The sequence below is a fragment of the Camelus bactrianus genome, chromosome X (assembly GCF_048773025.1).
Source record: "Camelus bactrianus isolate YW-2024 breed Bactrian camel chromosome X, ASM4877302v1, whole genome shotgun sequence".
Classification (NCBI taxonomy): domain Eukaryota; kingdom Metazoa; phylum Chordata; class Mammalia; order Artiodactyla; family Camelidae; genus Camelus; species Camelus bactrianus.
The window spans coordinates 88,096,826-88,673,541 of record NC_133575.1 but is presented as its reverse complement, the minus strand read 5'-3'; the positions used below and the strand labels follow the sequence as shown (position 1 = coordinate 88,673,541).

The 576,716-nt window shown below is 39.1% G+C and overlaps 3 protein-coding genes, 1 long non-coding RNA gene and 1 pseudogene across 18 annotated transcripts; 3 read left to right on the top strand and 2 right to left on the bottom strand.

Moving 5' to 3' along the window:
• Positions 1-66,378: 66,378 nt before the first annotated feature.
• LOC123612086 (U6 spliceosomal RNA) lies at positions 66,379-66,477 on the bottom strand (annotated as a pseudogene).
• A 57,648-nt stretch (positions 66,478-124,125) lies between these two features.
• On the top strand, positions 124,126-185,530 carry AMOT (angiomotin). 5 transcript variants are annotated; one of them, XM_074360020.1, is made up of 14 exons: positions 124,127-124,561; positions 132,709-132,786; positions 139,214-139,362; positions 141,343-142,276; positions 148,527-149,049; positions 153,474-153,618; positions 154,229-154,321; positions 156,842-156,987; positions 170,006-170,155; positions 170,909-171,099; positions 178,434-178,556; positions 179,324-179,556; positions 180,698-181,426; positions 181,753-185,530. In XM_074360020.1, the coding sequence occupies exons 4-14, from the start codon at positions 141,405-141,407 to the stop codon at positions 181,848-181,850; spliced, it is 3,303 nt and encodes a 1,100-aa protein (XP_074216121.1). In that variant the 5' UTR covers positions 124,127-124,561; positions 132,709-132,786; positions 139,214-139,362; positions 141,343-141,404; the 3' UTR covers positions 181,851-185,530. The 5 variants fall into 5 exon arrangements, with proteins under 5 accessions (XP_074216123.1, XP_074216121.1, XP_074216122.1 ...); XM_074360021.1 differs by lacking the exon at positions 124,127-124,561 and adding an exon at positions 124,684-124,703; XM_074360022.1 differs by lacking the exon at positions 139,214-139,362 and having other exon boundaries at positions 124,126-124,561.
• A 47,212-nt stretch (positions 185,531-232,742) lies between these two features.
• Positions 232,743-255,683, top strand: LOC123612083 (uncharacterized). 4 transcript variants are annotated; one of them, XR_006719249.2, is made up of 5 exons: positions 232,746-233,167; positions 237,110-239,742; positions 240,482-240,657; positions 251,972-252,108; positions 254,234-255,683. It is a non-coding gene; the product is annotated as an uncharacterized LOC123612083 (long non-coding RNA). The 4 variants fall into 4 exon arrangements; XR_006719250.2 differs by having other exon boundaries at positions 232,747-233,167; positions 237,110-239,496; XR_012504630.1 differs by having other exon boundaries at positions 232,743-233,167; positions 237,110-240,657.
• A 10,371-nt stretch (positions 255,684-266,054) lies between these two features.
• Positions 266,055-431,516, top strand: LHFPL1 (LHFPL tetraspan subfamily member 1). 4 transcript variants are annotated; one of them, XR_006719251.2, is made up of 7 exons: positions 266,055-266,459; positions 273,986-274,381; positions 284,136-284,234; positions 326,590-326,669; positions 350,359-350,501; positions 352,655-352,773; positions 427,190-431,512. XR_006719251.2 is itself a non-coding variant. In XM_010967781.3 (4 exons), the coding sequence occupies exons 2-4, from the start codon at positions 274,000-274,002 to the stop codon at positions 315,538-315,540; spliced, it is 663 nt and encodes a 220-aa protein (XP_010966083.1). In that variant the 5' UTR covers positions 266,070-266,459; positions 273,986-273,999; the 3' UTR covers positions 315,541-316,254. The 4 variants fall into 4 exon arrangements, 2 of the variants coding, with proteins under 2 accessions (XP_010966083.1, XP_045360855.1); XR_836224.3 differs by lacking the exons at positions 266,055-266,459; positions 273,986-274,381; positions 284,136-284,234 and adding an exon at positions 324,009-324,309 and having other exon boundaries at positions 427,190-431,516; XM_010967781.3 differs by lacking the exons at positions 326,590-326,669; positions 350,359-350,501; positions 352,655-352,773; positions 427,190-431,512 and adding an exon at positions 315,359-316,254 and having other exon boundaries at positions 266,070-266,459.
• On the bottom strand, positions 380,954-573,070 carry RTL4 (retrotransposon Gag like 4). 5 transcript variants are annotated; one of them, XM_074359159.1, is made up of 7 exons: positions 572,868-573,070; positions 401,715-401,964; positions 399,622-399,798; positions 396,813-399,100; positions 383,767-383,820; positions 383,118-383,192; positions 380,954-381,371 (listed from the first exon to the last, which is right to left on the bottom strand). In XM_074359159.1, exon 4 carries the CDS (start codon positions 398,869-398,871, stop codon positions 397,939-397,941), a length of 933 nt encoding a protein of 310 aa, XP_074215260.1. In that variant the 5' UTR covers positions 398,872-399,100; positions 399,622-399,798; positions 401,715-401,964; positions 572,868-573,070; the 3' UTR covers positions 380,954-381,371; positions 383,118-383,192; positions 383,767-383,820; positions 396,813-397,938. The 5 variants fall into 5 exon arrangements, 4 of the variants coding, with proteins under 4 accessions (XP_074215260.1, XP_074215258.1, XP_074215261.1 ...); XM_074359157.1 differs by having other exon boundaries at positions 380,954-383,192; XM_074359160.1 differs by lacking the exon at positions 383,118-383,192.
• Between the last annotated feature and the right edge of the window lie 3,646 nt (positions 573,071-576,716).

Here is a 576,716-nt window from a genome sequence, read left to right as displayed (position 1 = left end):
TCAAAATGTTCTGAAATGTCCTACAATAATCTGATTTAAATTGTTTACATTGTTTAATGCAATATTTCTCAACCTTATTTTACTACAGAAATTTTTTTAATGGACTAGTTATTAAACATCATCCTGTAGAAGACTAGCATTCCAGCTTGTGAAAATCTTCATTAGGAATACCAAGAGAGCTGGCTGGAAAAAATGACCAATCCCAGTGTAAATCTGCAGCTACCTGTGCCTTGCTGTTATCTTCAAGATTGTGCCCTCAAGAAAAGCGTCATGACTCCCTACCTCCAGATATTGTAGCTTGACGATCAGACAGTCTTTGTATTGCCTGCCTGCGTTATAAATAATGCAGGGGTCCTCAGGAATAAAATGGTGAAAGCAATCTGCGATAGTTATAAACCTACTCTTTCCATTTATGTAACAATACATAGCACGATTCTGAAATTTGGCTTTCCAGGGAGTCTTCTAGTTTTGTGTATTTTTTTATGTTCCCATGAACATGGGGTCTAAATGAGTGGAATATAATTTCTATATGGATCAAAACTCTTGGCTACTAATAAGCAAAACCTGAAAATTGTGTTAATATTTTATAATATATCACTTGTTTTTATAGTTTATCATCCTAGTTTCCAATCTTAAGGAATTTTGACCATTGCCTTTCTTTGCTAGAGCTTTGAATGAGATTGGTCAGATTATCTTTGTGGGTTAATCAAGGAATTTAATAATTTTTACAACATTTCTACCATTGGAAAATGCATTTGGCACTTCATGAGAGGCAGTGTATGTGATAATAAGGAGTTTGACCTCTAGAAACAGACATACCTGGGTCCAAACTCTGGATTACCTCATGTAATACATGAGATTACATGTAAGGAAGGTACTGCTGTTTTTACCACTTAATAGAGAAATTTATTGCCAGTAGGTTCAAAAACTGGAATTTTCTTCTAGGGAAGTCTGCATCCAAAGTTCATTGCCTTTTCTCCGCATCTCTGCATTCCAAAGCACTACCTGAAGGTGATCATGGTTATTGATGCTAACAGTGAAACCAATCACAAAAATGAGGACTGTATGTGTAAACAACACAAGTATATACTCTTAAGTTATAAAACAGAGCTTGGGGCCTCTACTGAGTCAAAGACTCAGCAACTTGGTTCACTCTGATGGTGATCTGGCAGGTACATGATACATACCAATAGGGACAATTGAGGAGAAAGTAGAGAAAAAGGAAGTTGAATGTAGTTTTTCCTCTATATTCTTACTTTTTTAAATGTTGCAGTTTTTATTTTAAAATATAGAACAAATGACAATTATTTTAAAAAAGCTATTATAATATTTTTTTTAATTTCAGAAATTACAGAAAGTGAGTAGAGAAACTTCTCTTTATCATCAATTCCAGCCTCTCCAGTGAATTTTTTTAAATTTCAATTACTGTATTTTTCTGTTCTAAATTTTTAATTAGTTCTTTTTTATAGCTTGTATTTCTTGGATGAGAACTTCTATCCTTCCATTCATTTCAAGAGTATCTACCCTTACCACGCGGAGCACTAGAAAATAACTGTTTTAAAAAGTCTTTGTCTAATAATTCCAATATCTGGATTATCTCAGGTTTAGCATCTGTTTATTGTCTATTAACTTAAAAAATTTATCTTGGACATTATGAATATTATATTTTTATTATACTTTTACTTCAGATCCTTTTAAGGTCTTCTGGCAAATGATGAGTCTGTTTGGTTGGTTGGTTGACTGGCTGGATTAGTTGGCAACTTATTTAGGTTCAAATTGCAATGGCTCTAATATCAGTTCAGTTTTCCAAATCATTGCTATGCTGTTAGGGTCTACCCTGCATTTGCACCACTGAGGACTTTGCTCTTGGGCAGTAGTTTATATCATATTTCAGTTTTCAAAACTTTTTCTGTGCTCCTTTGTGACTATTCCCTGCATGCACAGCTTGGGTATAAGCCCAGAACTTGTGTCAGTTTAAACTCAGAATTAGGGAAACCCCTTCTTCAGTCCTTTACTATCTGGGATTTCCCCAGCCTCTGGCTCCAAGAGGACTATTTTCCTCTGCCTAGAATACAGGGGTTTCTCTCACAGTTTTAGATTTGTGTGATGTTTTGAAGTTTCATGCAACTGGGACCAAAATTAGAGTGAAGCAAGAAAAGAGAGAGAGAAAAATAATCAGGATTCCTCACACACACTTCAGTCCACCAAGGCCACTTTCCTTGGTTCCTCTAGAAAGAAATAAGGAAATGTTTTGCCTCAGGGTTTTAGGTGAGTGCCTCGTCATTACAGCACTGCAGATCTGTAACTAGTGATGGTTTCGGGCAAGGCCTGGAGAGTAAAAAGAAAGAAACAAAAGATAAGGATTTCCCTTACATTCTCCAGACCAATCTCTCAGTTCTCTGGCTGGAAAGAAGGAATTACTCAAAGAGTTTTTGCTATTCATGCCCACTGCATAGTTCTGGGACATTCACCACCCTTGACTCAAAGCCAAACAAAACAAAAGAAATAGTAAATTCATCAGTTTACTGGTCATTCTTCAAGTTTTTACTTCTCTATCCAATCTACCTGCTATTGTTTACTCTTTAAAGTCTTCAATGAGTTGCATTGGGTGTTCTGGCCACAGTTTTTAGCTATAATTAATGAGGGAAATAGGCTGTAGTGTGCTTACTGTGTTTTTTCCATCACTGAAAGTCCCAGGCAATGTCTTTTGGTGGAGGAAAAAATAAACATAGAGAAATTACACATATCAGATGTACCTGGCTACCATCTCATGTATCTCCTTCCCAAGGATATAACACCACCAAATAAAAGAAGGAGCAATTACATAGATAAAAATAAAATAGATCAAAAGACTAAATATTAATATCAAGGTACAATTTAAGAAAAAAGAGCATTATTTGATACAGAAGGTAATTTGTTTTTATTGGAATGTATAATTTACAATGAGGACATACCAGTAATGAACCATTACCAAATAATGTAATGTCTCTACCACTGCATCTACTATATAAGCAAAAATCTGCTATAAATTCAAAGAGAAATTGAGAGAATCATAATTGCAGTGAGAGACTGAAGTATCATATTACCCAATTTTTTATAGCAAAAAGTAGAAAAAACAATACTAGAGAAAATTTTTAAATATAATTTATGCATTTGAATTATTAGCTATTTATCTAATAAAAATATCCAAAAAAAGAGACTACACATTCTTCTCCAAAGCTTATAAGCATCTCCAAAAATTGATCATAATCTAGACCAGAGGATCTATAAACTTTTTCTTTAAAGAGCCAGAGAGTAAATATTTTAGGCTTCATGAAGTCTTTTGGTCTCTGTCATTGTAATGCAAAAGAAACCATGAACAATACATAAACAGACAGGCATGGCTCTGTTCCAATGAAACTCTGTTTACCAAAGTAAGTGGTGAGCAAGATTTGACCTACAGTTTGCTGACCTCTGATCTAAACTAATCAAAGGAACTGGAAGCTCTGAAGACTGGTTCAGTAGGAAGCTGCGAGAAGGCCAAATAACAGAGATGCATTTTAAATCAGGTACAAACTCAAATATTCCCAGATGTCTTGACAGATGAAGAGTAAAGCAGCCTGATACAGGAATGAGGCAAGGGTATTCTGATCTTGATAAATGAGAACGCTGAGAATAGAGGAGTCATGGCACTATTAGGAAAATTATATCTGATTCTCAATCCAAAAGATTTCATGAAAAATGTTGAAAAGTGTATTCTACTAATTCCTAGAGGAAACAAAAGCTAACTTTAATAAAATTTGTTAGTGGTTAGAATTTACTAAAGTGACTAATTATGTTTATATAGATGCAGACTGGTGTTGATGGAAAGCCAAAGATGAAGAATGGATTTAATTGGGGAATCTGTCACTATTTAGCTGCATGTCCTTAGGCAAGACATTTAGTCTCTTTTGGCCTTAATCTCTTCAACAGGTAATACCGAGTTTGTAGTAAATAGATACTTGTATGTATTACAGTTTGAAAATTCTATGCTTCTATTTAAACCTTAGTATTATCACTTTAAAATTTATTAATAATACTTGTCAGTGTTTATGGTTTACTTAGCTCTTTTTATGAATTACTTATCATCCTTAAAGGATAAGTACCTGGAAAAGTGATCTATCCATTAAACAAGTCATCAACCAATTCACTTCAATTGTGAACAAAGTAATGGAAATAAAATAAATGGCTTCTTGAGGACCTATCTTAAAATCCCGTATCTGAAAAGTAACCGTAAATATCACACAGGATAAAAGCAAAGGAGTGAAGAAGGTAAAGAAAGAAAAATGGGTAACTGGATACAATAGGAAATGATAGAAAATATATTAGCAATTGTAGCAGTAAAAGTTATCTAGAGAACTATGGAGTGCTGATTACAGATAGTAATTATGTTTTTGAAGGAATAAATTCACAACACATGCAAAAATTAAACACTGAGTATGTTTTTTAAAGGATAAAATAAATTTTATTTTTTCTAATACTTTTTGCATTTATTGTTTTCTCTATGGCAACTAGTTATAAGCATTATACTTTGAATTCTTACTATAAACTTATGAAATAGGTATTAGTCTTTTCCCCTTTTACAGACGAAGAAACAGAGGCATATAGAGAATAAGAAATTTGCCCAAAGTCACACAGCTAAGTAGCAAAGCAATAATTTGAACTCAGGTGTTTTCTAACAACAAATGTTTCAAAATTACACTATATTGCTTCTTAAGTCTAAGATTCTTCTCAAAATAATTGCATCAAAAAATAAAGTACTTGCAGAGTATCTTCTGTGTAACTAACATTGCTGGATTCAGAGGTAGGTCCAAAAATAAGTTTACAATCTATTGGGGCAAATAATGGAATATTTTGAATTAAAAGAATTACCATTAAAAATATTTCTTTGCAGAATATAGGAGGATATGAAAATCACTGCATTATATTGGATTTTTACATTTTAAATTTTTGTGAGCTTTATTGAGGTATAATTTATATACAATAAAATTCTAAAATGTCAATGACAAATGTATCCAGTCATGTAACCACCACCAACACAATCATATAGAACATTTCCATCACTCCAGAGTGCTCCCTTTTATACCTTGGTACTCAATATCCTCCCCCTACCTCACACCCTGGCAACTACTAATCTGCTTTCTGTCATGTAGTTTTGCCTTTTCTTGAATGTCATATAAATTAAACTGCACAGTTTGCACTCTTCAGTATCTGGTTTCTTTCACTTAGCGTAATACTTGAGAATCAGCCATCTTGTGTGTATTGGTAGTTTGCTCATTTTTTTTTCTGAGTAGTTTTCCATTTTATGATTGTACCACAATTTGTTTATCTATTCACCTATTAAAGGACATGGGTTGAATCTAGGTTTTGACTATTGTTAGTAAATTCCTATAAACATTCAACTACAGGTCTTTGTATAGATAAATGCTTTCAATTCATCATGCAAAAGTTTACACTATACACCAGACATTAATATAGGAGGACACCTAAAGGTAGAATGAGGTCCATAGGAGAGAAGCTCCTCCATATAAAAGAAATTAGAATATGTTAGTCAACACATGTACTTATGCCTTAAGTACATATGCCTTAGAGAGTCACATGCCTTAGAGGAGGACTAAAGAGAACAAAAATTGGAAGAGTCATTATGTGAAACTATTATCAGAACATTGGAACTTTGGGGAAAGAATTTCAGTACAGTTGTGAGATTAGAAGCCAGATTTTTAGGAGTGTAAAGAAGCAGTAAGAAATAAAAAGTACGAGTATAGGCTACCCTTTTAAAAGTACTGGTAGGAAAGAGTGTGGAAGAGAAATGAAATAGCAGTTTTAAGAGATATCTAATTTCAAAGAAGACTGTGGAAGATTCTAGTGGAAGCTGATCTCATTTGCGAGAAGAGAAGAGAGATTGACATTGCAGAGAGGGGATCATTGATGCGGCAAGGTTCCAGAGAAGTGTGGAAAGGATAGGAATAAGAGGTACCTTGCCTTGAAAAAGTGTCTCTTATGGGACAAAGACAGGATGTTAGATTAGATATTGGTAGAGAGGAGGGCTTGGCAATAAAAATCTACTTAGAAGGAAACCAGAGAAAGTCAAGGAGTCATGTTGAATGACCTCAATCTTACCCAAGGAGTTAAGTAACCATATTTAGAGCTGAGATATTAGAACCTATATAAAGTTTGGGCATCTACCATAGAGAATGATCAAAAAAGTTCAAGAAGCAATGCAGGAACTAACAAAGTGCAAAATACAGCTGAAGTTCAGTAGCCCATTTGTTGTGAACCTGGTCATCAATTGTTTTGTGACTTTTCTCAGAAATCAAGGTCTAAGAGAATAATCAGATGACCTGAATAACAAGACATTTCTTTCCTGGGTTGAGAATAGGCTTTGCAGACTCAACAAAATAAGAAATGAGGGATTATGTGAGTCAATAATGAGATATGTTAAAATCATGGGTCCGAGCATAAGTAAACAAGCAAGTAAAAAAAAATAAAATAAATGAAAAATTTATCATTAGAGCTAAAGAGACGAGATTATTTGTGGGCTGCGAGTAAAAGGAGTGAGGTCTGTAGGTGTAAGTAAAGGAGTACAGATATAGAAGGAAATATTACTGTGGTCAGAGAGTAGTGATAGCTCGTCCTTAGAACTGACTTACTGAAGAAACAGTTAAATGGGCCAAATAAAGAATATGTTGGGCAGCAATTTACAGGAAATAGAATTGCTACAGATCCCTTTTAAAAGACAAACTACTGTAAGACACAGTGAAAGAAGAAATGTGGTGATAAACTAAAGATCTATTAAGATAGTTTTATCTTTTTCTGCAACAACACAGATTGCCTCCAGAAAGACTGAGGCTCTATCACTAGCACCACATCAACTCGAAGAGCAAAAACAAGCAGTTACTGGTTCTTTCATTGTGTACTGTTTTTCTTTACAATCCATTTATCAGTTTTAGTGCATACTGCTGCCACACTTACCCTTTCAACTGCTACCACAGTCATAAAACTGTTGCTGTATAGCACATTTCAACTATGTGTTGTATCCCTGAAATGTACGCTGGCAACTTAAATATAAAAGGTTTGATTTTGGTAAACTCAAAGATTTGATTTTTGGTAATACCCTTATTACAAACAACACCAATATACACTTGCTGAACATGGCAGAGACAAAAACATGAGGATACAAAAATAAAAGCACCCAGTTACAAAACTGGAGGTCCAGAATGGGAGCTTGCAGCCAGAGCTAAATACAAAGTTCAGCTGTATGAATCTAGGACTTATAAGGTCCAACCCAGAACCATGGCAGCCATTGTTAAGATTTGGTTGGTACAAAGAAAAGAACATGGATACACTAAATTACTCACAGAGGTTATCTCTGGAGAGTGGAACAGAGAGGAGGAGGAGAAAGAGACTTTCACTTTAACTCTACACTTTTGTAGTGTTTAGGTTTCTAATGCCAATTATGTATAAATTTTTGAACATTTTTTAAGACCAAAAAAAGAAAAAGGAAGGGAAAGATGAAGGAAAGAAGAGATTTACCACCTGTCTAAATTTGGGCAATATATTTAAGCTATCTGAACATCAATTTCTTCACTTATAAAATGAGAATATCAAGAACTATGTTGCCTGTTTGTTTAATCAGTCAACAAGTATTTATTGAGTTTGTCTTTGCTGCTGTGAGTTGGCAATAATCAGTGTTAGGAACTGAATGAAATGATTCAGATAATGTGTCTGGCACAGAAAAAGTGCTCAATATATGCCATTATCTTCCATTTCTCTGTGTAAAAGCAGAACTAGTCTCAGAACTTGAAGTAAATTAAAAGAGTCTAAGTTGCAGGGATTGGTTCACCAGAAAGCAGAACACTGGGCAGATGCTGTGTATGTGTCTAACTCCATGTCGCCCGGGGGAGAGGACTCCTGAGAAGCCTGAAGTCCCAGAGTCCTTGCATCTACTTTGAGTCCATTCTTGCACCAATAAGATCAAGCAGCGAGCCTGAATTCTTCCTTTCATCCTTAAAAACTTGCCTTTTGGAGTAGATTAATCTTTATTTCAGCCCATCAAAAGCTGCACCTTACAAGTACATTTATAGTTTCTGGAAGTATCTCACTTACTTGTTGGATGAAGGCTCTTCACATCTTGGCTGTTCATTTCTAATCTTAAAGATTAAGTGGTAGTAAAAAGCTAAAGTGTGATATTAAAGAATACAAATGTCTCTAAAAATTGAATGCTGGGGATGAAGGAAAAAAAGAGCACAATTTTTCTTCAAGGTTGATCTCCCGTGGAATGTCTTTAGGGAGGAAAGGGGTAGTGATGATGAGGGAAGTTAACTCATGATCTATCAATCTCCTCATTAAATAAGGTTGTTGTGAGGAATCAATTGAAATGATTTGGGTAATGTGTCTGGCACAGAGTAATTATGTCTGGCAGGCTGATTATTGTTAAGCTGCCAGATTCAATCAGCTAAATCCATTCTTCTCATCAATTACCTTATGATTCTGTAATAAAAGGGCATTAAAAGCCACTTCTTTGCAATCTCATGGAAGCATCTACTCATGACTACATTTTCAAAAATAACCAACCCTATCGACTTATACACATTACAATGAGACCCCACTATCCTGATTTTCAAGGCATCAGAGAGGACAAAACTCTGAGCTGGAAATCTTTACATGTAGAAACAATTTAGTATGAGGATTAGATCTGAGCTTGAGATAGATATAGTTGAGAGGAGATCTTTTACATAAAAATTTTATAAGAGAATCAAAGTCTTAAACAGTCTTAGACACTTCCACTGGAAAAATTCAAATTACTGTAGATTAAGCCATATGAAATTATGATATCCAATCCATTCGGCCTATTAAAAGAACAATTTCATGTAGTTCAACCTATTATTTGAAATCTGACATAATTCTATGATTCAAGATCTGGGAGACCTAACTCTAATAGAGCACCTGATAAATACTGATTCTTTCTCTCTTCCCACCATCCCGAGAAGTTCCATCCCAAATCTAGAGAGGCAACTGTGGTGTAACAAAAAGAACTCTACACTGAGGGTCAAATAGACAACTTTTAAAACGTTATTGAGGCCTAAGTGAAATAAAACAAATTACACATAATTAACCTGTGAAATTTGGTTAATTTTGACATATGTATACAACTATGAAAACACACCACAATCAAGATAACAAACATTTCAAACATCCTAAAGAGATCACTAGTGTACCTTTCCATCCTTCCCTGCACCTCCATTCCCAGGCAACTACTGACCTACTTTCTATCACTATAGATTGGTTTGCATTTTTAGGATTTTATGTAAATGGAATCATACAGTATATACTCTTTGATGTCTAGCTTATTTCAGTCACCACACTTATTTTAAATCCATTCGTATTGTTTTGAGTATTAGTACTGAAAAATTTCAAAAGTCATTCAGTCATTGTTCTTTGTTATTGATCCTTCATATTAGTACGGACTCATGGATATTTATTTTATATGTTGTGTTATAACCTATTTTATTTATTTTGTTACTCAAATTGTTTCAGCTTTGGCCACTGGGACTTCTTCTTTCAGTTGGGTCATGTGTCCCTTTGATATATCCCCATCATTGAGGATTGTTTGGTTTGTTTGTTTGTTTGTTTGCTTGCTTGCATGTTTCCTTGCTTTCTGGTGGTACAAAATGTTCCAGGCCCATATTGTCCATTTCCTTCCTTGGCCCTACAATCAGCCATTCCTCCAAGAGCCCTCATTCCTTTTATTGGACAATGGTATTAGTAACCAATATATGGGCACTGCATATACTCATTTTTTTTTTTTGCACTCATTGTTCAATTTTTGAAAAGAATGGTTTTTTTTTCCATTTAATTACATTTGGAACCTTGTCAAAATTCAATTTTCCAAAATGAAGGAAATTCTGACACATGCTACAACATGGATGAAACTTAAGGACATTACGCTAAGTGAAATGAACCAGTCACAAAGAGACAAATATTGTATAATTCCACTTATCTATAGTAGTCAAATTCACAGAAACAGAAAATGGAAAGGTGGTTTCCAGGGGCTGGATCAGGGGGAAATGGGGAGCTGTTGTTTAATGGGTACAGAATTTCAGTTTTAGAAGATGAAAAGTTCTGGAGATTAGTTGCATGACAATATGAATATACTTAACACCACTAAACTGTATACTTGGACATTTTAAGTTTTGTGTCATGCATTTTTACTACAATAAAAATATTTTTAAATGTATGAAATAAATAAAGGAGACATAACTACAAAAATCAATTTTTCATATTTTTTGGGTCTATTTCCGTACTCTAGATTCTGTACCAATAATCTGTGTGTCTGTCCTTTAACCAGTATCACCATGTCTTGGTTACTGTAGCTTTATAGAAAGGCTTGAAATTAGCTGGTGTGAGTCCTCCAACTTTTTCTTCTTTTTCAGAGTTGTCTTGGCTATATTAGTTTCTTTGCATTTCCACATACATTTTGAATCAACTTTTCTGTATTAACAAATATCCTGCTATGATTTTGATTATGATTAAGTGGAATCTATAGATCAATTTGAAGAAAACTGAGATTTAACCATATTGAGTCTTTTTACCAGTTTACTAATTTTCAGCAGACACGTACATTTTGTTAAATTTATGCTTAAATGTTTCACATTGTTTCATATTGTAAATGGATTAGATTTTTAAATTTTGTTTTCAATGATTCATTGTCAGCATTTGGAAATATAATTGATTTTTGTATATTGACCTTGTATCATAAATTGCTAATCTCATTTACTAGTTCTAGGAATTATTTTTGTAGATTCCTTAGGATTTTCTATTTAGAAAATTTAACATCTGTGAATAAGGACAGATTTATTTCTTCTTATCCAATTAGTATGCATTTTCTTTCTTTTCCTTGCCTCATTTCACTCAAGAAGATCTAAAGTATAAAGTTGAATAAGAGGGGTGAAAGTGGAAATCCCTTCTTGATTCCCACTGTAGGTAAGAAGTATTCAGTCTTTCACCATGAAGTATATTGTTACCTGAGGGATTTTGTTTCATTTTCTTTTGGTTTTAGGTGTTTGTTTTTGTAAATTCTCTTTATCAGATTGAGTAACTCCCCCTTCAAGTCCTTGTTTGTTGATGATTTTTAAAATCATGAATTGATGTTGATTTTTGTCAAATTCTTTTCCCTGCATCTTTTGATATGATCATATATTTTTTTCTTCTTTCAACTGTTAGTATGGTGGATTAAATCGACTTCCAGTGATGAACCATCCCTACATTCCTGAGGGAAACCCCATGTGGTCCTGATGTGTTATCATTTTCAGATATTATTGATTTTTATTTGCTAATATCTTGTTCAGGGTTTTGTATCTATGTTCATGATGGATATTGGGCTTCTAGTTTTCTTTGATGTTTTTATCTGATTTTGATATCAGGGTGATGTTGTCCTCTTTTTTCTGGAAGAGACTGTATAGATTTAGGAGTATTCCTTCCTTAAATATTTGATAGGATTCTCAAGTGGAGCCATCTGGACCTGGAGTTTTGTTTTGGAAATTTATTTAACTATGAAATCAGATTATTTAATAGATATAGGACTATCCAGTTACTTATTTCCTCCTGAGGAAGCTTTGGTAGTTTGTAACTTTCAAGAACTGGTCCAGTTTAACTAAGTTTTCAGATGTATGCACATACAATTGTCCTCAGTATTCCTTTATTATTCTTTTATATCTATAGGTTCTGTAGTGCCCCTCTTTCATTCCTGGTATTGGCAATTTGTATCTTCAATCTTATCTTTGTTAATGTTCCTAGAGATTTATCAATTTTATTGAAATTTTTAAGAATGCAAGCTCTTGAATTCATTGATTTTTTCAATTGTTTTTCTGCTTTCACTTTCATTGATTTCTGCTCTTATCTTTACTATTTCCTTCCTTCTATTTTCCTTGAATTTAATTTGCTCATCTTTACCACTTTCTTCAAGTAGATCAGGTAGATGTTTATTTTGAAAGCTTTTTCATTTCTAAGAGATATATTTAGTGCTACATATTTCCCTCAAAGAACTTCATTAGACCCGTCTCATAAATGTTGGAATTTAAATTTAATTCAAAATATGTTATAATTTCCCTTGGCTCTTCCTCTTTTATTCATTGGTTATTTAATAATGTTTTCCAAATATTTGAGGGTTTTTGAGACATGTTATATCTCTGTTACTAATTTCTAGTTTAACTTCATTATGGTCAGCAAACATACATTGTATGATTTCTATTCTTTTACAGTATTGGTTTGTTTTATGGCCCAGAATATGTTCCATGTGCACTTGATAAGAACTCAGGTTGGTGCTAGTGTTGTTCAGGTCTTCTATATCCACATTCATCTCCTCTCTAAGTTTTTCTAACAATTACTGAGATAGCTGTTGAAGTCACTGTATACAATTGTGGATTTGCTTATTTTCTCTTTCAGTTCTATTTTTGTCAGATGTATTTTGAAGATCTGCTGTTAGCTGCCTATATATTTGGGATTGATAGGTCTTTTTGGTGAACTTACTCTTTTATAATTATGCAATTCTCTCCTTGCCGCGGTAATATATCTTGCTCTGAAGTTTACTTTTCAGATACTAATATAGCCACTATAGCATTTTTTGATTAGTATTTTCATGGTATATCTTTTTCCATAATTTTACTTTTAACCTATATATAATCTTTATATTTAAAGTACATTTCATATAGACAGCATATAATTAGGTCTTCCTTTTATTATTCAATTTTCAATTTATGTCTTTTAATTAGTGTGTTTAGATTATTTACATTCAACATACTTGGTGGCATGATTTGATTTAGATATGACATTATTTTGTTTCTGCTTGTCCCCTCCATATTTGTTCTTGTTTCTGCTTTTTTTAGATTAGCTAAATATTTTTTCTACTCTATTTCAATTTATATATTTGGCTTTTTTGAAATTTTTCTTTGAATTATAGTTTTAATAATTTCTCTAGAATAATTAATAATTAATAATGTCTCTACAACTAACCTTTCACAAACTATTTAGAGTTAATATTTTGTAACATCAAGTAAAATATAAAAGTATATAACCAAATAGATCCCTGTACCTTTTATGTAATATTTTTTATAAATATAATATCTACTTACACTGAAAACACCACAAGACAGTATTACACATTTGATTCAATAATAATACATATTTTAAAGGCCTTAGGAGAAAAGACTCTTTTATATTTACCTATATATTCACCATCTCTGATGCTCTTTCTCAATTTCTTAGGATTTCAGCTTCCCTCTGATATAATTTTCCTCTATCTTGAAGAATTTTCTTTAGCATTTCTTTTAGAACGTGTCTGCTGTTGACACATTCTCTTAGTTTTCCTTTTTCAATAATGTCTTTATTTCACCTTCAGTCACAAAGCATATTTTCACTGGATATAGAATTTGGGGTTAAGAGTTCTTTGTTTTCAGCACTTTAAAGATGTTGTCCCACTGTCTTTGGCATTCATCATGTATGATGAGAAATCCACAGATATTTGAGTCATTGTTCCCATATATATAAATGTATGATATTTTCTTTGGCTGCTGTAAAGATTTTTACAATTTATCTTTGGTTTTCATAAGTTTGATTATGATACGGTTGGGCATGGTTTTCTGAGTTATTCTGTTCGGGTTCACTGAACTTCTTGAATCTGTAAATTTATGTTTTACCAAATGTAAGAAGTTTTCAGTTAATATTCCTTAAAATACTTTTTTGCACATCAATCTCTTTCTTCCCACCTTCTGGAGCTCTAATAATAAGAATGCTAGACTTTTTAATATTGCTTCACAGGTCCCTCACAAGCTCTGTTCATTTTGTTCATCTTCTAATTTTCTTTATCTTGGTGTTGGATAATATTTATTGACCTATTTTGTTTTATTTCCAGTTTACTGAGGTATTATTGATAAATAAAAATTGTATACATTTAAGGCATATGTGATAGTTTGATAAGCATATATATTATGAATGATAACTGGAATCAGGCAAATTAACACATCCATCACCTCATATAGTTACCTTTTTTTTTTTTGGTGTATTAAGAACACTTAAGATCTACTCTCTCAGCAAATTTCAAGTATACAATACAGTGTTATTAACTACAGTCACCAGGCTGTACAAATAGATCCTCAAAACTTACTCTTCTTATGATTGAAAGTTTGTACCTTCTGATTAAACTCTCCCCATTTTCCCTACCCCTCATCCCCTGGTAACCAACATTGTATTATCTGGTTCTACAAGTTCAACTTTTTTAGAGTCCACAAATAAGTGAAATCATACAGTATTTGTTTTATTGACCTATTTTCTAGTTACTGACTCTGTCCTCTGTCATCTCTGGTCTACTATTGAGACTATCTGATAAATTTTTCATTTCAAATGTTGTATTTTTCAATTCTAAATATTCCATTTGTTTTTTATACTTTCTATTTCTCTGCTGAAAACATCTATCTATTCATTCATTTCAAGTGTTTTTTCCTTAACCTCATAGATATAAATATAATTGCTATTTTAAAGACTTTGATAATTTCAACATCTGGGTTTTCTCAATGTTTGCATCTGTTGACTGTCTTCTCCCTTGAGAATTGGTCATATTCTCCCGGCTCTTGGTATGTCCAGTTTAGATCGTGTCTCAGACATTTTGACTGCAATATTGTTTAGACTCTGGGTCTGAGATTTCTGGTCTTTTGGAGAATGTTGATGCTTTTGTTTTATCAGGCAATCATTCTGTTAGATGTAGTCCATAAATTCTGTCTTGCCTTAAATGGGTGGCAGTTCAAATCTTAGTTTAAAATATGGAATAGCCATACAATGGAATACTTTTCATCCTTAAAAAAGAACAAAATACTCATATATGTTACAATATGGATGGACTTCAAAACCATAATGCTATGTGAAATAAGGCAGATGCAAAAGACTACATATTGTATGATTCCATTCATATGAAACGGCCAGAAAACGCAACTCTATATAGAGAAAAAGTTGATTAGCAGTTTCCAGGGGTGAGAACAGAGGTTAACTATAAACAGAAACAAGTGGGCTGATGGAAATGGTCAAAACAGAACTGCAATGATATTTGTACACCTCAGTAAATTTCCCCCAGAACATTCAATTATAAACTTAAAACAGACAAATTTTATAGTAAGTAAAGTATACCTCAGTAAAGTTGCTAAAATATTAAACCTTATTTTATTTCTCAAAGAATTCGCTCTGCTTATTTGGATCTGTCTCATGCAAGTATTATTCAAGGTTAATCTGAAACTTGTGGGGATGATTCTAATCTCACTTCAGTTGTAAAAGCCCTTGCTCTACTCATTAGGGCCTATCCTATAAATGTATAGCTCACGGGTTCACCTGAGACTTGTGCAGAATTGGAGGACCCCTTCTCCAGCTTTCTCCCCTCTGTGATCCTTCCCATAGTATCCAGCATTGTGGCTCTTTTTTCCCTTGCTCTCCTGGCCAGAAAGTTGACGAATTTTCTTTCAGAGTTTTAGCCTCCAACATCACCATGCTGCTATGTGACTGGGACCTATTCTAGACACAAAGCAGCACAAAGGAAAAAATGGGAGACTCATCCCCATGCAGGTCACTTCTCCAAGTTTTGACTTCTTTCCATAGTATTACTGTTTTTGTTAACTTTTCAGAGTCCTTAAGTAGCATTTTTTGTATTTTTCCAAATTTTTCAGTTCTGGTCAGACAGAACGATGGGCTGTAGCCGTCTGACATAGCCATAATGGAACTACAACTACGACGCTTCTGGTTTTAAATCCGAGCTCTGCCACTCACTAGCTGTATGACATTGAATTAATCACCTAAATTTTCTGAGTCTCTTTTACTTTTGTCTATAAACTGAAATCCATTTTTATTACTCAAAAAAATGATAGAAAAATGGACAAGGGCAGACCTCCTAAAAATAATACATTATCATTGCCTACCAGAGAGGATAGACCCTCCTTGTCTAAAACGCATTACTTAATTGTAATTTTTTGTTTAATTGTCTGTCTTCTCTACTAGAACAGAAGTTCTTTGAAGTCAGGAACTGTGTTCTCTTCATGTATGGCTATATCTCTGCAGTACTTTCCACAGAATAGGCACTGGCTATTCATTCAATAAATAAAGATCCCTATAAACAGTGAGTCCACTCGGCACCCTACATTTCTAGCACTTAAACCTCTAACTCCTGTGACATTCATCTCCACTTCATTCCACCCACTCATGGCCATTGAGTCCTCCAGATCTTTCCATCCCCCGGGGTTGCTCTACATCGGAAAGCCTTAACTGCAATACCCCATCCACTCTCTGGCCTCAAATCTTTATGCTTACAGTAACCCTTTACCCTTCCACCTTCAGTCTTAATATATATACTCTTGACTCATGACAACTTGTTCTTTTTCTCCTAGTCTTTTAGTAAAAGGCTTGTGGCACCTTTGAGGCTATAAAACATAGTTGGAGAAATCTCGCAGGTTGCTTCTCTCTGTTTCTTTTGGGCTCCATTTGATGAACCGTGTGGGTTCAAGGACACATCTTTAGAGTGTAACTTTAGGTATTAGGGATACGTAATGTAATTAGAGAGACATGAATGTAATCCATTTTGATAATTCACCTCTCAGCTTGAAGCCCTGTATGCTCAGTGTGCTACATAATGTGCCAAGCTCTGAAAAGCCATGTTAGGTTATCGTTACCTGACAAAACTACACTTCTTCAAAAATAGTTCTCATTATGGAAGATCTCTTATACCACACATATTATCTCTATATTGATTTGTACATTGAAATTATTTCTGTTTTCATGAAAAGCATAATTGAGTAATAATATAGGTTTTTTGCTTTTCTAAAAAATGCATGGTGGGGAGAAGATGTTTTTGAATAAGTAATTTTTTGCTCATTCATTGGAAACAAATATTTTTATGAAACTAAACAAATCAATATAATCTGTCTTTTAATTCTGGTTTGGTGTTTGGGTAATAAATTTCTCATCGGTCTTTTTGATTCTTTAATATCATTAACCTAGGGCACTGGCAGATTTGCAAGTGATTTATATTACTTGGGATACATTTACACGTCTTTCTAGTTTCATATGTTAGAAAATTTTTACATGTTTTTGATAAAATAGACAAGTCTCTGTGCTTAAGAGTAGCAATTTTTTATGATGACTTTGAATCATGAATTGGAATTGATGATAAATTCCTCTTTTGAGAGGGTGGGTCCCTGGGGTGTAGGGAGGTGAATTAAGGGGAGAGAAATAATGAGGAAAGAGACCTATTTCTGCTTATTGGTAAGGCCAGTGCTAGCCCTGTTTTACCGAAGTCTCAATTTATTCCTGAACTAAAAATTCTCTCTTTAGTTTCTCTTTCCTTTATCATCCTTAGCCTGCTGGCAAGTATTGAATTTTGTTTATCCTAACCTAGAACCATTTGGTTTCTCGGGGAATAGTTCACAAATGTCATGTACCCAAGACAGAAGCTGCATATATTTAGCCACCCGGAAAAGGAACCAGCTCTGACTAATAAGACATCACATACTCAGAATTCACGTCATATACACACTGCCACACTACCAACTTAGGCTGAAGTATGTGATTTAAAAGCCATAAAATAACTCTGAGAGCAGACAGAGATAATATAATCTAACCCCTCATCTATTTTATAGATGGGGAAACTGAGCACCTGAGAGGTTAACTGACATGCCCGAGGTCACACCCAAGCTGTATCATTCTTTTAAATTGCACACTCACTCTGTGACAGTAGAATATTTAGTAATGTTACATGTTACAATAACTATTGCCATTGTAATCACACAATGATGCATTTTCTTTTTCCATCCCCCTGTTATAAAATATAAAAATAATCAGGAATATCAGTTCGTTGTCAGAACACTTGGTCTGCTGTTTTAGATCATAAGCATGAAATTGCTTCCATTTGGCGTCTTGCTTTTCATAGCTGCAAAATGCAATTTCATTAAATACCATTGATTCGTTTTTTTCAGCAAGCATTTGAAACTATGTTCTTGAGGCTAGAGGCCAAAGGTGATACAGGAAGGGTGTTACAAACAAAGTAAGAGTTGCATTTTTCACTGCCATGGAAGAGCTTTGGAACTAGCTGGAGGAGGGAGCTAAATATATAGAAAATGACTTAAGGACAATGCAAAGCTATATACCTGCAGGTGCAGAGGATTATGCAAACAATTATGTGAGTGCTGAGATGACCCCGAATAATGGTGTGACCTAAGTCAAATGGGGTTAATTAAGCAATTTCCTGGAAAAGGTGAGTTTTGTGCAAGATTATGAAAGAAATGAAAACGTTGTGGCATTGAAGAGTAAAGAGCACTCTCTGTGGGGTAATGACAACAGTGAAAGCATGGAACTGAGAAGCTGAATAGTGTATAGGGGCAGAAAGGAAATTAGTTTGGCTGTAACAGAGGGATCAATCCTAACTAGACCAAACCAATAGTGTTGGTGCTTGGGATAAATACAGCAGCAATTCTTGAATGGTAATGTCAAGGATTTACATGGTACCTTCCAAGCACTAGCTATCTATCCATTCATTATATCAGTATTTATTGAATACCTGTGTACTGTGCCTGGCACTATGATAAGAGCTTTAAACATTGTCTCATTTATCCTTCACAACAATACTCTCGGTTTTAATGCATTCCCTTGCTTTGTTTATAAGGAAACAGCCTCAGAGGAAATGAATGACATTTCCAAAGTCGAAGAGCTAGCAAAAGGGAGAGACTCAGAGCCAGAACTTCTGTCTCTAGAGCTCCCACTTATAACCACTAAAGCTAATATGGATTCTTTATAGAATTTTGAGCAAGAGAAGAATATAATGAAAACACTATTTATAAGAGATTATGCCAATCGTTCTGTGAAGGATAAACATAAAAGCAAAGTTCATAATTTTTAAATGGCTCATATGAAATATTAACCATGAATTTAGTCACAACTAATCTTAAAGTACATACGACTTCCCCGCTGAATTTTTTAAAAATCGTATATATGAAAGTTCTGAGGTGAAAGAAGAAAGGTTAAGACTTAATACAACCTGTTTCCTATTCCCAGCTGTGCTGAACAATGAGAACAATACACCCAAATTTCATTCTCTTCCCTGGCAGGCTAGCATTCAAGGAGATTTATTTATGTACATTTATGCATTTATTTAATTTTGGTAGGAAATAAAATCCCAGCAAAGAATTATTTTTTCTTTTTATGTATCTAGCCAAAATTATCTAGAAGTCAATTATCCCTTGTGCAGCAGTTTCATGATAAAAATAAAAACTACCAAAATAAATTGTTCAAATTAGTTTCTGCCTCAAAGAAGAGTTATAGGCTTGGGTCAGAGAACATTTAGACTTAATATTACAAAGTTACTTCTACCAGTCGTGAAACATCTAGATTAGAAACATGAAAAAATAAATAAAAATCTATGGTGAGCATCACTGCCTGTGGCCACTGACCATGTATATGTTGAGGACCTGCAATGAGCCAGGCACTGAGCAAGCTGCCTTTGTTTAATCGGTTTGCTTCTTTCCACAGAGATGCCCAAGATATGTTAGAATTTGTTTAAGATTAAAGAAAAAGATATGCTAGGAAATGTTATTTCTAGGATCTCAAGTACTAGACCAATTCTGCGTCCTTTAGTTGAAATCCCATATAAATTGTTGCTAATTTTTCATTATCTGCACTCATTTTGGTATTTTAATAGCCAACTCCCTTTCCCTGGAGAGACTGATCCACAGTAAATATAAACTTTGACCCGAGGCCTCAGCTGCTTCATTTGACAAATGAGCTATGATGGGTCTTGGAGATAACTAGTCTAAGTCCCTAAGAGTGCAGGACAACTGCTAAGGAACTGCTAAAGTCCCTTCAAGCTCCAACAGTCTCTAACCCACAGAATGTCAGTGGGATTGTATTATTTTCTCTTCCTGTGGTCATTCTTCGGGCCAATATATGACCATCTCTATTTACTTTTGTGCTAAAAATGCAGCCTGGAAGAAACTCCAAAAGAAGGAAGTTTGAAGGTATTTCCTTTTAAGAAAATACTTTTAACCCCAAAGAAGTTGTAACATAGAGCATTAACAAAGTTACAAAGAAAATGAGCATCTCTTAGATTAATGTCTAACCTATTCATAAAGCCAATCCAGGAAGGAAATTCCTAAATTCTCATGGGTAATCTTCTTGAGAAGCTAACAAATAGTGCCAAATATTTACATTCTTGCTTGAAACTGACTAAACCTTGGCTTCTTGAAAATGTTACCTGTCTTCACTATCCCTACAGTTTTTCATGCTGTACCATGTCCATGGTGAGAGCTCTTTACACCTATTTTTAGATGTTGACTGAGACTGTTGTTCAGTATAAGGCTCTGGTGACCTGGGAAACCAAAGCTCTTGCAATTGAACTTGAAAAAAGTTTATAGTTTGCATGTGATTGATCTAGTTCATTTTCATTCTTGTCAACATGTAGCTTCTCGAAAATATTCTTAGCTTACAGGATATGACCAGAACAGTTTAAACACTCACTTCAAATTCTAGAATAGAAACATTTTTAAGCTGCTCATTTTCCAAGGTCTGGCTAGTTTAGGGAATTGGATCATCAGAGCAATGAGATCATTGTCCAGTGTTCAAACATTTTAAGCTAAAATTGAATCTGAACCTTTTAATTTTTCAAAAATCTCTGACACAAATTTACATACTCTGTAAATTCAAATGTAAATTTGTATAAATGTGAAATAGAATGTAAATCTGTAAATTTTGTACGTATAATAAATAAATGCATATTCAATGGTATATGTGCAAATTGCATATATATCTATGCTTATAAATATACACACAGGTAGAAAAGGAATCTCAGATCATTTATTTTAAATATGTTTTCCTTCCGAAATAGTAGTGGGACCTCAGTGCTTTGATATTTCTTCTCCTTTCTCCTTCCCACTCTCAAAAGTTATGAAGATACTACTGATAATAGCAGTGATTTCTAGAACAGATTTGATAAGCATGAGAATATTCATTTATATAGAATAATTTTTCTACATAACAAGAGCTTAAAGAGTAAAAAGAAAATCTACCAGTCATTGGCCCAGATCTAGCCTACATAGATCTAGTCTGTTTTAATTGATTCAACATTTAAAAAACAAGAGATATCACTTTTTAAAAAATCTAGATTTCTGACTTCTCTTGAAAAATCCAAAGATTTGGCAACACCAGGCATACATTGCAGTGTGACCACAATCAACAGGAACCAAGTAGCTGCTTCTGTCTTCAGATAGGGCTGTACTTTTCAGTATGTAACAGCCAAACAGGTCATCTCAATTATTTGTTACATGCTTGGCCCTTCTACTCAACTAAGTTTGCAACCACTGATTGGTCCAACCTTCTCACATAATAGAGGTTGACTAGTTCAGAAGTTAAGTGACTATCCTGAAGTCATTCCAGGGGAGAACACAATGAGTATATATAGTCTTTGCCCTCAAAAAGTTTATAATCTGCTGCAGGAGAATACACATTTATAATAAAGTACAGAATATGATAATAACCATAATAGAAGCATATACAAAATGCAGAGAAAGTTGCAAGAAGAGATCACATCTTGCTGGGCACATCAAGAAAGGCTTCATGAAGGAAGTATCATTTCTAAGCAGAAGATATCATCAGAAACCGGTTTGTCAGGTTTCTCAGCACAAATTCTAGCTCTGATGTTTAGCAGCATTGTGACTGCTGCTAAATTACTTAGTCTCTCAGGGCCTCAGTTTTCTTATCTGTAAAATGGAGACAATAATAGAATGCCCTGAACAGGACTGTTGTGAGACCTGAATGGGAAAATAGAGGTAACAAACTTTGCACATAGTAAACAACTAACAAAATATTCTTCTTCTTCTTATTTTTATGGAAAAAGTAGAGTATTTATAGATGGAAAAGAAACAGGTGATTCCACCCTGCAGAGTGAGCATCTATTTGGAAAAAAATATAGTCAAGGAACAGCAAATACAAAATAGGGATGAATTATAAATAAAGGTGGCAGCCAGGAGCCTCCCCAAAGCCAGAGGAACTCCCTCCCAGGGAGAGGGTGAGAACACGAAGGGAAAGCAAAAGCTGGTCAGTCCATCCAGCTGACATAGCTCCTTTCATCCTGCCACCTCTCTGGCTGACTGGGAGCTCCCACCCTCCCCAGCCACACACCCATGTGATAATCATAATAAAGAGATGCACAGTAGAATATGAGAATGTTAGAGAATGTTCAAGTCCAGGAAGTCATAAATGTCTTTTCTAAAGGAAAATAAGCTAAGATCTGAATGATGAGTCAACCAGAGAAAATGGGGAAAGTGCATTCCTAGCTAAGAAAAGAGCATGTTCAAAGGTCCTGTGGCAAGAAGGAGCATAGAGAGAATAAGAATTAAAGGAAGGCTAGTGCAGGGTGAGATGACACTGGAGAGAGTGAGAACGGGTCAAATCACTCAGAGCTTTGTAGGTCTTGTTAAGACTTTTAAACTTTCCTCAAGATCAGCAGCAAGGAGAATTATGTGTTCATATCTATATTTTGAAATGGCTGCACCATGGAAATGGAATTGAAGATTGCTTAGAAGATTTTTGAAGTAGTCTAGGTGATAAAGAGCAAACTGCACTAGACTAATGGTGGTGGAACTAGAGAAGAAACAAAACAGATATTTAGGAGGAGGAATGAAGAGAGTTAGTGATGGACTGGATGTGGCAAGGAAAGAAGAAAGCAGCGTCAATGATGATTTTGACTTGCACACTAGAATACGTGGTGGCCTTTGTGGAAGAGATCATTACTTGGAGAGGTAAATTGTAATTTTATTTTTGAACATGGTAAGCATGAATGCCTTTAGAGTAAAAAGATATATCATGCGGGCAAGCTCTAAGAGCCTGGAACTAGAGGAATAACCTATGCTAGAGATAAAATGTTGAGTCACCTAAATGCGGTGGTAATTAATTCAAATGTTGGACATGAATGAGATCTCCTAAGGAAAGAGTACAGATTGAGAAAATAAGAGTTCCTAACACCAGCTGGGTAATATAAGATGAAACTGTACACAAGAGAGGAAGAAGGAAGCCAAAGATGTAGGTGGAAACCTCAAGGGATTTGTTCAGGAAGACTAAGACAATAGAGTATTTCAAAGAGTCAATGGTTTAAACTACAGAATGCTGGCAATCATAGTAAAAACAAAATTGGCATAGTTTTCCTTTTTGCTGTTACATCATGCAAGCTCATTTCTAAATGTTGCATCAAGTTCCCTTCTTGTATCTTGTTGGCTTTACAACAGTGAAAGTTTTAGTATGGAAACTCCTTCACTGCTCCTTCGTTATATAAAGAAGAGAATTCTGAGATACAGGAGAAAAAGGTAGGAACCAAAAAAAAAACCAAAAGGTACTACAAGCTCCTCCATGTCCACTTGAACATGGGTTTCTATTTCCAAGTTTTCTATGAAAAGAAAAGGAAAAAAAAAAAAAACCTTAAGAAGCTGTATTCTTCTGCAGGTTCTTGGGAGCATTTTCAATTCTATTTCTGTAATTGTGATTGCTTCTCTTCAAAGTGGACCCAACTAATCGAATGGGTGCATCTTAGAAAAAGTAAAAGCTGCTGTGCACACAACAATAATCACCAATTAATGCTAACCCCAGTTTTGTGACTGGTTAGTGTTCTCCCTTCTCCTCTTTTAAATCACCATCTATTATTTGGCAAAGTTAGTGTGACTTCTAGTTATGCCATTGCATCCTGAAAGAAGAAAACAACTGCTATGGGATAGCTCCAGATTTTGCATTTGTTATTAAATAAATTTAAAGTAGCAATAATGAAAAATGGACTTCAGGTTAAAAAGAAATAAACCTCAGGCTCTGCCAACAATCCACACTTCATAATTCTTGTTTTGTAGGCTATCAGTTTTCGCAAATGTAACTATTGGTTCCCCAGACCATACCAGTCACAGGAAGTAATTAAGGGCCCAGATTACATTTAAGGCATAGTGGGCTCAAATTTTCCATTCAATTTTCATTCTACTGTTGACTATTTTTTTAATTCTGTTTTTTATTGAGGTCAATTCTTTCTAACTGAGCATCTACTATGTGCCAGGCACTCCTCTGGGTGGTAACAGTAACCAGTGAAGCAGACGTAAATCCTTGCCTTAATGGAGCTTATCTATGGCTTTACTTTGACTTTGTGAGGCTTTCACAAAGGCCCCCTTGCTAACTAGTTTACCTGTTTACTTATATGAGATTTGGAAAAAGAAAATTCCTCAAAGATCCTCCCCTTTCTCTTTTTCTGTATTGCTCCTGCTGCCAGGAAATATATCTTGAGTTCCTTAGGAATTGTGACAGAAAATGATCTGGTCTGGCTCTCTGCATTTCTGCACTTTCCTCCCTCTTCCTCTGCCCTTACTCCGTAGTGGAGATCAGTATACTTGTCTTTTAGTTCTCCACCATGACAAAGTGGATGCCTCTACTTCCCAAAGGGTTTTGTTCTTTTAGCACTTTTAGATTTTTCTGTTGTGGTGGGGGCAAGGCAGACTTCATCTCCCTTTCTTTATTTGGAAGTCGTCAACCCATCGGTCCCACAACTCTCTTCAGTCTTCTCTAAGCCTATGGTGGCGTGTCCTCGCGCAGATAGGACCCCTGATAACCAGACCTGACATCCCAGCACTCCCCAGCTGAACCCTTTACTCCACTATGAAAAAACAAAGTATCGGTAATAACAACAACCAAAATGCAGAGTAAGAAAAATTTCCCCCTTTGGAACTGTGCTTAGTGTTCTCAACTCCGAACAGCTGTTATGCGTTGATAGTAAGAGAACAGAAAAACAAAAAAGCATAATAAGGAACATGCTTCCCCCTTCTCTGCCAAGCCAAGGAGGAAACAGAATTGTGGTATTAAAGGGTATACACATTTTTTTAAATGTTGGTATTGCCAAACTGCCTTCAAAAATTATGTAAAGTCACACACCAATAGTGTGTGAATGGCAAGATATTAATTTTCCATCTTTGCCAACTTGACGGGTTAAAAATAAATATTTTATCATGTATTTTTGTTACTAATGAGATAGAACTTCTTTGTTTCCTGACCCTTTGTATCTCTTTGTTTTGTGAATTGTGCGCTAATATTCTTTTCTTTGATTTCACTTTCCACCCACTGGCAGACACCTTAGATGCCTCATCCAACACTCCACTCAAACTGCTCTCCACAAGGTCACCCTCAACCTCATTGTTACTAAATCTAATGGACACTCCTCAGTGCTATCTTACACAACCTCTCAGCAACATTTGATACAGTTAACCATCTCTTTTTTCTTGAACGTTATCTAGCCTTAGTTTCCATGGCATGACACTACCTTGGTTTTCCTCTTACCCACCTCTAGGCCCTTCCTTCTCATCTTGGGGAATTTTCTTCCTCAGTACATGGCAGAGTTCTGTCTCAGGGTTCTGTCCTAATCTTCTCTTCTCTTCTTACAGTACCCCCTGTCTCTGGACGACCTCATGATAGAGATTACCATCTATATACTGATGATTCCCAAATCTCTATGTCCACAAGTTCTTTCTTCTGAGTTCCAGACCTCTACAACTGTGTCTTCCAGAAATTTCCATTTTTATGTCCTTTAGACACCTACAATTCAACATGTCCAGAACAGCATTCACCATCTTACTCTTCAAAGCTATTCCTACTTCTTTAAACAACCACTCCTGCCATATCCTATCAGTCATCAAGGTCTGGCATTTCTACTTCCTAAATACACTTCAAATCCATCCACTTTACTCCCACTCATGTCCTCTTTATCCACCATCATCTTTCTTCTAGGTTACAGAAAAATCCTCTTAAATGGACTTCTTGCCCACTCCAGTCCATTCTGCACACTGCAGTCATACTCACTAAAGCCCAAATGTAATCATACTATTGCTTCCCTCCTTAGAACATTTTGATTGCTTCCTCAAGAAAAGCCAAAGTTTTAAACATAGTTTGCAGGGCTTGCATGTCTAACTTCTCCCCTTATACCCTGTGCTTCAGACATACTTAAATGTTTTCATTTCCCACAAATTCCAGGCCTTTATGTATGTTATGTATGTTATTCACGATGACTAGACTACTCACGGACCCCTTCATCCTCAGCCCTCTTCTATCTGTGTCTGTCTACATTCTACCCATTTTTCACCTTTAAAATTAGAAGTTGCTTCCTCAGGAAGCTTCCTTTTGCTCCCCAACTATGAATTAGGTGCCTCTCCCATATATTCTAATCATAGCTTCATCACACTAAATTGCAATTACTCTCATTACTTATCTGCATCTCCCACTAGATTGCAAGCTTTGTAAGGGCACACGTGTATTGGTGTCACTATTTTGTAAACATAGTAAGTGTCCAATAAATATTTATATTAATTTTTGCCCATTTTTCTAGTCAGGTGTTCATCTTCTCTCATTAAATTATAAAAGCTCTTTATATATGGAGGATTTCTCTCCTGTGACATTTTGTTGTAAATATTTTCCTACCAAAGAAACAATATAGTTCTTATGTTTCCTGAACAAAGTATTCCTTTTGCTAACTCCTTTCCTCTGTGTGTGCTGTTTTCTCTGTTAACAATGTACTCATTCCCTATGTATCATTTAATACCTACTCAAACGGCATTTCATCCCTGAAGTCCTACCTGACTCTCTGTGAAAGAATAATTCACTCCTACCTCTGTATTCCCATAGGAACTTGTGTATGTGTCAACTTCAAGAACTTAATGTTTTTATTTCTAGTGTAATTATATTTTTGCATGACTTTATGCTCTATTAAACAGTCAACTTAAAACCAAGGATTTTCTTATTCTTTTTTATTTCTTATTCTACTATTTCTTATCTACTATTCCCTAAACATAGTAGTATCTTTAAAATATTTTTGCTAAAAGCATTAATTTGGGCTCACAAATGGACAATGATTAATAATAAAAAATACAAAGACAAAATATTTTCTGTGAATAATTATAAATTCAGAACTTCAGGAAAGTCCTGTCTGACTACTAACAGCTCAGTTAATAGAAGCCTTAATGTGGAAAGTCATAACTGGCAACTCAGGATAAATCAAGGAAAGACTCTAAGTATATATACCATTTGTACTTGCAGGTGAAGCATTCAGATAAAAGAAAAAGTGTTGATATTAGTTAAGGACCATAATTCAGAAATTGATAGGTCATGTACATTAACTGTAAACCCGGGTTGCATGCTAAGCAAAGATAATCCATATATCCAATAGCTTTACCCGTAGTCCACTAATACTTATAGAGTTTACTGCTTTTAACTTCTGTGGTTTAGAACAAATGGAGAAAAATAACTGACAGAGATTTATCATTGGTTACTAAATTGTACAAGGCAAAAACGTGAGATTTAAATTGTTTTGCTAATTATCTTAAAAAGCACTTTCTAATTGTCCTTTTTAAATAAATTGTGTTTGTGGTTGTTTTGGGGTCCTTTTAGAATCACCTCTAGTCTCCTACATTTCTAATTAGACTTTACTATTCAAACCCTGCCATTTCTAAGTGACTTTAGAAACTTTTCAGTTATGTAACTCTTAAGAAGAATTTAGTTTTTGCTCTAAGTTTTTTGTTTGTTTGTTTTTCCCATTTAGTTAAAGCCAAAGAGAATTTAAACCTGGCATTTTAGAACCAGAATGCAGAGCTAGATAAGGCCAGTTACAATTTAGCTTGTTCAATTGCTTTATATTTAATATGAGAAAAACAGATTGGAAGGGATGCTAAGTGTCTTGATCAAGGTCAAACAGCAAGTAGCGCAATCAGCGCTAGAACCAGATTTTCTGCCTCGTATTTTCCGCTAAATAAAAAAATACATATTTTAAAGTTTGGTATGCTGTTTAGCCATGATTCTGTCATCAGTAAAGACTGATTTATGGTTCAACAAATATATACTGAATGCTTACAATGTGCCAGGTACTGTACGAAGAGCATGCGTTAATTTTTTTTTTTTTTTTAACTTTGCAACTGCTCTTGTTGCATGCATGGAGGATACAGTGGGGGAATAAGAGAGACAAGATCCCTGGCCTAAAAGTCTGATGGAGACGCAGGTGTATCTTCTTCATCCCCCACCCCAGCACTATCTCTCACTTTCAATAACTCTCCCTTCACTGACACATTTAGTTCTACCCACGGAAGGAGGAATGATTAGCCTGATCGGATTCAGTCACTCACTAAGTCATGTTATCCTACTGGCTGAGGTTCCTTTGCCTCTGAAAACAGGAAAGAGGCTCTGCTTTGTCTCTTCCACAGTCTGCCTCACCCACAGGTAAGAAAGTCAACATCATCACCAATTCTGGACTCCACTGTGTCAACAGACTCTGCTCTCCTTTCCTGCTCCTCACCAGGGTGGGTAGATTGGCTAGATTGGTACTAGGGCCTAACAACCTTCAATCCAGGGAGCAAGGGAGTAGAAGGCCTATTTTAACCTCAGGCTTAATCCTTGGAGTTACTGACCACTACTCTCCACCTGCCATGTGCGTGTTCAACTGGTTAGAACCCAGAAGGGAAGGCAGTGAATGATGAGCATCCCCCCAAGCCAGTCTGGTAGGAAAGACAGAATCCAACTAATAACTAAAAAATAATTAGCTACACTTACACTAAGTGCTACAAAAGACAAGTTCAAAATGCTACGAAGGCATATATATCAGAGAAGACTCTCTGAGGTAGTGACATTTAACTAGGACCTAAAGGATAATTAGGAGTTTAGGTAAGCAAAGGGCAAGGGGAGGAGGCAGAACAGTCCAAGAAGAAGGATGAGCATGTGTGAAGGCTCTGAGGCATAAAATAGCAGGGTACATTCACTATTAAATATATAACACTTTGTTATTACTACTTCTTAACAATACATAATCTTGAGTTTTACTAATATACTTGCACACACATAAATGAAAATAGAGACACATTACACTAGTAGGGGTGCCCATATGTCAGGAGGCTTTGCTGCGTAGATGAGTTCATAATACTCAATGAAAACAACAGTAACAAATCCAGCTAACCAAAATGCCCTTCTCTTCAACCAAGCCAGCCTACCGAGGTATGAGTATAAGGTATCTGTAAAATACCCAAGGAAGACCTACTGATTTCCCTATCACAAAGCGAGAGTTACTAAAAGCCCTCCCGGTAGCTCCCTGTTGATCCAGCCCCATCTTCAAACATGAGAATCAATGTGCAATTTATCAATCAAGATTTGTTTTTGCCAGCCACTGTTTTTTCTTTCTTCAACAAGACAAACAGAAATATCTAAAATAATATATTGTTTTTCTCACTCATTAACCCTTGGAAACAGTATCAGTATGCAATTCCTTTTGCTTAGCAATATGAGCTTCTCAGAGGCCTAGTAACAGCCTACCAGTTTGACTGCACTGGCCAGCCCTTATCCCTGAAGTATTTGCTGAATTTCAATTTTTATCAGCAGCTTCTGTTCATTTAGAAGCACCATCATCACTCAGCTTCTGTTTATCTGAAGCAACCTGCATTATGGTAGAATGTTAAATTAAGCCAATGCTCAGGTATCCACTTGTTTATCTGTACTGTTTGCCCCCCCCATGCCATTTTCTTTCTTTTAGAAGTTTAAGTTTTCACACAGGACTCTCTTAATATATCTTCAGTGTTCCAGATAGTTGAGAAAGCTGGGGAAAGGGAAAATATACTTTTTGTTTCATTCCCCACAGCAACAAAGCACAGATTCATAGAATTTATTGCTGAATGGTGCCTTGGTGAGTAGACCTTCTCATCTGAACCCCAATTCTCCTTCCTACCCCTACATTCTTGCTCTCAAGAAATGATCTATTATCTTAAAGTGAAATCATCCTAAAATGTTCTCCCTGATCTACTCTTTTCACGTATCATGTTTATTTCTATAGTTATTCTTTCTCTCTTCCTATAAATCTCAAAGCAATGGGCACCACCACTTTACTTTTTCTATTGCTGAAGTACCTCTGATTTTGAATTTTACTTCTTTCCATCTTTCTTTGGTTGTTAATTGTGATGATAATGACAGTGATAAGGAGGATTATAACTAACATTTATTAAATACTTTCTCTGTGCCCAGCATCATCTTATTTTATTCCCACACCAACCATATGCTATAAGCACCATTATAATTCCCACTTTACAAATGTGCAGACCCTAATACTCATAAAAAATATGTGGATTTTAGGTGATTCATACTTTCTTCTTTGTATTCTCCATACTATTTGGATTATTTACAATGAACTACATATAACTTTTAATATAAAACACAACAGATACAACATTTTTTTTTATAGAGAGAGTAAATGGAGCCACCAGGGCAGTTTACTGCCAGTCTTTGTTTCTTTTTTCCAACACAACCACAAATGGGCCATTCCATTCATCAAAAATTATTTGAGTGATTAAGAGGTAAAGACTAGCATATATAAAATACGCTACAAGGATATATTGTATACCACAGGAAATACAGATATTTTATAACTTTAAGTGGAGTATAATCTATAAAAATATTGAATCACTATGTTGTACACCTGAAATATAATATTTTAAATCAACTATACTTCAATTTTTTTAATTGAAAAAAATAAAATTAGGATTCTAAGGAATAAACTTTATTTATGTATTTGCTCATACATTCAACAAACTTATTGAGTACTGACCAAGATGGCCTTAATGTTCCCCTCAGCTTAACTAGATTTTAGACAAGCTTCTTCCTGACTCCAGGACCTTGAACTTCCTTTACTTAGAGACTTTACTTCAGAAAACCTGCAATTATAAATTATTTCTCTAACCCTCTGAGATGTAATTTTTAAGGCCTTTTGCTAACTTTACAACCCAGGACTGTCTTTCTCAAGGACCTACAAGCCATCCCTTTGAAATGTAATCATCAAGCGAAATAGAATCCGTATTTCCCACTTTCTGTGGGAAGGTTTGAAAAAAGGAAAAAACTGACTGCCTGTCATATGGAAAATACTGTGAGGGAGACAAAGCAACATAAGCAGCAGTTGAAGATAGTTTCTCTCTAAAAGAGTGGTGTTCATGCCGCCGAGAGTTTAGAGGAAAGGAAATTCACTGTGACCAGAAGATGAGTAGGACTGCAGATTTAATCTAAGCTAATCCTAAACTAGGCCTTAAATGTGGGGGGTTCTCAGATATCAGGGAAGAGGGAGCAATCCTCAGGAAGAAAGGAAGGCACGTCCCTACCCTGAGTGCTACCACCCTCTCGTCTCTCTCTCCCCATGATACTTTGCTCTCCTGATTGACAAAACAATACGAAAAACTAACACTGGGCTATGAACATAATTAGGAGGATGTCTGAGCTCTGGCTTGATTATTTTTCCACTGCTGGCTTTCCTCACAGTTTCTAAGTCATGAAACTAAACGTTGTGATATTTCACTTCAAGCAAACTTCTAGCTCAATTTCAGATTTGCCTTTATTCACCTGCTTTAGGTTCAACTTAGAGAAGAAACTTTGAAGACACATATACAAGAATACATAACAGGAGATATCAAGTGGCATCTCCCTCAATCTTATCTCCTCCAATTGCAAACTGTATTTAGCACAACTGCAAGCACAGTGCTGGGCACATTAAAGACATTTAATCACTTGTAAGGTGATTGTTTACTAATGTCTATACTTTAATTACCTTTGTTCCAACATTTCACAATAAATTACCGATTCCCCCAAGAGCAGGGTTTCACGAAACTCAGGCGGTTTATTTCCGTTAAGTTTTAGAGATTAAAAAAATAACATTCAAGCCCTTTTCAGTACCAAAATAAATTTCAAACTGTACATAAAGCCCATCAAGAAGCTGAGAACTTCACTATACTCACCCCTTGAAATATACTGCTACACAATCTAGATCAATTTCATAGATCAGAACATAAAAGTTTATTCTCTTCTTTCACCAACTATATAAATTCTATGGTGTTAGTTGCCATAGCAAAAGACATCTCAGAAATCCTTAAAGTTAGAAGTTGCTTCAATTCCATCATATCCAGAGACCAAAAGGCGGCTTCACTCATTCTTCAGTATTGATCTTCCCTCTCATTTTTCGCCCTCAAAACTGGCATTCTCTTCTATTTTGGAATGAGCTTTCCTGGAATGTCAACATCTGACAGTATCTTTCACATTAGGTAAGTTCATTTTCATCACAAAGACCATAATTACAGGAGAGAACAGTAAAATTTGTTCTTATAAGAAGATCTTTATAAAAAATAAAAAGGCATGCGATCAATCTTTACACCAGCCATAAAATTTGCTTTTATTTTTAGGCCTCAGATGAATGCAAGTCTGAAAGGAAAGTGGCTCTAGTTTGAACATATCGATTTATTTATTGAAGAGTTTTGAAGAAAAGATGTGTCATGCACAGGATTAGGAGCCTGACATTGCAAAATTATTATTAATTTGGACAAAGTCATTTTTCCCACATTGGAAAATAAAGACTGCCATAGAAGGCTTTTCCAGGTTGTGTAATAGAGTTAGTAAGTCGAGAGATGTATAGTGAAATTTAAAAGACTCAAGGAATGGGCCGTATCCAAAGAAGATTCATCCACACAGACTGAAATTATTCTTTCCTCATTCTCCATTGATTTTAGGCACAAGACGTGATCGGATCACAGCAGCACAAGCCCAAGGGGAGCATGAGGAATAAACACCAGGGTGGGTGTGGGTACCTCATACTGAGTTCCAACTGGCTTCATCAGCCAGGAAACTAAATCTCCTGTGTGAAGCATAGCAGCAGGAAGTTCTAATCAAGCAGTACTTCAAACCAGGAAGGCAGAAAACGCTATAGTCTAGGGTGAGTGATTTCATTCAGATCTCTTCAGCCAGCAAAATGTGGGTCTAAGGAACAGGATTCGATGCTTTGTGGGAAGAGACTAGCAGGGACCGTCCACTGCCAGGCAGAGCATCAGAGCCTCAATATAATATAGTTTCGATGTGGAGCACAGACCCAGGACTAGTAGGAACCGAAGTGCCTCAAGACAGAGGCTCAATTTTGTTGATTAGGGGAGGTTATAATTCAGCAGGTATACCAAGGTGGATATGCCTCTCTGAGCTTCAGTTTTCCTCATCTGTAAAAGGGGGATAATAAAGTTTCTTGTTTCGAGCAGTAAGGGCAGAGGAAAATACCTCTCTCTCTACTGGAGTACATGCAGTTACAAAGACAGTTATATAACAGAGAAGCAAGAGGTGGAGGGGAGAGAACATAAGAGCAATAAATTTTCAATGATAATCAAAAGGAATGGGGATCCCTAGTATACCACACAAGCAGTATCACTGAGAACTGAAGTCAGGTCCATATCCACACGATTCAGGTGTTTGTTAATTACATGTTCTTATATTGATGTCTGTAATAGCTACCATTTAGTGAGTGCTTATTGCGAGTCAGGCACTGTACCTGAATTAATCTAATTTCACCAATGTGCTGTGAGCTAGGTACAGTAATCATTCTCATTTTACCAATGGGTAAACTAAGGCTAACGTAGGGTAAACTAAAGTAAGGGAAATATAGATCAAACTAACAGTATTAGATTAATTAATATTGAATAGCATAGGTGAGAAAAATTTCATGGAATATGTCTTTGTTCCCTGAAAACTAAATTGATTGGGACACAAATTATAAATTGAATCTAGCTCAAGATGGCACTGCAATGGGAGAATGCCAAGTATCAAGAAATTAAGCATAACTATGGCCACTCAAAGGCAGCAAAGTGCCTAAAGAATGGATATAAGGTTGCTAATTTAAGAGGAGCAGCCCAGCTGGCCAGAAGGCCAGAGGGGAGGAGAGAGCCTGTTTTGAGCATTGTACTCCAACAAGAGTTCTCATTTTCCACACAGATAGCACAACAAGGTTAGGGCCGCAGGAAAGTACTGGAAAAGCAAGAAGACTGAGCCTTTCCTATATGTCATGCTCTTTGCTAGCTTTACATATATTTTCCCAGATGATCTACCCAACAATAAAAGACAATAAATGAAAGATAATTCTCCGTGTTTTACTAAAAAGGACACTGAGGATTAAAGAAAGTGATCCCTATTCCTATGTTACAGAGCTAGTAAACGTCAGGGTCGAGACAAACTCAGGTCTGCACAACTTCCCTCCAAGAGGGGCGACAGGAATTGATGCAAAAGAAGTAAACAGAAAAAAGCAGTCAAAAAACTCTAACACTGAATCCGAGAATAGACACTGCAAGGCTGTCATACTGAAGTGGCATGAAGGAGGTACAGGACCTGAAGCTCATGCCCAAGATACAATGTAACAGTAATGATAATCACAGCTAACATTTACTGAACACTTTCTATGTGCCAGGCATTGTTCAAAGCATTTTATATGTTTAATTCACTGAATCCTCACAACCACTCTATAAGATAGATATTATTATCTCCATTTTAACAGTTCAGTAAACAGCGAGGTTAAATACTTTCTCCAAGGTAGTAAATGGTTGTGCTAGTATGGGATACTGGAATTCAAGATACGGTTCAAGGAAACTCTCAAAAAGACAATTCAAACTATACAATTGTAAATTATACTGATGTAGCAGAAAAAAATACAAATGAATACCTAAATAAACCAGAGAGCTGCCCAGGGTACTAGATAACATGAGAAAAGTTAGACTCCTTTAAATCCTATTTTGTTTCTGTCTTCCCTGTCAAAGAGAATTATTTTCAGGCTGAAAAGTGTAAAAAGAAAATAACCATTGCCAAGAAATAACTTAAGCCTAAGATGGTTGAAGAGATTGTAAAATGCACACACACACACACACACACACACACAGGCAAAATCCTAGTGTTTTAGCATTTTAAATGCCTTTTGATCTCCTGGCATGTATGAAATAAATCCAAGAATGTATACAATTGGTCAAGCTATATTCATTATCTTGGAGGAATCATGGAGAAAAGACAAAATCATGGGTGAGTACTGGAGATGAACTCTTTTTTTTTTTTCTATTTTTTTAGAAGGAAGGTAGATTTCACAATTAAATGTAGGCAATTTGTCTCCATTCCATTCTTGCTCCTTAAAAATTCATTCTCTGCACACAGCAATTCGATTTTTTAAATAATGTAGACCCTGAAACCCTGATGTGTCTTATAACCCTCCTTGCACTTAGAACGAATCCTACACTATTACTGCCATCCTATAGTCTTCATTGCACTTAAAACAGTCTACACTCTTCACCATTGCTACTACTGTATTGCTTCCATCTTAAATGCCATTACTTATTATTGCTCCATTGTTCATTATGCTTCAGTCACATTAATCTTCTGTTCCTTGAACACTCCAAGATTATTCCTGCCCCAGGACCTTTCACTGCTACTATCTTTGCCTAGAGGATTCTTCCTCTACATATTTGCAGACTAAATCCTTGTCAACCAGATCTCAGCTAAAATACCATTCTCTAATACATGTCTTCCTCGACCTATCTAGTGTTACTGCCATGCCCTTACTCCAGTCACTTTCTATCCCATTTCTTTATTTTATTTTCCTCAGAACATTCACCATTACTTTAAATTATCTTACCTGTTTATTTCCTGACTCCCTCACTAGTACATAATCTTCATAGATTATGAGCAAAGATCTTGTCTGTCTTGCTTTCTGTTTTAGCCCCAGTACTTAGAATACTTCCTGACACATTCAGGAGCTAAATAAGAACTTGTTGAATGAATGATTGACTACTTGAGTCATGGGAAGGATTCTAGGGCAGATTATTAAAATAATTGTTCACGAGCACTAAAAATGTAAGTGATGGTTAGCTGAGATTAACTTAATTTCATTCTCTGACATGGCCAACAGCCTTGAAAATCAGAGATGCATAATATGCAGACTTTACATAGATAAAGGCATTTAACAAAGTTTTTTCATGACACCCAGGCATTGAAGCAGGATAACCATTGGCTGGAAACCATTCAAGTAGTTTTCCTTTTCTTTTATTTTATTTTAGATTAAATGACGTTAGCCAGAATATTCTGATGTTATTCTAGTAAATGAATTCCTATTTTCTTTGGACTATGCACAGCTTTCAGAATATGATGAAAGCTATGAAGCTTTGTCCCAGAAAAAAATACATATATGCACACATTTTGTATAAAATTCATCAAGCTCCTATTGATTCGTGGATCTCACATTAAGAACTGCTATACTAGAATATTTCCGATAGAAAACTTCCTGGTTCTTTCATTTTCAGTTTTTCTTTTCCTCCCTCCCTCCCTCCCTTCCTTCCTTCCTCTTTCTTCCTTCCTTCCTTCCTTCCTTTCTTCCTTTCTTTTGCTTTAAACAACAGAAGTTTATCCTCACATGGTTCAGGAGCAGGGAAATATGAAATCATGGTATCAGCAGGATTCATTATTTCTGGAGACCTGGTTCTTTCATGTTCAACAATTTTATCAATTATTTAGATGAAGAGAGAGAAGGCTGATCTGTCATGTTTGGAGGTGGCAGAATATGGGAGATATATAAGACACATTAGAAAGCATGACCAATAAATCTTAGCAATGTTCTCCCAAGGAAGTCTACCGAGGCAACAGACATAAAAGCAAAAATAAACAAATGTTACCTAATTAAACTAGAAGCTTTTACACAACAAAGGAAACCATAAAAAAAATGAAAAAACAACCTATGGAATGGGAGAAAATATTTGCAAACGATGCAAGTGACAAAGGCTTAATTTCCAGAATATACAAACAGCTCATACTACTCAGTAACTAAAAACAAAGTACCCAATCCAAAAATGGGCAGAAGATCTAAACAAACATTTCTCCAATGAAGACATACAAATGGCCAATAGGTACATGAAAAAATGTTCAATATAGCTGATTATCAGAGAAATGCAAATCAAACTGTAATGAGGTATCAGCTCATACCAGTCAGAATGGCCATCATTCAAGCATCCACAAAGAATAAACACTGGAGAGGGTGTGAAGAAAAGGGAGCCCTCCTACACAGTTAGTGGGTATGTAGTTTGGTGCAGCCACTATGGAGAACAACATGGAGATTCCTTAAAAAACTGAAAATAGACTTACCATATGATCCAGCAATCCCAGTCTTGGACATAAATCCAGAGGGAACCTTAATTAAAAAAGATACATGCACTCCAATGTTCATAGCAGCACTATTTACAATAGCTAAGACACAGAAACAACCTAAACGTCCGTTGACAAATAACTGGATAAAGAAATTGTGGAATACTACTTCGCCATAAAAAAGAATGAAATAATGCCATTTGCAGAAACATGGATGGACCTAGAGATCGTCATACTAAGTGAAGTAAGCCAGAAAGAGAAAGATAATACAATATGATATCATTCACATGTGGAATCTAAAAAAATGACACAAGTGAACTTATTTACAAAACAGAAACAGACTCACAGACATAGAAAGCAAATTTATGGTTACCAGGAAGAGAAGGGGGTGAGAAGGGATAAATTCAGAGTTCGAGATTAGCAGATACTAACTACTATATATAAAATAGATAAACAACAAGTTTCTATTGTATGGTACAGGGAATTATGTTCAGTATCTTATAGTAGCCTGTAATGAAAAGAACATGAAAAAGAATATACATCTACATATGTATAACTGAATCACTGTGCTGTACACCAGAAATTAACACAGCATTATAAAGCGACTATACTTCAATTAAAAAAAAAAGAAAGAAAGCATGACCAAAATTTTAAAAAGAACATGAAGGACTGGTTTTGATGGATGGCATATAATAGGAAATTTAGTTTTAATCAATTGTAAATTTGATATTGGATAACATTGTGATGTGTCCACAAAAAGCAGCTAATCTGATTTTAGGTTGCATTAATAGAACAAGATAGGTGATAGCATGGACTATTCTGCCTGGGTTGCAGCACAGTGAGTACACATAGCATTCTAGGTGCTACCCTTTAAGAAGTATATGGGCAAGTATATTCAGAGGCACTTGACATGGGTGGTAAAGAAACATGAAATCAGTAAGATGCAGGCAACCATTGACTGAAACGGAAATGTTACACTGAAAGTAAAGAAGATTCTGGTGGGGGAGAGACTTTGACAAATGTTAGTTGGTCCCAAACATTTGAAAAAAAGTGATGACTTATTTTATATGGCTATAAGTCATAAATCTGGGACCAAAGATGATAAAAAGATATTTTAGTTTAATATTAGCAAGCCCTCTCTAAAGAGTAGAAGCAATCCAAGGATGAAATGTGCTGCTGCAAGCAGTATAAGGTGTTCATCACATCACTGAATCTGGTAAAGCAGAGGTTCCATTATTAATTGGCAACAATGCTACAGAGGGGACTGAAGCATAAGACAGAAGTTGGAAACCAGATGACTGTTCTACTTCCTTCTCATTCTAGGTACCAAGCAAGTTAGGGGACTATGAAGAATAATGCCCCAAAGTCATCTATGTGAATGGCACAACCAACCTACCCAGGAGTAATGAGAATCTAATAATAACTGTAGTTTAAAATACTACAGAAACGCTTTCTCTTCAATCCTATTAAGCTCCTTAGCTTAAGATTTTTTTTTTTACCCAAACATAGTATATTGGAAATGACCTTTTCTTTTAAACATGTAAAAATGTTCAGATATCTTCATAGCACAAACAGAAGAATTGTGTATGATAACACCAGGGGAAAAAAACATACAGCAAAACAATGTCTAGGGTTTTTTTCCCCAAAAGGCAGGCTGCTGACAGTTTGATAAGTTTGGGGAGAAAGGGAGTGCAAGAATGAATTTAATCCTACCACAGCTGCAAGAGTTTTGTTAGGTAAAATTCTGATTACAAATTGCAAAACTGCTTCATGTTTCATGTCTATGACAGGATTATTTAAATATGTCACCCAGCAATAGCAAGCAGAGCCAATCAGTTGTGGACACTGCAGCAGTCTGGTGCATTTGCTGCTATGAGGACAGAACTCACACAAAGTTGTTTTCTAAATGTCATCCATTTAATAAACAAAGACATCAAGCTTCACAAGACATCCACCACTTCTGTAAACCCAGCAGGTCTCCAGCTGGACAGAAGGAAGGATTAGTCAGGATGCAAAAGGAAGAAGGTAAGAAAGAAATGGAAGGAGAGGAAAAGATGAACATGGAGTGATTAGCTGCTAGTTCTATGCTCAGTGATTTCACATTTACTATTAACTCTTCCCCACAAACTTGAAACAGAAATAATCATCCTCAAATTTTAAGGCAAAGCAGCATACTTAAAGCAGTTAAATAATTTGCCCAATTTGCAGGTACCGACTACTATATATAAAAGAGATAAACAACAAAGTCCTACTGTATAGCACAGGGAACTATATTCAACATCTTGTAGGAACCTATAAAGAAAAAGAATATGAAAAGGAGTAGTTTGAAGATATAGTATTAAGTAACTTTCCCTGACTTTTAACCAATTTCAGCATACAAAGCCCTTGCCCCTGCTTACTTCTCCAGATTCTTCTTTCACTCATCCCCTTCAAACTCTACAGGCCAGACAGACTGAATGCCCAGTGGGAACCCAGACTGTGTCAGGCTATCTCAGCCTCCTTGTCTTTGTACATTCTGTTCTTTCTGATTTCTTCCTTCACCTACTGCCTAGCTCCTCCTTTTCTTTCAAGATTAACTCAAGCCTAACCTTTCCAGAAAGCCATTCTTATCCATCTCAAATAGATAACGGCCATTCCATAGTACCTTGAGAATTTTTATATCATCCTTTTTAAGATTCTATTGTTTTTATTTATCCCTCTTTACACACTAGACTGCAGCCTCTCCAAAGCAAGAACCTGGACTTGTTTTCACACTATATTTCTAACATCTAGAATAGTGCTTAGAATGTAGTAAGCACTTAAAAGTACTGAAGGAATGAATGAATGAACAGCAACAACAACAAAATGAAAAATGAGGTAAGCAGGTCCAATGTAGTAATAGGTAGACAGACTGAATGTGATCCCAAGTAAAAGACCTCCAATGAACAATTTCACAATAAATCAAGGAACATTCCATTAAATCAGGAGTCACCATTTTCCCTTTGGTAAAAGAACAGCCATATCCTCCAACTAGATTTGGATGTTTTCCAAGTTGTCCTTCTTTCTTAGTACCAAGGTTAGTTCACTTAATAAGGAGTGGTTCACTCCCTTTAGAGTCGGCATCCATACCTACCAGGCTCTGAGAAATTTAGAAGCAGAGATCCTGATAGCTACAACTTTGGTCCATCTCTCTATTGAGAGAGGCAGATATAATTGCCTGTTTTCCCTCCAACAGTGAGCAGATGTTTGTTTGCTTTCTCTAATTTATGTGCCCTCTGCTCCATGGAAGCAATTGGATTGCCTTCTCTTGCTTCCAACTATTCTCCTAGCTTCCTTTGCCTCTTGATCCAGAGACAGAAAACAGAAAGGAACAAAGAAATAAGCCACATACATCATTTTTCAATTTTCTTGTGTGAAACCCTGTGACTGCCTCATTTCAATCAGAAGGAAATTAGTTCTATGCCCTTTGAAGTGAGCTGAGTCACTAATAATTTGAAAACAATGCAACTGTGGAGAGACAGAGTAGTGCCTAGAAAGGAATGCATGTAAGATGACCTGGGTTCTTTCTAGTCCTAGCTGTACCACTAGCCAACTATGTGACCTTGGACAAGCCACTTAACCTCACCAGGCTTCGGTTTCTTCATCTGTAAAATTAGGAGATCAGGCTACATGATCCCTGAAGTCCCTTTTTGCTCTTAAATTATGTCCTGAACACACAAGCATGGATGTGAAGCGCTTTCACCATGGTACAGAATCCGACATTTTCAAGTACTACTGACGCACTCTACAAAAAAACCTGAAGTCTGTTTCCACTCTTCGATCGGTCTGTTTTTCTCGCTGAAGGCATGCCTGGTACATGCAATTCACATTCAGTATGATCTTTCTAGCCTGCCAAAAGGACACTGCTGGAGCCTGCGGCTACTCTGGTCTCAATGCCTCAGGCTGGCTTCTGGAGACCCTGATTTCTTTGATAGATGCCACTGTGTTGATCCTCTGAGACAGGCCACATCCATCATTCACCTGACCCCATGCCCACTTCCTAACTCACTTGACTGGGATTTTGTCAACACTGGGAAACCATGCATTATGGAGAAAGGGTGGGGAACTGGAACTAAGGATTTTCACAAGATGTGAGACTCCTAGTCTAAAACAACTAATGGATTAAAGGTAGTAGGAGGCAATGAATCATAAGTGAGGAATTTATAGTTATCAGTAGAGAGCAGTGGGCCAGAAACTAGGTAGACATGGAAATAAAAGCCTGAAGAGCACGTATGCCAATTCTCAAGGAAAGAAAATGGAGAGCCAATGTCTGAGCAAGTGACAAAAACCTGACATGGTCAAATTCCAAAGGACAGGTTAGCTGGTAAAGCTCTGGGCCAGTGGTTTGGGCCTAAGAGATCCACCAGAATCAAAAGCATAGGACAAGGTGGACAGGAAACAGATAAGAGTTTTTGGCTATCAAAGAGATCTTAATTCTGACCTAAGTAGATACTTGCTGCTAGAAAAAGAATTATTCCAAAGCACACTCAGGCAAGTAGGCATGTGAAGCCATCTGACCAGCCTAAGGAGTTAAAGTCAACTGGCAGTTAAAGGTAGAGACTGACTACCCACCTAGCTCATGGAAGGTTGTGGCACCCTGGTATTAGAAGTCAGTTTCACAATACAGCGAGCCTCAGACAAAAAGGACAGTATGACCACATTCCCAGGTAACTTTCAAGGGGTGATCTCATCAATTAACAGAAAAATAAGTATACCAGTCTCAAAGGCCAGATTCTCCTCAAAGTCTTCCCAAATTTGATGGGGAAAAAATCGACCCTCATGAGTGAACTTTGTCAAACATCAATGAGGGATCTGAGTAGGCAAGATAGGACTGAGCTGGAAGGACTGAGCCTAAGACATAATAGCAACTCCCAGCCCAGGAATGACAATCAGTTGGCCAATTTGCACCCACTTCTTACTCTCAGGTTTATGGCACACATTGCTCCCTAATCTCAATACTCCTCCCAGATGAGTCTAGGAGTCCTTCTCAACACAAAGCTCTTACAGCCACTATTATTTGATAGATCAACGTTTGGTATATGGGATTTAAGTATATTTTCTATCTTGCAATTAACGGTTAGAGCAATTATAGCCCCAGACTTCATGAAGCCTCAAAGGACTTTAACTGTGTTGACTTTACCACCTCAATCCTCAGTGTCACTCTATAGTCCACAGATGTTACTTGGGGCCCTGGGATTAAGGACAAAATCATCTTACTCCTGTAAGCCTGCTACATAGATTCACAGTGATTGACAGAGACTACCCAACCATGCTTCTGCCTAGCATTTTGTGGTTAACCCCTCATGACCCGTAACAATGACCTTAACGTAATGTAACACGCAGCCAGCACCACTGCCCCAGTGACCTAGGTACATTGGCTAGAGTCTTAGGTTTTAATTTTGCAGGACCAGTCCACATGCCATTCATAATATTTTCCATTTTTCTAAAGTGATTCAATTTCCTGGGGAAATCATTCTTGACAAAGTTACTACCTTCTTAGTAATTCTTCAGGTAAAATAGTTTCAGAGGCTATTTGCAATGGTACCTTTCCAACTGAATATATAAATCAGAAGGTTTGCCTCACTTTAAAAGATTTCTTCCTAAATAAAACTCTTCCTTTGGAGAAGATTTGCTTCTGATCTCCTGGCCTCATTTACAAGCAATGTAAATGGACTAGAATATACTCCCTTTCTCATTTGAGGATTCTTGAACAAATGAAAACAGCTTGTTAAATAGAGCAGTGATAAAGCCATTTTGCATGACTGCTCTGAAGAAAATCCATTAGTGATAAAGCAGTCTTATGTTTTCTGATAAGTTTAAGGCACAAGAAGAATCTATTCTTCCTACCTTTAATTTAGATGAAATCTGATAATATTTTTTTAGTTTAAAACTAAGCCAAAAGCAGACAGCTTCTCAGAAAGATAGATTTTTTTTAATCTAGGGAAAAAAAGATTAAGAATTTTGGTATTTGAAAGCAAGTTTTAAGGAGAAATAATTTTATTAAGAACTATTTGCATCTATAAATGTAAGCAGTTTTACTTTAGGGAAATGAAACTGCTGCTTCAAAGAATAAGAGTGTGTTTCATTTTGTTGTTTTGCTTTAAGCCCTACTACTTATCAAATATATCCTGAGTGCTACAAGACTATCTTCAAGATTTAATGGTCCTTACAGATTTAACTCTGTACTTGCTTGAGTATGATTCAAATATTTTCTAAGCAAGTGTATCAAACATTAACTGAAGCCTATTCAGTTATAAAAGAATTTATATGTTGTTTTAAATTTCTAGAGTGACTGTAACAAAAATTTAAAAAATACCATCTGACAATCAAGAACTTACATAAATTTTTAAATTAAGACTTTATGCAGGAGTTTACTTCTGGGTTTTCTATTCTGTTCCATTGGTCTATGTGTCTAGTTTTATGCCAGTGCCATACTGTATCGATTAATATAGCTTTGTAGTATAGTTTGAAATAAGGATGTGTGATGCCTCCAGCTTTGTTCTTATTTTTCAGGTTTGCTTTGGCTATTCTGGGTCTTTTGTGGTTCCACACACATTTTAGAATTGCTTTCTCTTTCTGTGAAAAAATGCCATTGAATCTTGATAGAAATTGCATTGAATCTATAGATTCAGTTAAGTAATATTTGACAAGGGAGCCTAGAATACTCAATGGGAAAAGGATAATCTCTTCAATAATAGTGTTGGAAAAACTGGCTAATCACATGTAAAAGAATTAAGTGGGACCTATATCCTATGCCTCTCACAAAAAATTAACTCAAAATGGATTACAAACTTAAACATACAATATTAAAACATAAAACTCCTAGAAGAAAACAAAAAGAAAAAGCTCCTTGGCATTGATCTTGGCAATGATTTTTTTTTATATGACACCAAAAGCACAAGCAACAAAAGCAAAACAAACAAATGAGAGAGTATCAAACAGAAAATTTTCTGCAGAGCAAAAGAAACAATCAGCAAAATGAAAATGTAACTTACAGAATGAGTGAAAATATTTGCAAATTATTTATCTGATATGGATTTTATATACAAAATATATATAAAACTCATACAATTCAATAACAAAAAATCCAATTAAAAAATGAGCAGAGGAACTGAATAGATCTTTCTCCAAAGAAGACCTACAAATGCCCAACAAGAAAACATTTTCAATGTCACTAATTGCTAGGGAAATGCAAATCAAGTCCAAAATGAGATATCACCTGACACCCATTAAAGTGGCTATCACCTAGAAGACTAAAGATACCAAGTATTGGTAATGATGTGGAGAAAAGGAAACCGTTGTACATTGTTGATGTGAATTTAAATTGGTACAGCCACTATGGAAAACAGTATGGAGATTCCTCTAAAAGTTAAAAATAGAACGACCAACAATTCCACTTCTGGGTATACATCCAAAGAAAATGGAAATAGGGTATCTAAAAATACCAGCATACTCATTTTTTTGCAGCATTATTCACAATAACCAAGATATAGAAACAACCTAAGTGCTTGGCAGTGAATGAAAGGATAAAAAGAGATGTGAAATGTATTCCACAAAATGGAATATTATTCAGTCATGAGAAAGAAGGAAATCTCACCATTTGTAATAACATGGATGGACCTTGAGGATACTATGCTAGGTGTGATGGTGAGAAAGAAAAAGAGAAATACTGTATGATCTCATTTGTATGTGTAATCTTAAAAAGCCAAAATCATAGAAACAGAGAGTAGAATGGAGGTTATCAGGGACTGAAAGTGGGGGGTTGGGGAGATGTTGGTCAAAGAGTACAAGCTTGCAGTTAGATGATGGATAAGTTCTGGTGATCTAATGCACAGCATTGTGATTATGGTCAGTAATATGGTATTAAAAACTTCAAAGTTGTTAACAGACTAGATCTTAAATTCTCTAACCACAAAATGAAATAATTATTATGTGAGCGATGGAGGTATTGGCTAACACTAAGGTGGTAATCATATTGCAATATATAAATGTGTCAAATCAACACTTTGTACACCTTAAACTTACACAGTGTTATATGGCAATTGTATCTCAATTTAAAAGAAAATACTTTACTGTTTCAAAGTACTTTTAGGTTCACAGCAAAACTGAGAGGAAGGCACACAAAAAAAGATTATCCTTGTACTCCCTGCCCCTTCACATGCATAGCGTCCTCCAATAACATCACCCCCTCACCAGAGTGGTACATTTGTTACAACTGATGAACCTACACTGACACATCCTTATCACTCAAAGTCCATATACATTAGGGTTCACTCTTGGTGCTATATAATCTATGAGTTTGGACAAATGTATAATGACATCTTTCCGTCATTATGGTATCATACCTAGTATTTTCACTGCCCTAAATCACCCAAAAATTGCCTGTGCTCTAGCTATTCATCCCTCTTCCCCATCTCCCAACCTCTGGCAACTACTGATCTTTTAACTGTCTCTGTAGTTTTGCCTTTTCCAGAATGCCGTATACTTGGAATCGTATAGAGTGTAACCTTTTCAGATTGGCTTCTTTCATTTAGTAATAATCCTTCATGTCTTTTCATGGCTTGAAAGCTCATTTCTTTGTAGCACTGAATAATATTGTCAGGGTCTGTATATACCACAGCTTATTTATCCATTCACCTACTGAAGGTCATCTTGGTTGCTTTTGAGTTTTAGCAATTATGAATAAAGCTGATATAAACGTCCATGTGCATGTTTCTGTGTGGACATAAGTTTACAGAACTTACATATTTTAAAAATGGAAAATAGTTGAAAGACTATATTATTTAACATACAAATATTTGGAATACATCAGCTGCATTGCTATTATATGCTTATTGCAACAGTTAAATTTAAAAGTGCCACAACTTAGACTTTTCCAAGTTAAATGCCCTCAACTAAGCTTTCTATTCCAGAAATAAAACAGAGTTGAGGTTTTATAGATTTAGATGTCTAGGAATCTCAGCTATTCAACGCAAATAAGAATCCCCAAATAAGAGAAATTATGAAAATAGCTAAGAAGTAAAAGTGCATAGTTTATGGGTCATATTAATGCTTTCACTGGCCAGAGAAAAGGAGTAAAATTTTACACAACACACTCCCCACCTTGCCCAGGGAAAAGGGACAGGTGATGGATTAGCTTAGATAGCAAAATCCTGTCTCATTTCAGCAAAACAGAGAAGAATAGGAAAGGAGGAAAGAGATCAGTGAAAAACAATGGAAAGAGAAAAGCAGAAGGGAAAGATGATCCGTGTTATAAAAAACAAGAACAGTCAGCAGCAGACCTCTGACATCTGTGATCAGAGAGCAGATCATAAGGAATGAGACAAGAAGCACGTACTAGTGGTCTGGGGACTTACCGCCAAAGGGGAAGCTAAGCTCTCACTAACAATTGAGAGAATCACTGAGTTGGGACGGAAGGAAGAAAAGAAGGAAGGAAGGGAGGGAGGTAAATCACTATAGGTTTATACCATACTCTAAACCTTAATAGTTTCCATAGGTTTAGTTTCCAAAGTAAAAGAGTTGACATTTATAAAAACCTTGAACCATTCATATTCAAGGAAACTTTATAAAGGCAGAGAAGCTTACAATGTATTTTACTAAGATTTCCACTATAAATGAATTTTTTAAAAAAAATGCTTGAGGGACAGCTCTTCAGTTCTCTGAAAAAAAAATCACAAACTCAAGATACTTTTTTTTTGAGTAAAAGTAGATTTATTTCGAGAGATACATACTGCATAGAGTATAAGGCAAGAGAAAGGCAAGGAAAGAGGTGTGGGGGTTGGGTGCTCAGGTTAAAGTAAAAGTAGGTACACAATCCATAGACAGAACGTGGGCCATCTCCAAAGAAGAGAGAGTGAAAAAGGGCCATAGACTCAAGACACTTAACACTCAGATCATGTAAGACAACTGAATAATTATTCTACATAGAAAATCCCCAAATTGTCGAATATTCTTTGAAGTAATGTTGATGGGTGAATATGGAAGGCACTTTGGGGAGTTATCGACTGACATATTAGAGACAGTACACCAAAGTGTTTAAGCATGAGAGTTCTGGAGCCAGACTGTCTGGGTCAGACTCTGTCTCTGCCACTCACTCAGCTCTTCTTTGGTGACTTCATATTAAGTAACAAGAAAAGTGTTTAAATTGCTCTGTGCCTCGGTTTCTTCACCTGTAAAATGCAGACAACAAATATTACCTACCTCATAGAGTGGCTGAAGGAATTAAATGAGATGAGACAGAAAAAGGATGAGCACAGTGCCCAGCACACAGTAAACACTCAATAAATGTTAGCAATTATTATCATAACATACATCATTTGGGCATATCAAATAATCTGCCCACCTTTAATTTCTCCTGATACCAATTCCTGCTACCTGCTACCATCATACCAATTACCTTAAAAACTAATCTGCTAAAAAAAAGTTTGATGACTCTAAATATCTTCCCTGGGCAGGGAGAAGTCTCCTAGTGTCCTCTTTGGTTAAGACAGAAGACTCAAGAAAACGAGTGGGGCTGTCCTATCCTCTGCTCTGGAAGACAGTCTTTCCCATGTCTCCTCAAGTTAAAAAAAATAAAGTTTGATGACTCCCTTTTGTGTAACAAATAGGTCTAAATTTCTTGTCTTGAAATTTAGGACAATTAATGTCCTCTTCCTACAAGTTGGTATCTTCCTCCAATAATTAATACTAATTATGTATTAGTATTATCATACCCATTTTATAGACTAGGAAGCTGAGACTTATTTAGTTAAGAAAAATATTGCCCTGTGAAAGTTTTCCATCTTTATTTCTGGCTTAGCAACCTGTAATAAACCTCAAAATTAAATGTAGCCAGTAACTCTGTTTTTGTCCGCAGATACTACTGCTTCTTCTCAGTCTACAGTAACTTCAAGCCATGGGGATGAACGTAGAAAAAAAAAAAAGGCTACAGTAGAGACCCAAATCTGTATTTTCCATTATCTCTATGTTCTTGGTGGGAATGGGGAAAGACTTTTCAAATCCTTCATAACCAGCTTCATGCTTCTATAGATTTAATAAGATAAAGGAGGAGAACTATTTGAGGTAAAGAGAGAGCACATGGAGAAGAAGTGGAAAGGGAGACAAAATAAAAACAAAAAGAAAAAGGAGGAAGGAGAAAGGGATGGGCCAAAGATGCTACAATCGCTGTCTGATATACATTTGCTCTTGTTTTCTGTGAAGAAATAGGCAAAATCGATACAAGTATGGACCCATAACATATCCTTCACAAGAGGGCACTGGTACACAGGATGACAGGATGAATATGAATGAACGTACCTCAGAGTAACAGAAAGAAGGTAATCCCTTCCCTGCTTGGTGCCTGCTATTGAGCAATTCTCTTTATGCTCCAGGGCACTTGGAGAGTAAAAAGCTTCATCTGTCACTATATCGAGATGAAGACCAGGCCTTTTTAGCCCCAAATAGAAAATAAAACAAAAAAAATCATAAATACTGCCTTGCCAAAGAAAACTGGCCACCATAAACTGTTATGTGAAATGGCTGATATTTTGGAACAATTTTACAAAACCCTTTCCTTTATCTCTATTTTTTTCTATTAGACAAAAGCTTCTCAGACACCTAACCAAACCCACAAAATTTGTACTCACTGCTAGACCTATCTGAGGCCCTTTCTGAGCATTTTAACATAAATCAATTCAATAGGCCTGTAAAAGAAATAGGAGTGGTTGTTTTCTTAACTCAGACTCGAAGGCCCCTGGAGAGGCCATCAATCAGGTTTGAGTGAGATACTAAACTGGAAATCAACTCGGATGGGAAACAAACACCACACCTAAATTGGGAAATTCTCAAAAACATAATTCTTCCCATGAAACTGCAAGTTATCCTAATAGAAAGGAGGGAAGTTTGTGGTGCCTAAGTGAACCAATACATCCCAAAAGTAGCTTTCTGATGAATTATTTTAGAAGGATATTTTTTAAATGGGGAGACGGGGAGGCCACTATAGAATACTTATATATTTGAAGCATAAACAGCATTCTATAAAGTGTAGTTTTCTCTCGTAAGTACCGTCTCGTTGCAGATTTCTAGTTAGTAATATGTATCCAGGAATTCACTAAGCAAAGAAAAGGGTAATGTTTGTCTCATCTAAACTAGAAATAATGAGGAACAATGTATATAGCATTTAACAATTTGCATAGAACTTTTATTTCTATTATATAATTTTATCCACATGAGAAGCCTTAAGGAAGAAATTATTAATTTCTACATTTTATAGAAGAGAAAATGGAAGGTTAAAAAAAATGACCTGAGTCACAGTGCTAATAGGTAGTGGCCCAGGGACCAGGAGCCATGGCTTCTTACTCCAAAGCTCATGCTTCGTACTCTTTACTGACTCTTTTTAGAATGAATGTATGGCCATGTAGTTGAGAAAAGAGAGCCAGATCTTATTGATGTATTTCACAAAAATTGACATATTTAAAATATGTAACTATTAAAACTCTGTTCATTCTAAGACATAAAAGGTTATAACTACCATTTTGTATCATTTCTACTTTAACAACAGTGGCAAGGAATTCTGCTTATTTTCCATTAGTATGAAAAGTATAATTTTCTAAATAATCAACTCATTGGAAGCTTTAATTATATAGAAGACTTCATCACTTTTAACCCAAGTTGAAAGAGCTCTTTTTAAGACAGATTTTTTTTAAATAGGTTTTTTTTTCTATTCATAGAACTCATATATTATTACTGTATAAAATTGGAAAAGATAGAATTTTAGTGTTTTAAAAACATATTTTCAGTCATGCCTAAGTAATCATATTGACATTTTGGGTTTACAAAATTGTGACCATGTTTTATTATATAACATTATAACAATTTTTGTTAATCATATATCACTCTCATTACCCAGATTGTATAAAATATTATTTGAAAATATGTCTTTTTATGTTTGTAAATTATTCATCAAATAATGTATCTTAATTTATTTAACCAAATCCTCCTTTTTGGAGATGGATTTTTTCAGGGTTTCATATTTTAAATTATGGTACTCTAAACATGCCTGTGTATAAATATTTATGTAGAAAGGGAACTTTATTTGGAGCCGTTGGAATTGCTGAATCCCCTCAAAGAGAGCAATGCCATTGCTCTTTTGAAGTTAAGTAAAGAAAAATGCATTATTTTAGATTGTCTACCTACTACTAACAGAATCTACTTTGGGGGGTGATTTTTTAAATTAGACTTTTTATTTTGAGATAATTATAGATTGCACATGTAGTTGCAAGAAATAGTACAGAAAGATCCTATGTATAACTTAACCAGTTTCTCCCAGTGGTAGCCCTACCAAAGCAATAGCACAATATCACAACCAGGATGTCGTCGGTGATGCAGTCAAGATACAGAACAGTTTCAGGGGGTGGGAAGGGAAAGACTGGGATTTCAAAATGTAGAATAGATAAACAAGATTATACTGTATAGCACAGGGAAATATATACAAGATCTTGTGGTAGCTCACAGTGAAAAAAATGTTACAATGAATATATGTATGTTCATGTATAACTGAAAAATTGTGCTCTACACTGGAATTTGACACAACATTGCAAAATGACTAGAACTCAATAAAAATGTTAAAAAAATTTTTAAAAAAGATACAGAACAGTTTCATCACCATGAGGATTCTCCATGTCACCATTTTATATAGCCAAACCCATTTCCCTTTCTTCCAATTCCCTTCTTAAATACTGGCAACCACTACTGTGTTTTCCATTTCCACAATTTTGCCATTTCAAAAATATATAAATGGAATCATGTTTTATAAGCTTTTGAAATTGGTGTTTTTCATTCACCATAATCTTCTGGAGATTCATGCAGATTGTTGTATGTATCAGTAGTTCATTCATTTTTCTTGCTGAGTAGTATTCCATGGTGTGGGTGTGGATGTACCACTGTTTGTTTAACTATTTACTCATTAAGGGATTATTGTTTCCAGTTTTTGGCTCTTATACATTAACCTGCTGTAAGCATTCATGGATGTGTTTCTGAATGAAGCTAAGTTTTCATTTCCCTGGGATAAATGCCAGGAGTGCAACTGCTGGGTCATGTTGTGGTCACATATTTGGTTTTATAAGAAGCTGCTAAACTATTTTCTAGAGTAGCTGTACGATTTTACATTCCCATTAGCAATGCATGTGTGATCCAGTTTCTCTGTGTACTTACCAGCAGTTAGTGTTGCCACTTTTTCTTTTTAATATTCCGATATGTGTTTCATGATAGCTCATTATGTTTTCATTTGAATTTCTTTAATGGGTAATGATGTTGAACATCTTTTCATGTGCTTATTTGTCATCTGTATATCCTCTTTGGTGAAATGTCTTTTCATGTCTTTTGCTCATTTTCTAGTTGGTTTTTTTTTTTTTTACTATTGAGTTTTGAAGGTTCTTTATATATTATAGATATAAGTCCTTTGCAAATATGTTATGTGTAAATATTTTTGTAGAGTCTATAAATTTCCTTTGCATACATTTATCAGGTTCTTCTGCAAAACAAAAGTTTTAAATTTTGATCAAGTCCAATTAATCAATACTTCTTTCTATGGACTGTGCTTTTGGTGTTAATTCTGTCTATCCCTAGATACAAAGAGTCTCCTTTATTTTTTTTTCTAAAAGTTTTAAAGTTTACATTTTATATTTAAGTCCATGACCCACTGACTTAATTTTTTAAAAAGGTGTTAGACTTAGGTTAAGGTTTCTTTTTTTGCCTATGAATGTCCAATTGCTCCAGCACCATTTGTTGAAAAGGCTACATTTTCTCCACTTAATTTTCTCTGCATCATTGTCAAACGTCAGTTGGGCATATTTATGTGGGTCTATTTCTTGGTTCTCTACTCTTTTCCACTGATCTATGCATCTATCCCCTCACCAATACTACACAGTTTTATATGATAGCTATATAATGTCTTAAGATTGGGTAGATTTGATTTTTCTCACTTTATTTTCTTTTCATAATTGTTTTAGTTATTGTAGTTCCTTTCCTTTTCCATGTACACTTTTCTGTATCTGTGGAAAATCTTGCTAGAATTTTTGTTAGAATCGAGTTAAACCTGAATATTAATTTGGAAAGAATGGACATCTTTATACATTATGTTTCAATCCATGAAAAAGAAATGTTTCCCTATTTAGATCTTCTTTGATTTCTTTCATCATTGTTTTGTAGTTTTCAGCATATAAGTGCTATATATGTTTTGTTAGATTTCACTTAAGTATTTCATTTCCTGAGCAATTGTAAATGTTAGATTCTTAATTTGGTTTCCATGTGTTTGTTGCTAGCGTATAGAAATATAATTAACTTTTGTATAGTTATCTTGTATCCTGAGCCTTTGCTGACCTCACTTATTAATTCTAGAAGTTCTTTTGTGGATTCCTTGAGGTTTCTAACATAGATAAACATGTTGTCTTCAACTAGGGAAAGTTTTATTTCTTCATCATTTCTGATCTGTATGACTTTCATTTCCTTGGCTTGACTTATTACTCTGGCTACAAATTCCAGAACAATGTTGAATAAGCATGGAGAGAGTGACCATCCTAGTTTTGTTTCTGATCTTAGAATACAAGCACTCAGTCTTTCACCATTAAGTATAATGTTAGCTGTAGGATTTTTTTAGATGTTCTTCATAAAGTTGAGGAAGTGTCCCTCTGTTCCTATTTTTCTGAGAGTTTTTATCATGAATAGGTGTTGAATTTTATCAAACACTTTTTCTGTGTCAATTGAGAGGGTCATGCCATTTTTTCCTTTATTCCATTAATATGGTTTATTATATTGATTACTTTCTGTATATTGAACACACTTCATTCCTGGAATGAAACCCATTTGATCATTGTGTATAGTCCTTTTTATATATTGCTAGATTTGGTTTCTAGTATTTTCTTGAGGACTTTTGCATCTATATTCAAGGCGATATTGGTCTCTGGTTTTCTTGCAATGTCTTGGTCAAGTTTGGTATCAGGGAAATACTAACTTCATCTCATGAATGGGGAAGTGTTCTGTCCTCTGTTTTCTATAAAAGATAGTATAGAATTGGTCTCAATCCTTTAAGTATTTAATAGAATTCTCCAGTGAAACCATCTAGAACTGGAGCTTTACTTTTGTAGAGGTTAATTTTTTTTTTTTACCATTAATATACTATCTTTAAAGGTTGTAGCACATCTGTTTTATCTTGGTTGAGATTTTGTAACTTGTGGTTTTCAAGGAATGGGTCTATTTTTTAACTTGTCAAATTTATGAGCACAACGTTGTTCATAGAACTCTATTAAATAATAATTATCCTTTGAATAGGTGCAGAATCTTTAGTGATATCCCCAGTTCATTTCTGATATTGATGATTTATGTATTTTCTCTTTTTATTTTTGTCAGTCTTGCTAGATATATCAATTGTTTTGATTTTTTTCAAAGAACAAGCTTTTCACTTTATTTTTTATTATTTTTCTATTTTCAATTTATTGATTTCTGCTTTTATCTTTACAATTTCTTCCCTCTTCTTGTTTTAGGTTTATTTTGCTCTTCCACTTTAATGAAGTAGGAATCCAGATTATTAATTTGAAATCTTTCCTTTTTTCATTTAGCTTTATACCTTTTAAAAATTCCATTTGAGATTTCCTCTATGATCCATGACTTATTTATATTTGTGCTGCTTAATTTTAAAGTGTTTACTGATTTTCTTTGCCTTTCTGTTATTGATTTCTTGTTCAAGTTTCTTGTGACCAGAGAACATAGTCTGTATAATTACAATTCTTTCATTTTTTGAGACTTGTTTTATGGCCCAGAACATAGTGCATCTTGGCCAATGTTCCAAGGGTGCTTGAAAGGAATGTATATTCTGCTGTTTTGAGGTGGAATGTTCTATATATGTCAGTTAGATACTTTTGGTTGATTGTTTTGTTTAGAGCTTCTATACCCTTGCTGATTTTGTTTAGTATTTCTATTAGTTGTTGAGACTCGGGTTTTGAATATCCCCACTACAACTGTGGATCTGTCTGTGTCTCCTTCAAGCTCTATCAGCTATTGTGTCATGTACTTTGAAGTTCTGTTGTTTGGTTCATACACATCTAGGATCATTATATCTTCCTGGCATAGTGATCTTCTTATTATGATGCAATGTCCTTTTTTCTTAATATGTAATTTCCCAAGGTTTCAGCTGATCTTAGCAAGAGGAATAGGGAAAAGTATGTTTATCCATTGTCCTTGAAACAGAAGTCTCAGAACTCATTTTTAAACATGAATAGGTTGAATTAACTTAAATTATAGCTTATCTCAAAAAAACAGTAACTGTTTAATTTCCACTGGTTGTTTTCAAGAAATGGGTGAAAGAAATACACGACTACAAAAAGCAGTGCAACAACCTATACACAAAAGTAAACTGAAAATGGGTTAAAGACCTAAATGTAAGACCAGATACTACAAAACCCCTAGAGGAAAACATAGGCAGAACATTCCTTGACATAAATTGCAGCAATGTTTTTTTGGATCCATCTCCTAGAGTAATGGAAACAAAAGCAAAAATAAATAAATGGGACCTAATTAAACTTAAAAGATTTTACACAGCAAAGGAAATCATAAACAAAACAAAAAGACAATCTACAGAATGGGAGAAAATATTTGCAAATGATGCAACCAACCAGGGATTAATTTCCAAAATATACAAAGATCTCATACAGCTCAGTATCAACAAAGCAAACAACACAATCAAAAAATGTGCAGAAGATCTAAATAGACATTTCTCCAAAGAAGACATATGGATGGCCAACAGGCACACGAAAAGATGCTCAATGTCGCTAATTATTAGAGAAATGCAAATCAAAACTACAACAAGGTATCACCTCATATGAATCAGAATGGCCATCATTAATATGTTTATAAGTAATAAATGCTGGAGAGGGCTTAGAGAAAAAAAGGATCCTCCTAACACTATTGGTGGGAATGTAAATTGGTGCAGCCACTATGGAGAACAGTATGGAGATTTCTCTAAAAACTTATCCTATTCCTGGGTATATATCTGGAAAAAAGAAAACTTTAATCCAAAATGATACATGCACCCCAATATTTACAGCAGTATTATTTACAACAGCTAAGACATGGAAACAACCCAAATGTCCATCAACAGATGACTAGATAAACAAGATGTGGCATATATATACAGCGGAATACTACTCAGCCATAAAAAGAATGAAATAATGCCATTTGCAGCAACATAGATGGACCTAGAGATTATCATATTGAGTGAAGTAAATCAGACAGAGAAAGACAAATATCATATGATATTACTTATATGTGGAATCTAAAAAAAAAAGATACAAATTCTATTTACAAAACAAAAACAGACTCATGGACATGGAAAAAAGAGCTATGGTTCACCAAAGGAGAAAGGCAGGGAGGGATAAATTAGAGGTTGAGGATTAACAGACACACATTACTATATATAAAATAGATAAACAACAAGGACCTACTGTATAACACAGGGAACTATATTCAATTATTCAATTTCTTATAATAACATATAGTGGGAAAGAAATCTGAAAAGAAAAAATATATATATGTATATGAATAAGTGAATCACTTTGCTCTACACCTGAAACTAGCATTGTAAATCAACTACACTTCAATAAAAAAATTTTTAAAAAGAGAAACTCAAAAAAAGAGCAAATAATCCAATCAAAAAGAGTGGAAGACCTAAATAGACATTTCTCTGGGCCAACAGGCACATGAAGAAATATTCAACATTATTAATTATTAGAGAAATGAAAATCAAAACTATAATGAGGTAGCACCTCACATAGGTCAGAATGACCATCAGCTAATTATTCTAGAAATAATAAATGCTGGAAAGGGTGTGGAGAAAAAGGAACTCTCCTAACACAGTTGGTGGGGATGTAAATTGGTGCAGCTACTATGGAGAACAGTATGGAGGTTTCTTAAAACACTTATCCCATTCCTGGGCATGTATCTGGATAAGATGAAAACTCTAATCCAAGAAGATACATGCAACCCAATGTTCACAGCAGAACTATTTATAATAGTAAGACATGGAAGCAACCTAAATGTCCATTGATAGATGTAGTAATAAAGAAGATGTGAAATATTATTCAGCCACAAAAAAGAATGAAATAATGCCATTTGCAGCAACACAGATAGGTCTAGAGAGTATCATATTAAGTAAAGTAAGTCAGACAGAGAAAGATGAACATCCTATGATATCACTTATATGTGGAATCTAAAAAATGATACAAATGAACTTATTTACAAAACAGAAATAGACTCACAGACATAGAGCACAAACTTATGGTTACAAAAAGGGAAGAGGAAGAGCAATAAATTGGGAGTTTGCGATTAACAGATACATACTACCATATATAAAATAGACAAACAACAAGGACCCACTGTATAGCATAGGGAACTATACTCAATATCTTATAAAAACCTATAATGGAAAATAATCTAAAAAAGAATATACACACACACACACACACACACACATATACACACACACACACACATATATGTATATCTGAATCACTTAGCTGTATACCTGAAACTAACACAACATTGTAAATCAATTGTACTTCAATATCAAAAACAAAAACAGTGCTACAATAATATTCCCAAAGTGCAGAAATAGGTATGTCCAAGGTTGTCATGCACACAGTGTTGTAAACTTCCACAAAATGGTAAATAATCTAAATGTCCATCAGTAAAGGATTGATTAAATAGTTTATGGCACATTCATGGTTGATATTTAGCCAGCATCCACAAATGCAGATAAAATCCTTGGTGAAATATTAAAATTATTCCCGAACAGCTTGTTAATAGTGTTTACTTTGACTCCCATAGCAAGTACACTCTTCCAGCACTCTGGCCATCTTGGTCCTATCCCCAGGACAGCTTGAAGCTCCACACAATCTAACAGCTAAAAGGTTAACACTTGCATAGCAGGGGGCTTCAGCGCCATGCTTTAACACTATGACTGGTGCCTAATCTGATTGTTTGGGTCCCATGTCCTACCAAATATTAAATATTTTGTTTATTACTCTCTGGCCCGTACAGATCACAGAATACCATACAGCTATAAAAAATGAGTAAGGGGAGCTCCAGGTAAGCATGGCAGATTTAACAAATATGTTTATCTTCATTCACTTTTGAAACCTCACTAAAATGACAGCAAAGAATTTTAAAAGTCATAAAACCCAAAAGGACAAAGAGAACATGAGGAGAGATGACAGCAGAAGAGAAATGTCAACACAGGTTTTGTAAGCTGGAAAGCAGATGGACAGGTGGTAACTGACTTAGCAGAGTAGATAATACTGCAACCTAAGCCTGAAACTGGGGAGAAGCCAAAAAACAAAACAAAACAGGACAATCCATGCTCAGAAAGCCTTAGAATTTGGAGGCACCGAGGACCTCTAGAGGCAGGGGTGTGGGTAGGACTGAAAGCAGAAAGATAGTTTGGCAGTTGGCATAAGGAGTATACAGTCCCTCCTCCTAAATTCACTCGTGCACTCCATGGAGTAATTTCCCTTTGACAATGCATGCAGAAGACTAGAGGCTTTCTTCTTTCTGGAAAAGTGTATATAGCTAAAAACTAGAGTGAGCTGCCACACTGAAAGCAAGGAGGTAGAGTCTGCATGTTAAATAGTGCAACCTTCCATCTCCAGCCACTCCTTTCGTATATCCCAGAATATCAACAGCCAGGCTTATGTTATAACACTTTATAAAAAATCATAATATTCTTTTCTGTAGAAACTAAATTGTCCAATACAAAACACCTAAAAATACTGAATTTTTGAAAACCCTAGTGAAAAGCTGAGTTGCAGCCTTCTCAACTTAAAGGGAAATGTACCACATAACAGTGCCCATTCATATACCAAGAACTTCTAATCAGCTTCTTAGTCTCTTGCTATTGTATATACATGAGCCATCAAGAACAAGACATCAAGGAAAGAGGGACAGAGAAAATAGAACCAAAAAAAAGTGAGCTTGTTGGAAATAGAGACAATGCAAGGAATAGAAGAAAACTTTAAAAATACTTATCTTTCAGAGATATGAGGATATACAGCATTCATTAACAATTGGCTATTTTAAAAAGAACATTCAGAGAACAAGAACAATGTTTTCGAAATTAAAAATAAAATATAGAAGTTCTGGAATATAAATTGGAGGAAATCTCCTAGAAACTAGGAAAAAAAATAGGGAGAGGAGATGATTTGGGGTTCAATCTAGGATGTCCAACATATGGATAATGATATTTAAAGAAAGAATAGAGAAATGGAGAAAAGGAAAGTATCCAAGATAAAGCAGTAAAGTTTCCTAAAACCGAAGGATATGGGTTTCCCAACTGAAGCAGCCCAACAAGTATCTAGTATAATGAATAAAAATAGATCACACAAAGGCTCATCATAGTGAAATTTCCAAGCACCATGGAATGAAAGTGGCATTGTTGACTCAACAGCAGCACTGGAATATGAAAAGCAGTAAAACAATGCTTCAAGAGTTTGAGGGAAAATTATTTGCAACCTAGAATTCTATACCCTGCCAAACTTAATGGTAGAATAATGGGATTTCCAGGCATGAAAGTTCTTAATGAACATTTTCTTTCTCAAAGAGCCATGCACAGAAAGTTCTTGGCATTGTGTCCAATCAAAATAAAGGAGTAAACCAAAAAAGAGGGAGAATGTGTGAAAAACAGTATTTAGAAGGATTTTCAGGGCTTTCCCCAAGAAGCTTTAGAACCTGTACAAAGTTCCCTCCCACTGGTGGTTCAACCAGGTAAAAACTATTTTAAAGACAACATTTGGTGGGAAAGGTTGAATAGGGTTGCCTTGAGTAAAGGGTAAAGCACCAAGAATGTTAGACAACAGGAGTTTTCCAAGGAAAACTTTTCCAAAAATGGCAAGAAGACACCTAAGGAAATTGTAAAAGGAGGAAGGTGTTACAGAATTGTATTTTTGCCACCCCATAGAGAATATCCCATCCAGGGTGGTCTTGAAAGTTATGCTGGTGGATGGATAGCAGAGTGGCAACCAGGAAGTCTAACCTTATCTAGAAGTCACAGGTAAAGGCTGACTTTCAGGAAAATGGGGAATAGGTAAAGTTGGTGTAAGCAATCTGCTATTCTTTTTCATGCCCACACTCAGATGCCTTATGCCAGCATGCTTCCCTTGCCTAGTTAAATCTTATCATTACTTTAGGCAGACTTGTCCTGCACTTAGACCAATATTGAATCTTGCAGACCTGGCACTCACCTTTACCAATATCAAATATTGGTCTTGTCAGTCTCTTAATTATCAAAGGTGTGCTAAATAAATCTGTGCTAAGTTATTAATAACAGATAATAGATTCATAGGCTACCCATCCAGAGGCATTTGTATTTCAATAGAATACTCAGAGTCCAAAGACCTTCTAATTTCAAATGACCTCATGAGGTGAATATTTTTTAAAGGTAGGAGTCCTCAAATCTCAGAACATACACAGCTACCTCATTCACCTATGGGCAAAACTAGCTGGAAATCTGATATATCAATGTATTTTCTGGGACCTAATTATTCACATAGTCATGATGAGCCATAAATTGCCCCCTAAAATAATAAACAGATCAAAAAAGTAGAATCATTTTTCAGATTATCACATGGTTGTTCTGGATTGGGGTGAGGGAAGCCTTGAAATAATTTTAAACATGATCCAAGAGATGTTAGAGGTTAATGAATTTGCCACTAAAGCATGCCCCAAATTTAAAATCCAATATGTTTAGGATTAAAGTACTGAGAGATGATCAAGTCCACTTAAAACTGCTTTATAATCAGGATGCTATATTGTATCTGAGACAATAAAATGTCTGAAAAGAAATATAATCTTATTACAACAGAAGCTACAAAGGAATTGGATGCAATCAACTCATTTATATTAGTAACCCAAATCACTTTAAAACATGTAGACCAAAGTAATTGGCAACAGAATCATGCCCAGAATAACACTTGAGTCATATCAGGTCATTCTGAGCAAACATACTGGACAATTCCATAACTTTGAAATCTAAGGAAAGTGATAGGGGACTGAGGGATTTCAGTAAACGCAGCAAGTACATATCTCATGTTTGGAGCTATCAAATTCGCATTGTGAACTTTAGCACAAATCTCACTGCAACTCAGGGGGCATGTTCTAATTCTGGTAATAGCATTTACCGAGTGTTCTAAGGACTTCAGCTAAATCATACCAAAGTCAAGTGTAAAACCTAAATTAGGTCATAAGGAAAAACATGGAAATAAATACATTTGGATATATAAGGTAGGGATATTATGTAAATACGCTGCAATGTATTATGAGGCCAGGAACTCACTTTGGTATGCTGGGTACAGTGGCAAGGGCCCAACAGTCAGTGCCACATTCTCTAAGGGGCAGGAGGCAACGATGCCATAACATTCCACAAATGTCCTTTCACACGGTAAAAATATTTCTGACAGTCACTCTGCCCAAACCTTCCTATTCATAACACTGTCAGCTGGCATGTCACTCAGAGTGACAGGAAAGGAGACAGGGAAAGATGATTGTGGTAAGAAGATGGTAGGAGTTAAATTACTGCGTGATGAACAAGCAAGATGCACCTGAACTGCTTATTGTCATGTGGATGGCTGACATGCTCCTGACTCAAAGGGATAAGGGTGAAAATATTTCCCTTGCCTCCGGGAAATCAGTAGTCCCAATATTCAATGATTGTAACTAGAAAGAAAGGCATGAAATCCAATTGACTCTAATGCGTCAAAAAATGGTACATTCCTGAAGGGATCTTGGTGAAAGGGTACTTCAGTGATTTTTTTTTTCTTGGCCATGGTAGCCCAGCTTCAAATTGAAACATACACAGAAGTTCAGTATGTTAAACAAGTCAAAAAGACCTATTTTGATTTGGGGGGGGTAGTCCAGAACCCCCTTCCCATTCCCCATAACCACTATTGTCATCTTTAAGACATCTCCAAGGAATTTCAGGACTCTTTCCCATACCCTTGCATAATGACACCTCCAAGTCCCCAGTTATTCTGCCCAGGGTTTCCTGTGGTGAGTTAGTGTCGAGCCAGACTTTTTCCCAAGTATCCTGACTCCAAAGCCTATGCAAAATTCCTAGCAATACATCACCTGCCTCATGTCATGTGACCCTCCTTAGTTTCCTCAAAAGAGCACTTGGTGTTGCTATCTCTAATTCACTGAGCAGATTTAGCAAATCAGCAAAGCTTTACTATAATAAAATATTTAGGAATATAGATTATGCGTAAGTGCAAGTGATGTTTATTTCACAATGTTAGAAACCAACTATAGTCAGTGTTGTATAAGACATTTGCTACAGTATTCATTTTTATATCTTGGCTAAATTGGTTACCTGACCCAATGCAAGCTCTCAAAAATCAAAATATTTTTGCTTTTTTTCTGATTAGCACATAAATTGACATTTTGTGGCATTTTCAGAAAGTATCCTTGCTGTGCAAACTGAAACACTGCCTTTTTAGGTATGTATAAAATAGATGTTTTTTAGGAACTTAATTGTCTTTGTAGAAAAAATACTACCAAAATATTTGTTACATATTTGGTCATACTAAGCTCTGAATCGTGTAAAAGTGTAAGTGTGACTAGCTGTGAAGTTTATAGACTTTATTTATAGCAAACCCCAGAGTCTTGCATTTAATAACTTTTATTTCAAGAGGAAAAAAAATTGAATAGGTTTGCCTTAGGGCATCTTAATGACCAAAACAATCTCATTGTTTCATTTCAGACTCTGTTCATAAAAGAGAGATTTTTCTCCCCTTACCATGACCATGTAATAATGGTCTCTCAAGACACAGAATCAATTTGACTGATTTTGCCTTTGCCTCTACTCTCATGTGTTCCTTCCAAATGACCTTCGCTTAGCCTGTGATCTGGAGTTTCAAAGCTACAGGAATTACTTTTCTCTAGAAGCTGACTTTTCTTTGTTCGGGCTTTGTTTTTAGGCAGCCCAAGAGGAGTTTGTGGCCCCTCTGCTCTGGATTCTTTTCTTTCATTTTTCTGAAGCAGCCTTGATTTTCTGCTTTAGGTCTATTTGGTTTTGAATCAAGGTGACCAAATGACCCAGGAGGGTAGACACTTCACATTCACAGTTGTCTGAGAATTTTTGCTACTTCTGTGACCTCCACCTGTCCCAGCTCCACTACATCCTCGATGGTTTCTGCCACTGGTACAGGCCACATGGAGTGCTTAGTTCTCTTCACATCTATCCTCCTGATACGTGGAAAGTCCTTTTAATTTTGACTCAGTCAAGATAAGGTTGACTCGTGGTAACCAGAGCCTTTATAAAGAAAACTAAAGGAAATAGAGCAAAATCAGAAACAGAGCAAGATATAATCCCCCAAGAGCAAGCTTGTTATTCTAACTTAAAATCAACCTCAGCTTAGTCTGGCTAGTGTAATTTCAACAACAACAACAAAAATCTCACTTTCCTTCACCTCACTCTTTCTAGGGAAAAACGAGTGTGTTGGAATAACCTATTCAGACTTTTAATGTGGAGTAGATTTGAGCTGACACCACTGTCAAACAGGATCCTTGGTTTCTCTTAGAAATTATTTCCCACTCCCTTCTGGACAGTGGTCCTCTCATCCTCTCTGACCCTTGCTCATGCTAGAATTCCACTTGGCAGATGTCCTAACTCTCTTGACACCTGCTTCACTCAGGCCTCACTTAGTTCTTGGTGCTCTTCAAAGGAAGGCTGAATTCAAAAATTTCTTCTTCAGCTGAAGGTTGTCAATCATTGATCTTACAGTTACCTCTTTCACAGAACTCCCTAGAGATTTGACTATAGTTTTCTGATTCATTTCTCTCATTGTTCACTTCATTTAAAACAGATTCATCCACTACACTTCTGCTCTTAATGTTCCAGTCATAGTAGCCTCCTTCAAATTATCAGAGACTATTTACCTTTTATTTTTTTGGATGGAGCTCTGTGCTCTTTTCAGGAATACCCAGCAAGTTCCATTTGTCCTCAACTCATTTGTGGAGTAGAGATCACTGGAATGTCCTCGGCCCAGTGGATGGTCAGGACATTCCAGGTTACCTGGTTTCTCCATGTCACCAGGGGGCAATCTTCCAGAAACTATGACCACAATTTTATGATGCCAAAAATTCTTTCCACACTCATTAAATAGAACAACTTCTAACAAAGCTAATATTTCTTCATGACTACCTTTTTCATTCTACTGAAATTATAAGAAGTCACCTAAGCATTTGTTCATTCAAATTGTTTTGTTAACACATAAATAGCTGGATTGCAAAAAGAAGCTGGTGGAGAAAATTCACCAAGAGAGAGTTGGCTGGTGCAGTTGGATCTCATAGAAATTCCTTCTCAATTCTTTGATCCCTCCTTTTCTTAAATAAGCTCTACAGAACTAAATCCACAGTGAACTGCTTTCTTAAAAATGTAATGATACCCCTCATTACTTATTTACAAATATGCATAACCAAAATACAATATACGAACTTAGTCTTCAAAATAAAAGCTAGATAAGAAATGCAACTTCTTTCAGTAGAGTATTATGTTTAACATATTTCACAGGCAAAAATAAGAAGCATGTTGTCACAGTTCATTAGCTTGTGTATAAATATAAAAACACATACATAAATTCTTTAAAGGGAATGACTATGGGCATAGTGTAAGTATAACAAAACATGTAGTTTGACATCTTTTTTTTTTTTTTGCCTTTCAAGGGTTAAATTGGTTATTTAGGCATACTTCTCACAAGCCAGAAATTATTAGCCAAGTTCTCCCAATATCCATTCTTTCCCAACTCCATCCATTGTTCACACTATAGTCAAAATGACCATTTAAAAATAGAAATCTTATCATATTTCTCTGCTGATTAAGAACCTTTAATGGCTTTCCTTTGCATTTACAATAAAATGCAAATTCTCTAATACACAGTCTGGTTCCTGCTTACCATTCCCACCTGATCTGCTACTGTCAGCTATCTCTCCAAGCTTCAGTCACACTGACCGTTCAGTTACTTCAGCATGCTTTACACCTGCCTAGGGATGTTCTTTCCTCGTGGAACCCTCTTCCACCCACCTTCTCCATGTCTGGCTCCTTCTCATTCTCTCATTCTTCGATCTCAGCTTAAATATTGCCTCTTCAGAGAGCCTCCCTTATGCTCTCTGGAGCTAAACAACAAAATTTAAGTATGTAACTCTAACTATTTTCTCTCTTTGTGTACTGTGTTTCTGTCATAGAATTTATTAACATTTGTAAGTATATATCTATTTAGACATTTAAATGTTTATAGTCTGTCTCCCCTAGACTGAAATCTTCATGAGGGCAGAGAATGTGTCTATTTTGTTGTAACAAATGTAGTATCTTATATAAAACCTGACACATAGTAGGCAATCAATAAATATTTTTCCATTAAGTAGATGATAAACAGATAATTTATTGCCAAATTTATAGTTTCCTTTATATAGATAAAATCGGGCAAAACTATCCAGCATGAAGTAAGGAACTGATTCATCCACAGTTACAAACTTGAGTGCAACTATAGAATGTTTTTGAAAGGAACCAATATAATTTTAGGTAGCATCAACATCAAATATTTCTTGATACGTTTGATTTACAAAAAGAAATATAATGCAAGGTTTTAAAATGCTTTCTCTTAAATTGAGTGCTTGTTGGTTGAAAACAACTGCCTTTTCTATACAGACATAATTCCGTATGTTGTTAATGAATTATTTTTCAAAAGCACATATTTGGTTCTATACACATTATAGATTAAAGCAAAAGGATCTGAAATTTGGGTCCATTTGTCTCCTTTACTTTTAAAAGAAAGCCTGCCAAAAGGTGACTAAGATGCTACATTAACAGATGTGCTAATTGGGGTAACTACCTCCAAGGAAATAGAATCTTAAAATTACATTTTAAAAGATTATTTAGATCAAAGGGTAGTAATGTAAAATACTTCTATTTTAACCTGAAGCATACAAAAAAATCCAGAGGTAGTGCTAACTTTCTAAGTATTTAAGGCTGTCTGCCAAAATAAGCAATTCAACCCTTGTTGCATATACATTCACTAAAGAAGGAGAAGGAAGCATTAGAAGAAATCCTTGACCATGAAAACTATGCTCGCTAACTTTCCCTAGGAGCTTACAGACTGTCAAGGACTCTGACTTCTGGCAGTGTTCCTTTCAAAATAATCCAGGAGCCCAGCATGAAAGCAACAGCTGCCACGACACAAATCCTTTTATCACTGTGCTAACACAGGTCCAAAATGGTACATACCTGAACTTGTGATGAAATATAGTAAGCTTTATTTCACTATTTAGGGGCTCTATAGTCTGTTACATTTATGTGTTGTTTTAAAAAAAAAATCCATGTATCAGTACCATACTGTTTTAGCTACTGTAGTTTTTGAACCAGTTTCTATTACTTATTAGAACAAGTCCCCCTCATTAGTCTTCTTTTTCAAAATATACAGTTGAACCTTGAACAGAGGGCATTAGGGACACCCACCTTCCTCACAGTTAAAAATTTGTGTATAATTTATAGTTGGCTCTCTTGTATCCAGGGTTCCTCTGTATCCGCTGTTCTGCCTCCTCACGTTCAACCAACTGTGGATCATGTAGTACAGTAGTATTTACTATTGAAAAAAATCTGCTTATAAGTGGATGCATGCAGTTCAAACCAGTATCATTCAAGGCTCAACTGTACTTGTTATTCTTGATAATATATTCTTTAGGATGGAGTTTAGAGTCACTTCATCAAGGCATGAAAATAATCTCTGGGATTTTTATTGTAAATTTTATTAAATCCATGCGTTCATTTGAGAGGATTTAACAACCTGAAATTTTCTGTATTCTCATCCATTTTCAAGCATTTTTTTTTTGGTAATCTTTTGTAGTTTTCTCCACATACAACCTATATATTTATTGTTGAGATTATACCTAGATATTTTCTAATTCTGGTGTTATAGCAAATCGACTCTCTACTGTGTTTTATAACTGGTTACTGAAATGTTTAGGAAAACTGGTAAACTCTCATTCTAAATATATTTCAGTTAGATTCTCTGTGGTTAGGGTCTCATCTCATTTGCAGATATTAATCGTGTTCCTTGATTTCCAGTAGTGACATCTCTTATTTCTGTTTCCTGCTTTATTGCATTGGCTAGGAAATTAAAAATTTCAATCATAATGGTGATAGCAGTTCTTTTTATCTTGTTTCTGATTGTAATAGGAATATATTTAGTGTTTTACCATTGCATATGATATTAGCTGTCGATTTAGGATAGATATTTACTATCCCAGTAAGGAAAATACACGATATTCTTTGTGAATTGACATGTCATCCTTCCTCTTCTAATCTTCTCCATATTGTTCCAAATTTAGCACATGTGCTGCAGAAGAGAGAACTGCATTATTCTTTAAATAAAACTGGCCTGTCATATTTAAATGTCTTTTAAAACATTTTGAGGTGAAAGGCCAAAGCATGGTTTAAAAGCAGTCTGCATTAAACGTGGGACTAGTGAAGGTCTATAGCAGATTGTGAAATATTAAACCTGAAGCATTATGATAATGAACCCTCTTATTATGGATATAAGCCATTCATCCAGAAGAAAGGGAAGTCAATTGAATGAGTTGGTAACTTGGTTTCCACAAGGAGCTTTTTGCTGATTAGAGGCAAGGCATTTAAGAGGAAAATAAACACAAATGAGAGAGAACCAGAAAACCTTTTCTGCCATGAATATTAAAGAAAAGAAAGCAAAGAACTGCCATTGCCCTCCAAATCTAATTAGCAGCACTAAAAAAGTGAGTTGTTTCCAGAAAGGATAGAAAAGATAGCTGACAGCTTTTGACACCTGTAGGAGGGAGAGTGAGGCACAGCTTGGAGATTTGACCATTGTTAGTTTGAAGATTGTTAGTTAGAGTAGTAGCTTAAGAAAACTGCCAGCCCTTGTCAGGATGCTGCAAAAATACAGTGTCCGACCTTTTCAATGCCTGGAAGCATTGTAGCTGAGAATCATGAATGTTTCCTTGAATATACACAGAATGACCAAGGTTTTTTTTAACAGCAGCTGAGCTTGGTGAAAAAAGAGGTAGTGGTAAGTAGTTGCAGCATTTCTTTTTATTTCATATATGTTATATACTTAGGCTTATACCTACTTGATACACTGAGGGTTAAATGTTTACCCTGCTTCTTTTCTTTCTTGTGTACAAGATCTTTAGTCATTCTAACTTAAGATATCATAATTCCATACCACATTGGGGAATTTAGAAGCATTCTCTCACTCTATATATGAACTATTCTCACTGATAAAAGAAATAAGTATTTAAAAATATCTAACTTTAAAAGTTTAAGAACAATTATTAACATTGCCTACATTTTTGTATTATTTGAATTATCATGAGGGTATTATTTTTTAATTAAAAATGGTCCATTTAAAAAATATTCTACAAATAATATATATTCATTGTGACAAATTCAAAAGTAGAAAAGTGTATAAAGTGAAATTTAAAAGTAGCTGCCATAACTTATCCCACCACCCTACGTAACACTGCTAAGGTTTTGCTGTGTATTATTTAAGAATTGCTCTTATGCATATGCAAACATACAAACATTTTTGTTTATTTTTAATCTAACCATATTACACAGATTTTGTGCAATTTGCTTTTTTCCCCATGTAACTGGTATCTTTCCATCTCTAAACAATAATTTCAGAAACAGTCATGTTTTTGTAGAAACAGCAAAGAAACCTAAGTTCCTACTTTTTTTGTTTTAAGTTAGCTCTGTCTGGATAAAATTCACAATTATACCAAACCTGTAAACTTAATCTACCACCATCACAGCTACTGGAATAGTTAGCTAAAGTCTTAAACTAGTGTTTCTCAAAGTTTAGCATACATCAGGTTGTACCGTGTAATTGTCTTCCCATTCAGTCCTGAGAGGAAGATTTATAAGTTTCTTGAGAGCAGTGCTATGAAACTGACAGAATAGACTCTTTCTCTTCTGAGGACTGCTGTATCTCCCAATTATACACAACAAATTGCCTGTCAACAATTTACTAACACAATACAGTTGTCCTCACAAGCAGACTAGGGAGAGAACACATAGGCCCTTGTCCCAAGGATAGCTCAGACCAGTGGTTCTCAAACTGCAGTGTGTACCAAAAGGCACCTGGAGGGCTTGTTAAAATAGACTGCAGGGCTCCACACTCTTGATTCTTAGACCGAAGCCCAAGAATTTGCATTTCTAACAAGTTCCCAGATGATGTTGCTCTTTCTGGTTCCAGGATCACATTTTGAGAACCACTGTCTCAAAGGAAATAATCAACTTCTGTAGTGAGCACCCATTTTTCAACATATTTAACTTAAAACAGACTTCACAGAACAGAATTCACCCAAAGTCAGAAAAACAGACCCAGACTAGAATTTAACTACAAAGTGCTCCTCACTCTCCAGCTGTTAAAACCTAACTGCAGTAAGACATGCTAAAGCCCTGGTCTTTATTCAGTGGGTTGAAAATACAGCTTTTCTTTTTTTTTTTTTCCACACATTGTTACTTCAAACTTACCTAGGTCCCCAATTAAGGTTGAATGTATTCTATCTAAGAGCTATCACTTTTTTGGACCCTACTGTAACCCTACAGTGAACAACAAGAGTGTAAGAATTATTAATAGGATATTTTTGTTTAGCCAAATTAGAAGATCCTGGTAAGCAATTGAGACTTTCAAGGGAAATCCTACCTCACTCCCAACATTAACCCAGGCTCTACTTCTTCCCTATTGCCCAACATTCATCTGAGGAAGTGGAATGAAGGGGTAAAAAGTACTGGGTCCCAGTCACAGCTTCACACTTCTTGCCTGTGTCATCTGACCTCTCTATCTTCAGTTTTTTCATCTATGAAATGGATATAATAATAACACCTACCTGAAAGGCTGTAAGGATTCAATGAAACAATATATGTAAATCACTTAGCCTACTACCTGGCACACAATCAATGTTCAATGAATAGATATTACTATTAATACTGCTACTTCATAGGAAATAACTGGAATAGAGAATTGAGTTCCTGGCAATATCTCTTTCTTTCATCACAAATGTAACTAACAATGTGCCATTAAAATTATTTTAGCTGGAGTGCTACATGATGAAATTAGCTTGTTAAATGATCTGTGTGATTGCCGTATGGAGAATGAACTGTAGGTACACAAAGATGAAAAGTGTGAAACTAGCTAGGAGACTACTGCAATAATCAAGGTGAGAGATGTTGGTGGCTTGGACTAGAGTGATGGCAATGTAGGGGGATAGGAAATTAACATGAGAGATTTTGGACATAAAAACTGACTTGGAAATGGAGTAGACATTAGGAAGATGGAAGACTCTAAGGTAGCTCTTAGTTTTCTACCACAGTCAAGGAAGGGGATGGTGGTATTGTTAACAGAAATGAGAAAAAAGCAAAGGCTAGGAGGCGTGGGAATAGAAGCTGAATGATGGGAATTGAGGACAATCTGCCATGGGCCCAAGCACCCCTGCAGGTATTGCCCAGCATGCCAAACTGGAAGTCCTAATCATCCTCTGACCCTGAGCCTTTTCTGTAACTAGTCACATAAATGATGAAGTAGGTCAAGGCATGACTACTATGCAACTGCTTTCTCCCTAGAGTGAGATACTGGCTTGTTTACTGCTTGCTACAAAAGGTGCTGAGCCCTTAGTCCCAGGTTCTTCCAGTTGCAGTGCAGCTCACTACATGCATAGCCCCCAGCTGGGCCCATTGAGGCACTACATGGACCTTAGGACAGGGGAACAAGCACCACATGTGAACACTCCTTCTTTTTGTTGTGCTATAATTGTCTTGCTCTGGCCCAGGAATCAGAACACCATTCCTGTAAAGGGCCAGATGGTAAATATTTTATGCATTACAAATCATCTATAGCAATTACTCAATTCCATCATTGTCACATGGAAGCAGCCACAAACAACATGTCAACAAATGAGTGTGGCTGTGTTACATAAGACTTTATTATGGACACTGAAAGTTGCCTATCATATAATTTTCATGTGTCATGTAATATTATTCTTTTTATTCTTTTTATAATTTTTATTATTCTTTTTTAACCATTTAAATATGTACAAACATTCTTAACATATAATAATTGATCAAGGGCTGGATTTTACCAGGAAATGTAGTTTGCCAAACCCCTCTCTGAGAAACTGACTCAAGTTGTCTACTTTTGACACATATGATGCTATGGCAAACAAATATGTTTGCTGGCTGAGTCACCTCTTTTGGAGTTTTGTTATTCCTTTGTTATTCCTCTATGAGACTGGGATTCTTTCTTAACAATGGGATACACTTTGAACATGTTTAGTTTGAGGTGCCTGTAGGAGTATAAGCCATCCAAGTGGAGATGCACATCCCTGCCCTTAGGAAAGAAATTATATATATATATATATATATATGATACATATATATATTTGAAAGATACTAGTCTAAAAGTGCTGGTTAAAACAAAGAGAATGGCTGAGTTTACTCAAAAACAGTATGAATAATGAGAAAGGAAGAGAGCTCAAGGGTATGAGATCCTGAGAAACAAGTACGTGTTGAGCAGTTGTTTTCGAGTAGGGGTGATTTTGCCTCCCAGAGATATTTGGAAATGTCTGGTGACATTTTTGGTTGTCACAACTGGGGGAGTGCTATTGGCATCTAATGACTAGGGACTAGGAATGCTGCTAAACATCCTACAAAGCATATGACAACCATCCACAACAAAAAGATTTCAGGCTCAAATGTTAATAGTGCAGAAGTTCAGGAAATCTTGATTTAAAGGGAAGGAAGAGAAAAATGAGACAGAAAATAAACCCAGGTTGTACACCCAGTGCCCAGATTTTGGGTTCTATTACCATTTTTAATGGTAATAGAATGGCTTAAAGAAATGGCTTATTTTAGGCCTGGGACAGAAAATATACAAGTGAGCCTGAAGCATCTTCTGGTGCCAGGAAGTAAGTACAAAGTGCATGCGCACACACACACACACACACGCACACAGATCAGGTATGCCAAAGGGACACAGGAGCCAAATGAAAGAACTCTTAATGGCAAAACCTAAAACATTTGGGCAACAGAATAAATACATTGTGTTGGATTATAACCCAAGAATAAAATACATATCCATGGGTCCACACTGATATAAATGAATGATTAAATAAATAAATAAATGAAGAAGAGGAGACAAATCTCACATGCACAAGAATTAGAACAATGTTGAAAAGGAGTGGTGAAAAGGGGTTCCTTTTATATTCATGCTGACAATCTCTTTTATCTGGTGTGTTTAGATCATTGACATTTAAAGTAATTATTGGTATTTTGGAATAATATCTACCATATTTGTTACTTTTTCTATTTGTTGCCTTTGTTCTTTGTTCCTATTTTTTCTTCTACTTTTTCTGCCTTTTGTGGTTTTAATTTAGCATAATAAATGATTCTGTTTTCTTTCCTTTCTCTGTGTATCAGTTATGCTTTTTTTCTATTTTTAGTGGCTGCTCTAGAATTTCTAATATATATGTACAACTAATTCAAGACCACATTCAAACAACACAATGCCACTTCACAAACAGAATGAGTATCTTATAATAACAAAATAGGCCTAATTCCTCCATCCTGTTTCTTGAGTCATTGCTGTCATTCATAAGCATACATAAGATATATATGTGTATATATATAAGCATACATAATTGGATATGTTGTTGCTATTATTATTTTGAACTACTGTCATCTCTCAGATCAATTAAACATATGAAAAATAAAAGTTTCTATTTTACCTTCACTTATTCCTTTTCTAATACTCTTCATTTCACTATGTAGATCTGAGTTTCTTACCTATATCATTTTTCTTTTCTCTAAATAACTTCTTTTTGTATTCCTTGCAAGGCAGGTTCAACTGGCAAGAAACTCCCTCAATTTGTTTGTTTGAGAAAGTATTTCTCCATCACTTCTGAAGAATAGTTTCATAGGGTACATAATTCTAGGTTAGTGTTTTTTAAATCTCAATACTTTAAATATTTCACTTCACTATCTTCTTGCTTGCGTTCTTTCTAAGGAGTCAGATGTAGTTCTTATCTTTGCTCTTCTATAGATAAGGATTTTTTGTTTTTGTCCTCTGGCTGCTTTCAAGATTTCTTCTTTATCTTTGATTTTCTGCAGTTTGAATATAAATAAGCCTAGGTGTAAGGGGTTTTTTTATTGTTATTATTTATCCCGCTTAATGATCTTTGACCTTCCTAGATCTTTGGTTTAGTGTCTGTCATTAACTTGAAGAAATTCTCAGTTATTATGGATTCAGATATTTTTCCCCTTCTTTCTTCTTTTTGTAGTGTTCACTTTACACATACATTACACCTTTTATAGTTGCCCCACAGTTCTTGGATATCTTGCTCTGCTTTTTTAATTTTTTCTTCAATCTTTCAGTCTTTTTTCTCCTTGCTTTTCCATTTTGGAAGTTTCTACTGAGATATATTCTGGGTCAGTGATTCCTTCCTCAGCCATGTCTAGTCTATTAATATGCCCATAAAAGGCATTCTTCATTTCAGTTACCATTTTTTACCTCTAGCATTTCTTTTTAATCCTTTCTTAGAATTCCATTTCTCTCTGTACATTGCCCTTCTGTTCTTGCATGCTGCCTACTTCATCCATTAGAGCCTCTAACATACTAATTCTAGTTGTTTTAAATTCTCAACATGACAAATCCAACATCCTTGCCATATCTGTCTTGTTCTGCTACCTTTAGATTTTCTTTAATAGCTGGACATGATGTACTGAACAAAAGGAACTGCTGTAAATAGGCCTTTGGTAATGTGGTGGTAAGTCACTGGGGTGGGGATACTGAAAACATCCCATAGTCTTATGATTAGATGTCAGTTTTTCAGTGAGCCTGTGCCTCTGGACTGTGAACTTCACAAGGGTTTCTCCATTTTTTTTTACCCCACTATGTGGCACAAGATGGGTACAGAGGGTTGGAGTTGGGTACTTCCCTCTTCTCATATAGAAGGCTACGGAGGGCTGGAGTTGCATATTTCCCTTCCCTGTTTGGTTAGCCTCTGGGAAAAAAAACGCCAATATTTTAAGCTCTAGTAAAATAACCTCTCTTGAGGGCATGCCATATTAAGAAGAAAAAATGCTCTGGCTTATTTCAAAATGGTTACATTTCCCCTAACCCTACCAATAGCACTAGGAAATTTTTCTTTGACATTTAGTGTTACAACTATGTCAAGCTCCAGGTTATCAAGAGATAACACTCACAAAAATGTGGAGAACTCCTTATGACTGGGTCTTCCTAGAGTTCTTAACTCTTCAACTTGTCCACACTGAGCATCCAGAAATTTGTCAATTATAATTCAGGTGTTTCTACCCCATCACTGATTCTTGAAGAGGTTTCTACTTATGGATTTCTTCTCTGGTAAGCTGATTCTCTGTATTCACCTATCTCTCCAATTTTGGAGGTAGCAGGTTTCATTTATTTACAGGAATGTCAACAGGACACCTCAACGCTGAACAGCGGACTTAGTCTCATGAGAAAAGATACAAATCTCATGAGAAATGGCACTTCACTTCACTAACGTATCTAAGAAGAATTGTTGATTTTTCAGTTTGTTTTGCATTTTACCCGTTAGGGGGGCAACTTCCAAGCTCCTTACATGCTGGACTGGAAACCAGATGTCTTAGTTCTTTGGGGCTGCTATAAATAAAAAACCATAGACTGGGTAGCTAAGCAAAACATTTATTTCTCACAGTTCTGAAAGCTGGAAAGTCTAAGATCAAGGTGTCTACAGATTCAGTGTCTAATGAGAGCTCACTTCCTGGTTCATAGATGGCCATCTTCTCACTGTGTCCTCACGTGGTGAAAGGGACAAGGAATCTCTCTGGAGACACTTTTATAAGGGCATTAGTCTTGTTCATGAGGGCTCTCCCTCATGACCCAGTCACCTCCCAATACCATCATATTGGAAACTAAGTTTCAACATTTGAGTTTTGGAGGATAAAACATTCAGTTAATAGCACCCTGAACTTTTAATCACACTGTCAATAGGCCTCAAAAATAAATGGTATTCCAATTTAGAAAGCATGTTACTTTTTCCTCACACTGTTACTGAGAGAGCAATAGTTTGGCAAAGGATGTGTCCACACATGACATCAGCATCCATGGGAAAACAATGTCATCACTAATTCCATCATTCAAGAAAGACAAATCACTTAAAAGTAAAATATCCTACAATTGCATGACAAACTCAACATTCATCAAGTGCAGGTTCCCCAACACCTTCCCTGAAGCAGAGATCTTTTTTGCTTATGGTTTGTGTTGTTTTGTTATTTTGTTAATAGACACCATTGCTAAAGTTTTTTCCACTGCTAGGCAGGTCATATGTGAAACGTCTCAAACCCAGAGGCAGAGGGCAAGAGCTCAGGGGCCTTTCCCCACTACTGAGCAGTGGAAAGGCAGGATCCCTTTGCAAACTGAAAAAGACTACTTCTGAATGGGCCCATTTGGACTGGTAAAAGGCCTAACAACTTCTTATGTCTAAGTCTTTATGGAAACTGTTCTACTTTCGATTATTTCAGTTGCTTAGTTTTCATTAAACTTGCCATGCCAAGGGAGATGATTGCTTTAGAGGCAGTCCCAGAAAATAAGTAACCCTCCGTGTCATGCTACCTTCATTCCCAGAACTGCGTCAGATGCCTCACAGAAGACATGTCTTTTTTCCAGCTGTCTGAGGGAAGCACTTCCTTTTGAGCCAGATGCTGTATTATTAATTTCTTGGAAGACATACTATTATTAGCAAGACTGGCCTTAAACAAAGATGGAGTAGGCAGCCTCTTGTTATTTCAGGGACAACAGGAAGGTGCCCTTTGCCAAAAATATCCCTCCAGCCTGTTTTCTGAGGCTTAACATCACTTAATGAGGACTTCACATTCTCTTTTAGAATTAGAGATAAAGATGATAAATCAGATACTCTTGGGAGAAAGAACTGGGTTCCCACAGCATTTGGCTCATATCTTGGCAACAGCATTTAACTATGTTACTTTATAATTCATCTGTTTGCATGTCTGTCTACCCCCACGAGGTTGTGAACTCCTTGAGGGCAGTGAATATGCCTCATTCATCTCTGATTCCTCAGGATTCTTACCAGTGTCTGATAGAAATCACTCAGTAAACAAAATGACAAAGGAATGAATAAACAATTTTATATTTACCATTATGTCTAAAGGACTGAAAAGAAACCATTTCTGGGAATAGGGGTGGAGGAGAAAACAAAAACATTATCAGGGCCCCAAAAGAGGTATAGGGAGAGAATAATGAGTCATGACTATAGAATGCCCATTGTTAAAGAGACTGTTATCTTTTCTTAATTCAGGGTTGCTTCATCCATTTATTTTTCAAGGCACTACATCTGTGCTGTTTGATTTAAGAAAAGAGTTAAACCATTGTCTAAATGTTTCATTTTTTAAGAAGCCGGAAAGACCTGGCTGAGTTTGCCCCCAAGAATTGAGCTTTGCTTAGAAAATTAGCTTTAGAAAATTAGCTCTCACTGCAGGAAGTGATTTGTGAGCAGCTGGAGAGAAGACTAACATTAAAGTCAAACCCTATATGAAATGAAAGCTTATCCAAAGTCCAGGTCTGTGATGGGAAAATTAAAAATCCCAGCCTAGCTGGTTCATTTTTATGTTCTAACTGTCTTTAAAACAAGATGTTCAAATGATTCAGTTGTAAAAATCAGGTAGGTTCATGATATTTTTATAGAAACAAAATAAAAAGAAAGAAAACCCTAACCATTACATTGTCAACTCTTAAAATTTACCAAATAAGTCATTCATTTGGCAAGCATTTATTGAGCACTTACCACGTGATAGGTTTTGTTCTAAGTGCTGGACATATAATAGTGAACAAGACCGATAAGGTTGTGTCCAGCCTCAGACCATCTCGCCGCATTTCTGACTCCCAATCCATGTATGAGTTTGATCCCTGTGAGCCTGGGTGAGAAGGATGAGTAGTGGATGGAATAAGTGCCAGGTGTGTCTGTGTCATACATTGCTTGTTAAGAAAACACAGTGTTTTTAACTCTGTTCCTTCAAAATTGCTGCTGCAAACTAGCTGTGTCATTAGAAATCAGCCTTGGTCAAGAAGAGCATAGAGGTCTCTGAGAGACTTTAATCCAGGCAGAAGAACCTCTGGCTCTGTGCTGGTGGCCTAGATTTTAGCCCTGCCTCTATCATTACCTTCCTGGGAGATGTAAGACAAATAAATTAAACTCTGTGTACCCATTCCTTCAAAGGCAAGGTATGAATCATCTTCACTTCTATTTCTATATCATTAGATGGTTTTGATGACAATATTTATATCAATAAATAACAATAATAGTAGTGAACATTTGGACAAACTTAACATGTGCCAGACAAGTGCTAAGCCCTTTGATACAGCCTCATTTAATGCTATCAACTCCATGAGATTACTGCTACTATTTTCAATTTGTTTACAGGTGGATAACTCGGAACACAGAGACTATATAAGTTGCTAATGATCACACACTCAATGAGAGATGAAATTTGAGCTCAAATCTTGTCTGATTCTAAAGTCTGACCTAAATGTGAAAGTCTATGTATGACTAGGCTATTTAACACATTAGACTGGAGTTACATATTAACACCTTAGCATAAACTAATTTATTATCTCCTGAGCTCTGGAACCTGAAGGGAAAAAATTAATTATATTCTATTTGGTGTTCTGGACCTTTCCCTCATCCTTTAACTTACCCTCATCCTTTAACTTAAGTTATCACTGGAAAATATCTGATCACATAATTCACACTGACACTACTGCCTAAGAGTTTACTGTGTTATCCTTCTAAGGGTCATTGAACTATAACAGGAGAAATGAGCCACAGGAATTGTGAAGAAGGTATTTTTAGACTCGGGAGTCTCTTTTAACACTCCATGTATTACAATCATAGGCAACCACCTACTTGGCCTTTACATATAACCAACATTACAAGTCTTCACTATAAATATTTGTATAAGCTGGGCCAAAGATTACAAATCAGAATCAAAGAGCATGGTTAGATGTCTGCTGTTCTAGTGCCATGCCTAATCTGCTTATATAGGAAACACTTCTTAATCATCTACTATGTGTAAGGCATTTTTACAAGCAGCATTTCACTTGATGCACACAGCCACCCTGTGAGATAGGGATTATTATGCCCATTTTGCAGATACATTAACTGAGAATCAGAAAGAGTCATTAACTTGTCCAAGATAACATAACTAATAAATGCACAAATCAAAATCATAAAAACGCTGGTATATGAGGTTGGTTTCCTAGCCAACAGTAATTGCTCACTCTCTCCTAACAGATGCCCAGTATTGTTCCGGTAGCAATACATCTAGACCTAGGGGCTCAATCCTAAATGATTTAAGCCAGCAAATCCTATTGCTCTTTGACAGCAGCCAAAAACTGTCTAGGGCTTCTGAAAAAGGCATGGAAGGAGGAAATTCTTTTGGTGCCACGATTGCCCTGCTGCATCCTGCTTTAGACACTCTAAAGTAAGATGTAATACTTGCAACTATAGCAGCCATTTTTAAACCATGAGGGAAGACATCACTGACTCACTGAGGAAAGCAGAGTGAAAGGATTAAAGCAGCCTGGCTCCCAAATGACATTTTTAAGATGCCAGATCAACTCTAGGGCTTCCTTCTTCTTGACTGTCCTGTGGTTCAGCTGCTATTAACCAAGCACTCTATTATTTGCAGCCCAAAGCATTTTTAACAATTACTGTAGAGTATATGATAAGAGTTAAAGGAATGATACGCCAATTAAATGCTAGTTGAGAGCAAGAAGAGGTCCTTTAGGCTGAGTTTATCAGGGAGAGGTACATATCATAGGACAACTTGGAGCTGGGTCTTGAAGGATGGTGGATAGTTTTAAAGATAAAGAGGAAGAAAAAAAAAGTATTTCAAACCAGAACGACACTTGTCTTATTCACCACCATAATTCCAGTTCCTAGCATAGTTCACAGCACATAACAGGTGCTCAATAAATATTTTTGAAATGACATCAATAATGAGCAAAGACACAGGGGCAAGAAAGCACGGAACATTTTAGACAGATAAAGAACAAAGAAAAGAGTACATGAGATGGGAAATAGTGGAAGCTAATGTAGCTTGCAGGCAGAGGATGGAGGGTTGAGGCTGTCTTAGATTTGCCCCTTTCCTTAACCATCCCTTACCTCCCCAATCCTACAATCATAACAAAATCAAACAGAAGATTTGACATGGTGACCTACAGTCTATCAAGTGTACACTTGAGTGACAAAACAAATTAAAAGTCATGAGTCAGAAACATTACTGTGTGGCCTGAGAAACCCAAATATCACAGACAACATTAAAATAATAAATTCAGCACCTGGAAAGTGACTAATTCTGCCTCTCAGCCTAGATACCATACCCCAAACCTCCACCCCAACAACTTTTTCTGAAGACAAGAAATATGCCAGCCTTGAGAAAGGCTCACTTTCTGCTAAGTGATTGCTTCTCTTCTGTTAACAATTTCTTGGAAAATGAGCTCTGACATCTTTAAAAATATTCTTTTGCAGTTGGCATATCAAGTGCTCTGTTCTGAGACAAAACAGCTTACCAGGAGCCATTACTTGCACAAATATTAGAATTAGCATATTAAGAATATTTTCTTCAGTGCAGTCAAAAGAGGTAATTTTATAATGTAAAATCACATACAGATGTAGTATAGTAAGCATCATCTGGAATGAGATTTTTCCACACTGGAGAAAAGAAAAAGTTAAGATTGAATTGGAATGCATGAGACAGATCTAATCCTCAGAAAGTAAATTTTGCCCCTCACCGTTTTCTAATCCCCAATTCTACTCCGCACCCTACACTGTCTTAATCTCTCTCCCTACAATTCTAGCTCAGGAAAGAGTCTGAAACTAGTCCATAGCAAGAAATCAATGACTGATAATACTGACAGCTGCCATTTATTGAATGCTTTTTCATGTGCCAGGTACTATTCTGAGTGCTTTACGCACATTATCTTATTTAATACCCACAACCCTATCAGATAGGTGTAATTAAAATCTCACATTTTATAGCTGAGCAAAGAGAGGCTGAGAAAGGCAAAGCAACTTAGCCAGCATCCTGCAGTAAGTGGCAGGGCTTATATTTGAACACAGGCTTTCCAACTGGAGATTTAGCTTGTCTACCATCCTATGCTACCCCACTTCTACATTTGTTTTGCTTTTTAAAAAAAAACTTTATTGAAGTATAGTCAGTTTACAATGTTCTGTTAATTTCTGGTGTACAGCATAATGTTTCAGTCATACATATACATATGTATATTCCTTTTCATAATCTTTCCCATTATAGGCTATTACAAGATATTGAATATAGTTCCCCATGCTACACAGTAGAGCCTTGCTGTTCATCTATTTTATATATAGAAGTTAGTATCTGCAAATCCCAAACTTCCATTTTATCCCTCCACCCTCCCCTTCCCCCACCCCCAATATCCATAGGTTTGTTTTCTATGTCTGTGAGTCTGTTTCTGTTTTGTAAATAAGTTCTTTTTTTTCTTTTTTTTTAGATTCCACATATGAGTGATATCATATGGTATTTTTCTTTCTCTTTCTGGCTTACTTCACTTAGAATGATGATCCATCCATATTGCTGCAAATGGCATTATTTTAGTCTTTTTTAATGGCTAATGAGTTGTTGTTGTTGTTTTTAAATGTCAGAGATAGAATCTTTTTTTTTTGGTGGGGCAGGGTGAGGCAATTTTTAGAGGTGGCACTGGGGATTGAACCCAGGACCTTGCTGTTGCTCAGCATGCACTCTACCACTTGAGCTATACCTTCCCCCACGACAAAATCTTTTAATGGAATTTCCAGTATCAGGTGTTGAGGAGGGTGTAACTGACTTGGTACTCTATCACCTTTCAGTTCACGTTGAGTATGTATTAACTAAAAATCCCCAGACTGAGCCCACTCTTACAGTTTTTTGTTGAGTTATTTTTTTTCAAAAAGATCACTTGGCTCTTGAAATCAAGCACATAATTTGATTGGTGTTGCTGTGAACCATCTTGTCACAAAAACCTATCAAATTGCTCATGTGTTGACTTGGGTTTGAGTTCATGCTGATTTAATAGGTGGTCTTCATTATCTGAGTCTCCATTATCCATGTTCCCAAAATTAAGAGGCTATGAGTGAAAACAAACACAAATTATTCACTAACAAACTGACCATCTATAAAATCGTCTCTACTCAAGCATCTCTTTCCACTTAGAATGAGCCTATGTTGATCATTATGTGGTATATTTTCTAATATTGTCAGATATTACAATGCCAAATCAATTTCAAAGTGAAACTGCAAATCTTGCAAAACATCCAGGATTGTATGCAGTCGATGAAAGTGATGATGAAGAACCACTCTCATCACATGCAACACCACTGACAACTAAAGGTCTGGCAGAGTAAGACCAGTTAACAAGTGAAGAAAAGAAAACTAACAAGGATGATACCAAGGGAGACACATCAAAATAAAATGATTTGAATATCAAAGTTTTAAGAGAAGTCCCTGGAAATTTTGTCCTTGACTATTTCAGTCTTTTAAGCTTTTTGTTCTAAAAACAGTACAAAATTACAAGTTTTGCCCATGTTTTGGTATATTTTGGTGAAAATAAACTTTATTTTCATATTTCTATTTCCATTTTTTTGAAAACTGGAATATATTGTCACTATCAAGGTTTGACTTGTATAGCCATCATTTTCAGTCAAGCAGAGCAGTCCTTTATTCTGCTTGGAAAATTAGCCAAACACATTGCATCTTCTAAGCCATTATGGGAAAGAATGGTTGAATTTGGAGGCTTCTTTGTTTATTTCAGTTTGCAAATATCCTAGACATCTGCAGGTGCCAAATATCTAAGCTCTAAATAAGCAGGTCTGCATTCTATTTCATTTATCTCCCTTTCCAGATGTAATACCTGGCATAATACTGAGCAGTTAGTCAGGGCCAAAAAAAAAAAAAAAAAAGATTAACTTAATTTAAGCCCCTTCCCTGAAGATTACAATCAAGAAACTTAGCCACTTTGATTTCCCCAGCTTGAAAAACAAGTCCCAATACACGTACAACTGGATACTTGTTCAAAAAAGAACTGCTATGCTCTCTCTCAAGATGCAGTCATTCTGAGGACTTTGTGGTGCTACAACCTATGAGGATAGAATGAGTGATTCCTGAACAATATAACACTTTGAGTATGTAAGTGGGGATACTCTTTAGTTTCCTTTGATATATTCATAAAGGGCCAAAGCATGTAATTTGTTAATTAAAATTAACATTATGTAGACATGATCTGAATTGGAAAGAACAAAAGGGTTATAACTTCCTTTCTATCTTTTCAGAATAGTCATGTTTTTACAAATATATGGTATTTAGATGTACTAAATAAATTATTTAGTATCATTTGTGAAGTACAAAAAATTTATTGATGTGTTTTAAAAATGAAACATTTAAATTTATTTTACTATTCTTGATGAAATGTCTGCAAGGACAGTTTTTATCCACAAACTTAGCACAGGGATTCATGACAACCATATTTACTTAAAAATTTCCCCCTCTGAGGAGGTATTTCATCCATGATACAGAAGGTGAAGGGGAATTCTGAAACCACTGCTACTCCTAGAAGTATAATTTCCTCCATAGATAAGTTTTGAAAAGCACAATCAAGGCAATTAAAGAGGTTTAGACAATGATTAAGTTACCTTCCTTTTTCTTCTCAACTTCTCTGTTTATACCTTCTCAACTGCTCTGACCGAACATTCAGTGGGATTACCAATAGTAAACATGGTACCTGTCCAAGAGGGGAACCAGACAAAATAAGTCGTACATTTTTACTCATCACTGGTGAAAAGAAATTATGAGGGAAGAGAACTTTATGACAAAAGGAAATAAGGATCAAAATTACTTATACTTTCGACGGACAATTGATGGCTCCCTTTATTAAATACGTGGCATCTTAAGGGATGTCGATATCTATGCCAGAAAGTTCTATTATATATAACGCTTCTCAAATTTTCTCCTTCTTCAATAACAAGCAAGCAAAACAAAGCAAAACAATTCAAGCAAAAACAAACTCTCACTATCTATACTCACACCCATGTGCTTCTGCAGCCTCTTCAATCCATCTATATTTCCAGTCATGTAGCTGGCATCATTTAATGAGCAGTTTACTACTGCCATTTTAAACTGGGATTTTGAGATGGTTTAAAGATAAGTCAGTGTCCAAAAAATTTCAGGCTAAGATATTCAAAACTCTTATGATATCCAGAAAGTTCTTAGAGGTAATTCTTTCACAGGAGACGTTTCCTAATGCCTGTTATTTTAGTTCATGTTTCACTTACTCAGAAGACATTCAAAGTAAATGCTAATTTGAAAAAAAAAAGCATTAGACTCATACCTCTTTTTGGCTTTGCTGTAAAAAAAATATAATCCTGAGAGGAATATGTGCTCAGTGTACCACATGTTGAAGAAAGGGAACATTCATTAAGTTTATTTCCTGCAGAGTAAATCCTCCCACACCATTCAGTCCAGCCACAACATCTGGATAATTGGCCCCAGCCTGGTGGAAGCCCCCCACCACAGGATTTCTGGATAATTCTTGATCATTAGGCATGCAAACTCTCCTCAGTGCTCACCTTGAATGTCTTTTCACCCTTCTGTCTCATCTACTCTCTGTAGCTTCAGCTGCTCACCAACTAACAAACCATTTGAAGAAACTTAGGATAATGCTGTTTGAAACAAGCCCTCTTTAAGAAAAACAGCAATATCCAGAAGCGATCTAAAAGTGTCTTTTCCTCATGGTGAGGGAGATGAGACTCTCTCCTTCCTAGGCACTACTCTTATGGATATGGTTAACTCAACTCTTCCTGTATAGCTCTTTGGGGCTCCAGAATGGAGAAAAAAATCCTAAATCCTTTTCCTACTGATATTATAAAAATGAAAACCCAATGCTTATAATTTTTAGATTGTCCAAATCATTAGGACCATACTTTTCCATCAGCCTGGAGAATTTTATCTTTCTATATTTAAGAGAAAATTTAAGGTGTTTTCCAATCCTTACATAATTATGGAACTAGCTTATAAATTCCTTTAGCTCATAGGGCTTATTATAGCCAGTACTTTACACAGTGTGTGACAATAATAGGCTTGCAATAAATATTTACTAAATGAATGAGTGAAAGACTGACTTTATGTTTATAAAATTCTTTAGGATTCATCTGGTGGAAAGGTTATAGCCAAGGCTGATATTCAGCTGATATGCACAGTTACAGTCTTAAAAGTTTTTAGGACTTGCAGTCACCTTTGACTGTTGGTGTTCATTGTGTTCTGGTTGTTAAATATTTGAATATCTCTCTTAGCAACAGAATGCCATAGCACGGAGAACTGTAACTTTTTTTTTTTAGCTCCAGACATGTTTTCATTGAGTGTTTAGGACCCAGGCCCTTCCTTCTGAGTAACAGTGACTGTTTATCAAAGTTTGGAAGTGGTCAGGGATCACTGGAGAAGTGAAACTACCAGGGGAAGAAGGGCAGATGGTGGGGGTGGGGGTGAAATTCTCATATCATGCCTGGGTATTAAAAAAATGGAGATAAGAATGCAGAGTTATAGTTTTCCAGAGGTGAAAGTGTCAGGGACACAGGAACTCAGAGTTATATTACTATTTATAGGTCAAAAACAAGGGAGGTCAGATAGTTCTTTGAAATCCTGTTTTCATTTCCTTTGGGTATATACACAGAAGTGGAATTGTTCCATCGTATGGTAGATCTATTTTTAATTTTTTGTGACACCTCCATACTGTTTTGCACAGTGGCTGCACCAACTTATATTCCCACCAACAGTGCATAAGGGTTCCCTTTTCTCCACATCCTTGCCTGTACCTGCTGTCTCTTGTTTTCTTGATGACAGTCCTGATAACAGGCTTGAGGTAATAGCTCCGTGTGGTTTTGATTTGCATTTCCCTGATGATTAGTGATATTGAGCATCTTTTCATGTACCTGTTGGCCATTTTGATGTCCTTTTTGGAAAAATATCTATTTAGTTCTTAAGCCCGTTTTTTAATCAGGTTGTTGTATGCCCATCCACTGATGAATGGCTAAAAAAGATGTGGTAAATATACACAGTAGAATATAATTAAGACATGAAAAAGGGGGATATCCTACCATTTGCGACAACATGGATGGACGTTGAGCACATTATGCTAAGCGAGATAAGTCAGAGAGAGGCAAGTATTGTAAAATACCACATGTGAAATCTAAAAATTTAAACCCTTAAAAAACAGAATCTAATGGTGGTCACCGGAGGGTGGGAGATAAGATTGATGTTGTTTAATGATACAAACTTGTAATGAGTAGTAAATAGACCATAGAGATCTAATGCACAGCATAGTGAATATAGACAGCAATACTGAACATTGAACTATAATCACATAATGTAATAAACATTGTTACAATGGCAATCATATGACAGTATATAAATGTATCAAAGTAACCCATTGTACACTTTCAATTTACACAGCTATATGTCAAATGTATTTAATTTTAAAAAAAGAACAAGGGAGGTCAGAAGTACAAGCTAAAACTGTCCCCAGCAGAATGTTTAGCTCTGCCAACCCTAAGCACCCACTCTTTATCAGTCTAGGTCAGGTTAACCACTTGTTGCCCCATCAGCCTATTCCCCCACTTTGGACCTTATTAACATCTCAAATCTAGACTGCCAGATAAATAGAAAGTTTCAGCTTTTATCCTTCAGGGCCTACTAAATTTTCCTCTTCCAGGAAGCTAGGTGACATTTCCTACAATTTGTGTGTTGGAGGAAAGGGATGACACTCTGGTTAGTACAGTTTCTTTGCATGCTCAGTGAAGTCAAACTTGCCGAGATACTCTATTTTACTTTGAAATAGAGTTTTTAAATGCTAGGAAGACTCATGCAGCATCCTTGACCACTGGTAGACCCCAAATATATGCCATTTTAATATCTCTCACCTTACTAATTTTAGCTGAGGTCAATATATTGTGTAAAATTCTTGAAGTACTAAAGAAGCCTATTTCCACCCTGAGTTCAGAAACGTAAATATCAAAACCTTAAACAACATCTCTCAGTGCTTACAACCCCAAGTTGCATCATCAGATTCAATATTGCTTGATGATTCCTTAAATAATATTCTGCAGAATCACCTTGTATATGGAAGCCATAGTGAAACTTTGGACTAGATTCAATTTGACATTTTTAATGGCCCAGAAAAGGGTTCTAGACGGTGAAACAGTATTGCTAAATGTCTCCTAAATCAAAAGGGATTTTGATTAATTAATACCAATATTAATCCTGCTCAAAATATGCAGACAGAGAGTTCTGACCAAGTGAATCAACAGAACACAGGTGGCGCCTACCCCCAAAAATCTACAAGTCATTTCAGATACACTAACTTTCGCTCTGGAGGATTATATTAATACTGTGCTTACTGATTCAAGATTATAGAGTGCAGATCCTCAAAGAGGATGAAACATTCTTGGAGTTCGCCCTTCAAAATCCATTTTTAAAATGTCCTAGCACTAATACAACATTGTAAATCAACTCTACTTCAATAAAAGTTTAAAAAAAAGCCTTAGTGGTATCACATAATCTCATATTACCATACTTTAGGTAAGCATTTATGCGTCAAGGGGACAAAAGAATTAGTAGCATATTCAAGCATATTCAGAGTTGACAGCAAGACACCTCTGAAAATTGTAATACTTGCAGCAGTACTAAGCAGTGGCCATGATTATAAGATGCTGTGGCCCTAACTTGTTAAGACACTTTCCACAATTCCGTTTCAAACCACCACTCTCTAAGACTAATGACCCTTCAGTAAAATAATAATAGAGTTGATGTGGCTGGAAACTTCCCAGACATATGTAGTGTGGCTCATCCAGAGATGCTTGCACCTGTGACAGTAATGGGGTGGTACAGAAACCTCTTAGGAAGTGAGTAGGAAAACATTAAAATCCTTAGACATGCTGGTTATAGGAAGTGCTAACAAATTTCCTAAAGTGTCGCCCAGAAAACTGGAAGGTTATAGGAAGTCCCTGATATAGACACCTTTTGTATGTATTTACTTATCACCCATCTCCTTCCGCCAAGGATGTGAAGTCATATGCATGTATAAAAGGAAAAAAAATTGTTTAAAGAAACTGGGGAAATGGAAAATAACAAAAACAAGGAGGAAGATCAGCCACCAGAAAGGTATACCTGTGGATATATGAAGTTTTTGAAAGTCAGTTTCAAATTATGTGTTAAGCTACCTACTGGCTAAAGTGAAGAAGGAAACTTGGTCAGTTATAAAATTCACTGTGGGCAGGATATAACTATCTGATTGCAGCCTTTGCACCTACGTGCTTGAAAGTTAAAATTGTATCTTTACATGAATAAAATGTGATCGTGTCTGAGCTTCAGGAACTCATACCCAAAGGGTTATAATAATAGTGTCCATCCTAAATTTACTGAACACAAAGGACAAATATGTGAAAAAGTAATTTAAAATCCATAAAAATAAGCTTGACACTTGATGAATGAATTCTCAAAAATCAAAATGTCTTGCCTTACAAAAACAAAAAGCAAAAAACCTTGAAAATCTCAGCAATAGAAGTTCAGATTTTAAACCACACATTGAAGATTTTATAAAGAATTCCATTGCTGCCAAAGAGCAGAATGTAAGGGAGAAATCATGAGGAACTACAAGGAAAAAAAAAATAGCTTTTGTTACAAACTGGCCAATACAAAAGCTACAGGCTAGCCCAGAGTCAAAGGAAGAACTGAGTATTAAATTTGATATGGGGGGAGGGTATAGCTCAGTGGTAGAGTGCACGCTTATGCATGCACGAGGTCCTGGGTTCAATCCCCAGTATCTTAGGTAGGTAGGTAGGTAGGTAGGTAGGTAGGTAGGTAGGTAGGTAGGTAGGTAGATAGGTAGGTAGATAGATAGATAGATAGATAGATAGATAGATAGATAGATAGATAGATAGATTTCATCCAGACCTAAAATGGTGAGGTTCAAAAATTGCTCCAAATGGACGAGAAGTAAAAGGAAAGAGATGAAATCTGAGGATGAAATCTAGATGTTAACAGCCATTTAATTTTCTATTATACTTCCTGAAAATCCTCTCATGCCACAAAGAATAGAAAGCAGTACTTCTCATGTGGCTACTACAGCTGCAGAAGAAACACCTAGAAATTCTAAGCAACCTCTTCCAAGAAACATCCTCATACTAGGGTACTCATTCTCCTCACCCACTCCCACAACACACACACTCTTGATGATTACAAAATAGTGTTGTTGGGGGTGGCATGAGGGTTGTATATTTTAGAAGCCTAGTATAATTTACTCGTGTGCTGGAGGAAATGGGGACTACATGATCACGTGGTTCTTAGCTGGAGTAGAATTCAATTACTGAAATCAGTTCAGCTTCTTCCTATTATAAAAATCCCCAAACTGTAAGGAAAATGGACCAAATCAAGTTGAAACTTTTGGCTCAGATTCAGTCCAGTTGCTTCCATGCAGACATAGAGTGAAAACTTCCCTTCTCAAAAAAAAAAAAAAAAGGCAAAAAAGTGAAAGTACAAATCCAAAAAAAACCAAAAACAAAACCTTACTAAACAGCTGTTTAACAAAGGCTGATTATACTCAAACCCTGGAATCCACAGGGCTACAAATGTGATAGTTACTTTTGCAAGGTGTGTGGCTATAAAACAGTAATTTACTCATTTGAATTATTGTGTTGAAAACACTAAACCATCTCTTTGCTAGATTTAAAATGTTATTGCCTTAGTGTTGAGAGAGTAAATGAAATAAAATTAATTACACTCTGCCAAAATGGCTACTGACAATAACAAACATTCTTTGAACTTGACATGATGGTACACCAATTTTTAAAAGTGCTGCTTGGTTATTAAAAGACTTATCTATATTTCCTCCAGTTTTGGTATTAATGGCTTAAATTCTTACAAGTATACAAATTTTCTTAGAAAATAATTTCAGAACTCCAGGAATACATGAAACCCTTAACCAAAGGCTAAGGCCAAGTGGCCTACTCTTCCACACCACAGATGAAAGATGGAATGTTCTATAAAGTTGTTCTTAATCTTTCCTGTTCAAATCCTCAGCCCCATCCATCCTCTCCAACACCAAGGATACTTAAACCACCTGAAGTGAGATCTCTCATGTCCCCTTTTCTATCTTCAAACTTCACCTTTGCCACACTTCCCTCCCACTCAGAGGATGAAGTGTCTCACTTGGACTCTCTTCTTCCCATCTTGTTTCTACATCCATCCGTGTTCCACCATTCGCTCCTTCTCCTAGTGCAGATTCAATCTCTTTTCTCTATCTTCTCTCTACATAAAAACATGCCTTGTCCCATCACCTCCACATTTTCTTAAAGGCGTTTTGTTTATCCAGTGACTTCTTTCAGTTATCAACCTAATTCTCCCACTTGTATTATAACCATGTTCTCAACTGGCACCTCCCATCCTCTCATCATCCAATTTACTCTTTACCTTTTGCAATCTGTTTTCTGTCATGGAAACTCCTCTTTCCAATGTCCTTTTCACTCACTTCTTTAATGGCTTACATTGACCTCCTACCATGAGTCTGGCAGTATGCTAGGAAAATGAATGTAAATATTGATAAAACTCAATCCTTGCTACCAAAAAGCAATCTCACAAAAATGAATAGACTTCTCAATCTAATCATCCTTGATTTCTCTGCAGAAGTATTTGAAACACTTGACCCTTCTAAAAGCTATTTTCTCCCTTGAGTTTTGTGGAGGTATTCTAGTTCTACTTTTACGAGCTTTGGTACATCCTTCTCTGGCTCCATAAATGTGGGTCTTCTCCAAGGTTGAGGCCTGACGTCCTTTCCTCTTTCTATACTTTCCCCCGAGGTATTCTCTTTTCTCTTTTAGCTTCATATCTCATGTCTGTACAGCTTTCTCCTTAGTCTCTCTCTCTCAACAATTCAATTACTGATACCACTGTACGTTTAAAACAAATTGCTGGATGGCACTAGAGAGTATTTTACCAGCATATTAAACTCAGCCTGCCAAAAACAGACCTACCATCTTTCCTGACAAACAAGCAGCTCTTCTTTGAGACTTCTATCTATCTGCTAATAAAAATCTTTATAATAATAATAATGGAAAAAATAATAACAGGAAACATTTATCAAGCACCTTCTGTGTGCCAAGCCCTATTATAAAATGACTTACATTTAACATCATACATGCCTCATAATAACTTTACAGAATAGAGACTGTCATTATAATTTTACAGAGAAGGAAACCAAGATATTAAAGATTAAATAACTTGCACAAAGTTAATGGTTAAGTAACTAAGGAAGGCAGACTACAAAGCCAAACATACCAGGCTAAACTATGAAGGACCAGTAATCCAAGCAGCAAGAATTTGGATTTTTTTAAAAAATTAATGCTCTGAAATGATTCATTTTCAAACAGTCCAAGGACATTATGACCCAGCAGCTGGGATTATAAGAAGCTGACTGGAGAAAGGAAGGTTATGATACTGTTTTCTTTCTTTAATGGGTACCAGTGAGACATTTAAATATATCCTTTATTGTATAATTGCCTCTGAGTTCATCTATTCATTCATTCATTTACTACACATTTGTTAAATAGCTCCGGTGAGCCTAAATTAAACTAGAATATGAAGTCAATTTGCAATTTGCCATGAAAACACAGAGAAACAAACAATTGAGGGGGTGGGAGACTCTTTTATGAACAGGGTGCTTTTGAATTTTCATGACCAATAAATACTTTGGCACGGTAACTAAGTGACTCTGTTTGTGCCCTTTGATCATAAAGGCATTAAAGACTCTCTTTTTATGTCAATATAAGCAGTGACATATGAGCCTAACAAGAAATGTCTTCACATTAGTCCTTTTCATATGGGGAAGAGAAGAAATACATTGAGATTTATCAAATCTATGTATATATCCCACACCCATTCTGGATTCACAAAAGCCCCAAGGGAATGGATCAGAAAGAACAAACGTATCTTGACTCAACTAAGGTGCACAATGATGATAATAATTCATATTTACATTGACACTCCAAACTTCAAAGTAAGTTCACAAAGGGACATCATCTCATTTTATACCAAAGAAAACACAAAGTTTGCCTTCAGCAAAATAATAAGCTCCACTAAGTCTACCTTTTAGGCATCTGTCCAGGCCCCACCAAGTTATGCCCTCAAATTCAATCCCCACATCCTTCTGCCATATTCTTCTCATTCTACATATCCTCTGGATTTTTTTTCTGTCCCTATGGACAATCACTCAACTCAGAAGTATAGGTCTTTAAGAGAACTTATTTTAATAAATTCATTCCTTCAACAAACATTTATCAAATTCCTACTTTGTGCCAGGTACTATGCTAGATGTTAGAAATAAAATTGTTTGCAGAAACATACATTGTCTTCCTTACTTGGGGCTTGCTCTATCACCAACACAGAACACTACAAACTTGAGTATTAAATGTTAAGTGTCCTGGCTTCTCTTTATCAATTCTTTTATCAGATTTGTCCCTTCCAAGTCTGATTTTTGTTTGCTTTTGCTCAGACTTAGAGACACAGTGTCTTGACTTGGTATCAGAGCTTGGCTTATCAGCAACTCTACTTTTACACAACATCCAGTCTTTGACATCCTGTATCCTGTCTATAGTATTCATAGAATCTACCAATCTCACTGTGCTATTCCTACCTCAGCAGTAAGAGTTCAACTGGTCTGCAAGCCCATTACTGAAACTAAGTTCAAATCTCTGCCTCCTTTCTTTGAATTCCTGCTCTTCCATCTCTCTTTTGTTTTATTATCCTCTCATCCATATTGGTCTCATTTCCCCCTTCCATCCCTCTTGCTTCACCCTCCTTGTTCTCTGGCCTGCACCGTTTTAAAGCCCTGGTAATCTCCCAAGTCACTCTATGAAAAGGCCTGAAAAGCCATAACACACTTCTTAATGGACTGTGCATATTTTTCAGACTTCCTGGATCCCAAAGCTGGAGTAGCTATGATGGAATCCAGCCTGCCCAAACAAAGAAACCTACTTCAGTGAGGTCATCAGAGTCTCTCAAAGCCAACTGATTTTCTCTAGATTGTAGGAATATTCTGTAATCAGCTTTCTTAAAAACATCATCTGGGTCATTTGCTCTTTGTGCTCACCATTGTCACTGGGCAAATATCCAAGCTTCCTGCATTGGTACAAGTAATGCTTTGAATTGTGGTCTTTCCCAAGAAGTTCTGAAAACCTCCCAGATTTCATGGCATAAGAAATGCCTGTACTGCCTCTATGAAAGGTCGGGGACCCTAGCACTCAAACATCTCTTGGAAACAAAGTAATATAGTAGAATGAACACAGATTGGATGTCAGAAAATCTGGGCTCTCCTCCTAGCTATGTCAGTGATTTACATAGAGGCTTTGGACAAGTTCTTTACTGCAGGCTTCTGGTAACTCATATGCAGAATGTAGAGGCCATTCTAGGTCATGTTTCCAGCTCATCCTATCCACAAATCTATTTCTGTAGCCTCTGTAACCAATAACAACAAATTTCTGTAGCCTTTTTATTCTATGTGAAAAGCCCCATCATGTTTATGGTTTCCTAGACTGTTGTGGCTGTGCTGGGTAGAGCTACATAAACCAAACAAATAAACAAAACACAACAGTCCCGATAAAACTCTGGCTGCAGGTGCTTCTGTTTTACATTCAGACGCAACCGAATTTCAGAATAGCAGGGTTCACAGTGGTCAGTGTCATGGAAACTGCTGCCTGGAAGTGTAATAAGAATCATCAGAAAACCGGAAGCACTGTTGCTGGCTGACAAGCTAGAAGTGGAGAAGCCTCTGTGCAGAGGAGTTTCTCCTTTTAATTGACACCCTCCGGTAGCAGGAACCAAACTGAAACTCCCTTAGACATTTAAATGACTTTCATAGTTTCGCACTTGAACATCAGCTCTGTGAATACCTAAAATGGGACTAAGTGAAAATTGGATAACATTTGCCTGACATTGTCATCGGCCTTTCTCTAATGTCAAAGATGGATTTGCATAATTATGCTGGAAGCTAGGAAACTGCACACAGCAGGAGGTTTCCTGGCTGGTGTTAGGTTTAGTCATGCTCCAGCTGTGACTCTCAAGATGAAGAAAATCTCCTTTCAGAAATGAACAGACACAGTGCACACTTTCTCAGACAGTATAGTAACAACTTAACGATAATTTAACTTGCATACTGATTTCCAAGGTATAATTAAGATAGGTCTGATAAGCAACTGATTGACTGAACAACCTTTTGCTTGGGCTTCAGAGAGGAGAGTTTGAGCAATGTTACAGCGTAACCCTCTTTCTCAATTAAAATTCTTTTAAGTTGGCCAGATGCCTGATAGAAGCAAACTTCTGAGGACTGCTCTGTAACAGGTGTGTGCAATTGTGCAATCCTGTCTTTCCAAGGTCACAGCAATCATAAAATGTCTCTTTTGAATGTCTAGAAGGGGGAAAATGGTGAAGTAGGTGAGGCCTCTTTAGTGTCCAAGCTTCACCCCTTCTGTGGGGCTCTTAGTAACCCCAGGCTCTTTCCCCAAATTTTTTTTCATGATCCAACCCTGCTCCACTGACACAGAGATTTGCAGGCCCTTAGCCCAGAAGGATCACTTCTCTTAGGCTGTCAGAAGATCATCTTTTTTTTTCTTAACACATTCAGTTGTAAATAACAGTTCTGTTTTGTATAATCTTGAATAAGACACAAATACTTGCAGTACATGAATAAGAAAAATTATGAGAAGAGTAAAATTCATAATGTCCTGGAAAGAAGCTCTGACTAAAAGGGAACCTGCAGATTGTGGTCAACTAGTGGAAAGTCACATTTCTGAGGGCAGCAGGCTCACTTGGCACCTGGAAAATCATAGCATTTGGGTCAGCAGTAAAATCTGCTTTCCAAGGAAATATTTTCATGCAGATCTAACAATATATTGCATACTGAGATTCATGGGTTACAAAGCCTTATATGTTTTTTATATAATAGAACACAATCTATGTTTTTCATTATCTCTTTGAAAGGATTTCTATACGACACCTGGGCTTCACTACAGAATTGACAAGTATCTGGGATTATTTCATGGGGAAAAGCAAAGGTGACAGGTAACCCTTTTTCATTCACTCAAACTCCTTATTAAGTTCAAAACGTGATGGTTTCTTTGTTCGCTTTTCCTGCATACGGGGCATGTTGGACAGAAGCTGCATGTGTAGTTCAGCTCTGACCATGTTCTCCTGTCCTGTACAGAAAGAACTTTTACCAGACTTCAAAGGCCACAGAGAACACCTTCCAACTTATTTCTGGTTTGAACTGGAGGTTACAGCTTGTGCAATTTGCTAAACAGCAATTCGCCTTGGAACAACCTCATAAACACAGAGTAGGCAGATAAACTGATTCAGAATTTCTGATTTTTTTAAAGGGCAAGAAGGCAAATGCCTAGCTTCTCTAAGGCAAAAACAAAGCAGCAGAAACAAAAGCCACATCCATTTTTTTAATAGATTACTATTATTATTATGATATTACTATTAAAACATTGTACTTTTACAACAGTGTGATTTACAAAGCCCTTTGACAACCATTATCTCATTTGACACTCACAGCAATCCTGTGGGACAGGTATTTGACAGATTAAGAAATTCAGGCAGAAAAGGTTAAATGACTCACCCAAGGTTGCACTGTGAGTTGGTATGCATAAGAATCATTCGCCTTTTGTGCAAGGTAAATGAGGAATGGAGGTATCAGAAGAACTCACAACTCTATCTCCTGTGAGTCCTGATTGTGAAGAAATCTCACAGCAGTATGTGGCATGCTCATCTTTACTTTGACTAGACGAGTGTTTTCAGGATGTTAAACATCGTGCAGAAGCAGCAGTGTAGTTCGCTCAGTGAAATTGACATGATGCAGATGTGATAGCTTATGTTCAATAATGAGCTAGTGCTCAACATCATATGACAAATAATCAATGTGCAGTATGACCTGAACACCACAAAACACCCTGATTAAGGTGTGACTTCGTTTGGATTTCATGATTGTTTATTTTCTGATAAAGTTCGTAAATTAAAATCTACCCCTCAAGCAAGTCACGGAGTAATTTTCTTAGGGTTTGATTTTTACTAACCCTCAGCCACCTCACCTAAGAAATGTCAAACATTAGCCTATTGTTGAACAGTCACCATGAGAGACACATCTCAAAACCAAGAGATTCTGCGAGATCTATTGGGATTAATTTCCAGCACCTAAAATAGCCATGTTCCCCAATCTCTCTGGAGTCTAGTAGATGTCAATTAACAAAAATATGGGGATACCTTCTGCTCCTCTTCCTGTTCAATTTTTTTTCCAAAAAGGAAAAAAAGAAAAGAAATGGAGATTCTAGCATATTCTAGGAAGGCAGGCTTTCAAAAATAAGAAATGGGGAAGTTTGTAGCATTTGTAGCAAACTTCGCTCTCCTTAGAGATGGTTTTAAGATAACTTGATATTCTGTATTTTAAGGGCTATTTCTACAAGGGAAAATAAGGTTTATTTACCAAATTTTACTGTTGAAAAGTCGCTACTAAACCTGCTAGATGAAATGTGTTTATGTGAAAAGCTGCACTTTAAAGAAGGCAATTACTACTTTTATATGTTTCTATCGTCACTGCTCAATTCTCAAAGTTTAAAAAGAAAAACAGGTTTAAATAATGCAGTGCTTATTAGCGTATGAATATGGACCTGATTGTCCCTTTTTGACTCTCAGAAGTAATTAGCAACGTCTTCTGTGTAAGTGGGTTAAGGAATGTGCTACATATGCAATTATAACTAAAAACTTTCATTTGGAAAATTGTAACCTTATCTTGTCTTTCAGTAACACAATAGCTGCCTGTCACTCTGCACTTTCCTTAGGAGATCTGTTATAAGAATATTTGTAGAACTGTGAAAACAAGTATACCCAGTGTTTTGAATTATAGCAGAGTCGATCAGTGCCCTGTAGCAATCTGTATGTAATACCTCACATACTCTGGTTGCATCAAAGCCAAAAGGATAGTTGAAAAATAAGAGCAAAATGGTTATTTAGCATGAAGCAGACCTTGAGATAACCCCCAGTTTTGTTTTGTTTGGATTCAGTTTCTTTTTCAACTGGACATACTGATTCAGGAAGTGGCATAGCCTGAATGTTCTAGAAGTTTCTCAGAAATCTTTTCAGTGACCTTTTCTAAGACTCAACGAAAAACGTTTCCGCCTAACAGTGCAAGTTTCTTTTTCCTACCAGCTTAGAAAATGCCTGTCACATTTCAAAACATGTGCTAGAAATTGGTGAGATTGTAGTTAAATTTGCTTGAGGATTATAAACATTCATTTTTAAAACATTAAGTTCATTTTTTATATATGATTGCTCAACTTGTGAAAATGAAAATTTCTCTCAAATAACCAGATCTTTTTGGTTGCATATTGCCAAATATTAGTTTGACTGTGTTTGGTTGGTTGGTTGGATTTTTATCCAGAATGACCAATCACATTGCAATTTCATAGACTCCCATATATGTGAATTTCAAAATATCTTTGCTATGCACACTGCATCCCATGAAGCCAGTTTTCAGTATATTTGTTTTATGTTATACTGACATCTATGGACTCCATAAAAGAAATTCAGCTTTTTAGAAAAATTCTGCTGGCTGCTTGTAAGCAACTTAAGATGTGACTCAAGTATGTAGAATAAGGGTCTCCAAATCCACTGTGAGTAAGCTACTGGTTGATCTTTGAACCTTATCATTTAGATCAAATTCATTACAAAGCTCTTCTACCTACCTACAACTAAAACTTAAGGGAGAAGCACTCAGGCTCCATTAGTAAAGAATTCACATCTCCTCTTTAATTAAGAGTGATCCTTACTAGTGAGACAATAAAGGGGATCCTGTCAGTGCATATATATTTGTTTATTATACTCTTGCAATAATGTCTATGATTGTAATTATTAACATTGCACTAAACACTAGTAATACAATAATGAATAACTAGACACTGGCCCTGACCTCAAGGAACTCACAGTCTTAATGGAGGAGATAGATATAAAATAAAACAGGCAATTTACAATGGAGTATAATAAGTACTGTGATAGGGTGAATTTGTCGGGATAGGCTAAATGCTGCAACAAACCTCAAGATATTAGTAGCTTAACTCAGTAAAGCTTTTTTGTTGTTGTTCATTCAAGTTCAAGTCCAATGTGGTCAGAAAGAGGCAGAGGAGCCTCTACTCCAACAAGTCATTCAGTGACCCAAACTCCTTCAATCTTATAATACCACCATTTTCATCACATGGTCTCTGAGTCATCACGGAGGGGAAAGAAAGTGTGGAGAAAACATCCACTCTTACCTACTTCTGCCCAGATGAAACACATCACTTCTGCTCGCATTGCAGAGGGGAAAACCAATCAGGTGGCTCCACTTAGACAAAGCTGGACTGGAAAAGATAGTTCAGCTGTGTCCCTAAGAAAAGTAAACAAGCCTAGTGAACAAATATTGATAAGTAGATGTAACTTGTGGTAACTTGGTAACTAGAGGTAACTAGAAATAACTAGATGAAGCCAAGAAACTAAAAATAAAAAAAGCTTCTCAAATCTAATTTCTTATTTCTTGTTAAAATAAGTGAGAACTAGTAGAAAACTAGAAAAATAGAGGAGAAAGTTAACCAGTAACTAGCTGACTAGAATAACTGGGTAAGCCAAGAGGCTCAGAATGATACTTTATCTTCTCAACTCTAAATTCTTATTTCTTGTTGGAGTTGGTAACTAGACATAATTAGTCTTGATTAGAGCTAAGTAGAGTAACTAGAGTAAAATAAGAAGCTAAATACCTCATTCCTCTCCAATCTAACTTTTTTTTCTTATCAGAACAGTGAATGAGAATTATAGAAAACTAGAAAGAATAAATTATATAATTAACTAGTAACAAGCTAACTAATAGCTACATACTACAGATGACCAGAATAACTGGAGTGAGCCAAGAGGATCCAAAATATACATTCCACTCAATTCTAACATCTCCTTTCTTATTTGAATAACTATGGGTTACTAGATATAACTAGGGTAACTAGGTAAATAGCTAACTAGAGATAACTAGAATAACTAGAGGGCACAAAAAAACTGAAAATTACATTTGTCTCAACTTTAACTTCTAATGTTCATGTTCTGAGCATTGTCCACCTCTGAATTTCCTCATTATTGTAATATGTTCCCTATTAGGATGCCCCATTGTTTCATTGCAAACACTATCTGCTCCTACTTCACATGACCCTGATGTTGAAGAGCAATTTCTTGACTAGATGGCTACTTTCAAAATGTCTGCTCCATTACCAACGGAGTCTAATACTGCTGAATTGGTGCTCAGTGGTAGTGGCCACAGAGAGCCAGGTATGAAATGAGGTCCTGTTTATATAAAAGGAGAAGGAGCTGCTGGAACACAGAACATATCTGAGGTATGGAGAGAGCCAGGCAACCAGATAGACAATGGAAGTTATGAGAAAGTACATTTGCAAATGACATAATCCCAAATCAAAGTCACTTGAAGAGAAAAAGGGAAATATTGGCTCATATAACTGGAAATCTTAGGTAGATCTAGAATAACCGGACCAGAGCTTCAAATGATGCTATCAGGAATATCTCTGTCCATATTTTGGTTTTGGTACCCTTTCTTTGTTGGCCTCATTCTCTTCTAATGAGGTAGGTTTTTCCTTATGGCAGGGATGATAACTGCTTGTAGCTCCCTTTCTTCTTCTAGATTTTTGACCTAAAAAGCAAGACCAGTTTTCTCTAGCTCAAAATTGAAAACCCTAAGGAAACACTTGAACTGGCTAAGTTGGTCACATGCTCAACCCATAACAATCAGTGTGGTTAGAGGAATGGAGTTTTGTTTGCTAAGGCCTGGCTCAGAAGCCAACCTTGTGGCCAGTGAGAGCACTATGCCTAGCAGCTCTCTCTCAAGAATCACATGATTGGAGAGGAGGAGGAGCAGTTCCTCAATAGAAGAGAGGGTGCTAGGCAGAAAAACCAAGATAGAACCACTACAAGGTCTAAGCACTTACAATCTAATGTTCTGAGCATAAGAATCCAGATTCAGACCTCTATTCAGAGTTTCTCCAGGAATTTGACACAAATTGAACTAAGTTTGTTCTGAAGAATATTTGTGCTGTTAGAACCTTTGTCAGATATTCATGTCTAATGATCAGCAGCGGGCCTGGTTGGAATTGGAAGATACAAAGATGAAAACCACACTTGGTGTAGAATGGAGTATTCTTGATATATATGTAATCAATAAAATACGTAATCTTACAAGAAGTCCAATGAGGGTAGTAAGGCAACCTTACTATCTAGCATATTTTGCTATAACAGGTATAGACATGGAGTCATTGCTCAAAGATATGGGGATAATGTACAGAAGAGAAGTGTAATATAGTGAGTAAGTAGTCAAAGATGATCCCTCCAGATCCAGGAGGTGAATTTGGGTCACAATTGGAGATTTAATAGTCAAGGAAAGATAGGGAGCAGGACGTTGGCATACATTTGTGGATATTTTTGAGAATCCAGTTTCAAAACAATGAATGCCATCACAGCTCCAAAGTTGTGACACATCCATGATCAAATCCAGAATTATGAAGGCCCATGCACAAGATGGTGTTGGATACATTACTTTATACAATGTATATAAAGTACTTAGTACAATGAGCCAATATTAAGTAGTCATTCAATACTTCTATCATTATTATTATTATTACTATGTGTATGGCATTATGCCAGGTATTTTACATACATTATGTGAAAATAACCCTATTTAGATAGGTATTGTTACAGTATTTTAATAACTGGCTAAGATAACAGAAGTATTCATTTTCAGAGTCAGAATTTAAATCTAGTTTATCCAACTCCAAGGTTTGTGTTCTTATCATTATGCCACAGGCTTCCCACGGAATGCTGGCCATATCCCACGAAACCTGGAAAGACTAGGCAATCTATGGTATATTTTTGATGTTTACAGCATGATGTGGACCTTGGTCATTAGCATCTTTATTCCTTATAGTATGATAAACCTTATGTTTAGAAGACTGAATTTATATTTCTGGAGGTTTTTTTTTTTTTAACATAGAATTTATGCTGTCATTAGGTCTGTCCAGAATGGGGTGTTCTAGTCACTCAAGCAAGGACATTAGAGTACATCACATTTTTTGCTAAAGTGGACTGATAATCCCATGCTGTTCTAGTCCACAATGGAATTCAATGTTCATAAATTTCTGGGGACTTCTGTTATACAGAGGAGAGTGAACTGCTATTCACATTGCCTGTATTCAGTTGGAAGGTGGTTTTCTCCTCATCTTCCTTCCAAATTCATATCAATTTGTATGTCTTTCAGAGACCTACATAAGAGAAAATGTAGCCTAGGAAGTCACAGATTATTGAAGCGTCAGTAATAGTTATGCAACTGGAGTGGGAAGTAGGAAGTGGTAGGCTGGCTCTGCATAAGAGGTTTAAAAACCTGGAACTTATGGAATTGAAATTTAGTTAAACCTTTTGGAAGAAACCGTCACCCCAGGCATTTTGGAGATAGTCTAATCACACTCGAAGCTGAGGATATCTCCTTAACTTTTTGCTTATTGAGCTCAGTTTTGAAGCGTATGTATCTGGGATACTGCCTCAGAGCAACCTCTCTCAACTCCTGGATGGCTGAGATAGCCTAGTCAAGGTGCTACCTACTTAAACTGCATTTCTGGGCTCCACAGAATATTAGGGTCCCATCACTTATACATCGATATCGCTAGGGAAAAAAGAAAAAAGTATTGTGGCCAAAATGTTTGGGCAATAGTGATTTAAATGTTTAACAGGTTTCTTACTTATTATAGGACTTCCCAGAGGTTTTAATAAGCTCATATGTGCTATGACTTTTTAGGAGAAGCATCTAGTATAAATTTTCCAAATGTATTTGACCTGGGTTTTTTGTGGTTTTTTATTTGTTTCTTTTTGATAACTACGTATTAATTTAACATCTTAGAGAAAACTAGTGTTTCCATGAAATATAGTTTAAAGAATGCTAGTCTAGGCTAATGTAGCAATAGGTATGACATATATTAATTGGTATCTCTACTGGAGGACCAAGATACTTTCAGAAGTTTCTTGCAGCCATCCTAGAAGTTCTTAAGTCAACCCAAAGAAAGCTTGATAAGAACATCAACCCCACCAGGGAGCATGTCTGACAAGTCCTTCAAGCTCAGGAACCAGTGTGTCTGAGGAGGGTCCTGGCAACTCCAAGGCCACCTGGGCTAATAACCTCCTTCTGCCTTGCTCTGCCCTGGTCAGTGCTGAAGGCTGGGCTTCCTTGGTTCCTGGAGTATATTCCAGCTCTCTCACAGGCACACAAGCTCTTCTCTACATTCTAGTCTTTACAGCAGTAACCCTGACTGCTTGCCTACTTATTGTCAGATCCCTCTCCCTGGGGACTGTAGATGAGTAAATGATAAAGTATGATCAGTAAACGAAATCACATATGTCCTAAGAGGCAAATAAAATTATGTATGTAAAGCACTCAACACCATGTCATACGGCATATACTTAGCAAATGTTAGTTTCCAAATGGGCTTCATTGAAAATCTCCTTAACAAAATCTACCATCCATTCCTTGTTTGTACTTTTCATTTTGCACATTTTGGTATTATTCGGAATTTTCTTAAACCACAAACATGAATTTCCTTATTTTAAAATTAAAATAACTAAATAGGCCAGTTACAAAAGGACAAATAGTCTATGATTCCACTTACATGAGATACCTAGAGAAGTCCAATTTGTAGAGACAGAATGTAGAATGGTGGTTGCCACGGAGTTATTGTTTAATGGGTAAGGAGTTTCAGTTTGGAAAGATGAAAAATTTCTGGAGATCAAGTGTTGACAGTTGCACAACCACATAAATGTACTTAATGTCACTGAACTGTATACTTAAAAATGGTTAAGGTGGTAAATTTTGTGTTAGGTATATTTTTACCACAGTTTTAAAAGATTTTAATTAAAATTAAAAAAATAAAATAACTAAATGAAAATATTTCTCTCCTTTCCTCTTGTCCTTCTTAAAAGATCTGTCTCCTTTTATTTCCCATTCAACCTATTTCCCATCCTGTCACTAGAATGGTGACTCTGACCACAACACTCCTCATTAACCACTATAGGATAAAATGCAGTTTCCAGCCTGACATGCAAGGCTCTTCACCTAAAGCCCCTGCCCAGCCCCACCTCCTAGCCCTGCACTATTTTGTATCTGTGGGCAAACCATACCAAGTTGCTCTTACTTTTCCAAACATGTGGTTTTTCATGACTTCTTGTCTCTGCCCCAAATGCCTCAGAGTCCCTTATCTGCCTGATGAACACCTCATCCTTCAAGACTAGGCCTAGTGTGTCCCTGTGGAGCCTTCTTTGACAACCTCCCCCACCCCTCAGACCAACCAGAACACTGCCTCTTTTGTACCCCAATCTACCTAGTATAGCACTCTACCACAGCAGGTAGCACACTGCATTGCAATGGTTTGTTTACATGTCTGTGTCCCTCACTAGACTGGGGGAGACCTCAAGGGCTCATTCATGTTTGTACCCCTAGAATTTAGATTGAATTAGAATGCTGCATAGGAACTGATTAATGCATTGCTGAGTGAGTGAATGAATACAGAGAAGTGGAAGCACAGATATGTTCATTTTTATCCCAGTTTCTACCATTACTATCAGTAAAAATCCTAAAAAAAATAAAATAAAATTCTTAAAGAGGCTGTGTTGTCAGGGCATCAGGCAGTCCAATACCTGCTGATGGAAAAGAAAAGGGGTAGCGAGCCTAAAATGCCTAAGAATCTCTCCCTCGCTTCTTTCCTGCCTCTAAAGAAAGCACATCAGTCTTGAAGCCAAAGGTGTTTCCCCTTCACATGGCCTGACTGATAAAGGACTCAGAGTTGGGGTAGGGGCGGTGCTAGAGGAGAGTCACTGAAAAGAAGGAAAATTTATCCCGGTCTTCTCATGTTGGAACTGAACTTGTTTTTTTTTTCTCCATAGAAATGTCATTATATGTGATATACATACTTTACTTCAACACTCTATGGGTTAAATAGCCTTGGGTGGACTGATTTTGGAATATGCCCGTAATTTGTAACATTGTTTTTATGGGAAAATTGTTTCTGAGTTCAAAAAAACAAACCTTTGGAACCTAACTTGGGGACTTCCTGAGTTCTTTTTGTAAGTACAGTAAGTGTATCAATGGGAATTTAGAGATCTATGAAAACGAAGAGTTTTAATCAAGGGAAAAGTGATCGTGGCCCTATTTAACTGTAACATTATAGGTATTATGACTAGATTATGCCAATCCTACTCTGCAATTCTTGAAATACCCATTATCACAACTGGTAGTATATCCTATAACAAAGTAATTGAAATAAAGTTGAAAAATGTTAGTTTCTATTTTAACCTAGTCTCATAAAGGTCCACCATCCAATATAATCTAATTGTCATACATGACGCCTGCAACTTTACTTCAGGATACAAGCCGCCTGTGAAAGTGACGTACCCTCTCTCAAGCACTTTTACAGCAAAATGTCAGACCATGAAAATGACTCACTGACTTACAGTTTGTCATCAGGGTAAAATATTCCCTGAAATAAAACAGTCTTCTGTAGGGACCCTCTGTGCGTAAACAGATGCATTTGAAAGCCCGTCTGACCTAAATGGTTATTTCTGGTCATTCCCCTTCCCACAACCAAATGTTTGTGATACATGACTACGCGGTCGAAGGCTGAGAGGCAATATGCATGATTTGAGAGGAAACAGTTCATCTACTGACACTACACAGAAAAGTTGAAGAAAGAGGCTTTCTTCTTTAAAAAAAAAATAGACGCAAGAATCTAAGACTGCTTTTAAAAATCACCATTTTCCTGTTAGAAAAAACAATCATGGATATCTGTCAAATACTAATGACAGTCTGTCAATCACACCCCGATCCCGCCCCTCCCTGTTTTCAAGAGCTTGTCTTCTTATTGTAAAACTAGCTTTTAACTATTTCCAAAGCAACAGAATTATATTGCTGCTATGTGTGACTGAAATGTGTGACAGGTTGTTTGGATTGTAACTCCAAGGCCTCAGTTATGACCCTACCAGCGAACACACTCTCCTCATTCAATAGAGCCTTGTGTCTACATAATGTCAAACAAATGGTAGGGCACTAAACAAATAATGAGCTGATTCAGTAACCTGTGGAGCGTCTCAGGTCATGCCTACACCATAGGCTGGCAACTTGAAATTATTCTGAGAAGCACAGTCAAGCCTGCCCTACGGCAACACTGTGAAGTTGAGGAACCGTCTGGGCCAGCCTCCCACATTTCGTCTTGATACACCGTCCTGAACACGCAGAACACATTCATTTGCTAAATACTTAAATGAATGAACCTTAAGGAAAAATTCTTGGGTCGTTCTGAAATGGACTCAAGTTGCCCATATAGTATTTTCTTAAATGTTCCCCATAAAGACATCTTCAGCTAACGCAAATTAAGGGGACTTCTCTGGTTGTCTAGTGACTCAGGGCACGGCTATATTTAAAGGGAGTGATATACAAAGGGTGGGGCCCATGGAGGGTAGAAGCAAGCAGTGGGCTGAAGGGTTCAGGGAAGGTGACAGAGATGATATAGGCCTTGGGCCCTGCTTTTTAACAGGTAAACTTCTCTTCTCTACCGCTAGCTCTATCTATGAATTCATCTTTCCATCCTTCCTACCAATCTCAAAATAAGATGTGCACCCAATCATTGTTCAAGCTCAGGACTCCTGCCTTTCCTGTGATCATTTCAAGCACTTATTGCCACATTTGGTATGGACAGCTCTACTGACTGGATTATCATCTACCTGGAAGAAGGGACTTTGACTTCTACCCCCCAGGACAGCTAAACAATGCTGGACATGTCCTCTCTTCCTGCTCCAGCTAGATGTTTTAACTTGCTCTTCTTTGCTTACTTACGGGCACAGGACCTTCTGACTGGTAAAAACAAAAACAAAACCATGACTCTGCCTTCCCTAAGCTTTTATCACCAATCTGCTTCTCTTCTTACTGTCTGCTTTTCCCTCTGTGACATCATCCACTCTCAGAATTTCAACTCTCAGTTATGAAGATGGTTTCTAAGAGGCTATCTCCAGCTCTGATTTTGCCTGAGTTCCAGTCCTACCTCTTAAAAGTGACTGGTGACTTTGATAACTTACTGCCATCTCCTATTTGGCCTAGGAACAAAATCCCCTTCTTCCTCCCAAACTGACTTTTCTTCCCTGATTTCTGCTAATGAAGTGGGAGTCTCTAAATTATGCTATTAAGTTCAGTTTATTTCAACAAACATTAATTGGGTGCTTACCATGAAGGAGACATTGAGCCTAGAAATCATGCTGGTGTCTTTAAATCTTCCTTCTCATTCTGTCTTCCGTCTATCCCGAAGCTCAGTAAGTTCTTCCTTTGTAATGTAACCCATATCCAAACCTTCCTTTCTATTTGCTTTGTCACGCACTCCAGCAGCCCCAGAATTCATAATTTTAAGCTTTCGTTATAACAACCTTCTAGCTGGTCTCCACGCTCGTTATCTCTCCCGCCTGCACTGCAGTAGTTCTCAAACTTTGCTGCATATTAAGAGTATCTGGAGATCTTTTTGAAATCGTAAGGCCCAAGCTATATCCCACACTGCATGGAAAATGGAGTTAGTCAGGCTCCCTCGCGGGACACCAGTGCCCAATGACTCAGCTATATTATCCCGCATGCGCAGTACCCGTGCGTTGTTACGTAATGACCTGCGCTACGCAAGCGCACTGGTTAGCCCATAGGTCGCAGTTCGATGCCGCTTTGTTTGCCTTGCTATAGAAGGCGGTCGGGACTTGTCGCCGCCGCCGCCGCCACGGAAACCTGTGTATGCCTCCCGCAATAAAGGCACGTCAGCGATACCTACAGCTCGGCGAGTGTTCGGTCTGCCCGAATCCCTGAACCTGCCAGGCCTCGAGTGCCTGCAGTACACATACCATTAAATTTGAATCTCGGTGTTAGGACCGAGGCATCAGTATTTCATAAAGCCACCTGTTGTTTTTAATATACGTCCAAGGTTGCGGATCAGTGCTTATTCCGTTCTACTCACTATTGCCAGGACTTCTACAAGCACTGCTTTCGTTATGCAACTTACCAGCTCAAAATTAGCCTCCATTAACCAACATCAAGGCTCCTTAAATCTGACTCGAAACCTAGGGTTTCTCACCTTCATGACCGTATGCTGGAATTCCTTCCTTCTGCCTATCCAAATCTTACTCACCCTTTAAGGTCCAGTTTATCTAAGAATCTTTCCCTAAGGAATTCATGCCGCAGTAATTATCTACCCTCAAGGCACCTGTAGCACTTTTGGCCTATATAGTCATCATCTAAGCATTGCCCCATATTGTAGCAATATTTTGTTTCGATGTCTCATTTTCCTAATTAGTGTCTTAAGTCCTGAGGCCATAGTCTGCTTACCATACATCTCCACTGTACTTAGTTCAGTGCTATGAATATTGCAGACATACAATAAATACGTTGATTGGTTTATGTTCATCTTATCACAAAGGGTGCTTCAATCAACTTGTAACTAACTTTATATGTTTGTGCCATGTTGTAATATTATAAAACTAAGCAGTATGTTTAATCTCTACTCTTGTCAGTAGACAGACTAACAGAAAACAGGACAGCATTACTTTCAGGTGGGACTGCTTGTCTTGAGTTACATCCTGGGTATAGCTAAGGCATGTAGATACACTATACATGATAAACCCTAGCGAGGCTATTAACAATTCAACATTTCCTGCTCGTGTGAGAATGCTAATTCCATTTATCAAACAAGGACAGAAACATTGTTCCTTTAGACTGATCCTCCCTTTTTGGCTCCTCAGGACTCAAGGCTATAATCACTAGCAGCCAGAAAGGGGAGAAAACCCTCCCACTGACCTTCTGACCACTGAGTCGGAAAGTCAGGCTGATAATAGTTAAAGATGTCTGTGTTCAGAAATGTTGAAATGGACCACTTGTAATTGGAAGTAGTTGTGACGTAGGGTTAAAAGTACTAAACTTGGGGTCAGAGAAGCTGGCTTCAAACCCCAGCTCTGTCACATAATTGTCCTGAACTTTAAGCAAATCACTGGGCCTCTACTGATCTCAGTTTCTTCATCAATAAAATGGGATTAAAAATAAATAGCATAGAAGACATACAAATGGCCAATAGGCACATGAAAAAATGCCCGATATCACTAATTATCAAAGAAATGCAAATCAAAACTACAATAAGATATCATCTCACACCAGTCAGAATGGCCATCATTCAAAAGTCCATAAATGATAAATGCTGGGGAAGATGTGGAGAAAAGGGAACCCTCCTACACTGTTGGTGGGAATGTAATTTGGCACAGCCATTACAGAAAACAGTATGGAGATTCCTCAAAAAACTAAAAGTAGACTTACCATACGATTCAGCAATCCCACTCCTGGGCATATATCCAGAGGGAACTCTAATTCAAAAAGGTACATACACCCCAATATTCCTAGCAGCACTATATACAATAGCCAAGACATGGAAACAACCTTAATGTCCATTGACAGATGACTGGATAAAGAAGATGTAGTGTATATATATCCACTATATATATATATATATATATATATATATATATATATATATATATATATATATATATATATATATATATATATATAGTGGAATACTACTCAGCCATAAAAAAGAATGAAATAATGCCATTTGTAGCAACATGGATGGACCTGGAGATCGTCATTCTAAGTGAAGTAAGCCAGAAAGAGAAAGAAAAATACCATATGATATCACTCATATGTCGAATCTACAAAAAGAAAAAGAAGACACTAACAAACTTATCTACAAAACAGAAACAGACTCACAGACGTAGTAAACAAACTTATGGTTCCCAGGGGGGAAAGAGGGTGGGAAGGGATAAATTGGGAGTTTGGGATTGGCAAATATTAACTACTATATGTAAAATAGATAAAAACAAATTTCTAATGTATAGCACAGGGAATTATATTCAATATTTTGTGGTAATCTCTAATGAGAAAGAATATGAAAATGACTATTTCCACAGCTGTTCTTTGTCTTTTATGACATTGGATGCTCCATAAATTTTAAATTTTAATATATGTATGTATATACATATATGTGTGTGTGTGTGTGTGTGTATATATACTGAAGCATTATGCTGTACACCAGAAATTAACACTTTGTAAGCTGACTATACTTCAATTAAAAAGATACTAATAAATAAATAAATAAATAAATAGCATAGTGTTTGGAGGAATCATTAAATAAGACAATATATGTAACTGTTCCTAGCACATAGTAGGTACTCAATAAATGTTAGCATCTTTGAATAATAAAGTTAAAACATGTAATTTGTTTGTTTAGCATAAAATGCAAATATCTTAACAAAGGGTAGCCATCTAGTTCCCCAATGAATGTTCTACACATTTAAAACAATAGCTTTTTATTTGGAAATAGTTTCAAACTTAGAAAAATTGTGAGACTAAAATGGCACAAAGAATATCCACACACCCTGTATCCAGATGCACTTATTGTTAGCATATTCCCCTATTTTATCTGCCTGTCTATATAATCTGTATTCCTGAACCATTTGAGAGTAAGTTGCATACATCATGACCCTTTGCCCCTAAATGCTTTGGTGTATATTTCCTAGGTATAAGGATATTCTCTTATATACCACAATACAGTTAATAACTTCAGTGATATTGACATTGGTACAATATTTTATCCAATCTACCGTCTGTTTTCTAGTTTTGTCAGTTGGCCCAATAATGTCCTCTATAGCATACTGTCCTCCTTGAATACAAGACTCAGTCTAGCATGGGGATTTAAATTAGCTGTTTTTTCTTTTTAACCTATTTCGATAGCTGTTCTTTATCTTTTATGACATTGGATGCTCCATAAGTTTTAAATTTTAAACAGGGTTCTTTCATAAAGTATAGCAGTTAGGAGCATAAGCTCTGAAGACAGGGTGGCTGAAATGGAGTCTTTGGAACTGCCCTCCAGAAAACAACAACAACAACAACAACAACAACAACAACAACAACAACAACAACAACAACAACACTGTAATGGGTTCAATGGTGGCTCCCTAAGAGATACGTTCATGTCCTAATCCTCAGAACCTGTGAATGTGAATTTAACTTGAAAAAGAGTCTTTGTAGATAAAATTAAATTAAGGATTTTGAGATAAGGAGGTTATCCTGGATTATACAGGTGGGCCCTAAATCCAGTAACAAGTGTCCTTATAAGAAATGCACAGAGGAGACAGAAGAGGAGGAAGCAATGTCAAGATGGAGGTAGAGATGTGGCTAAAAGTCAGGGAATGCTGGCAGCCACCAGAAACTGGAAGAGGCAAGGAATGGAATCTCCCCTAGAGCCTCTGAAAGGGAGCACAGCCCTGCTGACACCGTGGTTTTGGACTCCTGGCCCCCGGAACAATGAGAGAATAAACTTCTGTTGCTTCAAGTCATTTAGTTCATGGAAATTTGTTACATCAGCCACAAGAAACTAATAGAAACACATGTAGTTATTCAAAGTCTTGTGGATTTCAGTTAGTTTGTGAACCCCAGATTGAGAAACACTGATCTTATCCTACTTTTTCATTTCCTGATCAGGAACCAGGGATTCAGGACCCAAAGCTACATAATGAACTAAGAGGAGGGAGGGGTGATTATGGCAACCAAAAGGCCCTGATATGGGATAGGATATGGAAGAATCTACGGGAACACAGGCATCCTACCTGGGCCTAGCAAATCAAAGGGTAGGACTGGAACTTTTCCCATGTACTTCGTCAACAGCTCAGTACTTCCTGCTTCCTGAAGAGTCCTCCTTTCCCCATTCCAATATTTGCAAACTAGAGAAAATAAACACACTGTCACGCTGAAAGAATTTGAACAAAGAGAACTCAAAAAAAAGAAAGTAAGCAATGGGGATGGGCAGACCATTTGACCAAGTAAATTGAGATATTAAAAACATGGCCATTCAAAAAAGATTATACATATTTTTTCCCCTTAAAAATGTTAGGGAGTGAAAATGAGAGCTTGACTGTGGTAGAGATCAAGCTTGAACATAGGTTCAGAGGAAGTTTATGCTTTCCAAACTTAATAACCAGGAAATGCTATCAGCCACCTGGGTTAATTTGGGCCCTATTGTGGCTTGAATTATGTTCCCTAAAAAATATATTGGAGTCCTAACCTCAAGTACTTGTGAATACGACCTTAGAAATAAGGTCTTTACAGATATAATCAAGTGACCATGAGGTCATTAGGGTGGGCCCTAATCCAACCCAACTGGTATTTTTATAAGAGGAGGAGAAGAGATGGAGAGAGACACAGAGAGGAGAATACTATGTGGTGACTCAGTGCCACACAGAAGGAAGATGGTCACGTGAAGACAGAGGCAGAGGTTGGAGTTGAGCTGTCAAAAGTGAAGGAATGCCATAAGCTAGAAGAGACAAGAAAAGATCCTCCCCTAAAAGCTTCAGAGGGAGTGTGGCCCTGTCAACACCTTGACTTTGGACTTCTGGCCTCAAGAACTGCAAGAGAATCAATTTCTGCTCTTTTAAGCCACCTCATTTGTGGCACTTTGCTATGGCAGCCCTAGGAAACTAAAACAGTTACTGAACCTCCTATGTGCCTGGCACTCTGGTAGGAACAGGGGAAACACAAAGAGAAGACAGGGCCTATTGCTTTAAAGCAGCCTTCAGTTTTCTGTGATGGATTAGTACGTTTCCAGGGCCTCACAGATGCCTTTCAGATGCCCCATCTTATTTTTGTCTTATTTGCTCATATATGTAGAACATGTAGGTGCACTAAAGACCAGATTTCTCCTGGCATCTCTGCCTATTCCATTTACTCAATGACAGGGTCATTCATGTAGCTCTCTGTCCCTCTGAGGTGCTCATGGAAGGAGAGTGGGGAAGGGGAAAGGAGGAAGGTTCTAAGACAGCTTTCATTTTGTTTCCTTCCTGTATCTTTTCCAGTGAATCCATGTTCCCAATGACATACCTCCTGCTCTAAAATGAAGAGTTCCTCTCACATTTTATGAAACACTATGCAGGGACCACAATGTGGTACTGTTTTCATTCCCAAAATTTAATAAAAATACACAATTCAGTTAATGTCACAATATAAACCTCAGGGTTTATGATGTGGTGCCGGGGGGTGGGGGAGACTGTAAATCTAAGGCCAATTACATGTCAACCTCAGTAATAAAGCCCAGGCTGGACCTTGCTGATGCCATGATAAGCCTTTCGCAAATTGATGAAGGAGGCAGTATTTGTTTTTATTCCACTCCCATATTCATAGCTAGAGACCTCATTTTCTATCATGCTCCACCTTCTCCCATCTGCCTACCCCCAGTTAGGTGCCCTTACTCATGTCCCTGTCACATTCTTATTTTGGCTGGCTATCGTAACCTTGCCTACTAAGTTACTAACTGATAACAAGATATCAGCTTGAGGTATGACCCCCTCAGAGAAATTATTTTATTTTTAAAGGGGGCTATTTTAGAGATCATAAAGCCCTCAAAATCAAAAAGAATATAGCTCTAGTGATGGACTGACACACGGTGGATGAATCCTTTGGGGCAGGGGTTCTTTAATCTCCCATATTCATTTATTCAGTTCCAACTGACATGTATTGAGCATGTACTCTTTGCCACACATTTTCTTTCACTTACTCAGCTCATTGTGTTCTTCACAACAATCTTGTGAAGTAGATATTGACATCTTCATTTTAAAGAAAAAGAAACAGAGACAGAGAAGTGAAGTGACTTCCCATGGTCAGACAGCAAGAATTTGTAAAAGTTAGAACTAGTTCCCAATGTCTCTCTGACTCCCAGTCCAATATTCTTTCTTCTCTACTACACTGCTTTGGTAAACATGCTATAAATCTAAGGAATACCTCCTTATGTACAAGACTCTGCCTTGTGCTTTATGGGATAATGTAGAAATGAGTAGAGCATCTACATGACCTCTAAGAATTTAAAATCTATTTCCTTCAAATTATATCATGTAGTCAGTGCCTCAAGGCTAGTCCTGCATCCCTCGAATATCACACTGATGGTTTTAGACACAGGTCTAAGGCACTTGTTTTCCGGAGAGTCACTCAGGGTTGGGGGCAAAGGGGGAGATAGTTGATGATACTTTCATTCGGATGCTTTCTTGAGACCAAAAATCTGAAAGTCTTCATCCTTGTCTAAGCACTGCCTACTTCTGCCTGAGGAAGCAGTAGCCTTCTGTTTACACCCAGCATCCTGCTAACCTCCTAACTCTTTCCCTGTTGTAACAGAAATGCTTCTATTGTCAAGGCTGGCCCTCTCCAATGATGGGCAGTTTCCATGGAACCTTCAATAGGACTTTTTCTCTGCTCATAGCATCCCCTAATACTCCACATACCAACATCCCCAACCCCATATTTTCAACCCTCTGTCACCATGATTTCCCTGCTCTCTACCTATCAAACCTATTTTGCAGAGGGATCAGGTATTGAACCTTTACATATCACTGTGAATATGTTCAAATTCACTTATTCACCCATTCCAGTATTCCATTCCAAACAAATACTTTGAAGAATGTACTAGATGAAGACATCATTAATGGAAAAAATTCATGGCACTTTCTTTCATCTTATAGTGGGAAAGATAAACAGACCATTACAGTATAGTAGAATGTCATTAGCTTTATACTCAAAGTATAACCAGAGTACCGTAGAGGCCACAGAGGAACATCTAACCCACGCTCGGAGAACTGAAATAGCATTTCTCAAAAAGGTAATGGCTAAGCTTAGTCTCAAAGGATAAGTATTAAATAAACAAGCAAAGAAAAGGTAAGGATTTCTGGAGAGAGAGAGAGATTGATTTCTGTAGGTCAGTGATTCTGGCTTGGGTAAGTAGGCAATAAGGTAGATGGTGATGTCATTCAGGGAGGTGGATGATACAGGAAGAGGCAGGTGAGAATTATGGGTAGGGATGCAGGCAGATGATATGTTTGGCTTCGTACATGTGAATTTTGAGATACCTTTGAAACATTCAGGGGATTTCAGCAGGCAGTTTGATACAGGGATCTTATAAGAGATATGACAAGTGGTATTGATTTTGGAGTCAATCAACATGTCCCCTTGTTGTTCTGTTAGATCATGAAAAGTCATTGGCTTCTGAATTCTCAACAGCAGGTGGAAGAAACATTGTTAAGGGGGAACAAAGTTCCAGGTATCTTCAAAATGCTTTCATGACCTTGGCCGCTGGCTGGCCTTGGCCCCCTCCTCCCCAGCTCAGTCTAGATGCTCTTGACCCAAGATAGGTGTGTGGACTTTGGTTGTGAAATATGATGTATGCAGTGGTTAATGTATTCTTCGAGGGGTGGTAGTAGACCCAAGAAAGTCATACTTGGTACCTGTCAGTCTTGGTCCCTCACTAAATGGCATTTATGCATCAAGGAGAACTGGACAGAATGAACAAGAGGTTGTATACTCCTGGTTTTGGCCTTCTTTGTTCTTAATGCTTTGTAAAGTCTTCCTGGCCTCCAGTTTTACATCCTCTAAACCATTCTGTACCACCACAAGGTTACTCTTCATGAAACACCACTTTCATCAGTCTCCCAAACCTCCAAAAGAACAAGTTTCAGGGGGAAGGGTGTAGCTCAGTGGTAGAGTACACGCATAGCATGCACAAGGGCCTGGTTCAATCTCTAGTAACTCCATTAAAATAAAATAGTAAATAAGTAAATCTAATTTACGTCCTCCCAAAATAAAAACAAACAATAAATAATATAAAATATTTTTAAAAAGTTCCAGTTGTTCTAGTTGGCATTCAAGTTCCTATAGGATCCAGTCCTCTCTTACATATCTGAAGTGTTTCTAGCCTCTGTATAAACTGTTAACTCACTTGTGCTGAAGACAAACCAGTGTTTTTCAGGTTGTGAACTCTCACTAAGGCAAAAGTTAAAGAGTTATTCTACGAGCTTGAAATGTCCTCTACTAACTTCTCTACCTACAGTCATTTAAGGAATCTTAATTGAACACATACCATGCACCTTTTTTTTTTTTTTTTTTGCCAGTTGAAGTTCATACAGCTCCCTCCCTTCTCTTTCCTATTATATAGCAAGCCTGGTTACAGCAATCATATATTCAGGTTAAAATAACAGTTTGACAAATATATGTGTGTTATGGGAAAATCAGGAGAGATTATTTAAAAATTGAGGATATTTGCTCATCTGAATTGTATCAGAGAATCCCTTACATACTTATTTTTAGCATTTTGTCTTTCTAGCTACTCTGGAGTTTTTGGAGGCTGAGCCCAAGTTTAGACTTCTTGGTACCCAACATGGCACCAATCACGTGCTAGGTATCTGCTAGTTGTTCAGTAAATATTTGTGTTTGGACTAACTGTTGATGTCCTTCGTTTGAGTTTGGTAACATTCTTTAGGTGTGGCCCACCCTCAGTAACTAGGAAGGTAGTGCACAAGGAAAACTAATGAAAGATTAAATTCAGCAGAAAATACATTTTAACAGAGGAGATTAGCCTTTCTGCTGAGTAAGCTAAGCCCTAGTAAACTGATCCTGTCTTCTTCCAAAGAGCAATGGAAATAAATCACCTTGTGGGTGAAACAGAGTTAGTCTCCATTTGCAGGGGGATTTTAAGTGTCTCCAAGGTTTAGTCCTCCACAAAAATCTCCCCATATTTAACATCTGCTCTGTCTTCAAATTACCTTGGGCATTTTTCTAAGACTCTGTGAAAATGAGCAAGGAGCTCTCACTTTCCAAAGTGTCCACCAAAGCCAAAGGAATATTAATTAGAGGCAAGAGGGGAGGGAGCAGGGAGCTGATCTCACCAAAGGAAGTTAGTTTATTCCCTGGGAAAGAACTGAAATGTGAGTTCAGGAGGTAGGACAGGAACCTTTTAAACTCTTCACGGCTAGACTAGAAATTGAATGGAAGAGATAGATGGGATGGTAAAATGTGGCAATAAATAAGTCAGAAATTTCCTGTAACCTTGGAAAAGAAGGTGATAGGGTCAAAACTGCTTCAAACTGTTTTTGGATATAGAGGAAAACTCTAATAAGAGTCAGCAAACTTTTTGTAAAAGTTGTAAGAAATACTTACCAGTTAGTAAGTATTTCAGGCTTTGCAAGCTACAAACCTATAGTCTCAGTCACACATTCTCCTTTGTTTCTTTTGACAACTCTTTAAAAATGCTTAAAGAAATTATTAGCAGCAGTTTGTCCACCCTTGGTCTAGAAGGTGGTGTGTGTGTAAATTTCCATTCTATTTCAACTTGAAGAATATTGATGGTGAAGAGGATTCTGAATGAGGGAAAGACTAAACCCAAGGCTAACTAAACAGGGATCCTCAGCCTGCTAGTAGGGCAACACTCCTAGCACGAAGCACTAGCTGGAGGAGGGGGCCAGATTCGAGTGAATCTAACGGTCTGTGCAAAAGCTATTCAAAATGGAAAAAAAATCAGTGAGTGCGATTTGAGCAGGACACTGAGCATCTGGCCAAATTAAAGCCGAAAAACTCCCCCAGGAGCTTTCAGAGCAGACCCAAACGCAGTCTGGAAGCTGGGGTCAAGGAGAGAGGCAAACGCTCAGGGTGTTTTTTGACCACAAAGGCAGGGGAAGTCCTGGGCTTTGTAATTACCAAGCAGCTGAGACTGCACTTTGGGAATAAGTGAAATCTCTGCAAAATGTAACTTACCTGCCTGGGATCAGTCTAAAATACCTTATGGGCTAGACCCTGATGGATGTAAAGAAATTATGCCTGAAAAATTGGAGTCTGGGGACCCTGGGAGTTCTGGTGCAGGAGAGGAAGAGGTTAGAAATGTTCCCTTTCCCCTTCCCCCACAGGAACAACTTTTCACTAGGGAGGACAAAGCAGGCCTGAAGGTAGAAACTACAGAGTATCTAAAGAGCACCTGACAAATACGCTTTTGAGAAACCAAGGGAGGGGCTCCCCCCAGATGTTGACTGAAAAGACCTGAGGGCAACAAGTCTTAGGCTGAGATCAACTTGTCAGGAAGATAGGAAGAACAATGCCTCCCCCACCCAGCTACAACCTGGGGCTAGAGCATTTAAGACTACATAAATGCTTGGTGCCTAATTGGAGGGAGGAAGGGTTAGTGGGGGTTAGTGTGGGTGGTAACCACACTAACCACAGGTGTCCTGAAAATAACGATATATTTCAGTTTCCAAGGTGTTTTCACAACCATTGTTTGATCTGAAGCTCACAGCAAACCAGTGTGGTCCTAAGACATGACAGAAATCATTCTCCTAGTTTTTACAGATGAAACGATTGAGGTTCAGAGGGGTTGAGCTACTTGCCCAAGTTTGCACAGCTTGTAAATAGCAGCGCCACACTCAGATCTCTCAAGAGTTCATATCCAATGCTACTTCTACACCGCTGCCAGTGTCCTTAGTGAGAAAACGCCACGGTGAGAAATGGCTGGCAAAGAAGTACATCCACTGGGAGACGTGACCCACTTGGGAGCTGGAGAAGGTAGGACAGAAATGAACAATTAGAAGGTGAGAACAGGAGAACTGTGGAGAAAACTTAAGGCTTTCAGAAGGCTGGGAATTGAAAAGGCTTTTAAACTGAAATTGTTCTGAATCCAGAGTCTGCTTTCCAAGGAAACAGGGAAATGAGTTTCAAAAATATTGAGAGTAGCCCAGGAAAGCCACCAAGATGGGGTTGGGATGGCTTTGACGGGTTTTTACATGAGGCAGAGGGGTACACCAGAGCAATGACTTTGCCTGCTCTGTTCATCCCAGATACTGAGAAAAATAGCTTTTATTTTGGATTTAAATACAAAGTAAGATGAGGAATTGAAAAGGATTATAAGTGACTCATTTACACAAAAACCTGTGTCATGAAATAGATGTTTCCTTCACCCAACAAATATTTCCTGGGTTCCCACTATGTGCCAGATTTAGTGTGTGCTAGGTGTTGGGGATACAGCAATGAATAGGACACTGTCCATGACCTCGGGGGAACCTAAAGTCTAGTTGGGAATTCAGAGAATAAATAGCCATGAGACAATGTGATAAGTAATCTGATAGAGAGAGGAACTAGGATGAGAACTGGAGCCCAGGGAAAGAGGGAGGGAGCTAGGGACTACGGGTGCTGCGAGCCCACAGCACACCACACACCAAGCTTCCCCAACACCCTGACTTGATGCCTGCCCCTCTCCCCAGGGAGGCGAGCAGTAATTGAAATGCTGGAAACATGATAGTACATGAAACATGACACTTCGTGAAATGAACTACATAAATTGTGAAACTAAGTCGTGGTTCTATTGTTCTGCAACTAGGTAAAAATTGCATTTTTAAAATCAAGCTAGAAACCATGAACCATGAAAAACTAGGAGCAGCATTTCCTTTTTTCCCCTTCTGACACGATGCTTCTGGAAAGGGGGCTATGGGACTAGAGGGATGGGACACTGAACTTACTTTAAAAGTTTGGTTAGTAATGTTACCTAGGGGAAGAGCGTGTAGGAGAACGTCATGATCCCAGGTTTATACTCTTTGATCTCCTGGAGATAATGAAGGAGGAAAGTTTATCCAAATGAATATTAAACCTATGGCTTAGGGCCACCCTGGGTTTAATCTTGCCATGGATGGAGCTATTACTAAATAGTAGGGGAAAAAATATTGCCACTTAGGATGGAAAAACTCATACAGACCACCTGTTATTACAAATTGCAAGAATCTCAAGTACTTTGTTCAAGCCATCTATTACCTCTCATAGAGAAATTACCTGGCTTTGCCTGGGTTTTTTTTCTTTGTTTCTTTTTAACAACCCTTTGTATAGAAATTTGAGTTTGTATAGACCTGGCTTCACAGATGTTGACAGCTTTACTAAAAATACGATACCAATACTACTACTTACCACCACTGCTACTATTTATGGAATACCTACTATGCTCCAGGACTATGTGAACAACATTGTGAATCCTCACGTATCTTTAAATGTCTACTCACCATTCCCACCTCCTGGGAGTCCCTCTTGTCGCTCATCATCTGCCAAAACACTTTGATAATCTTGGAGGGGGTAGGAAGTCCAACTGCCTGGAACTGAGGCATCTACAGCTCCTCGAGCACTACCCCAAATTCCTTAGCCAAAACCAGGAAGCCAGAAACACCTAGCTGTTGTTGCTTAAGGATTTTCAACACTCTTGCTAAAACCATTCATTTGTTTAGATTAGAATTGCTTGGTATAAGAGCAAACTCTAGTCAGCCCACAGCACAAAATATTACAAATAACAACATCAGCTAATATTTGCATGTGGCTGTCATTTCATCCTCCCCATCCCACCCCCCACAAAATCCGTGCTGTTGTTACTCTTTTACAAGTGAGGAAACAGGCTCCAAAAGTGCCCAAAGTCACATAGCTAGAATGATAGAACAGAGACTATGACACGAGGTCTTTTTGGTGATAAAGCCCGCATGCTTAGCACCACACTGCCCTGCTGAGCAGGGTTAGTAGGGAAAAGTGATTACAGAGACTTAATCGCTCTAGGCTACTAAGTGAACCCATTGTCCTACACCCTGGAATTCCGTAAGAAGATTGAACTGGGGCCGGGGGGGGGGGCATAAAGAAATAAACTGTGTTAAATGACTATTAAAGCCAGGCATCATGATAAGGTCTCTAAATATGTTATTTCATTTAATCCTCTGGGCAACCCCCTCTTGGTGGAGAAATTATTAGTCCCACTTTACAGACGAGGGAACTGTGGATCTGCGTGGTGAAGTAATTTACCCCTTTGGTTAAGTATGTGAGCTGTGACTGAAATCCAGGCCCCAGTGACTCCAAAAGTCTACACCCTTCCCAGGAGAGCATACCAAAGATGGCTTAATATTTAACCCTTCCTGGGTTACATATTTACACTTTAACAGGGGTCTTTCCTGTGTGAATCTCACAGGACCGTGGAGAACGTGAAGAGAAGGCTAATTGGGGACTGCAAGGTGGGCCTGCCTTAAATCACACCGGAATGGCATTGACCTACCCTCACCCTGTGGTTCCTGAAGCAGGGCAGCGGGCCAGAGAAGATAAATCTCTACTCCAGTCACAGCCTTCTTCTCCAACTGGGATAACAACTCTCAGACACTCCGGCAACTCCAAAAACAGAGAAAGTACCGAATCAATCAAGAGTTTATTTGCAAAGTGTAATCTCAGAGGATGGACTTCCTTTAAATCCTGCTAACTTTGTACATTTAAAGAGCTTACTGGCTCAGGAATGTGATTTCCCTCTAACTCACTTTCAGCGATTTGTTTTTTTTTTTTTTTCTGGGCATATATATATAGTCAGTTTACAATGCTGTGTCAATTTCTGGTGTACAGCATAATAGTTCAGTCATGCATATACGTACATATACTCCTTTTCATGTTCTTTTTCATTATCGGTTACAGTGATTTGTTTTTTATCAGTGACCAAATCGTCTTCTTCCTCTCATCCCACCACCTTTTAGAGTGTAGACTTTGATGTGCGTTCTTTTGTCTCCTTACCCCCACCCTAGCACCAGCTAATGTACGACTTTGCAAACAAACCCTACTGAGAAGTATGGACAGTCTGGGCCTTTCCAGAAACTTACGCTGCTGAAGGAGATATGATATTTAGTTAAGCTGAAGTGAAACCCTCCATCAATCATAAAGAGGCAAACCCAGGTTACTCAAACAGGACCCTAGGAGGTGCTTGGGGAATAGACTTGCAGGCAGCTTTATTTTTCTACAGCTGATTCACTTCCAACATGCTGGGGCCCACAAGTACCCCAGGAATAACTTGGCTCCCAAATGCTGGAGCAGGTCTTGGCCTTCGAACACAGTTCTGGTGGTGTTTCCTGAATTCCCACATTGCTGTTTTCCACACATTGATCAGGCTTCAAACTTTCTGTGTCTGGACCACGTGTGTGTGTGTGCACGCACATGTGTGTGTGCATGCATGTGCATGTGTTTATATGCTTGGGAAGGGTGGAAAGGGGACTGGAGGGGGACCCAAAAGGAAGCCATTTAACCCAACGCTCGTATTGTATGGGTCCCCTTGATCCTTTCCTGTGCAGATAAAGCCTCTCTTTTCTAATCAGCTGGCTCTGTATGGGCAAGGGCTAGTATCCTTGTGAGTAAAGAGGAGACTGACTTTAAGAGATATCCCGGAGAAGGCTGCTTTTCAGAGTTTGTTGAAGGTATGCGTAAGGTGTTTTTCTTCTGGGGTGGAGGGGAGAGAGAGAGTTTATGTGGAGCCATAAATCCTTAGGATTTATTTTCCCTGGTGTATGTGCTTGCCTCTTCTTTTGTTTCCAAATACATTGAAGTGATTGAGTTGTTCACCAGGCAATTAGAGGAAGATGTGCTCATTTCACACTCCCAGTTGACTTGGTGAGGGGGGAGAATGTCACTCAATAAAAAGCACTATGGTTTTGTGGCCTTTCCTTCTAGAAGAACCTAACCAGGGATCGAGGAATGGACTATCAGCCGTGTTCTCCTTCCTACTTTTCCTGTACACTGAGGAAAATAGTGCGTGCAAAGGGAAGACTTTTTAAAATTAAAATGATTATTAGTGGCCAAAATGAAAAACTGGAAGGTTTTACACTAAAACATTTGACTTCTGGTTTCTCTTCAAAAATCAAAAATCCTGGGCACATTGGGCCTGCATTTCCCATGGTGTCGACCAAGCTGCCTGCTTTAGAGGGGTCCTGCCTTCTTCTTGGCAGCCTCCATCACTGGTCTTGTCTCCTGACACTGAGCCTAAGGGCTGATATCTTAAACATTCTTTTTATTTTGGTAAAATAGACATAACATAAAATCTATCATTTTTTCCATTTGTAAGTGTACAGTTCAGTGGCATTAAATACATTCAAAATGTTGTTCAACCATCACCACTATCTAGTTCCAGAACTTTCTCATCGTCCCAAACAGAAACTGTGCTCATTAAACAATAGCTCCCATTCCTCCCTCCCTCTAGGCCCTGATAAGCACCATGCTACTTTCTGTCTCTGAGAATGTGCTTATTCTAGGTGCCTTAGATAAGTGAATCATATAATATTTGTCCTTTTGTGTCTGGTTTCTTTCAGTTAGCATAATGTTTTTAAGGGAGACACTGATTTTTTAATGCCTTTTTTAGGGCATAGACTGATTTCTATTGCATATTAGAGGGGGAATTGCATTTTATTGAAAAAAACTCAAACAGGACAGGTAATTCGGGATGGAGACTCTCAACTTCTACACTTAAAATAATCATTATAGCCATTCTCGATATATGGTGCTTCTTAATGTACTTAGGCAACCCAGTGTCTTGACACAGGTGTTTTACAGTTAGTGATTAATGCTCCTGGTCTCCCCCAGAGGCTTCCCCATATTTTACAGTCAGGATACGAAGACACAGGGATGCTCTGGGGATTAGTTAAATGTGTGTGGCATACTTCTCTGTATAAACTCACTCTCTGGAACTAGTTTTCGCTCCCTGCTCTCAACTTCCACAGCTTTTACTGTCAATGCCATTCATTTAGCACTTAGCATACGCTTGTTAGTTGTCTTTTTCTGTACATACCCTTGGAGGCAGGAGCCAAGCCTCATCCTTCTTTGTTTTTTCAGCCTTGCTCATAATAGCAGCTCCATCAATGTTTGTTGATGTTGGCCCTCCTCCCCCTTCCTTTTAAGTAGAGCTGGTAAAGCATAGCTTTACATTCAAACTCAGTTTAAACAAACTGAAGGGTTTTCAGGGTAAAAACAGAAAGAAGTCTTGCATGGCAGGAGAGAAGGAACACCTAAGATGCTCAGAAGACCTGGGGAAAGACAAAATAGTGAAAACCTGGGGTTTGCCACAGGCTAAGAAAGGGAATAACACGCGGCCTGATGCATCATTAATTTCAGAGCTGTGCTCTGCTCTACTGCATCAGAATTCAAAATCGGAAAACAGTAATGCCCAAGGCAGGATTTGAGGCGGGGTGGGGGGGGAGTATTAAAACAATTAAGTGTTTTAGAGGTTTCCATTGTATGAAGTCCCCAGTAGCTGTGGGGAAGGCAGGTTTAGAAAAGTCTTTTGAGGCAGCTTCAAGGCTGGGGGCAGGCATTCTGCAAACACACCTGCTAGGACTTCGCTATTAGAATTTGTTACCCAGCCTCTTCTAAAATGACAAGAGATGGAAAATGGCCTACATCACCTCTCAAAAGGGGGACGAGTAAAAGAATTTTGGCACATCTAGGCAATGGAACATGAGCTAGGGTGAAAAAGAATGAGGAAAAGGAAGTTATCCTGATATGGAAGGATATTTAAATGACACTGTTGAGCAAAGAAATGCAAAGTGTGTGTATGTGTGTGCGCAAATAATATATTTTGAAGATTATACACAGGCATGGAGAGAAAGCAGAAAAGGGACTATGAGAGTGTGGAGAGGAATTCTTTATGGTACTACTTTCTGTACTGTTTTAATTTTACCATGAGTGTATTTTACTTTTCCCATTTTAATGGCATTATTCATTTTAACAAGTATTCTATTGCCATTCTGATCAGTAGTGGACTGCAGCACATACTCACCCTACCCAGCTCTGCTGTCCACCCCCGCCAAACAACAAGGCTGGAATAATCTTCCTTTCCTTCCCAAACCAGGTGTCTCCATGTCTTTAGTACTCAAAATCAATCATCTTCCTCATGAAAAATCACCCAAATAACTTCACCTCGCACATAAACTGAATCACACCAAGAATCCATCGCTGCCCATGCTCTTGCTTCTGAATCTTTCAGCAGCTCCAGCAAAGCACTCTGTACATAGAGGCTACCCCACAACATGTCACTAGCCCACTAGCCCATAGTTTTCCTGCACCTGGTTATATCCTGGGGCCTAGTTCATGGTGAGACGGCATTTCCTTTGAGAACACTTTCTCTTGCATACCTTGGTCCATGGCCCCTCAGAAGGCCCTCGTTAGGCAAGCTTGAATTGGATGTCACTTTCTCATTGGCATGAGTTCAGTATAATAGTTCTGCCTTGTCAAGGCCTTACATTTAGACTCGCTTCCTCCTCGTAGTGTTTTCTAGGAAATATGGATCTGTAGAGAATGGTGGTTTCCATGGTAAATGTTCCCTCCTATTTGTTTTCTCAAGTTCTCTTTGGAGACACACGGCATGATTTCTGCTTTCAGTACCAGCACCACAATAGATTCAGGTCGTGGCGCCACTGCAGAGCAGTTGAAAAAAGAAATCTCACCTACCCCGGTTAGAAAAAGAGTAATTTATTATTCTAACTGCAGGGAGCCACCTTCATATCCACCCCTAAAACGGTAGGAAAAGAGTTGACTTTTTAAAATAAAGTCACAAAACCTACACACCTTGGCTGAGAATGCTTAAAACAGATGAGCAGAATTTTTGATTCTCAAATACATGTGAGAATCTCCACCATGTGACCGACACAATGAGGAACACATACATGTGTGGAGTGCTTTGTGGTTTACAGAGATTTCACACACAATTCATTTTATTTCCATAAACCAGTGCCATTAAGTTAATAGGGCATGTCTTACAGCCTTAATTTACAGACAGGAAGTTAAGCGACTTAACCGAAGTCACACACACACAACTAGCTAGTAAGTGCTTGAGTGCGCCCAAAATGAGTTCTTCCTTTAGTTCCAAATTCCATGTTATTCTGCTATTTGTGTGTGTGTGTGTGCTTTCGTTTCCCGGTCATAAAATGGTCGAGTTTCATTGTCCCAGATGCCGTTCTCAACCCTCTGTGTTCTTCAAGCAATATCAGTTTTTCACAGCCAGGAACTATGAACACCATATTGACACTCATGAACTTTTTTCCTCCCTATTGGCCTAATGAATTGAGGAGGAAGAAAAGTTACCTATTCCCAGAGGGCCGTTCAGTGCCATAAAGGTGTAGTGGAGCCGGCCGGCACACTGTCGCACTCTCTTAGGGGACTGAGAAACCAAGCGTCGCATCTTTCTTTTCTCAGCTGGGGGAGAACCGAGAGCTAGACAATAGCCTCCTGTTTAGTTTTATTAATTTTGAGGGTGGGACAAAAGGATCGGATCGACGACGCAAGTGACCAATCGCAAGCGAACCCTAGGCCAGGAATCGCCAACCGGCGGCTGCCAAAGAAAGGTGGGCGGGATTTACTCCTCGGGACCGGCTCCGCCCAGGCCGGCCCTCCCAGCCCGCCCAAGAGGCGGAGGCTCCGCAGAGCCCCGCCCACGCCGCCCCGGCCGCCAGCGCGGCCCGCCGCCGGAGGCGGGGCGGGGACGCAGGGTTGCGGAGGGGAGGAAGGGGTTGGCTAGGGAGAGCGGTGGAAGAAAGGACGGTGTCTCGCAGTGTTGCGACCTGGGTGGGGGCCTGCTGGTCATAGGAAGCAAGAGGGGAAGGAAAACGCAGGAGCGCTGCTCCTTCCTGCATTATTTTCAGCAAGCTTTGCAAGAAGCTGCTTTTCAGCATTTCTATTTGTTTTTCTTCCTCCTGCTGTGGGGCGGGGAGCTGCACTGGATCTCCCACGCGACTCCGCTCCGCTGTTGCCGTACATTATTATTGGAGTCTTTGCAAAACCCTTTCCTTCCTCTCAGCCAATCCTTGCGTAGACTCTCAGGGATAGTGTACCCGATTCGTGCCACGTTAGTGAGAGAACGAGAGTGCGGGCCCCAGCTTTCGCGGGAGCGACCGGACCCCGCCGTTCAATTGTTTGAAACTTCCCCGCCCCCTGACCCCGCCTCTCTTCCGCCCCCACCCCACCCCGGGGTCCTGGCCGGCTCCCTCCCTTCTTTCCCCGCCCTTTACTCCGCCCCACTCTCTAGTTCACCGCCCCACCCCCACCCCCCCGCTCCTGGGCGGTCCTAGCCGCTCACCGCAAGAAGAAAAGCCACCCATTCGTCCCCCTCCCCTACCTCCCATCCTTTGCCCAGGAGCTGCCTTCATCGCAGTCACGCCCCTTCCTTCCGAGGAGCTTTCTGGCTGCCCAAGCTGGTAGACCCCTGATTTATTCCTCCATCTCCGCTCTCTTTCGCCTCATCTTCTCTTAGTGCTCACCGCCCCCTCTACCCCCACCTCCAGTCTGTCTCGCCTCCGACCATCCGCTGCTCCACCCTCCGGCCCGGTATCCTGCCTGTCCACTGCCACCAAGGAGAGCCCGGACGGAGCAGCAAGGAGGGGAGCAGCCGGGAGTTGGGGCTTCCCTCCTGCCCATCCCTGGCCTCCGGCCCGGGACCGAAGCCACTTGAGAGAGCAGAGTCGTCACCTTCTTCGTTGCCTTCGGGGGTAGGAGACGCATGGTTACTTTTCCTGGGGAACTGGGGCAGGTATCCATGGTGGCATGAACTTGATCGTGCCCTCGGCGTGAGTGAATCGATCTAGATGCGTGTGGGGATGCCTGTGCGTTCTACTTTCTCTACAGCTGGCCGTGAGTTTTCCGGGATGTGCAGCAAGTTAAATAGGTTAAAGAGTATGCGCTCCTTTCTCGTCCTACGGAGATGCTAGTGGGTACCACTACTCGAGGGTACTTTTACTTTCTTGCCTCCTGGGGTCCTTGTAGGTCTCTAGGTAATGAAGCACAAAAGGAATTAAAGACCGGAGGGAACTTGAGGTCTAGTTTAGCTCATCAGGAATGTCCGTGCTTCTCTCATTGTTAGATGCGTTAACTCCTAAATGCTTCGGGTTGGGGTGGGGGTTCATACTACCCTCCCCCGGAGGCCGTGAGTTCTTGAAGTCTTAGTCTGGAGTAATCTACCACGTTACACTCTTTTAGGCGTGTGTGTGTGTGTGTGTGTGTGTGTGTGTTCGTGAGGAAGGGGTTGCCCCTTATCTGCTTTATGGATGTTAGTAGCTAGCTTTGCCGATCATACAGGTGTCCTGAGGGTCCTGAGCCTGGGTCACTGTACGTTGGTGCTTCAACAGCAGGATGGACTTACCAGTGTAGGAAAATGAAGAGAAGGAAAAGTGAGGGGGAAAGTGACAGTCTTTGTAGACTGTGAGCAGTCCCTGGTCAATTGCTACTACTAGTAATACAATAATAATTTGCAGCAAGGGACTGAATAGAATTAAATGAGAGAGGAAGGGGACAATTTGTGAGAAACACCATTTCCAATCTCTAGCGTGTATTTTAGGAAGAATTTTCTGACACCTTGGAGTGTCTAATTTAGTTTTCCTTCCTCCTCCCTCTTCTCCCCTACCCCTATGAAGAGTGGAAGTTGGGAGGCAGATTAAAACTTTTTAAAATATAACCCTCTTCTCCCATTCAGAGAGGAAGATAATTAGTCACCATAATCTTCAATAATAGAGGGCTAAGGGTATTTAAGTCTCCTTGAACTAAGCTTTGTGAAAAGTCTTTTCTCAGGCCAGTCTTTGTGAAGCTTTCTCAGTTAGACCTTTCAGTACCCTCATTTACTTGCTAAGAATAGCTTGAAATACCATTTTGGATGCAGGATAAATCTTCACCCATCTCCCACCTATCTCCAGTTGGGCAAGCATGACAAACTTAGAAGAATGGTCGTGTTCAAAGACCTATTAAGATATTCCCAACCCGTTGCTTATTTGGAAACAAATTATTTACTTATATTTTTTACCTAATTTCATTGGTTGATTTTAATGGGGGAAAAGAAAGCAGGAAGGAGAGAAGGAACGTTACAGGGTGACAATTTTAAAGGCTATCATATTTCAGATCAGCTGGGAAGGAAAAGTTGGCCCGACCAAACTACATTTTATAACTGGCCTGGGACATTTTAATAGCCAGGTGGTTGTAGAGTAGTTGCATCTATTTACAGATGATAACTCAGGTTCCAGCTATTCTGTATGGGTTTATCCGGTGTCATTTACAGACACTTTCTGGCACTACATCATACTTCATTTTAAGATACTTCTTTCTTTGGAAAAGTCTGTGGCTCTGTAAAATTGAAAATGCTTTTTCTTACTTCATAGTCTAGATATGAAGTAAACCTCTGACCATGGTTATATGTAGAGTAACTTTTACATGAACGTTGTAGATCTGTTTACCTATTTGAAAGATTTTAGAAGGGAATTTTAAAATTCATATTCAATACTGTTTTGGATTTGGAAATTGAAATCTCATTTCTGGTTTATGAAGTAGGATTTATAAGACTAATGCATTACCAAGGCATTTTGTGGAGTTGCTTTTTCTGAAGTCTTGTAAAGAACGAATGTCTCTTTCTTGAATGCCTTGAGAACAGTCTATTCAGAAAGCAGAGGGATGGATGCTATGACCTTGAGGTCCCGTTGAGTGCCAGAATTCTAAGTGGGTACATCTGCTTCTGTGCCTCTCCTAAAAGCCCTCTCCCAGGGCCTGCGCCTTCTTTAAAAGGGTGTCTTTGTAATTAAGCAGCCCTTCTCCCCCATCCCCCTTTCTTCCTTTGATCCAGCTTTTTAAGGCCTTTTTTCCATTTGGAGACAAGAGGAGTTTCTCACACTCTCCTACTCCCCTCTTAAGGTTTTCTTTTCTTTCGCCCCAAAAATGTGCCCCAAAGTTCTCCGGATGGTTAGAAATTGTTTTGTTTTGTTGGGGTGGGGGGTATTACCAATGAGGAGGTGTAGAGGATATATTCCGTCTTGAGAAATGTTTGTGTCCAGGTAGCCTCCTCCATGGAGACTGAGCATTTGGAATGCATGAGAACAGTCTATTCTTAGGGACTGTCTGGAAGAAATTGTCCTTTGCACCCATTAAGCCCAGCTTAAACCCACTGAAAGGAGTGGAGAGAGGTGTGTGTGGTCGTGGCTGAGCCTTTTCGGATGGTAAATGGGTAAATGTTCCCAAATCTCCTATTACATCACCTCTTTCCCCCATGGATTCAGTGGGTTTGGAGATCTGCTTGACAAGTTAATTAGCTTGGGACTAAACCAATTTGTTTAGAATTGTGCTCCATTGATTTCCTGTCCCCAGGAATTTTTGTTGGTGGTTTACTATGATGTGTTGTCTTTAGTCTTGCTTACTTCTTCGTTCCTTGCTGCCTTTTGTGGACTTTGGTCCAAAATCTAGGGTCCCACCCCCGAGTCAAAGGTTAGAATTTGGTCCCAGGAACTAAGGGGGTATTAAACAAGCTGCCCCTACTGCATTACTCTTATCCATGGTGGGCTCCTGACCCCTTTTAACACAGAGAAAAGAGGGAAGTCTCCCCTTCTACATACAACACACAAAATCTGAACTAGAAAAAAAAGGAAAAAGAAGGAAAATAGGAGGTCATTTGCTTTAAAAAAGAATCCACTACAGGTTTCTTTGAAAGAACTAGCTTTCCTGGTTAGTGCCTTTGAACTATGACTTGATATATAAAAACTGACTATAAATGGGACTACTCAGAAATATATTTATTGCATAAAGGAAGTCATTAGAATTTTGCTGTAATGATTATTGCTTGAATTAAGTGAGGCCATTATTTGGCCTTTGAAATCTTTTTGTTACATGGCATGGAGTTAATTGTCTAAATCATTCTGGATTGTGATAATGCTGGCCACGTTTAGCCCCAGCCTACATCCTCTTGTAGAAGAGAGCTAGTATGACTTTCTGCAAATAAATCAGACTTCATGGATTTTGATAAGTCAAAGGATAGGACTCTATCCCATAGAGGTAAATGGTTTAAATTCCAGTTATTGTATTTGAATAACCCAAGGATCCAGATTTTTTTTTTCTGGTGTTCTGTTCATGTATCTAGCAAGGCTATTGAAAATGATAGCAATTGATGTCATTTTTAATCAAAGATACCACAATACACTTTCCTAGTGAGCCTGTTGGTGAGAGGAACCTGGGCTCTGGGCACAACTCTAACTCAGTTTATCACCCTTAGCAAGTTTCCTCCTCTGTAAATTGTTGAGGGGTTGGACAGGGTGATTTTGAGAAACAGCTCTCCAAAATTTATAGTTCTTTTCCTTGGCCTCGGTTTCTGGTGTGAATGTGAATGATTCCTACTAGAATGAGGTGCAACAGCTGTTAGGAATACAATCATGTAGTCACCTGGATGTAAAAAAAAAAAAAAACCAACAAACCTGTAAGTACATATCAATGTAAGTGCATTGTGTTTTGTATTTTAACAACATATCAAATTAAAAAGCTAAGACCCTGCCCAAAACTTCATCCAGAATCCCATCATCCTAACAGATCACCTGCTTTCATTTTTCCTAGTTCCTTTCAAGTCCTTGTTTCTGTACTTATATGAATTTTACGGAGTGATGGTCACAGAAATGTAACATGTTGCTTTTAAATTAAAAAAAAAAAAAACATAGAGCTCACCTAAGACTCAGCTTTGTAAACCTAGGCGGAAGAATGAAGTCAGAACCTGACTGAGTATGCATGAGGAATCACATACATTTGTTCCTCCACTGCCAGGGGAAACAAACAGATTTAATAAGTAATCCCTAAGCCATTTCTGTAATTTAGGGGTGTTCATGTGTCCAGCAAGGCTGTTAATTCTACTCCTTTGACCTCCTGTTACCCTTCCCCATTCTTTTTAAGTAAAAAGAAAACTAGGGTTCACTGTTTCCTTTGTTTAAATCATCAGCAATGATTCTTAAATCACTGTATTACGATATCCCATCAAGAAAGAACAAATTTGGGTAGACTATGAAATCTCCTGAACAGGAAAGAAAAAGGAAAGCACAGATTTTTTTTTTATAGCTTTGAAAATAATGTGTTTAAATTAGAATTTTAAAATTGTAAGGGAACTAAGGACTTTAGACAATTAAATAAAAGACATGTAGGTGTAGCAGAATGACCTCTTCATCTGAGGCTTTATCATATAGTGGAAGTTCAGTTACACGGTCCTTTAATTTTCCTTTGCTAGCGAAGGTATAATATACATATGAGCTCTCTCTCTCTTCTTTTTTTTTTTAACATTTTTTATTGAGTAATAGTCATTTTACAATGTTGTGTCAAATTCCAGTGTAGAGCACAATTTTTCAGTTATACATGAACATACATATATTCATTGTCACTTTTTTTTTTATATTTCCCTGTGCTATACAGTATAATCCTGTTTATCTATTCTACATTTTGAAATCCCAGTCTGTCCCTTCCCACACACCCCCGGCCCCCTTGACAACCACAAGTTTGTATTCTATAATATACATATGATCTCTGATTTTGGAAGGAGTCATTCCTGAAAACCTATGGCTCTTCATAAGTTAGATTAAATTTTGTTATCGAGGATAGGAAAGTGAAGTACGGGTTTTTAGTACCTAGAGGGTACCAAGTTAAGTACAGGGACTTGTTTGTTTGTTTTTGAGGGGAGGTACTTAGGTATTATTATTATTATTTAACAGAGGTACTGAGGATCGAACCCATGACCTCATGCATGCTAAGCGTGCCCTCTACCATGGAGCTATACTCTCCTCCAACCAGGAACTTTTTTTTATGATATGTGTTCATGGGGAAAATGCAGATAGATTTGCTAACATCTCCTAAGGTAATTTTTCAAAAAATGTTTACTTTTTAAAAAAACTCTATAAGCTGCCCTTGACGTTTGTTCTGTCACTTCACTATTGCCCCGACTTCATGAAATATCATTAGACTGCGAGACTTGAAGCCAAGCTCTGGGTTTCTCTGCCCAACCCTTTCTGACTTGCCATGTGACCAAGGGTAAATGAATTAGCTGCTCTGAGCTTCAGTTACCCTTCTGGGAAGCAAGGATATTAATATTTCACAGAGGTGTTTAGGCATGCTTCATATTGGGCGCATGCTTTGAGGTCATTGGATGAAAGGTGTCTGCATGATGGCCGAGAAAACTTATTATAGGGTCCTGAGCAGGTGCTCACTCTTAATGAGCTTTGCTCTCATAACATACAGTGCCCTTTGGTGCCTCATTGCCTTACTATAATTGATTGTCCCAACATTTATATTATTGACCCTCTTTGAATAAAAAAAAATTAAACATTTTCATTCTATGTAGTAAGCTGAAATTCTAATAAAAGGACTCTAGCATCTGCTGCAGTGATGAAAAATAGCTTCAAAAAGAGGCATTAGTTGGAATGTACCATAGAGATCAGTGAGTTTTTCAAAGCTCTTCCAAAAGATTAAAAAGAGTAAAGAATATTTCTGCTTGTGTGTGTGTGTGTGTGTGTGTGTGTGTGTGTGTGTGTGTGTTTTAAGGGAGAAAGTTTTGAGTAATATTTGCTTGTGACACATACTGATGATAGCCAGTAACTGAAACCCAGCCATTGTAGTGTTTTATACACAGCTGGTTTTTATTAATGATGGAATATTTATGCTTGCTGTACAATTCATGGCTCATTTCCATGTGTATGTCAGAACTTAAATACCCCCCAAAGCAACATTAAGATAACATTAAATATAAATGTGGCCAAGCTAGAAAGGGTGGACTGGGGAGTGGGGGAGGTCTCCTTTATTCTGATTGGTGTTGCTTCAGATCACAATAACTGCCCCCCTCCCACTTTAGGCATTGATGCTGATCTTTTTTTTTCCCCTTTATATATCCCATAACAAACTTCACATTTTGATCCTTTTGATATGGACAAATGATCTTCCCCCCTCTTCATCATGCAGATGAAACTGATGTATGTGTTTTTTAAGAGCATATTTTCCCTGCACATGCTTCTCATTATCCGAGAGGCCTGGACTCAATCAGCAAAGGAGCAGAGAAACCACATAATTGAAAGGAGAATGACGGTGGTGCATACTTGGAATATTTGTGGGAAGGAGATTGCTGACATCAGAAAATGTAGTGGCCTGAGTGTTAACAGCATTGAAGAGAAATGAGCTTTCTGTGTTTCTGTGCATTGAAAATTATTTTTAAGGGGATAAAAATATGGGCCAGGTTTGACGTCCTTTTATGAAGTTGCCCTGGAAACTTCGATGAAGGTTGTTATAGAATGGTTCAATTAAAACCTCCCCCATTAGGAAGCTAATTAGTACATCACTTACTCATTTTGGTTGTTTTTAAGGGGCATGGATTTGCATTGAATTAATGACATTCTTTTCCATGTGATAGCAAACTAAGATAAAAATCCCAGATGGGGAAAATTATTTAGATTGCCTATTTTAAAGAAATGTAATTTCCTCTTTATTACATTTAGGTTTTCAGTTCAGATTTTTGTTTCACTGTTTATATACAGTGATCACATTTTAGTTTAGTAGTCAGTTTTACTTTCTGGATCACGGGCTGTGAACCAAAGCTTATTAATTTGAGTTTCCCATATGAATTGGAAAAATATGACAAATGACAATAAACCATTTTACTAAGGTAACATTTAGGTTTTTTTCTTCTATAGTTACTCTTTGGGGGGTGTGTCTTTGAGGGAGGCAAATAGCTTTTTTTTTTAAAGCAAACAATTTTTGGAGCTAAGAAAATTTTGGTGACCCCCCTTTTACACCCTAGAACATTCTGTCTGCCTCAGGCTCTCAAGCTTCCTTTAGGACAATGTGATGACTTTTCTGACCTGGGTACCTTTTGTGACTAGGCTACGTGGTTCTCCCTTGGCAGCCTGAAGGAGAGTGGTTATGATGGGAACCAGAGTGCAGGACTTCTATCATGTTCTTTCTACTGTACTCCATCTTATTTAGGGAAATGAATATTTGCCCCTGAGGGCCATTTGCAATAGAATTGGTGCTCTGTAGCTAAATATGTATTATGGGCTGCTGTGGTCCTCCTTTTCCCCATTACTAGTAGGGGATGGTCATTCTGTACCTATGTTCGCTGATGCTACTCCCGCAGCATATGCCTGCGCTAGCTCTGGAGAGTGAGTGGGGAAGTTGGCTGGGTTATCTGATTTGTAGTTTCACTGATTTCACCCTAGCCCTTCCTAAGAAGATAGGGTCTAGATTTAGTTTTCCACTGGCAACTCAGTCAAGACAGGTTCCTGGGGCTTGCAAGTCAGAGGGAGGAGGAGTGGCTGCCTTTGGCGAGTGACTCAGGCCTTTTGGTATGAAGATATGAAACGCTGGCTCTGGTCCATGCACCTGCTGGATGCCACACCTGCAGTCAGCACCTGAGCCCCACTCAGACACAAAAACCAGACTGAAGGCAGATGGGGCTCCCTTTAAAAGGGGTACAACAAAACGGGGAGCTCCCAGTTATGTTAGTGGGGCACGACTGTGAATGACATTGAGCCATTCCAGTGTGGGTCTGGGGAATACGTCTTAGCTATTTTCTTATAGGCGCAGTGCACTGGCTTTCTCAAGAGACTGTTGGAGTCCCGAGGGAATTTGCTTTCCTAATGAATCTCTCCTATGAACAGACCTCTTCCTAACTGGAGAGTCAGTTCTGTAGAGGTTTGTGTCTAGTAACCCAGCACAGGGCAGGAAGTCACAAGACTTGGGTTCTGATCCTGTCCCGACCAGTTAGCCACAGTGAAACCTTGGTCAAACTAATTATCATTAGCTATCTGTCCTGGACTTAAGCTTCTCCAGTTGTAAAATGGAATTAATCACATCGGCCTTTATTTCCTCACAGAGCTGCTGAGAAGGACAAATAAGATAACAGAAGTGAAAGAGCTTTTGTCTCCTTAGAAGAAAGGCTGAGAAACTAAAGGTAATAATATTACTGTTGTTGCTATTCTATGGCTTTCATTCCTTTTCTTCTTTTTTGTTGCCTCTAGCAAAGTCTTTGGGAAGTTATTTACTCAGTATGCAATTATAAGCATGTTTTATGTACCAGTTAATATTTTAGATGTTGCCCTCTAAGACCTTGCAGTCTAGCAACTTCCATTTCTGGCTCAAGCGGTGATTTCTGCTTGAGTTCTTAGAAGCATAAAAGATAATAATTAACTTTTTTTCTCTATGCATTGCAACTGGGGACTTCTGTCCCTGGTACTACAAGGTCTAGATTGAAAGTATATTGGGGGAATGCCGTGCAGTAAATAAAGGAATTTCTCTCTCTCCCACACTTGCAAACAATCTGACCCTGGTACTACAAGGTCTAGATTGAAAGTATATTGGGGGAAAGCCGTGCAGTAAATAAAGGAATTTCTCTCTCTCCCACACTTGCAAACTATCTGACCCTTGAATGATAACTTTTTTTCAGGGGTCTCTCCTTAATTTCATCCTTGGTTCTGTTCTGCTCCTACTCTGTGTGATCCAGCCCACTCTTTGATCTTAGCTGTTATCCATATGCTAATGACTCCCAAAGACCTATCTCAACCTAGCTTTGTCTCCTCCCTTCCAAACTTCCCCAACATTGGTTATCAGATTCCTTGTCTCCTACTCAGCTGGTAGGTTTTTTCCTCTGGGAAGCTTTGCTCAGGTGGCCCAGGGATTTTGGCAGGGTCTTCTCTGGTGCCAGAGCTACCTACTCATACTTCTGGCTTCCCATTGGATTATGCCCCCTCTGCTTCACTGGGAGCTCCTTGAGGACTAGACTATTTTTATTTCTTTTTCATCTGCCCTAGGGCCAATAGAGTGCCTAGCTATAGTAAGTGATCAATAAATGTTTGTGGAAAATATGATGTGACAAAATGTTGTAATAAAGATGTGTCCAAAGTCCAGTAGGAAGACTAAGGTGAGAGAATTAATTTTCTATATTGAGCAGAGCTGGAGGCAGGGGGAAGGTGGAGAAGGATTAGGGAAAATTCTCCAAGGAGAAGGTAGAAAGTGGAACTGCCCCTTCTGAGAGTTCTGACTAAGCAGCCCAGGAAAGAAATGCTTGTTGTGTCTGCTTTTGCTAAGCCAGGAGCATCTCTGGCCAGTTGCCTCCCCTGCCTTGGGACTGGATGACTTTTATGGTTGGATCTGCAAATAAACCTCTGTCTATAACACATTGACCATTTAAGACAGGTGCCAGTTAGTCATATAATATTAAACAAGGCTGACCTTAAATGTGCCTCCTTAACTGTGGCTGAAAATAGTGGTACACACACAAGCTCATTGGTTATGTATGCTCAGCTCTATTCAGCAAAATACCCTTTAAAATGTATTGAAGATTGGTATCTGAAAATTAACAAATTGAATGCTCAGAATGTAGCAGGTTGGGTCACTAGAACTGAATGTCTTCGAGCTGACTATCAGATCTTTCCAAGGGCAAAAATGAAACATGATATAAGCCATTACAGGCCATGAACCTGTTCTCACCCACCTGATGCTTTTACTAATAAGCTTCTTGGCCGGGTGGCAATTTGGGGCAAGTGCATGCAAGCTGGACTCACAGGGGAGCCCACATTCCACTCTGCCATTTCGCAAGCCACTGGGATACTACACTGCTTCTCTTGGCTTCTTTCCCTCCCAGGAGTCCTGCTCTGGCCTGGTGGAAAAATGGGAGCAGGAGAACTTTTCATTAAATGAAGGAGAGATTTCATGGGGCTTTGGTGTTTTGTTAGTTTTATTTTTTTTTTTTAGTAGGTTGTCTGAAAACATTCATGCTCCTTAACCCATTAATTTCACTTCTGGGATTCTTTCATTAGGAAACAATCCAAAATATTGAAAAAAAAAAAAGGCTAAATCACAAAGATGTTTTTATAACATTATTTAAACTAGCAGAAAATTATAAGCAATTTAAAACAATTTAAATGTCTTAATAATTGGAGAATAGGTTAGTGAATCTTGATACATTCATTTAATGGACTATTACAAGCCATTGCAATGTTATGAAGTCTATGCCACAACATGGAGAAAGTGCTTATGATTAAGTGAAATCTAAGATCCAAAATGATATGTACGTGAATATTTCATTGCTTTGCAAAAACACACAGAAAACAACTAAAGGAAATGCTCTATAATGCTAACAATGCTTGGGTTGAGGTACTGGGATTATGAGTGCTTTTATTCTGTTTGTTATAAATATTTGCATGTTGTGCTTGTATCACTTGTAAACTAAAGTAAAAATAAAGGTGAGTAGTATGCCATTAAAGATAGGAGATTGGTAAAGCTGGCAGCTTCTAGGTATATTCTTAAACTTTTCTCAGTTTATGCTCAATCTGACTTCATGGACTGCTTATACTTTTTCTGAAGCAAGAAGAAACGGGATGTGATGGTGTGATCTCTTCCTCCCTTGGAATGGGTGTGTGTGGAGGGAGGTGCAGGAGTGGTGGCAACAAGATTCTCCTTGTTATTCAGTATTTCACTGCTTATGTACACTTTAGGGTTAATCACCAATTAATGTGTTCAAGTTAATTGTTTTAGAGTACAGAAGAGTAAAACTGGCACCAAACTGACCATGCTGTTGAGTTATCATCTGAGAAACAGACAACTGACACTGATCCTAAGATTTGGAAATGCCAAAGACTTATCGTGGTTCTTAAAATAATTTTCCAACCTAATCTAGATAGAAGTAGAGATAGGAGCAAAGAGGCGGGGCTGACTGAAGCCTGTTCTTAAGCTAGTGCTAGACTTAAATAAGAGCAAATGCCAAGTTGGTATGATATTGACAAGACCTAGAACAGGGACCTGGAAACATTGATCAGTGGAGGTTCCTGTTACTCTCCAACCGACTTACATTATCTTGGCCTAAAGAGAAGAGATTTTGCAAGGCCCTTTTGCTGTGCTTCTGGCTAAACACATCCTTCTTGCCTTTGAATTTTTCCTCCCACCATTAACATTTTATTTTCAATGGAATTGGAAAATTGGTGGTAACGTTAAGCCAGTTTTATAATCTCTTAAAACTAGAGCCAATTCAATTTAATAAATATTTATTAAGCATCTTCCATGTACAAGCTAATGTGCTAAATAATATGTTGTAGCAGAAATGCTGTTACCCTAAGAGTAATATAATCTGCATTCTAGTTCTGGCTCTAACCACTTTTAAGCTTTGGCATCATCTATACAAAGAGGGGCTTGGATAACTAGATGGTCTCCCAAGAGTCTTTCTAGTTCTGGCCTTTACTTATTTAAGGACCCCTGCACAAAAGACTCAGTTGCAAATAAAGGATATTTTTTAAAAGAGAAAAGAAAAAAACTGTACTTCATAGAATTGTTGCACCCTTCCAGAAAAGACCACTTTGAAATAATAATATTAATAGCTAACTTTTATTGAGCCTTTACTATGTGCCAGGCTCTGTGCTTAGCACTTCACATTGATTGCTTCCCTCAATCTTCATAACATCCCTATGAGGTCTGAGCACCGTTAGTCCTATTTTGCAGATAATGAAATTGAGACTTGGGGAGATCAAGAGACATGTACGAGGTCAGTTAGTAAGCCATAGATCCAGGATTTGTATTTGGACAATGTGACTCTAGATCCAGGCTCTTAACCATGGTATTTATACAGCCTGTCCATTGTTCATTGAAAGTTAGGGATAACCTACAAAGGGACCATTGTTTCTTACCTCCCAAATGAAGCAAATTAGTACCCTGGGTGGCAAGACTATTGGGAAAGGTGTTGTCTAGGGCACATCAGGCCATAATATGGACCAACATGAGAAGACAGAGAGAATTCAGTGGGCTGTTTTGCCTCTCTTTGTATGGGAGTTGTGTGTGTGTGTGTGTGTGTGTGTGTTTTATGCATAAATAGATGCATGTAGATACAGGGAAAACTTTGGACTGGTTCCTTTCCATTTAGCTGGAAGTAAAATGATATTAAACAAGTTGACCAAGATTTAGCAGAGAAACAGGTTTCCTAGACTTAGGTTCTTCAGCCTGGTTGGTGGAGTGAGGGGTGGGGGTAGAGTAGGAGGAGGAGGTAGAAGGAAGAGAAAGAAGATCTTACAGGCATATTTCAGAATTTATTTGGAAGGTGGGAATTTGGTCTGCCCTGGCCACCTTGTACTCTTGATTTTCTGGTACTTGGCTTGGGAAACACCTGGGTTCTCACTGATGTATTTTGTTTGGGTTCACCCTCTCAGATATCCTAGGAGAGGCCAATGACTGCAAATGGAGGCAGAATTTAGCTTGGCCTTCCTGCTCTGTTGTTACAAAATAGTTGAATATATAGATTCAAATTAAATTTTTAAAGAGAGAACACTGATATCCTTTCTTCCTCTATCAAATGTCCTCAGGGACGGTCTGTTTGTCCAGGAGAAACAAGGTTATTTTATTGATTGACGATGATGTCAGACCCCTGGCAGTGGTGTGATTAAAGCCATGGGCAGATTAAAGGTTGTAAAGTTCATACTATTTTAGTTCTTGTGTATGAGACAAGGAATCTTTTCCTTTCCTTTCTCTAATAAATAAATGGAGTAGTGTTTTCCTTCTTACATGACTCTGGTATTACCATGTAGATGAACATAAGTTCTTTAAGGAAAAAGTCAGTAAACGGGAGAGGAATCAGCAAAGCTTTTTCCTTAGGCTGATTTCTTTTCCTCTTCTAAACAGAAACAAAAAAGGCCAGGGGTGTGGGGTGATGGGGAGGGCCAATTTGTGTCCGGTTGACATAAAGTGATTTGGGTTTTCAAAAGGATATGGAGGAAAGGGGACAAAATTGAAGGAAGAAAGGAAGATTTTGGACCAGGAAAATTTTTCTGGTGAGGAGCTGGGTGTTGGGAGCAAGCCAGTCAAAATCAGCATGAAGACTCTAAATCGTACTGGAAAAGAATTGTATGGTGGTTTCTCACCAGGCGCTCAAGTTTAAAAGCCTTGGGCTGTTTTCTGCATGTTTCAGTTGAAAACAAGACAACTGTTTTGTTCAAAATTGGGACAATAGAAGCACGCTGGTTATTTACCATAGCTCCGTTTTCAGCCCAGCTTTGATTCCAATTAGAAGTTGTTCCTCTGCTTTGAAATTAGGGGAGACACCCTAAAATAATGACCTTGCATATGGGAGACGATTTTGCTTTTGATGGTGATTATACGTTGGACTGAAACAAGATGGAAAGACAAATTTCCTTGTTTGTTCACTCTATATCTGTTCACTTTATTTTTGGCAACTTTGCAAGGAAATAATGTTAAATTAATCACTGTGTGGTTTTTGTGGATTTTTTTTTAACTTGGATGTTTTGGACATGCTCCTAAAATACAGAGATGCTCGTATGCTTCCTTTGCATTACCCTGCTCCTCAAATGGCATCCCTGGTGCGGATTAAAGGCTTTCCTTTAAGTGATACGAGTCATGGCTAGGCCAGGGCAGGAAATAGGAATGCAGATCATGTGCCTCCCACCTAAACACAAACCCCTCAGTTTTCTAACCATTTTGGTTGGACCTGCAGGGCTTTTCTGAGAGTCAAAGCAGCAATTAGAAATGAGGACTGTCTCAAATACATATCTGGTGGGTGTTTGCATCTTGTCTCTATAATGTGAGTCTAGCAGTTGCCTTTTGCGGAGATGCTGGGGCAGTGGACGTGCTAAGAAAGCAAGTCGAGGCATCTTCTTGGAGAAGAGTCGCTGCTCTGCGTGGAGAAGGGCAATCACCTTTGCTACTCCAGTGAGGGTGGACGGGCCATCGATCAGATTGTAAGCTCTGGGAGGGCAGGAACTATATGTTGTGTCTTTTGTAGCCCTTGTTGTGTTTGGCATGAGGCTGGCAAATGTCTGGAATAGCCAGGATGTGATAAACACTTAATGACTTGCTTGAAAAGAAGTTTTGGTTTCTATTGCCCATCTGAGGCTGCAACCGTTAAATCAGGAGCTTCACTGAGTTCTTTTTTTGACCCAAAACCTACCTTCTGATGACTGCCTTCCCTTCTGGGAGGTGGGGCAGTGGGCCTCACTCACCGGCCCTGCTATTGATAGCAGCTTAAAGGTTGTACCCTAAAGGTGACAGTGGTTATGGCTTTAGTCATCACCTACCATTCCAACTCAGATTGCAAGCAGTGGATCTTGGGGGGCTATGAGGCTTGAACAGAGCAAATTTTTCCAGCCTCAGACCTGAACATTTCCCTCCCCTGGAGACTGGCAGACCTCCTTTACACAGCTGCTAGAGAGTGAGGTTTCTTTTTGTCCTTGTGGAAACGGACTCTGCCACTCATGTAAAAGGCAGGCACGTGGGAGGAGAAGTCATTTGCTTGGAAGGACTGCTTTGGTTAACTGTTGGCCATTGGTGGCAAACTAGAAACGACGTTTTTATTTCTCCCTCCCTCCCCCTCCTGAACATTTCAGAGTGACCAGTGGTTGGACTCTTGGCGGCGCTTACCCTGAACCTGAGTGTTAGGGGAGAGGGAATCTGCCGTTGCGGTTTCTGGAGCTGCTCATAAGCAAGAATTCCCTATCCTGATCAAGGCTTTAAGCCTAAAAGAAAGCAGAAATAGGTATGGACCATCGGTGTGTGTGGGTGCCGGTGTGTGCGTGCGAGCCTGTGTGTGTGTGTGTGCAGGGTGGGGCGGGTGTGGAGGGGGAGGGGGTGGTGTACTCTTCAGGGGCCGGGGGAGCTCAAGGTCTAGAGTTCCCTGCTTTTGCAGGAGGGGTTTGTAAGTGATTTTGTTTTAACCATACATGCTCCCATTTCCTTCCTTCCTTCCTTCCTTCCTTCCTTCCTTCCTTCCTTCCTTCCTTCCTTCCTTTATTTATTTATTTATTTATTTATTTATTTATTTATATTTTGAGAGAGGGGAAAACTAGTTCGGTAATCATCTTTCCAGTTTCAGGCACCAAGAGATTTGTATACTATACATGTCAGTCTAACAGACAATCCCAGTCTGACAGTTTAAAATACAGGAGTCCCAGAGGAACTGGAAGGGAGGGGGAGAGTACTTAAATGCAGGCTGCTCAGCCCATTGGTGTGCACTTCCCCAAAGTATATGATGAATGGAATTTAAAAAAAAGGCCTTTGGAAGGTTCACTGTGAGGTCAAACTGCTCAACAGAACGATTGGAAACCAGGTAGCAGTGATCATGCAAAGTACAAAAGGAGAGAGGATGGCCTTTCTCCATCTACCACACACATCTTCTGGGCCACTCCCTGCAAGACTAAAGGAAAGGGAGTCATGTTTCCAGAGAGATTGGAGACTGTTTAATATCATAGAAATCAGGGACTGGGGGCCAGTGTTCCAAAGTTCTCATCTGGAATGTGAGGCAGGTTAGGTTGATCTTTAATGTGACTTCTTGTGTGACATCATGTCCATTCTCCAACACTACTTAAGATCCTTGGAGTGAAAGTTTAATTATTGAATATCAGTACTGAACTGCAGTACTTAAGATGACAGACGATTCTTCCAAAGATTTTATGAGCCTGTAAGGAGTTTGCATATACTATACTGTACAGAGAGAGAAGAGAGAGAGGTCACCTACTTCTATTTTTCAAGTGGGAAAACATAAGACATAAAAGAGGAATCAATTGCTTAGGTTGACCTGTAAACCCATAGCATGATTAGAATTTGAATCTTAAGTTATCTTGCTTCTGATATCTCTTTCACTCAACCCATATTACTTCCCTAAGAAGAATTGGGTGGGAGGGCAGGGATATGGTAATCATACCCTTTCCAGAAGGATGACCTTTTTATTTTTCAATTTCTAAGTGCTGTCAGAGGCACACTTCAAACAAAAGAGGGCTTCCCCTTTAAGCTCCTCCTACCCAACAACAACCACAACAAATTCTCAGTGACTATTCCTGGATGGCTGAAAGGGAAAGTTTGTCAATAATCATTATTCCAAGCCCTTCTCTTATTAAGCCAAGAAACATCCAAAATGGACAATACAAAAAGGATTAAGAAAAACAGTTATGTTTCAGAGTTTTATGAGATCAGGGGAAAAGATTTGCATTAAGCAGAGTTCATTTCTATCTGGTGCAAGCCAAACTCTCTTCATTTTCTATTTATTTTAGTTATTTGGCATTTTGTACCTCCCTCCACGGGCTAAACTGCTTTACAGATCCTGCCTATGGGGTAATTTCCCCTATGGTCCTGTCCCCACCGCCACAGCCATAAGAATTGGAGTTTTCATTTAAATAGAATACAGAGATGAACTTTGTAAGGACCTAGGAAAAGTGCCCTCTCTGATCACCCTACTCGACTCCTTCAGGTTTCCCCAGTCCTTTTAGGAATTAAGTCAAGTTTGAGTACTTAACCCATGCTAAAAGTAAAAGAGGAAACAGAAAGTTCTGATGCCTCCAAGTTCCTCATCATGTCAATGCTAGAGCCAGGAGTCGCCAGCAATTAACCTATTAATTCTAGATTCAATTCTCTACTTTGTCTCTGCAGTGGAATCCTCAACCCCAAATACCCATTTTCTTCCCCTTTAGAGGAATGATGTATCCATCAACTGGGTGTTAAGCTTCCTGTTTCCCCTCCCCAGGTCAAGGGCAGCCCAGGTGCCCAATTTCTCTCTCTCTTCACAAGGCACCACCAGCAATAGAGATGAGAAATTCTGAAGAACAACCAAGTGGAGGAACGACGGTCTTGCAGCGTCTGCTGCAAGAGCAGCTTCGCTATGGTAATCCGAATGAGAATCGCAACCTGCTTGCCATCCACCAGCAAGCCACAGGGAACGGACCTCCTTTCCCCAGTGGCAGTGGGAACGCAGGCCCTCAGAATGATGTGTTGAGTCCTCAAGACCACCACCAACAGCTTGTGGCTCATGCTGCTCGACAAGAACCCCAGGGGCAGGAAATCCAGTCAGAAAACGTCATCATGGAGAAGCAGCTTTCCCCACGAATGCAGAATAATGAAGAGCTCCCGACCTATGAAGAAGCCAAGGTCCAGTCCCAGTACTTTCGGGGCCAACAGCATGCCAGTGTGGGGGCTGCATTCTACGTCACGGGAGTGACCAACCAGAAGATGAGGACTGAGGGACGCCCATCAGTTCAGCGTCTCAATCCCGGAAAGATGCACCAGGATGAAGGACTCAGAGACCTTAAGCAAGGACATGTCCGCTCCTTGAGTGAACGGCTCATGCAGATGTCACTGGCCACCAGTGGAGTTAAGGCCCATCCACCTGTTACCAGCGCTCCCCTCTCCCCACCACAACCCAGTGACCTCTACAAGAATCCCACAAGTTCCACTGAATTCTACAAGGCCCAAGGGCCACCTCCCAGCCAGCATAGCCTGAAGGGCATGGAACACCGAGGCCCCCCACCAGAGTATCCCTTCAAGGGCATGCCACCCCAATCTGTAGTGTGCAAGCCCCAAGAGCCAGGGCACTTCTATAGTGAGCATCGTCTGAACCAGCCAGGGAGAACAGAGGGGCAACTGATGAGGTATCAGCATCCCCCTGAGTATGGAGCAGCCAGGTAAGAGAGTTCCCTTTCTGTCATTCCCTGACCTCATCCCCAACCAGCTTCTGCTGTTGGGAATCTGAAGGGAAGGAATGGGCAGGTGTTTTTGGTATAACAAACTCTGCCATGCATGGCTGGCCCCTGGCTTCGTCAGTTTCCCGCCAACCTGAATTTCTAGGCTCTTCAGCCATTATTAGCCCAATATTAACATTCCCTTGACTTTATAGGTTGAGCATGTCCCCAGCCGCCTAGTGGCTGAACAGGAGCACAAGTCTTCATTTCAGCAGCTTTTCATTGTCCAGTCTCCCAGGATATTGAAGGAAGAGTCAGTGTTCCTCTTCTTGTGAGTTATTAGGCCCTTCTGTGAGGGGAAGTAAATTATCTGGGACTTCAGTCTGGGATATCCTATCGCTTTCATTTATTCTCCTCCACAAAACTCTCTTCACTAATTTTTGTAAACAAATCTTTCTGCAGAATTGCTGTGATTCTCTTGGACACTAAACAAACATCCAGATATTAATGTTGAGGGAACTATATACGTGCAAGTTCAGAACGTTACTTGCCCGGTACTTCCTTGCAGTTCCTGAAATCTGGATTGCTTCGTCTTTCTTCTGTAGAGTTTGTTACTTGCCAGTTACATTGCTAAATATCTAAGTTAAATTCACATCACATCATATAGAAGTTTTGATCAGATGCTAAAATGCAGAAGGAAAAATATTCCCATGACTTCTGTCCAACTTGCCATTAGTTCAGAAGGACTGTTTTGTATATTCAGAAATTCCTAAATATACTTCTGAATTATTCAGGAGCCCATTCACTCACTGCTACATCAACCAGACCTTATGATTCCATGATTCTGTTCATTCTATTGTGGCCGTGTCTCTGATCAAGAGTATTTCCGCATATGGGACAGAGGAAAGGTTTCAACCTTGGGCCAAAATGATGGCAGTTGTGTGTGCTATTCCTGCCGTGTGACCATGGGTAATTAATTATGGGTGGCCCTTTTCCTTAGGCAGCCCCCAGACTAGGCTTGTGACTCCTCTGATGTCTAACTTTCTGCCTCCTGTCCCCTTCTCACTCATTTGGGGCAGAGCCTCTTGGCTTGAAGTACGGTGGATGACTCAGGAGAGGAAGAAGGCAGTCAGGGGGTGGAGTAGGGTGAAGGTAAGAGAATGCACCTGGCATTTCCTGGTATTTCATTTTTTCACCTCCAGGTCCTGTGTTTTAGCCAGAAGCAATTCACTTTGGGCTCCACCCCTAACTTTGCCAGTTTAGGATTTTTTTTCCTTAACCCAGGTTGATTTCCTAACCTTTTTCAACCTCCTCTGTGCAGCTTTCAAAGGGCAGGAGTCTAAATTCTGATAAGTGGCTTGGAACAGGAAATGGGGTAACGGACAGGGCCTTTCCGCTTTAAATGAGCAAGAACCTGATTCCCATCTGCCCGATGAAACGGAAGACCCAGGGAGGGGTTGGTCCATTGGACTGCTTAGCTTAGTGGAAACCCATCCAAGCCAGCCAAATGTCAATGAAGCTGGGGGTTTTTGTTTTGCTCTTCCCATCAGCATGGAGGATCTGCGGGACTCCCTCCTGTATGTGGATGGGCTATGCATGTGGTGTGTTGCCCTGTGGGAGGGTGGGTGTGTTGGCCGGGTGTGGAGCACAATCCAAGTCCCGCTCAGCACATGGCCTGCCTTCCCAGGAAAGCTATTTTCAGAACTCATTCACCAGTATTGTTTGTGATCTGAAATGACTCCCACAGTGTTTGAAGCTAGATGGAAAAGCCCTTTGATCTGCCTAAATAAATACTAAGGAGCCCAAAGCAAGATTTTTTTTGCTTCCCAAACCGATTAAACCATCAGAGAAATTTAGCTGCATATATTTTACAGAAAGATATCTGTATTTTCTCCTCCCTCGTACGTTATCTGTGTATCTGTTTCTCTGTCCTCAACAGCAGTAGAGCTCACTCTGATTACCCTCTCTTGAGCAGTATTTTAATACACAGGTTTGCTCTAACAGTTTTTTTTTCCCTCTATGGGAGAGGAATTGGGTGCTTGATATGCTCAATGAATAATCAAACCAAAAACCATCCTAATTAGAAGATGCTCTTTGTGAATTTTGAGTCTGCAGCAGACAAACTCAGGGTTGGCAATAAAATTTTTGCCAAGCCTGGGGTGAGGGAGGGGCACCTATTGACAAAATACTGTTAAGGGAAGGTAGTTGGACTGCTTTCCAGAAGTGTACCCCTTTTAGGTGGTGACATATTTTGCCTCCTTTATTTCCTTTAACCAACTAGCTAGGCAGTTTGTGAGCACCCTTCCAAGTAACTGCTACTAGCACCAAACAATTAGAAGACAGAATTCTTAGCTCTTAATCCACAAATTATAGATCAGGACGTAGAGTGAGCTCTTTGAACAAATTACTGTTCCAAAAACCTTTTGTTGGCCTTTAGCGGTGCAGTGAAATGCTCGAGATTTGCTATTAAAGTGAACAAAATGTTACAAACCATTTTTTATGACTTCATCTTCCCTATGCCCTCCTCCCCACTTAAAAAAATAAATATCCTGAATGCCCAGAACTCCAGATGGGAAACAAGGCCAAGCCATCTGAAGAATTAAACATTTTCTGAATCTTTGTCTTTCTCAGTGCTGAGCCTTTTCTGCATCCGGGGTTTATATATTTATCAACTGCTTTAAAAAATTCAGTCCTTTCTGTTTGTAAAGCGGCCACCTCCTTTCAATTGTTGAAATCGTGCCCAGATCTGAGGTTTCTTGAGATCCTTGTTTAGTGGAATCTAAGGGTGACCTAACTCTGTAGTTCAGAGCAGAGCTGGTTGTGCAAGAGAAACAATCAGGAATTTGCAGTCCTCTCCAGGATTCAGAGACTGACCATCCCAGAGCCTGGGAAAGGCACAGTTTCTGTGGGGAGAATAAATTGGGTTCCAGGCTGTTGGCACCTGCTTTGGTGAGAGTGTGCATGTGCGGGCTACACACATGTGGGCCAGGAGTGTATAGTGTGTGCATAGGGGTGGGGTGTGGGTGGGTGCGTGGCTGAGAGGGCAGGGGGTCCCGTCCGTGAAGTGGCAGCCTGGAGGGCACTGTGTCAGCTCAGGGGGCCTGCTTTTGCTTTCCTTTTGTGTTCTCACAAGCTATTTCTGGGATTTCCTACCCCTACCCCCGCTTTGGGGAGATGCTGATTTTGGTCATTGGCCTCTGTCCTGCATGTATGTCACGTCTCATTTTCCACAGAGCACCGGGGGCCCAGGTTGTCTTAGGAAGGAGAAGGCTGAAGGGAGGGAAGGGGCAGGGAGGCAGGTCAGGGCTTCCATGGGGTCATGTGATTCTATTGTCTGCAGGCGGCTTGTTCCTGGTTAATGTGTCAGTGGGGAGACTTCCATGCTGCTGTGCAGCAGAAGGACCTGGGCAGTGTGCAGCTCAGCCAGCTGCCACCTTTATTATGACGATTCTTACTCTTACTCTTATTATGACTTAATCCTGAGTGTATTTTTGCTTCTTCTCTCCCACTCCTGTCATTCCTTAGGCCTCTCCTCTCAGGGGGAAATTCACACGAGTGTTAATACTGTCCCACTTTTTTTGTGGTGGGCGGATGCTGGAGTCCAGATGGAGTTCGTTGGCTGGAGGGCTTTCTCTCCTTTTACGACTGCCCAAGCCTTGCTATGTGTTTGCAAACCTGCCAGGGATGGACTGCCTTGGTTTTCCTAACATCACAATGCACTGAAATCTGCTTCCTTTTTCAGCCTAGGGGAACCTGAGGGGTAGCTGCCTTTTCTCCACTCATCTCTAGGCAGAGCACAGTCATGGTCGGGGCCACTGCCATCCCGGGCTTATCCCACTCTGGAGACCTCCTTCCAGAGACTTTCTGGTCTCCCTTTTCCTGAGGCCTCTGGGAGGCCTTGTTCTGTCCGGGGCACTGTGGGGCCTTTTCAGTCTCCAGGCAGGAGGGAGGCCAGTGGCTGGTCTGTTTGTGAGAGAGGTGTGGGTTGCTGGTGGGACCCAGGGGAGCTGTGGGGAGGTAGCCCAGTTCAGAACTGGGCATTCAGTCTTTGAAAGAGAACGCCTCCCAGGTCTTGGGTTTCCAAATCCTGGCAACGAGGATGAAGATTAATTCAGTCATTTTCCTCTTAAAATTCGAGAGCTGGATTGGAGAACATGAAATTTAAGCCCCTCTTTTCTGCCCAAAATATCCAAAAGCCCCAGCAAATCCCAGGACGTTATATCGTAACTCTAGGTATATATATAAATTATAATAGCTCTTACTCAAAGTGGAAGGAAAGCACATCATTCGTTTTACCTCGGAGGAAACTGCAGATCTACAGTATGGAAGACAGAGAAAGACTCTTCCCCAAATAAGTTTAGAAACAGCTTCCAGGCTTTTGATTGGATGAGTGCTTTGAGCTCTAGGAACTAAAGGTTATGTATTGTAGCAACTTTCCAGTTGTAATCCCAAAAACCATGTAAATTCTTCTGTCCACAAAGTGTGCATGCCCCCTTCAATATTCAGCAATTAATTCTAATGACATATGTACGAATTTGGAAGAATGTGAGTACACCAGAGGCATTGATGGGGCTGAGAGACAGCCTAGGACTTGAGCAGGTCTGGGGGCTCTGGGGAACATCTGGGTTATTGGGTGTCTGTGAGCAAGTGTTTGGAGTGACTTTGTAGCTGTAAAAAGCCCTCAAAGTGAGGGTTTCTTGTAGAGGTAGATAAATGAACAATAATGATAACCGGAGCATGTGTGGGAGGGATGTGCTTTAGCATCTGGAATACCAGTTATAAGTTAATTGCTCCTGGTGATTTGTCCCAGCTTCACCACAAATTTTATGCAATTTAGTGCAAAGATTAAGTGGATATCCCATAAGTAAAATCCCTAACAGGGTCAATCATTCTCTTTGGGAGGTAAATAAAAGACTCTTCATAATTCCTATTGAGCTCAAAATATGAGAGGAACCCAGTATTTTTGTAATTCATCTGTGACCTCAGGAACGAGATAGGCTCATGCAGATTAAGTAACTTGAGCAAAGTTACATGGCTAGTAAACAGTAGGAGAGGTCTCCAAACTCTGTTGGGATCCAAATCCTATGCTCTTAGCCATCTGTCTTCCCTGGACTGAGAAAATCAACTGTAGGACAAGCATCCACAGGATGTGGGAGTAGATGAGGTTAGCTAGGCCATGGGCTGGCGGGGTGGACACATGTTTTTGTTTTCAGTGTATACCGAGACATATTCTTCCTGGTCATGGTGATGGTGGAAGTGATCCATTCGCAGACGCTGATTGTTTCCCTTAATGGCTAATAGTCCAGTATTAGGTACAAAAATGGGAGAGCCACATTAAATAATATACCAAAGTTCTCCTTCTGGAACTTTCCATAAGCAATAAGCCAGGAATCTGTACATCAGTGGAAATCAATGCATTAAGGTAGTAGAAAGAGCCTGAAAACGGAAGTTAGTTTCTACCCTAGCACTACCACTAACTCACTCTGTAATATTTGGCAGATCACTTCTCCTCTGTGGCCCTCAGTTTACCATCCTTGTCCAAAGACAGATTTGGACTAAAGGATTTCTTTCTTTCAGGCCTTTTTAGTCCTTACATTTTGTGATTCAGTACATCAAAAATAGTATGATAGTGTTACCTGTAATCCCCTCCAAATCTAGGGATTATTGCTGCTAAAAGGCATCATTCAGTTATTAACAACTGTAATCTACAATAATCACTTGGAATCTATAATATACTAAGTATCTCTATCCTCAAGTAATTTTTTGAGACTATCTGAATTATCATAGAGAGTTACAAGTAACAAGGTGAAGGGTGGTGTTCATAATGGTTTGCTGTTTCCTTCTGGGCAAGTGGAACATAGTTTCTGTGTGCTGGACCACGTAAGATTGTCAGAAAAGGGTTAGTTTAAAATAATGAGGGGATAATTACCTTATCAAAGACTCATTTAAAATGCTTAGAGTTGAGTAACAAGCGCACATGCACACATCACTTAGATTTTCAGAGTGACCTTTGAGATCACCTGGTTCGGTCCTCCACGGGATCACACCTCTGTCTGTCAGGGAGTCCCAGAAGGCCAGGCCTGGAAGGGCCTGGAGAGGTCTTAGCCGAGATCCTGCAGTCTAACCCTGCGTGCTCCTGATTTTGCAGGTGTCCCGGGGGCACCAGGTGCCTCCTCATCTCCCTTTCTTGTGCCCCTCTCCCCCAGTGCCTTCCGAGGGAGCTTAACCCGAGCACACCTTCCATGTTTTCCAGGCCAGCGCAAGACATCTCGTTGCCGTTGTCAGCCAGGAACTCTCAGCCTCACAGCCCTACTTCTTCCCTCACGTCTGGGGGTTCCTTGCCCTTGCTGCAGTCTCCACCATCCACTAGACTGTCTCCTGCCCAACACCCCTTGGTCCCAAACCAAGGGGACCACTCTGCTCACCTGCCTAGGCCACAGCAGCATTTCCTTCCTAACCAGGCTCACCAGGGGGACCATTACCGTCTCCCCCAGCCTGGTCTGAGTCAGCAGCAGCCGCTGCCGCCACCACATCATCACCACCATCACCAGCCACAGCAGCAGCAGCAGCCACCGCAGCAGCAGCCACAGCCCGGAGAAACCTATTCAGCTATGCCTCGGGCTCAGCAGTCGTCTGCTTCTTATCAGCCAATGCCAGCCGACCCTTTTGCCATTGTTTCCAGAGCCCAGCAGATGGTGGAGATTCTCTCAGATGAGAACCGGAACTTGCGGCAGGAGTTGGAAGGATGCTACGAGAAGGTGGCAAGACTGCAGAAGGTGAGGTCCCCGTTTGGGGATATTACAGTCTCCTTGAAATCTTACTTGTTTCATACTGACACTTGTGGGTGCCCACATGACTTCTGGGCAGGTCCTCAGGATTCTTGTATCTGATGGTTATGAGATGGATCAAACTTTGGCAAAGCCTATCTTTCTAGGAGAAGTAACATTTTACAGACACCATAGCCCTAAAGAAAGCTTAACTGAGTATTTTAGAATTCCGAAAGGCAGAGAAACGTCTTCATAAGGTCAAGAACGCTGGTGAGGTCTGTGTAGGTGAAGGACCTGCCAGCGTAAAGACTTTTTCTCTTGATTATATTTTCCCAAATACTGAATTTGAATCTTAAATATAAATCCACAGTTCCCAGAAAAATCTCACCACTGAAGTGAGATCCTGCCCTGTCTTGTTCTGGAAAGGGCTTAGAGTACTTTTCCAAACGGTGGTTCTCATAGTAACCCTTTTTCAACACCCCTTCCTTTTCCCCCTTCTTGCTTTGGTCCTTCCCTGCAACTCTAATTCAACATCTGCTCTTTCTCTCTGGTGTGTGTTGCCGGGGGGGGGGGGGGGGGGGTGCGGCAGGAGGAGCTTAGCACCACAGCTGGGTAACAGGTGACAGCCCTAGGCTGAGGAAGTAGAAAAAAGGAGTGATGTCCCAAGTTCATGTTCTTCCCTGGGCCCCTCCTGCCTCTTGCAGCTGAGACTTTAGCTCTTGAGTGCCCTAAGCTAGGAACCTTAGCTCTTGGCTTCCAGTGGCTGTTGGAGAATAGGGTTATGCCTTTGGCAGCCTCTTTGCAGCTTTTGTCATTGTGGCGCTCATGTGGTTTGATCTCCCAACAATGGGAACCGTTCAGGGAGGTGAGGGTGAAGGTGGAGGAGGGAGGAGAGGTTGCCTCGTATTGCTCAGCAACTCTGTTCTTAAGAGACACCCAGAAGTGGAAATTTCAGGGGCCTGAATGAAGCTGACAATTTATAAACATGAGATCTGGGCCCTAAAGGAGAGGAGGGCTTATCAGCTAAGATTTTTTTCTGTAGCAAAAACGCTTCCCCTAATCCAATGTTCCCAAGTCTGGATGGGGGTTGTTGGGTGAGAAATGTTTCTCCTCAACTTTGTTCACAATTTTACATTTTCTTCCTCCTCTCGTATAACTATTCCCCCCAATCACATTATTACAATAAATTAATCACATTCACAGTTGACCCCAGTCCCCAAACTCTATTCAGAATAGCCCTGGTGCCATCTTTGATGCAGTAACCGAAGGATGAACCCAGATCTTCCATAGACTCTCTTTGCCAGAGGATGCTGAATTTTTTTTTTTTTTGAGGGGGTGAAGGGAGAGTGGCAGGGAAGTAGAGCAGAATAGGATATAGGTTGTTGTGAAAAAATAAGAAGGCCTAAGGCTCATGAGGAGAAAAAGTAGACAGAATAAGTCTGGAAACCCATCACCATCCTCCCTCGCCCCTGTTCATATCATCACAAACCATACCAATGGATATGCCCTTCTGTGACTTATTTTCCTGGAAGGTCCTATTGAAGGTACAGCTTGCCCTTTTGGAGGAGACAGTATCTACCCAGGGGGTAGGAAAAGGATTAGTACAATGCCTTGAAATAGTACTCTGAACAACTTGAGTAAAGGGACTGCCTTCCACGAGGATGTGGAGAAAAGGGAACCCTTGTATGCTGTTAGTGGGAATGTAAATTGGTGCAGGCACTGTGGAAAACAGCATGGATGTTTCTCAAAAAGCTAGAAATAGAACTACCATATGACCCAGCAGTTCCACTCCTAGGTATATATCTGAAAGAAACAAACACTAATTTGAAAAGACACACAAACCCCAGTGTTCATAGCAACATTGTTTATAATTGCCAAGGTATGGAAGCCACCTAAGTGTCCATCAGCAGATAAATGGACAAAGAGGATGTGAGATATCTATATATATCTATCTATATCTATATCTATATCTATCTATCTATCTATATGTATGTATGTATGTATATGGAATAGAATATCACTCAGCCATAAAAAGGAATGAAATTTTGCAATTTGCAGCAACATGGATGCACTTGGAGGGCATTGTGCTAAGTGAAATAAGTCAGAGAAAGAGAAATACTGTATGATATCACTTATATGTAGAATCTAAAAAGTACAACAAATTAGTAAATATAACAAATCAGGAAAAGACTCACAGATATAGAGAAAAAAACTAGTGGCTACCAGTGGGGAGAGGGAAGTGAGGAGGGGCAATAGGGGTACAGGAGTGAGAGGTACAAAGTATTAGATATAAAATAGCTACAAGGATATATTGTACAATGCAGGGAATATAGCCAATATTTTATAATAACTGTAAGTGGAGTATAACCTTTAAAAATTGTGAATCACTATATTGTACATCTGTAATTATATAATATTGTACACCAACTATACATCAATAAAAAAACAATAAACAAACAAAAGGGACTGCTTCCAGATGTGGCATTCTGTGGGGTACTGGAAAGCCCTGCATTCTAAAGGCTGTCCAGAGCAGACCAACACCAAGCCTGCTCTTTCAAATGGAAATGTTTGTTTTCTCTACCCAGCACTTGAATTTCATGCAAAAGCTTTATCAGGCTCAGGCCTTGCAGATCTTGTCTCTAAATGCCATTCACCAGTTTTCACCTTCTGTGCTGCTATCTTGGTGCCATCTGCAAGGAGAAAAACACTCTCAAGTCTGCTCTTTTCTGTGGTGTAAGCCTCATTTGTTTGCAGGCAGTCCTGCCTCAGGCATAATTTTGGAGCTGGGGCAGGTGGAATCTGAATTGTTTGGTAACCCCACCTTTTCCCCAGTCTCCCACTGGGGGCCTGATATTTCTCCCCTAAAGTACCCTGGGCTTTGTTAAGGAGGATAGCGGAAAACTGAAAAGGAATGCCGAATGGTTACAGGAGTCACATTTAATTTGAAAATTGCTTCATAGGCTGTGGGGTTTACTTGTCTTACACAAATCATATGCAAATATCTCTGTGGTTATGGTATGTGCAATGAAGCTCTACTGGTTACAGAAAGACTCGAGTCTAATTTCTTATTTTCTTCCTGATTTGGGCTGATTCAGGGCAGGACCCTTTCTCTTTGAGGTTGTGTGTGTGTGTATGTGTGTGTTTTCCGTTTTACAAGATTTGCAGGGGTGTCATAAAACACAACTCTGATCATGAATTTCTGTTAGAAAATCTGTTCTGGTCTCCCACTGACTACGGGATAAAGTCCAAATGCCTGGAATTAAAGCCCTTTCATGATCTGACTCCAGTCTATCTTTGCAGCCACATCTCACCAGCTTCCCTCTGTGTACCCCACAGTGTCCAGCCAAACGAGGCTACTGGTCATTCTGGGAATACATTTCCTCACTCAGAATAGAATACCCTTCCCCTCACCTCTGCCCATTGAAATCTGACCCAGCTTTCAGGATCTGACTCTAAATGCCACCTCCTCCCTGAAATTGTTCCCTCTCCCTTCACCCCTAAGCAAGGATAACCTCTTCTTCCCTGACACTGTATAACACTACTCCTACTTTTCTTCATAATATATCTGTCCCTATATTCTTTACTTGATTAGATTGCAAGCTACTTGAGGACAGTTATAACATCCTCATTCATATTTACACACCCCTCGGTGCTTTAAAGAGTTCCTGTAAAAATATGGCCCCTGGTAAATGTTTGTTAAATTGAACTGAACTAACTACATGAGGCTGAGGCCTAGGGTTTAAGGGTTCACCTCTGCCATAAACATGTTCTAGGAAAGACAACTGAATGCTTCTCTCTGCTAAAATGGGGAGAGGTGCCCTTGCATAGGCCAGTATCAATGCAAATCGAAATAAACATGCAGAGGGGAGAGTATAGCTCAGTGGTAGAGCACGTGCTTAGCATGCACGAGGTCCTGGGTTCAATCCCCAGTACCTCCATTAAAATAAATAAGTAAATAAACAAACCTAATTACCTCCCCCCAAAACAAAAACAAACAAACCAACCCCAAATGAAATAAATATGTAAAAGTCCTTTGAACCCTCTGGAATAATGTTATCTGTATACTATATGCATTATCATTAATATTTTCAAAATTAAGAAAATTCTTATTCAGAACTGAAAATCATTTATAACTATACTTATCAAATTTATTCTCTCCTACCACCATCTCTGAAGGCAGAAACTTGTATTTGTTTTTAAACCGAGGAAGTCTCGTGACCCAGTGAGTTAATTCCAGAGCTCAAGGTTGAACTTAGAAATTCTTCTAGGAAACTTTTCTCATCTGACTGTGTTACGCTTGCCTCCTGGCCATCTATAAAGCCCTGGGAGAAGCTGTAATTAAGGATTTGCATATGTGTTTTAGATCATCTTTCCCCATCAACTTCCTACCATCATCACTATCTTTCCTTTTTGTTGTTATTGTTGTTGTTCAGGTGGAGACAGAAATCCAGCGTGTCTCAGAGGCATATGAAAACCTTGTGAAGTCATCCTCCAAAAGAGAGGCCCTGGAGAAAGCCATGAGAAACAAGCTTGAGGGGGAGATTCGGAGGATGCATGACTTCAACAGGGATCTGCGAGGTGAGGGAATCACTTCTGAAGCATCACTCAAGATGGTGAAGGGAAGGGCTAAGGAGCACATGGTGAAGCTCTTGGGTCTTATCCAGCCCACTGGGATGGTCAGCAAATTGCAGAGTATAGACCAGGCTAGGTTTTTGTGAATACAATAGTGCTCGGTCCTAAGCTTGCTTAATCAAAGTGGGATGAGCTGATGGGTTAATCAGACAGTATCCCTCCCGGGTCTCCTGGACCCACCTGGCCTATCCCCACAGTCTGTGCTGCCTCTCTTCCCTTACAGGTTGAAAGACTTTATAATAACTTTGATGCTTTTTTCCTTGGTGAATGAAAGATATCATATATTTAGGGGTGGATTCTTTTGTTGAAATTTAGAAATCTGCACTTAGGTTTTGTCAGTGAGGAATGAAAGTGTTCAAATGCTCACCTCCTCCTTCCCTGCCATGGTCTGGTATTGTTTTGGGACCCACATTTATACACCTATGTCTGTGTCACCCATTCTTGTGTAACACGAAGAGATAGGCTTGTTTTGCCTGTGATTAGCATTTAGAGGGCACATAGCATGTGCCTGGAAGTTTGTACTTAGGGTCTTGTTGATTGTCTCCACATTCCACAGAGCGTCTAGAAACTGCCAACAAGCAGCTTGCGGAGAAGGAATATGAGGGATCAGAAGATACCAGAAAAACCATCTCTCAGCTGTTTGCAAAAAGTAAGTCTGAAAGCTTCAGCGGCAGGTATGAGCGTGTGGGGGGCAGTGAAGTGTATGAAAAGGTTACACAGTTCTATTTAGCCTTCTAGAACAGCCAGGGCAGAGTGAATTTCATTTAAGGGTTCTTTTTCCTGTTCAAGCATGAAGTTAGGAGCTTGTGTTCTTTTCCTTTGAGGCCAAGAAGGCTCCTTGCCACAACATCTAGTCACATCAACATAACTCCTTCTGTATTAAAACGGAGAAGCCCCTTGAAATCTCTGCTTTTTGTCATGGCTAGCTGAAAAGGACTGTGGTGAACATGAGGTCCCTTATGTTGAAGGGATTTATTGTTGAAGGCTCCATGTGTTGGCTCTGGTGGAGATGGGATTAACATGCCAGATTGATGATTAGTGCTTAGAATACCTAACCTATATCTGGGGCTCCTTTAAACACCCTGTGTTATATCACATCATTACATGTTGGGGGTTCCTAAGGAGAGCTAGAGGGAGACCACTGCTGAGGCCTGAACCAGTGACTCTGGTTGCGGATTTGGAGGGTGTGGGGGAGGGCAGAGCTATGTCTTCCTCCTAATAGTGTTTCCTTTGTCTGGAAATACTTCTAGGACCGTGACAATGAATTAATCCTCGTCTTTATCGGTCCCTAATGGACTCCACCCAGCTACACAATACCTCATTCTTTCCAATTACCACAATAAAACCAGCAATAAAAACTACACAGCGGATTGAGTCCATAGGGAGAATGCGTTCTGGGGAAACAGAAGAACTGCCCTTATTTCTGCAGATGCCCATAGCTGGTGTCTCCTACCTCCAGCCTCCATCAGCATGGCTCCCAGCTGGAGCAGTGCTTGGTGGGGAGTCGTCAGGCCCCATCTTCGCTGGGCCTCCACATGACCCTTTCAAGTCATTCCATGCATCTTCCAGTCGGCTTTTACAAGTTTGTTTGATCTTCAGTTACAGTATCCCGCTCCCTTCCTGGGTTGCTCTGTTATGCTCTGGCTTCAAAACAGGGGCTTTTTTTCCCTCCTCATTTCCCTGAGCCTCCTGTTCCTTTGTCAGTACATCTTAGAGGAAGGAATGTAGTTTTTCTGGTGTCATCAGTGCCTAGTGTAAATTGTTGTGAAGTTGCTTTTGTGGTGTCACGGTTACCCTGGAAGCTACTTCACTGGTGGAGATGGTGACAGCCTTCCAGGACAAAACAAAACAAAACAGAAAATGTATGGATTCTTGGCTCTGGATCTGCTATTTCATACTTCTCAGCGTGTGGGGAGGGTATTTCAGGTGTCCTCGGATCTCTGCTGCTGGCTTATAAAATGCGCTTATTTAGTAGATCACACTGTGTTAACAGCAGGGTGAAAGCCTGTCAAATGGTTCTAGAAGGAAAATGTGGACTCCACCTAGTAGGCAAGGAAGAGGGCATGGCTTGTGTGGCCCCTTCATTTCTTTTGTCTTTGGGCATCAACAGGGTTGAAAGTATGCCAGGAGTCAAGAAAGCCCTCTTGAAAAGGCCCCTGAAAGAGGCCAGACCAACTCAATCCTAGGAGAAGGTGGTCTGGTATAGTGGGAAGAGCTCAGAACAACCTGACCTTCAGTGTGGGCTCCACTGCTTCCTTACCGATTGTGGGACCTGGTACAAGTTACTCAAGCCCTTAGAGGCTCTGTTTTCTCATATGCACAATGGAGAAAAGAATAATACAACACCTGCCCTGTATGGTTGTTCTTAGGATTAAGTTAGTACAATACTTGGTATGTAGTAAGTATTCAACAAATGTTTATTTCTTCCCAAGATACATCTGAATAGATATGTAAAGCCCGAGTGGGAAGGAAGGCGAGGCTGCCCTATTAAAATTTCTCCTACAAACTTAAGTATCAGTGTCTTGAGAGGAAGGGCATTCTCCTTCCCAATGAGCATCAACATCGCTCATTTGAGTTTCTGGTGTGAGGTGGGGAAGGATCCAGAAAAGCATGGGACATAACTACATGTGCCATGGTCATCTATAGCTGCAGTGTGATCCTGGATTGACCTCAGTTAGAAAAGCACGGCAGTCATAAAGGGTGGGGTTCGAAGTTTTCTACATTTGATAAAATTCCATTTTTAGATTGATTTAATATACTGTCATGAGGAAACAATGGGGAAAATTTGTGGAGGCTCAGTTGCTCATTGGCCAATTCAAGACTGAAGAAATAAAATCAAGGAGACAAGCCTAGCTGTTCTTCTAATGTGTGTGTGTGTGTGTGTGTGTGTGTGTGTGTATTCTTCTTTGGCAAGTACTTTTCATAATAGTTTTTACATCTGCTTTCTCATTGCTTCTGCACAACAACCATTGTTAAGTGACTTCTGAATTTACATGACAAGTTAGTGGTGGAGTCAGCAATAGAGTTCAGATCTCGGGTGTCCTGGTTCTTGTAGCTGTGTGTTAGAACACTAGAATGTCTAGTAATGGATGTGATTGTCAGCTTTGCTCAGGTCAGACTGTTAGCCAGCTCTGGAATGGCAGTATTGATATATTTCATGTCCTGATAGATAAGGAGAGCCAGCGGGAGAAGGAGAAACTGGAAGCGGAGCTGGCCACTGCCCGTTCTACCAATGAGGACCAAAGGCGACACATTGAAATCCGAGACCAGGCCCTGAGCAATGCCCAGGCCAAAGTGGTAAAGCTGGAGGAAGAGGTATGTGTCCTTTTCTTGGGTAGCATATGAACCTGGGGGTAGAAGAGGTGGGAAACCAAGGGCACTGGGGGTCCCCATTTTGGTGAACTGGAAGCTGCATCATTCTCCAACAAGAAGGTACCACCTACTACTTCTAGTTAGAGCTGTGGTGATGTGAGTGGACTTTGATTTCTTTTCTCTTCTCTTCAAGTCCCTTCCTTTTGCTCCAGAATAGAAAGCCACCAAGGTCAAGGTGCAATTTTCATTCACTCATTGGTATAATAAGCTAACCACTCCCCACTAAAGTTCTTACTATGTACCTAGCCCTGCCTCAAATTAAGCTGCTGACAGATATATATATATATTTAATTATATTTAATATAATATATATTTATGTTATAACATAAATATATTATAACATAAATATAAATATTATAAATATAATTATATTTAAATTCCTGCTCTTACAGGGCTTTAAAGCTGTATTTTGGAAGGGCTAGAAAAATGATTCCAGATATTTTAGAGTACTTCAAGGATCTTGAAATCAGAATGGTCCTTGTCTCCCTAGGCTCAGTGGGAATTTGGTTCTCTCAAGCAAAAAAAAAAAAAAAAAAAAATCTTGATGACTGTGTCTCTTGTCATTGGATTTATTTTGCAGATTGATTTTGGAATAGAGGCAATCTCGGGGTACCTGGGACAGGATGGGATCAAGGGATAATTTAAAGTTTATGGCAGGTCAAGAGCTATGGCCTGGGTCTGACTGGCTAGATTCTAGAATGTAGGTATGTGGTGGAGTGAAGTTCTCAGTTATTTGTGTGCAAGGTTGGAGCCTTCCCTCAACAAATGCAAAGGCCCCCAAACTGCTAAGCATCTGATTAATATGTATCTGGTCACTCTCGATGTAGATGTTACTCGATTGCAACACTAAACTGTGTTCATGTGAGATAGAACTTTGCTGCTGGCCTATTATTAATTAATGTTGGATGTCAGTTGTCATTGTATCAGAGTATTAGTACTCCTTAGATGTTTTACAGTTCAGGGAATCAGTGTATTACAGCAAAAAAAAAAAAAAAAAGATCTAAAGTGTAACTTGGTAAAGAAAATTTCACATCTCACTGACTTCTCTATTCTAACATTTGAATTGCTTTAAGAGAAAAAATAGCCTCCATTATAACAAGTTGAAATCTTTATAAACTTGAGACAAAAACAAAACACCAAAAAAGTGTTTAGTGGCCAAACATTCTAGCTATTGTACGTAGGTATGTTTCCTACTTTCATTCACTGCCTACTTGTCTCCCTCGGTAAAAATGTTCGAGTTTCTAGAAATCTCCTGACTGACAGATACACTTTGATTTCTTTCGTGGGTGTTAAAATGCTTGTTGAAGCTGTATTGTCGGTTTATCCTTCTCTAATAGGTAATGCCATCTAAACTATGATATCCTTTAACCTGAATTGGTTCATCATTAAACTTCAGGTTGTATAAAATCAGGCTAATGTTCTGCTTCATCAGCTATCGAGACCACAAATACTGCCAAGTTGCTTTCTTGAAAATGAGGAATACTTGTACATTCCTGGTGTCCAGGTCTAAGGAGCTTAGCACACATCCTTTAGCCTTTTGCCACAAGTCATATATCCCTTTCCTTTCCCTTTTTGAAAAGAAAACAGAGTAAGGGACTAGGATAGGACTGTATTCTTTTAGAGAAGGGAAAACTGAGAGATCCGCCGAGAAGTCGCTTGCTGGTCGTCACATGGCAAGTCTTGGACAGAGCCAGGAATAAAACTGGAATCTCATGACTCTTCATTCCCTAGACCCTGCTGCCTGTCTCCCTGGCTGATTCATCCTTTGGTTCCATTCCTAAAAAGAAAATGTGGGCGCTTGTTCAGATATAGTAACCTCTGCATTTTTAATTTTTTTAAAATTGCTTTACCCATTGGGCCCCTCTTTTTCTTTTCTTTTATTTTTTTGGCCCCTCTTTTTCAACAGACTATGAGAAGCTTATCCAGATTGCTTTGAGATTGTGGTATATATACAGCTCCACTGTCCCTCCAGGAAGGGCGCCCATCTAGTTGGAGATACATGGGGACAAAGACTCTGCAACCATCTCAGTTTGCAGCATCTGAGGGTTCAGTGGTAACTGGTTGTTAATCATGGAAATAATATACATGTATGGAGGGGATGTTAATCTGTAGTTCCCACTGGGCAGCCCTCACTGAAACAGTTGCCTGAAATATATTTCTGGCTTCAGACTTCTGAGGCTTTTCTGGACATTTGTTCCAGAGATTTTTTTGTTGTCTTCCAGGGCTCTGTTCCAAAATATGTAGATTTACAATTTAAAGAAGAAGCTCTAAATATTGGGCTAAGATTGAATGATGGCATCTTGTGGCCAGATATCTCACATGAGCTCATCAATTATTGTTAATTTTTTAGTCCCCATCCAACTTGTACTTTTGCATGGAGTCTAGTTGTTGGGAAATTCTGAGTTGCTGTTGCTAAAAGAGGTGGAACATTTGACAGGGAGGGTAGGCTGGGAGCCTTCTACCCGACAGAATCACAGGCAGAGGCCATGTAATGTCTTCCAGGCTCTCAAGCCGGATCACCTCTAGCACATATAGGGGCTTGAAACCACATTTCAGGGAAACTCCACTGATTCCTGTTTTCCTTTTTGTTTGAGTAGTCTGTCAGAGCTGGGTTTGCTCCTGGGTGGTATTTGTCTTATCTCCTCCATAATATTCAGAGGAAAACATTCCTTTCCCTTATCTTCAACTACAGGAATTGATAAGTGAAGTTTTACTTTTGTGCTGTGACTCAACCCCCATGAGGTCTCATTTTTCCCCTGGGTTAAAATTTTTAAAGTATGGAACATTAGGGAGGTATTTAAGTAAGTCACTCTGGAAATAATCTAGCAAGGAGTCTTCATTGTAATTCCATTACAAAATTAGTGAGCATTTCTAAATCAAGAAGAGTATTCATGGATAGAAAATACATCCCTCTATCTGTTGGAGATGGCTCAGTAAGTTCATGTTTGAAGGCAGAGGGATATATCTGAAGCCTGCCTATGTCTCAAAAAAATATAATTTAGTTTTGACTTATAGATGGCACCATGGCTTTTCCTAAGAAGTTCTTCTGGGGGAAACCTCTCTAGTTTACTTAGCAAATGAGAATTAGGGAAACTTTCTCAAATGAAGCCTTTTTTCTAGGGAGTATTTTCTTAGCTTGCTAAGTACGAGGTCACTCAGGTTTAACTACTTTGCATTGTATCAAGATGGTCAGGTTGATACATATACTGAACAGCATGTGGTTCACCTGAAACTAATGTAATGTTCTAAGTCAATCATCTCTCAATAATAATAATAAAAGATGGTCAGTGAAAGATTATGACTACTTTAATGGTCTGAGGACCCTTGCATGTATTTGTGCCTTTCTCTTTACCATGTCCTCGTTTAGATGCTTTTCCTCAAATCCATTCCATCTTTCTAATACTATTGAATCTCTTGCCCAGGACACTCTACTTCATTGTGCTCTAAGTGCTACACAGAAATGGTGCCTCAGGTTTACGGAGAACTGTCTCATGCAATCCCAACTTCCTCCCTCTTCCAAGTTCAGCACAGATTCTCTCATGGACCCTGTTTTGCTGACATGGAGGGATATAGTATCTTGCTGGGAATGGGGATAGCACTCTGAAGAGCAGACCTGTTTTTTGGTGATTCACTATGATCCAGGTCTTGCCACCAATCTGCAGCTCACGCAGCAGGCAGCCGCCGAGGTAAATGGTGCCTTTCCATCCCTGCCTTTATCTTTCGGGACACGTAGGTCCTATTGAAGTGGAGTCTCATTAAACAACAAGTCAAAAGAACTCTGTGTCTTACAGCAACCATGGTATTCTCCCATTCAAAGAGACCTCCCTCTGTCCCCCACTAATTTGACCTCACTGGGGGGTTTCGACAGATGCCTGGCATATCCACTCACAAGGCTCAAGGCAGCCCAGGCTTCTGGCCGGCTGCTGTCTTACGATGATCCAGAGCTGAGCCACTGCTTGGGTAATTGTTTCAGGGACAGTGGGAAAAAGGCCCTGGCAAGATCAAAGAGGGAAGATGCTGCGGGTGGGCTGCTTACTGAGCAGAGTGCACAGGAAGGGAAAGAGCGGAATGTGGGAGGGCTGGCAGAAAGAGCCAGTGAGCCTTGTTCTTTGGCTTTCGGCTAGATTGACAGCCACAGAGATTCAGGGGAAAAAAAGGCCCAAGTGTTAACCTTTTCCCAACTGCAGTGTCTGGTGGTGATTTAGATATGGCTGTGAAAACTCTTGGTGGTGGTGCATTTTCCAGAATCCTTTCACCACTCCACTCAGTTCTTCAAAACTAAATTCATACTGTTTCACTTCCGTTCTACCATGACTCTTCATGGTAAATATTTTCTCTTATTTCTAAATCTCTTGCCACTTATTTGATTTGTGTTTTTGGTTTTAGAGTTGCCTAAGTTTCTGCTATCACACCTATCCACACAGCACCTTAACTAGTCTCCTTCCTTCCCAATATTAGAGGAAGATGTTCTAGACATAGACATTTATATGTCTCATCCAAAATAATCCTCAAACAGTAGGATTTTGTAGGTATAGGTAAAACTCACACGGTGGTTGTGATGGAAGATCTAAGGGTATAACTTATGTGTGCATTTAAAGTATTTACAGGAATTCAGATAAAATACGTATCTACCTAGGAATCTTTCAGAGTGTTCTGCTCTTGAATTGTTGACTTATTGGAAGGGCGTTTCATCTAAGGATGACATTTCCTATATTTATGGCAGCGTATTTTCTTTGAAGTAGGTGTTGGTCCACCAATATAAGACATTATGAGGTGGAACTACCTCTCAGAGCTTGATTTTCTCAGTTTTTTCCTATGATTTTGGCTTTTGAAATTCCCAAATTAAAAGTCTTGTGTATTTTTTTATTTTTCAGTCTCCTTGACAGAACGAACTCCATTCCCTTGGTAGCAAGTTTCCAGAGGTGGTTTTTTACTCTTCAGTTCTTTTAATATCCACCAGTGGACCACATCTTCTTGGCAGTGGACACAGGCAACTTGCTAATACCAGGGTAGTGTTACCAAATTGCTTCAGAGGGAACTCTTACTCGGAGCCATGGGCTCCTGGGTAAGGCTAAATCAAATCAAATGGAAATCACTGGAACCTCATGGAGCAACCTATAACTTAGTTGTACGAAGGAAAGGAACAAAGAAAGTACATTTCAGTTGTGACATTTGTGACACCGTGAGTGCTTGGAGTTGTGGGCAGTAGAAGGGAAGATGAAAATCAGACATGAAGGCTGGCCTCTGTGACACTAGCTCTAGTTCTGTACTATTAGTCTCAATGTCCTTTAGCCAACGGAATGTGTGTATGTTGGTGTTCATCTAACTAATAATAATCGTCCACCCCCTCTACCTATCCATATGTATATTTTTTATTATTTATTAATACTTTACTTTTTAGGGCAGTTTCATGTTCACAGCAAAACTGAGGGACAGGTACATAGATTTTCCATATATCCACTGCTCTCAGACATGTGCACAGCCTCCCCTACTATCAACATCCCCCACCAGAGTGCTACATTTGTTACAATTGATGAACCTCCAATGACACATCATAATCACCCAAAGTCCATAGTTTACACTAGGGTTTACTCTTAGTAGTATACATTCTGTGGGTTTGGTAAATGTATACAATGACATGTATCCATCACTATGGGATCATACAGAATATTTTCACTGCCCTACAAATCCTCTGTTTTCTGCCTATTCATTCCTAACCCCCAGCATGTACTTTTTAACCTTTTGAAAATATTTCCTAACACTTAATATATCCCCACTATGAACCTTGCAATTTTCACTAGATTAGGAAATTAAAGTGAAGGCAGATTATACAATTAGTAATACATCTAGAAGAAAGCCCAGAGCTCTTCATTCCAAAAGAGCCCACACTATGCTTTGTCTACCAGTGAATAAATGGAGAAGGTTGATGATTAAATCACTTCCTTACAAATGGCTGAGGCAAATGGATAGCTTTAGGGGCCCTAGAAGTAATTTTGTATGTAGCCATCCTTTAAAAAATAAATTTGAAAGACATCTGCAGTTGTTGGAAGGAGGGAAGAGATGCCATCACGTGGTATTCATTTGCAGGGATCAGATTTTCCTGAGTCAGAAGGGGGTTAAGAGATCTGCCAAATGCTTGGGAATGGGTTCAAATTGTTGCAGAAGTGCAGTGGAAAAATATGATGGATTGAGCTCAAGAGTATTTGCCTTATTCTTCAATAGGTTGTCTTCCCGCTGTTCTTCCTCCCAATTTTATGATTACCTTTTGAAAACTTATCTCTTAATGGGAATGATATGAAACCCTTATCTTGACTTGCCAGGCAAATACATTTATGAATATGTGTGTTTACTGGTTTTATATTTTCAGTATTTCACTAAGCTATGCTATGTTCATTTTTGTTCTTGTGTAACAGTTATTTAATATTAACCGGTCACCAAAAGTGTAGTGAAAAATGAACTAGAACTAGAACCCAAGAGAGAGATGAAGGAAAATAGAAGGGCCCTGCCCTTGAGTGGCTATGGGATACTGCCCCTCAGTGGGGCAGGGGCTTTGTCTTGCTTCCCATTGCATCACTACTGCTCTCAGATGTAGAATAGGGCCTGGCATGTGATCAGCATTCAGTAAATATCTATTGAAGGAATAAATGAATGAATGAACATGAACACGTGAACAAAATCTTATAAAATGACTGTTAATAGAATGCGCATCATAAGAAGCTCTAGGAAAAAGCAGCAATCAGGCTCAGGTCACATTATTCCAAGAAGAACTCCTGGAGAGTTTAGGGATATGGTGAGGAGGGACGAAGAAATGATCAGACTAATACAAAGGTTAATCATTTGCATCGTAGGCCTGGTACAGTCATAAGGTAGTAGGAGCCTAGAACATTGATAAAGGCATTTGTAAGAGGCATATTTAGATGGGACAAGAGACAATGAGACAGTAGATTGAGGGGTTAATTGACAAGCATCAAGTGGTTTAAAATATGGATGAGAAAGAGTAGCTCTGGTGTAAGGAAGTGAGAGAGGAGGTATTAAGGTACCCTGGATATGTAGTAGGAACATAATCAGAGGCTAGTTGGATGGTGTGCTAGCAGTAGATTGCTTTCATTCTTAAATAAGGCAGTGCCATAATTTACTGCTTGAGGAGTCTGTTATAGCAACTGTATGTAGGATGGTTGTGTGTGTGTTGTGTGTGTGTGTTCATCTGTGCATCTGTGCTTATATATAGATAGGAGGAGGTAACTGAAAGTAAGGAGATCTATTAGGTTATTATAATAATTTAGTTGTGAAATAAGGGCTTAAACTATGTAGGCTATGGAAATATAAGGAAATGAAAGAATATAAAAGATGTTAGAATTAAGACATAGTGATAGAATGCATATGGTTGTCAAAGGAAAGAGGGAAGAAAGGACAATGATTCTAACATTCTGAGACTGGAAAAACAGAATAGGTGATTATAATGGTTAAACTATCAAAAGGATATCATTTTGGAGAGAGATGAAAGCAATCTAGGGCGCACTGTGTCGGAGTGGGAAATCTAGCCCTCAGCTATGACTAAAGAGGGCATAACAGCATTAAAATATGAATATAAGCAGTTGTTAAAATTGTGGCATGAAAGAAATCTCCAGTAGTGCTGAAGTGTAGAGCAAGGTTTTTCAAACTCAGCATTATTGACATTTAGGGCCAGGTAATTCTTTGATGGTAGTGATGGACGAGGCTGTTCTGGGCACTGTGGGGTGTTGAGCAGTTTCCCTGGGTTCTACTCATAAGATGCCAATAGTAACCTACCCCTAGATGTAACAACCAAAAATGTCTCCACATACTGCTTAATGTTCCCTGGGGGGAAAATTGCCCCCAATTAAGAACCATTGGTATAGAGGTAAAAGAATAATCTACCATAGGTTGGACCTTTGGGGTACGGCAGGAGGTGGGGATGAAATTGGAAGGGAATGTGGGTCTAAAAGTTCAAGACAGAAAGTAAGGATGATTTAAGGAACTGCATTAGCAGAACATAGAATTAGGAAAGCAAGGAAAGGGGGACTCTGAGAGGTTTTTGAAAATTGGCATTTGGTAAGAAAACTTGAATGGGAAAAATGAGTTCTCCCATTCACTGAATATCCAGAGGGAATTTGGTTAAATGATGGATTTACCTGGCTTCTTCTAGGAGCCTATAGGTACTCGTCTCTAGACTTGAGCCACTACCTTGGCTTTACAAACTTTTCAAGTGAACTTTCACTTCCTTGAACCCTGAAGCTGTAGAAAAATAAATCATCTAGGGTCTTATGGAGAGTACACACATTATACGTGTGATAAACATACAGATACACAAACTAAGGTGGGACTTTTATTTTGTTTTTACCTCCAAGAATATGCCTGTACAGAATTCTAGGATCCCATTTTGTCCAGTCCTGTTAGTTACCATTCAGTATTGAAGGTGAAAAAGGGAACCTTAGATTTAAACCTTAGATTTGTGAGTTGAAAGACTATTAAAGATCATCTGAGATCATCCATCTACCCTAGTGTTGCTGTTTTTTTTTTTTTTAACTTCTTAAAATCTAGTGAGCAGGGTCTTCCCAAAGGCAATGAGACCTGAAATACCAGGGGGTCCTCAGGAACCTTAAGTTATTTATCTATGCTGAAGCATCAATTGTGAAAAGGTGATGGAGTGATGTAAGATGGGAAGCCTGTTTTTTAGGGCAAACAGACAAAACACAAGAACGCATACAGTTGCCCCTTGAAAAACATGGGTTTAAACTGTGTGGATCAACTTACATGTGGATTTTTTTTCAGTAGTAAATACTATAGGACTATATGATCTGCCAACAAATGAATCTGTGGATATGGAACTGTGGATACGGAGGGACCACATACAAGGGGGGCTGACTATAAAGTTATCAGCGGATTTTCAACCGCAGGGAGGGCTGGCCCTCTTTTTTTGAACTCAAGTTTTATTTAGAACCCTCATTATAAAACACACAAAACAGGAGCCATTTGATACAACTCACCCATGGTCTTGGCTTAGGAAGCGCTCCATACAACACTCAGACTCTGGAACACAGTTTGAAAATCACTCCAGGGGCTGGCACCTTATGTGAAGTACCAGATAGTAAATATTTTCAGTTTTGTGGACTGTACAGCAGCTTTTGCAACTGCAACTGCTCAACTCTGCCACTGTAGCAGGAAGGCAGCCCCAGACCATATGTACACGAATGGCTGTGGCTGGATTTGGCCTGCTGCTGACCATTTGGGTTTGCTGACTCCCTAGCATCCCCTCATTTTTTTTTTTGTTTACTAATGGAAACTCTGAGGCTGAGAACAGGGAAGCAAATTACCATTAAGAACAGAGCTAGGACTAGAACCCAAGTCTCCTGATTGCCATCTTGTTCCTTTACCTTTCAATTTGCTATCAAATAGAAATTTCTGATGTGTATGTGTGTGTGTGTGGCAGGGAATGAGCTCTGCCTAAGGGTCTTTAGTTAAATAGTACCTTTGACCATAGGTAAAATATTTCTTATAAAGTAGAGGTGCCCTCTAAATCGTGTCATTTAGAGACAATATGGTGTCTTTGCTGCTACTCAGAACTCGCTTCTAATTGTATCTCCAGTGAATGGCTTTGCTCTATAAAGATATCTGAAGCTCTACTTCATGAAGTGTTTGAGGCCTAGTGTTATATGTCTTCCTGGGGGAAAATGACTGTGTTTTTAATGGCTTAATTGATGTGATAATTAGAGTTATCAAGATAATGAGAACCATGTCAAGGCTGTCTGGGGTGAATGTTCAAAGTTGAGGGGACTAGAGCATGTGTGACTTAGCATTAACTTTGTCTTTAAAAAAGAAAAGCAACTCTGAGTATTTTTTGCACCAGACACTCTACTAAGCACTTCATATGGTTACCTCATTTGATCCTTCTACAGGTATATCACATTATCATCATCTCCATGTTATTGATGAACGAGTAAATGGAATTCAGGGAGATTAAGTAGCTTGCCTAAGGTTGCATACCTAGTGAGTGAGAGAACGAAGATTCGGCCTTGGATGATCAGAGGCCAGAGCTCATGACCTTAACCATTTTACTGTATGGCCTCTCTCTTTACCTAGAAGGAACCACTGACGTTTTTGATGACATTGGAGGGTGAAGTTAGAAACCCAGGATGTCCTAATTACTGACCTAACATTTGAGGAGCTTAGCATAGGAATTAAGTTTATAGAAGAGAGGTAGAAAAGAAAAAGGGATTTACTCTGATGAAAGTAAAAGTAAAGCATATCCAGGATAGTAGAGGAGTTAATAAAGCATATAGACCTTTCTTGTATAGATGAGATCTAGAAAACATAGAATATATTACCTAGGAGATAGCTGACTTTGTTGATTGCATCTGTGGTGTCTTGCACGGCTAGCATCCAACAGTTGTCCTTTTGCATCCTAAATTATCTAGGGATTAAGCATTTACTAGGTGATCCTGGTGTTCATGGGTGAGCTGCAATCTTTCTTCTTTTAAAGGAAGCAGAAAAATGTTGCCAGCTATCACGGTACTAGTACCTTGTGGAAAATCATCCCAGTGGCAAAGCAGAATAGGATTTTTCTTGGCCTGCTTTGTGAAAGTTGTCTGACCTGCATGCACAGCTTCAGCCAACTCAGAAAACTCTCTGGGCCTTTATTGTTTTTCCCTTCCAGAGGGTTGTCACAGTGACTTCTACTGCTGGGGGCGCTTTTGCTAAGACATTGAGGGTTCCTTTTTCAGGAAAGGCAGGACATGGAGAAATCCACCTGGCCCTGGACTGCTTATTTTTCAGTTCTCTGATCTTAAATTGCAGTACTTTACCATCAAGGGAAGAACTGCATGCTATCTAACTTTAATTGCCTTTAAGTAGAACTGCTGTAAGCTTCAGTAATTATAGTTAACATTCTCTGCATTAACATTGCACTGTTCCCCTAGGGTTTTCAGAGCAATTCACAAATAAATGCATTCAACTTTAAATAGCTCATAAGGATTATAGAACCCAGAAGGTGAAGGATAGAGGATATTTCCTGCTCCCCAATTATCCAAAGCTTAGCAAGTAGGAAGGCAGAGGCATCCATGGCCTACAGGTCTTGATTGCCTTAGTGCTATTACAAATAGCCATGTATCCCAAGAAAGAAGGGTTTAAGCTGATTGACAGAAAGAGAATGACAATTTTCCTTGTTTTATTTCCTAGGAAAAAGTAAAATGGATAAAAGCCTTGAGACTTATAACTCTCCTCAACTGCTTTATGAGGCTAGGTTGAACTAGGCCTTGGAATGAAAGGAAATATCAAAAAATATAGAACACATTTTTAAAGTTTTCCCAGTCACTTAGGCAAAGCATAATACAGATCTGGTGGGAAATTGTAAGCATTCCTCCACCTAGAGAACATTCAGCAATTCTAATTCGGGGAGAGTTACAAGACAAGGAGAATCTCCCCATCAGCACGTGCCATTGCAGTCTGACCGGATATTCTAGATGGCGGTGATTTGGACACATTACCATGAAGGAGTTGCCTGGTTTCTGCAATGAGGGAGTCAGGTTGGTCCTGCTGGCTTGGTCCCAGCTAAGTGGATATGGGCAAAGCTGGTAAGGTGGGTAACCTCTTATATTGTAACTGTCTACCTAGGTATCTCAAGGACTTGGGAATTTGTTGATAAGTTAGAGTTCTTGAATTTCCTTTTGACCACATTATCAATAATATCTTCATATTTAAATCTTAATAGTGAAGGTATCCCTAACCTCAGCTTCCATGAGAATGATAATGACAGATGTGACCAGCTTGGAAGAATTTCTGCTTTAGAAAGAGTCCATGGATTGATTTTATTAGCAAAAGAGTTACCCCATAAGTATTATGGGAAGCATCATCTGCTCATTTACTAACAAGTTGGAAAGGCTGCACCTTCCCCTATCTTCTTAAATGTTGAGGACAGTATGGATGCCTTCTTTAAAAAGCTCTGAAATCCTCCTTATTCCTTAATTCCAATGGAGTCAGGGATTTACCATCATGGATTTGCCTTGTAATTTACAAGAGTATAAACAACTCAGATTTTTAGTCCCAACCTGTTTCTACCTTTGCTTTTGGTTTTGGTTCATAGGCGGCAAAGAGGAAGAATCATATTTGACTCATTTCGTCTTAGTTTTGATTCATTAGTTTGCATCTTTAGATCTCTTTCAAGGTCCCAGAATGAAAGTTGAGAGATTACAGTCCAATGTTACCAACTCAGGCCCATGAGTGATACAGAAGTTACAAATAACCTGTGTTCCTTTAATAAAGAACTAGTGGGGCAGTGCTGATCAATGAAGTGACTAAAGACTTTTGAACCATTGCATGGCAGCTTCAATTTGTGGAACAGAAACATTCCAGCAGGGCAGTGATGATTACACTGAGTCATTACCAGGACCGCAGAGTTCAAAAAGACAATTTCGACCTCCTGTGCCTCCAGCAGTTGACCACCCTTTTTCTCTCACTTGGAGAGGAGACAGCTATATAAAGGGGGGTAGGCTTCCTTTCTATTCCAGATTAAACTCTTCTCCCTGGAGAGTCCAACCTTCTGTTTGTTAGCATTCTTCTACTATAATGACCAAAATAAAATATACCTTCCCCCAGAATATTCCAGTTTAGAGTGAAGAAGAACAGAGGTGAGGACATCCATAAATGGGAATCCTAAAGTTTGCCATCTAAGACAGAATCTATGATAGAAAAAGACTTGGGAGAACACAGAGCTGAGGAAGGAAGGAGAGATGAAAAAGGAGCTCCTAATTCCTATCCCTTGAGACATTCTCTGTATGGTAAATACAAGGCAGCTTCCTACTCATCATGAAGGAGCTTCTCGCCATTCATTCTCTTCTGGAGCTGGACAGGAAGAGATCTGGACACAAGGCTGGATTCGGGGGATGTAGAACTGACCCTGTTGTTCTCTTTCCTTCCGTCTCGCATCTCTCCCAACCTGGATTTTCAGCTGAAAAAGAAGCAAGTATACGTAGATAAGGTGGAAAAGATGCAGCAGGCTCTGGTACAGCTCCAGGCAGCATGTGAAAAACGTGAGCAGCTCGAGCACCGTCTCCGGACACGACTAGAGAGAGAACTGGAATCCCTCCGAATCCAGCAGGTACAGAGAATTTAAAGAAAGTGAGATTGCCCCCGACCCCCGCCCCCACCGCCAATTGCTTGTTTTTCAGATAGTGTCTGCCCTGAAGACCAGGCACACACTCTGGCTCATCTTTTGGTGTTTTGCCCCATCTGCCCTTACTCCAGAGGGCCTCCCAATTGTAAAGACGAAGTCTGCTTCCTTAGCTTCCTATCATAGCACAATCCTTAATGCCGATTATCTTGCACTTTTTATTTTCATATGAACCCCAGAAACAGTAGGCACTCTAAGAAGTGAAGATGCTATACAGAGAGACTCCTGGACATTTTAGAATTGAAAATGGCCTTTAGAATCATTTGGCCATATGCTTCCTCACTTTTTGATGAGAGAAAATCAAGACCCAGGAAGTATTGCATGACTCACTTAACATCACACAGCAAGTTTAGGGGCAAAGTAGAGGCCAAATCCTAGATTTTTAATTTCTGTTTTTATTGTGTACCATGCTGGCAGGTAGGAATAGTGCTTTTTAAACCATTGATCCACTTTCTGAGCAGCGTGACAATTTGCTGTGGCAAGGGGAGTCTCATACCCAGGCTCAAGATAGAAAGTCCTATGGCCTTAGGAGGAAATCTGAATTCCTCTTGCTTCTGAATCGGAATCCAAACAGAAGTGGCTTGGACAGTAATCTTTTCCAAGAAAAAGGGGTCTTCAGATGGGACTTGGCTACTGTGGTTCTCTCACTAACCTGAGGGGTGTCGGCATCTCCCCCAACAGCGCCAGGGCAACTCTCAGCCCACCAACGTCTCAGAGTACAATGCTGCCGCACTGATGGAGCTCCTCCGTGAGAAGGAGGAGAGGATCCTGGCCCTGGAGGCTGATATGACTAAGTGGGAGCAGAAGTATTTGGAGGAGAATGTGATGAGACATTTTGCTCTGGATGCTGCGGCCACTGTAGCTGCTCAGAGGTATGTAGCTGGGAGAGTCATGGCCTGAAGGGCATGGATGGCAGGGGGAACAGAAAACTGACTGATTCAGAGTTTTTCCAGTGTTTTTCCCCATAATATTCTGTTTCTTTTTTCTCAGTTTCTGCTTAAGTGTGTGTGTGTGTGTGTGTGTGTGTGTGTGTTTCATCTGGTTATACAGAGACTGAACGACTAAGAGGGCAGAGGGTCAGGGATTTGAAAATTAAAGTTACTAATGAACTTACTGGAATCCTAGCTCAGCTTTCCTTGGGAGCGAGAACAATTACAGAGAGATCAACCCAACATGTGCACACCTTCTTCACCAGGGCCACAGATTCTTTCAGGCATATACGTAGATTTCGTTGTTTAGGCCCAGCACTAGAGTGAAAGCTTCCCTCAGAAAAATGCCACTCAGAAACTAAATGTCACTCAGGAGTGGCTACTGCCATTTGATAGCTTTGGCTCAGCCAAGGTATGCCGAAGGCTGTACTGAACATGAATCTATCCCTGCCCTTTGAGAAGGTCTATATTTGAAGCCCACATTCTCTGTGTCCATGAATTCATCACATGTAAGCAGTCACATTCCATTTGGTAAGAGAGAGAAAGTGGCAGGAGGCTTTTTGATTTTTTTTGCCTTTTACATGTTCCCCTTTTCACGTTATAAACATTTATTATTGGTCTCTGGAGGACACAGTGCTCTTATCCAGTTTGTCTTCCTGCTGTTCATAATCAAAGTTGGGAAAGAAAGAAAGAGCAAACACTAAATTCAAGTCAGGAGATGACGTGGATTGTTGGAGATACAGACAGCCATGGTCTGGAGTTAGGGAGCTAAGGCACACTACAGCATATTGCACCCAGACAGTTCTCTATTCAGAAAGTTTTTTAAAACCATCATGTTATTTGTTAACATTCTCCTAAATGCAGTGAGCCGGTCGAGTCTGGGAGCACTTGCCAAACTTTGGGCTGGGTATGAGTGTGAAGGAGGCGGTGGATACATTTATTTTTGAGTCCTTCTCATGCCAAATCAGAGGGAGATCAGTGCTTAAGGGCTGGACTGGTGGTTTGTAAACCTCCCAATTCTCCAGGAAGACCTCTTACATTTCTCCAACAGGCTCTGTCTGTCTCCAGATATCCCCTATAAACCTTAAACAGATTGAAAATGCCTGTGCTGTGATTTTGAGGTCCTCATGGGCTTAAGCTTCCTTGTCTTTGTTTTCTGAGAACAGTGTAGTAAGAGAGTACACAGAAACCCCAGCTGTGCTAGAAGATGGTCGAGAAGGCATCTTGTAGGCAGATTAGAAGCAGAATGAAGTATAATTTTAGCTGCTGGTTCCCAAGAAAACCTGTGCCCAGTGTTTGGTTAGCATTTATTCAGGAAACCCTAACACTGAAAGGGAGATACAGGGCAATTTTGTCATCTTTGGGCAGAAACTTAGAACGATCTTGCTCATGAAGGTGTGCGGTGTGAGAAAATATTGGAAAGCCAGGGTTCTTGGTGCTGAGAGGTCCGCTGCTGAAACTGACTTCAGAAGAGACTCCAGGTCAAAATGCAGGAAAACTAGGAGGTTGTCACTGGGGACCTTGTGGAAAGAAACTACCCCCTTTCTTCCTCCCTGGAAAGTTTTGAATGTTGGGAGAACTTCCTTTCAGATGGATTTCTTTCCAGAAGCTGTTGCCTCCCATAAAAAATTTTTAATTTAAATTGAATTCCTTCAAATCACCAGGTAGAAAGTTTCCATGGAATCACTGTTTTCAGTAACATGTGCATGCTTATCATTTAATAGATAAAATAGCAGCCAGTTCCCACCTAGTAGGAACACTTTGTAATAGTTCCCCAGACAAACATTCTGTATCTGGACTGTGTACCTTTTGCATGCCTATTAATACAACCCACAGGAGAGATGGAGAGATTGTATTCAAATTCCTGTAAAATGAGAGAATTGGACGAGGTGATTCCTCCAGACCCTTCTTTTTCTAAGCTTATGCTATTTTTCCAAAGATAGTGCCTCATATGTTCTGCCACAGAGATCAGTTTCCTTCCCCTTTCTTTCTTTCTTTCTTTCTTTCTTTCTTTCTTTCTTTCTTTCTTTCTTTCTTTCTTTCTTTCTTTCTTTTCTTTCTTTCTTTTCTTTCTTTCTTTTCTTTCTTTCTTTTCTTTCTTTCTTTCTTTTTCTGAGATTTCAAATTTGGAAAGTAACATTCAGAAAACATCATTGCAGAACCTGTGGGTTCTTCTGCCTTCCCTTGCAACATCTCTTGCCGTTTCTTTTCTGTCCAATGGTTTCACTTTCCCGCCTCCCAACCCTAAATGTATTGACCAAGGTTCTGCTCTTTGCCTCTTTCTGTAGTAAAAGCTTTACATCTTATTTTCTTCCAAAGTAATTTTCAAGTGCCTAGAATATTGGCTACAGATGGAAAGTGCTCAACATGTTTGAGTAATGAAGGAAGGAAAGAAGGAAGAAAAAGGGAGGAAGGTGAAAGAAAAAAGTAAAAGAAGGAAGGAAATGATTTCTAACTCTGTAACTTGAATCTCTAAATCTAGTGCCATATTTTAATGTCCTGCTTGGTTTCTGTGTATTCTGCTGGTATCCCAAACTGAATATATTCCTATTGGAACAGCTCGTAGGTAAATAACAGGTTGCACAATTAGGAAATGTTGCTTGGGTGGTATCAATGGTAGCTATAGATTTTTTTCAATTGAAGTATTATTCACATATTAAAAAACCACCTATTTAATGGTTTGATGAATCTCGGTAACTGTATACAATAACATAGCCACCACCAGAATGAAGACAGAGGACGCATTCTACAGTGTCCTTATGCCCCTTTAACTCAAACCTTTCCTCCTATGTCTGACCAAGGCAATATCTGTTTTTTTTGTCATTATAATTTGGTCTTTTCTGAAATGTTATATAAAAAGAGTCATATCTTATGTACTCTTTTTGTTTGATTTCTTTCACTTAGCATAGTTATTTTGAGCTTCCTCTAAGTTAATGTGTGCATCAATAGTTTACTCCTTTCTCTTGCTGAGTAGTGTTCCATAGCATGGATGTACCACAGTTTATCCATCCACTTGATGGATTTATGGATTTCCGGTGTTTGGCCGTTATGAATAATAAAATACATATTTTAATATAAGAATAGGCAGCTGTCTTTCCCCAGGTGAGATGACATGTTAAGTTGTGTGTTTATACCCTTTCCAGAACTTTGATTCTACAAAGCAACTTTTTTCAAGGGGAAAGCTCTCGATGCAAGAAATCCCATGTAGTGTTTACTGTATAAAGTACTTTCCCGAGCACTTTACAATTATTGCTTATCTTCACAATAATTCTTTGAGATAAGTACACTAGTATCCATTCTACAGATGAGGAAACTGAGGCACAGACAGGTTAAGCAATTCCCCCAAGATCACACAGCTACTGAGAGGCAGAAGAACCAGGACTTAAATCTACACTTTTGACACCTTAACCACTGCACTCTGCTGCCTCCCAGAGAGGGTGATTTCAGAGATGGTGAAATAGGGATTATTACCTGTTTGAGAGTTACTATTTGAGACTTATTATTTAGTTGCTTAGAAATATTATAAATAATGACCATAACGTGGCCTGTATTATAGCTTCATATTATTGTGTTCCTAGAGATTCTTCTCTAGATGCTTAATATACATGAGGGGAATTACTACCAAGTGGGAGTTCATGTCAGAAAAACCGACTTGGCAATGCAGGGTTTTTGTTTCAGCTCACAAGTGGTGATTTATTTCTGAATAGCAGAGAAAAGATAAAAAAGTAACACATCTGATCAACCATGTAATGTATTCCTTTGCATTTACTGAATCAGGTTGTTACCTTTCTCCAGATGTGCAATGTTATGCTTTTACTTGGGGCAAACTAAATCTGGGAAAGAAGGAAGTAAGAGAAAGGGAGAGCAGAGGTAGCAGCTGGTCGCACACGTTACACGTCTACCTAGTCTTTCACTGTGGAGGCCTTTCTCGGGTTCCATTCTCAGTTTTCTTCTCATTGTACCTTCTGTCTTCATCATCTTGTCTTATACTAGAGCTTCAAATAGTAACTCTGCCATCGATGAGATTAAAGTTAGAATTTTCAACAACTTGTTGGATATTGTCATCTGGCAATTCATGAGACACTTTCACTTCACTTTAACTGAGATCAAAACCCTTTATACTGACTATACTTCAATAAAAATATATTTTTAAAAACCCACTATAGCATTTTTCAAAAAAAACAATCTCCTTGGTTTCCTATCACAGAAAACAAGCAGTATGCCATCTTTTCTGGTCATTTGAACTAGAAACGACAAAGTCCTCGCTCACTCTGCGCTCTCCCCAACACCCGCGTTTAAATAGTCTCCTTGCTCTAGCAGTTCTGCCTCCTGTAGCCTGTTCCCATTTCCCCTGTCACTTCACCAGGCCCTGTTTTCAATATCTCTCACTGGGATTATAACCTTTCTGACTGGTCCGCCCAATTCCAGGATATGGCTCCTCTAATCCCTCCATCACATTTCAGTAAGAGATAATGCTATCTTCTTAAAACACAGCTCAGATCGCTTAATTCCCCTTGAAAAGCTCTAATAATCTTCAGTGCCTATTGGAATAAAGTCCAAACTCATATCTGTCATAGTTAATTATTTACTTTTTGCTTTCTCCCCTTGCAAGTTCCCTGCAGTCGGGGACTAGTCTTATCCATGTCCGTCCACCCTCCAGCCTCCCAGGAATTTCAAACACAGCGTTCCACTCATGGTCAGGTTCACATATTAAATAAACAAACGGGTGCCACTCTCAGGAAAAGATGGTCTTGAAGTTGAGAAGGCCACTCGATGTTTTAATTAGGAGCTCGTGAGTGACATTCTAGAAAGTGATGTAAATAATGTGACAGGGCTGGCTTCGGCAGACAGACGAAGGAGAGGGATGGCTGGAGGGCCAGTTGTCAGAAACCATTTACTTAAGAATTTGGGATGTGGGATATGAAATTCAGGGATATACAGTTTGGGGTGTGTAGGTCATAATTGCAAGCCCAGCATCTCATTACTGATGTGCTTAAGGATGGCCTCAGAGTATTGGAAGTTAGCGGGTCGAGTTGCTCCTTCAAACGCTGTGCCTGCTTGCTTCTGCCTAAGCCATTGGCTTAGTAGCACCAGCCTTCTAGAAGGAAGACGAATGTTGAAGGCTGCCCGGGCAGTTCAGTAGGAATTCACTAAGTGCCCCACACTTTCAGGCTCCATTCCTGAGGAGTTCACAGTGTCCATATCAATTAGCTGGCAGGGCTCTGTGTCCCCAAAATGGTCTTTTATGCAATGAAAGTGGCAGTAAGCCAGCACTGACTCCCCCAGTGACAAACCGAACGCTCCAGTCCCCGGTGTCCATAGACACCATGCACTTTATAAAGAGGCCTGGCTCTGAAGCGTCCGCCATCACACTGGAACTCTGCACTGCAGGAACTGCCTCCAGGATCACACCAAGAGCTGGAATCCAGTCAACTCATACTCTCTTATATGTTATTCTCCTTCTACTTACACTTTTCTGTCTTAATAATAGATGACTTTGTTGAATTTCTTTTTTTGCTGTGCCTGGCACTGTATGTTTTACTTGCACACATTTATTTTATCCCCCTCCCCAAATCCCATGAGATCTAGGTATAATTATTATCTTAATTTTGCAAATGAGGAGATTGAGGCTTAGAGCAGTTAATCAACTTCCTGAGCTCATAGGGTTTGTTCGTGGCAGAGTACTTGGGAAAGTGGAACTTGACCCTGGTATGATCTATCAGCAGGGCCTGTGCTCTCAACACTACCCAGTGCTGCCTTCTCTTGGGTACTTTGGGACACAGGGGCCATTCCAAGTAAGAGAACTGCACTAGACCAAGTGTAGAATTCCGAGATGGTAAAATATTTTGAATCCAGCAAATGATGAAAGCCACTGTGGTCCTTTCCTATCTTGTTCTCCAATGATTTCATCATTCAGATAAATTGTTTCCTCCTTGCATATAAGGTGCAAGTATTTGGGGGAACAGTAGCTTTGCAGAAGCTCACCAAATCTCCCCAACTTTAATGCCAACTTTCTGCCTCTTCATTCCCCTGCCCCTTCACTGCCATATGCACTGGTCACAATCTCTAAGCTAACAGAATTTAGCCAGCTGCCAGCAGAAAAGATGCCTGGAGTTCTCCTGCAGATCTTCGTTCTCATAGGAAGTAGAATGCAGCAGTGCCAGTTCATTGTTTTATCAGCCTATGAGAAACCTATGTCTGGTCTTCTTTAAGACCAATATAATTACATCAATATTCTTCCTAATCCCTTTTTCTGTCCCTCATGTTACTCAAATAAGATCCAGTTTTCTTCATTCCCTTCTCTCCTTTCTCTAACCCTAAATGGACTAAAGAAAGAGGTATGACCTCACTTATCAGGAGGATATAGGGTTCCCATATGTCTTTGACTTGTGCTATTTAAACATTAGCCTTACCCATGGGCTAGACCCTCCCCCCTCCTCCCCTAACTTCTCTTCTCTCATTCTCTCTCTCAACACACACACACACAAACACACACACACACACACACAGAGTTCTTATTAATTACTCTTTGAGTCAATGGCCTGAAACACTTTCAGATGGAACATGATGGTCCTTCATGCACTTGGGATTCTGGCAAGAGAGAACAGTCACATAGTTGGGGGACACTCACTGATTTGGCACTAGAATGTTTCAGATGTAGCTGAGATAGGAATCAAATGGCACTTACTCAAAGGCTCTGCTTCTCACTCAGCTTACATGCCCTACCTGGTCTTTGCAGTGGGCATGTCTATAGTTTGTTTCTAGCACTCAGGTGGACTTTACTGCTATTGACTCCAGCAATAGCTACTTAGTACATTCTCTGACGTCCTTCAAAGTCTAGCCTTTTTCCCCTTCATGACTGTCATGAAAATAAAGTGGGGATATATAATATCTTATATATAATATAAATAGTAATATAAAGTAGAAATATAAATATCTTCCTATTGCCTGGCCATGATTTAAAAACTTGAGGGGACTCTTTGCTGAAAAGTTTTGGGAGGGTATCTGTCTAGTTCTGAAGGCAAGCCTCTGTACCTCTCATAGAATCTATCACTGACTTTTGCAGTTATGTCCTTGTCAGTAACCTCGTCTAGCTCTGAAAGTTGTACCTGCCCATTCTTGGAGATTCTTATCAGTAAGTCACTCAGAAACCAATCATTCCTTATAAGTTTGATATCAGGGTAGGGCTTTCCAGCAATACCTTTGACTTAGGAGGGAGGCAGGATTCATCGATTATGTTGCCCTCCCATCATCATCACTGCCACTTTCCTTCCCAGGGACACAACAGTCATCAGCCACTCTCCTAACACCAGCTATGACACAGCTCTAGAAGCTCGCATCCAGAAGGAGGAAGAAGAAATCTTGATGGCCAACAAGCGTTGCCTTGACATGGAGGGCAGGTAAAAATGTCAGTCTGACTCTGGTGGATCTGAGAAGTTGGTATGGAGACTAGATAGGTCAGTATGGAAGGGGAAGCGTCTTCATTCACAACATGGGAACCTGATAATGCAGCTTCCCCCTCACCTCCCTGCCAGCCTGATTTGAGATGCAGTGACCTTTACCTTGATCATTCCCACTAACTGGAATTCCAAGTAATACTGCTTTCCCCATTGGCCTTATAATTGCTTTCCATTTGCCCTCTGCCAGAACTGAATTATTGATATTTACATTCTGGGGTATTCTTTCTAGCATTGCACCTCAACTCTGTGGTCCAACAGTGTGCTCTGTAGAATATCCACTCAAACTGAGAGATGGGGCATCTGATGTCTCTTATAAAGTCATGATCATTTAGTTATCAGCCAAAGTTGTGGCCCATTCTTAGAAGTTCTCGTCTTCTCACTCAATACATCATTTTCATTGACTCAGATTCTTCACTATATCAGCTTTCTCTCTCATATACAGCCTTTCTTTTCACCCGTACTTTTCTTTGGGTTTCTAAGATTTAAGCGACAACTCTAGGATGTTCCGCTGTGCCCATTTGGGTGCTCAGAAAGGCATTCAAAGTTGTTGCACGCAATCTTTTGTCTTACAACTCAGAAATAATTAGATCACCCTTTAGTCGAAAAGATAATGGAAGCAAAAGTCCATTTAGGTAGTGAGACCAGAACCTGGAGGTGGCAACAATGTTTTATACATTCTTTGTATGTTCTTTGTCTTTGGCTCCTAGGATTAAGACCCTCCATGCACAGATTATTGAGAAGGACGCCATGATCAAAGTACTCCAGCAGCGTTCCCGGAAGGAGCCAAGTAAGACAGAGCAGCTGTCATCCATGCGGCCAGCAAAGTCTCTGATGTCCATTTCCAATGCTGGATCAGGCTTGCTCTCCCACTCTTCCACCCTGACTGGCACCCCGATTATGGAAGAGAAGCGGGATGACAAGAGCTGGAAGGGGAGCCTAGGTAAGGACAGTAAATAAGGAAGGTTAAAGAGACACATTTTAAAGAGAGCCCTGATTAAGATATATGCTCACGTGGCAGTGAAAAGGAGTGATGGTCCCAATTCTAGAGAAGACGATATAGCAGGTCGGCTTTTTGCGCCCCTGAGAGGCTAGCTGCATATTTAGGAGCGCCTTCCACCCTCTGAAGTCTCACTGAGAGAACACCGGTTGAAGCCAAGGCCTTAGATGATAAGAATCCTGAGTTCTATTTGGGTGGGAAGGAAAATAACTTCAATTTCCTCTTAAAAATTCTCAGCTTTGGCCTTTGCCGTGCAGGACCTTTTGTCTTTGTCCAAAGCCCATGTGGCCTTTGTGTCATTCAAAATTGTAGACTTCCAGCCTTTTCTGTGTTCTTTCCCCCCATATAATAGGAATACACAGAGTTCTAGTTAAGCTAAATGGAGCTGGGTGGCAGGTTTTCATTACCAGGATGATCTGAGATGAGAACAGAATGTACTTTTTCATTCCATTCCTCTCCATTCCTTCCCCTCTAATCAAAGCCCCAGAAGTATTGTGGATACCACGAGGAACATTTTTAGAGCCTGAGGAAACAAGCTATATATATTTTTATTTTAGCTCTTTTAGTTGCTTCTAATACCTTTCTTGGCCGTCTGACACTTGCAGTGTCCTTTGGTTAGGGTAGGTATTTGGAGGACCATGGTCGTGATTAGAACCTTAGATTACACAGTTACTCTCATCCTCATCTGTGACCACAGACTTCTTTCCCTGATCCTTTCCAGCTGTCTGGTAATGAATGGCGTTGGTTATATGTGGAACTGAGTAGAAGCATTCTAACAGCTCAGTGGAAATCAATCACCATTGGAGAAATAAATCAAAACAGAGAGTCAGGACACTTAAAGGTTTAGTACATCGTGCTGGGGGGTGGAGAATGAGAACCAGAAGGGATCTGGCAAGTGTGAAAGAAACTTAACCGTAGTGGGAAGGGCCTGACAAACTGATACCTGGGTTCACTGGAGGCAAAAGTAAAGAATGTGGAACCACTCATATTTCTCCCGAACCTCCCACAAGGGAGAAGACGCAGTCGGGTGTCTGTATGTGACTTCCATATAGTTTTCTAACCTCTTTCCCTCTTTGCTTTGCAGGTCTCCTCCTGGGTGGAGACTACCGCGCCGAGTCTGTCCCTTCCACGCCGTCGCCTGTGCCGCCCTCAACTCCCCTGCTCTCGGGTCACTCCAAGACCGGCAGCCGAGACTGCAGCACCCAAACGGAAAGGGGAACGGAACCGAACAAAACCGCAGCTGTCGCTCCAATCTCTGTTCCTGCTCCAGTTGCTGCTGCCGCCACTGCTGCCGCCATCACTGCCACCGCTGCCACCAACACTGCCACCGCTGCCACCAACACCACCACCATGGTAGCTGCTGCTCCAGTGGCTGTGGCTGCTGCTGCTCCCACCGCTGCCGCCGCCGCTGCCGCCCCGTCTCCGGCCACTACTGCTGCTGCTGCTGCGCTCGCTGCTGCTGTTTCTCCAGCTGCTGCTGCTCCGACTCCAGCTGCTGCCGCCTCTGCTGCTGCTGCTGCTGCTGCTGCTGCTGCTGCTGTTGCTCCTGCTGCCGCCGCTGCTGCTGTTCAGGTTGCTCCAGCTGCTCCGGCTCCGGTTCCAGCTCCGGCTCCGGCTCCGGCTCCAGCAGCGGCTCAGGCTTCTGCTCCGGCTCAGACTCAGGCATCAACTCCAGCTCCGGCTGCGGCTGCTCCTCCAGCTCCAGCTTCAACTCCAGCTTTGGCTCAGGCTGAGGCTCCTGCAAGTCCAGCTGCTGGTTCGGGACCCCGTCGTTTGTCTATACCAAGTCTGAGCTGCAATCCAGATAAGACAGGTAATAATTCTCTGTGGGTTCTGCCCGGAATCACAGATTTGGTTGCCAGCACCTGCTGCGTAGGCACAGTTGATCACTTGGACAGAGTTCTAAAGCAGATTAATCAGAAGAGATAAGGGCAGAGAGTCTGTGACTTCTCCAGGATAGGAACAGGGATGAGTCAAGGCCATTCTCCCAGTAGAAGTAAATGCTCAGTTGAACAAGAAGGGGAAGGGAGCGAGCAAATCTCACTTTGCCATTGGCTTGATGGGGGCTCTAAAGCTATTTCTAAAATGTAACTTTTTACCTTGTCCCTAAGTGTTTTCTCACCCCTTATTTCCACGTAGATGGCCCTGTTTTCCACTCCAATACTCTGGAAAGAAAAGCTCCCATTCAGATCCTGGGACAAGAGCCTGACGCAGAGATGGTGGAATATCTCATCTAAATGGCCTAATCCGGAGCTGCAGTTTATCAGCAAGAATGCTTTTTATCATTTTTCCCTTTTGTTTGTTCTTATTTTGAGGGTGAGGACAAGGGTTGGGGTGGGATGTTTTTTAAAGGGACTTTTTATTGAAACAACATAGTACTTAGGTGACACCATTTGAACTCCAGTCTATTCTGGTACACTTAGAGAGTACTCTAAAGCCAGATCAATCAGAATGTGCTCTGAAGTTTATTGTTTGGATTTATACAAATACTGGGACTGTTGATAGCTAGATATACATCAATGTTTTCAATGCTAAAATTTGTTTAGCATTTCCATATTCCAGATCATTCTTTTATTGAAGAGCACAGTATGTTTGGAAGACAGTGTGTAACATGTAGTTCAGAAGTGGGAAGCCGGAGAGAATTTGCGTGTGTGCTGTTTTGTATAGTTACCATCTAGGCAGCATCCAGAGAGAGCTCTCATCTTGGGCTCACGAAAGGGAATAGTTTTAGGAGCCACGTAAACTGGAGAAAAGGTAGGGAGTATTGGGGTGTGGAAGGGTGCTGGAGCTAATTTTCCCTCCCAATTTCCCAGCTACCCTGGGCCAGGAGATTGTGTTTATCTTTATTTCAGTGGTGCTTTGGAAGTGGATTCTTTTGGTTCCCTCGTGGAGGTTCATACATTCATATATATACTCTGGAGTAATTTATGCATTTGGAGAATTAATATATTGCTTTCAGATGCTAGGAGAGTCAATTAGCTGAGTGATGTACAACTTCCTCTCTCTTAGGGAGTTAGACCATCAGAGGCCTTGATGGAGAGTTGCATGAGGTGCTGTATGCAGACTTACGTGGTCTGTGTGTAGCCAGGAACACAGCTCGCTTGCCTTTCCGGAGACCATTCTGCCTAGTGTTTATTTCTTCTCCAGCACAAATTCACTGGCTGTGTCCCTAGTCTCAAATTGCCAATTTGCAAAATGAGGAAGCAGTTTTGTTGACGGGTTAAATGCTTTGAATTTCTGATGACTACTTTGAAATAACTCATGTGGTTTTCCCAAATTCTTAGCATACATCTTAAACGGTATCTTTGCGTATCACCTCCAAGGGAAATGCATCAGAAGCCCAAAGTGCTATGCTGCAGTCGGGTGGGGAGGGGGGGCTGTGGCAGCTACCTCTTCTCACTGCCAGTGACTCCATCTTGGAATGCCTTGGGAGAACAGCAGGAACTGCGCACATGGGCAGGGACCAAGGAGGCCATGGCTCCAAGCTCTGCCTTAGGGCTGCCTCCAGGGACATGGAAGGGCTGCCTGTTGCCACAGGTCTCTGCTCTGTGTCACCTCTCTGCCCTTCATTAAGGTGACAAATCCACAATGTCATTAAGATCAGTTTTCAGGGGTATGGGGAGGTGAGGGGAGTGGGGGTTGTTAGGTAAGGGTGGGGGGTAGAGGTTTGGGGATATGTTAGTTAGAAACAAAATTAATAGAAGAGTAGGCCTGATATATTACGTTGTGAGGCATAGTGGCTGCAAGGAACTTTAGCAGTATAGCCCTACCCCCTCATTTTAGTAATGAGGAATCTGAGACCTGGAGAGGTTAAGTAACTGTTTCTAGATCACACAACACACCTTTCCACTCTGCCAATTACCATGCTTATTTGGGGAACTCCTTATGTACAAAAAGCCCCATTTTAAGAAAAGACATTGACACGGTCCAGGGCATATGCATTTTGGAAAATGTCCCTGGCTTGAGTATTTAGTCCAGGGTTCTAAATTCCGATCTTGCCTCTCCTGCAGTGCCTTTTGCAAGGTTTTCCCTTTCCTGATCCTTATTTCAACACTGAGTCACATGAAACATCCCCCCTAAGAAATCAATCAAGTTCACTACTTCTCTTGCTATGGGATTGGCTGTCTGGGATCATCTTACAGGCTTCCTCTGTGAGTACAGACATGGTGTGTTTAGCAGTATTCTTGTGTCGTTCCTAAAAGGAATGATTTTGTATGTGGTGGGAGAGAGATAGGAGGGAAGGTGATGTGATTTGCAGCCAGTCTTGACATTTCCAATAATGAACTAATCATCCTACATATCAATCCTCAGTCATCAAGTGAATCCCAAATAGAAATTAAAAGGGCAGTTGTGTTAATACTCACTCATACTACCCTGTAGTCTATAAGGAAAAAAAACCTCTCAAATAATAAAAGCAGAAAGTGGCAAACTTCAGGACTACTACTTTCTAGCCAAATAAATTTTTAAAAAAGAAAAAGAAACCTTTCATCTACTCCTTTTGCAGTTACAACACATTGCCAGAATTTTTGCTAGCTCTGGGAGCCATCATTTTCATCACATTCTGTAAGGTGACAAATGTCATACATTCCACACTGTGTGGCAGCCATCTCTTTAGACTCATATACTTGGGAGAAAACAGGAAGTTCTTGGCCAAGTCCTATTTGGAACTTTCCACTTCTCTGCCCCTCACACCAGAGGCAGTCCCTCTTGGCTCAGTTTTTAATCCCAGGTAATTTGCTAAAATAATATGGTACATCTAAGAGATGGAAGAAGCCCATGTCAGTGTATTATGTTTACGAGGATGAGATTCAGCCTTTTCAGAAAATCTCTATTAGGTGTCATTTTAAACTTTCAGGTTTATGGGAGAAATCTCAAGTTAGCCGCCCTTTCACGATTGTGTGGATGTAACATTTGGGGGATCTTTCTGGACTCCCATCTATCTATGCATTTTACTGGCACCTCAGGACAGGAGGGTGACCTTGTTGTCTTAATTTGTACTGCCTGGTGGTCTCTGGGGACCTTCTAAGTCAATTGTACACCAGTGTCCCATGTACAGAAAAACTTCATTAGAACAAACTTTACTTGATATAAAATTCCTAGTAACAATTTTTTTTATTAAATAAGACTAGCTTGAGCTTTCTTTTAAGATCGTGTATCTCGATTGTTGTTTTAATGAAGGATTTATTTTCAGTGCTGCTTTTGAGCTTCAGGATAACAGGATAGCAAGATCCTGAAATACCTGCCATCATCTGCCATAGGAAACACACCAAGGGACCCATCGTGCTCTTTTTCTTGTTACGCAGTTGGGTGGGGACAATTGGAAAAGGAACAAACTGATTGTGCAAACTACTTTTTACGAAGAGCCTAAACTCTCATGTTGCGGCAGCTTCAAGTGTATACATATACACTAACTTTTATAAATTCTATTCTCGTATCTGTTAGCCATACAATCTCCTAGTATCGCAATCGCTCATTCACATATGGAATGTGTTGCTTAAAATGTGTGCATTCTTACTGAACATGTTTTCAAAGGAAGGCATCAGCTATGCGCTAATTGCCACCAATTTCAGCCCGCCATGATCTTGGAAATAGACCTTCCAAGTACCATCCATCATCAGTTGGATAAGTGTTGGGAGTTTGTTTATTTTTTTCCGGTAGCAACGATGGGTTCCATGGAGCCATCAAACCTCCTTCTGGCCTCCCTTGTGATTGATGGCTTGTGTTTGTAAAATGGATAGCTGGGGTTGGCGGATGGCTAGACAGGAATCACCTTTGGTTTAAAAATGTATGTGGCCCCAGAATGATTGAGACCCCATTCTGTAATCAACTGAGTTAGTTCCAATAAAGTTAAGCAGGTTTGAATCCACTTTGTGCCTATCTTTTCACTGACAATAAAGTTAGCTATTTTAAAGTGCAATGCTGTGTGGAAAATGCTTTGGTGTTTACCCAACAGAGGCTTTATTTGTGCTGTACCATGATTACTTTCAAGTCAGTATGCAGTGAAATTGCCTTTCAAGGGCAGCATGTGGCAGAATTTGCATTTGCTTAAAGTATGGAATGTGATTATAAAGTCTTTAGACACCACCACCACGGGCCACATGGTCTAATCGGTTCCTTTATATATTTCGGCTGCATATATCAAAAGCTTTGCATCTTTTTATCTCTTGCTTCCAAGGGATAAAATGATGACCACCCAAAGCAGAGAATTCATCCTTTGGTTAGTATTTTGGAAGGCCCCTTGATGTTCCTTTTGTACACTTGTTCTTATGCCAATTCATCAGTTTTGGTTGAGGGAGCTTGTTATTAAAAGCAAATCAAAACCACAAACAAGTTGGCTCTTTTCACTGAAAATGTTAAAGCTGCCTTTACACTGCCCTCTCTGTTCCTCCTCTTTACCACTGATTCCCAGCCTGACCGGGGAGACTAAGATCCCACAGGCTTTGAAATGACTCTTTTCACAGTGAAACTGGGCTTGATGGGTGTTGCAAAATGGATGGGGAGAGGGTCTAGAATTCATTCAATTCTAAATTTGATTTTTTAAAAATTAAATTGGACTACATTCCCTCCATATTTATGATGAGTACTTTGAAAACTGTATGTGCGAAAGCCCACTCCTCTTTTTTAGGACACACCTTCTCACAAAGCTTTGCAAAGTATTCCTTTTAGAAATATATCATGCCTAATTCTTAAAGAGCCATCACGTGTGAAGAGAAAAAGCAAGTATTCCTTCAAAAGTGACTATGATCGCATGGTAGGAGCATTCCTACATACTCTCCAGTATTATAACTGATCTTATTATCTGTGTGGAACTTCACATTCCATCCTGTGGGCCTCCCCTCCATGGTAAGTGATCTGCACAGTCTATGAGTTACACATTGCAGAAAAAAGCACTCCCTACTTCTTGCATTCTCTACCACCATCTTATCCCGCAGGAAGTTTTTTATTGGAGGGAAAAAGGATAGGTGATTTGGTCTTAGAATACTTTCTACAATAATTGGCAGTCACCCTGGTATTTGAATGAAGACCCTCAAATGACAGGACTTAGTTTCCAAAAAGAAAAATGTTTCCCACAACACCAAAGTTTCATACCACATCCAACTACTTCCTCCTTAGATGCACAAACTGGCCAAGCCCAGGGTATTTATTTTGGCTTCCATGTTTTTTCATTTGCTACTGTCTCTACCGATGGTTTTAGGCATGTGCGAGAGTTGTTGAATAACTACGTATTCCACGTTGCCATTGTGTACAGGGCCCCAAAGTTATAAAAAATACAGTCCATGATTCTAGTTTATCAGAGAAAACCACACTCACACACACACACACGTGCGCACGCACACATAGACACATTTACGATTCATTGTGATGTGTGAAATGGGAACAGTGAACAAGATACAGAACTAGGACAAAGGAGGGAATGATGGGATGGAACAGAGAGTGTATGTGTGTGGGAGGAACTAAACTGAGCTTTGAAGGGTGCACAGGTGTTAACCTGATGAACTAGGTCATGGGGACGAACATTCCATGCAGAAGAAATAGTACGTACAAGGCAATCTCACTTTGTCAGACCTGCCATTAAATGAAGACTATGTTTCCAAGATCAAAGTCTCTAGAGAACTACTCTGAATTTTAACAACCTCTTAATGGAAACTTAAAAACTCACTCAATTAGGTGGTAGAACACACTGGTCAAAAGTCAAAAGAACATGGAGTTCTAGTCCTAAATCTGCTGCTAAACAGATGTTTATCTCTGGATACATCCCTTAACAGAATCAAAGAAGTTTATCAGTAAAATGAGGATAAATACCTCTCCCTGTGGACCTCCTGGAGACGGGATAAGAGAACTTCACAAAGTGAGAATATAGAAAGGCCAGTCAAAACAATGGGCCAAATCTATAGAGATGAAGTGGTTTATTTAACTTTTTATCAAAGAACAATTCAAATTTGCACAAAACCAGAATGGTGTAAGGGACTTCCGTGTGTCCATTACTGGGCTTCAGCAATTGTCAACATATGGCAAGTCTTGCTTTATTTATCTCCCCTACCCATCCACCCTATATTGTTTTGAAGCACATCCCAGACATCATAGCATTTCACCCCAAAATATTTTAGTATGCATAAAGATGACATTTTTTAATAATGAAAAATTTAAAGTGCTACTCCTAGAACCAAAATGTCTAACCCACCAACCAATCAAAATGATAGCGTGTTTGTGCTTTGCTGCTTACAAAACTTTGATACCACAACTCTTGCCTTAAACTGAAACTTAAAGTCTCAAAAAATGGAGGAGTTCATCCTCCCATAATTCACATATCAAAGGGGAAGATATTTTCTTTGAAGGCCACCCAAGCAGGTTCTAAGCTACTACTCCTCCTCCACTCGTAGAAAAAGCTCCAGCTCCTTTAGAGTCTGTCATTCATCTGTTCCTTGTTTCCTCTCCTCTACTGATTTGGTCACTATTCTAAGTGCACTGATGATGGTGGCCCCCAGATCACAGTTATTCTCTCCAGGTACAAAGACCCAGTTAGCATCCTGGCCTATCAGCCCTTTCCAAAGCCACAGACTGCTACATCCATTGCACTTGAATCTGCTGTGCCCATGGCTAACCCAGATTTTGTCATCATGCAGAACTGCTCCACCACAGAAGTCACATACACCAGTACCCTACTCTCTAGCCACCGTCTTCCACCCTCCCGGTTCTCCTCTTCCCACTCTATCTGCCTTTTGACTTCCAAGAGACTTCAAAGTCTTTTGATGCCCCCATTTCCTCCTAAGTATTTAGCCCTGACCTACCTGATCTGGACCTCATGAACTTTCAAATCATCCATACCCATTAAAACCTCAATCTCTCATCATGAGCCAGGAACTCATGAGTCATGACTGATACTTCCCTCTCCCTCATAGCTGATATCTAATCCATCGCTGATATTAACAAAAGAAATCATAATACCATTCACTACTCTCCAACTCTACTGCCAACCACCTATTTTAAGCTATCACTATTTTTCACCTAGACTATTTCAATAGCATAGTAACTGATCTGCCATGTTCACCCTTGCTCTACTCTTTTATTATATCTATTTAGCAACAAATTTTATATTTATTCAGCAGCAAATATAGTTCATATCAAGTCATTCCCCTGTTTAAAATCTTTCAAAAGTTTCCCCTTGCTAAGTGAATGAAGTGAGACCACAAGAGTCAAACAATTAACATGAAATTTTCTAGTTGATGGACTGGAAATTAAAACCCAGATATCTTGGACTCTTACTCCAGTAGAATCATTATCATGACTTATTCTGATCATCTTCGTTTTCTTATGCTTACAGGGCACTACTGCTCTGACGTCATTGTTTTCGCTGATTCTCATCTAGAACAGTACTTCTTGATGTCCTCTCCAAACCTTCTTATCAGAATCACCTCAGGGAGGTGTTTATTCCGTGCACACTCCCTGGCTTTGCCCTCAGAGTACTTATCCTGTAGTTCTAGGGTAAGGACCAGGAATTTGCAGTTTAACAAGATTCCCAGGAGATTCTGACGTAGTTCGTCCTGAGACTATATACTTTGAGAAACACTGGCTAAGGATATCCTGGCATTTATCTTACTTCCCTTCCCCTCTTCAGTTCCTCTGCTACATAAAGACTCTCAACTGAACACAGTTAAATGAATAAGTTCAGTTTGAACATTAGGTATTATGTACATCCTTACTTCAGTAGGCAGCCATTTTATTTTCTTCATTCACCCTTAGTACCTATGGTGGTTGGATTTACTGCTCTGATCAAACAAGACATACTGTTGGTTACTTTTGTTATAGGTTTACATGGTTTATAGTCCTTGAGACAACCACAGCCATATGTATGATCTTGGTCAGCTCATTTAATTCCAATGGCTGTTCTATATGATGTCACTGGATTATGATCTCTAATGTCCCTTTTGATTCTTATATTTCTTGATTCCAGGAGACTAAATACTACCTCTCAGGTCATAAAGTCTTTCACATGGATCCAAAATTGGTTATGTGGCACAGAGAAAAGACCTTAAAATCTGAATATATGGAAAATATTCTATAGGCCTAAAATCTATTCATCAAACTCAAAATATTTTTTCCACTGGTTCTGCCCGCACTTGACAGTTTATTTTCCCCATCTTGGCTATACCTACTTCATTCTCCTATTATATGTGTCATTTTCCCAAGAAGACATGTCCACAAGAATACATTTCCCAGAAAAGTCTTAGGAGATCAAAACAGAGGGAAGGTAGAATAGTTTACATTTCTTTCAAGCCATCTGTCCATGGTAATTTGCATCTATCCAGTTGAAGGGGGTTGAGTGGCACAAACAAGGGAGGGTAAAAGAGAAATAATCAAGGCATGAGTCACATTGCAGTAGATGGCCAAGAGAACGGTGGCATTTGCTGAGCCACCATGATACCCATGGGACTAACTAGATCTAGGAAAAGGAGAAAGGGAAATAAATATTTTGTGAACTGCTAGGTGTTAAAAACTAGTTCTGTGACAAACGCATAACATATGTATCCTCCCCAACCACCAAAGTTAAAAGATCCAAAAAACAAAAAGAATGTATCTGTTAAAACTCTTTTCTTCCTCTCACAACTAGAGGCAAATCCACATCTTGTGCCTTTTGAAACAGACAATTTGGAAAGCCCTCTTTATGAAAAAGAATTTTTTAAATTATAAATAGCCAATCAGAATTAAAGTACTTATTAGGAACGAGAAGTCACAACTAATTACAAAATTTAAAAAGCTGACAAATACCACAAACATAACAATAAAAAAGCAGTATTTTTTTAAATTAATTAACTACCCAACACACCTCTATAATCCTTTTTTCCTACACTTTTGGCTTCATATTTGTGTTGGCTTCTTCATATGACAATAGTTTTGCCATATCGTTTTCTATCTAGAGAATAGGAAGCATGGAAGCATCCACTAGCATGGTTAATCCAAATGTATTAATATTATTGATAGTTGGAAAGCTAAAGTATGCAACTTCACACACTTGAAGTACAACTGATGCTTACAAAACTGATTCAGGTTTGTGTTCTACACACATAAGAATTCTGATAAATTACATTTTATGCAATTCTAATCACAGAATAAATAAAAGTACTATGCATAGTTGTATGCATTGTGTTACTGAGTATATTTCTAACAGAAGAAAACTTACTCTGTTTTTAGACATTAATGAGAACTGAATACTCTGCATACCATTTTGTACATCAGGGGGTTAAAGGACTTTTCCATAGATTAGTATCTGGATCCATACATTTCCAACCTTATTTCAGTACCCACACACATTCAGTGCCAAGAACTACAAGACACATTCATATATTGATAAGACCTTTGGCTTTGCACCTTTGTATTACCATGCTGGATAAGTCAGCAGAGTGAGCAGTGGAGGTATTTCTGGAAGTCACTCCTTTACCAGGATGATTTAGCAATGATTTATCTATACACAGGACTGACTGCAAACCACATAAATATGTCACTGAACACAAACTAAATGTATCTCCCACCGAACTTTCCCTTTGCTGGATCATGAGAGAAAGTGTAAGAGATGGAATGACAGTGGCGTGAGATAGCAGATATACAAGTCAGGGTTCTGCAGAAAAACAAAACATAAGAGAAGGGGGAGTGAGGGAGAGAGACAAAAGTGGATATTGGGAAGCTATCAAGTCTGAAATATTGAGGCAGAATTGTTTTTGCTCCGAGAAACCTCAGTCTTTGCTCTTAAGGCCTTCAACTGATTGGGTGGGGACTACTCATATTATGAAAAATCATCTGCTTTACACAAAGTCAACTGATTTAAATGTTAATCACATCTAAAAAATATATTCATAGGACGCTAGACTGGTGTTTCACCAAACAACTGGGCACCATAGCCTAGCCAAGTTGGCTCATAAAGCTAATGATCACATCAGTCTTAACCAATTTTAACCAACAGGTTAAACTCTCCCATTTTTACAAATATTATAGAAACACACTACTGTGTGAACCGATTGCTAGGAACTCTCCTAGGGCATTGGAATGGGCTTGTGCAATTCATATCCTACATCCAACCCATCAGTACATCCCATCAGTTCCATCTTCAAAATATACCCAGAATCTGATCACTTCTACTGAGTTCTGCTAGTTTTACCATCTTCTGTTGTAGCACCATCTCCTCTAGAATTTGTCCATCTCCACTTTGTGTTCTTCATTCAGAGAGTTGGTTACCTCATTATTTTTTAATTTTATGGAGGAATTTTTGGAAACAATTTTCATCTACTCAGCGGCAAAATTGCTTATGGTGTTTTGTTTTTGTTGGACATTTCCACCTTTTAAAAGATAGTATATTTTTATCAATACTGTGTCAGTTCCTTTTTTATTATCCATCCTTGGGTGATTTAGATTATCCTGTCTCAGCTATTTGCAGGAGATTCCCACGATGGAAAATGAGCCAGGGTAGCCTTCCATGTTTCACTATCCAAAAACTCTATCCGTAAAGGCAAAGAGATGGATACCTTATAGCAAATATGGTTCCTCTCTGAGGTTCTTTGTCTAGTCATGTTTTGTCAGTTTCTCTGAGCCAAACTTAGTCTAGGAGGGCATCTGCCCCTGCTCTACTCATCCCAGTCCTTGGACCTGTTGTTGCAAACGAGGGGATTAGCTTTTACATGTCAGGATGTACCAGTAACCTTCAGGAAGTATATTTTTGTTGAAGCTTCCTAAGATCTGCTGTGTTTTTTCTACTCTCAGTGCTTCCCTTCACTTCCCATGCCTTCTTCCCATTCCTCCCCTATCTCAAATACTTTTGGCAGCTGCAGTTTGGAGTCTGGAGATTATATCTGTCTTAGTAGATAAATGGAGCCCGGGGTGGGGTGGGGGGAGGGTGGGCGTTCCATTCTCCTTTTTGCTCTTGCATGATTTCCAAGAAGTGCAAGGGAAAATGCTGACTGATGCAGACATATTAATACTGTAAATGACCCTATTTTTGTTCATTACAATATCCTCAGAGCCTAGAATGGTGCCTGATATAAAGTAGGTGCTCACTAAATATTTTTTCGATGAATGAATAAATGGAGTGAATGAATGACACTGCATTCTACATTCCTATATCTGAGCTGTTGTGGCTGCTGGAGAAAGATGAATAGTTTAGTGCTACTACACACTCAGAGGCTCTGGTTCTAGTTGAGAACTTCTGTCTTTGCCCTTGGCCAGTTTGGCCAGTTTCCTGTTCTCTGGAAGATACTCCCCACATAGCACTCTCCTCACACAGTCTGCAATTACCTGTCTCCCTCCCTCACAGATAGCGTCAACTCCCACTTCCATGTGAAAGCAGAGTTGTCAATTGGGAACCCAAGGGTCATATTAAACATATACAGCAGTAGGTATAGGGATGTATTGTGCAACATGCTAAAGATAATTAACATTGTTGTATGTTAGATATGAAAGTTGTTAAGAGAGGAAAACAATCACAAGGAAAACACATCACAAGGAAAACAATTTTTTTCTATTTCCTTATTATTGTATCTATATGAGATGATGGATGGATGTTCACTAAACCTATTTTGATGATCATTCCATGATGTATGTAAGTCAAAGCATTACGCTGTACACCTTTAACTTACACAGTGCTGTGTGTCAATTATATCTCAATAAAACTGAAAGAAAATAAATAACAATAGATAGAGCACAGCCACTGACCACTCAGAAAGCACTTCAGCTTTCACAGCTGATACTGCCATTCTGGTTTAACCAGCTCAAAATCAGCCTTAGGGACGATTTCAACTTCCAGCCCTCTCCAACAGCAAACTTATCTACATCTCCACTCGGCTCACCATTTGCCTTCAGTCTCTGAGGATAAGGCATTCTTCTTCCAGATCAATATCAATCCCACCCTCTCCACTTTGGCTCTGGACTTCACCCTTATGTCCCCAGGCACTTTGATCCACCCATAAAATCTCCTCTTTTCCTTATCTGCAACCTCTCCTCTACTGTCCTGCTCAGTTCCCCCTCCGTATGTAATTAATGGGCTCAAGCTGCAGATTCTTTTTCTTTCTTTCTTTTTTTTTTTTTTACAAACTAGGGCACAGGTGGGGAAGAAGCTAGGATTCAGAAACTATCAGAACAAAGAGACTGCCCTAATGCAGAGTCTCAGTGATTGGAATTTGGAATGGAGAAGTCTGAGGCTGGTCATTTGGAGTGCTTCCTACCTCAAGCATCATTTGCTCTGGAAACTGGGACAGGGCTGAGTTCTTGAGGGTAGATCAACAGGTCCAGCTGTGGGGTTGCCAGGACTAACAGAGGCAGAAACAGGAAGGCTTAGGAGGGCATGACCGATAATAACAGTTGTCTTCAGATATTTGAAGGGTTGTCAAATGAAAAGGAAAATTTACATTATGTGACCCCAGGGCTAGGACTGCGAGCAAGGGCTGGAATCAAAAGGGGCATAACGTGAGGAAGAGCTTTCTATCAGAACTATCTTGAAAACAAAATGAAATGAGCTGCTTAGAGGACAATTAGATCTTCCTGATTAGAGCACAACAGTCCAGAAGCCAAATGATCACTAACAGGCATTCATCAAACCGCATTATAATTATTTATTCACAACACTCCTTCAGGGTAGGGACACATATGATTTATTTTTGTATTCTCAGCATCGGGCCCAGTGCCTGGTTCAATGCCTGTTCTATAGTAGGTGCTCAATTAGTGTTAGTTAGTCATGATAAAAATAATGGTAAGTTCTCAGTAAATGTTTCATAAAATGAATGTGTCAAAATAAGCACCATGAGAATGAGAGGACAAAATGATCTTTCCTAAAATGATATTCTGGTGGTTGTCATAAAGACAATATAAAATAATACATGTGAGAGCACTTTGCAAACTGTAAAGTGTTATACCAGCATTTAAGTATTTTCAGTGAGTTCATCCTCTTGGCCCAGCTGTATGCTAAGCCTTATGAGCAATTCAATAGTACACAAACCTAGGTCTCTGACTTTGAGAAATTCACAATTCAAGGAGACCAAATAAATATACATGAAACAATAGGGAAAAAACTTCAGTTCTGAATTGTGTGATGCTGTCTATATAACAGCACTTCTGGTGTGCAGGGGGTCAGTGGCCCTGTTGATTTATAAATCACTGCTGACATTCATTAAGACTTCAGTATTGATTCCAATAGTAACTTGGTTTGTGATCTTGGGCACTGTCATAGCTCATCTGTATTTGTTTCCTCATCTGTCAAATGGGAATAATTTGTGACTTACTTTGATCAAATGGGGTAACGTACTAGAATGTACTTAGTCAAAGTAAACCACTCTCTACAAATACAATTATGATCATCATTATACAAGCATTTCATGTCTCTGCTCTTGTGATACATATCTAATATTCAGTTTTCTTCCTTATGCTGGTAACTGATACTCAATTTATCCGACTTCCCCTTCTCCTTGGAGGGAGGATAATTGAGTCTTAGAGACTGTAAATGTACTGGCTGGGGTACCTGTTAAAATGAGGGTTAAAGCAGACACCCTTTGGCAGAGTGTACACATCTCGCCACTGGGGATGGCAACAGGGTAGGGGTGGGGATGGAGGGTGGGGGTTAGGGAGTACAGGCGGGCTGGCTTGGTGGCAGTTGAGTTTGGGCTCTTTCCTGTGCCTGACAGGTGTTTCTCTTTCCTGGTTGAGCCTTTCCAGAAAGGGATTGCAGGCTGGCCTAGGTGTCTGTTCTCAGTTTTCCTACACTGCCTTCTTGCTATGGGCTGAATTGTATCTCCCCACCCCCAAATTTATATGTCAAAACCCTAGCCCCAAATATGACTGGATTTGGCAATAGGGCTTTTAGAAAGTAATTAAGGTTGAATGTGGTCAGAAGAATGGGATCCTAATCAGATAAAATTTGTGGCTTTATTAAAAGAGGAAGAGAGAGAGAAAAGCGTCTCTTTCCATGGGCAAGCACTGAGGAAAGGCCATGTGAGCACACCGTGAGAAGGGGGCTGTCTGCAAGCCAGGAAGAGAGGCCTCACCGGAAACTAAACCCTGCTGACTCTTGCTCTTGGACTTCCCAGCCTCCAGAACTGTGAGAAAATAAATGTCCGTTGTTTGAGCCCCCCAGTCTATGGCGTTAGCTATGACAGCCCATGCTAAGACACTTTCCAGCACACTTCAGGCACATGTAGATGTGCACACAATGGCCACGGGGGAAAGGGCTACAAATCAAGATGAAACTCCACCCTGATCTGAGGCCTCTAAACACAGGGAGCAGTGGTAGCTGGTGTGTGAATGAGTGGTGTCTGCCTCCCTAGACAAGGAGCACTGCAACTGTTTTCCAGCAGGGGGTTGTTTGTGTTTTAAACTAAAGCCACATTTCTGAGCAAATCCCCGAGTCCTTCTGTGGTAAGTCTGGCTCGACTGAGCCATGAGAAGCTGAGACGTTGAAGCGAGGAACAGCCTGTTTCTTTTTTTAGTGGTCAAGTTCTGTAGAAGCCTTCTGCAGCACATAGATTATTTCTGTACCTTCTTCTGCTATGCTTTTTTCCCCCTGTTTTTTTAGAACTAGAAAAATTAGAAATTGAAGATGATTTAGAAATTGTACGATTTTCCTTTTTCTTTCATTTTAAAAGAAAATGAAATTGCTGCTTCTGCTTCTGTGCTCCATTTAAGAGATCTGTTTATTTCCAGGCATCCGAAAGAACAGTGGCTCCTTCAGACTATCACTTTAGCAATCAGTGCATCAAGATGGAATGAAAAACCACAGGTTTGGGGACTGCTTCCTGCACAGGCTGCACCAAGCTTGCTTCAACAAGCTGCCCAGGAAAACATTTGGTTTCCAGATGCTTTGCATGACAGGGCACTTGTTTTCTCTCATGGTCCATGTGACCTGAGCTATGGATGCCTCTGGGATATGGTCAGAGCTACTACAGACAGTTCTCCAAGTAAGTATGTAAAGGTTAGGACAACCGGTAGGTGCCATAGGCTAGGAAGGATTCAGTGACATCTACTGGCCAATCTTGACTATCTTTAAGGCACTGCTTTAGAGTAATTTGGGCAGATTTCTAAAAATGCAGGGTCCTGAACCTCTGTTCCCAGAGGATATGATTGAGTAGGTCTGTTATGGGACCTGGGTATCTGGATATATAATAAATTCCCAACTTCTTCTAATGCAGAGTCAGGATTGAAAACCCTTGCCATGGAGAGCCTCCAAAATTAAGAGGGGGTCATAACCACAAAAGCCAACCTCCGCCGTCCTCAGCTAGATCAGTTGCAGACCCACAGTCTATCACGATTTGAAAAAAGGCTGCTATTTCATGCTTATGCTTGATCTGTAAGGCGCAATGGATGATCTGTCCTGTTTGCTTTCAGATGAAGGACTATGAGGTAGCACATAGAGCTAAATGGAATGGAATGTGCCATTTGCCTATTGCTATGTAAGTGCCATTTATTAAATATTTAATAAGTCCCCAGAGTGGGCAGGAAGGAATTTTCCATTCTACTGTTTGGTCAGAAAAATTGGTCTTACCTGCTGATGTTATAACAGCCCCAGAACTTCAACCAAATTTTTCATTCTTTTGTTTGTTTATTTATTCATGTTTTGATTCAGATGCACTCACTCATTCATTTATTCATTCACTCATCAGACCATGTTTCAGAGACGGTGCTGGCTTTCAGTATATAATGAAATAGTGAAATCTCTGCCTTTAAGGACATGAGTGATTTTTTTTTAAAGCAGAAGCTGTCTGGCACAGACGTTACCAAAACAAAGTTGCATATAGGGTGGACCGTACACGTGGGCAGAAGAGGCAAGAGCCTCCAGGAAATATGTTTGTTATCATAACACAAAAGTTATGTAGATACTGTTCTAAAAGTTTTACAGCTATTAACTCATTTTATCCTCAAAATAATCCTAAGAAATAGATACTATCATTATCTCACTTTATAGAAAAAAAACAGACACAGAAAGATTCAGTAACTTACCTAAGGTCATGCGGTTATCAAAAGGCAGAGCTAGGAGTCCAAGCCCTTTTCTTAACCACATTTCTATATTCCCTTTCCTTTGATATATGGAATTTCCACCATTAGAGTCATTGTTTTTACTCACTATAACAATCAACAATGGTAGTATTTATAAAACCTTAATGTGTATCAAGTTCTGTTAACCTAGATTGACATATATTGCCTATCTCATTGAACCTTTAGAATAACTATCTTCATTTTACAAAGAGGAAGCTGAGAATCAGAGAGGTTAATTCACTTAAGGTCACATAGCTAGCAGGTGGCAAAGTTTTGAGTTGAAACAAGTTCTATCTGAAGAGCCCACACTCCTAACTGCTACACCATACTCTTCCCCAAAATGGTGACATAATTAAGGCAATGTGACACCAAGAGGACTGTGGTTACGAGCATACACTCTGGAGCCAGAATGCCTGGGTTTGAATCTCTACATCCTAGTAGCTGTTGTGACTGTGGTTTAGACCCATAGTGTTTTCATCTAGAAAACGAGGCTGCTGGTAGTACCTCTCTCATGGGGCGGTTGTGAAGATTTCCTGGGTTAATATAAGAAAACACTTAGAAGAATTCCTGTCACATGGTCAACACTATATAAGTATTGGCTATTACTAGTATTATTCTTTGACAAGGAGCAGCCACCAGCCATCTCAGTATGAATGTCTATCAGACGTTAGCTAGCTAGTCATCTAGCAAAGCGCTGACAAGCTATGCTACAGGAATTATGGCGGGGGGTGCGGAGGTATTAGGAAGGGCATTCTAGACAAAGGCACACAGGTCATAAATAGCATAATGTGTTTGGAGTTGAAGAATGCAAGGTGGTCAAGACAACCAGGGCAGGATATATTTGAAGAAGTGTGTCCAAAGCAGAAGTCACATCATATGGAATTTTACATGCTACACACAGGGATTTAGACTTGACCTTCTGCAGAGTTATAGGTTTGAAAGCAGGAAAGGAACATGACCTGCTCTGCAATTTAGAAAAATAACACTGGCAGCAGCCTAGTGGATGGAGGGAAAGGAGTAGACTTGAAGCAATTTGTTGCCAGAGTTGATTTTTTTTTTCTTTTTCAATGAGTAATAATGAATGCCTGAACTAGGGGAAATGGTAGTGATGAGAATGGAGAGGAGGGATGGATTGCAGAGGTCATTAGGAGATGGCATTTGCAGGACGTAGTGAGTGTTTGAATGTGGTGGGGGAGGTATGGAGGGAAAAATCTAAGAAAACTCCCAGGTTTCTGGCCTGAGTGTCTTGGAGAATACAGACACCATGTACTAAGAGTACGCTGGAAGAGAAGAAGGTTTAAGGGGAGGGAGCGAGATCATTGATTTAGTTTGGGACGTTGAGTTTGAGGTGCCTCAGGGGTATCCAAGCTAAGGTGACCAGTAGACAGATGAATACATGGGTCTGAAGCTCAGGAGAGAGATCCAGACTGGAGATAAAGATTTTGGATTCATCAGCCATATGTTGTCTTTAAGATCACAAGAGTGGTTGAGATTGCATAAGAAGAGAGTATAAAGTATGAAGGCAAAAGGGGCAAGGAAAGAATTTTGGGTCACAGCAGCATGTAAAGGATGGGTACAAGAAGGAGGGTTAGTAATGGAGCTTGAGATAAAACAGACTGAGAGAAAAAAAAAAAGAGAGTCAAGAGAGAAGATTTCTGTTGGGAATTGGGGTGAAATTTTGCTCATATTTAGATAGTATTGGTCTATAGTACCTGGGGATGTTGAAAATTTTCATGCTAATCAGTCCTTTCCCCTCATGTGATTCCCTAGGGCAAGATTTGCAAAGAACAGTAGCCAAATGGGAGACAAAATATCACTTTAGTAGAAAAGCTGAACTATTTACAATAGCCAGGTTATGGAAACAACCTAAATGTCCATTGACAGATGACTGGATGAAGAAGCTGTGGTATATTTATACAATGGAATACTACTCAGCCATATAAAGAATGAAATAATGCCATTTGCAGCAACATGGATGGACCTGGAGATTGTCATTATAAGTGAAGCCAGAAAGAGAAAGAAAAATACCGTATGATATCACTTATATGTGGAATCTGAAAAAAAAAAAAAAGACAAATGAACTTATTTACAAAACAGAAACAGACTCAGAGACAGAAAACAAACTTATGGTTACCGGGGGGGAAGAGGGTGGGCAGGGATAAATTGGGAGTTTGAGATTTGCAAACTACTATATATAAAATATATAAACAATTTTCTACTGTATAGCACAGGGAACTATATTCAATATCTTGTAGTAACCTATAATGAAAAAAATATGAAAACGAATATATGTATGTATATGTATGACTAAAACATTATGCTGTACCACAGAAATTGATATTGTAAACTGACTATATTTCAATTAAAAAAATAGAAAAGCTGAAAAGTCAATGCATGGGTCTCTAGGAAATTCGGGCTGGAGTACATAGCTTAGGTCAGAGGCTTAAGTAGGGCTTCCACCACCTTCTAGAGCCTATCACTGTCTGGGTAGAATATGAAGGAATCTGCAAGAACAACAGAACCAAGGGCAAATTCTGTGACCCCTTGATCCAGCCAGGTGCCTGGAAGAGTGACAATAGGAGAGAGAGAAACCCAGTTTAATGGGAGAAAGAAAACAGATGAGAGCAGAAGAGGAGCCAGAGAAAGAAATAGTAAAACAGGCCAGAGATGGAGGAGAAAATGTGGAGAGAGTTTCAAGAAGAGAGTGGTCACCAAGTGTGTAAAGCCACCAGAGAAGTCACATGGATAAGACAGCAGAGGGACATGCTGAACTTCTCTCCTCATTTTCATTTCTGATCTTCGCCTCCAAGCCCTGAGGTATCTGAAGTGGAGCAGGCTATCTTTTTTTTCTTTTCTTCTTTTTTTTTTTTAATTGATGTGTAGTTGATTTAGTGTTGTGTTAGTTTCTGGTGTAGAGCATAGTGATTCAGTTATACATATGTATAGTCTTTTTCATTACAGGTCATTACAAGATATTGAATATAGTTCCCTATGCTGTACAGTAGGACTTTGCTATCTATTTTATATATATAAAATGATACAAATGAACCTGTTTACAAAACAGAAACAGACTCACAGACATAAAAAATAAACTTGTGGTTACCGAAGGGGAAAGGTAGGGATGGGGAGGGACAGATCAGGCTATCTTAATGAGCTCACTTTTGTTCTTTGTCTGCACCCTTGGTGTGCAAGGATGGTGGAATGTGGGGCTCTGACTTACAACCTGAACTGCCCCCTTGCATGTTAGAAGTTCTAGAGGAGGAGTTGTAAACTGGGAGTTGACAGATGATTTATTTGACCTGAGCAGTGTTTGCCAACTTAAAGAAATCAGGAGAGTTCACATAAAAATCTGGATTTCTGTCTTTTCTTGAAAAATTAGAAGATTTGGCAAAGCTGGGCCTTCATCCTGAATGATTGCAAGTGTGGCTGTCACCTTTAGATAGACATGTCCTCTTTAGTTTGCCACATCCTTCCCTATCGCTGTATGTCCAAGTTACTTCATTCACTTAACTCAATAGCCCGACACTTGCCAAATACAGAATTTGGGGAGAACACTAGCAATTAATAGATGGGAATTCACTAGAGAAAGGGTTGGCAAATTTTTCTGTAAAGGGACAGATAGTAAATATTTTAGGCTTTGCAGGCCATGCAGTTTCTGTATCAACTACTCAAGCCTGCCTTGTAGTGCAAAACCAGCCATGTAAACTAATGGGTGTGGCTACGTTCCCATAACGTTTTATATATGGACTCTAAAATTGGAATGCCATACAATTTTCATGATTATGAAATATTATTCTTTTGAATTTTAAACAATAGAAAATGTAAAAAAAAATTCTTAGCTCATAGACCACACAAAAACAGGCTGCTTATGGGGGGAAGGTGGGTATAGCTTGGAGGTAGAATGCGTGCTTAGCATGCATGAAGTCCTGGGTTCAATCCTCAGTACCTCCATTAAATAAATAAATGTAATTGCCCTCCCCCCAAAAAGCTTAAAAAAGAATATAAAGTTCAATTTTTGAAAAATAATAAAAATTTAAAAATAAAACCAGGCTGCTTGTGCAGATTTGACTTACAGACTGTAGTTTACCAGCCCTTGGCCTAAAGAATCAGTGTATTTAACATGGTAGTGGGCATGTAGATCAGAGGCCCCCTTTCCCCTGTTAGAACATGTAATATTGCATATCAGCTGGGAAAATATGGTTATGGCTGTAAGGAAAGACTGGCTTGGGGACACAATTTCGGATGGATAGAGGTGGGATACTACTTGGACATGGCTTGGCTTTGTAAACAGTCTCCACTGTCTATGAAAGTCCCAAAGGCAAGGCAAAAATAAAGAACCCAGAAAAAGACCCATCTGAACCCAGTCAGGCAGAAGAAAGTGGTGCCAGACAATGACCCAGGATCAGGCAGACTCTCTTATTAGCCTCTCTAGCTTTCCTCCTTTTGATAAATGGCATGACCCAGGTATTAGGGGACTTCAAATGGGCAAGCATCTTAGAGAGAGCGTGAGAGCGTGAGAGCGAGAGAGAGAGAGAGAGAGAGAGAGAGAGAGAGAGAGAGAGAACAGGCAACTCTCATGAAGAATATACCAAGAATAAAAAAGCTATTAAAATGATTAAGTAGCCAAGCTGACTAATTTAAATTAGAATAAGTCAGAAGGGAAGGTGTGTGTGGAGCCAGGGACAGAGAGAAAAAGGCTTTCTGATGAAGGCATGGTTCAACCTGGGCTGGAGTTTATAAAATGGGTATATGATAGAGCACACCTCTTGGCTAGCAATGCTTCTCAGGGACCTTGTGAGAAGCCACCTGGGTACCATGTGGAGGGAGGTATGAACAATGGCAAAAGATGTCCCCTCATCTGCATGTAGAGATGGAAATGAGAATTCTTCCTGCTATCGGCCAAATGTGTGTGTCCCTCCAAATTTCACACGGTGAAACCCTAACGCTCAATGTGATGGTTTTAGGAAGTGAAACTGGTGGGAAGTGACAAGGTCGTGAGGGTAGAGCCCTCATGAATAGGATTAGTGCCTTATAAAAGAGGCCTCAGAGAGCCCTCATCCCTTCCACCACGTGAAGAAACAGAGAAAAGGCACTGTCTCTCAAACCAGGAAATAGGCCCTCACCAGACACTGAATCCGCTGGCACCTTAATCTTGGACTTCCCAGCCTCCAGCACTGTGAGAAATAATTTTCTGTTATTTAAAGGCCACCCAATCTATGGTATTTTGTCATAGCAGCCGGAATAGACTAAGATACTTTCCTTCTAGCTAACTTAAAAAATATCTTGGTCCCAATTTTCAAAACAATACAAGCTCCTTGTAGAAATGTAATAAGCATAGTACAGAAAAGTATTTTTAAAAAGCAGATAAAACAACATTCCTTATTTTTCCTCTGCCTAGACGCAGCCACTGTTCATGCTTTAGTCCAGTATTATGATCTGGTATCTTTAAAACACCTCTAGGTAGTTGAGAATTATATATAATATTTAGCTCGCTTTGTTTCACTTGATCTTAAAATTTTCTCTGTATCGTTTCGCAAACATGCAGTACCACACCTCAGCAGGGCTGGGCATTTAGGCATTCTCAAAGGTTTTGCTACTATGAATACTGTTCCAACTGATATTTTTATTCATCAATATCTACCCTTAAAATGTTTTCCTTAGGAAAAATATAGCTAGGAGGGGCACTATAAGGTCGAATCATATAATATTTTTAAGTTCTCGCCACATGTTTTTGTCTGATTTTGAAGACGTAAATGAGGACCTTCATGAGGGTTTTCATCTTCATATTTTCATATCATCATTTTTTCATTATCTTTATTATTTTTACTCATTTAACAATCATTTACTAGCACTTACTATATATCAAAGCTCTGTTCTTTGGAGCTTGAATTCTATCCAAAGAGACAAGATCGAAACACATGAAAGTTTACCAAATTCTATTGATAGGAATTTCCCCTACAGATAGAACTGCAAAAGTTAAGAAATGTGAAGAAGGATATTTCCTGCAACTTTGTAACAGCAAAACAAAATGAAGCACCCACACAAACCTAACCCAAACCAAAACCCCACACCTGGATATTACTGAAATATTCACCAGTAGGGGATTCGATAAGTAAATATTGCTACAGCCATACATTGGAGTGTTGGGGGATAAGTTACATCTGTATGGGCTGACATTTAAAAGTCCCTAATACATGCTATTCAGGAGAAGGGAAAGCAGGGAAGAACAATATGTATATAGTACCCTCTCTATGTGTGTGTGTGTGAGAGAGAGAATATGAATATAAAGACAATTCCTTATTTGCTTTTCCTTAATCCTAAAAGCTCTGAAAACAGAACATTTTCCCCAAGAATTTAGCACAAATTTGTTTGGGGGAGAAACCTGATGCTAAGTGACATGTGGCTATTTGTTCATTTGTCCTCAGATAGTGTGACTATTCAAATACTATGCTCCTTCAATTTTAATGTGTTTGATTAATACTGAACATGTCTAATCTGTGTCTTTGCTGTCCCAAATCCCACTGTGGGAGTGACATACTCAATGTCACAGGCACTATATCACCATGTTAAAATCTTTAAAATGTTGAATTTCAACATATTTCTGGCCTCAAGGGTTTAGGATAAGGGATTATGCTCTGTAATATAGATACACATATGAATGCTGATATATATTTATTTTTTTCTGATGATATCACATGCAATATTTTATAATGATCTTTGTGAAAGGGACTAGGGATGGTGGGGAGAGCCTTTTGCTTTTCATTTGGTACCATTCTATAGTTGGAATTTTCTAACTGTTATATGTGTATTACTTTTACAAAAAAAAATCAACAGAGTTAGAAGGGGGAAGATTATGTCTCATTTTTGTTTTCTTCTTTGTATATCTCCATATTTAAAATCAGTATAAAAGTAATTACATTTTAAAAAGAAAATGTATTTAAAACTGTAAAAATAAGGGTGGCTAAAATGGGAGAGCAGTCTATGACAGCAATTAGGAGGTGGACATCCCAGGAGCCACACGCATTCAGAAGCGTGAGTCTCTGTAGCCTATGAGAGCTGTGAAGAGCCTTTATGGGGTTGATGGAGCTTAGGTTAGACTTTGCATATATGTAGGATTTGGTTAGTAGAGATGATAGGGAGTTCAGATGGTGGATAGCGGTCCACATAAAGGCGAGAAAGTGAGACTGAGTCCCTATAATCTAGAAATTTGGGAGACTGAGTAAAGTGAGGGATACCACCTACCCAGAACGTACAAAAGACAGAAGAGTGAAAGGTGGCTCCATTTCCCACTTATATTTGACCCTGAGTGTTCTTCCAGCAAACTGGAGGGTATGAAGTTACAATCTGTCTCCTACTCGCAGCAATCCCCAACCCACTGTTTACTTCTATTCTCCCACTCCTTTCACAAGCCTTTCATTAAACAGCGTCTTTTAAAAATTCTCAGGTCGCCAGCTGATGCTCTAGAAACAGTTACCACTGACATTTCCGAGCACATTAAAGACATGCATGGAATCATTTTGAGGAGAGAAAAGCCTTTGGAAATCAGCTAGCCCAGCCCCCTTGCATACTAGGAAGGGACTATGAGGTCATGAGAGGTGAAGCATCTTGCTAAGTTACAAAGCCCACTAATGCAGAGCTTCACATAAAACCCAGTCTTCCACCTTACAGACCAGTTTTAGTCTACTCTTCTTCCCTTTGTGTTTACTGGAGGTACAATTGTTACCCAGACTAGCCTGTGATCTGCTAAGACTCCAGCATGTTATTTACGTCCAGAAAAGGTGAAATCAACATAAAAGCTATGGAGCTGGTGGTCACTGGAGAAGCATCATGCTTGTGTAGATCAGAGCCTGAGTACTAGTAAGTTACCATGGCAACATCTGGGCATGCATTTCAGGCTCAAGGGAGAAGATAGAATTCTCACATACTGCCTGGCCTCTCATTCTTGTCAAGATGGGATTTGATGCTCTAAGAGAATGGGCCTTCAACTGTCAAGTGTCGAGAGGGAGGGCAGGGTGGGGGTGATAAAAAGGCACACAGTCTCTTTTCTTCCTGTTTGCAATGTCCTTATTTTGAAGGTGAAGGAAAGGGGAAAAGGAAGAAAAGAAGGAAGAAAGGAAGGGAGGAAGGGCAGAGGCTTTTCTTTTCATTGGTGTTTTGCTTGTAATATGAAACACTGTGCTGCCATTAACCCTTCCTAGCCTGGAAAAAACTGTTCTGGCTGTATCTCCTTCCTTAGAAATGCAACTCTCCTTACTCCTCTCTCCTGATTCCACACGCTGCAGTAGGATTCCTCCAACAGTCTGACATGGCTGAGAGATTCACAAGCTTTTGTAGCAAAAATAAATATTATTTTTCTTTTTAAAATTTTAAAATATATTTACTGAAGAATAGTTGATTTATAATGTTGTGTTAGAGGTGTATAGCAAAGCGATTCAATTATATATATATATAATTATTCTTTTTATATTCTTTTCCATTATAGGCCATTACAAGGTATTGAATAGAGTTCCTTGCACTCTACATTAGGACCTTGTTGTTTATCTATTTATATATAGTCATTAGAGTTTACAAATCCTGAACTCCCAATTTATCCATCCCCATCCCCTTTCACCCCTGGTAACATAATTTTGTTTTCTATGTCTGTGAGCCTATTTTTGGTTTGTAAATAAGTTCATTTGTATCATTTTTCTACATGCAAGTGATATCATATGATATTTGTCTTTCTGTGACTTACTTCACTTAGTAATGATATGATGTATCATTATATCATATATCATATATCAGTATGAAAATCTCTAGGTCCATCCATGTTGCTGCAAATGGTATTGTTTCATTCTTTATTATGGCTGAGTAATATTCCATTGTATATATACACCACATCTTTATCCAGTCATCTGTTGATGAATATTTAGGTTGCTTCCATGTCTTGGCTATTGTAAATAGTGTTGCTATGAACATTGGGGTGCAGGTATCTTTTCAAGTTATGGTTTTATCTGGATAGATGCCCAGAAGTGGGATTGCTGGGTCATATGGTAACTCTACTTTTAGTTTTTTAAGAAACCTCTATACTGTTCTCCATAGTGGCTGCACCAATCAATTTATATTCCCACCAACAGTGTAGGAGGGTTCCCTTTGCTCCACACCCTTTCCAGCATTTATAATTTGTGGACTTTTTAGTGATGGCCATTCTGACTGGTGTGAGGTGATACCTCATTGTGGTTTTAATTTGCATTTCTCTAATAATTAGTGAAATTGAACATCTTTTCTTGTGCCTGTTGGCCATCTGGATGTCTTCCTTAAATGTCTATTTAGTTCTTCTGCCCATTTTTTATTGGGTTTTTTTTTTTTAGTATTAAGCTGTATGGGCTGTTTATATATTTTAGAAATTAATCCCTTATTGGTTGCATCATTTACAAATATTTTCTGCCATTCCATAGGTTGTCTTTTTGTTTTGTTTATGGTTTCCTTTGTTGTGTAAAAGCTTTTAAGTTTAATTAGGTCCCATTTGTTATTTTTGCTTCTATTTCTATTTCTATTACTCTAGGAGACAAATCCAAAAAAATATTGCTGCAATTTATGTCAAACAATTTTCTGTCTATGTTTTCCCCTAGGAGTTTTAGAGTATTTGGTCTTACACTTAGGTCTTTAATCCATTTTGAGTTTATTTTTGTATATGCTGTTGGAGAATGTTCTAATTTCACTGATTTACATGTGGCTGTCCAGCTTTCCCAATACTACTTGCTGAAGAAACTGTCTTTTCTCCATTGTATATTCTTGCTTCCTCTGTCATAGATTATTCAGCCATAAATGTATGGGTTTATTTCTGGGCTTTCTATTTCTGTTCCATTGATCTATGTGTCTGTTTTTGTGCCAGTACCATACTACTTTGATTATTGTAGCTTTGTAATATAATATGAAGTCAGACAGCATTATTTCTCCAGCTCCACTCTTTCTCAAGATTGATTTGGAATGTTATTTTTCTTAGGGGCTCCCCCCAACCTGGGACAAAACCCAAGAGTCATGGTCAACAGTGAAGCAAGGAATTTAAATGAGGGCAAGAATGGGGGATTGGTAAGATATTGGCATGAATTTGAACTGCTTTTGGATCCTAAGGTAGCAAGTGGATCCACTTTACCTCAGACCTCTCAAGGCTTACTCTCCTGACCTAGCCTATGTACCTTGTTAAATCTCAGTGGGAGTGCTGAAAAGGAGTGATTTTTGGACTTGGAAACTAGGAGCATATTATGTGGCCATGCAGTCCATGGTGGGGGGAGCCCAAAGGGATGATTTAGGAAGCATGATCATCTAAAGTGGATCTAGAGTAGGGGAGAAAAAGAAAAAGATTGCTGCTTCTGGTTTTGAGAGGCTGTTCAAGGATCAAGGCTCAGTTTTTCAATCCATGAGGTGGGAAGGCTAATGCAATCAGCCCGAGTTCTTGCCTTTCTCTATCATTGGCCTCTGGAGCAGTCATGACAATCTTTTTTCTTTACTCCACACACACCAGGCTCATTTCCACCTTCCATTTCCTTGATTTCCTCTACTTGAAATCCTGCCTCCTCTTCCCCTTCCCTCATCTAAATTTTAGTATGTGATCCAAAATCAGAGTTCTGTCTCCATCACAGAGCATTCCTTCGTTGCCCTAGTCCATGACAATTACCCTTTGCAGAAAGCTCACTTAGATTTTACATTACATAGTTATTTAATCTCTCTGGGCCTTGATGGGGTAGGTGAGGAAATCAACAGCATCCACCTCTTAGGTTTCTAGTGAGTGTTAAAATAATGTATGTAAAGTGTTTAGGGAAAAGCCTGAATCATAGTAGGTGCTAAATAAGTCCTACCTGTTATTATTAACATGGCAGGACATTCCATGGCCCCAAATTAAGGCCATCACACATTGCTCTATAGGATACATAGCAATGGCATTGAAAGCAGTAGGCGAGGTATCTGCTTGCACTATAAATACACAAAAGGATTCTTTGCTTCCCTGGATAGGTAAAGATTAATAGTTAACATTCGATGAGTGCTAACTATAAACCAAGCAACGTTCTAAATGCTTTATTTATATAAACTTGTGGAATCCTTGTAACATGGAGTTCAGGGCTATAGTTACTATCTCCACTCTACTGATGAGGAAAGAGGCCCAGAGAGGTTGGGTAATCGGCAGCAGGCCACACCCTTCAGCTAGCAAGCAGGAGCAGAGCTGGATGTGAACCTAGACAGTATGGCTCCAGCACCTGAATTCTTAACCACTACGCAATCCCCTTGCAAATTGGAAGCTGAAACCCTAGGGAAGGCTATGGGGGGGCAAGCAGGCCATTTAGAAAAGTGAAGGGGATTTAGCTGGAAAGTATCCAGACTCTTAAGAGAATGCAGACTCTGGACGGCTCCTCTCCTAGAAGGAGCAAGCTTTGACTGTGAACCAGGTGTACCCATGCTCTCCTTGCCATCTGTCCCAGAGTGCTTTCAGTTGCACTCGGAAAGCCCAGCCGGAGAGTCTGTGGCCGTCATGACTCGCTGTGAGGAAAGGGATGGGAGTCAGGGGAAGGGAGAATGGCATTCCAAGGCTGAGGGCACCAGAAGAGCCCTGGCAAACCCTGGGACGGTGGCAGCGAAGCTGGAAGAGAGAAGTCGGCCAGCTGCTGCCCGGCCCCTGAGGGATACGAGCAGCTTTCAGAAACTCGACTTCATAAATCAAACCTCACCGTCTTATCTCTCCCTTCTTTCTGGGCTCCTTCTTGGCCATAATCCCGCTGTTTATCTGGAAGGAATTTCAAGTGTTACACAAAGCTGAGAGGGAACATAAATACTTGGTTTTGATGAAATAGCACTCAGAGGGGGATTGGAAAGCTCCTCAGAGCCAGGGTTGGGTGGGGGCTTTTGAGGAAAGGGAAGCTGTCACAGCTCCCAGACTTTGAACCACAGGAGCTGGGTGGTTAGGAATCCTGGCCTCCCTCAGAACTCACAACTCTGTGGCGAGCTTTCGTTGCTTGCTTTGCTTCAGGCTATTCTCAAATCTCTAGTGACTTCACAAATACTTGGACTATTAGGTTCTGCTAGAGACATACAGGTCTTACCAGTGGGACACGTGGTTTTTAGTCAGAGGGGATATTAGAGCCTTGTCCCTAAAATATTGGCCATCGCCACCTACCTGTCATCTGACTGTTGGCATTTCATGTCTTTGAGTCCAATGTTTGTCTCCATATTCAGGAATGACCATCTAAAAACTAGAAGGGCATCTGGAGCTCACCTGATCACCCCCAGATAACCTCTATTAAAGCTTGACTACTCTTTGATGCAGGTAGCGTATAAATTAGCCTGAGCGTTATGAGTCCAGTGAATTCTCTGAAATTGTATGCAAAGTTACATGTGCACGTGCTTACATACTTTTATTTCTTTTTCCCCTTGCAAAAGTCTCATCAGGCCAGTGTATAGTCGATTGTGTTAATACTTGGGAGTCAGTGTGGCGCAGTGGGAGACATAGGCTTGAGAGTCAGCAAGACCTGACTTTGAATTCTGGCTCTCCCAGTTACTAGCGGTGTGATCTTGAACACTGTACGTAACCACTCTGAGCACCATCTATCATAAAACGGGGAAAACAACAGCGCCTCACTTGTGTTGCTATTGTGAGGATCCAATAAAATAAAGTAGATCAAGAACAGAACAGACTTCCTAGCACAAAGTAGGTGCTCAATAAATATTCATTCATTCAACAAATATTTATTGAAACGCCTACTCTGTGCCATTCATTCTTCTATGTTCCAAAACTACAGCTGAGAACAAAAATCCCTGTTCTCATGGGGCTTACATTAAAACGTCAAGTAAGTAAACAGGTAAAACGAGGATAAGGGCCATGAAGGAAGCAAGCACTACGGGCTGAGGAGAATAATGGGGCTGGGGGAGGAGATTCATCTTGGGTAGGATGGTCACACTTCGGACGTGCTGACATTTAAGCTGAGATCCAAAAGATGGGAAGGAGGTAAGCATGAAAAGGGAAGGATGATGTATGAGTATTTTATCACTGTTATAACACATCACCACAAACATAGTGAATGAAAACAACATTGATTTACTATCTCACAATTTCCGTGGGTCAGTGATCCAGGCACAGTTTGGCTCAGCTAAGTTGTCTGCTCAGGGTCTCCCAAGGTCAAAACCAAAGTGTAGGCTGGACTACATTCCTTAGTGGAGACTCAAGAAGATCCACTTCCAAATTCATTTCCTCTTTGTATTTTCCACACGGCCTCCTCCATCTTCAGGTCAGCTAGTGTCGCTCAAGTCCTTCTCAAGCTTCAATCTCCCTGACTTCCTTTTCTACACCTCTCTGCTTTTAAGGGCTCACATGATCACATTAGGGCTACTGGATAATTAATCCAGGATACTCTCTCAGTCTTAAGGTCAGCTTATTAGTAACCATAATTACATTTGAATAATTCCTTTTGCTATGTAATGTTACATAATGACAGGTGTGACATCAGGGGCTGAAAGCTATAGGGCCCCAAATTTTGCCTAACCACAGACAGAAAGGGTATTGCAGGCAGAGGGAACCTCATGCACAAGCACAATAAGCTGGCCTCCAGCTTGGTATATTTGAGGAACTAAAAACTCAAGTATAGCTGGAACATTATCAGGAAGAGGGACAGTGGGGCAAGATGAGTTTGGAAAGGTGGGCAGGAGCCTGCATTTTAATCTAAAGGCAATGAGAAGCCGTCAAAAATGTTAGAGCTGGACAGACTGGGATTTCAAAATGTAGAATAGATAAACAAGATTATACTGTATAGCACAGGGAAATATATACAAGATGTTGTGGTAGCTCATGACGAAAATATGACAAGGAATATATGTATGTTCATGTATGACTGAAAAATTGTGCTCTACACTGGAATTTGACGCAACATTGTAAAATGACTATAACTTAATAAAAAAACCAATAAACTATAATAAATAAGTTAAAAAAATGTTAGAGCTGGGAAATGACATGATCTGGTTGACAGGTTAGAAAGATTATTCTTGCTACTTTGTGGAGAATGCACTGGGAGGGAGCAAGCACGAAAGGGAGAAAATCAGCAAGATGATGGTTTCAATCCTTAGTCCTAGGACCTCTAAGCCTGTGTTAGTGGCACAGCACTGAAAACCACAGAGCTCTTTGTGGAGTATCGTAAAATATCCATATCTAAATCATAAAATACCTACAAATATAATTCCATGCTAATTCAGATGCTAACTTTTGTATCCTAGCATAGGCACATGGGAGCAGGCTCCAAGGAAGTTGGCAAAATTTATTGGAATGCATTCTATGCATTAACTGATTGTGGTTTCTTGAAAATTGTAGGGGAAAGACCATCATTTCATTTCATTTTTAGTATCAGAATACTCTGGTTTTGTCCATAGATAGTTTGAAAAATATTGTTCAGAGAAGAGCAACTGATAGGGGCATAGATAGGCACTGATGCAGGCTAGAATCAAAACCAGGGCTGTCCCTGTGTCCTTTCAGTCTCCTCTGGGCCTCTGGGCCGGGATTCTTAGCTAGCTGTTTGAAATGCATTATTACAGTTGGAAGAAATGCAAGGTTCAAAGTTTACACACAGGAAAAGCCTAGGTTCGCAGTCCAGCTTAACACATCAGTTGGCAGCAAGATCCTTTCAGCTTGATTCCTAGGTGGGTCCTTTGGGCCCAGGTAGAAACTGTCCTGAATCCAGCCACCTGGCAGCCTGATCAGACAGGCTCCCATGGCCTCCCGTCCTGGATCTGTTTAAACACAAAACCCCCAGCTTCGGGCAGTTTCCCACCACCCAGGCTCCTCTCCTGCTCTCTGGCTTTCAAGAATTCTCTGCTCTGTGCCCCCTGCAGGCACTCAGGCTCCTTTCCGCTACTTTCTCATGCTGTCTCTCCATTGACACACCTCTCATGGAGTCCTTCAAATGTCCCATTTTTCTAAAGAGCCCTTATGTTTCCTTTCATCATTTCTCAGTCCCCTCCTCCCAACATCACACATCTGGGGCACTGATGGCACTTGTCCATTCCTGCCCCTCACACCGACTTTGTTCAGCTCATCCCAACTCAGAACAGACATTTGCATGTCTAAAGTCCCATTAACATCATGATTATGCCTTCCCCATTCATCCCGAGGGTTTTCTCAACATCACATACATTGAGAAGAGGGAAAGAGTTTCTATAGGAGCCAGGATGCAGGTGTCAGAATTGTGAGGGCGGCCTTAAAGGTGGCACTGTTGGACTCCTGAGAGCCCGGGCTGAAGTAGCTAGGAGTGGGCTGAAGAGGCGCTGGAATGTCCACTTCAGGACTTGTGGGAGATTTTAGGGTCTGAGAAACAAAAGCAATATTGTCATCCCTTTTGGACAAGTCTACCCAGCTTCAAATGAAGTGAGGCCTGGGTCCTGTCACATCTTTATATCTATTTGGAGGACTGGGGGCTTCTCTGGTGGTGGCGGGGGGAGGAGGGGAGGGGAGAGAGCACCAGAGAGCGTGAGAGAGCTGGAGAGGGCACCGGGGCGAGAGAGAGATTGATAAAAGAAAAATCTTTTCAGTATTTTGAGAAAGCCTTTGAAAAAGTGTGGAGGGTACGGGCTAGCCTGGTTCTGGCAATCCCTCTGAATGAGACAAGACATTTCTGCGAAATATGCGGCTCAGGTGGCAGCCCTTTCGTGTTCCAAATTATGAGAGTCATGCTGAACGTTCATTGAGTGCCTACTACTACGTGCCAGGCCTTTAACTTGTCCCAACCCATTTAATCCTCACAATAACATCAGGAGATGGAAGTTATTATTATGTTTACACGACATGTGAGAAAACCAAGGCTCAGAGACAGGAAGCAACTAGTTCAAGGACATACCTGGTAAGTGGCAAGAGACAAATTCAAACCCGGGTCTGGCTGACTTCCGCACCCAGACCCGTAATGACTGTATTATACTGGCCTTGTTGACCAGCCAGGGAGCCACTGAAGAGGCCAGGAAGTCCCTTCTCATCCTGCTCACCTCAGTCCTGAATCCCTCTCCTCTTCTCCGCTCCGGTCCCCGGGTATTTCCAATCCCTTCTGAGGGCCCCGAAGCACAGGGGACGGGAAAGACTTGGAGCAGGAGGAGAGCTGGTTCACAACAGAGAGACACCCTGTGGTGTCTGTACTCAGGCAAGCACTGATGACAAAAGAAATCACAAGCTATCTTCCTGTGAGCCAAATGCTTATTTGGTATTTTCACAGAGGAAATTAAAACTCTGTGCACCCTTCCATGTCTGCTCCAGGGTCAAGCATCTGCTGGATGTGTGAAGCCCAAGACTCCCATCTGGATTTCTTCAACTCCTTGTCCTTCACCCGGCCTTCCTCCCCTTTGCCTCCACTCTGTCTTCTGCCTCTCTGTTCCTTTATCTGTTTCTGTCTCCCACTTCTCTTACTCCCTTTTCGTGCTTACTCGCTAAACCATAGCCAGCAAAGAGGGTTGTATTTTTACTCTCCAGGGCGATTTCCTGGCTGGTCACCTTCTCCTCTCCTGACCGCCTCCGATCATCATCTTCTCTCAGCAGCCACCCAGACATAGGTTTAAAATTTAGGGAGTGAGTGGCGCTCATCCTGTTCAGTGGGGACAAAGCTGAAAATTAGTCTCTTCATTGAAAAATCGTGTGAAGTGCCAATGAAATACAATGTTAAAATACTACGTTCATTTCTCAGAATGTTCTCTCAGACTTCAGTCTTACAAGACAGAGTCAAGAATGCAGCCTACAGAACCAACTCTAGGACTTTCCATTTGTGCTACTTTCCCTGTTTTGGGCAACAGCTCTTTGAGGCAGACTACACAAGTTTAACTCCATATACCTACAGGCAAGTGACTTGCCTGCCACGAGAGAGGCAAAGGTAGAACTCAGGTACCCCGTCCTTAACTCCAGAGATCTTTCCACTGTTCCGCACCCAGTGGACATGTGCCTTCTCCCATGCACTCTGGATTTTAGGAGGGTGCAGTTGGAAGCAGCCCATGGATGGCACTCTTGAGTGACAGGAGAGAAATAATAAAAGCACTAACAGTTTCTAGAAGTTTCCTGTGCTTTACAGGCATTTTTCAATTCCCACAAAACTAGCTGTAGTAAGTGCTATTCTTGTTCCATTTTATAGAGGAGAAAACTGGATTACAGAGAGGTTGAGGACAGGGGTACTTAGCAAAAGTATTCCCTGACTAGCTCAGGCTGACGTTCCTGAGTCCAGAATGCCTGATGGGAGGGGCCCCTTGCTCCAGTTATAACCTGAGAATTTGTGTCGTGGCATCAGATGTCCCTCTCTCTCAGTTCCCACTTTACAGGCAGAAGTACCACCCCAGTCCTCATCTCTCAAAATCAGAGAAGAAAATTATATTCAGATTGAACTCTTCCTCCAGACAAAATGTGGAAACCATAAAGTGTAGAATTTAGTAACAATACCAACAATCTTACCTTATGGAATGTAGTAGGAGTTAAAAGCTCAAGTCAGTACAGCTGGGTTCAAAGTCCTCCAATTCTTGGCTGTTTGACTCTTAACAAGTCAGCTTCTCTATTATGCAGTTTTCTTGTCTGTGACATAGCACAATAAGAATACTAATCACATGGAGTTTTATGGGAATTAAATGAGAACATGCGTGTTCTCAGGAAAGCTTCTAGAACATGTTGGTGCTATTGTTACGATACCTTTTAGCATATTTTCTCTGGTTACTTCTGAAAGTCTCACTACCCATTCTGTGAGGCAGAAACTGGGCCGGAGGGGGAAGCGACTCGCTCAGGACCGCTCAGCGTCCTGTGTGCCCTCCCGACAGGATGGCGCTGGCCGTGGAGGCAACAAGAGCTCCACCTTGGGGCTCGGGCCCCCCGGGCCTGCGTATGTTCGAAAGGACTCCATCGAAACCGTATGTGCTGTGTTCACCCACCCCCTCACCCCTTTTTCCTCATCTTTTCTTTTCTTTTCTTTTCCTTCGGGGAGGAGAAATGAAACCAGATGCTGTAAGACCAGGGCAAAAAAAAAAAAAAAAAATCCCAGGGAAGTCTTGTTTTCAGTTAATTTTGTATATTTTATTGGCACAGTTTATGTCTTTCTCTTCATCCCTTTTGCACCTCCATTGACTTCAGCTGCCCTTAAAATGGCCCCGACAAACAGCTCAGTCTAAAGGCAGTGGGGGCGGGGAGGTGTTCTCTGGGTTTCCAGGTCCAGGCTGGGGTAGATTCTGTGTCCTTGGAGAGCGGCTTCCTTTTCTGCATGGCTTGGAAGTGTCTCAGTCTCTTGGGCTTCACACAGTCTCAGGTTCCTTCCTTTAGATTCTTTGGGCCTCCTTTGGGGGTAAGGAAGAGGCCGGCCCCCTGGCCCTGGCCTCCCTCCCCCCCGCCCCCCAACACCCACTTCTTTATGGCAGCTGCAGCTGCCGGGTCAGCCTGGGAGCCCAAACCCCTCCCACACCCCTTTCCCCCAGGTAAAAATAAATAAAATGTCAGTGAGCTGATTGCTTTTTGGATTGCACCTCACCTCTTTCTTCCTGTTTTGAGCTTTCTGGTTTCTTAGTGGGAGCTACAAACCTTGCCTTGACTCTAGTGTGGGTGTGATTTCCTTCTTCCTGGCTCCGGTCCCACTCTTCCCTGACTCCCTCCTTTCCTGGCTTGACTCTCTTATCTTTCTAATTGGGATTTCTCACCAGCAAAGGGTTTCCATTTTCTCCAAAATTAGTAAGTGTCTGGAAGGGACAGTGGAACTAAGTTTTCTGTAACCCAGCAATTGGAGCTGAGAAGTGGAAACTTCTAATTTATCTTTTACCCAAGACTTGCTATGTGACCATGAGCCATTCTCAGGGACAGTGCCATTTGGCTTGGGGAAGGGGTTATTAGTCACCCTCAAGTTACCCCAAATAAGCTTAGAGAAAGTGTGCTTGCTTGCTCTGCAAATACACCTTCAAGACAAATCCCTTAATCTTTACCAGCCCCACCAAGCCCTTTCACATAAATAGAGAATGTGAACACAAACAGTAAAAATAAAATACATGAAGGAGGGGGCAGCTTCCCCGTATAGAAATCCTGGAGCTACCGCCGACCATCCCTGTATATGCTAGTCTCTTTTTCAAGACTGCCAAACAGTCGCACCATTTAACATCTTTGGAATGGCCTGAGATGTCTGTAGAATGTGGCTGATGTATGTAGGTCCCAGATTGTGGCCTGGACATATCAATCAGGGTAGTGGCATCTGTGGTGGATTTGTAGTTCTGTTTGTAATCATTATAAAACTGTACTCAATAAAACAGTTAACAAACATTGATTGAAATCATTATGCCCTGTAGAACCCCATTCTAATCACCTGCAGCACACTCGGGCCTCCTCAGGTGACTCTGGAATGCATTAGAGTCCTGGAGGCAGCGTGAGGCAAAGCAGCAGCTGGAGATGGGCTTGGAAATGCAAAGTGTGTTGTCTGAGGGTGAGGTGGCCCTACTGCAGAAGGCAGCTGAGCAGGAGAGTAAAGTGCTGGTGGTTGTCCAAGCGGAATTGAGAGCCCAAGACCCGTGTCCTTGTCTCCTAATGGGAGCAGAGTTGAGAAAGTGAGAATGGTGAGTCTAACTCTGGGATGAAGGCAGGAGTGGTTCCTGTCTTAGAGGAGTTCATCTTTAGTACAGATGAGAAAAGTGTACAGAGGTGTATAATGCTTAAGAGCATGGTCCTACTGCCAGGTCACGTGGATTCGACCAGCTCTTCCACTGACCAGCCGTGGGACCTTGGGTAAGTCATTTCCTCCTCTGAATCATTGTGTCCTCATTTAGAATATGGAGGCGGTAGCTGTATCTACCTCATGAGGACAGTGAAACAAGTTCATACGTGTGAAGTATCTGGTACATATAATTTATCTATGAAGAGAACCCAGCTGATGTCAGCTACCACGTATCCAGTGCTTACTATGTGCCAAAGTCAGTGTTGCACGCTTTCCTGGCATTGTCTCCTTTACTGTTCACAACTCTCCTATAATGTAGAAACTATTATTATCCCCCATTTTCCAGATGACGAAACTGAGGCTCAGAGAAGTTAAGATGATTATACTTGAGTATAGAAGGTGCTATAATAGATGCAATAGGAATAGAAAGACAGACCTGTCTAACCCCTCCTGGGGAAATCTGGGGATGGCGTCACACAGGAGAGCCCATACATGGTGGGCGCTGAAGGATAAATAAGGATTCATCAGGAGGGGTGGAGAGTGTGCATGGTAGCTGAGCCTAGCTGGAGTGCAGATGTGGGCAAGGCGGGTATGGGCAGGAAATAGGCCTGAAAGTTGACAGAGACCCGTCTGTGTGTGCCACGTGGAGGAGTTGGGACTTTACCCTCTAGACAATTATCAAAGACATGGAAAGGCTGCATCCAGGGAGGGAGATCAAACTAGTGCTAATGAGGGTCTGTACTAACATAAGAGAAGTGGGACTAGAGAGAGAAGTCCAATTGCAATGTTGCCTCTACTCTCACCTCAAAGACCTCACAGTACACTGCGGAAGCCAGTTCCCAAATCAAAGACAAACCAACAGCTACAATACAATGTGGTACACTCAGTGGGAGAGCGACACACACAGGCTGCTGGGAAAGCACAGAGAAAGAACATTGTTCGGTGGGTGGGAGGTCGGGGGGAGGTCAGAAAAGGCTACTCATGAAAGGAACCTCTGGAACTGTCTTGAAAGGTGGAAAGAATTATCCAAGCAAAGAAAAGATAGGACTAGGGTTGTCATTCCAGTCGAAGGAATAACAGGACAAAGGGGCAGAGCCATGCAACAGCATGGAATGGGGCAAGGGGGAGGAACCACCAGTATTTCAATATTGATGGAGCAGACAGTACATCAAGGGTAAGGGGCAGGATTGTGGTAGGAGATGGGGTTAGAGAGAAAAGCAGAGGCCACGTTTAGGAGACTTTCTATGCCATGCCAAGGAGTTTGGACTTAATCTAGTACGTGAAGGGGAATCATTGAAATAATTTACTTAAGGGCCTGTCAGATGTACTGATGTATCTATTAGCCTAGTACTAGTGTGGAGGGGAGGACTGGAGGGGGTGAGATCAGAAGAGGCAAGACCAGGAGCAGTAACATCTGGTAGGAAATTATTGTAACACTTCACGCTAGAGATGATGACTGACTCAACCAAAGCAAGGCAGGGGTGATAGAGAGGAGGGCAGTGACTGAGGAAATTAAAAGCAGCGGGACTTGGTGGCTGATTCAATGAGATGGTTGCTGGAAAAGGAGTTAAGGAGGACTCTCAGGTTTCTGGCCTTAGTGATGAGTGAGTTTGGGGTTCACCAACCAAGAAAAAGAATGGAGAACAGGATTTGGAAGAAAACTGCTGAGTTTAGTTTTGGACATCTTGACTTCCAGATGGTTGTGGGGTGTCCAAGTGGAGATGTCCACTGGAAACTTTCGGATATATGAGTCTAGATAGAGCTCCAGGGAGCTATCAAGGCAAGAGATTTAGATTTGAAAAGCATCAGAATATGGATAATGGGAAAAATCATCAGAGGAGATGAGATCACCAAGAGAGAAGATGTATAGTGGGAACAGAGGAGGGCCAAAGATAAAAAAAAATTGGACTATCAGCGTTCAATGGGCAGACAGAGGAAAGGGTTCAGGACAGGCTGGTGCTGGCCCTGGACTATATATTTTAGAAACTGTGGGATTGAATGAAAGACTCCAATATAGTAGCCCCAGTCTTTCTTTCTTGAAACTTTCTAAAACTATTTTATGGCCTTTCTAAAACTATTTCTAAACTATATGATTGAGAATTTTAACAAATTTTAGGGCTACGTAGTTTTTAACTTCTAATGTAGTAACTTTCTCTGAAGATTGTTGCAAATTGTTGCAAAGCAATTTGCAACAATGCTTATTGTAAAATTTTCTGAGTTCCTTAACTAAAAGCCCCCTTAAGCAGAAAAATTGTATTTATTTTGTCTCATATACCTAAAATACTTTGAAGTATCACATCCCTTTGATCCAGGAAGAGTTGCTTCGTCTTAGTTTTAACCTAGAAAAAGCACTAAGCACCAGGCACAGTGCTTAGGAACATAGTAGGCGGCCAACACAATTCAAGTGGCATTACCTGAATTCACTGTTTTTACCTAAATATGCACATGGTATCCTGTAGCTACGCAAACATACACATACACACACACACACAAGTAGGTGAGGTCTTTCTAAAATAGTGATGGCTCGATTGAAATCTTGTCTTTCAGGTTTTTGTTTTAATTTCTTTTGGCACTGAAGGGCAAATTAGAGAAAGAAAAAAAAGCTGGTATGTAGATTCCAGGGGCTGTTTCCCTTCAGATTATTACAGCATGTTAGAAACTGATCACAGTGGATATACAGCAGCTTGCCGGGGTCCCTGCAACATGCCTCAAATGCAAAAATCCTTGGTGATGGACGATTGTGGGTAAAAACATACATGCATCAGATTTCTTCTCTGATAGCTTCCAGACCCCATTTTAGTGGGTTTGGCTCCCAAGGCGAACTCCATTGGACAGCACGGGAGTAGCACTCAGTCACTTCCCCCACACTTGGCCTGCGTTCAGCGGGAGGGCCTGACTAGCTGCTTACATCGTCTCCCTCCTAAGGGAGAAGGGAAGTTAGAGATCTCCCTGTGAGTCCTGAGTCGCCATCTGTGCGTAGAGTTTTATCTGCGGGAGCCAAACTGCTCTGCTTTCTCCCTGCTGAATTGTGCTCAATCTCCGAGGAGACGCTCTGGTTGCATTACTTCAGAGAGAGAGAGAAAAAAGAGTGAAGTGAGAGGGGAGAGAGAGAGAGGGAAAGAAGAAAAAGAAAAAAGGAGGGAAGGAGGAGGGAGGAGAGAGCCGGCACCCCTTGCTGTGCGCTGCTTTCCAGGGTGCGCTCCGCCCTTGTAACGCTCAGTACCCACACGTGTCCTAAACCCCATGAAGCTCTTTGCTTCCCAGCGATTAGTAGTAACAGTCCAATCCAAAGGTGACCCCTGATTTGTTCATGAGGAGAGGATAAAGTCCCTTGTTTCCTGCATATCTTTTTTTTTTTTAAGTACAGTGTTGAGTTAAAAAAAGAAAACCTCTGGGAATTCCAGATTTACAGGTACACACTACTATGTATAAAACAGATGAACAACAAGGTCCTACTGTATAGCACAGGGAACTATGTTCAGTATCTTGTAATGGCCTATAATGAAAAAGAATATGAAAAGGAATATCTGTATGTTCATGCCTGACTGAAACATGATGCTGTACACCAGAAATTGACACAGCATTGTAAACTGACTATACTTCAATTAAAAAATTAAAAATAATTAAGTTAAAAAAGAAAAACTCTAATGTTCCAGGAACCTACTCCTCCCTCCCTCCCCCTACTGTCCAGTGCTGTTTGTGGCTTCACAGGTAAACCGTGCTGTCACCCTAGGCAGAGCCTTCATGCATCAGCTGAGGGTTGTTGTCCCCTGGCCAGGCTGTAGCGACCACACAGAGCACATCAGCCTTCATTACCGTCAAGTCTCTGTGGCTGTTGCCGCCTTATTCACTTCTGTCTCCAGGGGATGAAGGTGAGGGAAGTTGGCTGTTTTTTTCAGCCTTTGGCACAAAAAGAAGAGAAGAAAAGGGAAGGTAAGGTAAAGAAAGAAAAGAACAGGAAAAGGGAAAAGGAGAGAAAAAGAAAAAGATGGGAAAGGAAAAAAAGAAAAAAAAACCTGCAACAATTGTCCCAGGCTCCACACCTAGCTCGCATGGCTTTCTCTGCTTCTCTGCTCAGGAATTCATTCAATGAATGATGTTTTTTTGAACCACAGACTTTCTGTTCCCTACTGTGGGATAAGGAAAGTATATGCAATGGAGAGAGGTCAGGCAGTGGAATGGGACCCCTCTGGGTTCTCATTCTAGGACCTAGCACGGGGTGCTGGGGTCGAGGGTCTTGGGTAGTTTAGAGTCGGAGGCATTAGGCGTCGAGCTTTCACAGGAAGAACAGCCCTGAAAACAGGTAAGATGAGACGATGGGAAACATCACCAGCTTTATAAGCTTCCCTCCTTTGGGGTGTGACTCCCATCATGCAATGGAACAGTCTGCTCAAAGGAAAATCTGAAGTCCAGAAAAGGAAGGGCTTTGCCCAAGGTCACACACACACACACACACACACACACGTGCGCGCGCACACACACAGCCATTTAGAGGCAGAGCTGGAATGCTAGCCCCTAGACCCCCAGCTTCCCAGGACAGTGTTCTTAATACCCTAGTGCCTCCACCAATGGAACAAACCAGGCCAGGACCTCTGCTTCTGGCACCTTCCGCTGCTACTCTAGTCCCTGTGTCTGGACTGTCAGCCTTACAGATCTCTTCGGTCCCTCAAAGGGGACCCTTTCCTTTCTTTTTCTTTCTCTCCTTTTCTCTTTTCCTGTTTTTTTTTTTCCCCTTCTTTTCGAGGAGACACGTAAGAGCTTGGGGGCCTAGAGAGATAGTATCCAAACTCCAAAGAGATCTGGAACACCTGAGATGATGGTTAAACATGTCAGTCTTTCCCAGCTGTTACTGAAACTCAGCGAACTCTCAGGACCCTTTTAAGAAAGGTATGCCAGTCAATGGAATTTATTGTGTTTACACGATCCCTTTCCTTCCAACGTAGCCCTAAAGCTAGAGGGGAAACAGTCTTGTTTTTTTCATTCTTATTATAATGTCTCTGTTTGACTATAACACTCATACACATTTCATAGCAAAAATGAATATTATGGAAGAATATCAGAAAAACTATGAATCAACAGATGTTCTTAAAACCTTTTTGCTAACTGTCAAAGAAATCCCCTTTCTGGACACAAGAGGGAGCTTTTAGCTAAAATGAAAATAAAGGCAGTTTAATGCAGGCTCTACCATCTTTATTTTCTTTTCATTAAAAAAAATCTAACTTTGCTGACTTTGAAAAGGCATTTAAGTTAACTGATCATGGAATTGTTTAACAATAGAGCTGACAGGCTCCTTGACCATGGTGACCGCTCTTCAGTGGTTGATATGGTTGTCTATTTATTTATTTAAATGTTTTCCTTCCTTGGCTCCTGAGACACAACTCTGTCCCTGGCTCTGCTCATAACTTTTTGACCATGCTTCTCTCTTTGCTCTCCCCTTCAGTGTAGGTACTTTCCTGACCGCCTCCCCGACCCCACCCCAGCTCTCTTATCTTCTCATTCTGCAATATATACATACTTTTCTCGGCTGACCCCATCCAGTCCCGTGGTTTCAATTCCAACTACGTGCTGATGAATGTCACCACACGTATCTCCTGCTATTAAGTCTATGCTGAGGTCCAGATATGCATATTCATTTACCTGCTGTCCAAGCCCACGAGTACAAAAGCTGCCAGAGGAAGATTGGTTGGCTTGACCCAAGGAGCAGTAAATTGGAAAATTTTGGAACAGGTTGGTTAGGGAGCCTTTGGGTTTTCAAGGTCCACAGAGGATCACCTTGGATGACCATATGAACCATGATATTTTTTTAAAGCAGAAGAAACAACAAAACAAAAACAACAACCAGAAAACCCTCTAAATACTAGAGTACAACAAAAAATATCACTTAAAGCTGAGTTGTCCAATATAGTTGTCTCTGGTCACAGGTGGCTCCTGAGTGCCTCAAATGTCGCTGGTTTGAATTGAGATGTGGAGTGTATGTAAAATACATATCAGATTTAAAAGAAAGCAAAGTATTTCATTAATCTTTTTAATATTGATTCTAAAACAGCTCCTGGCTCATATCAAGTGGGCAATAAATGTTAGCTGTCCCTGTTACTAGACACTCAGTTCTGGTCATTCCAAATTTCTTGATGTCACCAAAACCAACCAGGCACTTTGATCCATCTCTACCTTTGTGAATGCTGTTTCTCCTGCCTGGAATGCTCTACCTTGAATGCTTCACCTATTAAACTCTAACTCATCTTTTGAGATCTAGCTTAAATGTCATTGGCTGTTTGAAGCCTGCCTCATTACCAGGAGTCATTTTCTCCTCTGCGGCACCATGTGCATATTGCAATTATTGCACAAATTGTGGTGCAGTTACGTGTGTATCATCATTTATGTGTCTGTTTCCTCTGTTAGACTCAAACTCAGTGGGGATAGAGGCTTGTCTGCTTTCTCTTGATGTCTCCAGAGTCTAGCACATTTGCCACATAATAGGCACTCAGTAAGTGTTTCCCAAACTGAAAATTGAATTAGCTAATCAAACCATGATGATGATGATGATAAGAGCTAATGTTTTATTGAGTGTGCTGTATGTTGTTCTTGGAACTCTGCATACACTGCCATATTAAATTATTCTAGATGAGGATTCTAAAGCTCTGTGAGATTAAGTGACCAAAGTTGGTAATGACAGAACCAAGATTTGAATCCAATTGGCTCTAATTTCTATGTTGTTTACCAATTGCTCATCTTTCTGCAATACGCTGTTCCACTTGTTTTGTGTACCATTGAAATAAATGAGTGAACGTCATTTTTTATGATAGCCCTTCACAACTTGGAAGATACTGCTTTTTGTCCTTTGAACTTTCTCTTCTCTTCCGAATGAATTACATTTCTGGTTACATAGCTGGAGCTGGCTCACATCATCTCCTGAGAGCTTATTCTATGCATCTCTTCCTGACTCCCATTCAGTGACATCACTTTGGTGGCTTGAGATAGCCCATGGTGGTAGATTTTTACACCATGGAAATATGTAGATGCTACAGATAGACCACTTTTCCCCCTGGTGAGCCAGTTCCTAAACATTTACCAGCACATGTCTGGTGTTCCGGGTTCTCTTGAGTCAAGTGGTCATTTGTATTTGAATAAAGAGAGCAGTGTAGACCACAGCATCTTCCTTAGTCTGGAGAAAGAAAGGAGTTATTCTTCTTTTGAGATGCCTTTGCTGTATTTCCAGATATACCTAGACTTAAAGAGAGCTGATAGAGCCAAGAAAGAATTTACTGCTCCAAATTGTTACTATTCTCCTTTCTACTGAATCCTGAAAACTGCAAAGGTGGAGGCTCTGATCTTTTGTTGAATTTGCAAAGATTATTAGATCGTCTGCTTTAAGCAATTTATACTGGTTCGGGCAACACAGCTAGTGAATGCTAATGCCTGGGTTTCTTGATGGCCAGTTCATAGCCCCTGTCACCCATCACTGTGCTGGCACAAGGCATTATTTGGAAATATTTGCAAATATGATTGTCAGTCAGTGGTATATGAACAAAACACATTTTCTAGATAATCACTCTGAAGATGTTTTACTTGATGTTCAAACTGTTCAGTCATCAGAATCCCTGCACATTCAGCTATTACACACATTCATATTTAAGGAGAAATCTGTGCCCTTGTAACATTTTGGTGCTGGAGCGATCTCTGTTATTACCTTGAGGACAGGAATGATGGAAGATCTGATCTGGTAGTGCACAGCGTTGATTACATAAGTACCTCATAAAGTCCAGCTGAATGAGTTACGTTCATTTTAGTGAACTGGGCTTCAGATTCCTCCCCACAACTAGTCTAGACCTATTCCCTGGAAACCAAAAGCCCTGGATTCCCCAAGGTAGCCTCAATTCCAAAATCTGTCTGGCTTTAAGTCCTCATGCCAGAAATGTGCCTTACTTTTTGATTCATGAAAATACCATCACAGCACACACTGGGAATGGGACTGTTTTGCTGGAAGAGGATAAAGCAATTCATCATTATTGTTAATTTTTATTAGGGAATTTTTGGGGGAGCTGTTGTATGGTCTGGATGAGTGGGCATAGCTCTTGAGCTGGACTGATGGAGACATGCGGGAAACCAGAAGAAAGTGATTTGAGCTGGCCTCAGGCAGGCTTCTTCTCAGCAGCTCCCTCTGAGGTGCTGTGTCTGTGGCCCACTCACTGCCCAGGACCTACATGTCCAGCCACATGTGTGCCGTGAGGGGACAGTCGCCTGTTGTACATGGTGCAGGCAGTATCCATGAGGCTCCTCTCTCCAAACCCAGTTCTCTATTGCCATTGCTACAGCCCCTGAGTGGCTTTCCCTCAGGGCCTTGTCTGGACCCAGGGCTCTGAAGGGGAGACCAGACAACGTAGCCTATGGCACCAGGAGAAGCCTGATCAGGAGGGCTTATGAAGGCTAGTTGAAGAAAATATTAGGGGCAGGCTCAGAATGTGACTGATTGAAGGAGAACTGAGTAGAACTCCCCTCTCTGGGAATTTCTGCAAGGGCAAGGGCAAGGGCATGGGCATGAAGACAGAACATTCTGGAAGAAGCAAACAGTAGGGTAAAAGGTCACATGTGTTTGGCTGAAGAATAGCTGAACTAAGCCCCTTCTGCTCAGTATTTTTCTGAAGATGGAGGAATGAGGACAGAACTTTCTGAAAAGAGCTATGTGATATATGATATCACTTATATGTGGAATTTAAAACAATGACACAAATGAACTTATTTACAAAACAGAAACAGAATCACAGACAGAAAATGAACTTACAGCTACCAAAGGGGAAAGAGGAAGGGATAAATTGGAAATTTGGGATTAACAAGTACACACTACTATATATAAAACAGATAAACAGCAAGGACCTACTGTATAGCACAGGGACTATATTCAATATCTTGTAATAACCTATAATGAAAAAGAATATTGAAAGAATATATATATATATGTATGTATGTTTATAACTGAATCACTATACTGTACAACAGAAACTAACACAACATAATAAATCAACTATACTTCAATTTAAAAAGGAGCTTGTGATAAAAGGCAGAGCCTATCAGAGGCTGTTTCCAGTTAAGGAGACTGATTATCAAATATGATCATGACTCTCAAGGTTCTAAGCAGACAGTGGACCAACTCCCTTTTTATGTGGATTTTCTTTTCTATATCAAATCTGGCATTCTTCAGCTCTTTCTGATTATAAACCACATTATGGGACCAGCTTCCTTGTACTATCTTGCTCTTCTGCTTGTCCTTTCTCTCTTTATATCTTTAAATATGAACTCTGTACATCCAATCCCAAGGCTCGAGTGTGTCAGCCTCAGACACTCCTTAAACTGGATAATCAAATAATTTATAGACGCTTAGTTGAAGAATCTTGTATTCTTATGAGGAGGAGAGGTGAAATAGAGTGCTAAATAGAGTGGAAAGAACAAGGATGGTACTAGAAAAGGGCAAGGCTTGAGGTTCAGACTGGGCAAAGAAACAGACAAAACCCTAAAGCCCAGGGGAAAGCTGAGGCTCTAGGTGAGCACTGAAATGAATTCCAGTAATATTTGAGGCTGGATGAGGTAGCTGTGGAGTCTGGCAAATATGCTTAAATACTTATCTGAAGGAAGAGGAGATTAAGAAGTTATTGCCCAAAATTACATCCAGCAGTGTTTGTTTCCCTACTAGTTGTCTGTGTTGTCTAATTCATAGAAGTAAGTGCTTATTTGAAGGAGGAGGTGGAAAACTGTCACCACCAAAATTAATCCAAGTGATATTGGATTCTGGATGAATTACAGGCATGCTTCATTTTATTGTGCTTCACAGATATTGTGCTTTTCACAAATTTAAGTTTTGTGGCAACCCTGCATCAAACAATTCTATCGGCGCCACTTTTACAACAGCATTTGGTCATTTAGCGTCTCTGTGTTACATTTTGGTAACTCTCACAATATTTTAAAATTTTTAATTATTACGATTATACTTGTTGTGCTGATCTGTAAGCAGCGATTTTTGATGTTACTGTTGTAATCGTGTTGGAGCACCACGAATTGTGCCCATATGAAACAACAAACGAAATTGATAAATGTGTGTGTTCTGACTGCTCCATTGACTAGCCATTCCTCCATCTCTCTCCCTCTCCTTGGGCCTCCCTATTCCCTGAGACATAATGATATTTAAATTAGGCCAACTAATAACCCCACATTGGTCTCTAAGTGTTAAAGTGAAAGGAAGAGTCTCATGTCTCTCACTTTATTTGTTTTCATTTCTTGTTTTTAATTATTTTGGTCAGCTTTATTGATGTATAATTTAAGGACTATAAAATTCACTAATTTTAAGTGTACCATTTGATGAGTTTTGACAGCTACATAGAGTCTCACAACATCCACTGGAATCATAATAGCGTCCCCAAAACTGTCCTTATACCCTTTTATAGTCAATCACCCACTCCCATCCCAGACCCTGGCAATCACTATTGGTCACTAAAGTTTTGCTTTTCAACAGTTGCGTATGCATCTATCTTTGTGATCATGTTACACTATTTACTGTCACATACAGTAAATATTGAAGTTGAGTAATATAAATCCTCCAACTTCATTCTTTTAATTTTTTCCTGAGTCCTGTGAATTTCAATACACCTTGAGAACCTGATTGTCAATGTCTACAAAACAACAGCAAAAAGCCTGCTGGCGTTTCAGTTGGGATGATTTTGACCTATGGATTTGGCACTTTAGTATTGAGCCTCCCATAAATTCATCCTTATGTTTTTAAAAGTTATGAGTGATATTGTAAATAGTATTTTAAAATTTCAATTCCTGATTGTTCATTACCAGTACATAGAAATACAAAGCATTTTTGCTTATCAACTTTGTATCCTGCTAGTTTACTAGACTCACTTTTTTTTTCTGGAAGATTTTTTGATAGACTCTTTAGCATTTTTCTGTGTAAGTGATAAATAAATATAGTTTCTCACTTTAAATCAAAATCCAGAAATGATTAAGCTTAGTGAGGAAGGCATGTCAACAGCTGAGGTAGGCCGAAAGCTAGGCCTATTGCACCAAACATTTAGCCAAGCTGTGAGTGCAAAAAAACCAAAACAAAAGAAAAACGTCTTGAAGGAAATTAAAAGTGCTACTCCAGAACACATGAATGATAAGAAAGTGAAATAGCCTTATTGCTGATATGGAGAAAGCTTTAGTGGTCTGGATAGAAGATCAAACTGGCCACAACATTCCTTTAAGCCAAAGTCTCATCCAGACCAAGGTCCTAAATCTCTTCAGTTCTATGAAGGCGGAGAGAGGTGAGAAAGCTACAGAAGAAAAGTTTGAAGCTAGCAGAGGTTGGTTCATGAAGTTTAGGGAAAGAAGCCGTCTCCAAAACATCAAAGTGCAAGGTGAAGCAGCAATGAAGAAGCTGATGTAGAAGCTGCAGCCAGTTATCCAGAAGATCTGGCTAAGATAATTTATGAAGGTAGCTACACAAAACAACAGATTTTCAATGTAGAGGAACAGTTTTTTTATTGGAAGGAGATGCCATCTAGGACTTTCATACTTAGAGAGGAGAAGTCAATGAATGTCTTCAAAGCTTTAAAGGATAGGCTGACTTTCTTATTAGGGGCTGATGCAGCTGATGACTTTAGGTTGAAGCCAATGCTTATTTACCATTCAAAGTCTTAGAGCCTTTAATAATTATGCTAAATTGACTCTGCCTATTCTCTATAAATGGAACAACAAACCCTGATGACAGCACATCTGTTTACAGCATGGCTTACTGAACATTTTAAACCCACTGTTGAGTCCTACCGTTCCAAAAAAGATGCCTTTTAAAATATTACTGCTTATTGACAATAGACTTGTTCACCCAAGAGCTCTGATGGAGATGTGCAATGACATTAATGCTGTTTTCCTTTCTGCTAACACAACATCCTTTCATCAGCCCATGGATAAAGGAATATTTTCAACTTTCAAGTCTTATTATTTAAGAAATTCATTTTGTAATGTTATAGCTGCCATAGATAGTGATTCCTCTGAAGGATTAGAGAAAAGTAAATTTAAAATCTCCTGGAAAGAATTCATCATTCTAGACGTCATGAAGAACATTCCTAATTCAAGGTAAGAGGTCAAAATACCAACATAAACAGGAATTTGGAAGAAGTTGATTCCAACATTCATGGATGACTTAAGAGGGGTTCAAGTCTTCAGTGGAGGAAGTCACTGCAGATGTGGAAATAGCAAGAGAACTAGAATTAGAAGTGGAGCCCGAAGATGTGACTGAATTGCTGGATTCTTATGGTAAAACTTTAACAGATGAGCAGTTGCTTCTTATGGATGAGCAATGCAAGTGGTTCTTTGAGATGGAATCTACCCCTGGTGAAAATGTTATGAAGATTATTGAAATGACAACAGAGAATTTAAAATATTACATAAACTTAGTTGCTAAAGAAGCAGCAGGGTTTGAGAGGATTGACTCCAAGTTTGAAAGAAGTTCTACTGTGGGTAAAATTGCTATCAAATAGCATTGCATGCTACAGAGAAATTGTTTGTGAAGGAAAGAGTCAATCGATGGGGCAAACTTCATTGTCTTACTTACTTACTTACTTACTTATTTATTTATATGAAAATACTTTACTCACATATATCAGAATTTTATCTATTTTTTTATTGAAGTATAGTTGATGTATAACATTATATTCATTTCAGGTATACAACATAGTGATTCAATACTTTTACAGATTATACTCCATTAAATGTTGTTATAAGATAATGCCTATCATTCCCTGTGCTATACATTATATCCTTGTTGCTTATCTATTATGTATGCAGTAGTTTGTATCTCTTAATCCCATACTCCTGATACGGGATTAATGACTGGAAATACTAGTTTGTTTGCTATATCTGTGATTCTGCTTCTGCTTTGTTATATACATTCATTTGTTTTATTTTTTAGATTCCACATATAAGTGACAACAGAGTATTTGTCTTTTTCTGACATTTCACTAAGCATATTACTCTCTAGGTCAATCCATATTGTTGGAAATGGCATTATTTCATTCTTTTTATGGCTGAGTAGTATTCCATTGTACATATATACCACATCTTATTTATCCATTCATCTGTTGGCAGGCACTTAGGTTGATTCCATCTTGTGTATTATAAATAACATGGTTATGAACATCGGGGTGCATGTATGTTTTTGAATTAATGTTTTTTGTTTTTTCTGGATATATACCCAGGAGTGGAATTACTGGATCATATAGTAGTTCTATTTTTAATTTTTTGAGTAACCTCCATACTGTTTTCCATAGTGGCTGCACCAGTTTACATTCTCACCAACAGTGTATGAAGGGTCACTTTTCTCCACTTCTTAGCTAACAATTGTAATTTGTACACTTTTTGATAGCCATTCTGAAGGGGGGGGGGTGATAGCTCATTGTGGTTTTGGTTTGCCTTGCTCTAATGATTAGTGATGTTGAACATCTTTTCATATGTCTGTTAGCCATCTGTATGTCTTCCTTGGGAAAAAAAATGTCTATTTAGGTCTTCTGCCCATTTTCTGATTGAGTTGTTTGGTTTTTGATATTGAGTTGTATATGCTGTTTGTATATTTTGGATATTGACCCCTCATCTGTCATATTGTTTGCAAATATTTTCTTCCATCCAATAGGTTGTCTTTTCCTTTTGTTTATGGTTTCCTTTGCTGTGCAAAAGCTTTTAAGTTTAATTAGGTCCTATTTGTTTATTTTTGCTTTTACTTGTTTTGCCTTAGGAGAGAGATCAAATAAAATATCATTACAGTTTATGTCAAAGACTGTTTTGCCTGTGTTTCAGGTTTTACATTTAGGTCTTTAATCCATTTTGAGGGTTTTATTTTATTTTATTTTTTTGTATATGGTGTGAGGAAATGTTCTAATCTCACTTCTTTACACGTAGCTGTCCAGCTTTCCCAGCACCACTTATTGAAGAGTCTGTCTTCTCCATTGTATATTCTTGCCTCCTTTATCATAGATTAATTGACCATAATAAGTGCATGGGTTAATTTTTGGGAGTTCTATCCTGTTCTATTGATCTATTTGTCTATTTTTCTGCCATTACCATACTAATTTGATTTCTGAAGCTTTGTAGTATAGTCTGAAGTCAGAGAATGTGATATCTCTAGTTTTTTTTTTTTTCTTCTAGATTGCTTTGGCTATTTGGATCTTTTTATGTTCCGTATAAATTTTGGCATTATTCTAGTTCTGTGGAAAATGTAATGGGTATTTTGATAGTGATTGCTTTAAATTTGTAGATTGCTTTGGGTAATATGGACATTTTTAATAATATTAATTCTTCCAACCCAAGAACACAGGATATATTTTTATTTTTTTGTATCTTTTTCAGATTCATTTCCAATGCTTTATAGTTTTTAGAATATAGGACTTTTGCCTCTTTTTAAAGTTTGTTCCTAGGCATTTTAGTCTTTTTTATGCAATTTTAGTGCTGTCTTACTTTAAGAAATGGCCACAGCCACCTCAACCTTCAGCAACCAGCACCCTTATCAGTCAGTAGTCATCAACATCCAGGCAAGATCCTCCACCAGCAAAATGATTTTAAACTCACTGAAGGTTCAAACGATGGTTAATATTTCTTAGCAATAAAGTATTTTTAATTAAGGTGTGCACATTTTTAGACATAATGCTATTGCACACCTAATAAACTTCAGTATAGTATAAACATAACTTTTATATACACTGGGCAACCAAAAAAATTGGTGTGACTCACTTTTTTGTGATATTTGCTTTATTGTGACAGTCTAGAACTGAATTCGCAATATCTCTAAAATGTGCCTGTACTTGTGAGGTCTAATTCATATAAGTAATCCCTTCACTGAGGAGGGAAAAGAAAAAAGCCATATCCCAAATTACATAAAGTTATATGTGTTTCTAGGCTAGTATTTGGTTTTTTCAGTCCTTATAAGTAAATGCTTCTCTAAAAGAGAAGAGAAACAAATGACAATTCCAAAATTAATTCCAGTGATACAGGATCCTGGGCAAGTTAGTCATGAGGCTTGATCAGTATAAGTAAATGATGATTTGGAGGAAGAAAGGAAAAAGTATCATTCCAAATAAATTACAGTGATGTTTGTTTCTAGACTAATTAGTGTTGTCTGATCCACATAAGTAAATGTGTATCTGAAGAAAGAGGGAGGCAAATACATGGCTAGATACACTGTATTATATACTGCTTGTTTATTGAAAAGACTTTGTGGATGTGACTGGCATTGGTTTTTGTCCCCAAGTGTAATTTTGGTGAAGAAAAATAGCTAAGAGCATGAAAAAGTCTCCTAGTATGAGGAAAATACTAGAGTGTATTTGAAGAAAACTATTACAGAAGTGGTGGAAGTCTTGTCACAGAGTAAACTCTGAATTGTGACATTAAGCTATACTGGGTCATAGTGGAAAAGAAAATGGACAGCTAAAGTGGGCAGGAAACTCCAGCTACGAGGGTAGCGGACAAGAAATCTGTCAACGGATAGGAAATTCCAAGTACAATAGAAAGCAAATCTGCTTTCTTAAAGGAAAGGAAAGGAAATTGGGCAACTGCATAGCCAGGGAATTTTGATTATGGACAAACAGCCAGAAATCTTACAGTCGAAAGGAACGTGGGCAACCTGGAGAGGGCAAAGAATTCCAAGTAGTCCAGAATCACTGATCAGGTCTTCAAGTGAGTAGACATCTGTGTAGATAGTGGCCAGCCGACCGCAATCTGCAAGATCAGCAACATAGAGGCAGAGATTCTGATGACTGGACCACTGGACTCGAGAGAAGTGCCAGTGAGAGGCAGAACCCTCTAACCCCATTCCCAGTTAAGACCAGCAACGGAAGGATCAGAACCTGAATTGAAAGCTGAGGGTTTTCTCCAAATGGGTAAGACATCAAAAAGGAAGTTGGATTTATTATAATAATTTTAGTGAGCAATTGGTGGGGGTTAGGAATTGCGTTTCGTTGTTCTGAGTGGTATGCTACCATGAAACAGTAGTTGCAATGAACTGAAGGAGGGTATTCAGAATGAGGTCAGTTATGCAATACTCTAGACTTTTCTGATGGTGTAGGAAGATGGGTTTGGGAGACTATTAATGCCAATTAGTGGTTAATAAGGATTTTCAAACCAGAGATGTTTTTCTTATTAGAAAGTATTTTTGCATTCAATAATTTTCTAGAAATGACAATGCTAATCATAGTTTGAATGTAAACATTATTTCCAGAGGTTAAGATAAGGGTTAAAATCTGGCCCTGAAACATATCTGAAACAGAATTCTGGTTTAACACACTTCTCCTCCCCACCCTATCCCCGACTTCTTAGGTATCTCATTATATAGCAAGTCAATGCTTTTCCGGCTCTTTAGAAAACAATATCTCATATCTCAAAAACTATGCTAGAAAAACAAGATCAGAAATAGCAGCTCCTTAGAATACCAGTGATTAAATATTTAGCTAAAGTTTATATTTAAAAGTATTTCTTAAAGTGCTAATGTATCTTAACTTCATTTCTCTTAAAGCATTTTCAACTATAGTTAACTTTGTGGTGAAAAGCTTTTAAGCTTTATCTTCTAACTTCATACAAGGATAATACTACTCAAAATCAATTTGTTAAAGATTTAGACATACAGAGCTTCAAGAAAATCTTGGTATTACTCATCTTCTGAGGAGACAGGCTCAAAGTTTTAAGTGATATAATTTAAAGCGTAGCTGGGGCTAGCCCAAATTTACTTCCAGGTACATTCTCCTTCTGTTACCCATATGGTTGAACTTTAAAGTATAGCTATAGCATTGCACTTAAAGTCTAGTAAGATATTATAAAATTTCCAGACACAATCGTTGATCGTGTTAGCTTTTGTCTTCTGGAGGCAATTGTGTTGACTGCCAGTATTTGGCTAAGTCTTTGCGCATACTCTTTTCTTAAACAGTTCTCTGTTTATTGTAAACATGAGGAAACTCCAGTTACCACAGAAATGATGAAAATGATGAAATTTCTCATAGACAAGAGCAGAGGAATATGCTCTTCCTGTACTTTTTCCTTTCCCTCCTCCTGTGTCCTTTACTGCCCCCCTCTCCCTGTCTCTCCCTTGTTCGTTCGTCCTTCCTTCCTTCCTTCCTTCCTTCCTTCCTTCCTTTCCTTTTTCTCTTCTCTCCCTCCTCCTTCTCTTCCTCCTCCTCCCCTCCCCATTCCCTTCCTCCTCTTTTGCTGCAGAACTCTAGGTAAACCTAATGTTGTTCTTTATCTCCTAAGCAACTAGACCATTCTTGACCTTCCCCAATATGTAAAATTATGTGCATTTGGGGCTAGATAGTAATGCTTCACTGCTGTAATATGAAAAGATTATATGAAGCAAAATATAGTATATTTTTAAAAATATTTTTATTGTAAATCTAACAGATATAAAAAACTCCATAAAACAAATATATAGGTCAACCAGGTTTTATGAGATAATCAGCCTTGTAACCACCACCTAGTTTAAAAATGTAGAATTTTGCCATCTACCTACCCTATTCACAACCCCTTCCCTCTCTTCAAAAGTAATCACAGTTCTGACCTTTATAGTAATCACTTCTTTATTTTCTTTATAAGTTCGTCACCCAAATGTTTGGTCCTAAGCACTGTTAGTTATACTTCCCCTCCCCCATATATCTCTTTTAATTTCGAGACTATCCTTTTTTTTTTCCCCTCTGTAGTTTATTTGTTGAAGAAATGGTGCCTTTGGCCTCTAGAGTTTCCCACAGTCTTGATTTCACTTGATGACATCCTCTGTTACAGTTTAATACATTGCTCAGTCCTGAATTTCCTGTAAATTAGTAGTTCGTTCTACAGGACGGATCCGATTTTTTTTTTTCTTTTATCCTCATAGGTGGTAGTGTGTTCTGTCTGAAGGCACACCATGTTTGGCCTCTCATTTCTGTCATGTTAGCTGCCACTAATGATCAATGCCATCAGTCTTCAGGTTGATGATGTGTCTGGATGTTTTGGTTGTTAGAAACTCATTCTCTACAATAAGGAGGAAATTGTGGGAACAATATTCCTTGAATTCTCACATGTAGATAAATTTGTAGCTTTTTTATTTGAGAATCAGGCTGAGTCTAAAATCTTTGGCTCACTTTTTCTTTCCTTGAGTCTATTAAATATGCTATTCTTTTTCCTGCTGGCATAATGATTTGTTGTCAAAGTCTGCCAATAATCAGCTTTCTCTCCTTTATGAGTGATTTTGTCCTTTCACTGACTTTTTTCTCCCTTAATTCCAATAATTTTACTAGAATGTGTCTCTGTTGCTTTGGATGGGTCAATTTTCTTTTAAAATATGCAGTTTAAAATCCTATTTCAGATAGGATTTTCATGAATTATTCTTTTTTGAAATTGTTCTGTTTCCTTCCTTTGATGTTCTTCTTTGAGGGTTGAGAGCCTATCAAAAGTGGAACAATTTTGAACAGCTGCTTGAGGGGCTTCAACATAGGGATGAACAAATAAAGAATTGCCAATGGGTACTTAAGGCTGAATTCAGATTAAATGGCATATATTTGTAGTGGAGCCAATTTTGTATTGCAGAACTCAGCAGATACAAACGAAACAGATGTTTGGTTATGGTGGAAAGGCAGGTGGCATAGAAGGGCAAGGGGTTGAGGGATTCTATACTTGAAGTATAGCTGAAATAGTTACCAACATATTAACTGCACAAATAAGTGAAAAAAATACATGCAGGTATTTCTGGAACAGCTTCAATTTATTACTATTTTATTTCAAATAAAGGGAATGCAAATGTCTGACTAAATGGGGGTTAATTCTTATTCATTTTTTAGAATATTCATAATACACTAGCAAATCAGAAAAGAAAATCTTGATAAACCATCTGTCCCAATTTTTGGTTTGAAAAAAAAAATTCCATATCTGTATGTTATCAGCCAGGCCATAAAAATAGTCCCATATGGACTTTTTGTTATGCAGTAATAATATCACTGAAAACAGTACCTGGGAGTGAGAATCCTTTTGTTGGAAATTCCTATTTGTCAGTCACATGGGCTGGTTTCAGATGTCTCAATAACATTATTTCTACTAAATTTTGGGTCTGTGGCACTGAAAGTATCACTCACTAAAAAAATGAGCAAAGTCGATCTTTGTTCACAGACTACCTTTCTTAAGTGGAAATCCTTCAGTTTCTGGGTATTTTCTATGTTTACTCTCAGCTTAAGGTGATAATAGACAAATGTGTAATGTTAGAAAAGTGTATTGTTTTATAGGTCCCTCTTTTCCTCATAGAAGTGGTAAAAGGGCACCTTGGTCAAATACCATTTTATTCTCCTTGAAGTTTCCCGGTGTTCCTCTTGCTATATCTGACACCACTGATGCTTATTGATTGATTGGCTTTCTTTGCCGCTTTCCCCTAGGTGCCTGTTAAATAAGAGCAATGTAAGGAGTTAAGATACTGATGTGTTCTCAGATAAAAATATTTATGTCCACATGATCGTGCCTTGAACAGCGGAGGAGGGAGGAGGGAGCTACACATCAAATCTTATCCATATAGCCAAAGGAATTCTGCAGTCAACTTTAGAATCTCACATGAAGTTTTATTACTTCCAGCTACCCACTCTTGTTCATTCTGTTACTACGAAGTCCTTTCTTCTTTCTTGATCCCCTCCCTTGCAATTGTCCAGGCAGTAGTCATTTCTTGCTGGCCTTAACGAGGATGGTGAAATGGAGTTGGAATGCACTGCCGTCAGCCAAACAGGACCGTGAAGTCAGCTTCTTGACAAATTTGCCCAGTTTGCAACAATCTGCTTCTAAAGGATCTCAACCAATTTCTGTTCCTCTCTATTTTTAAGGTGTCTTTTGCTGCTACTGTCCACAGATGGCTGTAGGATGCTGATGTGTTCACCAGGAACACCAGTGCCTGAACTCTTTGTTGGACCAAGGCGACGTTGCAGATGCTGCATCCCTCGTTGTGACAATGCCGCAGATGCCCGCACTGAGAGTACTGACACTGTATCAGAGGCAACGCTGCCAAAGCTGTTGGCACCCATTCTGCTGATTCTTTGGTTTTCAATGTCCTTTGGAGATTTACTCTGTCCATTGCAGCCTCCTTGCTAGAAGTTCCAGACTTAAGTCTCTGAGGCCTGGCCTAAAATACAATCTGATATACACCATGCTATACTTAAAATCTACTTCCTCTCATCCTTAAATACTAATTTATTTTCATTGAATCAGATTTGTTCATCTTCCCATATGATTCTTTCCCAGAAGAATCCTTAGATCCTAGCATAATATCCTTTCCAGTGCCTCCTCCCCCACCGTTATCCTGATAATGCTCCAATGACACCTGGAGCCCCTGCTACAGTCTTCTCTTTCCCATTAACCCCAGTAAAAAGTGTGCTGTCTTTATTAAGAGTCTAACCCCACCCAATAATCAGCCTGAGTGATTGACACTCCTTCCGGTGAGAGCTTACACGATACTAAAGCATTGAGAAGAAAGAAAAGTAGTTCACACAAGTTGCCACAGCCTTGTTGCTGCTGTCCCTGTCTGATGACTTATAGGGCCCAGCAGGAAGCTGCTGTTCAGCCCCTCCTTGGGACATGGTAATCTTTCTATTGGGACATTGATATATTTTATGAGATTCCTTACGGCCCTATCTTAGACACACATCCCATAGCCATTTCCTTTCTGGAGTCATGAGACCTCACTATCCACACTGCCAAGAATCAGGATGCAGGCCTTTGTTGTTGTTATCCACATACTTCATGCTTTCCTTTTCCCCTCTTAGCTCAGGGAACTATCCAGACTGTGGGAAAAAACCCAGTCACCCCACCATTCACAACCTCTATGAGTTAATTTAATTCAACATACTTCTCCCGTCTAGCTCAGCTGGGGTGGGGGTAGGATGAGGTTCACAGGAGCATTTTAAATACTCTTAGAAAGCCTTGAATGGGTATCTAGCAGCTGCCTGATGCTTTTTAACGAATTTGTATATGTGGAGAGGTAGTGTACTCTTCCTATCCTCAGCTTTAGGATTTTCAACTGAAATTATGACAAAGAAGTCCCATTTATAAATCTGTAAATCTTCACCAGTAAGTGTCAGTCTTCCCCCTGGGTATAGCCAAAGTGCATGTACTTCCCTTACTCTTACCTGTTGTTTTAGGAACAGTCCTCTTCCACGGCACACTCTCCAGCATCCTGAAATATAGGTGTGCTTAATGTGATCTGGGATGGATAGCACTGTGGGACTACCCCAAGAGGAGTGCTGGTCAGAGATGATGAGAATAACAAAATAAGGAAGCATTTTAGTCATTGTATAATAGGACAGACCAAGACTACGTGCTTAAGTTTCTCTCATTGATCTAGTCGCTAATTAGTGTAAATAAGTCAGTTGTTAAGGTAGAATTCCAGGGGAGAAAGCAAGGGCTCATGGCCCAAGATTAAAAACACCTTGCTAGGGGATAGTAAAGAAAGGCAGGAGGTTGGCACTGTGGAGAATACAGGCAATAGAGTGCTTTGAAAATAGCAGGTGACTACAGTAGGCAATACTGCTCATTAGGGGACTGTGTTACTAAGTGGAGATCATGCTTAGTTTGGCTTTCAGATGCTATGAAGCACATAGTTCCTAGAAAATGTGGGAATGAAAAGATTTGAAATACATGTAGCAGACCTTATGGGTAAGAGCCAATGACTTGGGCGTATGTTTGTATGTGGCAATACTGCAAATGTTTGAAATTTTGCAAGAAGACAGGGGTGTCTGAAAAACCACTCAGAGAGGAGACAGTGTGAAGAGGTGTATTTTCTCAAATGTAAGGGGACCATCTTATTGACTGATTGATTGATTGATTGATTGATAGACTTTCTTTTTCTCTAGCATCACCTGAAGTTGCATAGCAAGCCAGGGTGGAGACTCCCTGACCAATGTCTACCTGCAATCTTTTAATGACAGTGCCCTGCAACCCTTGGGCTCAGCTGACTGATTCTCCTTTGGATAGCCCCCTCAGTTTTTGGAGCAAGGCCAGAGGAAGCAAACCAGAGTTTCAAGGGAGCCCTTTGCATACCATTCAACTGGAAAACCCCACACTAGGACTGTCTCTGTGTGTCACACATGTGACAATGGTCACAGCACTCAGGGTGAGGCCAAGGCCCTGGTAGTAATTTTTTTTTCTATAGTGCTTGTCCACTGGACTCTGGACAATGGAAATTGATGAGCTGTAATCATCTGGAAGTCCAAACTTGGTAAAGAAGACACTTGAGATAACTTCAGTTACAATCATCTAACTAGAGATCTTGACAGAGCTACCAGCCGGATCATTGTCTCTTTTTCTCTGCGTTTTCACAATGCTCTATACTCAGTAAAGTCTAATTGAATTGGATCTTCATGAGGATGATGACTTATTCTAGATTTCTGTTTCCTGTGCACCTGTAACACTTTCTATAGTGACCAATTTATGCTCTTTCCATGATTTGAAGATATTTTTGAAGGTAATACATACACAAAAGTACTTTCCACTAACATTCAGAGAAACAGATGCATTCTGATCCTTAGGACAGGCCCCTCATAGGTTAAATGATCAGTCCTTATGAATACTTTAGAACTCCAAAGGAAAATCTATGCGCTCTACCTTTGAGCGATGTGCACAGTAATGCTATGGATGTTTTCTATTATAGAGTCACCAAGTTGGGAGGAGTGTCTTGTTAAAAGATGCATAATATCTAATTTAATACTTGAATATATTTTAAGCTAAAACCAGAGTCTTACACTAGTTCTTGGGTGCTTTCTCTTCTTGGTTGGCCAATGTAAGGCAACACTTTTTCTAAGAATCATCCTATCTGACCATTTTTCTATTTCAACCCTGATCATGCCTGAATATTTTCCATGGTCTATGCTGGCAACAGAAGTCTAGATTATGAAAAGGGTATTGGATATTGGGTGCACTGCTTTTGTCTGGGAAATGTTTTCTATGGGGGAGTGGGCACCTAAATTAAGCTTTTGCTATGGTCACATTCAGTTCTTGGTTACTGTTGTGTATTCTGACTCTTATGGTGTAGGCACAGAGTAACATTTTTGTCTCCTAATGTTTAACTGTAACTTTTTCTCTTTTTCTATTTTTTTAAAATTTTTTTAAAAATTGAAGTATAATTGATTTAGATTTACAATGTTGTGTTCATTTCTGGTGTATAGTGATTCAGTTATACATGTATATATTCTTTTTCATTATAGGTTATTATAAGCTATTGATGGAATGGAATCATGAGAGATTTGGTATGGCAGTAATTCAACCTCAGAGGGGCTCGTGAGTTTATCCTAGACTGCAACATGTTACTATCTCTTGATCTGGGACAATGGAATAAGTAGAAAATGGGAGAGGATGATGCTTCTTACACATTTTTGAGAAGGTATTTACTTGGCTTTTTATTTTATTTACTTAGTCAGTTACTTAGGTATGCATTTTGATTATTAGGTTGACTCATCTCTGGGGAGATCTATGTTGTTAGAACTTTAAATTTCAAACAAATGATTGAGTTGACAAAGGGATAGACTTTGCAATCCTACATTTTACAGAGAAGCTAAATTTTGAAGTAGCATGACACTGGCAACGTGTGTGTTTCTTACATATATTATATATAGCACTCTGGTAAGTGAGGACAACATATAATGTGAAGTAGGAAGTAGAATTAAAGAGTGACTTCTAGTGTATACTTTGGACTTGAGGTAGATCATTTCTGTGGATTCCAGGGGCAATAAAATCACAGAAACATATGCATTCAATTAAGTCCAAATTGAATTGAATCTTTGGTTTAGTTACTCATTTTTTAGGTCATTCATTCAGTACATTTATTGAGCACATATGTGCCAGGCTCTTTGCAATCCATCTGTGAACAAAGGACAGAAATTTCTGTTTTTGTGAGACTTATGTTCTAGGTCCCAGGAAGATACATAGAAACAAAAGCAAAGACTCTAACTGTAGCTTTGAGATCTCATTTACTGTCATCACAAACTGTAAGGTCTGCATTATCATTCTCCTTTTACAGATGAGGATGCTGGGATTTAGAGATGCTAAGTGCCATGGGCTAATGGCTGTTGTGTGTGCATGGTGGTGGGAGGATTAAGCCTTGGCAAGTGTCTAGATGACCTTGTTGCCTGGAGATGCAGAAAATCTGACTTTTATTTGATAACTGCTGGCAAGCGGAGGAAGGTCAAGTACGACTGAGGCTGTGGATGAGCATCATTTTGTTTTGCCATGTTTCTAATACATACGTTTGATTTTTAGAACGTTAGAGCAGAAAAAATATCTTAAAGACTCTACAGTTGTATGTTCTTTAAACCACCAGTCGCCATCCTTACTGGAATATAAAATCAGTTTCGTGGGTCACAACAAGCAATATTTTTAAAAACAGCAAGTAAAACAAAAGCTATCAGAGTCTCTCCCCCATAAGTAATGGTGAATACTGGTCTGCAAAGAGATATTTCAGACTTCTGGACAAGAAATCTGGTCTCCTTGTAAAATGTATTTCTTATGTAGATCATACTCAACAAAATTTAAAATTCACTTCTCCAGCCTAGAATGTCCACTTCACTGATGAGGAAAATGAGTGGGACAGTGACTTGCCCAAGGTCACACAGTTAGGCATATTATACAAATTAAGGTTGAAGAATATTCAGCCAGCAGGAGGGAGTCTCTAAAATGACTTAATGCATACAGGTACATGCTTTAACTAACTATAAGACACTATTCTTTTTTAAATATAGGAATTCTTTCCTCTCACTACAAAAAGAAGGAAAAACAGGTTACCATAGGGGAGCTTCCCTTTTATTTCTATCTTCATGTGGCTGATATTTAGTTATCTGAGACAATGATTTTTTTTTCTCTTGAAGCAGGGTACTTGTAGTTAGGAAGCCCAAAGTTTTAAGGCTTCCCCTTCTACCTTGGACACACCAGGAGACACCAGTGGGAGCAGGCAGGATTTTGTTATTTCCTACCCTGTATAGAGTGGAATTGATGGACCACACGCATTCCACCTGGGAAGCTGGGCAAACATGGTCTGACTTCAATGGGTAGCGTTATGGAAAGAAACCTAACAGCGAGACTGAGTTCATTCAGATCCAGCACCAGAGAGTGAGAATTCGAGCAAGAAAGACAGGCCTTTAAAAGGAGAGATGCAGGTCGTTGGCCCAGTAGGAGCAGAGCCTGGTCACAGACAGCCTGTCCCCAGTGTGTTTGTGGTTTTCCTTTGCATTCCGCATCACTTTGTTCCCCACACGGGCACAGAGCAGATGGGGCTCTCCTAGCATGATGGATGATGACTCTGTCCCATCTCTTGACTCTGTGTGTTTTCCCCTGAACGTCATCTTTTTCTAGACCTGTTATGGATCAATTCCTTTCTTATTCTCCCACTACAATGTGCCAGGTCCACTGGACAGGTGGGCCTCCTTGGTCAGAGGGGTGGGGATCCCAGGTGCCTAAGAGACATATCCCCACTGAACATGGCCCTTGGCTGCTCTTCCTGTGAGAGTCAGTCCTCTTGACAGATCTACATCTGTGCCAGGCAGGTGTGGAAGTCCTGCTGCCTTCTGAATGAGAACTCCTTCCAGCCTAGGCATTCATTGCAGATCTGGTCCTAGGAAGGGTCTGATCTGTGCATCCCTGAAGAAGTACTACAGATTTGGGCAATGGGAGGAGGAGCAGGCACGTGATGTGAAAGGTTCAGAGAGGCTCCAGATTCTGTCTCAGTTCACAGAAGCTTCTGATGCCTTGGCCTTGACCATTAGTACCTGTGTGGCACCAGGAGCCAGCCCAGGTGTGGGTCTTCCTAGTGAAATGGTACTCAAAATTCTCCCTTGAGCCCCTGAGATTTTCTGCAGGCCTTGCTTTAAGAGCTGAGGAGGCTGTCCAGAGAGGGGTCAGCTGGACGAGGGGCTGGGGGGCTCTGTCATGAAAAGATCACAGCACAGGGAGACATTGGTCAGGTAGTCGCCACCCTGGGTGACCATGTGATTTTAGGTGGTGCTAGAGAAAAGAAAAGTCTACCAAGAAAAATAAATCTAGTAAATTAATTTTTAAATGCTTTGACATACCGTAGGCAGTCCCACCCCAGTCATATATAGTGGTAATGTGCTTCATTTCCTAGGTCTTTATGGTTGTCATTTGGTCCTAAGCACAGATACTAGAAACAAACTATAGATTAACAGAAGGAGATCAGTACAGGCCTGAGAGACCCATAGGTAGAAGAAAAATTTAGCACACATTGAACCAGAAGGACAAGTGGGACAAGGATTCAATAGAATGAGTATGTCAAGACACTGGAACAAGTCTGCAGAATGCACATACAGCAGTGAACTATCAGTGATAAAACACTTAAACTTTTTAATGAAGCATGCTGGGTGTTCGGTCTAAGTAACTAAAAGACATTATTCTCTGTTAAACAATAGGAATTGTTTCCACTTACCACAAAAAAGAGGAAAATAAAAACAAGCTTCCACATGGATCCCTCCCAGTCACACATGGTGCCTTGTCAATGACTAGTTAGTTCCCTGAGGATCCATGATTTTTTTGCACTTAAGGTGAGATCTTCTTAATTAGGCAGCCCAAGAGTGTGAAGGCTGCCAGGAAGGGAGTCAGTTGTCTTGACCAAGGGTGTAATAGGACAGATAATGGAAAAGAAGTCTCTGACTTTACAGGACCCACTAGGACAGATAATGGAAAAGAAGTCTCTGACTTTACAGGATCCACAGGGGATCCATCACCTTGACTGATCCCATGACACACGCTGCAGTCCAAATTGAAGAAACAAACTAGTGAAAAAATAACTGTGAAAACTAAATAAGAGGCGAATGTTGGCCAAAATAGCAAAGGACGTTTGAATATTCCCTCCTCCATAAAAGCCATGAGAAAATAGGTAAAAGGTGTCAGAATCAACTTTTTGAGCTCCAGAAATTAACAAAAGGCTAATGGCAATTTTGGAAATGTTTATTCAAGAAAAAATAAGTCTGAATCTTGATTAGAACAGTGAGCTTGTGGTGTTTAAATCCCTTTTATTTACATCCCATCCTTTCCAGCTCTGTGGTAGTCTTCAAAACCAGTAGTTCATAATCACAATAAAAACCAAGAAGATGGTGGCACTGGAGGGAGCAGGACAGTTTGGGAACTCCTTAAAAGCCTCACACCCAGAGAACTGCTATTATTTCACTGATCTTGGAATGCCCCTACTTGCAAGGATGTACCCAGAGCTCATAGTGCTAAAAATCTTTTTGTTGGGGGTATTTGTCAAAAATATTTACAGGCATTGTTTAACTTTGGGATTACCTTAAATAGTGGATAACAGTTGGGGCAAAAAAATTTTTTAAAAAATAGGCTCACCAAAAACTTAAAATGAAAAGCTGGAGAATGAGTTGTCCAAATAAACTTTGAAAATCTCTGATATATCCCTAGAGTCTAGACGGGCACATACATGCCCAGGCTGTGTGCAGCTCATCAAAGATCTGAAAAAGTCCAAAGCCCTCACCTCTGGCTGACCTGGAAGGATCTTTGCAAGCAGGAAGGGAAAACTAAGGCAGAATTTTAAATTGCCTGGCTGAAGATTGAGGCACTATCTAGCATACACATAGAGCCCCTTGGCAAAAAAAAAAAAAAAAAAAAAAGGGGGGAGATTTTTTTTGGTTCCAGGAATTTGAGGAAATTGCTGTTCAATTATTAGCTGGCCACTAAGCTAAATGAGCAGATACCTCAGTGGCAACACATAACAAAGAATACAGACTTTAAAGAACTAATTTAGAAAAGTCAATAAACAAACAAAAAACAAGAACTGCAACAAAAAGCAGCAACAACAACAAAAAATTCTGTGCAGGGGAGAGGATGTGATTTCCAGGGTTGCTGCATTGTGTTATTTAAAATATCCACTTTCAACGATGACAAAAACGTGAGAAACAAAGTATGACCAGGCATTGAAAAAAAAGTAATCAATAGAAAGTCTTTGATGAAGCCCGGATTTTGTATTTGCTAGACAATCTTTTTAAATCAGCTATGATAAATGTGTTCAAAGAACTAAAGGAAATCATGTCTAAAAGAACTAAATGAAAGCCTGAGATTGGTGTCTCACCAAATAAAGAATATCAATAGAGACAGAGGTCACAAAAAAGAACCAAATAGAAATTACTGAGTTGAAAAGTACAATAACAGAAATGAAAAATTCAATAGAGGGGCATATTTCAGCATTCAGAGGAAAGAATCAGCAAACTTGAAGACAAATCAATGGAGAGAATCTAGTCTGAGAAACACAAGAAAAGAGAAAGAGAAAGAAAAATACCATATGATGTCACTTATATGTGAAATCTTAAAAAAAAAAAGACAAACAAACTTACTTACAGAACAGAAACAGACTCACAGACATAGAAAACAAACTCATGGCTACCAAAGGGCGGGGAAGGGGTGGGAAGGATAAATTGGGAGTCTGAGATTTTCAGATACTAGCTACTATATATAAAATAGATAAACAAGTTTTTCTGTAGAGCACAGGGAACTATATTCAATATCTTGTAATAACCTATAATGGAAAAGAATATGAAAATGAATATATGTATGTTCATGTATGACTGAAGCATTATATTATACACCAGAAATTGACATATTGTGGAAAAAAAAGTGAAAAGAGCCCAAGAATGCAAGATTGCTGTTCATTGTTTTATTAGGAAGAATCAAATTTGGGGAGTTAAGATTACTAGCACTAAAATATTTATGACTAAATAATATGTAGTGATCAGTGAGGAAATATCTAAGGCTCATTTATACACGGCACGTTTGCACTACCTAACTACAGGATACTGTGTTTTGTTAAAATAAACCAATTCCCTCCTCTCACTGAAATCAAGAGGGAAATAAATGAAAAACTGGGCTACCACGTTGAGTCCTTTCGGCCATTTATACCTCCATGTGATTGACTTCTTGGAAAGTTTTCTGGGGAAATATTTTTACTTCCTCTATGGTTGGTGCCTTCTAAGTAGGAGGCCTAGGGGTGTAAAGGCTGTCCAGAGGAGGGTCAGGTAGCCTGACCCAGGGACAGGGTGCACTGTTATTTAAAGAGGACAAAATAAGCAGACGTTGGTGACTGTACCTCCAAGATTTCAGAACCCACAGCTCATCACTTCACAGACTATTTAATGGGCTATTGATGAAATAGAAGAAAAAATAAAAATAAATTTTAAAAAATCTAAAAATTTTAAAAGCTGTTATTTAAATACTATGTAACAGGTACATGTTGGTGACAGCATCTCTAGCTTTCAAGACCCATATGGGTTCACCTTGGTTGACTATATAACTTAGGGGCTATTTTTTAAATAAAAGTAGAAGACAAAAGTAAGTTCCAAAGACTTTAAAAAATGGAAAAACAGGGGTAGGGTACAGCTCAAGTGGTAGAGCGCATGCTTAGCATGCATGAGGTCCTGGGTTCAATCTCCTGTACCTCCATTAAATAAATAAATAAATAAACCTAATTACCCCTCACCAAAAAAAAAAAAAAAAAAAGGAAAAAAGATTTTTTAAACATTTTTTATTGATTTATAATCATTTTACAATGTTGTGTCAAATTTCAGTGTAGAGCACAATTTTTCAGTTATACATGAACATATATATATTCATTGTCACACTTTTTTTCTCTGTGACCTACCATAAGATCTTGTATATATTTCTCTGTGCTATACAGTATAATCTTGTTTATCTGTTCTACATTTTGAAATCCCAGTCTGTCCCTTCCCAACCCCGGCCCCCTTGGCAACCACAAGTTTGTATTCTATGTCTGTAAGTCTGTTTCTGTTTTGTATTTATGTTTTTTTTAGATTCCACATATGAGCAATCTCATATGGTACTTTTCTCTCTCCTTGTGGCCCACTTCACCCAGAATGACATTTTCTGGGCACATCCATGTTGCTGCAGATGGCATTATGTTGTCATTTTTATGACTGAATAGTATTCTATTGTATAAATATACCACTTCTTCTTCATCCAGTCATCTGTTGGTGGACATTTAGGCTGTTTCCACGTCTTGGCTCTTATAAATAGTGCTGCTATGAACATTGGGGTGCAGGTGTCATCCTGAAGTAGGGTTCCTTCTGGATATATGCCCAGGAGCGGGATTTCTGGGTCATATGATAAGTCTATTCCTAGTCTTCTGAGGAATCTCCACACTGTTTTCCACAGTGGTTACACCAAACAACATTCCCAGCAACAGTGTAGGAGGGTTCCCCTTTCTCCACACCCTCTCCAGCATTTGTCATTCATGGACTTTTGAATCATGGACATTCTGACTGGTGTGAGGTGATGCCTCATTGTAGTTTTCATTTGCATTTCTCTGGTAATTAGTGATACTGAGCATTTTTTCATGTGCTTATTGATCATTTGTATTTTTTCCTCGGAGAATAAATAAAGAAAGAAATAAACCTAATTACCCGCCCCCCTACCAAAAAAAATGGAAAAACAATTTTTAAAAGGTGAAGAAAAAAAAAGATGAAGGAAAAGTGTCTCTTAGATGGATAATAAGTAACTCAGGGAGGCTACCAGTCTTATGCGTGGTTCTTGGTTATAGAACAAAAGATTTACAGTTCAAGTGGCTTCAGGAAGCTAGTGGTAGGTTGGGGTGAGAAAGAAAGGGGTAAGGCAAAAAGCTCACTTTTCGTGACTAGAGAGCTAAAATGCCAACAGCTTTTTGCAAAGGCAAGTTTTCAGTTTAGAGGGTGTGTTGATTTGACTCATGGTTTGGAAAGCAGTATTCTCAGATTAAAACACTTAAGGCTGCAAAATTTGAAGCCACTAGAAAAAGATGCTTCGTTTTCTCTAGTTAACCACAAAACTATTTTCTTTCTTACAAGATAGAAATTTCTTCCTTTTACCATTAAAGGAAGAAAGCAGGGGGAAAAATAAAGGCAAGGGACTGACATAGGGCCCCATCCTAGTCATTCATACCTCCTAAAGGAAGGTCACCTCTGCTTGACCGAGAGGGCCAAGATATGTTTCTGTTGGAGAGTATCTCTAAAGAGGCAAGCTAGAAAAAAAACCAATCTTTTATTTAAAAAGAAAGCAAAAAGCATAAAAGTAGAGGGATGGTTGGGAATTATGACATTCAAACTTTCCGGTCATTTATACCTGCATCTTAATGAGTTAGTGTTTCTTTAAGACAAGTTTTCATTTTTTAAATGTTTTGGGGAATAGCTTAGAAATAAAAGCCTGGTATTGAGAAAATAAAGAGTAAGATGGTCTCAAGGCAGTGGAAGGTCAGCTTTGCCAGACCAAAGAAGACAGCATGTGCTGCTCTTTTAAGATTACAGAAAATGAAGATACCCATGGGGACATTTCTAAAGAGGCAATACTGAAAAAGAAAAAGAACTTACAATGAAGAAAGCAATGAACTACCCCCCTGCTACACACACACATCCTACACACAGGAAAGAACACCCCAAAAGGCTCTCATATACACCCCTTTCAGTCTTGTATACCTACATGCCTGGGAGAGGCTTACAGATTTCTTAAGGACACATTTTGTGTGTGTGTGTGTGTGTGTGTGTATGTGTCTGTGTGTGTGTGTGTGTGCATGCGCATGCATTTCTTCTGGGACAAGGCTGCGAATATGATCCAAGTTGACAGCAAGAGAAAGAGGAAGGAAGAATAAGAGAAGGCTGTCGGCTAGAGGGTCACTCTGGGGACACTATGGGGACAGCAAATCATTGTTAATTAATTACAGAACTTTGAGACATTAGACAGGGATCCTCTAAGCTTACATGATGACCCACCAAGCTTTTGTCTTGGCTGTCTAAAGACTTAAAGGCTCTTGTCTAAATACGAGAAAACAAAGACAAATTTCCAAAAGTGAAGACAACCAAGAAGTATCCGTTTCATAGGTAATGATTGAGAACCACCACACTTCTGTGGCTTCATCAGGGATCACTGATTCCTGCAGTGGTGGATGGAGTGCAAGTACAAAAAAACTAGTGGTTACCAGTGGGGAGAAGAAAGGTGCTAGAGGAAAGAAAGGGGATGAGATTAAGAAGTACAGACTACTATATATAAAACAAGCTACAAGGATATATTGTACAACAGGAGGATTATAGCCAATAATTTATAATTACTATAAATGGAGTATAAACTTTAAAAATTGTGAATCACTGTGTTGTACACCTGTAACTTATTGTATATCAATTGTATCTCAGTAAAAAAGTAAAACAAAACAAAACAAAACAAAAAAAAAAACCCCAAATAGAAATAACAGAATAGTTAGACATTGACAAGGGAGAACCTTTTAGGGCAAACAGTTTCATCTTGAACAACCACACAACTGAGATCCTGATGTTGAAACAGATGTTTAAAAAAGTATAACAGTCAAAAAATGTGGTAACTATTAGCATCCCTTCATGGGATAACATTTGAAGGCCACCATTCCTTTATGTGGGCCAGGACACTTAGAATAACACTTTATGGCTTAAGTGGATAATGGAGTAAGAATACTGATTTTTGTGGGGGCACAAGGAAGAGGTTTACCAAAATTCTGGCTTCTAGTCAATAATAAAAAAAAATCCAAATACAGAGAGCCTCCTAGAAAGGCAAACTCCTTGTTTAGAGGTTCCATTGGCTAGACTTGAAGTTAGGGTTCAAAGGGAGAAGAATGCTCTGATTAAAACAATTGGGACTGCAGAGTGCACAGTCATCCATGAGGAAGTGTTTCGGTCTTCATGAGGAAATCCCTCCAACGCATGCTGCATACCAGCTCTAGCTAACTACGTGATACTATTCTGTTTTAAAGATAAGAAATCCAGCCCTTTGCCAAAAAAGGGATGAAAACAGGGGAGTCTAACACACTGAGCCCTCCCAGTTCATAATTTAAATTGCAAGCCCCAAGAGTGCCAAGTCTGCCCCAAGGAAAGTCCCTTGGCCTGACCCAGGGGGTGCAGTGTGCTATGACCTAAAGATTAAAGAATAGGTAGACAATGGTGAGAAATTCTTTTGTTTCTGGGACCCACAGGGGTTCAACCTGGCGAAGGAAACAATAGATATTTTTTTTTTTAATAAAAGGAAACAAACATTTCAAAACTTAAAAAAAAAAAAACCACAACAAAAGTGTAGATTGCAGGGAACACACATGAAGGTCACCACTCTCTTTGTGTGATGCCAGGACCTAGAAGAGAAAACTTTATGACTTCAATGTCTCACGAGAGGCTTGAGGAGTCTCTCATAGTATTGATTCCTGAGTATGTGGGAAGGAAGGGGGTAAATGAAATAAATTAACCAAAAAGCTGGCAAACGTCAAGACACAGAAGGCTTCCTGGGAAGGTCAGCTCCCTATTAGGAGGTTCATTGGCCAGACCCAAGGTCAGGGTGAGCAGCGGGCCCAGAATAGGCAGTTATTGGGGAGGAAGTTTCTTAACCTTTCTGATCTGTCCTGAATGTTTGCTTTAGCGAAAGTGATGTGGTCATCTTTTATTAAAAGATAACAATAGCTTCATCTCACTAAAAAAGGAAACAAATAAAGTAATAGAGCAAGAGCAAAACAAAAATGAAAACAAAAACAAAACAGACATGCACAAACACTGCACACTACTAAAAGCTCACTAATTATGGGGGCTTCCACAATGAAAGCTACCAAAGATGTTTTTATTTCTTAATGATATGTTTTGCTCATTTGTCTCTTGTGGCAGGCCCGCCAATAGTTTGTTTTCAGTGATACAATGTTTTTATTGAGGGCTTCCTTTATTCCCAAGGGGAAACATTGGAAAGCATTCCCTAGCCTTGCCCAAAAGAAGAAAACAAAATAAATGACAGAAGAGCTAGGGGGAAAACCAGGAGCTCATACAGAGTGGTTCAATAAATTCTACCACTTGTATATGTTCTACATTTTTTATACTTTGTTGTATATATTAAACGATCAATTTTTACAGAAATTACTTAGAATAGGAAAAAAGCACCTGGAGACTGGACATGTGGGAATCCCACAAAGGAAAAATCAGGTTATATACATCAAAGATCAGCTGCCTTTTTGGGAAACGTAAGAAAAGCTGATGTAAGCCTCAGTTATAGGTACTGTCCATCTGTGAGTCAAAAATTTGATTGTCATCTCTTATTCTGGACTAAAATGGAAGCTCTGAAGGGGCAGCTGTTGCTTTGTGTAACAACCCACATTTTAATGATTTCTAGCCAAGCTCAGACCAGATGACCTTCAGGACAATTGGCCCATTAATCAGCAGGATGCCTCATGATTATTTGATGTCATTCAGCTCTCTATTTTCACACAAAACTCTATTATTAGCCTTATTTCTATCAAAGAGCCAAAGGCAAAAAGCCAGCTATGATCAACCTGAATATTTGCATTTACAGGAAGATGCTGTTCTGCAAATGATGGAAGTCAGTGAGAACTGAAGCTGGCTGTGGTATGGGGGATAAAAGTGGAAGTGAATGTCACTGGAAGACTGATAGCTGCAGCAGCTGGTTTTCTTGCCACTGCCCTGGCTTGTAAGGGGCCTTCCCTATGGGCAGTGCTCTTAGAAGATTACTTTGAAGGGTCCCACTAGATATAGGGCCCAAGAGCAGCCTTGAAAGCCAAGCAATCAGATATGGGCAATAAGGTTCACTCTGAAAGCAGGGTGTTATGTTAGTTCAGAGGACCCGAGTTTCAGAAAAGTTGATTACAGATCCAGCAAGAATCCTCATTTTATGCTTTTCATTTTCCCTCACAGAAAAGACTTCAAAGACCTCCATCAGCCTTGACTGCAGCCAACTTTGGATTTTAAGGTCACAGAGCACTCTTGGCAAAAGATGAGATATAGGAGGCTCAAAGGGTTGAGAGTCCTTTAAGTTCCATTCTATTTTAGTGGTAAGCAATGTCAGAGACCCCTAGAAAAGGGAGTTGAGTTGTTGAAGCACCATCTCATTGGTCAGAGGTGGTTACAAATGAGCAGTGGGAAGTTTTAAAGAAATGGCTTTATGAATATACAGGCAAGACTTTGATAATCTACAAACCTCCTTCTCTGAGGGGGCAAGCCAGACCCCTGGAAGACTATAGAACTTACCTGCTCTTTAACCCACTAATTTATGGGAAAATTAGTAAAATATCTTAGTAGTACACACCTAACTTTGAGAAGAAACTCAAGTCTCTCACTCCATGAGAGGACGCCTGAAGGGAGACAGTGCAATGTGGGGGGCTAAAAGTAAGGGCTCTGATGCAAATGGTAAGCAAAAGAGAGCATTTGACAAGAACCAAAGCAATAAACAGATTCAATACAATCCTTATCAAAATCTCCATAGCAATTTGCAGAAAAGGAGTCAAAGGAGTTTATTATATACTGTAGTTATCAACCCCTTATCAGATATATGATTTGCAAATAATTTCTCCCATTCCATAGGTTGCCTTTTCACTCTGTTGGTTGTGTCCTTTGGTGTACAAAAGTTGTTAAGTTTGATGTAGTCCCATTTGTCTATTTTTTTTCAGAAAAAAATTATCCTAAAATTCATATGGAATTTCAAAGGATCTCAAATAGCAAAACAATTTTGAAAAAGAAGAACAGAGGAGACCTCACACTTCCTGATTTTGAAACATATTACAAAGCCACAGCAATCAAAACAGTGTGTTACTGACATAATGAGAGGCATAGAGACAGGTGGAATAGAGCCTAGAAATAAATTCTCATGTGTATGGTGAAATAATCTTTGACAAGGGTACCAAGACCACTCAATGGGGAAAGAATAGTTTCTTCAACAAACTGCATTTGGAAAACTGAATATCTACATGAAAAAGAATGAAGTTGTACACTTATGCTATAGATGAAAATTAATTAAAAATGGATTAAATACCAAAATATAAGACCCCAAACTATAAAGCTTCTAGAATAAAACATAAATGAAAATCTTCATGACTTTGGATTTGCCAATGATTTCTTAGATATGACGCTAAGAGCAAAAATAGTCGAATGGGACTACATGAAACTTAACAAATTTTGTACATCAAAGGACACAACCAAAACAGAGTGAAAAGGTAACCAATAGAATGGGAGAAAATATTTGCAAATCATATGTCTGATAAGGTGTTAATATCCATAATATGTAATTAACTCTTAACAACTCAAAAACAAAAAAATCAGATAACCCAATTTAAAAAATGGGCAAAAGTCCTGAATAGACTACTCCTCCAGTTATGATATACAAATAGTGAACGAGCATATAATAAGATGCTCAACATTTCTAATTATCAGAGAGATGCAAATCAAAATCACAATGAGCTATTACCTCACACTTATTGATGTCTGCTATTTTTTAAAAAACCCAGAAAATCTTTATTGGCAAAGATGTGGAGAAATCTGAACTCTGTGCACTGTTAGTGGAGTTATAAAATATTATGACCACTATAAAAAAATTATGGAGCCTCCTGAAAAAATTAAAAATAGAACTACTATATGATTTAACAATCTTACTTCTGAGTATATATCCTAAAGGATTGAAAGCAGGGTCTTGAAGAGATATTTTCACACATCTGTTCATAGCACTATTCACAATAGCTAGGAGGTGCAGGCAAGCCAAACATCCATCAACAGATAAGTGAATAAACAAAATGTGGTATATACATTGCTATGGACAGAATGTGTCCCCACAAAATTCTTTTGTTAAATCCTAACTCCCAATGTGATGGTGTTTGGAGGTGGAGGCTTTGGGAGATTCCACCCTTACGAATAAGATCATTGCCCTTATATAAGAGATTCTAGGGGAGGGTATAACTCAGGATTAGAGTGCATGCCTAGCATGCACAAGGTTCCGGGTTCAATCCCCAGCACTTCCATTAAAATAAATAAATAAATAAATAAATAAATAAATAAATAAATAAATAAATAAATAAATAAATAAATACAAACCTAATTATCTCCCCCCAAAATTTTTTTTAAAATAGTAAAAAATTTTTTTTAAAAAGAAGCTCTAAAGAGTTTCCTTTCCCCTTCTGCCATGTAAAGACACAGCAAGAAGATGGCCATCTATGAACCAGGAAGCGAGCCCTCACCAGAGACTAACTCTACTGGCACCTTGATGTTGGACTTTCCAGTCTCCAGAACTGTGAGAAATAAATTTCTGTTGTTCAAGCCACCCAGTCTATGGTATTTTGTTAGAGTAAACTTAACAGATTAAGACATACATACAGTGGAATATTATTCAGCCTTTTTAAAAAGGAAGGAAATCCCAGCTTTACAACAAATGTTAAAGGAACTTCTCTAATCATCAAACCATAAGAAAAGAGAACAAAAAGAAGAAAGAGAGAGAAAAAAAGACCTACAAAAGATTGCTTTGGCAGTTCGGGGTCTTTTATGGTTCCGTATAAATTTTGGAATTGTTTGTTCTAGTTCCTTGAAAAATGTTGTGAGTACTCTGACAGGGGTTGCATTGGATCTGTAGATTGCTTTGGGTAGTACGGCCATTCTGATAATGTTGATTCTTCCAATCCAAGCGCACAAGGTATCTTTCCATTTCTTTGTATCATCTTCAATTTCCTTCATCAATGTTTTATAGTTTTCAGAGTGTAGGTAACTTCCTTGGTTAAATTTATTTCTAGGTATTTTGTTCTTTTTGATGCAATGGAAATGTTTATGCCAGTTATAAAATTCTGATTTTTGAAGTGGAAAAAAAGTGAATGAAGGACTGCAAATGGCAATATCCTTCTTTCTTATGGGTGAGTTGTATTCCATTACGTGTATATGCTGCATCTTCTTTATCCATTCATCTGTTGATGTGCACTTACGATGCTTCCATGTCTTGGCAATTAAAAATAATGTTGCTGTTAATAGCGGGGTATATGTATCTTTTTGAATTAATTCTTATTTTGTGGTTGGCTTTATTTCTTTGATAACTATGTAAGTTTAAAAGCTAAAGCTCTAAACATTCTTAGAAACAATGAACAGTACATATATGTAAATTTTATAAATATGTGCAGTATATTGTGTATATGTATTTACATTTAATACATTGTATATGTGCAGTCAAATTGTAACAATTCTACCTAATAAAACTGAAAAATGAAAAAAAATTTTAAATTTTAAAAAGGAAGGAAATCCTGTCACATGCTACAACATGAATGAACCTTGAAGACAGTACACTTAGTGAATGAAATAAGCCAGTCACAAAAAAAGACACACTGTAGAAATACACCTATATGAGGTATCTAAACTGGTCAAGTTTACAGAAACTGAAAATAGAGTGATGATTAATAGGGGCTCAGAGGAAGAGAAAGGGAAGTTTTTGTTTAATTGGTGTAGAGCTTCAGTTTTGCAAGAGGAAAAAGTTCTGGAGATCTTTTGCACAACAATGTGAATAAACTTAACACTTAAACTGTACACCTAAAATGATTAACATGGAAATTTTTATTTATGTGGATTTTTTACCATCATTAAACAACAAACTTTAAAAAGTCAAGGTCTCTGAGATCCGACTGACTGAAAGTGGACATCGGCTTTCGTATTTTTACAAACTGAGATCTAGGGCAAGCTGGTCACAGCTATGTTCCAGTACTTCCGATTATAGAAAAGAGGTTAACATAGTACCTATTACACAAGGTTGCTGTCGAGATCAAATGAGACACCCTATGTAAAAGCACTTACCACAGCGCTTACTAGATAATAAGTGCTTAATATTAGCAATGATTGCTAGCTAAGGACTCCTCTAGGCTACCGTTCTAAAGTAAAGGTTTTTATATGACGAGGGAAACAAAGCCTGCATGCACTCTGATGACTGACATACTTTTCCTCTCATTTCTCACAGACCTTAGGTGGGTCGGAGAAGCAGCCTCATGAAGGTGTACAGACAGGCCGTTTCTGGTACTCTGCCTATCTCCTCTAAGGCAGCTAGCTACATCCCTGGTTGACCAAAGCTGCGTTTAGTTTATCCTGTTAAATTTACCAGAGAAGGAATAAAAGATGTTACAAGCATACCCCTAACTTCTAGAAGGATCTTAGTGCTCCCTCTTCTAACTCCACAAAGAGGAGCACTCGTGGGGGATCGGAGGAGACCAGGTAGTATGATTATGGAGCTTAAGGGCAAGTTTAGAGATTGACAGAACCTGAGTACGCCTTCTTATCTATGAAATCTTAGGCAAGGTTTTGACCCAGCCCATGCCTCAGTTTCCTCAGTTGTTGAATTGGGTATACAAATGTGTAAAATCCTCACTGGATTATTGTGTGGACCAAATGAGATAACCTATGCAAACATACCTAGCAAAACGCCTGGCACAGAGTAAGCACTGAATAAACCAGAGCTGTTAACGTTAGCCAAGGTGAGCCTTGAGCCACAGTTTCAGATAGTAGAGCTTTTGACGTTATGCAGTTGGAACCGTGAAACTTGCGTGTGCTTGGAACAAGCATGTTGTATCCTCTCTCTGTTGCTCCTTTGATGGGACTGAGGTCTCTGGAGTGTTTAGTGGGGGAGGAAGGAAGCTCCCACCCTGAACAGGAGGACTAGGGAGGGAAACTGGACTCCCTCTGCTCTACATGCAGGGGGAAGTATTCTCTTTCCCCAGGTTGTTAGCGGCTTCTCCGTTCTTTGACCTTAGAGGCCTTGGGCCTGGCACTAAGAGGCCAAGGAGTCTGCTTAGCATCGGTTTAGCGTTGTAAGCATTACCTCTGCATGGAGCCTTAGGAGGATGGTATACTCAGGCAATTTCTATCTCTGTCCCTTCTACCACTTTCCCTCACGGTTTTCCTATGACATTAGTCTGCTTTTTGTGATTACAGCTTTATTGAGATATGTCACATACCATTTAATTCACCCATTTAAAATGGTTTTCAGTATAACCACAAAGTTGTGAAACCTTCATCGTTATCTAGTTTTGGAATATTTTAATCATTCCTAAAAGAAAAACTAACTTTTGAGCAATCACTCCTCCAACCCCTCTCCCCCAGCCCCTAGCAAACACTAGTCTTCCTTCTTTCTATATAAATTTGCCTATTCTAGACATTTCATACAAATGAAATCATATGATATCTGATCTTTTGTGTCTGGCTTATTTTATTTAGCATAATGTCTTCAAGGTTCATCCATGTGTCAGAATTTCATTCCTTTTATAGATGATTAAAATTCCATTGTATGTCTATACCACAATTTGTTTATCTGTTCAACAGTTGATGTATATTTGGGTTGTTTAAACGTTTTGGCAATTATGAAAAGTGCTGCTGTGAATATTCATGCACAGTTTTTAAAAACACCTGTTTTTAAGTGGTTTAATTTTTTTGGCATATAGGTAGGAGTAGAATTGTTGGATCATATGGTAACTCTATGTTTAACTTTTTTTTGAGAAATTGCCAAGCTGTTTTCCACAGCAGCTGCATGATTTTACATTCACGTCAACTTATTGGTAATTTACACATCTTTAGAGAAATATCTACTCAAGTCTTTTGCCCATTTTAAAATTGAGTTGTTTGTCCTTTTTTGTTGAATTGTAAGTGTTCTTTATATATTCTGGTTACTAGGGCCTTATCAGATATATGATTTGCAAACATTTCCCTCCATTCTGTGGGTTGTCTTCTTACCATCTTGATGGTATCCTTTGATGCAAAAAAGTTTTTAATTTTGATGAAGTCTAGTTGATCTATTTTTTTTTCTGCTGCTTGTGCTTTTGGTGTCATATCAAAAACACATTGCAAAATCCAAGGTCATGAAGATTTATGTTTAAGTATTCGCCTATAAATTTTATGGTTTTAGCTCTTATATTTAGATATTTGATCCATTTTAGGTTCATTTTTGTTTGTGGTGTGAAGTAGGGGTTTAGTTTCTCTCTTTTGCATGTGAGCATCCAGTTGTTCTTAACCTGCTTTTAGTTCCTTAAATACTTTGAGCATTTTTATGACTCCAGGCCTCTTAATTTATTGTTGCCACTGCCTCTGCTTTTCCTCTGAGGAAGCTTCTTACCTTGGCTCCTTGCAAGCCTGGCTTCTGATCTTTTAAGCCTCATGTCAAATATCACCTCAGAGCCTCTCCCAACAACTTCAGCTAATCTGAAGTGGCCTTTATTCCCACTCTAACACCCTATCTTATGACAAAATTTTGTTTTTGTTTTAGACCCTAAACACTCTGTTTCATTCATTGTTTGTTTGGTTTTTTGCCTTTCTTCCTCACTAGAATGTGAGCGCAGTGAGAGCAAGGGCCTCTGTCTGATAGTTTATCACTGTATTGCCCGTGCCTGATACATAACAGGTGGGCAACAACTCATTGTAGAATGAACATAGTGGGCCCATCAGTCGTATAGCACCGACAACAATGTCCTCCAAATCATTTTGGAACTTAACAAGTGATCTATTCCCACTGTGTATGAGGATGATTTTTAGTTTTCTGAAATCTTTCCCTAGATAGGAAAAATAAGTTCTAGGAAGAGTATAAGTGACTCCCCAAGGTCAAACAGAGAGTCTTTGATTTGTGGAGTGATTCCCACAGCATTAATTTAGTTTGTGGTATCCCACAAGAGTAAAGGAGAAAGCACAGGAGACTGTTCAAGGCCAAATCCAAGGTGCTCTAACCCGCTTTCAGCCTCTCTGCCTTTCCTCGAAATTTCTCTAAATTCAAGAAAGAAAACTAGGTGGTACCAGAGTTTATGGCTCTTTGCCAAGCACAGCCAGCATCAGCTACTGAGTGGCCTCTTAAAACTCTTTAAAAATGAATGAGACTTGTTAAATAAGCTGGAAATACTGATGCATTTCTGAGTGAGATTCGTTTCTCACAGCTCATCCTTGGTTACCTCCGGACAATGGTTGGTCGATAAAGCACTTAAACACTGAAGGATTTTTAACCACTCTGTTCGCCTCAACCTGCACATCCCCACATCCTTCCTGAGCCAGCTCTTGTTCTTGAGAGGTCGTGGTGTGTGGGAGAGAGGATGGTAAGAGGAAGACAGAGCAATTTTTGTCTCCTTAACGGGTTCTTTTCTCTTACTCATCCTTTAAATGTGAATGTCTGTCAGGGTTATTCATATCCTTAGCACTTGTGTTTGACAAACACATTAGGTCTAGTAATCTACTCCTAGGGTTTGTGTCTTCCACAATTGAACCTTCAGCTCAGAACATTCCTCTGAGTTCCAGACCCATGTAACTATCTATTTACTAGATATAAGAATGTTCCAGAGATGCTTCTAACTTAATACCCAAGCCAAACACAATTATTTACTACCCTTCACTGTCCATCACCAAAGAGAAGGGGTGTGGGGAGGTCACACTGCAATCTGTCTTTGTTCTTATCTAAATGAAGGATAGCTCCATGCACCCAGTGTCTCAAAGCAGAAATGTAGGGTTCATGCCATAGTTCTTTCTTTCCCTCATACTCCTTTTGGCCTCTGTTGCCATGCAACCTGTCTTCTGTCACCAAGTCTTTTTCTGAATCCATCACCTAAGAGTTCTGTGGCTTTAGGAAAATCATTTAACTTTTCTAAGCCTCAGTATTCTGCCCTGAAAATGGAGGTAATGTCTACTTCATAAGGCTGTTGTGAGGATCAGCTTTACTATTCAAATTTTAGGGTCAGTTACTAGGTTAAGAGGCAAGTACTGCTTGCAAAGATTAGGCAATGTTTGCCTCAAATTCCCAGCAAATATCCATGGTGACAGCCTCGTAGCCAGGTCTTCGAGATAGAAGTCATTTTAGAATCACAGATGTGCCTATGAGAGCCCCAGAAAACAGAATTACATCTCAGAAAGAGAATGAACAAAGTTTCTCTGGCTGCCAATTTTATTTTACCCACAGCTGCCAAGAAAACATGGTATGTACTGCAGATCATTAGGCAAATGGCCAAATATGTCCTGTGGTGGTCTTGCCCCAACACCCAAGTACTCACCCAGAGAACAAAGCTGAAGTTCAGAGAGCAGGGCCTTTCTTATTGTGTGGTCCTTGCTTCCTGCAGCTGTTGCTTCATGGGATTTTGTGGGCAAGTAGTCTGGCTCATAGCATTGTCTTCACTGGCCAACCACTAACCCTATCAGATTACCCTGTGGAAAGGGCTGCCGTATATTTCTTGAGCTCTCCATCTCATTTCCTGAGCATTTTTTGATTATCCTGTAACCCTCACGTTTCCTTCAGCCCCTAAGCCAGTACTGAAATGGCAGGTGGCACATCCATCCTTTCAGCTATTTTAATGTCCTCTGTAGTGTGGTTACCCATGTCTTTTGGAGCAGCATCGCTGGCTACACCATTCATCAAAGCCAGGAAAGTGTAGTAATGTTGTAATAATCAATCGGATGCCCAGAAACCAATCTTTGTGAGTCAGGTCCCCAAACTGACAAAGCTCCGTGACTTGCTTCAGGAATCAGAGGCAAGGATAATAAGGATTTCTTGATTCTGGAATGCTGCTTCTCTTGTTTCATTGAAACTCCTATAACCCGGTTCGATTATCCTCTAGGAAATGAATCAGAGTGGTTTAGAAAATCAGTTATGCTACCAGAGGCCACTCTCCCCCATGGTTTGGCTGACCGTGAAGACAGGAGTGTTAGTGCTAAAAAGGCTTCGAGAGAAATTGTTGGGTTTGTGGTGAGAGAGGCGAGATGGCGCAGAATGCCCGAGGAAGTACTGGGAGGAGACTACGTGCTCCCTCAGCTGTGTGAACCGCCGTTTAGGACACTGCCCTAGGAACGGAATTCCAGTCAAATTTTGATTAACTGGAGTATGAGAGAGTGGGTCTTCTGTTCCTAGGCAAATCTATCTCATAATGAGTCAGCATTGGGTTACCTCGTATGCAGGTGCCAAAAGAGAAATGAAAAATGAAGTTTGGTGATTGTAAATGCAAGATGATCAGTGAGAGAAGAAGAAAGTTTTGAGGAAGACCGGGGGCCTGGAAATGCTAATATTACAAATTTTTATGTTTTACAAGAAGATAGCTTTCAAATATGAATCAGTTAATCCTTTAAACCAGGCAGTGTCTTCCCAGTGCTCTAAGCTGACCAGACCACAAAACCTGGTCAAAGGTCAAAGACTGGTGAGGTTAATGACTCAGACTAGGTCAAGGGATCCTAAGTGATAAAGTAGTAAACCTCAGGCCTAAATAGTAAACCTCAGTTTACCACTAACAAATCTGTGAATGATAGTAACTTGGAAACCCTGAGATAAAAATAGGAATTGATGGCCACTGTTTCCTCATAGCTGCTCCTGTTTTCATAGAGGATGAAGTTGTGCAGTCTTAGGAGCCTAGAGACTGGAGACCAGCCACAGCAGCAGACTAAGGTTTATTACCCCATTTTGCCACAGTGACCTATGTTTGCAGTCTATTTTTTCTTTTTGGTGCTACACTGAGCTCATGGAAGGCCTGCCCATAGCTGGCCACAGTACTTAAAAGGAAATCCTGTGAATCCCTGCATGATCTGCCTTCCGCTTCCCTCTCCAGCCTTACCTGGTACCTCTCCTGATTGGTTCACCATGCTCCAACTCCATTGGCCTTTCTTTTCCTTAACAGGCTAAGATCCTCCCCTCCTCAGAACCTTTGAATTTATAATCTTCACCCAACTTCGTCCAGCTCTTCCCTTGCTTCTCATCCTTCAGCTTTTTAGCTCCAAGCCACATCAGGGAAGCCTTCCCTGATTCCTCTAATGTAGGTCTCCCTCACCCTTATTATTCTATTAATATCACCATTTTAAAAATTATTCAGTATTCATTACTGTCCATTATTATCCTGTTTGTTTGCTTATGTAATATTCTGCATCACTTTGAGTGAAAGCATCATGAGGGCAGGGATCCTGTCTATCTTCTTAACTCTTGTGTTTCCAGCACCTAACACAGAGCCTGGTGCATGTTGGCAATTAGTAAGGAATTGTTAGTGAGTTGCCTTTCTCCAAGAGGGCAATGTTCAGCATGGGTGATGGATCCTCCCCACCTAGTATATAGGACTTTTTAAGAGGTTCATTTAACATCTTGACAGAAATTTTCTCCATAATTTTCCCTTTTAAAAGTATATTTCAATATAAATATGCCTTCAGAAAGATACCTATAGTTGTTAATATAAAGCAATTTAGTTTAATTTACACTATACAATTTAGACTGAAAATATGGTACATTATTTAAGTTTTTTTAAAGGGGACTGCAATCTGTTTTTTTTTAATCTATTATAAATATAATAAAGATCCTCTTTCAAAAGCTGTTAAAACAGGCAGCAAGATCCAGGAACAATTTATATTTGGTTTACTTATGAATAATACATACATTGCACTCTAAAGGCTTTAAGTTGGTACAGCAAAATATTTTTGAAATGTTTCAATGTCAGCTGACATAGTGTATAGTGGGGAGAAGTCTGTGTGCAACATGTAAACAACTTTGATATCTATTGGATTTTGGTTAATACTGTATATAGCTTAGAAACCTACACAAACCAAGATTGAGGTAATTCTTTGAATCTGAGTTCCAGTGATGTGGTGGACCTGTCTTGTACCAGCCCATGAGAGTAGTTTGCATATATATCTTTCCAACTCCACTTTCATTGACTTCATGTTGGTAGCTTGAAATTGGCCATCATGGGAGTATATACACCATGGGAATCAGCAGATGCTACAAATGAAGGCTCTCCTGCTCCTCTGTCATCCGAAGCCAGTTATTGAATGTTTACCTTCACACCACATCACTGGTTAGCACTATAAGGTCATCCTCTATGGTTAATAAGGAAAGTCAACAAAAGAGTTGTCAGTTCTAGTTTTTATATAAAAGAAAGAAATATAAATTTCATCTCTACGTTTTCAGTCTAGAACTAGAACTGTAGGATAAACAAAGTGTACCTTCCATATTCAACCTGCAGGGGTGACAGGTCATGGAGTCTATATGGTTTTAAATCTGTAAGTATATGCGCACAAATTCTCCATAGTCAAGGGCAATGGGACTCTAGAAATGACTCCAGAAATAAACGGCCTCTTCCTGTAAGACTAGAACAGAACATAGAGCCATAGTAATAAGAAAGTTTATTTTTTAAAAAAGTAGCCCCCAAAGAAGAAGCCACTCCGACAAAACAGGGAAAAATAACCTAAGTTTTATGGTAATGAATATGGGTTTTGTTTTGGGGGTGATGAAAATGTTCTGGAATTAGTGGTGATGGGTTGCACAGCTCTGCGAATATACTAAAAAGAAGTATGTATTCTATACTTTAAAACAATGAATCTCATGGTATGTGACTTATATCTCAATAAAATTGTCAGTAGAAAAAAAACCTTAAGGCATATTGGAGAACCACATAAACACAGGTTCAAAGGACAGTCAGTTAACAGAGAAATAAGCTTTTCACAAGCTTACTGAATATTTGGCTTATACTGATCTCTAGTGCGTTGCTAGCTTCACAGATTCTAAAGAACTGGCAAGGGTTGACTGGCACCTTAACAAAGCTGAAAACAAACAGCACTTCTCTTTATTTTCCTTTCCTTCCCTCCCTTTTCAACCCCCTTTCTCATAACAATTAACATAATGTGTCTACTGTAATCTATTGGTGTGGGTCTAAACCAGGGGTCAGCATTTTTTTTTTTTGTAAATAGCCAGATAGTAAATATTTTAGGCTTTGTGGACCGTAAGATCTTTGTCACAACTACTCGACTCTGCAGCTGTAGCATGAAAACAGCCATAGATGATACATAACTGAATAGGTTGTGGCTGTGTGCCAATAAAACTACAAAAACAGGCAGCCTACTGGATTTGGTGCAGAGCACAGGCTCTGGCTTGCTGACCCTTGTCTAGACTGCAGAATGTTGTGGGAGTGTTGATTTTGCTTGGGAAACTCTATTGTATAGGGCAGTGTTTTACAAACTAGGAATGGGGGGAGGGGGAGGATATATATCAGAATCACCTGTCACCATATCTTGTTTTTACAGGATCTCTTATTCCTGGGTCCCTAACCAATACCCATTTTAGCATTATTAAAAATATTACGTATCATCCTATCCTCTGAATAAATAACAAGAAGTGTTCCTTTCTCCTTCCTTCCCATGTGACCTTATGGAAGAAGGGCTGAAGAGCATTTTTAAATGAAAATGTATCAAGAGCCATAAGATGCAAGCAATTTTCTTCTGAGATAACTATCAACTGTTAAATTAAGAACACGAAACAAAACTTTCCCCAATCAATTTGATCAATATTTAGCATACATTTAAGTTTCCATACTATTCCACTTAAGGTAACTGGAGGCACAAGGAAAAGAGGATAAAAAGGAGTGAGTAACAATGAGGTCTTCTTAGAGTTGCAAATAGTGATCAGTTACCCAAATGTCAGATGTAGCCACTAAGCAAAAAGCAACATTTATCAGTGCATAGAGTGGAATCACTATTTTTCTTTTTTCTTTTTTAAAATCTTTTTTAAATTGAAGTGTAGTTGATTTACAATGTTGTGTTAGTTGCAGGTGTACAGCAAAGTGCTTCAGTTATACACATACATATATATTCTTTTTTAGATTCTTTTCCATTATAGGTTATTACCAGATATTAGAGTTCCCTGTGCTGTATAGTAGGTGCTTGTTGTTTATCTATTTTATGTATAGTAGTAGTGTATGTGCAAATCCAAAATTCCTAATTTATCCCTCCCCGCCTCAACCCTTTCCCCTTTGGTAACCATAGTTTGTTTTCTATGTTTGTGAGTCTATTTCTGGTTTGTAAATAAGTTCATTTGTATCTTTTTATTTTTGGTGGAATCACTATTTTTCTTATCTCAAAAATTCCAGCATATCTCACACACAGTAGTTATGTGTCTGTTATTCTTGACATTTTTCATGAGAGAGGGTCTGGAGTTTATCTTTATCTAGCCCTATAGCTGAAGCAGTAGTTCTTAAGGGGACACCAACTGGGAGATTATAAAACTTATCCTAGGAGCTTACACTGCTAAAAGTCTAACATTGCACCTAAGGAGTCTTCTCTTTCCCCCAGAAACTGCCTTAGTAAGCCACTATTACAGATGGGAACATGGTTTATCAGTGTGTTGGGGCAGAAAGAGATGGGTAGAAACTGCTGATGGATGGTAGCAAGATAGACAACTGCATGCACGCATGAATATAAGGCTATGTGACTGAGAAAAGACAGGGTGCCCGCTGGTATGCACAGCAGGCAGGAAAAACCTTAGCAACTTCATTAAATACTCAGAGTACAATGAATGCCCTAAACTGCTCATTTACTTACTCTCATATTGTGAATTATTGCCACAAAATACTAGATGACAAGCCTGATAACCTTCATAGCATTCTGAGAAGGCAAGTGGGTAGCATAGGAGCGAAGATGTTTTGGATCAGTCTAGTATGCTGTATTAAGTTAAGCTGGTTACTATTCTTCTAACTCGTTTTTCTCAGCAAAGTTCCCTGTTCACAAGGCATCTTGGAGGTGGAATGAGACACAGATGCAAAAGACTAATACAAAGTAGAAGGTAATAAGTTTCCCCAAACAAATGTGGAGTGCCAGGCACATTAAAGGCAGGAGAAATGACATCAGGTTGGAGCAGAGCATCAGCCAAAGCTTCATTAATCTCCAGACCTCTCAGCTCTATTCTCAAACACAAAAGCAGTTATTGGTGCTTTGGGATAAGTTAGACACTGACTTGTGGTAGTACTGTTATTTTTAAAGGCATTATTTAGCCTTTTCAATATGTGATTTTAAGTTTCTTGAATGCAAACTTGTCACATCTTGGAGCTGTAGATGGCTCTGTTGGAGCACCTTCCCCATCATGAAGTGGAAATCAGTTTGGGGAGAAGAGGTTATTCTGTCTTACTCCCTTCAGGCTTGTGTTTTCTGAGTCCTTTCCAGCCACACAGATCTGCTACCTAATATACATGGTGAGATTATTCAGGGCTTTGCAAGTTAGGGAGGACCTCTATTCCTCGGCAGGCATTTGGGCAGCAGGTGAGGAAGTGAGCAAGATATGCAAGTGTGGGGACGTGCGCGCGCGCGTGCGCGCGCACACACACACACACACACACACACACACACACAGAGCTGACTTGGCAGCTGTGAGGATGGAGGTGGGGGACTCAGTGCCCGCTAAGCTATTTCAAGTGCCTGCGGGTCTGAGGCTGGGTTCGATGCCTCCAGCATGTTTGGAGTTAATTCCCATTAGGTTGGACTCCGCCCCTCTCTCCCAAAGGTAAAGCAAGATTTTCAGGCATCACTGCAAAGAGCAGCTGGGATTCCCATCCCCTTCTGACAAGCTGTGAGGAGAAGTTGTTTCTCAGATCTGAGTCCGAAGAGAGGGAACAAGTCAATCAGCCTTCGTGGTCAGAAGGTAAATTTGCAACTTGGGCCAAATGCAGTTGAAACAGCTGGATAAGAAACTGTTTGCTCTCCCCTTGCTCAGCCCCCCTTCTCCCCTTCCTTTCTCAGGCTTCCTGTCCTTTCATCTCACAGCTCAGAGAAGCTGTTTTCTTCCCAAAGGCAGCCTGGTACATTTTTACTTCCTCAAGTCTGTTTGCACAGAGACTAGGAGGAATCAGGGCTGGATTCTTATTTCATAGTGACGTGGTATAAAGACCTAGGGGTTAAATACTAGTTGGTTCCCCCAGGAGACCTGGTAATTTGAGGAGAGGAAGTCCATGTCTCTGGGAGTGGAGGGAGGGATTTTGTTCTGAACTGTCTGTAGAAATAAAAGTGGATCAGGTTTGCTGATATGCCAGGTTGATCTCTTAGACTTGCCTAAATTGGGGTTATGCTACTGAAATGGGGTGTTGGGGTCAAACTGAAATGCAAATATTGAAGTCAGTCGGGCTGGAAATAAAAGAATGCATTTGCTCAGGAAATATTTGAGTTCCTACTGTGTGCCAAACATGATGATTTCCAGAAAAACCTGAAATAGTTTAACTATAAATCTATTCTTGAAAGGAACACTGGGCCAAATGATTCTGTTTTGTGGTGGAGAAGTGAAGGCAGAAAAGAAGTCTAGGGGTGAGGAGAAATCACCAAGAGACCGGTTAGGGGAGGAGGAAGGGAGAGGAATGATTTTCTGCTTGTTGAGTGACTCTGAGTCTCCTCTCTTACTTGTGGGAGAATGGAGTCTTCTCTAGTAGATGGGAGAATTAACACCTATCCTCTGTTAGGTGTACCGCAGATGTTACTTCACTTGAGTTTATGTTCCATCTTCATTTTATAGATGAAACTAAAACTCAGAGGTTTTATGTGATCCTCTCAAGTTCATATACCCTGTACTGGGCAGACCTCAGGACTCTACCCTGGATCTAAATTCCAAAATCTGGACTCTTGTCCATTAAAACAGTATTTCTCAACCATTAGTTTCCATCAGAATCCATTGGGGATTTTTTAAAAATGCAAATCCCAGAAATTTGAATTCTGTTAATCCTAAAATGATGTCATAGTCTGTGTTTTGAATAAGCATTGAAGGTGATGCTGATGCAGAGGGGTTAGCGACCCCATTTGGAGAAACACTCTTAATATGCCAGGTTGCCTCTCATGTCTGATGAGGTGGTTGGAGAAGCATTCAGTCCACTCTTCTCCTACACTGGCCAGATCACTAAATGGAGGAGGTCGGCTGTGGACCTGGCATTTTGTTCACTATTGAGGCCATGGCTAGAAGGACTACTGGGCTATGAACCTAAAGATGTGAGGAAATGCTTTACCAGTTAGTTCATTGTTTTTTTTTTTGTTGTTGTTGTTGTTAATTTATTTTTATTTTGGGGGGGGAAGGCAATTATTTATTTTTTTTAACGGACGTACAGGGGACTGAACCCAGGACACTTTACCACTGAGCTATACGCTCCCCTACAAGTTAGTCCATTGTTGTTAGGACTTAACAGTGTCTTGCCAGAGCAGGCTGGTAAGAGTAGTTCCTAACTGGTGGAGGGTGTGAGATAGGATTCCTAGCCAATCAATTGATCACTGAAGGTAGTGGCACCTGTCCAGCCGGAATAAGAACTGAGATGAAGATCTCTAATTGACACCTCAGTTTCCAAAGCAGAAGACAGATGGGGAGCTCAGTGAGCAGCATTTTTGTTTTAAACAAAGAAGGGAGAAGCTCATATGAAATTTAGAGAAGTCATTGCAATTCCCAACTTTCTAACCTCAAACTCTGGAGAAAGGGAATAGCCCAGGACTTGACCTGGAGGTTCTTTTTCTGGACTCTCTCTGTCTCTGCATGGCCAGCTTCATTATTTAGAATTGACCTTCTAGGTTGTTGATGATTTGGTGGATCCTCTCCCTCCACTTACTCTCTGGCTTCCTGCCTCCTAGAGCCTTATCTGCTTGTGAGCATTTCCACCTCAGGATGGAGAGATGCAAATAAAGAAATAAACAAACCCAACACAGCTGGTTTTGCTAGTCTTTCTACTCCAGACTAAAAGAGGATGGAAGGAGGGAGAAGGCTTAGAAAGATGATCAGCAAGCAAGAAAGCTGAGGAATTGAAAGACAAGACTGAGTCCAAACGTGACGTCTTCTTAAACATAGAGTAGAATGGTGTTTGCTAGAGGCTGGAGGGAGGGGGAACGAGGAGTTGTTGCTCAAGAGGTATGAAGTTTCAGTTATGTTAGATGAATAACTTCTAAAGATCTTCTGTACAACTCGGTGCCTACAGTTAACAAATGGTGTTGTGCACTGTAAGATACATTACGAGGCTAGATCTCATGTTAAGTGTTCTTAATATGCACACAAACCCACAAAACAATACAAGGAACTTTTTGAAGGTTATGAATATGTTTAGTATCTTGGCTGTGGTGATGGTATTACAGATGTGGGCATACGCCCAGACTCATTGAGATATATGCATTAAATGTATGCAAGTTTTCATATATCAATTATAGCTCAGTAAGCTTACAAAAAGTGAGGTCTTCTTCAAGTCACCAAGATACAAATGGAAGACAAAGCCTTGGGAGTAGCTAAATCACGAGATGACTTCAGGCACAGAAGAACCTGGAGCAACTCCAGTTGTGGAGATATACAGAGGAGGAGAAACTTCTGGGGGATGCAGGTGGCAGAAAATAAGGAGAGAAACATTTGGGAAGTGGTAGTAGGTTCTTTTTGTGGCTGGGTCTGAAGCAGAAAGATCTAGAACAGTCAGGCTGCTTATATACCCAGCTTGATACAAGGAGTCCCATTGGGCAAAGGCATTTCTCTGGAGTAGGAATCTATTTACCCACTGGAACCATATGCTTGTTTCCTAAAGGAGTCTCAGCACTGAGTGTGATGTACACACAAGGTTGGCAGGTAGGCTGTGCACACTGTCTGAGGGCCCATTCATATTCCTTTGCCAACACCCGTCCCAACAAAGCTGCTCTTCGCAAACCAGTCCAAAGCCAGGAATGTTGCAGCCACATTTTCCTCAGCAGCTGCAAGTCAGAGACTTCCTTTCAGACCACTTCGTTTTCTGGTCATTAACTCGCTGGCTTCTTTGCCTGGACCCTGTTAGCCTCGGTAAGGTAATGCTGGCCTTGACTCAGAAGTTGTATGAAAAGCTCAAGTGGGAACAAAAAGATTTGAGGTTTTTTTCTGTGGGGACTGGGGAGGATGTAAGGTATTGGAAGAATTTTGGTGTGTTTTTCTCCACCAAGAAAAATATAAGAGAAATGTTTTCAGTTTCATTGATACTAAGTAAGTGCCCACATATGAGTAGGTGCACATGGGAGTGAAAATGTGAGAAGAAATGATTACAAGCTTGGCAGTGAGACACCACAGGGAGAGGTCAAGTGCTCATTTGGGGAGAAAAAGTCTAAAGGGAAGCTACCAGCAATCTGAGTTAATGTGAGTTGGTGAAGGGCTCTCATCTGGAGGACCGTGGCCAAGAGGACCCAACCAAAAGAAATGGCCTTAAGTTGCAGCAGAAAAAGGTTGAAAATGAGACATAAGTGATTTCTTGACAGTGAGGGTTGTCAAGCTACTGAGAAAAACTGTAGAGTCCTCTAAAGTTCTTTAAAAGCAATGTAGGTAACCGTTTGTCATGTACAGCTTAGGTGGGTTTCCTGCATCTCGTAGGATGAAGTGGGCTCTATCCATGAGTCTGTGTTAGAATGACTACCATATCTTCACCACTAGCCTTTAATAAGAATAGCAAATTTAGGACAGACCTCATGTCTCTACCCTGCTTGTTACAACTTTCTATCCACACTCACTGCCTCTCATACAGCCACCCTCAGGAAGAAGCATGTAACCCATTTAGGAGATGAAACAACTAAGGGATGAGGGACCATGTGACCACTAAAAAGAGAGAGTCAATAGCAATCTTATCAATACCTGGTTACCGGATCACTTTGCAGGAGCACCAGGGTGAGTTCTTGGTTTCTTAAATCCAGTGTGGGCTGTGTGGCTGGATGTTCCAGGACAGGGAAACAAAGCTCTTGTTACATGAACTACTCAAGCAGATTAAAGTTGGATGAAGTGTACAACCGTGTGCGACTTTTGTTTATGTGAATATAAAGAGATTTGGCTAGCTCCTGGGAATGAACCCGGATTGCTTCGGAGGGCTATCAGGTGATGCAGTAACTAAGAGCGCTTGCTTAAATGCACTCCCTTGTCCAACTCAGGCGGACGTGTAGCAACGTGCATGCAGACTCCACGTGGCCCAGTGCCTCCCTGTCCAGCTCCGGGAAAAGCTAGGCTGGGGCTTATTTTGTGCTCAGAAAATATTTGGATCTCTGCAATCTCTTTCTTGATTGTATGAGGTCAAGCCTATGATTCAGAATGGTTTACATTCAAAATATAAAGATCTCATCTCTCCATTGTTTTCAATTCCATGGCCACTTTTAGCTTCATATTGTTTGAGTCCTGGAGAGAGACCATTAGAAAATTATCTGTGGCAGTGATTCTCAACCTGCTATTTGTGGGTGGTGCTGACTCAGCACACCTCTAGTCCTAAATAGGGTGACTAACTTGTCCAAGTTTGGGACTTTCCTAGTTTTAGCCCTGATAGTCCCACAGCCCAGGAAACCCCTCAGTCCCAAGTGAACTAGCACGGCTGGACATCCTAGTCGTAAGTGAAATAAGGACAATGAGTTTTTTCCTGACTTTGAAAATATTTAATTTAAATTCTGAGAGTCAATGAGCTTTTTGAAAGCACAACATATTTAATTTAAACTGAATTTTGTGATTCTGCCTTCCTACAGCTTGGCTTCAAAATGCCGTTTTTTAGAATCAAATTACGGTAATAGTGGTTGGTAGTCTTGTAATTTTTCAAACAGCCTGATTTGTCACAGATGATGCTAACTTGATGTCAGAAGTCCTCCTCTTATTTTAGTATAGTCTAGGCACCACTCACTGACGCAGTCCCTTCCTCTGCCTTAAGTTCTCTGCCCTTCTGGCTGTCATCCTGGGACTTTTGATCTCAAGGTGATGATGTTCATAGGGGATACATGGGGTTTGTTCCGACTACAAACTTGAAACAGCCCACGCCCTTGTCCTGCTGGTTACAGGCTGCTTAGACAAAGTGGCCTTCCTCCTGCCTTCCCAGTCCTTCCCCTGTAATTCTTTTGCCACCCATAAACAGTTTTTGAAATCCTGGCTGGGAAACCATGGAGGCTTTTCATGGGAATACTGTTGGGGTGGTGAAGAATATGGGGGAAGATTGCAGGTGGAGGAGAAGTGGGAAATAATGGCCCTGCCATTGAATCACAAGGTCCTGGGCAAGTCGCTTAGCTTTCTCACCCTCAATTTGTGCACTTTTAAACTGGGGGTACTACCTTTCTTACCAACCCCAGAAGATTGTTGGGCAGAGTACATGAAATAATGGACTTGGAAGGGAAGATGATGGTGCAGCCAATAGCTGTTTATCAGCTTGTTTCCTCCGACCCTGACCTGGGCTTCTTCACCAGGAAGTGAATTCACAAAAGAGGGCTGCTTGCACTTTTCATAATCTTACACGCTCTAATATAGCAAGCAGAGGCATTACCTCATTGTGGCCCAGCGTACCTGCTTTCTAGCAGCAATTACTCAAAACTAGTTCCACTTCTCCTCCTGTTGGCTTTCAATCCCTCATCACATCTTTCTCTCATTCCCCCCACTCTCATGCACAAAGCCTCATTCCCTGGGGCCCAGCTCAGGGCACTTGCTTCCCAAGCCCTAACATTCCAAAGTAAGCACCTGCAATTTATGATCTCTGCTCCCTTCCGGCACAAAACACAGAGCACACAATACATGTGTATCAGGAGGGGAATTGTGGTGGAGCGAGAAAAGAGCATTATACTAAGAATCAATTAACTGGGCTCTTGGCCGGCCATTGTGCTTCACTAGTTCTTTACCCCTTGGGTAAATCATTTCCTCTCTGGATTCCCATCTGTAAAGTGATGGGGCGGGGGTGGTTAGCACGGTGTGGTGGAAAAGTACTGGCCTAGGAATCTGCAGACTGGGTTTCTTATTCCAGTGTGGCTGCTTGCTAACTTACTCTGTGACTTGGGGGAAATCTTTTTCCCCTTTACTGTGCGGTACTCCACCATATGTAAAACAAGAAGGTGGATTTAGGTGATTCATTAAGGTCCCTGCCAGCCGGGAAATTGGATGCTTCTATAAAATGGGGTTCACTAAACAAACATGAATTGCAGTGCCTACTCTGTGCCAGGCACTGTTTGATGATGGTTGTGACAGAGCTCATGACCGGGCAAGGTCCCTGAGACCCTGAGTACCACCAACCGCTGCTTGCTCCTGACAATGTCCTAACCTGGCTATGTGGTGACCCCAGGCAGCCAGCTCCTGCACTTCCCTTGTCTTGGGTCCCCCACTGCTGAACCCCCATCCCAGCACCTGTAGCTTTAAATAATGGTGATGAATCATGGAGAAGTTTCTGAAACATACCCCACCATCTGCTTGCTGGAGCTGTTCATAGTGCTGTCATCGAACTGCAGTGTGGTCTCTGGCTGCCCTAATTGAGAAACAGGCCAGAAAGCAATGGCAGATTAATGGAGTTGGGAGGGAAGTGGTTGCTTTTTGACAGAGGGGTCTGTGAAAACCATTTGTGAGCTGGGCTGAGATTAGAACTGGAAAGACTCTCAGGGTCTTGAATCTGAGATTTGTTCCAAAAGGCACCTTGAAAGGCCCTTAGGGCTATAGATATATGTTCCTGCTGCCAGGCAGGGGTACCTGATCCATTTCAGAAAAGATGAGAAGCTTTCTTGACTATATTCAGCAAAGGATCAGGTTTTTTCAGTAGACAGCCTAGCATTAGACAATCCTCACTGGTTGGAAAGCTGCCTCCCATTTTGATTTGGGGAAAAAGTGGCTGAACAGTGCTGTCTCCATGATAAACAAAGGGTGTGAGACTAGGCACTCCTTATTTTATTTACCTACTTCAACCTAGCTGATGCATTCCTGTAGCAGGGGCAGACCCTCTCAGGTGATTTCTTCCTTCCTTCACTTTTTGCAAACCACGTGGTTCTTGACCCTCTTGAGATATTGCCTCTTTCCAGGCCTCCAGGTCAGCAAGGCCATTCCACCAGAAGCAGCGGGCTCTCTGGGCAGGCTTGGTTTCATTTAGGCTCCCCTCCTGCCACTTATTGCATGAGCTAAAAGCTGCCTGATCAGGCTGCATTTGAGTGGGAAGAATAGTCCCTAATTCAGCTCTCTGTTTTTTCCACTGCAGCCTAGAAACCATAGAACTCTGAATCAGGTGGAAGGAAGGGAAGATGGGAAAAGTGCTGGAAAGCAGAATCCCATAGGGGCCCAAATGGTCCCTGAGAGAATAATCTTATCCCGAAGCAAGGGCCAAGTAGCACATAACTGAGCCCCAGGACTGGCCAGCCCAGATGAAAAATAGGCTGATGAAACCTACATGATAACTTTCTACATTTGGTGCTGTGACCCAACTCATCTCCCCATCCCTGCAGAGAAACCTGGGACCATGAGGAGCAGCCTGACCCTGGTGGGGACCCTCTGGGCCTTCCTGTCCCTTGTTACTGCTGTGGCCAGTTCTACCAGTTACTTCCTGCCTTACTGGCTCTTTGGATCCCAGCTGGGAAAGCCAGTGTCATTCAGCACATTCCGGAGGTGCAACTACCCTGTGAGGGGAGAGGGGCAGAGTCTGATCATGGTGGAAGAGTGTGGGCGCTATGCCAGCTTCAGTGCCATCCCAAGCCTGGCCTGGCAGATGTGCACGGTGGTGACGGGTGCCGGCTGTGCTCTGCTGCTCCTGGTGGCACTGGCTGCTGTCCTGGGCTGCTGCATGGAGGAGCTCATCTCCAGAATGATGGGACGTTGCATGGGAGCCGCACAGTTCGTGGGAGGTAAGACTGTGTTGCTGGGATTGGGTAGGTTGGGGAGCCTTGCAGGGGTGGGGGGAGTGGGAGTGTTGCCTTATGGGGAAATCCACTGTCGGCTTCTCCTCTTTGTCCAGCTCTATGGCTGTGAATGGGGGCTCCTTTGAAACATCTAGTCTAGGACTCCCCAAAGTACATTCCACATGGTTTCAGTCACAGCAAGATTGGCTAGTCGGCAGACTTGATATCTGTTCTTTAGCCTCCATGTTCATCACCTTCTTTTGCCTGCAGGGTGCCCATTTATTATTCAGGTCTGCTTTCCAGGGACAGCAACTTATACTCTAGTATTATTGCTCCAAAATCATCTTGATCTCTAAGAACCCTGATCTCTGGTAGTTATCTCAGAGGATAGTGAGCTGATAAACACAAATACACAGGTGCTAATTACTAACAAGAGTTTAATGTACAATCTTCACCAAAGAAATAGATCTCTAATGGTGAAATCCTGGGTACCAAACAGACTGTAGATAATGATTATTTGGCCTACATCTAAGGCTAACCCTGTCTGGTAGCCATTAATAGTCTATCCAGATTTCTTATAGCGCTGACTTACCGATTTATCTTTTCCCTCATTAAGGCTCCCTCTAAATTTAGTGCAGGAGATCTGGGGTGCTGGCAGTGTGTGGATTGGCTAGGAAAGAGCAAAATGCAAAAATGGCAGACTGTAGGAAGGCAATGGGAAAGTTTAATTTGAACTGTATGAGAAGAACAAGCAAATATGTTAGCAATTTTTTACACCTGGATGAGGCACTGGGAAAAAGTGCCAGTAGAACCTATTGCTGAAGTTTGTTGTTGCTCATGAAGTTTTAGGATCATTATTCACTGTCACTGTCATCTCCATTAGCAGCACAGTGTGGGCGACTGGAGCCAGGAAACTTAGATCCCACTCTGGCTCTTTCACTAAATTGCCCCATCGCTGTAAGCAAATGACAGTGACCTCCCTCGTGTTCCCTTTCCTTCTTTTCTTGAATTTATTCATTGGCAAGATAACCCAGATTCTAATTTTCTTTCTTCTCTCCAATGACTGCATTCAGGTGGCCTGAGGTGAGATGGTAGTGATGAGCTAAAACAGTGCTGCTCAACAGGGGCTGATTTTTCATGTATACCCCCTGCCCCCGCTGGGGAACATTTGGTAATGTCTTTGAGACATTTTTGGTTATCACAAGTTGGGGAAGGTGCTACTGACATCCAGTGGGTAAAGGTGAGGGATGCTGTTTACTATTCCACAGTGCCTAAGAACAAGACAGCTGCCCACTCCCCAAAATGAAGAAGTATCTGGCCCCAAATGTCAATAGTGCCAAGGTTGAGAAACCCTGAGCTAAGGTATCATAGTTTCCTGGCCTTCTTATGAAAAGCACCAGATTCTCTTTGTTGTATCAGTTAAGGTGATGTTTTCTGTTTTCCTCTTTCCTCAGGCTCATTGTAAACATTTTAAATTTGAATAAACTTTCTAGCCTCCTTTATCTCTGAATTTTTCTACTCTTTAGCTGTTAATGATTGTTGGACCACACTGGAAAGTCGTTGGATTAATTTCTTTCTTCCCCTTGAAAACTGTAGTACAGAACCAGTTACTAAGATTGGTCTAAGCCAATAACTCTGTCCCCCTTTGGGGACTCCACAGATATCAGAAATGAACCCTAAGTGGGCTCATCTTTCATCTGTATTCTTGGGCATCCTATAGCTACCTCAGCACTTCTTTGGGCATCTTATTTCAGGAAGTGACACTTGCCTGGCAAGAGAAAGGGTGCTCCTTGCAATTCATATTTATCGCCCCAGAGCCCAGCTCAGTGCCTGGCACAGAGCAGATAGAAACTGTAACTGTAGAAAGAATGAATGTATGGCTAAAGCAATGTGTAGTGTATTTTGGGATAAGTTGATCATGTGAGAGCTGGGTTAATTCACATCTTTTCCTTTTTTTTTTTTTTTGCCCAGGTTTCCATTCAAGGGTTATTAGCACCCTGAGTTCTGACCTGAGTGACAACTTAGCCTCACTTGCTTTTCTAAGAGTTTCCAACAGAGAGTGAGGAGGGGCTAACTGGTAGGAATCAGAAGGCCACTAGCAACAGCCTCCATCAGACTCCAGGCATTAACAGTGGCTCCTCCTCCCACCTTGCTTCCTATCTTCGGTTTGACTGAGACTTTCACAAAACCTTTGTGGTTCTCCATATAATATGTTTTGGTTGATCTTGCCTGCTTGGTCCAGAAACTCAGAGGAAATTGTTGCAGGGAGATGTGGATAGGTAATGGAGATGTAGACACTCGTGAACTGAGTGGGGAAGAACTTTGGCTGAGTGGCAGGTGTCATACAGAGGCGGTGGAAACATCAGTATCATTTCCATCTCATATGATTCTGCCCTTCTATGTTTCCCATTGACCCCTGCTTCTAGGAACATGGTCACAGTGTTTACACTTGATCTTTCAAGTTCAAGAATAAAATGCCATTTGACAGTTGCCATGGAAAGAGTCAAGATCCAAGGTGTGCTCCAAGGTTTATCCCTGGGCAAGGGAATGATATTGAACAGATTGCTAAATTTACACCGTTTCCCCATCTGTAACACGAGCCAACTAAGAATCATTCCCACATCCTTTTTAGAAACTGGGGCCTGTCAAGGTTATATCAGATGTTAAGGAATGGCGAAGGCTGCTTAAATGTATCATATTTTCTAGGAGCCCCTTGGCACACGACCATTATCCAAGGCTCTTCTAAGATCTGTGGGTCTGACCCCTTAGGGATGGTCTCTGCTAGCAGCAGGAAGCCAAGCCTGAACAGCGTTTTGAGCCCCATGAATAAAAGACATAAGAGAAAGAGCTGTGGGGGTTAAGTTTAAGCTTGTTCAGCTGAAGGAAATTGATTTTGTTGCTCCAGGCCTGGCTGCTTCTCGGCAGCTAGTGCATTAACCAAAATACATCAGGGGGAGGAGCCAATTTGTTTCAGGTCCGGTTTATCTCTGCCAGACCCCAAACCGCTGAAGAGATGGAGTATCCATTAAGAACTACTCCCTCCCCCTGCCTGACTTTTGTTCCCCAGTTTGGCAGCTGCCCACAGAGATGAGCGGTGGGAAGTGGGAGAGACAGGAAGAAATAAAGAGCTGCTGGCCTGAGTCATACTCAGCAAGGTGACCTGATGGGGCCCTTGGGTCCCATTTGCTCCACCTGCAGCTGATCCAGCTGGACAAATGTAGGGTCCAGAGAGCCTTCCACTGGGACCTTCGTGCCCTGCTCCAACCAGTGAAGGAAACATCTGGCCAGGAGATTATTCCAACCCTGGGGATGTTGAGGTTTCCAACCAGCCGGCCCCCAGTCCCTGAGAACAAGGTCATTGTTTACAGCCCCCTGTGTACACATATGTAAGATGCTTGTGACTTACCCTCTACCTTCAGGGAGAGCTCACCAAAGAAGAAATAGGTGACAAGTAAATATAAGGGACTCTTGGCAGGAAAATGTGTAAGATCTTGGATCGGGTTACTTGAGGGAAGCCAAGAATCTTTCCAGAGCAGGGATTGTATCAGAATCACCTGGAGTGCTTAAAAAAAATGTGGACTCCCCGCCTCTTCAGTCCTCTTTCCCACACTGATATACACAGCAACAGGTGGGAGTCTGCGTGGTTTGAAAAATCTCCCCCAGTGACTGATGTGTATGCTGTGTTCCCTTCCCCCAGCCCAAGCGAGAATCACCACCCTGGGCTTTTTTGGAGGGGCTGGGGGCGGGTTAAAAAGATAGAATTCCACATACCCAGACAGGCACAAATGTTTTTCTCCATGGACTGTCCTAATGCTGTGTGCTTCAAGCTGAAGGAAAATTGCCATCGGAGACAGATTGCTGAGAACCTGATTCAAGGAAAGGGTGCTGTTTTCCAAAAACCATTATCTTCCCTGGAAACCATGCGTTTCCTAGAAAGTCTTCCAAAGTTTCGCCAGGCATCATTTAATTATGCTTACCATGCATAACAAGGATAATAAAAGTGGCTTTCTGTTTGGGAAGTGGTATTTTAAAAAGTTAACCTACTAGCAAAGACTCCTGTAGCAAATTTGGTGCAGAGCAGAGAATATGGTCCAGGGCTTCTGACTCTCAGCCCTGGGTTGTGCGCACTGGTGTACCAATTTTTTTTTCTCCCTTGGGAGAAGAAATGCTGCCATGGTGTTTTTCGGAGTGGCCCATGAAGCACTGGTATAAGAATGTCCTGAGGTGCTTGTTAATGCAGATTCCTTAGTGCCTTTCTAAATCTGCTCAATCAGAATGGACGCCTGGCACTCTGCATTTTACACAGCCTCTAAGGCTGATTTAGTTTTGAAAGGATAGTGTGACATATTTCAGATATATGCACCACGTGGCTTAAGAAATAGAATATCACCAATGTAATTGAGGTCTCCTTCATACCCTACTCATATTTCCTGGTCCCCACAGCAAAAGTAACACCTGTCTTGAATTTGTTAATTCTCTTTCCCCAGCGTGGTTCCAGTACATATTAACGTTTAAGAACTTCTGCTCAGTTTTGTTCAGACTGTTTCTTTTTTTCCTGGAGCTCCCTTTTCTTCCATCTCTGCCTGTAAATGTCTGTCTTTCTCTCAAAGGCCAGGTCAAATGCAGCCTCTCTGGGAAGCCTCCTCTGATCTACTTTAGAAATCTCTAGCAGGAGTGAAGTGCCTCATAACTCTGAGAGAGAATATTCATCAAATGAATGAGAGAGGGGTGTGGGGGAGTTCCCTGGGAAGGCAAAGCTGAGATACAGCTGGAGGGCAGACATACATTTTCCACTATGATTGTGTTAGAGTTGTTGCAAGAGCAATACATTGAGCCAATTAATAACAAATTAACCCACACTAGGCTTCTGCTCAGGGCAGTGAATTGGAACTACCGAATGACCGTATTTGGACAGACATTTGGGAATGGGGCACGAAGTGTAACACAATGTCTGCCCACTCAACAGTTGTACTGAGGGGGTGGGCACAGGGGGTTGATAACACCCAGTTGAGGAGGCTTTCTTTACCCCAAGACAAAGATCAGGCATCTACTTATTTGAGAATGCACAGCTGGGAGGGGGTCACACAGCTGTTGAGGTATGGGGAAGTAGTAATGCTGGCAGCAGCGGGACGACTGAGGGCAGCTAGGATCTGGTTGCAGGGAGGGTTCTGAGGTCCGTCCAAGAGTGTGTGCCCAAGGCTTGTATTGGTGTTGAGGTTGCCGCAAGGGCTGAAGCCAAGTGAAATGTCCGCCTCCAGGCCTCTGCTTGGGCAGAGCAATGAATCAAATCTATAGCAACCATGTTTGGGGAGGACACTTGGTACACTCTGCGACAGGGGCTTCTTGTGGAAGGAGCAGCTGAGGAAGGGAAACAAGACGGCAGCCCAGCGGTCACCTGCACATGTGCAATGAGAGGTAAGGATGGTAACGCAATCTGAAGGGCTTTCCCTTTCTAGAGGCAGGTGAGAATAGGAAAGTACCCAGCTGAGCAGATGCAGTTGCGACAGCCTTTTCCAAGGGGGGTTGTGGTTGGAGGGGCAGTTAAGCTCGGAGTTAGCAATGGCATGTAGAGGTATGGGAGCCAGGGCTACAGCTCATACCTGGCAGGGCTGGGATTTAACTAGTTTTCTCTGCCATCAGAACTCCTGCTTTTACTATTTTTAGTGGTGTTTTTAAGTGTTGGTGCCAGGACCAGATGCATTAGCATCAATAGGGTGCTTTTGAAATGCATATTGCTGGGCCAGAGTTACTGAACCAAACACCTGTGTGCGAGGCTCAGGAACCTACATTTTAAATAAATCCCCAGTCTTCCAGTAGGTGGCAGGGCCTGGCACTGGAAAATGACTTCTGTGTTACTATTTGAAGTACATCTTCACAATCTGAAATTGATGAGAACTGTTGGGAAAAATATAATTAAGGCTAAATTATCCCATGACTTCATTAAAAAAATATGTCTCCCAGGACATCTTTATCCATCTGTGATCAAATATAATAGAATCCTCTGTCAGTTACAAGTTCAATGTCTCCATGAAGCATATTTACAACCTTCTGTGTGCGCCAGTCTAAAAGGCAAGAGGGAGGATGGGGGATAGGAGGGGTGGTAGGGCAGGTTGGGCAGAGGGTGAAGCTACATGCACTGGGGCAGAACACATGCCTGGCAGAGAGTCCTGGTCTCTGGCCTGGTGCCTGTGAAAAAATTGCAAGATAACAGCTTCAACCAGGTGGCTTTTAAATCAAGCCCTGTCCAGCTTTTGGCTTTTCAGCTGTTTGTAATGAGGACAAAAAGGTGAGAAAAAAATTAGCATAGAGAAGACAGATGGAAACTGAGAGGAGCCAGAGGGAGAGGTTGCTGTTTAATAATAATAATAAATCTTTGGGGAGCACTTTCTATGTGCCAGGCATTTATGAGTGTTACTTCTTGAAACAGCCTTGTAAGATAGAGTGCTATTATTCCCACTTTAAAAATAAGGTAACTGAGGCACAGAGAAATTAAGTAACTTGCCTAAGGTCACACAGCCTCTAGGTGACAGAGCTGGAATTTGAACTTAGGTCTAAACTAACTACAGAACTAATCTCTATTTTGTTTTCCAGCTTCATTGAAATATAATTGACATATAACATTGTGTAAGTGTAAGGTGTCCACCATGATGATTTGATACACTATTTATTATGAAATCATGACCACAATAAGATTAGATAACACGTTCATCACCTCACATTATTTTGTGGTGAGAACATTTAAGATCTAGCCTCTTAGTAGCTTTCAGGCATATAATACAGTATCATTCATTTAAGCCATCACATGCTGTCTCTCTAGATCTAACGCCTACAAGGCTCCTAATGCCTGCTAGAGATATCGTTGCCAAAAGATGGTCATTTCTGGACACCTGTCTCTAGAAGGACAGAACTTCTAAGGATCTCTCTGATTAGTGAGGAAAAATGTTGCCCACAATTGGTTATGTGACCTTGGGTAAATTGCTTTCCCTCTCTGGGTCTCAAAATCCACACCTTTAATGTGGAGGGATTGGAAGTAACAGGTAATCTTCAAAGGCCTTCCTTCTCCAAAATGCTATGGCTGTATCAGGTGTTAAGGATGATCCCCCATCCCTACCATGGCGATCCCTTCAGAAGGCTTCCCCCTTGGGTAGCAGGGGTGAAGGAAGCCGTCTCTTAGGTAGGCAGAGCATACTCTGAAACAGGTGCATTTACTAAGCACTTATGACATGCCAGGTACCAAGCATATATATAGCTGAGGCTAAATATGGCCCCTCCCTTCAAGGAACGCCCTTTCTTATGAGAAGCAGAGAACAAACAGTTGTGAAAGATACATATCACAGGATGTTTTAATCACAGGAGCAAGCACAGTGTGCTACTGGGACAGAGGAAAGGAATATGTAACTTAACCTGGGGTGGGGGGCTGGGGGTTGGCAGTGGGGATCGTGAAGAAAGGTTTCCCGGAGGAGGTAATCCCTGACGTGAGCTGCTCGGTAAGGTAAGGTCTAAGTCATGGAAGGGCCGAAGAAGATGGAAGTTTCCCCTGCCACATCAAGAAAGGCACTTGGCCAGCATAACTTCCTGCTTGAGAAGTCAGAGTTCATGCCAGTCCCAGGGATCTGAATGTGGAGGTTGGAAAACAGAACTGCTGTTCTTTTTAGAAACTTGTGTTCTTTTCTTCCTAGTCTGTGTGGGAAAGCTCACTTCTAATGAACTCTTCTCTCTGAAGGTAGGCACTGAAAGCAGGAAAAGGCTGAGGTTTCATTTCCAATTTGTCCTTAACCCATTGCCATACTCTGGGCTCACTTACTCTGGCTCACACCTTCTCATATCATAGAATTTCAGTTTATCTGTGGTTAAAAAAGATAGCGTCGTTCAATTGCCACTGGATAAATTCCAGAGCCTAGAAAAGTCTTTGAGTGACAAGTTTCATTTCCTTTAAGATTATGAGACAGATAAGAATGTCTTCTAATTTTAAGCATTCCACTGAACGGAAAGTCTAACCTTAATTGGTCATTCTTTTAGTTTCTAAACCCTCTTGCTGTCAGAAAGTTCTCTCTGTTTTCCTATTTAAACCTTTCTTGCTATTTCTTTAGATCCTTTTATATATATTTTTTTTCTGGCCTCTTTGAGTATTGAGAATAGCTGGTTGCCATGCTGCAGACAAGCTGAGAGAATTACTTTGAAATCTTCTTCCAAAAGTATTCATCTGAAGGCAAAGTGGGCTTATTTGAAGGCGAAGCGGGCTTATTGGCTTCTCCGCGTGCATGCGGGATCTTCCTCAGTGAGGAAAGAGGCAAAGGGGAGAGCAGTGGTCCCCGCAGCAGCCTGCCTCTCACCCACGCATCGCATCGTCAGTCAAACGCGGGCTTCGCGGAGGCACTGTTTTACGTGTCAGCTTCTGCAGCCACACTTGGGGCACGTGACCTTCCCATGCCCTTCAGTGCAGCACTCAAATCTAGTGTTCCTGTAGTTAGGCTCTCTGGGTTGTAAGTAGCAGAGACTCACTCGAGTTCTCCCAACAAAAAGGGGGCTTTTTGTAACATAGGAAAAGTGGAGCTAGAAAGCCACTGGCAAGGCTCTTTGATGAGCAGTATGGAGTTTTCCCCCATGCTATATCTGCTTCATGCCACTGAATTCTCTCCCTCTACCAATCAGTTTGCTCAGCTTACCCAGAATTGATGTCTATTCATAACTTTGGATTGAAGTTGGCTTCAGCTTGACAGAGATTTGATTCTGCCTCCTGGTGTTTTTTTTTTTTTCTCCCTAACTTCTGCTCCATCTGCTAACTAGCTCAGCATCTCTATGTATCTTGATTAAAAGTTCCAGAAACAAGGATCTGGCCCAGCTCATCTCTTCAGAGCAGGATATGATGTCACCTATTACTGGCCAGCCAATGAATTGGCTTTTGTATTGCTTTTGTGTCAGACGCCAATGCTTACTCCAGTCAAAGGCACAGGGGTGTCATAGGTTATAAAATGTAACCCTAGGCAGTAAGCAAGAGCTGTAGATGAGGCAGTTGTCCTTAAACGGCAGTGTCAGCAAGCCGACCCAGATTTGTATCTCTGGTCAGAAGAGTAAGGTTATCACTAAGATCACAAAGAGCTTCCCTGACATAAACAAAATGGAGAAGGCAATGGGCGCAGTGGAAGGTATTGGAGGCCAAAGAAAGTAGGAATGCTTAGTGTGCAGCTGGAATGATTTCTCAGAAGAAGGAAGTGTTTCTGGAAGAGGGAGTATGGTGCCCCGCTTGCCAGGAGAAACCTACATAACGTGTATGTTTTCCACAGAGCTCAGTCTGGCAGCTGACCTCAAGTTACAGAAATCATGACCTACCATCAACGAGTAGGGATTGACTTGGCTCTTAGAAAAGGCTGACTTGTAGGAAAGAATAGCGGTCTCTACCTTGTTATTTGTAAATCAGACCAAGATAGAAAAGGAGTCTGAGTGGAGAGGCCAACTCAGCTAAGTCATTGCCAAAAGCATTTTGGCTGTGAAAAGTTCATTGGCCTGTCTCAATTCCCAGTAATGCCCTTTTTTTATGATTTGTCCCCTCTACTATCTACTGCAGCTCACCACCTATGGCACAGAAAAGAAATCCTTTTGAGTTGGTGGTGTCAGAGACATTGAGGGTAAAAGGGGAAAGGTAAACTCTGAGTTGAGGAGGCAGAATTTAAGCTGAGCTAATCCAGAGGGAATGTTGGGGTGACAGAAGACCTATCATATTTTTTTTTCTACCTGTGTGTATGCTTTTTTTTTTTTCCAGGACTGCTGATAAGCTCAGGCTGTGCATTATACCCTTTAGGATGGAATAGCCCGGAGATAATGCAAACATGTGGGAATGTCTCCAATCAATTTCAGTTAGGTAAGGTGGCCTGTGCAGGGTGGAAGTGATGGTTCATTGGGAATCTGTTTTTCAAAGCGCTTTACCTCTTGGAGGAACCTCTGCTTCCTGGTGGTACCTGCTCGAGTTTCTCACTATGTTAGTTTGTGGGAAGTGGTGGCTTGGTCAGACTCAGGGGGTCTTGCTAATTTACAAGGGTTGAAAATAAATTCTGCTTCTTTAACTATGCCTCTCCACAGCCTTTATGCACTTTTACCCAGAGCCCTGTGATGGTTTGGGGCAGCCCTATCTATGCAGGGATTTCAAATTCTTGGAGACCACTTATCTGCCATCCCCTGAATGAATCCTAGTCCCTGTTGGTATTTCCTTCTAGGCACCATTTCCCAAATACAGATCAACAGTATCTCTTCTCACTTTCCACTGAGGACATAACAATAAGTAATTTGTTTTACATCAAGCATTAGGAACCTAGCTTAAATATTGGGGAATTGTTACTGGCAGTTTTACATTATTGCTGGCATGTTAATAACAAAAGGTGTTAGATATTAAAATGGGTGACCGAAGTAGCTCTGGACTCTTCTATGGTTGCCAACTCTCACTGAGAATGGCTTAAGTTCACTATTGTGAATTAGAATAAATTAGACTCTAATTGGAAGATTTCCTGACCTACCATGATGGAAGAGAGTAGGAGGGGAAATGTCTAGGTTTCCTTGAGTATTCTCAATTGTAAGAGAGGATTTTAGAACAATGAGGCCAGCCATTCCCTATTGCTTATGCTCCAATACTTCCCTTTTCTCTCTGTTGCTTCAGATTGTTTTCTTGAGTCTCACCTGACCCATTTTTGGAGGAAGGAGTTGTTTACTGTGCAAATATAACATGAGGAAAGGGCTATATAGAATATGTGACAAATGTAGACCCTGAATGTCCAGTGTTCCTGGCTCAGTGCAGGACCGACTAGTAAGTATAATAATTCTGTCATAGGTGAAGGAATGAATAAATACGTGGGGGCAGGTGCTGAAGAAAAAGGAAGCAAGCCACTGGTGCTGCTAGCCAGGGTAGAGAAAGCTGAAGATTTAGCACATTTCTCCTACTTAGTTGTTAGACTTACCATTCTACTTAAAAAAACAGCTTTATTGATATATAATTCACATACCATAAATTTGCTCTTTTAAATGTACAATTAGTGGTTTTTAGTATATTTACAAGAATGTGCAATTGTCACCACTATCCAACTCCAGAATATTTTCATAACCCCCTAAAGAAACCCCTTACCCACTAGCAGCCACTCCTCATTCTTCCCTGTGCTCAACTACCACCCCCTCATCCCCCATCAAAAATGTTGAGTATCTTTTCATTTACTTATTGTCCATCTCTATATCCTTTTTGGAGAAATGTCTATTTAAATCGCTTTTGCCTATTTTCAACTGGGTTATTTGCCCATTTTTTGTTGAGTTGTAAGGGTGCTTTATGCATTCGGGACACTAGACCCGTTTCAGATATATAATTTGGAAGTATTTTTTTTCTCATTCTGTGGGTTGTATTTTCACTTTTTTGATGACATCCCTTGAAATACAAAATTGATTAATTTTTATGAAATCCCCTTTAATCTATTTTTTCTCTTGTTGCTTTTGTGCTTTTGGTGTCATAGTGAAGAATACAGTATTGCCAATTCCAAGGTCCTGAAGACTATTTTAGCTATTCTGATCTCTTGCGTTTTCATGTGAATTTTAGGTTCAGCTTGTCCATTTCTGCAAAATAGTCAGCTGGGATTTTAACAGAGATTGTGTTGAATCTATAGATCAGTTTGGAGAATATTGCCACTTTAGTGATATTAAGTTTTCCAGTCCATGAACACAAGATGATGTTCCAGTGAGTTAGGTTATCTTTAATTTCTTTTGATAGTATTGTGTAGTTTTCAGTATAGAAGTCCTGCAACTTTTTGGTGAAATATATTTCTAAGTATTTTATTGTTTTGATGATATTGTAAATTGAATTTTTTTCTTAATTTTATTTTTGGATTACTCATTATTAGTGTATATAAACACAAGTAATTTTTCTGTATTGACCTTGAATACTGCAGTCGTGCCAAACTCCCTTATTAATTCTAATGATGTTTTAGTGGATTACTTAGGATTTATACTATATATAAGATCATGTCATCTGAGAAGAGACATAGTTTTAAGCATTCCTTTCTAATCTTTTCCTGTATAATTGCTCTGGCTGGAATCTCCAGAACAATGTTGAGTACAACTGGTGACAGTAAACATCCTTGTCTTCCCCTGATCTTAGGGGTAAAGCATCCAGGTTTTTACCATGAAGTATTTTTTTAATTCTTATTTTTTATTGAGGTGTGGTCGATTTACAATATTAGTTTCAGTTGTACAGCAAAGCAATTATTCACCATTTAGTATTGATGTTGGCTAGGTTTCTTTTAATAGATAGCTTTTATTAAGTTGAGAAAGTTCCCGTCTATATCCCTAGTGTAAGTGTATTCATCATGAAAAGGTGCTGAGTTTTTGTCAAATGCTTTGTCTTTACCTACTGAGACGATCATATGTACTTTATTGATTAATTTTCATATGTTAAAGAAACTTTGCCTTTCTGGGATAAATCATAGTTGGGCATGGTGGGTAATGTATTTTATATGTTGCTGGATTTGGTTTGTTAGTATTTTGCTGAGGATTTTTTCATCTATATTTATTAGGAATATTGGTCTGTAGATTTCTTCTGACATGTTGATTGAATTTTAGTATGTGGGTAAAAATGGCCTCATAGAATGAGTTAGTTCTTTGATTAATATAAAATGCAAAAGAGAAAAATTGAAGATGTGATTTGCATGTAGTCATTTGACAGTTTTCTGCACCAGTCGCCACCTCCAAGGACCTAGTTCCCAAATGGGCAATTTATGTGTGGCTGCCTCTGTCCCAAGTTGATGGCCTTCAATCATGTTTACCACAGCAGTATTATTTTTCTCTCTCTTCTTTTACTCATTTTTTGTTCTTTGTGTCTCCTTTGTATTCTCTTCCTTTATTTACCCTTCTCTCCTGCACCATATGACTGCCTAAGGGCTCTAGCTCCCCTTTCCTCAGTGCACTGGGCACTGTTGTTCTGTGGATCTTTACGGATGAAGGGATTGCTGAATCCTACTTGAGTCTTGCCCTCTTAGTTCCTTTTTTGAATCACCATTGCATTCTTCCAACTGCCTAAGTGTCTCTCATCCCTTGGAGGCACACATTTCCTGCCCATATTCGCCAATTACATACCTCTATATTACCACCTTTCTGGTTAATGCTGAAAAGAGACAACCCATGCCACTCCTAACCCTTCTCTAGTCAGCTGCCCAAACATACATGATAATACCAACTCTATTAACAGTCGTTCCCTTGCAATAGAGAGGTGCCAGGAGCAGCAGTAAAACATGTAGTAGAATTGAAAAAGAAATATTTTATGATTTGATGGGAATGCCAGTGCTAGAAGTACAGCCTTTCTCTTTAGACTTTTCTTTAATACTCTGGAGATTCTGGCAGTGTAGAATCATCCTCAGTACACCTTAGATATTGTGTGGATGGATGAATGAAGTAGGAGAGAAGTACCTTGGGTATCCAGTGGATAGGCTTTTGTTCCTTCTTCCTTGAAAGGCAGCATGGTATACTGAAAGATCATAGGCTTTGGAGCCAAAGATCTCAGTTGGTATCCAGGCTCTGCCACCTATGTAGCTGTATGGGGTAAAGTCACTTGATATCTGTGTTTCAGTTTCCTTCTCTATTAAATGGGGGATGATAACAATACCTATCCCAGTGTTGTTGTTACAGTGAAATAATAAAAGGTATGTTAAATTACTTAGCACAGTGTTTGACTTAAAACAGACAGTGATCTTCCTTAAAAGATAGCAGAGTAGAGTGTGCTGGGGGTAGACTGTCAAATGATGGCATCACTTTGATTTGACTGTAGGCTCTGTACTATGTGCTCTGTATTTTGGGAAGGGAGAGTCACAGAGCCAAGATAGACATGGATGCTACTTGAGAAACAAAGATTCTTACCCTGATTGGCTTGAGAGAGATGAAGGGGGTAAGGAGGACAATAGAAGCAGGCATTGCCAATAAACGAAAGTGATTCTCAGAGTAACTAAATAGGTTTCTCACTCTGACACTCTGGATGGCTTCCTGTAGCCTCCAGTATGAAGGGGTCACACTCATGTCTTCAACTCCTCTTTCCCTAGGTTTCCCATTCAAGTTATCCTAAACCATCCACAGTTATGGTTTTCAGTCCTAACCTGAATTATCAAAGATATAACTTGTATTAAGGCAGCAATCTTGATATCCGTGTTGAATTAAAGATAGCCACAATTGCTTTGATACTCTACCCATAGGGAGGCCGAGTCTATCTCTACCCTCTATCCCCCTAGTCTGGGCTGGCCTACCTACAACTGCTTTAACCAATATAGTATGGCAAAATCAAGTTCGTTCTAGGCCTAGCCTCTAAAGAACATGTAGTTTCCATGTTGGTTTCTTAGGGCTCTGAGCCATCATATAAAAGAATCTGACTACTCTGCTGAAGAGACCGCATGGAAAGTCCTGGAGATACTTGGAGACAGAGAGAGGCTCAGCTGAGTCCAAACTTCAGCTATTTCTGCCAAGACACCAGACGTGTGAGTGAAGCAGTCTTGGACTCTCCATACTAGCCATCTGAATACCACTGAATGACCCTAGTTGACAATTGCAGTAGAAGAATTGCTCAGCTGAGCCCAGACCAAATTGTGAGTGACAGAGCTATGAGATATAATAAAATAGTGGTTGTTATAAGCTACTATGTTCTGGGAGTGGTTTGTTATACAATAATGGATAACGAGGAAAATGCCAAGTCAGATCCATATAAATTTAAGACTATTCTTTTTAATCAAAAGTAATTTATGTATGTGACAAAACAAAACAGTACATAAAGATTTAAAATGCAAAGTTAGTCTTTTTCCTGACCCTAATACCATTCCCCATGGAAACCATTACATTCCTTTTATATCTCTCTAGAATTTTTAATAAATATAAAAATTTGTGTTTCTAGGCATATCTTTATTTTGTCCAACGAAGACCATATTACATATCTAAGTGTCCAGCCAGCTAGCTGCACTGCTCTGCACTTCACATTTCTCACTTGCCAGTATCTCTTGGAGAGCTATCAACATTTATAGGCCTGCCTCCTACATTTTAGACACACCATATTTTTTTCTGTTGTAGGAATAGCATAAACCCAACAAGGGCAGGGATTTTTGTCTCTGTGATTAAATAACTTGCCTAAGGTCATTCGGCTGGTAGAGTGGCAGAGCTAGAATTCGAATTCTAGAAGTTTGGTCTAGGTAGCAACATCCAACAGAAGTTTCTGCAGTAATGGAAATATTCTGTCTTGCTGTGTGATGTGTTAGCCACAGCCATGGGTTGTTGTTGAAGAGTTGAAAAATTAGGTTTGTTAGACTGAATTTTTAATTTTATTTTATGATTTTAAATTTTATTTATTTTTAAATTATATATATATTTTAATTGAAGTATAGTCGGTTTACAATGCTGTGTCAATTTCTGTTGTACAGTATAATGCTTCAGTCATACATATATTTGTTTTCATATTTTCACCATAAGTTATAAATATTTAATTTTACTAATTTATCTAATTGTATTAATGTAATTTATTTTATTTTATTAATTTAAATGTAATAGCCACAATGTAACAAGTGGCCGCCATTTTGGACAGCAGGGCTTGAGAGTCTGTGCTTTTAGCTGCTACACTCCTCCAGAGAAAAGAGCCTACTAAGGAGACTCAGGAGTAGCCAGAGAGACATAAAGAAAATCAAGAATGTGGTGTCCTAAAAGCCAAGAGAAGAGAGTATGTCCGAGAAAAGGGCACAGTCAGTCGTGTTTAATACTGCTGCAAATTGCTAGATGAGGATAGAGAAGTGACCGCTGGAGTCAGCCAGACAAAGGTGACCTAGAAGAGCAGTTTTGGAGTTACAGATATTGGAGGTATTGTGATATGAGGAAAGTGAAAGCAGCATGTGTAGACAATTCTTTCAAAAAGCTTTGCTATAAAGGAGAGCAGAGAAACTGTGCAGTAGCTTGAGGCAAATGTGGAATGAAGACAGGCTTTTACTAAGATGGCCAGATGGTTGAATGATGATGGTATTGATCCCTTCATGGAGAGAGATTGATGCAGAATAGCAAGGTCCTTCAGAAAGTGAAGGTGCAATGAGGAGGACTTGACAAAGTGAACTGAAGGTAAATGAGAAATTTCAGTTGATTTCAACTGATTTCCTAGTACACATATTTCAACTTTGCTGTGATTTTCAAAATAACATTAGATCTACAAAACTATGAGGGTGTTCCTTTATACCTAATGGCCTATAAACATTGGATATACAAACAAGCCCCACTGAGAATTTAGAGAAGCTAAATACTTCTAATGGGACATAGCTGTTTTCAAGCAAGCTTATAAAACCATTGTGTTATCAGTAGCACTTAATTCTAAGGTAAGGTCTGTATGTACCATCTATCAATGGATCATGCTTGCAACATATTCTCATGAATATGATCTAATCTTATCCTCAAAAGTGTATTCATAGCAAATGGTAGTATGCCCATTTTATAATGAGGAAACCCTGAGGTATGGAGAGGTACAGTGATTGTGTAAGGTCACATGGCAAGTTAAAGGCAGAACTGTGAGTAGACCCCATCTTCTAATTCATTGTCCTGTGTGTACTACAATGACTTTTTTCCTCTCTATTGGTGAGGGTGTATCTTCAATTATTTGAGAATTTTTTCCCTTAAGAAAAGAAAATATATGTATATTACACACAGACACAATGGAATATTATTCGGCCATAGAAAACAAGGAAATCTTGCCATTTGCAACAACGTGGATGGACCTGGAGGGCATTATGCTAAGTGAACTAAGTCAGCGAAAGACAAATACTATGTGATCTGAAAAAAAAAACAACCAAACAACACCACCAACAACAAACAAACTCATAGATAAAGAAAACAGATTGGTAGTTGCCAGACGCAGGGAGTGGGGGCTGGGCAAAATGAGTAAAGGGGGTCAAAAGTATAAACTTCTAGTTATAAATAAATCCTGGGAATGTAATGTACAGCATGATGACTATAGTTAATACTCTATTGTGTATTTGAAAGTTGTTAAGAGAGTAGATCCTAAAAGTTCTCATCATAAGAAAACAGTGTTTAACTATGTAGTGATGGATGTTAACTAGACTTGCTATGGTGATCATTTCACAATATACACATATAGTGATTCATTATGTTGTACACTTAAAACTAATATGTTATATGTCAATTATATCTCAATAAAAATAAGAAAATGACAATCAAATATTTTAAACAGAGAAACAAGACATTAATCATGAGCTTGAACTGAAACCTACAATGGGAGGGACTTAGGAGATCAATCAATGGGCACATTTATAGTTACTGAGACCCAGTAAGCACACTTGACTTACTCAAGCCTCCGCAACTAGGTGGTTGGGACTAGCATATTGACTCCTCATGTGCACTATAGATGATGCTCAATGGCAGTCCAATATCTGTTTGTTGAATGAATCACCTATTTAGTGAGGATGGTAAAGTCAGACAAAAGCTCCCAGCAACAGCCCTGTCAAGTGCAAACTTTCTCACGCTTTAATTGGATTAAGTAAATGAAAGATTTAAGCTGAGAAAGGTGTTTTGATGGTTGTTAGTTGGACTCCAGCCATCAAATGAAGATTTCATGGACTTGATCCCACACAAATGAATCCTCAGTTCAACATTAAATTGGTGCATTTAACTCCATGTCCTCGTTATCCTTATCCAAGCCTCTAATTGGCTTCAATAACAGGAGGAGCCAGGGAAGAATCTGTGGGAGGATTGCCTAGTGGTAAGAGTGGGTTTTTTCATAGCTATATCCTTAGTTCTGTGACCTTGGGCAAGTTTTTCAGCATTTGGGAGCTTATTGCTACCTCATATGGTTGTTGTGAGGATTAAACAATATTATACACACAAAACACCTCGTACAGTGTTTGGTATGTAGTAAACAGTCAATAGTTTTTGTCTGATGTCATTGTCATCATTATAATGACACCAGTTGTCAAAATGAAAAGATTCCCAGTGCTTTAGTTTTCAGAAAAAGCACCTATTACAGCAAGGAGCCACTGTGTACAGCATGATGGATAAAAACACAGGTTAACAGTAGAAAGATCTGGGTTCAAATGTGAGCCCTGCCACTTACTAGTTGTGCATCTTTGGGCACTTTATTCAACTTCTCTGTGGCTCCATTAATGAGGATTGATAAAAATATTTTCCCCCCTAAGGTTATTGAGAAGATTAAGTGAAGTTAAACATACATACAAAGCATTCAGCACAATAGTTTGCATTAAATGTAACTTGCTATTAGCAGGCAATCGGCTCAGTTCTCAAGAGCCTCTTTGGAGAGGATGCCCCAGGCTTGGCTTCTGGGAGGGAGGGACGGAGGGACCCATTCAACTTGACAAAGGCCTGCAACAGAGGCTACCTGAAGGCCTTGTGTGTGCTCCCTGTGTTTCCTCTCTCAGAGGCCCGTTTCCTTTTTTCTCCCATCATTTCCTGTCATTCTTGCCAGTTCAAAGCCTTTTATGGTGACTTGGGGTTTGGCCTTTATGGGTTCAGTTTACAGGCATTTCCTGTTACCTTTCCTGTTGGTTTCCTTCTTTTTGGACAGTGTTTTCCTGTGCTCAGCAGAGCACAATGAGGCACTTTAATACATCATCCTGTCCACAGAGGGGCAGCAGAGGTGTGGTAGAAACAGCCCTCGCCTGGGTATCTGAATGGCTAGGTTTTCATTTTCCTAAGCTTGCTTGGGCATGTCACTTTCCCACTCTGAGCCTTGGTTTCCCTGTTTTTACATAGACAGCATTCAACTAGTCTGATGAACAACCAGAGACCCCAGATCCCTACCTAGGTCCCTGTCGTGCCCTGTCTACCTTTGTGGTGAGGCCCTTGATCTAATTTCATGTTTATTTGGCTCTTAAAGACCAGAAGGATGGTGAAGAAATAAACCAATCTACTTAAGGTAGCCCTCCTAGAGGAGAGGAGGCTTTTAGTATCACTCACCCATGGGGGTGGGGGCAAGGGTTTGGCTGTGGGGTTTGCCAAAAGCAACTCATTCACTGGGCAGCATTAGTTAGAATGCCCTGAGCAGTCACTCCTTCTGGAAAACTTATGGTTCAGGTATTGCTTAATGTTTTTCAGTTGCCCTTCTTGCCCACAGAGAGGAGTCCATCCAAGGGGAGAAGCTAGGCTAAGCTGGAGGTGGCAGGAGGGGATCAGTGGGTGAGGGAGCAGCTTAATTCAGCCATATATCTCTGGTGCCTGGCACACTCTTGGCACTCTCTAAACACTGCACTGAGTGGAATGAACAAATTGTAATTTGGCTCTGTTGCCAACTTATTGTGTGACCATGGCAAAGTCATTTCAGATCTTTATTTGTTGTGTTTTTTAAATTGAACTATATTTGACATATAGCATTGTATAAATATAAGCTGTACAACATGTTAGTTTGACACATTTATATATTGTAATACCATTGCCACTGAAGTGCTCATTAGGACCTATATCACATTACATAATTATAATTTCTTTTTAGTGGTTGGAATAATCAAGTTTTAGTCTCTTAGCAAGTTTGTACATTAGATATCTAGGGTTTATTTATTACTTGTTCTAATTTTGCAGCCTTAAACATCATCTGTCCTATTCTGTCACCTCCCAGCCCCTAGTAACCACCATTTTACTCTGTTATTTTTTCTTAAATGAGTTTGGCTTTTTTAGATTCCATGGCTTTTTTAGATTCCACATATAGATTTCAGTTCTTTAGACTTATTTCCCCATGACTAAAGTGAGGATGATCTTACCTGCCTTCAGAGATTAGATAGGCCATGAAATGACAGTCACTACGTGAAAGCAGTGCTCTGTACATCAGACCACCACGTGATGGCAGTAAAGTCAAGTGGATTCATTCCGTTCTATGCTGCTTTCCTGGTCCTGCCTCTGATCCTTAGGTCAAAGAATATAATTCATGCTTCATTTCCTTGCTACTGTTTCCTTCAGCTGACTCCTTCTATAAACCTCAGTATCAGCTTTCTATGTCCCCCTCACCTTTAGTGTTTGTTTTTCCCTGTGGAGTCTGGAATGATACTGTATCCTAAACCTTTGTTTTAAAATCAGAAAGCATTTTTAAATGGGGGTGTTGATACTGTAGCATCCATTTCACAGGGTTCTTGTGAGATTAAAATGAAGTGATATACCTAAAACATTTAGTACAGGGCCTGCACTCAATAAATGTTAACAATAACTGCTATTATTATTATAGGTTAGGCTGACCCACAAGATTGTTTTGTTTTTGTTTTTAAATGTTTATTTTTTGGGGGGAGGTAGTTAGGTTTACTTATTTATTTTTGGAGGAAGTACTGGGAATTGAACCAGGGACCTTGTGTATGCTAAGCCTGCACTCTACCATTTGAACTATACCCTCCCCCTGTTTTTGTTTTTGAATAAAGTGAAATAGATTTCAAATGTAGGAACCAGAAGGAAAACCAGGAACAACCCCTGCACATCCTAGGTTCAATTCTCTGGCAACGTTAGAGTTAGGGGGTGAGAAAATATGTCTGTGTGTTGCGCCATATGACTTTTCCAAACCATCTTCACCAAGCCCCATCATGGTGAATTGGGAGAAATTGCATGTGAATGTATCTTTCAAGTGAAAACCCCTAGCAATGTATCGAGCATACTGTAGGTTCTCAATAAATGTTGATTCCTTTCTACTTTTCATCTCAAAGCGACCAGTTTGGGCTAATGATATGGTATGGTTCTAGTGGTTCCTCACTACACTGTGTGTTGGAATCATCTGGGCCTTCTCCCCAGACATGATTCTGTAGATCTGGAGCAGGGGCTAGGAATCTGTATTGGAAGGCTCTCCCCAGACATTCTTGGAAAGTGGTGGACTAGTTGAAAAGTGTTTCACTGTGAGAACAAGGAGCTGAGAAGTATCGATCATTCTCGGTGCCGTGCTAAGTGCTCTGTATGTGTCATCTCATTTGACCTTCACAGCTGCTTTGAGAGGTAGGTAGTGTCATTACCATCATACCTATCCGGGAGCTGAAGCTCAGAAAGATTAAATGACTTGCCTAGAGGTTCTGTTTGTAAATGATAGGGCATGGTTTTAAACGTAGTTCCCAGTGACCCTCATTCTGGCCCCTTCTCCCTGTACCACGTGACTTCCCAAGCACACAGGTGCCTGGTCCAGTCTCTATCTATTAAGTGCAGAACTTGGTCAGACACTTCATCTGGCTGCCCATTTGTTTCCTCTATAACAATATTCCTCCTTATGGCTGGGACTTGATGGATGAATAAAACAAATGAAAGAGGATTAAATGAGATAATGGATGGAAAAATTGCATTGTAAATTGTAAAGTGCTATACACATGTTGTATTATCTGTGACATTGGTTATTGCTCAGGGACCTTGGGCCCCAGGAAAATCTCTGTGGTCTATATCTGTTAACCAAAGGAACATGGATGGAAATAGCTGATGCTCAAAGCTGACATTGCTGGTATGGGGTGAAGTCAATGGCTGGAATGAGGGTGCACGTGCTCCTGAGTCGTGAGGTAGGTCAGCTTGCCAAGTCGGGCCTTTTCTCACCTTTAAGTATTTGAAGATTATGTCAAAAATAGATAAGATAGACATTACTATATATAAAATAGATGAACAAGGGCCTATTGTATGGCACAGGGAACTATATTCAATTTCTTGTAATCTGAAAAAAATATATATGTATGTATACATATAACTGAATTGCTTTGTTTTACATCTGAAACTAACATTGTAAATTGACTACACTTCAAAAAAAGTAAGAATTAAAAAAAGAAAAAATAGATAAGTCACTCAATAAGCATATTCATTACACTTACTGTATACAAGATGTTGAATAGAGCATTGTACATAATTCATAGAATTTGAGAATATAGTCTTCAAGGAACTTGTAGTTTATTTGAGAACACATTTTATATATAATATATATATTAAACAATGGACATCTAACAAATACAACCATAATGTCAATCCCAAACCATAATGATGTCACTCATCAGAAGGAATAAATACCGCTCACAAAGGCATACAATGAAAACTCTATAATCTTCCTTCTCTCAGTATCACTTTTCATTGGGATTACAGAAAACAGCCCCTGACTTTCTCCCTATTCCCCAAGATACTGCATACGACGGCCTTGATCTGTCTCCCATTTTGTGGCCAAAGTGATATTTCAAAAATGTAAATCTGATGTCATTCTCATTCTTTAGCAATGGTTCCCCGATGCCTTCAAGATAAGCTCCAGACTCCTTGCCATGGGCTACAGGGACCCTGGCCATCACTTCCATCACCACTCAAGCTTCTCTTGCCCAGCCACCCTGAAAATACTGTGTTCCTTCAAACTTTTTCATCCTTGCATGTGTTCTTCCCTTTGCTAGAAATACCCATGCCCCCTTCCTCAGCTACCTGTTTGCTTTTTCTTGAAAACTCCCTGCCCCCTTTAAACTGGATTTGATGCCCCTCATCTGTATCCTTGCAGCACTCTATGTCATAACACTTGTCACACTAATAGTCTGTTTACTTGTTCCATGTCTGTCTCTGGCTCCCTTCCACTCACCGGTTTGTTGGTCTTACCTATGGGAGAACAACATGTTTAAAGAGCTTAACTCAGTGCCTGGCATATGGAGGCATTTTGCCACTATTAGCTATTTCTATTCCAGTTACAGACTTAATTAGCTGAGAAAGTTCAACTGGATGCAAGAAGAGCTCTATTGAGCAGATGTTAGAGGAGAGGGGCCAATTTTTCAGAGGCCAAGTATCCTACAGAGCTCATGCAGAGTCAAAGAGGTCTGATACTTGCTTAGCTGTTTTCTTGTTTTGTTTTGTTTTTGCCTATCACTTTGGGGAGAGTACCTGTCTTAGTCTGTTTGGGATGCTATGAGAGATACTAAAGACTGGGTCACTTATAAACAACAGAATGTTTTTCTCCCAGTTCTGGAGGCTGGACAGTCCAAGATCAGTGTGCCAGCAGATTCAGTGTCTGGTGAGGAATGCTTCCTAATTTCATACATGGCCATCTCCTTGCTGTGTCCTCGAACAAGACAGAGGAGGGCAAGGGAGCTCCCTGAGGTCTCTCTTTTAGGGGCATGAATCCCATTCATGAAGGCTCTGCTCTATGACCCAATCACTTCCCAGAGGCTCCGCCCCCAAATGCCATCACACTGGGCATTAGCATTTAACATGTGTATTTTGGGGACACAGATATTTAGTCTATAGCAGTTCCCAAAGCTTTTCTGAGAAGCTGCACCAAGTGTAGTTGATAGGTTATACAAAGGACAACACAGAGTGACATGGAGGTTTTTTCAGGGGGAGGTAGGGGTCAGTCTTGGGAAAGACCCCGCAGCATCATTTAAATTCATCTGAGACATAATTCCTCCCCCCCACCCCCAATAGAATAAAAAGATGGGCAGAGTAGATAACACTCAGGCTCGCTATACAAGAAATGATATAAATAGGAAAGACAGACTGGCAAAGTATGAGGATGGGTCAGAAGCGAATGCTCAGTAGTGGCAGGGAGTTTGAGATTTGTAGATATTGACTGGTATACATAAAATAGATAAACAAGTTTATACTGTATAGCACAGGGAAATATATTCAATATCTTGTAGTGGCTTTCAGTGAAAAGGAATATGTAAATGAATATATGTATATTCATGTGTGACTGAAGCATTGTACTGTACACCAGAAATTGACACAACATTGTAAACTGACTATACCTCAATAAAAAAAAAGTGGCTGGGAGGATTTCAATAGCAGGACTCAATTTGTTTAGCAGAAGTTTGTGTAAAAGAGGGGAAAAAATCAACCAAATCAGGGCACTTCTGTCACCATGAGGATTTGACCCTTTACTGAGTGCTGCTCTGACATTCTAGCAAATGCCCTGGTCTGCTCTTACCCTTTAGAACACTGAGTTGGACCAAGATAGAATTGGCAACTCAGAAATTCCTACCTCCCTAGCAGACCTGACTGAGCCAGCCAAATAGTGGCTACTAGCAATAATATGTTTATCTGAACTAATGAAGTTTTCAGAGGTTCTTTTTGGGGGGGTTTTTGTTTTGTTTGTTTGTTTGTTTGCCTTTTTCTCTGGCAAGGGAGCCTGACAGGCTCCTGGAATCTTCAGTAGGTTCTGGACCTCCAATCTGGGCTCCTACTGACTCTTCATACCCAGCCTAGAGAGTGAGAAGAAAGCTTTTCTCGTGGCTTTCCCTATCTTTTTACTGGGCACTGTGGTGGATGTGAGGGGAACGGTATTTGGCAATTGCCTTTGAATTCGTCAGCTTTGCTTTATCTTTGACAATTATTTGTCTGTGCTGAATCTAGCGGAGAAATTTCTCTGCTCACTTAGCTTGGCCTTGGCTGTACTGAAAATGTTTTTCTGCTGCTACCTATGGAGACCCTAAAGTCAGCAGCATCTCTCTGAACAGATGGGACCACCAGCCTTTTCCAAAACCCTGCTGTCTGCTTAACACTAAATTCAGGTCCCCATGGCAAAAATATGTTGAGTAAGAAAATAGCAACCTGCCCTCTTCCTCACCCCTGCCCCCACGGACCACGCACACCAAACAGCAATTGGGGAGGTGGGTGGCAGTCCTGGTTTCAGAAGCTTTAGATGGTGCCACAGTGATGGGAGGAGCAGCTGGTTTTCCTGAGCTGCGTCTGCTTTGGAAAAAATAAGACCCTCATTAGGAAGAGGTCTATTGAAAATCTCAATCTCTTCATTCCTCAGTCCCTGTGCATCACATTCTTGAGTCTTCCCATCTTCTCCTAATGCTCTCTAAACAAACTCCCCCTGCCTTTCTTCTCATCCTCTTCCACCTACCCCATGACCCTCCTTTAGTCTCTTTCTCTCCCTTGATCTCTCTCTAGTCCTTGCCCTCCCTCTACTCCATAGAATTCCAAGTCTCCTTAGGTGTCTCTCTGGAGCTGAGGGTCTTGCCCTCAGGGCTAGTGCAGGCAGCCTGATTTGATATGATGAAGGCTGTGACGGCTCCCAGGTGGCTCCCAGACAGACATCCTGCATATCTGTCCTGTCCCTCTGCTCTGGGTGCTGAGGTTGAGGACAACATGCTGGTTCCCACTGCGCGTCCTCCTCCGTCCTTGCAGTAACTCCTTCCCTTATTTTGTGTATCTAAGGCTACAGCAGTGTCTTTCAAATTCCCTGGACAATATTAGATGGACAATATTAGATGAAAAAAGAAACATGTTAATATGGTTCTCTTTGCATTCTACCTGAACCACCTCCCAACATCTGACTCCATGAGTTCCTAGAATTTAAAGGAATTCAGTCCCCTCTCTACACCCTTGAGTTGTTTACATTCTTAAAACAGCTTTATTCCTTCTTGCTCTACCCCAGGGCTTGCCTCCATCAGCCTCTCCCCCACCACACTAATACCCAGAGCTTCTTACCACTGATCCCAAGTCACAAGCAAGGCTTTTTCTGGAGTATTAGCTCTGAGAACATGACTTTTGGCAACTCTTGCATCAAATCAAAACTTTATGTATCTTAAAGTTCCATTACATTTCATCTAGCCCTAGTCAGTTTTTGAGGTGTTAGTGGTTGTTATGTTCCTGCTATATCCCTGCTTCTCTGCCTCCTCCTCCAACCTTTCAGAGGCCTAGAATTCCATCGGATGATTCTCTAAAAAGCAAGACTTGAGAAACCCAAAAGATAGACTTAGCTTACTTTCTCTCTCTCTCTTTTCAATCAAGACTTTAATAAAGCAATTTAAGGTTCACAGCAAAATTAAGGGGAAGTAACAGAGATTTTCCATATCCACCTGCCCCCACGCATACATAGCCTCCCGCATTCTCAATACGCCCCACCAGAGTGGTACATTTGTTACAACTGATGAACTTACATAGACACATCGTAATCACCCAAAGTCCATAGTTTACATTATGGTTCATTCTTGGTGTCATACATTTTATAGGTTTGGACAAATGTGTAATGACATGCATCTATCACTATAATATCATACAGAGTATTTTCACTGCTCTGACAATCCTCTGTGCTCTGCCTAGTCATCCTTCCTCACACACATCCATCTCATGGCAACCACTGATCCTTTTACTATTGCCATCAGTTTTTCCTTTTCCAGAGTGTCTTATAGTTGGAATTATATAGTATGTAGACTTTTCGGAATGGCTTCTTTCACTTAGTAATATGCATTTGAGTTTCCTCAATGTCTTTTCATGGCTTGATGCCTCATTTCTTTTCAACACTCAATAGTATTCCATTGTCTGAATGTACCACGGTTTATTTAGCCTAATGAAGGACATCTTGGTGGCTTCCGACTTTTGGCAATGATGGATAAAGTTACTGTAAACATCTGTGTGCAGATTTTTGTGTGGATGTAAGTTTTCAGCTCCTTTGGGTAAATACCAAGTAGCATGACTGCAAGATCATACGGTATGAGTCTGTTTAGTTTAGTAAGAAACAAACTGTCTTCCAAAGTGGGCTCACTCTCTTTTTATGCCTTTCCCCTCTCCCTCCAAGGAGGGCTTCTTTCTTTCAATTAGTTCTTTGGCATTCTTGGCTTCTAAGCTGGATCTGTGATCATATCCCCTGCAGGGGATAATTTCTGTCAGGCTCTTTCCTGTTCTGATTCTCAACCCTGACACCCACACCAATGTCGGGCCCCTCCAAAAGCATTGGCTTGTGGCTAACTCCTCCCAGTAGCTCATCATGAACTATTGACAGCTGGCCAGACACCAAGTCCCTGAAGGGCATAGGGTTGGGACTCTAGGGAAGGGGGATCAGTTTAAGTAGCAGATAGTGACAATTTGTTCTCTAAACAGCAGAGATGTAATAACATAACTTAATGCTGAATCAAAGGAAATAGAGTCAAACTCCAAACCAATGTGATTTGCAACTTGGAATAAAAGCAACGTGTCTTAATTTAAATGTCAGGCCCACTGCTGAGTGATGATTTAATAACTTTTATGAGGGATCTTGTCACAGCAAATTCAACACTGGAATAGAATGACTCAGATAGGATGTTAGAAATGATACAGAAGAGCACAAAAGGGAACAGGCTTATCTCAGGGCTTATCCAGAAGCTTTGCATAAAGCTAATTTGCAGTTAGTACCTCTTCTCTCCCCCTACCCTGCTGCCCAGTCTTTCTCTTCACAGATTCCTACGCATGTATGTAGACACCTGGGGATTATGTCTACGTACAGCTCACTGCAGTATTTTCTGGGGACACAGGTCCTTGAACACTTGTAGCATGGAGGCTCAGAGTCAGCGCATTCAATCTGAAAGGCAAGGTAGCAGTGAGCCTGGCTGTTTCTGAAGGTGATCTCAAAAACTCATCTGGTCCTATTGCTCTGTCTTTAGGCAGGTACTTAATTATTTTCTCTCATTTTAAGGGTGAGAGAGCTGAGATCCAGTGGGGTTAAGTGATTTCTTCAAAGACTCCAGTTTCCTGACTCCCAGGGTATCAGTGCTTCCTTCTCAGTACCTTGTGAGATCTGTCCTTGACCTTCCCCAGCTTCCCTGGGCTAGCACACTAGAATGCTCAAGGCTAACCAAGCCCCAGTTCCAGCCAGCATCCCAGATCAGTAAGGAACTATGCATAACTGTTCTTAAGGGAGAAGAATCCACTCTACTGGGGTAAACTTTCAGTCATTAAGATTCATTTTGGAGGTAATTCAAAGTGTAAATATCTGGTGTTTTCCTAGATGATAGTTGCTCAACCTTAAAAATACTGACATTTTTGTCCACATCATTTTTTGTTGTGGAAGGCTCCTTTGTGTATTGTTGGATGTGTAACAACATCCCTGGCGTCTGGTTAACCAGTGTCTGACTATAGCATAAAACTATCTCCAATCCCTTTTACACAGAACTTTTAGGTTAATCTTCCCAAACTGTACCTCTAACCCAGTGGTTCTTAACAGAAAGCTATCCATCCCCAACCTCCACCCCCAGGGACATTTGGCAATGTCTGTCGATATTCTTGGTTTCCACAGTTCAGTGGGAGAGGGATAAGTTGCAGACATCTAACAGGTGGAGGCCAATGTGCTGCAATGCACAAACAACCCTCCCCACCCCCACCATAAACAACCAAGAATTTTTTGGCCCCAAATGTCAACAGTGCCAAGGTTGAGAAGCCTTGCTCTCTCATATCATTCTCTGACCAGAGACTTTCCATTGTTCCCCACTCCTTGTGGGAAAGATGACAGATGTCATGGTCCCTCCATGAAATTCAGCTTATTATTCAGCTTATTTGCCATCTACAGCTTCTTTTCTGAAACAACGCTGAATGGAGTGCTGTCTGTAAAACATGTGGTCTTCTTTTTCACTTATGTAACTTGGCTCACACCAAGCACTTCCACTGCCCACAATGCCCCTTCCCACTAGTAAAGTCTAACTGAAACACCATCTCCTCAATAAAACCCTGCCTGAGCCTGAATCCACCCAGCTACAAGTGATTCTTTCCCTGGGGATCTTACTGTGGTACTTTACTTATATGTTTCAAAGCATTTAACACATTCATAGTAGAATGGAAATTTTGAGTTGAAAGGTACTTTTAGAAACATCTCTGGTAAAATTCCCTTCACTTTAAGAAAAGGAAATTGAGACCCAGAAAGGTGAAGTGATTAGTTGAAGGTATCATCATTTTTCATAAAACTTGGACCATAGTACTTCGTATCCTTGACTATCCACTCTCCTGGCATGGTTGAAATGGGTGACCACGGACTTAGTCCTGGTATTCAAATCTCAACTTTGACATTTGTAAGTTGATAAAGTAATTTACCTCTCTGATACTCAGTTTCTTCAGCTGTAAATGAAAATAATCATGGCTGTTGTGAGAATCAAATGAGATGGTGTATTAAAAATGTCTGGCACAGAGTAGGTACTTAATAAATATTTGTCAGATGTATAGAAGAATCAACAGTACTTCAAGGAATAAGATTACAGATTGGCGATGGTCTATGGGACTTCACTAAAAGGTGATTGGGGGTGAAATGTGGCAGCTCATTGCCACTGCCCCCTACTTTTGCATCATTCCATAGAAAACACCTGTTCCTCTGTAGGCCATCAGACCGGTATCCAAGCTTTCTGGTGAGTAAGTGAGTAATGGCAGCAGCTTTCAACTTGGAAATGTAGTTCTTAAAAGGTTTGCTTTTTTTCCCCTTTTGCAATGCTAGTGATGTAACCTCTCTGTTCCCTCAAGCAGGTAACAGGCAGGGTTGTGAGGAAAGGACTGGATAAAATATGTATTTCCTCTATTTCTCCTTGGTTTCCTGTGTGGCAGCAGCCTTGGACTTAGATGTTGTTCAGTGGCCTAGTAAGTGTCTCTGTGAGGGGAAACTCTTAGTGCACTTATTGGTGGCAATGGAGGGAACTTTGGTGTTGGCTCCTAGCCCAGTGGTACCTGGTTCTGACTTGACTTCAATAAGGTTTATTAAGGCCTTTTAAGCCAGCTCTTTGCTCTGGAGCTGCCCACTCTGTCAGCTTTCTTCCTGCTTAGAGCTTTGGGGTAATGGCATACTATGCATTTATTCCTTTCATTTACAGAAAAAAGTCTTTCCCTGGTCCCAGGGTACATGTACCTAATAGAAATATCCCTGCTACTTCAATGGAGGGATGACTTGATAGGCAACTGAAGAAACAGAATGAGACTTCTGAAGCCTTGTCTACACTAGACTGGGAGCATGCCAGAGAGGAGGAAGCTTCCTGATAGTGGGCCCACCTCAGAGCTGGCTCTTGTCTTCTCTGCCATGTGAGCACAAGAAGATTTTGATTAGAGGGGCTAGGAGAGAAGCTCAGGTGAGTCTACTGCAAATTGATTTGAGTCTCTCTTTAGGGTTTACAGGGTACATGTCCTGTAAGAGGAAAATGGCTTTTGGGAGGATGAGAAAAACAGTAGAGGGCAAAGAACTAGACTGAAAGTAGAGACTTGGTCTGGATCCCTGCCTCTATCTTGCTGTTTCTGAGAGCGTTCCTAGGGCTACAGGCTGAGCCTCACATTCCTGTCTGTGAAGTGGGTACAATAAAGCCCGAAGCCTTCTTCTAAGGATGGCAAAAGTTAAAAGTATGCCCATCTCTAGAGTTTTCACTCTGTGAAACCCAAAGCATTATATAAGACCTCCTACTCTTACTGAGTGAGTGAGTGCCCAAGGGAAGGTGCGACAAGATTGGAGCCGGGGATCTCGATCTGCTGGCTGCTTGCCTAAGTATGGTATTCTTCAGTTTACTCTTGCCAGAGTTCTACCATTACTGTTCATGTTGAGGTTACTTTGTAGATAGTTGGATTTCTTTCTTTAAGAAGGCATCTCTTTCAGATTTACCCCCCTCTCTGAAGATTGCATTGTTTCCATAGCTATTATAGTCTGGCTCTCTCGCCATGATTTTGGGTGGGGTGGTGGGACTTTAGGAAATCATATGACTGCTTAAGTCTATTAGTAAAATTACCATCTCCTCTGAAGAACTAAGATTTGACATTTGCCATGGGAGAGTATAAAGGATTCGTTCATTCATTCAAGTACAGAAAGAAAGGTACATAGTACTAATGAGGGCTTCTGATGAGGGAATTTGACCTAGGGAGGTCAGGGAAGGCTTCACTAAGGAATTAATGATTGAGTTGAACTCTGAAGAATAATTGAGGATTGACTAGGCAAGGAGAGTGATGGAAACTGTATGTGTACACATGCACCTGTAGTAAGTATTTTAGGCAGAGGGAGCAGAATGTGCATAGGCCTTATAGTACGTTCCAGAAACAAATAAAATACTACTATAGCTGGTTTTGTAATTTCAATTCAAAATGTAAGCCATAGATTTGTATATTGAGGGTTGAAAATGCAAGTGTACCCATCTTTGAAGTATCACTAAACTAAATCATACTGAACACCCACTGTTGACAGAACATGGGAGGCATTATCAAGAAAGAAACAAATACATTCACACTGTTGAGCCAACAGTCTGGAAGGGGGTCAAGGGGAGATGAAAAATACATGATATGCAAATCTTCCTTCCAACATTTTCCCCAACAGGTACACCTATGTAATATATAGATGAGTTCCTGGAGGGTTACTTGGTTGAGGTGACTTGAGCCCACTGGGGTTAATCAGGGAAGGCTTCTTGGAAGTGCTGAGTCCTGAAGAGTCTTCTAAGAAAGATATGAATTGGTGAATAAGAGGAAAGAAGCTGTTTCTGGCAGAAGAGACAGCATGAATGATGACTTGGTGGTAGAAAGACTATTTCTGAGGTGGGAAATTTGGGATAAATTAGCCTGGCCCTAATGAAAAAGCAAAGCAGCCTAACCTGGGGCCATCTTAGACTCTTTATATGACATGCCAACCAAACAATTTAAAGAAGGAAAGTTAAGGTTCACTGAGCACCATGTGAAGGGAGGTAATTGGTTATTGAAAAGTAAATTGTCATGATGGGAGATAGAACAAGATGGTGGAGTAAGAGTATGTGGAGCTCACAGCCCTCCACAAAACATCAAAAATATGTGTACATGTGGAACAATTCTCACTAAAAACTAACTGGAAACTGGCAGAAGGACTCCTGTACAACCAAGGCTGTAAGAAAGATACACAAATAATTGGGTGGAAAGGGAAGAAAAGTGATTGAGTCAGGACCTATGTCCCTGGGAAGGGACTAAGAAGAAAAGGGAAAATGCATGGGTGGAGACCCAATGTGTGGAATGAGCAGTGAGAGCTACAGATTGGATGTCCCAGTCCTGGGGTCCTACATGTGGGGGACAAGCCACCTTGGCTGTTTGGAGAACCACTGAGACTAACAGGAGGGTGTTGGGAAGCCTGGACTCTACTCATGAGGAACATGTACTCATGCATACATGCTTGCCTGTCCTCTAGGTAAGCCGGAGAGAGGACTGCTGTAGTGTGTTGAGTTACCCACAACTACCTCCCCATACCCCAGACTGAGCTAAGCAAACACTCTGGCTCCACTCACTCCATGTCATAGTGCAGCACTGGATGTGGGGCAGCCATGACCAGGGGGAAGACTAACCACAGGATGCAGAGGTGACCAGGTCCCAGGGCGGAGCCTGGGTGGGGCGGCAGCAGCCATCATTGGCGCTTACTCCAGCAGGGCATCAGGAGCAGCCCAGACTTCTTTTTTTTTAATTGAAGTATAGTCAGTTATAATGTGTCAATTTCTGGCATATAGCATAATGTGTGTGTGTGTGTGTGTATATATATATATACACATACATACATACATACACACACACATATATATATACACACATATATTTGTTTTCATATTCTTTTTCATTAAAGGTTATCACAAGATATTTAATATAGTTCCTTGTGCTATACAGAATAAATTTGTATTTTATCTATTTTTATATATAGTAGTTAATATTTGCAAATCTTGAATTCCCAAATTTATCCCTTCCTACCTTTTTTCCCCCAACTACCATAAGATTGTTTACTATGTCTAGGAGTCTGTTTCTGTTTTGTAGATAAGTTCATTATGTCTTTTTTTTTTTTAAGATTCCACATATGAGTGATACCTTATGGTATTTTTCTTTCTCTTTCTGGCTTACTTCACTTAGAATAACATTCTCTAGGGACATCCATGTTGCTGCAAACGGCATTGTTTTCTTCTTTTTATGTCTGAGTAGTATTCCATTGTATAAATATACCACATCTTCTTTATCCAGTCACCTGTTGATGGACATTTAGGCTGTTTCCATGTCTTGGCTGTTGTAAATAGTGCTGCTATAAACATTGGGCTGCATGTATCTTTTTGAATTAAAGTTCCCTCTGAATATATGCCCAGAAGTGGGATTAATGGATCATATGGTAAGTTTATTTTTAGTTTTTTGAGGAATCTCCATACTGTTTTCCATAATGGCTGCACCAAACTACATTCCCACCAGTAGTGTAGGAGGGTTCCATTTTCTCCACATCTTCTCCAACATTTATTGTTTGTTTGTTTTTTGGCTTTTTAAAAATTTTTCTTATTGAGTTATAGTCAGTTTACAATATTGTATCAATTTCCAGTGTAGAGCACAATTTTTCAGTTATACAGGAACATACATATATTCATTGTCACATACTTTTTCACCATGAGCTACCACAAGATCTTGTATACATTCCCCTGTGCTCTACAGTATAATCTTGTTTATCTATTATATATATACCTGTCAGTATCTACAAATTTCGAACTCCTAGTCTGTCCCTTCCCACCCTCTTCCCCCTGGCAACCACAAGTTTGTATTCTATGTCTGTGAGTCCAACATTTATTATCTGTGAACTTTTCAATAATGGTCATTCCGACTGGTGTGAAGTGATGCCTCACTGTAGTTTTGATATGCATTACTCTGATAATTAGCGATATTGAGCATTTTTTTCATGAGCCTATTGGCCATTTGTATGTCTCCATTGGAGAATTGCTTGTTTAGGTCCTCTGCCCATTTTTGGATTGGGTTGTTTGGTTTTTTTTGTTATTAAGTTGTATGAGCTATTTATATATTCTGAAAATTAAACCTTTGTCGGTTGCATCATTTGCAAATATTTTCTCCCATTCCATAGGTTGTCATTTTGTCTTGCTTATGGTTTCCTTTGCTGTGCAAAAGCTTATAAGTTTAATTAGGTCCTATTTGTTTATTTTTGTTTTTATTTCTATTGCATGGGTAGACTGCCCTAAGAGAACATTGCTAAGATTCATGTCAGAGAATGTTTTGCCTATGTTTTCTTCTAGGAGGTTTATAGTGTCTTGTCTTATATTTAAGTCTTTAAGCCATTTTTAGTTTATTTTTGTGTATAGTGTAAGGGAGTGTTCTAACAGCATTGATTTACATGCAGCTGTCCAGTTTTCCCAACACCATTTGCTGAAGAGACTGTCTTTTCTCCATTGTTCTCCATTGTATATTCTTGCCTCCTTTGTTGAAGATTAATTGACTGTAGGTCTGTGGGTTTATTTCTGGGCTCTCTATTCTGTTCCATTGATCCATATGTCTGTTTTTATGCCAATACCACACTGTTTTGATTACTATAGCTCTGTAGTATTATCTGAAGTCTGGGAGGGTTATTCCTCCAGCTTTGTTCTTCTTCAGTATGACTTTGACAATTCTGGCTCTTTTGTGATTCCATTGGTAATAAAAAATTTAACTGAATTAGGGAAAAGAAGAGATGTACAGAGTGAAAATTTTAGCAAGGAACTATAAAATATAAAAGAGACTCAATCAAAATGAAGAATTCAAAGCTGAAATTAAAAGAATCTAAAGGAAAGGAGAAATTACACTAGAAAAGGCAAATACATTGTAAAGACTGAGGATAAACTACTCAGGCCAATATGAAGAATAAAAGACAAAAATTATAAAAAGCAACTATAACCACAATAAACAATTAAGGGATAAACATGAAGATGTAAAATATGATATCAAAAACACGAAATGTAGAGAAAGGGAGTAAATAATGTAGATCTTTTAGAATGTGTTTGAACTTAAGTGATTACCAGTTTAAACAAGTAGATATACTTAGAGGTCAACATATATGAACCACATGGTAGCCACAAATCAAAAACCTACAATCAATATACAAAAACTAAAAGAAAGGAACTCAAGCATACTGCAAAAGAAAATCACCAAACCACAATTAGAAAAACAAAAAGAAGAAATGGACAAAGAAGAATTGCAAAAAAACAACTGAAAATGAGGAATAAAATCGCAATAAGTACATACGTATCAATAATTACTTTAAATGTCAATAGACTAAATGCTCTGATGAAAAGACATAGGGTGGCTGACTAGATAAAAATAAAACAAACTGCATTCCCACCAGTAGTGTAGGAGGGTTCCCCTTTCTCCACAGCCTCTCCAGCATTTGTCATTTGTGGATTTTTGAATGACGGCCATTCTGACTGGTGTGAGGTGATACCTCATTGTAGTTTTGATTTGCATTTCTCTGATAATTAGTGATATTGAGCATTTTTTCATGTGCCTTTTGATCATTTGTATGTCTTCCTTGGAGAATTGCTTGTTTAGGTCTTCTTCCCATTTTTGGATTGGGTTGTTTATTTTTTCTTATTGAGTCATATGAGCTGCTTATATATTCTGGAGATCAAGCCTTTGTTGGTTTCATTTGCAAAAATTTTCTCCCATTCCGTAGGTTGTCTTCTTGTTTTCTGGTTTCCTTTGCTGTGCAGAAGCTTGTAAGTTTCATTAGGTCCCATTTGTTTATTCTTGCTTTTATTTCTTCTAGGAGAAAATTTTTGAAATGTATGTCAGATAATGTTTTGCCTATGTTTTCCTCTAGGAGGTTTATTGTATCTTGTCTTATGTTTAAGTCTTTGATCCATTTGGTGCAGCCACTATGGAAAACAGTGTGGAGATTCCTCAAAAGACTAGGAATAGACTTACCATATGACCCAGGAATCCCACTCCTGGGCTTGTATCCAGAAGGAACCCTACTTCAGGATGACACCTGCACCCCAATGTTCATAGCAGCACTATTTACAATAGCCAAAACATGGAAACAGCCTAAATGTCCATCAACAGGTGACTGGATAAAGAAGATGTGGTATATTTATACAATGGAATACTACTCAGCCATAGAAACCAACAACATAATGCCTTTTGCAGCAACATGGATGTCCCTAGAGAATGTTATTCTAAGTGAAGTAAGCCAGAAAGAGAAAGAAAAATACCATATGAGATAGCTCATATGTGGAATCTAAAAAACAAAAACAAAAACAAACAAACAAACAAAAACAAAGCATAAATACAGGACAGAAATAGACTCATAGACAGAGAAAACAGACTTGTGGTTGCCAGGGGGGTGGAGGGTGGGAAGGGATAGACTGGGATTTCAAAATTGTAGAATAGATAAACAAGATTACACTGTATAGCACAGGGAAATATACACAAAATGTTATGATAACTCACAGAGAAAAAATGTGACAATGAGTGTGTATATGTCCATGAATGACTGAAAAATTGTGCTGAGCACCGGAATTTGACACAACATTGTAAAATGATTATAAATCAATAAAAAATGTATTAAAAAACAATATTCTTCAATATATTGCCTAAAAGAGACTCACTTCAGAGCAGAAGAGATGCAGATTGAAATGGGGACAATGGGAAAAGATATTTTATGCAAATGGAAATGACAAGAAAGTCAGGGTAGGAATACACTTATCAGGCAAGACAGACTAAAACTACGTCTATAGTGAAGGACAAACAAAGGCATTATATATTGATAAAAGGATCAATACAAGAAGAGGATATTACACTTGTTAACATATACACACCCAATACAGGAGCACCTAAACATATGAAGCAAATACAGACATAAATGGAGATATTGACAATGACACATTAATAGTAGGAGACTTTATCACCCCTCTAACATCAATGGATAGATCATCCAGACAGAAAATCAATAAGGCAACAGAGATCCTAAACGACACAATAGGCCAGTTGAATTTAATTGATATCAACAGGATGCTACCTCTAAAAAAGCAGAACACATTCTTTTCAAGTGCACTTGGAACTTTCTCCAGGATAGATCACATTCTAGGTTATAAAACGAGCCTCAACAAATTCAAGAGGATGAAAATTATATCAAGCATCTTTTCTGACCACAATGATATAAAACTCATAATCAGTTATAAAAAACTCAAAATCAGTTATAGGAATAAAAATGGGAAAAGAACATGTGGAGACAAAAAAAAAAAACATGCTACTAAAAAAACCAATGGGTCAATGAAGAAATCAAAGAGGAAGTCAGAAAACACCTCAAGACAAATGAAAATGGAAACACAATACTCCATAATCCATGAGATTCAGCAAAAGGTGTTCTAAGAGGGAAGTTCATAGCTATATAGGTCTTCCTCAAGAAACAAGAAAATTTTCAAATAAACAACCAAACCTACCACCTAAAGGAATTAGAAAAAAAAAAAAAACAAAAAACAAAAGCCAAAGTCAGCAGAAGGGAGGAAATAATAAAGATCAGAGAGGAAATAAATAAAATAGAGACTTTAAAAAATAGAAAAGATCAATGAAAACAAGATCTGATTATTTTAAAAGATAAACAAAATTGATAAACTTTTACCCAGGCTCACCAAGAAGAAAAGAGAGGACACAAATAAAATAAGAAATGAAAGAGGAGAAATAACAATGAATACCACAGAGAGACAAAAAATGAGAATAATATGAATAATTATATGCCAACAAATTAGACACCCTGGAAGAAAGAGACACATTTCCAGAAACATACAACTTGCCAAGATTTAATCAAGAAGAAACAGACAATTTGAACAGACTGATCACTAATAGTCAAATTGAATTTGTAATTAAAAAAAAACTTTCTGCAAGCAAAAATGCAGGACTTGGGGGGAGGGAGGGTATAGCTCAGTGGTAGAACTCATGCTTAGCATGCACAAGGTCCTGGGTTCAATCCCCAGTACCTCCATCTAAATAATAAATAAATAAAACCTCTACCTCCCTCGTCTCCTCCTCCCCCCAAAAAATTAAAAAGAAAAAAGTGCAAGACTGGACAGCTTCACATGGAAATTCCACCAAACATATAAAGAAAAGCTGATACCTATGCTTCTCAAACTATTCAAAAAAGTTGAAGAGGAGGAACACTTCCAGATTCAATCTATGAGGCCAGCATTACCCTGATACCAAAAGCAGACAAAGACAACTACAAAAAAGGAAAATTAAAGGCCAATATCTTTGATGAACATAGATGCAAAAATCTCAACAAAATATTAGCAAACGATATCCAGCAATATATAAAAGGGATCATTCACTATGATCAAGTGGGATTTATTCCAGGGATGCAAGGATGCTTCAATATTCACAAATCAATCAATGTGATACACAAATTAATAAAAAGGATAAAAATTACATGATCATCTCAATAGATGCAGAAAAAACATTTGACAAAATTCAATATCCATTCAACATCTATTCATCAAACACTCTCATCAAAGTGGGTATAGAGGGAACATATCTCAACATAGTAAAGGCCATTTATGGCAAACCCTTAGCTACCATCACACCCAATAGTAAAGAGCTGAAAGCCTTTCCTCTAAATTCAGGAACAAGGCAAGGATGCTCACTCTTGCTGCTTCTATTTAACATAGTACTGGAACTCTTAGCCACAGCAATCAGACAAGAAAAGAAATAAAAAGCATCCAAACTGGAAGGGAAGAAGTAAAACTGTCACCATTTACAGATAACATGATACTATATATAGAAAATCCTTAAATCTCCACCAAAAAACTATTAGAATAATTGAATTCAGTAAAGTTGCAGGATACATGATGAATATATAGAAATCAGTTGCTTTTCTATACATTGTTTATGAACTATCAGAAAGAGAAAGTTTAAAAAGTACATTTTAAAATTACATCAAAAGGAAATAAAATACTTAGTAATAAACTTAACCAAAGAGGTGAAAGACCTATACTCTGAAAATTATAACACTGATGAAGGAAATTGAAGATGATACGAACTAACATAAAGATATCTCATGCTCTTGAGTTAGAAGAATTAATATTGTTAAAATGGCCAAACTACCCAAAGCAATCTGCAGGTTTATTGCAATTTCCATCAAAATGCCCATGACATTTTCACAGAGCTAGAACAAAAAAATCCTAAAAATCATATGGAGTCACAAAAGACTCCAAATTGCCAAAACAATCTTGAGAAAAAAGAGCACACTCTGAGGTATAACCCGCCCAGATCTTAGACTATACTATAAAGATATAGTAATCAAAACAGCATGATACTGGCACAAAAACAGACACATAGATCAATGGAACACAATAGAGTACCCAGAAATAAACCCACTCACTTATGGTCAATCTACAACAAAGGAGGCAAGAATACACAATGGAGAAAAGACTGTCTCCAATAAGTGGTGCTGGGAAAACTGGAAAACTACATGTAAACCATACGATTTCTCACACCATATACAAAAATAGTGAAAATGGATTAAAGATCTAAATGTTGAACCTGAAACCATAAAATTCCTAGAAGAGAACACAGTGAGAACACTCTTTGACATAAATTGTAGCAGTATTTTTTGGATCTATCTCTTAAGGCAATAGAAATAAAAGCAAAAATAAACAAAATTTAAGCTTAAAAGCATCTACACAGCAAAGGAAACCATTGACCAAACAAAAAAAACAACCTATGGAATGGAAGAAAGTATTCACAAATAATAGGACCTACAAGTGGTTAATATCCAAAATATACAAACAGCTCATACAACTCAAAATTAGAAAAAGAAACAACCCAATCAAAAAGTGGGTAGAAGATCTGAATACACATTTTTTTTCAAAGAAGATATACAGATGACCAACAGGCACATGAAAACATGCTTAACATCACTAATTATCAGAGAAATTCAAATCAAAACAGTAAGATATCACCTCACACCTGTCAGAATGGCTATCATCAAAAAGTCTACAAATAACAAATGTTGGTGAGGATGTGGAGGAAAAGGAACCATCATACACTGTTGGTGGGAATGTAAATCGGTGCAACCACTTTGGAGAACAGTGTGGAGTCTCCTTAAAAACTAAAAATAGAACTACCATCTGAAAATTCTGCCATTTTCAGTAATGTGAATAGACCTAGAGAATATTATTCTTGGTGAGATAAGTCAGACAGAGAAAGACAAATACTGTACATAATATCACTTACATGTGGAATCTAAAAAATAAAACAAATGTAGATATTTGGCAAAACAGAAACAGACTCACAGATATAGAATACAAACTCACCATTACCAGTGGGGAGGGACAAGATAGTGGTATGGGATTAAGAGATAGATACATACTACTATATATAAAGGAGGTAAGCAACAAGGATATATTGTATAGCACAGGAAATTATAGCCATTATCTTATAATAACTTTTAATGGGGTATAATCTGGAGTGATAAAAGTACTGAATCACTATGCTGTATACCTGAAACTAATATAATATTATAAATCAACTATACTTCAATAAAAAAGTAAATTGTCATGAAGATCAGTCTTAACATCCCCACCTGACTGACTATAGAGAGGATGCGCTTTCTACAATACTGTGAGGTAGGTGAAAGTCTCTACCTACCATTTTTTCTCAGGATTTCTCTGCAATTTTGTATCCTTGGGCTTCCACTCCAATTTCTGGACTCCTATAATGCTTAAGCACTTGACTTTAGCAGTTAGTTGGTACTTTGATCCATTGTAATATAGTAGCCCTCTTTCTTTCTTTGGGCATTGACGTTTTCTGACAGATCTCTGAAAAAAACACAAATGCTTCAAAGGAAAGAATCTACCTATGGTAGAATGAATGATAGGAAGTGGGGTGGGTGATTTCGAGCAGGTGACCTTTCCCATTATCTCTCAAACTGAAACTGCCCCCTTAGAAGCTTGGCCTTGATTCCAATGCATATTTCCTCCCTGGATATTGAAAGGTTATGTTAAGATAGAGACATGTAGTAAGGAGCAAGAGATTTGATTTTGCCTGCAAATTTCCTGATGATGCAGGATATAGTTCTTTGTAAACAGTCCATGAACTGTAGTATATCAGCATGGTTAAAAGTGTGGTGCTTTAGAGTTATGATGAGTTAGGGCTTATGTCCTGACTCTACCACTTTCTATCTGTGTGATTTTTCACAGTTGACTTAACCTGTGCCTTGGTTGCCTCATCTTGTATAAAACAGAGATAATAAAATACCTATCTCATACAGTCACTTTAATGATCAATGATATATGTCTAAGGAGCTTAGCATAGTTCTTGACACTTGATCAAGTTGTTCTTGTCATCATTGTCATTAGCATTACCATCACTGCCACCACCCCCACCACCCCCAGGTTCTGACTGTAACAGAATAAAATTTTATAACCTCTTCCTAAGCTAACATCAGCCATTAGCAAAGGGGGAAAGGAGAAAAGAGTAAGCCCAGTCACATTCACTGTTTCCTACTCTCACTTTAACCCCAACATCTCAAAGAGAACATATGAGAAAACAACCCGACCCTCATGTCTCTGTCCGTTTCTACAGGTACCTGTCGGCTTGGCTGGGCCTATTACTGTGCTGGTGGCGGAGCAGCTGCAGCCATGTTGATCTGCACCTGGCTCTCTTGCTTTGCTGGAAGAAACCCCAAGCCTGTCATGTTGGTGGAAAGCATCATGAGGAACACCAATTCTTATGCCATGGAGCTTGACCACTGCCTCAAACCTTGAGCTCTGGCAGATTAGAGAGGGTGGGGAAGAGGAGGGAAGGGAGCCTTGAAAAGAAGTACTCAGGCTAGGGCAGTTGCTACCCACTTGCCAGTAGTGTAGCCTAGTTTGTTCGCATGCTTTTTAACTCACCAGTCATACCTTTTCACTTTCCCTTAAGTCAGTGGGTCTATAGTTCCTGTCTATCATTTACCCCAAAGCTGAAAGGCTGGGCAGAAACACATGTGCAGGGAGGGGCCAGGAAATGGACAGGGCTGGCTCCTACCACTCCATTCCTTTGGCCCTCCCCTGATGTTTATTGTCATTTCCAAACATGTATGGAGTGCCACTGCCCAAATTTTTGTGACTTTCTCAGGACTGTATCTTGACTCTTCCTCTTTTTTCCTGCTTCTCTTCCTTTCTGGTAGTGAGGAAGCTTGTGGGGAGGGTGACTCCCAGTGGGGAAAACACTAATCAAGGATGCTTGCATACAGTCTAAGACCCCTTCCTCATTATGCTTTAGAATATTTGTAAGAATTCATTTGGTGTTCTGGCTGGGTGACTGGCATCAAAATAGTGGCAAATATTCCATAGTTCCTTACAGATACAGAAATGGTGTTCATCAAATGTTCTGAGCAGAGACTAGCATTTGTTGTGTACTCAATAAAAACAAATTCAAAATGATGATGACAAGGATGTGTCTCCTGGCTCCTTACTGAAATTTCTATTAGAGTTCATTTTTATTGACTAGGAAATTCACAGTGGCCTTTTGCCCCTATAGTCATTCCTAGCATGATAGAAGTTTCTCTGCCGGTTTCAAAGACTACTTATCAAGTGCTTTCCCTTCCATCTGGGGTGAGTTAGATATAAAAGAACACAGCCCTGATGTCACCTAGGGCTGATGTATTTTTAGGCCTGGCCTCCATTCCATCTGTGCTCAAGGCTGACGGATGGTGTAGAAGAATTTGGTGTCTCTCAGGGACAGAATTTATCTCCCCTAACCTCCTTAATTAATTCAGGCTAGCTCTGTTGTTCCATAACTATAGCTTTAGGGACTAGGGAAGGCCTGTGACTCAAAAGGCCAGCTCATCTGTTTCTATTCTTAATCACTCCGGAGTGGTTTGAGTACAACCCGGTATAGCCCTACCTGGAAGGAGAGAAATGGCAAAAATGTGTCTCATTATATGCCATCCTAGGAGGGGTCAGGATCCTTTCATCAGCCTGATGTAGGTGAGTGAATTCAAGCATATATTTCATTCATGAGGTCATTCATTCATTTAGTCACTCATTCAGGACACACTTTTTGAGTATCCTATGATACACTACATTCTGATCTAAATGCTGGGGAAAAAAGATAAAAATACGATTTCTCACCCTAAAAGGCATAGATATTTATCTACATGTCTGTCAATAAATGTAGATAAATAATTGCCAAACAGTGTGTTAAGTGCTACTAACTGAAGGGGAGGGTGGCTAAAGGATCACATAGAGGGGCTATTAAACAAAGTGGGGTGAGTGGGTGAAGGAGTTCATGGGAAAGATTTCTAGAAATGATTCCTAAGATGAGTCTGAGAGATGAATAGGTGGAGTTAGTCACCAAAGGCTAAGAGTGTACTAGACAAGAAAGCATGGAAAGCAGGCAGGGCGTGGAGACATGAAAAAAACATGGTGCCATCACAAGAATGATGAATAGAGGTGTCAAAAGGGAGGTGGCAAAAGCTGAAGCTGAAAAGGGAAATACTAATGGGACCTTCTACACCAGGATAAGGAGTTTGGATTTTATCCTAAAGGAGGGCCATTGAAAGAGAAGTGATATAAACGTATTAGTGTTTTTTTAAAGATTAGTTTGACTAATGTGAAGAGAATGAAAGAGAATAGGGAGAGACTAGAGATACTTCAATAATCTAGGTGTAGGAAGACCAAGTCCTAAACTAAAGTGATGTGGGGCTGGAGCAGGTGGACGAATTTGAAGGAAGATATTTAGAATATTTTGTTACATACCAGAATTAAAATATCTTCTCAATAATTTTATACTGAGTAAATGTTGAAACGATAATATTTGGGATATATTGGTTTAAATAGAGCATATGAAAATTTAAAGAAAGCTATCTAGGATATAGTTCCCAGAGTGCTTGATGTCTCATGGCTATGTGTAGGTGAGGACAAGCTAAAATCTTGGTATGACCACTCTGGGATGTGGCCTATCACCAAGATGAGGACTCATAGAAATAACAGATAGGAAGGAACTGATGATCAAATTCATGTCAAGTATTGTCTTCCCCACGGAACTGGATTAAAGTGTTTAAGGTAAAGCAAACAGAACATATCTCAGTGGGAGGGAAGCAATGTAATTAGGTATGCAGCATCCCTAAGAACAGGTAAAACAGAAATGGAACTGGCTCGAACCTCATTTCTATTGTGTAGACACAATAATGCAACTTGAATTTAGGAGAGCTCAGTGTATGGAGAATAGGTCAAGCACTTAGGAAAACACAGATCAGTCTCTTTAGAAAAGGCAGTCGGATCAGGTGATCTTTCTTCTCAGGCTAGGGACCCTTCTGGAATTCTGCAGGATGGAATTTGTGAAAGTGATGTGTTTAAGTGAGGCTATTGGCAGGAAACAGATGGCATACTCAAGCAGTGTAGCTAGATGAGCTTAATGAAGGGCCTATTTACGGCAGTGCAGGTATCCACAGTGATGGTGGGGCATATAGAGCTGTTATCACCCCCAAAGACCCAAGAGGCAAGGGGAAGAAACCGTATTATTGGAACCCAGCAAGAACTATAGCAGTGCGAGAGGGGCTGCCTGATAGGAGCTGTGCCTTTAGGTAGCACAGTGCGGGTTCTGCCTAAAAGCAACGCCGCTGGGAGGGAGACAGGGGCACAAAATCTGTATCTCACTCTCTTCCCACTCTCTGATCTCCCACCAGTGCCCACCATTAGCCAGGCCCCGCCAGATGCCAGCTGGCAAAAAAACAAACAGCCTGTTGCTGCAGTCCTTTGAGGTCAGCCTCCTTTGTCACAGAGCATGGCAGAGAAGGGCAGAAGGCGGACCTTGGGGGTGTGAGCAGCAAATGGAAAATCACAGCTCAGTGAATGTTCTTAGCTCCTGATGCTACCATCCCCTAACGTGTTGCTTCCCAGGAAGTCAATGCTTTGCTGCTCTCTGTGGCCAAAATACCTGAACACACTGTGAAGTAGTTACACCCTAGAGAGGAGACTGAGCAGGAAGGGGTTAATTCCAAAGAACCATTTTAAATGCCTGTCACCTTGTATAAGGTATTAGTTGGAATGTTTCCTCTCTTTTTCCAGGGAAAGAGGACAGGATTGAAAAGGAATGTTTTTCCTGTGAAGAAACCAGGCCTGCAGGGGCTTATATTCAAAGAGGGATCCAGCCCCTTGTTCAATTTGAATTTAAAGTCTTCCCTACCTGTGTCTGGTTTCTTTCCTGCCAAGCCTTGTTTTTGCATAGATGTCTGACTAGCCTGGTTTTTTTTTTCCTGTGGCCTAAAGCAGCCTTTTGGATGCTAAGCCTGCCTCCTCTGGCTGCTGTTAAGCAGAGAGGAAAGAGAGCCCGTGGGTCAGGGGGAAGGCTGAGGAGCGAAGTGAGGCTCTCAGGGATGGTGGTTTATTCCGGGCCTAGCAGGCTGGTGTGCTCCCTGCCTGTGCACACAGATTGAGTCCCAAACCACAGGTCCTTTCTGACTCTTGGAACCACTTAGATCTTGTGTGTAGAGGGGTGAGAGGCGTGAGGCTATTCACCTGGGCTAGCTCAAAACCAACTGAGTATTTCTTAAGAGTTCATTTAGCAAGACATTCCTTCAGTAAAGAATGCCAGATGGCCAGCAACCACCCAAATGGCATGCCTCTGTGTCTGCAGGGTTACAATTTCTCTATCTTGGATGACCCTTGGTATACTACAAGTGTTAAGTCACTCAGCTCTCTCTTGAGTGATGCCCTCTCCCTAATGTCACCCCTCATTACCCCCACTCCCGGAGGAGTAGCTGTGTCCATTGATTTACAGATGCTGGTGACTTCTAAGCAGTGGGTTCTCATCTTGCAAGAGCACGTGCCCTAATCCAAGATGGGCAGGCTCTGGCTTCTGGGAAAGGGAGTTCTGGTCTCTGCAAGAGTAAGTGGTAATACGAGGTTTGGGCTGGATGAGGGGAAGTCCTGAGAGGATGAGAGGGTGAGGAAACTTCTGGAAAGCACGAGCTTTATAAACTGGCCAACAAGTTGCACTACGAGGGAGGGTCTGGCCCCTTCAGAGTATGATAAAGATCTCTTCTTCAGTTGGACATTCACTTTTGGTGGAAATACTAATATGGAGAAGCTTCAGGATTGTATTTGGTCCCAAGGCAGCCTGTCAGGGTGGAAAAAAAATGGAAGTTTCAAAAACACTAATAGTGAATGCATTTTGTAAACGATGAAAGGCAACACACTCGGTAGCTTGAGGGGAAAGGCGTGCTATTTCTAGAACTCATGATCAATCTCCAACCAGGCCAAGGAAAGCTTTCTTAGCAGACGGGAGGCAGGACCCTTACAAGGCATCATCTCTGCCTTGTGTCCTCGGTTTAATAGCATTTTCTGAGCTGGAGAGGGGCTGAAGTTGAAGGGTATTTATTACTGGCCTCTCTTTCAGATATAGAGAGATGCATTTTCAGCTTCAATTTTCATTTTGTCTTACTTACGAGGTTAGGCTCCCCCAGTGTTGATCTCTTCTCTAAGCGTGACAAACCCCCGCTGAGTCTTCCACACTAACAGCAAATAAACAGTTGCTATGTGTGCACACAAATGATTTAGATTTTCATTATACAGAGCTGCTGATATATCAGGAGGCAGAACTGGGGAGAGACAAAATGCTTGGTTTTGACTTCAGCACTGTCTCCTTCTCCCTCCCTCTTTATCCAGGAAGGAGGCCCCAGATAACAGAACTCAGAGGAGGGGGCATCGAGGCCAGCTGGCATCCACGGGGCAGCCCACGATGTTCGCTCCCTTTCATGTAGTGTCTCTACTTCCTAAAGACGTGGTGGCAACTACAGAAAGGAAACAAAGCTGGTAGAAAGATCAAGGAGGAAGAAAGAGGGCTAGACAGGTAAATATTGGAATCATTCCAGAGGCACATTGCTTCCTCTCACTGTGGCCTATTAGAATCTCATTTGGGGAATTTTGCAATTCTTTCTGAGATATCTCTTTGTATCTTCTGAGCTAAAATACTGCCCTCTTCTAAACAACATGGTAAAGTGAAGACAGTCCAGGCTTTAGAGTCAGACAGACAGATCAAGGTTTGAATCCCAGCCCAAACATTTCTGAGCTGTGTGTCTTTGGGCAAGTTACTTAACTTCTCTGAGTTCACAAAACTTTCTAAGACAGTATCTCCTATCTGCTGTTGGTCTCCACACTCCCCAGAGCTTCAGAAGGCATTTACTATCCAGTGGCCCCACACCTTTCAGTTTGCACTGATAACTCTAACACAGTAATTTTTAATTCTGGTTCACATTAGAATGCTCTGAGGGGCTTTTAAAAAAGGTTGATGCCTATGTCCCACCCCAGTCCAACTGAGTCAGAATCTCTGGGGGCCACTAGACCATAGTGCCCCATCGCCATTATTGATGCCATCTGCTGACCTCGTAAGCATTGCTCATTCATTGATGACTTCAGCACCTGGCTCACTTTCTTTTTTTCCATCCCTGTTGCTATCATCCTTTTGGAAACTTCAACATCCACGTGAACCTCTTTGCCAACTTCTTGGCCTCTATAGTCTTTGACTTCCTTACCTCCAATGATATTTTTCTTCCACCCAACCTCTGCCACTCCCACTATTGACATTGGCAATAAATTCACCATCACGAAAATCCAGATTTGAAGCCTCCCATTCCTGACCAACATTTCTTATTCTTTCAGCTCATGTTTTTAATATTCCCTCTTTATCAACTCTTTGATCCCATCCTACTTACCCAGTCTAGAGTCCATAGTTCATCAATGTAATCACCTCTTGAATAAATATTCCACTCTTTTGCCCCCGACTCACACTATAACATATTTGTCCAACAAAATCTTAATCCTGGTTAAATTAAATAATCCACCTGCTCCCAACTGTTGACAAAGAAAAACAATAACTGTTCTTGCACACTTTGTCTACACCCACTCCCTTGATGAGTTCATCCAATCTAATGGCTTTAAATTTTATCTATACTCTTTCTACTCAAAGTATGAGCTATAGTCTAAAAGCATTAGAGATTTAGACTCTCGGGCCCCACCCCAGACCTACTGAATCATAATCTGCATTTTAACAAGATCCTCAGGTGATTCATATGCATTAAAGTTTGAGAAGCACTGATCTATGCAAGTGGTTCTCAGTCCTGATTGGAAATTAGAATCAGCCGGAGAGTTAAAATTCAGCTTATGCCTAGGCCTACTTTCAGAGGTTCTAATTAATTGGTCTAGGGTAGGGCCTAGACATACATAAATTTTGTGTCATTGTGTGGTTTTAATATGTAGCTATAATTGAGAACAACTGACTTAATTATTGATGACTCCCAAGTTAACATCTCTAAGCCAAATTTCTCCTATGAACTCCAGGCTCATAAGTTCAACTACATACTCCACAACTCTACTTGGATGTCCAATAAACTTGACATATTGTACATATCCACAACCAAGATTCAAACCTTTCTCCTTAAATATGCTCCTTGTAAATTTTCTCTATCTTAGTAAGTAGATGGCACCATATTTACCTGGTTTGCCCCCTACCTCCTAGGGTGGCTCTTCTCATTTTTTTCTGGCTCTTCTGCCTCTGTTCTGCCTCTTAATGTTAAAATGCTCTAAGGTACATTGCTTAAGTTACTCCCCCAGGTGATCTCATCTCTGTGCTGATGACACTCCGATTTAAACATGGTCAGATTGCTCAAATTTAACCCGTGCAAAAGAAAATTATAGTTTTCTTTCCCCCTTCTCCAAAAAGTTGCTCCCACCCAAAATTTGGAAATAATCTCTGATTTCTTTCTTTCCCTTGGTGCCTACCTCCAATCCCATGTGCAAATTCTATCACTTCTACCTACAAAATATATTCCTTATCTTCCTACTTCTCTTATCTCTACTACAATCATCCTAAGACATTAATGATTCAAAAAGTCTTAGCAATATGGGACTAAAAGGGGATATTCTAACCTGATAATGGATATCTATCAAGCCTTCATCTAACATCATACTAAATAATGAATTTTAGAAACATTCTAATTTAAGTCAGAAAAAATGGGAAATATTTCAGTGTACAATAACAACTAAAACTATAAGGTACCTAAGACCAAGTCTAACAAAAGATGCAGAAAAGTTACAAAACATTATTGAAGGGCATGGGGAAAGACTAAAAGGAAAGATCGGTTTCATGGCTAGAAAGACTGGATATCTCAGTGTGTCAGTTCTCTCTAAATCAATCTGTAAATTTCACACAGTCCCAATAAATATCCTCCATTTTTTAGTGTTAACTTTACTTACTGATTTTCATATTTGTATTCAGGTATCAGCACTTAATGGAAAGCTATAGCGGTTAACAAGTGTAATATCGACAACCTAGCAAGGGAGTCTGGCAGAGAAAGGTAACATATAGATCATGATGTGAAGAGTCTCAGCTATAGTGGTCAGACCTTCGGTGCTTTGGTCTCCTTCCGTCCCTTCCTCAAGCCCTCAGAATGTCTTTAATATCATAATTTTCTTATTCCACATTTTTTGCTTCTGGAAATTAGATTCATTCTTGGTCATTTAAAATGTGCAGTTCCTTTTGTTTAAGACGTCCTACGCATCCAAGCAGTGCAGTCCCCTCTTGTCACCCTATATGCTCTAGGGGTTTCCCCTATGACGGCTGCCGTGGTCCTGTTGTGGCTGGCTGACTACGCCGGCAGTCTGATAGGCTTGGTTGGCCCCCAGTCCAGTTGGTTGCCAGCCCCTGCCTTGGGTGGACAGAGGCTGCTGGATGTTGGTTGGTGGGGCTGGGTCACAGGTGGCTGACTGTAGAACCCCAGCGGGCCCTGGGTCTAGTGCCGGCTCACTGATGGGTGGAGTCAGGGTCCAGAAGACTCCGGGGCTGCTGCCCGCCCAGTGGTGGGTGAAGCCAGGTCCTGAGGTTACTGCCGGCCTAATGGCAATCAGAGCCAGGTCCTGGAGTCTAGTTGCAGGGCCCAGGGTTCCCAGAGCAGGTGTCAGATCACCGGTGGGGGCAGGGGTTCCTGACACAGTTGGGTACAGGGGTTTGGGGTGTCCCGAAGCTTGTGTTGGTCTGCTAGTAGGTAGGACTGAGGCTCAGCTGGTGTTAGGACAGGGTTTGGCCTATTGGTGGGCAGGCTGAGTCTGCAGGCTATGGGATTACGGTTTTGCTGGTCTGGAGTCTGCCCCCTGGTGGGTGAGGCTGCTACAGAAGCTAGAGCAGGTTTCCTGGAGGGCAGGGCTGGCGCCCAAGGGATTCTGGGACTGGTGCCTGCCCACTGGTGGGTGGAGCTAGGTCCTAGGTCCCCTGGTGAACGGGACTGGAGGCTTAGTGGGTCTTAAGGCACTTTGTCTGCTGATGAGCTGGGCTGTGTTCTTGCCTAGTTAGTTGATTGGCCTCACGTGCTCCAGCACTAGCGCCTACAGGCTGCTGGGCCACGGCAGGGCTGAGTCCTGGGGCTAATAAACTAGAGGGAGGAGCACCAGGGTCCACGTGGTAGAAAGAGCTCCCAAAATGGCTGCCGCCAGTGCCTGCTCTGGGATTGCTGCAGTTGCCTCCTGCCTCTCCCAGAGGCTCTCCAAGATCAGAAGGTAGGTCTGAACCAGGCTCCTATCCACTTACTGCTTCTGCCCTAGGTTCCAGAGCATGTGATTTTGTGTGTACCCTTTAAGAGTGAAGTTTCTATTTCCCTTAGTCTAATAACCATATCTCTGTCTCAGCTTCCTTGCCGCCAGCCCCCAAAATGCAAAACCCGTTTGGCCTGAACTTCATACAGTTCATCTCTCTTTTCTAGGTCAGACATGCCCTTATTATTTATACAAAATTCTGACTCAGTAGCATTCCAGGATCCTGAATCAAACTCTAAGGTCTTTGGAATGCAACCTAGGAAAAAGGACCTTTCTCATTGTTATGCAAACTTTCTCCTCCTCTCTCTGACACTATCCTTCCCCACAGATCTCTACGCTCTTTCACAGTTCTGCTCTCTCAGCCAGGACAAGCACATCTCCACACCATACTTTTAAGCTTGAGCCAGCAGTAATGTAGAATGTTAACTTAACTCATTAACAACAAAATTGTCTTTCCTTACTTGCTCTAATCTCTTGCCAGACTAAGGTGGTTTTCAATTAGCAAATTTTAAGCAAGAGGTTTTTCTTTTCTTTTTTTTGCATAGCCATTCTTACAGGGTAGTTAGTCGGAAAGCTCAAAAGAATCCATGTAAATAGCCATGGCGTATATACATGTGAAACGTGTAAAGCATAACTCAAATATAGGGTGAAGGTATAATATGAGGGCCGTCCTCAGTAATTTATCTTTCCTTGGTTGCTTTTAGAAAGAAAAAGGCAAGAATCCTCATACACGTGAAATTTCAAGGACTTCTTATCATTTGCATGGTTGGCATACTACCATTCAAACATAATCATATTTCTTTTCCACCTCTATTGGGTTCTGAAGAATAATGCATATTTCTTTTCTTCTGTAAGTCACAGCAGTGCACGGGCGGTATAGCCCTCTATCCAACCTGATTCCCATTTGCACCATTACTTTAACATATCCTGCCTTCATGTCTTCACTTGGGCATAATTTTCTCTTGGAATTTGTATTTTAGATGATCAAATGTGACAATAGCCAGAAACTCATTTTATTTCAAAATGATAGAAAGATCATGAGCATTTAGATAACGGAAGTGCTTTCAAAATCAGCAACTCAAAGAGATTTGGGGTTCCAGGGAGCTTATGAAATGAGCTTCTTTATGAAATGAAGATGGCCACCACCCACTGCAACACACCTTTGAGCACTTTTGTAAAATCACCACCACCACCAACACACACACACCAGTTTCTATTCTTCTGGCCAACCATGAGGGAGAATTTGTTCTCAAGGTAGTGTTCTAATAACTGCTGTAAATTCACTCTTTCATGGTTTAAACTCAAGGACTACAGTAGTATCTGAAATGATGGGAACAGTAGGATCTGCTGTATTTCTAGAATCATGACAGAAAGGAGAGGCTGGGGAAAATTCTGACTATTGCTAGATCCTGGAAGGGTACTGATTTAAGGACTCACAGGTCTGCAAACCTGTGAAAGGTGAAGAGGGAGGGGGAAAGAGTGTATGTGGAGGCACACACATACACAAGTGTCCTTGTATTACTTGTGGTAGGAAGAATTCTAAAAACGCATCCAGTTTGAACTCCCCAGTATGATGAGATAGCACTCCTTTGACTGGAGTGTGCTACATGGCACAGGTGACTTTTAGATAGGGGAATTATCCCAGCGGGCCTAATCTATTCAGTGAGCCCGTGAAAGCAGAAAACTTTTTCCACCTGGTGGCAGAAGGGGACGTTACAGTTATTTGAAGCATGAGAAGGATGTAAAATGCTGTTGCTGGTTTCAGTATGGAGGGGGCCACATAAGAAAACATGCAAGATGCCTCTGGGAGCAGAGGGTGGCCGCATCGCTGACAGCACAGAGATAGGGACCTCAGTCCTATAACTGCAAGGAACTGGATTCTGCTACAAGCACACAAGCTTGGAAGAGAGCCCTGGGCTTCCAGATAAGAATGCAGCTCAGCTGACAACTTGTAAGACCCTGAGTGGAGATTCCAGTCCCACCATGCTTCACTTTTTTTTTTTAATTTTAAGGGAGAGGTAATTAGGTTTATTCTAATGGAGGCACTGGGGACTGAACCCAGGACATCGTGCATGCTAAGCATGTGCTCTATCACTGAGCTATACTCTCCACCCTGACCACCATGCTGCACTTCTAACCTAAAGACCTATGAACTGATAAATGGGTATTTTGAGCCACAAAGTGAATGGTCATTTGTTAGGTAGCAATAAAAACTAATATATTTCTGAATTAATTTTGTCCCAGGATCACGGACTCCTGAAGGAACGGATCATGTCATCTCTGTGGAAAAGGCCCACTGTCCCTGATGCAAAGTCCTGTGTCCAGTAAGTATTCCTGAACTGTTAACTGGTGACAAATAAGCTCCCTGGGCCAGGTGCAGTTGCTCAGTGTGCTCACCTGACTTGGAGTGTAATTGAGCTGTTTCTCTGGCTCACTACTCTTAAACAGCTGGCTGGAAGTTGAGGGCCAGAGAGCCAGGGTGCTCATCTTAAGTTCTCTCTTCTCCTACAACAGATAGGAGGGATCCCTTAGGCATACACACATGAGTTTAATAGCAACATTGTGTGGTCTTAAATAAGCCAGGCTGGGCTCCCTCTGGGATCTGGGAGATGATATCAGAGATTAAAAATAAACCATTAGGCACTCGCTGCCCTCATTCTTGGGCTGATGAGGAGCCGGATGATAAAGTTACACTTTTAACCCGATCATGAGAATGGAAAAGGGCTCATTCCTCTTTCAATTCTCATTAGGGTCTTTGTCCAGACAAAGGCTGTATTTACAGGTGCTTTGCAAAGTGTAGCTCCCTTCCTGTTCTCAGTCAGCAGGGCAGAATGATGCTGTCATGTTGGCTTGGTGTCCCCTCCCACCTCCATTTCTTTCTTTTCCTCCTCTTTCTTTCCCTTCCCCTGCCCCTTTTCCTAATTTTATTTTTTTCCCTATTGAGCTGTTTGGTTGGGAGAGTGAGAGCCCCAGAGCAACAGCAGAAGAAAAAAAAAACTCAGCTTCTCAGAGTGGGATAAATGCCCTTTATTCTTATTTGAGTTTCTCACTGCCTAGAGTGTAAGGGTAGAAAATAGAACAGTCTAACAGAAGCAGAGAGCAAGACCTTTTCCATGGTGTTTGGAAAAGACTAAAAAAGGGAGCAGAAAGGAGGATGAGGTGACCCTGTTCCTGTCCCTCGGCAGTCACTCAGTCAACATTTCTGGAGTGCTGGGACATTTACTGTCATTTCGTGTCATGTCATTAAACAGGGTATAAAGCGGTTTCAGTATATGCTCCCCCTGTGTGCCCAGACATTTGCTACCTGTTCTTGGGCTCCAAAAGAAACAAGATTTGAGCTATGCCCTTAAGGAGCTAATAGGGTTTCTGGGGGGGCACAGAACCCACATATAAACAACACATGGAGAAGACATAGACATCCCCAGGACCAGGCAGAACTGAGGGGACAGGATGCTGTGGGGCTGGAGGAGAGAGGAGGGATGTGACTTGCGGGAGCAGCAGTGATGGTTATAGAGGTGTGGAGGAAGGTTCTCTGTGGCATGGGGTTGGGAAGGAAGATTGAAATGTAGTTGCATGGATACAAGGCGAGGTAGGGATGAACACTCTTTGTACCCAGTTGTCACAGAATTTTCACGTTATAGATTGAATTCATATGTTGAAGCCCTAACTCCTACTGTGACTGTATTTGGAGATAGGGCCTTTACATAATTAAGGATAAATGAAGTCCTAGGGGTGGGGCCCTAATCCAACAGGACTAGTGTCTTTATAAAAAGAGGAATAGACACCAGGAGGCATGTGCAGAGCAAGAAGGTGGCCATCTGCAAGCTAAGGAGAGGGACCTCAGGAGAAATCAGTTCTGCTGACACTTTGATCTCGAACTTCTGGCCTCCATAACTGAGAGAAAATTAATTTCTATTGTTTAAGCCACCCAATCTGTGGCATTTTCTTTCGGTAGCTTGAGCTGACTGACATACATATGAAGGAAGCTTGTCCTCCAGCCCTGGTCCTCAGTGCTGTATGAGGGTTGCTCTAAGGCACTTATTATCATGGTCAAAGGTTTAAGCGGGCTAACAGTGATGGGTACATGAGCACTTGAGGATATAGGCAGGTTCTGGCATGGCTCTCAGCGAGGTGACCTTTTTTAGGTCATGTTACTTATCTGGGTCATTTTTGTCTCTACAGTGAGTGAATTAGGAAATTAATATGAGTAACTTGCTAATGCATGAATAGAAAGTTCAAGGTGAGGATCATAATAACCTTGGAATATTTTTCGTAAAACTCATGCTCTACTGCTTCACTCCCTGTTCCTACTGAGAATCCCTGGTTTTGATATTGCAGGCCATGGAAGCTCAGTAAGGTCTGCAGTCTTACACTCATACATCCTGACTTCTTGTTATTGGTGAGTCTTCTAATTCTAAAAGTATCTTCTCCTGCCTTTCAGCTGGGTAGAGTCAAGTATTTAATACATCCAGTGGTACCAGCATTAGATGCTAAATGAGAGGGAAATGGCTCTTCTGAGGTGAAAGTTGAGGGGATCCATGAGAGCGGTGCCCCAGGGCTCTGGGAGCTCGCAGCTGCCAGGTTGTTCAGTAGGCGAGACTCAGATTCGGAAACAACAATGCCTTCACCCCCTGCTTTATGGTCACTTAGGAAAGGTGTCCCCAGCTCTGGAGGGGGTGGCATGGAGTAGTGTGACTTCTCATGGTCAGAGAGGAGCCCCCATCCCTAGCAACCTTTGCTTCCCACTAACCAGGCACGTCTTAGCCATAGTTGTCACTCAGACTGAATATAGGTCTGTTCAGAGAGACCAGGGGCCTGAGTACAGGAATGAAGTTTTAAGCTCATGGGCACAGACCTCTTGGTTCTCCCCTGCCACTAAGCCTAATTACCTCTCCCACCCTGTTTGATCCTCCACTGCTCAACTGCACATGCCACCCAATCTGAACTGGGGAGGTCCAAAATCTCCTGAAGCCCATACTAGAAATCCTGAGTCCAGCTACGTAAGTGGCAGAATGATTGAACATTTTTTTCCTTCAGCTTTGATGAGCCTCTAACCCCGGCAGGAGATTTATTTCTGTTGTCAATGTTATTTCAGGGCTCAGGAACTAGTTGTCTACCTGGCTCTTCAGCCAATCATAGGCAGTGGTAAAGAGGAGGCTGGCAGGCAGCAACGTCCCCTGGGGATAGTGCAGGTTATTTTGAGCTTATCTTATTCTTAGCCAGCAGCCTGGGACGTTGGTGTCTGCACATGATACAATTTTGCCTGGTGGTGGTGGCAGCAGGACACTTTGCTTCAGGTGCCTGGCGTGCAGTAGTACAGAAATGAATTATGGGAAAAGCAGTTTCCTGGTGCCAACTCAGTCTCCCAGTAGACCTGCAGGGTCAGGAGGAAGATTTCATGTAGGCAGCCTGCTATGTGAGCAGACACAAAAATGCCAATGCCCACAGGGGAGGCTGGTGCTTAAAACAGAAAACAACCAACTCAGCATCACGGTATGCCTGGCCTGATTCCGAGACGTAGGAAACTAAGGCCCCCATCATTCTGATGTGGCAAGACTGGCAAGGGACTGGGCAACGGGAGAGGGGCTGGTCAAATGCATTAGGGAAGGGATGCCCTACTCTTTGTGCTCGTCCCTCTGAGAGAACAGGGATGAATAGCCAACACCGGTGCCTATTCAGTACCTCCAACACTGGGTGATGAGCTGCTCTGATTCCCAGCAAGTCCTTCCCCATTGCCTCTACATTTCCAAATCCTTGGTGTGCAGAATTCCTTAATAACTCCAACCCGTTCCTAACTGCTCACAGAAGTGCTCAGCACAATGCTGGCCACATTTGCATTCATTCAACACATTCAATAAATGTTGAATGAATGAATGGTCTATATTAGTGGATTTCATACTTAAAAATTGATAGAATCCTTGTTTTCAAATGTAATCTTACTCTGAAGCTCAATACGCAGAATGGATAAGAGTACCACACTGATTATATTGGCACCGGGGGAGGGGACAGAGCTATGCCTCTCAGTCTTCCCTTTGCTGTGTCCTATGGGAGAGTCAAGAGTGCTAAGATTCCAGCAGCAAGGATTCATTAAGTATCTATGGCTTGCCCAGCCTCATATGCATTCTGGAAGATTTAAAAGGAGTAGAAAGCTTTATAATGGAGAGTTTAAGATGAACAATAAAATGTATACACAAAAAATATATGAGAGAACCAGGGAACCATGAGGAAAGAAAATATCACAATGGGCTGGATTCTACAGAAATGGTTGGCTTTCACCGAGGTCTTAAAAGAAATGTAAGATTTCAGTTTACACAAAGAAGGGAAAGTGCTTCAGACTGAGGGTACAGTGTAAGCAAAGACACAGAAGTAGGACCAGCACAGCACTGGCACCAGGATGGAGGAAAGGGACTGGTAGTGGAGCAGCCTGACTAGGTAAGCAGAAGAGGTGTGTGTGGTGCGTGGTGTGTGGTGTGTGGTGTGTTTAGAAGGGTAGGATTTAGTAGGCAGCAAGATGGAGTCAGATGATGGTGGTGTTGAAAGGCTGCCAGAGAAATTCAGGAGCTGGTAGACTGCAGGGAAGCCACTAGAGGTTTTTAAGTATGTGAATAGCCCAGTGAGAAATTTTTCTGGCAGTGACCTAGAGAACGCATGCTTGGAAGAGATGAGTGTCCACACGTCCAGATAAGAAGTTATTACATTAACCCAGGTCAGAGGCAGGTCTCTCGTTTTCTACTTAAAGTGACTTAGTCCCTGTTGAGTTGGATTGGACCAACCAATCTAGAAAATTACTATTTGTGCACCACTGCAGGCTGTATGACCTGCTAAATTGCTACCCACTTTTAAAGCAAATAACTTCTTTGGTCTACAGTAACACCAGCCTTCTGACTGTTCCAGGTTGTTCAGTGAGTTTCTGATAAAGAGAAATAGCCAAGGGAAGTCAGCTTCTAATGGCACTGTCACTGAGTATTGGCTTGAACCAACACAGGTCTGCTTTGAAGTGTTAACTTAATGTGTCATCGTGTCTGGTGGCACTCAGGTTGGACATGCAGTGAGGATTTGTTTTAAAGTATCTGAAAAAGATTATACAGTACAGTTGGATTACAAGGATCCTGGGAACATTTATTGGAGTTACAAGTTCTAGATAATACATTTCCTCAGCCCAGTCTGTGCACAAGCAGCGAGTGAGCTGGATTTGCTTCAAAGAGTGTGATAAAATCTGGCATTAGTGCGTTTATCCCATCTTATCTTTCCAGGCAGCCTTTGCCAATTCTCAACCTGACCACGATTCAGATACCCTCATGAGGAATCCAATTTTACGGGTCCCTTCTAAGTTTGGGTAATAGGGAAAAGAAGTGGGAGTGGGAGTGCTGGCAAGTAAGTCACAAGACCTAGGCAAGGGAAGCTCACAGAGAGAGCACATCAGGAGAGGCGGATGTGACCAGATAACAACTTTCTCTGGACTCTGGAAATGTGATGACTGTCATTATTATGAGTGACTATCTCTATGAGAGAAACAAGAAAGAATAAAGAAACATACTGAATGGGAGACAATATTTGCAAATCATATATTTGATAAGGGGTTAATATCCAAAATATAAAAAGAACTCATACAACTCAACAATAAAAAATCAACCCAATTAAAAAATAGGGAGAGAATCTGAATAGGCATTTTTTCCAAAGAAGACATATAGATGGCCAAGAGGTAAATGAAAAGATGCTCAACATCGCTAATCATCAGGGAAATGCAAATCAAAACCACAGTGAGATAGATAGCACCTCACTCCTGTCAGAATGGCTATTATCAAAAAGATAAGAAATAACAAATGTTGCAGAGAATGTGGAGAAAAATGAACCCTGTACAATTTTGGTGGGAACATAAATTGCTGCAGCCACTATGGAAAATAGTATGAAGATTCCTCCAAAAATTAAGAATACAACTACCATATGACCCAGCTATTCTATGTCTGGGTATTTACCCAAATAACACAAAAACATTAATTAAAAGAGGTATGTGGACCTCTATGTTCATTGCAGCATTATTCACAATAGCCAAGATAGGGAAACAACCTAAGTATCCATTGATTGATGCACGAATAAAGAAGATGCAGTGTGTATATATATATACATATATATACACACATATATATATACACAGACACATATATATATACACACACACATACATACATATATATACACACACATACATACATATATATATATATATATATACGCATATATATATACACACACACATACATACAATGAAATACCACTTGGCCATAAAAAAAGGATGAATTCCTGCCAGTGGTGAAAGCATGGACAGACCTTGAAGATATTATGCTAAGTGAAATGTCAGATGGAAAAAGACAAATACTGTATGATTTCACTCATATGTGGAATCTAAAACAAAACAAAGAAACTCAGAGAGAACAAATTAGTGGTTACCAGAGAGAAAGAGGTTTAGGGGTGGGTGAAATAGGTGAAGGGGGTCAATAATATGGTGATGGATGGTAACTAGACTTGTGGTGGTTATTACTTTGTAGTGTATACAGATGTCAAATTATAATGCTCTTACCTGAAATTTACATTAAAAAATAAGTAATGGGAGGCTAGGGTAGGCCCAAGTGCCATCTATTGAGAGTTATTTAATGAGAAACTTAAAATCATTAATTCAACCTATTCAATGAATATTTAATAAGTGAAACTTTATAGGCACTAAAGAATCACTGGTAATTAGAAATACTTGCCCTCATGGAGCTTATATTTTAATGTGGGGCAAGAGCAGGCAAGAAAGAAAATAAACAGATTCTTTCCCTAAATGATCCCATGCAGCTCCATGGTTTTATTTACCATCTACATTCTGGTTCCTAAACTTACATATCTAGGCCTGATATCTCCCTGGGGCTCCAGACTCATTTACCTGATTGCCAGTTCAATGTCTCCACTTAGGTCTTAATGGCCCCTCAAGTAGAACATGACCAAAACAGAATCTTGGTGTTTCCGCAAATCTATTTCTCCCACAGCATACCCCATCTTGATAAATGGTCAGATCATTCCTCCAGTTGCTCAGACCAAGACCTGAGAGTCATTCTTGATTGCTTTTCTTCACCCTCTAGCAATCTGTCAGCAAATCTTATCAGTTCCACCATCAAAATTCATTTCTCACCACATCGACTATCACCCCAGTCCAAGCTGTTATAATCTCTAACCCGAACAACTGCAAGCAACTCCTAATTGGTCTCATTGCCTCCGATTTTTCCATCATCTAATCTATTTTCCATACAACAGTCAAAATGATCTTACATACTAAGAATTAGATTACATCACTCTGGCACTTAAAAAGTAATGACTTCCTGTGAATCTAAGAAGTAAACAAATACTTTTTCAAGGTCGCCAACAAGTCTGGTCAAGATCTGGCTCCACCGTCTTTCAACAACTTCACCTCCTATCAGTCTCTTTCTCTCACTCAGTAAGCTCAAGGTACTCATTTTTTTAATTTACAATATTGATTGACAAAGCTGATTTACAATATTGTGTTTGTTTCATGTGTACAGCAAAGTGACTCAGTTTTATATTTTTTTCAGATTATTCATTATAGGTTATTACAAGATGTTGACTATAGTTCCCTGTACTATACAGTAATTCCTAGATGCTTATTTATTTTATGTACAGTAGTTTATATCTGTTAACCCCATAGTCCTAATTTATTCCTCCCCCGCTTTTCCCCTGTGGTAACCATAAGTTTGTTTTCTATTATCTGTGAGTCTATTTCTGTTTTGTAAATAAGTTCATTTGTATTTCTATTTTTTAAGATTCTAGATATAAGTAGTATCGTATAATATTTGTCTTTTTCTATCTGACTTCATTTTAGTATGATATCTCCAGGCCCATGAATGTTGCTGCAAATGGCATTATTTCACTCTTGTTTATGGCCGAGTAATATTCCATTGTATATAAATACCACATCTTAAGCCAGTCGTCTATTGATGTGCACTTAGGTGGTTTCCATGTTCTGGCTATTGTAAATAGTGCTGATATGAATGTTGGGGTGCATGTATCTTTTTAAATTCGAGTTTTCATCTTTTCTGGATGTGTGCCCAGGAGTGGAATTACTGGATCATATAGTAGCTTGATTTTTAGCTTTTTAAGGAAACTCCATACTATTTTCTATAGCAGCTATATCAATTTGCATTCCCACCACAGAGTAGGAGGCTTCCCTTTTCTCCATACTGTCTCCAGCATTTATTATTTGTAGACTTTTTGATGATAGTCATTATGATTGGTGTGATTTTGATTTGCATTGTTGTTTTGATTTGCATTTTTCTAATAATTAAAGAAGTTGAGCCTCTTTTTATGTGCCTATTGGCCATTTGTTATGTCTTCTTTGGAAAAAATATCTAGGTATTTTGCCCATTTTTTGATTACTTGTTTGGATTTTTTGATATTGGATGTATGAGCTGTTTGTATATTTTGGATATTAACTCTTTGTCAGTCACATAATTTACAAATATTTTCTCCCATTCTATAGGTTGTTTTTTTTGTTTTGTTGATGGTTTCCTTTGCTGTGCAAAACTTTTAAGTTTGATTAGGTTTCATTTGTTTATTTTTGATTTTATTTCCTTTGCCTTGGGAGATTAATCAAAGAAAATATTGCTACAATTTATGTCCAAGAATGTTTTGCCTATGTTCTCTTCTAGGAGTATTATGGTGCAATGTCTTATACTTAGGATTTTAAATCATTTTGAGTTTATTTTTGTATTTGGTGTGATTTGATTCCTATGTAGCTCTCCAACTTTCCCATCCTGACTTGTTGTATATTCTTGCCTCCTTTGTCGAAGATTAATTGACCATAGGTGTGTCGGTTTATTTCTGTTCCATTGATCTATAAATCTGTTTTTGTGCCAATACCACACTGTTCTGGTTACTATATCTTTGTAGTATAGTCTGAATTCTGGAAGGGTTATGCCTCCAGGTTTGTTCTTTTTCTTCAGGATTGCTTTGGCAATTGTGGGGCTTTTGTGGTTCCATATAAATTTTAGGATTATTTGTTTTAGTTCTGTGAAAAGTTTCATGAGTATTTGGATAGGGATCACATTTAAATCTGTAGATTGCATGATCATTTTAACAATATTAATTCTTCCAATCCAAGAGCATGGGATATATTTCCATTTCTTTGCATCATATTCAGTTTCCTTTATCAATGTTTCATAGGTTTCAGTGTATAGGTCTTTTACTTCTTTGTTAGGTTTATTCCTAGGTATTTCTTTTGAAAGAATTTTAAATGGGATTTTAAAAAATTCCCAATATTTCATTGTTAGTGTAAAGAAATGCAACAGATTTATGTATATTAACCTTGTATCCTGCTACCTTGCTGAATTAATGTATTAGTTCTAATAGTTTTTGTGTAGAGACTTTAGGGTTCTCCATATAAAGTATCATATCATCTGCAAATAGTGACAGTTTTACCTCTTCCCTTCCATTTTGGATACCTTCCCTTTTCTTGTCTGATTTATGGGACTAGGACTTCCAATACTATGTTGAATAGAAGTGGTGAGAGTGGATATCCTTGTCTTGTTCCTGAATTTAGCAGGAAGGCTTTTAGCTTTCACTGTTGAGTATTATGTTGGCTGTGAGTTTGCCATAAATGGATTTTATTATGTTGTGATATGTTCCCCTAATACCCACTTTGGTGAGAGTTTTTTTTTTTTCTTACCATGAATGGATGTTGAATTTTGTCAAATATTTTTCCTGCATCTGTTAAGATGATCATTTTTTTTGTCTTTCCTTTTGTTAATGTGGTGTATCACACCGATTGATTTGTACATGTTGAAATGTTCTTGCAATCCTGGAATGAATCTAACTTGATCATGGTGTGTGATCCTTTTTATGTATTGTTGAATTTGGTTTGCTAATATTTTGTTGAAGAATTTTGCATCTATATTCATCAAAGATATTGGCCTGTAATTTAGTTTTCTTGTTGTATATTTTGTCTGGTTTAGGTATCAGGGTGACGATGGCTTCATAGAATAAATTTGGGAGTGTTCCCTCCCCTTCAATCTTTTGGAACAGTTTGAGAAGGATAGGTATAACTTCGTCTTTGTATTCCTCAGTGAAGCCATCCAGTCCTGGACTCTTGTTTGCAGGCAGTCTGTTTTATTACAGATTCTTTTTCCCTTTTGATGAGCAGTCTGTTCAAATTACCTGTTTCTTCTTGAGTCAGTTTTGGCCAGCTATATGTTTCTAGAAACTTGTCTGTTTCTTTTAGGTTATCCAATTTTTTGGCATATAACTGTTCATAGTATTCTCTTATGAATTTTGTATTTCTGAGTTATTGGTTGTTATTTCTCTTATTGCCTATTTTATTTATTTGGGCCCTCTCTTCTTTGTGAGCCTGGCTAGAGGTTTCTTGATTTTGTTTATCTTCAAAAACCAACTCCTGGTTTTATTATTTTTTTCTATTTTTTAATCTCTATTTTACTTATTTCCTACTTATATTTATTATTTCCCTCCTTCTGCTGAGTTTGGATTTGTTTGTTCTTCATTTTGTAACTATTTTTGGTGAAAGGTTAGATTGTTAATTTGAGATTTGTCTTGTTTCTTGAGGAAGGCCTGTGTCACTATAAAATTCCCTCTTAGAACTGCTGTTGCTTCATCCCATAGATTTTGTAAGGTTGTGCTTTCATTGTCATTTGTCTTGAGGTACTTTCTTAATTCTTTTTTGATTTAATCAATGACTGATTTTTTTTTTTTAAAGTACCATGTTGTTTAATCTCCATGTATTCTTTTCCATTTTTCTTTCTGTATATGACTTCTACTTTCATACCATGTGGTCAGAAAAGATATTTGAAATAATTATACCTTCTTAAATTCATCGAGGCTTGTTTTGTGACCTAGTGTGTGGTCTATCCCAGAGAATATTCCATGTGTGCTTGAAAAGAATGTGTATTCTGGTGGGTTTTCTGTTAAGTTGTTGTTTTTTTGGATGTGGTGTCCTGTAGATATCAATTAAGTCCAACTGGTCTGTTTTGTCATTTAGGATCTCTGTTGACTTATTGATTGCCTTTTTTTCTTTAAACATTTTTTAATTGAGTTATAGTCATTTCACAATGTTGTATCAAATTCCAGTGTAGAGCACAATTTTTCACTTATACTGGAACATACATATATTCATTGTCACATTTTTGTTTTGCTGTGAGCTACTGCAAGATCGTGTATATATTTCCCTGTGCTATACAGTATAATCTTGTTCATCTATTCTGCATATGCCTGTCAGTATCTACAAATTTTGAACTCCCAGTCTATCCCTTCCCACCCCCTCCCTGTTGGCAACCACATGTTTGTATTCTATGTCTGTGAGTCTGTTTCTGTTTTGTATTTATGTTCTTTTTTTTTTTTTTTTTTTTTTAGATTCCACATATAAGTGATCTCATATGGTATTTTTCTTTCTTTTTCTGGTTTACTTCACTTAGAATGACATTCTCCAGGGACATCCATGTTGCTGCAAATGGTGTTATGTTGTTGTTTTTTATGGCTGAATAGTATTCCATTGTATAAATATACCACCACTTCTTTATCCAGTCATCTGTTGATGGACATTTAGGTTGTTTCCATGTCTTGGCTATTGTAAATAGTGCTGCTATGAACATTGGGGTGCATGTGTCTTTTGGAAGTAGGGTTCCTTCTGGATATATGCCCAAGAGTGGGATTCCTGGGTCATATGGTAAGTCTATTCCTAGTCTTTTGAGGAATCTCCATACTGTTTTCCACAGTGGCTGCACCAATCTACATTCCCACCAGTAGTGTAGGAGGGTTCCCTTTTCTCCACAGCCTCTCCAGCATTTGTCATTTATGGACTTTTGAATGATGGCCATTCTGACTGGTGTGAGGTGATACCTCATTGTAGTTTTGATTTGCATTTCTCTGATAATTAGTGATAATGAACATTTTTTCATGTGCCTATTGATCATTTGTACTTCTTCCTTGGAGAGTTGCTTGTTTAGGTCTTCTGCCCATTTAGGATTGGGTTGTTTGTTTTTTTCCTTATTAAGTCATATGAGCTGCTTATATATTCTGGAGATCAAGCCTTTGTTCGTTTCATATTTGCAAAAATTTTCTCCCATTCCATAGGTTTTTGTTTTGTTTTACTTATGGTTTCCTTTTCTGTGTAGAAGCTTGTAAGTTTAATTAGGTCCCATTTGTTTATTCTTGCTTTTATTTCTATTCCTTGGGTAGACTGACCTAGGAGAGCATTTTTGAGATGTATGCAAGATAATGTTTGCCTGTATTTTCTTCTAGGAGGTTTATTGTATCTTGTTTTATGTTTAAGTCTTTGATCCATTTTGAGTTGATTTTTGTGTATGGTGTAAGGGAGTGTTCTAGCTTCATTGATTTCCATGCTGCTGTCCAGTTTTCCCAACACCATTTGCTGAAGAGACTGTCTTTATTCCATTGTATATACTTTCCTCCTTTATCAAAGATTAATTGACCAAAAGTTTGTGGGTTCATTTCTGGGCTCTATTCTGTTCCATTGGTCCATATTTCTGCTTTTTTACCAATACCATGCTATTTTGATTACTGTAGTTCTATAATATTGTCTGAAGTCTGAGAGAGTTATTCCTCCATCCTCTTTCTTTTTCTTCAGTAATGTTTTGACAATTCTAGGTCTTTTGTAGTTCCATGTAAATTTTATTATGATTTGTTCTAGTTCTGTGAAATACGTCCTGGGTAATTTGATAGGGATTGCATTAAATCTGTAGATTGCCTTGGGCAGTATGACCATTTTAATAATATTGATTCTTCCAATCCAGGAGCATGGGATATCTTTCCATTTTTTAAGTCTTCTTTAATTTCCTTCATCAATGGTTTATAGTTCTCCATGTATAAGTCTTTCACCTCCTTGGTTAGATTTATTCTAACCAAGGTATTTTATTACTTTGGGTGCTATTTTAAAGGGGTTTGCTTCTTTACTTTCTTTTCCTGTTGATTTATTGTTAGTGTAAAGTAATGCAACTGATTTTTGAACGTTAATTTTGTAACCTGCTACCTTGCTGAATTCTTCAATTAGTTCTAGTAGTTTTTGTGCGGACCTTTTAGGGTTTTCTGTATATAATATCATGTCATCTGCATATAGTGATACTTTTACCTCTTCTTTTCCAATTTGGATGCCTTTTATTTCTTTCTCTTGCCTGATTGCTGTGGCTAGGACTTCCAAGACTATGTTGAATAGGAGTGGTGATAGTGGGCAGCCTTGTCTTGTCCCAGATTTTAGTGGGAAGCTTTTGAGTTTCTCACCATTGAGTACTATGCTGGCTGTAGGTTTTTCATATATAGCTTTTATTATGTTGAGATATGTTCCCTCTATATCCACTTTGGTGAGAGTTTTTATCATAAATGGGTGTTGAATTTTATCAAATGCTTTTTCTGCATCGATTGAGATGATCATGTGGTTTTTGTCCTTTCTCTTGTTGATGTGATGTATTACATTGATTGATTTGCATATATTGAACCACCCTTGTGTCCCTGGGATGAACGCCACTTGATCATGATGTATAATCTTTTACATGTGCTGTTGGATTCTATTTGCTAATATTTTGGTAAGGATTTTTGCATCTATGTTCATCAGTGATATTGGTCTATAATTCTCTTTTTTGATGGTGTCTTTGCCTGGTTTTGGTATCAGGGTGATGGTGGCTTCACAGAATGAGTTTGGGAGTATTCCCTCCTTTTCAGTCTTCTGGAAGAGCTTGAGAAGGACTGATATGAGTTCTTCTTTGTATGTTTGGTAGAATTCCCCGGTGAAGCCATCCAGTCCTGGACTTTTATTTGTAGGGAGGTTTTTTTTATTGCTAATTCAATTTCATGTCTACTGATAGGTTTTTTCAAATGATCAGTTTCTTCTTGATTCAGTCTTGGTGGACTGTATGTTTCCAAAAACTTGTCCATTTCCTCTAGGTTACCCATTTTGGTTCCATATATTTTTTCATAATATTCTCATATGGTATTCTGTATTTCTATATTGTTTGTTGTAACTTCTCCATTTTACTGTCTTATTTTGTTTATTTGTGCTCTCTTTTCTTTGTGAGTTTGGCCAGAGGTTTGTCGATTTTATTTATGCTTTCAAAAAACCAGCTTTTGGTTTGATTGATTTTTTTGTATGTTTTTTTTAATCTCCATTTTATTTATTTCCTCCCTGATCTTTATTATTTCCTTCCTTCTGCCGACTTTTGGGGTTTTTTTGCTCTTCTTTTTCTAATTCTTTTAGCTGATGGGTTATATTGTTTATTTGAGATTGTTCTCTTTTTTTGAGGAAGGCCTGTATCATCACTATAAACTGCCCTCCTAGCACTGCCTTTGCTGCATCCCATAAATTTTGTGTGGTTGTCCCTAATTTCATTTTCATTTGTCTCAAGGTATTTTCTAATTTTTAACTTTGATTTCATCATTGACCCATTGGTTTTTTAATAGCATTTTGTTTAATCTCCATGCTTTCCTTTTTTTCTCCTTTGTTTCTCTGTAGTTGATTTCTAGCTTCATGGCATTGTGGTCAGTAAAGATGCTTGAGATAATTTCTATCTTCTTAAGATTATTGAGACTTCTTTTCTGCCCAAATATGTGATCAGTCCTAGAAAATGTTCCATCTGCACTTGAAAAGAATATATATCCTATTTTTGGGGGGTGTAATGCTCTAAAAATATCCATCAAATCTAATTTTTCTATTGTATCATTTAAGTTCGCTGTTGCCTTATTTATTTTCTGTCTGGACGATCTGTCTAGTGATGTTAATGTGATGGTAAAATCTCTGACTATGATTGTGTTCCCATCAATATCCCCCTTTATCTCTGCTAGTAATTGTTTTATGTACTTAGATGCTCCTATATTTGGTGCATGTATATATATATATATATAATGAATGTAATATCCTCATCTTGTATTACTCCTTTAATCATAATAAAATGTCCTTCTTTATCTTTCTTTATGGCCTTTGTTTTAAAGTCTATTTTGTCTGAAATCAGTACTGCTACACCTGCTTTTTTGGCTTTTCCATTTGCATGGAATATCCTTTTCCATCCTTTCACTCTCAATCTATATGGGTCCTTCTCCCTAAAGTGGGCCTCTTGTATGCAGCATTTTGAAGGTTCTTGCTTTATTATCCAGTCTGCCACTCTATGTCTTTTGATTGGAGCATTTAGTCCATTGACATTTACAGTAATTAATGATAGATGTGTGTTTATTGCCATTTTGAACTTCTTTTTGCAGTTGATTTGGTATTTCTTCTTTGTTCCATTCTTCCTTTTGTGGTTTGGTAATTTTCCTTTGTATTATCTTGGATTTTATTTAGTCTTTGTGACTCACTTGTAAGTTTTTGGCTTGTGGTTACTCATTTTTGTAAGTCTATTAACCCATTACTATAACTGTTTGTATTAAACATATATTAATATAAGCTCAAACCCATCCTACTGAGAACAAAAAATTTTAAAAAGAAAAAAAATACTCTATATTTTCTTGCTTCCCTCTCCCACTCTTAATGATTTAGATGTCTTCTTTTACAATTCTGTGTTTATTCTATTTGTAATTCATGATAGTTATCAACTTTTCAGTTACAAGTTTCTCATTTCTGTAGCATCCTGCTTCTTTTCTATTTAGAGTAGACCTTTCAATATTTCTTTGAGCATGGGTTTAGTGTTGCTAAACTCTTGTAGTTTTTCTTGTCTGTGAAATTCTTTGTCTCCTTCTATCCTAAAGGATAGTCTTGCTGGATAAAGTATCCTAGGCTGCATCTTTTTTTCATTCAGGACTTTGAATATATCTTGCCACTCCCTTCTGGCCTGTAGTGTTTGTGTAGAGAAATCAGCTGAGAGCCTTATGGGGGTTCCCTTGTAACTCACTCTTTGCTTTTCTCTTGCTGTCTTTAGGATCATTTCTTTATCCTTGACTCTGGCCATCTTCTAGGTCACTTACTTGTTCCTCTGCATTATCTAGCCTGCTTTGTACAGCCTTTAGATCAGCTCTCATCTCAGCAAATCAGTTTACCCATTCTACTTGGCTCTTCTTTGTAGCTTCAGTTTCATTTTTGACATATTTTGTAACTCTAAACACTATCTCTTTAGTTCCTTCAGTACTTTGATCACTTTTTTTGAAATCTTGATCTAGTAGGCCATCAATATCTATTTCATTGATCATTCTTTCAGGGGCTTTCTCTTGCTCTTTTAATTGGGAGTGCTTCCTCTGCTTCTTCATCTTGCACATATCTCTCTGGTACTGTGGCTTATGGAGTATCAGTTATCTATTGTGGTCCTTAAGGAGTTTATTTATCTATCTAAAGCCTATGCAGGAATAAAACTTAAAAAAGAGAGAATTTTAAAAGAATGGGGAATAAAAATTTGAAAACAGTGTATAATCAATAATAGAAGAGCAATTTGAATCATACTAGCAATCATGTTGAGATGTCTTTTAAAAACCTTAAAAAAGGTGAAAAGATCAAAAAACAATATTTGAAACCTGTGTATAATCAATAACATGAAATCAAAATCAAGAGAAAAATGAAATGAGGTGGATTTTTAAAAATAATAATCACAAAAATATTTTTAAAAAATTTAAAAGGGATTAAAACTGTAGACATATACAATTGTTTAAAAAGTAAAAATTAAGGTAATAGAAAATAGAACAGATAATAAAAGATAAAATAAAAAGAGAATTTTGAAAGAAGGGAGAAAAAAAGATTTGAAAACAGTGTATAATGAATAAGAGAAGCGGAAGTTGAAGCAGAATAGCAATCGAGTTGAGACATCTTTTAAAAACCTTACAAAAAGGAGAAAAGGACAAAAAAGATATTTGAAACCTGTGTATAATCAATAATAGGAGATCAAAACCAAGAGAAGTAAAAATGAAATGAGGTGTATTTTTAAACATAATAACAATAAAAATATTTTAAAAGAAAAATTTAAGGGATTAAAACTGGAAGCATATACAATTGTTTAAAAAGTAAAAATTAAAAAGGTAATAGAACAGATAAGATTAAAAAAGGGGGGGGTGTTCTCGTGGAGACTGCACTCTTAATGATTTTATCCAGAGGTCTTTATGTTTTGCCCTGTTTTGCGTACTCATCTTGCTGTTTCCAGAGGCCCTCCATTGGCGCCCTCATCTGTGCTGCTCCCAGTGCCTGTCAGCAAGTAGATCGTGGCCCCTCCCAACACTGGGTCAGGTGCTGCTTTCCTTCATGGTGGGTGGGCGGGTCACTGCCCCTCCTGATGCAGCCGCAGTCAGATGCTGCACTTGGGCATGGTAGGTGGGTGGATCGCTCCCACTCCCAGCACCCCGGTCAGGTGTTGCATTCCTGCCAGGAAGGCAAGTGGCCACCTGCACTCTCCCTGCGCTGGTCGCTTCCCTTCTCTGTGCAGCTGCCTGCTCTACCTCGGGTTGGCGCTCTGTAGGTGGGCTCCGGGAAGACCACGGAACAGCCCTGCCCCTGCTCCGTGCCAAACCCAGCTCCTTGTTGTCTTGGCAGCGCGAATTCTCTAAGGGACCAGGGCAGAAAGAGCCTATCTGCCTCGGGCAGTAAACAAGTCTCAGTCCTTCCCAGGAGGCTGTGGACCCCCCAGGTGCAGATTCAGGGCTCGGCCCCGCCCCTGCCCAGTGCTGTGCACAGGAGGAGATGGTGGCTGTGGCTGCGCCCTGCCTCTCTTCTCCTGAGAAGCGCCAGTAATGGTGCCGTGGGTCTGAGGCGACAAAGGCTACGGCACCCCTCCACCCAGAGCACACCAGCAGTGTTGCTTTGCTTTTTTTTGTTGTAATTTATGGGGGACCCAGGTTGTTCTTCTCCGTATCCCCTCCCAGCCACAGCGCCATGGCATGTAGCCCCCTGCAGTCCCCCGGGGCTGCCTCAGTGCAGCCACCCCAGTCCTCTGCCTGGCTCAGCAGCCTATCCCAGCCCCCAGCTCCCAGCTCGCATCTCGTGCTGGGGGTCGCAGGGACCCTTTGTGCCCGTTTAACATAGTTCTGTCAGTCAAGAGCTGCTCCGTACAGATCTGAGCCTCAGAGGCTCCCCCTCCGTCCCACTGGCCTCTCTGTTGGAGAGGGGAGAGCCAGCAAAGGAGCACCAGTCCTCCTTTGCCTCTCCCTCCCCGTGGGACCCTTCCCGCTCTGTTTTGCTTTTTCTTTCTTTCCTTTTCTCCTACCAGATTTATGGCGTCTATGTCTTTTGAAGAGGGCGATGTTCTGTTGGAGTTCAGCAGGTGCTCTGGTTGGCTGGGTGGGTCCTGTGGATGTGAGTTTTGGTGTATTTGTGGGAGAGGGTGAGCTACGAGCATCCTTCTACTCCGCCATCTTGGCCCCGACTTACTGATTTTCTATCTGGAAGATCTGTCCATTGATGTGAGTAGAGTGTTAAGGTCTCCTACTATTTTTGTATTCCTGTCAATTTCTCCTTTTATGTCCATTAGTATTTGTTTTATATATTTAGGTGGTCCTGTATTGGGAACATATATTTTAGAGACCTAGTACTAGGCTGTGGATTTGAGTGGGCTGGTGATAGGGTCCTGGACACTGGCTGCAGGAATTGAGATGATTGTGCTGCCACCTGGGACTTGGCTGCTTCTGTGGCAGACCTCTTATAGGATGTTTTCACAAATCTGTCTCCAAGCTGTAGTGTGGGATTGGCAGACCAGAGCAATCCCCCTGGGGAAATAACCACTGAGTTCCCCTCCCAGGAGTCGTCCCCCTGAGATGTATGTTTCTGTGTTGCCACCCAGTACACACTCCAACGTCTGTCATGGCCAGATCTGCTTCTGCTGTGCACTAGTTGACAATGGGCCCACAGCTGGATCTGCTGCCACCATGCCCATGGTTTGGGCTGGACTACACCCCAGACCCTCCAGGGTGTCTCCATGCAGCTACAGAGAGTCCTCTCCCAGGGTCTGTCACCCAAGATTCAGTGCTTATCCTCTTGGTATATTTGTAGTCTCACCCGGTATGCACTTCAGATTGGGAAGTGTGGCAAGGTGGCAGCTGCCACTGCTGGTCTCTCTCTGCCCTGATTGTTAGTAAGCCAGCACACAGCAACTCCCGCGAGTAGAGTCGGCTTTCCCAGCCCCTCTGTCTGTCCCAATGGATTTCCTAGCAGGCAAGGGGACTCCCCAGAGGGAGAGTCTGCCCATCTGGACTTTCTCTCCTTTAAAGATCCGTCCTAGCAGTGCTGATTCCATCCTGATTATTTTCCCTGCCCCCCATTACTACCTAGTTACATGGAAATCTTTCTTACAGCTTTGGTTGTATAGGAGATCTACCAGATTCCAGTTGATTTTCTATAAGAATAATTCCCATGTAGATGATTTTTGGGTTTTTTGTTTTTGTTTTTTAATATATATTTTTATTGAAGTATAGTCAGTCTACAATGTTGTGTCAATTTCTGGTGTACAGCATAATGTTTCAGTTATACATGAACATACATATATTTGTTTTCATATTCTTTTTCTCCATAAGTTACTACAAGATATTCAGTAAAGTTCCTTGTGCTATACAGTGTAAACTTGTTGTTTATCTATTATATATATATTAGTATCTGCAAATCTTGAACTCCCAATTTATCCCTTCCCATCCCCTTCCCTCCCTTGTAACCATAAGTTTGTTTTCTATGTCTGTGAGTCTGTTTCTGTTTTGTAAATAAGTTCATTTGTCTTTTTTTTTTTTTTTAAAGATTCTACATATACGTGATATCATATGGAATTTTTCTTTCTCTTTCTGGCTTACTTCACTTAGAATGACATTCTCTCGGTCTGCCCATTTTGCTGCAAATGGCGTTATTTTATTAATTTTTATGGCTGAGTAGCATCCTATTGTATAAATATACCACAGCTTCTTTATCCAGTCACCTGTTGATGGATGTTTAGGTTGTTTCCATGTCTTGGCTATTGTAAATAGTGCTGCTATGAACATTGGGGTGCATGTGTCTTTTTGAATTAAGGTTCCCTCTGGATATATGCCCAGGAATGGAATTGCTGGATCATATGGTAATTCCATTTTTAGTCTTTTGAGGACTCGTCATACTGTTTTCCACAATGGCTGCACCAAACTGCATTCCCATCGACAGTGTAGGAGAGTTCCCTTTTCTCCACACCCTCTCCAGCATTTATCATCTGTAGATTTTTTAATAATGGCCATTCTGACTGGTGTGAGGTGATATCTCATTGTAGTTTTGATTTGAATTTCTCTGATAATTAGTGATATTGAGCATTTTTTTCCTGTGCCTGTTGAACATTTGTATGTCTTCATTGGAGAATTGCTTGTTTAGGTCTTCTGCCCATTGTTGGATTGAGTTGTCTGTTTTTTTCTTATTAATTTGTATGAGTTGTTTATATATTCTGGAAATTAAGCCCTTGTAAGTCTTATCATTTGCAAATATTTTCTCCCATTCCATAGGTTGTCTTTTTGTTTTGTTTACAGTTTCCTTTGCTGTGAAAAAGCTTATAAGTTTAATGAAGTCCCATTTGTTTATTTTTTGCTTTTACTTCTATTGCCTGGGTAGAGTGCCCTAGGAGAACATTGCTGAGATTTATGTCAGAGAATGTTTTGCCTATGTTTTCTTCTAAGAGATTTATAGTGTCTTGTCTTGTGTTTAAGTGTTTAAGCCATTTTGAGTTTATTTTTGTGTATGGTGTGAGGGAGTGTTCTAACTTCATTGATTTTACATGCAGTTGTCCAGTTTTCCCAGCACCGTTTGCTGAAGAGACTGTCTTTTCTCCATTGTATGTTCTTGCCTCCTTTGTCAAAGATTAATTGACCAAAAGTTTGTGGGTTTATTCGGGGCTCTCTATTCTGATCCATTGATCCACATGTCTGTTTTTGTACCAATACCATGCTGTTTTTAATACCGTAGCTCTGTAGTATTGTCTGAAGTCTGGGAGGGTTATTCCTCCAGCTTTGTTCTTCTTCAGTATTACTTTGGCAATTCTGGGTCTTTTGTGATTCCATGTAAATTTTAGGATTGTTTGTTCTAATTCTGTAAAAAAAAAAAAATGTCCTGGATAAATCTGTAGATTGCTTTGGGTAGTATAGCCATTTAAACAATATTAATTCTTCCAACCCAAGAACATGGGATATCTTTCCATTTCTTTGTCAGGTATAGGTGATTTTTGATTTGTTTGTGGGAGGAGGTGAGCTCCACATCCTCCTACTCTGTCGTCTTGATCCCACTTCCACTGTACTCCAGGCTGGTCTTCTTTCTATTGGTTGAACTAATCAAACCCTTTCCCTTCTTTTCTTGCCATTTCTCTTCCTTCTGTCTGCTGTGCTCTTTCTCTGGCTCTTCACATGACTTGCTCCTTTCTATCTTTCCAGATAACCACCTCAGAGTGACCTTCCCTGACAATCTAAAATAGACCCAACTCCATTTTTCTCTGGCATGGCACCCTATTTGTTTTCTTCCTCCAACTTATCTCATGTGTCAGTGTATGTGCATATGTGGGTGTCATTTGTATGTGTGTCTATCTCTCCCATCAGACTATAAGTTTCATGAATGTAGGGGTAATGGCCATTTAGTGCCCATCCAATAAAAATGTTTTGAATAAACAAATGGGTGGAGAAGGACTTGGGGATATAGGTATCATGAGGTTTTGAAAAGACTAAAAGTATGAATGTTTTTGGTTCCAGATCTTCATGCCAAGGACTGTCAGGGTTAGGCACAAACTTCAGACTTTCAGGATAGGGTCAGAGCTAGAGATTATTGTGGCCATGGTGCATGATGTGGAGGCCAGAGCAGTAATTGTATCTATACTAGGTGTAGAAATGACTGAAATAACAAATTCAAGTATAGTATAAAGCTGCCCTGATAACCAGTGTCCCGGAGACACAGAACTTTCTTTCATCAGAGGCAGAACATGATTTAAAGGGAAGCAATAAATTCTTTGGCATCAGACAAACCTGGGTTTGAGTACTAGCTCAATCACTGACAAGCTAGGTGACTTTGGACAATTTATTTAACCTATCTAAGCATCAGTTTTCTTATCAGTAAAATGGATATGATAATACAATTATTGCATGGGTTTATTATAAGAACTAATGAGTTAAGATGTACAGAATATAACACATAATACAAACCAGGAATGAACAAGAGGAAGAAGAATAAGAAGGAACAGAAGAAAAAGAAGAAATGAGCTCTCACAAGTTTATACAGTCCTAAGATTCTCTTTGTATCATTGCCTTGGCCTGGGATTTCAGGAAGGTGATTGTGATTACCCAGGCATGATGGCATGGGTTACAATCTTAAGGCTATGATCATAGCTCCATGACCATACCAAAAACCAGTCAATTAATCAAGAAAAAAGAGAATCATTCAAGCCGAACCATGGGCCAGCAGTGGTTTACTAACCCAGCAATTCTGTGCCATTCATGTCCATCTGGGTCACTGTAGAGTAACTCCTCCTTGTACTTTGAGGTGGAGATGTATTGATATAGCACAGAGTCACAGATGGTGAGGGAGCTAGGAAAGGCTTCAATATGGCTTCCTTCAAAGGATGCCACAAATGCAATACAATACAAAAGAAGTCACTTACCTCCTGAATGAGGACATAAATTCTGAGAAGTAATCATGCCACTAGTTGTTCTTGATGCACAAAATAGAAGCAGCAGTGAATTATCAATCTTAAAATTAGGAATATTTTCTATGAATATTTGTAGTTCATTATGGACTTTTGAGGCTCATTATACAAGAACTAAAACATGGAATTTTATGATTACTTTGTATAATTATGTATAGACAGAGAGAGCCAAACTCCCTCTAAAGTCAGTGGGAGATATGCATAAAGAATGAGCACTAAAATTGGCCCCATGCATTTTTCAATTTTGCTGGATGTAGAATTCAGTATTTTAAAATGACAAAAGACTCATCTTATTTTTGAATTGACTATAAAGCACAATAACAATAATTTATTTACATAGCTGTGCTCTGGGAGCTCATAGCATTTTGCAGATGTTATCTTAGTTATTTTTATAATGGAAGGGGTAAGAGGTTTTAATCCCTGCTTTTTTCCATCTATGGAAACTGAGTCACAAATTGGCCAAGTCATTTACTTGTAATAGCACAATAGGTTGTTGATATATTTGTCTTTTAAAATGAGATTAATAATAATGCCTGCCCTATCTCATAGTGTTGCTATAAGGACATGTATAGGACACTTCTTGTGTGATTTCAAACCATCTTGATCTCACCTCCTACCCCAGGCACTACTGCATTGTTGATTTCCTTGAAGACTTCCAACCTGACACTGCCTCACATTGGATCGCTGCCACTGTCTATTGCTCCCTACCCTGTGGTTTTGAGGATATCTTATGGTTGGATTTTCTTGAGACCCCTCTTGACCAATGGAAGCCAGAGTTTATGAACAAATGCTTTCCACATTTTCCCCTGAGATGGTAGTTCTGAGACACACTCTTTTAGTTTTCTCAGCTTTGCAACCATCCCTGGAGATACCGAACTCAAGACTGTATTGTCTTTTTTTCTTTCGTCTTTCACTTCCCCATGTCTCTCCTTGCAATTTCTTCTCTAATACCTGCAGCCAGGCCTTTCCCTCAGGCTGTGCTTTAAGGATAACTAAAGGCAAAGAGAATGACATGAAATGGTAACATATATGAGAGAACTTGACAACCCCAATATGCTATGTAATAAAAGTTGTTAGTATGACTTATATAATAATAGTACTTGTACCAATTATAGCCATTATAATTAATGTCAACTTGAAGCTATTGAAGCACTGAAACAGAAATTCTCACGTCTTTCTGAAACCCTGGAATCACCATAAATCAGCAGCATTCCTTTCTCTGGAGGAACACAAAGACTTCCCAAGGGATATGCAGGCAAAAAAAAAAAAAAAAAAAAAAAAAAAAAAAAAGAATGAAGAGAACCAATTTCCTTCATCATCTCAACTTCCCTATGTATAATTCCCAAAATTGATGTGCCTAAGAATGTGCCTGCAATTAAGGTATCCTACCAATGTTGACCTTTCCCACTTGTCCTTTCAGAATTGTCCTCCAGCTACACAAAAGAAAGGCAGAACGCACATCCTGAATCTTGCTGTGATATAACCCATCTTCTAATTACTGTTTAAAAAACAATAGCAACATTCCTGAGAAAGAGTCCTGTGAAAGAAAATCCAAGAGCACTGGTAAGAAATAACTTTTGTGAACCTCTCACTTCTTAATGGTCCTATAGCTTTTCTACCATGTGTTGTTAATTTTTACACATAGATTAAAAATGCCCGTATAAAAGCAGAACATCTACTTATGTACAAATGGAGGACAAAATGTTTCTAAAATGCTTCTGGAATGTGGTGCCCAGAACTTTAGGAAGACAGTTTCATTTAATTAGGGGAAAAAAATCTTTCTCCTCAGCTGATATGTTTATGTAATTCTGTCAAATGAATAATTATAAACAATAATTTTCAACAATAAAATTAAATTACTAATCTATATATAAAATTCTCAAATGTCTTTCTACCGTAAGTTTTAAGGCACTTTTAGGAGATTTAGATTAGAAAGCTGAAATATAGCATGCAAAATATGTATATATATGTGTTTATGTGTTTGTAGCCCATGAGACAAATCTTAAAATGCACAACTTCCAATTTTTTAATGTCTCATTTTTAAATAATTTTAAATGTTTCCCTTTGCAATTCATGCATATCTTGGGGGAGATACTTTGAGACTATGCAAATATCTAGGTCCTCCTTAAACTTTTGCCCACAATTTTTAGCATCCATTGGTGGATCTTGTCTGCTATAATTATTACTGTGATGTTCTAATGGTGATTTTCCATTTCCCTCATTCCTTCTATATTTACTACCTGGAATTCTTTTGTAAGGAATAGCCATCCCTCCATTTGTTTATTTGTTTATTTAAATTTATATTATATCAATATGGACTCATGGCTGTTTCTTGTATTCGATGGGCTATAATCCTATACTGTTGTTATTTACTTTGTTCCTCAAATTCAAGCTTTGACCAGTGGGGTTTTCAATAATTGGGAAAGAAATCCCTTTGCAAGTCATATGGTTTAAATTATTTACTTTCAATAAAATTGAAGGGCTAGTCACATTACCAGCTGATTGATTGTTTAAAAGAATGTCGATGATAGAACACTGAATTTTTTTCCCATGCAATACAGAAGACCTTCAAACAATTAAGTGATATTGTAATAAAAAAAATTTTCATTCTCATATACCTGTCCTGTAGCCCAGGAGTTCTAGTGCTCTGTATCTATTCAAGAGAAATGAGCACATATGTTTACCCAAAGACTTGTAGCAATTTTCATAGCTGTTTTATTCATAAGAGCCAAAACGTAGAAACAATTCAAATATCCATGAATAATAGAATGGATAATAAAGTTGTAGCCTATTCATAAGATGGAATATAACACAGTACTTTTTTCAAAGAACAAACTGCTGATATACCCCAAAACATTGATGAATGTCAAACACATTATGTTAAGTGAAAGAAGTCACACAAAGGAGTAAACACTGGATGAGTCCATTCATATGAAATTCAAGAACATGTTAAATTCAATTTAGGGTGATAGAAGTGAGAGCCATCTTGAGGGCAGTATTGTTTGGGAAAGGGCACAAGGGAAGCTTCTGCTGTGCTGTAAATGTCCTCGATCTTGAGCAGGGTGATGATGGTTACATGAGTGCACACATTTGTCAAAACTCATCTTAGGATTTGTCTACCTTTTTGGTGTATAAATTATACCTCAATAAAATAATAGAGTGTGAAAAATACCAACTGAGAAAAATGTTTAACATGTATAGGATACAAAGGACATATATGCAGGACATATAAATCGTTCCTGCACACACAAAAAAAGTGTCCAGTGAAAAAGTGAGTAAAAGATAGAAATAGGCCAGTCACCCTAAAGGAGTTGTATATCATCAAAATGCCTATGAAAAAAATCCACTGGTAATCAGAGATATGCCAAATGAAACACAGAACTCTGCAACCTCTTTCTAACCCCAAACTGGTAACTTTGTTGGGAGGATAATGGAGGAGTATAAAGTCTCTCCCCCTCTCTCTCCCTCCCTCTCTCCCCTCTCCCCCTCTCTCTCTGAGACTGATTACAATGTTATAAGTAATAATTGAAGTAATAAATGCTTATTTGTACCTATAATGAGCACTATAACAAGTAATAATAGAATAGATAATGAAATTATCTTGATCTAAGCATCAGTCATTAAGAGCTAGAATTGAGTCACAATTCTTGAATCCATACAAGATACAAGACAGTCTGAGTTTTCTAAATCCAAACCTCTTATTGGGCCTTTGACAGCGGTGTGGCCTCCACATGTACATTACACACTTCGGCCGAAGGTGTCTGCGCTGGCGGGGAGAGCAGGAAGACCGCATGGGGACACTCCAGCCTTCCTGGTGCAAGCTGCGTGGTACAAGGTAAAGCAGAAATCCAACCTGGCTGGTCCCTGAGCCGATATATTTTGTTTGGCTTTTGTGGTGTGCTAGTTTTAATTGAGGCCAGCATTTAAAAAGTCAACAATTAAGTACGAAAATGATTTACATCTAGCTAAATAAGCTGGAGCTCTGTAGCAGCTGACCCACCCAGAGGCTGGGTGTCAGGTTTCCTGATGTCAGACCCACATTACTCATTTATGTTACGCATCTTGTCCCTATAGGTAATTGACTTTGTGATCTGATGTAAAATGCCAGGGGGAAAAGACAACAGCCTCTAAATTTTAAAGACTACCGTTTACTAATAATGTACATGAGAGTCTGTGTGTGTATGTGTATGTGTATGTGTATGTGTATGTCAGAGAGAGAGAGAGAAAGAATAAAGTCCTCAGATGGACTGCTTTACTTAGTTCTTTAGTACCTTGAAGTTACAAATGTCCTTCTATACAACTTTACATAGAATAAATATGCAGAACTATCTTTAGAAAATTTAGCAAGCTGCAAGAGCTCCCTTTCCAATTGATTGTTACCCTGTGATATTAGTGGGCAGGAATGTATTGCGACATGGAGTTTTGGACAAGGTTGTATGTAACATAGGGGAGCTGTGGATGCTTCTGACAGGGGGGAGTGAGTGCATCTTTTTTCAAAAGGGCATGGATTTTACTCTTGGGACTCGCTCTCAAAGGGTTTTGTCCCTTTCTTGACCCAGTTAAAGGTGGCTCACCTCCTCTGGCAGCAGTGTGGCTGACTAGCTCCCTTCTTAAATGTAGAGCAAAGGTTCAGTAGTTCAGTGCCCCCGAAGTTCATAGAAGGCATGTTAAAACCAAGACAGCTGTCCCAACCCTCCAGAGTTTATATTCAGTAGGTCTGGGGTGGATCCCAAGAATTTGTATTTCTAACAAGTTCCCAGGCCATGCTGACACAGCTGGTCAGGGAGCCACACTTTGAGAATCTGTGATAAAATCTTCAACCTCTGGTAAAGTGGGCTAATTCATGGGAGTCTGTATTAATGATTTATGCTCAGGAGGGTTAGACATAAATAATAACCTAATATATTTAATTGCATATTCTTAATACATGCTTCCTGTTACTAATTACTCTGATTTTTTTTCCCTGCAAACAGCTCAGGAAGTGGAAGTATTTAATTGTGGGGCTTTTATTGGAGGCATAAAAGCAATCAGTGAGAACTGATTCAGTTGAACCTGAGATCTAAGTCGTTCATTTTCCCCTGGGGAGTCCCTCCAGTTGGCAGTCACAAACATACTCTGCCCTGTGGTTTTGTTGCTGAAGCTTGAGGTTCCCATGATAGATCAAGGAGTTCTGGGCTGGCATGGCATTGAAAGAGACCACTGTGAAACAGCAAGACCAGGCAAGCTTTAAAACTAGAATGGGCTCGCTGGGGAAGTGACAAAAGGGATTCTTTCTCTCCTTGATGGATTTAAAGGTAGAATCCTGATTCTCCTGAGAACTGTTCAAAAGCCCCTCCCCTAAGGCATGCCGGCTCTTCCCCGTCTGTCTCTGTCTTCTGTCTTTACTGCAGCCAACCATTCCGAGGTAGTCAATGCATATCTTTCGTTTGTGTGTGTTTATGCAGAATCTGCATGGGTTTTTAATTTACATAAATGTTGTTCTAAACATTACTGCTGCATTTCCCACTCAACTCTAATATTTTATGATTCATCTATGTTGACAGGATGCCCCTCTAACTTCAGCAGGCATCAAAATCACCAGGGAAAGTTATTAAGATAGAGATTCCCAGGTTCCAGTCCAAGAGATTCTTGTTCAGAAGGTCTTAGGTGATGCCCCAGAATCTGTATTTAAACAAATTTATTGGGGTATAATTTATATACCGTAAAATTCACCTGTTTTATGTATACAATTTAAGGATTTTTTGTAAATTCGTAGAGTTGTATAACCACACCACACAATCCCGTTGGAAATGTACATTTTAATAAGCTCCCCAGGGGCTTCCGAGGCAGCAGGTCCTCAGACTGCATTTTCAGCATTGTCGAGATTGAGAGTATGTCTTGGGGGGACTCCACCAGAGCTGTCACTTCTTGCTAGACCTTTTCATGGCCCCCACTCCTCTCACACTCTTAGTCCTCTCACTCCTCATGGCCCTTCATGCCTTCCTTTTATATGATGTGAGCTGTGTTCATGCCCCCACCCCTCTCGCTTTTCCTTGCTCCTGCTCCTCTCACACACACACTGATATTTCCCTGTTAGATGATTCCATCTGAAATGTATATGCTAACGTAAGTCGTTGTCTGTTCTCTCATTCATGTGGTTCTTAGACCTTGCTTTAAGAAATATTCTTTAAAACTATGCAGAGGGAGATTAGATGAAGATCATAGGAGCTTCATGCCACAACAAGGCAGATCAATCAGCCAAGAGAAATGACGTTGCTTGGCTGGGGAAGAAGGTGCTTCTTTATGTGTGGTAAATAAGGTTGACCCCCCCAAAAAACCTTGACCAGAATTGTTCCTAAGCAGGAGGCCAGCCATGGGTCTCAGTCAGTCCCTAGCCACCTTCAGGGATGGTGGGATCAATAGTTAGGATCTTGTGACTTCATATGTAAAGTGCTGCTTGTCAAGACAGAAGCCACAGCACCTCAAGTTCTGTCTGGAGCCTAAATAGGGAACAGAAACCAAATATCACTGCTTCTGGCATTGAAGTAGATCATGGAGATGAACATCATTCATAAGTACATCAGACTCTGCCTCTCCGTGCAGGACCCAAAGTTCTACATGACTATAAAATGCAACCTAATAAACCACTGAAAATTATCTAGAGTTTTCCACTCAAGTAAAAATATTTATTGAACAAATATCATGCCCCAGGCACATTTGTTTCTGGGTCATCGATGCACATAATTAAATTCACCAGTGAAGATGGCAGAGTATACAGATATGCTGCCCTTTGTCCTTGCCTCATGGACTGCTTAGAAGTAAGAGAGTTTTTTAGGGGGTAAATAGAATACTAGAGCAGAGTTCTTGGGCTCACACTCCAAGTTCAATCTGAAAATTCCTTTCCTTTCCTTTATTTTTTAGATATTAGTGTTTACCTTCTTCCCTTGCCCCGTTCATTTCTTTGATAATATTAGGGTTTCATGCAAGCTTTCCTTTGAAGAAAGGGTTCCACTATTTTAAAGAAAATTGTAAAACCTTCTAAGTAAATTAAGTCACTTACTTGCTAAGAGCTGTCTTTGTGTAAGGCGCTGTGTTGGGTGTAAGGTGCTGGGGGCCCTTATCTTTCTTGCTTACCATTGTAGCCCCAGTACCTAGCACAGAGTTTGGCTCAAAAAATGTTTATTGAACAAATGATGGAACAAATGAATGAATAACACTAATTACACTGTATTGTAATAATTTATTTACCTGTTTGTTTTCCCAATTAACCTGTGAGCTCATGGACAGCAGAAACCATGTTTTATTTATTGCAGTATCAATGGGAACTCCCACATGACCCAATGTATTGTAGGCACTTACTAATGGTGGAATGAATGGATGAATGCAAAGCAGGTGTAAAACCTTGCCCATGGCAACAAAACTAAGTATAGTCGATCCAGAAACAGAACTGACAATTACTGCTTTCTGATTTCATACTTACTGTACAAAGCCATAAGACCCCCTCTATGAAGAATGAGACATTTTTGGGTATTTGGGGACTGGCCAGAGTGGTGAGCAGCAGCCAGCAGACAATACCACTGTGATCTCATCTTTGCCTGTCTTGCCTCTTTGGCAAGTTTGATTGCCAGGTCTGCAGAGGAATATGCTGGGCTGCTGTTTCCTACTTAACAAGCAGTCAGATGAGCTGGGTTGTAGCTGGAATCTGAAAGGGACACTGGAAAGGCCCTATGCCTTCTCTCCAAATGCAAATACCACTGGAAGGGTGAAGTCTCAAATCACCATTTCTCCACTCACAGTGAATAACTTAGATAATCAGGTACCTTTAACCTGTTATCTGGTTTAACTTGCTCTCATTGGAGACCCAGGCTTGCTTGAGAGGACATTGTGGATTGTCACTTGTTGCAGAGGTAGGTAGGTAAACATAGGGCAATGGACAACATGAGCAGAGTAGGGGTCCAGAGGCACTGGCTTCAGCACAGGTTAGCATGAAAGGCACCAGTCCTGAATCCAAGCTCCTCTTACTTCACATTTTCCCAAGGGTCTACTTGGACTCAGTCTATATGCCAGCTTACCAACTTTGTCATCCAATATTTGACAGCCCTTGATGGGAGCTACCATAATAGAAGACATGGCTCTATTCACCCTACACTTTCTCATCATTTTAACCTACAGAGGATTTTCCCACTGTTTCCAGGTTTGTATGAACCTTGTGTCTAGCTCAGGATCAATGTGCAGAGCATTGTACATAGCTCACTAGTAACTTTATGTTTATTATTGAACAAATTAGAATTGAACATGTCTTAAGTACTAATAGGGACAGCAAAACGGTACAATTGGGAAAAGCACAAGACTAGAAAACAAGAATCTCAGTTCTGCCATTTATTGGCTCCAGGAAAAAGAACCCCTTTTTGCCTCAGTTTTCTCATCTATTAAAAGGGCATAATAGTACTCACTGTACCCACCTTATAAAGCTGTTTTAAATGTTACTAGAGATAATGGATGACGAAGTCTACTGAAAGTTAAAATGAGATATAAAAATGCAAGGTATTTCTCTTTAAAATAATGGGCTCGATAGGATGACCATATAATTTACTCTCTAAATCAGGAAGGGAAATAATTAACTGTTATTAGTCTACAACAGGCATAAAATGGAACTGTCCTAGGCAAGTCTGGATATTCTGTAAGTCCCCCTTACATTGACTTTTATTCCATTCTGTGCATCCTTCCCACCTCTTCCCTTGGCTCCTCTCCCACCTCTTTGTTCTAAAATGCTCTGCTTTATCTTTAAGTGCAGGCATCCTGTTTAGGGAGAGCAAGAAAATGTATGAGTATGATTGTGTGTGTTCTTTGAAATATCTGACCTAGAAAAAAGTCGGGCCATGAATAAACATGTTGCTATTACAACCTAAAGATCCCCATATAAATAGCTGCAGTGCTCGGCTTTGGCTGATGATTGATTACTCAAATGGGCTCCAGTTTTCCCCTGGGCCTTTTTTGTTTCCTTCCATCTAATACTACAGTTTTTTCTGGTTTTGTTTTTTGGGCTTTTTGCCTCTGACATGTTGCTAAGTAGAGTGTAAGGCAGAACTCCCAGGGCTGGTCTGGACAGTCTCCCCAGCTGAGCAACCAGAGACAGTGGCCTGGGGCACATCTTGGGTGGGGACTCAGTGGAGAAGCTGAGAGGTGGCCCACTTTGGCTCTTGCAACAGAATAATCAAGTGACCAACTTTGCTCAGGCTCTTGGCTTTTGGGGTGGCCTTATCCTTTCCTGGTGGGGTTTTTCCTCAAAATTTCCATCCAGGATGGAGGAAGGAGCTCACCTGCCTTTTGGGGATTGAAAAAGTTACTCTCAAACAAAAGTGGGTGAGAAATGATAAAGCCAAAGGCCAAGTGGCTGGCCGAGTTTCTCCACTCTCCCTTTCTCACCGTAATGAGCACCATACCCAGAAGGCTGAGTGAGCACACATGAACAAAATTCATGGCTTAAAGTGAAATAAAATTTGCAGCATAATTAATCTGATACATGTTCAATGGTAAATGGTTATTATGTTGCTGCTCCATATACGTGTGTGTGTGTGTGTGTGTGTGTGTGTATAACCATTCACAGAAATGAACATAATTGGAATTGCTTTTAGACAGCAATATAAGTATTTCTGAGGTCAGCTATCAACAGTTGTCCCTTATTTTCCTTTAAAAAAAAATAGGCCATTTTGGTTTGGTCCCATATTTTGGCATGCCTAGGCTAGAAAAGCTGGTTTCTTTGCCTCAGTTGTCCCCATCTTCTGTGGTACCTAGATCATAATGCTCTTTTACTCAGACTATGAATGGCTTCCCTTTACCTTCTAAAACTTGACCCCAGCTGATATTTCCTGCCTGATCTCTTACCATCCCCCTACTGACACCCTGTCCTCTAGTCACATAGATTATTATCTTATGAGCATATTTTCATTTTATGCCAAATTTTGCATAAGTATATCTGTGTCTCCACTTAGAATGTCAAAGTGCAGATCCAAAGTCCTACGTATAAAGTGGAAAGTATTCTGAGCCAGGAGATAGTAGGTCTGGATATTGGTTAGGTCTCTGCCATTAACTTGCCATGTGACTGTAAGCAAACCAATTCACTTTTCTGAGTCTTACCTTTGTAGATCTCTAAGGTTCTTTCCAATTTGAAAAGTTAAAAAACAAAATCATTGGGTAACAAATATAATCACACCTGTTTTGAAGGTCTAGTTCACGTATCATCCCAACCCAAAGCTCATGGCTTACAACGGGCTAAGCTCCCATAGTGCTTCCTTGCCCTCATGATTACAAGATGGCTGCTTTAGCTCTAGCATCACTTGCCCTGCCAAAGGAAGGAAAGAGTGATCTTTGTCTCAACATTCCCAATAAGTCCTGAGATTGGTTCTGATTGTACCAACTATCGAATCAGTAACTGTGGTCAGGGGGATATGTGGCTTCAGCCCGACACACATGTTCTACCCTGTAAGGCTATGTTTGAACTGAAGTTGGTTGGGAAGGGGAGTATCAAGACCATTGCCAGAAGAAGGACAAATGGATCCTGGAGAGGCACATGCCCACAACACTGTGCTATTATATTTGTTCCAGACTGCACTGTATAGTGGTTACTTGTGTGTGTGCCTTATTATCTCATTCATTTGTTCAACACATATTTTTGAGTAACTATTGTATGCCAGGCACAGTGCCATTAGCGGTTTGATGGTGAACAAGACTCAGTGCCTACCCTCATGATATTTACATTATAGTGGAGAAAACAAGCTAAAACCATAAATATATAAGTAAAGCAAGAGTCAGTTGTAGTAAGTTTTCTGAAGAAAACAAGCAGGATGCAGAGAAAAAGAATAAAAAGGCTAATTATTTTGCATAGGATGCTCAGGAAGGGTCTTTCTGAACTGATGATGATGAAGAGCCGCTGAGGGAAGGAATAGAGTTAATGGCATTCCAGGCAAAGGGAAGAGAAAATGCAAAGACACTAAGGAGAGAACAGGCTTGGTGTGTTGAATGAATAGAAAGAAAATGGGAGTGCCTGGTGCACAGTGAGAGGACTAGTCAAAAATGAGTTGGGAGAGGCAAGCCAGGTAATGTAAAGTCTTAGGGACCATGGGAAGTCCACTTGTCTGCAAACTTCTTGAGGGTAAGATGATGTCTTTTTTAAATGTGTTATTTATTTCTATAACTCAGCCCTCTTTTTAGTGCTTGGTATGTACAAGTGCTTCTTAAATGCTTATTGCAACATGGAATAAATGTCTGGGATTTTATCTTATGTGTGGTTTGAAGTAGGGCTGTTTCTTTCTCATTGTAACATCCTCAAGCAAGAAAGACTTCTAGTCATTTGTCTTGGCTATTGCCTAGAAAGGAAGCTACTTTCCAGTCTACTTCTCTGTCGTGGCCTCCATGCTCTTGGCTCTCCCAAAGTTCTTTCTAGTCAAGATACTCTGTCCCTTGGGGGTTCTGTTTTGCTCTTGGGCTGAGAGTAAGGTTTTATTTATAAAAAATCTTTGATAAAGACAAAGTATCATTGGCCTTTTGGTGTTAAGAAGTAGCCAATGATATAATCAGATAAGAAATAATGTAATATAAATACACCAAAGGAAGCATTAAGGCAGGACATAAACTAGTGAGTAGGTGTGGGGGCTTTGGGAAAACAGGCTTGAATAATTCCCATTAGTTTGAGTAACCAGGGTAGCATAAGTCCCTTTGTGCCAGTCCCTCAGAAAAGGGCACCAACTACAGGTAAGATTCTAGAAATTATTCAGAAAAGGCACAATTACTCTCTCCTCAGGGAAGTTGCAGCTCTGGTTAGGACACATGGAAACAGTCATGGTAGCATGGCTTTTAACTGGTGCCTGTGGAATTAGGAAATTGAATTCCGTAGTTTCTCAGGCACACCCTAACTTATGCGGTCCTCTGTATCACTGCAGCTTTAACTCTCTCTTGCATCTCTGGCTAGGGTATTTCTAACCCCAGTCTGGTGGAAAACACCAGATTTCCCCTTAATGTGGAAACTAGATGCTGACAGTTCTCCAGGTTGTCGTTTACACACAGGTAGTTCTAAAAAGAAGCTCTTGTTTTAAAATTCAGGAGTCCCTCCAACTTAAAAGGCCTTCACTTGAATTGCAATCTGTTAGCTCTGCTCCCAAATTAGGAATTCAAAAATGTAGTATTTGTGGTTTGTGAGTTTGCGGGGTAGATGGCTGTGTGGGGAAGGGAGAAAGATAGGTGGTAAGAGAGAGTTCATAGAAGAAGGGGTTCCATTCTCTAGCTCCTTCTATCACCTACATGTTCCTGAGAAGAAAATATACAGAAAATGACAGGATGGTGGTGGAGGTTCCTTCTGAACATTTCCTCTATTCACCAAATGTTCATTGAGTGCCTACTCAATGGATCTTCATCTGAAAAGATAGCAGTGATTTGTATCAGCAGAAACATTTATCTACTAAGAGAGAAAAATATATAGTGATATAAAGCTATTAATAGAGCTAAATGAAAAATGATACCCAATTCGTATCCAACCTCCCTGCCAAAACACTAATTTGAAAGCATACATGCACCCTCGTGTGCACTACACCACTATTTACAATAGCCAGGATATGGAAGCAATCTCACTGTCCAGCAACAGATGAATGGATAAAGAAGATGTAAGATATATATACATATACAGTAAAATACTACTGAGACATAAGAAGGAATGAAATTTTGGTATTTGCAGCAAAATGGATGGACTTGGAGGGCGTTATGCTAAGTGAAATAAGTCAGAGAAAGACAAATATTCTGTGAGATGACTTATGTGGGATCTAAAAAATACAGTAAACTGGTAGATGTAACAAAAAAGTAGATGCACAGATATAGAGAACAAACTAATGGTTACTAATGGCGGGGGAGGGGCAATGTAAGAGTGGGGAAATGGGAGGTACAAACTGTTAAGATAGGTTCACAGATGAATGTACAACACAGGGAATATAGCCAATATTTTATAATAACTGTAAATGGAAAGTTACCTTTAAAAATTGTATAAAAATTAAAAAAAAACGTTAAACACTATTTTTGTTTATGCTGCTTAAAATGGTTTTAATCAGTGTAAATTTAATTTTTGGAGATTAAAGGGAAAAATGACACCCAATTTAATTTTACTTGGAAGGTTCCTGTTTGTGATGTGTGCCTGACAAAGCATACTCCCAACAGGTCAGTCTGGAGATACTATTAGCTATATCCCCACATTTACTGTGCAGCCGGCCAGCTACAAGTGGGGAATATACTGTTACATTTCAGAAGGATTGCCGGTATAAATAGGCCTCCATACCAAGCTCGACTCTAAGAGATTCCACTGGCTGTGCATGTAATCATGGATTGATGGTTACTAAAGGCCCAGATGAAATCAAACAGATAAGGCTTTACCCAAAGCTCCGGAGATAGAGCTCTCCCAAGGTTTGCATTGTATCTACGGCGATAGGAGTGGTGACTGCAGAAGAGATGAACATAGCCCTACCCAGCCACAGGAAGGCCGCAGCTGAGCTGCAGTATGTTGTTCATTCATTGATCACCTAGTATATGCCAAGCACTGGGCTGGGTGCTAGGGATGCTGAGATGAGTAAGACATGCTACCCTTGCCGAATTTATAGATGCACTTGGGAGAAATGGTCACTTAAACACGTCATTACAATGTGATATATCAAAAGTTCAAAGTACAGTGACAACAGGAGTGAGGGAAAAGACAAAAAGACAAGAGACATTAGGAAAATTAACTGACAAATATGGTGGTGATTTGGCTGTGTGAGAAAAGTGTCCAGTTTTTCTTTATTCACCATTGTACCTCCATCATTTTTCAGAAATGATGTTGGGCTCCTCTGTAATTCATTCATTCATTCATCTCTCCATCCATCTCGCCTATGCCAAACACTATGCAAGCTACCAGTGATATAAAGATAAATAAAATATAGTCTCTGCCTTTGATGGGTTCACAATATAATGAGAAAGAAAAACTAGTGAACAAATATTTAGACAGATCATTGAGGCAGTTTTGCGGATACTGGACTGCAGTAATACCTCTGGAGATGATTGAAACAGATGAAAGATGGTAATGGCCTAAACTGAGGCAGTAACAGTAAGAATGAGTGCAAGGGAAAGATCAACAAGACACTTAGAACATTGAAGTGATGTGATGTAGCAAATGATTGGAGTCATTTTAGGGGATGGTGAGAAGGAAAAATAAAAATTGAGGTTCAATGAGCTCTAGGTTTCTAGCTTGGCTGATTGAATACTGTCATTAATATATAGAGAAATAATTCAAATGGAAAAACAGATCTGGGGCAAGAATTCAGGGAGAATATTGAGTTCAATTACAGAGCTGTGGAGTTGGATGTTTTGGTGGGCTATCTAGGTGCAGATGCCATAGATGGGCAGATATTTGAGTCTTATGCTGAGGAAATGCATCTGAGCTAGGGATTAAGATGTGGGAATCTTTAGCCTACTTGTAACAGTTAAAACTGTTGGAGTAGATGAGGTCATCCAAGAAGATTATGCAGCATGAGAAGAAAACGTGAGGAAATAGCAATACATAAATGTTGAGGAAAAGTAAAAGGGAGAAGCAGTGGAGGATACTAAGAAAATCTCCATCATCAATACTTTACAAAATGCTCTTTCACTCTGGAAAAAGAGATAGGATAGTAGCCAAGAGGCAGTGGTTCTCTTCATAACTTGGGATTCAGCACTGTCGTTAATGTGCTGCTCATGGCTCGGTCTATACCCTGGTGCTTCAGTCCTACCTCATACGTCTGCCATGATTGACTGATTCCTAGTACGTGTGATTATTGTGGGGAGACCGGATGAACACAGGGGCCAGCTCTGAGAATTTTTATGATTGAAGGGTTTTTTTTTTTTCTGCTACAAAGTTGTTTTCCCCTGGAAAATAAATCTCTAAAGTGAGATGAGAAAAGGAAACTATGACTGTGGTGGAAGAGGAAGCGGGAGGGTGAAAGGTGGGAGCCATCTGGATGTCTTGGGAGAAAAAAATGCTTCAATCATTCAAAGGCTAGATTACACGGGTTTTAGTTGTAAAACCTCTAGTGAACATGTAAACAATCAGGTATGATAAAATCATTTCAAGCATTACCATCCTCTCTCTGAATAGTTGATATCTTTTTAGCAAACTTGGGCCATTCCCAGATCAGATTTTTCCATTGCCATTTCAGTAGAACATGGTTGTGTTCATATCCTGTTCTTCACCGGAAGATACTATGGTGTTGAGACAAATCATTTCAATGTAATTGTTTTAACTAATTGAGGTATAATGTGTACACAATAAAATGCACAACCCATAACCGTCAGTTCAGTGAGTTTTGACAGCTGTGTACACCCAGGTCAGATCAAGCTTATCAGCTGATCCCATTTCCCCTAGGTATCTTTGCACAGGGCTCCCAGGACCATTCTTCACTGATTAAGGGCTTCTCACTGGCTCAAGTCTCTGACTCAACTCTCCAAAATGCAGAGGTCAGAGTGTGCTGGGTACTTGACCCATCCTCTTCTGGTCTGCGTGCCTGGATTACATAATCCAGAGTGTGCTGGATTATGTACAGCCTTTTCATTCTGCCCACAGCAACCAGAATGCTTTTTTAAAAATTATGTATGTGACTTGCATAATATTTCTATCATGCTTCTATACAAAATAGAGAGCCCCTCCTTTTTCTCTTTCATAGCACCCTGGCTCTTCTTCACAGCGCAGCATTTAACACCACCTATAATTATATTAATCTTTGTATCTCCAACACCTAGCACAGGAGCTATCACACAGGAGGATTTAAATAATCATTTGTTGACTGAACACATTAAGTCAATAATTATTTCATTAGCAAATTGATCTGTCTACACTGACTCTTGCCCTCCTGTCCAGTCTCAATCCTGCAGTCAGAGTGATCTTGGAAAAATGTATATAGTTTATCCTGTTACTCATCCTGTCAAAAACTCTTCAATAGCTCTATGTTTGAACAAACTTCAGATATCTTAATGTTACTGCTTTCCTCAGGAAAGAGCATTGCACTGTGGTAACAAGGTAACCTCAGACTCTCAACAGTGACCTATTTATTGATCACTTCATGTTTCTGTTGGAGGTGTGGGAAGAGAGAAGGGGGCTTACATCATACCACACAGTCATTCAGGGAGCCAGGAGGCTGGAGACATCATCTTGTAGCTGAATCATCTGCAGTATAAATATGCTATATTTCAGACACTTCAGCTGTTTTTCACAAATTGTTTCTCTACTTCTAGCCTTTAGTAATCCTGAGAGGACTCAGCCCTAATGCCCTAAGGCAATGGTTGAATATATAATCCATTAACCTCTATGCATCTATAATAGCATTCATTATGTGCCATGTTTGGGAGAATTTAAAAAAAAATAGTCACACGAATCTCTTCCTGTGATCTGTGGTTCAGATGAGGAATGCTGGTTAAGAAAGGCTGCAAGTCTAGAAGCATTTCTGGCACATAGTAGGTGGGGGATCTATGTCTCTGCCTTTTTTTTAAATTAAGATACCGACAGATGCTAGATCTAGAAGAGATCTTGTAGATCATCTAATCTAATGGCTCTCAATCCTGGCTATGTATCAGAATCACTTGACGGACTCCTTAAAATTTTACATTCTTTTTTTGAGTGAAAGTAGATTTATTCAGAGAGATACATTGAAAGGCAAGAGAAAGGCCACGAGGTGTCGGGGTTGGGTGCTCAGATTAAAAGTAGGTACACATTCCATACACAGAATGCGAGCCGTCTCCAAAGAGGGGGAGAGAGAGGGGCGGCCTAAAATTTTACATTCTTAAACTCCATTTCTAGCGATTCTGATTCAATACATCCCGGGGGGGGGGGGAATGTGTATTTTTAAACACCCTCAGGTGATTTTGGTGCAGCCATTTAATGACTGCTTTGGCTGATGGGCAGGTGTTTGAGTATCACATTTCATTTTCATTTGGAGTAGCCTTTGTCCCCTTAAATGCAGAACACAATTCAGAAGAAGTTAGTTGGGGTGTTTGTTTTCCTTGCAGTGTACGCACTCTTACCCTTTTGTTTTAAAAACAATTCCTGCTGGGATTAAATTGAGTCATAACACGGCTAGATGCTTTGCAAGGTCTTCAGCTCTAATATTCTGGAAGATTGTATTTTTAAACCAGAGCTTTACTTCCAAGTAAAGGAAAGCAGTTGGGGCAATTGCTTTTATTATACCATCTTTTCAAAAAGATGGGAGGAAGAGCAGGGATAAAGCTGTCTGTATTGGAAAACACTGTATTATGTTTGTTTCCAATCTCAGATGGACCAAGAGTCCTGGAAAATACACAGGGGCCATTCAGAAATCTACCAAGACAGCTTACTCCTGTTCTGGTCTTTTCAATCCAACCAAATCAACAATAAAATTCTAGAGTTTTAAGGCTACATTTCTTGTCCTAACACTGGTCTCTTATTTATGGTTATGTCTTTCAAAACACATCAGGTCTGAAACCTTTGCTCTGTGCTCTGCAGCTTCCTGGACTATTTGGCTGAATAATGGAGCATAACCTGTAATTGTAAGGGGCTGCACATAGGGTTTAGAAAGCATGCTGGGGTGGGTGGGCACCAGTTCAACGGAGAGTTTAAGTGTTTGGCTCACTTTCCCAAATTTCACTCTGCTCTGTTTCACCAGTAGTTAGGGGAGAAGGTCTTCTCCTTGTTACTGGAAAGAAAAATGTGTTTCCATCACAGTTGCAATGTGAAATTCCTTCCACCAGTCCCAGTATGCGACACTCTAGACAAGGTCTACACGTGTTTGGTGCAGTCTTTCCCCTTCATGTTTTCCAGGACTGAAGACACATGTATTAATATAATGTTTATAAAGTACATTTTATATAGTTCATAGACCAACATTTCCCAAACTGTTTTCTGATGTCTACTAGCCCCTCAGGATGCTCTGAGAAAAAAGGATTCCATCATAAACTAGATTTGGTAAGACTGCATATTTTAAACCTTATCTTACATATTTACTTTGCATGTAATCTTACTAAAGGCTCTGAGAAGCGCTACAGTTATGAGACCTGTTTATCTTTGTTAAACCCACCATATCCTTATCATATGAGCATGGCATCTTTTCTTGGAGGAACATCTTATACTGCAGATCACCATTTGAAAAATGCTTTCAAAGGTTGAGAGATATCAATGAAGGAACCTCCGGAAGTCACCCGGTGCAACACTAAACCTGCATTTAGTGCTTATTTGTACTGTATACTTGTAGCCATTTCTGCCATTCCCTAGGTGAGTAAGGAAAAACAAACCTTTTATTATTGAAAGGGCCAGTATAGTTGGTATAATCGTATAGGAATGCACATTGACATTTTTGTAACACTTTCAAGTTATTTCTGAAGCAGCATAGAATAATTTTTTTAAAGGTATTGGACTAGGAGTCCAAAGACCTAGCTTCTCTAACAACTCTGCCACTAACTAGCTATGTGGCTTTATACCAGTGGATTAACTTCCCTGGGTATCCCTTTCTTCCTCCATAGAGGAGGAATAACAGTGCCTGTCTCATCCACCTCTTTGGCTTGTTGTGAAGATCAAATAACCAAATACATTGGATAATTATTTCCTGGTATTGTAGAAGGGCACAAATGACAGTGGGGCAGGGCTACTAAGATGAGAGGTAGGACCATGGGAGAACTAGCATTGTATCAGGGTCTGGGATGATGTGCATAAAGTACAGAGCCATCATTGCTCCAGAAAGACCGCAAGTCAAAAGCGAGGGTGAGGAAATGTATCACTTCAAGCTCATGTTTTGAAAATCCCTTTTACCCTCCCCCTATTTTGATAGATCAGAAAAGTCAGGACTGAGGGCAGATGGAGCACTGGTAATGGAAGCACATGAGTGATGTCTTAGCTCTGAGTTTCATCCTGTCTCATGTCACCCCACACCCCTGTCCCAGAAAACAACGAAGCAGGCTCTCTGGCTATTTGCAGGTGACTCTTCCTCTCACCATCCTGTTCAAGTTAACATTCCCCCTTCACCTTCCAGTTGATTTCCTCTTCAATTCACACAGCACATCTCAGAAGCTGCAAATGTTACAAGATTGCCCACCACAACTGTCCTGTCTTGCGTATGTGGAAAATTCTGTGATTCGGGCTTCTCTTCCTAGAATATCCCAAACCAGGGTAGTTTCTACTGATTGTCTGTTAAGACTTATTTCAATCAGCAATTTCCTCTTTAGGCCAATAATATAACAGCTCAGTTCATCTCATCTGCAGATGGCCCAGTTTCTTAAATCTGATAGGATTTCTTATCTTTCACTACACAACTTTTATTTTCTGGGCTCCAATTTCCTTGCAGGATTTATTTATCCCTACTTTTGATCAGTTGCTCTCTGAGAATGTCCTACTCTCTTTATTTTTCTTATCACCTTTTAGTATTTTGGCTCTAAATGGCCTCTGACTGTTCTTCAAAATAAGCCAGATTTCTGTTGTTATTGTTTGACAATCAAAGGACATGGGATCTAAAGTTTCCTTCATAGCTTCTCATTATTTTTTCTTGATTAAAGAGAAAACACAAATCATCAGTCATCTCACTGAGGAGTTTTATGTTATTGATTCCAATTTCCTGGACTAGAGGTAGATGCACTTTCTGTTCCTTAATCAGAAAAGTCTTGCTGTTCCACCAGAAGTGAAGAACAATCTCCAAGTGGTAATGTGCCCATTCGGCATTAGATGGGCCTAGCTTTGTATTTAATGAAGCCAAGTTAAATCTGTTTCTACATGAAAAAGATCATCTCCAGCTTTCTGCGGGATTGGTTTTCTGTTCACCGTAAAGCAACCAATCAACTAGTATTTATTAAGTCTGTATAATGGGCCCAACACTATTCTAGGGGCTTAGAATATCCAGAAGAGAAGTGTAAGACTTGGTGATTCCCATAGAAGACCTGATGTCTGTGGTTTCCATAAGGTAGGTCTCATTTGGATTGAGACCAAACACGTGACATGAATTTCAACAATATTGTGGAGATGTGTGAAGCCGTGCCTTAGAATATGTGTAAGATTCCCCCGGCAGAGAGGAGAAGGGGGGGAAATGTCATGAAAGTAAAAACAGAACCAAGCAGGGGTGAGATGATATTTCCCTCTTCATTGTGTTTGCCTTCATGGATGTCCACCCATTTAGAAAAAAATCTCTCAATGGTAGGTCACAGGAGTGGCTTGAGTTTTCTGGTAATTGTCACTGGTGGCCAAGACCACTTTCAGCTCTTAGGCTGGCCAAAGCTGCAGTTTGCCTGTTTTTATGCTCTTTTATTTCCATTTCCTCTAGTCTACAACTGCTTTCATCTGCTTTGAGCTCAACTGCTAATACTTGGTCCAGATCTGAAACTTGTCCTGCATGTCTTCTTCAGTTCCCCATCTTTCTGTATTCTACTGGTACTTTCATAAGCATTTATAAAGTGCTTACTGTAAACCAGGCCTTGTGCTAAGTGCTATAGGTAAATAACAGAGATGAATAAGACTTGGTCCCTACCCTCAAGGAGTTCGTAGTCCAGTGGAATATGGGGACAGCTAAGATGACACCAGTGACTCTCAATCAAGACAAACTGACCAGTGCCACTGGGAATGCTAAAGCACACTACTGTGAAGAATGTGAGTTTTGGCTCCCTCAGTTGGGCATAACGCTGTTTGTTTTCACCTATGCATTTTGTAGACCTCAGTTATGCCACATGTCTTGAAATTAAAAGTGTGTATATGTGTGTGTGTGTGTATATGTTTTCCCCGGATGGCTATTGCATGGTCTCTGTTGTTTCCTACCAGCAGCCAATTCATTTCTGGAATGGCTGCAATGTCATTTCATAATAAGCTGAAGCTAAGCACTCTGGTTCATTCTCCTTCAAAGGGCTTTGATGGTGCCGGGGCCAGGGGAGGAGGGAGGAAGCGCAGACAGAGCTGTTCTTCTCAGCCTGGGGTTGGTGGGAAGAAACAGCAAGTAAACGGAGTCATTGGCCTCAGTGTGCAATCAGGCCTTCCCATGAGAAGGTGTTCTGTTTATTCTTGCGGAGCTGAGGAGAATTAGTCTCATTGGAATAAGTAGTTTCTTAATCCATCAGAAAGTAGACTCTTCTGTGCTGACATCTGGGTCAAAATGAAAATGTGATAAGACAGCGGGCAGGAGGTAGAGTCTGGCTGTGCGGGGTTGATAACAGCCCCGTGCAGTGGATGGCGTGTGGCTCTGGAAAACAAGACCTGTAAATACAGCCCACGTTTGACATGATGGCAGTAGGGGGAATTTTCAGACTCTATTTCTGTCAGGAAAACTGGCAGCTCTCTACCCAGTCCCCTCAGACTAGTAGGCATTACCGCACATTTGTGCCTACTAAGACCTTGGCAATAGCCGTGAGAAAGGAGATGGCCACAGCGGTGCAGGGGACAGAGAGTTGCTTTCTATCTCTACAGATGGAGGGAAGAGTCTGTGGGGGCAGAGGTGGAAAAAGGGTGGCTGGGCTGTAGAGAAGAAACCTATTATCTGCTGAGTAAGGGTAGAGACAACAAGAGACAATGGGCACATTTTATTACAATGACCTATCTTCCTGCTCTATTTGCAGTTTCAAACTCTGTAATAGTGGTTCCCAATATGAGGGTGAAGGAGATCAGAACAGGTTATCCCAAACCGTGCCAATTTCGCATAAGGATTATTTTGAGCTGAAGGCAGTCAGGAAGCAGCAAACACAGGAAGAGCTTTTTGTCCTCCCCCATCTGCCTCAAAGAAGGACATAAATTTCCCTTTATGATGGGGTACCTCCTCCCCCCTTCAGTACTAAGAGAACAATGCTTATCATCGGAGACAGAAAGTCAGCACCGAGCTAGATCTGCACAAAAGAAATGACTAAAAAATCCCTTCTCTTCCATTAGTTACGTCCATACGTCCTCCCCACAATTTCCCATGCCTGGAAGCCCAACCCCTTTTCCTTTGTCTTGTCACTTCTTCACAGTTTGCAGGCCCCGGGTACAGAATCTGCAAGACTAGAGAAAAAGGTTTTTTCCCACCCCTACAGGGGCAGGGGAGTGGTATTGGAAATACTTCAGATACTTTATGAAAAAGTCATTCATTCCTGACTTTTCAGCCATTGAGAACCATTGTTCTAGGAAAAACCCAGAGCTTGGGGCCAACTGAGAGCTCTGGTTGAATGACTTAAGTCACTTGCCTCTGCCTCTGATTTACCCTGATTCTGCCCCAGTGCTTGTGAATCAGGCGCTTCACTATTTCTCTTTGACCAATCTCCCTCTTCTTACCCCTGTTTCAGTAACTGGGTCCTTCTCCAGTTTCCCTGACACAAGCTCTTGGAATGACTTCCCAGAACCCACATTTCTCTAAAAGACAGGTCCTCTAATTTTAGACATTGGAATTAGGTGTACTCTGCCAGACAAAATACAGGATGCCCAGTTAAATTCAAATTTCAGATAAACAAGTTTTAGTTTAAGTATATTATATGTAATATTTGGGACATATTTGTAATAAAAATGATTTATTTACCTGAACTTCAAACTTAATTGGATTTCCTGTATTTTTATTTTCTAAATCTGACAATCTAACCTGGGAACTTTGTTAAAATGTGGATTTCTGGATCCCACTCCTGGAATTCTAATTTGACCTGTTTTTGGTAGGGAATTTTTAACAGGTGCATTTGTTAGAGCAGGCAGGTAGCTATGAGCAGAGAAAGAGGGACATGGACCAAATGGCAGGAAACCATACATCTTGTGAACAACGGAGGTCTTTGGACAGACTGAGAAGAACAAGAACCTTCAGACTGATAAGAAACCGTACTTTCTGGGTTGACAAGTGTCCTGGAGGCAAAGAAAGGTGGGATAAGACAGGACCCTCCACCATCCGAATGTAACCTTTCGCTCATTATAGCCCCATCCCAATGTAATCTTTCTCTTATGATACTTCCATCTGAATGTAACCTTTCATTCATTATGACCTCATCCAACTTCCCGATCAAGACTAAATAAGGACAGAAAAAAAAAAAATCCCTCCTCCTCTCAGGAAGGTGGAGCTGGGATGAAGATCAGGAGAGGATGGCAAACCCCTCCCTGCCAATGAATATTCTGCCCATTCATTTTTATACCCATATAACCAGCTTACCAAAGAAACTCGGGGCATCTACCCACCTGGGTCTGCTCCCTTTCCCTTGAAAGCATGCTCTCTATCCCTTAATAAATCATTGCTTTGCTTTCTTGACCTCCATATCTAGTTTTTGAATTCTTTCTGTGATGAGACAAGAACCTTCTCACTGACAACACGTGGAGACAGGTAGTTAAAGAATATACTTTATGAAGCCCTTACCTATGCTACAGACCTGTTTGCAACCCCTACTGCCTGGTAATTCTGGAGCCTGGAGTCTTTCTCTAGGACCTTCATCCTCTACCCAGGTTCTGTTCCAATTCCAGAGAGCACAAATGCCCCACATTTGCACGTGTATGCAAGGAAGCAAATCAGTACAGAAGCATTTCTCAAAACCCATAGCTCCAGGAAGTAGAGACAGATGGTGAGAGTGATTCAAAATATTCTCAATTGAAAATAATAATTTTAAAAATAACAACAATATCTATCACTTATATAGCACCTACTATGCGCCAGACACTGTTTTAAGTGCTTTTATATATGTTAACTCCTTCAGTCATCTCAGCAGCCAGTAAGATAGGTACTATTACTATCATCCTCATTTTAAAATGAAGAAACTAAAATACAGAGATTTTAAGTGATGTGCCCAAGGTTACACAGCAATTAAGTGCAGAGCCAGGCAGTTTGATCTATTTACAGTCACCTTAAATCCAGTTCTTGGAGGGCAGGGTCCATTAATGGACCTAAACCAAACTGTAAAGTGGGCAGTTTGTTTTCCTTACCCACCCCCACCTCTCTTCTCTACCTTCTTTCCAGTCCCTAATCATTTTTCTATATTCTCTAATTTTCTCCTCAAGTCCAGCAATGTAACTCAGCTCTCTGTTGTCTCCAAGCATCACTAAAAACCCCAGGACATAGTTGCTAATCAGGCCCTTCTTGCTTTGAAAACTACTACAACAATAACTACCTTGCTGAGCAAGAGATCTGGAGGGGGTGGGGGAGAGGGAGGATGAATAAATGAATAAATGAATAAATGCATATCTGTGCGTTCAGGGCAGGGTGAGAGGTAGTACCCAAGTAAATCTTTCTAGGTAAATGTAGGCAGCTCCAAGGGAAACTGATGGTAAGCTATTACTGTCAGAGTGAAGTACATCTGACAGTTCTTGTAAATGGAGTAAACAGGAGGTTTATCCCCCTTAAAAAATTGGACGTAAAATTGACAATTGACTATAGAATCAAGCCTGATGCTGTTAAACTGAACTCTGTGTACCTCTTCTCTGGTCCCTGGAAATAGTCCCTGACTCAGAGGAAAGCCGCCCTGTTAGCTGCAGATCTCAGAATGGAATACTTCCTGTCTGTGTCCTAATTAATACCTCAGTTCTGCTGAACGTAACTGGCCTAGAACGTGGAGCTATGTTCAGTGTTTCTTGGGCTGGTTGCACAATAAGAGTTCAACTGAATCTACAGAACTTGTCAGCAGCAAGCTGAGAGCCTAAGAAATGAAGCTGTTCATGAAGGGTGGGAGAGCAGGAGAGCGCTTTTGGAAGAGACAGAGCAACAGAAAAAATAATAATTTGGTGAAGCTAGGCAGGGTTTTTTTTCCCTCTCTTTCCATAAGGAGAGAGTGTTAGAAATGACTCATTTACTTATTCATCCATTTACTCATTCAGAACTTCATTCAACAAATATTTAATGGGGGCCTACTACATGTCAACAACTATTTAAGTAACTAGTGATACAAACATGAAAAGGAAACATTTTTGGCCTTAACAGGGCTTACATTCTAGTTAGGAAAGATCTACTGCAGAATCCTGTGCTTTGGAGTCAGTAACATGGATCAAGACCATGGCCTGTCGACCCACTGAGGTCACCACAAGCAATGAGGTTCACTAGTGGATGAAGGTCAAAACTAGGAGGCTGAGTTAACTATCACCATTTGGATGTCCTTCTCCCTCATTGCTTCTGGGTCAAAACCTACTTGTTCCTCAAGGTCTCCTGTTCCACTACCCCCATAAAGCCTTCTATAACGACAGCAGCAATAACGTCTCCTTCCCCTGCTTCCCAAGTAGGCGGTCTCACACTTGATTATGCTAGGTCTCATTCGCTAGCCATTTTTGTGTTTGCTCTTATCTTGCTGATGGTAGGGGTAGGTTGAAGGAGTTGTAGATGATAAAAGAAAGAGTGAGTCTGATTCTTCTCCACAGGGATCCAGGATCCCGCAAGATCTTCCTCTGTCTGGTTCCCTGCAGATGCTAGTTCCATCCTGAACCTTAAATAGGACACTGCACCAGTGTCAAGGGAGTCATGAGGACAACTCACCCTTCCAAAGGATATAGAATTCCTTATCCCATCTTGTTCCCTCTGGGTCCTAATGGGAAATGCCAATCTGTGTAGTCCTGGGAGCAGGAGTATTAGGGGTGAAGGAGATGCATTATCAGTCAGGGTTCTTAGTTGTAAAGAACTGAAATCTAAATCTGATTAGTTTAGGCAGAAAACAAATTATTTGAGGCTTGTTAGAAGCGTATACAAGCCCTGAGAAAGCCAGAGAATCAACTTGGAGGCAAGGGAGTCAAAAACAACACTCAAAATCACAGGACAAAAGTGGAGGTCCCACTGACACTGCCGCTGGGCACAAGGACTACAGCTTAAACTGTGAGAAAGAGAAAGAGACCCTGACATGACGGAGCTAACTGATGCTGTCACCCAGGTCTTGGTGTTGCTAGGAGCTGGTCTGGCACTCATGGCTAGATCTTGGTGTTCTCCTGTTAAACAAAAGCAATTTCACAGAACAGCAATGTCATACAGGGTCACACTGAGATGGTGATGGATCAAGACATAAATGTAAACATTGCCCAAAGAAAAATGACCAGACATCCCCCTACCCTGGCTAATAGGAATGACTGCTGCTTCCTCACCAATTATAGCTCTAGCTTTGGGTTAGCCATCCCTCCTCTTAGCTAATATTTATTAAGATACCCAATCATGGAATTACCACTGCTTACTGACAGCATCCAATCCAGAACAAAGCCCTACTTCCTTAACCTCCACCCACCCAAATCACATAACACAAGTCTGAATCCTATAGTAAGTCCTCTCTAATAGCCTCCCCGTGGTATGCATTTTCCATTGCAGCAATGAGTGATAAACTCCACTTGTTTAACTGCAACATGTGTTCCTGGTGGTCTTTGTCTAGCGGACATTGACAGCTTCCAATATCACTTACTGTGGGCACCAGACTCCACCCCCTAGAACCTTTGCAACTGCTGCCTCTAAAAGTTAAATGGAACTGCCCTTGACATGGCCAGAATGCTGTCCATATAATATCTGCTCCTCCGCATCACTAGCTTCTAATTCCAAGTCTGAGTAGGTATATGTGACTGAAAGAGCCTAAGGCACACACCTATACTTAAGCAGTAAGAAGGCTTGGAAAGCAAATGTCTGTTGTTTTCGTTGAGGAGTCTGGGACTTATAAGGTGAGGACTTCTCAAAACATAGAAAGGGTGTTCAAAAATGCTGAGCAGTTGTAGCAGACACTGTAGGGGCTCCATCCAGATCCCCAGGGATTCCTTTTACTGGTCTGGTGTGCCTGTCCCTCAGCTGCTGTTGGTGCTGCTGCTAAAAGCTCACATCCCTAAAACTTCTCTGTTGGACTGCCTTTGGGCAGCTGGAATTCCCTAACCTGAAGGTGCCTAGAAGGTATGTCTGTCTCCTAAGGCCGACCATAGCCAATGACTGATCGAGGCAGCAGTACAAAATCCCCATCCCTTTTGTCTCAAGGTAGGATGGACTCTTCAGAGCTATTTATATATATCCAGATCTACCTGTAGGATTAGAGTCATGCTAGGTTCCATGGCAAGTTCACATCCTGTTTGGCTTCTTCCTCTTCTATTTCTTGTTTTCCTCACAGATTTCTCCTGAAAACGTTCCCCTAAAAAATCACTTGCATAAGAATCCATGCTGAAGAAGCAATTTTAAGACACTGTCTAATGTCCACACCTTTGGCTGACCAATATCAACATACATCCTTTTTCATACATAAACTTCACAACAACAAAAGCCTCCATATAATATAATGCAACTATTTCAGATATAAATGAAAACATGGAAAAGAGTGGCATCTCAAATTGATTAGTTACTATATCCAGGTCTCAATCCAGGGTCTTTAGATGGTGTGCCTTCATCCTTTGGTGCCATCACAATCCATATTGATATTCCATAAGCTAGAGACTATACGTAAAGTCAACCACTCTACATAAAATAGAATTGGAGGGGGAAATGAAGTGTGTCACAGCAAGGAAGAAATTATGGGCAGATATTACAGTCTTCTTTCTGAAACTTTTCCTATACTACTCAGTCTATATTTCTTATGCCTTTCCCTAATCATCATCTAAGCTGATAAAGGTTCTTAACCTCAGACATGACCTAAACCTTCATTCCTGCGATATCATGGATCCTGGTGGTCCTGCCTGTATATGGTTGTCCAAGTCTTCCCTGTTAACTTGACCACTGGAATGGCAGCAGAAGGAAGTACCTTGAAGGTTCCTCTGTGTCCCACACATACTCCTCCCCACCTTCACCCTATAGTGACAACCCTATGTCACACCATCTAAGTCTGAAACTCCCATCTTTAGTGTTGTTCTGGTGGCATGAACAGCCTCAAATAGCCAGATAGCTGTCTCCTCTTCTGGGTAACAGACACATCGTTGTGTGTCTGTCCGGAAGAAGCAGATCTTCCTCAAATACTGAAACCTCTAAACCAGCAGAACCATACAATTTTATGAGTAGGCTAGTAGATGTAATAGTGGAAAGAGCCACTCCAACTTTTACCCCTTGGTTCCTAGAAGACTGGCTATACCAGAAACAGCACTGTCTAGTGGCCACTAGTTCAGAGTACATGTCACATCCTATAGGATAGCACGTCCAGTTCTCAGATCTTGAGCCCCAGAGTTTTTAATAGATCATTGCACTGCTTTGCCAGGATAACTGCTCCTGGTTTAGGATGTCCGTGGTGAGATCAGCAAGTCTTGTATTAGTCTGTCGCCTTCATCCTTTCTCTGTAAAATGAGTTTTTTGTGAGGGATACAATGGGAATGAAAAGGACATTCATTAAGTCTATGGGCGGTGGTGCTGGCAGAAGCATTACAGACTGGAAAAGCAAATCCTTGTCAGAGTTAAGTATCCAGAGAGAACAAATGGTTTTCTCTTCCACTATGGAGGGCATTCAAAGTAATTGACCTACTACCAGGTCTTGTTACAGAATGGGGCCCTATTGGGGGCGTAGCATGGGCCTCTGCTGTTGGCAGTTTGGGTAGTCAGCAGATACAGTAGCCAAACCAGCCTTACTGAGAAGTCCATGTGCTTGACGCCATGCATAACCGCTATCTCTACCCTAATGGATCTCACTGCTTTATTTGTGAGCTCATTAGGTAAGCACTGGGGGAACAGGGAAAAGAGGCTGCCTGACATCCATGATTGGGACATCTTGTTCACTTGATGATTGAGAGATTTCTCCAGAGTGGTGGACTTTTGGTGAGCTGTCATATGGGACATAAATATTCTCATGAATTGGTATCAATACTGGTCCTGTAAAGTCGAGATGATGTTGGGGGGGGGGTCAGGTGATGCAAAGGGAAACAGTAAAGTAGCACCCTCCAAATCAATATTAAAATATAGGTCCATTATCTATACTCAGCCCCTTGAGAATGGCTAAGCTAGTAAGCATTTGAGTGATGATTAAGATCTGGCACCAGACTGATGAGGTTAGACCAGGGAGGAAAGCTCTGAGAAGTTTCATTGACAATAGAGGTAGGAAGAGCCTAGGACTGAGAATCTGAAAACCTGAATTTGACTTTCAGCTCTGTCCTTTAAGCTATATGACCATGGGAAACATGCTTTGCCTCTCTTGGTTTTACCTTCCTTGTCTATAAAACAGGGTTAATAATAATTTATTTGCCAACCTCATGGAATGTTAAGGTCTAAAAGTGAGATAATGCATTTGGAAGCACTTAGTAAAATATAAATTACCATTCAAATATAAAATGAATTTTTGCCATAAAGGAAGGGCTCCCACAAATTCTGTTTAACTTGGAGGAGAAAGAAAAAGGACCAGGACAGATGCTTGAGGGATGGGCCAGGCTGATGGACAGGTCCGTTATTTATAATCTCACCAGCCCTCTGCTTTAGACCAAGAGGCCTGTGGAGCTGACAGAAGTACCATAATCTGGAAGAGTCCATGTGAGAGATGCCTTGAAGCCTATTTTTGGCTGTGCCTTTTGAATCTGTCTCAGTTAATAGAGAAGCCAACATGTATGCACATGTTTTAGATTAATAATTCCCTTGATGGGTGGCTCTGAAAACCATGCGAGCAGATAATGAGGAAGCCACAGAGAGTTTTTATTGGCTCAGGAGCCAGAGGAATTACTTTTTTTTTTTTAATGTGATATTCTGAAACAAATCCCCTTTCTTCCCTATCTCAAATCTTGGAATGTGTCTCCTGAGTACAGAATGAGATGGATAAGTGATGAGTCTGCTTCCTTGGACTCATGTGGGTGATCAATTTAAATAACCCACAAAAATAGTCCATTTTGGGGCTCTGTGTGCACACGTACACATGCGTACATGTGTATAAGTAATCCACACTCCGTGTGCATCCCCCAAAACCCCCACAACAAACATACTGTTATACCCTTATAGTACAGTGTTATTTGTTAGATGAGAAAGCAAGTTTCATGGAACAGTGGAAATGAATGATCGTGGAGAAGAAGGGAGGCTTGATTAGAGATGCAGACACTTAGGATGGGGGTAAGGGATAAAAATACCTTTGGCTAGGACGCCAGGGTTTGCTGGTAGCTACATGTAATTTTTCTAATTATGCAATGCTGCATTCTACGTAACGACAAAATGTGAAGGGAAAATACTTGTTTGGGCACTTTATTGAGTGCCTGCGATATGCCTTTCTCAAGGTCTTGGCTCCCTAGCAGCTTACAGTGAGAGCAGCGGGTGACATGGTCATACATCTCAGATGAGAAGAGGCCAAAGCAATAGGGCTATTGAGCCAAGGCCCTCTATGTTCCTAATGTCAGCATTTGCTTTCTGACTCTCTGCTCCTTCTTTCCAAAAGAAAGGTCACATAATTATCAAGTGGCAGAGCCAGGTTTCATACACAGGCTGCCTAGTTCCAGAACCTGAATTTAGATGATGACACAATTTCTGCTTGCTGGGATCTGTGACGCTGTGCAGATTGGCAACCTCCTCCATGTTGCAAACCTCCACTCTGGCTTAGGACAAAGCCTGCAGGTTGTATTCCTGAAATAGACCATCCCCTAGGACACACCGCCCACCAAACCATTCCTCTCCAGCCCCTATACCCGAATCCTGGGGTGTTTCCGTTATTTTTTTAAACTTCTCCTGAAATTACATTTCAGGGAACCAGTACCATGTACTTCCAGCTAAGGGTCATCAGAGTTCAGACCTGCAGGTTTTGTGTGCAGAAGATTGAATTCTCAATTACATTCTTTCTGCATACTGGAGACTCATGAAGGGCAGGCCATGAAGCAAACCACAGAGCTCCTGGGGATTTGGTCATTAGTTGTCAGGTTGGAAGCTTTAAGATGGTTCTCTGTAGAGCAATAGGAGATGATGAAGGCACTAAGTTATTTTAAAATACACCAAGGATTCTTTTGACCATCCTTTGCACTGAGGCTAGTGTTGCAATTTCACTCCACAAGGATTTGTTTTGCAGGTACCCAGTGTAGATGTTATGAGAGATTCAAAGCCTACGAAATGGTGCCTCTTCCTAGGAACTTTAAATCTAGTTGAGAAGACATGATACACACCTAACAGATCAAAACGCTGCATAATTATGTTAAAAATTACATGTAATCCAGTACCAGTATGAAAGGTGTTATAGTAAATCAGAACAAAGAGAGACAAATAATAATAAAACCACCTAGTATTTATTGAGCACTAAATATGTGGAAGATATTTTATAAGTACCTAAAACTATTAACATTCTTCATCCCCCCAGTGATTGTATTGAATTTGATACGAATTTTACCCCAATTTTAAAGATGAGGAAACTGAGGTCCAGATCAGTCAGGGAACTTGCTCAAGGTCACATTGCTAGTGAGTGGCAACACTTGGATTTCAACCCAGGCAGTGTGGAACCACTGTTTGCTAGCGCTCTATTCTGCCACCATTTCAATGAATCTGTTGGAGTAGCCTTCATAAATGGTGTAGGACTGTCTTCTAGCCCTAAAGTCTACACTATAACAAGGCTTGAAGGATGGTGTAGGTTTGGAAGATCGTGGAATATATCATAGTTTAAAAATAATATGATCACAGTGGTTGTAACTAGCTGTCTTTTCGTTGAGCACTTATTTGAAAGTTTTCTTTTGCAGTGCAATAGATCACATGTTCAGAATCATATGGAGATAGTATGATATAGTAAGAGGAACATGGGCTTTGAAGTCACACAAACCTGGGTTTGGTCCTGGATCTGTCTGTACTAGCTATGGGACTGCAGCTTAGTTTCTTAAACTCTCTGAGTTAAGTACAAAATCACATTGGTTTTAGCCAGCTCTCTTTTATTGTACACTTAGTAAGTGTACAATATGAGCTTTACCTGCATTACCTCATTTAACCCCCTTGGCAACCCCATGAGCTAGGAATTACTATCCTGATTTTACAGATGTAGAAACTGTCCTAGGTCAAATTATTAGTAAGTAGTGGATTAGGGATTCCAGCCCCAGCTTGTGATTATGTTCTCTGACTGCCATCCCTACAGACTAGGCCATGATTTTAGCTGGATGGCCTAAGTTAAGACACAGTTTAAATGTGCAGAATATTGAAAATCATTCTTAGTCGGCCCCTAGTAATTTGCTGTTTTATTGTAATTTCATACAAATTACAAGAGTAACATAAAGAACATTATATTTATTAAAGGTTCTTAAGTATCTAAATATTAAACAATCTTACTAATTATTAATTTACAAGAAGAAAACAGGTGATAACACAATAGCAGGGAGGAGAGGAGTGGGAAGCAACCAGCTCAAGCAGATATTAAAACAAATATTGTAACGTGACAGGGGTTTAAAAGTGTTGGTAGTTAGGTTTGTTTTTTAAAGGAGGTACAAATGAACTTATTTACAAAACAGAAACAGATTCACAGACATAGAAAACAAACTTATGGTTACCAGGGCAGAAAGTGGGTGGGGAAGGGATAAATTGGAGTTTGCGATTTGCAGATTTGCAGATACACACTACTGTATATAAAATAGATAAACAACAAGTTTCTTCTGTATAGCACAGGGAACTATATTCCATATCTTGTAGGAACCTATAATGAAAAAGAATATGAAAAGGAATATATGTATGTATATGTATGACTGAAATATTATGCTGTACACCAGAAACTGACACATTGTAACTTGACCAGACTTCAGTTAAAAAAAAAGCAAACATGATAGTATGTGAGTGAATAAGCAAATCAACAATAACAAAAGTATACAGCACTCAAACGGGTCCTTGTCCAAAACTTACTAGATAAACGAGAAAGGGTGCATACTGTAGATATTCAACAACTGGTTATTGACTGAATGAATAAATGAACAAGTCATTGCCAATCAGTGAGGAATAAAGTGCTTATGTGAAAATTTCATTTTATGTTTTGAGCATTTTCATTTTCGCACATGTTATCAGCTGTACATTTTACAACAACCCTGTGAAGTAGGTACTATTCACTTTCATTGTGTGGATGAGGAAACAATCTGAGAGAGATTAAGAAAGCAGGCCAAATTCACACGTCGCATGCGTGACAAAGCAGGACGTGAATCCAGGTTTATCTGACCCCCCCAGTCCATTTTCCTCCTATCACATCACACTGTTTCAAGATGATTGCAGCCATGCACACAGCCCACTGCACGGCAGAGCAAGCTGCAGGGAGGACTGTAGCAAATAGTAGTAGTGCTTGTGTCAGGGAGGTGCCTTATGGATTTTATTTTATTTTTTTGCTATTACCCATGTGTATAATTAAAAACCCCTGTTGTATACAAAATATTAATGAATATTAGAGAGACTAAAAGGTAAAAAGACAAAACTGAGGTGACAGAAAGAGAATGCTTTCCATCTGGTAGGAAAGTTCTCAAGGACCAGAACCATGCCTCATGAAGCCGATGTTAAACTTGATTTTTAGAATCTCAGTCTTATGGTAACAGAGCTTGCATTATACTTAGTTGTTTTTTTTTTTTTTTTTTGTCTGAAAGAAATCTAGTGGGTGGTTAAGGGAGCCCAACTTTACTTGCCTGGGTCAGTGTGCCCACTACGCAGGCTAGAGTCTCAGGAGTTTACTCAGAGGCTGCAGAGATGACAGTATGTACCACAGCTAGTAGGAGGGGTATCTGGGAGTTAATGAAGCTGTCTTTTTCAACTATGCCATCAGAAACAAATTTAATAATGCCCCTTGGCTGTAATCCCTCAGAAGGGGACACTGGGAGATAGTTTATCCTATATACACATGCTCCAAAAAACAGTCCAAGATTCATACATGCTCATTCTGCATGGTGGAAAGTTAGCCTGGTTGAAACGATTGACTGGTTGGTAATTTTCAGTATGAAAGACTAAGACAGGCCTTCTTCAAGGACGCCTTCTTAATATCCTCATCCTCATCCTCATCCTCAGCAGCAGCAGGCACACTTGCTGAGTAGGTAATACGTGGCAGGCCCTGTACTAATTGATTCGCATGTCATTTAAGCCTTACAACAAATCTTGTAAAGTGGGTACTATTGTTTATCATCCCCATTGTACAGAGGAAGAAGTTGAGACTAAGGAACTTGCCAAGGGCACACAACCTCCTACTAAGTGTAGAGAAATTGCTTCTTCTACTTTGATCACTGATAGAGATTATTCCCTAACTGGGTCTGAATTAAACCTGGGAAGAGGCTTTCCCTCCTCCTCACCAGTCCAAAGCCTGTAGGATTGCATTTTGTCTGCAAAGAAATGGTGGTGAAAAGCACGAGGATTTAAGATTTGGGCTATTGAGTATTAGCTGGTCCTTTTTGTCTGATCCACGTCTGACTGACAGTACCTGCACACTCTCTGCCTGGCTTTTGGAGATGTTTTTCCACAGATGGTTCTCTGCATACATCATGGTCTGTTTCATCTGTTGAAAAGATGAACCATCAATCATGATCGCTGCCCTTGAGACGCCTACCATCTAGACAAATGGTAATGTTGTATATGGATTGCATAACTGCTTGCATGGTTAAAAAATGTGAAAACAGCACACAGATGCAATCCTAAATCCTTTGCAGCAAAGAAGGAACATAGTGCAGAAATTGAAAGCTTTGGGAGAGTGAGTGTGAATGAGTGTTTGGAAAGTACCCAAGAAGATTTTGCGCTACCTTTGACTGCATGAAGGCCAGTTGCAGGAGCTATTTGAAAAACAGGAAAAATGGAGTGAATATGGCATGTAAAGATGTGAGACAAAATCATGATAACGGGAATGTTGAGAGAAAGCTTGAAAGAAGAAATGGAAAGCCTGAGTATGGGAATATTCAGGGGAGAACACCTATAGCTCTGAATTCACTGGGTAAGCAAGAACTTGTGTTTATGTAAGAGAGAAGGCAGATAGTGAGAAATAGTTCAGAAAGTTCTATTCAGGATGGGAGGTAAATACAGATGTTGGATGTTTTAGAGTAGAAGGAAACTAATGTGGCTCTCTGGACTGAACTTACCAGTTGTACTAGTGCCTCTGAATTCTCCTTGTAGGTAAAGGCCAGCTTCTCATACTGAAAAGAACAAGCAAAATTTATTGTCTCATTTTCAGGTGCCAGAATCTGGCTAAACCCTTTACATGTATTATCTCATGTCATCCTCCAAAGAACTTCACAAAGTACAGTCCCTAACAGATGGGAAATTTAAGGCTTGTGGAGAGTAAGTGACAAGTCTAAGTTCACGCAGATTTTAAGCTTAGGGCTTTTTGACTCCAAAGCACACATGCTTTCCCAGGCTTTCCATGTTGGGAAGTGTACCATTCTTTCTATCCTTAAACAATATGGGACAGAACTCAAGAAACTAGTATGGCTGGCAGTCAGGCTAGCAGCTCTCTGATGAGTCTTCTTGTAAAGGACATATGCACTCATTTATGATTCCACCTGCCTATATTATTGAAATTCACACACAATCTGAAGTAATAGTGTCACTCTCCTCTCCCCACAATTAAATTTCTTACCAAACCAGTTCATAAGGAATAATACTGATTGATTTTGCTCATCATTTGTCTTGATTAAAGAATATCTATGCAATAAATCAGTCAACACATAGAAAAACAGGAAGAAGGACAGGAAGTAAAAGAGGCCTTCCAGCCATTAAGGTTATACTAGGCAATTAACAGATTAATTCGTCCATGGCTCCTAATTAGCTACAGAAAAATATAAACATAGATCTAGAAAATTTGGGGTATCACTAGGTCTCAGGTAACATTAGTAAATGGGTTGAGACAATTGGCTTTTAAGACACTAGGCCACAAGGTTGTTTTCTTTTAATAAACATCTTTTTAGTAAGAACCTCTAATAGAGCCAGAATCCCTAGGATTCTACCCCTCAGATCCTGTATATATGTTTTAAAATCATTGTGAAAACACAGAACATAAAATTTACCATCTAAACCATTTTAAGTGTACAGTTCTGTAGTGTTAAGTATATTCACATTGTTGTGCATCAAATCTCTAGAACTTTTCATCTTGCAAAACTTAAACTCTATATGCACTAAACAACAATTCCCTATTTCCTCCTCCCCCCAGCTCCTGGTAATCACCATTCTACTTTTTGTCTCTTTGTATTTGACTAGTTAAGATACTTCATATAAGTGGAATCAAACAATTTTTTTTGTCTTTTTGTGGCTTCCTTTTGTCATGTAATAATATACTCAAGTTTTCATTCTGATCCTGTTTTAAAATCTCATGAAGGCCCTCCTTGTATAGGTGAGAGTTAGGACTTTTTTTCATTGTGGTGAAATAAATATAACATGGAATTTAACCTTAGTGCCATTTAGTATAATTTGCAATGTTGTGGAGTCATCACCACTGTCTACTTCCAGAACATTTTCACCATCCCAAAAGAAAACCCCATACCCATTAAGCAGTCAGTCTCACCCTAGCCCCTGGAAAGCACTAATCAGCTTTCTGTCTCTGTGGATTTACTTATTCAGAATATTTCATGTAAATGGAATCATATAATATATGACCTTGGGGTCTGGCTTCTTTCACTTAGCATAACATTTTCAAGTTGCAATCATGTTGTAGCATGTGTCAGAATTTCCTTCCTTTTTATAGCTGATTAGTATTCCATTGTATGGATTTAGAGCAATGCTAAAACTATGATGATCAGTACCCACTACCTTCTAAATACCATGATAGTCTTACCAATTCCATGAATCCTTCTCCCATAGTATTAACATACACTCCACAGATTCTTATCCCAAAGCATAGTGTAGCATATTTTTATTTAAATATATCATATGTGGATGCCTAACATCTCAAACTACAAGCCAATCATTTCCTTCCATGGCCAGAACTAATTCTCTTATCTTTCATATGTCCCCAGATGCACAAAGACTAGTATCTTCCTCAAAATACTTAGTAAGAACATGAGTTTCTATCCCAACTTCATCACTCACCAGCTGTGTGACCTTGAACAAGTCTTTTTTTAATCTGTCTGATTCTTGGTTTCCTTATCCATAAACTGAGGATAATGGTAGCAGCTATCTCATTGGGGTTTTGTGAAGACAAATGACTTAATGCATATGTAAGACCTTTAGAATAATGCCTGGGACATAGTAAGTGCTCAGCAAATATTAGCTGCTATTATTAGTAGTAGCGTTTAGGGTCAAGTGGAACTGAGGTCAATTCCTAGCTCCGTCAATGATTAACACTACCTGTGGCTCCCATTTGCATGCTGTGTCATTGCAAGCTTGTTGCTTACAGTACCTACATGTGCACACAGGTACAGGCTCCTGGGTTATAGCTCTCTGACAGAGACAGGCTAATTTTTTACCACTGCCTCTCATCTATATTCTCTCCTTTGGTGTCCTGTAAGACTGCATTGCAGTTAGGTGGGGCCACATGACTGCATTTTGACTGATGGAATGTGAATGGAAGGGGTGTACATGACTTCCAGGTCTGGCCCATAAAATCTCCCCCGAGGTCCTCCTCATATTCCTCTCCCTTTACCTCCTAGTTGGATGTGAAGTCTGTAATGGAGGGCACTAAGCCCCTAGAAGATGATGGGAGGAGACTGGGTCTACCTGCCAAATATCTTAGGACAAAGGAGTGAGTAAGAAATAAACTTTTTACTATGTTAAGTCCCTGAGACGTTGAGGTTGTTTGTCACAGCAATTAACCTTTAAGACTAATATAATAATCCTCTAATTTACATGCTCAGTGCTCAACTAGATTAAAACTATAGCATCCTCAAAAAAATTATAGCAACCTCAACTGAAATGCACAAATTCAGGTGTAAAATTCATTTCCAACCTAGGGCTTTTCCTTTAGTTCTGTACAAACTGATCCATCCAAGCAGGGCTAGGACAGTGATGAAATAGTGAGGTGACCAGGGCTCACACTCTCAGCACTGTGCAAATGCAGGGCCAGCAAACTAAGAGTGATGCCTCCTTAAAGTTGGCACCCTAGGTGCCTCACTTGCCTCACCCTAATCTCTATCCTGCATCTCAGTGCCCCTAGTAGTGATGTCACCGTATACCCCTATACCCTGCCCCATTTTCTAACACTCATCCTAAGCCTGGCAGCTTCCTGAAAGCTGGTTTAGTCACTAATTTGCTGTTAACCGGAAGCAAGTTAATTGACTTCTCTGAGCCTCAATTTCCTCTTCGGAAAAGAACAGTACCTGTTTCATAGCACACAGTAAGTGGTACAATTGATACTATTATTATTCTCAAAACTGCTGAGGAGAATGAGTGAATTCCTTTGCTGACAACTTCAATGATTCCCTGCTCCCACGACTGCTCCCCACCCCCCGCACTCTTCAGGTCAACCCTTGGCATCTGTGTGTGCTAGGACACATATGCCCATGGATTCCTTAAATGGGAGAGCTATGGCTACAATTTCAAAGAACCTTCATTTGGAAACCCAAGCAATTTTCAGGACTGGCCCTTACTTGCTAAGCAGACAAAAGGAGCCTGAATGTACTCCCTCTCCACCAGCTGCTTTTCTTTGCTGAGCTGGCTGACCTGTCCCGACCTCTCCATAAAGATGGTCTAATATGATTCCTTTGGGGAATTAACTTGCTCTTTGCTTTGGTTCACTGGCTGTCTTTATAACAAGGGCATCTGTTCAATGGCCAGATTTGGCCTTGGAATGGGCTCCAGATCCAGCATTTTGGGGCTGGTGATAACACAGACATAGGGAGCTCTACCAGTCTAGCACCCTCCACCCACAGCATGGCCAAACACACACCCCTACATATATGCTTCGTGTGCCTGTTGTGAAAATGTAGCCCCTTGAGGATTCCAGTAGAAGTACTTCCTAGGGGCTGACTGTTCTAACTTTGTCACCTCATATTGGTAGTATAAGGGATTTGGCTCCCATCCATTTTAATTTTGAATAAGAGAAACTGGGGACTAGGAAGAGGAAAGGAAATATAGAGAATGAAGATGCTCTGCTGCTAAAAAATAATATCATTTGTGTGTGTGAGAAAGAGAGGGGAGGAGGTGCAGAGAGAGAGAGAGAAGCAGACAGAGAGACAGAGAGTGGGAAGGGAAGGGAAGAGACAATGTGATGCCAGGGGTAGGAAACCCAAGATAGAAGGGAGTAGGGGATGCTACAGTGGATGATAACAGAAATAAAAAAGAAGGAAAGAAAAAAACAGGAAAGCAAAAGTTCAGGACACAAAAAGGGAAAACATAAATAGAGATGTGAGAAGGAAAAATTATTGAGAAGTAGCAGAGGGGGGATGAGAAGGTGACAAGCCAGGGGCCATTGAGAGGGGAAGGGAGTGGTAACAGGGCTTGTGCCTCAAAGAGCTCAGGCAAGGCCAGACAGTGCCAGAGGAGAAAGGCCAACCCTGCTGCAGCAAGCCTTAGGGTACAGCGCATTAGACGGTGAGCCCTCTCTAAGGCTCTGCTGCCCACCTGGGACCATTTCTGGAGTGTTTGCAGGTATCATGGAGGCCCCATCACAAGCTTTGCTGCAGCTTTATCTCACTTGATATCTGTCTATGGGTGCTGGATCAAATGAGGAAATAAGAAAAATAACTGTTCCTGGCCACTCCTCCTCCACAGTCTTTGCTTTGGGGCCCTACATTTTGGCTCTGCTCTCAGGACAATAATGAATGAAAGATGGGAACTATGAAGGAAGTTAACAGGTACAGAAGGGGTTCTGGGTCAAAGTGCCATCCAGTTCAATGTCTCCCTTGTTCCTCCAAGGCGATCAGATAACTGTGATCATTTAGGGCAAAGTAATAGCACAAAGAGGAGAGGAAATGTAGAGCTAGGATACCACGGGGGGCCCTGTTGTCAGCCACCTCCTCTTGATGATGCTGGCAGCAAAGAGGAAGTACATGTCAACTTGGCAAGCCTGAGAAACCCACTCCTCTGCCTTGCCCGGTGGCTGCAGCCTCCCAGTGTTAATGCCAATGCCTCAAGGCACAAGGACCGCCCAAGAACATAAAGCCCACCTGAGACCCTGATAATCCTACTTTTGGGGTGACTGTGTAGGACAGGTAGGGTTGGTGAAGAGCTGTTGGGGACCAAGGGTGAGTGGGGAACATTTTAAGGTAAATAACTACTCCTGAATCTTCCCAATTCTCCAACTTTTTCTCTGTCCCCCTTCCTCTCCCCTCTCCTCTCTTTTTATACCTGATTATGTATATATTTACATACTCCTTGGTTCATGATATGTTATCATCATTGGCCAATGCATGGCTTTATTTATAAATCTAATATGATAAAAAAACTGTGAAACTACTGCCCAGTGGAAAAAAACTAGAACATTACCAACACATGTACATCTACTTATATGTTCCTACTCTGTCCCATTCCTTTGCCTCGCTCCTTGCTACCAAAGGTAACAACTATCTTGCTTTTTAAAAACTATAGTTGATTTATGGTGTTGTGTTAGTTTCAGGTGTACAGCAGAGAGACTCAGTTACATATATATATATATATTTTTTTCAGATTATTTTCCATTATAGGTTATTACAATATATTGAATATAGTTCCCTGTGCTCTACAGTAGGTCCTTGTTGCCCATCTGTTATACATATAGTAGTTTGTATCTGTTAATCCCATACGCCTAACTTATCCCACCCTCCATCTCTTTCCCCTGTAGTAATCATAAGTTTGTTTTCTATGTCTATGAGTCTGTTTTGGTTTTGTATATAGATTCATTTGTATTTTTTTTTAGATTATACATATAAGTGATATCATATACTTTTCTTTGTCTTTCCCTGTCTTACTTAATTCTCTAGGTCCATCCATGTTGCTGCAAATGGCATTATTTTATTCTTTTTTATGGCTGAGTAGTATTCCACTGTATAAAATACCACAGCTTCTTTATCCAGTCATCTGTCGACAGACATTTAGGTTGTTTCCATGTCTTGGCTATTGTGTAAATATTGCTGCTATGAACATTGCAGCGCATGTATCTTTTCAAATTAGTTTTCATCTTGTTTGGATTTATATCCAGGCATAGAATTAATGGGTCATAGGGTAGGTCTATTTTCAGTTTTTTAAGGAAACTCTATAGTGTTTTCCAGTGGCTACAAAAATTTACATTCCCACCAACAGTGTAGGGAGGGTTCCCTTTTCCCCACAAACTCTCCAGTATATATTATTTGTAGCTTTTTGATGATAGCCATTCTGACCAGTGTGAGGTGATACCTCATTGTGCTTTTGACTTGCATTTCTCTAATAACTAGCAGTGTTGAGCATCTTTTCATGTGCCTTTTGGCCATCTGTATGTCTTCTTTGGAGAAATGTCTATTTAGGTCTTCTGCACATTTTTTTTTATTGTGTTATTTGTTCATTACTGAGTGTATGAGCTGTTTGTGTATTTTGGATATTAACTCCTTGTCAGTTGCATCATTTACAAATATTTTCTCCCATTCTGTAGTTTGTCTTTTTGTTGATGGTTTCCTTGACTGTGCAAAAGATTTTAAGTTTGATTAAGCCCTATTTATTTTTGCTTTTCTTTTTCCCTGGGAGACCGATCAAAGAAAATATTGCTATGATTAATGTCTGGGAATGTTTTGCCTATGGCCTCTTCTAGGAGTTTAATGGTGCCATGTCTTATAATATATATCTATATATAGATATAGATATCTATATCTATATCTGTGTGATCTAGATAAGTTTCTCAATGTCTTTAGGTTTCAATTTTCCTCTTTCATAAAATGACAATAATGATAATACCTAACTCAGAGGATTGTTGTGAGATTTCAGTGCCTTAATGCATAGAAAGCTCCTAGAGAAGTATTTGGTATATGATTATGGGTAGTGGTGGTAGTAGTAGTAGCAGTAGCAATAGTAGAAATACCTTACTGTTGCCTGGATTGCTTTGCCTGGTGCTCATGTGCCACCTCCTCCAGGAAGACTAACCTGATTTCTTCAGTTGAAACCAATTTTTTCTACATTCCCATGGTACCTATTCACACCTTCATTCTGGCCCATGTTTTGTAGTAGTGCTATTAATAAATCTGTTTCCCTTTAAAGCAGTGGTTCTTAATATTATTAGCACATTAAAATCATTTGGGAACTTTTCAAGAGTCCTGATCTAAGCCCCATGTCACACCAATTGAATGACAATTTTTGAGAGTGAGACCCAGATGTTAGCATTGTTTAAAGTTCTCCAGGTGATTCTATTGTGCAGCCAAGGTTAAGCCCTACGCCTTAGGGCAGGAGTTGGCAAACTCTGGCCCCCCGGTCAAGTCCAGACCACTGCCTATTTCTGTATATAAATTTCTGTTGGTCTATTTATTTAATGTGTTATCTATGGCTAATTTGACACTACGATGGTAGAGTTGAGTAGTTGCAACAGAGTCTACATGGCCTTCAAAGCCTAAATCGTTTACTATCTGAATCACTGCAGAAAAAGTTTGTTGACCCCTGCCTTAGAAAATAATCTTGCTCAGTATAGGGACCATATCTTATTCATTGTCTACATATGCCTAGCACAGTGCCTTGCCCATAGTTGCTTAATAAGTGGTTGTCCAAGGAATAGATAGAAATAAGGTGGAGGGTCCTGTCTGCCAAATTCAGGCTTGAATTTCATTTTTCTAGTAGTGCTGGCATCAGCCTGTACAGTTGTCCCTCAGTATCCACAAGGGATTGGTTCCAGAAGCCCCTGCATATACCAAAATCCTCCTCATCACTGCCATCCAGTCTTCTTCCGTTTTAGGATCTCTAATTGGCTTCCATCTCTCCCAAGTCCCTCTAGTTTGAGAAACACTTGAATTGGTTGACTTTTGGGGATCTCTTCCAGGTTTGTCTTATGGGCTGTCTTGTGGTTTAATTATTTATGTCATAGTGCTTAGAAGTTGAGGCTTTAGAGCCAGGCAAACCTGAGTGTGAATCTTGGTGACTCTGATCTCACTGCTTACTGGCTCTGAGACTCTGTTTCTGCATCTGTAAAATGGGCATAGCAGTACATACCTCATAGGGTTCTTGGTGTAAATGAGATAATGCGTGTAAAACACTAGGCACAGCATTGGGCAAATAGTTAAGTACTCAGTTAAAGGTAGCTATTACCAATTTCATCATAGCTCTCATCACCACCAGGGGTCTCACAGACTCTGCCATCTTATAAGCCCCTTATAGGCAGGGGCCACATCCTAGCCAATTTTGCATTTGTGCCATGCCTGGTAATGCCTGTTACAGAGTGGGCTTTCAGTGTGCATCAATTGTTTGAATTGTATACTAACTGTCACTCCAAATAAAGCTTATGGCAATGATGCAGATGTCAAACTCCACCTTACCTCAGCCTTTCCGCTGCTTGTATCCCTAGGCATCTGTGTGTTAATCAAGGCCATATATCAGAAACAGGCACTGACATATGTGGTAATTTTACCAGCCTTGGGGCCATCAAAAAATAATTTGTCTACATTCTCCAAATGAACAGTAACTTTATTAAAATTCCTACCTGTAAAAAATACACAGCACATTAATTTTTCCTGGAGAAAGGAACTATCATTGGAGCGGTATTTGCAAAACACTTGTCTCAACAAGTCTAAATTGCTAAGATAGTGCTTAGATTCAAAACTTGAGGACATATAAAGGGTCAGATTCCCAGCCTTTGACAGGAAAATAAATTAAAAAGGCATTTTAAAGCTGGAGACCATTTTTCTTGCTTCAACACTGAGTTGGGCTCAGGGACTGACATGTTAGCCTGGGAATATAGTACTGTTTTGAAAATGTAACTGTTTGTATTAATAAAATGCCACTGAACAGAGGCTCCCAGGCCAGCATGCCTGGACTTGGCCACTTCCATTGATTTATTTAACACTGTCCTCAGGAGGCTAAATGGGGTAGACACCTCAGCCAGTGAGAGATTGCTGTGGGGCAGTGTCAAAACCCTTGTCAGTTCAACAGCAAAAAGCACAAGATCTGGGGTCCTCATTAAAGGTCAGGCCTCTGGGTACTCAAGGCCAACAGCAAAACCCATGGGGCAAGTGGGGAGCTTAATTTTTTAGCTCCTGCCTCCTCTTTCTGTGCCCTTTGCCTGACTGTCACCCCGATCCTGCAGTGCGTGATACATTTCTTTACACTCAGTCTTAAATTAATGGCAAATCTTCATGCGGGCCCTTCTCAGGGAGATTTACATTTATATAGAGGTCACTGGATTCAAAATAAAAGAATGACATGCTAGTAGTAAATAAACCTAAACAGATTCATACCAAGACACATCTTAGTCAAACTTCTGGAAACTAAAAACAGAAAAAAAATATTGAAAGCAATAAGAGAAATAACACCTTGCCTAGAGTGGAAAAACATAATTCAAATTACAGTGGATTTCGCACCAGAAACCATGGGGACAGAAGGAAGTGGCACAAGATTGTTAAAGTGTCAAAAGAAAGAACTGTCAACCATAAATCTTACATCCAGGAGAAATATCCGTCAGGAATTAAGGAGCAATCAAGATATTTTTAGATGAAGGCAAACTAAGAACACTAGTTGCCAGAAGACCTACCTTAAAAGACACAGTGTATGTTTAGATGTGTCAAGGAATCTTCTACAACTATTAGAAAAATGAATGAAATTTCAAAGTCCTGGAAGGCACTGAATTGCTATGTGCTTCTTTTATAGACTTCTTTCCGGAACATGTGTTTCAACTAGTGGCTATGTGAACACCAGTGACTAAAATGGCCTTTCTGTACCGAGCGGCTTTGGGAGGTGTAATTGGGTCAGTATGGCTGGTCAGGAGGGGTGTGACTTAGAGTGTTTCCCTCTTCTATCAGAGATCAAGCAGCTCTGACATAGCAAGATACTGATTTCAAATCCTAGCTCTGCCATTTACTAGCTGCGTGAATTTAGGGCAGGTAAGTTAACTGCTCTGAAGCTTCATTTTGTCACTTTTAAATTGAATTAGTAATATCTGCCCCTAAAAGGTGTGCTAAGTAATAAATGCCAGAAATGGATATTCTATCTTTCAGTAGTGTGAAGTTGAGTATCATTCACAATTAAAGCACTGGGCACAGTACTTGGATAGAGTAGTCATTTCATCAACTATTAGTTCCCTTTCGCTAGATGCACACAAATTCAGATTTTATCCCCAAAGGGATGAGTCTTCTATGCACAGGAAAAACTGAAATTCTACGTGGTCCTCTATGTAAAGTAAGCGGAATTGGTGGAATACAGTCACAACTGGCTTATCAGTGAGCTGGACAGATAAGAACTAGTGCCATGTAAGGTATGTACTAGAAATCAGTGAGCAGGAAGCAGGTTCAAATAGACCCCAGGATCAAAACTGGTATCAGGAAGCAATACCAATAATTCAGTGCATGAATGCTCAAAGTGATAGTGGCAACCAATGACTTGAAAGTGTGGTCCTGATACCAAGGTAGTTCTGCTGACTCTACTAAATGTTGTAACTCACTTCCAGGACTTTTATTTGTAAAATGTAGGAAGTGACTCTCGCACAAAGGTGACATTGAGGATTCATGATACTATATTCCCTTGAAGGTTTTTCCATTTTCTTGGCCAAGTGAGACCTGAAGTTTCATAGGGAGACAATAAAACATGGCCACCAATGTAGAAGGCTTTACAGGTGTAACACAAGCTTCCAGAGCTCTCCCAAGGGCATGAGGTGTTAGATTTTTACCAAGATATAGGTATAGCTTAAACCTCTATTTTGTTTTGGAGATGACTCTTATGGTCATAGGCAAGATGGTGCTGGGTTGGAAATTTTCAAGAGTCCAAAAAAGGGTGATATTTGTTTTACTATCATGGATAGAAGTGAAGGCAGTGACAAATGGGTCTCATATGTTGCCATCTGGACAGAATGTAGGTGGTGAGAATTGGACCAGTCATACACCCTTCTTTCTCTAAAGGTCCTGGGCAGGGGCTCATGTCTAGTCATATGTTATGTCTTCATTCATGGCAGTATATTCTGATGATTAGACTGAACTATGAAGTATTGTAAGAAGCAGTTACTTATGCCAAGTACCATGGTGCTGGGTGTGAGTGGAAGTACAGGAAATGAAAACCATAGGTATTTAGAAGTGTTATTATAGTTGTAGACAAATGAGAGGGATAAAGAGAGAGACTCACTGTCGAGGCAAGGCTCCCAGGGAGGCCTTCAATGGATTCACTATGGTTCATGCTGTGATGCTGACTTTGCATGGTGAAAATATTATTTTGTTTCTAGTGTGCTCAGAGATGATTAGGGTCTGGAGGATTGATGCTATTAAAACCCACAAAAACTGGTGTATAAGCCAAACACCAATTTATTCATTTATAATGAGAATTAACTGCCAAGTAGGCTAGAACACTTCATGTCAGCTGGTTAGCAAATTTTCTCTCCCCATAGCAAAGCTTATATGGGAAAGTAATTAAAATCAGATTACTTCTTAGAGCACGGAGTCAGAGCAAGGGGAGTTAGGTGACAATCTGAATGGCTAATGATACAAATTGAGATGAGCTGGTGCTTCCACCCCACTGTAGACCTGCCAAATCATCTGCTGGTCACATCCCCTTTCTGACTCTAGAGAGGTTACCAATGTCCTATGGCTGTTTAATTGCCCCCTTTTCTAGATTCCATGCAAACCATTCTCTTGTGAACAATTCCTTCTTCAGATTTGTAAAGTGATTAGATTATCTCTTGCTTGGTGTCATCAAATATGTATCAGACTTTCCTCCCTAAAACTACAGTCTTGATTGGACCTGGGGGTTCCCCAAGCCTTTGAAACTGCAGCCTACATCTTTGAGTAGAGTAGATCTCATTTGTTCTCTGTAGATTTTAATTAGTTTCACTCTCAGAGAAATTCACTTAGGTATAAGCTCCGAGGATGCATCCATGTAACTCTTTATGCTAAGTAAGTAATTCATTCTAACTGAAGTGGGTGATGTCACTATAACAAAATTTTGAAGTGGTCAACAAAATGGTTGCTAGCTATTAGGCAGTGAAGCATTATCCCAGTATCCTATTCATATCCTCAGTCTGGATGTTAAATTGTATCACACAGAGCACAAGAAGTCATTGATTGGAAACTCCTCAGCAAGGGGCTTCTGGAAATAGGAAGGAAACTGAAGTTCATGGCCTGGGATTAATTATCTGTTCTGAGAGGCTATGAAATCTGAAGATTCCTTGGGGCATAAGGTGAAGTTGCTGCAGAGGGAAGGTCCTCTGCATAAAATAAAGTGACATATCTTTATATGTAAAAAGTACATACACATAAAGAGTACACAATGATAAATTGTGGCCCTAAGATAAAAAAAGATTGGTGATTAAGCCAACTGAATGCTCCTATCAACATTCCAGGACCATACTGGGGTCAGTAAGGAAAGCGACTAGAGGCCCTTGGGTTAGTCCTTTATTGCAGGATTGGTGGTGCTAGATCAGGACACCTGCAGGTAATACCAGAGTCAGTAAAATTCACATAGGAGGAGCTCATATAATCCCACTACACCAGGGGGAATTTCACAACTTTGCACAACTGGAATATATCCATTCAGGCCTCCTTGTTGTGAGAGCATATGGAGTAAGGTGGATGTATAGCAAGCTGTTGATAAAGGAGACTCCTTGTGAATACCATTAAGAATTGGCACAGTGGTTAGTGAGGCACTGATGAGTGCAAAGGATCTGTTAGTGCTACAGGATGAGAGGAATAAAGCCCTAGCTGGGCTTAAGTATTGTCAAAAAGTCAGCGTAATTCTCCAGGAACAGGGCCAAACTACAATGGCACTTCATGCTCTGAGAGGCCCTCATGGCTGCTAGGGAACATGAACCACAGAAATGATCCCTGAAAGTACAGTCTTGGCTGCCTGCTAGGGGATACAGAATTACTGATTTACTTCGGAAGACCCATTATGGGGATACACATCAGCACCAAGAAGCAGGGAACAGAGGACTGGTAATTATCAGAAAACACCAATTACCACTGTATATCCTTAACATTTTAGGGATTTGTGCCTTTCCAGCATAGCACTACTTCTGTTCAGAAGCATTAGGGATCCATATATAGATTTGATGTGTGCCAAAAGCACAACATAAGCAATCATATCATAGCCCCACTTCGTGAGTTTTATGTACAGATGGTGTTGATGTACATACCCCAGGATTTTAAAGATGAGATGGTTCAGAAAGTTGTCTGCCATTAATTGTTCTTCAAGGGTCCCCAGAAGTGGTCCATAAGGGTAGAGCTGCCCACATCAATGAGCAGTGATCTTAGATGGTGACCACGCTGAGACCTCTAGAGTCAGAAACTACTGCAGGGCCTTATCTTAATCTTCAGTGGAGATTTATTTAGCCAGATTCCCTGTATAAGGCAGCAAGTATATACTTTAGACACAGTAATTATGATGGGATACATACCCCAACTCTCACTACTTGTTAGAGTTCATTATCCTAGAGCATGCTGGAGCCTGAAAGTGGGTTGTTGGGGAAAAGGGGAGTAAGCTGGGATTGGTAGGGCCTGACTAAAAACATGTACCTGCCTGAAGGGCTAACTCTCAAGGAAGTGAACCAAAAGTTCCAAGCAGAGTGCTCAAAGGGCCATAAAATCTAGTCTGTCAGTAGCCAAGAGGTCCAGTTTGTTGGGCAAGCAGAAGTCTTTAAATTGCAACAAAATGCATAGCTGTATGAAAGGATGGTAGAGCTGTGTTTCCATGAAGGTTGGTTTGTGTTAAGCTGGACTGTAGTCAGTAGGTGGAACAAGATCTGCCCCTAGTAGGAAAATACTGGTAGGACGTGGAAATGCAATTGAGACTTCAGCCAAGAGTCCTAAACCAACAGAAAACTAGTATACACACCAGTGAGAGCAAGGGTGAAAGGCTTGTGTCCAACCGTAGGCCCAAAAGACTTGGGCCAACAAACTCAACGCAGGTGTCTACCACCCACTGGTGGGGATGGAGTTCCCAATGTATTGCCAGGGTGGTTTCCATTGGGTCAGCCTAAGCAGAGTTTTGCCTGTAGGTTTTCAGTACTCTTGGAAAACCCATCCCAACTGCAGAAAGTGCCTGAGAATTGTTTTTATCATTGTTGGATTAAGTTTGGTGTTGTGTCATCAAATGAACAAGATTCAGCTGTTTGAATTCTCAGAAGTACATTAGTTCATGACTGACTATAAAGTGGTATCACAGTTTCCCACCTATATTTTAAATATTAATATAGGATTTAAATCAGTAAGGCTGGAGGTGACAGTGATGTAAGTTTACAATGTGACCTGCCTGGGCTCCTCTTACTGGTAAGCTGGGTTATTTGTCCTTGCTGGGGCTCGAAAACGTTTGGCAAGGCAATCTCTTGTGAAGTGACCAGCCTGGCCGCAGTAGAGGCATAGCTGAGTTTCTTGCTGGCGGGCTCTTTTGGCTGGGGTGAGAGGCAGCTGGCTTCTTCGCAGGTGTATAGGGTCTTCCTTGGATGGTGGACCCCTGGGGCTGAAGAGGGCTTGGTGGTGGACCAGGGAAGCCAACATTGAGGTCTGGGCCTCTGACGGTAGGAGCTCTGGCCTGTGACTACGTTTCTTGTCTAACTGAATACACTGAATGATAAGGTCTGGGAGATTGTTCATCATATCTGTGCCACTAATTTCATCCTGAATGGAGTCACCTAGTCCCTCTTGCAAGTGATCACTCTGATCGGGTTCATTATATCTCAGATTCTGAGCAAGGAGCTGGAAAGTAGTAGCATCCTGCTGAGAGAAACTGTTCTCTTTGTCAACCTTAGCATTCACCAGTGGGTTCATTTCCTGTTCTGTGGGCTCACCAAATGACTGCTGGAAGTCAGGAACAAAGTTCTCATATTGCTCCAACAGAGCACTCTCGTCGGGCCCAGATACGACCCCACAAACTTCCATCTGTTGAGGCAGGTAGTGAAAAGAGAACTTGACGTGAGCATCATCTGCAGGATTGGTGATCTTGAAAGTTGTTGAGGAGGTAGTTACCTGAGCAAGAAGCCCTGAAAGACTGGCAGGGTCATCATGAGACTGGGAAAGATGCTCAAGTGAGCAGGGTACAGGCATCACTGGGGTGGCTAGGGCAGGCATCAGTTGGTCCCTCAGAGCAGGGTTCTTCTCGGTCAGATGCCACATGTGTGGCTGCGGATTCAGATTCTCTGCCCAAAGGGAGGAATGCTCTACCTGCAAGGTAGGTGGTGATTCTGTGTAATTCTCCATTATATCTTCTAAAATCAAGTGGAACTAAGCAGAATTGAGTACCAGTGCTAAGGACACAATGGGCAGATGATGGGTTTGCTCTGTGATCAGAGAGATGGTGTCATGAGCAAGTAGCCAAAGCTGTTAGCTATGAAAAAGTCACAAGGGTCTGCTGAGAGCTGAGCTGGAGAAATGCCAAAAAGTGTCCACTACTCAGTGTTGCCTCTTCTTCATGGAGAATGCCAGTGGTCTGCACATTCAGAGGAAATAAGTTACCTTAGGACACGTAGAGGGTTTGGAATTAAGATAAATACAAACGTTACAGTAGATCTCTCTCCCCACTCCCCTTCTTGGTAATATAGGGGCAGTCTGCACTCAGACTAACTCTGTGGTTCTAAACTATCTTTCTTTATCAGAGAATCTAACAATCTTATAATCCAAAGTGACCTTAGAAATCATCCAGGCCAAATTCATGATTTCACAGATGAGAAAACAGGCACCCAGACCTAGCAAACAAGAACAGAGAGGTGAAACTGTTTGCCCCAGGTCATACAACTAGTTAACCCTGAAGCTGGCGTGTTCATCAGGACTGCTGTACTTGTTTGCTTACACTACTAGGGCATCACCAGGGAGGTTATTGGAAATGCAGACTCTCAGGTCCCACCCTAGACCTACTGAGATCAGTATTCCACTTCAACAAGATTCTCTAAGTGCACTGAACTTTGAGAAGAGCTGCTCTAGATAGCACTTAGCCAGAATTGTAATACTCACTGGTTGGACTTGACCCTCAGTGCTCCAATGCTAGCCTGCAGTGCTGTGGGGATCCAGTTGTTGTGGTGGTAGTTAATCCATTTTTTCTGGCTTTCTAGTCCCTATCTGAGGTCACATTTGGTTGCCATGGAGATGATTAAGCCATCACAGGCAAGATGAAGAGGTGAGGCTGAGAACCTAGCAAACAAGAACAGAATATTCTTAAAAGGATAAAGATCAAAATGTTCAGCAGTCCTCTCTGCATTGATAATAAGAATAAAGCAACCACTAAAAGTTAAAAACAAACCCCAAACATATGGTATATTGATTGAACTATTGTGCCATCTAATTCCTCTCCTTGGCCTTTCCTTGTGTAGTACAGTGTTTAAATATATTTAAATTGGCCTTTGGTGGGCAAAAAAAAATGTGTATCATTGAATGCAAGATTTGATTCCCTAGGTTTTATTTGATGGTGCCTCATCTCTAGACCTATGAAAGAAATTATTGGAAGAATGAAATAGTTTCAGATTAACAGCCAGAAACTTACCCAAACACTAGCATTAATCAGTTGGATGACTTTGAAGAACTTATTTGGTTCTCGAGGATAACTATCTTGTCTATCTCATAGTTGTTGTGAGTATCAGTGAGATAATAGGTGCTCTGAGCAGCAACAAAAAAATGAGATTTGCTTCCAAGACTGTTCCAGTGCAGCTGAACAATGCCAGTGATGAGGCCCTATACTCACTGCATAACGCCAAAGTAGGGAGATACTGTCATACCTCCTTTCTTTCCGTATCTCACCTTTCAAGTCTCCTATTTACCTTTCAGACATCTTTCACTTTCCAGCTGCCCATCCATGAGTTTATTCCTGCCAGCCCAGCTAGGTGTCAACTGATAGCTAAGATGTTAATTAATTATTGAGAGTTAATGATTGGTCTTTCTCAGGGCATTCCTTTTTTTTTTTTTTTAACTTTAACATGTATAAGAACCAGCTTGGTTCCATTCTCTAGTAATTCTGATTCAGTAAGTCTGGAGTGGATGCCAGAAACCTGTACAAGTTGGCCAGCAGATTTTTGATGCCAGTGGTCCTTGTGAGAAAAGCCATTCATACAAACACCATGGAATAAAGCCATATCAGTAGCATCTCAGAGAAGTAGGGACGGGGAGTAGATGTATTTGGAGGTTGTCCCTCAAATGACATAGAATAGGTGGTAGCCTATTCTACCTCCACATAAAGTGCACACTGTCCTTCACAACTGTTCATCTCTCCCAGGTACGAGTGCAAGAGTTCAGCATGTAGGTTCTAGAGTCAGACTGACCTGGGTCCAAATCCTGCCTTGGCCAAAAGTTGTGTGACTCTGGGCAAGTTATTTAACCTCTCTGAGAATCAGTTTCCAAACTTTAAAATGGAGATGACTTTAATACCTGCCTCTTGGTGTCATGAGGATTAAATGAGATGAAAAGAGATTAGCACAGCCTCATGCAGATGGCAAGTCCTCCATAAATGTTAGCTATCATTATTCCAGGTCTGCAGTCTGTTATCTGTGCTTTAGAATTTAAATTGTTTTTGGATTTCAGAAAGGTAAAACAGAGTATGTACTGTTTATTACATAACATTTCCAGTAGTGTCTGGAAAAACATCCCATAATTAAGCAATTAACATTTCTGTAGGAAAAAAATGTCTGAATATTCATACTAAAAGAGATAAAGAGTAAGTTCATTTCAGTTCAGGTCAGGTTTTGCTGCCAAATGAGTTTTGGCACCAAATTAATGAAAAAATAGCTTCTGGTGTACAGAGCTTTTTGATTTCAGTATTTGAAGTTAAGGGATTGTGGACCCCTATCAAACTTTTTTTTTGTGGGAGGGCACAATTTCCTTCTCTGTCCCTGCTTTCTGTCCTTTTCCTCCACTCTCCGAAGTTCTGGAATATCTGTAGAGGTCTCCTGTTTCTTTGCAGAATGATGTATTCAAGGTGGCAGAATATTTAATTTTTCTAATTATGTAGCACTGGTGAAATACTTGCTAAAATTATAAGCTTTAGCCCAAATGCAAATCATACAGCAGCACTGCTGTCAATGGCAATGGCTTAATCCCTCAAAGAAAATCTACCTTACCTTATCGTTTTGGAAACTGCTCTCCTTTTAGAGGTCAATGGTCTTCTATTGGATTGTCCCAGCCGATTCTGGGGCAGAGCTGCCAGTCTAGAGGAGTTCCAGACCACAGTCTTGGGGAGATGAAGCAGAGACAGAGCTGGTACCTCAAATGCCCAGGCTTGAGATTGAGAGATCAGACTAGTGAGCTTGGACCAGGTCTGACACAAAACTGCATATGTTTAAGCTTTTCCTGAATCAGTATGTGTTTCAACTAGAAAAACAACACAGAAATAGGTTTAGTAAACTATTGCAGGCCATTTCCATGTTTGTGTTCAGTTTGACTGAAAACCATGGTTAACGGTTTCCCCGGATATACAACTACTCCACTTTGAAGTCCCTCAAGACCCCATTTGGAGAAGGGCCTGCAACACCCTGCTGCTTAGAAGAGAGCTTTGCGACCTTACACTGCTTTATTTTCAAGATGTACTACATAACCCATTGGAGAAGCTTTGACCTAAGGTCATGCACCTATCCAGAACAGATGCATTCTGACTCTCGAGCATTTTAAGGGGTGCTGTGTCCACAGAAGCCGAACTGAGACATAAATACCCCTCATAAGGTGAACATAAGGGGCATACTGTTTGGACTTGTCTAAAGACTTGGATGTGACCCTAGCTCTGGCACTATCTACACTGACAACCTTGGGCAAGTCACACCCTCTCTCTGGGTCAGTTTCTGTCTCTGTATGATGAACGGATTTGGTTTCTCAAAGTTTATTAAGACAAGAAATTCTGACTCAGAAAGGTTAGTAGGAGACCTAAGAATCTGAATTTTTATAGGCACCCCAAATGATTCTGTGGCAAGTGGTCTTCAGATTTTACCTTGGGAATATGGGGTGACTGCCCACACAAGGCTTCTATATTTGTCAGAGGTTCTTAAATTTCAGGATACATCAGAATCCCCTGGAATTTTAACATGCAGATGCTTGAGCCTCACCTCTAGACAGTGTGATTCAATGGGTCTGGGTTGAGACCAGATAATCTGCACTTTGATCAAGCTCTGTAGATGCTGCTGATGAAGAAGTTTCCCCAGTGACGCTTTCAAGGACGTCTAGGCTGAGTAGTCTCAAAAAACCCTGTCTGTTCCAGCACTATCTATAGTTTTGAAAGTAGAAAATATTTGACTCTAAAAGTGGCCCCTGAAGTGTGTGGATTGCTTCCTTCCTAGGCTCTGCTTGAGGCTGCATGGTCACCTCTAAACAGTGGGCTAGTGCAGGCTGGCTCAGGCATGTGACATGTAGCTGGCCTGGGGGCAAGAGTGAAGGTAGCAATTGAGTTGACCCTGCTTTCAGGCCTCTGTAGTTTCTGCTGGGAGTTATGCACTACTCTGCTCTGCCTATGAATGAGGGAGGGAAACCATCCTCATATCCCCATATCAGGGATGGAGCAGCTCAGCTGGGATCAATTTGGCCATTGCTATGACTCAGACCTCATACCTTCCTTTAAGCTTCAACCTTCCTTCTAAGAAGGAATCTAAGTTTCATTTCTGACCTGCAAGTGCTGAAGACATGGTGGGCCTCTGACACACTGTAAATACAGAGGTTTTCATTTGTATTTGGTAAGAATGGGAAAGACAAGTTCTGTTTTCCTTCAGTTGTACTAGGCATTTTGTGGGTCTTTGGGTGAGGGTGATAACACGATTTCTTGAGTACCTAATGTATGCCAGCTTACTCTGATTAGTACTGGCTACCTGGAGCTGTATTTACTAGGATTCTGGACTTGTGACCAGCCTCACTGGTAGAATGTTGTGAAGGGTTGTCACTGTCTGCCATGGGCTCTGGAGGAAGAAATGCAACATGCTGAACATGCATTTGCCACCTTTCTACTGGACCACGTAATCCTCACAGTAGTCTTATGAAGTACATATTTGCATTTCACACACAAGGAAACCAAGCCCCTACACCTCCACTTTGGAACATGTAGTCATGCCCACTCCTGCTTTCGATCTCTCTCTCCCCTCACCTAAAAGCCCATTTCTCTCTACTTCCTATGCTCTGCCTAAGTGCAGCCTCCTCTGACTACTCAGACCCTTACTAACTTCTCTACTCCTTGAGCTGTGGAAGGACACATGATTGTATGTTCCCTCCTGGAGGAAGCTTCTTTCCTTTAAACTCCCATAATACCTTGCACAGGGCTGGTTCCATGGACCTTGTATCAATCTGTGTTGATGGATACAGGAAGATGATAAGGGCTGGGGGAAGGACAAGCAAAACAATTCCTACAAGTAGTCTGAGTTTAAAATTGTGGTAAGAAAAATAAGACCTGGAATCCAGCCATGAAAATCTTGCCAAGATGGGAGGAAGCTGAATGAGCAAGCAGGGGGATGGGATCTCTGTAGAAGTGGTCTGAGCTTGAGGGAAGGCCTAGCAGGCATTGGTATCACCAGCTTTTAGCTTTTCATCCCCCATCTTCCCTTCTTCCTTAAGCCCCATAAATTCTGTGATTTTTTTTTTTTGCAAGGCAAAAGCAAATGACACCTGATAGACTTCTTTACTACTTCTAGGTTCAAGAAAGCAGTCTAGAAGAGTGTTTTGCATAAGTGAATATGCACCTTGCCATGTTTTATGAGAAGAATAACATATTTTAAATTGGGACCATCTCAATAAATCTGAGTTGAGCTATCACCATACCCATCTAATCAATATGTGAAAATATTAAAAGAACAACCCAAAAGGAATGATTAGATTCGCATCCCCATTGAGTTTCATTGTCTGTGTGTACAGAGATTTACATATCTTAAAAATCACTTTAGTATTCATTATCTACTTCAATCTTGACCACAGTTTTGTCATTTTCCAGGTCAGAAAACCAAGGCACTGAGATATTAAGCCAAGGGTCAAGGAGGAAGCCTGATAGATGTACAGCTGTCTCTGAAGGGCTCTCATGTGGAATACTTGTTCTCAGAAACAAGGAAGGAGCTATCTAAAGATGTGTTTGGGAGGGAGGAGGTGGAGACGAGATGAAGTAATTTATGAGTTCCATATCACTGGAAGAATGTAAGCAGAGTTTGGATTTCTGCTTGGTGAGGCGTTAGAGTGGAGACTGCAAGAATCTGATAAGAGGGAGGGATTGTGAAGATGACCTAATCCTTTTAAAGATATAGATTCTTTAAGTTGCTTGAGAACATATCTAAAATACAGGTGATGACACGGACTGTTACTTGTATGCAATCTAGAAGTCTGAGCCTCAGATCCACAGCCAACCTGAGCATTACCCACCTTGCCCATCTCTCTCTCACAGCTCCTGTCCCTAGAGGGGGCTCCGTGACTACAGCAGGCCTTGTTTACCACCTTGAGGACTTTGCTTGATTCCTCTGTCCATTCCCAATGCCCCCATCATTTCAAACAGTATATGCTGTTTCAAGTAAACAACTAGAGGAAGAAGGGAAAAATTCTGATATGCAGATCTCAAATGATCATAAAATGAGCCCTTTAAATTTGAAGTGAAAGGTCTTCTCCTGCATTTGTGCTCCCTGCTGCCTCATTCATCTTTAATTCATTAAGTGCAGTTCACTTAGTGCTGAACACCACTTGCAACTGATGAAGCTGCCAGAGCCTAGCCCCACTTAGATTTAAACTTTTTTTTTGCTTTGCCAGGTCCCTGTGGTGTGCAGGCAACCTGCGGCCCTGCTCAAGGTAGAGAAAACTTAATATAAGCAACTTAGTACATATCATGTTTTTCAATTACAAGAAACCTAAAGCCACAGATTAAAGTTCCAACTTTAAAGATGAAAAATTTAAGACTCAAGAAATGGAAAATTATTAGGGCTATGTTTATGACTCTCTGCTAAGTTCCAATCTCAAACCCTTTCCAGTTAGCCTTTCTTTCCTCTCCCAGACTTGACTATGAGTGAGAAAGCAACGCAGGGATTAGAGTATGGTGAAGCAACTTTTTAATGTCATTCAATAAAGAAGTCTTCTCCTACTGTCTCATTTATTATTTTGATAAACTATGAAGTCAGCAAGGCATGTATTCAACACTCCTGCCAACAGATAAAGAGTTGTCTAAGGACATACAAGTATTTAGCACTAGATCTGGGACTAGACTCCTCACCTCTTGCTCCTAACAACACTATGTCCTGGAAGTAGTTTGAAACAGTGGAAAAATCATTGGCTTGGGAATTAGAATTTAGATTAAAATCCCAATGTGAATTCAATTCAACCCTGAGCCTTAGTTTTCATATCTGTGTTGCAAAGTAGTGTGATGAGTTAAGTTCCTGGCATCTAGCAGCCATCAGTGACAGAAGCCACTGATAGCATGGTATTTTCTGAAGACACTGGGAGGTTACTTACCAAACATCCTTGTCACCAGCTCCAGTTTCAATCTGGGGATTCAGAGAAAGGTGATTCTACCCAAGTTTCTTGGTGTAAAGCAAGTGGCTTAAACTTAGCATATATCCTGCTTTAGTCTTTCTCCTTTGCAACACTTATGTCACTTGTAATTAATTATTATATGCCTGTTTTCCCTACTAGACTATGAGCTAATCAAGATAAGAGTCATCCAACGTCATTTCTGTATCCCTAGGGCCTAGCATACTTTCTTACACATAGAGGTGCTCAGTAATTCCTTGTTGATTTATCATCTCTGCCCATGGCAGACATAGAACTAGATAGCAGCAAAGGTGGTCTTACTGTGCCCCATTTCCTCCTATCTATTTCTTCTATTCTTCCCTGAAGTGAATGAAAACCCAGCCCTGCTCCAGTGCATGTTAACATGTTTCTGCATTACAGATGCCTGAGTCAACCAGATAGAAATATAGCCAAAGACAGGCAGTGGAACTAATGCTCAGGAAGCAGATTTCCCAGCCCGAGACGTCAGAGAAATTAGCCAGAGCAGTGAGAAGCCTTGGAGAACCCTGAGAATGTACTTTGCTAGGATGAATGGGTCATTTAGTTTGAGGCTACTCTATGCTTAGAAGAGTTTCAGATATGCCCAGGCCCTAGTTCAAGAAAATTATCTAGCAGGCTTGGAAGGAAAATGAGTGCAAAATAATCCAGACAAGAGTTGTTTAAAGATAAGGTATTTTCAACCACCCTTAAGTGAAGACAGAAGAATTACATGTTGTGCCCCAAGCATATTCAGGCCACAAGCTTCAGGAGTGGGGGAGATTCTGGGGGACAGGAAAAGACAAAATGGGAAAGGTGAGGATTCCCTAGCAGTCCAAGTAGCAGCAGCATCCATGTTCACTGGCTGACATTCCCCAACCCCTCAACACAGGGATCACTACCAGGTACAGGATGGTAGAACTGGGCTTTGCCAGTTGAGAGCTATGTAAACTCAGGCAAGTTAATCTCTTTGAGCTTCATTTTTTATGGTAAAGATTGAGCTGATAATACCCACCACAGAGGGCTGTTCATTTATTCATGTAATAAATCTTGGTTGAATGTCCTAATATTATATGGCAGGCACTGTGTTGAGAACTAGAAAATAGTAGTGAGCCCTCATGGAGCATGGGCATTCTAGAATTATTGAAGTAGTGTATGTAAACTGCTTGTCTCAGTACCTGGCTCATAACAATCATTTAATCAATGATAGCTATTATTTTAATAGCTGGAGATAAAAGGACACGGCAGTTAAGAGCCCAGGCTCTAGAGTCAGACCTGGGTTGTGGTTCTCTCAGAATATTAGCTCTAGATATATTAGTCATGAGAACTTGGGCAAGTTTTTTTTTTGAACATCCCATACCTCAATTTCCTCAACTGTAAAATAACTAATAATGATCATAACTGTTTTATAAGCTTGGGAAGATCAAGTAAGAGTGAACATAAAACTTCCAGCAAGTCTTCTCTCTCTAAGGTCTAGTTGGGTCAAAAATATAAGGCCTTTCAAGAAAAATATTTCTTGAGTTGCTTGAAATTTGTCTAGAGCAAGAAGAAAAGTAAATGGAAGATCTATTGTTAGAAAGGCCAATAACTCTGATAACATTTTAAGTACAGATATGGCAGGGAGATACTTCATAGGTGACAAGCAAACAGCTCCTTCACATCCATCACAAGTGAGAAAAATGCTGTCATTGTATTTATACATTGTATTATACATTGTATTTATAAATACATTATACAATGTATTATATTACATTGTATTTATAAGCCTTTGCTTATAACAGATTCTATGCCCTTTTTGCAAAGCCCTTCTGTCTTGAGCCCCAGACTTCAGTAAGTTCATGTCTACTTCTCTCATCTTTTCTAACTGGATCGTATTTCCGTAAGACTTAGCTGTCTCCACCTACTTGTGTATCTGTGTTCTTGGTGACCTCTGTACTGAGGATGCTGCTGCCGTTGGCACTTGGGGTTCCCAAAGGATAACTGGGGATGCAAAGGGACCAGCAGTAACATGATTCTGCAGAAAGCTGGCCTCTGCCTGCCTTTGAAAATATCTGAAAGTATATTGGGGTGTAATTTACACACAATAAAATTTATCAATTTATAATGCAGAGTTAATGATTTTTGACAAATAAATATACGTGTATGTGTGTATATATACACACATACACGTATATTTGTTATATATACACAAAACTCACCACAACCACATTCAAAGTACAGAGAATTTCCACTATCTCAAAATTCTGTCACATCCCTTTGCAGTCAGTTTACCCATCCTTGGCTCCAGACAATCACTAATCTACTTTGTTTATATAGATTTGCCCTTTCTGGATATTTCCTATCTATATAATCATACAATATGATGTTTGTTCTTCATAGAATTAGAATAGTCTTTTGTGACTGGCTTCCTTCACTTAGCATGTTTTTGAGAGACATCCATGTTGTGGCATGTATCAGTAACTCATTGCTTTTTATTGCCAAAAATATTCTATTGTATGGATATAAAACATCGTGTTTCATCTTTTGATAGACATTTGGATTGTCTCCAGTTTGGGGTTGTTACAAATAAAGCTGCTGGGATCATTTGTGTATGAGTCTGTGTGCATACATATATTTTCATTTCTCTTGGGTTAAATACCTAGGAGTAGGTCATATGGTAAGACTGTTAAATTTTATAACTGAAAATGGTTTCCCAAAGTGGCCATGCCATTTTGCATTCTCACCAACAGTATATGAGTGTTCCAGTAATATATCCTGTCAACACTTGGCATTGTCAGTGTTTCACATTTTATTTGTGTGGCATTTTAGAGAAGCTCCTGAAGGGCCATGAGCCATCAGATCTTTCCCGTATTGGCTGCTCACCATCATCCTATCCCAATGTCCTTTAAGGACTATAGTAGGAAATGGGAAGAGAAGCTTCATTTCTTACCTGAGGGTAGGGAATCAGGAAAGCTGTCTGTACCTATCCAGAGAGCCTTCATGGGAGGCAGTCTAATTCCATGAAGAACAAACATCAATAGTATGGAAGCTGCAAGGAAGCATATTTGGGAGTCTCATAGCATAGAACTTTCTAGAATTTAGAACTAATGATAGAGCGTGCCTTTCTTATTGAAGTTCACTCTATTATTGGAGGTGTTCAAGTAGCAACTGGATAAACACTTTGTGAGGATGTTCTGAAGCACATTCATGTACCAGATAAAGGTTAGATGTCCTCAGATGTTTCTATGAGAATGTGAAGTAGACAATATTGAAGTTGTGTGACTTTTGATTCTTCCTTTCACCTGACTTCTGGCTAACCCCCAAACCTTAATGCTCTGGTACCACAAATGGCTGAAAATCAATCCTTACTAAAGTAAACTAAAGATTTCCTTTTTCTAGAGTGTCTGAGTTGTAGTATGTTCCCCAAATAAGAATCTCTAATGGTAGAATTTCAGGCAAAGTGACAATCAGTGAGTAAGATATTTTGGCTAGAATTTCCTGCCTGATACCACTCACATTAAACATAGCATCTAGATCATCATCCAGTCTACCTATTGGCTAATAGTGTAGGCCTTTAAGGAAGTCAAAGAGAAATAAAGCAAAGCTTCCAAATGTCATTTTCAAAGGAGGACAACAAATGAGGACTAGCAAACTCCTTGTCAGCTGGGTTTTCATATCCATATAGACTTGACTATCAAAAATTGTCCATCTGCCAACTCTTTTTTGTATCCAACACCCTCTAGCACTGATATGGTACTGTATGTTTTTAGAATACAGCTTACATCGACTGACAGCTTTTTTTTATATATATCCATCAAGAGTGATGTGTCTTTTATTCATCTTCACACTTTTAAGTGTCTGTCAGACTGTCAAGTCTTCCCGTCTTCTGTAAGGATGTGTCATCATAAAAGAAACTGGTTGGGACCTGCCACTAAGCCTCAGGGAGTCAGTCTGCAGGGAGACTCTGAAGAGCTGTGCTGGAGTAAAATATCGCCAAGCCACATGATTACTTCTTCATAAAAAATAAACCAAGAAAGAAATAGGATGAAACTGTATGAAGAAAATGGTCATTTAGATCTGGAGATAAACTTGTATACATGCATGAACAAAAAATGGAATCAGTATATTCAGAGATGGCTAAAGCACCAGCCATGAAATGGATTTAAGTTGACCTATAGTGGAGGCAGTGCACTGGGCTAGGTAGCCTCGAGTGTATTTGTCATGGATAGTGACAGCTGTATAGAGGACACTTGTTTTCCTCTTCCTTCCACCCTTTTTTTCCTGCCCAGATGGCTTTTAATCATTCTCACATGCAATCATTTTTAAACTGTATTGGAAGATTTTTTTTCAAAGTCATGAGAGAAGTCTCTAGCATATGGGTAGCATCACTTTGAAACATGAAGTCCCCTGTTCCAAGTCATTCCAGGAAGATAATTGAGACCCAGAGAGGGAAAGTGATTGGCCCTCAGTGCTTCTAGAAGAAAGGAGAGTAACTCTTAACTCTATCACATCCAACCCCAAGTCCCAGAGAGAGGAGTAAAGTGAGCCCAAATATCAATGGTGATGGAGACTAGTTTTGATTAACCTAGTCAAGTTTAGCCACAATTGCAGAGAATAAAGGAACGCTGAAAATCAGCCATTAATCTCACCATGGACATAGAGTGTTTTGGCAGCAATACTCCATTCCAGATCCCTATATTTCCTACCTGTGCTTCGGTGGTGTAGGCAGGGGTTTAATCTGCTTAAAACCCTCAGGACCCTACCAGTATTGTTTGAGTTGAGGGCTACTAATGAAGCCTATAAGCAGATGGAGCTATGAGAAACTGGAGAAAGCTGATAGGTTTACTTCCCTGTTTCTGGGTTCTATATGGACATTGGCTCCCTCAGAGTTCATGACTTTAAAGATTAGTAGCTTCCATGATCTCTCAAGCGACTACAACTGAACTTTGCTGGTTTCAGGACCCACAGTTTAACACTCCCTCTCACAGGTCTTACCACTTAGTGAAGGGTGAGTGGTGAGAAACACAAGCTCTGGGTTTAGTTTAACTGAATGGTTCCTCTGGTTCCATCAGCAGAGGAAATGTTAGGAAGGAACTTTTGCTCAAAGTTCCAGGTAGTTAGTATGACAACCAGCTAATCATGACTTGAAAAAATCTATTTATTGAACCTCTGGGAAATCTCTAGGACCTTGGTGACCCCAAATCAATTTGTGTTCATAAAGATGAGTAGAAGCTTTACAAAGACAAAAATCATCTTTGAAAAATGATAAAAATAGTTATTCAATTGTTGCAGAACCATGGCCTCTTGTACCAGCTTACACAGTGTGCACTGAGCCCACCCTCAACAATAATGTTAAAAGAAACCAAACAGCTGATGCATATGGGTTCCAAAGAAAGGCAACACATAAACTACACAACCACCACTCACAGAGTGTTTATTTTGGGCTGAACACTACACTCCCTTTACATCAGTAATTTCATTTAACCATGAAAATAAGCTACTGAAAGCATTATTAGCCTAATTTTACTGATGAATAATGAACCTGAAAAAGTAGGTGGCTTGCCCAAGCAGTGAGTAAGTGGTAAAACCAAGGTTCAATCCCAAGTCTACCTGACATAAAAGCCCTATATTCTTAATTATGCTGAACTGCCTGGTAGAGGTGATCTGGGAACAAATATGCTGGGGTTGAGAGAAGCATCAATTTCTTAATTGGTGGAAGCCCTTCCTTTCCTATCTTACCGCCAACATATCCCTCCATCCATTGTCTGCCATTCCATTGTTTCTTGGTAGTTTCCCCAGAGCAAAAATAGAGAAAGCTGTGATGACTGAGATAAGAAAGTAGGCAGAAGCCAATATGCAGTATAAATTTGGAGGATTTTCTGTGGAATTTGTTCATCATCTCCACATATTGTAATTAGTATGTGCAAGACACGGATTGTTCCTGTTTTATAAATGGCAAATCCAAAGAATAGAATATCCACTATGGGGCTCAAATGCCCTTTACAGTAGTTCAGTGTTTCTTATTTAATAGGCTACTCTGTGACTGCCATTAGGGTTCCTGGTTGATTGCTGCCTTTGTCTGAGTGGAGAGGAAATGGCCCATGCAGAAGAATTAATTTTTGTGGCTAGCAGCCCAAAGGAACAGACTGAAACTTATGCTGAACAACTGAGCTTAGGTTATACTTCTCACACCTGGGGTGCTAGAGAAGCCAGGGGAACTTTACTCGAGAAATTATATGATGAAAAAAATTCTTTCTCCTCTCATAATTGGAGGAAAGCTGATTTATCAGGAATTACCGGGTTATTCCACATCTTCCATCAATTTCTATAGATATACATATAGAACAGAACAACAAATCATATTTACTTTCAGAAACACTGTTCTGTGTTAATAAGGAGGCTGGTAATTTTATGAGACCTATTGATTTTTCCTAAAATAACATGATTTAGTCTTGAACTCCCATGCTCACAGCAGAGGAGATGAGAGCCTGGCACTTTCAATTATGAAGACTTTTCTTTCCACTGTGAGGTGGAGATTAAGGTTTCTTTCAAATATCTATGATTTCTCCATCCTACCCATTTTATCTCATCTTCACATTTCCTCATTAAACATCCCTAGCAGATCAACTTTGATAAAAAAGAAATTAAGCAAAGTTAATTTAGAAGAAGAAACTTCTGGTATGGTATTTATAATAAAATTAAATGAAAAAACATGAAGAGTTTGAACATGACCAAATGATAAATATCCTCCTTAAAGGGGTAAAAGAGAGAAATAAGGTATGTGTGTTTGGATTTAATCAACTATAGAATTATCATATCCTTAAGGAACAAAAGGCTTAAAAAAGAAATTTTAAAAGTCTTTATCTTTTGTCAATAGTTAAGATAACATCCCTTAGCTCATTTTGGATTCTTTCTAGCCTTCTCCCCACATTGAATTTTCCTTCAGCCTCCTCTCTGATACCTTCTGAACCTTCTGCTTCCCTTCCACCTCCACTACTTCTACCAAAAAGTAGCTTGAATCCAAGGAGAGCCAATTACTGGAGATGTGTCATGAGGGCATGGGGTTTGTTAGCAATCACTTCTTTCAAAATTGTTTCCTTTACAAAATATATTTTCCTAAAATGAAAAAAAAAATTCTCCCCAAATAATCTAATGCTATTTCATGAAACTCCCAAGGAGAGAAAGGAAAAGAAGAAACATTTGCAGCAATAATGCCTGAGAATTTCCCCCAAATTAACGTTAGACACCAAACCAAAGATCCAGGAGGCTCAGAGAACACTAAGCAGGATAACTGCAAACAAACAAAACAAATAAGCAAAGAAAACTACACCTAGACATTTCATTTTCAAATTTCAGAAAATCAAAGACAAAGAAAAAATCTTGAAAGAAGCCAGACTAACAAAACACCTTACCTACAGAGGAGCAACAATGAGAATTATAACTGATTGCTCCTCAGAAACCATACAAACAAGAAGAGAGTAGAGTGAAATACTTCTTAATGTGCTGAGGGAAAACATAAACCTAGAATTCTGTACCCTGTGAAATTATCCTTCAAAGGTGAAAGGAGAATTAAAGACTTTCTCAGACAAACAAAAATTGAGGAAACTTATTGCCAGTAGACCTGCCTCCTTACAGATAGAACTGTAAGGAGAAAGAGATTCAATCCACTATAATAGCTGGAGACTTCAATACCCCTCTATAAGAAATGGACAGATCCAGCAGGCAAAAGTCAAAAGGACACAGGTGAACTCAACCACACCAGCAATCAACTAGATATAATGAAATCTATAGATCACTTCATCGAACAACAGCAGAATACATTCTTCTCAAGTACACATGAAACACTCACCAAGATAGACTATATTCTTGGCCATAAAACACACTTTAACAAATTTAAAAGAACAGGACTCAAACAATGTCTCCTCTCAGACCACAGTAAAATTAAACTAGAAATCAATAACAGAAAGATAGCTAGAAAGTCCCCAAATACTTGGAGATTAAACAACACACTTCTAAATAATACATATATCAAATAAGAAATCTTAAGAGAAATTTAAAAATATTTTAACTAAGTGAAAACAAAAATAGAACTTATCAAAATTTGTATAATACAGCAAAAGTGGTTCAAAGAAGGAATTTTATAGGGATAAATGCATTCATCAATAAAAAATATCTCAAACAAGCGAGCTTTACATCTCAATGAACTATAGGGAAAAAGAAACTAAGGTCAATGTTAGTAGAATAAATGAGTAAAGATTAGAGCAAAAATAAATGAAATAGAGAACAAAATAATAGAAAAGATTATAATAAAACAAGAATTGATTCTTTGAAAAGATAACCAAATTTGACAAACCCCTAGCTAGACTAATCAAGAAAAAAAGAGGATCCAAATAAGTAAATTATTTATATATTATATTATTTATTTATAAATGAAAAAGACATTGCAACTGAGACCACTGAGATACAAAGGATCATAAATAATAGAGTACTATGAACAACTATACATCAACAAATTGGACAATCTAAAAAAATGAATAAATTCTTAGAAACACACTACCTACCAAGACTAAAGCATGAAGAAATAGAAAATCTGAACAGAACACTACTGAGTAAGGAGACTGAATCAGTAATCAAAAACCTTCCAACAAAAAATAAGCCCATGACTAGATGGTTTTAGTGGTGAATTTTACCAAAAATTTAAAGAATTAATACCAATCCTACTCAAACTCTTCCAAAAATTTCAAGAAGAGGCCTTATTTTACCAGTCCAGTATTACCCTGATACAAAAGCCAGATAAAGACAATACAAGAAAAGAAAACTGCAGGCCAATATCTCTTTGGAATAATATAGAGGCAAAAATTCTCAACAAAATAACAGCAAACTTAATTCAACAGCACTTTAAAAAGATCATGCACCACAATTAAGTAGGATTCAACCCTGGGATGTGAGAATAGTTCAACATAAGCAAATCAATAAATGTGATACATCATTTAACAGAATAAATGACAAAAGTCATATAATCATCTGTTCAGAATGCAGAAAAAAGCATTTGATGAAATTCAACATGCATTCATAATAAAAACTATGGACAAATTGGGTACAGAAGGAACCACCTGAACATAAAAAAAGGCAATGTAGACAAGGCCACAGCTAACATCATACTTAATGCTAAAATATCGAAAACTTTCCCTCTAAGATCAGGAACAAGACAAGGGTACCCACTCTCACCACTCCTATTCAACATAGTACTAGGAGTCCTAGACAGAGTAATTAACAAGAAAAGGAAATAAAAGGCATTCAAATAAGAAAAGAATAAGGAAAGAAAGAAAAGAAAACAATCTCATTGACAACAGTATCAAAAACAATAAAATACTTAGGAATAAATCTAACCAAGGAAGTTAAAAACCTGTACACTGAAAACTGTGAGATATTGATGAATGAAACTGAAGACACAGATAAATAGAAATATATCTCATGTTCATGGATTAGAAAAATTAATATTGTCATAATGCCCATACTACCCAAAGCCATCTATAGGTTCAATGTAATCCCTATTAAGATTCCAGTGGCATTTTTCACAGATTTTTTTAAAATCCTAAAATTCGTTTGGACCCATTGAAGACCCCAAATAGCTATTCAATACTGAAAAAGAATAACAAAGCTGGAGGCATTGCATTCTGATTTCAAACTATATTACAAAGCTATAGTGATTAAAATGGTATGGTACTGGCATAAAAAGACACATAGACCAACAGAACAGAAATAAACTCTTGCAGATATGGTGAACTAGTATTTGACAAGAGAGCCAAGAATACTCAATGGGAAAAAATATTCTCTTCAATAAATGATGCTGAGAAAATTTGATATACACATGCAAAAGAATGAAACTGGACCCTTATCATACATCACTCACAAAAATTAACTTGAAAGGGATTAAATTCTTAAATATAAGAACTGAAACCCTAAAACTTCTAGAAGAAACTATAAAGAAAAACTTTATTGACATTGGCCTTGGCAGTGATATTTTGGATATGACACCAAACGCACAAGCAACAAAAGAAAAAATGAACAAATGGGACTACATACCAAACTAAAAATCTTCTGCACAGCAAAAGACATAATCAATACAATGAAAAGGCAACCTGTGAATGGGAGAAAATATTTGCAAATCACATATCTGATAAGTGATTAATATCCAAAATCTAAGGAACTCATACAACTCAATAGCAAAGCAACAAATAATCCAATTAAAATGTGCAAAGGATCTGAATAGATATTTTTCCAAAGAAGATATTCAAATGGCCAACAGGTACATGAAAAGGTGCTCCATATCACTAATCATCAGGGAAATGAAAATCAAAACCACCATGAGATATCATCTCACACTTGTTAGAATGACTGTTAATCAAAAAGACAAGCGATAATAGGAGGAGGGTATAGCTCAGTGGTAGAGTGCTTGCCCAGCATGCACAAGGTCCTGGGTTCAATCTCTGCTACCTTCATTAAATAAATAAATGAATAAATAAAACTAACCCCCCACAAAATTTTTAAAAATAAAATAAAAATATTGAACAGTGAAAAAAAAAAAAACAAGAGATAACAAATGCTGACAAGGATGTAGCGAAAAAGGAAGCCTAGAGCACTCTTGATGGAAATGTAAATTAGTATAGCCACTATGGAAACCAGTGCAGAGGTTCCTCAAAAAATTAAAAATAGAACAAACATACAATCTAGCAACCCAAAGCAATCTCTAGAATTAATGTTATCTCTATCAAATTACTCAGGACATTTTTTTACAGAACTAGAACAAATAATCCTAAAATTTATATGGAATCACAAAAGGCCCAGAATTGCCAAAACAATACTGAAAAAAAAGAATGAAGCTCCTAGACTTCAGACTATACTAAAGAGCTACAGTAGTAATCAAAACAGCATGGTGTTGGCACAAAAAGAGACATATGGATCAATAGAACAGAACAGAGAGCCCAGAAATAAATCCACAGACTTATGCTCAATTAATGTTTGACAAAGGAGGCAAGAATGTATAATGGAGAAAAGACAGTCTCTTCAGCAATTGGTGTTGGAAAAACTGGACAGCTGCAGGTACATCAATGAAGTTAGAACACGCCCTCACACCATACACAAAAATAAACTCAAAATGGCTTAAAGACTTAAACATAAGACAAGACACTATAAACCTCCTAGAAGAAAACATAGGTAATACATATTCTGACAAATATCATAGCATTGTTCTCCTAGGGCAGTCTACCTAGGCAATAGAAATAAAAGGAAAAATAAACAAATGGGACCCCATTAAACTTACAAGCTTTTGCACAGCAAAGGAAAATAAAAACAAAACAAAGACAACCTACAGAATGGGAGAAAATATTTGCAAATGATAAGACTGACAGGGGCTTAATTTCCAGAATATACAAACAGCTCATACAACTTAATAAGAAAAAAACAAATAACGCAATCCAAAAATGGGCAGAAGACCTAAAGAAGCAATTCTCCAAGAAGACATACAAATGGCCAACAGGCACATGAAAAAAAATGCTCAATATCGCTAATTATCACAGAAGTGCAAATCAAAACTACAATAAGGTATCACCTCACACAAGTCAGAATGGCCACCATTAAAAAGTCCACAAATGATAAATGCTGAAAAGGGTGTGGAGAAAAGGAAACCCTCCTACACTGTTGGTGGGAATGTAGTTTGGCACAGCCATTATGGAAAACAGTATGGAGATTCCTCAAGAAACTAAAAACAGACTTATCATGTGATCCAGCAATCCCACTCCTGGGCATATATCTGGAGGGAACTCTAACTTGAAAAGATACATGTACCCCAATGTTTATAGCAGCACTATTTATAATAGCCAAGACATGGAAACAACCTAAATGTACATTGAAAGATGACTGGATAAAGAAGTTTTGGTATATATACAATGGAATACTACTTAGCCATAAAAATGAATAAAATAACGCCATTTGCAGCAAGACAGATGGACCCAGTGATTGTCATTCTAAGTGAAGTAAGCCAGAAAGAGAAAGAAAAATACCGTATGATATCACTTATATGTGGAATCTAAAACAAACAAAAAAACCCCAAATTAACTTATTTACAAAATAGAAACAGACTCACAGACTTAGAAAACAAACTTACAGTTACTGGGTCAGGGGAAGGAGGGTGGGGAGGGATAAATTGGGAATTTGAGATTTACAGATGCTAACTACTATATATAAAATAAATAAACAACGTGTTTACACTGTAAAGCATAGCAAACTATATTCAATATCTTGTAGTAACCTATAATGAAGAAGAATATGAAAAGGAATATATGTATGTATATGTATGATTGAAACATTATGCTGTACACCAGAAATTGGCACAACATTGTAAACTGACTATACTTCAATAAAAAAAGAAATAAAAAGGAAAAAAGCTAGCAACCCAACTTTTGGGCTTCTGGGTAAATATCGAAAGAAGATGAAATCACTATCTCAAAGAGATATCTGCATTCCCGTGTTCATTGTAGCATTATTCACAATAGCCAAGGCATGGAAAGAAGCTAAATGTCCACCAACAGGTAAATGGATAAAGAAGATGTGATACACACACACACAGTAGAATATTATTCAGACATAAAATAGAAAACAGTCCCTGACATTTGAACAACATGGATAGACCTTGAGGGCATTTATGCTAAGTGAAATAAGTCAGACAGAGAAAGGCAAATACTGTATGATCTCACATATATGTGGAATCTAAAGACATCAAACTCATAGATAAAGAGAGTAGAATGGTGGTTGCCAGGGACTGAGGCGTGAGGGGAAATGGGGAAATGTTCATATGTTGCAAATGTTGAGTTATAAAATGAATAAGTTACAATACAAATCTAATGTACAATATGTTAAGTATAGTTATCAATACTCTATTGTATACTTAAAGTTGCTATGAGAGTAGTTATTTAATGCTTTAACTGTAACAACAACAAATGGTAATTATGTAATGTGAGGAATGTGTTAACTAACCATATTGTGATAAACATTTCACAATATATGTGTATCAAATCATCACATTGTACACCTTAAACTTACACAATGTTATATGTCAATTATGTTTCAATAAATTTGGAAGATTAAAAACATATTTCTATTTACATTTGCAGTCAAATTTGAAATAGGTATAAATTTTAGGAAACACGTATAAGATATATGTGAAGAAAAACACAAAACCCTGATGAAAGATGTCAAATTAAAAATAAAAAAATGGAAGATATCCCATAGTCATGAACAGGAAGGCTAAATACTTTCAAGTTGTCTGTTCTTCCCTATTGATATAGATAGATTCAATGTAATGCCTATCAAAATCCCAGCAAGTTATTTTGTGGATATTGACAAACTGATTCTACAGTACATATGGAGAGGCAAAAGACCCAGAATAGCCAACTCAATACTGAAAGAGAAGAGCAAAGTTGGAGGATGGACATTACCCAACTACAACAATCACTATATAGCTACAGTAATCAAGATAATGTGATATCAGTGAAAGAATAGACAAACAAACCAATGGAAAGGAAAAGATAGCCCAGAAATAGACCCATATAAATATGGTCAACTGATCTTTGACACTGAGCAAAGACAACACAAAGGAACAAAGTTACTCTCTTCAACAAATGGTTCTGGAACAGCTGGACATCCATATGTAAAAAAATAAATATAGGCAGACCTTTCATCCTTTATAAACATTAACTCAAAATGGATCATAGACCTAAATGTAAAACACAAAATTGGAAAACTCCCAGAAGATAACATAGGAGAAAATATAGGTGGCCTTGGGCATGGTGATGACTTTTTAGATATAAAAGCAAAGGCATGATCCATTAAAGAAAGAATTGATAAGCTGGACACCATTAAAACTAAAAACTTCTACTTTGTGAATAGCTATATCAAGAGAAAGAGAAGACTAACCTAGACTGGGGAAAAAATCTGCAAAAGACACATCTGATGACAGACTGTTATACAAAATATACAAAGAACTTTTGAAATTCAACAGTAAGAAAAAAAAAATTGGTTACAAAATGGCCAAAAGACCTGAACAGATATCTCACCAAAGAAGACATACAGATAGCCAACTGTATATGTATGTGAATATATGTTCAACATTATATATCATTAGAGAATTGCATATTAAAATAATTAGATACCACTACACACACATTGGAATGGCCCCAAATCCAAACCACTGGCAACACCAAATGCTGGCAAGGATGTGGAGCAACAGGACCTTTCATTCTTTGCTGGTGGGAATGCAAAATGGTATAGTCATTTTGGAAGACAGTTTGATGAGTTCTTACAAAACTAAACATACTCTTATGGTCTAGCAAACCTGTTCCTTGATATTTACCCAAATAAATTGAAAACTTATGTCCGTAAAAAAAACTGCACATGGATGCTTTATTCATAGTTGCCAAAACTTGGAAGCAACCAAGATGTCCTTCAGTAGGTGGATAGATAAATAAACTGTTGTACATCCATCCAGACAAGGACTATTATTCCACACTAAAAAGAAATGAGCTATCAAGCCATGAAAAAACGTGGAAGAAACTTAAATGCAAATTACTAAGTGAAAAAAGCCAATCTGAAAAGGCTACACATTGTATGATTCCAACCATATGGAAAAGACAAAACTATGGCGGCAGTAAAAAGATTAGTGGTTGTTGGGGGTTAGGGGAAGGGAGAGATCGTAGGCAGAGCAGAGAATATTTTTAGGGCATGAAATTATTATTTATGATACTCTAATGGTGGGTACATGACATTATACATTTATCAAAATCCATAGAATGTACAATACCAAGAGTTATCCCTGATGTAAACATGGACTTTGGGTGATAATGATGTGTCAGTGTAGGTTCATTAATTGAGATGATATATCTATATCTATATCTATATCTATATCTATATCTATATCTATATCTATATCTATCTATACATCTCAAATATACCAGTCTGGTATGGGACGTTGATAGTGGAGGATGTGTGTGGGAGGAGATAGAGAGTATGTGGGAAAGCTCTGTATATTCTATGCAATTTTGTTGAGAATCTAGAACTGCTCTAAAAATAAAGTTTAACTTTAAAAATTCAGTCAAAAAATTCCCAGCTTTATTTTTTGCCTATCTTCCTCATACATGAGGAAGAAAAGCAAACCAAGGCCATTGAAAAGTCCTTTCCCACGTAGACATGGTGACATTAATGCTTTTGATCTGCTGCTCATATTGAGCTGTTTTATTGAATTGTTATCCTGCCTGCTTCAGATTGGTTGCAAGCTTAGCAGAGCTGTGCACATAGAAGATCCATGTCCTGGGCAATGATCCAAAAGGATCATTAACTGAAACCCCAGATGTAGCAGTTGCCAAAAGATTTATTTTTCAACCTCCTCACACAATGATAATCAACCTTTGTGTTTTCAATGAGTGTTTTGCAATGCATGTGAACTTTCCTATAACTCAAAGTCCAAAAGAGAAATCAGACTGAGTGGAGCTAGACCAAAGAGAATTTTTAAATGGAAAGAATTCTGTCAAAGTCAAGTTCCCCATGGATATTAACAAAGTCTATGTATTTGCTGCCTTGTAAATAGTATATTAAAGTTTTTTCTCATCCACACCCTTTATAGCATGTGCTGGGATTGTTATAACTGCACTTGAGGTAATTTATGTATTTCCATTTATATAATATCTAGAAGTATCAAGAAAGAACTCTCCTTTTGGATTTACATGGCTGATTATCATTAATCCATGAGGGAGCTTTACAAAACTATCCCAGATATTGTGTGCATGAACTAAAGACAGGTTTCAGCAGTGGAGAGTGAGCATCTAGATTTAGAAAAGGAACCTAGGAAGGGAGAGAAAACATGGGAAAGTCCAAGTCAAGTAGGTAAGGGCTTAGATCTGAGTTTTAGGATATTAGATAAGGGGAATATTAGATAAACACAGCATTAGAACTTAGGTAGGATGTCAATTGATGAATGTACTAGTTTGAATCAAGTAAGGATCTGAAGTCAGAAAAGATAAGCCATGTACTGTATTTTTTAAACTTCGTATTAATTCATTCATAGAAAGATCATTTTAAAAAGCATATAAGGAAGCCCTGAAATTACAGTTTGAAAACCATTGTACTAGATGATCAAGGCACCTTTGGGAAGTGGTGTTGACCAGTAGATTCTAATAAACTCTGCTCCCTTTCCTGTCAAAGATTGATCACTAGTTTGATCTAAGGACTCAGGCCAGTCAGTAAGTTGCTTTGCTTTTATAAGTCTATTATCCACATTCATTGACCAAGTCTTGACCAAGCCAGACACATGACTGTGCCAAGCATTTGCAATTTTTGAATGAGCATGAACCCATGCAAAAAAATTACATAATAAGGTAGTTTTACAAGAGAAGAGTCAACCCACTCAGACCATTAGGCTGGACTAAAACCAGGGATCCTTTAAGAAAGAGTTCTGAACTATCAACTTAAAGTAACCCCTTTACCTTTAGGTAAATATTTCATTTGAATAAACCTACAAGTTTATGCTCTAAGTCTCATACTGAACAACTCTAGTTACTTTACATATTGTGTTTTCTTGACTTCTTGTTTAGGCCTTTTGAAAAATTTTATTCTTGTTATAGAGGATCCATGTTTTTCTATAAAGTTCTCCTCTTCATCTACACACAAAGACCCATCTCCTCTTTGTGTATCATGCTCATATGGAAAAAATACTTTCAGAGTGTGAAGCTGTTGCTTTGGATCCAATGTGTCATTTCAACTTTGGATTAGTTTTTGTTAGCCAAGATATTATTTGTTTTTCTGGTTATTCTCTTGTCAGTTGGCTAATGTTTTTCTCTTCACAAATTGTTTTCTAGATACGAGGCTATAAAGAGTCTTCTCAAATAACTCTGTCTAGCTCCTCTTATGGTAAAACTGTCTTGCAGGCTCGTCACTCAGTCTTTTTGGTGAAGAGTCATCTTCAGTCAGTTCCTAGCTATGTGACTTTGGGCAAATAAATTCACCTAAGCCTCAGATTTTTCATCTATAAAGTGAGAATAATGACCATACCTCTTCCACGGTTGTTAAGAGGATTAAAAAATAGGCATAATTCTAAGTACTTTCCATGTACTCTATCTTATAGTAGTTGATCTATATGTGTTAATTTTTGCTATTCCATTTCCCAGGAATGATATTTTTTACCCTAATCACTTATTTAAGAGATAAACACCTAAGTTCTATTTCCATTCAGGTTTGCTATTTTGAGGGAAAGAATATAGGAGGGTACTTCACAAATGACAAAGTACAAAAATGCTCCCAGTAACAAAACTTTAATATCATTACTGTATTTGATAAAATTGGTTCTGAGATTGACCAATCTATGTATTTTATGTTTTGTTGGGTCTAAAACTGTCTTTTAATATATTTATTCTATGTATTAACTTTACATTATTTCCCTAATTTCAGTTAAGTTCAACCACTACTTACCAAGAGTTCCCAATGCTGCCAGCAGCTATACTAAGCACTGCTGTGAGTAACACATAAGTAGAAGACCAAGTCCCTGAAGTTATAGAGCTTATGGAATTGAAGGCAACATCATACTCACACACAAAAATCATGTGTGAAGAATGAAAGAGTGTATGAAATCCCCAATTGAATATCATCATCAAATATGTGTATTACAGACAAGAATTACAGTATGTGCTCCAAAATGAGTATCCTTATGTCATCCAAGGCATCATGTCAGCCTTCACTGTGGCTGCTGTTATTATTTACGCTGCTAACTTTCCAACTCTTTCTTGTGTACATCAAAGATCCACTTCTCCACAGTGCATGGGGATTAAGGTATCTTGGTCTAAAGATGCTCTAGTTATGTAAGGGAACTATATCAGTTATGTTGTCCATAGATTCTCAAACACCAAAGAATCAGAACACTTTTTAAAAAACAAATGTTCACGATAATTCAGAAAGTACTTCATGAACTAGAAATACACTGGGATTGTTAATACATATATTGATTATCATTTGACAGAACTAGAGAATCTCTTAAACTCTCCAGTTTAAATTCTGGATAATCAACTCTTTATATTTGTATAAAACTTTAAATTTTTTAGTACTTTCATATATGTCCTTATACTTTTTCTTCATGGCAACCTACTATGAAATAGATGGAATAAGTGTTAATAAGCCCCTTGACAAACTCACGTCTAATCAATGAACTTTACTGAGTACCTACTATGTTTCGGTGTTAGTTGATGCAAAAATATGTATTAATAGAGACCTTATTCTCCAAATGTCATGGGAATTACTAAAACATGTGCAGTTGTTAATGCTAGTGAGGCACTTAACACATTGAAATTATAAAGTGCAATGGGTTGTTTCCATGTCTTGGCTATTGTATATAGTGCTGCTATGAACTATAAAATAGATAAAAAAATAAATTTCTTCTGTATAGCACAGGAAACTATATTCAATATCTTATAGTAACCTATAATGAAAAAGAATATGAAAATGAATATATGTAGGTATATGTATGACTGAAACATGATGCTGTACACCTTAAATTGACACATTGTAACTGACTATACCTCAATTAAAAAGATGCGATGGGAATACAGAAAAAAAAAAAAGCTTTATTCCTGCCTGGATTAAAGGAAGCGGAAAGCTCTGCAAAAGTGGTAAAGCATTATCTGGGTCCTAATGAGAAAATAAGATTTTTAACTGGGTAGAAAAGAGGGAAAGAGCATACTAGACAGAAAGATCAACATAAGCAAAGGAGAGAAAATGTGAACATGTATGATGAAATCTGAGACTGGTGAACAGTCTTGTGGTCCTGTGTGGCCAGGCCTAGGTACGTGGTGGAGTTAGAGGAAATGAAGCTAGAAATATAGGCTTGGATTAAATTGGGAAGGGCTTTGAATGCCATGCTGAAGAGTACAGAATAACTGTTTTTAATTTTAGCACTTCCTATGTGCCAGGAAATATGCTACATACTTTAAGTATGCAATCTCATTTTCTCTTCACAGTGGCTGCATAATATCAGTATTGTTCTCATCCCATTTTATAACTAGCCCAGAACATAAGCGGCAGAGCCAGGATATAAATGAGGTCTGCTTGATGCCACAGCCCATGTCCTTAACCACTCTGCAACACTGCCTAACATACTTACTTCCCTGTTGGCAGCATACCCCTCCCATCCTGTCAAGTCCCATGAGTACTCCCGCATAATTCCCTCTCCCTCAGCTCCCTCTTTTAACTCTTTAAAAATTTTTTTGAACACTTTTTTTGTTGGTAGGGGGAAGCAATTTGATTGATTGATTGATTGATTATTTTCTAATGGAGGTACTGAGGATTGAACCTAGTACCTTATGCATGCTAAGCACGCACTCTACCATTGAGCTATACCCTTCCCCTACCTGACTCTTTAATATTAAAGCATCTCTTGAGATAACAAAATGAGTTACAAGGAGCTGGTCGTGACTACTTCCTTAGTCTACTAGTTTCCACTGGAAGAATGTGTGTTGGGGGAACATTAGAGATCAGCTGGTCCCTGAAGCCTTAGGACTCCCAGACCCTACCTGAGCTGAATGTGCCTGCCCTTAGTTCATCAAGGTGACCTACCAGCTGCTTATCCCATATCCACTGGATGACTTATCTGAACTTACCTGGACGGCTCTGTGTGTGAGAGGAGACATAATAGGGTTAATCAGTTTCTAAACCTTAGATTTTTATGGAGATTCATAAAGAATTTCAGAAGAAAAAAAAAATCACAGCCACCTACCCACTCTCCTAATGACAGCTTAGCTCTTCCCAGAGAAGAAATTTCCCATTTCTGGGTGTGAATGTAATTTTCTCTGCTTTAGAGGCCTACCCTGTAATCTAGGGAAGCTGACATTTTCCATTCTGTAATAGGGTGAAGACATTGGTTTGATGATTTTTCTTTTGCCAGAAGCACTTTTTCTTTCATGGCATATGGTAGCCTGGGCTACATCTGTTCTGGCTGCCCAGAGCTTCACCATCCTCTGGGGAATCTTTACAAAGACAGTGGATCTAGAACAATAAAACCATCTCCAAGGCCCTCTCTTGCTACAACAAGAATCTCAGTCCCCTTAGCCTTTCTCAGGGAGTATGCTTGTCACCTGATTGGGGTCACTGATTTATATACTTGAATAAACATACCTCACGTTATATGTAATTTTGTACCATTCCAAGTAGCTTTGTTTCCTTTCTTATTTGGTCTATAAGGCAAGCAGGGTAAATACCATTGTCCTTCAATATATGAGAAAACTAAAGCATAGAAACACTTAGTATTATTTAAAGGGAATCCAATTTGGAATTAAAGCAAAATTAGAATTCACTTCTCCCTACTCACAGCATTGGGGAGACTCTAATACATCACATTGCTTGAATAAGGAACAAACAAGTTGTCCCCCCTTCCCTAGACACTGCACTATTAGTATGCTAATTTTTCTTTATCTCCTAAGAGCCTCTGAGGCTCCTAGAGTTCTGGCTGAGGATCTGTAGCCACCTAGAACCAACTGGACACTTGGAGAAGCCAAGAAGAGCTGCTCTAGGGTTCAGGGTACTGGCTGGCTGTGCAGTGTATCAGTGTCGTTCGGCCTCGTCTGTGCTGTAGTAACCGGTAATATCTAGCCTTTATCCAGTGCTTACTATGCACCAGGCAGAGTGCTATGTGCTTTGTAGGACTTACCTCATTTACTCTTCCTAACAATTCCATGAGGTAGGTAGCATTTTTAATTCTTATTTTTCATGGTCTTAACCACTTGAGTCTGCTATCACTCCAGTATTACAAAATTAGAGACTTTCTAAAAGCCCCATGGCAAAGACTACTATTGAGAAGTTGATTCATCATTTGTGTTTTCCTAACTCTTGACTGATTTCTATTTTTTAAACAGCTTTATTGAGATATAAGTCACACCTTATAATTCAGTCATTTAAAGCATACAATTCGATGTTATTTTTTTTTCCAGTATACTTACAAAGTTGTACAGTCATAACCACAATGAATTTTAGAAGACTTCCATCACCTCCAAAATAACTAATCTCTCAATTTTGGTGATTTTATTTTATTTTATTTTACCAGAGAATCGGATCTGGCCTGATTCCAAATCTATCCTGGCCAAAGATCTAGAGCAGGGGTCACAAACTCAAAAGCTCCAGGGACCAAGCAGACAACATCAAAAAGTGAGCCAGCATCAACACTGGAGGGAACCATGGCAAATCTGAAGGAGCCTGCCGTCTAAAAGAGAGGAGCTACAGCTGAGCCATGTTGAAATATGGACTCAATTGCTTTTCAAAAATAAGCCAGAAATATGGAATTTTATAAACAATTCACTGGTCATTTTTGCATGATAGTAATTGAAATTTAAAAAACAACTACATGGGAAAAATAAAAAATATCTGTGGGCCAGATTCAAATACTGAGTTACTGGTTTATGACCTCTACATTCGAGAAACACGGAAACTCTCCAGTTTCAGTTTTCTTGACACTATCCTCCCCTACCACTTGCCCATCTACCAAATTGGAATCAGAGTTCTCTGGCCTTAGGGCTTTGATTTGGGTATGGTTTTGCCCTGTTGTAAGGATATGGACTAGATAGTTTCTTGGAGTGACACAAAAATAACCCTTCCTTCATACTGATCTATCTTAGATCTGTGCTCATCTCTCTGAAGAGACCTGAATCTATATTCTTTGAGATTTTCAAGAGAGATTCTAACAGATTTATCCTTTTGAGGATCCTAACCTGATGTTCAGACTCAAGCTGTCCCTAGGAGTCATTCTGAAGCAAAGTTATTATAGCTCTTTCAGCCTCTGATTGTGTCCCTAACATCAGGACAATCTGATTTGTTACAGAGCACCTGGCACTGGCATGTGTCCTCCTCCTTTGGGTCACACTGTCAACTAGGTGCTATTGCCTGCCTTTCGCCATCAGGGTTAATTCTAGGGGATGCCCTTATATAAATACCTACCTTAAAGGTTGTGTTAAGGATTAGAAATAATGTGCACCAAGCACCTAAGATAGTTTGTGGCCCTTGGCGGGTACTCATTAAACACGCACACACATACACACACAGTACTGACTATGATTCTGCTGAGGCTTATGAGAAAACAGGGATTTCTGGTGAGAGGGGAAAATAGCAGCTCTTAGCCAGCATGCCCTGTCAACAATAGAAATGCAAAATTTCTAAGAGGCTGGTGCCCATCTGCAGAAATAAGCAAACAGGCATGACCCTTCTTCAACGTGGGCCTCACCTGGCCCCTATATCCCTTTTTCCTAGTGCACAAGAGAACACATGGCTCCAATTAGAATACCAGTTAGTGTTACGGATGGTTGGGTTGCTAAGCTCACTGGGTGGAAAGAACATTATTAGCCTGGCACTGAACTCAGTCCAGCCACTGCCCATCCTCCTGACTAGTCATATACAAGCGCTGTTCCTGCAGGTACCTACCTCACAGGCATAAGTGCTGTAGTAATAAAAATTGTAATTTAAAAAACACCATGGTACCTCTTTACCCACTATGTTCATTGCTGAATTGATTGAAGTAAGAGATGTAGGAAAATGTCGTGGGTTAAATGTTGAAGTCCTAAGCCTTGGTACCTGTGAACACAATCTTATTTGGAAATAAGGCCTTTGTAAATGTAATGAAGTTAAAATGAGGTCCACTGGAATAGGGTGAGACTTTAATATAACTGGTGTCCTTGTAAGAAAAAGAGAAAAGACACAGAGAGAGACATGCACAGATGGAAGACAGCCACGTGAAGACAAAGACACAGAGAGGGAAGACTGCCATGTGACTACAAAGGCAGGCATTGGAGTTATTTAGCTGCAAACCAAGGGACACCAAGGACTGCTGGTAACAGCCAGAAGCTAGGAGAGGGAGCCTGGCCCTGCCAACACCTTGACTTTGGACTTCAAGCCTCCAGGACTGTAAGTAAGTTTCTATTGTTTTAATGCATAAAGCTGGTGGTAACTTGTTACCACAGCCCTAGGAATCTAATACAGGAGGAATAGTAGGAATGTGTCTTTTGGAGTCAGGCAAGTCTGTGTTCAAATTCTGGCTCTGCCATTTTCTACCTGTAGATTTGGGCAGATTATTTAACATCTCTGGACCTGTTTAGTCATCAATAAAAAAAGGATAGCACTACCTCAAAGGGGTATTATGACCATTAAATGAAATATTTTAAGTTGAAAGTGTCTAACACTTAGGAGTGGTGACTGTTTTCCATAATTATACATATATATTTCTGGAAAGCAACTTGGTATAAAAATACATAAAAGCTTCACATGTGCGTTTTCCATGATCCACTAATTTCTAACGTATATACACAATAGTCATTTCTAAGGTATACACCTACTCCTAAGTATATACCCAACAGAAATGCATATACTTGAGTGTTCATAGCAGCAACAGTCATGATAGTAAAATAATATATAAAGTCATATGCCCATTAGCAGGAAAGTGAATAAATTAAATTGTGGTATATTCACACAATGAAATACTATTCAACAATTAAAATCAATACTCTGTAACTATAGATACTACAAACGTGTTGAATAAAAAGAAGCCAAGAAAACTGCATACTCTATGATTCTAAACATATATAAATTTTTTAATTCTGGCAAAACTAATATAGACTGTTAGAAGTCCTGATAGTGCTTACCCTTGGGAGGAAGTAGTGACTGAATGAGGCATGAGGGAGGCTTCTGAGGTGCTGGTAACATCTTGTTTCTAGATATGGTGGTGTGTTCACTATATGGGTGTGTTCACTTTGTGAAAATTTGTCAAGCTGCACACTTATGTGCATTTTTCTGTACGTACATTATACTCCAATAAAAATGTTTAAAAATTCATACAATTTGACCTAGTAATTACACATTTTAAAAAATAACAAGAGAAAATCAAATATATGTCTGAGAATAGTCAGCATAGTAATACATGTAATAGATAGTATAGAGAAAATTATGCTAATATTGAACAGAAAAGTCATGGTTTAATCATTTATGATTTACCTAAATAAGAAAATATTAGGTGACAAAGAGTTTTTTATCCAGTTCTTCAATAGGGAATTTTTATTTTTTTAACAATTCTTATAGGCTGTTAAAGGGATCTTAAAGATGGGTTCAACCTCTTACTTTGTGCCTCTGTGTTTATTTATAAAGAGAGAAAATAACTTGCTTAAGAAGTGTGTTTCCCCAAGTCAACTTGTGTTCAAATCAAGACCAGAGGAAAAGTTCAAGTTGAACAAGTTAGGATTGGGCTACACACTACTTGGACTTGAAGAAAAATAGACATCCAGTCATCTGGGAGACAGCAAGGATTTTAATTTACATACATTATTCAATAAATATTTATTTTACTTCTTACACCAGAAAAAAGTCCAGATAGACCAAATAAGATAACTATAAAAGCAATAAAAGAGAACATGGGAGAATTAAAAAAAATTGGTTTGTAATGTGCAAGGCCCCTCTGAGCAAGATTCAAACTCCTGCAGACTTTAAGGCAAAAGACTGATAAATTTGACTATAAATCATTGAAAATGTCTTTGTTGAAAAAGTAATACTATGAGAAAATTCCATAGACAAGTTAAAATGTGAGAAAAATGTTTTCAAAATATGGTGAAGGACAAATTATCTTAATAGATAAAGAGCTTTTGCAAATCCAAAGAAAAATACCACAACCCAATAAAAACTGGGGAAAGGAAATGAATGAGAAATTCACAGAAAAATACAAATGGCACATGAATAAAACCAAACTTATATAGTGCTTATCATAGCCCAAGTCCTATTCTAAGTGATTTACACATTTGAGACTCAACAGCAATCCTATAAAGTAGGTACTAACAGAATTGTCATACGTAAGGAAACTGAGACACAGAGGTTAAGTGGTCTGTCTAAGGCCATACAGTAGATAAATAATAGTGCTGGAGTTTGAACTTATATTTTAATGTATACACCCTTGTACTGTTGGATTTTTTTTTACCATGTACATGCATATATGATTTTTCAATTAAAAGTAATGCCAACAACAAAAATTACATGGAATATTGAGTTATTCAACATGAGCTAAATTAATGTGTCCAGATTCGGATTTAACTAACATTTATTAGGACATAACCTGAACAAAGTTTTATTCTAAGCACTATCATTATCATCTCTTCTATGAACTGACTGGGTAAACTCGGAAGGCAGAGACTGAATAAAGTATATTTTTCTGTCATTTGTCAACAGCCATAGGAGAAAGCCCACACTTAACTTTCTTATTTGCTATTAGATTGCAGAAGAGTAGGTGATACAGTTCTTTGTTGTTGATACAACCCCCTATTTCTTTTTCTCAAAAATTGTAACATCTACCATTTACTAAGTTTCTACTATGTGTCAAATGCTGCAATTTATGATTCCTGTTTAATACTAACATCCCTATGAAGTGGACACTATTTTAACCTTTACTTGTAGAAGAGAGATCTAAGCCTCAGAGAAATAAAGTAATTTACTCAAAGTCACAGCCCAGGTCTGTTTGTTTATAAACCCCTGATCATAACTACCATACGATTTTACTTTCTTAATTTTAGGGAAAAGAAATAACAGTTACCATTTAATGGGAGATAACCATCTTTTTTGAATAGTACTAAACACTTTACATGAATGGTTGCATTTAATGCTTATAACAACCCCATGAGGTAGCATAACAATTATTGTTATTCCCTTTGAGAGATGAAGGAACTGAAGCATAGAGGGTAAGTGACATGCCTATAATTATTCAGCTAATAAGTAAAATAGCCAGGGTTTGAACAGGGTTATCTGTATGGCTTAACAGCTTGTGTTTTTTATTCTAAATCATACAGCCTGGTAGAGTGACTGAGTGAATAAAATACAAAAACAAAAAACAAGACCAAACTGTATGCTGCCTACAAGAGACTCACTTCAGCTTCAAGGACACAAACAGACTCAAAGTGAAGAGATGGGAAAAGATATTCCACACAAATGGAAACCAAGAGAGCAAGGGTAGCTGTATTTATATCAGACAAAATAGAATTTAAGTAAAAAAATGTAACAAGAGACAAAGAAGGTCATTATATAATGATAAAGGGGTAAATCCATCAAGAATACATAATAATTATAAATATATATGCACCCAACATTAGAGAGCCTAAATATATTAGGCAAATAATAAATAGATCTGTAGTAAGTAATAGACAATATAATAATAGAGTATTTCAACATCCCTCTTTCGACAATGGATAGATTGTTTAGAAAGAAAACCAGTAAGAAAACATTGGACTTGAACCATATTTAGACCAAACAGATCTAACAGAGATATAGAGAACATTCCATCTAAGACTAGCAGAATACACATTCTTCTCAAGCACATGGGGAACATTCTCCAGGATAGATCATACGTTAAGTTACAAAACAAATCTCAGTAAACTTCAGAAGACTGAAACTATACCAAGTATCTTTTCCAACCACAATGTTATAAAACCATGAAGAAAACTGGAAAATTCACCATTATGTGGAAATTAAACAACACATTTCTGAATGACCAATGGATCATAACAAATCAAAAAATACATTTTTAAAAATACATTGCAACAATATATTTGCATAATAATATAAACAAAAATGAAAGTATAACAAACAAAAACTTACAGGCTGCAGGAAAAGCAGTGCTAAGAGGGAAGTTTATAGTGATAAATAACTACATTAAAAAAAAAAAGATCTCAAACAACTAACTTTAAGCTTCAAGAAACTAACAAAACAAGAAAACATCTCAGCCCAAGTTAGAAGAAGGAAGGAAGTAACAAATATCAGGCAGAAATAAATAAAATAGACAATAGAAAAGTAATAGGAAAGATTAATGAAACCAAGAGTTGTTTTTTTGACAAGATAAAATTGATAAACCTTTAGCTAGACTTATCAATAAAAGAGAGGACTCAAATAAATAAAATTATACATGAAAAAAGAGACATTACAACTGATACCATAAAAGTGCAAAGGATCATAAGAGACTACTATGAGCAATTATATGTCAACAAATCAAAGAGTCTACAAGAAATGATTACGTTCCTATAAACATACAACCTACCAAGTGTGAGTCATGAAGAAATAGGAAATCTGAACAGACCAGTAACAAAGAGATTAAATCAGTAATTTAAAACCTCCCAACAAAAATGAGGATCAAACGGCTTCACAAGCAAATTCTATCAAACATTTAAAGAATGTAAAATCTTCTGAAACTCTTCCAAAACACTGAGGCCGAGGGAAGGCTCCCAAACTCATTTTATGAGGCCAGCATTACCCTGATATTAAAGATAAGGGTAGTACAAGAAAAAACTACAGGCCAATATCCCTGATAAATATAGATGTGAAAATTTCCAACAAAATGCCAGCAAATCAAATTTGACAGCACATTAAAAGGGTCATACACCATGATCAAGTGGAATTTATCCCTGGGATGCAAGGATGGCTTAACATACGTAAATCAATTAATGTGCTACACCACATTAGTGGGATGAAAGACAAAAACCATATGATCATCTCAATAGATGCAGGACAGGCATTTAACAAAATTCAACATCCTTTCATGATAAAAACTCAACAGATTTGATACAGAAGGGACACACCTCAACATGATAAAGGTGATATATGACAAACCTGTAACTAACATCACACTCAACAGTAAAAGGTTGAAAACTTTCCCTCTAAAATAAGTGAAAGAGATAAGGATGCTGCTTTCATCAAATCTATTCAACATAGTACTTGAAAGCCCTAGCCAGAACAAGTAGGAAAGAAAAAGAAATAAAAGGCATTCAAATCAGAAAAGAGGAAGTAAAATTGTTCATGTTTGCTGATGACATGATCTTGTATAGAAAATATCCTAAAGACTCCACCAAAAAACTGTTAAACCTAATAAACAAATTCAGTAAGGTTTCAGGATACAAAATCAACATACAAAATCAATTGTAATAACCTTTAGTGAAAAAGAATATGAAAATGAATATATATGTATATGCATGACCAAGACACTATGCTGTACACCAGAAATTGACATATTGACTGTACTTCAATAAAAAATATCTAAACACTAATAATGAACTATTTGAAAAAGAAATAAAGAAAGTAATCCCATTTTACAATAGCAACAAAAACAATAAAATACTTAGGAAAAATTTAACCAAAGAAGTGAAAGATCTATACACCAAAATTATAAGATATTCATTGAAAGAAAGGAGACACAAATGAATGGAAAAATATTTCATATTCATTAATCAGAAGAGTTAATATTGTTAAAATGTTCATCCTACCCAAAGCCATCTAAGTTTCAACATAATCCCTATCAAAACTCCAATGGCACTTTTCACAGTAGAAAAAAAAAATCCTAAAATTTGTATGAAACCCCAATGATCTTGAATAGCTAAAGCAATCCTTAGAAAGAAGAACAAAGCTAAAGCCATCATAGTTCCTGATTTCAAATTGTATTACAAAGCTATACTAACCAAAACAGTGTAGTGATGGCATAAAATCAGACACACAGACTGATGGAACAGAAATGAAATACAGAAATAAACACATGCAGATATGGTCAACAAATATTTGATGCGGGAGCCAAGAATATTCTGTGGGGAAAGGATAGTCTCTTCAATAAATACTGTTGAGAAAACTACATCCACATACAAAAGAATGAAATTGTGGACCCCTATTTTACACCATTCACAAAAACTTACTCAAAATGGATTAAGGACTTAAACATAAGACCTGACACCATAAAATTTTGAGAAGAAAACTTAGGGGAAAAACTCCTTTTTATTGGTCTTGGCAATGAATTTTTGGATATGACACCAAAGGCACAAGCAACGAAAGCAAAAATCAACAAGTGGGACTACATCAAACTAAAAAGTTTCTGCACAGCAAAAGAAACAACACAAGGAAAAGGCAACCTAAGGAATGGAAGAAAATATTTTCAATTCACATAAATGGTAAGTGATTAATATCCAAAATACAAGGAACTCATACAACTCAATAGCAAAACAACACATAATCCAATTTAAAAACAGGCAAAGGATCTGAATAGATATTTTTCCAAAGAAGATTTTCAAGTGGCCAACAGGTACATGAAAAGGTGCTCCATAACACTAATCATCAGGGAAATGGAAATCAAAACCACAATGAGATATTACCTCACACCTGTTAGAATGGCTATTATTAAAAGGCAAGAGATAACAAATGCTGGCAAAGATGTAGAGAAAAGAGGACCCCGGTGCACTGTTGGTGGGAATGTAAATTGATACAGCCATTTTGGAAAACAGTATGAAAGTTCCTCAAAAAATTGAAACTAGAACTATCATATGATCCAGAAATTACACTCTGGTTATATACCCAAAGAAGATGAAATCACTCTCAAAGAGATACCTGTGCTCCCATGTTCACTGCAGCATTATTCAGAATAGCTAAGATATGAAAGCAATCTAAGTGTTCAGTGATGACAAATGGATTAACAAATGTTGTAGATATATATTCAATGAAATACTATTCAGCCATAAAATACAAGGAAATCTCTGCCATTTACAATATGAATCAACCTTGAGGGCAGTATGCTAAGTGAAATAAGTCAGACAGAGAAAGACAAACACTGTGTGATCTCATTTATACGTGAAATTTAAAAACATGAAATTAATAGAAAAAGAGACTAGACTGGCAGTTGTCAGGGGCTAAGAGAGGGGGGAAATGGGAATATGTTGGTCAAAATGTACACACTTTCAGTTATAAGATGAATAGGAATCTAATGTAAAGCATGATGACTATAGTTAACAGTACTGTATTGTATATTAATAGTTGCTATGAGAGTAGAGCTTTAATGTACTCACCATTACAACAATAATAAAATGACAATTATAGAAGTAAATGATGTGTTAACTAACTTTATTTTGGTAAGCACTTTCATTGATAATTGATGTATCTAATCATCACACTGAACACCTTAAACTTACACAATGTTACATGACAATTATATCTCAATAAAGCTGGAAAAAATCATATAGCCTGTATAGTTCAAGAGGAGGCCCTTTCAAACAAAGTAAGTATTTTTCAATATCAAGCTCTTTCCCAGCCCTGTGCTTGGACCTATAGGGAAAAGAGGAGAAGGATAAAATATGAATCCAGTAAGTTGGCAGGATGAACTCTCCAAAACAAGGCAACACCAGTGTGAACTACATGCAGGGAAAACAGGTAAGTGAGGCCTGGAGTGATCACCAGTAGCTTTATAGAGGAGGTTACTTTCAAGTAGGAATAGGACTTGGTAGGTAGAAGAGAGGGAAAAGAAAGCATTATGAATGGCATGAACAGAAGCTGAAAGGCAAGACTGGAAAACTGTTTTGGGCTCACATCCTCCCTAAACTAGGGGAAATTATTTTCACCAATGAACAAAAGAGATTCTAGAGAGGCAAGCAAGCTCATGCCAACACTCTGTCCTTAGCTAAAAAGTGATGCAATCTATTCTTATCCTAGAGAGGTGGAACAGGGAAGAATTATGCAAAGGAAATTCTTTGAAGAGAGTGAGAATTCTAGATCACATTCTAGTCCTATCTAAGACTTTGTCTTGTGGTGGATTCCTGCTGCATCTGGTAAAGCTGCCTTTGATCTACTTACTGTAACCCAATACAAAGCCTCTGTATATGAAATTCTGGATTATCAACCTCTACAAACAAATGCAAATATATGACCCCCCACCTTTACTGTTATTAACATTAATACTTGAGTGGACTAGAAGGTTGCTTTTCAGGTGAAGTGATATATACATAAAAGTGGTTCATAAACCATAATGCCAGGTACAAAATATATTGGTAAAATAAATGACAAAGCCCATAGAATGTTTGCATGTAAGTCTCCATGTTCTCTTAGAAAGAAAAATCATGTTGGATATCTCTTGAAAATATAACAAAAATAAAAGTGATATTAAATAAAATGTAGGTGTGCTAACACAAGGACAAAGAGTAATAGCTCACACATGCATGGTGCTTTTACTTTTTTCAAAACATCTTCTCATCCATTATCTCACTTGATCCACAAAACAACCTTATGAGCTAAGTAGGTATTAACCTTTGGAAGTATCACTTTCTTCTTAAAAATGAGGATTAGCAACATGTCTGAGGGAAGACACTGTACTGGTAGCAGCCATAGATCTAAAACTCAGGAATCTAGACTCCTAAATCCAGTATACTGAATTAGAATCTCTAGGAATTTTATGCAGATTTTCTATTACTACTGTAATTATCACAAACTCAGTGACTTAACACAGATTTATTATCCTACAGTTCTGGAGGTCAGAAGTATGAAATGGGTCTCAGTAGGCTAACATCAATGTGTCAGCAGGGCTGTGTTCCTTCTGGAGGTTCGAGAGTATAATCTGTTTCCCTGCCTTTTCCAGCATGGAAAGGCTGCCTGCATTCCTTGGCTCATGGCTCCTTTCTCCATCATCAAAGCCAGAAATTGCATCACTTGGATCTCTTATTCTGACTGTCTTCCCTCCTTCTTTCACTTAAAAGGACATTTGTGATTACAATGTGCCCACCTGGATAATCCCCATCTCAAATCTTTAACTTAATTATTTCTTCAAAGCCCTTTCGCCATATAAGGTAACATATTCACAGGTTCTGGGGATTAGGATGTGGACATCTTTGTGGGGGTGTGCATTATTCTACCTATTACAGACAGGTCCCAAGAATCTGCATTTTAACATTCTCCAGGTGATTCTGTCGTAGGAACACAATAGCAGACCAGTGGTCTCTGAACTTCATGTTCCCTAAAAAAAAAAATCAACAATATAAATTCTAAAACTTTTTTTTTACATATCCCAACTCATTGTCCTATATAATCCTTGAGTTGACCCCTACTTTGGAGAATAGTATTGTAGACCAGGGCCAGCAAACTTTTTCTGTGAAGAGCTGTATAGAAAATATATTAGACTTTATGGTCTATGTAGTCTCTATTGCAAATATTTAGGTCGGCCATTGTAGCATAAAAGCAGCCATAAATAATGTGTAAGCAAACGGGCATGGCTACCATAATAAAACTTTATTTCCAAAAACAAGCAGTAGGCTGGTTTTGGCCTGCAGACCATAGTTTTTCGTATGTTATTAGCTATGCTATTCTTTTTTGTCCATAGTTTTTTGCCCAGAGAATTCATCTCTACTGTGACACTTTCCTATGATGGGGGACAGGGTGGGGGCATATTTTCCCAAGGCCATATCCACAAACATGACTATGAGTCTTAGGAAGTGGCAGTTTAAACTGGGAATTTTAGTCCAACCACTGTTATTAATCCACTGCCCATTCACCTTGTTTCCCCTTCCTGACATACATCTTCCAGCTACAAACTCTCCCAGGTGTTTCAATGCAAAGCCAGGCAGACCTAAAAGCTAGTGTTGCACTAGGAGTTATTGCTTGAATTTGCGCTGAAGAGAAATAGCCAGTATTTTTTCCTACTAAGAATTAGTGAGATGGCAACCACCATCCTACTCTTTGGTTTTATGGATTTGATTATCTTAGATATCTAATTTAAATAGAATAATGCAGTATTTGTCTTCCTGACTGGCTTATTTCACTTAACATGAGTCCTCAAGGTTTATCCAGGTTGTTGCATATAGCAGAATTTCCTTCCTTTTTAAAAAATACTAAAGAGTATTCCATTTTATGTATCTGCCACATTTTCCTTATCCATTGCTCTGCCAATGGACATTTAGGTTGTTTCCACATTTTGGTTAAGGCTGAGATGACATGGGAGTGCAGATACCTCTTTGAGATCCTGATCTCAATATTTTTGGATAAATACCCAGAAGTGGGATTGCTAGATCATATGGCAGATCTATTTTTTGTTTTCTGAGTAACTTCCACACAATTTTCTATAGTGGCTGCACTATTTTTCATTACCACTAACAGTGTGCAAAAATTCCAATTTCTTCACATTCTTCCCAACAATTGTCTTTTGGGTTTGGTTTTTTTTTTTTTTTTTTGGTAATGGCCATCCTGATAGGTATGAGATAATATCTCATTGTGATTTAGATTTATATTTCCCTGATGATTAGTGATACAGCATTTTTTTTTTCATTTGCCTTATTGCCACTTGTATGTCTTCTTTGAGAAATGTCTATCCATGTCCTTTCTCCATTTTAAAATCAGGTTATTAGTTTTCTGCTCTTGGGTTGTATGAGTTCCTTATATATTTTGGATATTAACCCTTATTTAGATGTATGGTTTACAAACATTTTCTTCCATTGTGTACATTGCCTTTTCACTCTGTTGATTGTTTCCTTTGATGTACTGATTATTTTCCTTTCTTTTTATTTGATTTGCTTTCCCTTGAAGATTTTTAGCTTGATGTAGTCATATGTTTTTATTTTTGTTTTTGTTGCCTGTGCTTTTGGTGTTATATCCATGAAATCATTATCAAGACTAATGTCATGAACTTTTCCTACTATGTTTTCTTCTAGGAGTTTTACAGTTCTAGGTCTCACATTTAAATCTTTCATCCATTTTGAGTTGGTTTTTGTGGTGTAAGACAGTGGTCCACTTTCGTTCTTTTGCATGTGAATATCCAGTTTTCCTAACACCATTTATTCACAAGAAACTATCCTTGTGAATGAGAAATATATCGAAAATATATTCAACTTAGAATAGGGGTTGCAAATGTAAAGACCAACAGAAGTCAGGAAGGTAAAATAAAACACTAAATTGGGAGAGACAAATAAAGCTCCTGCTTCTTTAGGTTTTATATGTCCTCTTACTTTTGATAGAGATACAGATACAAAAATTTCACTTTCCTTTTAAATCTGATAAAAGAACAGCAGTAGTGAAAATGTGATGACAAATGGTAACTGACATTCATTCTCAATGCTATAGGAAGTAGTGGGGGGCTGCAGTAAACTAGAGAGTCAATGTTCCACATAAAGAATAAATGAGAAACACAAGGCATGATAACAAATGGCAACTACTTTCAACCTCAGTGTCAGGGAGACAATAAGAGGGAATGAAGGGGGTGGTAAACTGAAGAGCCCAGGCTAAAATGGGCATCACTCTTCCATACCAGCTGGTTGACCTCTTGTGGAAATGAGGGTCTCTTAACTTCCTGATATTATGATTCTTTTAGAGATGCTAGAAATTTGGATTTTTATGTGAGATCCATTGATTTTTAAATGCTAGTAACTAATTCAATTTTATAAAAAAACAAGTTCTGAAAAAGAAAAAAATAAACACTGTCTGGTCAGACATAATTATAAGCTGTATTGACCCTTGGGCTATATGTGACCTCTGAATCCAGTTACATTTAACACATTTCTGGCTTTCATTCATCAAAATAGATGAAACAAACAAACAAACAAACAAAAAGAGCCGGGGGGGGGGAATATTGGTCTAGGAAGTGAGAAAAGATTTCTCAGAATCTAAGAGGGAACAGAGCATCAAGGAAAAGACATATATCAGAAGAACTGCATGCAACAAAATAGTCGCAAATACATCAGATATCACCCCTGAATGGTACTTGAGAGACTGTATAGTTCAGCCTCTTAATTTAACAGATGACACACCTAAAGCGCAGAGGTTAAGTGGGTTGCTCAAAGTCAAACAGCCAGTTAGTACTGTTTGGTCTCATGATTCTCAGTACAGTACTCTTTCTACTAAACCATGCTTTCTCTAGAGGGTCAGTTCAGTGAACCTGTTAGTAAACCAACTTTGAGAAAAGAAATGATGACTGTCTCCCAGCAATTCAACTGGCATGCCTTTGTTTCCCTCCATGTAGACAGCTGTGAAACACCTGATTGTGACTGAATCTTTGTGGTTCCTGTGCACAACAGATAGCTATATGTACTGTAGTCTATTTACTAAGACCAACTTGGTGGGGCAAGTAAATGAAAAAAAAGTCAACAAGAGCAAAATTCTGAGCATTCAGTTTTGGCAGGGAAAAGGGCGGTGGTTGCAAAGAGGTGGAATGCATTTATTCCAACCGTATCTATATGAAACCAAGAAGCTGAGTTGCTTTTACTTCACTACTTCAGAAGCCTAAGAATGAGTTCTGAGTTGAACAGGGCAAAGTGTGATTTCAGAAGCCTTAAAATACTGTTCATGCCGCATACTAAGTTACTCAAAACAAGTTCAAGATGTTTGCTTCTGTGAAATCCTTTCACAGCTCCCTGCTTCCTTTCCCTTATTTAGCACACTTTCATTTCCAAGAAAGCCGGCTGACAAATTTTTTTTCTTCACCCCTCCTTAAAGCTATCTCACTCTTAAGATCATAGCCATTAACTGATTGCTTATCCTAGAGGTACCATGACATAGTTACGTCTTATGTCATCTCTCTCTTTCTTTTTTTTTTTTTGTGCTAATATTGGATATTTCTTCTTAAGCCATCAAGGTCTAGAGCTCTGAGCTTTTCTTTCCCCTTTTGTCACAATGATTTACTCACAGATTTTCAAACAAAGAGCTGCCAAGTTCACTAAGGAATGGATGATATGATGCAAGCACAAATCCTGCCATCAAGACAGATCTGCATTCCAAAATCCAAGCTCAGATTCACTAATCAAGGACTTGTTTCTGAAAAGTTAGAAATGGGCAGTGGTCAGAAAGTACATGCAAATGTCAGCATAACATGAATAAACGTGAGCACAAACTGCCTTAGGAGCCAGTACCTTTATAACAACATGTGCGCGTGCACACACACACACACACACAGACACTCACAATGATAATTTAGGAAGGAGAAGAGCTAAATCTCAGTTGAATAGCTTAATCAATCCACGAAAATTCCTTGACAAATAACATATGTTTGGAAGATACCAAGAGTAGGAGAAGGTATGGTTTGTATCTCTAATGACTTTAAATTCTACATGAGGAGACAAAAATTACCAGGCATGAACCAATCAGATATTTAGCAATCAGACAATGAGGTTTACTGAGGAAGAACAATAGGAGCTTACAAAATAAAGTGATGAGTGTGTTCTGAAGCAACAGACAAAGGTTTCATGGAGGCAGAGTCTTGAGCTGGGCCTTGAGGGATAATTAGGACTTGGAGAGGTGGAAAAGAGGATACACCAAGCTAGAACAGTAAGCATAGGAGCAAGAACAGGAAAATGGAATACAGAGAAGAGATCATCCCGAATGAGGCTGAGAGTTTATATACAAGTGAGTTGAGGGACATAAGAGTGCATTAAAAAGATGGGATAAGTATCTTAAAAGTCAGTCAGAAGCCTGTATCAAAGGTGTCAGGCAACAGAGAGTTATTGCAAGTTCTTACACAAGGGTATGACTTGATAAGAGTATTTAAGGAATAATATTTTGGCTGTAATATCCAACAGGGTTAGATGGAAGAAAGAAAGAAAGCATGTCAGAAGGCTATGGTATTAATGCAGGTGTGAAGTAACGGCAACTAGCTTTCAGAAAAAAGAGGGTGGGTATGATCATGAAAATTTAAGTTTTAACCAGAGTTACTTAGAATAAAAGAATATTAAAACTAGAAAAGACTTCAGAAATTATCTAATCAAGCTTATTCAGTTTATACATGAGAAAATTAAAGCAAAGTGTAAGTGATTTCACCCAAGTTACCTAGTCAAGTAGTTAGTGGTAAAACAGGAACTAGAATTCAAGCCTTTTGACACCTTAACAGGTAGGTGCACTTTACAAAGCACCAAGCTCTTAAATTTTAAATGAGAGCAAGATATCTAAGTGGAATTCCCACTAGGCAGCAGTAGATATGATACAGACATTAAAGTAAATGAATACTTAAGATGTTATTAGAAGGGATGGTACCTGGACACACAATTACAGATGAGCTCTGAGAGGGAGAATGTAAAGATAAGAACACAGATACCCAGATTAAAGTGTGAGTGGAACATGAATAGGGGAAGACAATAAAGAGGAAGTCATGTCACAGGAGCCAAGAGAAAGGATATTTTTAAAAGTTAAGAGTGGGAAACTTTCACTTTGGGCCAAGATGAAATAAAAGGGACTGGATTTACTCTCCTGACTGAAACAACTAAAACCATGGACAAAACATATGATACAGTTCTCAAGATATTGACATCAGGGAATAAAATTCAATGATCCCTGAGAGATGGAGGACAAACAAGAGAAGCTCTTCAATTGCCTCAGCTTTAGAGTGTTTTCAAGCTACAGTACAAGGAGCAGAAACCCAGGCAAAGCTTGAGAGGCTCCTTGATTTGAAGAGACAAAGCTAAGGATGTAGCGAAACCAAGGCAGCTTGGGTTTGCAGGACAGAGTACCAAAGATAAGAGATCTACACAAAAAGAGAACCATGGAGATCTGTAGAGGGTCTCCTAAAGTATTCAGCTAAGTACGAATCAACATATGTGTGTGCTGAACCATCTGAAATAATTAGACATAAGAGTGCTCAGTGCTCAGACAGGCTGAGAATAGTATCTGTTACCAGTAGTCAGATTGCAAAAACTCAGGATTCACAGATCATTGGGTAGAGTACACAGAAATGTCTCAGCTCAGTAATGGAAATAATTAGCACTAGACTAAGCACTGCTGCAATCCCAACTATCAAATCTCCTAAACAAATCCAAAGGGATTATTCTGTTTCAAAGTACATTTCCCAGAACAAAGCTCAAGAATATTTATAGGAATACAAAGATACCTAGTACCCAGCAAAGTAAAATTCACAATGTTCGTCTTCCAAACAAAAACTGCCAGGCAGGAAAAGCAGCAGGTAAATATAATTCTCAATGAGGAGGGGAAACATCAATTAATCAAAATCAACACAGAAAGAATACAGAAGACAGAATTAGTAGACAAGGACATTTAAAATTAGCATAATTGCATTTCAAATGTTCAAAAACTAGAAGATGAAACACGTTAGAAAAAATGGAATGTAAGAAAGAACAAAATAAAGTTCTAGATATGAAAACTATAATGTCTAAGATTTTAAAAGTACAATGGACAGGATTAATGGCAGAGTAGACATTACAAAAGAAAAGATTAGTGAACTTGAATACATAACAAGAGGAATGATAAAAATGAAACATAAATAGAAAAATATACTGGGATAAAACACAACATCAGAGAGAGCTATGGGGCAACTTCAAATGGTCTGAAACAAGAGTAATTGGGGTCCCTGAAGAAGAGAAACAGACAGAAACAGATAGACAGAAAAAATATTTGGAGAAATATTGGCCAGTTTTTTCAAAGTTTGATAAAAACTATAAACCCACAGATCTAAGAAGCTCAAAATACCCTTAAAAACAATAAATATGGAGAGAATTTTAGCAAGGCATACCAGAATTAACCTAATTAAAACAAGTGATAAAGGAAAAAAATCTTACAAGCAGGAAAAAAAGGACACATTACCTACAGAGGATCAAACATAAGAATAACCGCAGATATCTCCTTAAAAAATAAAAAAGAATACAGTAGAGTGACATTTTTTAGAATCAGAAGGAAATAGCTGTCAAACTAGAATACTTTACTCAAAGAAAATATCTTCTAAAAATAAAATAGAAATTGAGACTTTTTCAGACATGCAAAAGCTGAAATAGTTAATCTGCAATGAACCTATGCTATAAGAAATGTAAAAGGAAGTCTTTGTGTAGGAGAAAACTGATACTAATGGAAATATAGATTTACACAACTTAATGAGGAATCCCAGGAATAGTAACAACATGAATAAATATAAAGACCTTTTCTCATAATTTACATCACTTTCAAGCATAACCAACTGTTTGAAGCAAAAATAAAAACATGTGTTTTGGAGTCTATAACATATGTAGAAGTAATGTGTATGACAAAAATAGCAGAAAGATTGGAAGGGGAGAAATAGAAGGATACTTATAAATTCCTATACCATGTGTAAAGTAGTATAAAAGCACTTGAAGACAGACCAATAAGTTAAAAATGTGTATTATAAACTCTAAACACAATACAGTATTATAACTAACAAGACAAAAGGATATGAAATGGGATCATAAAAGTTATCCAATTTAAAATAAGGTGGAAAATAGGAACAAAAAATAGATGGTCAAAATAGAAAACAAATAGAAAGAGGATAGATTTAAAATCAACCACATCAATAATTATGTTAAATGTTAATGGTCTAAATACCCAAATTAAAAGGTAGAGATTCAGTATTGCTTTGGCAATTCTGGGTCTTTTGAGATTCCACATAAATTTTAGGATTATTTGTTCTAGCTCTGTGAAAAATGTCCTGAGTAATTTTATAGGGGATAGCATTAAATCTGTAGATTGCTTTGGGTAGTATGGACATTTTAACAATATTAATTCTTCCAACCCAAGAACATGGGATATATTTCCATTTCTTTAAGTCACCTTTAATGTCTTTAGTCAATGTTTTGTAGTTCTCCGCATATAACTCTTTCACTTCCTTGGTCAGATTTATTTCTAAGCAATTTTTTGGATGCAATTTTAAAAGGGATTGTTTCTTTACTTTCCTTTTATGATATTTCATTGTTAGTATAAAGAAATACAACTGATTTCTGTGTGTTAATCTTGTATCCTGCTACCGCGGTGAATTCTTTTATCAACTCTAGTAGTTTTTGTGTGGAGTCTTTAGAATTTTCTATATATAGTATCATGTCATCTGCATATAATGACAATTTTACCAATGAGGCTGCAGGAATAACCCTCCAAGACTTCAGACAATACTACAGAGCTACAGTAATCAAAACAGCATGGTATTGGCACAAAAACAGATATATAGATCAATGGAACAGAATAGAGAGCCCAGAAATAAACCCACAGACTTACAGTCAATTAATCTTTGACAAAGGAGGCAAGAACATACAATGGAGTAAAGACAGTCTCTTCAGCAACTGGTGTTGGGAAAACTGGACAGCTGCATGTAAATCAATGAAATTAGAACACTCCCTCACACCATACACAAAAATAAACTAAAAATGGCTTAAAGACTTAAACATAAGACAAGACACTATAAATCTCTTAGAAGAAAACATAGGCAAAACATTATCTGATATAAATCTCAGCAATGTTCTCCTAGGACAGTCTACGCAAGCAATAGAAATAAAAGCAAGAATAAACAAATGGGACCTAATGAAACTTAGAAGCTTCTGCACAGCAAAGGAAACCATAAGTAAAACAAGAAGACAACTTACGGAATGGGAGAAAATTTTTGCAAAGGAAACTGACAAAGGCTTGATCTCCAGAATATATAGGCAGCTCATACGACTTAATAAGAAACAACCAAACAACCCAATCCAAAAATGGGCAGATGACCTAAACAAGCAATTCTCCAATGGAGACGTACAAATGGCCAATAGGCACATGAAAAAATGATCAATATTGCTAATTACCAGAGACATGCAAATCAAAACTACAATGAGGTATCACCTCATGCCAGTCAGAATGGCCATCATTCAAAAGTCCACAAATGATAAATGTTGCAGAGGGTGTGGAGAAAAGGGAACCTTCCTACACTGTTGGTGGGAATGTAGTTTAGTGCAGACATTATGGAAAACAGTATGGAGATTCCTCAAAAGACTAAAACTAGTCTTACTAAATGATCCAGCAATCCCACTCCTGGGCATATATCCAGAGGGGCTCTTAATTCAAAAAGATACATGCACCCCAATGAACATAGCAGCACTATTTACAATAGCCAAGACGTGGAAACAACCTTAATGTCTATTGGTAGATGACTGGTAAGGAAGCCATGGTATATTTATACAATGGAATACTACTCAGCCATAAAAAATAATAAAATAATGCCATTTGTAGCAACATGGATGGACCTGGAGATTGTCATTCTAAGTGAAATAAGCTAGAAAGAGAAAGAAAAATACCATACGATATCACTTATATGTGGAATCTAAAAAATAAAAAGACAGACTTATTTACAAAACAGAAACAGATTCACAGACACAGAAGACAAACTTATGGTCGCCGGGGGACTAATGAAGTGGGAAGGGATAAATTGGGAGTCTGAGATTTGTGGATACTAACATATATATAAAAACAGATGAAAAACAAGTTCACACTGTATAGCACAGGGAACTATATTCAATATCTTGTAGTAACTTATGGTGAAAAAGAACATGAAAACAAATATACATATGTTCATATATCACTGAAGCATTATATCGTACACCAGAAACTGACACATGTAAACTGACTATACTTCAATTAAATATATATACATACACACACACACACACACACACAAAGCCCAAAGATTGTAATAAAGGCAAAGAAGGGCATTATATAATGATAAAGGGATCAATGCAAGAAAGGATATAACATTTATTAACATATTTGTACCTCATGTAAGAGCACTTATATAAAGCAAATATCAACAGACATAAAGGGAGAAATTAACAATAATTCAATAGTAGGAGACTTTAAAACCCCACTTACGTCAAAGGGCAGATCATACAGACAGAAAATCAATAAAGAAATAGTGGTCTTAAATAACAGATTGGACCAGTTGGACTTAATAGATATCTACAAAACATTCCATTCAAAAATAGTAGAATACACATTCTTTTTAAGTGTACATGGAACATTTACCAGGCTAGATCACATGTGAGGCTACAAAACAAGTCTAAACAAATTTAAGGGAAGAGAAATTATAACAAGCATTTTTTTTCCAATCACAATTGTATGAAAGTAGAAACCATTTAGAGGAAGAAAAACAGGAAAAACACAAATACATGGAGACTAAACAACAAGTTACTAAAAAATCAGTGAGTCAATGAAGAAATCAAAGAGAAAAATCATTAAATATCTCAAGACAAATGAAAATAAAAACACAACTTTCCAAAATCTCTGGGATGCAGTAAACACAGTTCTTAGAAGTTTATAATGATATAAGCGTACCTCAAGAAACATCTCAAACAAAACAAAACAAAACAAAACAAAGCAAAAACCTAACCCACCATCTAAAGGAATTAGAAAAAGAAGAACAAACCAAGCCCAAAGTCAGCAGATGGAAAGAAATAATAAACATCAGAGAGGAAAGAAATAAAATGGACTAAAAAAGAACAGAAGAAAAGGTCAATTAAACCAAGTGTTGGGTTTTTCTTTTTTACAAGATAAACCTTTAGGTGGACTCACAGAGAAGAAAGGAGAGAAAGAAGGAGGACCCAAATAAACAAAATAAGAAATAAAAGAGGAGAATTAACAACTGATACCACAGAGATACAAAAAATCATAAGAGAATATTATGAACAGCTATATACCAACAAATTGGACAACCTTGAAGAAATGGACAAATTTCTAGAAACATACAGCCTGCCAAAACTGAGTGAAGAAGAAATAGACAATTTCAATAGATTTGATCACTAGAAGTAAAAATGAATATTTTTTAACCCCCAGGGCCCAATGGCATGACCCAGGGGTGCACTGTAGACAGACTGCCCTGCCCCCATTGACCAGTGTGTGGAGCAGGAAAAGTGGGAATGGGAGAGTGGGTAAGCCGTGGGAGGGGTGGCCTGGCCACCAGGACACTCAGGTGTGCTCCCATAGAGGGCACTTTCTTGCAGGTGGGCATAGGGAGAAGGGAGAGCATGATGACAAGTCTGCTCCCTCAGCCCTGGGATTCCATTAGTGCTGCTGCCAGAAAGCTGTAACACTGGGGAGGGAGATGGGCCCACCACACCCCTCTCCAGGGAGGGTGGGAAATGATGGTCCACTGAGCCTTCTTCACTGAAAACAAATTTTTAATAAAAAGACTCCCAGCAAACAAAAGTCTAGGACAGACTGGCTTCAGAGGGAAGTTCTACCAAACATTTAAAGAAGAGCTAATTCATATTCTTCTCAAACTATTCCAAAAAATAAAGAGGAGGGGACACTCTCAAATTCATTCTATGAGGCCACCATTACCCTGATACCAAGACAATGACACTACAAAAAAGGAAACTACTAGTCAATATCTCTGACGAATATAGTTGCAAAAATCCTCAGCAAAATATTAGCAATCTGAACCCCCAAAAATATATATAAAGGATTATACACTATGATCAAGTGGGATTTATGCAAGGATGGTTCAACATCTGCAAATCAATCAGTGTGACATAACACATTAACAATAAGAAGGATAAAAATCACATGACCATCTCAACAGATGCAGGAAAAGCATTTGACAAAATTCACTATCCATTCTTGATAAAACTCAACAAAGTGGGTATAGAGGGAACATACCTCAATATAATAAATGCCATTTATGAACAAATCCACAGCTAACATCATACTGAACAGTGAAAAGCTGAAAACCTTTCCTCTAAAATCAGGAACAACAAAAGGATGTCCCCTCTCATCATTTCTGTTGAACATATATTAGAAATCCTAACCACTGCAATCAGATAAGAAAAAGAAATAAAAGGCTTCCAAACTGGAAGGGAAGAGGTAAAATTATAACTATTTGCAGTGACATGATGCTTTATATAGAGAATCCTAAAGTCTCCACCAGAAAACTACTAGAACTAATAATTGAATCAACAAAGTTGTAGGATACAAGATTAATATACAGAAATCTGTTGCTTTTCTATACACTGATAATGAACTATCAGAAAGAGAAATCAAGAAAAGAATCCCATTTAAAACTGTATCAAAATGAATAAATACCTAGGAATAAACTTAACCAAGGATGTAAAAAACCTGTTGTTTGAAAACTATAAAATGTTGACGAAGGAAACTGAAGATAATACAAACAAGTGGAAAGCTATCCTGTGCTCTTGGATTAGAAAGATTAATATTGTTAAAAGGTCCATATTACCCAAAGCAATCTACAGATTTAATATAATTCATATCAAAATACCCAAGACATTTTTTTACAGAACTAGAACAAACAATGCTAAAATTTATATGGAATGAAAAAAGACTCCCCAAACCAAAGCGATCTTGAGGGAAAAAAAGAACAAAGCTAGAAGTATGATGCTCCCTGACTTCAGACTATACTACAAAGCTACAATAACAAAAACAGCATGGTACTACCAAAAAAAAAATAAAACCAGACACATAGATTAATGGAACAGAATAGGAAGCTCAGAATAAATCCATGCACTTATGGTCAATTAATCTATGACAAATGAGGCAAAAAATGTATAATAGGGAAAACATTCTCTACAATAAGTGGTGCTGGGAAATTGGACAGCTACATAAAAAAGAATTAAATTAGAAAAAAGTCTCACACGATATACAAAAATAAACTCAAAATGGATTAAAGACCTAACTGTAGGACTCGAAATAAAAAAGAAAAACTCCTAGAAGAAAACACAAACAGAACTCTCTTTGACATAAATTGTAGCAAATATTTTTTGGATCTGTCTCCTAAAGCAAAGGAAACAAAAGCAAATTAAGCAAATGGGATCTAATTAAACTTAAAAGCTTTTACACAGCAAAGGAAATCATTGACAAAATGAAAAAACAGCCATTGAATGGCAGAACATAATTGTAAATTATATGACTGATAAGGAGCTATTATCTAAAATATAGAAACAGCTCATATGGCTCAATATCAAATAAAACAAACAACCTGATTAAAAAATGGGCAGAAGATCTTAATAGACATTTTTCCAAAGAAGATATACAGATGGTTAACAGGCTCATGAAAAGATGCTCAACATCACTAATTATCAGAGAAATGCAAATCAAAACCACAATCAGATATCACCTCACACCTGTCAGAATGGCTATTATCAAAAACAACACAAATTACAAATATTTACGAGGATGTGGAATAAAGGCAACCCTATACACTGTTGGTGGGAATGTAATTTGGTGCAGGCACTGTAAAAAACAGTATGGAGGTTTCTAAAAAAAAAAAAAATGAAAACTAAAAATAGACCTACCATATGATTCAGAATTTCCACTCTTGGGTATATATCCAAAGAAAATGAAAATACTAATTTGAATAGATAAATGGACCCCAGTGTTCATAGCAGCATTATTCACAATAGCCAAGCTATGGGAGCAACCTGAGTCCATTAACAGATGAATAGATAAAGAAGATGTGGTATATTTACATATGTATATACATGTATGTATATATATACACACACATTATATAGTTTAGTATTACTTAGCTGTAAAAAGAAGAATCAAAATTGGCCATTTGCAACAGCATGAATGGATCTAGAGGGTATTGTGCTTAGTGAAAAAAGTCAGGTAGGGAAAGTCAAATACTTTATTATCATTTATATGTGAAATATAAAACATTAAAACGAATGAGCATAACAAAACAGAACAGACTCACAGACATAGAGAACAAACTAGTAGTTATTAGTGAGGAGAAGAAAAGGGGAAGGTCAGGGTAGGGATAGGGGATTTAGAAGTACAAACCACTAAGTATAATATAAATAGGCTATAAAGATGTGTTATACAGCACAGGGAATATAGGTAATATCTTCTAACAACTTTAAATGGAGTATAACCTATAATATTGAATCATTATGTTGTACACCTGAAACTAATATAATATTGTAACTCAACTATACTTAGTTTTTTAAAAAAGACTGTGGAATATTGATAGAGGGTTAGACACATAGATTAAATGAACACAATAGAGCACCTAGAAATAGATGTACATGCATATGGCCAGTTAATTCTTGACAAAAGTTCAAGGACAATTTAATGGAGAATAGACGGTATTTTCAACAAATGTTGTTGAAACTACTGAATTCAAGTCCTACAAAGTATGATTGCAAGAAAAAATTATAATAAACTTTTACCCAGACTTTGAACCTTATACAATAATTAATCCAAATGGATCACAGGCCTAAATGTAAATCCTAAACTATGTAAACTTCTATAAGTAAACATAGGATAAAATCCTTGGGATCATGTGTTTACAAAGATTTCTTAAATTTAACACCAAGTGCATGATTCTAAAAATATTTTTAAATAATAAATTATACTTCATCAAAATTGAGAATTTCTGCTCTATTTAAAACACTTAAGAAATGGAAACAAGCCACAGACAAAAATATTTATAAACACATATCCACATTATCTGACAAAGTACTTGTCTCCAGAATAAAGAATTGTCAAAACACAATAATAAAAGGATAAACAAACCAGTAAAAAAAAAAAAAGTTGGTAAATTGATTGAACAGATACTTTACCAAAGAAGATATATGAATGGCAAGTAAGCCCATGAATAGATGATCACATCATTACTCATTAGGGAAATGCAAATTAGGCCTGTAATGAGGTACTACTACAACAACAGGGCCACTTATACGGCAGCTTAGACCTGCTACAGAGCCTTTTCCTGCTCTGGGCCCTACTCACAGCTGGCAGCCCTTCACATCATCAAGTAATATGTTGAAGTAGTATTTCAAAATGTGGAATATACTACCTGTAGAACCCCTACAATGTATTGTGCTCTCTTCTTAGTGATGAGAAATATGATGAAATAAATTATCCTCTATTTTTGAAGGAGTTATCCTGGCATACCCTAGACCAGTCTAAAATCTTTAGTAATGTCATGGGCCTCTAAAGCTAACGTAGGTTTTATATCTTACCTCTGGTGCTCATATTTCTTACTAATGCCTTCATATTACCTGTCACTTATTTTTTTCTTGTCTGATGGCATCATCAGTATGTACACCATTGTGATGCTGTGTAGAATGTTCAGAAAATTCAGAATTCTTGGAACTATATTAAAGAGAATAGATGAATTAAAAGTGCTGGTAGAAAGAAAATAAATGTAGTCTGTTATCTGTTTTAAGTAAGTGCAAATTACTTCTGATCCTCTTTCTTGTTAGGGATGAAAAAAACTCGTTCATCACATCAATGACCATGTACTAAGTACTTGAGGCCTTGTTAATCAGCTCTAGCAAAAGTACAAATTCTGATGTAGCAGTTGCTACTGAGGCTTATTATTTGCTTGAACCTACTGTCATCCTGCAGGAAATATCTGATTTGTCTAAATACCAGACTAGTGAATTAAATGGCAATATGATGGGAACCACTACTCTTAAGATCTTTAAAGAGGCCTTTAATCAGTGCCATTTCACTTGGGTTGTAATTTTTTTTTTAATTTTCTATCTTCGCCTGGGGTTTGGTGGAGGGGAGTCTGAGAGGCTTCCACTGGGCCTTCCCCTATTATAATAGTTCTTATCCTATAGGCGAAAGTTCTTATCCTATAGGTTGTAAGGGTCCTTACAACCACCAAGTATACACATTTTAATTAAATATTTGAGGACTTGGGAAATAACTGTTGCCTTGGACTCTAGATCCTTTGTAAATTTATCTTAGGTTAGGACTCCATTTATCTCCTGGCTTCCATACTTCCATATTCAAAGAGGGGTGTTCAAGGATGATGATTCCAGTTCTTGAGTATTAAAGTTGACTCAGATCCAACAGCTATTGAAATGTTTTGGTATTCTCCTTTCCCCAGTGTACAGTTATCTGAGTAAATGACAGGTATATTAAGGACAGAGTTTCTCAACCTTAGTATGATTCAGATTTTGAGCCTTTAATTTATTGTTATGGGGGCCTGTCCTGTACATTGTAAAATGTTTGGCAGCATCCTTGGCTTCTACTCACTAGATGACAGTAGTATTCCCCCATCATGAAAATCATGAAAATCAAAAATGTCTCCAGTCATTGCCAAATATACCCTGGGGGAAAAAATCACTCCTAGTTGAGAATCAATGCTGTAGAAAAAGACTCAGGAAATCAATGCTGTATATATTTTCTATAGTGTTGGAAGTATTTGGCGCCTGAAAAATGACTCATGTCCATTCCTGAAATTGGGCAAAAGATTGTGACTTTTCATTGGTATGTTTACACTTAGTCTCCTGATTATCCATCTTTGGTTTCTCTTGCTTATATAGGTCTGAGGTTAGCAAACTTTTTATTTAAAGGGCTGGATAGTAAATATTTTAGACTTGTAGGTCATTTGGTCTGTTGCTACTACCCATTTCTATGATTCTCCCACTGTAGTGTGAAAGCAATCATAGACAATATGAAAATAAATAAGCATGGTTGTAGTCCAATTAAAATGTATTTATAAAAATAGGTTGCTAGTTCATGAGTTATAATTTACTGACTCATAGCATAGATTGGACAATACCTTTTTCTTTTGACTACCCTTTGTCTTGCCTCTAGGGATGCTATGTTTTATTAACTATTATTTGTCTCTGATGGTAAAGCACCACCAGCTAGCCTCTATTATTTCAGGATTATTTCTCCCCTTTGGCTATCAGTCAGCCTACTTTTGTAATAGCATTTCCAACCATCATCCCAGTGTAAATAAGATAGCCCCTCTTAAGTGTCTTAATAATTCTGATCCCCCTTCTCATCAGTACATTCCTTATCACTTTGGTAAAGTGAATACCTCTGTGTTCTCTTACAAAAACATAATCAACTGATGAGTTTTCTAGCCTAATACAGTATTATCCACTCAAACATGCCCACTACTCTAAGCCTTCTGATCTTTTCTATCACTGTATTCTATGGCAGTTCTGGCATTTCTGCTTCACTTAGTGTGAGCCATCATTTTCTCTAAGTTTCTAAGAACCATCCTAGCAGCTTCCTAGCACTGATTCCCAAGGTCCTTTCCAGGATGGTAAAGCCTGGGTCAGTGGAGACTGTTCCCATATCAAAATACTCTCTTTATCCCATCTTGTATTCCCCTTGCCTTTCTACCTTGACACAACACCTTCAAGACTCAGTCCCACATGTACTCTCCTGGCTTCTCTTAGCCAGATCCTGTAGGTGTTTTGGGGTATGGTCCCTTTTCTTGTTTAGCAGTTCAGTTTATATTGTGACTTAGCCTTATTTTCTGGTGTCATGGGCAGGAGTAGACTGTGAAGGAGTCACATATTGCTTTGTAAGGCAGAGTCCTCTGTATCATTTTCAAGCAAAGGAGGAATGCTAGTCTTTAAGAGTGAGGAGTAGACCATTTTTACAGGCCTATAGGGTTCAAGAGAAACTGGAGTTCCAAGGATTTTTAGTTATCTGACCCTGGTGTCCCCACTGAAAGTCCTGTGACTCCTACACAATTAGTTTCCAGTTATGACAAAGAAGACTTTCTGTGGCTGAGAAATCAACTTTCTCTGGAGCACTGCTATTCATATGATTGAGTCCTGAATCTGACCCTCAGCTTCTTCTCTCTTCTGCAGGAGATGAATGTTTTTATATGCTGTCAAACAGGCCCTTTGACTTTCACATTTTATTTTCAATTGGTGATTAATCAACCTCAGCCATTCATTGTCTTTTTTCAATGCATTGATGGCATTCAGGAAGAGCCATCTTATTCCACTTTCTTTATAAACAGTGCTTCCATAAAAACTCTCAAAAGCTTGGTATTATACCAGCCAGTGACCAATGCATTCTCTTTAGCCAGTATCCCATCCTGCTCACCATAGGTGAAAGTTTTAACAGTTGCACAACTAGAGCATGTCAGGTGCTCCATCTTACTACTGGTGATAGGGTCCTAATTGCCAGATGCCCAGTGAGTGATTAATTAAGGTCCAAAATTCCAGTTTAGTCTGCATCCTCTGACACTCCTGGTACCAACGGCTTAGGTAACAGACTCTGAAGCAAAAATTTATACTGCTATAAGATTACTGGAGAGTACCCTCAGGGTCAACACTTATGGGGGAGTATAAAAAGTAAAGTTATGCAAAGGAAGGAGTTGAGAGCAAATAAATAGCAACAGAGCCTTATCCAAACCCAAGGGACTCTCTGGAGGTGGGATGGCACTTAATAGTTGTCCATCACTGAGTAGCATTGACAGATTTAGTTAAAAACTAAAATAAAACAAAAGCAAAGCAAAAAGTAAGCTGCTAAATTTTTTGGATAAAGAAGGGTTAACTTTTTGTATAAGTATGTTTAAACATTAATACAAGAATTTTTATTCATCTGAGATTCAAATTTAACTGGTGTTCAGTATTTTATCTGAAAATCCTACTCCTGTGGCAGGGGAATGAAGCTTTATAACTACTGTCCTGTATCAACCAGTAGGAGAGGGGTGGGACTTATGGCTAGGCATCTCTTTTCAGCTGAGGAAAATTCCTGGGAAAAACACTCAGCCAATAGCCCTCAGCTCCCAAAACTCCCAGCAGCTAGGGAAATGAGTTCCTTAGTCCTGAAGGAGGAGATATGGTGGGCATACCACAGTTTCTACTTTACCTAGGAGTAAATTTAGCAGAAGATATTCAACATGTCTACATAGAAAACATTAGAAAAAGTTTGGAGATAAAATTTAGAAGATTTAAATAAACAGACATTCCATGTTCATGGATTGTAAGGCTCATACTGTGAAAATGTCAATCATTATAAAATCAATCTATAAATCAATGAAAATTGCAGCAGATACTTTTGTAGAAAAAAATGACAAGATAATTCTAAAATGTACATTGAAGTACAAAGGATCAAGGACAGACAAGGAAAACTTGAAAAGGAACAAAGTTGGATGACTTATACTAACCTGATTTCAAAATCAATATACAGCTATACTAATCAAGGCAGTGTGGTACTGGTATAAAAATAGACAAAACAGATCAACAGAACAAAATAGTGTATGGAAACAAACTCACACGTACAGACCACTGATTTATAACAAAGATGGCACTGAGTAAAAGACAACTTTTTCAATAAATGGTGTTAGGGAACTGGGATGCTTACACTGAATATGAAACTTGACCACTATCTCAATATAGACACAAAAATTATTCCAGGTATATTTTAATCTAAATATGAAAGGTAAAACAGCAAAGCTTCTAGAAGATAACATTGGATAACATCTTCATGAACTTAGGGCAGGCAAGTATTTCTTAGACTCAAAAAGGACCCAAAAACATTATCAATAAAAGAAATGATTGATAAATTGGCCTAATTTATATAATGTTGACTTTTACATATTAAAAGTCAACATTAAACTACTCAGCAATAAAAAGAACAAATTACTGTGACAACGTTGGTGAATCTCGAAACTATTATATTAAGAAAGAAAAGAAATAAACAAAATAAAACATACTAAATAATTCTTTTGATGAGAAAACCTAGACAAGATAAATCTAATATATAGTTACTAAACGTAGACAAATGGTTGACTGAAATCAGGGTTGAGATGGAAATAGACAGGGGAGAGGGAGGAGATAACTTTTTGGAGTGATAGAAATGTTCTCTACCTTGATTGCGGTGCTGCACCCATTTGTCAGAATTCATTGAACAACACATTTAAAATCAGGACATTTTATTGTATGTCTTGCATTATACTTGTTGTATGTAAATTACATCTCAGTGAATTTGCTTTTTAAAAAAGCACCATTAAGAGAGCAAAGCAACCCACAAAGTGAGAGACAATATCAGAAACATATATGACTTTAAGAACTCATTTCCATGATATAAAAAGAATTCCCACAAATCGTTATGAAAAAAGATTATTTCAATAGAAAATGGGCAAAAGAAATAAAATGGTACAAATGAAAATGTACTCAACAAGAGAAGGTAAACCACAATGAGTTACCATGATATGCCTATAAGAATAGCCAAAACAACATCAAATGATGATATCAAGTGTTAACTAGGATTTTCATACACTGCTGGTGGGACTCTACATTGATATGACACTTTGGAAGACTGGCAGTATGTGCTAAAGTTGAACATGTGCATACATGAATCAACAATTCTACTTCTGGGTATATATACCCAAAAGAAAGGTATACATGAGTACATCAAAGATATGTATAAGAATGTCTGTAGTAGCATTTTTTGAGAGTTCTGCTTACACTTAGGATATAGAAAGCCACAAGAGAAAATTGCTCCTACCCTGACAGTGCAGAGAAGATGGATAATCTACAAAATAACTTTTGTAAAGCCTTTCAGAGAGTTGACGTATCAAAGCAATCAGATAAACATTCCGAAGTGTGACAAGTACCTCTAGGGAGAGATGCAACGCAGATTTTTTTTTTTACCTTTGGCAAAGCACAAGAGAAAAAATGGCCACCATACAAAAAGCTAACATGAAATCAGATAGCATTTCATCAAATTATTAAAGACAAGAATGGACAACAATCAGTTTGGAATAGCTAGAAGTCCTTGACACAAGATGATCTCACTGCTATGGAAATCTCCAGGTGCTTGTGAAGAAAATTGGAAGCAGGGCAGGAGACTGAAAGAACCCCCCACTTCCAACCCTTGGTGGTGCACTATGTGAATAGCTGCTTCTTGACAGGCAGGCAAGATGCCAGTTGATTCCCAGCATGCTTCTTTCCTACAAAGTGAAAGTCAAGCTGTTGGTAGCAGGGCAACAAGCCCTTTCTCCCTTAAGGTGCAAGCAAAAATCCACTGATTCTGTGGCAGGAGAAGAAATCCTCATCTGTCTCAAGTGAAGGGGTAGAAAATCCTCTTACCTTCCAGACACAAGAGAGGTAGCATTGTTTTTAATAGCCTCAAACTGGAAACAACCCTAATGTTCATCAACAGTAAAATGATGAATACATTTTGTTATACTCATATAATAAAATGTTACACAGCAAAGAAAAAAAATGGATACTGCCACACTAAACGACATGGATGAAACTTTCAAATATAACGTTGAATAAAAGAAACCAAGCACACTAGAATACATGCTATATGATTCAACTTAAATAAAAAGTTAAAAAAGCAGATAAATCTATGCTATTAAAAGTCAGGAGAGTGGTTACCTACAGGGAGGAAGAACGAGTGATTGGAAAGCTCAAGGGGCTTTCTGTAGTGCTGGAAATGTTTTTAATTTCTGACTGGTTACATGGATCTATTCACTTTATGATAATTTATAAAATATGTATTTATTGTTTATATACTTTTCTGTATCTGATGAATGAACAACAGCAATTTATTTATCAAAAATAAAAACATATCAGTTATATATGTAAGTCTTTCACATAGAGGCACCTTGTCTATGAAATTAGACAAAACTGGAGAATGAAAAACTCATAAAATTTGGAAGTGTGCATATTATGTTTTTTCCCATGGGCTATGAATTAGGATCTAAATATTTAATGCTAAATTTTAATTTCTAACACAGATGGTTTCAAAGTGCCTTTAAATGGTATGACAGATGAATAGAGAGATGGATATTTGAGAATTATAATACATAGGTAGGTCAATAATTTCATTTCATGGTTGAAAACAATTTGACAGAAATAGAACATATCTGAGAGGGAGAAATTAACCCTAATGAAAGGAACTTGACATTCTAAAGTTCAAATCATTACATTCTAGATTGTACATTTGGGGAACATTTTGTCCTACTTCTATATATAAGTAGATTTTATGCTTTTAAGACTTCAGTTTAATCTGCTTTGTGGAAATTAACAGCAAGAAGAAGATAGGTTTTGGCTAATAGTAAATGCAGAACTTACAAAAGGCATTTCTTACCAAGGTTCTCTGTTGACATTACTCTTTCTAGGTCCTCTGCTCAGAATACTGCATTCTTAACAATAGTCAGAGGATAAAATAGATTATAGTAATTCAGGATGGGTGAGGAGTATGACTTTCTTTTGTAGAGCAGAAGAGTGATTTTGAAAGGAGAAGCACAAAGGAGAACTAGCATGACACTCCAATTATACATTTATTTTAGGAAAAAGCACTTATAAATATTGAGAACCTGGCAATTGATTGTTTTCTTAAAATTGTGTCTAAGTGACCCCTAGGAGGTCTTTATGTACCCCCAAGGGTATATACAACCCAGTATGAAATGGTTATCTTAGGCAGTATGTGTGTCCCTGCACCAAGAACCTTGTGTGAATGACCTTTGTCACCAGAGCCACAGAACTTAGAAATCAAGATTGATTTATTCTGATTACAATGTGAAATATACCTAAATAGTTTCAAGGGAATTAGGACCAATGCTGGATGCAGTCCTATCCAAGAAGCAGAGCAGGGAACATGATGGCCTTAGAGCAATGCCTCAGCCCAGTATCTGCTGCTTCTCCTTTTCTTGTTCCTCCCTTATAAATCAACGCTTCCATCTCTGTGTCTGCACCTCAAGAGGAGTTAAGATGAGTGCCCTCAAAGTAAGAGAAGTGTCCTTTGAAATGATGATAAATACTGAGCAGCAATGTTGGGAGTGAATATCCTACCTAAAGTAACACCTACCACATGGACCTTTCAGCCTTCAAACATTAAGTTGAAGATGCGTGGAGCAAGGCAAATGCTTGCTCTTCTCAGAATTCAGAGACAATGGTGCCTTCCCCTCCCTTGCAGAAAGCAAACTGAAAGGTGGCAGCTTGCATGTAAAATTGCTTTTAAAATATTTGCATATGAATTACACAGAGAAAAAACTCTCCTCACCCTGATAAGAATGGATTCTTAAGCTAGGATTAATAATCATTATATTAGCCTGGAGGAAATGATAAATATTTATAACCAAGTAACCTCTTAAAGGTTTAAATATCACATGGAAGAGTTAGCTATTGTTTCTGTGAGAGGAATGCACAATGGGGCATAGTGTAGAGAGCTAAGGTTCCAAAGTCCCAAGCCCCTTTATGGAGGCTGCTAGGGGCAGGTTGGCTGCTGGCAATGTTCACTCCATGAAAAGTAGGCAGGCAGAGTTAGCCCCTGGTTAAATGACAAAGGTTTATTAATGTTGGGTCTAGATCTTGATTCTTTTCTTTCTCTATACACCCTTCATTGATAATCTCATTCATTCCCATGGCTCTCATATCTTCATCTCACACCTCTCTCCAAACTCGATGATACAACCTTCTGCCTTCTTGACATCTTCACTTAGATGTCTGATACATATCTCAAACTCACTAATCCAAACTGAATCTTAGCTCAGGTGCAGTGTTCCTCATCTCAAATGTTGGAAACTCTATACTTCCTATTGCTCAGATTCAAACTCTTGGAGTCATCCTTGAGCTTTCCTTTGTCTTGCAGCCATATCCAATCTATCAAGAAACCCTGTTAGCTCTGCCTTCAAAATATATCCAGAATCCACTCATTTCCTACTGCATTCATTGCCGCCTTGCTGATTTTGATCACCACTATTACTTGCCTCTGATTACTGCAATGGACTCCTAGGTGGTCTTCTAGCTTCTAGCTAAGAATATTGTATTAAAGCATAAGTCAATGTCTTAGTCTATTTGGGCTGCTATGACAAAAACTACCATAGACTAGGTGCCTTATAAACAACAGAAATTTATTTTCATAGTTCTGGACTCTGGGAAGTCTAAGATAAAGTTTCCAGCAAATTCAGTGTCTGGTGAGGGCCTACTTATTAGTTCATAGACTTTTCACTGTGTCTTCACATGGTGAAAGGGGTTAGAAAGCCTTCTGGGCCCCTTTTATAAGGGCACTAATCCCATTCATGAGGGTCTCACACTCATGATCCAAGCGCCTTCCAAAGGCTCTGCCTCCTAATACCATTACATCGGGATTAGCTTTCTACATATGTTTTTTTTTTTGAGGAGGGACACAAATATTCAGTCTATAGCAGATTTGAAAACCCCTAAACACTTTGAACAGTGTTGCCAACATAGCGGGTACTCAGTAAATATCTACTAATAAAAAGTAGGCTTGCCTTTCTCCTTTTTCCCTTCCAAGGAACTCAGAGGTTCCTCTTTGCCACCCAAAATGTAGGGACCTCATGCATTCACTTGACAAGCATTTACTTACTTATTGTATGCTTACCATGTGCTGTGAAGGCCTAAAGTAAGGACCCCATTGCCTAGATGACTGTGGAAGTCTGAGTGGGAGCTTCATAGCCTTATATAGATGGCCTGAGTTTTATTCCCTTTCTATAAGGAAGCCCCTAAGAGTGGGAGACATGCCTTCAGGAAGGATGTTTCTTAATACAGAATGAAGAGCAGCACCTGCTATCAAAATTTAAGCTACACCCTAAAGCCAAAAGCTAATAAAATATCTTGGCCTAGGGTAGACACTTTGTGGGACTTTGCCTGTGGTCCCATACATGGGGCTAAAAGCTGCACAAACAGGGCTTCTGATGACAAGAAGGATTCTAGGAGATATACAGCCTGAGCAGGAGCTGCCATAGCCCCATCATTTCTTTCCTGTTCCTTTGCCATAAAGTGTTAAGTGGGTACATAGCTCAGACATGGAAGCAACCTAAATGTCCATCAACAGATGACTGGATAAACAAGTTGTGGTGTATTTATAAATGGAATACTATTCAGCCATAAAAAAGAATAAAAATAATGCCATTTGCAGCAACATGGATGGACCTAGAGATAGTCATTCTAAGTGAAGTAAGCCAGAAAGAGAAAAAATCATATGGTATCATTCATATGTGGAATCTAAAAAAAAAAAAAAGGACATCATCTACAAAACAGAAACAGACTCTCAGACATAGTAAACAATCTTAAGGTTACTAGGGAAAGGGGGTGAGAAGGGATAAATTTGGGAGTTTGAGGTTTACTAATGTTAGCCACTATATACAAAAATAGATTTTAAAAAAGTTTCTTTTGTATAGCACAGAGAACTATGTTCAATATCTTGTAATAACCTTTAATAAAAAATACAAAAACAAATATATGCATGTATATGCATGACTGGGACATTGTGCTGTACACCAGAAATTAACACATTGTAATTTACTATACTTCAATAAAAAAATAAATTAAAAAAGGAAAACAAAAATAAATAAATAAATGAATGAATAAATAAATAAATAAATAAATAAATAAATAAATAAATTTATATTAAGAGGGAAAAAAAGAATACAGACAGGAGGCACTCTAGGTTTATGGAAGATCAGAATAAGTTTGCAGATCTACTCTAAGTGCCACATGCACATATACTCCAAATACTTGTAGCACATGATTCACTCCAATACTCTTGAAAATTGACTTAGGTTATTGAGATCACATACATCAATGTCTGGTTTTTATCAGCCATATAATTCTAGTAATGTCTCATTTATTCAGCTGGTCCACAGAAGAGAGTCTTCTAGATCACTAAAGCTGATCCCTTAAAGTGTCAAAGTATACACAAACACTCAAGCTTGTAAACTCATAAGCTTTAAATAGACCTCTGAGTTTATCTAATCCAAATCCTTCATATTATCTAGCCCAAGGTTTCACAACTTTGGTACTGTTGACATTTTGGGCCAAAAAACTCTTAGTTGAGGGAAAAGAGCTCTCCTGTGCACTGTAGGATCTCTAGCAGCATTTCCAGCATCCACCCACTCAATGCCAGTAACACGTCTCCCCCCTGAATGTGACAGCCAAAATGTCTCCAGACATCATTGCCAAATGTACTCTGGGTGAGGGACAAAATCTCCCCTACTGAGAACCATCAATCTAAATTCCTCATTTGTAAAACAGGGAAGCTGAATTTGATTTCAAAGTTAGTGAATAGCTAAGTAGGGACTACTCAAGAAAATGACACTACCACCATCTAACCACTGCCTATACAGAAAAAAAAAATTGGATGGGATTCTCAACTCCTTTCTTTCCTTCACCAGATATTCACAATATCCTATCAACACCATTCCTAAGTCTCTTTCAAATCCACCTTCTCTCCATTGATATGGCTTCCATTTTCTTTCACCTGGGTCACTAAAACAGCTGCCTAACCACACTCTCCATCTCTAGTCTTGCTCCCTCCAATCTATTATCCACAATGTAGCCAGAGTAAACATTTTAAAATTTAAAAATTGACTAATGTTACTTAATAACATAAAACTCTCCAGTGGCTTCCCATTGTCTTTATGAAAAACGTCAAACATTATAAACTGTTATTTGGCACTTACCCATCTTTTTCTTCCTACTTGACTAACTAGTATTTCCACAAATATACCATATTCTCTTTCATTTTCAGTCTATCATATATGATGTCACCTCTGCATAGAAATATTCATCTCCACTTATTTTGGTTTGGCTAACTTACTAACTTAAACATCATATCCTCTGTTAAGCCTTTCTAGAATGCTCATGTCCAGGTTAAGTGTCCCTCCTATGTGGTCTCAGCACCTTGTTAATCCCCTTCTCACCCTGCATGTTAACTGACGGTTCCCTTGTCAGTGTCTCCCACTAGAATATCTCCAAGGTGGCATGAGCTATGTCTCATTCTCCATTCTATCCCCAGTGCCCGGTACATAGCAGAGCACTGAATTCATATTTTATGAATGAGAGAATCAGTGGAAGAAAAGAGATTTCTGAGTTTCAGTGGGTTGTTTTTTTCATTACAATGTTCTGCCTTCCTTTAAAATTACACAGAAATAGAGGTCTATGCTTAAAGAGAAAATATCTAACATAATTTGGTTTGACATAATTTGGTTTTTTTATTCCTGATGATTTAGTGCCATCATTAAGCATAGTATGGTCATTTCATGTAATGCTGCCTTTAGGGACACTGAAGACAGGTATTACTATTTGCCTTGACACTCAAAGGTGCCTAATAGTTGAAGTCTTCCATTCCTGGGTCTTTTTAGTTCTCACTTTCCACTCATGTGTTGTTTCTTGCAACTGTCAGCATGACTGACACTAATAACCTAGCAATAGGAATGGGAGAGTCCTATGCCTTGTTCCCTTCCTATTTTGCTGCTTCTAATCCACTACGGACAGGGAAAGAAAATGTCCAATTCTGCTAGAACTGTATACAGAATAAAACTATGTTGGCATGGGGTGAGGATAAAGGAGTTTTCTTCCTATGTAAAGAATGTGAGTATTAGGGCATGTAGCAGCTGTTGTGACCATTAGTAGTGCTTTGTTCAGCTTCCTTGCCCCACAGCTGTGATCCAGGCAGGCCAAGTGGCCTGAAAAGCAACTGTCTAATCATCTCCATTACCACCAGAGAAGGGAGCCCACAACCTGCTTGTTGGAGTCAGAATGGGCCTCTCAGGATCCCATTTCAGGGCTGGCCAAAGCTGCCTCAGATCAGACCTCCAGCCTTGCCATCTGACACTTTGAGTCCTCAACCAAGGAAAAAAGACTCATCATTTTTATTCTATCAAGTATACATGGGAAAAGAAGTCATAGGTATTATTTGTGAATGCTGCAAATGCAAACAGATTTGAAATTTGCACAAGTTTATGGAGTGTGGATACATAAAAAAGGGAGAGCTGCCTTCAAAAGAATAATTTGGCAGGCAGGGGTGCATGAAGAATGTATGTCAGACAGCCTGGGAAGGCAGCCTAGCATATTGATGAAATAAGCCACTGAATAAATAGATACTTAACTCCAGAGAGCAGAACAGTTGTCCGGATGGAGAAGCTTAATTACATGAGCGTACAGCCTGCAGTAAACTCCAGGATCACACCTCCTCTTTCCCCAGAGGCAGCTGCTGGGCAAGGAGTGGACTATGGTGTGTTTGGAGCTTGTAAAAAGCTACCTGCCAATGCATCTATCTGCGTTTGTGATCTGTGTTACATATGTCAGGTCTGGATATGGTGATGAGGATGGTGATCATATAATTACTACCTTTTTTTGAATATTCTACTTCTCAGAGTACCAATCATATCCATTATTTCTTTTTCAAGAAGAAAACCAAGACACAGCAAAAATAAGTGACTTACTCAAGATCTCACAGCCAGGGCAGAGCAGAGCTCAAATGAGACTCAGGTCTGCTGATGCTCCTTCACTTTCTATCCAATTACATCGCCTCAACGATCATAATTTATTGACATCGTTTAATGGCCAAATGAAAGACACCTCTCTGGTTCTTTCAGAAAGTTGAAAATGCTTGTGGGTTACTGCAAGCCATAGCTCAAAGCAGAATCTAAGTTTCCAGGAGGACATCAGAAGTGAAGGAAAGGAGGGTCTTGAATTCAGTAGGTCTGCACCAGAGAAGACGGAAACTTCCTGAACAACCAGAGGAGCCTCGCCAGGAGTACAGACTGGAATCATAAGGGGCATCTGGCTTGAATAAACAGGGAAGGAGGACTTTATGGGATCAGAGATAGTCATAACTGAGAGGACAGAGTATATGCTTTCCCCAGGTTGGATAAAGCTGGACCTACTGACTATGTGGTTGTAGTTTGTATCTTCCTAATATCCTTACACTTAAGCAGGTAGCCTGGGGTGACAGAAAGAGCATAGAGGTGAAAGGCAGAAGATCTAGGCCAGAAATCATGAGCATTCAAGTCAAAAGGGACACTAAAGGGCAAGTTTTTCCATTTGTGGGTCAGATAGATCACAGATATTGACATTAAAGTCCCTGGGTAGTAGTTCCTTCTACCTTTAGTCAGGTGACCTTCCCAGGGAATCTACAGACTTCTCATATTAACTTAAAGAGGAGCCAAAAGTATTTCACATTGGTGGTTTGAAGACTTTCATCCACAGTGGCTAAACCCTTACATAACTGAGTGTCTCCTAGCCAAAGGAATGACACCCGGCAGAAATAAACTGGAAGGGGCTTATCCCTGTATATGGTCCTGGGAAGATTGGTAGGAAATGATTGGTTTCCTATAGCTCTTAAGACAAAGTATAAATAAATTAATATGGTTCTTTTATGATTGGACCCCAGTCTGTTTTTCCAACCTAATCTCTCATCTCCCTCCACCTGCAATGTGTTCCAACCAGACTACTATTCTTTTCAGTTCTTTGAAATACAAATCTCTCTTTTGTCTCTGGACTTGTGTGTATACTATTTCTTCTGCCTGGGACTCTCTTCTCACCCCCACCTTCTCCCCTTGGCATATTTCTTCTGATCCACTAGGCATCAACTTAAAAGCATTTTCCTCTGAGAAGCTTTCCCTGTCTCTACCCAAGACTGGAATAGGCACTTTCTCTGTGCTCCTTTACACAATCACCTCCCTACCATCTCATACCTTGTATAGTGATTGCAATTCCAGGTAATCTTTACCAGACTGGAAGCTCCATGAGGGGCTCCATCACTGCTGCATACCTAGCACAGTGCATGACATACAGTAAAGCCTGCAATACATCTTAATTGAATTAATAACAATAATTTGACCTCAGAAAATGTGTCATGTCATAAAGCATCCATGGCAGTAAATCATCTAGACTTTGTTTAACCCAGCTCATTCTCTTTTCTCCATCTGCTGGCTGTTTTATTATTTATATTTCTTCTTCATGCTCTTACCTCTCTTTTTATACCAGTTTCTGCTTTCTACTGCTTACCAATCTCCATAGCTGCTCAGAGATGCCTCTATTACTCCTCCTGCCCTTCCCAGCAATGATCCATGCTCTGGGACCGATCTTTACCCTTTGTACTCCTACTACCATCCCCTCTCATCAAAAAGATCCATCTTAACTAACACAATATTGTAAATCAACTATACTTCAACATAAAAAAATCCATCTTTCCCCTCCAGATCTCAGATTTATATCCAGGTGTTATACTGGAATGCAGTTCAAAGTTACAAAGTCATGCCAAGATGCTGATGTCCAACCCAACAACTGCTCTAAGTCTTAGAACTTCCAAAATGATTATATATAGTCCATTTCTGAAGCCCCAGCGCCATAAGCCAGAGAAATAAATCTGTGATATTGGAATCATGGTCAGACCTCATGTTTATGAATGGATGCTGGTGGGGAATGGTGGACGTGTTGAGAAGGGCATGTCCTTCAAACCATACAATGACCAAAGCAATGGCTTATATGGTCTCACTGTGATGATCATCTTGGGCTGGGGAAACAGTGGAAGAGAAAAGCCAAGTCAATCACACTTACTTCTTTGGGAAGAGCTTAGAACCTCAGCTAAAATTAACTTTACAACTATTGGGCAAAGTGGATTTCCACTACCCGTGTTCTTCTTGTTTCATTCAACAAGTTCTACTAAGTACCTGCCTTCAATGTCCACAGGACTGAGGAAGTTGATACTAGTATTTCTAAAAAAAAAAAAAAATCATTCTTCTCTAATGGTTAACTGAAGCAAATCCCCTCACTAATCAGAAGCGATTTTGCTCCCCCTCCCTCCTCACCCATCTTCCTGAAAAGTATCCCACATCAGTGCCTCTGGCTCCCCATGTCAATGTGTATCTTACTGTGGTCACCTCCTGAATGTCCTGCTTATGGGTCAGTCCTCGAACTACTGAACAGTTTGTGTTTAATACGGAGACTGTGTCATATTTATGTCAATGGTGCTGAAGGTTAATGGTGCTTCAGATAATGAGCTTTATTTGAAAAAAATACAGCAGCAAAGACAGGAGCATCTGAAATTAAAGGGCATTTGACACAGTGCAACTGAACAGGGAGCAGGTGTCTATTTTTGCAGTGAAATTGTGATTCAACTTCTATCTCTTGCTTGTTTACCTTCTGAATGATTTCACTTAGGATTCAAATATCAGAAGCTTGCTACTGGTTGGTCTTACTCAGGCATAAGTGTGAATATAGGGCTTCCTGCATCTATGGTCAACTGGCCAACTGCTGTGGGCTCCTGGAGAGGACATCACAATAAACAGGGAGTTTATTTCACAGGTGACCCCACCATTTCCCAATTTGTTTCCCTCTTGCCCTTGATTTAAAAGCAGTTGTCCTCTTGGGACTAATTTCAATGCAGATAGCGCCTTCCCCTGGAGACCCTCCAAGCATTTAATAGGAAGAAATAATGATGTATCTCTTGGTTTCCCTGCAGATAGGAAGGGTCACAGAATTTTGCAGAGCTGGTTCATTTCCAAGTCATGCTGTCTGGCATCAACTGGGTCTTTGCTGCCAATCTGCAAGCCTTTTATTGTTTTCATTGACTTCCAAGTGTTCTCGTCACAAAGTCTGTTTCAGAGCTGATCTCTCCTTAAGTCTCAAACTTACTTCTCTCCCACCTCCACCCTTTCCTGAACAGATAACTTTGCCTCCTCCTTGCGGAGAGAAAAATGGGAACTGAGGTTTGAGATAAAAGAAGGGAGGAAGGACAAGTTACAGAGTACACTTTGTGCTTTTGTCATGCAACCTTGGGAGAAATATAGCTTAGGCCTTGGGAGGTATTTCTGCATGTTTGAGACAAGAGACTTGAGATGACAGGATAACTAACCATCCTGGTTTGCCTGAGAGGAAGGGGTTTCCTGGGACATGGACTTTCAGTGCCAAAACCAGGACAGTCCCAGGAAAACCAGGATTCTTGGTTATACTAGGTGTGGGTAAGAGGCTGAGAGAGCCTACTGGGAAGGGCATTATAAAAGCAACCGTGGTCTGTGTAGACCCTTAATCTATGTGTATTGTAATACAGCTTATCCAAAACTTTCCTTAGCAGAAGCTTCCCTTGTCCATCTCTGTGATCTCATTTCTTCCTACTCTCACCTTTACTCATTCTGCTTCAGCCACATTGACCTTCTTTCTGTTTCTGAAATACCTCAAACTTAGCTGGGGATGTTCTCTCTGCCTGAAAATAGTCTTTCTCCAGATCTTCACATGGCTTGTTCCCTCTCACCTTTCAAGTCTTGACTCAATTTCCACAGCATCAAAGAGATCTTCCTTAACCATTCACTGTAAAGTACTTCTCTAATTGGGACCAGTCTCTTATATGTTATCCTCTTTTATTTTCTTTACAGTGATTAGCACTACTGCAAATGACCTTATTAATCTGTTTACTTGTCTTTTGTGTGTCTCCACCACCAAGTGAAAGCTCCATGATGGCAGGAACCATCCCTTTTTTGTTCCCTTTTCTATCACCAGCACCCAGAGGAGTAGCAAGAGCTCACTATCTGTCTGCTGAGTGAGTGGACAAATCCAAGCGCTTGTGTACCACAAGATCCACACCTCTGTTGGAGACATTACAGCAGCACTAGCCAAGATATCATACGTCTAGTTTCAGGGTCAAATATGAGTAACTTTTTTGAGGAACATTTACACAAAGAGAATCTGAATATGTCTGTGTCCTGCAAATACTCTTTGGATCTTAAGTAGTACATATTATAGAGGATAACAATGAGTCTACAGTTATTTAGGAGTGGCATGAATTATTAGCAGAAGGTAACTGTCAAAGTTGGGAACCAGAGAAAGAAAGTGAATTCTGCCTCCTTGGAGTGAGGGGTTCAGCAAAAAGACTGGCCCTTCGATTGGAATTAGTTGCCAGGAAGGAATGTAAATTCATCAGAATTAAGGATAGAGCTTCCTAATTCCAGAAATTTCAATTAACTAGAAATAAGAATATAATTAAAGGAGAGAGAGATTGAGAGAGAGAAACCAGGGACTTAACAGGAGTCTTAAGCACATTCATGAGGCCAGAACTCTTATCATGGAAGATAACCTATGAGACTGTTCAGATGTAGCAGAGGAATCTCTCCCCTGCATGGAGACAGTAGAGCATAAAGGTTGGATTATAAGGTAGGGTAAGGAGGAAGCAGAAAGCACTGTGTGGTTGCTTAGAGAAAACTCTTGGAAAAAGCATCTGCTGTATAGCACAGGAAACTATGTTCAATATCTTGTAATAACCCTTAATGAAAAAGAAAAGAAAAGAAAAATAGAAAACTCTTGGAGTTGCCTCTGAAGAGGGAGCTATCCAATTAGAACCATAATGCAACCCAGAATACTCAGTAAAAAGAATAAAAAGCAAAATATAAAGTTGTGTTTCGAACTTTTTGGAGATTGAAACCAAAAAGTAAACTGTAAAAGTTATCCATCTCCATGGGTAAGATGGAGGCGGGGAACAGTGAGAGAGAAAGACCCAGGGAATGGCTGAAAACAGAGACCCTAGGGACAAGAACAGGAGCAGGGAGACTGTTAGTTGATCTTCTAAAGCTATAAAGTAAAATGGTTGTTAATTGTGTGTGTGTGTTTGTGTATGTGTGTGCGCGCATGTGTGTTAGCATATATCACACATCCTTTTTTTCCAGTTGAAACAGCAACTCATCTGGAGGGAAATTTTGTCCCCAGAGAAAGAGACAGGTATGCAATTGGGAAAATAAGCTCTTGGCAAATTTTTAAGTGAGGTTTTATGTGAGATTATATGTGTGTATGGGTTTAAGTGTTGTGAATATGTTCTTCCTTTGTTATGTGCTGGCTCATAAGTTAATTCAAAGTTAATTTGATTTAGAACAACTAAAGGTTTTCTTTCTTTCTTTTTTTGTTTTTCCTCTGGAACACAGAAAGTACTCTGCCTCCCTAGGCCATAAATAACTCCAGGGACATTGGAATAAGATGCACTATTATGAATTGGGTTTCGTAACTATCTTAAATGACTCATTGTGCCTATCAGATTTAATGAAATGCTTCTCCATTTTTTTGTAAGTATAGAGTAGAAAAAATGTCACAAAATTACCAAGAGAGGAATGGAATGAGGGAACTCACTTACCGTAATATTCCTGTGAACAAAAGGCCAAAAACAAATGTTGTAATGAGTTTAGCAAAGGAAATCAAAGAACAGAAGTCAGATATATATAGTAATATAGCATGAGGATGGAGGAAAGAGGACAAAAAGTTCAAAGACCTGTCAAATGAATATAAAAAAGAGCCAAAGTAAAAACTTAAACTGGATATTTTATGCTCTGGAAGATTTCCTCTTAGCACTATTCTGATCTAGGCCCTCTGGTAAAAAACCAAAAATAAAAACAATGGTTGACTGGAGTCTGTGTTGCCATAGGGTATCTATGTTTCTTCTCTATGTTCTGTTATCTTACATTTTAAACCCAAAAGAACATATCCTTAGTGTGAATCCTTATACTCTGGATTTGGGTCTTGATACTGGATCCATACATGGAATTCAGCAGTAGAGACCTAAGCAGGGAAGGAGGACTGGGCCTGAAACTTAAGAACATCCTTGTGTTAGCACCCCACAACTTGATTGAAATGGACCTGGAAGTGGACAGGGTGGTGTCAGTGTTGAAACAGGCCAAAGGAGGAGAGTCAGTAGTAGAACTCTTATCTGCAAAAAGATGAGCGGTGAGTAAGGGATGGGAAGCATGAAAGAGGAAGACAGAATGAGGCTTAGACAGAAGAGGCTTAATGTATACAACTCATGTGAAAAAGGGCTAAAATAGGATGCTTACATAACAAATATTTCTTTCTCACAATTGCTATTATGATTATTCTGCATTAAGTATGCATAAGAGCCTGGAGGCTTTTCCATGTTCCTGCAAGAACTACACTGTGATTCAGTAAATTACTGCTCCCATTTAAAAAACTGTACCTTTCAAAATGTGTATTAGTTCTGGTCAGGGGAAGCATATAATGCCTGCATCAGGACACTATGTGACGTTATGGCATCTAGGAAAGTAGCCTCCGAGAACCCCAAAACATGCTTCATTATAGAGCCTGGATTTCAAAGACTGTTAAAATGGCCAGCCAGTGTTAGTCAAGAGAGAACTGTCAGAAACACCAATTAAGTGGGAAAAAAAAAGACTTCCTCATTCTTCTGTAATCCCAGTCAATTGGAGGATGAAAGAATAAGATTATAAAAGCTATGAGGAATAGAAAAAGAGAGATCAGCCCCTCTCTAACTGCAGATAATTGAGCTAGGGAGAGGGAGAGAGAATACAGGAAACCGAAGGTATACTTTATATTGGGTAGATTTTTTTATGAACTAAAAAAGTCTTAATGTTCAAAATGAGGTTGTCCATATAACTCAAAGTACCTGAACAACTATATACTCTCCCCAGGGGTTACTGTGGGGCAGGAAATGGAGAGTCTCAATAGCATAATTTAATATAATAATGAATGAAAAAATAAAGGTATTTCCTGTTCAGATCTCTTCAAGTCCTTATAGTTGTTTGTTTATTAATGAGCCAGTTACAGAATCAAAACATCTTCATAAAAAATGCCTTTCTTATATTTAACTAAAAAGTATGGTTCTGTAGGTTTGATTTATTGTAGACCTACTAGTTTCATTAGCTAAAAATAGACATTTGTAGTTTCATCTCCAGCAGCCATACTCCATTTTTCCAGCAATGATGCACTGATTGTCCTTTGAGGAATTCACTCCTACTTGACTTGCAGTTACTACAGTTTGGATAGGGTTGGTTCCACCCCTAAAACCAGAGGTGGACACTGACTGGTCTAAACAAATCAGTAAACCTCATCCCCTTGGCCAAAGTGATTCATTGAAAGATGAGCACTTGACTTAATTCATGCCAACTACAGAGAATGAATAGGACTTGTGCTGAAACTATTAAGAAGAAATTCTATCTCCCCTCTGTGTAATACAAGGAGGGTGAAAGGTCTGGAATTGCAGCAGCCATTTTACTACCATGAGGTGGGAGAGGTTAGAGCTGCCAAGTATCGACCAAGTGGAGTATGAAGATGAATCCAGTACTGCAGAAGTCAGAGTAGGAAGATGTATGGATGCTGGGTTGTCAGTGACATTGCTTGAGCTGCTGTTTCAAGCTTTGTTACCTCTGGAATTTTAAGTTATATTAAGTCCTCTCCACATACTCCTTTTATTATATAAATTACTTTGGGTTGGGTTGGGTTTTAATCACTTAAAACATTAAGAGTTCTAATGGATAAATTAGTTTTCTCTTGGTTTCTTTCTATAAAATGGGCCAGTTGACTTTGACCATGTTATATCTGCCACACGAGTGAAATCAGTTGTTTCAGATGCAGCCTAGAATTGGATGAAAGTGAGTTTGGATGACTCAATGAAAACCCATTTCTATAACGACAAAGAAAAATTTAAAACAGAAGGCCCATGTTCAAGGCATATGAATAGTACTGATGGTATAACCCAAGATTTAATTACTTTCTATAATTTTGGGGTCCTGGAGTTGAGGATCATTCCGTGTTTAAATGCTTATCTAAGAGTGTTCCTGGTGGTTGCTGTCTGAGTACCTGAAGTCAAGTTGTATGTCAGTGTTGCAAAGGTCCTTACCAAGCTTATCTGGCACAACAACTTTAATTTGCACATGAGTAAACTGAAGTCCAGAGAGAAGATGATTATCCCACAGAGTTAACAGCTAAACACCACACCCTGATTATATCAGTATTGTTTATATATTAACATACAACCTCAAAGTTGTATAGCTGCATAGCTCCTTGCATATATAGATGGTTTACTAGGAAAGTTGCCATCAATGCAGCATGCTTGACTTTTTAATGTACATGCTGCCCTTGAAGCTGGGTGGCTACTGATTTGAGGATAGTGCAGATGAGGTTAAGGGCATGGTTTTCATCCTGTATGTGCTAGTGAGGTAGGCATCAGTTATTTTTACTTGCCCAACATCATTTTTTCTGGTTAAAGAGTCCACCTCTCTCTTTTGGCTTAATCACCCCTCCTGCCCTCCTGGGTCCAGAAATGGGCAAATAACCCAGGATTAGCCAATAAAAGGACAATATCCTCCTGGCCACAGCAATTCGCTTAGGAGTGAGGGGATATCAAACCAACTGAGTCAGAGAAAATCTCGGGACATTTGTTGAAATTATTAGAGATAGGGAGCTTATTGTTCTGTTTTGTTTTGCTGTATTTGTTTTGCTAGTAGAATGTAAGTTTAGAGATGCTGAAGCTCTCCTTTATCACTTTGCTGGGAATAGTTTCCAGCACAAGGAAAGTAGAGCTGTGAGATAATAGAAATTTCTAAGGATATTATTTGTATTCTCTGCTCCAGTCGGCCTTATTCCTGAAACTTCCGGATATGTGACCTAATATATTCCCCTTTCTTGATTACACTAGCTTGAACTGCGCTTTCCGTCACCAAAAGAGCCCTGACTAACACAGTTTATTTTTCTCACATCCACAGATGGCACATACAGTAGATATGAAGTGTCCCCTAGTCAAATCTTCCTTCTCTGAAACTGTCCACATCATCTTAGTCTCTGATAAAAGGTCATGTTTTGGATTGGGGTGAACATCTAACCCAAGACTTATCAATCCATAAACTACGCTAAGACAATCATCTGGACACAGTGACTGAATGAATTAGATAAGGTCATCTCAAGTCAGGCCAGCCAGAGTGGTGCTGTGGCAAGACAAAGTCACTTAAAGCCACAGTTATGAGAAAGCACAGAAACCATGAATCGATACAGATAGCTAATGTGTAAAGAGAAAATGGTGGAACAGAACAAATATACACAAAGAAGAGACCATGTAGTAAAAAGCAAAAAAAGGAAGACACAGCTGCCTGGATTCTCTACAAACAAGGTGCTTCCTTCTTGTCACTCCTTCCAGAGCCACGGCCCACATTTATCCTTCTCATAAAATGCCCCTTTGTGATTTAAACTAGCCTGAGTAAGCGGGCTGCTATTCTTTACAACCAACTGGCCCCTTCGCCCACAGATCCCAGCACTACGCTAAAGGACGAGGAAAGTTCATGACAAACCTACTTGGACTAGAGGAAACACAGCTAAAAGCCAAAGACTATGGTTTGTCTGGAGCATGAATTTTGAACATAAAGACTCTGCTAGACTTCAATTTCCTGACTCTCGATTTGAAGCCTCAAAATCTGTGGAATGGTTCCCCAGCTCATGGAGCTAGGGAAGATCTCCCCCACAAGTGTTTATAACAATGTTTAAATTCTCATCTCAATTACTCCCTGTGTACACATCAGTGAGTACTATGCATATCAATAAGTGAACTCTGTGTGTATTCAGAAGGCTACTATGGTAACAGCAACATCTAGATCCTGTTCTCATTTGATGGGTACCTTCCCAGCTAGCTTTAAATGGCTTAGGGGATTATGTCAGAGATTTAAGGGAGGATGGGTGATTCTCATTGTCCTGCATGAGGTAAATTTAAATAGTCTGAAAATGAATGCCCTAAAATGTGGTATTATTCTGTTTCTGGTCTTTTCTCTAGCTGTACAGAGTATAAGCAGGCCAAAATGCTCCCGGGGAGGAAAAAAGACCTAGAGGTACCTGGCAGGGTGGGGTCACATAGCTTTGGCAAAGCAGGCAGTCATCTATGGAATTCAGGTTCCCCACTTCGTGCAAGGTCATCCTCCAGGATACCACACAAGTACCTTCTCTATAGGGGTAGGATAATTCTACCCCAGTGCAGAAAAAACTAAACATAATGGGCACCTGGTCACATCTTGCCCACAGTTCCTCTTAAATTCTTTTCTGAAGTGGTCCATGGGACCAGTTGTGGGGTCCACAGACATCTGGCAGATTCCTGCTCCAAGGCCCCTCAAACATCCAGTTGCTGCCCTTTAAAGATAACAAAGAACATTCCTTTTTAAATACCTACCTGCCTTAGCTGAACTAACTACTCTAGACAATGATCAGCCTTACAAAGCCCAGAAGCCTGGCCACCAGGACCGGTCACAATCCCCTACCAAAATCCCTAGCCGTACCCTTTCACGACCCCTGCTTCCCTGTTACCTCAAAATCAACCAATCAGAGAATTGTTCATGAGCTGATCACATACCCTGCAACCTCTTTGTTCCCGATGTCACATCAGCACAAGGAGTTAAAGGTTACCCTCCCTAATAAAAGACCTCAACAATCGACCCTCAGAGCACACAGACACCTTGTGTCTGTGGCCCGCTGTTGCCTATAGCAGCGTATCTAATAAACTTTTACCACCTGTGCACCAAGCCACCAAATCCCACAACACCAGTGAGAGATTGTTTGGAAATAATGAGAGGGTTTAGTGTTGTTAAAAAACAAAATTCAACTGAGTAAATTTTAAACATATTATTGGCTTTATTCGATGATTCATGAATTGGGCAGCATCTCATCTAGCAAATAGAAAGGACCTTGGAAAAGCTGTACAAAATGACAGAGTTTTATAAGCAGGAGTTGGGCAGGACAAGGAAATTACACTAGCAAAGAACTGATGATTTGTGGCAAGGTCACCTTTCTTTAGGGGAAAGCAGGGGTCTATCAGGCAGGTGTTACCTCACTAATGCTGACTAGGTAGTTCCAGATTGACTGGTTTAAGATTCATTCCATTCCTGGAGGAGGCTGAAGCTGTAATTAAGTTAGTTATTAAGTCTCAGTCAGTGATGTGGGACTTAGCACAAGTGACTCTATTTGGGGCCTGTTGTCCTTAGATAGTATATGTAGGATTCTCCAGAAGCTCAATTCTTAGAGAAGCAGCAAGGATCTTAAAAGGATGACTTTGGTTGGCATGTAACAAAGGTTCTAGTCTTTCTCTTTGACTCAAGAACTTAAGACAGTTTCTCTCCGTGTGTCTGTGTCTGTGTCTGTGTCTGTGTCTCTCTCTCTCTCTCTCCCCCTAACTCAAAATGAGGAGAGAGAGAAAAACAGAGAGGAAAAAGAGCGGGAGAGAAAGTATAGGTGTCCTAGATATTGGTGATATTGTTTTCTGGCCTATTATTTTAATCATTTGGGTACAGAATTATCTTCCCTTCCTTACTACTCCTTCCTCCCTCCTTTCCTTTTGTTCTCTCCCTTCTTTGAGCATCCCTTCCTTTTCTTTGAAGAGGATGCTTTTTTGGTATCATTAAAATGAGCTTGTTGTCATTAAAAATGCCTACTTTAACAAGGTTATGTAAAGAATTAATAATGATTCAAAGAGCTGTTAAAACAACTTAGAAGCAGAGAAGGAAGAAGTGAGTACTTTTCCCTCATTGTCAGAAAAATAAAAGCCAGACTGATTTCTTCTTGTGAAGTCTTAGTTCTTTCCTCCTAGCTGAAGAAAAGGAACAAACCAGTTCTCAGAGACACAGCAGCAGAGGCAGTAGCAACAAGCAGAGTTTATGTGAAATAATGCATGTGATGCATGAGCACAGTTCCTGGCCCATTGTGAGGATTCAGTAAGTGCTAATTACTCGTGTCATTGTTATTACTAGTATTATCATTAGTCTTAACTGCTGACATTTATATTTCTGGACCAGATACCCTTGAAAATTGGCCATCCCAAAGAGTCCATCTCAAAGAGGCTTTAGCACAGAATCTCAGGCCCTCTTAACTTCTTAAAGTGCTTTCACATTTATCATCTCACTTTTGTTCTGACACAAGTTTGGATTTGTAACTGGACTTTTTTTTTTAAAGGCAGTTTTCTTGCTAGAAGAGTTACCAGAGGGAAAAAGTCACCCATTACCGCTGCAGGAAGAAAATGCTGAGAAAGGGGAAGTTTCTCTCCTTAAAAGCACTGAACACCTTTATTTGCAATGTTGGAGAGACACAAAGGTTTTTACTTTTAACAGTGAATAAAGACAACTCTTTAAATACTAAACAAAAATTAAGTAATAAGTGTGGAAACCAACTTTATGGGGCCCTATTTCTATTTTAATAAACACTCACATGGCACTAATTATGTGACAGGCATATAAAAGTTCTACAAATATTGATCCATTTACCTTCAAAACAGCGCAATGAAGTAGATTTGATACTGTTATGTGGCCATCTCCATTTTACTGTTGAGACTTAAGGCAAAGTTGGGCTATGCCAACAGCCCACCATCATGAAGCCAGTACACAGGGAGGCCTGTATTCAAACCTAAGCAACCTGGCTCCAGTCTCAGCTGCAGACCACGATGCTGTGCTTCCTCCCCCATGTAATTGCATCCCCTTGAAAAGCTATGGGTTGACACTTTTTCAAGTAACTCCTCTCTCAGTGCCACCTTCTTAGCATCTGTAGACTTCTGGAAAGAGAGCTTCTGGTAGCAAAACTATGTATACCTTAGTCTATTGACCTACTGAGGAGACAAAACTACTGGCCCAAGAGAGGCACAGAACAATTCCATAGTTGCCCATTGTGCTGCAAAGGCAGTAGCCAGAGCCATGGAAACAACTTTAGCTTCAACTCTAAGGCACTATCTTCTGTCTCTTTAACTGAGGAATTAAAAAGAAATCACCTGCCTTCCCTTTCCTAGACATCACTCCACAACACACCAAACCTCTCCTTGATTAGCCAGTCACTTTCTTTGCTTGAATTAAAAAAACAAACACAGAGGGGTGGAGCTCTTTCTTTCTAAAGGTTGTAAGCTCCATTTTTAACAGGTTAGGCCATTTGATGATGAATCCTGAAGCAGAAAGAGGACATCCTCATGAACTCAAAGAGTGGTTAGAGTAATGCTGGCCATACGGAACAGATAGAGTCATACTCTTTCTCTAAGGAAGGAAAATTACAAGTTGATATCACAACCCATTATGCATCCTTTATAGTTCATGGTATATAAATGTTTAAACTGAATGTAATTTATTTTAAAAAATAGTGTAATATTTAAGCACATGGACTCTAGAGCCAGACTTCCCATGTTTGAATCTAATCCTTTAAATTAATCTGTGTTACTATCTGTGTGTTATCTTGAGCCAGTCACTCAATGCCTTATGCCTCAGTCTCCTCACTTCTAAAATGAAGATAATAATATTATTAATAATAATAGTATTGAAAAAATAACACAGGGAGTTATCTCTCCTTGCATTCCCAAACTCTCCACCATACTATTTAGGACACTAAGTTCACTTCTCATTGCCTTTAACCACTTGTTCGTCATTTTCTGTCCACGATCAAGCAGAAAAAGCAACAGCTCATCCAGTCAGATTTTGGCACATGCGCAGATAAGATCCTGCCATATGTGACTTACTTTAAGACACAGTCTCTAGGAAAACAGTAAATTCAAATTCTGGGTCTGTCTGAAAAGTGGAAAAGTACCACTTTCTAATGGCAACAATCCAGTCACAGTAGGTTTATTTTACTATCAGGAGAGATAAGGCTATGTGGTCTGTTCTTTCTCCATGTTTTGTTGGTTGTCTGCTTGTTTGTTCATTTGTTAGTCAATTTTTGCTTTTTGCCTTGTGGAAAAAAAGAGAAAGGAAAATAAATGAATAGCAGGGACCATATAACTGACCTGGAACACTGAAAATACAAACTAAAGTCATCTCTTTAATGAATTTTAACAGTCCAAGCACAGTGATTATATTACTAATCAAAGAGAGAGGAAGAGAAGTTCTAACTGCTAAAGGAATTGATCAGGAGTCAGCCTAACAAAATCTTAGCACTTGAACTAACTGTGGAAACATGTCCAAGCAGAAATGGATCATCTAATAAAAACATAATACCAGGACTTAACAACAACAACAACAAAGCAGCTTAATATCAACTAGCGAGAGACATATCAAAGTTTATGCCCACTCTGTAAGGTTATATTTAGAATGCAGTAAAGTTATACATGGATGAAAAAGTAAAGGTCTCAAAACATTTCCTGGTTCCTACTTGTATATCATATAAAATATATGGTTTAGAATCTAGTTCATGAGACCGTAAGAATCAAGGAGAATGCTGCAAAATTACCCTAATTACACGGGAATAATTAGGGGAGAAAAGAATCTTGGATGCCAAAACTGCAAACTCAAAAGTATAAAATTATGACAGATATTGCAGCCATAGTTTACACTTGAGGCAACAGCTTGAAGATTGGTTAAGGAGCTGTCCAAAAGTCCCACCCACTTCACAGAGAGAAAAATGCTTATGAAAGAACTGAAGGGAGAGCAGCCAAAATGGCAGAGTAGAAAGACACTGAGCTCACCTCCTCTCACGAGCACACCAAAATCACAACTATCTGCAGAACAATCATTGATGAAAAAGACTGGAACATACCAGAAAAGATCTTCTACAACTAAAGACATAAAGAAGGAACCATAACAAGATAGACAGGAGGGGTAGATTCGTGATATAATAAAATCCCGTACCCTCAGGTGTGCGACCCACAAACTGGAGAATAATTATACTGCAGAGACTCTCCCAGTGAGTGAGAGTTCTGAGTCCCATGTCAGGCTCCCCATCTTGGGAGTTCAGCACCAGGAAGATGAGCCCCCAGAGCATTTGGCTCTGAAGGCCAGCAGGGCTTAATTGCAGAAGCCCCAAAGGAATGGAGGAAATAGGGACTGTACTCTTAAAGGGCTCACACAAAATCTCACATGAATCAGGAACCAGAGTGAAAGCAATAATTTGATAGGTGCCTGGGTCAGACCCACCTGCTGTTCTTTCAGAGTCACCTGGAGAGGCAAGGGGTGGCTGTGGTTCACCCTGGGGACATGGACACTGGTGGAAGACATATTGGGGAACACTCAACCTTGTGAACACTCCTAGAGGCTGACATACTGGCTCACTGGTGCCAAGACCTGGCTCCACCCAAAACCCTATAGGCTCTAATGCTGGGATGTCTTGGGCCAAACAACTAATCAGGCAGGGACATAGCACCACCCATCAGCTGACAGACTACCTAAAGATTTCCTGAGCCCACAGCCTCCTCTAGACACATCCCTAGATATGGCTCTGACCACCAAAGGGCCAAGACCCAGCTCCACCCAATTCCCATAAGGCAATCAGCTGATTTTTCAGCAGAAACTCTGTAGGCCAGAAGGGAATGGCATAACATATTTAAAGTGATAAAAGAGAAAAACCTATAACCAAGAATACTCTACCATCAAGGCTCTCATTCATATTTGATGGAGAAATTAAAAGCTTTACAGACAAGCAAAACCCAAAAAAATTCAGCACTACAAATCCACTTTACAACAAATGTTAAAGGAACTTCTTTAGGTAAACAAGCAAAGGCCACAACTAGAAACAACAAAATTACAAAATGAAAAAGCTCAATGGTAAAGACAAACATACAGTAATGGTAGGAAATCATCCACACACAAAACTAGTAGGGAGGTTAAAAGACAAAATTAATAAAATCACCTGTATCCACAGTAAGCAGTTAAGGGATACACAAAACAATTAGATGTAAAATATGATATCAAAAACAGTAATCGTGAGTGGAGGAGAGTATAAATGAAGGCTATTTAAAATGCGTTTGAAATTAAGAGATAGGCAACTTAAAACAATCATTATATATATATATGGCAGCCATATATATATATATATATATATATATATATATATATATATATATATATATAAGACTGCTATACCAAAACCTCACAGTAACTGCAAACCAAAAATCTATGATATATACAAACACAAAAAAGAAAAATGAATCCAAACATAACACTACAGATAGTCAAATCACAAGAGACCAAAAGAAAGGGAAAAAAAGACCTACAAAAACAAATCCGAAACAATTAACAAAATGGCAATAAGAACATGCATATCGATAATTACTTTAAATGTAAATGGATTAAATGCTCCAATCAAGAGACATAGACTGGCTATATAGATACAAAAAACAAGACGCATTATATATGCTGTATACAAGAGACTCACATCAGATCTAGAGACACACACAGACTGAAAGTGAGGGGATAGAAAAAGATATTCCACACTAATGGAAATCAAAAGAAAGTCAGAGTCACAAAACTAATATCAGACTAAATAGACTTTATTGTTACAAGAGACAAAAAAGGACACTACATAATGATCAAGGGATCAATCCAAGAAGAAGATATAACAAGCATAGGAGCACCTCAATATATAAGACAAATATTAACAGACGTAAAAGGAGAAATTGACAGGAACACAATAATAGTGGGGGACTTTAACACTCCACTTACATCAATTGAGATATCATCCAGACAGAAAATCAATAAGGAAACAGAGGCCTTACACATTAGACCAGATGAACTCAATTCATATTTATGGAGCATTCCATCTGAAAGCAGGAGAATATATTCTTCTCAAGTGCACATGGAACATTCTTCAGAATAGATCACATGTTGGCCCACAAAGCAAGCCTTAGTAAATTTAAGAAAATTAAAATCATATCAAGCATATTTTCTGACTACAAAGCTATGAGATTAGAAATCAACTGCAAGAAAAAAATTGCAAAAACCACAAACACATGGAAGCTAAACAATATGCTACTAAGTAACCAAATGATCAACGAAGAAATCAAAGAGGAAATTAAAAAAAATACTTAGGGACAAATGACAATGAAAACACAAAGATCAAAACCTCTGGGATGCAGCAAAAGCAGCTCTAAGAGGGAAGCTTATAGCAATACAAGCTTACCACAGGAAACAAGAAAAATCTCAAATAAATCAACCTAATCTTACACTTAAAGCAACTAGAGAAGAACAAAGTTAGTAGAAAGAAAGAAATCATAAAGATCAGAGAAGAAGTAAATAAAATAGACACTAAAAAGGCAATGGAAAAGATCAATGAAACAAAAAGCTGGTTCTTTGAAAAGATAAACAAAATTGACAAACATTTAGCCAGATTTATCAAGAAAAAAAAGGGAGAGGGCCCAAATAAATAAAATCAGAAATGAAAAATTGGAAGTTACAACCAACATCACAGAAATACAAAGGATCATAAAAGACTCCTATGAGCAACAATATACTAACAGAATGGATAACCTACCAGAAACGGACAAATTCTTAGAAAAATATGATTTCCTAAGACTGAACCAGGAAGAAATAGAAAATATGAACAGATCAGGTACCAGTAATGAAACTGAATCAGTAACTTAAAAACTCCCAACAAACAAAAAAATCCAGGACCAGACGGCTTCACAGGTAAATTCTACCAAGCATTTAGAGAAGAGTAGACACCTATGCTTATGAAACTATTCCAGAAAGATTGCAGAGGAAGGAACACTTCCAAACTCATTCTATGAGGCCACCATCACATTGATACCAAAAACCAAAGATATCACACGCAAAAAATTTACAGGTCAATATCACTGATGAACATAGATGGGAAAATCCTCAACAAATACTAGCAAACTGAATCCAACAATACATTAAAAGGATCATACACCATAATCAGATGGGATTTATCCCAGGATGCAAAGCTTTTCAATATCTGCAAATCAATCTATGTGACACACTGAAAGCAAACTGAAGACTAAAACCACATGATCATCTCAATGGATGAAGAAAAAGCTTTTGATAAAATTCAACATCCATTTATAATAAAAACTCTCCAGAAAGTGGGCATAGAGGGAGCATACCTCAAAATAATAAAGGCTATATATGAAAAACCCACAGCTAACATCTTACTCAATGCTCAAGAGCTGAACGCATTTCCTCTAAGATCAGGAACAAGACAAGGATTCTTGCCACTTTTATTCAACATAGTTTTGAAAGTCCTAGCCACAGCAATCAGAGGAGAAAAAAAATAAAAGGAATCCAAATTGGAAAAAAGAAGTAAAACTATCACTGTTTGCAGATGACATGATACTATACATAGAAAATCCTAAAGATGCCATCTAAAAACCAGTAGAGTCCAACAATAAATTTGGTAAAGTTGGAGGACATAAAATTAATATACAGAAATCTGTTGCATTTCTATAGATTAACAACAAAATACCAGAAAGAGAAATTAAGGAAACAATCCCATTTACCATTGCATTAAAAAGAATAAAATACCTAGGAATAAACCTACCTAAGAAGGCAAAAACCTGTACTCCAAAAACTATGACACCGATGAAAAAAATTGAAGCTGACACAAATGGAAAGATATACTGTGTTCTTGGATTGGAAAAATCAGTATTGTTAAAATCGCCATACTACTCAAGGCAATATACAGATTCAAATTAATCCCTATCAAATTACCAATGGTATTTTTCACAGAACTGGGACAAAAAATTCTAAATTTGTATGCAAACACAGAATATGCTGAATAGCCAAAACAATTTTGAGAAAGAACGGAGCTGGAGGAATCATGCTCTGTGACTTCAGACTATACTACAAAGCTACAGTATTCAAAACAGTATGTTACTGGCAGAAAAGGCAACACATAGATTAAAGGAACAAGACAGAAAGCCCAGAAACAAGCCCACACACTTATGGTCAATTAATCTACAACAAAGGAGGCAAGACTATACAATGGAGAAAAGACAGTCTCTTCAATAAGTGGTGCTGAGAAAACTGGACAGCTACATGTAAAAGAATAAAATTAGAACATTCTCTAACACCAAATGCCAAAATAAATTCAAAATGGATTAAAGACCTAAATATAAGACCAGATACTATAAAACTCCTGGAGGAAAACATAGGCAGAACACTCTTTGACATTTATCGTAGCAGTATTTTTTGGACCCATCTCCTAGAGTAATGGAAATAAAAGCAAAAATAAACACATGAGATCTAATTAAACTTAAAAGCTTTTGCACAGCAAAGGAAATCATAAACAAAACAAAAGACAACCTATGGAAAGTTAGAAAATATGTGCAAATGATGCTATGGAAAAGGGATTAATTTCCAAAATATATGAACAGCTCATATAGCTCAGTATCAAAAACAACAACAACAACAAACAACCCAATCAAAAATGGGCAGAAGACCTAAAAATAGACATTTTTCCAAAGGGAACATACAGATGGCTAATAGGCACATGGAAAGATGCTTGACATTGCCATTTACTAGAGAAACGCAAATCAAAACTACCATGAGGTATCATTTCACACCAGTCAGAATGGGCATCATCAAAAAGTCTACAGATAATAAATGCTGGAGAGGATGTGGAGAAAAGGGAACCCTTCTACCCTGTTGGTGGGAGTGTAAATTGGTGCAGCCACTATGACGAACAGTATGGAGGTTCCTTAGAATCTGAAAATAGAGTTACTATATGATACAGCAATCCTACTCCTGGGCATATATCCAGAGAAAACTCTAATTTGAAAAGATACATGCACCCCAATGTTCAAAGCAGCACTATTTACAATAGCCAAGACATGGAAGCAACCTAAATATCCATCAACAGATGACTGGATAAAGATGTGGTATATATATAGAATGGAATATTACTCAGCCATAAAAAGAATGAAACAATGCCATTTACAACAACAGCGATGGACCTGGAGATTATCATACTAAGTGAAGTAAGCCAGACAGAAAAAAAATATCATATGATATCATTTATATGTGGGGTCTAAAAAAATGATACAAATGAACTTATTTATAAGACAGAAATAGACTCAAAGATATAGAAAACAAACTTATGGTTACCAAAGGGGAAAGAGGGGATAAATTACGAGTTGAGGATCAGCAGACACAAACTATTAGATATAAAATAGATAAATAACAAGGACCTACTGTATAGCACAGGGAATGATATTCAGTATCTTGTAATAATTTATAATAGGAAAGAATCTAAAAAAGAATATATATATATTCTTTGAAATATGTATATTTCAACTGAATCACTTTGCTGTACACCTGAAACTAACACAACATTGTAAGTCAGATAAAGTTCAATAAAAGAGAAGTTGAAGATAGTGGTATTCTGATTTGTGCTGAGCCACAGAAAGCATACTCTGTGAGATTACAAATGGGAGTATGCCTTTGGCCACAGTGATCAAACATTAAGATGATAATTACAGTTTTGACTCGTTAGAAAATTTTGTTTAAAAATAATGTATTTTTTCAAGTACAAAAATTCAAAATGCTCATTATAGATTACTTGGAAAATAGAGAAAAGGGTAAAGAAACATGTATTGGTGTATTGTATCATTCAAAGAAAACCACTGACAACATTTTTATACATAATCTTTCAGTCTTTTTTCCATGCAAGCATGTGGAGGGGGAGTTGGGGGGGACATGCATTTTAAAAAATTGGAATGATGCTGTACACAAGCTTTTGGATCTGGACTTTTATAATATCAGTAACATATCATAAACATTTTTCCTATTTCATCAAATTTCCTTGTATAATATATGACTTGGAAAAATTTATAAAGTGATTAAATTAAACTATTGTCTTGCCTTTAAAAGAAGTCTAATGACTGCCATGCTTGGGTCAAAGATTATTGAAAAATAAGACAAACAAAGAAGGACCAGAACTAGGGGTCAAGTTGGACTTATGGGCTTGTGTCTAACAGTCTCACTAAAGGCCCAGTGGGGAATTGGTTCAAACACTGAAGTCAATCATAAAGATGAAGCTGGGAATAGTATTCAGGGGATCAAAAGAAACAGAAAGAATCTAAGAAAAGTTTCAAATGACAGTATGTGGGCTGAGAATAATACTCAGGGAGGTCCAGGTTAATTGGAGGCCAGCATAGGCAGAATCAGTGACAGGGATCAATGCCCAGAGGGCTAAATATAAGCAGGAGGGCAGCATAGAATCCGTGTACAAAGATAGGTATGGGTTATGGATTAAATACAGAGATGAACAAATATTTGTGGAACAGAGGAGAACTGAGCACAGGAACTCAGGATCTGGGTCAGAAGAAGATCAATGCAATAGTATGACAACCAGTCCTTAAAGAGATATCTGGATATCAACAGTCTTGGTGAGGGCAAAAAAGAGTGCAGTAAGAACCCTACACAGTCCAGAGTGCCCTTAGAGTTGTTAACACTGAGTGCCATAGAAGCTCTACTTGTTGGTTGAGGGCGACAGGATTCAGGTCATCACTGGGACCACAGCAATCACTAGCCAACAATGCTAATAATGGACTTAAGAGGATGGTAGGATGCTGGGCTGATAATGCAGAACACTTTTACACAGTAATTTAAAAATATGAAAATAGAAATTGCCATTTTTGTGGTCAAAATGGTCAAATATTGTTTTTGTACAATTCAAATCATATAAATCCTGGGTGTAGGAGGTGGGTGTCAGGGTGAGGGGAGGTGGGGTTGGTGGAGTGGTGGAATATGGATTAACTGAGAAGTTTGGTTATGTGGATGACAATGAAATGCAGTTTTACTGTACAAAGAAAAATGAAACAGGAAAAAAATACTTATTTCCCTAGTACTTGGGACTAGATTACCACAGTCAGCAAGCATATAGGAGTTAAAGGAAGAGAAGCTAGAAATCAGTACCAGCTACAGGGGCTGAAGAAGGTTTCCAGGTAGAAGGAAAAATTAAAATTACGAAAGGTTTAGATATAAAACATAAGCCAAGGGACAAGGTTGCCTCTCATCACCAAGTTTCCTACCACTTCTGACCATGCTTTCCAAACTAGTATTCCTCAACCTAGATTACAATGATGACCAGTTCTTCCATCATAAAGATTGTTCTATAATATACTATCCTTTGGGTGCTTCATTTTAAAAGATTCTCATGGGCAAATCTGGGAAGTGCTGTAATTTCCTCTTGGAGATTCACAATGCATGTAAACATAATAAATTCTCTATAAAGTCCTGCAATAAAGACATCAGTTCTAGCTTTGTTGAATCCAGTATTTCTTAAAACAATTTGACTGTGGAAGCTTTTGTTTCAATAAATGCTTATAAACATTCCATGGTGCTAGTGTGCTACAGAACATGCTATGGAAGATACCGCTACAGAAAAGTAAACAATATAAGTTCTCTTTCAAAATCTCCAAAAATGAGGGATAATGTGAAAGGAAAACAGGGTAAGGGTGTCAGAAGTTAAGCACCAACTGCTGTCATCAAAGAGGGAAAGGGAGAAGAAATGGGCACAAAGCATTTTAAATGATGGTTTGTCTACAGATAGTTTGGAAGACACTGTTCTAAGCCACTACCCATTTAGAATTCCTTTAGCCTTGGCTAAGATGCATGACATTTAAGGTTGTTAGGTTTGATGAACAAGTAACCATTTCAGCTGCAGGATGACAATAGGCAGACGTGAAAGTACATTTTCCTTACTGGACTTCCTGATGTTGAAACAGTCTTTTACTCTCTCTCTCTTTTTCCTGGTAACTGTGCTTTTTTTGGGGGGAGGGATTAGTTTTGAATATGTTTGAGTCCTGGTTACTAAGATTGGGGTATGCAATTGGCCTTAGAAAATAGAGACATTCTCACTGTTTCCCTTGCTTCCCAGAAGAGTATCTTGGCTATAGCTGGTCAGTATATAATGTTTAGAGATTGGGAACTTCCTGGAGAATTCTTCCCCTGGAGATGCGCAAGCAGAAGTTAGTAGTCATTTGACAAAATTGTCAAGAGGCAGAAATTGGTCTTTATGACTTATAAGGGCTCTTCCAACCCTAACAGTGTAAGGGTAGGTGGATGGTTCTTAAATCTCTTTGTACATAAAAATCTTCTGGGGAGTTTTTTTGAAAATGCCAATGGCTAGGCTTCATTCCAGACCAATAAAATCACAATCTGTGGACAAGGGTTCCAGGCATCTTATTGTTTAAAGGCTCAAAAGTGATTCAAATATGTACCCAGAATTGGGAATAGCTGGATTCGATATTTTTAACCCTTCATTAAAAGTGCTCATCCTAGTATGGTAGGTCCTATGATTCCATTATCCATGCTGGGTTTATATTCAAGAATAGGTGTCTGCCAACACGGATGATTTGAGGGGCACTGGGTAGATTTACTGCTTTTGAGTCCCCTAATTCCCTTCAGACTAACCAGTGTGCTAGAAATTTTTTTCTATTAGAGATGTGTTCTTTCATATGAGGCCTCCAGAGTCTCCCCTCTTAAAATGCAAACACCCTCTGGAGAAGGAGTACATTAAAGCTATTATTAGTCACTGGCACCATGTCATTTAATGGATCAGCCTGTCACCTAACAAGGCCAGGAGGGAGTAAGGAGGTACAGGAAGAGAAACATTACTTAGTCAGAGATTGTGCCAAGAATTGTATCAAAAGTTTGCTGTCATCCTTCCTTGTACTCCTCCATTTCCCTCCCTTTTCAGTTTTAAGATTACTCATCTGACCCTCTACATTTGAAGTCTGTGAACTACCTGTGAGTCATTTTTATCTATTTTGTCCCTGTTGGTGATAGAATATTTGGTATCCCATAAGGAACTGGTATAAGGGAACTATTTTTTTAATGTTAATTTCTCCCAGTCTTCTCCTCTTCTCAACAATGCAGTCAGAATGGCAAGTAATATAGGGTGTGTCTATATAGGTCACTAAATTACCCAGTTACCAAATTGGTTTCATTAACAATTTAATTGCTGACCATGCAATCAATCTGGTAAATTTTAGCAAATACCAAAAAACTGCAATTTCCTCCCCTAGGCCCACTCACAAAAGGACCAGCAATTTGAGGGACCTGACCAAACTGACCAGAAGTTCTGGTACCATGCTGGTACAATTTCTTTGACATTTTCTCAACTTTTCTCTTGACCACTGACTAAACCACTGGATGGGGATTTGACATTCTAACTTCTTAGTGGACAGTTTTAGGTTTCCAGTAGATACAGGTTGGATAGAGGTGATCAATAAACTTCTTTTATTGCCAGAGTCTACTGTGTTATCCCTTCTTCCTACCCCTAACTCTATTAGCTACATTTGACTGTCACTGGACAATTCCATTTTTTTGGCACAGTCACATCGCACTGATAATACCTATTTCTGCTTTCTAAATACCTCCATTTGCCCACATCAAGTATTTCAAAAGTCAGTGTGTTCTTTATTTCAATTCATATAACACAATGCTCACTTAGTGCTATTTAAAATGCTCTTATTTGCTCCTTTACTAATGTCTTAAAAGTTTTTTGTCCCTGCCTAAGAAGATTGCATTACTATTCCCCCAGAGACCTTGTTCCAAAGGTACAATTGCTTCTCAGATATTTCATCTACCTTCTCTGGTTAATTCTTAGTACTTAATAATCCCTCAACATATTTATTCATTTGGTTTGTCGCTATCTCTTCAAAATCTTCATTGGATTCATAATACAGTTTAGTGAAAATTTTAAAGTGTGGATATGGCATCTGTTTAAGTGAATGAGTTCACTGGTTGTTTTTATTCATTCAATCCCTTTAGTATGTGCATAGGCACATACTTTCTGAAGGTTAGGCACCTGTTAATAGGGACAAGCAAAGGGGAGAAGTGATCTGGATAATACAGGTAAAAACACCTTATCCTCAATTATTTGGCTCTTTCAGATTGCTAAAGATGGACTTTACCTAAATTATCCAGACAACTATAACTATTTAATATTTTGGGGAGATATATTATGTACATATATGTATTTATTTTAAATTTTGAGTCTATTACAAACCTAGCCTAGGCTAAGGACCTAAAATATTATAATTATTATTTAACTAGTTTCTCTACCTGTAGTTCAGAGGTTAGAAAATTATGGACCACAGGCCAAATCCATCCTGTTCTCTGTTTCTGTAAATGAAGTTTTATCCACACACAGCCACTCTTACTTGCTTACGTATTAACTAACGTTAATTTCAGACTACAATGGTGGAGTTCAATAGTTGCAACAGAGACCATATAGTCTAAAATGTATACCACCTGGCCATTCACAAAACACATTTGCTGGTCCCTGTTCTTTTCTTCATTGATCCTGCACATCACTGTCACATTCATTTTTCTAAGACACCAATTCCATCATGTCACTCTCCTGTACCCCAATCTTAAGTGCACAATTGATATTCAGCTGGTATGCACTGTGATGGCTTTACTTTCCATTGTTAGTGCCCATGACATGCTGGCTGTTAAATATTTTGAAAATCACATTTGCTTAAATTGTTCTTATTTTCATGGAGTAAAATCAAGCTCTTTAGCCTAGCATTCAAGGCACTTTTTAATTTTCTTTCTTACTTGCACCCCGTATGAACCATCTTTTTTTTATTCAGAACATACCCACTCATCCTTACCTTTGTCTTTTCCTTTAAATCATCCCCTTCATTTAGAATGGCCTGAACCCTGCTTTCTCCTTTTATTAATATGGAGATTATTTGTCCAAATTTACCTCAGACAATCTCAGTTTAAACCTGTTATCCTGATATAACAATTAAAGGTACCTTCTTTCACTCTCAAAGTTTCCTGGTTTGGACAACAAATTAGATAGTTATCCTGGCTATGAATCATATTCTTCTTTGAGGATTACTTCAAAATCTATTGCTTCCATGAAGCCTTTGAGGTCTTCAACTTACAGAGCTCTTTCCCTCTTTCAAGCTCTCTTAGCATCTTGTTACTTACAGTATGGAGTCTTACACTAGATATATGTTTACTTTCATAACATTGACTCTCAATTCGAATATAAGCTCTATTAAAATAAGAACCAGGCCATGTATTTCTTTTCCTATTACACACGTTTATTGAGTAATTTCTGTGTGCCCACAAGTGGGAACTGCTTCCAGGGAAGAGCAGGAATTGAATCTCATTTATTCATTTAACAGACATTTGTTGAGTACCCTCTATGTTCCTGTCACTGGGGCTGTATGGATGTATGACCAGCCTTTTCCCTAAAGAGGCAGGAAGATAAGGTGAATACACACCCCCACAGCTGATGGAGGCTGTGATAAGCCATGTGTGACAGCAGAAGATCTCAATGTTTACCTCCAGGGGAGGCAAATCAGAGATGGCTTCCTGGAGGAAGGCCAGCTGGGCACAGATTCAGCTTATTGGCCCCATCAATATTTTATCCCTTTGTCTCACTGTGATTATTCAGCTGCCTGGTGGTTATATTACATATTTTATACCTGTAGATCTCCTAGACTATCTCTCATATACATAAATTGGTCCTCAAATATAGATATATATATGTATGTATATATATATATAGGTTGATTTATATATATGTGTGTGTTAATTTATAGTTAACTAACTACAATCATGACATGGGAAACACATCTTGGAAGAAGGAGCTATATTCTTTAAAATTTAAAATGATAATAGCATAGAAAATCCTATTAACCTTTCCCTGCCATTACCAGGATCACTCTATTGACAAATCTTCAATTTTCAAATGATATGAGGCTCATCCACTCAGCTTGAGTAGCCAGACAGTCTTCATTCTCAGAGGGATATAATATAAAGGACATTACAATAAGAACCATAGGATTGAAGTTTCTATACTTGGCTCCATCATAATCATTTAAACTTTTCAGATATCAGTGTCTTCACCTGTCAAAGAAATAAGGTTGGACTAGATGACTTCTAAGAACTAACATTTTATTATATTCAAAAAATTAAGTAATAGAGAGGAGGGTATAGCTCAGTGGTAGAGTGTATGCTTAGCATGCACAAGGTCATGGGTTCGATCCCCAGTACCTCCATTAAATGAAAAAAATAATGATAATAAATAAATAAAATAAATATTTAAAAAACTAACTAATGAAATCAACAGATAATTTGTAGAACACGGATTAGGGTAAGTTAACTAATATATTTCATAGAACATATAAGTTCATCTTCAGATATGTTATCAATATAAATTGACTTTCTGTTAGCCATATTTAGTTTAATTACTTCAAATTGTGTTTGAGACAAAGAAAATTTTCATTTAGAGTGTGTGTGACTGTGTGTATAATGAAACACATATACTCTGATAAGCAACTGAACTGCTTAATTAAATTTTAGAAGAGGGAGATTCTGGGAACAGGGTGAACTGAATATATAGCACCTTTTCCCTCAGTTCCTAACTACAAGCTATATGTTTTTTCTGAGCAAAATGGATACTATATGGCACTGAGCAAAATGTGTACCATGCGCGGCTGGGTATAAGCAAGACCTGGGGCCTTCTTAGGTCCTAGTGAGAAAACTGATACAGGACTTTCTCCCTCCCCTGCCCACTATATAAGTGTATGAAGACCAGTATCATGGATTCTCTGAGGTGAAGACTGCAAATTGTTAGATCCTGATTTTTGCAGAGCTATGAATCATTGTGGAGAGGGTTGATACTGGCCTTACATGAGATTGCCAGGTCATTCTGACTCCTAAAAACACAAGAAGAAACTGAAGAAGTGAGCCAAGTCTTTCCTTCTTTCCTGAGACTAGGAGAGTATGAGAAAAACAAGAGAGCAAGGAGACTTCCTCCAAGTGCCTCAGGAGGCTCTTCCATACTCTCTACCTACTTCTCTTTTCCTGGCTTACAGAGATAGAGGCACTTTGCATTCACTGCAGGACTGCTGATACGTAGGACATGCTGCCTACCGGAATCCCAAAAAAGATGACAGTGGAAAGTAACAACCTCATCTCAGGGTACCCAGCAGCTAGAGAGAAGAAGATCAAGCGGAACAAACTGAATATATGCTCAGTGAAACAGAGTTGCTGGAAGGGACAGATGAAAACCTAAATAAAAAATAAGAGCACTGAAGGATGTTCAAGTGCAGTGCAGAAAACACTTTCTGGAATGAAAAAGAATAATTTTCCATCTATCCAACTTGGTAAATAAATTGAAACAGAAGATGGTCACCATTAAGAGATGAATTGGTATACATACATTAGGATAAACAGCCTGGGAGTGTTTAAAATGTTTAATAAGGACTCAACCTAAAAGGGTCCTACTTTAAGAGAAACTCTCTAAGAGACTAGAGTGGTGGCTGGCAAACTATAGCCTACAGGTCAAATCTGACCTGCCATCTATTTCTGTATGGTCTGTGAGCTAAGACTGTTTTTTTTTTACATTCTTAAAATGTTGAAAAATATCAAAATAAGACTATTTCATAACGTGAAAATTATAGGAAATTAAACTTTTAGTATCCATAAAGTTTTCTTGGAACACAGTCATACTCATTCATTTATGTATTATTTCTGATTTACATGAAAAGCAGAGCTGGAAAGTGCAATAAAGACCACTAGGCCTGCCAAGTCTAACATGTTTACAATCTTGTCCCTTACAGAAAGTTTGCCAATCCCTGGTCTAGAGCAGTGCTGTCCAATAGAACTTCCTGAGATAATAGAAATGGTCCACATATGTTCTGTTCAATACACTAGCCATCAGCCATGTGTGGCTATTTAGAACTTGGTATGTGACTGTAACAACTGAGTTACTGAATTTTTATCTTGATTTATTTTTATTATGTTAAATTTAAACATAGTCATATGCAGCTTGTGGCTAGTAGCTACTATACTGGGCAACACAAGTTTGGAACAAAAACCACTAAATAATGGAAGCAAAGTCTAGGAGTTATGGTGGTAGGGGTGGTAGTGATAAAATGAAAAAGCCGAACTGGCAATCATGATATCAGACAAAGTGAATGTAACATTTAATGCATGAAACAGAGCTAGAGAGATGTTAAAGTAATGTTAAAAACCATATGCATGTGTGTATAAAACTACATAAAATAATAACTATTAGAAATAAAACGGAAAACTTTATAAAATGAAGTTATAGTTGGAGATCATATATACCTTCTCAGATCAGACTGGTTGAGAAAAAAATAATATAAAGGAATAGAAGGAAACAATCAATCAAACTTGACTGACTGACTACATATAAAAACCTACATTCCTCAAACAGAGAACATACGTTCTTTGTTATGTCCATGGAACATTAACAAAATTAATCAGGTGCTTGGCCACAAGGAAAACCATAAAACAATGAAAAAATAAGGATTTTACTGGTTGAAGCCTTTGATCATAATCCAAAAAATATTAGAGATAAAAAGTTGGACATAAAAATCATAATGACTTGGAAACTAAATTAAGAAACATTCCTAGATAACCCTTGGATCGAAGTTGGACATAAAAATCATAATGACTTGGAAACTAAATTAAGAAATATTCCTAGATAACCCTAGATATAAAAGGAAATTATAAAATCCCTAGAAGGCATGGAAAGGAGAATACTATATACTAAAATCTATAAGACACTGAAAACTGTAGTCAGATAAAAATATGTAGCATTAAATAGCTTCATCATAGAAGAAGAAAGAAAATAAATAAATGTATTTATCTTCAAAACAGTTAGAAAAATAACAAAATAAAGTTTAAGAAAACAGAAGAGATAAAAGCTAAAAATGGATTTTTTTAAATTGAAAGGGCAAGTAAATCTAAAGTCATTTGGTAGGAGTAGTGGAAATGAATTTTTAATGCTGCAGTTTCAGAAAGAGAGAGGCAAAACAGACGTGTAGAAATAAGAAATAAACATACTCATGAAAAGCGAAATAATGAAACTCTATGATACAACATTGAAAACCTTGCAAAACTGACACAAAAAGAAGTGAGAAACTTGACTAGACCAATCATCAGAGAGGAACATTGGAAAGGTCAATGTGTTACCATTTAAAACAACTCCATCCAGGAAACACGGGTTACAATCAAGTTTTATATGACCTTTAAAGATTAAATATTCCTATGTAATGTAAATTATTCCAGGCCATAGAAAACAATGGGAGGCTCTCCAATCCATTTTATAATATCAGCAACACTTTAATTTTAAAATCTGATAAAAATAGTATTCAAAAAGATTTTGCATACAATTGAAACTAAATTGAAATTAATCCAAACAAAATTATTGTAAATTAAGATAACTGGGGAATCTCTAAGATAATAACTCAAAAATATGCTAAAGTAAATGACAAGGGAATTAAAATAATATATTAGAAAATATGTATTTAACACAAAAATAAGTATTTATAGAGGAATATAAAAACAAAAAGGTATGCCATACAGGAAACAAAAAAAAAATGGCAAATGTAAATCCTGTGCTAGCAATAATTACATCAAATGTTAATGAACTAAACACTCAGGTTAGAGGCAGAACCTAGGAGAATGGATAAAAATATGATTCAATTATATGATATCACAAGAGACACTTTAGATTCTGGGACATAAATACTTTGCTAGTGAAAGGATGGAAAAACATATACCATTAAAACAGTAATTAAAGAGAGGGAAAGTGGCTATACTAATATCAGACAAATAGACTTTAAGCCAAAAATTCTTACTATAGAAACAAAGAAAGATATTTTATAATGATAACAGGATTAATCCATCAAAAAGCATAACAATTATAAATATATACGCACTTAACAAAACACCAAAACTCATGAAGCAAAAACTGACAGAACTGAAGGAAGAAATAAACAATTGAGCAATAATTAGTAGGAGATTTCAATAACCTACTTTCAATAATGGATAGAACAACTAGGCAGAAGACAGGAAATAGAATATTTGAACAACACAATAAATCAACTTGAACTAACAGACATCTATAGAACACTCTACCTAACAACAGCAGAATTCAGTCTTCTCAAGTTCATATGGAATATTCTCCAAGAGAGACCAAATGTTAGGCTATGAAACAAATCTCAATAAATTTTAAAGGACTGAAATCATAAAGTATATTTTCTGAACACAACAAAAGAAATCACAAACATTAGAAGCTAATTTGAGATAAACAAAAGTGAAAACACAACATACCAAAACTTTCAATATGAACTAAAGGAGTATTCAGAGGGAAATTTATAGCTGTCGATGCCTATTTTTTTTAAAGTAAGATCATAAATCAGTAACCTAACCTTCCACCTTATGAAACTAGGAAAATAAGAGCAAATTAAACTCAATGCGAGCAGAAAGAAACTAATAATAAATAAACCATAAGGAAAATAAATAGAGAATAGAAAAATAACAGTAATAATCAACAAAACCAAAAGTCAGTTCTTTGAAAAGATGAAAAATTGAAAAACCTTTAGCTTGACTGACCAAGACAAAAAGAGAGAAGATTCAGATTACTCAAATCAGGAGTGAAATAGAAGACATTACTACCAACTCTACTGAAATGAAAGAATTATAAGGGAAATCTACAAAATATTAGACAATCTAAAAATATTAGATAACCTAGATGAAGTGAACAAATTCCTAGAAAGACACAAACTATGGAAACCATCTAAAGAAAAAATGGAATATCTGCATATACCAATAACAAGTAAAGAGACTGAAATAGTAATTTCAGGACTTGATGGCTTCACTTTTGAACTCAACCAAAGTTTTAAAGAATTAAAACAAGCTCTTAAAAACCATAAAAAAAACCCATCCTAACTTATTCTATTAGGCCAGTATTACTCTGATACATAATTACCAAGCTGAATTTGTCTTGGGTATGAAAGATTGGTCCAACATATAAAAATCAATCAACGTAATATACTTTGTTAATACAATAAAGAAATAATCTCACATGATTATTTTAAAAGGCACACACACACAAAACACTTGAAAAAAAATTCAACATCTTTTCATGATAATAACACTCAACAAACTAGGAATAGAAGGGAACTTCCTCAACCTAAAAAAAAAAAAAAAAGGCCATCTACAAAAACCCACAGCTTACTTACATCATACTTAATGGTGAAAAACTGAAGACTTTCCTTCTAAGAACAGGACTAAGCCAAGGATGTTCATGTTCACTTCTATTCTACATTGTACTAGACGTTCTAGTCAGAATCATAAGACAAATAAAAGAAATAAGACATATCTAGATTGGAAAGGAAGAAGTGAAATTATTTCTATTTTCAGATGACATCATCTTGTATGTAGAAAATCCTAAGGAATCCACAAAAATAATATTAAAACTAATAACTTGTTCAGTAAAATTGCAGGATATAAGATCAACACACAAAAATAAGTTGTTTTTGAATACACTAGAAATAGACAATCCAAAAATGAAATTAAGAAAACAATTCCATTTACAACAGTATCAAAGATAATAAAATATTTAGTAATAAATTTAACCAAAGAAGTGCAAGATTTGTACACTGAAAATTACAAAACATTGTTGAAAGAAATTTAGGATATGAATGAATGGAAAGATATTCCATGTTCATGGATTGGAAGATAATATTAATAAGATGGCAATACTACCAAATTTATCTACAGATTTAATTCAATCCCTTCCAAAGATTTTTTGTTTGTTTTTGGAGAAATTGACAAGCTGATCCTAAATTCATATAGGACTCAGAACAGCCAAAACAATTTTGAAAAAGGACAAAGTTGGAGAACTCAGTATAAAGCTACTGCTGTATTTGAAAGCCATATATAAAACAAATAAAATGGCAAAGCCACAGTGATAAAGACTGTGTAGTTTGATATAGGATAGATCTAAAAATGAATGGAATATATTTGATAAGTCCAGAAATAAACCTTAACATTCATCATCAATTGATTTTTGGAATGGGTACTAAGACTTCTCAGTGGAAGAAAGACTAGTCTTTTCAACAAATGTTGCTGGGACAACTGAATATCCACATGTAGCAAAATGAAGTTAGAATTAACTGAAAATAATTCAAAGACCTAATGCAAGCACTGAAATGATAAAATTTTAGGAGGAAACATAGGTGTAAATCTTTGCGCCTTGGATTTGGCAATAATTTCTTAGATATGACACCTAAAGTATAAAAACTAAATGAATTGGACTTCATCAAAATTAAAACTTTGAGTTTCAAAGGATACCATCAAGAAGTAAAAAGAAAACCTACAGAATGGGAGAAAATATTTGCAAATCATATACCTAGAATCTTAATTCTAGTATATAGAATACATAGAGAACTCGTAAAACTCAGTAATAAAAAGAAGACATACAGATGACCACTAGGTATGTGAAGAGGTACTCGACATCACTAGTCATCAGGAAAATGCAAATCAAAACCACAATGAGATATTACCTCATACCTGTTAGAATGGCTATCATCAAAAAGACAAGAGATAAAAATTGCTGGTGAGGATGTGGAGAAAAGGAAATCCTTGTACATCATTGGTGGGAATGCAAATTGGTACAGTCACTATGGAAAACAATATGGAGGTTTCTCAAGAAACTAAAAATAGAACTACCATAAGATCCAGCAATCCCACTTCTTGGTATATTTTCAAAGGAAATGAAAACAAGATTATCAAAGAGATACCAGCACCCCCATGTTTATTGGAGCATTATTTACAATAGTCAAAATATGGAAATAACCTGTGTCCATTAACAGATGAATGAATAAAGAAATGCGGTATGTATGTATGTATATGTGTGTGTGTGTGTGTGTGTATATATATATATATATATATATATATATATATATATATATATATATATATATATATATATATATAATGGTATATTATTCAGCCATGAGAAAGAAGGAAATCCTACTATTTGTGACAACGTGGATGGATCTTGAGGGCATTATGCCACATGAAATAAACCAGAGAAAGAAAAATACTGCATAGTATCACTTATATGTAGAATCTTAAAAAAAAGAAAAAGTTAAACTCATAGGAACAGAGAAGAAAAGTGGTTACCAGGGGCTGATGTGTGGGGGAAAAACAACTCAATAATAAAAAGATAAATAGCAGAATTAAAAATGATCAAAGGATTTGAATAGACATTTATCCAAAGAAGATATAGAAATGGCCAATAAACACATGAAAGGTTGCTCAACATCATTTGTCATCAGAGAAATGGAAATCAAAATCACAATAAGATACCACTTCACTTCTACTAGGTGTGCTATGAAAAAGACAGACAATAACAAGTATTGACAAAGATGTGAAGAAACTGGAACCCTTAAACACTGTTGGTGGGTGATAATACATATTCTGCTGCTTTGGAAAATAGTTTTGCAATTCCTTAAAACATTAAGCATAGAGTTACCATATGACCCAGCAATACCCAAGAAAAATAAAAACTTGTTTACAGAAAAAACTTGTATACATATATTACTAAAATCCATGCAATGCACTATTAATTCAGTCATAAAAAGGAATGAACTACTGCTATAGGCTACAATATGGATGAATTTTGAAAACATTATATATGTACAGTTTAAAATAATTTTATGGTATGTGAATTATATCTCAATAAAATATTAATAATAACAACAATGCAATCAAATTGTGTGAGAAATCAAGAGTACTACATGTTATAACCTAGAGAGCATATGAGCAATCTAAGGAAGCTAAACTATTTAGATCAAAGGATAGACATATTTGATCATTTAAAATTAAAAACTTCTATTAGTAAAATATAAACAAAAATACCATAAAGTAAAATGTGTAATACTAATGAAAGACAGAAGATTACTATCCATAAACAAAGAGCTCTTTTAAATTGGAAGAAAAATGACAACTCAATAGAAAAATGGGCAAAGGTAATAAATAATTAATTCATAGAAGAATAAAGACAAAAATTTTCACTAACAGTCAGGGAAATGCAAATTAAAGTAAAAATGAGGCAATGCTTTAAATCTATCATACTGGCAAGGTTTAAGGACCAATAACACCCACATATTTCATACCTATCCACTCTGTGTCTTAGCTGTTACCTATAAAACAAAGAAGATGAAAGTACCTACCTTACATAAATGTTTTGAGGATTAAATCAGGTATCACATATAAATTGCTAAGAAAAAAGTGCCAAGCATATAGGAAATCCTCATCACACATTAGCTATCATTATCTATAGGGTCTTCATTTTTTGATATATAAGAGAACTATTACAAGAGACTGAGAATCAGGAGACCTGACTATTCCCTTTAACAAATCACCTGTTTACTACAGCTGGCTTAAGGGTCAAATCAGAAAATGAACGTCTAAGTGTGCTTTTCTTTGTGAACTGAAAAGATCACAAAAAAATTAAAAGAAAACGTTATGTAAGACTATAAAACTCTAGTAGTAGGAAATGGGATTACACATATAATCATTCTAAGAAACCTTCTACAACAAAAAACTGAAAACAGCTTAACTTCAGGTAAGTCGTTAGTGAAAATGTTATGTCATTTTACTTTGATGTATAATACTGAAATTCGTTGGGGAAGAATGATTTTGATTAGGTGGGATTATAGAGACAATAAGAAACTTCATATAGAACTCACCTAGCAAATTTAGACTCTAGTCACTGCAAATACCACAAAGCTATTAGGTGAAAAAAAGCTAAACTCTGAAGATCTTTAGATTTCAAACTACTTGGCAGTCCCTCAGAGTCCCGCATATGCCCATAAAATTAAGGGTTGGAAGAAATATTATAGTCTAAACTGGAAGAAAAAAATATAGTTGGATTAAATTGTCATTGATAACTTAATGATGCCACTTTCTAATTGTGGCTGAAAGTTTTTATTCATTTAAATAATATTTTTAAATGTTCAATCTTATTGAAACATATTGCTTAGCAAGGGAGTACATAAGAAAGACAACATGTGGGATTTAGACTCAAAAGAGCTGGGTTCACTCTCAATTCTGGTATTACCTACATGTTTGCCTTTGAGCAAGTTACTAATCTCTCTGTCCATGAGTTTCCTCATTCAAAAATGGGCCAAACAGTATCCCCTAGGGTTACTGGAGAATTACATAAGATGCCATACAATAAAAGTAGTTAGCCCAATACTTTTCTCTTTGTAGACATTCAGTAAATGTTAGTTTCTTTTACTATTTTAATAAAAATACTATAACGGAGGCAAGAGGTTGAGAGGTATCAGGTGAGTGGCAAAGCACACTAAACATTTTAATTTTTTTCATTATATCTCAGGAAGCTTTCCTATTCAATTTGTGAGTCCATAAACCTAGGAAATATTATCCAGCAAATGGTCATCATGGTGCAAAGATGGAATCTAATAGCTCCTTGAAAGTAGGTCTTACAAACCCAAGACATTGGACTTAGACAATGAGGTGGATGTAGTTTTGATAGCAACCTGTCTTCCTCTACTGTTTAATGACTCTAATGATCATTATCTTTCCTGGGCTGTACTCATGCCACTAATTCTCACCCTGTTTTAGAAACAGTGGTAAACTCTTCTATGCAATTAAATACTTGGAAATATTTAGAGACTAGTACACGTGAGATTTGATTTTCATTGATACTACTTTAGAGGGGTGGATAAGGAAACTGGAATTTAAGAAAATTGTGTTAATGTGAGCTTGATGCCATAAACTGAAGCTTATAATTCATAAGCTTATTAGCTATAGTTAGAGTCAGGAATTACATTGAGCTCCAATTTCAGATACATTCCAACTAACAGCTTCCGGTAGCTTCTACTCCTCTAACCATCTCACTATTTCTTTTTCTCTCCCTCCACCATTAATCACATCTGCTCTTTATCTCTCTAAGATACCATTTTGTTCCCCAAAAAGCAAATCACTTAATGCTTTTTCTAAAGTTTTGCTGCCTAACCTATCACCATAGAGAATGTTCTACACATGCAGGAAAGGACATAGTGTACAGCTACTTCAGTATACCTATTAACTTTGTCTATGCTGTTGAAATTTTGAATCGTCTTTCAATTGAAGGAGAAAAGTAAACATAAAAGAAAGCAAGGGAAAGAGGGAAGAAGGGAAGCCATTATCTGACTCAACAGTAGGTACTTGCATCATGTAGGAAGAGGGCAGAGAACTAGAATCGACAACGTCTAGGACCTTCACTATTTCTCACTGTTTGTGGGGCCAGAAGAGACATTCAAAGATCAGGTATCCTTATAACAAACCATTATTCTGCAAAGTTTGATCTGGCTGCAAAACATGACTTCTAGATCCCTGCCCTACACAAAGGTCCGAGGCATGCCTAGCTCAGTCCAAGCCTGCAGTAGCTCTTTCCGGCAGTAGGAAAATCTCATTGTTGGTCTATAGTGCTGACGTTTAGAAGAACCGAGAAGACTTTAGAATGTTCTTTCCCTCTCTCTCTCCTTTCATTTTTTGCTCTTGGGCTGATTATAGGTGTATTAAGTTCATTCAGTTCCCTATTTATAGGTTGTTATGAAATCTGGCTGTCAGTAATCAATAACCCAGGGCTTGAAGGTTTCTGAAAAAGAAGTATCTTTTGTAGATATTAAAAGGTGAGCTTTTTATAAAGATTAATTAAGGTAACATTGTCTGAATTGGGTTGAGGGGGGGATGCTGAGATTCCATCATCTATAATGAGTACACCATGTAATTCAAGTGTCTTAGAGAAGCTGGTAAATGAGAAGCCATATAAAGAATAAGTAGAAGCCGGAGACTAGGTACTTAAATAGGGAAAAAATAGCTCTTAACAAAAGTTATCTGACATTATTATTACTAATATTATATAATAACTCAATCGTACATATTTTGTTTCACTCACCAAAATGATGATGGCATAATGAACACAGGCACATGTCATCTTCTTCAACTGTGAAAATTATTTCCTCATTCATTCAACAAATACTGAACACCTACTACGTGCCAGAGATTGTTCTAGATAGGTGGATGTTGAACAACATAGACATTGTACAAATCTGATGGTGATAAGTGTGATGAAGAAAAACAAAGAAGGATAGGCGACAGGGAGTGACGGGGGCTTCTATATTGGATCAGGTGGTTAAGGAAGGCCTCTATGATGCGGTGACATCTGGCCTGAGGGGAAGAATGTTCCAGAGAGAGGAAGAACAAGTTCCAAGGCTCTGAGATATAGGATTGAGAAAGATTATGATAGGTTCTGGCATACATGGCAGAAAGCAACCTGGGGGCAGGGGAAAGTGAAACCCAAGTCAAAAATGTATTTGTAAATGAGAGTTGCTGGAAGAAGCATTGGTAATGACCCTTCTAGAGTTTTTAAGAGACTTTTTGACTATGCCATACCCACTAGGTTGAACCATATGAATTTGCTGATATTTAACTGTCTTTACCTACAAAAATTTCAATTTCACATGGTTCAAACTAGTGAAATTTTATTACTGAATTTTGAAGGGACTTTGTTTAGGTTTTTTTTTAAATCTTCTTTCATTAAAGGCTGAATGAGGGAAGGCTTAGAAATTACTTGTTCCTCCTCACCCCCTTGCAAAATAGGGGTGCATAGCATTTACTTCATGCCAAGAATGATGAACACCATGTGATTGTCAGATGATAATGTCATATTATTAACCCTCTTTGCATTTCATATTTGCAGCAGCACGTGGCTGAGCTCAAGCCCGTCTTAATCTTCCCCTTGTTCTGACTGGGGGCAGCCAAGTTTGATAGGTCTGCAATTTGGGCAAATGCTGTGCAGGAGACTAAAGAACAGCGGGAACAAATTGGTGTCGTTCTGTTCACATGCCAGCGAGAGAGTGTTAAGAGGCAGTTTACTTTCCTGTCTGGGAGAAGTGGGAGGGAAAGATGCGGACTGTTAGTGGAGAGTAAATTGCTACTACATAGAAAAATGAACTGAAAGGATTTTTTTTTTTTTTGGTTGAGGGAGCATTTAATACAAAAGGGGTAATGTAGTGTTTGATGGTTCAAGATGACATCATTTGAATCACAGAATACTAGATCTGGAAGGGCTCTGTGAGATTATCTAGTCTAATGTCCCTTTACAGTGGAGGAAACGGAGATCTGGAGAAGGAAAGCAACTTTCTCAAGATCACATGGCTAGTAACTGTAATCCCCCAAATGATATATGCCAAACCTGGGGAGCAGATCCAGGTTTGTAAGGGGAACTCGAAACAACAGGGTTAACTGGACTCTTCTTGATTCTTGGTGCGTCAACTTTACTATGGATTGGTCATTTAATATAAACATGAATTGTTCATAATCAGAAATATGCAAATAAAAAGTCACTGGACTATCATTTTACACCTTTCAGGCTGACAAAAATCAGAAATTTGGATACTGCTAAGGGTTGGAAAGGATGAGGAAAAAGAGGAACAAACTCTCCTCCACTGCTGGTGGGAGTCAAAGCTGGTGCAGCCCTTCTGGAGAGCAATCTGGCACAACTCAGTCCAATGAATAAAACACATATTTGATGGGCCAGCAATTCTCTTCTTGGTGTATACCCCAAATACATTTTCACATGGCTCCATTTGGGGATGTGCACACAGATGTTCCCTGCATCTCTGCCTGGGGAGGTAGAGAGTCAGTAGCTATCTGAGTGTTCATCTCTGGGAAAATGGACAGGTGAGATGTGGTGGATATACACACTGGAGCGTAATGCCTCAGTGTAGCATCAGGTTAGGTGTACACAAAGACTATGCATGGCTCTTACATACACAATGAGAGAGATTAAAAATGTAAAGTCTGAAAGGAGATCTATAATAAATTACCATCTGCATAAATTAAAATGCATGCATATAAAACAATAGATTTTGGAATAATACATTCAAATAAAGGTACCCCAAAACACATGGGCCTGGTTGCATATGTTGAGGAAGAAAATGGGGAAGGAAGCTAAAGGGGAATAAAATTAAAATAAACAATAGCTAGAGAGCCAGATTCATAAAAATTTTTTAAAGAAAACAGCAGATTTCAAATAAATGTTCTACTTGAGACTGGCTTTGGACTTTGTCCCCAGTCTTGTTAGTGGCTGGGGAGGGTGGGGAAGGCTACTCGTTCTGCCTTTAGGTTACTTTGGTGGAAGAATTTGAGAGGCCCTGAACCACTCAGGGTAACCATGGGCTTCGCTTATGAATCAAACTGCTCCACCTTGGCCCCTCCAGTAACAACCTTGTCTTTGGCACTCCCTGAAGAGATACGTAGGCCAAAGGAACCTGCTGGACCTACTTTCTACCATTTCCATTTTCAAATCCTTGTCATTTGGTTTCTGAAGGAAGAACTCCCTGCCTTGATCACCTCTGCCCCCATCCCTGCCCCAACTTCTGGAGCTTTCTCACCTCAACAGAATGAAGGCGTCTTCTGCTTTCCTGCTGGCTTCTCCCAGGAGGGTTTGCTGTAAGGGCTGTCACTCCATATTTACTTTCCAGGCAACAGGAAAACGTTTATTACAGCCCATGACAGTCCATGATTAGCTCAGAACTTCCAAGTTTCACAATAAAAAGGAATGTTCTTAAAGCTGCAGAGCCCAGAATCTTGGGGCATGGAATTAACAGCCTGGAGGTGCACAAGGAGGGTAGAAGGAACAGGGATGCCTCTCCTTCAAGATCACTAAGGAGCTCGGTCAGAAATGGAGTGTGCATGGAATAGGAGAAAAACTTGGGAAGGCCTGAAAATGTATAAGAGAGTGTGAGAAACACTGGGCTGGTAGGACACGTTCCTCAGCAATCATGTCTTTTGTTTATAAAGAGCATATCGATGAGGAAAACAAAAGAACGATTTGTGAGGCTCCAATAAAAGAGCAGATGTGGAAGTAGCATAAAGTTTTAAGCTAACTGTATTATTTAAGTATTTTCATATTTACAATCTGTCTAGTTGTCAAAACTCATTAAATTTCCAACATACGTGGCCTACCAATTTCTCACTAACACAATAATCTCAAAAGTCCTTCATATACCCTTCACCCAGATCACCTTCCTTATCACTTCTTTGTCCCTTTTGCCCATTTTATAGGTGTCAACATCTCTGTTGTTTCAGAGTACTTATCCTAGCCTCCAAGGAAACAGGGAGATAAGCTCCTGCCAACCAGGGCCAAAAAGTCTCCCTCACTAGGATTACATATGGTGTCAGGGAGTTGTATATCACTTTAAGAAAACTAGTGCTGGGACTTGCTTGATCACTTTTATCTTATTTTCTCGATGTCTAACTTCCCAATGTGGTGTTGGAAAGTGGGTTTTAGCAGCAGTTAGACTTGGTTTCAAGGCTGTACCATGAAGTAACAAGTTACCTAATCTCTCTGAATCTCAGTTTCTTTACACTAGCCAGTGCTTGTTATTTATATGTCTGGAGAATTGAATTCCAATCTATAAAATGATGATGAATATATAGCTTTCTCACAGGATTGTTGTGATATAAGCAATATGTAGATAAACTATTAGTATAGTGTAAGCTTTATTTATATATATTATAGTGCTTGGTGTATGAAAGGCATTCAAAATTTGCCCACTTTCCTTTTGGTATCTCTTTCCTTTCTAATTCCATGCTGAGAATACTTACCTAGTCAGCCTCCCTGCCCTTTCTCTTTGGTATTCTCAGATTTCTCACTGACATCCATCTTCTTTCGGGAGGAGGAGAATTACTTTTAAAAAAATACAAATTCTGTACAGTGTTTATACCTGAAATGGCATCAGGGTTACACAGGGCCTTCAAATGTATTGTTAATGTTTAACTTCTTACACTGAGTACTGGTTACATAAATGATTGTTATGGCAGAATCCATCTTTATGACTTTGTCATTGGGTGACCTTTGCTAGTTCCTATGAACCTTAATCAATCTCCTCTTCCTCTAATTCTTGCCAGACTTATATCATCTTCAAGATCTATGACTGGGTTTGGCCTTCATATTACCATGCCTATTATCAGTCTACTGCTCTCAGATAGGATATGCATTTTCTATGGTCGGGGGAGAAGACTGAGAAAGAGAGAGAGAGAGAGAAAGTGGGGGTGGGGTGGAGGAACTATTTGGTCAACTTTGCTTTATTCCTCTTGTCACTTTGGAGTCATACAGCTGCTCTGGGACCAAACCCCAACTTCATCGCTTGGAAACGAAGTGACATTGGCAACATATTTCATTTCCATAAGTCTCAAGTTTCTTTACCTGCAGAATGGAGATAATGGTGTGCATCTCACAGGGTGCTGTGAGAACTAAATGAGATCATGTATATGGTAGGAAGTAACACACCAGAGGTTTCTAAACTTGTCACCACTCAAAGCCCCTCTTATTATCTTCCCCAACCACTACAACTGTATTTTGAGATTTTTTCTTTACTAAAATATATATAACTATTCTTTTCTAAAAAACATAAATAGCTACCAATCAGAATAGTCCCAAAGGTCTATATTACATCTATGAACTGCTAAATTCCTATCCAAAAGAGAAAAGAAACTTTTTAGTCTGAGGAGCCATATCTTAAGTAGTAAGTGTAAAATTTCAATTGACTGAAATTACTCCAAATTAGAAGCCATTAAGTGCTAAGTGTTTGCTATCTACCTCCCAGTCTACACTCCCCCTACCCCACACACACTCACACTCCCTGGCAGGTGTCATGCCCATCCAGTGCATTTTCTCAGCTCTCTTTTCTGATGTAGAATCTAGGTAAGTGGAATTACAAAATGAAGAGCTGATCTAGGGAAGAGGGATGGGGGAGGAGAGAACGATGAATCTCCTTGGGCTCCATTTGCAAGAAAGTTTAGGGAGAGAAAGTTGAGGAGAAATGGGACCTGGAGGCAGCTGTGGTGTGTGGAAAATACTGAGAGTACAGGAAATGGCAAAGGGGATGCTGAAGAACTTTCTGTTCCTTATGAGTGTACTCTGTCTTTGGCACTCTAGAAGGAGTTTGCTGTGAATATTTTAACTGCTCTTTGATTAGTTTGGATGTGGGACTTGTCTCCCTTTGATTGTAATACTGTGGTAGATGGGGCCATGACAGAATTGAGCTTTATTCAAATTATACTGCAAGATCTCTTCAACCAGATCAAGTTGTTTTCTAAACCTACCACCTCATTCCTTAAGAGAAAGAACAAAGTCTTAAACTGTGAAATCTTCCCAAAGTTCTCCCAGGAAACCTGAGGTGTTTTCTCTAAAATACACTGACTTCAACAGCTGGAACCCAAGCTCTGCTCCTTATTTGGCAGGATCTGCATCATTTCTAATCTGAATCTTAGACTTTTAATGACAAGCTGTCATTTATTGAATACTTTCTCTGTTAGCACTTTACAGATACCATCTCATATAGTTCTTATAATAACTCTGTTACATGGGAATTATTATCCCTATTTTACAGATAAGGAAATAGATCAAAATAGATGAAGTGACTTTTCCAAAGTCAACCAGCAGAGCCATAATTCAAACCCAAATCTGTTCGATGCCATGACCTATGCTTTCAATTACCACACTTCGCTGCCTGGAAAGAGACTAATGGGTTACCTATCCTAGGAATATAAACATTTGAAATTACCTACCCAAGGAATGACTCTGTACCAAGTTAGCAGCAGAGATATTTTGGACTAGGGGACTATTTGTAGCAAAAGCCTTGGGCAAGTCTCTTCTCTCTGAGCCTCAGTTTCCTCAACTCTGAAATGAGAACCCTAATACCTGCCACACACGGTTGTGTGCATGATTAAGTGTGGAAATAAATGTAACAGCACATGTGCTCAACAAATGGTGGCTGTTGTTGCTGTTGCTAATACTATCGCCAAGGGAATGAATGGATCTTTATAAAGGAAGCAGTTCATTCAAGTGAACTAAGGTAGCCTTGGCTGTGAATAGGATACCATCTGTCTAGTGTCAATTATTTTTAGTGAAAGAAATGAACACGAAACAGTGTTTTAGGTGGGGAAAGTCAGAGCAAACACTCTGAGGTGAGCGAGGGGCCTTTCTAAGTTCACAGGGTACCAAAGGGGATGGTGTCTGTGAAAGCAGAGAAAGTGGGTAAAGGGACTGAAAGGAAGTGAATGTGAAAATTAGACAAATCAAGGAAGTAGCATGAGGGGGCAGGCCAGGCATCTACAAGGAAGATTTTAAAGCAAAATTCAGGAAATCTGAAATACAGTAGTGAGTGGAGAGTACTGTTTAAGTTGCATTTAACTCTGGCTTACATGATGTAAGGGAAGGAATGTGTGCTCACTGGACTCTGCTTATTGAATACAGAGGGGAAAGAAAAACAGTCTCAGTGATCCTGGCCACATGCACTTTGTAGTTTCACTTTTCACAAACTGAAACTGGGGAAGAGAATTTGCAAGGGCCCCAGCTTCTCAGCTCCTCCCCTTCTCCCTCAGTGCTCTCCTGTTCTCAGCCTTATCACGTCCACTCCTACACACGGTCACCACAATTTCCTCTCAGATATTTCATTCACATCCAGGTATAAACTACTCCTAACAGCTTCACAGGGCTTAAGGCTTCTTCAGTGCAGCTTATGCAACCCTGACAGTGCTTTGTAAACTTTACTCAAGCACCCCTAGGCTGAGAAGGAAAGACTATCCCCCAAGACATCAGAGGTATAACCGAAAGTGATTTGTTGCAAGACTGAAATTATTTTGCTGCCTCCTATTTTATTGTAAAACAAAAGACAAATATATGAATCTCACAATCTATTTCTATTAGATATTGCTATGGACTCAATTGTGCTCCCCACAACCCTGCAATCTATAAGTTGAAGCCCTAACCCACAATGTGGTGGTATTTGGATATGGGGTTGGATGAGTTCATGAGGGTAGGGCCCTCATGATGGCATTAGGACCCTTAGAAGAAGAGAGCTTGCTACCTGTCTCTGCTATGTGAGGACAGAGAAAAGGTGCCCGTCTGTGAGCCTGAAAGAGGGTCCTTACTGGGGAATCAAACTGGCCAGCACAATGATCTCGGACTTCTAAGCCTCCATAGCTATTAGAAATAAAACTCTGTTGTTTAAGCCACCATCCAGTCTGTGGTATTTTTTATGGCAGCCCAGGCTCACTAATACAGGTACTAATGCTTGTTTCCATATATAAATGATGGTTTAAATAATCTAAAGTTATCTACCTTTCCTTCCCTGAAATTTAGGAGTAAAAATTGACACTCCAGAAAGATGTGTCTTATTTAACCCATTGCTTTGAGTGCCCCCTGATCCTGAGGCCGATTTGAGAAGCACAGGCTGGGAAGGCTCTCTTGCCCACACTTTGCATAGTCCAGGAACATCTGCATTTCTACAGGAAGCAACATCCTTAACTGAAAGGTACTGAGTAATTGGAGGAAGTTTTATTTTTGGTTTATTAGAATCCTCCTGAATTCTCTGCCTTTCTGTAATATGTCAAGTGGTTTACTCCACCTAGGGTTTGGGCAATATTGACTCTAAGGTATTCCTGATGAGGACAGTATAGTTCAGCACACTGACTCATTAACCTTGCGAGTCACTTATGCCATTTGAGCCTCAGGTTTCTCATCTATCATATGGGGCCAATATAAATGGTATTACCTGCCTCGCAAGGTTAGCATGACAGCAAATGAGTCCCACCTGTGAGTGAGTGGTGACATGGAAGAGAAGCCAGTAAGAGAATTATAAGGGCAGATGCCAAGCAGTTCTTGCTGAGAGAGGAAAAAAAAAAAGATGGAAGAGCAACAGGAAGAATATCAGGGCAAGATTAAGAAAACTTAGCAGTACTCAAAGTTTGGATTAACCAAGTGAGGGCACAGTGAGGGTCACATGTGAACGTAAACTCTGAGGACAACTAGAAAAAGGTGTTAATTTGGAATAGATGAGTTGAATGAAGGAATGGAGAAAAATGAAAGACATTTAAAAAAATTCTGAGGAATCGTATCATGTACATCCTGTAGCACCTGTACAAAAGTCCAAAAACATTGAGAAGGGATCATCTGCAGTGAGGCAACCCTCTAAAGAAAATTTGCTGTGAAGTTACTTCCTTATATAGGAAAGCAACATCCAACCAGGCAGACTGGGGATCCTGGTTATTGACATAGTATTTCTGTAATATGGACTGATAGACATGGCCGCAAGCATGGGTTTTGGTGTTTCAAAGTTCTTAATGTGAGCCTTCCTCCACCACTTACTGACTGGTTGACCTGGGACAAGTGAACCTCTCTGAACTTGAGTGACTTCCACTATCAAGTGGACACAACGCCTGCCCACAGGATTGCAAAAATTAAATGAGATATGGCATGCAAATGCTGAAAGCACAGACCCAAACAGAAAATGATTAATAAATGTTAGATCCTGTCAGCTATTTGCTATTATCTCCTTAGTCAATGACAGAAACAGGATCTGGAGATTTTAACCAGAGGAATTAGGATGGAAAGATCTGGAGCATGGGGAACTACTGAGAATGGCAGGTTGATGGGCTGAGTGCCAGCACGAAAGGACCTGGGATCCCAGAGGTGACATACACACACAAGGTTTATACCAGGTGCCGAGCAGAGAGGGACAGCGGCCCTGAAAGGAGGATAGGAAGTGCCAAGGACAAGCTCCTCATCTTTCAGGGGTCAGCTGTTGGCCATTCACGTTGTACAGACAGCACTGGGACAAGCTTCGTGATGTGGCCACTGCAGAAGCCCTTCCACTTTGCTCCCATCAGCCTCCCAGAGAACAGTTTTCAACAGAGGTGGCAGAGAGTGCTAAATGTTGTGGGGGAAGGAGACCCGGGTCTCCACTGCATCCAATGTTTCTTCATAAGGCCAGCATATGACAGAGAGTGTTTACGAAGCCCTGGGCTCACTCAGCTGAGGCAAGGGGTTCCATTTCCCTTCTTCCATCCCTCCCCTCTCCATAACTGATTACTTTCCAGGGTACCTAATTTTTTCAGTTAAAATAAAAGCATGCCTGTTAAGAGCTCTGGAATCAGCCTGACTAGGTTGGAAAGTTGACTCCTCCACTCACCTGTGTGGCCTTGGCAGCTCATGGAATCTTTCCACAGCTTGGTTTTCTTTCTTGTAAAATGGGGATAATTAGAATTGACCTGACTTACAGGATTGTTGTGAGGCTTAAGTGAGGTAATACAGGTTAAGTTCTTCTCCTAGAGCCCTGGTGATGTCTAAATTCTCAATAAATAATTGCTATGGCTATTCGATTGTCACATGCTGTTCTCTGTGATCATGGTATCTCCTGTACCAGGTAAGGATCGCACGTTGTTCTCTTGACTAGCACATCATAGCTTACTCCCAGAATGTAAATGGCATCTGAACGAATGTGCTTCAAAATCAAATATTGATTGTGCAGAGCAATGCTGGAGTTTGAGGGGGGGAGGTATGGAGATGGACACACAAATGCCCACTCACAATCGGCTCCCACTTACAAATCCGTCAGTCTCCCCTCTCCCAAGTGATGTTTGGCAAGGGGCTTTTGAAAAGCAACAATAAGTTCTGAGGGGAAGCATCTCCTCTGCATTTCCCACATCACCTCACCCCAAGCCACCACCAAGGGGCAGCAATCCCATCAGACCAATCACAGAATTTCAGACCAGGAAGGGAAAGGCCACTTCAAGTCATCTAATAAAATTTTCTCTGAGGCCCAGAGAGGCCAAGTGGCTTGCTCAAGGTCCCACAGCAAGTCTGTGGCTGAGCTGGCAGTAGAAACCAAACCTCCTAACTCTTGTGCAGCTTCCCAAGGGAGGTAGCACGTGACAGAATCTGAAAATTGCACAATGTCCCTCTGAGAGTACAGCACTGGCTGTACAATGGCATATATTATACAGGGAATAACAATTGTGTTTCTTCTTTCCCAGCTGAGCTGTGTTTGGCAAGTTGTTGGTACTGAAAAAGGTGTAGTTGTAATTCACTAGGATTACTCCCCATCCGCTCCATGAACATGCCATGTGTTTAGCCATTTGCTCGCATGTGGATTACTTATGTTACCAAGAATCTGCATATTCACCCAGCCCAGCTCCATGAGCTACTGACAGCTCCTGAGGGGCAGGGACAGAGGGTATTTTTTTTTTTCACCTTTTGACAGCCCTCAGCATTGTTTCAATGCAAAGGGGATTATTGAAATGCTTTTGGTGATGGTCAAATCTCTTAAGAAGGTGTCAATAAGTGTGGATGGGAAGAGAGGAGAGCTAGGGAAGGAGAGATGGAGGAGTGGGGTGGGAGGAGAGAAGCATAAGGAAAGAGGGGGCAGGAGGGAGTAGAAGGAGAATGGGCGGGTCAGGAAGTTGATTAACATTTATGATACCTCATTCTACACCAATTTACAAGAGTGTTTCTCAAAATGCACGTTGTAGAATACTGTTCAGTGGGCTGCCACACAGAAAAGATTTCTGTGAGCCAAGAAAAAAAGTGTGGGAAAATTCTGGTATGCAAAGTCATCAGGTTTCTTTACTGCAGGACTACTTGGAGCCTTTTATATGTTGAGCACATCCCCAGGAGATATTGCATACAGTGTTCCCCCAAACTTCTTTGATGAGAGAACATGCTCTTGGTCCTTTCACCAGGAACAGGTCCTTTTAGAATATTTTTAATTGGTGAGAAAACTAACATTCCGTTCTACATCTGCCCATTCAGGTGCTTATCAATACCTGCCAAAATAACCACGTGTCTTTGCAATACCCTAGGGGACAACATGCTTAGACACACACACACACATCCAGAAGGCAGCGGCTGGTGCCTTGGAGAAGGTCATCTGGGCCACCTTTCCATGTGAAGTATCCTTCTTCACTACCAACACTCTTGGCTCTGGGGATCTCTGTCTTCCTGGCATGGCCCCAGAGCCACAAAAAGATGTGACTGGAGTCATGCACTGTATCCTTAGGCAGCTTTCCTTGGACATCAGCCACAAGGTCAACAAGGTCCAGGTCCTTTACTTTGAGGACTAGACCCTACCCCTAACCACATGATCATACTCAAATAAAGAGAAAGATGGCAACATCAGCTTCCGTAAAGACTGTAAATGTAGTAGCTGATGGAAGTTAGTAGGTAGCAATTATTCGCAAGCACTAGATAGTGTGTGGGAGTAATATTGTGGTAGTGGTTATAGTACAGGCACCCCCTGCATACTGAAATACAAAACATCACTAAAAACATGTTATATAATGAATTAACATAAAATGGAATCCTATATTACATTATTTTAAATGGGAAAACATATCCCCAGTTCATCCAAAAACCTTAACCAATTTTCTTAAATATTACTAAAATACTCTTAAACAATGATATACATGAATCCATGAAGTGTTTATTAACAACATATAGAATATAAAATGTCAATATCTAATTCTTAACACTTAAGGAACTCATCAACAGGTATTTTTATGTTTGGTATACAATAATTTACAATCTCAGAAACAAATGATATTTCCTTTCTAAACTGCAGAGAACATGTACTGTAATACAAATAAACAAAGAAATAACAAATTAGAGACCAAGATGTGGTCCACACAGACTTTGGTTAATAGTCCCCCCGGGCACTTGAAATAAGCAAATACTGGGACTCATTAAGGGCTAACCTCTTAGGAGAAGGGCTGAAGAGATAAGAGTGACAATGTACAATGGTTTTAATCAGTTGGAACTCAAGATGCTGTCCTATCCAGAGAGGGGTACATTCTATGTCCTCTGGATGGAACTCTCATGCAACTCACATGTTTTCACCTGAGGGTTTGCAATTTGAATAGTGAGTCTTGCATAAACATTTTTTAAGTTGTTATAATGAATATCTAGATAGTGAGGGATACCTGTATAGCAGTACTGGCAGTAGTAGTGGTAGTTCTCATTTACTGAAAACTTTCCTTAGGGCAAGGTCCTGGTTTGTCTCATTCACCAATATATTCCCAGTGCCTAAGCACAAAGCTCAGCACACTGTAAGTGCTCAACAAACATTTGTTCAATGAATGAACTGAGCACATACTGAGTACAAGGCACTAAGCAATTTACCTGTGTTACCTCACTGAATCCTAATATTAACAACCCTATGGGGAAGTATCATTATTCCCATTTTTCAGATGAGGAAGCTGAAGTCTAGAATTAAAGAGGAACTTGGCCAACATTACACACTGCATGAGTCAGAGCCAGGAACTTAAACCACTGTCTCCCTGAGTCCAAAACCAATGTTTTTAACTACTATCCTATATGCAGTTCTCCTCTCTCACTTAGAAATTCAGACACCTGTCTGGCTTCTATAGGCTATAGAATTTTCTGACACCTCATGTCAAAGACCTTGAAAAAACTGTCTGCTTCTAAGAATTATGAATCTCCTGCACATGACTGCATTATTACTGTTAAGTCAAGTCTTTCAATACTATGACATATTTTATTTTCTTTATTAGCATTAATAATAATTATAGCTAACATGTTTAGGTCTCTACTATGTGCCAATCAGACATTGTGCTATGAAGGATTATATAGATTATTTCAGTTAACCTTCATAGTAACCTGATGAGGTAGGTACTGTTATAATTCCCATTTAATAGACAAGGAAACGAAGGTTTCAAATAGTTAACTTTGATAGGCAAATATCCAGTAAAGGATGGAACTGAAATTTGAACTTACATGGATCAAATTACAAAGCAAACGATCTCATCACTCACCACCTCTCTTTGGTGACCAGTTGACAAACCAGCTGATTTGATGAAATAGCAGACTTTACTGCTGCTGCCTTATCAACCTTTGCCAGGGCCTGAAGGAATCCCACCCTCCTCCTCCTGGCCTTTGCAAATCCTAGCGTTCTGTACTGTTCTTCCAATTTCCACTTCCTCTGTGAAGCTTTCCCTGACTACTGTTTTACTCCTTGGAGATTGTTCCTTCTGCTTGGTCCTCCTCAGCACTCCACATGTGAGCCTCAAAGAGTTGTCAGTTCCTACTTCCTGCAGTGGTCTCTGGCTTCTCTGGTGTAGCTGCCTTCCCTGCTGTCACTGGTTAGACTGGGGACTCACAAAGTACAAGGTCCAGGTTTGTGGTGAAGGGGTGCAGAATGTGCCACCTGAAAATGTGCCTTTTTGGCATAAGGATCATCTTGACCTGATTATTTCTAGGAAACAGCAGACACAGGAGATTTAAAAACTGAAGTTAGCCTTGAAATAGAAGTTACCCTTTTGTAAGGGATATTTCCATTTACAAAGGAAATCTCCGTTTTTAAAAGTGTCTCCCTCTCTGTACCAGGAAGAGAAGGATGACCAAATCTCTAGGAACTCTGATCAATGGAGAAGGCAATGACAGCTGGAGATGCTATTGAAGGAGGTGGGTTGGGCCATTTTGGAGAGTTACTCAGTTTTCCTAGGTCTCTCCCATATATACCATATATACAGGAGGTATACATGTTATGAAAGTTGTTTGTTTTTCTCTTGTCTTCTATCACAGCAGGGATCTCAGCCATGAACCTAGAAGGTTCTTGAGGGCACTGCCTGACTGGATCCTCAGTGTGGGGAGTAGGCTGTTGATGACTGTGTGCAGCTATGCACCTGTGTCCCACCTCCATTCTCAGTACATCTTCCCAGAAGGGTAGAGGGAAAATTCTTTTTCCCCCCCTACAGCTGGTTCTGGCCACCCATTTTCCCACCATAAGTGGAGTGCCATAAGCATGGTAGGGACAGGGGAGTGTGGCTGCAGCACCACAGGATGTGTGTGAATTTGCTTTAAAAAAATTAACTTTTATTGTATTGTTTTTCTTATCACTAAAGCAATACACATTTATTTTTGAGAATTTAGAAAATATACAGAAGCAAAATGGAGAAAAATACTTAAAACTCTATCATCCAATTGCCTAACAAGAATCTTTGTTAACAGTTTAACAGTTAAGTGCACATCCTTTCACACCCATTTTATGCATGCCTGCTCCTATTTTTTACCCATCAGGACTTGACTATTCAAACTAATTTGTAACCTGTTTTTCCTGTAAAAAGACTTAAGGAACACTTTGCTAGAGCATTGAATGTGCTTTTACATTATTTTTAAAAGAATATACCATAATACATATAGCATACACTAGTCAATTTAATGAATTCCTTAATGTTGAACATTGAGATTGTTTCAAATTCTTTGCTATTCAGATAAACTGGAAGCAAACTAAATATTATCACAAGAGAAGTAATTAAATAAAGTATGGTACAACTATTCAATGGAATACTACACAGCTGTTTTAAAGCTTGGTGTAGAATTTTAAGTGATGATATAGAAGGATTACTAAGATATGTTATTAAGTAAAAAGATAAAAGTGCAAAATTACATGTGTAAAATGGTCGGTATATATTACAGATAGATGGATTTACGTGCAAAGGTTTTTTTCTGGAAAGATATACAGATACAAAAAATACAAAACTTGCTCAACATCATTAATCATCAGAGAAATGCAAATCAAAACCACAATGTGATATATCTCGTACCTGTCAGAATGGCTATTATCAAAAAGACCACAAATAACAAATGTTGGTGTGGGTGTGGAGAAAAGGGAACCCTCATACACTGTTGGTGGGAATGTAAATAGGTGCAGTCATTATGGAAAACATTATGGAGGTACCTCAAAAAACTAAAAATAGATCTACCATATGATCCAGAAATTCCAATACTAGGTATATATTCAAAGACAATGATACTGCTAATTTGAGAAAAATACATGTACCCCAACGTTCATAGCAGCATTGTTCACAATGGTTTAGATGTGGAAGCAACCTAAGTGTCTATCAACAGATGAATGGAATAAGAAGAATATATATAACTGAATATTACTCAGCCATAAAAAAGAATGAAATTGTGCCATTTGCAAAAACATGGATGGACATGCTTAGTGAAAGGAATCAGACAGAGAAAGACACACTATATGTCATCACTTCTATGTGGAATTTGAAAAATAAAACAACAAATCAAATGTATGTAGCAAAACAGAAACAGACTCACAGATGTAGAGAACTAGTGGTTACCAGTGGGGAGAGAGTAGTGGGGAGGGGCAAGATAGGGGTAGGAGATTAAGAGGTACAAACTACTGTGTATAAAATAGATAAGCCACAAGGATATATTGTGCAGCACAGGAAATATAGTGAATATTTGATAAGTTTATGTATAATACATATATGTAATATGATAAGTTTAAGTGGAGTATAATCTATAAAAATTTTCAATCACTATATTGTATACCTGAAACTAATATAATATTGTAAATCAACTGTACCTCAGTACAAAAAATACACAACTGTCAGCAATGGTTTTACCTGGGGAGGTGTGGAATTAGAAATGGGCAAGAAGAGGTTCTCTTTATTCTATACCCTTCAGAAGGACTGAATATTTTATCTTGGGATATATATATATATATATACATATACACACACACAGTACAATGATGAAAAACCTTGTCATCAAGTTATGTATGTTTATGATAGGCAATTTTTCAGTGTGCTGGGAAAGGGAAAGGCAGGGGCAAGTTATATTGGCAGTGAGTACCCAAGGAGGTTAATAGAGGATATACTGTCAGGAAGAGTCAACATGTCCCGTGGGAAGGCCGAGGAGGCCCTCGGCCCCACTGCAGAGTTGCTGAAGGCTGGCTTCCACAGAGCAATGTGCTACCGCAGACGCCAGAGCCCAAAGGGAGAGTGAGGCTTCCAGTTCTTGCCCTAAAGCAGTGCTTTGTAGGCTGTGTTCCCTGAAGCATTCAGAGTCTGCTGAGAGGGATGCCAAGGTTCCAGGGTCTAGCTGCCATTCTACTCAAAGCAGAGTCATTAAAAAAAATTTTCAAATTGTAATGAAATACACATGCCATAAAATTTACCCTCTTAAACATTTTAAATCACAGAGTCCAGTGGGATGGAGAAAGCAGATTCTTTGCTTTAATTGAAGGATAGTCAGTTTATAATGTTGTATTAATTCCTGCTGTACAGCATAGTGATTCATTTATACACACATATATATTCCTTTTCATATTCTTTTTTATTATAGACTATTACAAGATATTGAATATAGTTCCCTGTGCTATACAGTAGAAACTTGCTGTTTATCTATTTTACATATAGTAGTTAGTGTCTGCAAATCACTAGCTCCCAATTTATCCCTTCCCACTCCCTTTCCCCCCTGGTAACCAGTTTGTTTTCTATGTCTGTGAGTGTGTTTCTGGTTTGTAAATAAGTTCATTTGTGTCACTTTTTTTAGATTCCCCATATAAAAAAAAAAGAAAAGAAACTATGGTTAACAAAGGGGAAAGCAGAGGTATAAATTAGGAGTTTGGGATTAACAGATATACACTACTATATGTAAAATAGATAAACAACAAGGATTTACTGTATAGCACAGGGAACTATATAAATATCTTGTAATAAACCATAATGGAAAAGAATCTGAAAAAATATATATGTATGTATATGTATAACTGAATCACTTTGCTGTACACCTGAAACTAACACTGTAAATCAACTACACTTCAATAAAAAATAAACTTAAAAAAAGAAAGCAGATTCACTTTTAAATTGATTCATATATTGTGGCTCCATAGTTAAAAAGACATTTGATAACTAATGCCCTAAACATAATACTTCCTGATTTTTCCAGGGCATGGCCCAGGTGAAAAATGACAATGTTTATATAGCACATCAAAGTGGATGACAAGTTTACTAGTGGCCAGAGGCAGAAACTGCCCATGGACGCTGGCTACCTCACTATCCACCAGGTCACGTGGAAGAATCAATAGCTCAGCACAACTGTAACTGACTCAGGGCATATCAGTATGCCTCAACTTACCCATTGGAAAGCATTGTTCAAAGAACTAAGGGAACCAACCCTCAAAACTCAAGAGTTAAATTTAAAATGCCACTGTTGAATGGCCTTTGGCAAGAGCAGCCAACAAAGGGGAAAGGACACAAAGGGCCTTGGGAAGTAACTGACTCAAAAACAGCTGAGCCCCTCTTACAAGACTCAATCAGAATAGAGTGCCATGGGCATCAGTCAATATGTTTAAGAGAGGGTTGATTAACCCGGCAAGACAGTTTAAATAAAGGTCACTTAAAAAGCTTCTTCTGTCACTGGTACTATGCACCTGAGAAAAAGTGAAAGCTCACCTTGCTTCTGGGATCTGACACAGAAATGGGTCCCTGAAGAAGCCCAGTTCCCCTTAAGGGTCTGCACTCAGTCACTGGGGCTACAACAACTAGACTCATCCAAATCAGACAAAGTCTAGGGTCAGGAACACTAAACCAACCATTAAGCAGAGGAGCAATTGTTAAGACCCAGATCACACATCCTTCTGGCCCAATATTGGCTTAAGTTCCTGGAAAATAAAGAATATCAGGAGACCCTGTAGAAAGAAAACTCTCAAGAATAGGAACTTAAGACCTTAAAGAAAGTTGGCCCTGTGATCAGAGATCCTGAGAAGAGGAGGCCTAATTTGTAACATTAGAGAGGTAGAGACAGGCTGAAACTCTAAGGTTCTTCAGGCGTGTTTTAGAGGCTGTTTCTCTTTCATACTAATATTTATGAGAATTTACTATATACTATACAGTTTACATGACTTATTTAATTTAATCCTCACAGGGAGGTTTAAATGAGTTAAGTCATGTAAAGCAGTAATGACAGTGTCTAGCATACAATAGACATTCAATAAATCTGAGCTAAAAAAAATGCTCTGAGGTGGATATAATATTATCTATGTTTAATGTTTGGGGCAACTCACACCCAGAGAGGTAAGATAACTTGCCTAAGGTCAAGTTAAAAGTAAATGGCAAACCTGGGTTGCAGGCACTCTCATTCTAAACTATTAACACAATGTTATCCCATCTACCTAACCAGCCACCAACCAACATGTTTCTAAATACCTACTCAGCCTCATGTACTTTAGGGTCAGACTGATTAAGGCCCAGACCTGGTCCTAAAGGAATCCTAAGTCTAATCTAGCAGTTCTCATCTAGGTCTCAGTTATAAGAAGAGACAGAGTTACAGGTAGAACTGCCCTGACATGAGTGGCCCAGAGCCCACAGCCTATCTTTTCTATATTGTCCAAGTGGAGTAGGCTCTTAAGAAATCTAGGGTAAATGAATATATGTATCACATTAACAAAAAGCTGGTATACACTATTTGGTAGGGAGAAAGACCTAGAAACCAGTGACTTCAATATGGCCTCTGTACCATGCTGTAGGCACACACAGGAGGGAGCCATTAATTCCACTTGGGGCTGAGAAAAGACAGAAAATGGGGATAGGCAGCTTTGAGAGCATTATCTAGTCTTCTAGAATCTTATGGTAAGTGAGACAGAGCTCACTGGAACACAGGAAAAGGCAGTCAGTTGTGGCAAAGGGGCAAAGATGGAAACAGTCTTCCCATTTCCCCTAACTCTTATCTTTTGGACCTAAGAGTAACTTATGGAGAAAAAAGGCCAAGAAAGAGATGGCAAAGAAGAGGGATTCTCAAGAGAGGGAGACTCAGAAGGAAGGGAAAACAAGAGACTGGAGCAGGATACTCTGAAGTCATACTGAGCGTGGGAGCCTGTTACAGGAGGAGGTCACAGTATCTCTGAGTTTGGGGGAGGAAGTGAAGTACAGAGTGTAGTACAGCTAAGGGGACTTATTTGATTCTGCCATCACTCTTAAGATGCACCCAAGAATTCTAGAAGAGGACCAAAGTTTGGGCTGATTCTTAAAATACCAATAGGAATTAGCCAAGTAAAAGGGGAAAGAGGGCAGTAGCATGAATAGCCTAAGGCACTAAGGCAATTCAGAGAATAATAAGGTTGGTAAACCTTACTATTAAGGAAGGTCCTTTGGTGTAGCCAGAGTTTTAGGATACATGGGGAAGTGATGAAAGAAGAAGCTGGATAGACAGGAAGGCCCAAGGGCACGTGATAAAGGTTCCAGTGTACTATAAAGTGGGACTTGGCAGCTGCCCCCACATAGCCTTGGCTTCTAGGGAGGAAAAGCACCTTTCATCTTTCCACCTCTCTGTAGTGTGGTAAAGGACATGAGAAAAAATGGCCAGAGAGTTCATTCTAGTATAAAGGAATAGATTTTCAGCATATTTCTCAGTAATATATTTCAGCAACATAAAATACAACTGATTATGGTCACTTACCTGATTTTGGAATTAGAACATCTGGGTACCATCTTCATGTACTTCAATATAAAAACACACTATACAAATTATACAGTAATTTCAATAGAAAAAAAATCAAATTTAATGAACTATACTCAGAGTGTTTGATAAAGTTGGCATTATAGATGATGAAGGCAGGAATGAAAATAGACCCATTAAGCTCACTTTTTTTCTGGAATCCTGCCCATCAGCTGAAAATAATTGGGCATAACACTGCAGAAGCTTAAGGTAATGAATTTGACTCTGAGGGTGAGAGTTAAGGAAGGGCAAGAGGAGAAGGGGGGATGGCTCTGGCATGTGCTGCCAGCATATGTGTGGGCTGTCCTTTTGGCCCCTGATTTGCACTGGCAGGCAGGAATCCACAGTGAGGACCAGGGATGCACCTGGCTTGGCACTTTGAGGACAAGGGCTTACTGGAACCACTTGAGGGCAACAAGTGAAGAAAAGAGAAGCCATGGAATTTCTACACTTTGAGAGGGCATGAAGAAAGGAACCTCACGGGGACTATGGGAAAGCTTAATGTCCTGGAAGCCAGGGAGAAAGGGAGATGGAGAAGAAAACAGTATCAAATGGAGAGCAGAAGGTCTCAGTGGCAGGAAACTATGAGAAGGGAGATGAAAGAACACACCAACTCTTGCCTGGGGAGGTTTAATTCAAGGTCTCTATGAGGCCAAAAATTATTTTAGATGCACTTGGAAGTAATTAAGTCATTTTCAAAAGGCAAGTAGCTCTTAGGTTGCATCCATAAAACCTTCTATAGTGAAGCACAGAAGTACTGAAACTCATGGACACACCATGATTCAAAAGCCCTCAGCTTTAGGGGCAGCCACTGGAGACAAAGGGAAAGTGTATTGTTAAGTTAAATTATAAGAAAACATATTTATAGCAATATCTAATTAGATGAACCAACGCCTGCTCAGAGATTAGTCTTTCCTGTCCTTGGCTGGTACCCTAATGGGTATATGAGAATGTACACAGAGCATTAAAAGAGGCCATCAGCAGTCAGATCAGGTATTGAGCTTGTTAATTACTAATGAAATGAACTTCTAGGATGTTAGCCATGTGAACAAAACACAAGGGAAGTTACAAAGAACATGCTATATATTCCCAAAAGACTAAGGCTGAATCAAAGTATTGGGGTTAAAAGTCATGTGAGATGTCAAACTATGTAACACATACAGAGAAGTTCTGAGGGACAGATGGTTGTTATTTTTGAGTAGCCCTATGACACACTGAAAATATTTGCTCCACTGCCCTCATCAACCAAAGCTCTGCTTGTGTTGTGGGCCCCGAGGCTGCTTAGGCTTATCCCCTCAGCAATTAGTGTAATATTTATCTAGACTAGAGTTTGTAAGATCAGTGTACCTCCCATAATTATGTACAAAATATGGGCATATAGGCATTTCTCTGGAGAAAATGGCTTCCATCTAATTCCCAAAGTGGTCAAAGCTCCCTCCCCCAAGAAATGAACAACCACTCCTAGACGTGTTTTATTTATAAAGAACAGCCCCAGTGAGGTTGCTTGAGTGTTAGTACTTGCTATTTTATACCTGTCAATCAGTTCTAGACACTAGCCAATTAAGCAACACATCTGGAAACCCACTTTAGAGTATGAAAACCCCCAAACTGCTCAAACTGGTAAGAGTTAGGGAATTTGCCCAAGTCATAATTTTGCTTGTTGTCTAAAAATTCTGCACAACAACCAACTCCACTGTGGGGACTACTGCCATGTCCCTAAACAGGGAGACTATCTTGTAAACAATGTAACCTTAGCAACAGTTTTGTGACCATGAGACAGTATAGATTAAAAGCTATTGTATTTTTAGTTAGAAATCTAACTTCTTTTAGTACCAGAAAGGGAATTAATCTTAACCAAGAACCCACTTTGTTCTGTCCCAAGGTAGGCATAATTCCACCAGACACCCTGCTGTTCAGGTGACTGCACGGAGATTGTTACACCATTCTTATTAAGATTCTCAAAGTTATCAGCAGATCATCTTCAGGTAATATTAGCAGATAATCGTAGAATTCCAAAAGTCTCATTGAAAGGGTATGAGTCATTGAAAAAACTGATTCATTAAAAAAAAAAAACTAAGAGAGATTGTGTTCTATATAGAGTTGGCAACTAAAGGGCAAGAATTACGCAAAAGAAAATATTGGGGGAGATGAGGAACATGTGTCTATTACTGGGATGTATGCTTTCAGAATTGGGTATATGTCTATAGATGGGGGCACTTTTAATGGAGGTCCTCTCTGACTCAGCCAGCCACAGAAGGAAGATGAAAAAGTACTCCAAACAGAGAGGACAGCTTGTCACACCTATCTCTTCATCCACCTTGCCTACATAGAGAATAATGATCATCCCTAGCATTACCTTGGCGTTACAGAGAACGACTCATAAGAAGAAAGGGATCAAAGAGCTGCTGGAGGTCCAGATTGGCTTGTCCTTTGATTCTCTGCAGGCTGCCTGCGTTGCCATTAGCAATTCTTAGGACGGAAGCTTTCACAAGCACAGTAGGAAGAGCAAAAGTGCCCTCTTTACATAGCAGATGTGTTCTTGGGAAGTTAAGTGTAACTCAAGGACTGAAAGTCAATGAGTCAACGAATAGCTAGTTCTGTCAAAAGAATGCTTTGATTTTCTAGTATGGTCTTTATCTTTAAAACACACACACATGTACACACATATATAACACATTTATATATTTTTCTTATTGAATATATATATATATATGTGTATATATATATATATATGGCCTATTTTGCTCCATATACTTAGGGGGAAAATCTTTAGATTAGCTCACAGTCATATTTTAAAAAATAGGGGGAGGGTATAGCTCAGTAGTAGAGTATATTCTTGGCATGCATGAGGTCCTGGGTTCAATCTCCACTACCTCCACTAAAATAATTAAATAAATAAATAAACCTAATTATCCCCCTCCACTAAACCCCCAAAACTAACTAACGCAATAAATACAAACAAAAATATAAGGAGAAAAAACTTTAAAAATACTAAGGTGCGGTTAGGTTCTGAGTTTTTAGCAAACCAGAATTTTCTAAAACTATCAGTCCATGGAATTTTTTGTTTAATTGGTTTTGTAAACTAGACCATATATTGAATGCCTATTTAAAGGAAATCTCTGGGCAAAGAATCATCTTTTGATAATTGTAATGCTAAGCACCCAAATTTCATGGTACTGTATATTCACCTCTGTGCTTATCAGGTGTTCTTGGACATTGAAGCATATGGGTATTCAGTGTGGGGATTAGATTCAGAAGCCCTTGCACTGCTGCTAGTCATTCTCCAGCAGCATTGTCAGTTCTAATCTGGGGAGAAGGGGCCATGTGGAGATACCGACTACAGGTAGTTATTCATTCTGAAATAGCAAAGAACAGGAAAAAAAAAAAAAGCAAAGGACAACTAAAGGTCTTCTGTCTTGTATCTCCTTCTTTGGTCAAGAAAACATTTCTAGTCTGGGCTCCCCACTGACTCTCAGCTCTGGAAGAGGGTGAGAGCATCAGAAGTGGCAAAAACATTTGGATATTTTCAGAGACTTGAACAGAGGCAAAAAGCGTGGAGAATACAGAAAATGCACGTTCACTCCAGAGGTTATTGACAAGATTAATTACCTCATAACTGCTTTAATAAAATGACTCCAAGCATATTGCAACTATAATTATCCATAAAAATCATAATGAATTCAATTTCTCCAGAAATCACCATCCTGCAACTGGGGAGTGTAGGAGAAGTATGGGGAGGAGGCAATCTAACTCTTCAGGAGGGAAAGAGAGCAGGAGACGGTTGGCGGAACTAGATGGTGTCTAATTAGGTCAAGTACATAGGGGCGAATGATGTTTATTCTGACTTTTGCTTTGTGATGTTTCATATTGCTCTATGGACCCCATTTTTAGATGCCAATATTTCTGTTGAAAATAATCCCAAACATCACTTTTTCCCTTTCCTCCCACCACCCCATCATTGTGTGTGTGTGTGCATGCATGCCCCAGTGCACATATACACATATCTATACTCATGAACTTGGCTCAAATTTTCTTAGAAAAATGCATATTAGAAGAGACAGGGCCAATGCTCATCCTGGTCCTGGTCAAACTGAGAGGGAAGAGATGATGGTATGTACTCTCCACACTTTCTGCATCTGCCTACCTACTGAGGTATTTATTCCACCTCCAGGACCCTCATGCTGCCTCTGGGCTACTTAGGGCCCTTTTCCAGTCCCCTTCTCCACACAAGGACCCACTCAGAGCTGGTCTTATCTTCCTTTTCCTTACATAAAAATGTCCCTATCTTGGGTCCTATTCCCACAAAATCATGCTGTGATCTGTCTTACTGAACATGTAATGACAAAGGAATGTATTTTGGATTGGAAGTCAGAATGACCCTATACCACTGAATGGACATGCAGTTTGGGGGCAGATCACTTAACTTCTCTAAACTTCAGTTTCTCTGAATCTCAGTTTGTTTCTGTCTCTCAAAAAAAAAAAGTTTCAATAATGAAACTTGCACTATCCACTTCACAGGAGGATTCGATGAGAGGTAGAAAAAGAAAACTAACATTTTATGGAGTCCTTTCATTATTTTCAAAGCTGCTATCTAATTTAATTCCTAAAACAACAACTCTGTGCTAAATATTATATTCTTATGCTCACATTATAAACAGGGAAATTGAGAATGAGAAAAGGTCAGCTATGTACCCAAGGTTATCCAACTTCTATGTGACAGCAGTGGTGTATGAACCTAGGTCCACAGACTCCGTCTTGTGTTCTTTCTACCACACAGTACTGAAGTGTACAAAGGGGGATGTGTGACACTCATGAAAAATATTAATGTCACCATCCTTATTTTCCTATTATGTTATCAGCTTGTATCATGATTCCTTAAGACAATTTTTCTTCTTCGGTCAGGACTGTCTGTCTTCTTTGTCACCACTTCTCAACATGCCATGCCTTGGCTTAATTTTCTATCTGAAAAATTTGAATCTTCAGATTCCACCTGTTTCATGAAGCTGTCCCTCATTATCTCACCCTAATTTGATAGCTTCCTTCTTTGAAGACCTACAAACCTTCTCATCTCTACCAAGAAATATAGCCCTTGTTTACAAATACCCTCAAATCATTCTCTACTCATTACGATGAATAACAGCAACTGTTTTTTTAGTCTCTACTGTATTCCAAGGTAAATGCCAATAATCAAAGTCTGTCTACTTCCAAAACTCCACAATATCATCTTGATGTACCTCCAGCTCTTAGCCTACTGCTCTCTGACACAGAAACTTATGCCTAGTATGGTCTTGACTACTTAATTGTGTCTGCATGTTCCATACTTATCTCCAGTGCAGCATTGTGATTAAGAGTACAGCCAATAGGATCAGACTGAGTTCAAAAGTCAGCTCGCACTTATTAGTTATACAACTTGGGTAAACTACATAATCTTTCTGTGCCTCAGCTTTCTCACTTATAAAATAGGAATAATAATAGTACTTAACTCACCTATCTCACAGGGTCATGGTAAAGATACACACACACACACACACACACACACACACACACACACACACACACCTTGGAATGGACATTGGAAATACACCACCCCATACACTTACACACAGAGAACTTAGAATTGTACAATCAGATAGTAACACAGTGTTCAGTTAACATTTGCTATTATTTCTCATCTGCTCCCTATGCGCTAGGCTTGTAATATATATTATCCCATTTAATATGAACAAAAACCCTGTGACATAGGCTCTGTTGTTACCCCCATTTGACAGATAAGTAAAATAAAACTCAGGAAGTTTATAACACATTTCCAGAGTCCTATAGAACAAAGTGATAGATCCAGGATTCAGAACCAGATTGATCCTGCTCCAAGTCAATGTTCTTTCTGTTACACAGTGCTTATTCAAGTTGTTCTTATTGTATATGCCTCATCATCCAAATAGGACTATAAACTTCCAAGGGTAGGATCTATGTATGCATTATAATACTTATAGATTCCCTGGTCCCTCCACTGTAATCCTTGGTTTTTGTTTGCCATGACATTTGCTTTTAATAAACAGTCCCTGACTTGGAAAGCACTTTTTGAGTAAAGCCTAGAAACTATAATCCTTCAGGCACAGGGGTACCACTTCTCTTATTGCTGAACTCACGAAAAGGGTTTCCTGCTTAGGACCTATCAGGCTCCCTGGTCATTACCTCCCAATACAGCTTGTAAGTTTCGCATGCCTCTTTCCCTTTGTACTTATCAGGCTGGGTAATCCCTATTTCAAGAAGTGAAATGAGGAGATGCTAGGGACTTGAAGGGTCTTGTACATTCAGGTTTAATTTCCACTCATTCATTCAACAAATCTTTATGGGGCACCAGCTATGTGCCAGGTACCTTTCTAGGTACCAGGGCTACAGACAAAACTGCCCAGACTGGAACCGCATACTCCGTATTAGTGTTCACTAACATGAGGATTACCTCCCCATGGAAGGGCAATGCTTCCCACCCTCTTGAAGTCAGGGCTTGGGCATTTGACTTGTTTGGGTCATTGTAATGAGATACATGTCACTTCTGGGCAAGAGCTTTTATGCTGCATGCTTGGTTACCTGCTATCTTCCCTCTACAGCAATGAGCAGCAATATTACAGATGAATTCTATCCCATTAGCCTGGGTCCCAGAATAAAGATGACATAGAAAAAAGCCCCAGCCAGTCCACAAGGGGAATGAAAAATAAACTCTGCCAATTCAAACCACTGTAATTTTTCAGGTAATTTCATACTGCAGCATAGTCTAGGATACCATGATTGATACAGAGTGAAAGGAGGAAAATAAAGAAAACAGCGTCCCACTCTTCATTGCAGCTGTTGCTATGGATTTACTAATAGCTGTCTAATTGACTAATGGTGTTTAGAAGGCTAAACATGCGCATACTGGGGTGGGGGGCAGGAAACAATGCTATAAATCCAGTCATGGCTGTGGCAGTACACTGATCAAAGTAGTCAGAATCTTCCCGATAGAGTGTCGAGAAAAAGAAACCCTAGTACAATGAAACTGTATACATACATCTGCATGGATCCAGTGAACATATTAAACCAGGAGAGTTAAGCTTGAGTGCTTCTCTCACTAGAAATCAATTTCTTATGTTGCACTATTGCTTTTGGTTGTTCTCTTAAAAGTGGACTTCTAATGTTCTCCCTGGTAAACTATTCATGGTAGATCCCCCAGGTGAATATTTGTGGTTTGTATAAGTCATCATAACTCCATAGTGGGTGGTGGCAGCCACGAGAATGAGTCTTACACACACACCACCCCCCACCCAACTACAATGAGCAGAACAATGAAGGGCCTAGCTGCTGCGCTCTGAAATCTATCACAGCATTTGCTCCCAAGTCACACTCCCTGCAGGAGACTCCTGACTAAGTACAACAGAAAAATGAAGGCAGCCCCATCCCTGGGAGACACAGGACTCCTCTGATGGCTGATTCCCCAAGTACTCACCAAACCTCTAAACTGCTCAGAAGTCTAGGACACTTCACTGGACTTTCATTCCCTCTCTCCTTTACTCAAGATCAGACTTAAATTGTGGTCTGACAGCTCTCCCAGCCTTTACTGGCCCACTCCTCATTTTTTCTCACAAGTGTTTCCCCTCATAAAATCTGTGGAGATTAAATTCCATCTTGGTAACTCTTTCTCAGAGAACCCTGACAACCACATGGGCCGATTTGTTGATATTCCTTAAAATGTCATACTTGAAGCCTAGACCTGGAGGCAGGAAATCCTGTCCACATATACCATGCATTATCTTTACATGAACGCAGAGCCCTGGAGAGCAGGGAATGTGAAATTGACACTGAGTCCACAATGCCCAGCCCAGTGCCTAGTACAGATACTCAGTATATTTTTGTCAAATAAACAAATCAGTGAATGCTCCTTAGATTAGCAGTTTGTCAGTTATACTTCTCAGAATCCTACAATTCTAGAAGGGAATTTAGAGACCATTTAGTCCATGTGGAAACACACCTCTTTTATATCCAGTACCTGGAAGTCTCTTGTTTACTGAATATAAGAAATGAGATGCTATTACACTTAGGTTCATTCTGGGATTTAAAAATATTTTGGTCAAGATGTTTTTCTCTTATGCCTAATCTCATTCTTTGTGCTCTGGATCACTTATAGAAGATCATCAGCATTCTCTTTATAATAACCTTTTTTATGTTTATATTCATTCACTCTGTTATTCATTCATCAAACACTGAGCACATTCTATGACCCAAGTACTGTGCTAGGCACTAGAGATATGGAGAGAAGTAAAATTTGGTCCCTGCATTCACCTCAGCTTTCAGCCTAGGGAGATAAACAAACATTAAATAAATAATCAAATGAATAAATATGTACCCACAACTTGTGGTAAGTGCCATGAAGGAAAGTAATGAGGAACTGTGGGAGCATGAAACAGGGTAAACACAATTTAGGTTGAGAGGGGAGTCAAACAAGGTTATTTTATGCAGTGATATTTAATCTTGGATGCTATTTCTTCAGTTTTCCTTGAGAAATAGTCTGTTGTCTAATTGATCCTAAGACACATTTTACTTCATCTCATATGCTTTTCTTTCTGCCAGAAATGCTCTTTTTTCTAATCTTCACTTGAGGAGAATCAACAAACTCTAGCAATGGGTTATATATGTGTAGGTGAAGTAAAAGAAGAGGGTCGAGAATGACTCCTAGGTTTCTGGCTTACAGACTGGATGGGTGGTGATGGTGCCATTCCCTTAGATGGGCAAATCCATTGGCTCTACCTATAAAATACACAGTGCATCTAAACACTTCTTCGTATATCCACTGCTATCACTCGAGTCCAAGCTACCATCATCTCTCTGATGGACTTTTGCAACAGCACCCCGACTGGTATCCCTGCCTCCCCGCTGGCCCCCTACAGTCTATTCTCATCACAAAATCTCAAAATCTAAATCAAATTATGTCACTTCTCCACTCAAAACCCTACAATGGTTTTTTATCACACTTGGAACAAAAATCAAATTGTCCTCATCATGGTCTACAAGCACATATATATGATATGGCTCCTGGCTACCTCTCTGACCTCATTTCCTAAAACTTTTCACTTACTCCAGTCATTATGCTTTGTCTCAAATATACCAAGCATATTCCCACCTCAGGGCATTTGCACTCGCTGTTTCGACTCTGTGAAATGTTCTCCCAGATATTTGCATGGCTTATTAGGTCTTTCTGTTCAGGTTTTCTTTAATTAGCATCTTCTCAGAGAGATCTTCCTTGATCACCCTATCAAATATAGTATCTTCTCCATCATTATCACTCTAGTCTTCTTCGCTTCAATATACTTACAATATATAATATACAATATATTTTTATACATAAAAACCCATTACTCATTTTATTTGTATTATTATCTCTACCAATAAAATATAAACTCTAAAAGTCAAAAACCCGTTTACTCTATATCTCTAGTACCTAGAATTGTGTTTGCTACCCAAGAGGTAGGAGCAGAGGTGGGAGAAGACAATTACTTTAGTTTTGGATGTGCTGATTTGGAGATGATTTGGGGATATCCAAGCTGGGATGTCCAGTGGGCAGTTGCACAGTGGATTCTGGAACTCAGACTCAGATAGAAATTTGAGAGTCATAAGCATAGAGATGGTATTTAAAGCCATGAGATTAGATGAGGACAAGATAAACTAGAAAGGAGTATAAGGAGCAGAGGACCTAGGCCTGGGTCATGGTAATCAACAATAGCAAAGACCATATGATGAATATCATTCTTCCTTAATATTTTTCCTTCAGCCTCTCTCAATTATCCCTTGGCTCTTAAATGTCCATTTCCAGAAAGTTTGTTCTGATTTGGCAGGATTCTGGGTTAAAAGGAGGCAAATAGTCTTACACATACAAAACAAAACCTATTCTCAGCACAATTTTTCCGGATCTTCTAAGGGATGAGCTGTATTTAGGAAGGCTCCATCCATTGAAAATATGCCTAAACAATGTTAATTACGGTTCATGATTTAGACTTACTTCAGAAATCTATTAAGACAACTGTTAGTGAAAATTCCATTGATAATTAAAACTCAGGCATATGTCACTGTAACTACTAGATCATCCTTGCCTTTCATTTAGTTTGCTTCCTGTGCTCATCCCTCCTTCTTTTTAGCTACAGCATAGTTAAAACACTTTAGAAGCTGAACCAATTCTCATTCTTCAGTGTCAGGAACCCAGCTGGAGGCAGATCCAAAGATACAAGCTCCCCAAAATGGATTTTCAACTTTGATAAGCAAATGCATTCTGATCACCAAGCATGTACACTGAGCCATTGTTTTTAGAGGCATTGAAGCATCAATATTGGTCATTTAGCTTGTTTGGCTTAGGTTGTAGGAGAAATGAAAAATCAGGAGCCTTCAACTCTGTGGGATGCTTTGAGAAAATGTCCTTTAAATTATTCAGGGTCCATTTGTCTCCATCTAAGAGTGCACAAAGTGTCAGATTAATTTTCAACAGTTAAGAATTAAGGCTCTGGAGTGGCTCTGTGATCAGAGTGGGCAACTGAAACATGCTAAATTGATGATGCCCAGGACAATATGCCTCTTTTGTGTCAGAAGCACAATGAGCTGTCAGGAATTAAGCAGTGTGAGCAGAGGAGTCATAGAGGCTGGATGCCAGGTGCCTGTGAGTCATACCCTAAAGGAAAGAATGCAGGGGGCCACTTTGCCATTAAATAATGATTACAGCCTGACCAGGCAAAGATTCCTTTGGGCCACACACAACCACCCAAGCCCACAGAATGGTATTTTGGCTTTCCATAGTTTAAAGAACCTTGCCTGCTGACCCCTAAATTTAGTATTGTCAGAGGACAGGTTTTTGGAAGGTTACAGCCACCTGAGATATTGGGATGAGAGGGTTCAAGGAGAATGCAAAAATAATATTCCCTTACTTTTGGATTCAGCTGTTTCATAATCTATAACATATTACAGTTGGTAAAACTGAGACTCAGAGAGGGCTAAGTAACTTACCCATAGTCACACAGCCACAACTAGTAAGTGAAAAAACTGGAATTTGAATCCAAGTAATATTTTTCACATTTATCTAGTCAGACACTTTCCAAATTTAATTAAATTTTTGAAGAAGGACCTTTCTCCCAAAGTTTTGCCCAAAAGCCATATGTATATAAAAATGGTGCTGATCACTGGTTGAAAATGAAGGAGGCCTAGAGCTCTAAGAACTAGGCCTCAATCCTGCTCCCCCGCCAAAGCCCAGTGCAGCCACCTTTTGGATCCAGAGACATCACTATGAACCTGAAAGTTTCAAATAGATAGAAAACAAAAGAAAAGAAAACATGGCCTTATTTCATTGGAGGATTTGCTCACTGTTTTGAGGTATGTAATAGTTTGATAGAGAATTAAGATTAGAAATGAAGGTCAAGTTAAAAAAAATATAGTCACAGGAACAGGTTACAAGATATCTACAGGACAGAGTAATGAACCAGTAGTCAGAGTAGGGTTGGCATGACAAGAAAAGAAATTGGGTTCCAGGACAAAACACAGTGGGAGAAAGCATAGAGAAGGGGTGCGTGTGCACACACACACCCCCCAAAAACCTCATTAATTAGATGTAAAACAAAAGGAGCATTTTATTTACTCAATTTAGAGATAGTTGTGGTCTGGAGAACTCTGCCACTGAATGGAGCCTACGTAATCTTAAAGGGCAGTAGGCTTGCCATAGGAAACTTGTGTCTTGTCAACAGCTGTATCCTTATCTATTCAAGAAGCTTCTGATCCTGTTAGGAATACTACATCCCTGGGGGTGGGTTTGTGTATCCTCTGTAGTGTTAAGTTTCCATCTCAACTCAAAATGGGCTATCCACTGGTATTCCTTGTTGCCCCTTCATCAGGCCTTTTCTCTAGGAGTTCTAGATCTTTCTGACTTTGGGATCAGGGTTCTGGAGGAGAGAACTATTTGACCCACTGCATGATAGTAGACACAAATTCTCTTACTATATCCATTTGACAGCTGAGGAAACTGATGCTCAAGAAGGTAAATGACTTGTTCAACATAATACAGCATTCAGTGGCAGAAAAGATACTCGAATTACAATCTCCTGATTCTTAAGTGGTCATTACCTAAGGGAACACTGCCTCAAAACAATTCCGTTTTGTTCATATATGATAAAAATTAATTAATTGGCATTTTAGAAGCCAAAATGAGTTCTATGAAAGAGAAAACCCTTTCTACATTGTTCTTTTGAATTAAGTCCACGAGCCAGAATCACTTACTAAAACATGAGCTTCAACTTGAATCAAGTGCTTAATTTTCCAAATTCTAGTATTGTTTCTTGAACCATGACCCAAACAAAATGATTATTCATTTCTTTTTATTTAATTTTTAAAATCAAAGTTATACATTTTCCTATTATAATAAGTCAACTAATTCTACAAGGTTTATTGGGCCAAACAACAGTCTTTATTCTTCTTCCCTCTTTCCATTTCTCTTTCTCATTAGGAAAGCTTCAAATATTTTCATTGATTTTTTTGCTGCATATATCAATATCTCTAAATTTATATGCTTGTATTGCTAACTCATGACTTTTCAGCTGTAGGCGTATCTATTGATGTGACTGGAAGATGAAGATATGGTACTATTTCTTTTCCCTACCTACTATAAACATAGGTATCCCTCATCTTTCCAAATTCCCAATATAATTATATTTAGTTTAGATATATGTTTACATTATTATGACAATATAGTAACTGTTTACTATTTTTCCTTTGCCACCCAACTTTTTAATTTCCCTGGAAATAATAATTGTCTGGGGTTTCTAAGTTAGAAATATTTTTTCTTCTTATTTTTTAAACCATAGTTCCATTATCTTCTGGTTTCCTGTTTCACTGTTAGAAAGTCCAAAATCATTTTCAATATTTTGTTTGTGATTTTCCTCTACCCCATCTCAAAAGCTTGTCAAATCTTCTCTTTGCCCACAATAGTCTGAAATTTCATAATATAATGTGCCTTGCTGTGGGCTCATTTCCATTCATTGTGCTGGGCACTAACTGGACACTTTATGTACGGAAATTCATAGTCTCCAGTAGGGAAATTTTTCTTGTTTTATTTCACTGATGATTTCTTCTTTTACATTTTCTCTGTTGTCACATCTCCTTCTACATTTTCTATTTAGATGTTAGGCTGTCCTTTAACTTTCTTACTTTTTCTCTCTTATTTTTCCACCTTCTGTCTTTTTGCTATACTTTTGTAAGGTTTTCATATCTTATCTTCCACTCCTTCCACTTTTTTTCATTATACTATTATGTTTCCAATTATTAATTTCCAAGGTTGTGTGTGTGTATGCACATGCATATGTGTTTCCTCTGAATCTCTTTTCACTTTTTATATCATTATCCTTTTCTAATTTCATGAATTCAATACCAATTTTAGCTCCCTGATGATATTTATGGTAGTGTTTTCTGGGAGGAGGGAATTTTATTCTCCCTATATAGTCTCTGTTCCCTCCACGTTGCCTTTAACTATTTCTTTGTTTTGATCTCTATCTTTCAAGTTAGAGGCTTTCATCTTTGTAATGCTTGGCTCTCTGATCATTTATTGGTAGACTAAAGAACTGACTGGAAATTCTGAGAGCATGAATGAGACTGCTGACTGAGAGCTTCACTATAGGTAGTATGGCCATATGTTCTTACATTACTGGGACAGTCCAAATCATACCTGTTGCCTCAGTATAATTATTAATAAAGCCTCCTCTTACTCTCAGAGATGTCCTATTTGTTCTGATAAAATACATGGTCATCCCAAACACAGGGTGATATGCCTGAATTATTTGCTGGGAAACCTGATATCAGTATCTTTAAGTTCTTCCTCTTTGGCTAGTCAAATTTCCCAGGGAATACTCTTTCATTTTCCTACTTAGAGGTAAATGTCTGACTGCCAACATTTGAGAAACCGCCAAAATAAAATGTTAAAAAAATTTAAAGCTTGACTCTCATACAAATCTAGGGTCAAGGAAGAACATTTTGAGGAACTGGACATTTATTATAGTCATTTAAGAAGGAATTTTAGAATAAGGCTGCTAGATTCTTAGATATAAAACTGGTCAATGTCCAATAAGGCAATAAAAACTATAATTTTGAAATTATCTTTTCTTCTGGACAAAAATTATTTGTATCTCTATTGGGTAAAATCTACAAGTTAATATATAACTCCACAGAGTCTGAGCCCTTAATATAAATAGCAAAGTCAAAAGTAGGTATATTTCCCTAGATAATTAAATCATCCTTGGGTGGGCTTCTTAAACAATGCTCCACATGACATCAAAAGGACATGCTACACTCTTCTACTAATTTTTCTGAATAGACTTAGAGGGAGAAAAAGCCTGGGGTTTTGGCATTCAGGAGTCATTTCACATAATCCCATGGTATTTATGATATTCAAGCTGTCAACTGTTCATGGTATCCCACAGTCCAGAGACTCTATATTTTACCATTTCTTGAGAATAAATCTCTAGTTTCTGCTGAGGTAGAGGAAAGGCAATGACCTAGAAGTGTGGAGTTGAGGGAGTGGATCTAGGGATCTATTTCTTAAACAGCTTTCCATCAATCCTCCTTTAATAGTTTCTACTTTATGCCCAATGCCAAAGGAACATGGTGCTTCCAACTGTAATCTTTTTGATGATTCTAACCTTGGTCTATTTGTTTCCATCTTCCAAAATATTCTTATGGTCTTCCTTCTATTTCTCTCCATCCCTGTGGGTTTTATGCCTCTAAAAAATATTCTTTTACTGTAGTTTAGAAGCATTTTAGGAGGTTTAATAAACTCTACGGTATAAGCTGCTAAGATTTCCCAGTGAACATGATTTTAATCTCCTGTCTGCAGAGTAAAGATCTGACTGCTAACTTTCCAAGAGTTAAGTAGGGGAAGAAGGCAGGTGGTTTCTGACTTCACTATGTATAGATTCGTTCAGTTCCCCTGGTTTTGGTACAGTATCCTTGTCCTTGTCTGAATTACACCAGAAGCTTTCACCGGATCCAAGAAATGGGAAAAAAATCTTGGAGTGAAATTAAATGCATGTGTTCAATCCACCAGCATTTTGACACCCAAAGTTTGATTATTTAGTTCCTTTTATTGAAAACTACATAGGTGACTATAAATAAGAAAATGTAGGTGCTCAAACTGTTGACTTGGGAGAAAAACAAATGTGCATTTTGTGAACTGAACATTTTATTCATTTCCACACCAGAAAATATGCACAGCTAAGGCTGAGTTAAGTACATATACAAATCATAATACAGTGCCTAGCACTCAGTAAGTATTATTTGTTACTATTATCTGAAAATAACTAGTTTGATAGGCAAATTGTAATGAACTGATGAGCTTTATCAGCAGCCCCATATCCTGTGTATTAAGACATCCATCTATTTTCCTTTGCTTTTCATTATACACTTTAAATTAACTTAATAAACCATATGGTTCAAATTGTGAGCTTTAATTCAGTCTGTGAGGCTTTCTGCTTCATGACCTCTGGGATAGCCTGCCTTGTAGCATGCTTGGAGATGACCCTGGCATCAAGGTAATTTCCCACTTTGAGAGGTTCTGAGGTCAAATTAATTTTTAAGTATTGGATAAGACTAACAGATTTCCTTACCACAAAATTATTGAGCACTTTTAGTGTGGAGTATGTCTCTTTAACAAGGAGATACAGTATGCTTGATTTCCCAAACTTTCTGACAATGTAAACCTTTTTTTTTTTCTTTTCCCCAGGAGCATCTCATGAGACTAATGTTCCACAGACCAAACTTTAGAAAAGGCTTCATTAAGAAAATAGATACTGCCATCTTGGTGCCTTTTCAACATCAATCTCTTGTTCATGTTTCCTTCCACTCCTGCCCCTGAGCAAAATGACTGGATTTACTGACACATTTTAGCGAAGAATATGGTGGAGGTTGTCACAGGGTGACTGATTTGAGTAAATGTCCTCTTCCTTTAAATTGAAAGCCGAATGTAGGGAAAAGAAAATCCATAGAGACTAACGAATGAAGACCTCGGAGACCTTCTGAAAGACAACCAGAAAAGGCAAAAACAGCTGGTGAGTCAGGCTCAGAAGTGAACTACTGAGGCTCCCTAAAGCTCCCCAGAGGGAATAACAGCCAAATGAGCTGAGTGCTTACTCTGTATTATTTTCTTTTCAAACACTGATCATTTCATTTTTTCTTCTAACAATCCTGTGAGATTGGTACTAGTTTTTTCCTAATTTTACCAGTATTACTGATACACAGAAAAGTATGTAATTTACACAAGATCATATGGTTAGCAAATTTCAGCACCTGCATTTGAACCCCAGTTTGTATGTCTCCACAGGTCATGCTTTTAACCACCATGTTGAATTCTCTCATTGAAGAAGCTACTAAAAGTCTATCATGACAGTTCCAGGCAAAGGGCCACAATTACCTTTAGGGCTGGCCTAAGGCTGGTCTAACTGGCATAGTCCCACCTTTAACCACAACACATCCTCCCCTGGAGGGAGACCCAGAACTTTATTCAGCTCTCTGCCTGGTTCTCAGATGTGAATCTGGTGACTTCAAGATTATTTTTTTCTAGCTAGCTCTCAGACAGTGATCACACTGGACAAAAGCAGAAAAACTAGATCAAATTAATGTGTTAATAGCAAATATGGCCCAATGAAGCAGTAAAATGTGATGAGTAACATGCACATGCTGATGCCAAAGTACTTGAGTTTGAATCCTGGCTCTTCTATTTATCAGCTGTATGGTTTTCATAAATTCCTTAATTTCTCTGTGCCTCAGTTTTGTCACCTATGAAATGGGGATAATCATAGGATCTTTCTCACAAGACTGTTGTAAGGATTAAATGAGTGAAAATACGTAAAGCACTTAGAACAGTGTCTGGCTCATGATACAAGCTCTATTTGTTTTAGTTATGCTCATCATCCCACTATTAGGGCTATTATTATTTGATTATGGGAAACTTTATAGAGCCAAAGAAATAAATTTCAAAAACTAGAATTTCAGGTTACAAGCACTCTGAAAGAAATCAGAAACACAGGAATTACTCTGTAAGTAAAGACCACGTGGAAAGGGAGACCCTAACCTCCTAGTACTGTCAAGTGGTTACGAGCCTAGGATCTTTCCTTCGTACTAGTGCCCTGCCTCTTGAGTCTTACTCTGTAGCTATGGATGTGACTTAGGAGATTTTTTCAATCCTACTCACTTCTGCTCTTTTGTGTTCTTAACCTTGCTCCCTGTTTGATTCTTAATATTGTATTCATTTGGCAAAACTGATCTTTCTCAGTCAGGAGGTTGGCTCTTTATTTTATAACTACTCTTCATTAGCTTTTTGCCCTTTAAAATAGAAGTTTGTGTTATTGCTATTTCAAAATATAGGCCACGTTTTCTAATTAAACACTACAAATCCCCTGAAGTGTTTACAGCATGGACTCAGCCTACTTCTAAAGGAAATACATCTTTCTACAGAAAATAGCAAGACAGCCTCCTGAGAAGGTCCCCTCCAGCCCTGCAAATTCAATGTATCTCACATCAAGTTTGCCTTCCCCTCCAGACCCGTCCCCCTCCCTTCCCATTTGCTCCCGGTACACCACATCTGAACTGCCCCCGTAGAAAGCAAGCCTTCCTCACTAAGGAACAGTGACTAAGAGCCTCACAGGGCTTTAGAGTTAGACAGACCAGGATTTGACTTATTTGCTAGTGGTGTGACCTTAGACCCATTACTAACTAGGATTCATCTGAACCTCGATTTCCTTTTCTATGGAATGAGGATAATACCATTTACCCCCTCACAGGATGTCTGAGGATTAAATGAGATTAAAAAATGTAAAACCCTCAGTGTAGTGCCTGACACATAATAGTAGCTAATATTTACTGAGGTTTGCTACACGCCAGGCAGTGTTCTAGCACTTTTTCCATATATTTATTTAATCCTCACAATTCTATGGCATAGTTACTACTGTTAACCTAATTTTGCAGCGGAGAAGATTCAGGTATAGAAAGTTAAAGTTACTTACACAAGGTCACAAAGCAGAACTGGTGTTCAAGTCAAGGCAGCTCAGCTCCACAAGTCATGCTCTTAACCACTCTGACCCTTCCACCTTCCCTGCTGTGTGCCCTCAAAACTCTCAACACCACTTTTCACAAATGACTTACTGAATGCTACAAGCCAGAGACTGTGCTGAAGGCTTTGTGGGCAAGATGTTAATTAATCCTAAACCCTCTGACGTATGAATGCTTGTTTCCACTCTATAGATGAAGAACCTGAGGCACAAAGAGGTGAGGAAACTTACTTAAAGTGACCGAGCTAGGAAGTGACAGTCAGATTCCAATCCCAAATCTGTGTGGCTTTAAAAACCTGTGTTCCTAGGCACTGTGATTCACCTTTCTGAAAGTTCTTCCTCTTAAGGGGAAAAGAGTGTTCCTGATTTTAAGGTTATTGTGCAGTTTGTTATCATCAGATGGTGACTATCTATAGATATTGAAAATGATTTTCTTAAATGGAAGGGTTCTCTTGTCATGAGATTTCACCTGGATATCGAAATGCTAAGGTGGCACACTTAGGTCAAGGAGAGCGTCATAACTAATGCCTTCAACTGTGAATATTAATTTTAGGCTCTAAATGGCCACATGGATCCTGGAAAGCAAAAGTCTGGGAAACAGTCCTTAATACTCTACTCTCAACTGTTTCAGCTTTAAATGCATTCTTTCCAAAGACTATATGGTGTGTGAAATAGACAGGCTATACTGTTAAGTGACCAAAGAAAGAATTAGAAGTGACGGTGCCATTCTTTTACTCAAAAGCCCTACAGAATGCAAATCAGTACATTCAGGTTGACATTCAAGAGTCTTCACATTAACAGCCCAACTTACCTCCTCAAAAATGAAACCTATATTTAATCAAACCTTTCTATTTACTGCTACTAAGTACACCTTTTGCAATTCCTGCCTCTGGATCTGAATCCGTGCCTACTGCTTTGCCCTCCTCCATGGCCTCCCATCCAGGCCCAGCTTGACATCATGTCTCAGATGAACCCCAACTCACAACGACCCCTTTGCTTCAAACTTCACAACTGAATTTCCCTATAGAAAATAACATTAGATATGATCATTTGTGCAGGGCCAGCAAACCAGAAGGACTAACTCATGAACTCTTGAATTTCTTGACCTCTTTCAAGAAAATTTCTGCAACATCATGATTTTTAAATTGTTTAATGATTGAACATCTCGTCTCCAAAACAGTATCATAAACTCCTCATGGGCAGGAAACATGTGTGCCTTCAACTCTTCTTCTTTTCTTAAGTGATCATAGCTTCTACCTCAGTTCTAGGTACACAAGGTTTTTATTAAATGCCTAATGAATAAAGGAATGAAACAGAGTCCTGCTATGTGCAAACATCTAAAAAGCACATTCAAAAGCAATTAATTGTATGGATGAGCAGTCACAGAACAAACAGTAAATTAAGCAGTTGGCTTGGGGCAATTTGGTCTCTACCAGTTCCTGCCAAACTTTTAAAATGTTCAAACTTTCAAGGATTTATTTTCTTATCTTGCTCCTTTCGAAAGATTGATCTCAAAACAGCTCAGGCTTTGGACCATTTTCTAGTCATTGCTAATCTCGAGCTGTCTTACATCTGAATCACTCAATTCTTCCATTTGAACCTTTTGTCTCTGAAAGCCCTGCTTGTTCTCCTTAATCCCATCAGAGAGGATCAAGTTAGTTCCCATTGTGCTGTTCTTATCTCTTTTCTGCAAACCCTAACTGATGTGGACTACTGTTCCATTCTGGTTTTTCCTCCTTCTAGGACCGCATTTTTCAGAGTAGCTACACAGCTTAGGGTGGGTGCCTCATTGATTCTTGACTGTACCTCTTTACCCCTGAGGAACTATGATCACTGATAGCACAGCTGGTCTATGCATCGGTTACCTCTGTGTTACTGAAGGGCCTTTTTTAAAAAAGGCCTTAAAAAAAAAACCTCACTGCCCTTCAAATGCTCCTGCTTTATAGCCTGAGATATAGCAAAGAAGTGGCATTTTGCATTACTCATTTCTCTAGGTTAAGGCTTGAGAGAGCCCCATTCTCTTCAATTGTACCTCCCTTCCTCCAAGCAGAACTCTTTTCCCCTTTCAGACACCAAACATTATCATGCCACCTCCTAATTTGCCAACTCATTTTCCCTTCAGGCCTGTCTGCTAGCTGTATCGATAAGAAGGATTTAGCCCTGGAAAGACAGAAAAAAAGAATGAAATAATAGGCTAATCCAGTTATAGCTATTGGAACCATTGCCCAAACTCTACAACCTCTCTTCTTCTCATCAAAATTTCCCTGTCCTAAGTCTCCCTCCCTAGGAATCTGGCTGGCTAATGACACTGTCATAAAAATTAATCTGAGCAAAGGCACTAATGACTAATACTATTTTAAAGTACTCTGCTCTTGATTATGTTAATCAAAACGGTCATTTGTTTCCAACAGAATTGAAAAACGGAACTCCAGATATGTAACTACATTTTTAAACTAGTAAATGTTTCATAGTTTTGTAGTATTATAAAAAGAGCTTTAGTTCATCACTGGTAATTAAAAAAAATTATCCAAACTAGCCATGGCACCTCAGGAGATTCCAAAGTGCCTAGCCAATAGGTTAATTCTTTCACCTTCCAACTGGTAGATGTGATCCCAATGGATGTGGTTAAACTTTCACACCTAAAGGTGGACCTTCCCAATAGAGTTCTTCCAGGGTGTCAGAAAAAGGGGACGTGACAAGAGCTGAAGAGGGAAGGGAGTGGTTCCTCTCTAAGGAGGCTGCCAATAATTCGACTTGAATTATACCATAAATGGTCTTGCCTAGCATTCTAATTATCCTCCTCTGTAATTAACCCTGTTCATGCCACAGAGCTATGAACAATTATCTTTTTCCTTGGAGGGAACACCATGCTTTAAGATTACTGCAATATATGGCTAGAAATGAACTGGACAATAAGATGAAGAGAAAAGTGAGCTCCAGAATTCAAATGATTATAAATGATGCTTAGATGACTGGTTCAGTGCACTTGGTTTGAAAATGAATTATCTTGCAGCTTGGGATTAAAATAAGGCAACTAAGTGAAAAATCACAGGAGCAAATTCTACGTCTATATCTGGGAGACAGGCTTTCAAGACAAAGAGATCTGATGTCAAGCCCAGTCTCTATCAAGTGTGTGATTCTAAAATTTTTTATTTAACTTGGTTGAACCTCAGTTTCTTCAACTGAAAAACAGGCATAAAATTACCTACCTCACAGAGTTATTAAGTGTTACTGAGTATTAAATTGCATAATGGATATAACAAGTCTAGTACATATGGGAAGTACTTAATAAGGACTAATTCCCCTCTCTTCTTTTTCGCGATATCAAGTTTGTGTTTGAGCAAAAGCTTTGGAAACCTCTGCTATTAGAGCAAGAAGAAACTGAGAATTCATCTTGTTCAATTATTTCACTTTTGCAGATTAGAAAACAAAAGTTCAGAAAATTTGTGTGTGCCATACTGGGCTGTATTATAAACTAGGAATGGGGCTATGAATTCCTACCTCAATGTTGTGAGGAAGTCCATAATTCACCCCGCATTATCCATCCCTATCCATATCAGGAACCCAGAAAAGAGGTGTTCTTCTCCAATCTTTCCTTAGATTGTCTACTTAATCCAGTTTTATAATTTAAATGGATAATTACCCACCTGCAGCTTGCAACGTCCATAGCTATTTGCCAAGTGAATTTCCTAAACAGCTCTCAGAATTACTTAGGACAGGGTTACAGTCAAGTGGATACAATGAGGTGCCGGGATTCTAGAGACAAGAAATGTCATGGAGATGGAACTGACAGAACCTGAAACTCTGCCTTCAAGTGGCAGAAGGCAGTGGGAGGAAGATGTCTGAGGTTTGGAGCTTAAATGACTGGCAAAATGATGCTGCTGCTAACAGACATTTGGAAGTTGAGAACAGGAGTGGATTAGCTGTGGAGATAAAGATGAGTTCATTTTGGGACATGTTGTATTTGAGGTACCAGTGGAACATTCAGGCAGTGATGCCTGGGAGGCAGAGTTACGGCTAGTCTTATTGGAGCTTTCGTGTGAATATTTCACAACGTGAACTCTTCAGGTAGACAGTCCTGAGAACAAGACTTGGTCAGTGGACAGACAGCACCTTCATGTGAGCAAAAACACACCCCTTTATTCTAATGTCTTTAGTCTAATGCAGCCTGGTACAGGATTTGGTGAGCAGGGCACCAGCTAGATTAAGGCCCCCACTTTCTCCAGAACCATTTGCAGTTACTCTGCCAGTAGCCAACTGGAGATGTGATTCTGGAGTTCAGAGGAAATATCTGGGCTGGATGTGGAGATTTGGGAGTCATGAGCTTATAGGTGAGAGTTGAAACTGCTCGGAGAAAGGATACATAAAGACAAAGAGAAATGGCCTTATGGGCTTGGGTGTCTTGAGAGTTTTAGAAGGTTGTTTACCATCCACTAATTGTTTCGGTTATTTCATTTGTTGACAGAATAAGCTATGTGGATACATGGGGGAAAATCCTTCCAGATAGAGGTAACAATAAGGAAAAAGACCTGTAAGCAGGAATATGACTGGCACTGGCATGTTCTAGAAAGAGCCAGGGGACTAGTGTGGCTAGAGCAAAGTAAGCAAAAGGGGGGAATTACTGGAAATTAGATCAGAGTAGGTAAAGGGTGGGGATCACTGCCAGATTAAATAGGATCTTACAGATCATTGTAAGAACTATGCTTTTCATCTAAGCGAAATGGGAGCCACTGGAGTTTTGAATGGAGGAGTGGCATGGTTTGACTGAGGTTTCAAAAGGTTCACTCACACTTCTGTGTGGAAAGTAAAATGTAGGGGTACAGAGGAGAAACAGGCAGCCTAGTTAGAGGAGTCTTCTGTAATGATCCAGACTTGAAATCATGTTGCCTGGACCAGGATGGCAATGGAAATTGTGAAAAGTGATTGAACTCTGGATATATTCTATAATACCAACATAGTTTCCTTAAGTACTGGATGTGGAGGGAGAGCAAAAGGAGAGACGGGATTCAAGGATGGAGCTGACATTTACTAAGGTGGGAAAGACCATGGGAGAAACAGGTTTGAAGTGAAGGTGAGGAATTCAGTTTTGGAAGCATGAATCTTCAAATTACAGAAGAGGTCTGGGTTGGGATAGAGAGTCATCATCTTATGCTTAGTATTTAAAGCCATGAATCTAGATAAGATCACCAAAGGAATGAGTAGACATAGTAAAGAGTTGGGAGATGTAACCCTGGGGATCACAGAGATTAGAGGACACAGAGAGGAAGAGTAATCAGTAAAGGAGACAGAAGGAGCAGCCATTGAGGTAAGAGGAGAACCAGAAGAGTGCTAAGTCCTGGAAGTCAAGGAAAGAAAACATCCAAGGAACTAGACAAAGAAGAACAAACCAAACCAGAAGTTAGTAGAAGGAAAGAAATCATAAAGATCGGAGCAGGAAAAAAAATGAAATAGAGACAAGAAAACAACAGAAAAGATCAATGAAACTAACTAGAGAAAGAATATGGGTATATTTGTGGGTAGGTGGGTAGATATGGGAGTCTGTGGGAGTTCTTTTCTGAGTGCTTCAGAAGGTCAGCTCTTCTGAGGGGCTTGAGGGAAGCAGTGTTGGAGGTTTGAGGAAGAAGGAAAAGTATCAAGAGTGAGAGAGTGAATGAACCAAGGAGATGTATGGGAGTGGCAGTCAGCACCAAGGGCCCAGCTGAGATTAATGGTTGGGAATATAAGATCAGCTAACACAAAGCTTTGTGCTCCATGCAGCTCTCTAGCCTTCACCCTTATTCCTTTCTCTACAGTCTCACAAGAGACAGGGCCTGGGTCGTATTCTCAAATCCAAACCAGCTCCCTTTCTGCCTCTTAAGTTATCTCTTCCACGGAGTTCAAGCTAAAGGAGAAGCAGCAGGTTTGAATTTAGAAGTTAGATTTGGGAGAAGGTGACTTTGCAGTGCATAAAGGACATCTAAGCGGTTTTAGCTCTAGAGCTTGGGTCAGAAGTCTGGGCCGCAGGCACAGATTTGGGAGGTAGAACTTAAGGCCAAGAGAATGAATGAGGTTATGCAGGAGAAGAAGGGAGGATAAAGAAAGGGGAGGGGTTCAGAATAGAGCTGAAGGGCCTGACTACAATGCAGGAGCAGGCAGGGGAAAGGAGAGGAAGATTCACTGGGGAAGTGAAGAGAGGACAAGCTTCCTGTCTCTGGCCGGATTGCTGTTAGCCAGGCAATGTTTGAAGAAACACCAGTAGAACCCCACCATATTTCGTCTGCTTCTCACTATGCCATGAGCTGGTTGCTGCCTCCCTGCTTTACAAATTCTCCTGTCCCTGAAGATCTCAAAGGATAAAGCGTTCCACATGCAGTTCCAGCTTGAATCAGGGATGTTGGTTAAAGAGAAGGAAAACAGATTAAGGCCCCCATATGCCCAGGTTACAGAGGGACTCTCCTTCTCGCCTTCTTCTGCATCAAGGTCTGGCCTTGGGAATTAATATCCCTTCACATCTGCACGCCTTTCACTTTGCAAAGAACTTTCATGATTGTCATCCAAACTGGATCCTTAGAGAATCTCTGTGAAGTAGGCAGAGCAAAAATTATGACCTTCACTCCATAGGTGAGGACTCTGAGACCTAGGCAAGCGAGGAGATTTGCACAAGGTCACCTGGCCAGTTGGTGGCAGAACTGCATCTGGGATGCTGGTCCTACAACTCCTGACAGGGTGCTCCATCCCCAGCAGGGCACTGCCAAAAGGGCTGCCGCTCCTTGTGCTCCTGAGAACCTGTGAGCTGTGGTTCCAAGACCTGCCTCTGCAATTGCTGAAAACTAGGACCTCCGAAGCCGAGCCCAGACTAAGAGCTTATTTAGGGCCTGCCGTGTGCCTACCATCGTGCCGATGCATATGGGAGCCTCAAACAGGGGTCCACCATAGCCCCTGCCCTCAAAGAAATGACAATCAGAATGGGGAGACTACGTTAGACATCAAGTCCAAAGGCAATCCCAAGGGCCTCCCTCTCTTCCACTTACCAGGGACCTCGATGTAGGGACCCCTTCTGCATTCACCTCTCTCCTGCCCCAGCCCTAGGGGGTGATGAGGATCCAGGGCTAAGAGGAAAGATGGGAAAATGCAGGAAGAAAGGAAAAATTAGAGTTCTTGCTAAGCATCAGGCACAGTGCGGAGTATATGTTATAAGCATGTCAGCTATATGATATTTATTTTATATGCATATACACAGAGCCAATTTCCATGGATTAATTAACTTAGCTAACTCTCATCCATGTAGAGAGCTTAAAACAGTGCCTGGTACTTAGGAAACACTGAATAAATATTAACTATTCTTTCTTACTATCAGGCATATTTCAAAGTTTTGGGACCTGCAGTGTGTACAGAGCTGTTTATAGAAGAAGATAGGAAGCATGTGAACATGAATTTGACCTACCTACCTCAATTACCCAGTTGGGATCTGGAACTAAAGAAATCGCTGAGCTTTGCTTGGTGAGATAATGCATCTCTACACACTAGCCCCAAATCCCAAACTGTTAGGGTTGTTGAATTTCCAAATATTTAGCAGTAGTAGCAAGTAGTATTAGTTTTTATTTTCTCCCATATTCTCTCCTGGACACTGTAGTTTCAGTCACACACCTGACAGTCATAAATCTTATTCCACTACCTCTCCCATCACTGTCTACTGATGCTTCACTCTTGCTTCACTGAGGAACTCAAGGCCATCAAGGGAGATGCTCCTATCCAGCAACCATGCCCACTACTGACTCCTTTTCTCTAGTCCCAAAGAGTGAGCTGTCACTCTTCCTGTCCAAGGCCAACTCACCCACCTGGATCCTCTTGTCTTCTCTGTTGTCAGGGACACTACTATATAAAGCATCCCCTCCCTCTCCTTATCATCAACCTCACTTTCTCCTGCTGATTCTTTTTCCACTACATAGGAACATGCTCACGGCTCTCTCCACATTAAACAAAAGTACTCCTTAATTTATAATCCCTTCTAGCTGACCCTCTTGTTCTCCTTTCCTTCCCAGCTAGGTTCCTTGAAATAATAGCCTACACTCACCACTTTAACTCTCTGATCTCTCATTAATACCTCAAGTTACTGCCAACTCTCTTCATCTCTCATAATCCCACTAAAACTGCTCTCCCTGAAGTCATCAATGATCTACATGCTTCCAAAGTCAATGGATACTCTTGTATCATTTTCTTAATTGATCTCTCTGTTCCATTGGACATTACTGCCTACTCCCTAGTTAAACTTCTCTCTCCTTTGACTTCTTGGAAATCATTCTCTCCCCATTTCTCTCCTTTTCTGGCCATTCATCCTTGGTCTCCTACTCTGGATTCTCTTTCTCTGCTTAAACCTCAAATATTGTTGAGCTCCAAGATTTCCACTATACCCCTCCCTGAATGATCACCTCTGAATCCAAGGCCTCAGAGCCCTATGCTTCTCTACCACTGCATTTAGCACCATCTTCCTATTCAACTGTGATCTTCTTGAGAACAGAGCCCATGCCCTGTTAATTCTTGTGTTCTCAGTGCTGTGCACAGTGCCTGATATGTTATGAACATTCCATTAATATTTATTTCATAAATGAATTAAAACTAAGGTTTGACCTTAGTTACGTCTTATCAAATTGTAAGTCTCCCAGGATCAGTTGCCAGTGTTACAATGTATACTTTAGATCAAGTAATCATTCAATATTCTGAATGAGGCTATATAGGCTCGCTAGCCTGCCCATGTCCTGAAGCAAAGCTGCTTATCTAATAGTAGCTGTTTATGGTGTTCTTCATGTTCCTGAGGCCCAAATCTGCTAAAAAGAAAAAGAGGTTTCTGAGATTGTGCTTAGATTCAGTATAATGTAAGTAAGATAATGTGTATGCATAGCTGGACTGAGGCAAGAAAGATGGGGCTATGATAAATGGGAAAGGAGAGGCCTTACGTATATGTGCTCATTTTCTTCAGCCTTGCAGACGATCATTTGGCTGGATATATAGTAACTATAGAGCTAGTAACACTGATGACAGGATATAAGATGGTGATTGTGTTAATTTGCCTATGAGTGTATTCACGTTTGACATTAACGAAATTTGGGTTTAGAAGACCAAACTCTCCCTTTCAGACTCACTATCAACACTCTGTGGTAACATTTCCCCAATATAATACCCACTCCAGACATTCAAGGCCTTTCTCTTATAAAAGGTATCCAGCTAACACAAGTCTTTCCTTTTGAATTAATCATACATTACTACAATCCTTTTCCTGTGGACTTATGTCTCAACTGCAGAATAAAAGGCCTCCATGATCTGAGAAGGAGTCCAAGGGGCAGCAGGACCTGCATGGAACCCCAAAAATCACATAACAGGCACCAGTCTTAAAAGCTATACTTGCTTCCAAGACCCAGATCCATTTCCTTTAAGGGGCTCCTAAGAGCTAGTGCTGATATGCATGAATGGGTTAGACACTACAGCCAATAGTCCTAGATGAATTGTTCTTCCTTCCAGCCAATTATGATTCTGTATCCTACTGTAAAAACCCCAGACTTTTCCATCCAGGTGGATCAAAAGATGAGATTTTTTTCTGTCTCAAGCTTCAAGAATTAGCCTTGTCAGAACCAAAAGCTCAGACCAGTAGGAATAACTGACAAGGTCTTCCAAGGCAGAAAGCATCTGTCCAGTTCACCAAAACTCCCTTTATTATCATTTAACACTAATCACCTTAGAAAATGTTTCCCAATCATGGCTAGAGATTTCACATTATTATTGTCTTAGTAATCAGAAAAGTTCTAGGTAGGTATATAAAAAATATATTATTATCTGATATTTTATTAGACACTCAGGACAGAAAGACAGAAACACAGAAGAGAAAGTTCCTGAAAATTGTGTTGATTGCTGATGGTTAGGGAATGAGCCATTCTCATCTCTAGCTATCATCTTTTTCTTGAAATGGAAATTGGAATTGCTTGCTCTAATTTCCATGGGGATACTAAGGCATACAGAGTCTAGATCTATGGCAAGGAAGCAGACATCTGGGTGGCACCATGTTGTATTCCCCTAGTAGGTTGATTACAAAATGTCCAGGAATAAGTTATCAAATAAATATTAAGTGTTATCATATGTCAGTCACCGTGCAAAGTGATTTAATACATTATCACCTTCAATCATTGTAGCATCTCCAGGAAGTAGGAACTATTACTGTCATCACCTATTTCCAAATGAGGACATCATTAACTTTCATATCATTGAGAATGCTATTGGAAGTAAAGATTCCACTTAGAACATACTTAAACAAAAACAATTTCGATGAAGACCACTTTAAAGTATTACTGAGAGGCGTAAAATAAAACTTGCACAAATAAATACATACACTGTTCTTAAATATGAACACTCAATACTGTAAGATAATAATTCACGTATTAGTCTAAAATTTAGTCTATTAATTTAAATGTGATCCAAATGAAAATAACAACAGGAGGTTTTTGGATTTAGACGTGAAGATATTAAATTCATATGGAAAAATAAACATGTAAGTATAGTCAGAAAATCACTGGTAAAATATATTATAAAACTATGATAATTATAACAATCAGGATTGGCTAATAAGAAAACAAACTGATCACTGTAAGAGAACAGAGTATCCAGAAAGAGCACCTATACATATAGGAGTTTTATACTGTATAGATGGTATTTAAAATCTGTCAGCAAATGAATTATTCAATAACTGATGTTACTGAATGGGTAACTGATTGATAACTAATGTTATCAAGTGTTATTAAATTGGCTAACTTCCTAACCAAAAATACATTCCAGATGGTAAAAGATTTAAGTATAAAAAATAAAGCAGTAAAAATGCTAAATGGAAATATAGCAGAGTCTTTATAAAATAATCTAATATTGAGGAAGACCTTTCTAAGCAACACACAAAACCTAGAAGTAATGCAGGAAAAGAATGAAAGATTTGAATACAGAGAAATTTTAGATTTCTGACAGCAAAAACTATCCTAAACATCAAAAGAAAAATGAAAAAATATTTACAATAGAGGGCAAAAGCCTAATTCCATTTATGTATAAAAAGTTCTGGGAAATTGGTTAAAAAAAAACACAAACAACTTCATTAAAAATGAACAAACAACATGGATGGCTTTTAAATATATGAATGCTTAACTTCACCCACAATTAAATGTATATTTCTTTTTCCAGAGGAGTTTTAGGATCAAAGCAAAACTGAATGAAAGGTACAGAAACTTCCCACATACCTCCTTCCCCACCCCCACACACAGACTTCCCCACTCTGACATCCGCCACTAGAGTGGCACATTTGTCACAACTGATGAGACTGCACTGACACATCATAATCACTCAAAGTCCATTGTTTACGTTAGGGTTCACTCTTCCCGTTGTACAATCTATGGGCTTGGGAAAATGTATAACGACTTGTATCCATCATTATGGCATCATAGAGAATATCTGCACTGCCTTAAAAATCCTCTGTGTTCTGCCTATTCATCCTTCTCCCTACCCCCAACCCCTGATAACCACTGATCTTTTACTGTCTCCAAAGCTTGGCCTTTTTCATTATACATTATGCCTTTGCATTATACAGATGTATAATGACATGTATCCACCATTGTAATTAAATGCATATTTTAGTGAGAATATTTTTAACCATCAAAAGGGAAGACTATGAAGAGCTTTAAGCTAATAAAATTGAACTTGGGGAAAGTTCCTCAAACCAACCCATAGAGAAACAGAAAACCTGACAAGCCCTACAATTATTGTTTAAAACTTGAAATAAATAGTTAAAAATCTACTCTCTCAACCAAATTTCAAAAAACAAATTTTCAAAGAACATATAATCTCTAATTTACATAAATGTTCCAGAAAAAGTATTCAGTTCTCTAATGAGCCTACTTTAGTTTTGACATCAAAAGCAGGAAAGAAGAATGAAAATGAACAATTATAAGCCAAGCTGAATTATGAACAAAGACAGATAAACACTAAATAAAACATTACAAAATGAATCCATCTGTATATTACATCATTACCAAGAGTGGTATATCTGAAGACTGCAAGAATGATTTAGTATTCAAGAAAAAAAGGTATTTATTGTCTTTTAACGTTATAAGATCAAACAGAAAAATAATTTGATGAAATGCAGAAAAAGCTTTTGATAAAAATCAACACCTGTTCAGGATGAAAATTCTCAAAAACCTGAAAATAAAAATTAATTTCCTCCAAGGCAAAACTATGGAGACAAAAAGATCAGTGATTGCCGGCGGGGGTGTGGGGGGAGATGAATAGACAGAACACAGAAGACTTTTAAGGCAGTGAAAATACTCTGTATAATGGATATATGTCACTATACATTTCTCCAAACCCAGAGAATGTACAACACTAAGAGTGAATCCTAAGGTAAACCATGGACTTTGGGTGATTATGATATGTCAATCATAGGTCCATCCTTGGTAAAAAATGTACCATTCTGGTGAGTGATGTTGATAATGGGGAGGCTATACATGTTTGGGAGCAGGGAGTTTATCTCTGTATCTCCCTCTCAATTTTACTGTAAACTTAGAACTGCTCTAAAAAAAATTCTTTTAAGAAGTTAATTTGCTTAACTTGATAAAGGTGAACTACAAGAAAATGTATAACAAGTATAATTGGTGATACATTTGAAATATTTGCCTTAACATCAAGAATAAATAAAGAATGCCTACCACCACTGTTTTTATTCAATATCATATTGAGAGACTTGGCCAACAAAACTACACAAGAAAAAAAAATCAAGTATCTCAGAACTGGAAAGAAAAAATAAAACTGACATTATTTGGAGAAAGTATGATTATTTATACAGACAACACAAGAAAAAACTACAAATTTTTATATGTGTAACTGAATCACTTTGCTGCAACCTGAAACTAACAACATTATAAGTCAACTATACTTCAATAGAAAAAGGATAAAAAACTACAAGTTTTTAAAACTAGAACATTGCTGGATATATAATTAATGTACCAAAAATATGTTTTTATATATCAGCAACAAATAATTTAAAAGTAAAATGACAAATATAGATCCTACTTACAACAGAAAAAGAATACAAGTATTAAATAATAAATCTGACAAGAGAAGTCTAATAGTTTAATGAATAAAATTATGAAGTATTATTAAAAGCATGAAAAAGACACAAGTCAATGGAGAATTGTCAATGTTCATGTGCCATGTTCATGGATGGGAAAATCAACATCACAAAGATGATAATTTCCTCCAAGTTAATCTATAAACCCAATACAATTCCACAATTTTTTTCCTTCAAAAGCTTATCCTAAAATTTATATTAAAGAATTAAAGGCCAAGAGCAGTCAGGATAATACTGAATAATAATAATAATGACAATAATAATAAATGGTGGATTTGCCTACCATGAAATCTACATTTTAAAATAAAGCTATCATTATTTTTAAATTGTAGTATTGGTACAAGTAGAGACTAATAGAATGTAAAAGAAAACTCAGAAACAGACCCACTTCACATATCTGAACTTTGTATATGAATAGATTCCATTATAAATTAAGAAAAATGGGATGAACTTTTCAATAAATTTTGTTGGGCAACTAGCTAGCTATATGAAAAAAGGACAAAATTAGATCCTTACTTCATCCTGCTGAATTAATGAGTTAAATATGAAAAGCAAAACTTTCAGAATGAAAGACAGAAGAGCTTTGATACTGAGGTAGAGAAAATGTTTTAAATAAAACAAACTGAAAAGCACAGATTATAAATGAAGAGATGGATGAATCTGACTACCTTAAAATTATATTATAAATTTCTATATGACTAAAAGTCACCATAAACCAAATGAAGAGGCCAGACACAGACTGAGAAGATATTCACAATGCATATAGCCAATGCAGTGCAGTCTATGTTCCATAAATTAATAAAGAGAAGGCAAACTACCCAACAGAAAAATGATTAAAAGATACGTACCGGTACTTCACAGAAGAAACCTAGAGAGTTAAAAAAATTTAGGAAAACATCCTTGAGTTCACTAATAATCAGGCAAATGCAAGTTAGGATAATAAAGGACCATTTTTTACCCATCAGAATGGTAAAAAAAATAAATTTGACTAACATTGAGCAGAACTGGGACTAGGGTGAGGTAAGTAAGGCACTCTTTCCTCAGGCACAAAATGTAAGGGGGCATCAAAAAACTCAGCAGTCAAAATAAACAATATTTTAATGCAGGATTTTCCAAAGCTCAAAATTTATGCAAAAAACACTCATGATGAACAAAGTATCAAATTTTTAAGCAAAGACAGAATCTGAGCACGCACTTGCATGACTCATCTTATTTGCCTTAACCCTAATCCTGGTCTGTTGGATCAAAGGACTGGTGAGGATTTAGGGAAATTGGATCTTTTATGCATTTCTAGTAGGAAAAAAACTGTGCAACTATTTTGGAGAGTTATTTGATAATACTGAAGATGCCATAACTTACATCACATTCGTTCCAATTCTAAGATTCTGTCTTAAAGAAACTCTCACACTACTGTACAAGTGTAAAAGGGTGTGCTTTCCAGCATTCTTATAGCAACAACAACAAAAAAAATAGGAGGCAATCATTGACAAAGATTCTCTCCTTGACCAAACTCTATCCAGGCTCCTCTGAAGTCTTTCTTGACCAGACCTCAATCTTGCCCATAAAGACTTGAAGAAAGCATTAACATCATTTTTAACAGCTCAAAGCCACATCACTAGGATGGTCCTAGTTCCCCTTAAAGTGCCTGCCTGAGAAAACTCAAGTCTGCCATAAGAATTGACTGTTCCAGCCATTATCTGAAGATAGGGCCTGTCTCCCAGTCTCTATGGGAAGATAGAAGCCTAACTTCAATAAGGGCCAGTTAGCAAATCCAGATGGGATTCACATGGGCGAACACCCTCTTCCTACTTTTTATAATTTTTCACTTCCTTAACTCTATTGAGCCCCTACTCACACCCCTCCCTATTCCCTCATTCTCCCTTTAAATCTCCCAGTCACTTTTGTACAAATCGAAGTTGAGTCCAGTTCATGCTGGATTCTTTTTCCTGCTGCAATAGTATATTACTGATTAAAGTTTGTCTTTGCCACTTTAATTGGTGACCAGTTTTGTTAATCTTTGACTTCTTCTAACCGTCCCATAGGAGAGGAATGGATAAACTATGGTTTCTTTGTACAGTGGAATACTACATAATGGCTAAAATAAATGAACTAGATATACATATACCCACATAAATCTCAAACATAATTTTGAATAAATAAAGTCATATAAACCTCAAAAATAACTTTGAACTAAAAAAGCAAGTTGCAAAAATACAATATACCACTTACGTAAAGCTTAAAAATACAGATACCATATATTGTGTGGGTGTACATATTATATATATGCAAACACACATATAGAATGATATATGTATTATATAATAATATATTCTATATATTGTTATATACCACTACCAATATACCCATATACATAAATCTGATCATGGTACTTCTCTGCTGCAATTTCTTAGCTTAACTTATATACCCCTTCATTATCTGGTCATTGCTTACTTCTCTATAACCACTCACCACTGGACCTATGCTGTGGCCACAGAGAATACCTTTGAATTGCTCAAATATACATAGAAAAAAATATGTGTGTTTCAATGGAAAATTATCCATCCTCTATAGCACACTTTTCGGTTATCAGATTCTATCTCTTCTTTGTCTTAAAGCCATTTTACAATTTTTTGTAAGCTGTAGGTACTGAGAGGCATGTAAGTTATGTCTTACCCAGCAATGGTTTAGTTGACTCCTTCCCACCCTTGAGGAAAAACCAGTTTTGTCTTTATTTACAATTCATCTCAATATTCCTTTATTCCATATATATCTGTGCTGTTTTGACTTCTTTTTGAACCAGTTATAATATCTGCCTGATTCACACATATCATATGAATAAAATAAATTCTTGACCACATATTTATACCTGTATAAGCATCATGTTTTTACCTTTTTCAGAAAATTACTTTTCAACATATGCCATGCTCTCTTCTTTCTTGACTATTTCTTCCCTTTTGACCTTCACATAGCTTGTTCCTTCTATCTAGAACATAATCCTTACCCCATATTCCTCTGTTGACAGCAAAGGGTTCATAAAAATTTTTGTTGAATGAAAGTAAAAGGAAGGTTAGAAGGAAGAAACCAACAAACCAAACCAGGTCTGTCTAACACCAAACCTCCGCTCTTTCCAGTAAGTTGCTGCCTTTCACATCTTTCACATCATCTAAACAACAGAATGATCTACCTCAGAGTAATGAACTCCCTGTCACTGGAAGTATTCAAGTAGAGCCTGGGTAATCATCCCACTAGGGATGCAGTAAGGTGTGATTCTGGCATTGGGAATGTTAAAGAAAAAAATATTTTGGCACTTGTTCAAACAGTGAAGAAGACTTTATTCAAAAACTATTGCAGTGGAGGTATAGCAATAGGGAAGCAAGATTGGGCTCATCTCCAACTACAGCAAAGAAAGCTGATGATTTATAGTCAATTGGCAGGGTGTAGGGGTCAATGGATGGAAAATTTCTAAGAAGAAATATCAATGGTGGGGGCAGGGAGTCTTACTAAACTGGCCTAACAAGATTCTTGCTAAAGGCAGGCCAAGGATTTAGACATCAAGGATGAGGGATGAGGAAATTGATCATATGTCAAGGGTGATCCAATATTAAGGGAGGAGAATTACTTAGCAGGATCTTTTGCTAAGACTGAGCTGGGCAGGCCAAAACCAGGACAGGAGCCAAGGTCAAGGTCTAGTCAAGAAGAGGGCTTAGAGTATTCTGACTAAAGATTGGTGAAGGAGAGAGTCTTTGTCAAGAGGAAGGTTGTAACAGATAATCTCTATGGTTCTTTCCAACTCTATGGTCATTGAAATGTAATATATTAGAGCCAAGATCTTCATCATACATCTGTGAACACTTCAAGAGAAAGAGAACCTAGGACAAAATGAGCTCTACCTCTCTGAGTCACCCACAGGCCCCTGGTTCCAGCCCACTTGGCCTTTTTGGTTTGGGCATATTAAGTTCCAAGTAGAATCTAGGAAGCAAAGCATAAAGATGGCTGTGATATCTAGAGTGTTCCTGGATGGCTTCCCACTATAAAATTCTTAGGGAACAGCCCTATGCATTTTTAATTGGAGCTGTTTCTTTCTATTTATGTGGGCAAATCATATCAGTGATTTGAAAAAGAGAGAGAATAGAAATGAGCTTAACGAAGTGGTGAAAGCAGTTTGCAACACTCATCTCTTGCCCAGGAACCACTTCTATGACATCCATCAGAGAAGGTACCAGAGGCAATTCCTATGACAAATAGCACAAAAGCAACCGGCTAGGATGACATGCTCACCTAGCCCAGGGGCCCATGCTTACCTAGCCCAGGGGCCCATGCTTTGCACCTCAGGAGACAGGTGCCAAATCAGTAGCAGAAAAGAGGGAAACACTTGCCAACTGAAAGCCTCAGAATGGCTTAAAACCTTTTCTTATCTGTTACTCCACACCAACCATGGAGGAATTCCACAGTTAAGAGTCAATACTTTGAGCCAAAACATTAACTCCAGAAGCTTACACTTAAAGTAAAGCATGGGAAGGGTAACCTGTGAGCCCTCAATAACCAACTGTATGACTTTGGTTGAGGTCATTTCCATCTCTGGGCTCCAGGATCACCAAGGTAAAAATGAGGGGTTTAGACCAAGTCCCATCCAGCTCTGATTTTCTGTGCTTCTATATTTCTTCAGCCCAGAAGGGTACTCGTTATTAGCTAGTAGGTGCTATCTAATTTGCAAGGTTCAGAATATGCAAATTGTGAGAGAGAGGAGGGGGAGAAAGATGTACAGAACAGGAGGTACTGTCTGGGGCCAAGTGTGGTAGGGGCACTAGAGCCAGGGGTCTTGGGCAGCTATGGGACAGAGGCAGTAAGAAAATTAGGGTACCCACAGTTGTTGAAGCACAGAGTATACTAAATGACAAAAGTCACTTACTTTGTAATTTTGCAGTGCTCAGACTCCGTCCTCCAGATTCACACACAGACCCATGCATACACATAATCTCTCTCTCTCTCTCAGTCACTCTCACACATACACTCTGTCTCTCCAAATACACAATAGATTTTACCTTTTATTTCAGTGATCAACCTGGCATTGGAGGTTATAAAATAAATACTTCCCAAGCTCATGTTATCATAGCAGTACTTGTTAGGAGATTGAGTTTAGAGAAAAATGAGCTCATAGCTTAGGAGAAGGGTATTTTTAAATTGCTACCTTTTATTTAATAACGTGACTCCTAATAAGACACCTGAAACAATCTGGGCCAGGTAAGAAGGTATGAACCAGTTTATTTTAAACTCAGTTCATTTTAGGTAAATTGGATTGCACCTGGAGATGCTGTTTGTTTATCTTTTATGACAAAGAGGGCAGCAGCTGATAGTATGGAAAAAGTTCCAGTTAAATCATCTCTAGATCTCGGATGGCAGAGAGCTCAGAGACTGAGCTTTCTCTCTGGGTGCCCTTTGGTTTATACTCACTTCCCATGCTTCAGTGGATCTCATTTTCATAAGGTTCAAAGACACATTTTTTTTTATTAAAATGCTTACAACTTCACCAAGTAAATCCTTTGAAATCGAAGTGCACCTGTTCTTCTCTTAGGCATTGGGGCAGTTTTTAAAAAATAAAGCTGTATATCTGCCTTAAAATGAAAAGCTATTTCATGCTGGCTTATCATCACCAGGTATTTGAGGGATAGGGGCTGGGAGATATGGCTGTAAATCTTTCATAAGTAGAGTGCCAGCCTTCAAGGTCAATATGGAGTCATTTTTAATCCTTTATTCTCCATTCTAACACATACATCCACACACATTAAATATTGTCTATGTAAGTGTGAAAAATTATCAAAGATAGTCAAAACTAATCCAATCCATAACTTGGTTAGATCAAGACTTAATTTATTTACTCTGAACATTGTGAATATTGAAAAATTCCCTTCATAATCCAGAGGTGTTCAAATAGCCTAATGTGCAGTGTTAGGTTTTGCAGGATATAAACAGGGCCCACATAACAAATAAAGAACATCTTTCATCTTTCTATAGATGGTCACTGAAGGAAGGAAGAAGAGGAGGATGAAGAGAGGAGGGAATGAGCAGAGGGAAGGCGGTGAGGACAGAAAAGACAGAAAGAGCTTGATGTTGGTCAAAGTGCCAAGAAACAAAGATCTAACCTGACTTCTTTTTTTTTAAAGAAAATAATACGATCTTTTTATATTCTAAAAGTAAGTAAAAATGGACAGAATTAAAAGTTCAGCAGTACAGGCACTTCTAAAATACTTCCCTTTTCTCATTTAAGGAGCATCCCTAAATGGAGGTCTGTAGTTGAAGGTAGTCTTTATGAGGATTTGTTAGATGTAACACACTTAAGAGTGTCAAATACTTAGTAAATACTCAATATATGGTAGCTGCTATTATCATCATCATAGTCAACATCACAGCCATCATCATCATCATCATTATATTTTTGCTAAGATAAAGATTTTACGTGGAAAACCATTCCTCCCTCATTGTTTTTTAAACATATCCTCAAAATACTTTAAATGTCAGGTTTATGTTCCTAACTACTCATATAAAACGGGATCATCTCGTAAATTGTGACCTGTGAGCTAAATAAAAATAAGTTGCATGTCTCATCTTTTCCCTCTGGGGGCTAAATGTTTCCCACTCCTCATAACAACCATTTTGAAGACCAATTACATTTTTCTTTTGTGACTTAAAAAAATTTTTGCCACACAGACATAACAGTGCTTCTGGTTAATCTTTCTCCTGAGAGATCTGCATACAGAGAGCAAATTATCAATTATTGTATCAGCAAATAACTCCAGGGAAGCCTCCATCTGCATATGGCACTACTCTAGACACTGTACACACACAATACAGCAATGCAATCTCTGCTCTGTGAACACTAAGAGAAGTCACACCCCCAGACATAAGCGATATACAGGCTAGGTCTACTTAACATTTCCACTCATCTGCTGGCCAGTCAATTCAGCCAGAAAGCTTATTCTTAATCCCATGCAGTTATAGCTACAATCAAGCAAGCACAAGACTGAATAAATCAACAACCACACAGCTTTGTTTCAGACCTCAAATTTTTAAGTCTATCCATGGGTCTTTGTGATTACACGGGAGAAGATGGTTATGGGTTTAGACAGGAGAGAATATTTCTTCCTCTTACAGGAACATTAAAAGAACATTCCTCTCTGTTATCACAAGAAGGTCACATGTGAAAAAAATTTGACTGATCATGTGTGAACCCAGGAGCAAGCAATGGAATTCTGGTATTGTATTAAGGGTCTCCAGAGAAACAGAACCAACAGGATATATGTGTGTGTCTGTGGTGTATACGGGGGGTGGGGGAGGTGGGAGGGGGAGAGGGAGAGAGACAGGGAGAGAGAGAGGGAGAGAGGAAGAGAGAGAGAGGCTTATTATGAGAGAGATTTATTATAAGAAATTGGCTCATACCATTATGGAAGCTGAGAAATCCAGACCTGGAAAAGCCAAGTTTGAAGACAGGAGACCAATGTCCAGCTGAAGACAATGAGGTAGAGAGAAAGTATTCTTTCATACTCAACCCACCCACATTGGGAAGGGGAATCTGCTTTACTCAGTCTACCAATTCAAGTGTTAGTCTCATCCAAAACACCCTCATAGACACGATCAGAAACAATGTTAATCAAATATCTAGGCACCCCATGGCCCAATCAAGCTGACATATAAAATAAACCATCACAGGATCTAAGGGTTGATCAAGATAGATGAAGGAGTAAGCTGCTCACATGCTCACACACTTACCTTCATTCACCATCTACCCAAATCTTTATTCACTGGCATCAGTAATAACCCAAGTTTTGTCACCTATCAGCACTTTCTGTTTCCCCCTGCAAGTGTCCATAAACAGATTATTTAAGGTTAGGAGAGTGAGAAGAGAAGACTGTTTCTTTAACCCACTCATTAACCTTACTCCGACTGGCTGCACTGAGAACCACTGAATATCTTGACTTCATTTCTCTCCCCAGCCACTTGATAATACTGGGCTCTGGTTAATGCCTTAAAGACAAAGGGCAGTTCAGCCTAGAAGGGATGCTCCCAGGACTTTAAAAATAAGCCTGTGCCAGCAATAGGCTATCATATCAGGCAGGATAAAATTAGACTGCCTTTATCTCATTTTATAGTACCATTCTATTGCTATCATATAGCTAACTTCAGTTCTTATTCATGACTCCACTTTCGATATTAACTCTGCACAGCTAAAAATACCCTCCTGACCTGCAAAGGATTGCTTTGAAGAGCAAATAAAATAAAGCACCCAATAAGCACTCACTGATGTTTGGCCCTTAAACTCTCTACTTGATTTGGGTCTGGCTTTGACTACACTTTAATCCATTTTTAATTTGGTGTCACTCTCTACATTCAAAGGATGGACCACTATTGGACTACAGCAGAGAACCTTTATAGAAATATATTGAAGACTCTGGTTCCACCTTTTCTTCTTCTTCCCTTTCCCAATGCCAGGATTCCTTCTCCAAACAGCCTGGCTCCTCCAGGAGCTATAAGAATGATAGGGTATATGAGACACTGTGTTCAAAATAGGCATTCTCCTAACAGATGGTGCAGAATGGTGAGTTGAAGGGAGAAAGCCATTGTTAGGCAACATTTCAAACAACAAAAATAAGTTGTGGGGGCTTGGGGAGGAAATCGTGTTTTGGTTCAAAGCAGCAAATTACCTAGATGGCTTACTGTATCTGACAATCTAAGAATATCAAACTATCCACTGAAAATCTGGCTACCTAAGCTGCTTTTCCCAACTGCACATTATTTGCTCAACAAATTTTCTGCTTGCAAGTCTCTGAGAGGAAATTTCAAAATGCTCTTTTCACCACTAAAGAAAAATAGATATTTTTTTAAGTGACTATAGAAAGGATCTGCAGAAGGAAATACCAAATTTCCCTGAAACTTGGAAGTTTCTCATGGAAATAATTATAGCTATCTATAGAAAACAATGTCTTCCACTAATATTGATTAAACATGATAACCTAGATAAATCACCACCACCAATAGTATAAAATATGTATTATCTCATCTAGAACCTCAAAGATTTAAAGACACTTAATGCCTTTCTCATAGATGGGGAAGAATATTGGTCAAATCTGTTTACATACGGAATTGGTCACAAATGATAGATGTGGGAGACCAAATTCTCTGTAAGACCAGCTTTCATGGCTAGAGGGAACCAACTCAAGGCCAATTGAATCCTCAAATATTACTGTTATGGCCAAACCATAATAATCACTGGTCATTGAGCAGATTCCAAGCTGTCTTCTGGTATAGATCCACCTTATCTTGAACAGTGAAATGGCATGATATAGTGGAAAGAACATGGGCTTTGGCGTTGGACCTGAGTTTAATTTCTGCTTCAGGCATTCACTAGCTGTGGGCATTCAGCAAGTTATAAAACATTTCTCTTCATGTTCCTCATCTATAATAGAGATAATCTTATTTATCTTCAAAGGATTGTTTTTTGTGGAGCAAATAAAATAAAACACTCAATGAGCCTGGCACCATGTTACGTGTCCAATAAATGATAACTTAAAAAATGAGGGGGGGCATGCTACGACATGGATGAACCTTGAAAACATAATGCTAAATGAAAGAAGCCAATAACAAAGGATCATATGCTGTATGATTCCATTTATGTGAAATGTCCAGAAGAGGCAAATCAATAGAGACAGAAAGTCGATTGGTGGTTACCTAGGACTGGGGATAGGGAGAGGGGAAATAAGAAATGACTGTTAATGGGTTCAGGGTTTTCTTTGAGATGATGAAAATCTCAGTCTTTTAAATGCTATATTTAGATCATTTATATTTAAAGTAATTATTCATATGTAGGGATTAAGTCTGATATTTTATTGTTCATTTTCCATTTGTTTGTTCTATTTCTTTTTCCTCTGTTTCCCTCTCAAGGCCTTCTTTTGGTCACGTGAACATTTATCAGCATTCCATTTTGATTTATATTTAATGTATTTGAATTTTATAATTTATCTTCATAGTGGTTGCTCTAGGTGTTACAATATATATGCTGAATACATCTGAGTCTGCTTGTACCAATGTTTTACCACTTTAAGTGAAAAAGATTTACATCCATTTAAGTCCCTTTATTCTCCCCACTGTTAAAATATAAATATCTGAAGTATTTCCTCTATATATATTAGGCACCACAATCAGATATTATAATTTTTGCTGCAACTATCAAACAATTAAAAACTTGATGAGGAGGAGGCAAGTCTATTATATTTACCCTTATTTTTACACATTCCTTATTTTCTTCCTTTCTGAAGTCCCAGCCTTCTTTTGTTATCATTTTATTTCTGTTTAGGAAACTTCCCTTAGCCATTCTTTAAGGGTAGGTATGTTGGTAACAAATTCTTAATTTTTAATTTGTGACTGTTTTACTTTCCCCTTTATTCCAGTATTTTTGCTGTATATAGGATTTGGTGTTGACAGTTCCTCTGGCTTACATGGCTTCAGACAATATAAATTCACTGACGTTTGTTATCATTGGTCCCCTATAGGTAATTTGTTGTTTCTCTCTAGCTTCTTTCAAGATATTTTCACATTCCATTTCAAAGCCAGCAATAGTGTCACTCCAACCTCTGCTTCTGTCATTATATTGCCTTCTTCTGCTTTTGATCCTCTGACTCTCTTTTATAAGGACCTTCTTATATTGGCCCAACCTAGGTACTCTAGGATAATTTCTCCATCTTAAGGATAATTTCCCCATCGCTAGGATAATTTCTCCATCTCAAGGATAATTTCTCCATCTCTAGGATAATTTCTCTGTTATTCTGCTGTGCATCTTTATCCACCTCATGGTCTGGACTCCCAGTTCAAAATTTATCTCTGGTGTCTACTGATTCCTGGTATTGACCTTGGTTTAAGTGTGGACAGTGTGAATTTCTCTATCTTTTGGTTACTCTGGAAGGGTAATATATATAAGTGCATACATAGAGTAATGAGGAGTCTCTGTACCATGGAGAGGGGAAGGGAAGGACATTTAATCCTCACAATGAACTTATAAGGTAGATACTATTAATCCCATTTTGTAAATGAGGAAACAGGCTCATAGAGGTTACATCACCAATTTAGATCACACAGATAGTAAGTGACAAACCATAATTGAGAGAATGCTGTTGTAACACTGGGTTCCCTGAACCAATTTATCAAAATTAGGCAAAAATAACCTGCTAGGTGAGCTGCTAGGTTCATTCAAATCACTCTCTTCCCTCCATGGCACTTGGGCCAACTTTGCAGTTTAAACTGTTTCACACTTTTCCTCCTCTCTTCATCTCTTTCCCACCCTGCCTCCAAAGCAATAGCTTTCTCCATTGCCAGAAACATTTGGTACAGCCTGGGGTGCGTGACTCTATATGAGTACTTGTAAGGAGCTTTTCCACAAACATTTACAGCTCTAAAATGGATCATTTCCTCAGTCTTATTTGTGAGTAGACTCTTGAGAGCTGAGATTTCCCAATATGCTACTGATAATATTTCCCAGATTTAAACAGCCAAGGACAGAGTGGGAGCAAGTCAGAATCCTCACCTCGGGAATGGCTCCTTCCTTGATGCATCAATAAAGCCAGTCTGCTGACCTTCTGGGAAGGGTGCCAGGCTCAACTTTTCAGTGAGACCTTGCCTAGACCTTATAGAATTCTGAATTGGCTTGGCATTTTTATTAGATACAACTAATATTTATATTTTTGCTTAAGTCACAATAACTAAAAAGATATTGCCCAATAATTTGAGAAAAAATGTTTTAGAGCTCTGAGACTCAATTCTATGACAGGCTGTGTGGCCAAACCCTGCCTTCACAAAAGACACAGTCAGGTACAATCTGCCTCTAAGGCAAACAACAATCCTGGCAGTGAAGCCAATTACAGGGGTTGCTTTGGGCCAAAACCAAAGGAACACAGCTGTTATGAAGCACTAAGTCATTCTGGGAACTTAGCAGAGGTATCCTAGAACTTAAGACCCAGATAGTGAAGTCCACTCTCCCTTACTGAGTTGGCTGCTGGCTCAGGTTTGACTGACATTTAGGATGTACTCATGTCACTTGCTGCTAATAAGACTGTATTCTGGCCTAGGGTAGCTATTTATCATTTGTCCTTGACTGAGTCCGCTAATATAAGATAGCTGTGGAGGGCAAGTGGTAAGTATTAAAAAAGGCAAAACTGAACTTCTATTCATTCAAGTTTGATACCATCTGTGGCAAATAATTCTATAAGCAGACTTTGATAATGTTTTTTTTGGTTTTGCTGCCAGAAACAACTTGGAGTAGAACAAGGGAAGGAAAGGTACCTGAATCCTGTAAACAGGTAAGTCTGAATCATAAGCTCCAAAAGCAGAAGCCCCAAACACATCTAAGAAGCCAGGCCTACCCTGCCACTTGATAAATACTAGCCAAACTCAAGGCCAAGGTGAATATAAGAGGTCACCAGACCAGAATCATAAAACTCTATTGAGTACTACCCCGTTTTGTGCTCCATTAAGCACAAAGTGATCATAATGAAATTGTTTTAGAGATAAATCAAGCCATCTAGGCTTAGATTTAATTGGAGGGAGTGATGTTGATCCCACCTGCCTGAAGTAGAGATTCAAAATCTGATTTTTTGGAGTACAAAAAGGAACCCATCAATCTGGCATCTCTTCAGCCAGCCATTTGCTCTGGCAATGGCAGAGGAAAAGGAGGAGTGAGTACAGGTGGGTGGGTGGGATTCAAGGATGACTCATGGTTTGCAGCCCTTGCCCCCAGTGCAGCCTGTGGAAATCACAAATCTTGGCAAGTTGACCACTAGTCCTGGAGCTGACTGTAACCATGGAGATATCACTCCTCTATTTAGACCAAAAACCCAGGGGCCCCCAGTCCCTAGAATATATAGTACTAATGATGTTGTCACTGTAGTGGAGGGCCTCAGGGAATTCAACTATAACATGAACCCAGGTTAGGTTTTCAGATGTACTAGTTTCTCTTTTCCATGGCTACATACTTGTGCAGGGCTGATGACCCCACAGAAGGAACAAAGGGATTAGTATATATAAGGTGACACTCTGGCCCTTAAGTTCCAGAATATAAAGAGTTTATTGGTCAATAAACCAACCACATACTATTTGTTGCAGAAAGGTTTTGGTTTTGTTTTTAAGACAAGTCAGTACCTATATCATCTTGCCAAATAGTGCCAAAATAATGAGGGCCAAGGAATTGGTACTTACTACATGTCCACTATGTGACAGGGTACTATGCTGGCTTCTTTACCTCTGGTATCTCCCTTAGTCCTCACTATGTATCTGTGTGGAGGGCATTATTAGCTCTGTGGACAGGGCAAAAACAACACTACAGCTCAGAAAGATCAGGTGAATTGCCCAAGGTCACACAGTCAGTAAGGGTTTTATCTGACTCCAAAGTCAAAGTCAATGGATCATCATGACTGTTGAGAAAAATCTTCCAAGAAAATAAAATCAAAGCTCTAGAGTGATGATAGAAAGATTCAGAAAGTCCAACAACATTCTTTTTGCTGCTACTCCTTCAGTAACACACAGTTGACTCCCTATGAGGCATCTAAGAGCTCAGCCATGCCCAGACTGGGAGTAGAAGATCCTCTCTTTGCCTCAAGGTCTATAATAGAGCTCAGCTCCAAAGTCAGTTGACTCTGGGCCACAGTGATGTGTTTCAGCTTCTTCTGAGTTCTCTCCAGTATGAAAAAGCTGCACCCCAAAAGACAGGTCCAACTCAGTTATAACCACAGGAAAAATCAACTAACCACATTGAACAAGCTGAATGTTGTTGGCTGTTTTCTTGAGCTTCTTTTCTGCCACACATTCCCCTATGCCCACCGTGACCTTTCTGTGAGTTCATACTCTGTTAGTAGGTACATGGTTGGTGAGTAACTCAGATGACCAGTGAGAAGAGGGAGTAAAGCCTGTTCTGCCCTCTACGCCCACAAAGATACATTAATGTTGTTTGGAGTCAAAATGGGTGATCCAGTCTTACTGCACTGTTACTACTTCTTGGTTCCAAAGAAGCTGAGGACTGTATGACTGGCTGACCATCCTCCCTACTGCCTTATGAATAGTGGTAATGATGGCTGTACTACCACCACAACCCCCTTTCCTTAGAATCAAGTCCAAAATAGGGTAAGAATTTTAGGTCTTAGCTCAGTTCCCCTCAAGGAGTTGGGAAGGTGGGGATGAGGCTAGGAGATTAAGCCACAGGGAAAGCTCCTAGTCTCCTAAAATCTGTGATCTGGATGGAGAAGGAGGAAAATCCCAGCTAATGGTTCAAGAAACAGGAAAAGTGGGAATTTTCTTTCAAATTCGGGAAAGCCCACTCCAGTGTCCTCTGCCTTAACCAAATGAGCAAATTGAAAAACTAAAAAGTTGATAGTAAAAGTGACTGAAAGTCATCTGGGCCTATACCCAGATCTCTCAGTGTGGTATCCCAGGGAAACATCTATATAATAACAATTGGCTCTCATTTCTAAATATATCTAAAGGCAACTGGTAGGTCCATTTGGGTCAGTTCATCACCAACAGTCAAATGAATTCAGGGAGTGCCTACATGATGCAAAAACACAGAAAAGTGGGTCTAGTTACTCCAAAAATTAATTGAACAGACATAAAAACATTTGAATAGTCTTTCATGTCTATTATTTTCTTTTATTCTCACAATATCCCTGTAAGATAGATAGAGCAGGGACTCTAATTTGGATTTTACTGATGGAAAAACAGGCTCAAAGAGACCTAACTTGCCAACTATCACCCAAGGAGGTGATGGTAGCACTCAGACTAGAGCCCAAGTGTCCTGATTTCTGTGAAGATACCAGATGTGACCCCTTTGCTGAGTGCATTTGTGCTACTACCTGCCTTAGTTGACATGTCTGGGCTTTATCTCTTGCACCTGAACTTAAATTACCTGTTTTCTGTTCCTGTAACCTTGCCAGCATTCCACTGGTCCACTGGAATTACAATACCTGCCAATTCCAAGTTCAATTACCTAGGCTTCCAGTTTTAGTTTTCCCTGTCCGTTGCCACTGATATATATTCTTGACCTCTATCCCCATGTAATAACCACAAATTGCTTTCAAGAAGGCAGTGGAGCATAGCAGTCAAGTGCATGTGCTTTGGAGTCTGACTGTCAGGGCTTAAAATATTGGCCCTACCACTTATTCCTCATGTGACTTTAGCAACTTGCATAACCCCTCTTAGTCTCAGTCTCCTTATCTGTGAAATGGGAATAAGAATAATACTTATAGGGTTTTGTATCATATGAGATAAGACAAAGACCTGATCACAGTAACATACGTGATAGAATAAAAGCTTTGACTCTTGAACCGGAGAAAACTAGGTTTACAGTTTTACTTCTGCTACTTGTGACCATGAACAAGTTGCTTAACCTCTCGGTGCATTAGTTTACTCATCTGTAAAATGGGGACAATAACAATACCTATCTAAGTAAAGTCACTGGGAGGATTTAAGAGAAAATACATCTGAGGTAACCAGTACATATTCAGTACTCAATAAATGGTAACTATTGTAATTATTTGTATTTTCAGCCTCAATGCCTGCCACAGTGCCTAACACATAATAGACACTCAGTAAATATTTAGGGAGTGGAAATGAATCCGGAGGGACAAAATGAGAAAAACATCATCTCTCAAGAAATTGGAATGGCATGGACAAGTTAATGAGTGGGCTAAATGAGGATGTTCAATCCCTGCAGAGGTACTGTGGCCCTAGAGGGGACACTTTTTTGGCATAAATGTCAAGTTTCACTCATCTCATAGAAGGTTTAGGTGCCTGGCTTTTGTCTTTATTAGGCAGTCAGTGAGGGAAGACTAGGTGTGGTTGCTTGGTTTGAGTAAATTAATTTGAAAATTTCTTCCAAGATAATTCCCAGCTAATCAGATCTTGTTGAGACAAAATTAGAATTATATAGAGAACAAAACCCCATCCCTCGCAAACTTCACCGTGCTACAATTAAAAATGGAAATGGTTCCTTTGAATTTGTGGGTACGACAGAGAAGAAGTCAAACCAAAGCCTACCGTGATCCTGGCCCCTTGCCCTCACCAGCTACCGCTCTCCTCAACCAGGGCTCTTCCAAGAAATGCAGTCAGCACTTGACTTCCCTCAGTGTTATTCAAATCCTTACTTCTGATCCAGTGAGATCCCCCTGGATCCCTGCATCCACAGGTAGGGAGAGTGAGCAGTGAAAAAGGCTGTTGAAATACAGCTCTGCAAGCCCCCGGTCCCTGGGCTGTCAGCAAGAGCATACAAGTATGTCCAAGCACTGTCAGATCATTGTCTACTGTTTCTCAGCGCAGGCCAACAGTGAGTGAAGTCACTTGCCACTTGGCAATTCAGGGAGCTGCTCTAAGCCTGAGACCCAGAATCAGCCTGAGGCAAGATGGCAAAGTCTGGCAAGTTTGTCTCCTCCACCACAAAATTCCCATTTCTGAATGGCCAAGTTGACTTTCAAAACTACTCCAATATTCTCCCTCCTCTCACACCCTACTATTTAAGTGCTCTGTTAACCTCTGCCCAGTTCTGATACTGAGTCAGTCCATCCTGGCCACAATTTGAAACCTCATTGGCCCGAATCTCACTCAGCATTACTAAATGATTGAATAAGCTAATAAACTTATTTCTGCCCAGGTGTCAACAGCGGATAGCGGCCCCACTCACAAGAATGGCTTTGAAAGCAGCCTTCCATAATGCCTTTAGTTTAAAGAAGAACATTCCAGAAAGTCCTTGGACACCACAGAATTCTGTGGAGCTGGATATTCTCCAGCACACCAGCCCAGCAGCAATCGTGCTGTTAGATCCAGGCCTAGGCTCAGGATCTCTAGACACATCTGGCTCTCTCCTGCCAAAGGCTGAGTTGATGGATTGACACTGGCTGCTTCTTCATCAGTGCACTGATCCTGGCTGTCACTCAAGCAGACCGCAGTACACGGAAATTGAGTTTTTGATACACGAGTATATGGGCCCCATCTCAACCCCAACTTTATCCCTCCCGACTTACTAATAGCCCTGAAAGCCATAAAGAAGATGAGGCAGGAAGGGACAAGTGGATATCAGGCAAGCCAGCCACTTACAGCTTAATATGGTACAGGGCAACTTAGGACACAGCTCCTGCATGGGTTGGCAGCCCTGACCAAAGCTCAAAGCCCAGGGCGAGGCTGAGAGTCACCAGAAAGAATTGTAAACACTGCCCTTTCTGCTGGGTGAGTTGGGGAGTGGTAGTCACAGTTGATAAAGGGAAAGCTATAGGCTGCCTCTGATATCAAATGATGGAAGATGCAAAGTCAGGAGTAGCATTTGTTGGCATAGGGCAAACACATGAACAATAATGGCCACAATTTATAAGTGCCTGGCACTTCCCATAAATCATTCCTAACCTTTACAATGGTCCTGCAGGGTTGCTCTTATTGCCATTTTACATCTCTGGAAACTGAGGCTTAGAGAGGTGACGAATATTGGAGCTGGAGTTTGAGTTCATGTATGTCTGACTCCCAAAACCCATGCTCTTGTTACTCTGCCCCATTGCTTTCCTGCACCATGCTACTCTGTTTAATTGGGGTGAATGTGCTTAAAGTGCATGCCTCCAGTGATGATGTCTCTCCATTACCCATCCCATTGCAACAGGAGAGGACACATCTGCTGGGTGTAGGGAAGGGATACAGGGAAGGCTTCAAGGAGGAGGTTGCAAGAAAGGGAAAGACAAACACCATATGATATCACTTTTATGGGGAATCTGAAAAATGACACAAATTTTGTTTACAACACAGAGACAGACTCAGACATAGAAAACAAATTTATGGTTACCGGGGGGAAGGAGGGGATGGAAGGATAAACTGGGAGTTCAGGATTTGCAGATACTAGCTACTATATATAAAACAGATAAACAAGGTCCTACTGTGTAGCATAGGGAACTATATTCAGTGTCTTGTAGTAACCTATAATGAAAAAGAATATGAAAAGGAATATATATATATATATATACACATATAACTGAATTCACTATGATGTACACCAGAAATTAACACAACATTGTAAACCGACTTCACTTCAATTTTAAAAAAAAAGGAGGCTGCAGCTGAGCTGAGCCTTGAAGAATGGGTAGAATTTCCATAGACAGAACTGGAGGGAAAGAATAGTCCTGAAACTGGCTATAGAGTACACAAAGGCACAGAAAGGAGCGGTGAAAGGCATGGACTTTGGAATGGGAAAGAGCTCAGTTTAAATCCCAGCTCTGCCATGTACTAGCTGCATTTAATATCGTTTGCCACCTTCCTATGTTACTGCCAACTTCCTACTCACATCCTCTCACATTCCCCCATCCAATGTGTAAGTGCCAGGATGCACTGGCTTGCACAAACTGTGCACATGTCTTCCCAACTCTGAGTTCAGTGACCTCACATATGTAGCTGGAAATAAATCATGACAGGAATAGTCACACCATGGAAATTGGCAAATGCTACAAACCAGAGGTTTTTTTTTTCCTTTTAGGGAGATGATTGTTAAACATTAACCAGCACACCACTGCATAAACTCTCCAGGGGTGGAGCCAGGGAATCTGCATGTTTTCAAAAGCTCCACATTAATTCTGCAGCCTGGCCATTCACAAAGCTTCCTGGGGCAGTGGATCTCAAACTTAGGCATGCATCAGAATCACTGGGGGGGGGGGGGATTGCTAATATCTGTGCTAATACATGGTACTCCTGGGTCTCCTTCCTGAAATTCGGATTCAGTGAGATAGGAGTGAAGCCCAGAAATTCACACTTTTACAAGATCTCCCACTCCCCATGATTCTGTTGGAGGTGACCTAGGGCATTTTGTCTCATCACAGACACTGCAGGCAATAGAGGAGAGAGAGATGCAGGGCTCGCAGCTTGGGCCAATCACAGACATCTGAGAAATGAACAGAATTGCCCAAATTTCTCACCAGGTTTCCTGTTTTTACCAATGAGAAAGCAATTGATTAAACAGCTGAAGAGAAATCTTTCATCATAATGAAGGTGGCCAAAAAAAAAAAAAAAAAAGAGCACAAGAACAAAACACACAAAGTAAAAGCTTACCAGTTAAGCAGGGCGATTTCTCTCAGCCATCTCTCTCCCCAAATCCCGCACTAGGTACATGCATAATGTACTAGAGAAAATTACTGGAAAGACAAGAATTTAGGAGAGACCAAAGTCTCATCTTGGAAAAGAGATGAGGCTTGGAGGGTGGAATGGAAAAGAAAGTTAAAAAGGCAGAGAAAGACAGTAGGTAAGCAGGCAGGTTCTGGAAACAAACAGGCTGGGTTTAAATCTCTGTCCTGCCATTTATTCATGGTGTGACATCAAGTTATTTATTAACCCTATGCCACACATTCCTTATCTGTAAAACGAGGCTCTTGTTAGTAACTACCTCCTGGGATTGTCATGAAAATTACATGAATTAATATTTGGAAAATGCTTAGAATGGTGCCTGGCATATATGAAACACAATATGTATTTGTTAAACAAATAAATGGCCAGTCAGAAAGGAACACATTCCTGAGGGCTATGAGCCAGACGTTGTTTTCATGGCTGAACTGGAGTCTGCCCACTTGCTTAATGAAAATAAAATGGGTAGGAAGTACAACATTGATCCCCTGCACTAAACTCTCGCTTACCATGGGAATGGAAACCACTGGGACTGTTTTATGTGACCAGTGGGAGAGCTTGCCTGCCATTGAGGTGACATATCAGTTAGTGGGAAACAAAGCTCTGTGCTATGGGTGGCAAAACAATTTTTCTGAAATAATCTATAAGATTTGTAATTATTTTTATCATTCATAATACAGATAATGCAATTCTCCAAGCTCATTTGGCGTTACTTAAAATACAGAGTTGCACAGTTTTACTTGGTGGGCCATGTCTCTAATGGCATCATTCTTAGGCTAACTATCCCTGACTGCCCAGCAGTCCCTGTCTACATCTGTTCTGGCTATAACAATAAGAACCAGTTCAGGGCTCCACAAATTCAGCACATGTGGAGACCAGGGGGAGGGGAGGGAGGAGGAGAGCAGATAGTTAATTAACAGATATTCAAAACTGAGGCCTAAAAGAATAAAAAATAAAGAAAATAGAACAGTTTTACCAGGGAAGATCAAAGAGTGACTTGACTGTGGCTTCTAGGAACAGAAAGCATTGCTACATGAAGAGGAAAAGAATTACCATCAATATCCATTAAGGAAAAATGAGCACTAAGTTACATAGTCAGTAACTTAGGTCAGATACAAAGAAGAACTTCCTGAGAGAAAAGGATATACTGCTGTGGATTATCGTGTAGGGCAGAGAAAAACTGGAAGACCTCACTCAAGCAGTTTTTAATGGGGTCTGTCAGAATAGTCCCAATGTAGTTTCTCCTAGAGGGAGGAAAATGAACTAAACGTTCCCTCAAGATCTCTTCCTATGAGTATTATAACTGGAAACACCCATGAAAATATCCCAATGCTACCACAGACATCCCTAGGGACATGAGGATGCACAGCTGGGGGCTATGGCCTCTTTATTGACACAGATTACACAGAAGATGCTATCTCACAGGGGAGGCAAAGGAAGCAAGCACCTTACCCCATCCCTAGTTTATCCTTTTGTCTTTAAACTATCTGTCTCATTTAAGGTAGTCAGGTCCAAGTTCGATTAGATTACAGCAAGGAAATAGGATTCTTTTAAATAGATAATATAAAACATGTCTAAGGAAACTCAATGATAATTGTATTATCTCTGGCACGCTGTCAGAGAATTATCTGTATTGTATGAGGTGGTGGAAGGATGCCAAAAAGCTATTTAAAATGCAAACCTAGTTGTGCTAGTCAATCACTCATTGGTTACAAATGAATTAAAAGCTAGAACGTTTCATATTCATAATTCCAGTTGCCCTCCTTTACCAATAGTGACGAGAGCCGAATATGATTAACAAGTGACAGCTTGAACTGTTCAGAAAAAATCCTTGTGATGATAATCTCATCTCCTGACCCTCCCTCTTTCCTGCACCCAGTTCAGGCTGTTTGCAAAATGTCAGCCGAAAGAACAGTGTTCAGCATTCTGAGCACACTTCAGTCACTGCTGAGAATTGTCAATAATTCTGTTTTCATGATACATTAACACCTGTAACCTAATATGTTCAACGCGGACTAAATGAGGGTGAAACATTGATAATGATTTCCCTCCCCTGGCCTTTACTTCTTTCATTGGCAGCCAGCTGGAAAGCCCAAGACAGTCGTCAGCAGTACACCAGGGCCAGGGGATCTTCTTGCCAATTACATGGTATCAGCCCCATTCAGCATTTCTTTGACTGGATCCTAATGAATGACAAGAAAATCTTTAATATTAAAGATGATTCAAAAAAATTCACTGGCTGTGGCTATTAAAGCTGGGTCTATTCCTGTTGTCCTAGCTGATCTTCTAGACTTTAGAATGTATTTCCTATCCCCAGTTGTAAGAGGACCCACTGTAATGGGTGGGATGGGAGGAGAGATGGGGAATTTCTGGAGAGATAGTAAAAATATTTTTTTTCCTCCAAGACAACACAGGAAGAGTATTGTCTTCCCATGAAAAATTTTTTTCTGGTCATGACGACAGATCCCATGGGTCTGATGAGCCTACATATATTCAAGAAAAAAAATTAAGTCCTTGACTCCTTAGGATACTATACAGTTGCCACAGTGATATCTTAGAACTCATCCTCCATTCTAAGAAATGAGCTCTTTCCTTCAGCATTTATCTTGTCAAAAGTAAGCGAATGAGGAGCACAGAATGAACACAAGACAAGCTCAAGATGTTTTATTGTTTCACACTCATTGTCTCTGTTGTCTAGGATACAATGGAAGCAAGAGAGAGCAAGGCTCTATTTCGACAAAAGCTCAGAATCTCACAGGAAACAGGACCATCTGAACAATGAAAGCAATTGACCAACTCCAGAGGAGTCACAGTCAGCCCAAGAGATGTCATAATAAGAAAGTTAAATCTTTGCTTTTGATAGTGCACTGCTCCTTCCTTTGGTAATGCCCTAAATCTCCTTCAGAAAACAACTCCTACACCACTCTCAGTTCATGTGGTATAGATGAGGCTTACCCTGTCTCCCTGCCTTCACAGAAAAGCAGGTGACTCAGACATTAACTGAAGTTATTGGAAAAGAAGGAATTGCTAGAATTGCTAAGATAGATTGTAAGTCTACAGCTGTCGGTACCCATCTTTCCAAGCATTTGGGAAAAAGTTGTATGAGAATAACATCAACTTAGAGAAAAACAGAACTAAGAGATAGATTCCTTATGACCTGGCTGGAATACTTTGATCCAGCCATGCCTGATGCTAAATACCACTCCGGATTGTTTAGTTATATGAGTCAATTTTTCTTCCAAAACCACTTTATTTCTTTCCTTTTTTTCCCCTCAGACTTGTTATTTTATTTAGTTTTTTTAAAACAACTTTATCGTGGTATATAATTTCTGTACAGTAAACTACACATATTTCAGATGTACAATTTTATCAATTTTGATAGATGTATATGCCTATGAAACCACCACAATCAAGGTACCTAACATTTCCATCACCTCCCAAAAGGTGCAAATTTCGAACTCCCAATTTATCCCTTCCCACTCCCTTTACTCCCTAGAAACAGGCTCACAGACATAGAATATTTTCTTTTCTTACATACAAGTGAAAAAGTCCTAATTCATATACAACTATACCATGATAACTGTTATTTGGAGAGCACCTTGGAGTCCTTTGGAATCCAATTAATTGAATGATTACTGGCTTTACTGTTAATAGCGTCACCATTCCCTCAATTGTGCCACTGCTTGAACTTGACTAGAGTCCTTTAAAAAATTATACTGTGAGCCCACAAGAACAAATATATTTCTATTCAGCAAATACAATCTAGACTAGCAAAAAAAA

What these genes read in the sequence shown, in the direction of transcription:
- AMOT (XM_074360022.1), top strand. Translation starts at nt 141,405, where the DNA reads ATGAGAAATTCTGAAGAACAACCAAGTGGAGGAACGACGGTCTTGCAG. An exon ending in CTTCAACAGGGATCTGCGAG is followed by an intron (nt 153,619 to 154,228) that starts GTGAGGGAATCA and finishes CACATTCCACAG; the next exon opens with AGCGTCTAGAAACTGCCAAC. An exon ending in GAGCTGGAAGGGGAGCCTAG is followed by an intron (nt 179,557 to 180,697) that starts GTAAGGACAGTA and finishes TTTGCTTTGCAG; the next exon opens with GTCTCCTCCTGGGTGGAGAC.
- LHFPL1 (XM_045504899.2), top strand. Translation starts at nt 274,000, where the DNA reads ATGAGGAGCAGCCTGACCCTGGTGGGGACCCTCTGGGCCTTCCTGTCC. An exon ending in AGCCGCACAGTTCGTGGGAG is followed by an intron (nt 274,382 to 284,135) that starts GTAAGACTGTGT and finishes TTTTTTTTCCAG; the next exon opens with GACTGCTGATAAGCTCAGGC. An exon ending in CTCCAATCAATTTCAGTTAG is followed by an intron (nt 284,235 to 315,358) that starts GTAAGGTGGCCT and finishes CCGTTTCTACAG; the next exon opens with GTACCTGTCGGCTTGGCTGG.
- RTL4 (XM_074359157.1), bottom strand. Translation starts at nt 398,871, where the DNA reads ATGGAGAATTACACAGAATCACCACCTACCTTGCAGGTAGAGCATTCC.